The sequence below is a fragment of the Cervus elaphus genome, chromosome 5 (genome assembly GCF_910594005.1).
Source record: "Cervus elaphus chromosome 5, mCerEla1.1, whole genome shotgun sequence".
NCBI classification, from domain to species: Eukaryota; Metazoa; Chordata; class Mammalia; order Artiodactyla; family Cervidae; genus Cervus; species Cervus elaphus.
Genome location: NC_057819.1, coordinates 57,832,901 through 58,346,093, shown reverse-complemented (window position 1 = coordinate 58,346,093; position 513,193 = coordinate 57,832,901). Strand labels below are relative to the sequence as shown.

The window sequence follows — 513,193 nt, the reverse complement described above, 5'->3', positions numbered from 1 at the left end:
AATAGCAGCCTTTTGCTAGAGTGTCTTCTTAAACTAGGTTTAAGATCCCTTAAAAAGATGTTTGGAAAGTTTTGTGGGAATATTTCTAATCCCCACATTTTTGAGAACACGTCAGGACATTAGGTATATGAAACGCAAGCCTGTCAGGAAGGTCAGCAGAAACTAGAATTTACAGTCAAATGCTAAACAGTTACACTGCTCTCCCTTCTGAGAGATTTAATCAAAAGGTTTCTGCGGTGGTTTCTCCTTAAATTTCAATTTGAGTCATTTTTATTTGTGAAACTGAAAACAAAATCAAGCTTTTATGATGACAGATGCAAATCACAATCACATCAAATGCTAGTTCTTACCTATAAAAGGCTCTTCCATAAATAATGCAGCAAGGACCACTCACTGAGCAGGTATAAGTATTTACAATGGTCTCTAATTCCTTTTTTATCAAAATGACAGCACCTAAAATACAGCATTCCATGATGTACCGCAATTACTTGAGCTTTCAGGTTCTTCTTTTTAAAACTGGTACAATATCATCATGCCTTTTCAACTTTTCATACTTTCTCATAAGAATCCCTGAAAGTGGTAAAAATAAAAAAAGTATCCCAGGTTACAATAAACAGTATCTTTGGGCTCCCACATTTTAGGTTAACACTGATAATATCCTGGGGTAGATATGCATTGATCTAATTTTTAAAGGACCATTTATTCTCTTCCTTTATTTCTTCCCTTCCAGGGACGGACCTTCCTTTCCTCTCATAGGGCAATGATAGCATCTGCACAGGAATGATAGTATATATAGAAATGTAGAAGACATTTCTGGTTAACTTTCAAGAGTCTCCTTTAAAGGTGAAGTATAGGGAGTCTTTAGAAAAAGAAATGACCACAACTTCCATTAAGTTGAAAAGTTTTAAATGCCTTCTTTCCAAAGTTACTTTACCCAGATATTTTTCAAGGAATGTAGTGTATAAACATTACTACTAACTGATATTTATCTCTTCTCCCATTGCCCCCTCCATACATACCACAGAAATTATAAAGTGACCTGGAGAATAATGTGGTCATGTAATTATTTGGAGATCCTTATTTTGTAAAAAAAAAAAAAAAAAAAGAAAGAAATGACCCAAATTGACTGAAAATCAAATAAAGAAAAAGATTCAAATGCTCTAGATTTAGTTTATATATTACTAAAAATTGATTTTGTTTCCAAACATCTTGCTATTGTTTCTAACTTCTCAAGCTCTATCTGACATAACAGTTCATAAAATCATACCTATAAACAATGAGATTGCAGCTGATTATATTGTTAATGTCTCCAAATTTTTGAATATATATATAATAACTTTACAATTTATATAACTGTAATTATATGTATATATAAATATGAATTGTATCAATATTAAAAAAAGTTTTTCATCATTGTTTGCTTAAACAATAAAGAATTTACCAGGGTGAATAAATTTGGCATCAATTAGCTTGTCACCATTTGTAATCCCTAAACTTTAAAACATGTTCAGAATCCACTAGTGGTCAAAGAAATACAAATTGAAGCAGCAGTGTAATCTTAACATTTTATCTACCATATGATCAATATTTGAAAAGAATAAAAAATAACCAGTGTTACATGGTAGGTAAAACAAAGTAGAAGTGTAAGTTGTGAAAAATAAATTTTTTTTAATCTCAGAGCAAATGAACAGCATGTACCAAAAGCCTTTAAACATTTTTTGACCCTGAAGTTTCACCTCTAAGAATTTCTCTCAGGAAATAATTAGACAAGTGAGACATATTGAAGATGCAAAGCTATTTATTGAAGTTCCTTTTGCAGGCTAGCATATGAATAAACAAAACCTATTAACAGATTCAACCTAAATACCCAATAATAAGAAATTAGTCAAATAATTTATAGTAGTATTAATACCTTCATGGGCTTCCCTGGTGGCTCAGTGGTAAAGCATTTGCCTGCCAATGCCGGTGATGACAGTTCAATCCTTGGGTCTCCCCTGGAGAAGGAAATGACAACCCATCCCAGCATTCTTGTGAAAATCCCATGGACAGAGAAACCTGGCAGGCTGCAGTCCATGGGGCCACAAAGAGTCAGGCCCAAAGCAGCAATCAACAACAGTGATGCCTTCATACTAGGCATGTTAGTTTCTATTGCTGCTACAACAAATTACCACAAATTTGGTATTTATATTTACATTTATATTACTGAGTATGCATAGAGGCAATTCCTGAACGATATAGCACTGAATGTTAACAGTTACTTATGAAAGCGAGAGTTACAAGTGATCGATTTTTTTTTTCATTTTCTGTATTTAAACCCATGAGCATGTATTGTTGGCATATTAATACATAAATAAGTATAAAGCAAAATAATTTCTCTACTTTTTCTTCTGTGACCTTGGGAGAAAAATTCCCTCAATTTTTACCCCCTCTCCTTTTTCTTAAAGATTCATTATTTATTCAAGTATTTATTTACTTTTGGTTGTGCTGGGTCTTCATTGCTGCACACAGGCTTTCTCTGGTTGTGGCTGGCAGGTCTACTCTCCGGTGGGGTGCACAGGGTTCTCATTGCACTGGCTCCCCATATTGCAGAACACAGGCTGTTGGGAGAGGGGGCCTCCGCAGTTTCAGCACGGGGACTCAGTGACTGTGGCTCGCAGGCCCTAGAGCTCCAGCTCAGGAGCTGTGGCACTCTGGGCTCCGTTGTTCCAGGGCATGTGGGAAGCTTCTGGACCAGGAACTGAACCCATGGCCCCTGCATTGGCAGGCAGGTTCTCACCCACTGGACCACCAGGGAGGCCCCCTCAGCCCTGTTTCTCATCAGAAAAATGAGCTACATGATACTTTTCTCTTCCTCTCCAACTCTAAGACTTTCCGATTCTAAATCAGCCACTCAACTCAGGTTCGATCTAAACTTAAAAAAAAAAGAAAGGGAAAAGGGGGAAATTTTAAAGATGGAAGGAAGCCATCAAGGATATAAGAAATCCTCTTCATTTTGCCAATTTCACACACTACAAAAACTATAATTGCTTTTTAAAGCAACATAATTCATTCAAGACTGAGGTTCCCAATGAAGTTGTTTATTCACCTTTGCTAATTGTCAAGATGCTCTTGATTTATTCTGGCTTCTAAACTACATGTCCTGAACTGTTATTATTAAAGCAACAGCTCTGAGGATGTTGTAAATTATCAGAGACAAGACAGAGAAGCTACTAATGCATCCATGGAGCCAACATTCATGATGGAGAACACAAAAGATGTCTTATCAAATGAGTAAATAAATAAGACACATTGTTATAAAAACTTGAAGGATATAAATGAGATATGATAGATAATAATGGAGAAGGGCCATAAGGGAAGGACTCTCTGAGGAAGTAACATTTGAACAGAGACCTGCAAGATTACTTCATCTCCATTTGGCTAACTATAACAAAAAAAGATGGACAATAACAAGTGATCAGGACAATGTAGAGAAATTGGAGCCCTCACACATTACTGATAGGAATATCAAATGATACAACTTCTTTTGAAAGCAGTTTTGCAGTGCCTCAAGAAATTAAATATAGAATTATAACTCAGAAATTCCAATTCCACCCCTAGATATCTTCCCAAAAGAATTGGAAATATATATTTAAACAAAAACATGTACATAAATGTTCATAGCAGCATTACTCATAATAGCTAAAAAGTAGAACAACCCAAATGTCCATAAACTGACAGATGGATAAATAAAATGTAGTCTGTCATAGAATGGGATGTATAAAGGTTGCACACCTTTGTGAATATACTAAAATCACTAAGCTGCAATTTTTTAAAGTGTGAGCTTTATGTTTATAAATAAGTGATAAGCAAGTTGTACCTCAATAAATCTGTTACTTTTGAAGTAACAATAAAAATAATATGGGATAATGACAGCATCTATTTCACCTTCCTCATGAGTTTTATCAAATTTAAAATGAGTTAATATGTATAAAGTACTTAAAAGAAAATACTTGACCCATTGTAAGTGCTATAGAACTGATAAATAAGAAAATTTCCTGTCAAGGTAAAAGTTAATGTTTTGATATACATTCCTACCCCTTCCAAACACATAGTATTAATGGAATAAACATAAAAGTAATTTGAAATATATACAACCAATAAACTACTAGTATTTAGAATGTGATAAATCTACAAGATCAATAAGAAACACTATAACAGAAAAATGAGCAACATGTAAGAATAATTCGTAGGCAAAGGACTCCAGATAGTCAATAAAATATGAAACTATCAACTTCACAGTTAATCAGGAAAATGCATAGTAAAGTAAGAAAATACATTTTATACTCACCCACCTACTCCAGTGTTCTTGCCTGGAGAATCCCAGGGACGGGGGAGCCTGGTGGGCTGCCGTCTATGGGGTCACAAAGAGTCGGACACGACTGAAGTGATTTAGCAGCAGCAGCAGCAGCACTTTGACAAAAAAAATAAAAAATTCTAATGACCTCAAGTGTTGATGAGGATATGGAGAAATAAAAATTTTAGAGAACAATTGGACACTATCTAGTAGATCTGACACTGTATTGGATAATAAAGTTAAAAATACCTAGAATATATGAACCAGAAATTCCATTTCTAAGCACATTCCCTAAAGAAATGAGACAAACAGAATTTTTACTGTATCCTTGTTTATGGTAGTGAAAATTGAAAATTATCTATTAAAATGAGTATGGATTCACCATGGTATTGGTACGATAGAAACCATATAGGGTAGTTGATAAGTGAATAAATGAACTAGCATGCCTAGCAAGGACAAATCTCCAAGAACTAATTTTGTACAAAAAGAAATGTTTCAGAATAATTTGTATATTATATGTATACATATAGAACAATGTGTATATTTTTAAAATTTTTAACATGTGAAACAGTGCTATACATTTTATACACTCATATACATGCATATAGCTACAAAACAAAAATAGCTTGAAAATAATTAACAACAAATTCAGAATAGTGATTGTCTCTATGGAAGGAAGGAAGAAGTGAGATCATAGAGGGATACACATAAGACAGCAACTATATCTGTAATGTTGTATTTCTTTAAAACTTCCTACCTGAACTAAGTACAGAGTAAGATAAAGATTTGATAAAGGTGACTGGTAGAAGCAGGGATATACGTATATTTTCCAAATGTGTCGATATAACAATAAAAAAAGAAATAACAGGCCCAAGGTGGAGTCATCCCACATGACAGCAAACCAGGACTCAACTGTAGTTTCAGGATCTTAGCATTTTAAAGAGACACTCTGAAATGTCCTGGTATGCGCTAGTAAAGTAGCCAGTGTAACAAAACCCTGCCCTTCTTTTTCGCCCAGAAGACGACCTGGCCTGAAACAATTCTGTCTTGTCTTTTGCTAATAATTTCCTTGCCCCACCCTCCTTCTGCTTATAAAAACCTCCCAGTGTAGTAGAATTCCGTGAAGCACCCTCTTGTGTACTAGATGGGATGCTGCTTGATTCATGGATTGCTGAATAGAGCCAATTAGACTTTCAAATTCACTCAGTTGAATTTTGCTTTTTAACAGACTGGGTGGCAGTGGTGTGATCATCTGGCAACAGTGAGAAACACAGGTGTGGCATCCAAAGAGCGCTGTTGAGCTCTCTGTCTCCCCGTCATTTCCCAGGGGCCCTTCGCTGAGCTTCTCTTGTTGTGGGCTCTGCTCTTCTTGCATTCAAGTTTCTGGCCTAACTGGTTTTCCTTTACTGGACAGGTCAACTTGAACTGGTATATGATTCAGCCTGGAGCCCAGTTGAACTGGCAGGCAATTCTGCCTGGACCCAAGCCACTAGCCTTTCAGAATGAAATTCCCAGGTTTTTGAGTGGATAACAGCTCAGATTCCACCTTGGGAACTGTCAATGGTTTTGTCCACAACACCCCATTTCTTTGGAATCCATCCCCAGATGTCACACTGGGAACTTGGTGGCAGCTGCAGTTTTCCATTTTGTTTTGAATCAGTCCACAATTCCCAGTCCTTGGGGTTTATTGGTTCAATCCTTTCCCATGTCCAAAGTTCCACCGGAAATCGTAGTGGTACACAAAGGACTTTCTTTTGACCAGCGTGCAGTAACATTTCTTGGTTCTTTCCGATATAACCATATGTGCATTTGTCTTGCTTCATGTAGATAAGGGCAAACTGATAATGGGATCCTTTGTATTCAAAGAGTTAGGTGCTCCAACTTTTGGCCCACCTGTCTGGAACAATGATGTCAAAAGCCATGGATATCTACAAAAATGGGCACGTTTTACTCCAATTAGACAAGATCACTCATTTAAAGGTGTTTCCCAGGTGGTTCAAGTGGTTAAAAAAAACTCCTCCTGTCAATGCAGGAGCCGTGGGTTTGATCCCTGGGTTGGGAAGATCCCTTGGAGTAAGAAATGGCAACCCACTCCAGTATTCTTGCCTGGAAAATTCCATGGACAGAGAAACCTCGTGGGCTACTTTCTATGGGGTTGCAAAGAGTGGGACACAGCTTAGGGACTGAGCACACACATTTAAAAAAATGCACTTGATTTTCTATTTCTTCCTAGATCAGTTTTGGAAGGTTATACTTTTCCAAGACTTCATCCATTTCTTCCACGTTGTCCATTTTATTGGCATATAGTTGCTGATAATAGTCTCTTATGATCCTTTGTATTTCTGTGTTGTCTGTTGTGATTTCTTCATTTTCGTTTCTAATTTTATTGATGTGATTCTTCTCCCTGTTCTTGATGAGTCTCTGTGGGAGAAGGCGAGGGTGGGATGATTTGAGAGACTAGCACTGAAACATGTGTATTACCATATGTGAAACAGATGACCAGCCCAAGTTCAGTGCATGAAACAGGGCATGAAAGCCAGCGCACTGAGACAACCCAGAGGGATGGGGTGGGGAGGGAGGTCAGAGAGGGGTTCGGGACGGGGTGGGGGGAGTGGGGGCGCGGGACGCATGTACACCCGTGGCTGATTCGTGTCGATGTACGGCGAAAACCACCGCAATATTGTAACATAATGTATCCTCTAATTAAAACAGATAATTTAAAAAAATAAAATAAAAAATGCACTCAAGAACAGGGGATCCCAAGCTGAACAAATAGAATGGGTTGCCTATTTTAATTGGTACATAGAAACTTATAAAAGGCTAATGAAAAAGAGGCAAAAAGACACCTAGGCAACTCCTAGTTCTCACCCATGACATCTCCAAGATTTCATCATCAGAACACTTGCCCAGAAACCAATGTTTCAATTGTAATTCAATTGTAATGTAATTGTAATTCAATTGTAATGTATTGGAGAAGAAATTGTTCTTAAAGGTCCTGTGCAAATTCTTCAGTGCACTCTTACCTACCCTCTGAGAAAAACCTCTTCCCGCCCCTCCCAAAGTTGCTGGGACTCGGATTTTTTTCTGGTAAAACTGTTCAGTTATTCTCTTAAACAGCCAAAGAAAACTAAACATTAATGAGGTTGTTTAATACTGCCAGAAATATTTACTGCTTGTCCTAGCCAAAACCTGACAAGATATTTAAAAGGGTTTAATAACTCTTGTGATCTGAAATTTGGCCAAATTGGAAGCTGATAATCAGAGCCTGATAGGAAAATTTTTTCAGGCAGGCCCTCTCTTCCAAACTAAAATAAACTATATGCCCAGAGGGAAATAAGCAAATTAGAGAAAACGTAGTTGGAAGGGTAAATCAACCTCTTTATCATCCAGGCTGCAATCCTGTTCTTTGGGGAATTGGAAACAACTGTCTTTCTCTTGCAAATTTCTGCTGCAGGGCCAAAGGTGTGGCTCTAAAAGTTCAAAGCTCACCTCCTTTTTTTAAAACCAGTTTCCCAAACCTCACCTATTCCCTTTCAAAATGCTAAAAAAAAAAAAAAAAAAAAAAATCAGAACATCTTTAATGGTTTTTCTAGATTTAATGAAGTCTTCTCTGAAGCTATCAATGATTTGGTAAGATATATTTTGGGGAACACAGATGAAACAGTTACTTTTTCTCCCTTTCCAATCCCTCCAGAATTCAGAAACTGGAGTATTCTTATTATTAACAAATCAGGCTTAAAAAGAACTTGTATGGTAAATTATCATTCCAGCTGCACTTATATAAATGATCAGGCCAAAGTTTAATACAAATTATTTAGTTTTACTATGATTATCTTTGGTAAAAATGAGGCTAACTATAGAGGGAAAAATTATAATTGCACTTCTGTGGATATTAGAGTCTGTTATTAGAGGTATTAGAGTCCTGTTAATTGTCTTTGAAATTTTATCATATCCCTGTAAACTGAGGTGCTCAGTCACTAAGTCATGTCCGATTCTTTGCCGTGCCAGGAAGTACTCAAGAAGTTTAGTTTTGCTACCCCAGAATTGTAATTCTATTTCAGTCTTTCTTCAACAACCAGACTCCCTCAAGGTCTTACTTATCTATTTTACACTATGTGTCAGATATACTATGTGTCAGTTAAAAATAGCCATATTTAATGATAAGCATTTTAAAAACAATTATTTTGTATCACTAAGATTAGGCTACATAATACAGCAATAAGAAATCACCCCAAATTTCAGTGGCTCACAACAAAGTAGATTTCTCACTTGTATTATGTGTTGACTTTGGATGTGGTTCTAATTTATAATCTCTTTACTGCAGGACCAAGGTTGAGGAATCCCCAATCTGAGACATCATTATTCTCATGACAGAGAGAAAAGAGAGCATGGTGACATATAGGATGACTCAAAAATTTCTGCTTATAAGTTCTTTATAGCACATCCACTCACATTTCACAGGCCCTTCTTCTGCACCTGGGCCATGGAGAGGTCAGAAATCCAGACCCTTCAGATCAAGGCCAGCTGTCCTCATTGATCAGAATGAAGCCCAATTCTGATTTTATTTTCTTCAAGTCTATATTTCTTCCTTCTACCATCTATCCCAAAGCTCACTACTTTCTTTAGGCACATCACCTCCTACTCCAGTGTGTTTGGAATATGCCTTAATGTGTGTGCCCTTGACAAATATAAAGTGCTGTTAGGTGAATGTTTGTGTCTGCAGTAAACAGAGAAGACATTGTTCCAGCTGATGTTGTCCACTGCATGATAGCTTTCCATTCCCCTACGATTAAAGCTTCACATTGCTTCCAATTTCCCATCCTACAATCTTCGATGAGGACCCTTGCACAAATCCCTCCAGGACTACGTGGAAAGGTCTGAAAGGTATGCTCCAGACCAGGGGTATTGGCTGAAGGGCACCCTGGTAATATTACAGAGGGCTGTCTGAAGGTTCTCTCGGGCCAGTTACCCTCCCACAGTAGTATGTTGGAGCCAGTTTACATGGGTTTGCAAGTCCCAATTATTAAATTTTTAAGAATTTTACAAGCTTGTCATTAAACACAGCCATTATTAAAAATTAAACTTCATTTTATTGTATTCATTTTACTACTTTACCTTTTTTAATGTATTTTATCTCATTTCACTGTTACCCAGCCTCTAGATGTTATTTACATCTATTATAACTGAATGATGGAACTGCTATATAACATTGTACTATTGACATCTCATCCCAATTCCACCTTCATTGATGTCACATTGGCAGCCTGAACTCAGCAACAATGGAAACATTTACACAATGTGCGTGCATGCTAAGTCGCTTCAGTTGTGTCCAACTCTGCAACTCTATGGACTGTAGCCCGCCAGGCTCCTCTGATTCCATGTGATTCTCCAAGCAAGAATACTGGAGTGGGTTGCCATGCCCACCTCAAGGAGATCTTCCCAACACCATAGGTATTGTCAAATGCTACAAATCAGGACTTGATTGATTGCTTAAGGTCTTTGCTCAAATATCATCTACTTGACAGACCTTTCCTCACACCTCTATTGTTAAGAATATACACGCATCTTCATCACAATAACTACCTTCTTTATTCTTTATCTTCATAGAATATACAGTTTATCTATGAAGTTACTTGTTCTTTCTCTTATTATTGGGGAATACTTATTTTAAATAATTAAATTACCATTTGTTAACTGTCACTCAGTTGTGTCCAACTTTGCGACCCCAGGGACTGTAGCCTGCCAGGCTCCTCTGTCCATGGAATTCTCCAGGCAAGAATACTGGAGTGGATTGCCATTCCCTTCTCCAGAGGATCTTTCTGACCCAAAGATTGAACCCTGGTCTCCTACACTGCAGGCAGATTCTTTACTTTCTGAACCACCAGGGAAGCCTATTTGTTAATTAGCAAATGCTAAATTAACATTTGTTACGTAGAGCACTGGATGCCAGATGACAAGTAACAGAAGACCAGAAGCTAAATTGAAATAAAGAATTTCATTGCTCACAGGTCCTGGAGGAAGAACACAGGACATTTTGAGGGGCCTCACTGGGAGGCCAGGGTGCAAGCAGAGAAGGGGATGAAATCTGGGGCACAAGCCTTTATTAGCATCCACAGGGTTTGAGGTTGTGTTTTGAGGTTTCCAGGCTAAGATCAGATTGGTCAATTCAAATCAAAAGAAGCAGCATTTCAGTAAGCTCCACAGGGGTCTCACCTAAGAAGCACAAAAAAGAAGGTCCTGGGAGGTTGGGAAGACTGTCTATCACGGGGCTCTTGGGGAAGTCATATCAAAAACTTAAAGTTACTTCTGACTCTGTTATCTAGGGAACAGTGTCCCTTAAGGCTATTGTAGGCTGGTTGGCCAAACAAAACAGAGGCCAAGGAAGCAACACCGTGGAGTAACTAGGCAAAACTCTCAAAAACCACAGACTCCTAAGTTCTACGAAAGTACGAGCATTGTTCAACTTACTCACTGCTGTGATCACAGCATCAGAGTAAGAACTGGCATACAGTCGGTCCTCAACAAATATTTGGTGAATGAACAGATCAATGGATGTATGTGAGTGAATGAATGAGTGAACTCAGTGTTTAATACTCATAACACTGGAATAAATCTAACTATGGAAGAAATACTGGAGCAAAGCCCAAAGGACCACAGCAAGATAGCCTTCATATTCATTAAGATAGTAACTTTTATTGAAAGCCAGCTGGGTGTCACATCCTGTGACTATGAAAAGCTATAAAATGAAGATCCATCCCTGGGGGGGTCACAAGGTAATTAAAGAAATAGAACATACGTAGTGAAATATCTTCAAGCGGTACAGACACTTCACAAAAGAACATCTACAGGACTTTGCTGGTGGTACAGTGGATAGCAATCGGCCTGCCAATGCAGGGGACATGGGTTCGATCCCTGGTCTGGGAAGATTCTGCATGCTGAGGAGCAACTAAGCCCATGGGCCACAAGTACTGAGCCTGTGCTCAAGTGCCAGCCGCAACTACTGAAACCCACGCACCTAGAATCTGTGCTCCACAACTAGAGAAGCCACAGCAATGAGAAGCCCAAAAACCCAACGAAGAGTAGCCCCCACATGCTGCAACTAGTGAAAACGCCCACACAGCAAAGACCCAGGACAACCAAAATTAAAATAATAATAAAGAGTAAAACTTCCCTCTGCTTCCTAAAAAAAACAAGCATCTACAAATGAACAATACACAAGGCACACAACATTACTACTCACCAGGGTGATGTGCAAAAAAACACAGTGAAAGATTACTTCACACCCTCTAAAATGGCCAAAATTGAAAAGACGGATACTCCTAAACATTGGGCAGAGATGTGAGCAACCGAAACTCTCATGCCTTGCTTGTGGGGATGGAAAACGACACAACTACTTTGGAAATTATTTGGAAGTTTCTTATAAATTTAAACATATTTCTATGCTATCACCCTCCAACTCCATTTTTAGGTAGTTGCCAAGAGAAATGAAAATATATGTCCATACAAAATGAATATTTAAAGCAGCTTTATGAATTATAGCCCCAAACTGAAAACAACCCAAATGACTATCAGCATGAGAATGGACTAACAAATTGTGAGATATCCACACAATGGAAAATTACTCAACAATTTTAGAAAACAAGTACTTGTGTACAGATATACACAAAACACAAATAAATCTCAAAAACATGTTGAGCAAAAAAGACAGAAAAGAGTACATACCAAATGAATTTATTTATTTAAGATTCAACAACACAATACTAACTAATGATAACAGAAAACCAGAACAGTGGTTGCTTCTGGCAAGAAGAGATGAACTGAAACGGATCACAAGGGAACTTTCTGAGGTGAGAGAATCATTCTACATCCTGATTGGCTACTGGCTATATAGGGTTATGTGGCTTCCCAGGTGGCTCAGTGGTAAAGAACCCATCTGCCAATATAAGAGATGCCAGGGATGCAAAGTTCAACCCCTGGGTTGGGAAGATCCCTTGGAGGAGGCAGTGGCAACCCACTCCAGTATTCTTGCCTGGAAAATTCCATGGACAGAGGAACCTGGAGGGCTACAGTCCATGAGGTTGCAAAAAAGTTAGATACAACTTAGCAACTAAACAATACTCTTGTACACTTTTGGTTATACACTTTTCAAAACTCATTAAATCATACATTAACATTCTGTGTTTTATAGTATGTAAAGTTTACTTCAAGAAACAAAAATTTCAAATAAATTGACAATCGAACTTTTAAATTTATAAGGAGAAGCGAAGCTTACAAATAGTTGAGATACTGTTGAAGGAGAAAGAGAACAAGTTAGGAACACACTTTATGCACCAAAATCAAGACATTATAAATCTATGGTAGTTTTAAAATTTAGTATTTATACATGAATAAATAAATTGATCAATGTAAGAGAGGCCAAAAGCAGGCCCACACACTGATCAGAGCTTGATTTATGCCCGAGATGGCACTGGAGATCACTGAAACAGACTATTCAATGACTAGCACTGAAAGAATTGGCTATTCAGATGGAAATAAAACTTGATCCTTGTCATAATACAGACACACAAAAAATAAAATTTTGAACTGATTGAAGATTTAAATATGAAGGGCAAAACTTCAAAACTTTTGGGAAAAAAATATAGGTGAATACCTTTCTAACCTCATGTTAAAGAAGAACTTTTCAAATAAAATATACCAATAAAATTGATAAATTAAAATTTAAATTTCTGTTCAGCAAAAAAAGAGTGGAGAAACAAAAGCTACAAAATGAATGATAAAGCACAGATAAACAAAATTGAAGAACTCTTACAAAACTGTAAGAACACAAAAGATAACCATCACCTCCTAAGAAATGAACAAAAATGAAACAAAAAGAAAATGAACAAAAACAAACATTTCAGAGAAGAAAAAAAAATCACAGTGAATCAATAACAAAGAAAAACACAGAGGAAAGATATCCTATCTCATTAGTAGCACTATGAGCTCATTCTTTTTTTATGATTATTATAAAGTGGGGAAGGTGTAGTGCTCTAAAAAAAAGTAGATATGCACCAAATTATGTGGTAACATAAAATAAACAAATGTTAAAATCAATATTCAGCCAAATCTAAGACCAAACCCTTAGGTCACCACCATAGACTGAATTTCTTAGATGTCAGAATCTTGGGATTTTGCCCCCAAAGTATTTTTTACTAAAATTTTTCATTAAAACCACTGGTAAATTATTTAAAATTTAACATAAGAAGAACAATTCCTCGAAACTCAGCTGATGGATTGCTCCTGTGTTCACCATACACATCATGTGTGAAAGTAAATAGACTCATTCTTTCAACTGAGGTTGGTAGAGGGGCATATTTAGGAGTTCTTCATTTTTGTTTAACACTGTCTCCCTTTCTGTATATTTCTTTGTTATGTCTAGATCAAAGATGGTGTAGTACAGCTAGTGTATATGATTTGGGTTGTTTTCCCACCTTGTCAAACTGAATAGGTCAAACTTAACATTTTACTTTTTATCCATCCTTCAAGATATGAAGAATTTCTAAAGAGAATTTTTTCCTGAAGGACTCATGGCCTAAACAGAATTAAATAACTAAAGAATACTGTACAATAAGAATAGTTTTAAAGATTATTTTCATTAATATTTGAATAATAATACAACTTCAAAGATTAATTCTAATCTCTGTGCTATGATTTCTATTATTCTTTCTTGTACTATTTAAATTTTATAAATATTCACTGGCTCTAAGAGGATGTAATATTCTTTCTAAAGTTATCTAGCTAACAGGTTCCATCTTAATATTAATCTTTGCTTTAGATCTGTTTCCTTATACATTTATTATTTGAAATATTCTGATTAGTCTAATAATTTTAATTTCTACAATCGTTAGGTATTGGTGCATTTCACTCTGGCAATAACATTTACATTTATACTGCAACAGATGGATAGACTCTCAACATTTAGAATCTACAGAGATTTTTTTCATCACGAACTACAAATAGAATGTAATCTGTTTGCAAGTGAATATCCAGGTTGCTGTTCAGTCGCTCAGTTATGTCCGACTGTTCATGACCTCACAGACTGCAGCATGCCAAGCTTCCCTGTCCTTCACGATCTCCCAGAGGTTGCTCAAACTTATGTCCTTTGAGTCGGTGATGCCATCCAACCATCTCATCCTCTGTCATCCCCTTCTCCTCCTGCCTTCTATCTTTCCCAGCATCAGGGTCTTTTCTAATGAGTCAGTTCTTTGCATCAAGTGGCCAAAGTATTGGAGCTTCAACTTCAGCATCATTCCCACCAGTGAATATTCAGGGTTGATTTCCTTTAGGATTGACCCAGGTAGTGGCAGTAAATCTGAATTATATGCCTTGTTCACGTTGTTGGCATTGTTTTGCTGATTCAGCATTGTGATTCAACTTCAGTATGCCGATTCAACTTACCTGACCACACTGCTGAATGTTTAGGGATGCCAACTGAGGTAGACATTCATCTAGTCATCCTTCCAAAAGCCTTAGCCTGAACCAAAGACAAAAATATTGGCTGAATATTTTAATTAACAACAAACTACAGTGCATCCCCCAAAGGAAGTATGTAACAAAATATCCATCTCCTAGACAGAACCTTATCCCATATCCACACAAATAATACAGAAATTCTGTGTCTCCAAACTTTAAATTTTCCCAGATACAAAAACAGAGATGGAATGTAAAGATGCTCAATAGATCATCTGATGGTTGTTCTTCTTCTTGTTTGATAATGATGACTTTTTATTCATAACCCTCTGCCACCTGCTGGGCTTCCCAGGTGGCGCTCGTGGTAAAGAACCCGCCTGCTGATGCAGGAGACCTAAGAGACGCAGCTTCAATCCCTGGGTTGGGAAGATCTGCTGGAGAAGGGCAAGGTAACCCACTCCAGTATTCTTGCCTGGAAAATCCTATAGCCTTGTGGGCTATGGTCCACAGGGCTGCAAAGAGTTGGACACGACTGAATCAACTCAGCAAGCATGCACTGCCCCTTAGGAAACTTCAGAGCAGCCTCTCAAGAAACACCACACACAGCCACAGCCCATGTTCCATGTACTCCCCCCATGGCGATAGCACCGCTTCAATAGACTTGGACAAAGTAGACTTCTTGGTGAATTCTGAATAAAAGAATAAAAATAAAATTATTTGAGGCATAAAAAGTATTAATATAAGTAGGAAACCCATATAAATACAGTCAACAGATCTCTGACAATGGGGCAAAGGCAATACAATGGAGCAAAAGTCTTATTTTCAACAAAGGTGCTAGACCAATTGGACATCCACATGCAAAAAAATTAATCTAGACCCAAGTTCATACCCTTCACAAAAATTAACCCAAAATGATTATAGACCTAAATATAAAATGCAAAAAACTAATTTCTAGAACATAACATATGAGAGAACCTATATGACCTGGAGTATGATGATGCCTTTTTAGATACAGTAGCAAAGGCATGATCCATGAACGAAAGAACTGATAAGCAGAACTTACTAAAATTGAAAACTTCTGCTCTGCAAAAGACAATACCAAAAGAATGAGAAGTCACAGACTGGGACAAAATATTTGCAAAATACACATCTGACAAAGCACTGTTACCCAAAATATAGAGAGAGCTTTTAAAACTCAATAGTAAGAAAAAAAAAACAGTATAATTTTTAAATGGGCCAAAGAACCAAAGAGATACCTCACCAAAGAAGATAAACAGAAGGAAAATAAACATGAAAAAGATGTTACACATCATTTGTCATCAGAAAAATGCAAATGAGATACTAATGTAACTATTTAGTCATTCTTGGCCAAAATCCAGAAAAATGGTAACACTAAATGTCTATGTAGATGTGGAGCAACAGGAATTCTCATATATTGTTGATGGGAATAGAAAATGGCACAGACACTTTGGAAGAGAGTTGGCTGCTGCCTATAAAACTAAACATACTCTTTGTCATACCATCCAGCAATTACACCTCTTGGTAATTTACACAAAGGAGTTTCAAACTTATGTCCACACAAAAACCTGCACATAAGTGTTTATAGCAGCTTTATTCATAACTACCAAAACGTGGAAGCAAGCATAATGTCCTTCAGTAGGTAAATGGATAAATAAACCATGGCACATCCAGACAGTGGAATATTATTCGGTACTAAAAAGAAACGAACTATCAAGCCATGAAAAGACATGGAGTAATATTAAATGCATATTTCTAAGGGAAAGAAGTCAATGTGAAAAGGCTATATACTGCAGGAGTCCAAATATATGACAGGACTAGAAAAGGAAAAACCTTTCTGGAAAAGGAAAAACCATAGAAACAGTAAAAAGAGCAGTGGTTGCCAGGGGTTAAGGGTGGGGAGAGGGATGAAAACGCAAGGCACAGAAGATTCTTAAGGCAGTGAAAATACCCTCTGTGATATAATAATGGTGGATTGGCCTCATTATAAATTTGTACAAGCCCACAGAATATACAACACCAAGAGTAAACCCTGTATAAACGACAGACTTTGGGTGGTAATGATGTGTCAATGCAGGTTCACCCATCATAACAAATGTACTCTGGTGGGGGATGTTGATAATGGGGGAGGCTATGCATGTGTGTGGACACAGAGGTACCAAAATCTCTGTACCTTTCTCTCAATTTCCCTGTCAGTCTAAAACGGCTCTAAAAAATAATATCTTTTAAGTTTCTTTTATTTTAAAAAACAGTGGAAGAATACACACAAGTCTAATAAAAGCAGATCTGAGTTATCAAGAAAACAGAGACATAAATGAAAGCTAGACTTGGAGATGTATGCTTTCGTAGATTTTAATTTTTGTTTCACAAAAGTTATGTTCTCACTCATAACAAAATAATAAATGCATAATAAAATCTTTTTATAAATACACAGATATAGTAGAGGAAAATATTAATGATATTCCTCTCTTTATGATTTTTTGTTAATTTACTTATTTAATTTTTATTCTGTTTACTTATTTGTATTTTGTGAGTTTTCTGCAATAAGTATGTATTTTCTACAATAAATATGTATGTGATTTTAAGTAATTTCAAACATCCCACTTCCCTAAATTAATGAAAAAATAATTTCAATAGTATCTCAGTATATGCACTTTGAGCAACCTCAGGAATGTGTGTAAACTCCCCAACCCCCAAAGTAAACTTGCTCTACCTGAGATCTACTGAAGACCCCATCACTGAAGAACATTCTTTACTAACTTTAAGAGCAAAGTGCTTATTATTTTCAAGCCACCAAATGCATTTTTAATTTTCTTAATTATTTTTATGTTTTACTTGAAGTACAGTTGTTTTACAGTACTGTGTTAGTTTCGGGTATATGGCACAGCTATTCAGATACATATATTCTTCAGATTCTCTTCCCTTATAGGTTATTATAAAAAGTTGAGCACAGTTCCCTGTGCTATACAGTAGGTCCCTGTTGATTATTGTTTTATATTTAGTTGTGTATCTGTTAATCCCATCCTCCTAATTTATCCCTCACCCCATCTCTCCCTCCCCTATGATAACTGTATATTTGTCTTCTATGTTTGTGTTTTGGAACTAAGTTCACATATCTTTTTCTAATGTTCCACATACAAGCGATCATTTTTCTAATTTGACACCAACCAATCTACTTTATTTCACAGAAACCAATTCTACTTAATGTCTAGTTAGTGATACAAGTTACATTATGTGTCCATTCACATTTATTTCTGAGTTTCAAGATAAACAGAAATACTTCATTTTCATAGATGCCACTAGAATGTGTTTTATCGGTAGCCTCATCTTCCCGCTTAAGCGTAGTTGGATTCTCTTCTAATACTTGTCCATTCATAAAGATGAAAAGTGTAAAGCTACTTTATTAGAAATATTGATTTTAAATTTAAAACTGTTGAGAATAAATTGCTTGTTTAAGAAAAGCCAGAGGGGAGACAGAGAGCTGGGGTGTTCTGTGTAAATAAGCATTGTTAGAGCAGGGCATTCTCCTTATAATTTCTACAGGAGATATTGTGCAGTCAAGCATAGTTTCTGTCTCTGAAGCTCAGCTGCAAAGAACAAAAAGGTCTGGGCCACAGTTTTGTCATAGTCAATGTCTATCAACAACTTACATTCATGGCACATACGTAATACCAGCACATTCATTGTTCTCCATGCTCGTCCACTGAATTCACTGGCAAATAAACACTTTGCCAGAGGAAGATCACAAAATGATTTCAGGAAATGTCTAAAGAAAATGAAGGAAGACATTAATCAAATCCAATAAGCAATGACCCAGCCAGTCAATATTCTTCAGCAAACACTGCTCCAGCTCCCTCAAAACTGGTCTGTTAGTGAGCTGGAATGATTCTCCCATCAAGCACAAAAGTAACCTTTACCAGGGTGATCTGAGTTCTTCCTAGGATGCCCTTCAGTGAAGAGATAAACACTTGTCTCCAAAGGACTTCTAGAACTCCATGAAGTGTGGGTAGGAGAAGGCTGAAAATGTACCGCCTCCTTTCAAAGAGAAACAGTCATGCTGCGCAGGATTTTAAGTGTAAGAATGATAATTCTTATGCTGGGGAATGCCATTAATCCATTAAGTTGTCAGCAACTACTAAATACATTAATGTCCTTGTTAGATATTCCAGGCTTTCCTGGTGGCTCAGATGGTGAAGAATCTGCCTGCAATGCAGGAGACCTGGGTTCGATCCCTGGGTTCAATCCCTGGGTCGGGAAGATCCCCTGGAGAAGAGAATGGCTACCCCCTCCAGTATTCTTGCCTGGAGAATTCCATGGACAGAGGAGCCTGGTGGGCTACAGTCCATGGGGTCTCAAAGGGTTGGACACGACTGAACAACTAACACTTTCACTTGTTAGATATTCCACATAGGTGAATGTTACTAATAACAGAAGCCCTTATTTCAAAGCAGTGTTTTTCCATTCTAAATATGTACAGAGTCCATTGCACCACAATATCATTTTTTAAATAAAGAGTATTATAAAAGTAATTTCACTCTTTAAATCTATTGGAGATTCACATAAAGTCCTATGAGACAAGGACTGAGACGTGTAAGGCTGTCCATTCCATACACTGCATGCCACTGATGGCAAGGCTGTGCTTTTATAGTTTCTCTGTCAACTTTTTGCTTTCCTTTTTTTCTTGTTAACTGCTGTTAATTCAGCTTACTAACAGTACATGCTGCCCCCTTTTCAAACACGAGGTGAGGTTGGTAGTGCTCAACTTCTCTTGCAGAACCCAATGTGCTCTGAGCAGGCATTTGATGTTCAGAAGCTTTTATTAAGTACTTCTAGGCTTAAGAAGAAATATGTTATAGTTTAAATCTGACTTCTGGAAAGCAGGTGAATTCTTTTAATATAATTCCAGAGTTATAGGAACTGTTTCAACATTCTAACCTGCATCTTGTCACAAAAGATAACACTATATTTAAGTCAAAATTCTATGGCATGAGAAAAAAAAAAGAAAAACAAATCCACAACACAGCAAAACAAAATTCTATGCACAATCTTCTCAAGGTTGTCACAAAATGATGAACTCAATCAGGTTCCTAAAGCACATCCCTCAGAACACAGGTGATCCAGAGCTGATACAGTGGGAAGCAGTACTTAGAACCCAGCTCTGGGGCCTCCACCCTAGGCACTCCCCACCACCCTCGCTGCTCCTTCTTCCTCAGGACCAGGAGGGTAGATTTAGGATGAAAAACACGTGCCAACAAAACTTCTCCTGGGGTGGGAAGAGAAGTGGGAAAGAGACTCAGAGGCAGAGAGCCAGGCAGGGCACCAAATGCCAAGAAATCCAAAACTTCTAAATGAAAGTCTGCATTCCAGGTCATTTTGCAGGTATGTCCATCAAGGTAAGAGCATTGAACACATTTTAATAATTTGTAAGCTCAGCGGATAGCTTTTGAGTATACAGGCGTAAAATATTTAGCTGCTCATTTGTACTCTTGTTCCAGCAAGGCAAATAACTGATCCACTGTAAGTTCTACAAATTCAGTGAAAGCAGAGAAACGTATTACCTTGCTCACGACTATACTTCCAGGAGCAGACACAAAGCTGATGATGAAAAATGTGCCCCATGGTTAGAAAAGTGTTTGAGAAATGCTACCTTTCGCAGTTTTCTTTGGAGGATTGTGCATTTTAAAGGTTTTGAGAAACAGTGTGCATTTCAAAGACTTTGCTACAGTTCTAAGCAAGCCCCTCCTACCTTTTCCTCCATAGACCTTCTCACATCTACCTTATGGTCGAAGTCTTTTAGGAATGTTTCAAATCAATGAGGTGTATCAACCAGCCCACATTGGGAGCAACTCAAGACACCTGGAATGGACATAATTTACCCTCAAACATGGTCCCAGATACAATTCAAACATTACAAAAGCTAAGAAATATACTGGGTACTCTAAAGGAAATAAATATAAGATTTTTCATGAACAAACCAAGAATTTAATGAAGGCAAAAAAATTAATATTTTACTGTAATTTTTCTACCTGAGAATAGACAGTTTAGAGAGGAATGCAGAGAGAAAAGTAACAGAGCTATCACAGTAAATTCAAGGTGAAGAATAAACGTCCTATAAACTTTTAATGCTCATTTTAACACTTTGTTTATTCATTCAAAGTGTATTTACTTCTGCTGTCACTAATCTGGATTCAAATGTTGACCAATTCAGCACTTTTAGTTTAGTCATGGACATCAATTGTAATTAATACTAACACTGATAATGATTAACAGCATCAGAGGAAGGCAGAGGAGGAAATTTACACTATAGACTTTTAGTTTAAACTAAAACTATAGGGGGAAAAAGTGGGGATGTATACTAGGACTCTTTCAGAGACAAGTAAAGATATCCTATTCCAACTAACTTAACCACATAAAAGGAGTTACTGGCTGATGTAACTAGGAAAGATATGGATGCCATTAATCTCAGAAATCACTGAATTAAGGAACTCAACTCACTCCCTTCCCCTCTGTTCTATTTCCCTTCCCCATCCCTTTCTCCCCTCTCCTCACATCTCTTACCTTTCACACATCTCCAAGTGACATCATCACAGTTTAGAAACCCCAAAGGACAGAATATCTCAACTTTCAATATACAAAAACTCAAGGAATGAGGTCTCTTTGGACTAGCTTGGGTCACATGTCCCATTAGATCAATTGCTACAATCTGGGAAGGTAAGCTGGGGCTTCCCTGGTGGCTCAGATGGTAGAGAATCTGCCTGCCGTGCAGGAGAGGTGGGTTCAATCTCAGGGTCAGGAAAATATGCTGGAGAAGGACATGGCTACCCACTCTAGTATTCTTGCCTGGAGAATTCCATGGACAGACAGCCTGATGGGATATAGCCCTTGGAGTCCCAAAGAGTTGGACACAACTGACATCAATCATATCATGAGGTGAGATCACTCAACGCCATGGAGGTACTCTTCCCAGAAGAGGGTTCAGGGATGCCTAACATCCAGAACTTCAGATGTCCCACGCAGCATGTAATTCACAACACTCTGCAAGTGTCTACAAAGGAGAATGAAGAATGTCTTTAAGAACATCTTCTAAGTAGAACTGATGACCCTGTTTGCAGGGCAGCAGAGGAGAAGCAGACAGAAAGAGCAGACTTAGGGTCACAATAGGGGAGGGAGAGGGTGGGATCAAGCAGTACTGAAGCAAATACATCACCATATGCACAACAGAGAGCCAGTGGGAATTTGCCGTATGCTGCAGGGAACCCAAAGCAGGTGCTCTGTGACAACCTAGAGGGTGGAATGGGGAGGGAGGTGGGAGGGAGGTTTAAGAGGGGGAACACATGTATACCTACGGCTGATTCATGCTGATGTGTGGCAGAAGCCAGCACAATACTGCGAAGCAATTATCTTCCAATCAAAAATTAAATTAAATTAAAAAAGAATTATCTTCTAGGACTTCCCTGGTGGTCAGTGATTAAGAATCTGCCTGCTAATGTAGGGCACACGGGTTCTATTCCTGGTCTGGGAAGATTCCACATGCCTTGGGGCGATTAAGCCTGGTGCGCCTCAGCTACTGAGCCCACATGCCCTCGAGCCTGTGCCCCACAACTAGAGAAGCCACCGTTACGAGAAGCCCACGCATGGCAACCGGAGAGTCGCTCCCGCTTTCTGCAACTAGAGAAAGTCCACACGCAGCAACGAAGATCCAGCAGAGCCATAAATAAATAAATACAAAAGCAGACACACTCACAACAACAAAAAAAAATTTTTTTAAGTGTCTTGTAGTCAAGAGGTCAACAAGGCAAGATGGGAAGAGACAATTTCAGAAACAGAGGCGCACACAACAGCTGTCCTATCCTGCTTATGTTACTGAGACAGTGTAGACTAGCCTCTTGTCTTGGTCTCCCCAAGGTCAGCCTCACAGTCAGCAAAATGAAAAACTGCTTTAAAATCGTTGTAATGCAGGTGCAAATACAGTGACTGATATTGGTAATCATTTATTTTGCTTTTATGTTACCCTAATTTCCTATGAGGTCATTATCTGACTAAATGGCATGTAATAAAGGCTCCTTCTACAGGAATTTAACCATTGATAACTTGCCATGTGACCTCGGACAAGTCACTTCATCTCTTTGTTCCTATGATGTGAGAAGTTTGGACTAAATCATCTCTCAAACTTCTTTTGATTATAACATTTTATTATTCTATGGAGGGCTTCCCTGGTGACTCAGATGGTAAAGAATCTACCTGCAATGCAGGAGACCTGGGTTCGATCCCTGTGTCAGGAAGATCCCCTGGAGAAAGGAATATCTACCCACTCCAGCATTCTTGCCTGGGAAATCCCTTGGATAGAGAAGACTGCTGAGCTACAACCCATGGGGTCACACAGTGTCAGACATGACTGAGTGGCTAACACACACACATTCTATGGAAGTCTTTTTACAAAGCTTTAGTTACTGTGCTTCAAAACATAGGGCACAAGAAATCCAACCTCTTTTGTTAATGCCTGCTAGTTCTGTTTCCCTTGGGTTTTTCTCACAGCATGAATCTGAAACTTCAGTTGACCAGTGTACTTCTTATATATACTAAGACTTTAAGCTCAAGTCTGAACTCAAAATGCTAGTATTAAAAACAAAAAATCACTTTCCTTTAACATTTTCACAGAAAAAGTTCAGCTATTAAAATTTAGCTCGATGATTAAAATTTAAATAACCACTCTAATATAAAATAGATTTCAGATAAAATCTCTTCTAAGAAAAAGATGGAAGAGAGCTTTGAGGGACAGATTGAATATGGGGAATCAGATGTTTAAGGAGGGAGAGGAACCGAGGAAGACGTGAAGGAAGAAGAGAAAAAAGTTCTTTACCTTTAGGTAAAATGGGAAGAGTGTTTGAAAACCAAAAGCTTAGTTAAAACTCTCATTTGAATTTGAAAAATACAACCAGGGAAGTCAACTTTTATCATCCCTTATATCATATGTGAAAGTGAAAGTGAAGTCGCTCAGTCGTGTCCGACTCTTTGCGACCCCATGGACTGTAGCCCACCAGGCTCCTCTGTCCATGGGATTCTCCAGCCAAGAATACTGGAGTGGGTTGCCATTTCCTTCTCTAGGGGATCTTCCTGACCCAGGGATCGAACCAGGTCTCCCGCATTGCGGGCAGACGCTTTAACCTCTGAGCCACCAGGGAAGCCCTATATCATATGTAATATCTACTAAATCTCCGAGACAATAGAGATCAAATTATCTTTATAACACACACTTCTGCTTCTCAGCTTCTTCCCCAAGCTCCCCACAGAACACAAAAGTCTCAGGCAGCTGATTTAGCCTCTGAGTCTTAATGCCACCTTTCTTACCCACAGCTAGGGCTGGGCTGCATGCATTAATGAGCCTGAGGGGCAAGTGACCAATTCTGCTCTGTAGATGGTGCTTGACAATGCACTAAGCAGTAGGCATAACATTTTGCTTTCACATTAGATGAACCAACTTTATACATAAATGAAGTTGGAGGATAGTTGCTTTACAATGTTGCGTTTGTTTCTGCTGTACCACAACATGAATCAGCTATTATGTAAACACATATCCCCTCCTTCCTGGTCCTCCCTCCCACATCCCCATCCCACCCCAGGTCATCACAGAGCACTGAGCTGAGCTCCCTGTGCTAAGCGGCAACTTCCCACCAGCTATCTATTTTACACATAGTACCGTATCTATGGCAACGATACTTTGGAGGAACCAGCTTTAGAGGGCCCTTTCTCAGGACTTCGCCTATTATGTGAGAACAATTAACAGTTCTTATTATTAAAAATATAAAAGTTGGCTTCAGAGACAGGGGCCACCTGAGTATATGACCACTCAAAATTTGTAATCTGTAAGAATTGGAGGATTTAAAAGGGGTTCGTACAGATAATATGTCCAGACTGAGGAACCTGCCAGGGCAATAGTCCACAGGTATAAATAGACAATGTCTGGATAAACCCAGGTTAGCTGCATACAAATATGTAAGTGGAATGTGTTCAAATGTCGTATTACTTTGATATTGCCACCTCTGCTTCCTACACCCAGAAGGGTGGCTAGGCTAACTGGAACAGAGCTCCCAACTCCTTGAGGTGCCTCAGATCTCTCATCTCTATACAAATTCTTGCAGGTTCCTAGGTCTCTATTCTCATCTCTATACAAATTCTTGCAAGTTCCTCTTTAAAGCCTTGCTATTGTAGTGCTAGAGAGACCCTTGAGAGTCCTTTGGACGGCAAAGAGATCAAACCAGTCAATCTTAAAGGAAATCAACCCTGAATATTTATTGGAAAGACTGATGCTGAAGCTGAAGTTCCAATACTTTGGCCACCTGATGTGAAGAGCTGACTCACTGGAAAAGACTCTGATGCTGGGAAAGATTAAGGGCAGGAGGAGAAGCAGCAACAGAGGATGAGATGGTTGGATGGCATCACCGACTCAATGGGCATGAGTTTGAGCAAGCTCAGGGAGATGGTGATGGACAGGGAAGCCTGATGTGCTGCAGTCCACGGGGTCACAAATAATCAGACACAACTCAGCGACTAAACAAAAACAACATACGTCTGTCAAGCTCAGTAAACTGTTACCGCTTACTTCAGTAAGTGGGCTTGTTGAGCATTTGAAGGATAACTGAAGATTTGAGTCTCTGTACATCTCTGCAACAGGAAAGAGTGAGTTAACTAAAAGCTTAACTAATTCTCCTCACCAGACTTCTACACGGCTTTTCCTTGTGGCCTGGCTTCCAGCCAAGTCCTGAAGGGGAGTCGAGGGTGCCAAAGCCAGCTCCCAGCTGCTGGGAAATGCAGGGCTCAGATTATTACAGAGTGGCCAGATTATCATATGTTAAAAATGAAGAAAAATAGATTTATAATAGAGAACTGATGCTGACTAACAAGCTAGCGTATTGGCAGTATGTGCTTCTCCTCTCAAAAAACCACCACTCTTCAAGTCCATAGCCGTTAAAGCATGGAATGACTGCTTCGCTCCCCAAAATATTTCCCCCAAATATTGAACTGACATGTTTTGCAAATAATAAAAGTAAAATGGCTTTGAAGCAGTAGCATAGAAAATATAATCATACTGTCCCACAAAGAGAGGAAAAGAAACTCTGGCCAGTAGGTGACCTACTAAATTTCTCAAAACTGCATTGATTTAAAAATAAAATCATACCATTTTTGTAAAATAAAGACAGGAAAATCTTTTCTAGCTCTACTATTCTGTTATTTAGAAACCAAAATGAAATTATCTATTTTCACTCAAGGGGTAGTTGATGGAGTATTATTTTCCCTGAGCCAAGATGGTTAATGTTGATAAATCTAAAATCCTTGAGCAAATGTATGTATCAAAATGTATGTTAGTTGAAATGACAGAGGCAGGCAAAGTTCAATGGCGAAATGAAAGCTTTTTTTGAACCTCCATGATAGTTATCTCATTTCTCTGCGTGACCTTAACAAATAATATCATTTCATGTGAGCCAAAATAGGCTCCAAAGAAAAGAAATTCTTCATTCTGCCTGTTAGTTCAAGGTGTGAGATGCAGGGGTGAAGGGGAGGGCTGGTATAAACCACTATCTGTTCTTTCTTTCTTTTTGTTTTGAGCACGCCATGGAGCATGTGGGATTTTTTTTTCTTTTGTCTATCTTTCACTGTTAATAGCTTTATTGAGATGTGATTTATATATAATTCACCCACTTTCAGTATACAGATCCTCGGTTTCTAGTAAATTTATACATTTGTACAAAAGTAACCTGTTTTATATTTTTATAAAAGTCTAGTTGATGTACAATATTGTATAAGTATAGATGTACAATATAGTGATGCGCAGTTTTTATTTTTATTTTTTAACTGGAGTATAATTGCTTTACAATGCTGCATTAGTTTCTGTTGTACAACAACATGAATCAGCTATGGCACGTGCAATCTTCTCTAAGTTCCCTGATCAGACACTAAACCTGCACCCCCTGCAGTGCACACCCAGAGTCTTAACCACTGGACCACCAGGGAAGCCCCTTAAGTCCCTTCAACCACTGTCTGATGAGATGTAGTTGCTGTCCCAGCTTCCCTCCTCCCAAAACACATGGGACTTAAGGCAACCACTCTCACCATTTGCTCATCGTTTTCTTCAGGTGTCTCTCTCTCCCTCAATGCATGAACTTTTCAAAGGTAAAATGTCTTTTATCCTCAGCCTCTCTCAAAATATCTGAAACAAAGTTTGTTAAACTAAAGATTTCAATGTTCAATTTATTCATTAATATAGTAATCCCAGGAATCTTGGTTTTTTAAAAAGAAAAATCATATACTGGAGAAAAGAAGATCTCATATGGAACTCAAACCATAAATATAATCACAGAATTCCCTAAAGGGTAATTACTTCCAGAATGTACCTTCAACCACAGGTTCATGTATAAAGCCCCAAAAGTATAAAACAAGCTAGAGAAAAATACTCTATCCATTTCCATTCCCTGCATATGTTGATGGTATCATATTTTGAGTTCTCTTTATTCTCTGCATGTTGAACTCCTGCCTAGCTGGAACATCCAAACTAGTTTCCTATTCCCTGGTTATTGACCTCCTAGATTCCAGGCATTCAGCTTGTTTCTGATACCTGGTTTTGCTAGAAGCCCGTTGCCTCACCAGTTCTGCTGGGCTGCTATTTAAATCCTAGCATTAGGGACTTCTCTAGTGGCCCAGTGGTTAAGACTCCATGCTTCCACTGCACGGTACTCAGATTCCATCCCTGGTCAGGGAACTAGGATCCCACATGTGTGTAGCACAGCCAAATAAACAAATAAAAATCCTAGTGTTATAGTACTTAAGCCAATACTTACATCCACCTCTAGAGTGGCAGAATATAATTTACCTTTAATTTTCTCAAAAAACATAAAATGGAGAGAACAAGATGGCAGAGGAGTAGGTGGATGTGGAGTACCTCTCTCTCCACGGATACATCAGGAATACACCTTCAGACACAGAAGTGCATGCAGAACACCATCTGGGAGCAGACAGGAGGATCTGACCAGTGGAAGAGAACGTATAGAACCACGCAAAACTCGGTAGGACAGAGGAACTAGAGGGAAAAACAGGAGTGTTAGTAGGACTGGACCTGCCCTCAGCAGGTGGGGGAACTGAAGCAGGGGTCTGATCCCCACAGCGGGGCAACTGTCTGAATCAGAGGAGAAACATTTAAGTCTGAGAGGGAAACAGCTGACCTGTGGCCGCCTAAATGGAATGAGAATCAGACAGTCCTTGCTGCAGCCATGCATCCCCTGGACAGGGACGAGGGTCCCCTGGAAGGGGCAGCGGCTGGGAGCTGGAATTTAGGGATTGTGGAGCAACCCCAGGGCGAAGGCTGCTGTTGACTGTGGAGAGACGGATTGAGGGCATGTGAGGGAGGAGATTGGTGGGAAATTCCTGTGGAGGAAAGCCAGCCACCTATGGAAGCAAGGTGATAGAGCTGAGTCAAATGTAAGGGGTGGAGCCATCACCATAGCCTCTCTCTTCACACGCCAGCATCCGCAGCTGAATAATAGAGAGGCTGGCCCATCAAACGCCTGATGCACTGGACTACAGAGTAGGACCCCAGCCAGGGTGCCCTGTAAGTGCCTGACGCGCCCATCTACAGAGCAGGACCCCAGCCAGGGTGCCCTGTAAGTGCCTGACGCGCCCATCTACACAGCAGGACCCCAGCCAGGGGGGCCCTCTATGTGCCTGACGCACCAAACAACAGAGAAGGACCCCAGGCAAGGGAGCCCTCTAGGTGCCTGAACGGGTGGGGCTACAGAGAAAGACCGGCCAAAGGGGCCTTCTGATCACCAGCTACAAGAGGCTCGAAAAAGACTCTGATAGGGCCAGAACTCCTGCAGCAGAGGCAGCAGTGTCCCTGCAACTTGGCGCCGCCAGGGCACCCCCAAGCCCTGGCGCTCAACCCTCACTGGGGCCGAGCGGCCACAGGCAAAATAAGTCTTGTGACTATGCAGGCAGGGTTGCTTCAGTCGTGTCCAAATCTTTGCGACCCTGCAGACGGTGGCCTGCCAGGCTTCTCTGTCAGGGGGTTCTCCAGGCAAGAATACTGGAGCGTATTGGCCAAAACCGGTTGCCATCCCCTCCTAGAGTGCTACATTTCCTGCTGCCCTAGCTGTCAACCCCCCGAGAACCTGGTGCTGCCAGAATCCCTGTGACCCAAGCCGCTGCACCACCTCCACACCTGGCCCTCACTGGGACAGACCCAAGTCCTCCAGGGCAGCCTCAGGAGCAAACCCCAGTGCACGATCCACATGCAGATGTGGAAATAAAACCACAGTTGAAACCCAGGGGCAGTGTGGCTAAGGAAGAAGACCTAAAACCTTCCCACCAGCTGTACAGTTAAACTGCAGATTAAATCCACATGATCAACTAGGCAGACTCTATGTCTGTGGAATATATAAAAGGTCACTGAGAGCTCCCACAAAAGAAAACGCACTAGTTCTGACAGCTGTGGGCATTGGAGGTAAGAACACACAGGAGAAGGACCAGGTTAGAATCTGAGCTGCCCTCACAGCAGGTCCAGAGACCAGCACGGTGTCAAGAGCATCCTAGGGAGGTGAGGTGGACTGTGACTCCCAGCGAGCGGAAGGACTCTGACAGCAGTGACTCAAGAAAAACATTTATTATTCTTATGTTTTGACTTGTTCTGTAGATTCTTTGGGATTGTTTTTCTTTCTTTTTTTCCCCATCCCCCCCCCCCAACTGTTGCAGTTGTCAGTTTTATTGGCACTATGAAATCTAATTAAGCCTTTGAGCTTTTTTCTTCTTCAGTCACATTTTTTATTGTTGTTATAAACCTGTGCCTCTATGTTGGGCTTTTGCAGTTCTGTGGAGTTTTCCTCTTTTTTGTTTTTTTCTTTTTCCTTCCTTTTTCTTTTCTCTCTTTTTAATTTTAATTTTTTAAAACCTATCATATTTTTCTATATTTATTCCTTTGTTTGCTTTTCCTACTGTTCTTTTCCCCTTGCAGTTAATCTTTAATGTATATAAATCTTCTTTATCTGCCTCTATTTAAATTTGCATATCTATTCTTTCATTTCTTTCTTTCCTTTCTGCTCAACATATTTGTTATTTTTGTTTTCATTGCTTTATTCCCCACCTGGCAACTTGCTTTAATTTTGTTTCCCAGTTTGTGCTTTAGATAGTTTTGGTCTTAACTGGTAGATATAATTTTTGATTTCCTTTGTTCATTGGGTCAATTTACTGCACTTTATTTTTGCTGGACTATTTTGATTTTGCTTGAGATGCCACAAGAGACTGACCCAGACTTGCCTGTGAGTGTCCGGGAGTCTCCAGCACAGGCATTGGTGGTGTCTTCCTGCAAGGTTGGGGGCACTGAGTCTAGCAGTACTTGCATGGGATTTTTTTTTTCATTTATTTTTATTAGTTGGAGGCTAATTACTTTACAAAATTGAAGTGGGTTTTGTCATACATTGACATGAATCAGCCATGGAGTTACATGTATTCCCGATCCCGATCCCCTCTCCCACCTCCCTCTCCACCCGATTCCTCTGGTTCTTCCCAGTGCACCAGGCCCAAGCACTTGTCTCAGGCATCCCATCTGGGCTGGTGATCTGTTTCACTATAGATAATATACATGTTTTGATGCTGTTCTTTCGAAACATCCCACCCTCTCCTTCTCCCACAGAGTCCAAAAGTCTGTTCTGTACATCTGTGTCTCTTTTTCTGTTTTGCATATAGGGTTATCATTACCATCTTTCTAAATTCCACATATATGTGTTAGTATTGCATGGGATTTTTTGAAGGAGGTCACCATTATCTTCATTACCTTCACCATAGTTTGGCCCCAAGTAAACAACAGGTGAAGTGGCTCAGATGGTAAAGCGTCTGTCTGCAATGCTGGAGACCCAGGTTTGATCCCTGGGTTGGGAGGATCCCCTGGAGAAGGAAATGGCAACCCACTGCAATACTCTTGCTTGGAAAATCCCATGGACAGAGGAGCCTGGTAGGCTACAGTCCATGGAGTCACAAAGAGTTGGACAAGACTGAGCGACTTTACTTTAAATAGCTGGGAGGGAACACAGCTCCACCCATCAACAGAAAACTGGATTAAAGATTTACTGAGACCCCGTTTCCCCCTCAGTCAGTTTACCCCATCAGGAAGCTTTCATAAGCCTCTTATTCTTCTCCATCAGAGGGCAGACACTGAAAACCACAATCACAGAAAACTAACCAGTCTAATCACATGGACCACAGCCTTGTCTAACTCAATGAAACTATGAGTCATGTCATGTAAGGCCATCCAAGATGGTCATTGTGGAGAGGTCTGACAAAACATGGTCCACTGGTGAAGGGAATGGCAAATCACTTCAGCATTCTTGCCTTGAGAACCCCATGAACAGTATGAAAAGGCAAAAAGATAGGACACTGAAAGATGATCTTCCCAGGTCGGCAGGTGCACAACATGCTGGAGATCAGTAGAGAAATAACTCCAGAAAGAATGAAGAGATGGAGTCAAAGCAAAAACAACACCCAGCTGTGGATATGACTGGTGATGGAAACAAGGTCTGATGCTGTAAAGAGCAATATTGCATAGGAACCTGGAATGTTAAGTCCATGAATCAAGGCAAATTGGAAGTGATCAAATAGGAGATGGCAAGAGTGAATGTCAACATTTTAGGAATCAGCAAATTAAAATGGACTGGAATGGGTGAACTTAATGCAGATGACCATTATATCTACTACAGTGGGCAGGAATCCCTTAGAAAAAATGGAGTAGCCATCATAGTCAACAAAAGAGTCCAAAATGCAGTACTTGGATTCGGTCTCAAAAACGACAGAATAATCTGTTCGATTCCAAGACAAACCATTCAGTATCATGGTGATCCAAGTCTACGCCCTGACCAGTAATGCTGAAAAAGCTCAAGTGAACGGTTCTATGAAGACCTACAAGATCTTTTAGAACTAACACCCAAAAAAGATGTCCTTTTCATTATAGGGGACAGGAATGCAAAAGTAGGAAGTCAAGAAACACCTGGAGTAACAGGCAAATTTGGCCTTGGAGTACAGAATGAAGCAGGGTAAAGGCTAATAGAGTTTTGCCAAGAGAACACAATAGTCATAGCAAACACCCTCTCCCAACAATACAGAGTCTTCTCTTAAGACTCTGCACATGGACATCACCAGATGGTCAACACCAAACCAGATTGATTATATTCTTTACAGTCAAGATGGAGAAGCACTACACAGTCAGTGAAAACAAGACTGGGAGCTGATTGTGGCTCAGATCATAAACTCCTTATTGCCAAATTCAGACTTAAACTGAAGAAAGTAGGGAAAACAACTAGACCACTCAGGTATGACCTGAATCAAATCCCATATGATTATACAGTGGAAGCGAGAAATAGATTTAAGGGACTAGATCTGATAGACAGAGTGCCTGATGAACTATGGACGGAGGTTTGTGACATTGTACAGGAGACAGGGATCAAGACCATCCCCAAGAAAAAGAAATGCAAAAAACAAAATGGCTGTCTGAGGAAGCCTTACAAATAACTGTGAAAAGAAGAGAAGTGAAAAGCAAAGGAGAAAAGGAAAGAGATACCCATTTGAATGCAGAGTTCCAAAGAATACCAAGGAGAGAAAAGAAAGCCTTCCTCAGTGATCAGTGCCAAGAAATAGAGGAAAACAATAGAGTGGGAAAGACTAGAGATCTCTTCAAGAAAATGAGAGATACCAAGGGAAATTTTCATGCAAAGATGGGCACAATAAAGGACAGAAATGGTATGGACCTAACAGAAGCAGAAGATATTAAGAAGAGGTGGCAAGAATACACAGAAGAACTGTACAAAAAAGATCTTCATGACCCAGATAATCACAATGGTGTGATCACTCATGTAGAGCCAGACATCTTGGAATGGGAAGTCAAGTGGGCCTTAGGAAGCATCACTATGAACAAAGCTAGTGGGGGTGATGAAATTCCAGTTGAGCTATTTCAAATCCTAAAAGATGATGCTGTGCAAGTGCTGAACTCAATATGTCAGCAAATTTGGAAAACTCAGCAGTGGCCACAGGACTGGAAAAGGTCAGTTTTCATTCCAATCCCTAAGAAAGGCAATGCTAAAGAATGCTCAAACTACCACACAATTGCACTCATCTCAGATGCTAGTAAAGTAATGCTCAAAATTCTCCAAGCCAGGCTTCAACAGCACGTGAACCATGAACTTCCAGATGTTCAAACTGGTATCAGAAAAGGCAGAGGAACCATAGATCAAATTGCCAACATTCACTGGATCATTGAAAAAGCAAGAGAGTTCCAGAAAATCATCTATTTCTGCTTTATTGACTATGCCAAAGCCTTTGACTGTATGGATCACAACAAACTGTGAAAAATTCTTCAAGAGATGGGAATACCAGGCCACCTAACCTGCCTCCTGAGAAACCTGTATGCAGGTCAGGAAGCAATAGTTAGAACTGGACATGGAACAACAGATGGTTCCAAATAGGAAAAGAAGTAGGTCAAGGCTGTATATTGTCAGCCTGCTTATTTAACTTATATGCAGTGTACATCATGAGAAATGCTGGGCTGGAGGAAGCCCAGGCTGGAATCAAGATTACTGGGAGAAATATCAATAACTGCAGATGTACAGATGACACCACTCTTATGGCAGAAAGTGAAGAAGAACTAAAGAGCCTCCTGATGAAAGTGAAAGAGGAGAGTGAAAAAGTTGGCTTAAAGCTCAGCTTTCAGAAAACTAAGATCATGGTATCTGGTCCCATCACTTCAGGGCAAATAGATGGGGAAACAGTGGCAGACTTTATTTTTTTCAGCTCCAAAATCACTGCAGATGGTGATTGCAGCCATGAAATTAAAAGATGCTTACTCCTTGGAAGGAAAGTTATGACCAACATAGACAGCATATTAAAAAGAAGAGCCATTACTTTGCTGAAAATGGTCCATCTAGTCAAGGCTATGTTTTTTCCAGTGGTCATGTATGGATGTGAGAGTTGCACTATAAAGAAAGCTGAGCACCGAAGAATTGATGCTTTTGAACTTAGTGTTAGATTCTTGAGAGTCCCCTGGACTGCAAGTAGATCCAACCAGTCCAAATGTCTCCAAAGGAAACCTCAAACACACTAAGTTAAAAAAAAAGTTGGGGGAGGGAGGGCACAGACAAACGAAGGAACAAACTAGAAACACAGAAGTCCAAATAAATGAAGAGGAAACAGGCAAACCACCTGAAAAAAATTCAGAATAATGATAATAAAGATGATCCAAAATCTAGAAAGCAGAACGGAGAAAATGCAAGAGTCAATTAACAAAGCCCTAGAAGAATAAAAGAATAAGCATACAGAGACAAACAACACAATTACTGAAATTAAAAATACTCTAGAAGGAATCAACAGCAGAATATCTAAAGCAGAAGAATAAATCAGTGATCTGGAAGATAAAATGTTGGAAATAACTTCTGAAGAGCAGAATAAAGGAAAAAGAATGAAAAGAACTGAAGACAGTCTCAGATACCTCTGGAACAATATCAAACATACCAACATTCAAATTATAGGGGTCCCAGAAGAAGAAGAGAAAAAGAAAGGTTATGAGAAAATATTTGAAGAAATTATAGTTGAAAATTTCCCCAATATGGAAAAGGAAATAGTCAATCAAGTCCAAGAGGCACAAAGAGTCCCATACAGGATAAACCCAAGGAGAAACATGCCAAGATACATACTAACAAACTAACAAAGATGGAACACAAAGAAAGAATATTAAAAGCAGCAAGGGAAAAGCAACAAGTAACATACAAGGGAAACCCCATACATTTAACAGCTAATCTTTCAGCAGAAACTCTGCAAGTCAGAAGGGAATGGCAAGATATATTCAAACTACTGAAAGGGAAAAACCTACAACCAAGATTACTGTACCTGGCAAGGATCTCATTCAAAATTGATGGAGAAATAAAAAGCTTTTCAGACAAGCAAAAGTTAAAAGAATTCAGTACCACCAAACCAGCTTTACAACAAATGTTAAAGAGACTTACACAGTCAAAAAACACAAGAGAAGAAAAAGATCTACAAAATCAAACCCCAAACAATTAAGAAAATGGAAATAGGAACATATATATCAATAATTACTTTAAATGTAAACAGATTAAATGCTCCAATCAAAAGACACAGACTGGCTGAATGGATACAAAAACAAGACCCATATATATGTTGTCTACAAGAAACCCACTTCAGACCTAAAGACACATATAGACTGAAATTGATAGGATGGAAAAATATATTCCATGCAAATAGGGAGCAAAAGAAAGCTGAAGTAGCAATCTTCATATCAGACAAAATAGACCTTAAAATAAAGAATATTACAAGAGATAAGGAAGGACACTACATAATGATCAAGGGATCAATCCAAGGGAAGACATAACAATTGTAAATATCTATGCACCCAACATAGGAGCACCTCAATACATAAGACAGACACTTTCAGACATAAAAGGAGAAATTGACAGTAATACAATAATGGTAGGAGACTTTAACACCCCACTCGCACCAATGGGAAGAGAAGGGAATTTTCATCAAAACAGAAAATTAATAAGGAAACACAAGTCTTAAACGATACATTAGATGAGATGGATCTCATTGATATCTTCAGGACATTCCATCCAAATGCAGAAAAATACACCATCTTCTCAAGTGCACATGGAACATTCTCCAGGATAGACCACATCTTGTGTCACAAATCAAACCTCATTAAATTTAAGAAAGTTGAAATCATATCAAGCATCTTCTCTGACCATGCTGAGACTAGATATCAATTACAAGAAATAAACTGTAAAAAACACAAACGTATGGAGATTAAACAGTATGTTTCTAAATAACCAAGAGGTTACTGAAAAAATCAAAAGGGAAATTAAACAATTTCTAGAAAGAAATGACAATAAAAATACGACAAGTCAAAACCTATGGAGTGTAGTAAAAGCAGTTCTAAGAGGGAAGTTTATAGCAATACAATCCTACCTCAAGAAACAAGAAAAACACTGAATAGACAACCTAACTTTACACCTAAAACAACTAGAAAAAGAAGAACCAAAAAAACCCAAATTAGTAGAAGGAAAGAAATCATAGAGATCAGAGCAGAAATAAATGAAAAAGAAATTAAAGAGACAATAATGAAGACTAATAAAACTAAAAGCTGGTTCTTTGAGAAGATAAACAAAATTGACAAACCTTTAGCCAAACTCATCAAGAAAAAAAGAGAAGAATCAAATCAACAAAATTAGAAATGTGAAAGGAGAGGTTACAACAAACAATGCAGAAATACAAAGGATTACAAGAGACTATTACGAACAACTATATGGCAATAAAATGGATAACCTGCAAGAAATGGACAGATTCTTTGAAAAGTTCAATCTTCCAAGACTGAACCAGGAAGAAATAGAAATTATGAACAACCAAATTACAAGCACTGAAATTGAAGCTGTAATCAAAAATCTCCCCAAAATCAAAAGCCCAGGACCAGATGGCTTCACGGAAGAATTCTATCAACCATTTAAAGAGCTAATGCCTATCCTTCTAAAACTCTTTCAAAAAATCGCAGAGGAAGGTACACTTCCAAACTCATTCTATGAGGCCACCAACACCCTGATACCAAAGATAACACAAAAAAAGAAAGCTACAGGCCAATGTCACTGATGAACATAGATGCAAAAATCCTCAACAAAATTTTAGCAAACAGAATTCAGCAACACAGCAAAAAGCTCATATAGCATGATCAAGTTGGATTTATTCCAGGGATGCAAGGATTCTTCAATTTTTGTAAATCAATCAATGTGATACAGCATATTAACAAACTGAAAGATAAAAACTATATGATAATCTCAATACATGCAGAAAAAGCCTTTGACAAAATTCAGCAGCCATTTATGATTAAAACTCTTCACAAGATGGGCATATAAGGAACCTACTTCAACATAGTAAAGGCCATATATGATAAGCCTACAGCAAACATTATTCTCAATGTTGAAAAACTGAAAGCATTCCCCCTAAGATCAGGAACAAGACAAAGGTGTCCACTTTCCCCACTATTATTCAACATAATTCTGGAAGTCCTAGCTACAGCAATCAGAGAAGAAAAAGAAATAAAAGGAATCCAAATTGGAAAAGAAGTAAAGCTCTCATTGTTTGCAGATGACATGATACTATACATAGAAAATCCTAAAGATAGTATCAAAAAATTACTAGAGCTAATCAGTGAATTTAGCAAAGTTGCAGGATACAAAATCAATACACAAAAATCACTTTCATGTCTACATACTAACAATGAAAAATCAGGGAAAAAAATTTAGGAATCAAACCCATGCAGCACTGCAACAAAAAGAATTAAATATCTAGGAAAAAACTTACCTAACAGTACACAGAAAATTATGACACTGATGAAATAAATCAAAGATGACATAAACAGATGGAGAGATTCCATGTTCCTGGGTAGGAAGACTCAATACTGTGAAAATGACTATAATACCAAACACAACCCACAGATTCAATGTGATCCCTATCAAATAACCAATGGCATTTTTCACAGAACTAGAACAAAAAATTTCACAATTCATATGGAAACACAAAAGACCACAAATAACCAAAGCAGTCTTGAGAAAGAAGAATGGAGCTGGAGGAATCAACCTTCCTGGCTTCAGATTATATACAAAGCTACAGTCATCAAGACAGTATGGTGCTGACACAAAAACAGAAATATAGACCAGTGAAACAAGATAGAAAGCCCAGAAATAAACCATGCACCTACAGGTACCTTATTTTTGACAAAGGAGGCAAGAATATACAATGGGGCAAAGACAGCCTCTTCAATAAATGGTACTGGGAAAACTGGACAGCTACAAGTAAAAGAATGAAATTAGAACACTTCCTAACACCATACACAAAGATAAAGTCAAAATGGAGTAAAGACCTAAATATAAGCAAAAACTAAAAAACTTAGAGGAAAACATAGGCAGAACACTTGATGACATAAATCAAAGCAAGATCCTCTATGATCCACCTCCTAGAGTAACGGAAATAAAAAGAAAAGTAAACAAGTGGGACCTGATTAAACTTAAAAGCTTTCGCACGGCATAGGAAACTATAAGCAAGGTGAAAAGACAACCTTCAGAATGGGAGAAAATAACAGCAAATGAAGCAACTGACAAAGGATTAATTTCCAAAACATACAAGCAGCTCATACAACTCAACGCCAGAAAAACAAACGACCCAATCAAAAAGTGGGAAAAAAACCTGAACAGACATTTCTTCAAAGACGATGTACTGATAGCTAACAAACACATGGGAAGATGCTCAACATCGCTCATTATTAGAGAAATGCAGATCAAAACTACAATGAGATATCACCTCACACTGGTCAGAATGGCCATCATAAAAAAAGTCTACAAACAATAAATGTTGCAGAGGGTGTGGAGAAAAGGGAATGCTCTTGCACTGTTGGTTGGAAAGTAAATTGATACAGCCACTATGAAAGATGGTATGGAGATTCCTTAAAAAACTAGGAATAAAATCACCATATGACCCAGCAATCCCAATCCTAGGCATATACCCTGAGGAAACCAAAATTGAAAAAGACACAGGTATCCCATTGTTCACTATTACAGCACTATTTACAATAACTAGAACATGGAAGCAACCTAGATGTCCATCAACAGATAAATGGATAAGGAAGCTGTGGTACATATACACGATGGAATATTACTCAGCCATAAAAAAGGAAAGCATTTGAGTCAGTTCTAATGAGGTGGGTGAACCTAGAGCCTATTATACAGAGTGAAGTGAGTCAGAAAGAGAAAGGTAAATATTGTATTCTAATGCATATATATGAAATCTAGAAAAAGGTACTGAAGAATTTATTTACAGGGCAGCAACGGAGAAACATAGAGAATAGACTTATTGGACATGGGGAGAGGGGAGGAGAGGGTGAGATGTATGGAAAGAGTAACATGAGAACTTACATCACCATGTGTAAAATAGATGGCCAATGGGAATTTGCTGTATGTCTCAGGAAACTCAAACAGGGGCTTTGTATCAGCCTAGAGAGTGGGATGGGGAGGGAGGTGGGAGGGAGGTTCAAAAGGGCGGGGACATATGTACACCTATGGCTGATTCATGTGGAGGTTTGACAGAAAACAACAAACTTCTGTAAAGCAATTATCCTTCCATTAGAAAATATATTAATTAAAAACTAAGATGAACTTTCATCTAAAACACTAGTTTTTAAAAAACTGCATTTTATGGGATTAACACAAAAACTTGACTATTGAAACCAGAAATGACATTTTAGCACATCAAGTTACCTCTTTCTGTTCTTTTCAAGATTATCCTTGAGAAAACATACGAGCATCTTCAAATAATGTACACATCAATATTATTAACAAATAATTCTCTGAGGTGATATATAAAGATTATTAGTTTCTGCATTTTGTAGATAAAGTAATTGAGAGAAACAAGATTATTTTCCCAAGTTCTCAAAAAAAAAAAAAAAAAGAAAATATAACATTAACATGCTAAACTCTCTGGTTATCACAGATCTGACTTACCTCCCTCCAAAAAGGATTTGAATTTATACACCATAAATGGAAAGAGAGAGAACTAATGTTTTCTGAGTACCTAAAATGTGCTGAGCTCTGTGCTAATAATTCAGACAATAATTAAAACAATTTTTTAAAAAAGTAGTGTCAGCCTCATTTTACAGATGAGAAGAGTAAGACATAGAGAGGTTTCTTTTCCAGGATCACATCACTAGGAAGTTTTACAAGTCAAATTTGGTCAGAATTTGAATCCAGGTTTACCCAACAGCAAAGCTGATACTACTTCCTCTACAGTATGCTAACACAGGGATAATTAAACAAGAAAGCACATAAACACACGTGAATGAATGCATACATGCATACATACATACATACATAAGAAAACAAGCCACAAAAAAAGCAAGCTGTTGAAGGATGGAGAAAGAGAGGATAAATAGATATTCCCAAAATACACATACTGAAAAAAGCTATATTTTAACCCAAATCTTAGGTCTATGTTATGAGGCAAGACAAAGAGGGAAATCATAGGGGTAGCAGTTCTCATTTACCTAATAAGAAGACTATCAGTCTATCAAGGAGGAGCAGCTTACAAGTTCTAAAAGAGATTTCTTATACATGTCAAAAACTGAACATCATACAATAGAATCCATGTCTTCCACAGCGGTTGTTCAAAGATTGCAGAGACATCATTCACACAGCCGTTTCTTTCACCAACCCACTTCTATAGCAGGTACAGCAGACACACCAAGGTGCGGATAGCATAATTGAAGAAAATATACAACGTCACCATACTAAGTTTTAATTTCCTCAGATCATTAGATCTGAGACTTCCCTTCTCATCCCACATTCATTCACAAAACACCTTCTTAATAACAAGTAAGAATGGGCCTGCTGTCTCTGCCAGAACTACTGGCCACTCTTTAATTCATTGAGCCCATCAATCAATCAGTCAACAAATACAGAGTGACTGTCACTTGCCAAGTACTGTGCTCAGTATAAGTGAGTTCAACAGATCTGGTCCAGTTTGATGAAGCTGACACTCTGGTGGAAGAAACAATTTACCAAGTCACACAAACAGTTACATGCCAACTCCAGTAAGTGTTATGAAGGCATGACAAAGTGCTATGAGAGGCGTAACAGGGACAAGATTTAGCTTAGAGCAACGGTAGGCAAAAGTTTTTTTTTTTTCATTTATTTTTATTAGTTGGAGGCTAATTACTTCACAACATTGCAGTGGGTTTTGTCATACATTGACATGAATCAGCCATGGAGTTACATGTGTTCCCCATCCCGATCCCCCCTCCCACCTCCCTCTCCACCCGATTCCTCTGGGTCTTCCCAGTGCACCAGGCCCGAGCACTTGTCTCATGCATCCAACCTGGGCTGGTGATCTGTTTCACCCTAGATGATATACATGTGTCTGCATTATACAGAGTGAAGTAAGCCAGAAAGATAAAGACCAATACAGTATACTAACACATATATATGGAATTTAGAAAGATGGTAATGATAACCCTATATGCAAAACAGAAAAAGAGACACAGATGTACAGAACAGACTTTTGGACTCTGTGGGAGAAGGGGAGGGTGGGATGTTTCGAGAGAACGGCAAAAGCTTAAAGAAACGCATCCCTCAGGGACTTCTCTGATGGTCCTGTGGTGAAGACTCTGCACTTCCAACGCAGGGGGCCTGGATTTGATCCCTGGTCAAGGAACTAGACCCCATATGACACAACAAAAGAGTTCACATGCCACAACTAGAGTTTGCATGCCTAAATGAAGATCCTACGTATTGCAGCTAAGACCTGGTGTGGCCAAATAAATAAATTTAAGTATTTAAAAAAAATTTTTTTAAAGACAACGCAACACTGAGAAAGTGTCATATGAGCTGAGGTCTGACCTGCTCTCATTAAGTACATAATTAGCCACTGACGTTTGCTAATTAGGCTCACGTGTACAGTCGTTGTTCAGCCACTAAGTCATGTCTGATGCTTTGCAACCCCGTGAATGGCAGCACACCAGGCTTTCCTGTCCCTCACTATCTCCCAGAGCTTACTCAAACTCATATCCATTGAGTCAACGATGCCCTCCAACCTTCTCATCCTCTGTCGATCCCTTCTCCTCATGCCCTCAATCTTCCCAGCATCAGGTGGCCAGAGTACTGGAGCTTCAGCTTCAGCATCAGACCGTTCAATGAATATGTGTACAGTGCTACCTTAGAGGCTAAGAAGTATACAAAGAAGCCTAACATTTGAAGAAGTTTAAATTCATTTACAGAAGAGACATGAGAACTCAATAATACAAGAAAGTATGACAAAGCCATCAAATACTTGGCACAAATAAATTATAAGGGGCAAAGGGGTTGATGACTCATTAGGGGCTGGAATAACCCAGAAAGAGTTCTCAGAGAAGGTAGGACATGATGTAGATCTTACAACAATGGTTTTTAAAATGTTTTTGATTAAAATACACAATAATAAATAAATTTTACTGAGTCACTTTACTGTACATCAGAAATGAACACAGCATTGTAAATCAACTACACTTCAATAAAAGTTTTTTTTAATTTTTTTAATTTAAGAGAGAAATGCATTTGACACTGTAGGCCAATATAAACATACAGATATAAATACAAGTAAAGCTCAAGCTTTGAAAAACAAACCTTGTCCTCACAAAAATGAGTTCCAATTGATTGTTTCTATTCTATTTCATTTTCTTAAATTTTTCTTTCTGCTGGTCACAATCTACTACATTAAGTTCATTATGCACTAATGAATCATACCCTAAGGTTTGAAATTTCTCTAACAGAAAATATTTCTACACAGAGTACAGATTCTTTGAAATAAAGGAAAACCTGAAAGTAATTCTCACCTCCTACAAAAGTGATTCAAGCCAGTGTGACCTCTAACTTTTTCCTACCATTCCTCCTGCTTCTCCTCATTTCCAGTTGCATAGCTACCTTACCAATAAAAGGGCTTCCCGGGTGGTGCAGTGGTAAAGAATCCCCCTGCCAATGCAGAGGACACAGGTTTGATCCCTGGTCCAGGAAGATCCCACTAAGCCCATGCACCACAACTATTGAGCCTGTGCCCCAGAGAGCAGGGATCGAAACTGTTGAGCCCACTTGCTGCAACTACTGAAGCCCGTGAGCCCTGGGGCCCGGCTCCATAACAAGAGGGGCCACCACCACGAGAAGCCTGAGCGCTGCAGCGAAGAGTACCCCCCATTGGCTGCAACTAGAGAAAAGCCCACCCCGCACTGAAGAGCCAGCACAGCCAAAAATACACACATAAATAAAATTATATCAAAAATAAGAAGTCCACACCTATAATGTGGCTACACGACATACTCACATGATTTCTCCCAGGCATTATCTCCTCTGCCACCTTCTACCACCAGCATCGCACCAGCCTGATTCTTGGTTGGAAGGTGTGAAACTTGAATACAAGCAAAACTGAAGATTGCTATCCAAGGTAGGACTAGATCGAAATTTCAGATCAGACCCACAGGTCAGGTCCTGAGACTACACATGGACAGAGGGAATTCATCCATTAGACCCAGATGTTTCTTCATGAGCATTAAAGGTCAGGTCTTTAAAAATTGATCAGACTTCCAGTTACTAGAGACAGAAAAAAATATATGTCATGCAGAATAAGCTACCAATCTTCCATGAGCTTTATGGTGATCCCTCATCAATACCCACCAATGTCAATAAACTTCTCATCTGGGAAGGAGCTTTCATTCTTTAGTCATGCTGATCTGTAATACTCACTTTGTCTTATTTATATATATAGATATAACTTTTTATTTTGTATTGGGGTGTAGCTGATTAACAAAGTGGTGAAAGTCTCAGGTGAACAGTGAAGGGACTCAGCCATACATATACATGTATCCATTCTCCCCCGAACTCCCCTCCCATCCAGGGTACCACATAACGCTGAGCAGAGTTCTGTGTACTATACAATGGGTCCTTGTTGGCTATCCATTTAAAATACAGTAGTGTGTACATGTCCATCCCAAACTCCCTAACCCTTCCCCCCATTCTCCCCCCATCCCACAACCATAAGTTCATTCTCTAAGTCTGTGAGTCTGTGTTTCGTGAAATACTCACTTTCATCAGTATAGACTTAACAAAGCCTCCCAAAATTTGCCCTACAGATTTGACCTAAGAGCCTCAGAGGAATAGTACTCATCATTACCAGCTTCATAAATACTCCACAGACATTCCCCAGCAGTTTTGTGGTTTTTTTTTTTTAAGGAAGAGATAGTTGTTTCAAAATAAAGTGTTAACTCAAAACAAAATAATAATCAGTCTGAATCAGGCAGGAAACAGGTTCAGAAATTTATCCATTGCACTTATTGATACAAATAATGAAAATGTATTTACTGGTTAGGTATTAAAAGTTAAAGGGCTTCCCAGATGGCTTAGTGGCAAAGAATCTACCTGCCAAGCAGGAGATGTAGCTTCAGTCCCTGGGTGGGGAAGATCCCCTGGAGAAGGAAATGGTAACCCACTCCAGTATTCTTGCCTGGGAAATCCCATGGACAGAGAAGCCTGGTGAGCTGCAGTCCCTGGGGTCACAAGAGAGTCAGATGTGACTTAGTGACTAAAGAGGAACAACAGTTAAAAGTTAAAACACAAATTAATAAAAACAAATTTTTTTAGAGACACAGATGTATGTAGAAAAACCAAGGGGAGGAAGGTGGGGAGGTGGGATGAATTGGGAGACTGGGATTGACAGTATTGATACTATATATAAAATAGATAACTAGTGAGCACCTACTCTATAGCTCAGGGAACTCTGCTCAGTGCTCTGTGGTGGCCTAAATGGGAAGGAAATAAAAAAAAAACAACACAGGATATGTGTATACATAGAGATGATTCACTTTACTGTACAGTAGAAATGAACACAACATTGAAAAGCAACTGTACTCCAATAAAAATTAATTTAAAGTATATATACATATATATATGTATATATATATATATTTCTTATTCTTCCCTACTATTTACAAGCCTCCTTAAAAAATCTGGAAGCGTGGTCATCTTGGTCTGCGGATAGGCATAACTAATGTTAGCAATCTGGCAAGTAACAGAGGAATTCCTCAGCTGACAAAGATGTCACTGTGCTTCACACACACCTGCTAACTTACCCGGGTACCAACGTGACCAGGGGAGATTGGAGCTGCCTCCTGGCCTAGTTTGGCACTCTCAGGGGGTTTTTGTTTGTTTCACGTGTGTATGTAATCTGAAGAGTACTGATGCTAAAAGAAGGCATTTGATGTTCGAAAGTTAAACCATGGAAAAGAGAATGCATGCTCACTTCTGGCTACTCCTAAAGACGTCGCTCCGGAGGACGGCAGCACCCCCAGGATTACCATTCTCCTTAAAATGAATCTTCAAACCCACGTAGGCCCCAATTTCAGGACTAAGGTTCCTCAAAGCATGAAATAGGTCTGTCTGGCAACCAGATCCAGGAAGTTATCTATGGGGCTTTAGTGACTAAACGACCTGTTAATGAGATTTTAATCAGATCTGACCATTCTTCCTTCTCTAACGCCAAAGATAGTGGTTAAGTAGTATTTACATTTTTAAACTTCCGTGTAACAAACTTGAGACCAGGCTGCTGTCCATGTAAATTATGCTTTCACTGACTAATTACCGTATTTGCTCTCCTAGGCGCCTCGCTGTTGATAGGTCAGGCCTGGGAAAGGCAAATTGTTGCTGTTACATCTTTCAATCAAAAGGCAAGGTGGGTTGTTTTAGTCGGGTTCTCCGTGGGGTAACTTGCACATTTACCTCAGGAAGGGCTGGCTTCCGCCAGGTGTGGCCTCAGATGGGAGTCCAAGAAAACCGTATAATGCACTTCCAGGGCCGGAGTCTCCGGCGGAAAAGGGCCTTGGAGACCCCGGCGTAGCTGGGCCGCTCCCCGGGCATGGGGCCTCAGCCGGGTGGCCACCTAGGCGCCAGGGCTGGCCTGGGATTCCTCAGGCAAAGTGCGCAGTGAAGGCACCTCCGCGGCCTCTTCGCTCAGGTTTGGGAGAAAAAAGGCGACAGAGGCCCCGAAGGCAGCCGGGTGAATGGGAGGACCGAGGGGCTGCAGCGCGCAAGCACCGCGCGGGACGTACCCGGCGGGGCGCAGGCGGGGGCGCTGCCGGCAGGCGCGGGCTGCGGGACCCGGGGCTGCGGCGACCCAGCAAGCCCTCCCGGCTGCCTGGGAGAGACCCCGGGAAGGCCCTGGCGCCCGAGTGGCGCCCTCCTCGCGGCAGATCGGTGGACGAGCCTGTGGATCCCGAGGCTCGAAGCTCGAGACGCCCCCCGCGCGGCTGCCCAAGCCCGCAGCCGCGCTGCGCCGCCCGAATGCAATTTGACCGGAGTGTCCCCGGTCGGCCGCCTAAGGCCACGGCGGCGAGGACCGAGAGGCCGAAAGAGAAAAGGGGAATGGGGTGGGGGAGGGGACCGGGAGCGAGGAAGCGGTGTCATTTCCACCAACTGGGCTCTTTCCTGACCCAGCCGCTCATCTGTCAACGCTGTCTCATTCCTGTTATTTACATCTGTCTTTAGCATTCTAATTACTCGCTTTATTACTTTAGCCTGAAGGAATCCTGTAAAAAACAACGGAGATGAGGATCCTACCACACAATAAAACTGCCCAAAATCCCCACTGCACATTATACAGAGCACTTGAGAATATTTGTGCTGTTATATGACCTCAATATGTCCTTAGATTGATCTTATTATATCTTTCTCCCTTCTCTTTCTCCCAGTGTGTATGTGATGACTCTTTTAAGGTGTGGAGCACAAGAATAAACTGTTTAACAAATGGTGGAAACAGGATTATTCTTGAAGCAGGAGATAAAAGGGGAGATGGGGTTTCTCTAAAAAGACTTTTCCAACCAACCCCATCTAGGTCCAGTTCCAGTTCCTAAACTCTTGGTTTTATTTTTTTGTTCAAGCTTATAAAGTAGAGCTATCTTCACAACCAGGCTTCTAAGGCTGAAAGAATCTTGGAAATTTAGAGGAGAGAATAAAATGCCTAATGTCTTTCATTATCTGGCATTAATCTCTGAGCTCCCAGAAGATCTCAGGAGGGGAAGAGAATTTAGAGATCAGAAATGGGGTTCAAAAATCATGGTGGTTTGAATGCTTTTTTTTAACCTGAGACTTAGAAGAGGGTGCAATATCTTGCTAAACCCCTGATAGCAAGATTCACAGATACACTCAATACTTGAATCCAAAGGAGGCTGATCAAACCTATCAGCAAATCCAGGACAAAATGCAGCCTTCTAACTGCTATTTATTCCTGCAAGTGGAATTATCCTTGCACTCAGTTGCAATTTTCTGCCTGTGCTAATGGTTTTCTTTATTGTGTTACACTAACACAATCTCCTCCAGAAAGAAAATGACAAAATATATGGATTTTCAGATAAATAACTGAGGTAATTTATTGGGCTTTATGCTCTTCTGATGGTGTGGTTGATAGATAATGTAATAATATGTACATAATTAAGCAGGTTTACTGTACCTCCATCAAAATAGGTCCAAGGGCAGTATCTCTGTCTTTAGGCCCACAGTTTTTCTCAATAGATATTTACTTCCTCCACCTTGTGAAGTACAGGGCAGAACCTCAGGAGGTAAACAGCTAGGCAGTAAGTGAGGACTGGAGGTGTGAAGAAATAAGAAAGGAAAACTGGCAAATTCTCTCATAAAGGATCTTAGACTGGAGCCCATTCTTTCACACTGCCCAAACCTCATAAGATTCAGTGAATTGATAAGAAATAAAATGAAACATTGAAGACAAACATAGCCTTCCCAGAGAAACTTACACCCAGTCAGGGAGTGAGGCTTCAAAAACACCTTTGCAGGACCCAGAGACCTTCTGTCAAGAAAGCACAAAGGCTTCTGGGAAATTATTAATAGTGAACTTGGTCACCACATGCCCCTTTGCCCTGGCTTCTGGAGGTTGCCCATTCAAGGCATGGTGTACTTGCTCTTCCAAACTCATCTAAATTACATCAATAACAGAGCGCACTCTTTAATGAGCTCTCAACTTTAAAGACTTGAAGGATATTAACAAGCCGCTTGACAAATGGTGCTTAGAAGCACATTAAAGACGCTGCTAATGGAGCGCATAATGACGGCTAATTTTCGATCAGATATAAATTAGAGCCCCAACAGTTATTTGCCTTAAGGACTTTATGTAAATGATTCTGTTCTGTATAAACTGAAAAGCGAAGAGAGCCCTGCCATTTTGGCAATCCTCATGGATATGATTAATAGATCTGCAACAGAACTGGGCAGAGACAACTGACGGCATTTCCATCTAAAAGTCAGTGTGTTTAGGCAGTGAATATGAGAGCTTCTAGACTTCATGTGCACTTCTTCTTCAACCAAAAGAGTAAAAACGTCCTTGGCATCTCCTCCACATGGTTAAAGAGATTCACAAAAGAAGAGCATCGAGACTCACCTCCCTTAGACCTGCACCTCACACCCACCAAGATGCCCAGGACATGTGCCCAGTCATAACTTTGTCCTACACTGAGACCCAATTCTCCATTTTATATGCTCCCTAAACACACATCCTGCACCATCTTCAAAGACACAGTCCACTCTACTGAGATCTAAGCTCTAGTGATCACTGTTTTTAATCCTCTCACTGTGAAATTGCTTGAGCACTCATTCCCAGCTTTGCATGCAACTCAGGTTCTCCAAGAGCATGCTGGGAACAGGAAGGGATTGGGAGAAGGAAAGTGAGCGGGAGGAGTAGAGGATGAAGGGGGAAATGATGAGGAGGTGCGAAGAAGGGGAGTGGAAAAGAATGTGAGAACAGGAGGGGCTCAGGCAGGAAAGATTAGAGGAACTGTAATATCTAACCAATTTAAAATGGAGGAAACGTTTGAGGCTTTGCTTTTTGTTTGTTGATTTCCCTTCTGAGCCTCCACATTGTAAGTGTTAAAGACTCAAGCCATCAGAATGAATAAAAGGGTTTGGGAACTGATTCTACAAATTGATTTCCTTCCAGCCTACTCCTGCTCTGGTAGTTCATATAAAGCCTGGAAGAAGAGTTACCCTAAGATGGTGTCCCCTGTGTCCAGTTTCTTCTTTATCACATCTGCTTGGTGTCAGCTGGGGTGGATGTCATGTTTAAGGCTGGGATTGCTTACAGTTACAAATGGCAGCAGTTTCATGAATAGCATCCTTTCCTGGACAAGAGGAGAAAAAGTTTGTGTAAGAGGAAGATCACAAAACCTGAACAACCAAAGAACTCTAACTTGTCAATGATTTATTCCAACAAGTCAAAAAAAACCCAAAAATTACCCAAAAAGCAAAACCTCAGCCTTTCTGCTGCAGGGAAGTCAAGTATTACTACATCTCAGGGCAGTTTTCTCCGTCTTACACACATCAGATAAATGTGGATTTGGGGGAGGGGTCATTTTTTATAAGCAACTCTTAGGCAGTGTTCAAGTGAAAAGAGAAATCCTGCCTCAACAAGGGAACTATTTCTACCAGTGACACCAGCTTCTAGGATTTCCTCATCCAAGCCATTTGAGAGATGAGAGCAATGACAAGCGGGCAGGGGAGGGGAAAATGGAAGGGTGATGGGTTGAGCATTAAAAGAGATTCCTCCTAGACTGATTAAATCATTTCATCTGGCAGTAACTGATACCTTTTAGCCAGGAGTAAATGGTGGAGAGTAAGGATGCTTCTTACCCTCATTACTGAGTTATGAAGTAGTTTTAAATGGGGGCACAAGAAATACAATTGTTCTCATCTTCCATTAAGTCTATCTACTCTTCCCTCTAACCCTGCTCCCCAGTCACACACACCTCAAGGGCTAAAGGGACCTGCAGGAAGCCTCTGGACATTTCTTCTACCCACCAGCATAGGATTCTGCAGCAATGGGAGCAAAGCAGAAAGAGCGGCCTCAGCTCTCATTTTGTCTGCCAGCAACATCCGGCTCCCCTCTGTTTTCCACTGGCTATCAGATGCTCTGTGTGATGGCAGAATTGGATGGTAAAAACTAACTTTGAAAAATACAACTTGGAGTTATGGGACCAGCAAAATGAATCACAAAACTGCAGAATTCTTCTCTCACTGTGTTGTGAGAGGGAAAATTGCTGGGTTTTTCAGAATGGCAAGCGATGTTTGGCACATTTCAGCTCAGAGAAATGTTTCTTCTTCCACTTTGTTCTCCTGCTCAGAATGGGTAATTCATGTCACCTTTAGGGAATTTTGTGATTTTTATTTACAATGAACGAGCTCATATTATCAAGACTAATTCCCAGCTACATGCAGTACTTCCACTTCTCCTGGAGACACATGGCGGATCCCTGACTACATGGAGCCAGTATGGTTCCCTGTGATGTGCCCTCCCTATGTCATTATAGCTCCCTTTTCTTTCTGGGGCATCGACTCTCTCTAACATAGGGAGAAGGCAGACCAGGTGTGGTCAGTCTGCATGTCTTCCTCTCCCCAGGGAGAGGTAGGTATCATCTCCTGTTAACCACCCATCTCCCCCGAAATTCCCTCTTTTTCCCTGTTCACCTCCCAAACTCTGAGTGAATTCGAGTGCCAGAAGGGGGGTTGCTGGGGGCATGGGGGGCATGAGGGGAGAGGGGAAATCAATGAAATTATTTGGGAAATGGAAGAATGGGCCCCTCTGACAATACTGACTGTAATTAAAAGCTCTCAGGGCTGCAAAGTGAAAAGTTGACAGAAGAGCAAGTTGCCAAGCGATTCTTAACTAACCCATTTAGGACCATTTCGTGAAAGCTAGAGACTTAATTTAGGGATGTGAACCCCACATCCTCAAAAATGACTTTCCTCTTAGAAGGTGTCAGAAGTCCTAGTTGGGCAGCCAGGGCTTGAGTTCTCTTCTCCACTCACCCCCGCCTCTACCCCCAAAGACCAGCAATTCCGGAGGAAGTGGAGAAAGTGGTTGCCTTCATTCTGGTTCCAGGTAAAGAAGTAGCATTGCTAGTTACCACCTCAAAGTTGGTATCAAAAAGACACAACCGATGAGCCAGGCCACCGAAATCGGGAGAGCCCAGAGCCTGAAGCACTGAACCCTGATTTCGCAGGGAACCCTGATCTAAGTCTGGCTCCCCATCCCGGCTGAGCCCTACCGGCGGGCCTGGTCCTCGCGGTCTTCCTGGGCGTCACAGACGGTATCCGCCCACCGCACCCGCAGAGCGGAAACGCTACCCCCAAGACATCACATTTGAGCTCCACGCTAAGGCAGGCTAGGCAGGAAGGACACACACCTGTGGTAGACAGAAGGTCAGAGCCTGTCGGGACTCTAAAAGAGGCCCGCAGGGAGTCTGGAGCATCTTCCTAGGGCAATCGCATGACTTGGATAGACTAAGAAGGAGAGATTTGGGGTGAGTTTGAGAAGTTTCACTAAGGCATGCGGGCCCCAGGGAGCGGTCTGAGTGTACCTCTGTGCTGGTTTGTGAATGTCCAGCTACGTGTGAGTTGCTGGATGGCAAGAAACCAGGAAAAGAGGGTCTCTCCTTCTCTTCCGGCCTGTGACTTCAGGCCAAGCCGGCGGAGGCTTGGGGAACTCTGGACGGAGGTGTGGCTTTCCACGCTGCAAAGTGATTTTGTTCATCTAGGATCGGAGCAGAATAGGTGATTGACGATTCTGGGCGAGAGTCAGGGGCCTTCCTGCGAAGTCCACCCTTACGTCCTTACAACATACATATCTGGACCCTTGTCCTGCTGTTGAACTTAAGGTGACTCCCCCCTCCCCAACACCACGCCCAAAGGGATTACTGTCTTCCCTCACTTCCACTACCAACACCTTACACCACTAGGCCAATAATTCCCCAAACCAAGGACCCCCTCTAGAAATCAGGGAGCTTCCACCCCGTTTAACCAAAATGCACAGATGCAGACTGCCATTTAGCAAAGCCCAGAGGCCCACTGAGAAAGGGGACTTTCTTTCCCAGTGTGCATTATTAACCCTCCACCTCCCAGCGAGTCCACCAACCTCCTAGTCACACGGGCCTTCGCAAAATACACTGCCCCAGCCACTCATGCCGAAGATGTGGACTTACGCCTGTCAATCACTTACAAACCCATCAATTACTCGTTTGTTTTATTCTTTTTAACCAAAGCTCATTGATTAACAGGACGACTCTGGCATCTTACAAGTATTCTAAAAGCCAGTTGGCTTCTTTCAAAAATATTGGACACAGACTTCTGATTTTCTTGTGGCCTTCCATTACTCAGGGAAACCTGGAAACTACAAGAGAACCCGCCCTTCAGAAACAAAAAACAAAAAACGAAACTCACCAGCAGACACAGATAAGACTGTGAATATGCTCCCAGGGCCTAGATAATGGGAGGGTTTGGGGGAAAGAGGCTTATGAAAAATGATACCTAAATTTTAAAGATCCGAGACTCAGACCCTGCGTGGGGGGAGGGGGTGTGTGTGTGGGGGGGGGGGGGGCTGATGGCTACGCGGGGTCTGGGGACGGAGGAGGGCTCTCGCTTTCCGCCGAGTGACAGCTGGACTAATGGCCGCGGAGCCCGTGCGGAGGTGGGGGCGGCTGAGGCTGGGTGGGGGCAGTAATTACTGGCCCGGCTTACCCGCCTCCCTACTTTAGAGCGAACACGGTCTTTTTGAGCGTCCCCGGCGCGCTCGGCTCGCGCTCGGCCTCCGGGCATCCTGGAGCCTGAATTGGGGGGTGGGGAGCGAGGGGGAAGTGCTAGAGGACTTTAAATCGTGGTTCCTAAAAGGCTTCTGAACTAGAATGTCCCCAAGGCCTCACCCTTGCAGGCCTGTGGAGCAAAAGAAGACCAAGCTGAGACTGCTCCGCGCCCAGCAGTCCCCGACTGGGCCCGCATTAGTGACCCGGCAGAAAGTGAGGAGTGGGGTGGGGGGGTAGACGCTGAAGCGGGTGGCCGCCCGGAAAACAGTGATCCATTTGATCTGGCTGCACAGGACCGAAACCTTTCCACGCGGGTGGAACGAAAGGCGAGGCCAGGTCTCAGCCTACACCCACCACCTCCCCTCCCGGTCCGCAGAGCGCAAACCCTCAGAAGGCGCGTCCGCTCCCTTGGGTCCCAGAACCCCGCAGTTAAGTGTCCACCGAGGGAGCCGCGCTGGGGAGGGCGGAGAGGAGGGGTGAGGAGTCGGGGCTAGGTTCTCCACCTCCTCCCGCCGCCTCCCTCCCGCAGGCTGGAAGCCTCACGTAGTCTGGGATTTTTTCAGAATAATTGATGGGTCCAGTTCTCCAGAGCTTTCCCGGTGAGAGCGCGGCGGACCGCGCTAGAATTTAAATAGACGTGATTAGTAAAATGCAAGGGGGCGAAGAGCCCGGGCAGCTTTTCCTCGCAGGTTCCTGGCCGTGCGCCTGGTAAGGCGGCTGTTACCCGCCCCCCGCCGCCCCCAGGCTCTAGGGGCCACGCGGGGCCAGGGCAAGCGCGTCCAGGGCAGCTCTACTCCCCACTCCCTAACACTGTGGCTCTAACGCTCGCCCCCTCCCAACCAGTTTCTCAGAAGCTTGCACCCCGAACTGGAGAAGAGGGGGGTTGGGGCTGGCTGGGAACCCGAGGCCGGCAGGGTACAAAGTGGTGGGAAGCCAGCGGGTGCGTGCGAAGGTCTCGGTTCCTCCGCATCTCCGGAGCCGGCCAGGCGAGCACGAAACCCTAGCCCTGAGCAGAGAAGAAGGACTCTCTGTGATCACGGTCCCCACGTCCTGCTTCTCATTCTCACTGCTCCCCACCTCTACCTCCGCCATCACCGGTAGACCTTGCTCCTGGCTGCTGAGACCGCAAACCCCGGTCTCGGAACTCAAGGCGCCCCTTCACTTACCCAAAGCTCTAAGAAGGTCCCCTCCACAAAGAAGTGACCTAGGCTGGGGAAAGCCTTCGCCTTCGCTCCCTCTCACACCCCTATCTCATCGATTTGTTCCTGAAAAGGGGGCTGTGCATTCTTATAACATCTACAGCCAATTAATATTGCATTAACTCTATTAAAGAAAAAAAAAAAAAAACAAAAGCACCAGAATACTGCACCCTATCAAAGCCATCTATTATTCACGGAAATGTAATTGGAGACCTAAGATATGTGTGTTACGGGCCAGTGGAGGAAAACAGAGTCGTGACAATATTTCAGAAAGGAAGGGAATCCGAGGGTATCTAATATTTAATTTCAAGTCTGTGGTTTTCTAATTCGAGATTAAAAGCAGTCACGTCTTTGAAGCCAGACAGTTGGTATAAATGTACAGTTAAAATATTCTATTCCACGGTCCCTAGACAGAGCTCTCTGCTCGTCCCAGGCTTCATTAAATTTTTATTATCATCCCAGACTAGAGCAGGGAATGAGCGGAAAGACTGTCCATCTAATTGCAATTGATAAAAAAAAAAAAAGCTCTTAGATTTCCCCCCTCATTTTAATATATTAACAACAGTTTTCTTCCTATGTCCAGTCTTTCCTAGCCCTGTGATGCACACACTTTATCACATAGACACCTTTTCCACTTTCCAACAGGCTTGAAGCTTGGCGGTCTTCTCTGCCCTTTGAGAAGGCCTGGGGATGGGGGCCGGGTGGGGGTGGGGGAGTGGAGGGAGAAAGGGTAGTGGGGACTGGCTTCAGAAAGTGATGCTATATGCCGGGCGGGGGGGGGGGGGGGGAGGGGCGGGGGAGGTGACATCAGTTCTTGAAGCATCTGGTGAAAGATCAACTAGAGACAACATTTGCACAAAGCTGGTTCTTCCCGTGGCACGATGAAAGCATATTGTTACCCAAACAAAACAAACAGATTATTAGACCAGGCTGCACTTTTTGACAGCCTTTCCACTGTGTGGGATGAAAGCAAGGCGTAATATTTTCATTTTATTTCTTTCTTTCTCACTGCTGCCCCCAAACACACACACACACACACACACCCTCAAACCGTTTGTTCTTCTTGAGCCTTCTTCCTGTGCTACTTATCTGTCACACCAGAGGACTAGGGGTGTGTGTGTGTGTGTGTGTGTGTGTGTGTGTGTGTGTTCAGGAAGCCTGTCTCAACAAGGGTACTTCAAAAAAAAAAAATTGAAACTGGTATAAATAAAGCTTTTCATCTCCAGGCAGAATAAAACCCACAGTTTGCTTTCTGAGCAGCTTCCTATTATCACATCGCCACTTAATTTTATTTCTATTCTCTCCAAGTTAAATAGAAAGACTGGCTCACAAGGGAGCTGCCGTGTGCCTACAGACTGGGGATGTCAAGCAGAGAGACTCACTGTGCAAAGTTAATTTCAATTCCCGAGGAGGATTTCACATTCCGGCTGGCTGTGACCCACAGTAATTAGCTGAGATAACTAATGATTACTTACTTATTCCTTGTAATTATCTGGATTTAATAATTCGCTGTGTAATTTATTAATTCGCTCATAATAGCCTTTCAGGACTGGGAATGGCTCCTTTAAAGGAGCAAAGCAGGGGGAAATTTAGTGATTTTTTTCTCATTGTCATAAATCTGTCTCCTGACAAATGTAGATTTCAGAAACATTTCTATCATCATAACTATCCAGGAACCTTTGTCTTCCTTTTTGTCCTACCAGGATACCAATCCAACTTCTTTTTTTTTCCTTCTGTTGCAGGCCCTCTCCTTAAGATCAAATGAAAAGTAAAGTGCAGTTTTAAGTTCTAATGTAGACCATTTACCTAGAAATATAAATTGTTGTTGCCAAACAATTGAAAGGATGAATTTCTAAACTTGCTGTCGTAGCTTGCTTAGAAAAATTTGACCTTCATTCTCGAATAATATGCCTTTTAAGATCAAGCAAATTTTTTAATGCCTTTTCCACCAACTCTTAAAGAGCTGCCCCAACAGATGAAATTATGAATTGATTCATTTCAAGTTTAAAATAAAGTGTTTTACACCCCCCCCAAAATTCCAGCTCTCTTGGCAAAAATGAAGATCTAGAATCTCTCCTTGATAGTAAAAGACTCAGTTATATATTGTTATTTATTTTTTAAATACATTTTCTAGAAGTTAGGATAGGGTTCCTTTGAACGTAAAACCCAATTACTTCATTTACTTTTCATATTTCCATTATATTTCCCCAAGCTGTGTGTCAATGAAACTCAATCTATAAAGGATTGACCAACTGATTTAATGTCAAATATCAAAAGAAAGTTGCCTTCTTTCTGGATAATAGTATTATCCAATTGGTATAGATTGTACTTAGCTATTAACCAGGCCTTAACAATCTTTGCTATTCTCCTTTCCACTTTAAGGAGTCACTTCTTTCCATTTTACTTAAATGATTACACCATCAAAATGGGATCATTTGCCACTAAAGAAGTTAAAAGAAAATAAACTACATAGTTCTGAAACATCAGATTGAGGAAGGCTAGATATGTGACTAAGTCAATTCATAAAATATCTTTTTCCAATAAAATAGTCATTGTGTACCTTAGGAGAAAAAATTAAGAAATGAGTCATGAATGCCAATAGATTTGATCAATATGACAAGGATCATCAGGCACAATCTTCTATTTATCCATCTGAGTATTTTGAAAGCCAATATCAAATGGCTATTTCTCAACAATTTGTACACAGTTCCTTCTTGTCTTACCTTTAATTTTATCTTTAAGACCAAGCCTCTTCTTTTCAAATCCCTTTGTTTTGGTATTTCTCTGTAACTATTATTAATAGAAAACTTTCAGAATGCATTTCTTTTAAAAATTCCACTTTTTCATAAAATAAGCATATTTAAGCAGGCTTAAATAATAGATAAAATTTCCATTTTGTAGGCAAGAAAGTTTTTTTTTTAAATCCTTGTAATAACATAAAGAAGATGAACTTAAAATGTTATAGTTATAGAAGTCCAGGAACACAGGAGACAAAGAACACTTGATGAATGAAGGAGTAAATATAGGCTTTCACTCAACTGTTGAAGTAAATGGATAGTTGCTTTTCTGTCACTTCACTTACAGAAACTTAGGACAAACATGCAACATGGAAGCTACATTTCAAAATGCACTAAAAAGAACACCTGTGTTATTTCTATCCATTGTATTTCTCAGTTTCTACTATTTTACAAGATTTCTCTCTTCATTTAAACATGTTATATTTGTAGAAAGAATAACTCACTCACCTTTCTCCTAACACACGCTAGATAACAGCTATTTATAGGAAGAAGGAGGTGTTATTTATTGAAGATAATTTTTATCCTAGATCAGAAGCCTGGTTTGCTATATATTCAAGCCACTTAATTCATTTTCTCCACTCAAGAAAAAGTAAGCAAGCAGAAAGTTTTACTGGCTGGAACTGTACAGTCAAACGTGTTGGAGCAAGAATGAGTCATGTGGTTGCTATCCGTGGTGCTGAAATCAGTACCCATTACAGTGAGACTGAAGGTAGGCTGAAAAGACTTTCAGTAAAACTGAATCTAATAATAGGTGGTAAAGTGGAGAAATGGGGTATTCAGCCTTCAAAACACAGAAATAAAATCAAACCATCAATATCACTATATATGGGATTACAGTTTTTTCTTTTAAATCCCACGAATTTCTCTACTTCCTTAGATATCTTTGCAGTGTATCTCGTTGTTTCTATATGGACATATGAATTTTGTTCTTTCGGTTATCTTTTTTTATTTCAGTTATAAAGAAAGAAGTCCTTTCACCCATTATCCTTCCAACTTTCACAACTCTTTCTGTTACTTCTGAGAGTCATAATCAATTTTCCAACCATACTTAGTTCCAACTTGAGCCACTAAAAAAATTTTCATTGGCACATGGGATGTTTTGTAACCTCATCCTCAAAATAAGAAATATTCCAAGACAGTTCCACCTTAGAGGGGTAACTTCTCAGGTTAGCAGAATTACCCATATAGGATGGCCTGTTCCCTCCTTCTTGTTGGACCTATAATTAATATGATATTTTAATCATACTAATTTCACAGAAATAATATAAATATCTAAACCAGAGCTTTCCTGGGGAAAAAGACTTTAAAAACTTAATATGTTGCCCAACTGTTGTAAGAAGCCTGAAAATTATTAAAATTGGTGAGGAGGTTTCTTGAAACTAGGATCAGAAAAAGAAAAGTTGATGTATCAGATGGGCAGAATTTTTTTGTGCCAAACCACTAGTAGACAGCTTTCACCAACTTTGGTGTCTGGATGAGTCATAGAAAGGGGGCAAAATTTTGCTTCCCTAGCCACCTAAAATTTCTTCCTCAGCCCCACTCTGCCTCTTGCAGAATGTGAGTTTCCTTAAAGGCCATGGAGAAAGAGAGAGAGATGCTTTACTTCATAACCCAGTAACCTAGGTGCTTTCTGCTCTGACTGTGGTGCATTACTCCTTAGGAGTGGTGACTGAACTGAGTATAGTGGGCTCTCCTCTAGGCCTCAACCAGGGTGTCCCACTCCCCCAAACAGGCCTTAACATTTGCCACACCCAGTCTCCCAGTGCTGCTAAAAGCTGAACTGAGATCCCTTCTTCCTTTTCCCTATGCAATATCTCTGCTCACAAAGATTCTCTTCCCAGAATTTTGCCGATCTGGAAAAAGAACTCCAAGTGAGGTATTTGGAGCCAATGTTGTGACCTCGTCTGCTGAGAAAAGCAAAGCACCTGTGAGATGAGCTGGGCTACTATAAAGCCTGTTGTTTTCTATTTTCCTAGAGAAACACCCTCCACTAAACCCAAGTCAAACTTTGGCAACAATCACTGCGTAATAAACCATCAAAATGTGTTTCTGCTTTTAAAAATCCCTCATCAAAATAATTCCCATGTAAATGATTTAAAACAACATCACATTTTAAAATCCATTTAATTTTAATAGCATATTTTAATGAAAAAAAGCAGCATACTTTGCCAATAAAACATTAAAATCATCTCTTCAATGAAAGACAATCAAACAACACCAAAAATAACTTAGTACATTACCATAGTAAATAAACCATCTAGTAACAAAAACAAGAAACCAGGTCATATACAGAATTCAAGACTTCAGAGAGCCTTAAATGGAACAGCAATACAGCAAAATTTGTAAGAATATATCTATATGTGCATCATTTTGAATGAAATATTTACAATAGATAAGGTACCAGTCATCATGTACCTAATTCTTTTTGTTGTTTCAAAAGAATTCTACCAAACAATGTGAATTTACAAGCAGTGCACTGTCTTTCTTATAGTTCAGATTAGTTTTTCTACAAACAAACCTCCAAAAGGAAAAATGGAAGGAGGAAGGATTCTTGTAAATGTTAAAATGTAGTCCACAAAGCAATTGAAAACTAGAAGACTGAAATACCTTGGTGAAATCTTAAAATCTGGAAGGGCAAACACCAAGTGACAAACGCACCTAAAGCTAGAAAATGATGCATCATATTCATGCTTCCAACTGCTTGACTTCTCTTCCATTAGAGGTGTGTGTGTGTGTGTAAGAGTGAGTGAGAGAGTGCATGTGTGGGAATCCCCATTAAATATGTAGCAAAGTAAACAATACTTTGGACAGTGAATCAGGTCTATACGGTTAAGACATCCATTACTGAGTATTGACTCACAAATCAGAACACTACCAGTGAAAACAAAGAAAAAAACAACCTTCATTCAAAGTGAGAATATACAAATGGGCCAAAAGGAACACAGTATAAGAGGAAAACTGTATAAATTCAGTAAACTCATTAAACATAAAAAAATTTTAACTTCACTAGCTATACTCCCCCCACCACCGGTTTGTTAAGACTAAAGAAGTTTAATTAATTAGAATGTGCACAAATTAAGTTGCTAGAGAGATAAATTAATAATTTACAGAGGGTTGTTCAGCAATAATCTAATAATAGCTTTCAAGATCAGTGAACACAGCAGGCGCAACTCCTTTCTTAAGCATTAACACTTCAGAGAAGGAAGAAGGGGGTAAGAACCACAATAAAAATATATATATAATATACAGTGTAAATGCAGAAAATCTGCCATCTTTTTTTTTTAATTCAAAATACTTTAGAGATGTCTCTATCACATTAAGCATTAACTCTAGTTTAAAGTTTCAGTCCTGAATCAATTTCTATTTCTGAAAAATAGCTGCAAAGTGTACTTTTAAACTTGAACAAGGGTGACGTCTTTAGGAATAAAAACAAATCTTACTTGATCATTCTGGGGGCCTTTTAAAAGGCTGTCTCGTCTGCCTTCCTGCAAACAGCCAGCTCCAGACTTCCTCTGAAGAGGCCGAGGTGCCTTTTCCGAGTGGGTGGGGTCGAAAGGGACAACTTTGCTACAACTTGACAAATCCCTTCTTTTGCTTTTCTTTCCTTTGAGAAATCGTTTCACATTCTCACCGGGCTTGGGCTCAGTAGCTCACGCGTTCGCTCGCTCTTCAATCCTCGCTTTTTCTGGATTCACATTTACTGGAATTGTTTTCAGGTCGCGAAAAAATGGAAAGAAAAAAGGCAAGAGGGGTGGGGGGGGTGGGGGAGAGATGAGGAGGGGGCCTGTCCCTGGAGAGGCCTAAAGTGGGTCTCCTAAATGCCCGCGGAATATTTCATTCTTTTCTGTTTCTGCCTCTGGTTGCAGAACCAGACGCGCACCACGTTTTTCTTAAGGTCCAGCTTCTCGGCGATCGCGGCGATCTTTTCGGAGGAGGGCCGCGGCTGGATGGCGAAGTAGGCTTCCAGCGACCGCTTCTCTGGCGCCGCGATGGACGTGCGCTTGCGCTTCTTCTCCGCGCCGTTGAAGAGCTCGGGCTTGGTGAGCTTCTCGCGGTGAGACTTCTCCGCCTCCTCTAGCCACGCTTGCAGGATGGGTTTGAGCGCGATCATATTGTTGTGAGACAAAGTGAGGGACTCGAACCTGCAGATGGTGCTCTGGCTGAGCGAGCCCACGCCGGGGATCTTGAGGTTGGCCAGCGCGGAGCCCACATCGGCCTGGGTCACCCCCAGCTTGATGCGTCGCTGCTTGAAGCGCTCGGCGAATGCCTCCAGGTCCCGGGGGTCGGCGTCCACGTCGCTCATGCAGCCCATGTGCGAGGGCAGCCCGTGCGCGTGGGCCATGCTGAGAGCAGCTTGGTGCATGGGGTTCATGGTGGCCATGTGCGGCGCGTGAGCTGGAGTGGACACCACGGCGCCGTCGGGGCCCGCCATGGCCCCCAGCGCCAGCCCGGGGCTCAGGTGCTCCAGCAGCTCGCCCTCCAGCGCCTGGTGCGGCTGATGGTGGTGATGGTGGTGATGATGGTGGTGGTGGTGCGTGCCCGCCAGCGCGGACGGGTGCGAGATGGGCACGGACGAGGAGGAGGCAGCCGATGTGCAGGGGATGGTGTTCATGGTGTGGTAGGTGGCGTCCGGCTTGAAGGGGCTGTGGTGGGGCGGGTGATGGTGGTGGCTCTTGCTCTGGGAGACGATGTCCACCGCCGCCAGAGCCTCGGCGCGGGCCAGCAGACTCTCATCCAGCCCGCCGAATATATTGCTCTGCAATTGCAAGTAAAAGGCACACATTACTCTCAGCAGGGAATTGTGCGCACTCTCTCCGGAAGCTCCGGCCCAGCGCTCCGCACCGCCGCCGCGCCTACAACATTCCCAGGACGTTAAAATAATAATAGTGATAATGATGATAACAATCCGGAAACTAGCGGGTGAGGAGGAGAGGAGGGAAGCCACGGAGACAAACCAAGAGTGCACGAGAAGGAGGAGGAAAGTGAGCCTGCAAACACAACACAACACAACACGCGCACAGGCAACATTCCAGGTCATAAAAATTAATATGAAAGGAAAGACCCGCTGAATACATAAGCGAGAGAGAGGGGGGAAAATTGGTTGGAGGTGTGGGGTGATTTGCTGTGCAGACATGAAAAAAACATCAAGCAGATAAAGGGGGCTGTCAAAATGTGCCTTTAAGCGGTGATTATGCAGAAATACGCACCGGTGGGGTTGGAAGACACGCTCTCCGCATCGCCTCGGAGCCCCCGCCGCTGCCGCTGCTGCTGCCGCTGCTGCTGGAGCTGCTGCTCCGGCCTCCGCCGCCCCCGCCGCTCCCGCCGCCGCCGGCGGCGGTGCTGGAGCTGCTCGGAGAGCTGGCGGAGGGCGCCACGGGAGCCGAGGACCCCGGCGAGGCACTGTGCAAGGCCGAGTACTTGGGCTCCACGTGCAGGCCGCCGCCGTGCGGCATGCTGAACGCCTGCTTGCTGTTCAAGGACATCATCATCATCTTCCCCGCCCGCTCGGGCGCCGGTTCCGGGCGCACGCACTGGCCCCGGCTGCTGGGACCCTCCCGAGAAGTGCTGGGCGAGAGCCGAAGCGGGGAAGGGCGATGCAAAGTTGTGCTCACTCGCCGCCGCTCCGAGCTCTGCGCGCCTGGCCCCGGCTACGCGCTCCACCTCTGGCTACTGAGGTCAGTCTGAGCGGATGCTGGGCTCCGCTTGGCGCTGGCTGCAGAACCTGGGCGCCCGAAACTGCCCCCGCTCTTCGCGGCCGCAGAGTTATACTCCCCTCTCCCCGCGCCTGCCCCCGCACACTCCGCCCTCCCTCCCTCCCGCGCGCCTCCGCCCTCCCCTGCCTGGAAGCGCCGGTTTCTCCTGCTCGGATTCTAGCGTCGCCCCTGCTCCCTCCTGGCTTCCTCCAGGCTTTGGTCCTTTCTGCTCTCCTGACACCCCCCTCCCGCTCCCCCCGCCGCTCCCCTCCCCGCGCCCTCCGCCTCCCCTTCCTGCCCCCGCCCGCGCGCCGATGCCGCCGCGCCTTCCCCGCGCCCCACAGCACTCACAGCCGTCCCCAGCTCAACTCTGCCGGGTGGCCGGGTCTGCGCTCCAGTCGCTGGGCGGTTCCTACCTAAGAGCCGACCTCCAGCCCCTCCGGCTTCCTGAGCCCAGTATGCGCCTCGCTGGGAAAAGAAACTACTAAATAAAGTTGCGGGCCAAAGCGACCTCGGCTGAGTTTTTGCCTAGACTATAACTAAAGCCTCTTACCTGGCTGCCTCCCCCGCCTCCTGCTTACTGCTAAGTTGCAGGCCTCCGCCCCCAACTCGTCCGTCCCTCCCTGACGCTCGGGTGACCCCGATCCTTGGCTCGCGACCACAGTGTCGAGAACGCGGACCCTGCCGCGGACCTCGGTGCTCCGTGCTGCTCTGCGCTTCCGGCTGGTATGCGCAGTGGTTGGCGCTTGGCTCTGCGCCCCCTCGGCCCGGCGGGTGCCTGGTGCCGAAGGGACTTGGGGTCGACAGGGCTGCAGGGCTTTCTCTGACACTCGGTTTTTCACTGCTCTCAGCGGATTGGACGCGGGAAGAGCGGCTCCCGTCGCCTGTGCGCATGCGACTCCCCCCCACCCGGTGCCCGCCAGGCCCCCGGGTACTCCCCCCAACACCACCACCGACAGACACTCCTCTCCACCCTCTTTTCTCTTCCTCCGGATCTTCCTTCTCCTCCTCTCTGTCTTCAGTTCAGTGTGAGTTAGGTCTTGGGCGGATCCACTGGCAAACCCTGCTGCTGGATTTATTATCCTTCATTAGCCACAATCAAAGAAGGAAGGGGCGACTGACGAGGGGCAGGGCCAGAGATCACAGAGCGCATGTGCTGCAAAAAGTCCTCCCCACCCGAACACACACACACACACACGCGCGCGCGCGCGCGCGCCCTCAGGGGCTGGCACCAGCCCCACTTATCTTCATTTCCACAGCCGCTCCGTGCAGAGAGAGCCTATTTTTAGCCAACACTTTGCTCGCACTTTTGTCCCAGAGCGGACCACTTTTATTAGAAGTGGACACACACTCTTAGTTCCAGTTGTGAAAGAAGCAGGCACTCTCCTACCACAAGACACGCGCGCGCACACACTCTACCTTCCTTCTACTTCTCTCGGTGTTGGGGACTGCTGTCACCGCTGCCCCCCGCAGCGTGCAGAGGGAGCGGGGTGCCGGCGAGGGTGAAGGCCCTGAGTCCAGCACGCTAGAGCCCGCGGGTGGCCGGAACCGGACGGGGCGGCTGGGAGCAGGTGCAGGCACGCGGTGCCTGGGGAAGGCGAGCAGGTGCGAGAGCAGGCGGTAGGCCTGAGAGGCTCTGGCGCGCGCTGGGACAAAACAGAGTGGCAAGGAGCGTGGCGAAGGGGGGCCCTCGAGTGGTTGGCGCCTGGAAGCCCTGCGGCGGTGGCAAGTAGGGGGTCTCTCGTTCACCCATGACCTCTGCGGGTGAGGATAGCAGGTTCAAGTCTGGAGCTCAGTCCTCGGGAGTCGCCAGAGTACTAGCAAAGCTGAAGCAAACGGCGCGCGACGGGCTCTGTCCATGGTGCTTAACCCCCTTGCAACTCCAAGGCTTGCCTTCCTCGTCCCGTACGTGGAGGAAAAGAATAAATAGTAGCCGAAGGGAATTCCTACTAGCAGTGTTCCCGAGAAGCCCAGAGAAGCGTGGACACGGGGCTGCAGAACGGTGTTGACATGAATGAATGTGGCTTGCGCCGGTCGCTTCAAGTAAATGCTTAGGTGTTTAATTTCTACCTCAATAACAGCCAGGGTAATTTCAAGGAAATTTTTAAAAAGTGACATTGTACAGCTCTCACTGTCTCAAGCTTCGAGAAATGAAATAAATCAAAGTTAAAGGCTTGAGTATCATTTAATTATAGTGCGAATAGCGCTTTGAAAGAAGTAGAACAACATCTCTAAACAAATTATGACTGGGCCAGGAAGGAATTATTAGATTGAAATTTCATTTAGGCTCGAGAGACACTGCGCTTCACTGTGTAATCTGCTATGCCTCATCTGATTTGTATGCTTAATTCAGCTTGACGAATTTATTAGTTTTCATAATAGTGAAAAAATTGAGCAGTACTATGAGCTAATGCCTTGTGTGTACTATAAATTGTATGTCATCGTGGAAAGACTGAAGTCTATAGAAATCTTTTATTAATGTCGGTATAGGAGGGAGGATTTTTGTGCAAACGGTGGAGAGGTTCAAGCCAAACTCCAGAGTTGCTGGGTCTCACTGGTCCATTAACATATCATCATATTAATTAGACTACTTCATCAATGATATAATTTCAAACTTCAAATTATGTTCTAATTAACAAGGGTCAGCCAATTTGCTTAATCTTCAAGAGGCTTTGGATGATCTAATTAGTATAAACTGTTCAGCATCTCTAAAACCTAAAAGAAATCCATTAAAATATTTTTGGTGTGTACGCTATCAGTACTGTGTAAGAACCAAAGGTCTAAAAGTAAGAGTGGAGGAGGAAAATAACTGGAAGGCAAAGGTGTGCATCTACCTAGTTCTTCCAGATTATAACACTAAGGGAATCACAGGAGAAACTTTTGGGTATTGCACCTCATAAACAATGTGTTTATGTATTTAAATAAAGGTATAAGAATATCAAGGAGAAAAAAAATCACAAGGGGAAAAATTCTTCTCTTTCATTAGGTGCCTAATTAGATGTAAAGCGAAAAGCAACCCTGAGGAGTTTCCCAAGCATTATTGTGGCATCAGTCAGCTGAACTTGGATTGCAAAATCAAATATTTGGGGGTGTTTTGAACCTCTCCCTGTCCCCTCCCCCTTCATTGAGCTTAATTACTTGCCATAGTTGTTTTAATGTATGTTGTCACCTGGGAGTATTGAGAAATGCATATCGTTAATATGAATTAATCTTGATTTTAATAGCAACTGACAACTGATCTCCAAAATGCTAAACACTTGTCACCACTTCATATGGTAAATAAGATAGTATAATAAATTCATGAAATAAAGAGGGCACTGTTGAAATGACTGGACAAACTTTGTTTGATATGAAGTTTAGTGATTAAAACTATTTTAAGCAGGACAACTCCCAAGAGAATATTCTCCTGGTGTCTAAAATCTATATATCACTGAATTAATTTGATACAACTTTTTAAAAATCTTTCTGATATTTCTCAATGGTATCTCTTAATTCCAGATCAAAAAAAGGGGGGAGCCCTTTATTCTAGTTATCAAGGTGAGACAAATTAATATGTAGTTGTAAAGCAATTCAAGAGTTTATTTACCTGCATTCATGTCCTCTTAGAAAACACACACTTTTTTTTTTTCAAAAACAGGTGAGAGTTAGATTTCTCCTTTTCTCACCCAATAAGAAAATGAACAGCAGTGATCATGTTGTATTAGAGGGGAAATGCAATTCTTCCTTCGTCACCACGACTTGCAATCTTGAAATCTCTCCTACCAGAAGTGTCCAGAGTACCAAGCTCTTTGCGGTGTTATCAATAAAACCCATTTTGGTTTTGCCCACAGGCAGTGTTGCAAAGTGCACCAGCAAGTGTGGAAGTTGCTTTCTGAGGAAGTAAGACTCCAGTCCCCCAGGTAGCGGAAACCATCTAAACAACAGGAAAGTTGAGAATAAACCCAAGGGACAGCAGCAAATGGCCCAACCTTGGAGTCTGCTTCATATGACCTCCACATACACTTTTATGTCCAAGCATTTATCTGCCCTGGTGCCTATGCACACCTTCAGACCTACCTAATAAACTGAAAGCAGAGAAGTGGTTTTCTTTTCTTTTTCTTGTAAGAAGAGAAATAGAAAATGAATCAACTACATGGGTGTCACATGTGTGTGACTACCAGAGGGGCGCCTTTCTTTTCGCCAAGCCTCTTTGTTTGACAATAGCTTCTGTCCCATCGCTGCCAGATGCGATAGATGTGACCAACTTCCCTCCCGCGGGCAAAGAATCGCTTGAGGTTCCACTCAAGCTCCCTGGCAGTGGGGTCCCTGCGGTAGGCACCCCCTCCCACCCCGAAATCAGCCCGCAGCCATCCCGAGAGGAGAAATCACTGTCTCCGCTCCTGTATCTGGGACCTAATTTACTATTAAAATTTTAAGCAGTGCATTCATATTTTACTGGACCTAATGTGTTTTATTAAATTTTAATCCATTAAGGGCAGTGTGATTTCTCTGTATTTCAAACAGAATTGAGTTGGATTACAAGGAAGATTTTTTAAAAAGTGAGATCTGACCCCTTTCATGCTCCATCCCGACCTCGGGTTGTTAGGGCTTCCGGGAGGAAAGGAGAAAGGATGGATTCTCCCGCGTCCCATCTTCTCAAGGTCAATCTGCTCTGGATCTGAATAGACTCCCGACCCCCTGAGCTCTCTCTGCACTCTGTAGCTTAGGGCACAAACTCCTCCATGGCCTCCGCTGTTCCAAGGAAGAAAAGAGAAGGAGGAAATTAGCCCTGAAATTGAGACCTCTGGGAGCGCCCAGAGAGCCCAGCTACAGTGCGGGAGGGGTGAGGAGGAGGGCTCGCCTGGACTTCTCACGCCCTGGGGCTATTTCGAGGAGTAGGGGTGCGTTTTGCTCAAACACCTTTCCTCTTCAGAGCAAGTCCACCTGCTCTTGTGTTTGTCGCTAACTTTCTCTCTCCACTGGCTGCCCCCGAGTCCCAAGTCCCCTCCGCTTAGAGGTGGAAAGAGTACCCCTTTCTCCCAAAGCTCCCAGGCGCCGCCCGTGCGCGAGGGCGCACTCTGGCCCAGTGCTTGCCTGCCTAACTCTCACTCTCCACGCCTCCAGCTGCAAGCACTCAGCAAGAGTCTCCGGAAACCTCTGCATCCGGTAGTTCCCAGGCTCTCCTGGATCGAAATTCGGGCTCGCAAACTCCTGCTCTCCCAACAACGTCTGGCAGGGCGAATGGAAAGGGGCCATTGGCGCTCGGGAGCGCGCACTTTGAGGGTCGGGAGAGGCTGGCTCCCCGGCCAGGGCCCTGTAGTGGCCGGGCACGCCAAGTGGGACTCTCTAGATAATTATGGACTGAGGACAGTGGCCGGGCAGGAGACCAGAGGATGAGAAAAGGCAAGGTAGAAAAGGAAAGCAACGCTTCCCTTTTCCCCGGTGGAGGGAAAGGCGCGGAGCTGAATTTCAAATAAAGCAGGCTGACTGGGAAGAGGGAACGCGGGACTCGCCAGCCCCAGGCCCGCTGGATGCTAGCAAAGCTCCTAGACGCCTTCACGATTCCGGCGGGTAGGTTGACTGAGGTCGAAGTGGGGCGAGCACTGGCGTCGACCAAGCTGCGGAGCAAACACCACAGGCGCCAAGAAATTAACAGCCGCCCGAGGGAAAGAGTGAGTCCTCCGTTTCCAACTCCTTACTCCCCAGAGCTCCAGGGCGCGAATCACACTCTTAGGCACGGACACACACACAGACACGCTGACACCCACGCATGCAAACACACAAGTGCTAACACTCACGCACACTCACTCAGATTCACACCTGTTTCTCTCCTCCCCACTCGCCGTGCAAAGGGGAGAGGGGCAGATCTCCTCCTTCTGTGCCCAACAAGCGCCCCTATGTTTACTTTCCCGATGAAACTGTTATTTTTCTTCGTAGTGAATTTCCCTGGTCGGTGTGTTTACCTCTCCCCAAAGTTAAGTCCAGTCACGAAATCAAACTTAAGGCATTGGAACAATCAATGAAGACTTTTTGCAGTCCATGGCGCCTTGCGCTTCCTGGAAGTAAAATAAATGCAAGAAATCGAAACTTAATTACTTGAAAGAAATCCAGAAATCCCTCTGCATAATTTATCCAGTCATTTTTCGTAGTGTTTGTGTTCAGTGCAGTGTATGTTAAGTTTATACTTGGGGCTAAGATCTGGTTTCCTTCGCGGATTCCTTCGGGGTGACTCCACCCGACCTCAGCCAGGAATTTTGCCTTGCACTAGATCCCCCTTCTTCTTTATCCCCAGAGCTGATCTAGTAACTTTTTTTTTTTTTTTAATTCTGAGGTCACCAACTGTAATGGTACAAGAATCCCTGGGGCTGAGTGTTCTGTGTAGTTAAAAGATGAAAAAATAAATCTCACCCATTTTCTCTTCTTTTTGCTCACTGGGGCTATCGTCTAATTTGTGTGAGTTGCCTAACACTAGATCTGAAATCAGGACCCTTAGTAAATACAAGGCAGGAACATTTCTGTGAAGGAACAGTGCCCCATCAGAAAGTGCCAATCTGCTGGTGATGGAAAAATTGATTAAAAGGTAGACTTTTCCCTTCTCTCCAGGGAAATTCTCCCTCTTCCTCCCTCCCTCTTTCTCTGTCTCTCTCATTATCTTCCTAAGGCACACTACTTGAATATTTGTTCCTACCACACTACTCTTCAAGGTGTATAGCTAGACCACAAACCCAGTACATTAGTTTCTGCCTCTGATATCTGTTCCTTTCAGACTCATTCATTTTCTCCTTTGGTCGCCAGTTAATTGAGAATCTTCGTATTCATAAAGTGCCAAAAGATCTTCATGGGAGGGGGTTATGAATGGAGACGATGCTCCTGTGTTCAGCTTAAACATACTGGCTAATATCAAATGACTTTTCTACATATTGTGATTCTGACGTTGAGTCCTATTGGGAATTTAGAAATTTCATGATTACTAAAGCTATGGCTAGTGGATTTGCAGAACAGAACGGTCCCTGAATCTATTAGCATGGGGAGGGTGTTTCCAGAAAGACAAGCTTTCTCACAGACATCTTATAGAAATCTGAAGTATTGTTATGAAAGAATGAAAAATACATTGGGGAACAGCTTGGAAACTGAAGTACATTTTGATTTAACTTACATTAACAGAAATGTAATGTAAAAGTGAAAGGATCTAACAAAACCATTAATAATTAAAAAATAATTACAGATAGTCTATCCTTACTATTCATAACCACTCAACACTTTAGACAAAGAAAACGGAATACTCTTAATGGGAATGAGATGTGAGCAGACTGCTAATGAGAAGTTAACCAAGGACTGTGAATTTGTCAAAGGAGACGAGTTTCCTTGTTCCCCTCACACACACACACACACACACACACACACACACACGCACTTAAATGCTCTCAGAGTTGGCTTGGACCTTCCTTTTCCATCAGCGTATACACTGAGTGTCGGTTTATGCAACAGAAATCTCTTGAGCAATAACAATACAGACCTTATTGAATTGTGAAGATCAGGGGCACCAGATGGTTTGTCTATTAACCATCCTCACTGACAAATATTTATAGGTGCCTAAGAGATCCATGCTTCTGTAATAGATTTTGGTTGGACAATTCCATCCCACAAGGATTTCACAAACCTATGAACCTCTAAAGACAGCATTTATTTCTAGCCCTTGCTTGTGACCGCTTTTTAAAAAAGATGTCATTCTTTAAGGATTCGTTGTCGTCTTTTTTCTTTGTACTTTATACATTCATTGTACTCCTCACCAGAGGAGTTGCATTCCAGTATTTTTTTAAATGTGCATATTAATTTTTCTGTTACCTAAATTAGAATTATTTTCTTCCCAGTATGAATTTTCCGATGTTCCAAGGCTTTAGAGCAGATTCCCACATATAATCATGCAGCAAACTTTTAATCATGCAATAGACCTTTAAGATGTTGGGAAGGAAGATACAGTGACTCCATTCTGATTTTCACTGCATATTCTTCTTTATTTTGTTTGAGAGTCACATGGGACTGCCCTAGAGTGCTTCGTTGATGTTTGGAGACACTGGGAGGAAATCAAAGGAGCCTTGCGGAAAGCAAACTTCACTGCCTCTTTGCAGAGATAAAGGGAATTCTTACAAAAGGAGAGATTTGCAGACATACAACTGGAATTCAATGAAGTCATGGCTGAGGCATCTGCTGAGAAGCTACCAGGAAGTGGAGACCTACAGCCCATGTCAAATCTTTCCAGTCTAAAGAATTTGAAGCTTCCTTCCTTCCCCATCCCCAGATGAATCAGAAACAAAACAGCATGCCTTTTGTAGGAAACAAAAAAACCTAAGGAGAAATGCTAATGGAGTGCCCGAAAGGATTATAAACACTTCTTAGCTGTGTAAATATGACCTGAGTGCATAAAACATGATAGAGTCCATGTAGGCATTCATTCTGTTTCTGTTTAATGCAGTAGAAGGACATTGTGACAGTAATGATAGCAAACACATTCAAACACTTTATCCTTTCTTGAAATTTGGCATATTGTCCATGATTTGCCTGTAAATCTTGTATGTACAGAAATGAGCGAATCATCAGAGAATTTTAATATTTGTACCTAAGTATGTGTCATTGTCTCTGTCTACCGTTCTCTCCTTTATATGCCTATGTAGATCATCAAGATAAGAGTTCAACTAACATGCGCTCTGGAAGATGTAATAATTTTGCGCTTTGACTAGATTTTCCTGATATGCACTTAAGACATGAAATTGCTCTAGTATTATGACCATCAAGCTTATTTGAAGGCCTTAAGATTTCTCCTCTTCAAAATACAGATTCTATATGTTCTGTTGCTGTTGTTCAGTTGCTAAGTCGTGCGACCCCGTGGACTGGAGCACTCTAGGCTTCCCTGTCCTTCACTGTCTCTTGGAGTTTGCTCAGATTTATGTCCATTAAGTCAGTGATGCTGTCCAACCGTCTCATCCTCTGCCTCCGCCTTCTCCTTTTGCCTTCAATCTTCCCCAGCATCAGGGTCTTTTCTGACGAGTCAGCTCTTTGCACCAGGTGGCCGAATTATTATGATACTTCGTGATACCATGTGCTTATCTCACCCCTTCTTTGCTTGTCAAGGGTAAGGCCAAGAAGGTGTTGTCAGCCTTGTGCTTATCTGACGTATTCCTGTATTCATAGTCCATTGGTTTCTCCTGGACTGCACTGTCCAGTCTGGACCACAGGATCATTAATTTCTCTAGTAACCATGCTGGCCACGGTGATCTCTTTGCTCCCTTGCCTTCCCTTATCAAATTTAACCCGTCCTGTTTTCTGCACTTTTGCCAATAGGCTGCTGATTGACTGGCAGTAAGAGAATAGGCTACTTTCTCTTTAAATTGTAATTTAGGGACCTCCCAGTGACTCTAGTGATAAAGAATTTAACTGCCAGTGCAGGAGATGAAGGAGATCTTCCATCCGGGGTTGGGAAGATCCCCTGGTGGAGGGCACGGCCACCCCCTCCAGTGTTCTTGCCTGGAGAATCCCACGGACAGAGGAAACTGGCGAAATACAGTCCATGTCGTCACAGAGAGTCAATATGATTATAATTTATTATATATATTATATATCAAATAAATATATATAGATATGTATATCTGCAATATCTTGAAACTTGGTTTCCTTCTGATGCTCCTTCCTCTACTACACAACCTGCGATGCTGAAAAGTACATTTCTCAGGTTCTCCTACAGTTCAGGTCCTGGCTGTGAGGCGGAGGTTTGGCTCAGTTATTCTCTGTTGGTGTGAACCCAAGAGGAGTGGAACTTTCTTCCAGCCAACAGCTGTTGCTAAGAATGGTATATTCCTGAGGTCTGTAGTTTCACCAGTGTCTTCCTTATTCTCCTCCTGGGATACAGCTCACGACTTTTCTGGCAAACTAGTTCGGCACTAATTCTGGGAGTTGTTCCCAGAAGTTCAGTGTGTAGTCTAATGCTTCATTCTTTTAAAAAGCTGTGTTTTGTTTTTTTTTCCCATTTATTTTTATTAGTTGGAGGCTAATTACTTCACAACATTTCAGTGGGTTTTATCATACATTGACATGAATCAGCCATGGAGTTACATGTATTCCCCATCCCGATCCCCCCTCCCACCTCCCTCTCCACCCGATTCCTCTGGGTCTTCCCAGTGCACCAGGCCCGAGCACTTGTCTCATGCATCCAACCTGGGCTGGTGATCTGTTTCACCCTAGATAGTATACATGATGTTCTCTCGAAACATCCCACCCTCGCCTTCTCCCACAGAGTCCAAAAGTCTGTTCCGTACATCTGTGTCTCTTTTTCTGTTTTGCATATAAGGTTATCATTACCATCTTTCTAAATTCCATATATATGTGTTAGTATGCTGTAATATTCTTTATCTTTCTGGCTTACTTCACTCTGTATAATGGGCTCCAGTTTCATCCATCTCATTAGAACTGATTCAAATGAATTCTTTTTAATGGCTGAGTAATATTCCATGGTGTATATGTACCACAGCTTCTTTATCCATTCGTCTGCTGATGGGCATCTAGGTTGCTTCCATGTCCTGGCTATTATAAACAGTGCTACAATGAACATTGGGGCGCACGTGTCTCTTTCAGATCTGGTTTCCTCAGTGTGTATGCCCAGAAGTGGGATTGCTGGGTCATATGGCAGTTCTATTTCCAGTTTTTTAAGGAATCTCCACACTGTTCTCCATAGCGGCTGTACTAGTTTGCATTCCCACCAACAGTGTAATGGGTCATTATGTCATATTTCCTTTGAAAATAAAATCTATTTACATGGAAAAAAAAAAAAAAAAGCTGTGTAAGCACACACCTGTCTGAAATCTGTGTTTGTTTAAAACAGATGAAGTCGTTTCTTTGAATTGCAGCTATACCCCCTGATCTCAGGGCTTCCCAGGTGGTGCTAGTGGTAAAGAACCCGCCTGCCAATGCAGGAGATGTAAGAGATGTGGATTTGATCTTTGGATCAGGAAGATCCCCTGGAGGAGGGCATGGCAACCCACTCCAGTATTCCTGCCTGGAGAATCCCGTGGACAGAGGAGCCTGGCGGGCTACAGTCTATGGGGTGGCAAAGAGTCGGACACAACTGAGGTGACTGAGCACCTACTCCATCTACTCCATCCTTCACACTGTTTTCTCTACTGCCCAGTATCTTTTTACTCACCTTTAATCGACTCCCCATCTCACTCCCTAGAGAATCTACTGCAAACATTTTCCACTTCTGCCATCACGACTTTGAACATGTAATCTCAACTCACAGTCTACTAAGAAAATAGTTTACTACCACATATTCCCTTAAGTTTTCTATTGCCACTGAGGTATGTTTCCTGTGTTTTTACCCAGCCTCTCCTTGGATTCTCTCATAAGTTCACCTCCTCCCTCAAGTTAACCCTTAACTTAACTCATGATTTCCCATCCCCTCACTACCTTCTAAACCTTGGTCTGTCAATTTACTCTTTTTCCTGAATCTTTAATTTTTCATCTCCCTTCTATCTCTCCTTACCCTATTAATATACTCAAGATGCTTTGGCTGTAACATTTATTTTATTTATTAGTTGTGGCATGTGGTATTTAGCTCCCTGACCAGGGATCAAACCCAGGCCCCCTGCATTGGGAGCTTGGAATCTCAGCCACTGGGCCACCAGGGAAATCCCTGGCCATGTAATTTAAATAAAACAAAAACTCTTTACATTTCTTTCCTCAAATATCTCTCTTCTTTTCACCATTGAATTTTGCAAATGTTAGTTGCGCTTACTGCTTTCATCTCCTCACCATCCAGTCTCTTCTAAACTTCCTAACTTGCTACTGATGATGCTGCCACATAGAATACCAATGGCCTTTTAGTTTACACACTCTGGTATTTTTCCCAAAAGTACAGGTTTCAGTGAGGAATTTTGTGCTGGTTCTACCAGTTATTGATTCCAATTCCCATTTTACCCCTCTGAAAATTGTGGATAATAATAGCATGTTCTTCCCCCAGAGTACTTAGTGGATGGTATATAAAGGGCTTAGCATATTTCCTTGGGTGTGATAAGTACTTGATAAACACTAGCTAATGATACAATACCAATAATAGTCTTGGAATGTGAGTGTTGACAGTTCTCTCTTTCCTAAGTAGATTGGCTTGGATCTCATCATATGATCTGTAAAGGCAGGATTAGCAGCCTCAGTGGGCTCAAACTTTAAACCAGATTTTGGCTTTTCTTGGTATTCTTTTCCACTGTCATCTGTCCATCAAACAAGGCCAGACCCCAGTGACCCATCTCCCCAAGGCTGTTATCAAAAATGTGGGCTTGTGTATCATTTATTTGTTAACTCAAAGGCACATTCAGAGAAACCAGGGATTATTATTGATTAAATGCTCATAAAGACCCAAAATTTTGTCACCAGACTTCCCCTACCATTTTACCATAATTTCTAGCTTATTTCCTCAAAAGGTTAATAAATTTTTGAAAGAACACCCACTATCTACAGCTGAGCATATGGGTCTTTTTCTCAAGTCAAAAGTATTCTGCACATATACCTTCTGAAACATGTTTCCTTTCTTCTTTTCCTTGGCTGTTCTATTTGCTGAAAGATCTTGATTACCTAAGGATCTATCAACTCTATTTCTGCCTCTCCCTTGCTAATTCCATCATTTTCATAGTTCCGGTGTGCGTGCATGCTATGTCACTTCAGTCATGCCCGGCTCTTTGCAATCCTATGGATCGCCAGGCTCCTCTGTCCATAGGATTCTCCAGGCCAGAATACTGGAGTGAGTTGCCGTACGCTCCTCCAAGGGATCTTTCCAACCCAGGGGTCAAACCCACATCTCTTGTGTCTCCTGCATTGGCAGGCGGGTTCTTTACCACTAGCGCCACCTGAGAAGCCCTTCATAGTTCCTACTCTCACCCAAATGCCTCCGCACACTTTATTACCCTGATCTCTTCTGAAAGGCAGTTTCACCAGCAGTTTACTCGATTTCTCCACCTGGATATCTGCTTTACCTTCAAACCCAATCCCTACAGACCCATATCACTTTATTGATATTTCACTAATGAAATTTAATACTTTTCATCTGTATAATTTTTTATTCTTGTTTGATCTCCCAGATGAGACTGTGAGACCCCTGAAGACAGAGTTTGTGTTCAGTTCCTCCTATGCCCTTAACAAGCTTATTGTCGCATCCTGTATAGAGTAAGTACTTGATATCTATTCACTGATGGGCTGAATGAATGATAGTTATGATAGCAAATGATGTGAATTTTGTACATAAAAATCTCACTAATACTTGTTCTCTTCTGAATCTTTTTAGAACTTGACCCCAAATTAACAGGTAAATGACTGAGAAAAAACATTTTCATTGACTAAAAAAGGCAAAGAAAAACTAGATTACACAACGTACCTTTGAAGACTAACATGAAAAGAAATATATCAATAATATAGAAAGATGCAAATAAGAAATTTATAGACTGGCAAAGCTAAATGTTAACTAAGATTTGAGAAATGCCAAATCTCACTTAAGTAACCACACAAATATTAAACAGTGAGATACCCATTTATAGGTATCGTCATCATAAAATTGAAAAGTTGGATAATATCTAAAGTAATTAACAGTGTGGGTTAGAAACCATAACACAATACTGATAGAAGTATAATTATTGGATGGCCATTGTGGAATGCAAGCTGATAATTTCTAGTAAATATGACTGTGCAAATACATTCTGACCTACCAATTCCATTGCTGGGTTTTAATCCAAAGATATTTTTCTACAGATCCAAAAGGTAATATTTGAAAATATTCCTATCAGTGTTGTTTATAATATCAGAGAGGTAGAGGCAGCAGTAAAAGTAATGACTCTCTGGCAGTATAGAAAAGCCTTAAAAAGTTGAGTGAAAACTGAACAATGTATGTAATATAATGCTATTTTTATACTTGAACATAAAAAATCTGTATATATTTCAAAGAAAAAAATTTATATACACAAAGATAGACTCAGTTCATTAGCATAAGTGCCATTGGCTAGAAGGAATGTAACTGGGAAAAAAATTCATGAGGACACATCAAAAGCCTTAAAGGATCGTTTTCTCCTATGAATCCTACTTCTAGGAATTTCTCCTAAAAAAAAAAAAAAGGAAAGGAAAATAACATTATGCCCATGAAGATGAAAGGCAGTTTTCCTTTAAGGCAAAAATTGGAATGTCCAGTAACAGAAAAATAGTTTAAAAACTGTAGTACAGCCGTATTGTTAAATACATACTATAATCATGTTTTCAGAGAATACTTAATGACATGGGGAAAATATATTCTTTAAGAAAAAGCAAGCATGATATAAAACAGAGATCCTTCCTGTTTAAAAGACGTATGTAGATGCCCAGAAAATAGGGGAAAAATATTTCAATTAAAAGGTTACATTGTGAGAGATTTTAATTTCCCAAATTGTTTGTGATGAACTATGTTCTTCTTCTTACCAGAATTACATGTGTATACATACTTAGATCATGGCATCTGATCCCATCACTTTATGGGAAATAGATGGGGAAACAATGGAAACACTGACTGACTTTATTTTGGGGGCTCCAATATCACTGCAGATGGTGACTGCAACCATGAAATTAAAAGATGCTTGCTTCTTGAAAGAAAAGTATGACCAACCTAGACAGCATATTAAAAAGCAGAGACATTACTTTGCCAACAAAGGTCCATCTAGTCAAAGCTTTGGTTTTTCCAGTAGTCATGTATGGATATGAGAGTTGGACTATAAAGAAAGCTGAGTGCCAAAGAATTGATGCTTTTGAACTGTGGTGTTGGAGAAGACTCTTGAGAGTCCCTTGGACTGCAAGGAGATCCAACCAGTCCATCCTAAAGGAAATCAATCCTGAATATTCATTGGAAGGACTGGTGCTGAAGCTGAAACTCCAATACTTTGGCCACCTGATTCGAAGAACTGACTCATTTGAAAACACCCAGATGCTGGGAAAGATTGAAGGTGGGAGGAGAAGGGGATGACAGAGAATGAGATGGTTGGATGGTTGGATGGTTGGATGGCATCACTGACTCAATGGACATGAGTTTGAGTAAACTCCAGGAGTTAGTGATGGACAGGGAAGCCTGGCATTCTGCAGTCCATGGGGTTGCAGTCAGACACTACTGAACAGAACTGAACTGAACTGAACAGACTTAGATATGGTTATAGATATAACTTTCCCAGGTTGAATACTTTTTCATGTAAGATTCACTGTACCTCTTATTTAAAGTGCTATAACTAAGCAATCTATCAGCTGAACCATCAGCTGAAGTCATTCAGCCAGTATTAGCTCTACTGAATATTTATACATTGGAAAATGGTATTTAATTAATTTGAAAGGGGTGTATTTTGCTATGTGAGTTTTATCTTTCCCATATCTCTGAATGTGGAAAAAATCACAGGGTTTACGTATAGAAGCTAGTCTTGACTATCACATGCTTAGCTGGGGACTCCGCAAAATAACCCTCTAAATAAGGCCTATATCATTCCAACTGCAATCCAGTTCACCTCTCTTTGCTTAGAGTGGGACCAAGATGCTCCCTAGGTATCTAAAATACAGGAACAAAAGGGGTATATTATCGGATTCCTTATTTTCATCCTTTCCAGTATTTTATCAGGGAAAAAAATTCATACTTGGTTAGTTTCAGGGGAAAAAAAAAACTTTACTAAGAAAGAGTTAAAATAGCATCTCAGTTCTCAGAGTCAGGATCCTTATATTCTCTACCTTGGTTCCCTAGCTGATGTACACTTGGAGAGCTTTTGTAAACTAGTTGCTATTGTGTTTAATTGAAAAATTAACACTCGATGATTGAATTCATGCTCAAGATGGTGCAGTAACTTCAGTCTTTGACTACCCCATTAGTTGCAAACCCATGGCAGTGTTAGATAAGAAAAGAAAATCTCATAGGACTTTGTCTATGTAAATAATTTGATTAAAGATATATTATGATATTCATAAGCCCATATAAGATAGAGGGATTTATTGATGAAGCTTTAGAATGATGGATAGAGAAGAGGTACTCACATACATGTTTACTGCCAATCAGTAAATGTGAATACTCTTTCTTTATACTATGCAGGCACCATCCCTTCCTATATATGACCAGAAACCACCTCTTCCTGTTCTTTATTCTTAAATATGCTCTTTCTTTCTGATTTCATATCTCCCATGATAGGAAAAACATAGCTTTTTGGAATCTGTTTGTTTTCATGAAACAATAGATTTTCTTGCTCTACAGTGTCCTAACGTGTGTGCATGTTAGTCACTCAGTCATGTCTGACTCTTTGCGACCCCATGGACTGCAGCACGCCAGACCTCCCTGTCCATCATCAACTCCTGGCATTTAGGCAAACTCATGTCCATTGAGTCAGTGAAGCCATCCAACCATCTCATCCTCTGTCATCCTCTTCTTCTCCCGCCTTCAGTCTTTCCCAGCATCTTTTCAAATGAGCAGTTCTTCACATCAGGTGGCCTAAGTATTAGAGTTTCAGTTTCAGCATCAGTCCTTTCAATGAACACCCAGAACTGATTTCCTTTAGGATGAACTGGTTGGATCTCCTCACTGTCCAAGGGACTCTCAAGAGTCTTCTCCAACACTGCAGTTCAAAAGCATCAATTCTTCAGTACTCAGCTTTTTTTATAGTCCAACTCTCACATCCGTACATGACTATAGGAAAAACCAAAGCTTTGACTAGATGGACCTTTGTTGGCAAAGTAATGTCTCTGCTTTTTAATATGCTCTTTAGGTTGGTCATAACTTTTCTTCCAAGGAGAAGGCATCTTTTAATTTCATGGCTGCAGTCACAGCCATGTGATTTTGGAGCAGTGATTTTGGAGCCCCCCAAATTAAAGTCGGTCACTGTTTCCACTCTTTCCCCATCTCTTTGCCATGAACTTATGGGACCAGATACAGTGATCTTAGTTTTCTGAATGTTGAATTTTAAGCCAAATTTTTCATGCTCCTCTTTCACTTTCAACAAGAGGCTCTTTAGTTCTTCTTCGCTTTATGCCATAAGGGTGGTATCATCTGCATATCTGAGGTTATTGATATTTCTTCTGGCAATCTTGATTCCAGCCTGTGCTTTATCCAGCCAGTCACTTCTTATGACGTACTCTGCATATAAGTTAAATAATCAGGCTGACAATATACAACCTTGACTTGGAGAATTTTGAGCATTACTTAGCTAGCGTGTGAGATACGTACAATTGTGTGGTAGTTTCAGCATTCTTTGGCATTGCCTTTCTTAGGGATTGGAATGAAAACTGACCTTTTCCAGTCCTGTGGCCACTGCTGAGTTTTCCAAATTTGCTGACATATTGAGTGCAGCACTTTCAGAGCATCATCTTTTAGGATTTGAAATAGCTCAACTGGAATTTGATTTAGGTCATAACTGAATGGTCTAGTGGTTTCCATACTTTCTGCAATTAAGTCTGAATTTGGCAATAAGGAGTTCATGATCTGAGCCACAGTCAGCTCCCGATCTTGTTTTTGCTAACTGTATAGAGCTTCTCCATCTTTGGCTGCAAAGAATATAATCAATCTGATTTTGGTGTTGACCATCTGGTGATGTCCATGTGTAGAGTCTTCTCTTGTGTTGTTGGAAGAGGGTATTTGCTATGACCAGTGCGTTCTCTTGGCAAAACTCCATTAGTCTTTGCCCTGCTTTGTTTTGTACTCTAAGGTCAAATTTGCCTGTTACTCCAGGTGTTTCCTGACTTCCTGCTTTTGCATTCCAGTCCCCTATAATGATAAGGACATCTTTTTGGGTGTTAGTTCTAGAATGTCTTATAGGTCTTCATAGAACCGTTCAACTACAGCTTCTTCAGCATTACTGGTCAGGGCATAGACTTGGATTACTCTGATATTGAATGGTTTGCCTTGGAAATGAACTAACCTTCTTATCAAGTTGATTAGTGGCTAATATGTGGTTCACAGGAAAACTGTAGCATAGGATTAGAAGGAGATTGTATCCTAAGGTTAGAGAATAGGAATTGCTGAGAACTTGAAATATTCTAAACAAGCTCCATATTTCTACAAGAATCATCAGTTCTTGCAGTAATCAAGGCTGCTGGTTTATGCTACTTTTATGCTACTTCTAATAGTAGCTCAGAATCTATTTTCCTTTGTCAAATTAAAATTTTTTCAGTCTTCATGAGAGGACATTTCTATGATAGCTGTTGTCCCAACATGATGCTGATCTGTGTTGGATTTTAAGACACTCTAGTCAACTGCCCGTTTCATTTCTTCAATCTTACAGATAGGCATGGATCAATGCTATCAAGTCAGCCTATAAATTTCTTGTAGCTGTTGGTCTAGGTTAACCTGAAAATGGCTTGGAAGTTTGTAAAGTTGCAGTCTGTGTTTCAACTAAAACATTTTCTCTGTGTTTTTTAAAAAATAGCAACTATAAAGTTGTTTCTTGCTCAAGTTACAGGTTAATATCTTTATTAGTGTATAATGTTTAAATAGGAAAAGGAGTATGTCAAGGCTGATATATTGTCACCCTGCTTATTTAACTTATATGCAGAGTACATCATGAGAAATGCTGGGCTGGAAGAAGCACAAGCTGGAATCAAGATTGCTGGGAGAAATATCAATAACCTCAGATATGCAGATGACACCACCCTTATGGCAGAGAGTGAAGAGGAACTGAAAAGCCTCTTGATGAAAGTGAAAGAGGAGAGTGAAAAAGTTGGCTTACAGCTTAACATTCAGAAAACTAAGATCATGGCATCCAGTCCCATCACCTCATGGGAAATAGATGGGGAGACAGTGGAAACAGTGTCAGACTTTATTTTTTTGGGCTCCAAAATCACTGTGGATGGTGACTGTAGCCATGAAATTAAAAGACGCTTACTCCTTGGAAGGAAAGTTATGACCAACCTAGATAGCATATTAAAAAGCAGAGACATTACTTTGCCAACAAAGGTCCATCTGGTCAAGGCTATGGTTTTTCCAGTGGTCATGTATGGATGTGAGTGTTGGACTGTGAAGAAAGCTGAGCGCCGAAAAATTGGTGCTTTTGAACTGTGGTGTTAGAGAAGACTCTTGAAAGTCCCTTGGACTTTCAAGGAGATCCAACCAGTCCATCCTAAAGGAGATCAGTCCTGGGTGTTCATTGGAAGGACTGATGCTGAAGCTGAAACTCCAATACTTTGGCCACCTCATGCGAAGAGTTGACTCATTGGAAAAGACCCTGATGCTGGGAGGGATTGGGGGCAGGAGGAGAAGGGGACGACAGAGGATGCGATGGCTGGATGGCATCACCGACTCAATGGGCATGAGTCTGAGTAAACTCCGGGAGTTGGTGATGGACAGGGAGGCCTGGCGTGCTGCGATTCATGGGGTCGCAAAGAGTCGGACACGACTGAGCGACTGAACTGAACTGAATGTTTAAATGTTTATCCAAGATCAGTATGCAAAAAACCATTTTCAAATCTTTTAATTTTCTTTTTATTTCTCAAAAATCATATCGAAGAAAAGTGGATACACACACACACACACACACACACATATATATTACTCAGCCTGCACACCTCTTTAAAAGAATTGCTTGGATCCTCTGTCTGTTCTCTTTCTTTATGCAGAGTGCTTCATTCTCTTTGTCTTTCGGAGGGTCCTTTGCTCCCACCATCCTCAAGAAGGCTCAGAAAAGGCTCTGACACATTTGTTCACATTAAAGTGTAACTGACTTGTTGCTCTACCCAGCAAGTATCATGAATCACTTTTTTGTAGTGGTTTAGTCATTATGTCGTGTCTGACTCTTTGCGACCCCATGGACTGTAGCCACCAGGCTCCTCTGTCCATGGGTTTCTCCAAACAAGAATATTGGAATGGGTTGCCATTTTTCCCTCCATGGGATCTTCCCAGCCCAGGGATCGAACCTGAGTCTCCTGCATTGCAGGCAGATTCTGTACCAAAGTAACCCTGACTTCGTAATGTGCAAATTACTGTTCAGTCTACCTACTTGTCGGGATGGACATAACAAAAAGAGGCTAGACTACTTGAAATCTCTTTTTTAAAAGGGCAGAAAGTTGATCTATTGGAGCTTAAACCTATGAATAGGCAGCATGTGTTAATAAAACTGAAGACAATATTGAGATGTTATCTTCAATAATTCAACATGCATGTAAGTATCCACATGCATATAAGACTGATGAGAGACACACTTATCAAAGTAAGTATACATTTAAATTTTACCCTGTTGGCCTTGTTACTTTATTCAATTACTCTGCCGTTTTTACAGATTGAACAACAGAATTGAAGGAAGACATAACCTTAAGGTGGTAAAGGAGATTCCCTGGTGATCCAATGGTTAGGAGCCTGCAGTTTCACTGTCCCATGCAGAACAGCCAAAAAATAACATGAAATAGCTAAAATGGTGAAAAAATATCAGAAGTATAAGCTGGAACTCCTTAAGGAAAGCGATTTTGTGACTTGGACAATTTGAAATGGCAGCAATTAGTTTCTTGGTGGGACTAATCACTTGCACATAGAGAAAACATATCACTTTAGATACAGAATCAGCATTTGATTTGATCAGCAAATTCCTAATTTGAAGAAAGAAAAATAGCTTCAGGGCCTGGGTGGGCCAGAGTAGTGAACCATGAATGTAAAATACTGAGCCTTTGATTGAGAATATAAATAATTATTAACTTATACCACATAGTGTTTCTCCTTTTTTTCCTCTTTCATGCTCTGTGTCTGCAGGGTATTTTATAAAATTTAACTGTGGGGTGGAGGACAAGCAAGGGTGGGGCCCTGATCCTTGATTATCTCTGTTAACAGAGAATTCTGAATACCTTTTGAAATGCAGATTCCTCTTGTAAGAGGGGTAAGAAAAACCACAGATGTCAACTGTGGACAGAATATAGTAACATTTGGGAGATTCTAAGACACCTTGCTTCTTTTTTTTTTTTTGCTTGTTTTTGTCCACTTTTACTAATTGTTTTATTAAGCAAATTTTATATATATATATATTTAAAGGTACATAATGTGGATTATTTTTTTAAAACAACCATAATCCCATTACACTGAGACGCTGATTGTTAGTTGAAGATGTAATGTCTAATCTTCATAGTGTGTTAAAGCTTTTCTTTAGGAAATCAAGTTTGTCCTTTAGCTTGCTTATAATAGGAAAAAATAAAAAGAAATATCCTTAATGTCCAGCTATAAGGAATCCAGTAATGAGAAATGTTGTTATGTGTAAGTACCTACGTGTTTATATGCCTGAGGCTTATTTAAATGGTATCAGGCTATATGTATTGTAAGATCTCTTGTTTCTGGTTCCTTTTTTTCTAAAATGACAAGTACCTGTATGTTCAAAAACTAAATATGGACATATTCAGTTTTAGGTAACAGGGTTTTCATGCCAAAATTACCATTGACATTATGCAGTCTTTCTTTTTTTTAGACTTTTTATTATGGAATCAATTTTAATGAAGTAATTCTATTCCTTTCCAGTTGTGTAAAGCACTGTTATCTCAGTTTCTTTTACGTATTTATTTACTTTGGGTTGTTCTGGGTCTTCGTTGCTGCACGCGGGCTTTCTCTAGTTTCAGAGAGCAAGGGGCTACTCTCTAGTTGCAGAGCCTGGGCTTCTCTTGTTGTGGAGCATTGGCTCCAGGGTGTGCGAACTTCAGCAGTTGCGTCTTGCGGGCCCTGGAGCACAGGCTCAGTAGTTGTGGCTCATGATCCCAGTTGCTCCCTGGCATGTGGAATCTTCCTGGACCAGGGGTGGAACCCGGTCCCCTGCATGGGTAGGTGAATTCTTAATCACCGGACCTCCAAGGAAGTCCTCAGTTGCTTAGTAAAAGAAAAAGGTATATTTTGGCTAAACATTTTTTCTGAGAGTGGAAACATTGAAATTTGAGGGCATGACTTTCTGGACTTTAGAAAAATGTATTCCATTGAAACTTGAAGCTACTCTGCCTGAATATAGACATACAGATTAATATGGACCTTTTCAGCTTGTTTGGAGGTTCTAGCAGGGGAGGGCAGCTACCCGTATACCCTTGACCGAAGCCTGGTCCTCCTCTATCGGGGATGGTCGGCCTCTTCACCGAGCGCGCAGCTTCGGGGTGAGGAAGAGGACACCCGCCTAGCCAGCCAGATCAGCCGGATCAACCCTGGCGATCAATGGGGTGACAATTCTTCAGAAAAAAATCAATATATACTCTCAGCCTGTTTCCTTTCATGGAAGAATTAGTCTAAATACTAGTTAGTCCCCAATATATTGTGTGTGTCAATTGAAAGGATAAATTTCCTAACAGCAATGAGGGTTAAAGAGCCATAATGCGCTTAACGTTTCTGCACCTGGGGACGCAATTGTCAGAACAACTCTCCCAGCTCACGTCCTTGACATCGAGAGGAATCATGTTTGCTGAGTCCTTCACTGAGACACCAAGTGGGTAAATTAACTGCAACCCTCTTATGAGCAGTTTGTTCTCAGGTACTCTACACCGGGGACCAGCAACGACACCCAGTGTTGATCTGTAGTTTACCTCCAAGCCCCCATCTTGAGGGTGCAATTGTTTATGAACTAGTGCCCAGTGGGATTTTCATGGGCCATCGTCTTAGCTGTATGCCTCTGACCCAACCTTTATTCCTCTTTCTACTTTGACCTGCATTTATCTGGCCATTTTCAAATACTAACGTTTATTTAGTAGTTGTGGAGAACTTGAGTCACTTTGTGGGTAACTATTTTACGTTCTTTCCTTAGATAATAGGCTTTGTGTTTCTTGGCAGGGTTCTTTTTTTTTTTTTTTTGTCTTCTCTGTTTTAATCTTGTCCCTGATTTACATTATTCAGAAGTGTATAACTCAAGACATGCAGGAAGAAGACTCCTGGGTCACGCTCTGTCTCTATGATTTTCCCTCCTCTTGTCTGCTTCCTAAAATTTGGAAAGGGACTTTACAGTCTACCATGGATATAGGTAGGGAGAGAAAGAAATCTTTAAACCCAGAGCTGGGTGGAAATCTTTTCAAATTTTTTCATGTATTCTCATTCCTGTTAAAGGTCCCTGCTGCCAAGAAAGTGTTTTCCATGGTGGAGAGAATTTCATGAGTATATGTATAGGTGTGATCATGAATAACATGATCCATGATCCATGTCTCTTATCGAAAGAATAATTTTGTCTGGAAACTTTTGTATCAGAAATAGAACACATCATCAGAAAGGTCAACTTTAGATGTATGATATAGATATTTTGAGCTGTGGGTATATTTTAAAATATAAAGAACAGATTTTTTAAAATTTTATTTGTTTATTTTTGACCACACTGGGTCTTTGCTGCTTTGCACTGGCTGTCTCTGGTTATGGTGTGTGGCCTTCTCACTGCAGTGGGTTCTCCTTTTGTGGAGCATGGGTGTGCAAGTTTCAGTAGTTGTGGGTCCCATAGACCCAGTTGCCCCATGGCATGTGGGATCTTCCCAGATCAGGGATCGAACCCATGACTCCTGCATTGGCAGGCAGACTCTCAACCACTGGACCACCAGGGAAGACCTAAAGAACAGATACATGTTTTAAAAATTCTCGTCTTGACCTGGATTGGAGGGGAAAATGAAAATGGAGGTTGAAAGTGTTACATGTTCTTCACTACCAGTCATTCAGCCATACATGCTTTGTAAGATTAAAAAAAAAAAAACAAAAACCTTTCATTCACTTGAAAAAATTTTATCAAATGCCCACTAAGTGTTATATATCACTTTAGGTGCTATGGAATCATGAAGAAGATAAGCTCCAGAGCTTACTTTCTGGGAGATGGCCAGATAATTAACAAATAGCTTAATAAATATAAAACCAGATGCTTAAAAACAAGAAAGAAAAATAAAAGACAGTAAGGAGATAGAGAAGATCAGGGTGTGCTAGATAAAATGGGTTTGGGAAGGCCTATCTATGGAAGGAGAGCATGCAGGAAGATGGAAGAGATGCATGAAGGCTGGAGGCAAAAAAGGGCATGATTCTTGAAGGACAGCAATGAATATTCAGGACTGATCTCCTTTAGGATTGACTGGCTTGATCTCCTTGCAGTCCAAGGGACTCTCAAGAGTCTTCTCCAGCACCACAGTTCAAAAGCATCAGTTCTTCGGTGCTCAGCTTTCTTTATAGTCCCGCTCTCACATCCAGACACAACTACTTGGAAAACCATAGCTTTGACTACATGGACCTTTGTCGACAAAGCGATGTCTCTCCTTTTAATATTTTGTGTAGATTCATCATAGCTTTTCTTCTGTGGAGCAAGCGTCTTTTAATTTCATGGCTGCAGTCACTGTCTGTACTGATTTTGGAGTCCAAGAAAATAAAGCCTGTCACTGTTTCCATTGTTTCCCCATCTATCTTCCATGAAGTGGTGGGACCAGATGCCTTGATCTTAGTTTTCTGAATGTTGAGTTTTAAGCCAACTTTGTCACTCTCTTCTTTCACTTTCATCAAGAGGCTCTTTAGTTCCTCTTCGCTTTCTGCCATAATGGTGGTGTCATCTGCACATCTGAGGTTATTGATATTTCTCCCAGCAATCTTGATTCCAGTTTGAGCTTTATCCAGCCTGGCATTTTGCATGATATACTCTGCATATAAGTTAAATAAGTAGGGTGACAATATACAGCCTTGACGTTCTTCTTTCCCAATTTAGAACCAGTCTGTTGTTCCATGTCCAGTTCTAACTGTTGCTTCTTGACCTGTATACAGGTTTCTCAGGAGGCAGGTCAGGTGGTCTGGTATTACCACCCCTTGAAGAATTTTCCACAGTTTGTTGTGATACACATAGTCAAATGCTTTACATAGTCAATGAAGTAGAAGTAGATGTTTTTCTGGAATTCCCTTGCTTTTTTCTATGATCCAATGGATGTTGACAATTTGACCTCTGGTTCCTCTGGCTTTTCTAAATCCAGCTTGAGCATCTAAAAGTTCTTTGTTCACATACTGTTGAAGCCTAGCTTGAAGGATTTTGAGCATTACCTGGCTAGCATGTGAAATGAGAACAATTGCCAACATTCTTGGCAAAACTCTGTTAGCCTTTGCCCTGCTTCATTTTGTACTCCAAGGCCAATTTGCCTGTTTCTCCAGGTATCTCTTGACTTCCTACTTTTTTCCTACTTTTCCCCTGTGATGAAAAGGACATCTTTTTGGGTGTTAGTTCTTCATGACCTGTATGACCAATTCTTCAAAAAGATCTTCATGACCCAGATAACCATGATGGTGTGATCACTGGACTAGAGTCAGACATCCTGGAATGCGAAATCAAGTGGGCCTTAGGAAGCATCACTATGAACAAAGCTAGTGGAGGTGATAGAACTCCAACTGATTTATTTCAAATCCTAAAAGATGATGCTGTGAAAGTGCTAAACTCAATATGCCAGCAAATTTGGAAAACTCAGCAGTGGCCACAGGACTGGAAAAGGTCACTTTTCATTCCAATCCCAAATAAAGGAAATGCCAAAGAATGCTGCAATTACCACACAATTGTACTCATCTCACACGCTAGCAAAGTAATGCTCAAAATTCTCCAAGCCAGGCATCAACAGTATGTGCACCATGAAATTCCAGATGTTCAAGCTGGTTTTAGAAAAGGCAGAGGAACCAGAGATCAAATGGTCAACATCCTTTGGATCATTGAGAAAGCTAACAAAATTCCAGAAAAACATCTACTTCTGCTTTATTGACTATGCCGAAGACTTTGACTGTGTGGATCACAACAAACTGTGAAAAATTCTTCAAGAGATGGGAATACCAGACCACCTCACCTGCCTCCTGAGAAATCTGTATGCATGCCAAGAAGCAACAGTTAGAACTTGACATGGAACAACAGACTGGTTCCAAATGGGAAAGGAGTATGTTTTAGAATCTTCCCTGATGGCTTAATACGTAGCCAGAGTTGAAAATGACTACTTGGTGATGGTTGCAAATTTAATAAGCAATTACAGTCTCTGAGATAACTTTGGAACAATTTTTCTTCAGACCAGAGGTTAAGATTAGATGAATTTGCACAATTCTTTTGAGTCTGTGATGAAGTGAAGCAAAATTAGAATATTAGAATAGATTAATCTAATTAGCAAATTTAAATTAATTAGAATGTTCAGTTGTGAGATGTGGTAGTTAACTGGTGTTTCTGGTCAAAACTTGTTTGGATTCTTACAGTTAAGGATGCTTTGAGAAGGAATACAGTGTTTCTGATTATACTAACAAAGGCGGAATAACCCTTTGGGCCTCTTTACCACTGTTGAAAACTGTGTCTATATGATATGAGAATATTGTTTTCAGTATTATGGTTGTGCTGGTTGGTGGGGAGGGCTAAAAGCGTTTAAATCTCTTCTGGGCTAAATATACAACAATACCTCTTTGAACCAATAAGTTAGAACTGTTAACTAGATCATACAACCCCTTCTTAATCTTTATTTCTACAATCGATACAATAGTCTGAGCGTACATTCAGAATTTTAAAGGAGAACCATTAATATCTATTACTTTTGTTAGAATTTGTCTTGGTCATCTAATAATACCATAAAGAGTATTCCAAAAAAAGTAATTAGGACTTACAATTGGCTGTGTCTTAAATAAGAAACATTTGCTTCCAAACACAACAAACCCTTCAGTCATTATGGTTGGCTATCTCATCTTCTCTTCCCCTGCTCTGTTCTCCTCCCTTTTTCAATGCCTCATATTTGATAATGGTCTTTATAGTATGGGTATATAGTTCACATGTATGAAGTAAAAAGTCCATAATACCTAATGCCATGCAATCATATATTCCTTCCATATAAATGGCTCTCGCAATTGGGAACAGGGTGGGAGCAGGAGACTATATATTCTTATAAATGTAGTTAAAATCTAAGATTACTATATTTTGTTCCAAAGGGGAAAGTAGTCAACTTTTCAAAATAATTGCATGTTTTCTTTAAAATTACAAAACCCATGTATTTAGTATTTCACACAGTAGAATTACTAATAACTTAAAATATGTCTTTTCACCAAAAGTCTCATGATACATATTAGTAGTGCAGTAAAAAGTGTTGACTATACAAAAATTGTTTTTAAGGCCATCCATCACCATTTCTGGCAATGCCTAGAAAAAAGAGGAAGCCTATCAATCAAAAGGTACTGCATCACACACAATGTCAGCAGCACCTTCAAAAAGTGTTGGGAGAGCCCATCAATCATCTAAGATAATTCTCAGGTGATCAGGGTGGAAAGGTCTCCTGGTGTATCTAGTCCATCTGGGAGCTCAGACTGCGGACCTGGAGCATACGCTAAGTCTCTGGTGTTTACCTGCTCTGTACCCATCTGATGTTGGCCAGGCAGCTGTCTTCTTGGGTCATTTTTAACTTTGTGAGCAGCCAATGATGCATTAGGTCTTGCATGACAGAAGCTTAGACTGATTTGGGGGTCCAGACTTCTGTATGTGTTTATTACATAAATCTTGTTAATTGACTTCTTCAAACCTTGTTTGTTTACTAATTCTTTATTGTTTTATCTATCAATCTTTAGGAAAGTGCATTTATTAGTTTCTCCTCCAGTTTTATATGTTTTTCTTTATGCATTTTGAAGTCAGTTTATTATCAGAGGCATATTACTTAAGAATTGTTGTATCTTTTGTTATCAAGAAGTGAAAGTTTTATCATTATATAATGACATATCTTATTCTTAAAATTAATTTTTAAGATAAAATCTATTTTGTATGATATTATATAGAAACTCCAGCATTATTTTGCTATATTTCTGACTTTTTTATTTTAACTTTCCCTCTTTGTTTTTTCATTTTGTTATTTACTGTTTGTTCTTTTAGTAATCTTTGAAATTTTAATCTTTTAGTAATCTTTGAAATTTTACCATGGTTACTTAACTTGAGAAAGCTTCAAGGTAATCAATATATTAACTCCTCTTCTCCCAAAATAGAAGTACCTTAGAACAATTTTATTTCAGTTGTCCTCTCCCCAGATTGTATTGATTTGTTTTTAACAGGATAACTTTGGCTTCTGTGTGGAGAATGGAGGCGGGAAGAGCAAATGTGAATATGATGAAACCAGTCAGGAGGCATTGGCACTGGTCCAGGCAAATGATGATGGCAGCTTAGATTGATGGATTGGGTGCAGGAAGACAATTAGCTGCAATTGCTTCCCAGCATAAGACAGAACCAGAGTACTGTTTCATGCTATGTAGCTGACTTCAGTGTTAGCATAAATAATAGCTATTAATATTATTAATTGAAGGTCTCTATGGGCCATGGAATAGGACTTAAGATGCAATTCTCCTTTAATTCTCACAAGAATCCTGTAAGATAGATTTTTTTGCTTTACCCAGAGACCCAAGATTGCAGACTAAGTGCTCGGCTACATTAGGAAGACAAGAAGTCAGACCACGGTGTGGACAGCTGAGCCAAGGGTCTGTGATTCAGAATAGGAACAAAATCATCTCCTTGAGAACCAGGGATCTAATACCACCATGCTTTTGTTTGTTTGTTTATGTTTTGGTAGTGGGTTGTTGTTGTTGTCATTGTTTGGTTTTGGTTTTTTTGACTGCACCAGGATCTTAGTTCTCTGACCAAGGACTGAACCCTGGCCCTCAGCAGTGAGAGCATGGAGCCCTAACCACTGGACCACCAGGCAAGTCCCTGCTTGCTTGTGTTATATTTCAAAGTAAGGTTAAATATCCTTGTCTTTCCATTCTTGAAACTACAAAGCATGTTGTGGAATTGGAATAATGGTAAAAATAGAGACTTTTCTTTTTGGCATGTTAGGGTAGAAAGATAAATATTCGATTTTTCTGTGAATATACTCCATTCTTTTATAAACATATGCAGTATCTATTTTGCATTTCATGATTACAACTCTAAGTTAATAGCTATTGAAGACTCTCCTTTGTATTAAAAGGGTGGAAGATTTGAAAAGATGTCCCACATTAAATAGTTTTTTTGTCAGTAAACATTAAGAATGATGAAAAATGTTAGTGAGTTATTGATTATGGATAGTCCCAATTTATAAATAGGCAGTGTTCCCAAAATTGGTTTGAAATCTCATTTGCATATCCATATAAAATAATAATTATAGTCAGCATATATAAAGTGTCTGCTATGTATTGGGTGGTTTACTAGAAAATGTGTTTTTCTAGTCTCCCAGAAAATATTATAAAGTATGTTAATTACTCCCATTTTACAGATAAGGAAACTGAAGCTGAAAGAGGTCAAATAACTTGCTGATGGTCATGCAGCTTACAAATAGCAGAGTTGGGATTTTAACCCAGGTCAACTCCAAGTCTTGCCCTCTTCACACCAAAAAACTTAAAAAGGCTATTGAAGTCATAAATGCAGGCAGGCTTAATGTATGAGATTTGTCTGTATATTTTCCTTTTGTACTCCCTCCAAAGATACCCTATTGGGAATTAAATGTATTTCGGAAAAGAGGAAGGTAAATGAATTTTGGTAAAATAACTCAGAACTAGATCTCCCTGCCCTGTGTGACCATAGGATTATTTCTACACAAGACCAGGTCTAATTTATTTTTATACTTTCTATACTGACTTAGACATAATCGGGGTTCAATAAACATATAATGAAGGGAACTGAAATCCTGATGGCCAACATGATAAGATCAGAAATACATTTTCCTAATAGGCTGCACTGAAAATGTTTGAGGAAGACAGGATTACAAAGGTAGACAGCATTGTCATACACGTGCAAGGCTGAATCTGCTGGTTTTACACCAAGTAGAGTATTTCCAGCTACTTCTTAAAACTACCAACAATCTTAGATCTTTCTGCTGAAATGTAGGATGCCATTGCCTAAAGTCCAGGGAATCCCCTGGCTGACCAGTGGTTACGACTACACATTCTCACTGCCAAGGGCCCAGGTTCAATCCCTGGTGACAGAACCAGGGTCCCATAAGCTAAGTGACGTGGCCCAAAATAAATAAATAAATAAATGAAGTCCAAACTGTTAATCATACCTTGGCTCACCAAGGTTCTGGGCAGAAGGAAGAGCATGTCCAAAGACTCCCAGGGTGAGAAGGATCTGTTCTGTGAACAGAGGAGGTCAGTGTGGCCTCTCAAATTTACTAATAATCAAAGAAAAGTGAGTCAAAATTTTAAAAGATTGATAAACCCTTTTGGATGAAATGTTTGGAAAGTGGGAAAACATACAATGTTGGCAGGAGTGTAATAATTTTTCTGAAGGCAAGTTGGCAGCATGTATCAATTTTTGAAATGTGTGTAGTTTTGTTTTTTTTTTTGAAATGTGTGTAGTTTTGACTATGAAGTGCCCTGGTTCAGATTTTAATCAAAGACAAGAACCTCTCAAATGCACAAAGACCCAGGTACTCAAAACCACTCACTCTAATGTTATTTTTATTAGCAAATCTTTGGAAACTATTTAAACATTCATCAGTAGGGAATCAGTGGATTAAATTACGAAACTAAGTGGGCTTTAGAAATGAATCTGTAGAACTATATTTATCATTGAACAAAAAGAAAAAATTTTAACACCACATTTTTAAAATTTAATTTTATTTTGGAGTATAGCTGATTGGGGAGTCCCTGGTGGCTCAAATGGTACAAAATCTGCCTGCAGTGCAGGAGACCTGGGTTTGATCCCTGGGTCGGGAAGATTCCCTGGAGAAGGGCATGCCTCCCCACTCCAGTATCTGGCCTGGAGAGTTCCATAGTCAGGGAAGAGCAGGCTGCAGTCCATTGGGTTGCAAAGGGTTGGACACGGCTGAGCAACTAACACCTGCGCCTTCACCACTGCTGATTAACAGCGCCGTGATAGGTCCAGGTACGCAGCCATACGCTTCCATGGATCCACCCATTCTCCCCCACGCTCCCTCCCATCCAGGGGCCACATGACATTGAGCAGGGGACCCCGTGCTGTCCTGTAGGTCCTTGCTGGTCACTCATCTTACATAGAGCAGTCAACACTACATTTATAAGGTAATCCCATTTTGTAAAGAATGTGGTGTGAATTTCCAGTCAAGAGAACACTGAAACTTCAGGATGATCTGAAACAATGAGGAAGTTGACAATTCAGGGAGGAAGAAATTGGATCCAGAGAGATACACAGGAAACATGTAAACTGAAAATTTTAATGATAAATTTGTATTCATAAGTCAAAATGAAATTCCAAATAACAGTAACAGGAAAGATGAGAGAAGGTTTTCAGTGTGTGGTTAGAGCTGGCCAAGATCTTTATCCAGAGGAGTAAGGAGGCAGCAGGAAGCTTGAGATGACTGGAGAAGCTTACTGCTGTTTTTTAAAAATTTTTTGATGAAATAATGGTGTAATAGTTTTAATTAGATACAACAAAGCCTGGTATGTACTGAAAAAATTGATCAGTTCCACAGTACGGTATTTTGTATTATCGTTGTTTAGTTGCCAAGTCACATCCAACTCTTTTGTAACCCCGTGTACTATAGCCTGCCAGGCTCCCCGTCCATGGAATTTCCCAGGCAAGAATGCTGGAGTGGGTTGCCGTTTCCTTCTTCAGAAACTTATTGCTGAGTAAGCATATTAAAACTTTAAATGTAAGTACCACCATATATAGCTACTTATAAGTCTAGGAAACATAATTTTGAGTTAACAAAGGACAGGATAATATAGAGAAAATAGTACCATTTATCTAAAGCTTAAAAATTTATAAGACCATACCCTATTCCTTAGAAGTTCAAAAATTTCTAGTAAAAAAATATGAAAACATGAATAAAAATAATACATACTAACCTCAGATAATGTAACTTCTGAAAATAAAGGGAAGAGAAAGGAGCCTGGGATCATGGAAGGGTACAAAGTTCACTATAGCACATTTAATTTTTTACAGTAAAACTATGTATGTAAAGCAAATAGAGTGAAATGCTAACATTGATTAAATCCTGAGGTGGGTGTGTGAATTTTGCCCTTGTGATTCGTGGCCTCCAGTTTGAGCAAAGGGGTGGCCCTGAGTTGAATGAATGTCATCACAACCATGGATATCCTCAAACTTCTGGATGTGTAGTGAAATGAGACAGAAATGTGATTTAGGGTCTCACCAGGTGCTTATCTTGGTGGGGCTAGTGTACTTCAAGTACTAATCTTGACTCTGTACATCAAGAAACATGATTTTCCTCAGTTTACTCTGAGATCAGAGCTTCTCAAGTGGTGCTAGTGGTAAAGAAACCACCTGCCAATGCAGGGGATGCTAGAGACCTGGGTTCGATCCCTGGGTCGGAAATATCTCCTGGAGGAGGGCACGGCAACCCACTCCAGTATTCTTACCTGAAAAATTGCATGAACAGAGGAGCCTGGCAGGCTATACAGTCCATGGGGTTGCAAAGAGCCCGACATGACTGAAGCAACTTAGCATGCACTCACCCTAAGGTGAGGATCAGGGTTAAAACTCCTGAGTCACACCAACCCAGAAGAGAAGAAGAAAGCATTCATTAAAGAAACATACAACCTTTCCACTCAGACAGCCAGCTCTGCTTTCATAGGTTACACCCCTGGGAAACCAGATTATAATCGAAGGGTTATTTAGTCACTGTGAAACTTTTGTTCTTTGCCCAGGCAGCAGGACTTGTAGGATTTTAGTTCCGTCGACCAGGAGTGGAAGCCATGGCCCCCTGAAGGAGAAGCACAGGCTTCTAACCACTGGACCACCAGGGAATTCTTGAGCCAGGGATATTCTTAATAGTCAGTGTTATTGCATTGTGTTAGGTTAATGTATCCATTTCAAATAGAATTAATTAAATTCAGTGATTGCTGAGCACCCTCCAAAACCCCACAAGGAAGACCCAGCGATCATGATGGACTGTTTGTGCAGCCTCTTCCCTGAGAGCCCTGGAGATTTGATGACAGATACTTCATCTCTGCCTCTCCACTCTCCAACCTTCCTGGTGCCACACCTCTGGTGGTCCTTTCCTTGGACCAGCCAGAGTGCAGGATGTTAGTTCAAAACTTTCTTGATGCTATTGCTTTCCATGTAACATGTGTTCACATCACCCAAACAGAACTATGCCCCCAGTTCTTTTTCCACACTTCACAGGCACTTAGATTACTAGCACAGTGGTAATTTTATTCATTAGTTGATGCTTACTAGATTTATTCCTTTAAATAAAACAATTATTCTTTTTAAACATCAACTTTTTAATATACATAATACATGCACATTGTATGAAATGCAACAAAACAAAAGGATGCACAGTGAAACCTCCACTTCCTTTCCTCCTTTGTCACCTATTTATTAATTTATTTTTCATCTTCTTCCAGTAGTCTTCCTGCTGCCAAAAGCTGAGGAATTGCTTAGAAAACACATTCCAGGTTAGGTTCTTCTCATACGTGTTCTCCCAGCAATTCATTCTTGCTCACTTGTCTCTGTTTAAAGATTATCAGCTTCTTAATGGATGGGATATTCTTTACCTTGTTTAATTCCCAGCACCTAGCACAATAAATATACCTTAGTACATGGTACAATAAATATTTGTTGAATGAGTATATATTGTCAGTAACTGACATTTACTAAATGGCTAGGATAAATTGGAATAAGATATTGTACTAAGATCATTATTCATGGCAGAAGACAGATACACCTTACCCATATTCCCCATGCCTTTGCTATTTGGATACATACAGGGCCAACTTTCAAATGTGTGTTTTTGCCTGAGGGCTTTTTCTGATCATTCAAGCCCAAGATGTAAGGGATTAATGATCCCCTCCCACTACCACCAGTGCATGGGTGCTAAGTTGCTTTAGTCATCTCCAACTCTTTGTGACCCCATGGACTGTAGCCCAGCAGGCCCTTCCGTCCATGGGATTCTCCAGACAGGAATCCTGGAGTGGGTTGCCATTTCCTTCTCCAGGGGATCTTCCTGACCCAGGGAGTGTGCCCTGTCTCTTTATGTGTCCTGTGTTGGCAGGCAGGTTCTTTACCGCTAGTGCCACCTGAGAACCCCGACTCCCACTAGTAGCACTCAACCAATGACTGACGGGAGGTGGAGTGAAATACCCAATTCCTTTGCCCTTGGGTGGGATAACTCTGAGGTATGTGTCCTACATTTACTTCCAGGATTTCAAAGCAAGGTTAAGCCCCAGTGACCTATAATGATAACCTGTATGAAAATGTACCAAGCTGATACCGGTGATGTTGAAATTAGCATTGTTGTCTCTAATTGGTCCAACTTGTATCATGTGCCTGATATTAGTTTCTGAACTAATCACCATCCCTGGTCTGGTTGATCAGACTTGGGTCACATGTCCACCCTTAGAATAAATTTCACCAGAATCACAAAAGATTGAGGATGAGAAAGAGAAAGAAATCAGAGGCCGTTTCCAGAAAGTATTGTGATTAGATGTGGAACAGTCAAAGAGCAACTGTGTTCCATTACAGACAGAGGACTGAGATTCACTGAAAAAGAAAAAAAGATTTTTTTTCATTAAGATTTATAGCTAGTCTGAATTATTTATCAGGCCTTCTAAGGAAAATAATATTTCTCTATTTTAAACTTTCCCATAGAGCATAAAATGAAAGATTTCTTTTTTAAATAAGATAGATACTTTTCTTTGGTGTGAGTGTGATAATATTCACCCTCAGTGAGGCCATAGGCCAAGCAGTTGGCTTTTACAAACATATTGAAGTATTATTCACCTCTGCAAATATACCTGAGTGGACAGAATTTTTCGAGACAATATTTAAAGGAGTTTTCATAAAGAGAGAAATATTTTGAGCATCTGAATGCAGAAAGTTTGAGGTGTCAGCAATCCAACATACTTGAAGTTTCTCACATTAGAAGGCCTTAAGATGAGATTTCCTCCCTAAAGTGTCTTGTTTTTGCTGTTAGTAAATTCTTCAATTCTAAAGGATTAAGTTTCTCACTGAACATTCTGATTCTTTTATTCTACCTCCCACTGTCGTAGAAATACTAAGTTTCTCATCAATTCAGTATGTTCAAGCACAGGAATAATTATGCTACCCATCTTCAGTGTACAACCTAAATAGTTAAGGAATCACTGTCCTGTGGAATGGATGTGGAACTCAATCTTATCTAGAGGTTGTGCATGCTCAGTCATGTCTGACTCTTTGAGACCCCATGGATTGTAGACTGCCAGGCTCCTCTGTCCATGGAGTTCTCTAGGCAAGAATGCTGGCGTGTGTTGCCATTTTCCTACTCCAGGGGATTGAACCTGACTCTCCTGCGTCTCCTGTACTGGCAGGCAGATTCTTTACCACTAGCGCCACCTGGGAAACAATACATGTATGCAATTGTACATTTTCCATGTACAGAAATCCTGCCCTTTCTTTCCAGTGCTGGCTTGGATATTTGCGGCCCCAGGGTGACTGACTGAAGCACAGTTCAGGTCTGCTTGACTTTTAGTTATAGCAATATAAAGGCAAGTTTCTTTTCAATAGAAAGAAAAGACTTCACGGGGACAGTAATTGCTGGAATGAATTTTCAGCTTGACATCTGTTCCAGACTCACCTGCAGCTGTTGCTTACCTACTTAGAGGCAGCTGGTGATGGGACAAAGCCCAAGATGTGTGAGAGAAGGAGCTGGGAAAACTCAACCTTTCTATGTCGCCGCCCCCTGAGCCCCAGGCTGAGTTACACGGGGATCACACAATCATTCTTTCTACAGAGTGTCCTCAATTTGGGCTGCACATTGGAATCACCTGGAAGCTTTAAAAATTCTGACGTCCAATCTACACCCTAGACCTCTAAGAGTGCGATCCAAGCATTAATAGTTTGTAAAGCGCCCAGGGTGGTTACAATGTATAGTTAAGCACTGAGAACCATTGCCTAGCACCCTAGGATTGTTGCTCCATTCCCGGTGGAAGTTAGAAAGAATGGAGAATGAAGGTAAAAAGAATAGAGGAATCTGGGGAAAGACAAGGGGCCAGGGGGTAAAGAAAGGCTGCATTTGTAAAGATCTGACCATCAAGGAACTTCCCTGGTGGTCCAGTGGCTAAGACTCCACACTCCCAGTGCAGGCGGCCCTGGGTTTGATCCCTGGATGGGGAACTAGATCTCACATGTTGCAACTGAAAATCCCACATGCTACAACTAAGAGCTGGTGCAACCAGATACATAAATGAATTTTTAAAAAAAATACTTTAACAAAAAGACTTGATTGTCATGGAGAAGATACATACTTTTGGAAAAACATTGGAGTTAAGATTTGGGAAAAATAGAGGGAAAAAGTCTCACAATTAGAAAAAACCAAGATATGTTTCAAGCTTGGAAAGAAGCAGCCCATGGGAAGCATGACTCCAGGCTCTATTCTAATACTGACAGTGAGGGGTACTCAGTCAGCATCTTCCTTTGGAAAGGTCTTTATATTACTAACTCAGCACCTGCCTTCTTTCTAAATTATATCCATGTTCCCAGTTCTGCTCTTTAAATGACTCAGGATAAATCCAATTCTCTTCTATCCAGCAGCTCTTTGTACACAAGGTAACTCTCTCCTATCCCTACACACATACCCCCTGCACGCTAATTAGTGCTAATATTAAAACATCAACTCAGATATTTAAAAAGCCCTTCATATTCATTGTTATTTGGTCCTCACCATGCCCTACAAAGTAAGCATTACTTTATTTTTCCAATTTACACATCATAAACGCAAAGTTCAGAGAGCATAGTGCTTGGCCAAAATCACATAAACAAATGCCAGAGTCACAACTTGAACCCAGACCTTCTGACCCTAGATGTGTGTCTTTTCCACCATATTTGTTATAGATTCTAGTCTTTGGTTAACGCATCTAGGATGCCATCAGGGGTTCTTTTTTTCCCCTCAGTTTTTTTTATATAAGTTTTATTGAGATATAATTTGTATACTGTGAACCTCACCTTTTTAAAATATACAATTCCGTGGTTTTAGTATATTCACAGAGTTGTGCAACTATAGCAAAAATCTAATTTTAGAACATTTTCATCACTCCCCCAAAGAAACTACATGTCCCTTAAAAGTTACTCTCTATTACCTCTTCCCTCCAGCTCCTAGAAAGAATGTGGTTTATCCATATAATGGAAGATTATTCAGCTATAAAAATGGATGAAGTATTGACACATACTATAACATGAATGAACTTTGAAACATCATAGGGGGTAAAACAAGCCAGATACAAAAGATCACAAAACTGTATGATCCCATTGATATGGAATGCCCAGAATAGGCAAATCCATAGAACCATTAGCATGTTTTTAATTGTGAGAAAAAACACGTAACATAAAATTTACCATTATAACCAGTTTTAAGTGTATAGTTCAGTGTTATTAATTTCATTCACATTACTGTTCAATCATCACCATTATCCATCTCCAGAACTTTTTCATCATCCCCAAGTAAAACACTTTACTCCTTAAATCATGACTTCCCAGTCTCCCTCCCCCAGTCCCTGGCAACCACCCTTCCGCTTTGAGTCTATGAATTCGGCTCCTCTAAGCCTCTCAGGTAAGTGGAGTTGTACAGTGTTTGTTCTTAGGTGTCTGGCTTACTTCGTTTGGCATAACGTTAAGATACTACCATGTTGTAGCATGTGTCAGAATTTCCTCCCTTTTTTAAAAGCTATGTAATATTCCGTTGTATGTATATATCACACTTTATTTACCCGTTAATCTATCAGTGGACATTTGCATTGCTTCCACCTTAGGCTCTGGTGAATAATGCTGTCATGAACATAAGTATGCTGCTGCTGCTGCTAGGTCGCTTCAGTCGTGTCTGACTCTGTGCGACCCCATAGGCGGCAGCCCACCAGGCTCCCCCGTCCCTGAGATTCTCCAGGCAAGAACACTGGAGTGGGTTGCCATTTCCTTCTCCAATGCATGAAAGTGAAAAATGAAAGTGAAGTCGCTCAGTCGTGTCCGACTCTGTGCGACCCCATGGACTGCAGCCCACCAGGCTCCTCCGTCCATGGGATTTTCCAGGCAAGAGTACTGGAGTGGGGTGCCATTGCCTTCCCCGGAACTTGAGTATACAGAGCGTGAAACTATCTCTGAGATCCTGCTTTCAGTTCTTTCAGGTGTATATCCAGAAAGGAATTGCTGGCACATATGGCAATCTGTGATTACCTGCAGATGCAATCACTGTGGATGGTGATGGCAGCCATAAAATTAAAAGACACTTGCTCCTTGGGAGAGAAGTTATGACCAACCTAGACAGCATATTAAAAAGCAGAGACATTACTTTGCCAACAAAGGTCCATCTAGTCAAGGCTATGGTTTTTCCAGTGGTCATATATGGATGTGAGAGTTGGACTATAAAGAAAGCTGAGCGCTGGAGAATTGATGCTTTTGACCTGTGGTGTTGGAGAAGACTCTTGAGAGTCCGTTGGACTGCAAGGAGATCCAACCAGTCTATCATAAATGCAGTCAGTCCTGAATATCCATTGGAATGACTGATGCTGAAGTTGAAACTCCAATACTTTGGCCACCTGATGCAGAGAGCTGACTGATTTGAAAAGACCCTAATGCTGGGAAAGATTGAAGGCAGGAGGAGAAGAGGACGACAGAGGATGAGAAGGTTGGATGGCATCACCAACTCGATGGATATGGGTTTGGGTGAACTCCGAGAGTTGGTGATGGACAGGGAGGCCTGGCATGCTGCAGTTCATGGGGTTGCAAAGAGTCGGACACGACTGAGAGACTGAATTGATCTGATGGTAATCTGTTTTTAGTTTTTTTAAGGAACAGCAGCACTATTCCCAATAGTATTTGTAAGGAGTCACAGGAGCTTACAGTAAATGAATGCTTCCATTCTATCCATCATTTGTGTGGAGGCAGGACAAACCTGTCTGACAACAGTGTAATTCCATGTCCCCAAACAGTGAGTAAGAAGCAAGCAATCTATTCCTCATCACTTGCACTGTTTTTCACAAACTATCAAGCTAATCAGATGTCTCATTTTTCAAACTTCAGTGAATAAAGCTGATATCATCCTCAATGTATTATCAGCTAACTTAAGGAGAAAATTAAAGTATTTCTTCATTTTTAATCATCCCGAGAGTCAAAGTTTTCCCCTTGCTTGAGCAGAGCCTGCCTGTGAATGTTCAGAGGAAAAGCCTGTTTGTGAGTGGGTGGTGTCTACGTGTGGCCCAAAGAGTCTGTTCTACACTGAATTTTAGTCAGAGAGGATTCAATTTGCATCCCCTAATGGTTTAGTTACACTCATGCCTCAAGGCATAGGAATAGACTGGATGTTGTATCACTTTATTTCTCTAAGCTGTTTCTGATTTGGAAAGAAGGAAAAGATGTCCTATCCCTTTCCCCTCACCCTCTAGTGTTTTCTTTTTTTTTTTTTTTCCCATCCCAAATGTCTTTCTCCCCAAAAAAGAAAATATTCAGTCTTAAATTCCTCAATTTATTACTAACATTTTCTTTGCAGAAGTAATGGAAAGAAAACCACCAGATGGTCTGACTGGTATCAGTGCCCTGTGGGGAGAACAGTCAGCAACACAGATAATCTTCCTGTGTTGGGAAACCCTTCTAGCCCCCCTAAAATTGGCTCCAACTTAATAAGCCAGTGCACGTCTTCCATGAAAAAGTCATCTCCTACTCAATGAAACTCATATTAAGCCATTTCAGAATGATTCAGCTCTCAAATTCTATGCCAACAAAACCAAGACTCTTAAGTGGGTTTTTTTGGTTTTGTTTGTTTTGAGCCCCACAGTGTGGCATGTGGGATCTTAGTTCCCCAACCAGGGATGGAAGCCGTGCCCACTGCAGTGGAAGCTCAGAGCCTTAAATCCCTGGACCACCAGGTAAGTCCCCAGTAACTTTTTTAATTAACTAGTTTGCCTTGATTATGTGGTTTGTGCAACACTCATCTTCTTGTTGAAGAGAAATCCATCGATCCCTCCCTCCTGGTTGTGTAGAGTGACATGTGGGCTCCCAGGAGTGAACTCCAGGGGAAACAGGTTACATTTGTTAATCTTTTAGATGGAGAAGACAACTTTGCCCATGCTGATGGAAGGCCATCAAGAACTTCCCTCCATCTGCTACGAAGGTCCCACTGCATCAGCCGACTGTGTCAAAGTCCCCAGGATCCCTGGTGCCACTGCATTTGTGTCAGCCTCAAAGTCACCATCAGAATGACTGAACTCTGAGTCTTCAGAGCTCTACCTGCTGTGGGCAGGAGCCCTGACTTCACTTTCAATGAACTCACAGCCTCTGCACCTTTATCTGCCCCAGAATCTCCTAGGAAAAATCTCATATTCTCCATCACTATTCACTTCAGCAACTTTGAGAAAGTCAAGACTCCCAGAACACGCTACTTTACTCTAGCACTGACTCCCTCTGTGAATCCTATAATAACCTGACCCAATCTTTCTTTCCTCTGCAATCATAGTCTCTTTTGCTGTAACCTCCAGAACTGGATCAGTGGTAAAGAATCTGCCTGCCAATGCAGGAGACGCAAGAGATGCAGGTTTGATTCCTGAGTTGGAAAGATCCCATAGAGTAGGAAATGGCACCCCACCCCAGAACTCTTGCCTGGAAAATTCCATGGGCAGAGGAGCCTGGCAGGCTACAGTCCATGGATTGCAAAGAGCGATTGAGCACACCAGAATTCAAGTCTGTATCAACAAGTCTCCTAGAGACGTCCCTTGCAGTCCAGTGGTTATGACTCTGAGCTCTCACTGCCAAGGGCCCGGTTCAATCCCTGGGCAGGGATCTAAGATCCCATGAGCTGTGCAGTGCCACCAAAAAAAAAATAAAACAGAACAAAGTCTTCTATATCCTCAATCTTGTCTTGCTGCAACTCTAACCCAGCACTCCCCTGAAAACACTACATCTGCTAAAGTCGCCTCAGGCAGTGACTGCTTTTGTTTCCTATCCCTAAGCCCAGAAGTGGTACTGTCCTTTGTGTCCTTCATGGCCACTTCCATACCGTGCCTTCTCCTCTTTCTTAAACCGCCTAACTCCTTGGAAGCTCATGCCTGCATGTGTGCTAAGTCACTTCAATCGTGTCCGACTCTTTGTGACTCCTATGGACTGTAGCCTCCAGGCTCCTCTGTCCATGGGATTCTCCAGGCAAGAGTACTAGAGTGGGTTGCCATGTCCTCCTCCAGGGGATCTTTCCAAACCAGGGATCGAACCCACATCTCCCACGGCTCCTTCATTGCAGGCAGATTCTTACCAGCTGAGTCACGGGGGAAGCCCTGGAAGCTCATACTTTTGCCACTTCCTCCATGATGCCCCCAACTTGTCATCACCTACAGCTCTCCAGGTCACTCCCCATGAGTTCTTAAAGATTTTAGCTCTTGCCTCACTGCCCACCTCTTCAGTCATTTCACTATCACTGAGATGATCCTTCCATTATTGTGAGTTCTTGGGTCCTTGACTGCCTCCCTCCAAGGAGCTTGTCCTTCACACTGTTCAGCCACCTACCTCCAAAGTTATCTAGACTACATCACTGCCTTTCCCATAACTCATTTTCAAGCGCTTTTCACTCCAACGCCACTTCATTTTCTCTAATATCCACATACAGGTGGTTTTTCAACCCCTCCAGAACCTCCACACCCTCACTCTCCTCATACCCTTTTTTTTTTTTTTTTTGGCCACACCAAATGGCTCATGGGATATTAGTTCTTTGACCAAGGATTGAACACGAGCCCTCAGCAGTGAAAGCATGGAGGTAGTATCCAGGTAGACCACCAGGGTACTTCCCTTCTGACATAGTTTTAGCTCTGTTATTCTTCATTAAACTTATTCCTTGGGCATATGTTCAAATCTCTTGCTTTTCTTTCTTCAAGCAGTGGTTATGTGGGAAAGTGCCCACTTGGCTAAATCCAACCCCTCCCTCCCTTGCTGGTCTCACTGCAAACTCATCACTGCCCTTTCAGTGTCCAGTAGGTACTGCTCCTGCCTCCCCTCCCCAGTCCAGTCACCCTAAGCCCCCCCAGATTATCACTTCTCACTCACTCAATCCTCTTTCCTTCTCCTGCTGTTTCCCAGCTTGCAACTGATGACCTTGATTCTTACTTCATTGAGGAAATAGAAACAATCAGAAAACAATTATTATTGGCTGCTACAACCAAATTTACAAAACCAGCTGTATTGGTGCCCACCTCTTTTGTTGGGCAATCCCCAACTCCTTCTGACATACGACGCTCTCACTCGTCTAGAGGTCTCTTCTGCATCATTGACTTCCTCCTTACTTCACTCTTCCCTTGGGCCTATAAACAAGCAATAATATTGCCCAACTTAAATTTAAGAAAGAAATCTCTTGATCCCACGTCTCCATTTAGCTATAGACTCCTTCTTGTCTCCTTTCTGCAGCACAATTCTTAGGCTAATTAGTTTATTCTCACAGCTCCATTTCCTCCAAGAATGGGTTCTTTTTCTGAGCCCACTCTTATCAGACTGCAGGCCATTCTCAGCACAGTGGCCAGAGTTAGCTTGAAAACACTGGAGGCGAGTGATGCTATTTACCTGCTCCAAACTTCCCATTATTTAAAGCCCAAGACAACTTGCTCACTATCACCTGCAAGGTGGCCCCTTTCTCTCTTCATCACCTACCCTCTCCCCTGCCCTCTCTGCAGCAGCTGCACAGGCCTCCTTGTGGGTCCTAGAAGATGCCATTTATGCTCTCAAGTTTTTTTTTTTTTTTTTTTAATATGCTTTATCATTCTGCTAGCTCTCTCACATCTTTCAAAAAATGAACTTCTCTTTAACGCATTCCCTGGCCACCCTATTTAAAATTTCAATTTCCTCAATCCTTGATATTTTGTACCTCTTTTCCTTTTTAATTTATTTTTTCTCTTTCACACTTACTGTTATCATCTATGCTAAATATTTTACTTATTTGTCCTGTTTAGTCAGTACCCTCTTCTTGAGGGTAATTTTTTAGTTGTGTTTACTATTATCCCTAGCACCTAGGACAATGTCTGGCACATAGTAGGTGTTTGCTAAATTTTGACTAAATAATGCTTTGAGATGTTGATATGGATCATTCTTGTAATAGAATATCAAATGATGATAATAAAATTGGTGAGAATATGATATAAAGTGATGGTGAGAGAAAGACTGCTTTTACAGAATTCAGTGTTAGGATGAATTATAACCTTTGTTTTTGTGGGAGGAGACAGTAATAAATAAACAAATAAATAAAGGAGAGCACATAGGCATCAAATGATAAATGCTGTGAAAAAGAAAATAGTGGGTGGAATTCTCTGGTGGTCCAGTGGTTAGGACTCTGCACTCTCAGTGCTGAGGACCCAAGTTTAATCCCCGGTCAAGGAACTAAGATCCCACAAGCTGGGTGACTTGGCCAAAAACAAATAAAAAAAAAGAAAATGGTACATAAAGGGAAAGAGAGTATGGTGTGGATGTATTTTATTTATTTATTATTTTATTGAGGTATAATTGCCATGTAACATCCTATTACTTTCAGGTGTACAACGTAATGATTCGCTGTTTGTATGCATGACAAAGTGATCCACACAGTAAGTCTAGTGACCATCAGTCACCATACAAAGTTAACCATGTTTTTTTTCCCGGTGCTGAGAATCTCTATGATTTACTCTCTTGGCAGCTCTAGTCACCACGCTGGACATTATGGATGTGTTATTTTAGACTGGTGACCGTGGAAAGCCTCTTAGAGGAGGTGATGTTTGCACAGAGACCTAATGGAAGTGAGGAAGGAAGCCAAGCGGATGTTTCAGTGAATGTTCCGCACAGAAGAGATCACAAGTACACACGCCCTGAAGCAAACGTACACCCAGCAGGGAGGTCTGGGGTGACCACAGTGAGTCTAAGGAGGATGGGGCAGAGTGAGCCTGATACAGAGGCAGGGGTCTTGATGGAAAAGCAAGGGACACTCTGGGCCCAGCTCATTTGAGTTCTTGTAGGCTGGGGTATTAGAAAGCAAAGACATCACTTTGCCAACAAAGGTCTGTCTAGTCAAAGCTATGGTTTTTCAGTAGTCATGTACGGATGTGAGAGTTGGACCATTAAGAAGGCTGAGCACCAAAAAATTGATGCTTTGGAGCTGTGGCACTGGAGAAGACTCTTGAGAGTCCCTTGGACAGCAAGGAGATCAAATCAGTAAATCCTAAAGGAAATCAGTCCTGAATATTCATTGTAAGGACTTGTACTGAAGCTAAAGCTGCAATACTTTGGCCACCTGATGCAAAGAGCCTCCTCATTGGAAAAGACCCTGATGCTGGGGAAGATTGAGGGCAAGAGGAGAAGAGGGAAACAGAGGACAAGATGGTTGGATGGCATCACTGACTCAATGGACATGAACTTGAGCCAAGCTCTGGGAGATGGTGGAAGCCTGGCATGCTGCAATCCAAGGGTCATGATTTAGTGACTGAACAGCAATAGCAAAGGCTGGGGTAAAGCTTTTGCACTATTACTTGGAGTGAGCTGGGAAGTCATTGGAGAGTTTTGAGTAGAAGAGAGTCATGATCTGACTTGCATGTTATAGAAGACTCACCCAGGCTCCTGGGTGGAGAGTAGGATGTAGGGAGTTAAGGGCAACAACAATGAGGAAGCCAATGACCATCATCAAGAAGGAGTTGATGGTATTAATAGAAATACTAAAGACTGGCAAAGTTTGGAAATGAATTGAATGTAGAGAAAACAGCATTTGAGATTAGATGTGGGATATGATAGAAAAGATTTAAGACAACTCCAATATTTTGGGCTGAATAGCTAGGAGACTGGAGTTGCCACATCATAAGAAGGGGCAGATTTTGAGGGGTGGGGTGATAGCTTAAATCAAAAAATTTTTTTCATACTAAGTTTGAGATTCTCAAATTCTCAAGACAAGAGTTTCAGTATGGAGTTTGTTATATGGATTTGAAGTTCAGGGAATAGATAGAGGCTGAAGACACAATTTTGAGAAGCCTCAATAGATAGTATTTCAAGTCCTGGGGTTGGATGGCTTTACATTCCAGACAGTGAGTAGAACAGAGACACTATCTGAAGAGAGCTCAAAGATGGGAAGGAATCAGCAAAAGAGCCTGGAAATTAGAAAGAGAATCTGGAAAGGATGGAGTCCTTAGGCTAAGTACAGAAAGTGTTTCAAGAAGGAGCAATTATCTCTGTCTGACAGGTAAGAGGACTGAGAAACATGGAGACCTTTAGTGATCTTGACAAGAGCAGCTTCACAAAATGGGAAGCCCATTGCAAAATTCTGAACAGATAAATGACATCATTGCCTTCAGTTTTTCAAGCTAACTCTAACCACTGTGCTGAGAATAGCCTGCAGAGGTTAAGAGAAGAGAGAATAAGGCTTTTCATAATCCAGATGAGAGATGAGTGTTTTGGGGGAGAGATATGGTAAAGCTGGTACTGGAAAGTGGTCTTATGCTAGATGTTCTTTAAAGGTAGAGCTGTCAATTTTTGCAGATGGACTGGAGCGGACTGTTAGGAAAATAAAGGAGTCAAGGATGACACCCAAGCAATTGGCTTGAGCAACTGTGGAACAGAATTGCCTTAAACTAAGGTGATGAAGGCTTCATGAGGTGACAGGAACTCAGTTTTCAATGTGTTTATCCTGAAATGCCTATCAAGCATGTACCAATTAAAATGTCAAGTTTCTTGTTCAGTTGCTGAGTCATATCCAACTCTTTGCAATCCCATGGGCTGCAGCATGCAAGGCTTCCCAGTCCACTACCATCTCCTGGAGCTTGCTCAAACTTTTGTCCACTGAGTCGGTGATGCCATCCAACCATCTTGTCCTCTGTCACTCCTGCCTTCAATCTTGCCCAGCATTAGGGTCTTTTCCAATGAGTTGCCTCTTACATCAGGTGGCCAAAGTATTGGAATTCCAGCTTCAGCATCAGTCTTTCCAATGAATATTTAGGACTGATTTGCTTTAGGATGGACTGGTTTGATCTCCTTGCAGTCCAAGGCACTCTCAAGAGTCTTCTCCAACACCACAGTTCAAAAGCATCAAATTCTTTGGCACTCAGCCTTCTTATGGACCAACTCTCACACCCATACATGACTACTGGGAAAAACATAACTTTGATTAGATTGACCTTGGTTGACAAAGTAATGTCTCTGCCTTTTAATACACTGTCTAGGTTGGTCATACCTTTTCTTCCAAGGAACAAGTGTCTTTTAATTTCATGGCTGCAGTCACCATCCACAGTGATTTTGGAGCCCAAGAAAATAAAATTTCTCACTGTTTCCACTGTTTCCCCATCTATTTTCCATGAAGTGATGGGACCGTATGCCATATCTTAGTTGTTTGAACGTTGAGTTTTAAGCCAGTTTTTTCACTCTCCTCTTTCACCCTCATCAAGAGGCTCTTTAGTTCTTCTTCATGTTCTGCCACTAGGGTGGTGTCATCTGCGTATCTGAGGTTATTGATATTTCTCTTGGCAATCTTACTTCCAACTTGAACTTCATCCAGCCTGGCATTTCACATGATATACTCTGCATTGAAGTTAAATAAGCAAGGTGAAAATATGCAGCCTTGACGTACTCCTTTCCCAATTTGGAACCATTCTCTTGTTCCATGTCTGGTTCTAACTGTTGCTTCTTGACCTGCATACAGGTTTCTCAGGAAGCAGGTAAGGTGGTCTGGTATTCTCATCTCTCCAAAAATTTTCCACAGTTTTTTATGATGTGATTCTGGATAAGGGAGTTTTGAATATTAAGTCTAGATTAGTAGGTTTTTTTAAATGATTGTAAGTAAAAGGAGAATGTTGGAAGTAACCTGTATTAGTCATGATAATCTAGGGATTTTGAGCAGGATTGAATTATCCCAGGGAGTTAGAAGCTTATATCATTATTGAAAGCAAGAAGAGTGAGGATCTAGTGACGATCAGCTCCAGTTTAGTGATGAAGTAGGACACGAGGTTCGGGGCTTTGAGCAGTTAGTAAAAGTTGAACAGGGCAGCAGAAAGACTCCTCCAGGCTGGCTCATGATACGTCAGATGAAGAGTTAAACTTGAGACATAATGAGCTTTTCTGTTGTTTGTTTTCTCTGCAGCCATTTAAAGTAGTTCCATTTCGGGAATTCCTCAGGGGTCCAGCAGTTAAGAATCTGGCCTGCAATGCAGGGGATGCGGGTTCGATCCTTGGCTGGAGAGCTAAGACCCCACATGCTGGAGAGCAGCTAAGCCCAAGCATCACAAGTAAGACCCCACACAGCCAAATAAAATTAAAAAAAAAAATAGCAGTTCTATCGAAAAGCTCTTTCAGGAGCACAGCTGCTCACTAGTTGTCAATAGGAGATATAAGCAAAGATTCAACTCTGATTTTTTTAAAATGCAGATTTTTCAGCCCATCCCAGTGATCCTGATCCATTCTGTGGTAAGGTTCAGGAATTTTTAACAAAAACCAGGAATAATTTTGAACACTGTGATAAACCCTGCTCTGAGTTGCTTGCAGACTGGAACTGTTGATAGAAACAGCTGCTGATGGTGTGGGGTGCCCTTGATTGGTTCTAGAAGCCAGTGCTGCCTAGAAGCCAGTAGAAGGTTCAAGGAGAAAAGGTGTTATTATGACACAGGCTGAAGGTCTCCATTATTCTAGAATGTCCTCCATTATTCTAGAATGATCACACTTAAGAAAGAACAGATCAGGCCCCACTGTCTACCTCACTGTGGGGGAAAAGTGGAGAGTCTGGCCTTCTGTTCTAAGTTTTAATAAAGAGAAAAAATAGCAAGTCTCTCCAAATTTCCTGGAGCTTAGCTCATAAATGCTAGACATTGAATCTTTTACAAATTTTAAAATAATATTAATAACTTGGCTGTCAAATGCTTACCCAGGATGATGTATCCAAGAGAAACGAGAAAATAGTTATTTTTCCCAGGGCTAGTGTTAACTTTTGACCATATTTGGCCAAGTAGGAGGTATGGGCAGAGGTAATCGTATATTTTTAATGTGAAGATAAATCCCAAGCAAAGCAGATGTTTTTCTTAATAAGGCTGATTTCATTATAAAGGAGTTTGTTGGCTTTTTTTTTTTTTTGCCTTAGTTGTTTAATCAAGGTGTAAGTGCATTAATTTAAAGAAGAGTTTCAACCATTTAAATAAAACCAGCATATCAGTATGTACCTGAGATATTTTCCTAAAATTTTCTCCTTATTACTAGCAACCACTTCACACCCTTTAACTACTCAGCTCAATCAATTAAATTAGTCCCATGAAATAAAATGTGCAATAGAGATATTATCTGAAATCATTTTTATTCATGGCTAGAGACTATGAAGAGGCTTTTGACAAGCCCTTAAAAATCTTTTGGGTGATGTTGAAAACTTCAACATACAAGTGATGATTCAGTTTGAGGGGTGAGAACCTCCTGGTGTGATAAGAGGCAATTCTACATAGAGAACACGAGAATGGCAAACCCCCAAGCTATACGAAGACGGCGAGAGTATCCACACACTCGTTACTGGAGTTTTCTGCTGCTGAGAAACTGAGAAGTATGAATATGCAAAGCTCATAGACTCTGAACAGCATCTGCCTCTTTCAGCTGGCCCTCCTTCTGAGAAGGAAGTCATTGTGCCCCCTGGCTGTCTAAGTGCTGTGTTCTGACTCTCCAAAGCAAGCAGAAGAGAGAAGAAAAGGAGAGGGGGATGTGTTTACTTGTTTTTATGGTGAAAATTGAATTTGCCTTTTACAGAGCATTGTTTTCAGACAAATAACAGGATCTAGCCAGTGATTTCTCAAAGAGCTGTCTACCAGGATTCATTGTTCCTGGTTGTCCCAGAGGTGAAATAAGAGAAATCCCAATGCCTTGGCACCCTGAATTGCCCTCAGTGGTCTGCAAGTTCTGTAACTCCATCTCTTTCTCTATTTTTTTTTTAATTTAAAAGATCAAAAGCAAATGCACCGTCATGTTCATTTCATGTATTTCCATAATTGTCTTTGTATTCAAGATTTTTTTAAAAGTCCCAGTACTTTGTGAGAATTAGTGCTTGTTTGTCTATCATAAAAAAATCAATTTTATATAAGAATGGTTAATCCAGAAAAGCAGAACTCTTAAGTCTACCAGCATCCTCTCATTTTACCTTGTGGCAAATATATTGCCTTCTTCCTATCATATCCAGTCTCTGACTTCCTTTCCCTCCCTTGCCTATCAGTTTGGTTCAGTTTAGTCACTCAGTCGTGTCCGACTCTTTACGACCCCATAGACTGCAGCACACCGGGCTTCCCTGTCCATCACCATCTCCTGGAGCTTGTTCAAACTCATGTCCATCAAGTCGGTAATGCCATCCAACCATCTCATCCTCTGTCATTCCCCTTCTCCTCCCACCTTCAATCTTGCCCAGCATCAGGGTCTTTTCCAGTGAGTCAGTTCTTCACATCAGGTGGCCAAAATATTGGAGTTTCAGCTTCAGCATCAGTCCTTCCAATGAATATTCAGGACTGATCTCCTTTAGGATGGACTGGTTGGATCTCCTTGCAGTCCAAGGGACTCTCAAGAGTCTTCTCCAACACCACAGTTCAAAAGCATCAATTCTTTGGCACTCAGCTTTCTTTATAGTCCAACTCTCACATTCATACATGACTACTGAAAAACACTATAGCTTTGACTAGACGGACCTTTGTTGGCAAAATAATGTCTCTGCTTTTTAATATGCTGTCTAGGTTGATCATAGCTTTTATTCCAAGGAGCAAGCATCTCTTAATTTCATGGCTGCAGTCACCATCTGCAGTGATTTTGGAGCCCCCCAAAATAAAGTCTCTCTCTCATTGTTTCCCACCTATTTGCCATGAAGTGATGGGACTAGATGCCATGAACTTAGGTTTTTGAATGTTGAGTTTTAAGTCAACTTTTTCACTCTCCTCTTTCACTTTCATCAAGAGGCTCTTTAGTTCCTCTTCGCTTTCTACCATAAGGGTGGTGTCTTCTGTGTATTTGAGGTTATTGAAATTTCTCCCAGCTATTTGGAACAGCAACCAAGCTATCTTGGGCCAACAGCACCACCTATTGGTGATGATAGTAAATTGTTTAAAGAAATGACTAACCGGACATCCCTGGGAGTCAAATGGGTAAGATTCCACATTCAGAATGCAGGGGACCAGGGTTAGATCCCTGGTCAGGGAACTAGATCCCACACGCTGCAACTAAGAGTTCACATGCCACAGTGAAGACTGAAGATCCCTCATGCCACAACCACTGGTGCTGCAAGCTGCAACTAAGATCTAGCACAGCGTCACCCCCCCCCAAAAAAAACCTGAAAAAACAAACAAAAAAACCCAATGTACGTACCTTAATTTTTTTTAAAAAAGAAAAGAAATGGCTTTAGCATATGCACAAGCCATATTCTCCCATGTTCTCTATATTCAAAACTGAGTAAATCATTCTGGGAATTTTTCTTAATTGCACATCACATACACACATACTATTTCAGCCATCAGGAAAAGCTCCAACAACACTTGTCATTTTAAATCACATCCCCACACAGCACTGACCCTCTCTTTATATGACGCAATCTCATATTCTACCCAAGGACACAGACTGTTCACTATGACCTCTGGAACTCATTGTCTGTCATCAGCAAAATTTTCTATATCCTCAAGGTCTTCTCCACATTATTTCCACCTCTTTATTCTAAGTGAAACCTGTATTTCCTACAGTGGCAAGTGCATTGGTGACAAGTCGCTTCAGCCATGTTCAACTCTTTGCAACTGCATGGACTGTAGTCTGCCAGGCTCCTCTGTCCATGGGATTCTCCAGGCAAGAATACTGGAGACATGTCCTCCTTTAGAAGATCTTCCTGACCCAAGGACTGAACGTGCATCTCTTACATACCCTGCATTGGCAAGCAGATTCTTTACCACTAGAACCACCTGGGAAGGCTGACAGTTGGAAGTACTCACTGCCAATTCTAGAGGAGTCCCCTTTTCTTCTCCCAAAACATTCTTGCTTCCTTTGAAGCTCAGCCATTGGTCATCCACTTCTCCATGTGTCAATCATCTACAGACTTTATAGTCACTTCTCATCATTCCTTGAATAGTCTCATGCACGACCCACTGTCACTCACTGCAACAGCACTCTTCTCATAATTCTTGGTAATTTCAAAATCGGGCTTTTGATGTCCTCTTCTCTCCTGGTCTTATTCTCCACATCATCCTAGCTCCCTGCTCCATGGTCATGCCCTATCATTACTAGTAACTGCTCCGCCCGCACAATGTTAATTTCAGACATCATGCACTCTGATAATGCTTTTTAGCCCAGGAGAAAAACTTGTATTGACCTTAGCATTTGTCCCTCCCCTTACCTGGGTGACTGAGCATGCAGCCATGCAAGCTTCGACCTGAAGTCATGTGTTTGCCATCCTTGCCCTGGTAGTGCTAGACAACTATTGTATTAAGGACAGTTTCATAACTTCTGAAATTAAATTTGGCAAAATATAAAAGTACATCACAGTCACTTTGAGAATTTCCTCATATTTCTCCCCAACATTTCACCCACATTAAATTAAACTTACTCTTCCTCAAGTTCTAGGACGTGAGGTGTTTAAGTTTTCATTACTTTCTGTGGATTTTGACTCTATTATAAAAGTATTTTTCTACTATTTTCCATCTGAATGTTAGTATTTAGTACAGAGCATTTTTTAGACCCTTTATAAGGGCTCAGACCCCTCTGACATAATCCTATGGTGACTCTTTTCAGGGGAAGCAAGTGCGATAAATGAATTGTGATTACTGTAAGGAAGATAGATCAAAACCTGTGTGCTTCTTTCCAGAAGATAGATCACAAGGAAAGAAAATGTGCCGTGTCTGAAAAGTCTCTGCTTAAAACTCCTGTTTTTAAAACTTTGTTCATTTTTTTTTCTGTGTTTCTGTGAAAGGAATAGGGAGCCATTCCCAAGCAGTGTCCACCGACAGCGTAAGAGGGTTGTGTCGGAAGTTCACACACAACCATCATTTACTACTAGGATGAGTCAGAACTCAACCCCTAATCCTACCTTCTCACCTCCTCTCTCCAAATCATCACCCAGTTATGCAAACCAGTCATGAGTCCCCCTCGGCTGTCCTGTGAAAGACTAGAGTCCTTATCAGGCCAAGATGGGCTCAGAGCTACGTACTCACCCCTCAGCATTTGAGAGGGAGTAAAGGTCAGGGCTTTTGTCCAGTATTTTCTGTTTCACTGAAATCTTTAAAAATCACGCTCATTCCACCCTGTCTGCCTCACTCTTGCCCTATCCCAGAAGCCTGTGTTTGCATTTTGGCCTCTGATTTTTTAACATTGTTGTCATTGGACGATACATGCCTAGCAGCTAGCTAGCAAGTCAATCTTTGACATACAATTCAAGTAGAAATTGAAAATGTCGCTTCTTCTTGAATAGGACAAAATTCGACAAAACAATTGGCCCGGGGTGGCTACAAATGAAGGCGAGGGAAGTTGAGCACTTTGGATGTTAGCACTGTAGACAGCATCTATCTCCCATTCCCCAGTAACCAAGACTTTTGAAACACAAGGGTTTTTTTTTTTTCCTTCAGATTCATGGCTCATTCTGGAGACAAAGACATTTTGCAGAACTAACCAGATAATACTCAAAAGTGGATTATCAGGAGAACTATACAAACATGTCATGCCAAAACAGACCCTAAAAAGAATAGGATACATACTTCAGGTTCTTTCCTGCTTTTTGGCCATGCTACAAACCATGCAGGATGTCCATACATAGCTTTTGGGATCTTAGTTCCCTAACCAAGTACTGAACCTAAGCCCCCCTAAAGTGGAAGCACAGAGTCTTAACCTCTGGACCACTAGGGAAATCAGCAAAATAGGATTCAGTTGCTGAGTCGTAAGTAAGGAAACCGGCTGAGTCGTGAAATATGATGACAACAAAACTTCACTTGATATTGGCGCTGACTCCAGAGCTCAGCTGTAAGAATTTCTACTTCTGAGCAGAGTTCTAATACGCAAACAGAAAAGCCAAACCATAAGGCTAACAGGAAATTGTATCTTCTCAGAGGTCAAATTTGCTGAAACTTTTGAATAAGGTACAAAAGGCCAAGAGGACCAAAGACCCTGGTGAAATCAGGACCCTGTCCCCTGAAGCCAGTGACTGAGTGGGAAAATAATTTCATATCCTCATGCCTGGATTTTAAGTGCAGAAAGCAATATAGTCTGGCAAAAATAGGGGACATAAATTTAATAAAATGAGTTTTATGAGATGGGGCACAGCAGAGCTTCCCTAATTAAACTTTATCCTCACGTTAGGGCAATTTTCTTCTTTTTGAGACCAGCCTATCCTTTATTTCTTAACTTCCTGTCATCCTTTTTATTGGTAAAGCAATTATTTTTACTAAAACCTGTGGACAGAGCTCATAAAGTGACCCTGTTTTGCCCGTAGTCTGCATTGTTGAAAGAATAAGTATACATTTTTGGAGGGGAAATAGATCACCAAGTAAGGCGTACTCAACATAGTAGATTATGCCCATATTGTAATTTTTTAAATTTATTTTATTGAAATATAGCTGATTTACAATGTTGTGTTAGTTTCTGATGTTCAGAAAGTGATTCAGTTATACATATATATATATGTACATATATTATAGCTGGTATTTGCTAATCCCAAACTCTTAATATATCCCTCCTCCCATACCCGCCATGACTGTAATTTTCAACCAGATTTTCCAAATAAAGATTGTAAAAGTATCCTTTTTAATGTAGGAAAACAATGTTTGCTTTTGGAGACATTGTATAAAACAGATTTTAGATTAGAATTCTAATTCATAGCCACCTAAGGAAGATGTCTAGAGGTCTTAAATATATTCTCATTGATCAGAAAACTGAACATAAAGCAGTAACTACTGCTAAAACCATTTCATGACAGTTACTCAAAGTGATTTGGTACAGTTGCATAGCTAAAATAACCGCCTGTAAGGATGCTATGCTGTGCTGAGTTGTTCAGCTGTGTCTGACTTTTTGCGATCACATGGACTGTAAGCCCGCCAGGCTCCTCTGTCCATGGGATTCTCCAGGCAAGAAGACTGTACTGGTTGCCATGTCCTCCTCCAGGGCATCTTCCCAACCCAGGGATTGAACCCACACATTGCAGGCGATTCTCTACCATCTGAGCCACCAGGGAAGCCCAAGAATACGAGAGTGGGAAGCCTGTCTCTTCTCCAGGGGATCCTTGTGACCCAGGAATCGAACCGGGGTCTCCTGCACATCAGACAGACTCTTTACCAGCTGAACTACCAGGGAAGCCTGCTTGTAACTATATCTGCAGGCAAAACAAACTTCTGACACAAGTCACTGTAAGCTTCTATTTTTTAAAAAATGTAGGGACCTCCATGGTAGTCTAGTGGTCAGGACTTCACCTTCCAATGCAGGGGATGTGGGTTTGATCCCTGGTCAGGGAACTGGGATCCCACATGCCTCATGGCCAGGGGACCAGAACATAAAACAGAAGCAGTGCTGTAACAATTTCAATAAGGACTTCAAAAATGGCCCACATCCAAAAAAAAAAAAAAAACTTAAAAAAATAAAAAATGAATAATTTCTTTAAAACGTACATCAAGTTTCATCATTAAATATCCTTTTGGTTATTGAAAAGTCAACCAGGTATATACTGAGTGCCATTCATTGGAAAGTTCCAGTAGCAATAGAATTTCATCATGTGAGGTAAAATCTCTATGAAAAGATCAGTTGCTCTATTGTATTGGGTTAACTTTTAGATAGATGGACGGATGGATAGATAGGCAGATATTTAGATTTTAGGAGCTTTAGCTCCTTCAAAAAGAGTTGTATTGTCATTTTTAGAAGATCACACCGTTAGGTACATTTTTGATGTTTCTTTCAGTTAAAAGACCCTAAGCTATGAGTATAGTGGTGTAATATATCCACAAAAGAAATTATAACCACATTCTTTGAAGTCAATATTCTCCAGATATCAGTGTGTTCTACCTGCTGGGAGTCTACAAAGAAATGCCCAATGATGTTGGTGATAGCCTCAGACTATTTTCCTTTGAAAAACTAAAAATAATTCTGATCTATGAACCACCAGATGCCAAGTAGATACAACTGTTAGAAGGAGAGCGCAAGAACTTCAAAGCTGCTGACCCAAGATGAATTCATGAGGTAGTCTCTGTAAGATTCATTTGCTTTCATTATTTGTTTTTTAAAAAAAAAAAGCTTTCAGGGATTTTGCCATTTTGAAGGCAGTGGAGACCCCTGCAAGGATAGAATGGAGGTAAAGCTAAGAGGTAGAATGAGGAAGCAAACCGGGAGAAAGGGACTCCATTCTTTCCCATTATAGTTTTTCTCCTAGAAATTTTAAAAAAATTTAATATAAATGTAGGTAGATTATTTGCTTTGGGCTATGTTAAATAGAACCTAAATAAAAAGAATAAAAAGATGCCAAGTGTGGATTTAATCAGTGTCTTTCAGCATCACAATATAGGCTTTCTTAATTTTCAAAACAAGAATAGGAAAATTTAAAAAGCAATCCAGTGTTCAGGAATATTTAACTTACTATTTTAATAAACCTTTGTTTATGCCTAGAGGTGCCATTAAATTACCAACCAGACATTAATACACAGCTCACTGGGGACTGGCATATACGCAGTGATTATTGCTGGGCGTTTGCTCCGCTGTTTATAAATAGCTACTGGACAGAAGTTTTTGTTCTTTTTTTTCAAGTCTGAGCTTCATTTATATCCCAAAATTGTTTTTCTATCTACCTGGAGATGAATGGCTATTTATGATATGGATCAAATAATCACAATAGCAGACTTTAAAAAATAAGGCTTTTTTTTAACCAATAAGGACCTACTATATAGCACAGGGAACTCTACCCAATATTCTGTGATAACCTATATGAGAAGAGAATCTTAAAAAGAATGATTATATGTATATGTGTAACTGAATCACTTTGCTGTACACGTGAAATTTACACAACATTGTAAATCGACTATACTGCAATAAAATTAAAATATTTTTAAAAATAAGGTGACTTTAAACAGCTTTTCTGTGGTTACAGTAGAAGGTAACAATTTTTTCTTACTTGAAGATGTGATGGAAAATAGAGCAGTCTTATGCCCTTTTTGGTTTACAGTGCAGGGCTTCTCTTAAGTCAGGTTGAGACTGTTACCTCTGGGAGGACCATCAAGGCGACACTGGTTTTCACCTGTGCAAATACATGCCGATGACTGTGTGTTTCAGAAAATCAATCAGAACATTTCTGTGAAACCCGACCAAGCCTGAATGTGCTTGGTACATTAACTCTGATTATAATAATGAGACTATAAATAATTCATCTTGTATCAGTACAATGAGTTAAATGGCATCACATTTCTTTGATGAGTGATCTTGATTTTTTCCTTGAACTTAAAGAATAAGAATGCTACCAAGATGCTGTGATTTCATAGCTCTAAATTGTCTTTGTTTTTCAAGTTTATAATGCAAATCAGAGCATAGAAATTCTAGTCAATGATTTCAAACAGTTTTGATACTGCTTTCAGGTGGCTGGAAGCAAACAGCATAGCAGTCGAGTGAAGATCAGAAAGCACTGCTGGCAAATGGAGCTCTTCTCCTCTGTGAAATAGCATTCTGAACTTCCATAACTGGTGGAATGAGTGTATACCACCCCACTGTGGCTCTCAGAACTGTCAACTAGAGCTCTATTTGGTTACCTGGCAGAGCTTGGGAAACATGGTTATTGAAGGTCTGTTTCACTTTTTTTTTTGGACTGTGCAGCATGCAGGATCCTAGTTCCCCAACCAGGGATTGAACCAGTACCCCCTGCAGTGGAAGTGTGGAGTCTTACCCACTGTATCACCAGGGAAGTCCCTCACTTTTAAAATACAAGTGATAAGATCAATGAGCCAGGTAAGACTTGAATTTTTCCAGCATCACTAAAGAAGTAATAAGTCTATAGTAGTTACTCCCAATTATGTGTACACTTATTAAGAAATATAAACATTAGATAAAATGCAAAGGAAAATGTAAACTGTTAATATCTTTTGAGAATGCAATTCTGGATATCTCTGTTAAGATTACATACACACACACTCCCTCTCCTAGCAATACCATAAAAACTAATCTACCAGCCCATAAGGATGCATAGGAAATGATGCTCAAAGGAGTAAAAAAAATAGGGCTACAAAGGGAGTGCTCATCGCCACGGAAAGAGATAAGCAAACTGGAGTTCATTCATACCATGAAATATTATGCATTCACAAAAGAAAACATGTTAGACAATCTTTTTAATAAAATATACTCTAAGAAAATACATAACATTTTTTAAAATTTAGAAAAAAGTTTTTTAAAAAGTGTTAGGTATGTATTAGTTGGGGCTTCCCTGGTGGCTAAGCTGGTAAAGAATCCGCCTGCAATGCAGGAGACCCTGGTTCAATTCCTGGGTCACAAAGATCCCCTGGAGAAGGGATAGGCTACCCACTCCAGTATTTTTGGGCTTCCCTGGTGGCTCAGACGGTAAAGAATCCACCTACAATACTGGAGATCTGGGTTTGATCCCTGGATTGGGAAGATCTCCTGGAGGAGGGCATGGCAACCCACTCCAGTATTCTTGCCTGGAGATTCTCCATGGACAGAGGAGCCTGTCGGGCTACAGCCTTCCATGGGGTCTCAAAGAGTCAGACATGACTGAACGACTAAGCAAGGCACATGTAATTCGTTGATTTGGAGGGATGTTTACACTGTGCATTCAAGTGAGAAAAATAGTTTTCTACCATTTTTTTACAGCAGTGATGAGGAGAGATGGATAAGAGAGGAGGAGGTAAGATATAAAGAATTTAACAAAATGCTTTTAAAGAGCACTCTGAACAAAATTCATATAGAATATGATACTATTTATTCAAAATTTTATATATGTGTGCATATATTAGCCTGAAGAGATATATGAAAGGATGTTACTAAAGTTTTAATAGTGATTATCTCAGAGATTTTTAGTTTCTTCCTTAAATTTGTTTTTATTCTGGTTGAGTACACTACAGCTTATTTTAATGGTATAATGAGTTTTTTTAAAAGGTTATCAGAAATGTCAATGTTTAAGAACAACTTTTCAAATCTGTAGGATAAAGACTATATAAATAGGCTTTTGAAAAGCCAAAATGTAATTTTGTTTTCATATATAAGGTTTAATATAAGCTCCAGCCAACCAGTAAAAAATTATTTGATTTGGCAGGTTTTGAAAAGTTGCATCAAGAATTTATACTAGGCTGATATGTTATGGTTCAAGTATAAGAAGCAGACCATTTACAAGGTCTAATCCTGATCAAGAGTTCTTAAAACCTCTAGGATAATGGGATCTGCAGGCTTTGAGAGGCTGGGTTTTGATACAAAAATTCAGAATGTATAGCAGAATCTACTCCTCCTAGGTAGGAGGAGTTAAGCCCTAGTTCCTTCTAAGGACTTGGAGCACACAAGCCCAAGGTTTGCAGAAACTGCAAAAGCCATGTAGGGACACGTACACATCATGTCACTGTGGACTTGTCTAAGTTTTGAATATTGTGAAATGAGCATCTTGGTTGCCACCTATAGAACTAGCATAATATCTACTGTAGGAGAATGAAAATGTCTTTTTTCTTTATCTACTGTAAGGGAGAAAAAATGTTCTTGACTGGGGTCCCTGTCATAAAAGATTAAAGAGAAAAGCAAACAAATTTATTTAATGTAAATTTTACTGAAAAACTGGAGACTTCATAAGGAAATATAACCTGAAGAAGTAGCTCATCCTGAGTGTTTTTATGCCAGGTTTAATGAAGAGAGGACAGTGGTGGGCAAATGTGATAAGACAAAAAAGGGGTGGTGGTGGCATCTCGTGGTCTCCCTCTGTCTTTGGAAATTAAGAAGTCCCTTTCTAAGGGAGGCACCGGTCGTATGAGGGTTTTGTGACCTACCTCAGGTGAGAGTCAGAAAGGCCTTCCTTCCCCTGCCATTTCTCAGATTCCTTCAGCTTTAAGTATGCAATATGTCAAGGTACCACACTTTAGGGTACTCATCACTACCATTCGCTGATGACTGAGATAAATGCTTTCTATGCATCATCTAATTTACTGCTATAACAACAGCTAGGTCACACTATCTTTGCATGGCGTGGTCTCTTATTTCATTCAGATCTCAAAGGGCAGCTCCCTGAGATGCCTTCCCTGGTTACCCAGGCTAAATTAGAATACCTCTGATACCCAGCAGGACCCTCTGGGGCTCCTGGGCACAAAAGCCTTTCTGTGTCCCCCAATTCTTGATTATAGGAAATAGGCTTCATTCAGCCTCCATGACCTTCTCTGAATTCCAAGGGCAGGTTCAAAGAGTTGCTAATCAGTGAAAGGAGGAGATGCCCAGACAAGGGGGAAACAGCCTAAAGAAACAATAGTGAAGCCTTGGGGCAAGGCCCTGGTACCAACTCAAGGGATGCACACAACACTGTCTGTGAGCTGTTGTGTAGATACTGAAACTCCCACCAGGTGGGAGAAGTTAGCGGCATGCTGCCCACAAGGAAGTAGACCCCAGACAGGTCGGAACCCGAAGGTTGATGATGCTGACTCCTATTTACCTCACCACCAACCAATCAGAAGGATGTCCACGAGCTGCTCATGCCCTCCTGGAACCATTACAATAAAACTCCTCACCACCCCTTCCAGGTCAGGACACACAGTATTGAGGGCCGTACCCCACTGTGGCCACCTGCCTATTCTTTCCTTTTTCACCCAGAGCTCTGTCTTCCAGAGTTAATTCTGTGTTGGGGTGCAGAGGCTGGATTCAGCTTCACCTCCCCCTGGGCAGCAGGAGGGGCATGCTAGTTCTAGTCCAGAGCCTCTGGATCTGTCTAGAACTTCTTAGCCATTCAGTCAATATTTGATGAATAAATGAATTCATTTCTCCAGTAACATAACGGCATGAGCCTCAACTCTGTCTGTTTCCTTTGTTGGCTCATTTATTCACTCAACAAATATTTGTTAACACTTACTATATTCCAGGCCAATTTAAAGCGTTTGGAATGGGCCAATGAACAAAGATTCCCTGGTGACTCAGACGGTAAAGAATCCGCCTGCAATGCAGGAGACCTGGGCTCAATCCCTGGGTTGGGAAGATCCCTTGGAGGAGGGCATGGCAACCCACTCCAGTATTCTTGCCTGGAGAATCCCCATGGATTCTGGGGATTCTCAGAGGAACCTGGCAGGCTGCAGTCCATGGGGTCACAAAGAGTTGGACACAACTGAGCACAGAATGAACAGAGGCAAAGTTCCTGCTTCTGTGGAGCTTACTTTTTAGTCACTAAAATCTTAGGTTCTTTTTTTCCCCACCAGTTTCACTGATTGCCCTAAAAATAATCATAAATGTAAACACTGTCTTAATTTCCTTCTGTGGTACTTAAAAATGTAGATAGGCTCCTTTCAGAGAAATCAGACAAAACCCATACATTTCTTTTTTTTTGTAAATATTTAACTCTATACTTGTCTTAGATGACTGAAGAGATAAATTAACTTCTTATAAGCTAATGATAGACATGTCTAGTTAATAAACTTTTGTGATGCTTGTGTAACTGATTCTTTGCGACCCTATGGACTATAGCCCGCCAGGCTCTTCTGTCCATAGGGTTTTTCAGGCATGGATACTGGAGTGGGTTGCCATTTCCTCCTCCAGGGGATTTTCCCTACCCAGGGATCAAACCCGTGTCTCCTGCGTCTCCTGCCTTGGCAGGCAGATTCTTTACCACTGAGCCACCTGGGAAGCCCTAAACTTTGTACTTCTACATATAAAATAGATTACTAATAAGGACCTACTGTATAGCATAGGGAACGCCACTCAATACTCTGTAATGGCCTATATGGAAAAAATCCTTAAAAAGGGTGCATATAACTGTATAATCAGTATATCACTGACTCACTTTGCTATACACCTGAAAGTAACACAACACTATAAATCAACTCTCCTCCAACAAAAACTAGAAAAAATAAAACTATTGTCCTTATATATAAGGTTATGAAAAGAAGTTAAGGGAGAGAGAATTTTCAGCCCATATTTTCTATTCCTTGTTAGTATCAATAGATTTAACACTTTAAAAAACGGTTTTATCAAGTGTAAAATGCTATATTCTAAACAGTCCCTTCTTGGAAAAAAAGAATGCTTGCAATTGCCTATGAAACAGGCTTAATCAGATAATTTGTTTGTTTTTGAACCAATGCTAAGCCTGGGCAGAGTCCTCAAACTATCCTGAGTTTCCTCAGCAGTAAAATAGGGATAAGGGACTACTCTGCTGGTCCTGTGGCTAGGACTCTGCACTCCCAATGCAGGGGGTCCGGTTTTGGTCTTAAAAGTTGAAGATCTTGTGTGCCACAGCTGAGACCCAGTGCAGCCGAATAAGTAATTAAAAAAAAGGGGGGGGGGATAATAATGCCTGCTCTATGCCAGTATCAGGAGCAAATGAATTTGTGTGGTTTCCATAACTGTAGATTATTACATACAATTATATCTAAAATATAATTTTTACTTGGTACAATTATAAGAATATAAAAATGGACCCTTTTAACACCTATATGTATGTAAATAATTTTAGAATGAGAAAATTTAAATTTAGTGATAATTTCCAAATGGGCTCCACCTCCATGAAATAAATTCCAGAGACTAAGAATAACCAATGTCAAGTCTACACTGGTCTTAGAGACAGTGTTAGAATAAGAAAAACTCGAGAATTCACTTTGCTGCCAAGTTGAATTTATAGTTCTTGTAGAAGGTCAAAAGGCAAGGTCAAGCTTCTGAGAAACCATAAATCTTTTGGTATTTCCCCTTGATAATTTAGCTGGGCAAATTAATATAAATACAAAAAATAAGATGATATTCAAGGTCAATAAAGAGAAGATTTTGATAAAAAAAAAAAAAAAGAATAGGACTTCCCTGGGCTCAGTGGCTAAGACTCCACACTCCCAATGCAGTGGGCACTGGTTCGACCCTTGGTTGGGGAACTAGATCCCACATGCTGCAACTAAGACCCAGTGCAGCCAAATAAATAAATAAGAAATAAATATTAAAAGAAAAAAACGTTGTCATCCTCCACCTGAGTAGGGGGGCCTTAGTTTCTGTGGAAGAACTCAGAGTTACATATCAGATTGTTCTGTATATTCACTGAGGCGAAACCAGGGCCCTGCCCCATCACTGCACTGTTATTTCTTGACTGCCTTTCCTTTGTTTCTGCATCTCTTCTCTCCTCTAATTAGTAACTGGTGACGCTGCCCTTCGGGACTCACAGAAAGTCTGAGACTGAAAGCCTCTTTCCTACCAACAAGAATGAGGGACCTGGAAAGGCTTTTGTACTCAAAAGGGCCCACAGGGTCTGCTCAGTTTCAGTGTTTCCAAAGCATTCTAGCTAATCTTCATAGAAACATAAACCTCTGTCTGTCGTATTCATATTTTATTAGTCTAGGTGATATTAAATTAAAATAATTCAAATAAGAAGTACAAAATACAAACTGGTGTCAACTAAAATGATGCACAACGTCAGAGTTGCAGGTTAAGTTTTATTTGGGGCAAAATGAGGACTGCAGCCTGGGAGACAGCACCTTAAATAGCTCTGAGAGACTGCTCCAAAGAGGCAATGAGCGAAAGCCTCTCAGTTGTGTCTGAATCTTTGCAATCCCACAGATTGTAACCTGCGAGGCTCCTCTGTCTATGGAATTCTCCAGGCCAGAATACTGGAGTGGACAGCTGTTCCCTTCTCCAGGGGATCATCCCAACCCGGGGATTGAACCCAGGTCTCTCTCATTGCAGGTGGATTCTTTACCATCTGAGCTACCAGGAAGCCCAAGAACATGAGGGAAGGTCAATATATAGGATTTTGGTGAAGGGGGAGTTCAATGCAATCAAGCGCTTATTTTACAAAAGGCCTTCTTCTAGGCGCTGATGTCAGCATGAAGGGATTTAGCATTTTTCTAGATATGAGGAGATGCAAGGATCGGGATCATGAAATCAATTTCTGAAAATATCTCACTATCTAAAGACTTGTTCCTCTGGTTTCCCTGGAGCACAGAATGCCTCACTCTTCACCCTGAATTCCCCTCTGGGGGTTAAAGGTCAGCAGCTGCAGCAGCACAGACAGATGGCAAATGCTCTTATTGTTGTTGTTGTTTAGTTGCTGGCAAATGCTTTTGGCAAGTACTAACTTATAGTTGACACTGGTTTGGGAACAAATATAATTGATTCTTGGTAAGAGGATTTCTGCTATATTCTTGAGTAACTTCACATTAGCACACAGGACAGTCCCCAAGCAGCTCCTAACTAGAGTTTAAGACTGAGAAAGGCCTGGGTTGAATCCAGACTCTGTAGTTTACTTTCACTAGCTGTGTGATCTTGAGTAGGTGATCTGTTTTTTCTGAGCCATGATTTCTTGGCAGGTAGCATGGTAATTATAATTCTGAAAACTCAGCCCAGAGTTGAGCTCATCTAAAATTGCTCCTGGTACAATGTAGATACTCAATAAACACTCGTTTCCTTGCTTCTTTATAAAAGAAAGAGATAAACGTCTACTACCATCACCCCTCCCAGCTTTTTTTGTCAATACTCTGTATAGTTAGCAAGAGTTTTACTAAATAAATAGTCAAATCAAACTGATTTAATCCTTGGAAATAAAAGGTTCCTGAAAGAAGTGAAAGTTGTTCAGTCAAGTCCAACTCTTTACGACCCCATGGACTATGCACTCCTTGGAATTCTCCAGGCCCAGAATACTGGATTGGGTAGCCTTTCCCTTCTCCAGGGGATCTTCCCAACCCAGGGATCAAACCCAGGTCTCCCGCACTGCAGATGGATTCTTTACCAGTTGAGCCTCAAAGGGAACCCTAAAACAGTCTTAGGATATGCTTAATGGACCATCCTAATCACTTGTAAGTGCCATAGAATAAAAATGTTAGTTACTAAATAAATAGTCAAATCAAACTGATTTAATCCTTGGAAATAAAAGGTTCCTGAAAGAAGTGAAAGTTGTTCAGTCAAGTCCGACTCGTTGTGACCCCATGGACTATGCAGTCCTTGGAATTCTCCAGGCCCAGAATACTGGAGTGGGTAGCCTGCCCCTTCTCCAGGGGATCTTCCCAACCCAGGAATCAAACCAGGGTCTCCTGCACTGCAGGAGGATTCTTTACCAACTGAGCTATGAGGGAAGCCTGATCAATCACTTGTAAGTGCCATAGAATAAAAATGTTAGTCCATGATCTAGAGATACATGAATATTTCAAATAACAAGACTGGAAGGCAGGGCAGGGCATGACCAAAAGAAGGACACAGCTTTGAGGACACAACATATAGTGGTTAGAACCAGCTAAGTCTAAGATGCCGGATGAGTCAAATTCCTCTAGACCTTAAGCCTCAGCATACTCTTACTGAAACACATCAGCATGTGCTAAATGACACACCCACAGGCTCTATGACAGTTCCAAGGCTGACCGTCGAAGGTCAAAAAGTGGGTGGTGGCCCAATTCCTGTAAGTCCCTGCCCTTTCCCTCCAATTTTGGGAATAATCCTCCCACTCATTAGCCTATGAAACTATCCACCCCTATAAAAACTGACAAACCCATTCGGTGGGGCCTCTCACCTTCTGAGATGGCCCACACTCTGTCTATGAAGTGTGTATCTCCCTGAACAAACCTTTTCCCACTTTACTATGGCTTGCTCTTAAATTCTTTTCCTGCTTCCGTGAAGCCAGGAACCCACACTCTGCAGCCATCCCAGGGACTCGCCTGAGACCTGAAACGTGACCATCCTCTTTCACCCACTCTCTTTCCTGCAACAATTTCACAGACTCATGGTCTAGCTGGCTCCATGCCTCCCTGCCACTCTTTTTTTCTATAATGGTAATAATAGCTGGTAACCGGAGAACCAGAGAAAGAAGAAATTTTAAAAGGAAGGGTCTTCAATACAATGGGAGCATTTTGTAATCTTCTCTTTCTATATCCCTTTCTTCTGCCCTTAAGAAAGTGTTATTTTCCTGGATTGATCGAATTATGCCCCCAACACTTTGCCAGAGCCTAAATATTTATATACAATCCTAACAGGCTGCTCTTGGGTCCAACGTGAGTTTTATTCTCTTCTCTGGAAAGCCTTTGTATGCTTTCACTTGAACACTGAGTCTGGTGATGATGGGGAGGACGATAAGGGTTATTTTCCTTCACAGAGGTGTCATAAGGATAAATGAAATGATATTCATACAGCACTTTCGGATGTTCTTACAAAATGCACCTTTGTAAACATGACATATTCTAAAAGACCAGTGACTGCAATTTCTATTTTAAATAGAAATTGCTGACAACAATTTCAACCCTGGAAAGTAAACACATCAGCTTGAAATTGAAGTGCACTTTGCCAAGTAGCAGCAAGCTGATCACCTATCTGGGTCCTTACTGCAAATAAAGTTAAATGTTCGAATAGATCGTTGTGTACAATTCATCCTGCTCTGCTCTTTGGAAGTATCAGAAGCGAGTGGCTGGGTCCTGTGTTCTTTGTGATCCAGGAACATCTGGAGGTGTGTCTTGGTCTTAGAACCTCCAAGGGCATTGCTGTCTATCTCAAGAAAACTATGATTAGAGACATATTGAGAATACTGAACTGTAGCAGGGTCCAAGCTATGCAGGCACATTAGGAGAAAACCAGTCAATCTTAAAGGAAATCAACCCTGAATATTCATTAGAAGGACTCATGCTGAAGCTGAAGCTCCAATACTTTGGCCACCTGATGTGAAGAGCTGACTCACTGGGAAAGACCCTGATGCTGGGAAAGATTGAAGGCAGGAGGAGAAGGGGATGACAGAGGATGAGATGGTTGGATGGCATCACTGAGTCAATGGACATGAGTTTGAGCCAGCTCCGGGAGATAGTGAAGGACCGAGAAGCCTGGCATGCTGCAGTCCATGGGGCTGCAAAGAGTCGGACACGACTGAGCAACTGAAAAACAACAACAACAACAACAAAACCATCCTACTGAGGTTACTCTGAACCCAGATAAAACTCTAGAAAATCTTCAATCTGGAGACAGGAGCAAGACTCTCATCCTTCAGGTGGCCCTGGTCTGAGAACGAGGCCATGTCCTGGAACACATTCGGAGATCTTCATATGTAAACACTAAATGTCACCCAGGTGGAGCGTACCAGAGGATGTTCTAACCCTGTCCCAGGGCACTGATGTGTTTTATCCTCTATCAAGCCAAGGGTGGCCGAGGACTAGCAGAGCTCACTCAGTAAGCTAGCCTCCCAGGTGCAGAGGGCGATCACCCAGCAGCAGTGAAGCTTTGCTGTCGGGTCAGAGGGCCAAGCTAGCAAGTGCAACAGGGAGCACTGGGAAGAGAATCAGTCTTGAAGATCACATCCCTGGGAGAGACCTCAGGCCACTATGCAAGTGGGACCTGGCTCTCAAGTAGCATAGGGTAATTTTCACAGACTCAGCAATGGAAACACAGGAATTTAAGTAAGAGGCAGAGGAAGTGAAAATCAAAGTGTTAGTAGCTCAGTCTTATCTGATTCTTCTCGACCCCATGGACTGCATGGAGCCCACCAGGCTCCTCTGTCCATGGGATTCTCCAGGCAAGAATACTGGAGTGGGTTGCCATTTCCTTCTCCAGGGGATCTTCCTGACCCAGGGATTCAACCCGGGTCTTCTGCACAGCAGGCGGACTCCTTAACATCTGAGCCACCAATGGCTTCTTCACAACAGCAGCTTTGCAAGCTTCAGGTGCACTTGCTTGCTTACAGACGCTCTACTCTCTACTGTGGATCTCCTCAGGCCCCGTTGCCTTCGTGATCTAAACCTGTAATGAGATATCTATTTAGAAATGCACAGAAAAGGGAATTCGTGGTGGCCCAGTGGTTGGAACTTGGTGATCTCACTGCCAGGGCCTGCATTCCACTCCTGGTGAGGGAACTAGGATCCCACAGGCTGCATGGCGGGGCAAAAAAACAAAAATGCACAGAAGAAAAATACAATCTAAAAATAATTGATGATTTCACTACTGCTTGCTGACACACATATTAATATACTAAGCAATACCTCAAAAATAATGTGTTTGTTTTTAGAATTTTGAGCTTCAAATTTGGAGATTTTGACATTTTTTTGTATCTGATCTTAAGTAACATCAGAGAAGGTGTTAACATTTTGATGCTTCTATGTCTATGTTTGCAGAATGAAGGATATTATGTGATATTTTCCCTGTGCAAAAGGCAGCAGAAAGGCATTGCTTGTTTTGCTTCATTTTATGTTTATCATTAAAAAGTCTGAGATTTTCCTCTTATTTGGTTTGTAAATCCACTCCACAAATATTCATGTTTAGAATCACTGCAGACTTTTCTCCTTTTTAAGAACAGGAAGACAGACAAAACACGAGGGGGAAAGAATGAACATTTATTGACCATTAACTCTCCTGCTAGGTGCTTTATCTATATTTGACTGTCATGACAACCTTGTGAAGTATTATTAACCATAACATGTTTCACTAGGGAGTAAAAAGGTCCCTTGCTTCTCAATTGAGATAGCATGAGATTTTTATACAATTCTTAAAAGTCACAACAAAATCATACCTTCCCTATGATTTTTGAGAACTCACATATGCCAGATAGTAGCCTAGCTCCTTGACTACTGTGTTCTGTCAATGAAGAAACAGACCTATAACTGTGGTTAGGTAATTTACTCAAATGGTGGATGTGGAGTTTGAAGGCTCCAGGTTTTCACTCTCTTGCATTCTTGTGTTTTAAAGTAAGGCATTTCAAATGGGTGATTCATCTGTAATCACCACTTAGCCTTCAAAATAAATCTTCAGGTAGACGACTAAAATGATCATGAGAAAGTCATAAAGCATGAAAATGGAATCATTTAAAGCTTGTTTACTCTTTTCTTCTTTATTGTTTTTAGAGTGTTTGGTTTTAGGACATTTCAACAAGTGGGAATAATACCATGTCAGGTGAATAGACTCCAGCTGTTTGCAATGTGGTATCAAGAGAGAAGGCATAGATTTCAAGAAGAATGGGGTGAGGGGAAAACAGACTGTTTACAAAGTTCTTTTTTATTAGCTTTCCTCATGTTCTTCTAGAAAGCAATGCAAAAACAGATTTACAATATGTCGTTTGTGGTTCATGCACATCTGACTCTTCGTGACCCCTTGGACTGTAGCCTGACAGGTTCCTCTGTCCATGGGATTTTCCAAACAAGAATACTGGAATGGGTTGCCATTTCCTTCTCCATTTGTAGTTCATTATTTTTTAAAGCACCAAGATTTATACTTTGCTTTCTTGGACTAGATAGTCAGTGGGTTTTGGCAAGCTTCCTATAACATATATCTCAAGTATAGGGACCCAAGCTGGGACGAGATCAAAGTATTTGTCAGATATTCCTAGCTCTTTAAAGAAATTTTTTTAAAATTTATTTTTCAAAAACAAGAGCAACAAAAAACTTCATTGCTAAAAGATATTAACCATCATCTGAACTTCAGTGAGTTCTATTTTTTTTTGCTGGTGGAGGGTATGCCTTGATGTTGATGACAGCTGACTGCTCAGATGGTGGTTATTATAGGCTGAGGTGACTGACAATTTCTTAAAAACGAGACAATAATGAAGCTTGCTGCATCAATTGACTTTCTTTCATGAACAATTTCTCTGCAGTATGCAATGCTGTTTGATAAAATTTTATCCACAGTGGAACTTCTTTTAAAATTGGAGTCAATCCTCTCTAACCTTGATGCCATTTTATCAATAAAATTTATGCAATATTCTAAGATATTTCCAGCTTTTCATGAAGCTAACCCAGTAAAGGCATGACACATAACCAGGGGAAATGAAGATTTTCTCTTTGAGAAAATCCAGTTCTTCTTACAAGTCCATCAAAGCAGAGAACCAGGAAGAGATTTTTAAAAAGATACTTCAGTTTAAAACGCAGCAGATGACAAATTTAGTCCTAGAGCCCTTTGGGGATTTGGCTGCCAAATGCTGATATATTGCAGAAACATTTATTTTGTAAGTGATGTTAATGATATTCTCAGAGCTCTGTGTTTGTTGTTTAACATTGCTATCATTTATTGATGACTAATGGCCAATAACAGAGCCCCTTGCTTGACTTTGGCTTCCAGTCAGTATTTATGGATTAGGTCCATTAGTCTCCTTTCAAAAGCCACTGGGACAATGCAGCTGACACCCAGCTGAAGAAGAGACACAAAAAATATCTGCCACTCAAGGTAAGACAAAGAAGAGAACTTGTAAGGAAGATGTGCTATTGCCGCCACAAAGAAACACTTAAATTAAGTATTATTATGACCTAATCAATATTCCTAAATATCGAGTAGCTTGGCTTATCTTTTTATTCTCATTTCTGTCTCTAAAAGCCTCCATATTCTCCATCATAGCTCCATAAAGGACTATGGGAGTACAGTGATTGAGATCACTTTAAGGAAAATAAAAGCTCGGGCACTTAAGAATGTTGAAATGAAAGAATGATAAGAAAATTTAATTATTGGAAGTACATGATAAAAGGAAGACGGCACATGTGTGCTGTGCTCAGTCGCTCAGTTGTGTCGGACTCTTTGTGACCCCGTGGGCTGTAGCCCTCCAGGCTCCTCTGTCCATGGGATTCTCCAGGCAAGAATGCTGGAGTGGGTTGCCATGCCCTCCTCCAGGGGATCTTCCCAACCAGGGGTCGATCCCAGGTCTCCTGCATCGCAGGTAGATCCTTTACCTCCTGAGCTACCAGGGAAGCCCAAGATGGCATGTAGTTCAGAGAAAAATACATCAAAAAGTTACAGTAATTAAAACACTTAAAATCATTTTATTAATTTGCTTACAACATAAGGAAAGAGGAAAAATGTTAGTGGAGTTTTCCCCTTCTCTAATCTTAATCTGAAGATAAATTTGGGTTATCAAAGTACTGTTATATTACATTCTTTGTGTAGCCAGCACAGGTACACTTAAGAATTTCTTAAATCCTAAAGACTTATCTTCCAATTGTTTCAGTTCAGTTCAGTTTAGTTCAGTCGCTCAGTCGTGTCCAACTCTTTGTGACCCCATGAATCGCAGCACGCCAGGCCTCCCTGTCCATCACCAACTCCTGGAGTTTACTCAAACTCATGTCCATAGGGTCGGTGATGCCATTCAGCCATCTCATCTTCTGTTGTCCCCTTCTCCTCCTGCCCCCAATCCCTCCCAGCAATCAGGGTCTTTTCCAATGAGTCAACTCTTCGCATGAGGTGGCCAAAGTATTGGAGTTTCATCTTCAGCATTAGTCCTTCCAATGAACACCCAGGACTGATCTCCTTTAGGATGGACTGGTTGGATCTCTGCACAATCCAAGGGACTCTCAAGAGTCTTCTCCAACACCATGGTTCAAAAGCATCAATTTTTCAGCGCTCATCTTTCTTCACAGTCCAACTCTCACATCCATACATGACCACTGGAAAAACCATAGCCTTGACTAGACAGACCTTTGTTGACAAAGTAATGTCTCTGCTTTTTAATATGCTATCTAGGTTGGTCATAACTTTCCTTCCAAGGAGTAAGCGTCTTTTAATTTCATGGCTGCAATCACCATCTGCAGTGATTTTGGAGGCCAAGAAAATAAAGTCTGACACTGTTTCCACTGTGTCCCCATCTATTTCCCATGAGGTGATGGGACCAGATGCCATGATCTTAGTTTTCTGAATGTTGAGCTTTAAGTCAACTTTTTCACTCTCCTGTTTCACTTTCATCAAGAGGCTTTTTAGTTCCTCTTCACTTTCTGCAATAAGGGTGGTGTCATCTGCATATCTGAGGTTATTGATATTTCTTGATTCCGGCAATCTAGATTCCAGCTAGGGCTTCTTCCAGCCCAGCGTTTCTCATGATGTACTCTGCATAGAAGTTAAATAAGCAGGGTGACAATATACAGCCTTGACGTACTCCTTTTCCTATTTGGAACCAGTCTGTTGTTCCATGTCCAGTTCTAACTGTTGCTTCCTGACCTGCATATAGGTTTCTCAAGAGGCAGGTCAGGTGGTATGGTATTGCCATCTCTTTCAGAATTTTCCACAGTATATTGTGATCCACACATTCAAAGGCTTTGGCATGGTCAATAAAGCAGAAATAGATGTCTTCCTGGAACTCTCTTGCTTTTTCGATGATCCAGCAGATACTGGCAATTTGATCTCTGGTTCCTCTGCCTTCTCTAAAACCGGCTTGAACATCTGGAAGTTCACGATTCACGTATTGCTGAAGCCCGGCTTGGAGAATTTTGAGCATTACTTTACTAGCATGTGAGATGAGTGCAATTGTGCGGTAGTTTGAGCATTCTTTGGGATTGCCTTTCTTAGGGATTGGAATGACAAGTGACCTTTTCCAGTCCTGTGGCCACTGCTGAGTTTTCCAAATTTGCTGGCATATTGAGTGCAGCATTTCACAGCCATCATCTTTCAGGACTTGAAATAGCTCAACTGGAATTCCATCACCTCTACTAGCTTTGTCCGTAGTGGTGCTTTCTAAGGCCCACTTGACCTCACATTCCAGGATGTCTGGCTCTAGGTGAGCGATCACACCATCGTGATTATCTGGGTCATGAAGATCTTTTTTGTACAGTTCTGTATATTCTTGCCACCTCTTCTCAATATCTTCTGCTTCTGTTAGGTCCATACCTGTGCAAGAGGGCATCAGAGGGCAGACACACTAAAACCATAATCACAGAAAACTAGCCAATCTGATCACATGGACCACAGCCTTGTCTAACTCAATGAAACTAAGCCATGCCATGTGGGGCCACCCAAGACGGATGGGTCATGGTGGAGAGGTCTGACAGAATGTGGTCCACTGGAGAAGGGAATGGCAAACCACTTCAGTATTCTTGCCTTGAGAACCCCATGAACAGTATGAAAAGGCAAAATGATAGGATACTGAAAGAGGAACTCCCCAGGTTGGTAGGTGCCCAATATACTACTGGAGATTAGTGGAGAAATAACTCCAGAAAGAATGAAGGGATGGAGCCAAAGCAAAAACAATACCCAGTTGTGGATGTGACTGGTGATAGAAGCAAGGTCTGATGCTGTAAAGAGCAATATTGCATAGGAACCTGGAATGTTAGGTCCATGAATCAAGGCAAATTGGAAGTGGTCAAACAGGAGATGATAAGAGTGAATGTTGACATTCTAGGAATCAGTGAACTAAAATGGACTGAAATGGGTGAATTTAACTCAGATGACCGTTATATCTACTACTGTGGGCAGGAATCCCTTAGAAGAAATGGAGTATCCATCATGGTCAACAAAAGAGTCTGAAATGCAGTACTTGGATGCAATCTCAAAAATGACAGAATGATCTCTGTTCGTTTCCAAGGCAAACCATTCAATATCACGGTAAACCAAGTCTATGCCCCAACCAGTAATGCTGAGGAAGCTTAAGTTGAATGGTTCTATGAAGACCTACAAGACCTTTTAGAACTAACAGCCAATAAAGATGTCATTTTCATTATAGGGGACTGGAATGCAAAAGTAGGAAGTCAAGAAACACCTGGAGTAACAGGTAAATTTGGCCTTGCAGTACGGAATGCAGCAGGGCAAAGGCTAATAGAGTTTTGCCAAGAGAACTCACTGGTCATAGCAAACACCCTCTTCCAACAACACAAGAGAAGACTCTACACATGGACATCACCAGATGGGCAACACCGAAATCAGACTGATTATATTCTTTGCAGCCAAAGATGGAGAAGCTCTATACAGCCACCAAAACTGACTATTCAGTCAGCCACAGCTGACTGTGGCTCAGATCATGAATTCCTTATTGCCAAATTCAGACTTAAATTGAAGAAAGTAGGGAAACGACTAGACCATTCAGGTATGATCTAAATCAAATCTTTTATACAGTGGAAGTGAGAAATAGATTTAAGGGACTAGATCTGATAGACAGAGAGCCTGATGAACTATGGACGGAGGTTCATGACATTGTACAGGAGACAGAGATCAAGACCATCCCCATGGAAAAGAAATGCAAAAAGGCAAAATGGTTGTCTGAGGAGGCCTTACAAATAGCTGTGAAAAGAAGAGAAGCGAAAAGGAAAGATATTCCCATTTGAATGCAGAGTTCCAAAGAATAGCAAGGAGAGATAAGAAAGCATTCCTCAGCAATCAATGCAAGGAAATAGAGGAAAACAACAGAATGGGAAAGACTAGAGATCTCTTCAAGAAAATTAGAGATACCAAGGGAACACTTCTTGCAAAGATGGGTTCGATAAAGGACAGAAATGGTCCAATTGTTTAGGCAACTCTAAATCTCTGAAGGCTTTATACTTTCTTTCCCCAAATTGAATTCTGTGTCATAAAAATCTTCACCATTGGGTTTCCCTGGTGGCTCACCAGTAAAGAATTGTCTTGTCAATGCAAGAGATGCATATTCAATCTCTAGGTCAGGAAGATCCCCTGGAGAAGGAAATGGCAACCCTCTCCACTATTCTGGCCTGGGAAATCCCATGGACAGAGGAGCCTGGCAGGCTACAGTCCACAGGATCCCAAAGAATTTGACACAACTTAGCAAGTAAACAACAAACATCTTCACCATTAAAACAGCTTTCTGGGATTGTATGTCCTAGCACAGTGTACCTGGGAGAAAGTACAGCTTGATTAAGAGCTGCGACTATTTGTCCCCGCTCTGTCTCCATGCTGTGAATTTCAAGAGGGGTCCAGTTGGTTCTTGTTGGTATAATTAGAGTATTGTACTAGAATGATTTTTAGTTTTAAAATTTCATTTTAGTTTTGAAGATGAATCTGGCCTCTGTACCCCAACACCAAATTAAATCTTGGAGAGAAAGTTTGGGGATGAAATAGAAAAAAACAGCCTTATTGCTTTGCCAGGCAAAGGGGGCGCAGCAAGTTAACACACTCAAAACTGTGTGTCCCCATCTGGAAAGGGTAGTGAGAAGTTTTATAGTAATGATTCAAAGAGGGCATGATCAGCTCCTGGACATCCTTCCTCTTTTTTTGATGAAATTAAAGCATTTAATCTTATCTTTCCACTATAACTGGGCTTCCCTGATGGCTCAGCTGGTAAAAATCCACCTGCAATGTGGGAGACCTGGGTTTGATCCCTGGGTTGCGAAGATCCCCTGGAGGAGGGAAAGGCTACCCACTCCAGTATTTTGGCCTAGAGAATTCCGTGGACTGAGTCCCTGAGGTCACAAAGAGTCAGACACGACTGACTTTCACTTTCACTTTCTACTATAATTAAGTTAATTACTTATACATAATCAGTATGTATATATATTGCTTTTCTTTTTTTAAAAAAAATTAGTAGAGTACAGTTGATTTACAAAGTGTTCGATTCAGGTGTACAAAAGTGAATCAGTTATACCTGTACATATGCATACTTGGTCCTCTCCCAGTTTTTGTGACCCCATGGACTGTAGCTCGCCAGGCTCCACTGTTTATGGGATTTTTCAGGCAAGAATACTGGAGTGGGTTGCCATTTCCTCCCCCAAGGGCTCTTCCCAACCGAGGGATCAAACTTGCACCTGCTGCATGGCTGGTGGGTTCTTTACCACTGAGCCATCAGGGAAGCCATATACATATATCCATTCTTTTTTTAAGATTCTTTTCCCATATAGGCCATTATAGAGTATTGAGTAGAGTTCCCTGTGCTATATGGACTCCCCAGGTGGCACTAGTGGTAAAGAACCTACCTGCCAATACAAGAGATGTAAAAGATGCCGGTTCAGTCCCTGGGTTGGCAAGGTGCCCTGAAGGAGGGCATGGCCATTCACTCCAGTATTCTTGCCTGGAGAATCCCATGGACAGAGGAGCCTGGCTATACTTGTAAGCGTTCTTCTGATTGGTTTGTGACGAGGTAAGAGGGAGTCAGCATCATCACCTTTCTGATTTCAACTGGTCTGGGGTCTGGATGCTTATGGGAAGCATACAATTAACTTGTCCCAGCAGGTGAGGGGTTTAGTATCCACTGCTGCTGCTGCTGCTAAGTCGCATCAGTCGTGTCCGACTCTGTGCGACCCCATAGACGGCAGCCCGCTAGGCTCCGCCATCCCTGGGATTCTCCAGGCAAGAACACTGGAGTGGGTTACCTTTAGTATCCACAGAACAACTCAAAGGTATTGTTATGTGTATCTCTAGAGGGAGAACAAGGACCTTGCCCCAATGTGGCACTACTGTTTCTTTCTTTCTTTTTTTTTTAATTTATTTTTATGAAGGATAATTGCTTTACGATATCGGGTTGGTTTCTGCCATATATCAACACAAATCAGTCACAGGTACACAGACGTCCCTACCCTCTTAAACCTCCCTCTCACTTTGTTCCTCACTTGTCTCCTCCCTTCCCTGATTAGCAACTGCTTGAACCTGCCCTGGGAACTCAGGGAAGTGTAATCAATAAATGGAGGACAGGGCTTCCGTGGTGCCCCAGTGGTTGGAAATCCGCCTGCCAGTGCAGGCGACACGGTTCAGTCCCAAGTCTGGGAAGATCCCACGAGCTGTGAGGCAGCCAAGCCCGTGTGCCACAACTAGTGAAGCCCGGACAAACGAGAGCCTGTGCTCTACAGCCAAAGACGCCGTTGCAGTGAGAAGCCCGTGCATCACAACTAGAGAGTGGCCTCCACTTGTTGCAACCAAAAAAAGGGAAAAGAAATGGGGTATACAGAAAGGCTTATGTGCCCAGGAGCCCCGTAGGGTTCTGCTCAGTGTCCATTTCACCTTCAGTTTTAAATATCTAAAATCCCAGGAAGATGGTGACCCACCCAAATAGGGTCAATTTCAAACAAACTTTTTTAGGTAAGCACTCATGGAAGAAACATGGGAATATTTCAACCAGAAAAGAATGGTTGGGCCAGGCAAGTCTACCTATTCACCTTATGGGAATTATGTCTGCCTACCTCAATATACCTCCTCACACTGCTTTTCCTCTATGCTATTTTAAATTGTCCTATCTCTACTTCTTTCCCTCAGCCACTAATGGTCTGCTGAATCCCTTTTCTTTTGTTTCCTTGATCTTTTGTTGATTTCCTTTCCTTTGTATTTTTCCTACATTCCAGAAAGGAACAAAAGTTATGTCATGATATCTTCTGACTTCCCAAGGACATAAGATTCTAGATGCAAGTACTAGGTTGAATTGATACCGTCTTTGGCTTCTGGTCTTTATATTGTCGGGAAAGTGTTGCAGGCAAATTTGCCAGTGAGTCCTGATAATAATTTTCCATTCATGCCCTAGCAAAGAATCTACCTGCAATTTGGGAGACCTGGGTTTGGTCCTTGAGTTAGGAAGTTCCCCTGATGCGAATGGCAACCGAATCCAGCCAGTATCCTTGCCTGGGGAATCCCATGGACAGAGGAGCCTGGCAGGCTACAGTTCATGGGGTCACAAAGAATCAAACACGACTGAGCGACTAACAAGCCCTAGTAAAGCTTGTATGCTGCATCCAAAAGTAGATCTGGGGAGTTATCTTAAGGTGTGTGAGTGCATGCTTCGTTGCTAAGTCATGTCCCACTCTTTACCACCCCATGGAGTATAGCCCTCCAGGCTCCTCTGTCCATATAACTTTCCAGGCAAGAATGTTGGAGTGGGTTGCCATTTCCTACTCCAGGGGATATTGCCATTTCCTACTCCAGGGGATATTCCTGATATTCCTGGGATATCCCCTGACTCCAGGGGATATTCCAGGGATCTAATGCATGTCTCTTGCATCTCCTGCATAGGCAGGCAGATTCCTTACCACTGAGCCACCTGGGAAGCCCTATCTTAGGGTAGGAGGGACTTAAAAGTCAAACAGGAAGATTAAAAACTGTAACTTTTTCTTATCTGAGGTCATACAATATGGGGAGGGAGAGGGAAGCAAATATTTTTTTTTACAGGGACAAACCTCTGGAATAGGTCAGATAATAAATATTTTTGGCTTTGCTGGGTTAAGATCATACTACTGAATTTTGCAGTAAAAGCAGCCAGGTAATACCAAACAAAGAGGCAGAGCTGTGGCTAGATTTCAATAGGCTTTATATATAAGCACAGTATTTGTTTTATTTAAAAAAAAAAAAATAGGGCTTTGGGTTGCCCACTCCTGGTATAAGAGAAATACTAGGTTAGTAATTTGGAGATGTGAATTTAAGAGCTCTGCTTTGATAAACTGAACAGATTAGGAAATGTCATCAGACTTCCCTGGTGGCTCAGACGGTAAAGAATTTTCCTGCCATGCAGGAGACCTGGGTTTGATCCCTGAGTCAGGAAGATCTGCTGGAGATGGGAACGGCAACTCACTCCAGTATTCTTGCCTGGAGAATTCCAGGGACAAAGGATCCTGGCTGGCTATAGTCCATGGTCTTGCAAAGAATCGGATATATTTGAGTGAGCAACACTTTCACTTGGTCTATTCAAGCCTTTGTTTCTAGGAAAGCACAATTGCCGCAGCCCTCCCAGTAGAAGAATAAAGTGACACTTTCCGTGGAGAATGGTAGTGGCGCTTGCTTTCTTCCTCAGTGTTTAAGAGTTTCAATACCAGTACCTAGGGTTACCTAAGAGTTCACGAGTCAGCCTCACGAATGATACTAGGAGATGCCGTGTATTAAAAAATAATATTTATAGATGTTTGACCTGTATGGCTTTAAGGTCTTTATATACAGCTTCTTGCCACCACAGTTCCCCTTTTGCTTCCTCCAAATCCAACACACTGGATTTACCAAGACAGGTAGGCCAATCACAGCAGCAAACTCCAATCTTAGTTTCCTACTCAATAATCTATTGGTTTTCTGCAAATCTGCCAAGGAAGAAAGGTATATGAGGCACTGTCAGCCACCCTGGCCAGGTAGCAGGACAGCCTTCAAGGTACAACAAAGCATATGGAAATACATGAAGGTCTCTGGGATAAATGTTTTCCAAGGACTTGTTGTAGAGGACAGCTGTGAAAAAACCACCAGGACCACAGTTACATGTAAGGAGCATACAGGTAGCTGCAGATGAATGTTAAGAAATCCTTCATTATCTCAAATGTGGCGTGCAGTGTTTTAGAAGGACTAATGTCAAACCAGATCAGAACAGATGAACAGAAGCAAGTGATGAAAAGCAATATTTTATTTGGCACTGATAACCTCACAAAAATCATGTAGAAAAATAAAACCAAAACAAGAAAATCTGTAACCAGTGATTCAGTTTCTACCAGATGGAAGCTCAAGAGAGACTGTATGAATGGAAAACAATTAATTAAGCATTAGCGAAGGCTAGCATTTTTTTTTTCCCCCTTTGTCCATGCTGGCTGTGGGACTTTAGTTTCCCCACCAGGGATTGAACTGGTGCCCTCTGCAGTGACAGCACGGAGTCCTAACCACTGGACTGCCATGGAATTACCAGGAATTCATTTTTTGATCACTCATTAGATCAAGAGATGATGGCTTTCTTTTCAAGTTTTCAAAAATGCATGGCATATTAATTAAGATTAGGCCTGCTTACGTTGAGCGAAAAAATACACACACCCTAAAAGTTGAAAGCTATGTTTTATCCGGCAGAAATTTTTAGGGCTTAAGCTCAGGAGGCAGCACCTAAAGTAAGCCTGACAGTAGTGGGAGTGGTGCTCTGAGGAGGTGGGTTGTGGGGAGGAGCCAGGTTATAAAGAAGTTTTGCAACAAAGGACAGGTGGTCTGAACCTCAAAAGTATTTTTTTGTGAGTTAAAGAAAACCAGATATCCCAAGTTAAAGAATTTAGCACCTTCTGTGTAGGGAAGTTGCAAAAGTCCAGACTCACTGAAATAATTCCTTTGATATACATCTCAGCTATCTGGGGCCAGTATCCTGTTTTCACCTCCTGAGTTCCTCAGGGCTTATCAGAGGTAGCGGCTACAGTCTGATGGCTGCTAAACAGCAGATATACTCCTCCCTGAGTTCCCTCCGGGCTCACTGGCTCATATAGGAGGGCTGCAATTGCTGACGACTGTTATATCTTTGTTTACTAGTATGGCAGGAAATATTCCATTTCTCAGTTGTAAGCAATAGAAAGTGCACTCTAACAGTAATGACCAAGATAGAAGTTTGTTTTTCCTGTACAGAGATGCAATCTGGAAGTAGGCGGTCTAAAGAAACTATGGCAGCTGCAGGAAGCCCCAGTCTTGCTGCTCAGCCAGTCTTTAAGCCTTTACATCTGCCTTCCCACCATCAAGAAGAGTATAAAGAAGTGAATATTCTCTTCCTATAAGAATCATCCTAGAAATCAGGTGCTTCCAACTACCTTCTATTCCTCGAACTTAGTCACATACCCATTTACTAACTGCAAAGGAGGCTATAATCTTTATTTGGTGGCCCTGTGCCTATGAGAATCAGGAGTTTTGCCACTAAGAATGGGTCCAACCACTCACTCCATAATAATTCCACAGACTTTATATTAAGCAATGAAGCCTATGACAACTGCAGCTTCGGAGAGCTCTATGAACCCAGTGAAGAGCACATAGGTCTCCACATCACAGAGGCTTAGATCTCTGAATTTCTTTTTTTTTTTTTAACTTTATTATTTATTTGTTTTTGGCTGTGCTGGGTCTTCGTTGCTGCACATGGGCTTTCTCTCTGTGGGGAGTGGGGGCTTCTCATCTCGCTGGCTTCTCTTGTCATGGAGCGCGGGCTCCAGGGCACAAGGGCTTGGTAGTTGTGGCAGCTGGGCTTAGTTGCCCTGAGGCATGTGGGATCTTCTCGGACCAGCTATCAAACCCTTGTCCTCTGCACTGGCAGGCGGGCTCCACCACTGGACCACCAGAGAAGTCCTCGAATTTCTTTTAGATCTTTGCTCTTTTTCAACTGGACTTATAATTCCAGTTGCTATCCCATCTTAGAAGATGTTCAGAGATAAAGCTATGTGTAATTTTCTAGGAGCAGAAAAAAAATGCCCTCTGGAGAATTTTAATATGTTTGGCATTTCTCTCAGGAATATGAAGTGGACAACCACTCTATAAATGATCTATTACCTGCCCTACAGGAATGCAGGCAGTTATCTTTTCCCTGGAAACTAATATTTTTAAAAAGTTACATGGTAATTATATATTTTTTCTGATAATATGGTAAAGTTATGTATTTGTTTTAAGCAACAAAATCCATACTATTATTCATACTACGTTCCACACACACACATGCTTATGAATTTTCCCTTTTTATCTCAGTCCTTCCTTGGTAAAGGTGCCAAGTTTTGTCTTTGTTTTCAGCATAGCTAGTTTTTCCAAGTGCTTCTATGATATCGCTATTCAGAGTGTTGGTTTATTTCTTTTACTCTATCTATCCTTCATCATTTATTAATGACACAGATTGTGTGATGAAGAGTTGTCAACATGAGCATTTTTCTATACTTACAGGTATAAGAACTGCATTGATGTGGATTTGTCATCTAACAGCATGAAATGATCCCTCTCTTTCGGCTGCATTTCCTTTCATTATTTACTGTTCCTCCCAACTGCTTATCATCCACTGCTGTTGACTCCTCTCTGTCCTTAATTTCCTGAGATGGATTTCCACTTAAGAGACTGAGAAACTATTAGATGGAGAGTTTTCCCAAACCACCAGAGCAGAAGGTCTTCTGAAAAGAGACAAATCTGCCCACTATGGATTCAAGAAAGACAGAGGCATTTTGTCTTCACCCAGTGAAGATGAACCCAGTGCCTATCACGTGAAAAGGGCAGAAATGCATTTGAACTGAGGGAAACTACGAGCACAATCTCATTAACACAAAGACAATAGGAGCTAAGAGCCTAAATTCCTGTGCCCTGAAAACGGAAGTGGTTATACTTCTAGTCTAATGTAAAACATGACCTCCTGTGTTTGAGTTGGAATTTTCATAACTGTTTAGTCTGTGAGTTGTTCTAAGGAAAGCCAAAAGCAAAGAAGAAAATAATACTCTTATCTCCATAAAGCATTTTAGCAACGGTCAGACAAGTGGACTACCAGATATTTATTTGGAAATTAGCTAGTTAGCTATATTTTCAAATTATGCATGTATTGGTAGTTTTCTGCTGTAACTGGCAAGGCCACTATATATCTTTATCTTTGCTATATTTAGAATACTGTACAGGAAAATAAGACAGCATTTCCTCTCATGGTAACATTTTGGAGCTAACAATGTTCACTAGTGTAAAAGTATTTTCTGATCAAAACAAGCTCTCATATATACATTTGTTGGAAAATTACATGATATGTTGAAGATGATGTTATTATGGATTTGTTTTCATTTAATTTGTAATTACTTCCAATGTTTAAAAGAATACAAATGACTTAACTTCTCAAAAGAAAAATATAATATTACCACACCCTATATATTTTTCACCAATTATTCATCAATGATAAATTACACGGATTGATTACTGAACTAAGCACTACCAACTATGCATTGCCAGGTGCCTTTTTATTAAATTTTTATTGTATAGGATACATAAAGCCAGAGTTGAGTGGGGTCATATTTCTGGAAAGAGGGTGAGATTTCTGGATGGTGGCTCAAATGCTAAAGAATCTGCCTGCAATGCTGGAGACCCAGGTTCAATCCCCGGGTCAGAAAGATCCCTTGGAGAAGGGCATGGCAACCCACTCCAGTATTCTTGCCTGGAGAATCCCATGGACAGAAGAGCCTGGAGGGCTACAGTCCATGGGGTCACAAAGAGTTGGACACGACTGAGCGACAAACACACACAAACACACACTTGCCTCACAGTCCCTTATTTAAAGGCTTTTTTCCTGTTCACGCTGTCTCTCTGGGAAATCTTATCCAATCATATGGCTTTAAAGACTCTTGTGACTCCTACATTTTTGACTCTCTCTAGCCTTGATCTCCCTCTGTGAACTGCTTAGTCACCTGCCTGATCTCCACCTAAATTTCTTTCCTATTTCTTTTTTTTTTTTTTGGGGGGGGGGAGGGGGGAGGTGTGCTATACAGCTTGTGAAATTTTAGTTCCCCTACCAGGGATTCAATCCCAGGCCCTGGCAGAGAAAGTGCCAAGTCCTAACCACTAGACCGCCAGGAGAACCCCTCCACCTGAATCTCTAACAAGCCCTCTTCAAAGCTATCAAAATAAATTTTTACTTTCCTCACTAAATCTGCTCTTCCCTATCTTTTTCATCTTTGTAAACTGATACTAACATTCACCCAAACAGCGCGCGCGCGTGTGTGTGTGTGTGTGTGTGTGTGTGTGTGTGTGTGTGTGTGTGTGTGTGTGTGTGTGTGTGTGTGTGTGTGTGTGTGTGACGTGAGATGCAACAAACTGGGTTTGATGCCTGGGTGGGGAAGATCCCCTGGAGGAAGGCATGGCAAACCACTCCAGTATTCTTGCCAGAAGAATCCCTTGGACAGAGGAGCCTGGCGGGCTACTGGGCTACTCTGGTGTTGCAAACAGTCAGACATGACTTAGCGACTAAACAACAAAAATAAAACATTTCCTATAGCTTCCCTCCACATTTAAATAAAATCTAAACTTTATTACCTGGTCTACAAATACCTCCATGATCTGGATGCTGGGGCCCCTGCCTCCTCTGGCTCCCCAGCAGAGTGAATTACAGTCCTTTGGCCTTCCTTCCTTTAACACGCTGTAGTAGGCAGAATAATGGTCCCGATTGATGGCCACATTCTAATTCCCAGAAACTGTGACTATGTTACTGTGATTAAGTTAAGAATTAAATCAAGAAAGGAACATTACCCTGGATTAGCTGGGTGGGCCCATTGGAATCAGAAGGGTCTCCGTAAGTAAAAGAAGGAGGCAGTGCCAGAATGATTCATCCTGAGGAAGACTGGATGGACCACTGTGGATTCTGAAGATGAAGGGAACCTGAAACCAAGGAATGCAGGCAACCCTTAGAAGCAGCAAGAGGAAATACATTCTCCTCTAGAAACCCAGAAAGGAATGCAGACCTGTGGACGTATTGATTTTAGCCCAGTGAGAACCACTTTGGACTTCTGAACCCCTAAACTATGAGATACTAAATTTATGTTGCTTTAAGCCACTGAGTTAATTTGTTACAGCAGCAATAGGAGACTCATACACATGTCAAGATCATTCCCACCTTAGGGCCTTTACAAAGGTTGCTCATCTCCCAAATATAGGCATTCTGAACATCCCCCTATCATTTGGGTCTGTTTAAACTGCACCCTTCACAAAGGCCTTCTCCAATCACTCAAAGTAGCTTCCTTGGTACTCTCTCTCACTGGCTGGACCTGTTACATTAGCATCATGGCACTTATGTTACTTTTCTACGTCACTGGAACACACAAGGAAAGCTGAAACCTTGTCTCTCACTTTCCTTGTAACAACCCGTATCTAGAATAATGCCTAGCACAAAGTAGAAGCTCAATAAACATTTTTTGGAATAAATGAATGAGCATTTTTTTCCATGCAAAGCAACGGACATACACTATAGCACTGAATCTTTTTAACAACCTGATGGGATAGGTTCCTATTACCATTTTATTAGACATAAAGTCCATGAGAACAATGTAAGGAGGACTCCTATTGGTATGTTAGTTGCTCTGTGGTGTCCAACTCTTTGCAACCCCATAGACTGTAGCCTGCCAGGCTCTTCTGTCCATGGAATTCTCTGCAAGAATACTTGAGTGGGTTGCCTTTTCCTTCTCCAGGGGATGACAAAAGTCTTTATAGGAGACAAAAAGAAGAGCAGCCACCAATGTGAATAGATGTAGAGACTGGAGTGCTGTGGCCACAAGCCAAGGAAGCCAAGTGATGCCAACTACCAATAGTGGCTATAACAGACACGGAAGCATTTTCTCCTCACAGGCTCCAAAGGAAGTGTGCCCTTGGCAACACCCTGATTTTGGACTTCTGGCTTCCATTTTGAGGTATACTTTACAGTATCCACAGGAACCTGATGCAGAATTCACAGTGCTTTATGTTCTTTTCCTTTAAGTAACCACTACAACTAAAAATCATTTCCAGTGAGTTTGATTCTGCCGTAAGCAGATCAGAGAGTTCTTAGTAAATGAGAACACAGCATTTTCCTGACTTATTTATTGGGGTGCATAAGAGAAGGAGGTGATGTTTCTGCAGGGTCTATGGGTAGGAAGTCCATTCATCACTATCACTGTCAGAGAACACTTAAAGGGGGAATTAGGGACGGAGAGAATGTAGCACGTGGGGCAACGGAAGGCAGGACCCCCCCCCCCCCCCGGGTCCCTCGCCACTTTTTCCTTGCTGACCTGACCCTCTTCCCACAGTTGCCCTGATGATGGTCGGGCAAGGTCTGGGGTCAAGCAAAAGCGTGCACTCTCCAGACAAGCCAGCTCAGCCACTCTGACCCTCGGCAGCTTGGCTGAGAGGTAGGGAGAGAGCTCGAGATCGGGTCTCGGGTAGGGAGGCTGAACCTCCAAAGTCCCCATTCCCGGGCCGGCGGTGGCGAAGGGGGTTGGGGCTGAGTGCCCTTCCGGGGGCGACCGACCTGGGGCTCTGGCAAGCCCTCCCGGGACGCATCGGTCCTCTGTCTGTGGGCATCTGCTCTGTGCCCAATCCTCAACCCATTTCTCGGGGCTAAACCTTCCCCCCTGCGGGGGCGCAGCTTTCCCGAGGCGGCTGACGAGCTCGCCTAACTCCTGAAGCGCCGAGAGCTCGGAGACCGAGCGCGGCCTCCCCTTCCCCCAGCGTACACGTCAACGCCGGCGTCGAGGAAGCGTCGTAATGTCTCGAAGAGGCTCGCCACCCACAACCCTGCAGCCCGCCGCTCCAGCTGCCGACGGAGAAATCGCTGACCCAAGAGCACCCTGACCCTTCCCGCAGGCTCAAGGCGAATCAAAAGAGAATCTTTCCGCAGATGTACTCCGGGAGGGCGGGTTACTGTGCCTACAGGGCGGGTTTATTGGAACCCTTGATAGAACAAGTAGGCTGTGGCGCCTCACGTCGCTCCCCGTCCCTGTCATTTTTAAGGTTCCTCAGGTCTCTATTGCGGCGAGTTTGTCAGCCCTACCAGGCAGCCAGCTTTCCTTCCCTAATCGCCAGCGCCGGCCGGTTTCGCCCAAACGTTCGCTTTTGAGCGTTTGCGCTTGGGAGGCGCGGCTAGAGCCGCGGGTTTTTTTTTTTTTTCTTCTGCGCTTCTATTAGGGATCGTACGGTAGTGATGGCGGCGCTCAGTGAGACTTTCCTGTCACTGGATACTACTACTCCCAGCCCTCCTCAAAGCCGCCGGAGCAACCCCCAGGTCTTTAATTTACAAGTAGCAATTTGACTTGCTCTGCTGCATGTCAGGTGGGAGCTTGGAAAGTGTGGAGAAGCCCCGGGGATTAAGCGATCGCAGCTTAAAAAGAAAAAAAGCCAAGCAAATAAACAAAACCCACCCACCCTAACAAACATGAGGCTGCTGGAGAGAATGAGGAAAGAGTGGTTCATGATTGGAATAGTACTGGCGATCGCGGGAGCAAAGCTGGAGCCGTCCATAGGGGTGAATGGGGGTAAGTGCTCCACCTCTGCATGCTCCGCCGCGGTTCCCACTTCCGAACTAATTTTCGAGTCTTGGACAGGCGGGGGAGACAGGAATTGGGGAGTGTCTGCCTCTCTTAGGGGCACTGACCAGCCCGTGGTGTCTTTTGGCCTTTTAGATGATTTTTCAATTTGCCAGTCCCAGAGAGGATTTATAATTAGGAAGGAGGCAAGCGAATTTGAACGCAGGTTGCCTTTGCCGCGAACAATCAATGAGAATCCTTAGTGTCAAGCAGTGAGGTTACCGAGAATGAAACTTATCCCTCCTGCCTTCAAAGTAGCATCCTATCCCAAGGGACGCTAGGTTGCCAGGAGTTCCTTATCTGTCTCGGAGTGAACACCATTACCTTGTCCGTTTCCGACACTCCCCTCCCCCACGTTAAAAAAGGAAAGGTGGGCCGGTGGCGAGGGGAGAAAAAGGGATACCCTTTCCTCTTCCAACTCAGATTTGATGGCCCACATGTCGGAGAGTGGTGTTTTTCTGCAGTTGCTGCCGCTCCACAAACTCCCAAGCCGACTGACACGTTGCACTCACTGCTTCCGTGTACGGCCGGCACAGTTGCTACACTTAGCAGTTTCACAGATACGGGCTGTGTTAGACCCTGTGTGCTGTGTATTTTGGCAAGGAAATGTAGGCGGGCTTAAAAATCACACCCAGATCTCTGAATAGTGGAATCCTTGTCCTATGTGGACGGGCATTGGTGGAAATGACTGGAAATAGCGTTAGCCTTTCCTGTCCCACCACCCCTCCTCCCACCCTTAGACAAGCATGTCCCACTTTTCATAAATGTTAATTGAATTTGTTTAGTTCATTGTCTGCTTGACCTTGTTTGGCAGTTTTCATGCTTATTGACAGGTTTTACACACCAGCCACACAGGGACAGATAAGGACGGACGTGAGCACACAGTCTTCATGCCAGGCTGAACACTCAGGAGGCTGTTTGAAGTTATTTGTACCTTTTTGTTCAAACATGATGAAAGTGAATGAAATGATCTCTCAGGAGAACAGCGGTTCCTGCTACCCTCTGCCCTCAATACCTCCATTTAGAGATAGCTTCAGAAAACATTTAAAAAGAATTTTTTGAACAAAGACAGTGGAGATTAAAAATTTTTTCGTTTATGTTCTTTCCTTCTCTGTTCAACTTAGTCCACAATGTGGAGGGTGTATAGCTGTGAGAATAAAGCTGTTGGGCTGGTTATCCTGCTGAAGATACCAGTTTCTCCTTTGACGTAGTTTCTCTGTGAGCTTTCGGGGAAACTTGTGAAGGCTGGTGTTCAGGTTCTATACAATCATTTGCCTTGTCCCTGCAGCTTGCTGGGTAGTAAGAATGTTAGACAGTATCTTTGTGGTGATCTCGGATGTACATTTCACTAGCTTCACTTGCAGACTTTGTAGCTTACAGTGCTAGGTCTCCGATTTGCTGAGTGTTAGGGTGAAGTTACAGGTGATGTGTGATCCTCTAAGTTGAGATCTGCAGAGACTAGGTTTGGTCTCTTACATTCCTGGGCTGCTCAGTGGGAAGGAGGGTTATTGACTGCTGAATCATTTCCCCAGGGCTTCCCCCCAGTGACAGGTGTGAGATACATTCCTGCTTGTTCCCTCAGATTCTACTTAGTGAAGTTTTGGGGGTTTTTCTATGTTAGAAATATTGTTTCCCATTTTCACTAGTCCCTATGCCATTAATCTAGAGTTTATTTGTTTAATTATAAAAGAGGAGACAATTAAGAGCTGAGAGGGAACTTTAAATCCTTTTAAGCCAACATGCTTCTTTTACAGCTGAAGGTATTGAGACCTGAGGTCAGGTGACTCACCCTAGGTCAAGTTAGCTAGCTTAGGGAAGAGGAAGGACTGGGAACCCGGACTTCCCGTTATATCATACCAGTTGCAACATCCATACATTCTTGGCAATAAATCCGTTCTTGGCAATAAATCATTAAAAATGAATAACCATTATAAAGAAAGGCTCTCTGTGATAAAGACATTTTCCATACCCTGATTTTTATAGCCCAAAAAAGCTAAGCAGATTCAGCTAATATTAGACAACTGTGTACTCATGTGATTTTTTTTTTTTTTTTGAGAGAGAGATGTCCAAGTGTAAAAGTTACTCTTTCTAAAAAAAGAAGGTAAATGTTTGGGATTTGTTATATAGGCCGTCTGGATAAGTTCTGGATACTTCAATTGACCTTCCCACCTGTAAAACTTCTTCAATAAAAACTTTCAAATAGTACCAAATAACACCTTGACTCCATTAGTTAAAACAACAAAAATCTAGGACCCGGGAGAGGAATGGTGACTGAAAGTGTTCTGTCTTCTTGTGCTCTACAGAATGATCTAAAGCACCTCTTTTTGCTTCTCACTTGTAGTCAGAAGTTCCATTTTTGGGTCTGTACACTGGAATTCATATACACTTTTAATGCACTCACATTGACTGAGAAATTTTCAGTTGAACAGTATTCTGTTCTCTTCAGCAGGAAGTTTTGATTGTTTTCAACTTGTTAAGAGGTTCCCCTCGTCTTTACCTGGATCAATACCTTAATGACCTCACTCTATTTTGAAGTGTAAGACTTCTACACTTAAAGTATCACATCTTTGCTCTGACCTCCCTTTAAAAGCAGTCTATATAACCAATGGGTGAGTTATGTATGGCTGGAAATTTACAGAGGTGGGAACCCTAAAGTGAGAGAAGTTGAATGACTTTCCATATGGGAAAAAGTGAAACAGATACTAGCATAGATCATTTAATTCTTACTTCTCTGTTCTTTTTACTCAGTTACATTTCATTTTTAAATATATTAAAAAGTTGAAAATGAAGAGCCACAAGAGATGTAAATGTGCAGATTTTCAGGTGTAGATACTCTGTTGCATTTCGACCCAGGGGCACCCTTAGCTCTACCCATCTTGGAGTTTACCAGAGTTCAACACTGTGCTATTCATCCTAGGAGAGAAAGGCTTACTTCTTTGGAAGTACAGAGTAAGTTTCTATTTCTACTTGCATCTTTAACTGAAATTATTGCTATTAATAAGACATAGCTTCTAAAAAAGAAATTGCTTCATTTTTTCTTTAAGAAAACATAACCAGAAACATGTTCCTGCATAAACTTAAGAACATTAGCATGAACACCTTAAATGAAGTTTAGGAATGAAATTTACTTGATGATAGTAGTTTTATGAAATAATAGTTCCTTGCATTCTTAAGCATTCCAAATCATTTTCTTTCTCCCCACCCCCATTCCCATATTTTAAAAAATATGAATTTGAAGTCCCAAAGTTTTTTATGGTTAGTTTTTCTTTTGATGTTGCCACTCCATCCCATTTTCACTGAGAAATCTCTCTCTCTTTTTTTTTTTTTTTGCTTTGGTTTAAGGAAAAGTTCGAATTTACGTTTCTCCTTTGCTCTTTATAGCCATCTCAAGATCTGAACCTGGTTATTTTCATGACTTGGAAGATATAATCATGACCTTGGAGACAGGCCAAATATCATTCCACAGCATACTTTCAACTCTCATCTCTGTGCAAATATTTACCAGCTTTTAATTTCAGCCCTGCCAGCCTCTAGTTCCTCATTCACACAGTGGACGATCCATTAGCAGCTGTCTCAAAGGGGCTTTAGGTTTCTCCAAATTAGAATTGATTCCTCCTTCCCCTTTAAATGGTACATTGTCAGTGGACCTGGAATAGCCTCACCAGGTTCTTTCATGGATTAGAGTTATTTAGATCTGCATCTAATAAAAAAAACAGTACACATTGTTTTTAGGATTTAAAACATGCAAAGTGAAGGATCAGTCCACTGAATTGTGCCCATTAGTTAATAGTTATGATGTTTATTTATACATATGTGTGTGTCTGGAGTGTGGGAAGAGTTAGCTTCTTAAAAAATTCAGGTGTTGGCTAACTAAAGTAAGCTTTAGCTGCCCCAAAGAAACGTGCAGTCCAAGTCATTGCCATGTGCTTGCTATGGAGATGCATCTTTGGACACGTCGCCTAGCTATTGCTTGCAAATATACTGCTAATTCAGTGTGTGTGTATGTTAGTTACTCAGTCATGTGACTTTGCGGCTCTATGGACTGTAGCTGGCCAGGCTCCTCTGTCTATGGAATTCTCCAGGAAAGAATACTGGAGTGGGTTGTCATTCCCTTCTCTAGGGATCTTCCTGACCCAGGGATCAAACCTGGATCTCCCACATTGCAGGCAGTTTCTTTACCGTCTGAGCTACCAGAGACACCCATACTGCTAACTCTAACCCATCATATACAGAAAATCCGGGTCACCACCGTGGACAGAAGCACAGTTGACAAGAATAGATTTCAAAAAAAAACTTGGGACTGGAGGAAAAGAAAAATGATATGAGTTTTTTTAAAAAAGCAAACAAACAGGATATTAAAAATTCCTGGAAGGCATTTACTTCCAAAATGAACCCGATTCCTTGACTTTCAAATCTGCTCCTGAATCACCTTTCCTCAGCTTTGATGAAATATTATTCCAAAGTGTGAGTGGCTGAGACAGATTCACTCACAAGTATGGTGGAAAAAAAAAAATGTACTTCTTTTTTGAACTGCTTTCACTGCCCTGAAGTGTAATACCTGCCTTTTCCCTTTGCTCCTTTTTTCTCAGATCACAGCAAAATGATTGTGTGAATGCCAGTATCTAAAATAATGTATCACAGTGTTGAAGGAGGTCTTTGTTTCTTTAATTCACTGATGTACCACAAATGCCTGAAATGTAGCATTGTAGTAGCTCAATAAAGATTTGTGGACTGAACTTCCTTGGTGGTCCGGTGGCTAAGACTCGGAGCTCCCAGTGCAGGGAGCCTGGATTCCATTTCTGATGAGGGAACTAAGATCCCACGTGCTGCAACTAAGACCTGGGGCAGCCAAACAAATAAATAACTATTTTTTAAAAATGTTGTTGACTGACTGAGTGGTGATTTTTCCTGAGCTTGGTCTTTTTCATTGAGCAGTACCTATAGGAATGGTGGAGGGTGGCAGGCAGTGGAGGAACCACGATTTTGGTCCTGTTGTTCGCCTTTGCGGCAGTTACTCATTTCCTAGCGCTGCCACGACCAATTTCCTCAGACTGGGTGGCTTAAAACAACAGAAATATTTTTGTTGTTGTCTTGTTTTTTTCAGAATTCAGACATCCAAATGTGATCATGGCTGTCCTCCCACCGAATGCTCTAGGGAGGAGCTCTTCCTTGCTTCTCCTGGCTTACGGTGGTTCCCAGATGTCTTTGGCTCCTTGCCCCAGTCTTCACAAGGCCATCTTCCCTCTGTTTGTGACCATATCCAGAGTTGCCTCTACTTACCAGAATACCAGTCACTGGATTACAGCTCCCACCCAATCCAATTAGACCACTTATTAATAACTTGATTACATCTGCAAAGACCCAATTTCCAAATTAGCTTCATAGGTTCTAGTAGACATGAATTTTGGAGGGACACTGTTCAGCCTACTGCAAGAGGGCTGTATAAAATGTCAAATATGAGGTGATCTCAGATTTTAAAATGTTGGTCCGTGCTAGGGTTTCTCAACCCTGGCATTATTGATGTTTAAAAAAATGTTTGCTAATATTTATTTGGATTTATTTCATTAGTTTTCAATATAAGAGATAATGAAGTACAGATACATTGAACTCCCCTTGCTTTTTTTATTGGAATATACTCACTTTACAATGTTGTGTTAGTCTCTACTGTTATTGACATTTTTGGATACACTAATTCCGATATGTTTGATTTTGGATATGATAATTCATATCGTTGGATATGTAATTCTGAAAAACATTCTCCAGGATGTTTAGGAGAACTCCTGGTCTCTACTAGATGTCAGTAATGCACCCTACCCCCTGAGTTATAACAGCTCCCAAAAATGTTCTGGAACATTGCCAAACGTCCATGGGTGACAAAATTTCCACAGCTGGAGAACCACTGTTATACGGGTATAAAGTGGCACTTTCTCAGAACTGCAGTCTTGCCCTTTGGTTAGCGCATTAGGTCTTCAAGTCACTTGTGTATGTTGTTGTTTGTTGTTATGTAGTCGCTATGTCATGTCCAACTCTTTTGCAACCCCATGGACTGTAGCCTACCAGGCTTCTCTATCCATGGGATTTCCAGGCAGGAATACTGGAGTGGGTTGCCATTTCCTTCTCCAGGGGATCTTCTCGACCTAAGGATCGAACTTGTGTCTCCTGCTTTGGCAGCTGGATTCTTTACCACTGAACCATCAGGGAAGCCCCCAATTGTGTACAAGCTACATAAATAAATAAATAAATATTAGGGTCGTCCCTGTTATGCCCATAGTATTAACACCTCTAGGGTAGTGCCAGCCTGTCTCTAGATAAGATTTTCCAGAGGTGAAAGATCAGTCCTATCTGGTTCACCACAGTATTCCTGGGGCCTGCCAAAATTTAATGTTAGCAATCTTAAGAATATATTGTTAAGTACTCTGCTACTCGGGCTTCCCAGGTGGCTCATGTAAATGTAAATGTAAAGAATCCGCCTGCAATGCAGGAGACCTGTGTTCGATCCCTGGGTGGGGAAGATCCCCTGAAGGAGGGCATGGCAACCCACTCCAGTATTCTTACCTGGAGAATCCCATGGACAGAGGAGCCTGGCATGGCTGGAGTCCGTGGGATCGCAAAGACTCGGACGTAACTGAGTGACTAAGCATACACACTCTGCTACTCTATGTGCATTGTCTCATTCATGTAGTAAGTGCTCAATAAATACTTGTACTCTGAGTGCACTCGGGCAGAACTGAATATGCATGAATATAAGCTTTGATCTCTGATATCCTAGGAGAAATAAGATTATATTTGCTAAAAAGAAGAGGACTTCTTCCACTGATTTTCTTCTTTTGGTGGTGCTGGTGGGGGAGAATTTTGATTGTTATATCAGCACAGATACTGTGGCAGATAAAATCAGAATTAATGTAGAAGGATGCAGCCTGTCTGCTCTCCTGTGTGAGAGCAGTGTTTATTTTCATTCTTCTGGTCTGAGGGTTCTGTGCTGAGCTGGACAGCTGTGGTCCTTGCCCTCTGGAAAATCCTGTCCAAGTCAGGCTGCCTCACAGTGAACACTTAACTCTGCAAGCTTATTAGCACAGTAGAGGCAACACCAAGATTTAGAGTCCCGCTTGTTCTCCTCCAATGGATTCTTCTTTCGTGTCAAGTAAATGCCTGTCAGAAATGTTTATCTAACAGTGACTCATTTCTCTCTCTTTAGGACCCCTGAAGCCAGAAATAACTGTCTCCTACATTGCTGTCGCAACAATTTTCTTTAACAGCGGACTATCATTAAATACAGAGGTACTGTTACCTAATGGGGGCACATGAAAAGCAGGGAGAAGAATTTAATTTGCGCTTACCGCTTTGAAATTTCAGATTCCTTTTGTAAAGCCAGGTGTAGTTACAGTCTGAAGGCTTCACTATCAGGGAAAGTGACTTGGACCTCTGCAAAGGACTTGCCTTTTGTACCTAGTAACTATGTATCATAGACACTATACTATAGTTGGACAGCGCCATGGAGACTGAAGGAAGGTGTGGTTAGAGTGGTTGTGTTTTTAATACAGTGAACTGAAACATCTGCTTCCTGTCTTTCTCAGATCCCTGCTGGGGCACTCTGGAGTCACTGATGTTTAGTTAGGTTTCCATAACTTGTGGATCTTCTTTAGCTTCTAGGACTTGTGCTGCTCAAGTGGTGCTTCTTATAGTTTTTAACTAATTTGTGTGTCTTTTTTAAAAAGGATATTCTCTGTTGGCATATCTATTACCTATTAATATGGCATATCTATTACATATTAATATATAAACATATTAATGAATGTTTTAACTGAAATGCAGGAATTTTTCACGTTGAACCACCATCTATCATGAACACTCACAAGTAATTTTATTTACTGATCTAGCTATCCCTGAATATGAGATTCTTTTAGAATTAAACAAATCAAGACATTTTAACATCCAAGAGAGGAATAAGTAGAATTTCTGATTCTCCTTTGAATTGTAATAAAAGAAAAGAAAATACCCATTTACCTTTGAAGAAATTACATTGACCTTGTAAATTTGTCATTTTAAGATATCCTTGTTCATATGTAGGTGGGGACTCTTACTATGTCAGGTTTTGGGGCATTTTTGGAAATGGGTTTAAAATTCTGTTTCCACATTAGGTCTTGCCTGTGTTTATTTTAATTTTCTCTTAAGTGTGCTTTGAATAAAAACCGTATTTAGTTACCTTCATTTTTGACCATCCTAGTAGCAACTTGGAAAAAGCATGGTCTGACTAAATTTATGTATTCTGTAGTTGTCAAGTTGGTATAAATCTTATCAATGGGGCATTTTTGATATAGAAGGGATCCCTGTGTAGTGTCTGAGAAATTTTGTCTCAAGAATTTGAAATATTGTCACTAATTACTTGCTCTTTTGAAACCGACTTAGAATGAAATTTCCTAAATAGGTTAAATTCTAGTTTTTGTAAATTATGTTGACACGAGAGGACTATAGTTGGTGCTTGGGGCGGGGGGGTGGGATGCAGGCTTTCTCTGTCAACACCTGAGTTCTACACTTGGTTCTCAAATGTGGGTTCCAGTGATACAGAAAGTTTCTTGCCACTCTTGTGGTACTGGATGGATTTTCCCTGGAGGTCTTCCTGCTGGCCTTGGCTGATTGTCTCTGTGGAACAGGTGCCTCACCCAAGCCCTGTGCTTGAGACATTGCTCTAACTACATCCCCTGCTGGCTGCTTAATATCTGCAGCTGTTCTCTGTTGTGAAGTTGCCAAGTCGATTCCAACTCTGTAACCCCTTGGGCTGCGTCCCTCCAGGCTCCTCTGTCTATGGGCTTTCCCAGGCAAGAATACTGGAGTGGGTTGCCATTTCCTTCTCCAACAGTTTTTCTTTATGCCTTGGGAAATCTGGCAAGATTTGATTCTCTCACTCCTTTAGTTTCTTTAATGCTATCCTGTTAAGCAGCCAACTCTGTGGGATGCAGGAGTTGAAGAAGGAAGAATGTCATATTTACCAGCATTTTCTAAGGAAATTCTTCAAATTCTTCTGTAAGCACCTAGGAAACCTTCATCCAGCTAATTTGGCTCTGATGATCAAATGCCTGGATCCTGTGTTTTATCATGGTATCTAAGCAGCCATCAAAGCCACTTCCTCCATTAAGGGCCCTTTTCATACTAATACAATATTAAATCATTTTCAAGATCCGTTTAATTTAAGATACCCTAGATTGCATCATTATGTAGTGTTAAACCATCTCTAGGCCTTGCTAATTTCCCGGGCAAGTGAACAGTTGTAAGTTAGGAGGGAATGATCTGATCTTCATGTTACTTGTTTTTTAGTCAATAATCAAATTAATATCAGCTGGGACTACTATTTTTTTTTTTATCCTGCTAGGTCCTGGAATAGTACATTTTTACACATAGGAGACAGCAAGTTATTATTAACTTGAGTCTATTGCAAGCATTTACATTGGTCCCACGCAAGTTTGATTTATCTGGAACATTTCATGTAGTGTTACTTATACATTGAGGTACTGATGTGTATTCTAAAATTTGTTTGGTTCACTTATTAAAACTATAAAGGACTGTGTATTAATACTTCATGCGAAAAAAAATTTAATGCTAAATCTTGTTTTATGACTCTTGGTTTCTAGTTTGTGAAATACCTGTTGAAATGATTTCTGAACTTTTTTGTTGTAGTGTTATGAAATAAGGTCACATTTGAAATATATTTTATATTTAGTTAGCCTCAGACCTGCAGTTTCAGAAAAAAAATATATTTTATATTTAGTTAGCCTCAGACCTGCAGTTTCAGAGGATTAGTCACTGAAGAGATTGTGACAGGACCAATCTCACTTAAACAGGTACCTAGGAAGTGCTTATGACCACAGGTGCTGCAGCCTCGTAAACATGTGCTTGGCCTGGGACAGGAGCAAAGATGAACAGGAAGCTCAGAATCTGAGAAGGGTCCCAGTAGGCTAAAATATTTAGTTTTCCTTATTTTCCTAAACAGATCATTTTTTAAAAATCCTATTAGCTTAGAAGTAACTATAGCAAATTCTGAACTTGAGGCTACCACTGCTTATTTCCATCCCAGAGCTATGAGGCTGCTTCTCAAAGCAAATCCAGTAAGGTCGAATACAGGTTAGCAGGGAAATTGGTATGTAATGAAAATATTTCTAAATCCCAGTCTGAACCTCTGATTTTAAGCAATTCTTGATGCTGTCAGTGAGGTCTGGGTATGTGGAGTATCTCCTTAAGTTTATTTTTAATGGAATTCGACCTGTATTACATGTGAGTAAACAAAATGTCATGTGAAATCAACTTTTCAATTATTCATGATGGTGCTTATTTAAGTATGTGGCCCTAAATTCTACATGGATATGGTTTGGAGTAATACTCTTTTGAATTTTATAGTGTTCACTTGCTTTTTCTTTTCCACTGCTACCTTATTTTATCTTTAAGATTGCTGAAGAAGATATAAAAAATATAGAACTTTGGGTTTTTTGATAGTCTTGAAATCTTTCCTGGAAACAATTCATGTCTCTTAACTCCATGTTGTTAAGAAGCACTTGATGACCCAACATAGTAGCCCCTTGTGATTCATTTTGCTGTTTCTTTATTGTTCATTAGTCTGATACAATGTCAGTTGTTTCTAATTGTCATTTATCAGGTCAGCTTGTATTTTTTTAACTACATTTTTTTATAACTTTTTTCATGATTCCAAAAATAGTATTTCCCCATGTAGAAAGGTTAGAAAGAATAAAAACAACTGCTCTTAACATTGTGTGAATTTTATTCCTTTTTTCTTAGACATATTTTTTATATCAGTTCAGTTCAGCTGCTCAGTCGTGTCCGACTCTTTGCGACCCCATGGACGCGACCCCTAGCACACCAGGCTTCCCAGTCCATCACCAACTCCTAGAGCTTGCTCAAACTCATGTGCGTAGAGTCGGTGATGCCATCCAACCATCTCATCCTCTGTTGTCCCCTTCTTCTCCTGCCTTCAGTCTTTCCCAGCTTCAGGGTCTTTTCCAATGAGTCAGTTTGTCACATCAGGTGGTCAAAATATTAGAGTTTCAGCTTCAGCATCAGTCCTTCCAATGAATATTCAGGATTGATTTCCTTTAGGATTGGCTGGTTGGATCTCCTTGCAGTCCAAGGGACTCTCAAGAGTCTTCTCCAACACCACAGTTCAAAAACATTAATTCTTTGGCACTCAGCTTTCTTTATAGTCCAACTCTCACATATGACTACTGGAAAAACCATAGCTTTGACTAGATGAACCTTTGTTGGCAAAGTAATGTCTCTGCTTTTTAATATGCTGTCTAGGTTGATCATAGCTTTTCTTCCAAGGAGCAAGCATCTTTTAATTTCAAGGCTGCAGTCACCACCTGCAGTGATGTTGGAGCCCCCCAAAATAAAGTCAGTCACTGTTTCCACTGGCTCCCCATCTATTTGCCAATGAAATGATGGGACTGGATGCCATGATCTTAGTTTTCTGAATGCTGAATTTTAAGCACTTAAAATTTTTCACTCTTCTCTTTCATCAAGAGGCTCTTTAGTTCTTCGCTTTCTGCTGTAAGGGTGGTGTCATCTGCATATCTGAGGTTATTGATATTTCTTCTGGCAGTCTTGATTCTAGCTTGTGCTTCATTCAGCCCAGCATTTCTCATGATGTACTCTGCATATAAGTTAAATAAGCAGGGTGACAGTATATAGCCTTGACATACTCCTTTCTTGATTTGGAACCAGTGTGTTGTTCCATGCCTGGTTCTAACTGTTGCTTCTTGACCTGCATACAGATTTCTCAGGAGGTAGGTAAGGTGCTCTGGTATTCCCATCTCTTTAAGAATTTTCCACAGTTTGTTGTGATCCACACAATCAAAGGCTTTGGCATAGGCAATGAAGCAGAAGTAGATGTTTTTCTGGAACTCTCTTGCTTTTTCTGTGATCTGACGGATGTTGGCAATTTGATCTCTGGTTCCTCTGCCTTTTTAAATCCAGCTTGAACATCTGGAATTTCATGGTTCATGCACTGTTGAAGCCTGGTTTGGAGAATTTTGAGCATTACTTTGCTAGTGTGTGAGATGAGTACAATTTTGTGGTAATTTGTGCATTCTTTGGCATTGCCTTTCTTTGGGATTGGAATGAAAACTGACCTTTTCCAGTTCTGTGGCTACTGCTGAGTTTTCCAAATTTGCTGGCATATTGACTGTAGCACTTTCACAGCATCATCTTTTAGGATTTGAAATAGCTCAACTGGAATTCGATCACCTCCACTAGCTTTGTTCATGTTGATACTTCCTAAGGCCCACTTGACTTTGCATTCCAGGATGTCTGGCTCTAGTTCAGTGGTCACACCATTGTGGTTATCTGGGTCATGAAGATCTTTTTGTATAGTTCTGTGTATTTTTGCCACCTCTTCTTAATATTTTCAGCTTCTGTTAGGTCCCTACCATTTCTGTCCTTCATTGAGCCCATCTTTGCATGAAATGTTTCCTTGGCTTCTCTAATTTTCTTGAAGAGATCGCTAGTCTTTCCCATCCTATTGTTTTCCTTTCTTTGCATTGATCACTGAGAAAGGCTTTCTTATTTCTCTGTGCTATTCCTTGGAACTCTGTTTTGTATGTAGAGACTTTTAAAAATAAAGGATCTTTAAAAATTTATATATATTATATATATATACATATTTTTGCATAAATATACACATGCATACACAATATACAATTTTATTTTCTATGTTATATTGTGTAATGGTAATTTTTCATGTGATTTAATATTTCATTTAATTTTTCTTTATATTTGAAAATAAGGTATTTTATTCAGTTTTATGAACGTGAATCAAAAGATATAAGTGTATTTATGATGAGAAGTATTCTTTTTGCCCCTCTACTAAATACTCAGTTCTCTTCTCTGGAGAAAACCAATATGAACAGTTTCTGTATCTTTCCAGGGATATTCTATGAAATTGAACATATGTGTATCCCCTGCCCCCATCAAACTGTGGTATTTTATACTGTTTGCCACCTTACTTTATTTTACTCAAAACACATATCTTGGGGATTATTTCATATCAGCACATAAAAAGCTCCTTGTTTCTTTTTGAATGTTGAAAGATACTGTAGTTTATGAACGTGTCTTGATAGATTTCCTTGTCTTCTATTGATAGACATTTGTATAACTTACAAAGTTTTGCTATCATAAACATTCCACAAAGGATAACTTAAAAATATGTTATTTTCTACATTTGATAATACGTGTGAAGGATTAATTCCTTGAAGTAGAATTTCTGGGTCAGACGACTTGTGAAAGCCTGAATTATGAGAGATAGTCCACGCACCTAGAAAGGAGGCAGGCGCTGGCTGAGGCAATGAGCTGCCAGGTTTGGTCTCCACAGGTTGGGCCAGTGGCATGCCTGTGGTTAAGCAGGAAGAGATCCCCGAACTCCTACATCCTTGTCTGCACAGTTTTAACCTATTTTCTAACAGCTCTTAACACTCTGTTGCCACCTGAAGTCATTAGTTTTTCTCCCACTTTTGGACATATATGTTGTTTCCTGATTTTACTGTAATAGATAATGCTCTATCAGCCCTTTCTAGATATAAATGCTTGTAACCACTTTTTATATCCTTAGGTGAAATGCCTAGCCAAAACATTTTGAAATGCAGGAATATGAGTCATATTATAGTCCTTGAGATACTCTCCCAAGTTACTTTTCAGAAAGGTTAAAGCGTTTTATATTCCTATGAGAAGTATATACAAATACCTTTGTTTACTGCATTCTGGCTAGTCATTTTAATTTTTTAAAAATAAAAAACCCACTAATAGTTATTTGGTATTTGTAGAGTCCCTCTGAGTGTGTTTGAGTGAGATTTGGTTTCAAGACTACTGAGAATTCTTCCAGCTGCTGGTGCCTAAGTTTTTTCTTGGGTGAAACTTCCGGTTCATTGTAAGATGCCTCCTTTTACGTGAGCTCTGATCTGGGCACACAGTGTGGCTTCCGGCCAGCCCAGTGTTGTTCTCTGTTAGATCCAGTTTGCCAGGAGTTCCATGGATGCCTGTGCCTTTAGAGATGTCTTGAGATTGAGTCTACATGTCTCCCAGTATGTCTTCACATAGAGAGATGTAGGGTAGGAGCTGATGAGACAGATGGCAGAAAGTGGTGATCAATGAATGAGCCTGCATTAACCTACTGTTTACTACACCGTAAACTTTGACTAATGTCTCTGAGGCCACGTCATGACTTAACTTGAACTAGGGAAAGTGGGGGACATTGCAGTGCTAAGTTTATAACCAGTGACTCTGGCATCTTTGAATGTGTTTTAATGACTGCATGTTTTACATGTTTTCTATTACTTTCTGAATTTGTTTCATGTCCTCTGAATAACCACATAACTCAAAGAAATTCAAATGTAAATGCTTGTTAGTTTGTATGTATTGAAATCCCAGAGTTTACTGTTATATCCTTTTGCAGCTGTGAGACTCACAACTTATTCCTGGTATGTCATGTTTTCATGTACATCTTTTCCCTCTTGGGGCAGTGGTGTGACTTGGTGGTAGAAACAGGAATTCATGCGTTTGATAGCATGTCAGAAAATCTCAATTTTCTCATCGGATAATATCTTCCTAATAGAGTTGTTGTCAGGATTAGATGAGGTAACATACATTAAAATGGCAAGCTCAGAGCATGGCACAGAACTCTGCTATTCAGTAAATGTTAATAGAGAAATCTAGTGAGTAAAGAAATACTGGTTTATAGTTTTCTTATTTTGTATTATATGTATTCACATAATAAAAAGGTACTACTAGTCCCATTTAAAAAAAAATCTAGTGAGTAGATTTTGGGGAAAGAGCCCTTTGGAGTTATAGAATATTATTGGGAAAAACATTGTTAAAAATTATGATTTGTGTGTAGATTTAGTAACATCTTGCCAAGTTGAGGCCTTGCCAGGTCTGGTGTAATGAATAGAGGGTATCAAATTTAGTTAAAATGCTAGGTCCTGCCAAAATTTTTAAACAAGATTTTGTCCTTTTGAGTTAGCCAAAAAGTTTGTGTGGGTTTTTCTGTAGCATCCTATGTGTTTGTTTATAGTATCAGCAATTCTGAAATCTATGCTAGTGTTAAGGTAGTTAGCTTAGTCCTATTCCAGAATTTTATGAATCTAAATTGTTATGTTGTATTATATTTGAAAAAAATGAGAATGTTTGATAAGTTTTCTATAAAAATATAATTACCATGAAGAGTTTTTTTTCCTTAAAGTCTATCTCTTATGTGTATGCTTATAGGTAAAAAATTTAGCTGTGAAATAACTCCAAATTGATAGATATTAACTAGACTTAACTGTGGTGATCATTTTGCAGTACACACAATGAATCATCATGTTGTATGCCTAAAACTAGTACAACATTGTATGTTAACTATATCTCAATTAAAAAAGCCTAATTCATGTGATGTTGTTTTGGCAGCAATCTCTCTTCAGAAATAGTTTTCTTACCATTGTTATTTTGTGTCCTTCATTTTCACAGGAGCTGACAAGTGCTTTGGTGCATATAAAACTACATCTTTTTATTCAGATCTTTACACTTGCATTCTTCCCAGCAGCAGTATGGCTTTTTCTTCAGCTTTTATCAATCACACCCATCAATGAATGGCTTTTAAAAGGGTATGTTTAAATATTTTGAAGGGTCCACTTTTAATGGGGCATCTTTAGTGACGTTATCATTTCTGTGGCAACTGTATATGAAAGGCCTTATGTGTGATATAAGGAAACACAAACACTTTAAACATTATTATTATTCCTAAAAGTGATAGTGTTTCATGAAGGAAGTTCATTAGAGAATTTTATAACCGAATCTTAAAAGATACACTTTTACTTAATCTTATAGTTCCAGGAGCGACAGTTTTCTGTTGGGAGAAAAATGGAAGGTGCTAGAGGATGTAAGATCTGTTTGTGTGTGTAATGTAGGCTGTAAGTTGGGTGCTTTAACTTTTGCATTCTATATCTTACTAAATACTATGTGTTTTTAAAAATATATAGGAAATAAAAAATACATAGAGGGGACAAACATTTACTTTTTCACTTGCTCTGTTTTATGTTTGATAGGATAATTGAATTACCAGTAGATTTTTGTTATGATCTAGTTTCCCATTAAAAATGTTGCCATGTTTGTTAAAAGTATTAAATGACTTAAAAATTATTTGAAGTGGTTTAAAACTAGCCACATTTTAGCATCATAATATAACAGCTTAAATACTGAACTCCAGGCCTAAAGATTGCATTTTAATCTTATTCCTATCTTGCTATGTGACTTTAAGGAAAGTCATTTAATAGTCTGAAACCTCAGTTTCCCTGTTTTGTAATTATGGTGGTGGTTTAGTTGCTAAGTCGTGTCCGATTCTTGCGATCCCATGGACTGTAGCCCATCAAGCTCCTCTGTCCATGGGATTTTCCAGGCAAGAATATTAGAGTGGTTTGCCATTTCCTTCTCCGGGGAATCTTCCCAACCCAGGGATTGAACCCAGGTCTCCTGAACTGTAGGCAGATTCTTTACCAACTGAGCTACCAGGGAAGCTGTTTTATAATTATAAAATGAGGATAATCATATTTTTATTGCCTGCTTAATAATGATTTTGGGGATATCAATTGAGATCAGTTATTCATTCATTTATGCGCTATTTATTTAGCTCCTATTATGTGCTAGGAATTATTATAGGTATTGGACAAACAACAGTGAACAAAATTGGCAAGTGCCAGTTAGTTTTGCTTGTCAAGGACACTCTGGGTGTGATTGTCAGTAAACAAGTAAATACGTGATCAAGATAAAGATAAATGATATGAAGTAAAACTGTATGATATGGTTGAAAATGGTTGAGAGGATAGACTGGTGATTAATTTACAGTGCAGAGTTCTAGGGGTAGAATGTTCTAGGCAAAGAAATTAGAGTGTGTAAGGGCTGGAACAAGCCTTGTGTGTTCTAGAGTCAGGAAAGTGACATTGATGACCAAAGCCTAATGACATAGAGGATGAGTAATATGACTTAGGGTTGGAAAGGTGGACAGGACCCTTCCCATAGAGCTTTGTAGGCTATGGAAAATCATTCAGTTTTTATTTTGGGAAGCCACTGAAGGGATTTAAATAAGAGAGTGATGTGGTTCTGATTTGTACTGCAAATGATTCTTCTAGGAGAACAGATAGTAGAAGGGCCTGAGAGAAAGCTAGGGGACCAGCTTGGATGTTAGTGTGGTGAGGTAGCAGTACCATAGAAAGAGATGGATATATGGAGATTATGTTTTAAAATTAGAGCTCTCAGAACCCATGGGTGGATAGGATGTAGAGAGAGAAGGACAGGGAGGAGTCAAGGATGACATCTAGATTTGGGGTGTGAGCTACTGGGTTATTGGTGGCATCATTTACTTAGTTGGGGGAGAAAGGTTACGACAAGAGGGGGAACCAAGGGTGCTGTTTTAATTGAGTTTTGGAGAATGATATAAAATTTCACCAGAAATTATAAAATGCTACATAAATATGACATCATTTTAGAGCAACAATATATGATGCTTATTAAGATTCAGTATTTGGGACTTCCTTGGTGGTCCAGTGGTTAAGCTTCTGCACTTTCAATGCAGGGGGCATGAGTTTGATCCCCAGATGGGAAACTGAGATATCCCATGTGCTGCACAGTATGGTCAAAAAAAAAAAGAAAGAAAACCTAGTATTTATGGAGTATCTGCCCTTCATAGAACACTCAAGAAATTGGAAAAGACTAACATTTTCCTTGTATTCAGGGAGCTTTCAGTTTAGTTGGATATGTAGGACATATGGGGCTTCCCAGGTGATGCCAGTGATAAAGAACCCACCTGCCAGTGCGGGAGACTTAAAAAATGCGGGTTTGGTCCCTGGGTTGGGAAGATCCCCTGGAGGAGGGCATGGCAACCCACTCCAGTATTCTTGCCTGGAGATTGCCCATGGACAGAGGAGCCTGGTAGACTTACTGTCAATGGAATCACAAAGATTTGGACATAACTGACGAGACTTAACATGCATGCACATAGGAGGTATATATATATATATATATACATACATAAAATAGTAGCCAATCAAAATGGTCTAGCTTGTGATTTGTTAGATAAGTATAACCAGTTATAAGGGAAGAAGGCCAGACATCCTGGAATGGGAAGTCAAGTGGACCTTAGGAAGCATCACTATGAACAAAGCGAGTGGAGGTGATGGGATTGCAGCTGAGCTATTTCAAATCCTAAAAGATGATGCTGGGAAAGTGCTGCACTCAATATGCCAGCAAATTTGGAAAACTCAGCAGTGGCCACAGGACTGGAAAAGATCAGTTTTCATTCGAATCCTAAAGAAAGGCAATGCCAAAGAATGCTCAAACTACTGCACAATTGCACTTAGTTCAGTTCAGTTACTCAGTTGTGTCCGACTCTGCGACCCCATGGACTGGAGCACACCAGGCCTCCCTGTCCATCACCAACTCCTGGAGTTTACTCAAACTCATGTCCATTGAGTTGGTGTTGCCATCCAACCATTTCATCTTCTGTTGTCCCCTTCTCCTCTCTCCTTCAGTCTTTCCCAGCATCAGGGTCTTTTCCAATGGGTCAGCTCTTCACATCAGGTGGACACAGTATTGGAGTTTCAGCTTCAGCATCAGTCCTTCCAATTAATATTCAGGACTGATTTCCTCTAGGATGGACTGGTTGGATCTCCTTGCAGTTCAAAGGACTCTCAAGAGTCTTCTCCAACACCACAGTTCAAAAGCATCAATTCTTCGGTGCTCGGCTTTCTTTATAGTCCAACTCTTATATCCATACTCATCTCACATGCTACCAAAGTAATGCTCAAAATTCTCTAAGTTAGGCTTCAGCAGTATGTGAACCAGTTTCCAGGTGTTTAAGCTGGATTTAGAAAAGGCAGAGGAGCCAGAGATCAAATTGCCAACATTGTTGGATCATAGAAAAAGCAAGAGAGTTCCAGAAAAACATCTACTTCTACTTTATTGACTACACCAAATCCTTTGACTGTGTGGATTGCAACAAACTGTGGAAAATTCTTAAAGAGTTGAGAATACCAGACCACCTGACCTGCCTCCTGAGAAATCTGTATGCAGGTCAAGAAGCAACAGTTAGAACCAGGCTTGGAAAAAGGGACTGGTTTCAAATTGGGAAAGAAGTACATCAAGGTTGTATATTGTCACCCTGCTTGTTTGACTTATATACAGAGTACATCAAGAGAAATGCTGGGCTGGCTGAAGCACAAGCTGGAATCAAGATTGCTGGGAGAAATATCAATAGCCTCAGATATGCAGATGACACAATCCTTATGGCAGAAAGCGAAGAGGAACTAAAGAGCCTCTTGATGAAAGTGAAAGAGGAGAGTGAAAAAGCTGGCTTAAAACTCAGTGTTCAGAAAACTAAGATCATGGCATCCAGTCCCATCACTTCATGGCAAACAGATGGGGAAACAGTGGCTGACTTTATTTTGGGGGGCTCCAAAATCACTACAGGTGGTGACTGCAGCCATGAAATTAAAAGATGCTTGCTCTTGGAAGAAAAGCTGTGACTAACGTAGACAGCATATTAAAAAGCAGAGACATTACTTTGCCAATAAAGGTTCATCTAGTCAAAGCTATGGTTTTTCCAGTGGTCATGTATGGATGTGAGAGTTTGACTGTAAAGAAAGCTGAGCACTGAAGAACTGATGCTTTTGAACTGTGGTGTTGGAGAAGACTCTTGAGAGTCCCTTGGGCTGCAAGGAGATCCAACCAGTTCATCCTAGAGGAAATCAGTTCTCAATATTCATTGGAAGGACTGATGCTGAAGCTAAAACTCCAAATTTTTGACCACCTGATGTGAAGAACTGACTCATTAGAAAAGACCCTGAAGCTGGGAAAGACTGAAGGCAGGAGGAAGAGGGGACGACAGAGGATGAGATGGTTGGATTGTATCACCGACTTGATGGATGTGAGTTTGAGCAAGCTCCGAGAGTTGATGAAGGACTGGGAAGCCTGGAGTGCTGCAGTCCATGTGCTCACAAAGAGTCAGACATGACTGAGTGACTGTACTGAACTGAGGGGAAGAATTTCAGCATGGATTGTGCACCTCTAAAGTAGAGAATTCAAACATGAAGCATTCGTGGAAGACAAAGATAAAAAGTTTCCTTAAGGTCAAGCTGCAAAAGCTGGAACCTACTGATCTGGAGAAGGCAGTGGCACCCCACTCCGGTGCTCTTGCCTGGACACTCCCATGGATGGAGGAGCCTGGTGGGCTGCAGTCCATGGGGTCGCGAAGAGTCGGATACGACTGAGCGACTTCACTTCACTCATATGAAGAGTTTGAGTTTAAATCTGTGGATGATGGAGAGTTCTTAAAAGTGGTAAACAAGAGACCACACGCTGAAGAGTGATCATTAAGGAAGATTATCTGATAGTCTCAGATTGTCCTGGGTATGTAGGCAGAGTAGAGTTTGTAATCTCCATATGCTAAATAAATAAAAGCATACAATTCGCAGCTCAGGATATTGAACTGAAAGGAGTACAGACTTAGTCTGCCTCACTTAGAGAAAGTTTTCCTCACTCATTTTTTTCTCCTGGCCCCTCCCATTTTGAGAGTACACACTTAGTATGTTAACTAGAGGGCGTTGCCGACTCTTGTATCAGGATCCTGTTTAAATCACTGAAATAAGTGTATTCTGAATACATACTCCCTTATCTTTTTGTGTTAAAAGGAAAGAGTGGAGGTATAGAGAGCACTGAGTAGGCATTTAGAAATGTCTAGACTTGGGCAAAAAAGCATCTGAAGGGGGATGATGACAACAGTCATGGAAAACAGTGGAAAATTGGTTGTGATAATTGATTGATTTATTAAGAGTAAGTAGAGCTCCACTTAACTCCAAAGTTTCAAGCTAGTTCATTAGGAGAAAACTGATCCATTGACAGAGATAAGTTAATTGAGAGGCAAAATCAATTTCTTAGAGAATACGTAAACTCTGTATTAGACATGTTTAGTTTAAGGTGGTAGTCATAGGCAGCAATGTACAGATTGGGAATGGACGCTGGGTGTAGCAATAGAAATTTTTAAGTATTCTTACCCATTCAGGTTTGAAAATAAGATTGAGAAGACAGGAGTAGCCAGCAGAACACTTGAATGGGCTTGTTTAAAACACAAGGTAAATTAGAAAGATGCTGTACTATGATAACCAAGAGAATAGGGTGCTTTGAGAGGCAAGGAGGTAAGAAGAATGAATATAAGGAAAAGGATGTTGAATTTTGTGATTGGGAGATTGCTGGTGATTTATAAGGTTACTGCTTTTACTAGAGGGGCTTCCCAGTGGCTCAAGTGGTAAAGAATCCGCCCACCAATTCAGGATCCATGGGAGACTTGGATTTGACCCCTGGGACGGGAAGATCCCCTGGAGGAGGAAATGGCAACCTACTCCAGTATTCTTGCCTGGAGAATCCCATGAACTGAGGAGCCTGGTGGACTGCAGTCCATGGGGTTGCAAAGAGTCAGACAAGACTGAGCATGCACATGCACATACACTTTTGCTAGGAGGGTCATAAGTCAGATTCCAGGGGAGTAGAGAGAGAATGAGCTTTGCGGTCAAGTAAGTGGAGCACAGCAGTGAGCCACAGTGATATAGGTAGGACTACATCTTGCGGAAACAATACTAATTTTGAGGTTCGTTATCTACATTTGTGTGTTGACGGTCTTACCTCCTAGAAGGCAGAAATCATGCCTTATACTTTTTTTTTTTAAATACCCTTTTGTAGTATCCTACCTATAGAAAGCATATATATTCAATGTATAGGTTAGTGTTTTGTTTTTTTCTTTTGAGATGAGAACTCTCCTCCTTTGTACATAGAAGGGAAGGAGCCAGAAGAGAGGGAAAGATAGAAAAAGTTAGAAAGATTGAAAATACCTGAGAGGGCTTATCACTAGTATTGGTGGCAAGGAATATAGAAGGCAGAGGCTGGAGGAACAGGCTTTGCTAAAGTCATTGTCCCTGGACTCAGGAATAACTTAATCCTGGATAGGCGGTTTTGTGAGTTTGGTTGTATTACTTAACTCCTTTCTTCAGTTTTCAGAAAAAGAATGGTAGTATTTATCTTAAATACTCTTGAGGGATAAATGTGTAAAGTGTCTATTGTCTAGAACAGTATGTATTACAAATGGTAAAAGCCTAGTAAGTGTTAGTGATGTTCTTGGTGATGATCACGAGAAAGGGTGAGAGATTGGAAATTCATAATCAGACACTATTTGAACATCACTTGGGAAAACAGACCTTAAAGGAAGACCATATTTGAAGATTCCCTGGTGGTCTAGTGGATAGGATTCTATGCTTTTGCTGCTAAGGGCCCAGGTTCAATCCCTGGTATGGGAACTATGATCCCATAAGCCACGTGGCATGGCCAAAAAAAAAGAAAGAAAAAAAAGTGCTGTATTCATGTGAATTGAACTGAAATTCTATATAAGGATTTTTCTTAAGTCTTCAGTAAAAATTAATGAAAACTTTTATTTTTTCTTATTTGAGAGCTAATATAAGTTCATTTGTAAATATTAGATAGTACATTATTACAAAAGAGAATAAAAAATCACCTGTGATCCTACATTCAAATATTATTCAGGTACTCTGTGTCCTTGATTCCTTGTATAAATTTTCCACTTTAGTTGGGCCAGTTTCTCCTTGTCCCCAGAATGTATATTCTGTATGAATGCTGGATAATGTTTTTTTTTATCTTTAATATTTGGGTTTACTACTCATAATTTCATTTGCTTGTGATGCAATATATTTTTCTATTCTAAACTAAGAGAATAGACTTCTAATTACAATCTGGGGTATATGTACATAATGAATAAGGACCAAATTTAGAATAGACGCTAGGGTTTACTACAGGGTCTGAATCTAAGAAGTATATGATTCAGTTCAGTTCAGTCATTCAGTCATGTCCGACACTTTGTGAACCCATGAACTGCAGCACACCAGGCTTCCCTGCCCATCACTAACTCTCGGAGCTTACTCAAACTCGTGTCCATCCAATGATCTCATCCTCTGTCGTCCCCTTCTCCTCCTGCCTTCAGTCTTTCCTAGCATCAGGTTCTCTTCCAGTGAGTCAGTTCTTTGCATCAAGTGGCCGAAGTATTGGAGTTTCAGCTTCAGCATCAGTCCTTCCAATGAATATTCAGGACTGATTTCCTTTGGGATGGACTGGTTGGATTTCCTTGCAGTAAATGATTGTGTCATGCCTATTTTTACAATGATATTATAGCAAAATGAAAATGTCTTTTAGGAGATGACAGTTTCAGGATTTCTGTTTTGTGGAAAAGAATTAGCAAATGTAAGCTTGTGTTTTTGTTAAATACATTTGAACTTTGCAAGAGGTTTTTTTAAAAAATATATATATATAACTTTATTTATTTATTTTTGGTTAAACTGGGTCTTTGTTGCTGCTGAGGTTTTTCTCTAGTTTTGGTGATGGATGCTACTGTCTAGTTGAGGTACCTGGATGTCTCATTGCAGTATTGGCTCTTGTTCCAAGCTCTAGGGTATTCAGGCTTCAGTAGTTGCGGCATGTGGGCACAGTAGTTTTGGCTCCCAGGCTCGCGAGCAAGGGCTCAATAGTTGTGGCACATGAGCTTAGATGCTCCACAGCATGTGGAATCTTCCCAGATCAGGGATCGAACCTATGTCTCTTCCATTGACATTTGGATTCTTTACCACTGAGCCACCATGGAAGCCCTGCGAGAGGTTTTAAAGTTTTACTTTTGCCAAAAGCCTTCCTATAAAACATATAAGGAAAAGATACCTGAAAATAACTAAGCTTATATACACTTACCAAATGATAAACCATTTTGGTTATTTTCAATGACTACACTCACCATAATCTGACTGTTTTTTGAGTTGTAAAGAGCTTAAAATAATTTTAAAAATGAGATCACTCAAATCTGTGGAGTGGAGTGAGAGTTTCTACTAAGCCATGTTGGCTCATATAGAATTGTCTGAATTTGACAGGACGTGTGCACCAATAAGCATTCTCCCAGCTCTGCTGTTTTAGAATGAATGTAGTGAAAATTTTATAATTGGAAAAAAAAAAGAAACCTACTTATAATTGCTTTTTGTTTTCTATTTCAGGTTGCAGACAGTAGGTTGCATGCCTCCCCCTGTGTCTTCTGCGGTGATATTAACCAAGGCAGTTGGTGGGAACGAGGTGAGTCATGGGGCTAGCTTTTTTAAACATGAGTGGGTGCTATCCTTTTATTTTATATTTTATTTTATGAAAAAAGAATCACATCACAGAAAATGCATAACTATAGCAGCTTATGAAAGAAGCGGGTAGATTCATGTGTTAGAAAAAGGCTAAAATTGACAATAATGAGTGGAATTTAGGATTTCAAGGAGAAAAGCAAGGGAGGTGAATGAAACAGAGATAGACTGTGATTTTTCTACTTCAGTGAGAAATGAGGAGACAGAGGACAAGGAATCCAAGCCAAGGGACTTTTACATCCAAGACTCGTGAACTGAGGACACCTGCTATGGCCATTCCTCAGTTCTTAAAAAAATTTAGGGCAAGCTATGTTCATGGGAAAAGGGTCAGTATAAGTTTAATGGCAGGTGAAGATGATATTTAAAAAGGAGAAATGAGGCCAGGTTTCTAAGATGAGTTCAAAGAAATTATCCAACTCCTAGGGAACCATAGCCAGAGAGGAGTGCTTAAGTATCGGGATGGCAGTAGTCCATTTTGGGAGCTACTTATAGGTGGTTCTTCTTGGCTGAGAGGCCCTACGACTTTGTACTGAGGAACTCTGCTTTGTAGTCGCTTATTTCTCCTGATATTTTATCATTCAGAAAAGAATACAAATTTTAAAATTTTTAAATTAATTAATTTATTTTTGGCCGCGCTGGGTCTCTGTTGCTGCGTGGACTTTCTCTAGTTGCGGCGAGCAGGGGCAGTTCCCTAGTTGTGGTGCTTGGGCTTCTCGTTGCGGTGGCTTCTCTTGTTGCAGAGCATGGGCTCTAGGTGCCTGGGCTTCAGTAGTTTCAGCTCAGGGCTGAGTAGTTACGGCTTTCGGGCTTTGGAACTCGCGGTCAGGAGTCGAGGCACACAGACTTAGTTGCCCTGCAGCATGCGGGATCTTCCCAGACCAGGGATTGAACCTGTGTCCCCTGCGTTGGCAGGTGGATTCTTAACCATTCGACCACCAAGGTAGTCCAGGGGAAGAATGCTCTTGAATGAGGCAGGATATATGTATTTTTAATTGGGGGATAATTGCTTTACAATTGTGTTGGTTTCTGCCATATATAGACATGAATCAGCCATGGGTGTACATATATCCCTTCCCTTTTGAGTCTCTCTTACATCCCATGCTCATTGTGATTTTTATTTAATTTGCATTACCCAGTGACTAATAATGGTGAGCATTTTTATCTTTCCATGTGCTTATTTGTTATCTATGTCTTCTTTTGGGAGATGTCTACTAAAATTTTGCTTTTTACAAAATTGAGTGTTTTGCTTTCTTATTGGTGAGCCTTGAGAATTTTCTATATTCTGGATACAAGACCTTCATTTTATATATATATGTGTGTGTGTGTGTGTGTGTGTGTGTGTGTATATGTATATATATATATATATATATATATATATATATGCTTTGTAAATATTTTTCCCAGTCTGGTTTGTCTTTCATTTTCTAACCAGTGTCTTTTGAAGAGCAGAATGGTGGTGGAGAAACTAATAGGTGGTTAGATTCTGTATTTATTGAGTTGGCCAAAAAGTTCATTTGGGTTTTTCCATAATGTATTTTGAAGGCACAGGATATGCTGATGCATTGGATGTGGGGTGTCAGAGAAAGAAAGGGTCAAGAGTGACTTAAAGGCTTTTGACTGAGCAGCTGAAAGGATGGAGTTTGCTGAGGTGGAGAAGAGTGCTATGTGACAGCAGATATGTGGGGTTGTTTAGTCTGGTAGCCACAGTATACTGTGACAACTAAGAACTGCAAAATCTCAGTTAAGCATAAAGGGTTATTTGTTGCTAATGGTACCTGTCCCATGTGGGTGAGTGGGAAGATCTTTGCCATTACTAAGGAAACCTGGTTAGTGGAGGCTTATGTTTTGAAGATACATCATCTGGATGGAGCACAATGCTTTTGAGCTTTGCCATAACAGAGACGGAGAGATTAGAGAATCACAAATGGACTTTTCATGTTGGGTTGGAAGTGACACGTGGTGCTTCTGCTCACATTACATTGGCCAGAACAAGTCGTGTGGCCTTACCATATTCCTGCGCCCTCAAGGAGAGGGGAGCTGGACTGATGAACACTTACAGTGTCAGCCACATTGTGAACATGGAGAACTTATTTTTTTTTATATGTTGAGATGCCTATTACATATCCAATTGAAGATGTCAGTGAACAATTATAGATACAAGGGTTGAGAGTTGAGGGAGTGGCCTAAACCTGGAGACGGAAATTAGGGCATCATCAGTGAATAAATGATATTTAAAGCCAAGATTGTGTATGAGATTCCATAGACAGAAAAGAGCAAAGTTTCAAGGATTGAGCCTGGGGACCCTCCAACATTAAGAGGTTAAGGCAATGAGGAATAACAAGCAAAGGCAAAACAGAGAGAGTTAATTAATGAGACTCAAAGAAAAACAAGAGAGCATAGTATCCAGGAAGCCAGGTGAAGAAGGGGTTTGAAGGTGGAGGATATGATGAGTGGTGTCAGATTCTGACACCAGTGGTTCCCAGATGGCTCTGGTGGTAAAGAACCTGTCTGCCAATGCAGGAGACTTAAGAGACTTGGGTTCGATCCCTGGGTAGGGAAGATCCCCTGGAGGAGGGCATGGCAATCCACTGTAGTATGCTTGCCTGGAGAACCCATAGGCAGAGGAACCTGGTGTAGGGTCCCAAAGAGTCGGACGTGACTGAAGCGCCTTAGCATGCATGCATGACAGATTCTGCTGATGTGAGTTGTGTAAATGAATTCTGAGAATTTACAACTAAATTAAGCTATGCAGAGGTTACTGTTAACCTTTAACAGAGTGGTTTTGGTAGAGGGCAGGTGCAAAAGCTTGTTTGGAGTAGGCGTAAGGAAAACAGGAAGAGAAGAATTAGAGACAAGAAGTATAGACCATGGTTATGATGTCCTTTGTGATAAAAAGGAATAGAGAAATGGGGCTATTTTTAGAGAGGGATGTGTGGTCAAGATTTACTCTTTCAGAAAGGACAGCATTTTCTATCATGATGGATACTGTACAGTGGAGAGGGAGCTGTGGATTTAAGAGAGAGTGCTGGAGCAATTTATCTGATCAAGGGGGAGAGAGTGATGTTGGGTTATATGAGCTTCAGTAGGAACTTAGACCATTTAGTCACAATAACAGGAGGGAAGACAGAGTGCCTGGCTATAGATCCGTGTAAATGGGTTAAGGGGGACACTTGGGAGTTGTTTTCTGATAGCTTTTATTTTTTCATAGCACATGAGAATGAGGGTGGGGGTAAATGTTATTCTTGTTTCAGATGAGAGGAGAAAATGTGGAATTGCCATGTAGATGAGAGGGAGTCCCCTGGAGAGGATGGTAGTGTGGCCAGGCAGCACCAAGGACCCGGCAGAGATCGAGCCCTGCCTGGAAAGTGAAGCCAGGCGTCATGGATTGTGTTTTCTCTAAGTGTAGAAATGGAATTGGCAGATAATTGGATTTAACCAACATCTCATTATGCCAAGAGATTCTTACAGTTGCCACATAATTAGTGAGGTAGGGAAGTTACGAAGTCTTGGATTAGAGCCTGCTATGATTATCTATCTATTGCCTTGAAAGATTTTGAGGAAAGTGTTAATTTGTTTAACAGTGTCATTTATCTCTTTCTAATGTGATTCCCTTAAAAACCTTTTCTTTCTCAAATGGCTTTTGGCAGAAGTTCAAAGATCACTCATTTTCTTGACATTAACATATAGCATTTGAATGTGTATCTACATGTTCATTCCCCAGTAGATATTTAAGTTATTTACATTAATGTTGCATATTAGTAATATTGAATTTATGAACATCTCCCCTGTCTTCTAACATCATTGGTCTAGTTCTTTAATGCTTATTATGCAGTTTCATGATTGTCAAGAATTTTTGAAGTCCTGGAGAGTAAGACGTAATTGTTCACAAATATTGAACACTGAGCTTCAGAAAAGAAGCTTGCAAAGTCCAGTTTGGTCATATCTTCTGATATGAAGTGAATAGACTCTGATTTTTATATGAGATTATGGGAGAAGATGATCTGCATAAAGATATTAGATAATTTTACGTTTTAAGCCTTTCTAAAATTAATTGAAGAAAGTAAGAAAATCCACTAGACCATTCAGGTATGATCTAAATCAAATCCCTTACGATTATACAATGGAAGTGACAAATAGATTCAAGGGATTAGATCTGATAGACAGAGTGCCTGAAGAACTATGGATGGAGGTTCATGACATTGTACAGGAGACAGGGATCAAGACCATCCCCAAGAAAAAGAAAGGCAAAAAGGCAAAATGGCTGTCTGAGGAGGCCTTACAAATAGCTGAGAAAAGAAGAGACGCAAAAAGCAAAGGAGAAAAGGAAAGATATACCCATTTGAATGGAGAATTCCAAAGAATAGCAAGGAGAGATAAGAAAGCCTTCCTCAGTGATCAGTGCAAAGAAAAAGAAGAAAACAATAGAATGGGAAACACTAGAGATCTCTTCAAGAAGAGTAGAGTTACCAAGAGAACATTTGATGCAAAGATGGGCTCAATAAAGAACAGAAATGCAGTGGACCTAACAGAAGCAGAAGATATTAAGAAGAGGTGGCAAGAATACACAGAAGAACTATACAAAAAAGGTCTTCATGACCCGGATAACCACAATGGTGTGATTACTCACCTAGAACCAGACATCCTGGAATGCAAAGTCAAGTGGGCCTTAGGAAGCATCACTATGAACAAAGCTAGTGGGGCTGATGGAATTCTGGCTGAGCTATTTCAAATCCTAAAAGATGATGCTGTGCAAGTGCTTCACTCAATATGTCAGCAAATTTGGAAAACTCAGCAGTGGCCATAGGACTGGAAAAGGTCAGTTTTCATTCTAATCCCAAAGAAAGCCAATGCCAAAGGATGCTCAAACTACCACACAGTCACACTCATCTCACATGTTAGTAAAGTAATGCTCAAAATTCTCCAAGCCAGGCTTCAACAGTACATGAACTGTGAACTTCCAGATGTTCAACCTGGATTTAGAAAAGGCAGAGGAACCAGAGATCAAATTGCCAACATCTGTTGGATCATAGATAAAGCAAGAGAGTCCCAGAAAAACATCTGTTTCTGCTTTATTGCCTATGCCAAAACCTTTGACTATGTGGGTTACAGCAAACTGTGGAGAGATAGAAATACCAGACCACCTGATCTGCCTCTTGAGAAATCTGTATGCAGGTGTAGAAACAACAGTTAGTACTGGACATGGAACAACAGACTGGTTCCAAATAGGGAAAGGAGTACATCAAGGCTGTATATTGTCACCCTGCTTATTTAACTTATATGCAGAGTACATCATGAGAAATGCTGGGCAGGATGAAGCACAAGCTGGAATCAAGATTTCCGGGAGAAATATCAATAACCTCAGATATGCAGATGACACCACCCTTGTAGCAGAAAGCAAAGAGGAACTAAAGAGCTCTTGATGAAAGTGAAAGAGGACAGTGAAAAAGTTGGCTTAAAACTCTACATTCAGAAAACTAAGATCCTGGCACCTGGTCCCATCACTTCATGGCAAATAGATGGGGAAACAATGGAAACAGTGGCAGACTTTCTTTTCTAGGGCTCCAAAATCACTGCAGATGGTGACTGCAGCCATGAAATTAAAAGACGCTTGCAACTTAGAAGAAAAGCTATGACCAACCTAGACAGCATGTTAAAAAGCAGAGACATTACTTTGCCAATAACGGTCCATCTAGTCAAAGCTCTGGGTTTTCCAGTAGTCACGTATGAATGTGAGAGCTGGACTATAAAGAAAGCTGAGTGCCGAAGAATTGATGCTTTTGAGCTGTGGTGTTGGAGAAGACTCTTGAGAGTCCCTGGACTGCAAGGAGATCCAACCAGTCCATCCTAGAGGAAATCAGTCCTGAATATTCATTGGAAGGACTGATGCTGAAGCTGAAACTCCAATACTGTGGCTACCTGATGTGACGAACAGACTCAATGGAAAAGACCCAGATGCTGGGAAAGATTGAAGGCAGGAGGAGAAGGGGACAACAGAGGATGAGATGGTTGAATGGTTTCACCATCATTACCCCCCATTCATCACTTGATGGACATGAGTTTGAGTAAGCTCCGGGAGTTGGTGATAGACAGGGAAGCCTGGCATGCTACATTCCTGCGGTCACAAAGAGTCTGACAGGACTGAGCGACTGAACTGAACTGAACTGAAAATACTGTTATAAGGTAACTGAAGGTAGACTTTTGTTGAAATAAATGTAAGGGAAGCTTGATCTTTTGTACTTTATATTAGTAAAACCTTATCTAAGAATAAAAGGAGAAATTTCTGGTGCCTGTGAATGAGAAGATCCAAAAGCTGAGTCCAGTGTCAGGTGCCGCTGGGTGAAGGTTTCGATTCTGTTCACTGTGATTGTCCGCTCTGCCTTGTACGCAGCGGCTCTGTACCCACACGAGTACATGGACTGGGGTACATTTCCACATTGCCCTGTTCTTTCCAATCGACCATCCTTCGCAGTGTTTGTACATGGAAGAAAATATTTTTCCTTCTAGATTCTGTTATTTCTTGACATTTACTTTATACTCTCACATACTTATATATACATCTTTAATACTTATACTTGGGTTTAGCATATGCTTTCATGGGTTAAAATGTGTAACTGTGTAGCCTGTTTGTATTTAATGATTTGGGGGATGTATACAGATACAATAGTGTCATTTGAAATGATTCTGTTCATTTTATTTCATAAAGTTGTTATATAATTTAGGAGGAATTTTTTTCTGTTACTTATATGTTACCTCTCATTGTAAATGCCTTTTCCATAAGACTGTTGGTTACAGAAAAGGTTTTGTCATGAATTGAAAGTTATTGAATCTCTGAAACTCACCTCATGTACTTTGGTGAGACTAGGCTTATTACTTTTTGTTAAAATTAAAGAACAATTTCTGTTTTGATAACTTAGATTGTTGTTGTTTCAGTGAGCCAACTATAATCATTTTAGTGGCAGTGGGAACTCAATGTATGTGCAGAGCAATGCATGTATGCTAGAATGCCAGCATACCCTTTAAGTATTAGAGTGAGACTGTTTAAGGGTGTAGCTGACTGACAGTCTTATTCTGTGGCTTTTACATTTTAAACTGCTTTCATTTAAATATTAGAAACTTGGTTAGCTTCTTTTTTGTGATTGTTATTTATTCATTCCAGTGTTTTAAATGTGATTTTTCAAACTCCAGGGTTGTAGTATGTGCTATTCACATGGTCTGATTGGTGGTGATGGTGGTTATGTGTGTGTATGTATGTGTGTGCATGAAGTTTTAGTTCCTTTTTTGAATGATAGAGAAAGTGATGACTTGGTGAACCCTATTTTCATCATCAGGTATAAAAAAGAAGATAGATAAAAATGTTCTCTCTTCTATTCTAACTTGTGAGACATAGAATAAACACATTTTCTTTCTTTTTTTTTTTTGGTTTAAAACTATATACTTTTCTGTTCCAAATGTAAATTTTGGTGGTGAAAGACATGGTTTTTTTTTCTCCAAAAGTCTTACATAGGTTTTAAGCCTTATAGGATTTGCTAAGAGAATCATTGCACTCAAGTTTGAGTAACTTCTACCTTTTAGTAACTACCACAGGGATTTCTTAAAGAAGTTTCTTTAAAAAAAAAACAAAACTGGAAAATGATTTCCTGAGTTTGGAGAGAAAGTATTATGTGGTTTTCATGTTGTTGTTACAGAGGTATTTTTATTTCATTTGACACTTACACTGTTGTTTAATGAAAAAGCAAGAGGGATAAGTTTGGGGAAAGATCCACTGTTGTACCTCGGTATTTCATTTTTTTGCAAGCTGAAGTAGGGAAGGATTCAGCTAAAAGCCATTCCTCAAAATGTGAAGTAAATATGAGGTCTTAATTCCTGAGTAAATTTCCAGAGCTGCATAACTTTGTAAAATTGTGTGAGTCTGGGCAATGAACCAAGTAGGAGAGAAATATAATCAGGGATTTCTTCCCTCAGATATTTGAAGGAAAAAAAGAAATGAAAAGCATTATAAATTAGAGACAAATAGAGCAAGTTAGGAAGAAATTTCTAGGCATATCTGAGAGTAATATTTTACGTTAAATACTTTGTTCTCTGTGTTAAGGCTAAACCTGATAATTTGAACCATGAAAATAAGACAGCTTCACCACTAATAGCAGTATATTAATTATAGGCATGTTATTTATGTTGGTTTGTTTATTTTTTTGTCTCTCAAAGTGAATTCTGTAGATCGCCCACATCTGCATTACCTGGGGTGATTAGAAAAAAAAAAGAAAATCCCTTATCTCCACTTTAGACCTATTGAATTAAAATGTATAGTTGATAGGCCTCAGGATTTTCCTCCTTCTTCTTTCTTTCCTTTATTAAAATTATGAAATAGCATACCGACAGAAAGTACATAAAACATATGTACAGTTTAAGGCATAATAATAAACACCACTGTGCCCACCATTCAGCTTCAGAAATAGAATATGATAGTCAACAGTAGTTTAGCACCCTCTTCATGTAGACGGTGCCTTTTACCATAGGGAGTCAGAAAGGAGATTAAGATCCGGGGCCTGCCTTCCAGAAAGCTTTCATGGAGTGTGATGTTACACTATTCAAAACCTCTATTTCATGCTATAAACCTCACAAAAATAGGCAAAACAGACTGGAATGGCTTTACATTGTCCCATATCATTAAAATCACTGTTTTCCTTTTTTAGTTTAAAAAAATTCCAAGAGGTACCCCAAATGAATTCAGCCTCCTTCAGCTGTGTGGCAGCCTGCAGTTCCATTTGGGATCTGGACTGTGATTGTTCCTGTAGGCATTTAGGGAGTCTGTTTGTTTAGTCAAGATGGTGTGCTTCTTTTACTATAAATAGATTTATTGTATTTTAGTTAGCAGGCTGAAGGATTTTAGAACCCTTTGATAGTCATGCAGAATTCTAAGTACATTTAAAGAAAAGTTTTGATTTCAGGTATGGAACAAAGGTGACAAGTTGAAAGTGTGTGTGTGTGTGTGTGTGTGTGTGTGCACGTGCGCGTGCATGCACACTTAATTTCAGCAATAGGGTTATTGCCCAAATCTCTTCAAAGAAAACTTAAGAGTGTCTCCTAAGCAAAGGAAATTATTGCATGTGGTGAACTCTTTAAGTCATTGACGAAGGTCATGGCAGTCTGAGTGTATTTAAAAAAGGTTTTCTATCTGCTTGGAAAGCAAATGAAGCATTCATTATGAACTTAAAAATTATAGCTATGAGAAGATTTTTGCTAGAGGTGAAAGATCAAGATCATCACCGCCCAAACGGAGCCGGAAAGTTCAATTTCTGGCTGATCAGCAAGGCATGAAACATTTCAGGGTTATTTTGCATTATCAGTAGGGAGTTGATCTTGCTAATCCAATGCATGAAGTTAAGATTCACTGAAACATTTATAAAGGCCTTTAGAGTGGATCTGATCAGCAGAGAGAAGACTTGAAGTGAGAAGGAAATCTGATCTGTCAGTCACTGTCTCAGCTTCAGCTGTCACTGGACTTCTGTGTGCCTTGCCGTTCTCTTCTGTGAAATGGGCTTGATCACTGCCTTTGCTGGGCTTCCCACATAGCACTAGTGGTAAAGAACTTGCCTGCTACTGCAGGCGACACAGGAGACACAGGTTCAATCCCTGGGTCTAGAGAATCCCCTGGAGGAGGACATGGCAACACACTCCAGTATTCTTGCCTACAGAATCCCATGGAGAGAGGAGCCTGGAAGATGAGAGATTGCAAAGAGTGGGACTCAACTGAAGTGGCTTAGTACACACACACTTCCTTTGCTTGGAGTGAGAGTTTAATGGTTTTCTGGAGCAATCTTGTACAGCCTGAAAATGGCTGTCAATGTTAAGCACTCTAGCAAGCTGGCCTGTTTGTACTTTCTACGCTCCAGCCATTTTTGGGGCTCCAAAATCACTGCAGATGGTGACTGCAGCCATGAAACTAAAAGACCCTTACTCCTTGGAAGAAGAGTTATGACCAACGTAGACAGCATATTAAAAAGCAGAGACATTACTTTGCCAACAAACGTCCATCTAGTTAAGGCTATGTTTTTTCCAGTAGTCAAGTATGGATGTGAGAGTTGAACTGTAAAGAAAGCTGAGTGCTGAAGAAGTGATGCTTTTAAACTGTGGTATTGGAGAAGACTCTTGAGAGTCCCTTGGACTGCAAGGAGATCCAACCAGTCCATCCTAAAGGAAATAAGTCCTGAATATTCATTGGAAGGACTGATGCTGAAGCTGAAACTCCAATACTTTGGCCACCTGATGTGAAGAACTGACTCAATGGAAAAGACCCAGATGCTGGGAAAGATTGAAGGCAGGAGGAGAAGGGGATGGCAGAGGATGAGATGGTTGGATGGCATCACTGACTCAATGGATATGAATTTGAGTTAACTCTGGGAGTTGGTGATGGACAGGGAGGCCTGGTGTGCTGCAGTCCATGGGGTCACAAAGAGTCAGATACCATTGAGTGACTGAATTGAACTAAACTGAACTCTCCAGCCTCCTATGCTCTTTGGGAAATGGTAACAGTGTTTCCTCTTAGACAGATGAAAGAACAGAAGTCATAGCCGCAAGGAATTCCATGTCCATATACATCTTCCATTTCTACCTTTTAACTTTAGTCTCATTTTCTGGATTGGGTTAGCATTCTAAGGAGCCCTTGAAAGAGTTAACTGTGTTTGTTTGAACCTGCTATACAACTGGCTTGAAACATATCTCGATTTCCCAAGATTCTTTGTGTAACTTAGAATTCCTTCATGCCTCGAATTAGAATTCCTCATACCTTAATGCCTCTCGAATTGTCTTCCTTTTCTACCACTCTAACCAAATGAGTCCTCTCAATGGTTGGCCATAGAATCTGTTCACCAAATGCAGGGGCCAGTTCTCAGTTCTCATCTTCCGTGACCTGACTACAACCTGTGACACTATGTCTACTTGCCTCCAACTTCCTTTTCCCTCCCTAACCTTCTTCTTTCCTCATTCTGTTCCTACATCTCTCATCTCTCCTTTTCTTATCTAGCTCCTCCCCCACATGAATGGGAGAGTCTTTCAGGGACCTGATCTCGAAACACCCTGTTCCACATCGCCAGATTCCTGTTTCTGACTCTTTCCATAGATGAAGTCTTTTGACCTCCATCTTTGGGTCCAACTCTTCCTCAGATCCAAGGACCAGTCCTGATCGTGGGTAAGAAGTACTTAAACAACACCAGTAATGTGCTGAGGCTCAGCATCACCACCTGTGCTGACCTTTTAGCCAAGGGTACACTTGCTAGGAAATCAGAGCAGGTGTTTGATTCCTCCTTTTGCCATTGCTCACCCAGTAGTGGTCACCAGGTAAGCCCTGGATCTCTCTGAGCCTTGGTTTTCTCATTTGAGGCGCAATAGTATTTGCATCCTTATTTCATAGGATTGCTTACAAGGATCTCATGAAATCATATGCAGAAGTACTTACAAATTGTGAGGGAATGTATCAAGCAGACATCAGCATTATCCTCGTTGTAGAGGTTTGTCACTGGTGAAATCACCTAGTTTAAGTGAGTCATTATCATTGCTTCCTCAAAGTTTGCTCTAAGTTCATTCATTTGCTCTATTTTTTTTTTCTTTTGAACGTATTATTTTGTATTGGGGTATAGCTGCTTAACAATGTTGTGATACTTTCAGCTGAACAATGAAGGGACTCAGCCATACATATACTTGTATCCATTCTGTCCCAAACCCGCTCCCATCCAGGCTGCCACGTAACATTGAGCAGAGTTTCACATGCTATACAGTAGGTCTTTGTTGGCTATCCACTTTAAATATAGCTGTGTGTATATGACCATCCCAAACTCCCTAACTATTCCTTCCCTCCCAGAAACCTTAAGCTTGTTTTCTAAGTCTGTGCATATTTTATTTGTTTTGTAAGTGAGTTCATTTGTGTCATTTCTTTTTAGATTCCACATATGAGGGATGTCATATGATGTTTCTCCTCTATCTGATTTTTCACTCAGTATGACACTGTCTAGGTCCACCTATGTTGCTGCCAATGGCATTACTTCCTTCTTTTTAATGGCTGAGTAATATTCCACCGTACATATGTACCACATCTTCTTTACCCATTCCTCTATCAATGGACATTAGGTTGCTTCCATGTCTTGGCTATTGTAAACAGCTGTAGTGAACATTGGAGTGCATGTATCCTTTCAGATCATGTTTTTTTCTTTCTGGATACATGCCCAAGAGTGGGATTGCAGGGTCATCTGGTAGCTCTATTTTTATTTTCTTAAGGAACCTCCATACTGTTCTCCATAGTGGTTATAACAGCTTACATTCCTGCCAACAGTGTAGGAGGGTTCTCTTCTCTCCACATCCTTTCCAGCATTTATTGTTTGTAGATATTTTGATGATATCTATTCTGACTGGTGTGAGATCATTATAGTTTTGATTTACATTTCTCTAATCATTAGTGATGTTGGACATCTTTTCATGTGTCTGTTGGCCATCTATATGCATTCATTTACTCTATTCATTAATCACTCAAAATATATGTTGAATGCTTATTATAGCTTCCTATATTATAGTATCTTCATATAATTTTCAGTTGAGTAAGTGATATAAAACATAAACCATAAATTGCAACATAAGGAGGATGGGATTTAAATAAATTTACAAGATGGCAGGTTTTTAAATAAATGTAACAAACTGGGTAATTCCAGTTTGTTAGTTGGTATCATAGGTCCTCAACACTTTTATATAAATATTTGTTACCATAATATGGAATATTCATTTTAGATATCCAAGATTACTCCCTCTGGGCATTAAAGGGCACAGGAAGTCGAATTAGTTATGGAAAGATTGCTTTGGGAATTTAGAACCAGATAAAGGGGATTGAACAGGCTTGTTGTAGGATGTTTCCTCTAAAGTGTAAAGCCTGGAAAACCACCCCAGTTCCATTCCAACTAACAAACAGACCACAGAAACAATCAGGTTCCATGTGTCCTTTGAACAGTTCTTCATAAACACTGGACATTTGTTATCTAGTTATTTTTCAATATCAGATTGTTTGCATATGTTATGAATAACAAAATTTTTTAATAATTTGATTTATTTCTATTGTTGTTACATTTTAATAATCAGACTTTCTTTTTTATGGAGGTACCCTGGGTCCATTAGTGATTTTGAGGAAACACTAGTCTAAACAACTACAAATTCATAACTTTTTTCTTAGTTAATCTTATTTTATTAATGTTCATATTTGTTATATCATAGTATAGAAAATTTGATTATTTATACCTTCATTTCCTAATTCTGGGCAGGTAACTTTTTTAGGTTCTTTGGCTTATATGTGCATTGACTACCTGTCAGTTACATATATATTTGTATATATTTATAAAGTTGTTACTATTGAAAATAGATTTAGTCCCAATAATTTTTCCAACCATGGAGTTATGGGAATATTCATAAATTACATCTAAGAAGACTTTGTTTCTTCTCTCAGCCTCACTGCTCATTAGCTCTTAGCTTCTGATTCTTTTTCAGTTTTTTAATCAGTTGTATGTAGGCAGGGTTGTTTTACATGAACATACTTTGGGAAAAAACATTTATGAGGCCCTATATAAGAGGAAGTAATCTGTCATTTTAAGCTGTTGCTTCTTACTGAAATATGATCTACTTTATTGCATCAACTGTTGATCTTTATGCTTTCTCAATTTACTTCCCCTATGAGATTATCCACCTAATAACAGAGAATTACATTACCCATTTATCTTTCCTGTGAAAGTGTTTAGCATCTATCCGTCTATAAGAATCAAGTATAATTTCTATTGCAATGCTACGAACTCTGGAAATGACTCTTTTAAACTTTACTTGCCTTATGAAGATATCAAACTGTGTCTTCTAAGCATCTAATGAGAACATCTTGCTTAGTGCAGTTAAGATTTTTCAAGCAATTATTCATGATCAAGAACACTTGGACCCAAACTAATGGTCTGAATATATTGAGTGAACATTGCATTCTAATCAAGTGCCAAGTATTAGACCTGCAGGGCCCTTTAAATGAGTGATTTTCATTAAAGTGCACACACACACAATCCACTAGAAATGGAAAAGTTTCTTGTGTAATGCACTTTCTCTGCTCCCTCTCATGCCTTCTCCCCCTTGCCTTCCTTCTCTTCCTCCACCTCCACCTCTCTTTCCCTTCCTTTTCCTTTGCTTTCTTTAATTCTGGAAAAGAAATGCCATTTCACTAAATTGATCCTGTGAACTACAGTTTGAAAAACACTACCCTACACTGGAGTGGAAATGTGCCATTCCCATTTCCTCCTGAGTCAGCAACTTTGATCCTCTGGACAGACTTTCCAGCCTTTGGTCTATTCTCCAGGAGATTCCTGGCCTCCTGTTACTTGCAGACAGTTCCTTTGGTGTTGGCCCTCGGACCCGTTTGAGAACTTTGTGTTCCTGAGGAAATCTCCTGCTGCTCGTGGTCAGCTCCCTTGACCAGTCTGTTCCTATAACAGGGACCTCCTCCTCATCTTCCAGTATCTGCCAGGGCGAGCCCTGCTCATCAGCCAAGGCCCAGCTCAAATGACCATTTCCCTCTCAAGAAGGAGGGCTTCCCAGGTGGCTCAGTGGTAAAAAAAAAATCCACCTGCCAATGCAGGAGACGTACAAGATGCAGTTTCATCCCTGGGCTGGGAAGATCCCTGGAGAAGGAAATGGCAACCCACTCCAGTATTCTTGTCTGGGACATTCCATGGACAGAGGAGCCTGGCGGGCTACAGCCCATACGGTTGCAAAGAATCGGGTACAACTTAGCGACTAAACAATCAGAACAAACAGCTCTCAAGAAGGCTGGCAGATGTCCTGGCAGAATTATTCATCTTTTCTTCTTTCCACAGTAGAGACGGTTTTTGTACCCTTAATCAGATACTTTTTAGTGTATTTGACTCTTTAATCAATTTTTGAATTTTCTTGGCAGGAACTGCTTTTTATTGTATCCCTTTAATACAATAGAAGAGTACCGATAAGAAAAATGGCAAAGGATGGGGGAAGCTAGAGAAGGATTCCAAATTCCTCTTAGTCATACAGTGGTCCCAGCAGAGTTGTTTGGAACAGTGATGAGGTCACTTACATTGCAGTAATTACCACAGGTATATGTTCTCTATCTCTCCTGCAAGGATCTTTTCGTATATTTACTGTGCCAGAATAAAGTGGGCTAGCACTGAACAATGTTCTATCTACATTAGACACATGTTCTTGTGAATGCAAGTACATTTTAGATCCCATTCCGAGTGCTTATTGTGGGAAGTTTTTGAAGTTTATGCACCATAGTGTTTCTTCTTAAATGGTCCTTTAGATCTGGACTCTGAGATGGTATTATTTTCAAGTTCCTGTCTAATTACGATTACACTTAAGTTTGTATTGTTTGAGAAGGATATACTTTCTCAAATAGGCAAATCATGATAGTTTAACAGTCTGAGAAACTAGCTGTATAAGGAAAGTATATTTATATATACTAATCTTTTTTCAAGTGCATGATGAGTTAGCTATGAAAAATGCTTTTCAACTTTTGTGGCCCTCCTTATCAAGGACATGAATTTGAGGAAACTCCGGGAGATAGTGAAGGACAGGGGAGCCTGATGTGCTGCAGCCATGGGGTAGCAGAGTCAGACACAGCTTAGCAACTGACAACAACATTATCAAGAAAAGCTGGGACCAATGTGCCTTAATTCTTGTTTGAGTTCACACTAAGTCCTTGTCAAAATAAGCTGTTGTAAACGCTCATTCATTACATTTGTGCAATGGAGTTGCTGGCATGCATTTATTCTTTTTGTTCCTCCAACATTTGATGTTTCCAGTTCCCCAATAATTTTAATTACCAACTGCTCTCCTATGTGTTTGCATACTTGCTCTTAAAGGTGGGATACATAGTCACATTTTCAGACGAAAAATGAGAGCTGGCATTAAAATTAAAACAGTTCTACCATGCTCAAGTAGTTTATAGAGAGACATAAGTTCTGTTGGTTTGATATCATTATCTTTTTGTAGATAACCAAAAATGGAATTTTGTTTGTTTTTTACATTTTTTACTTTCGGCTGCACTGGGTCTTCATTAATGCTTTCTCTAGCTGTGGCATGGGGGCCTTCTCTGGTTGCAGAGCATGGACTCTAGAGTGTGTGGGCTTCTGTAGTTGTAGCATGTGAGCTTTGTTGCCTCATGGCATGTGGGATCTTAGTTCCCCAACCAGGGACTGAACTCGCATGCCCTGCATTGGAAGAGGGATTCTTAACCACTGGTCCACCAGAAAAGTCCCCCCAAATGGAATTTTTGTTGGAGGAATTATATAGTTCTCTTTGAAATTTTTTAATTTTCAAGTTGTGTTTGAAATACTTCTGAGAGTAATAAAAAAGTCTACTTCAGGAAACAGTTTGCCTCTGGTTGATGGAGTTTTACAACTTCAGGCCCAATTCATTATAAATTGATTGTCAATATAGAAAGAGGAAAGGAGTTAATTGAGTTAGAAGATTGTTTGCTTAATTAAAGGAACCTTTTACTGGTTGGAAGAAGCCTGACCTCAGGTTTTACAAAGCCTCTTAGGGATGCGAAGAACTGCTAGCATTTTTCCCATACTTTCCCAATTTCTGACCTGGAAGAGAAGAAACGGCACAGCAGGACGATGGAATGATGCGGGACCTCAACAAAGCACAATTCTGGGGAACACTCTTAACTTTTGTGGACAATTCCTCTGCCCTGAGTGCATTTATTTAGCTGCTGATCCGCACAGCAAGAGATGACTGCAATCACAGTAAGGTCTTGCCATCCAAATAATAACATCCCAGTGTGTTTATAGCTCATGATACGTGACAATCCTTGTTTTCAGTGCTTTATGTATTTACTTACTCTTTAAAGCCTTTTAACAACATTTGAGCTAGGTACTATTATTATCTCCATTTTATAGATGAGTAAGCTGATTCAAAAAGAGATGCAGAAACTTGCCCAGGGTGATGTAGCACAAAAGAGGAAGAGCAAGGATGTAAAACCCAGGCACTCTGCTTTCAGGGCCTGCGCTCCTAATTCTAAACTCTCAGTTAACACTGGAGGTAGGAGGCATGGCCCCCAAAGCTCTCCATCCACACATGGCTTAGTGCCCAAACTACTCAGGTAAGAAGATTAAGGGTTGATTTAGGAGTAGACCAAGTAGAGGGTAGCTAAAAATAATTGAGTTACGTAAAACACTAGGAAGTTGTGTAGATACTGAAGTTCCTACTTGACTGTGAGTCTCTCTTCAGGAAGCATTCCTATCTCTCTACGAGATTCTGTGGTACTTACCCCGTCAGGACACATGTAGCACAGTGTATTGTGAATGCTTGTGTTTCTCACAGTCATCATTGGATGACAGGAAATGTGTATTTCTTATTCACAGTTGTATCCTGTGTCTGGTGCAGCATTTGGCATGTATTGGGGTCACAGTAAATATATTTGCATAGATTAATATTTTGAAGGACATTGTTTAAATATAGCCCTATGAGTATCTTGATTTAAATGCCTTATTAAAGCAATAATTCATATCTAGTTTTACTTTGTCCAATGTTAAGTAAACTTTTATAGAAAAATCATAGATTTTTGTAGAAAAACCAAGATACTTAATTGGCTGTCTCTTGTAATATTTTGACTTTTCTCAATTATTCACACCTGTTCTGTTTTGTCTAAACAGCAGCAGCCACAACCACTTCCATGGTGGCAGCCTCCAAGATGTCTGGCATAATGCCTAGAAGGAAATAAAAGATTTCTAGTGCTTGGAAAGGAATAAAAGACTTCTGTATGGTTGATTTGGCCTGGAAAGGGAATAAAAGACTTCTGTGAGGTTGATCTTGCATTTTCAAACCTCTTAGGTGATGAAAAACATACACAAACATTTTAGTAACTGAATGGGACCTTTTAGTCTATTTTTTTCCCTTTTAAATTTTGGATGCTGTTTGGTAAATATCATGTGGGAAAATGATTTTGACATTAGAGATAAGGGTAGATATTTAAAATATATTTTTTTGCAAGAGTGATGAGGTAAATCTTTTTTCCTTTTTAAAAATAAATAGTGATTTCTGTATAGAAGTTTCAGTATACAGTTCACCATTAACAGCATAGGGGTTAGAGTTGCCAACCTTCGTTGAAGTTGAGGTCCATGTATTAATTGTATTCAAACCTGTATCCTTGGTTCCTCTGTATCCATGGACCCGACTCTGTGTACACATCCACGTGTTCAACCAATCACTGACCATCTAGTATGGTAGTGGTGGTTACTAAGTTGTGTCTTGACTCTTCGAGACCCCATGGACTATAGCCCACCAGGCTCCTCTGTCCATTGAGTTTTCTAGGCAAGAATACTGGAGTGGGTTGCCATTTCCTTCTCCAGGGGATCTTCCCTACCCAGGGATCAAACCTGCACCTCCTGCATTGCAAGCGGATTCTTTACCACTGAGCCACTACGGAAGCCCGATCACCTAGTATGGTAGTACAGTATTTACTGTTGGAAAAAGCCTGCCGATAAGTGGACATGGGGAGTTCAAACCATGGTTCAAGGGTCAACTGTATATAGAATTAAAGCATATGAGACTGCTTCTTTAAATCATCTCTTATTGTGATATATACATTTATTTTGCTTATCTTATGAAATGCTTTTACCTGTATTTTCTTTTTCTAACCTCCCAAAAATTCTATGAAGTAGATGGGACTAGTAGTATGTTATCTTGATTTTTGTAGTTGGTCAAATTAGGATTTAGAGGTGAGTTGACTTGTCACACAGCTGGGACGCACAGACTCCTTTTCTAGGACCCTTTCATCCTTTTTTACAATATCTTAAGCAAAACCAATAAAACTCCAGAAATCAGTCACATAAGAAGGAACTCTTGAATCTTGTGTTGACTCCTCATTAAAGGTGGTTGGCTTGAAATTTTTCTGAGAGATAAATGTCACTGTACCATTGAATTAAAATAAATTATTGAGCACTTGTAATTTACAGAACACTGAGCTAGTATTTTGTGGAATGGGGAGGCAGAGTACAGAGAGGATGCAGTGTTGTCTGCTTTCAGAGAGGATGGTAATGAAATGGAGAAAACTGGGTGTATTAAATCATAGGTGTGGCAAGTGAGCAAGGGGGGTGAGTCAAGAGGGAGCAGAGGAGGGCCCTAGAGCTTGAGCCAGTCCCTTGGGCCCTGTTGGTAAGTTGGTTCTTGGAAGTGATAGACTTTCAGATTCTCTCCTAGGAGTTAGGGAATCTTTTAAAAGGCCTCCCTTCTTAGTGGAGTTAAGATAACACACGGGTTGGGGGGTCCAAGAGAATGGATGAGTCTGATGGAAGTGGTAATTGCATGTGTGTGGTGCTTACTCACTCAGTCATGTCTGACTCTTTGCCATCCTTTGGACTGTAGCCCACCAGGCTTCTCTGTCAATGGGATTTTTCAGGCAAGGATACTGGAGTGGGTTTCCATTTTCCTCCTCCAGGGTATCTGCCTGACCCAGGGATCGAACCAGCATCTCCTATCTCTTGCATTGCAGGCTGATTCTTTATCTGCTGAGCAGTGGCCTGATCAATGCAACATACTTACCTGCACGTTGGAGCCAGACTGTAGACTGACAAGGAAGCAATTGAATTGTAGCTGACAATTCAACTGCAAATATTGCTTCCTTTATATGTAGTGAGTTGGTGGCAGAATTACTGCTTTGCTGTGCCACATAGATACCAAATCTGAATGGAATAACCAAATGCTTGGGTGGTGTGGGTGGGTCAGTGGCACAGGGAGGCCAAGTCCATGTGCCCTGCATCATGGCAGCGTAGAGTTAAAAGAAAAGCTCACCACTGCCCTCGTCCTAGAGCTCCTTCACGTCCATCTCAGTGGCTTCCATTCCCTGCAGGATGAAAATGTAAAAAGCAAAGCTGAACTTTCCCTCTACAGCTCAAACATGAGAGACCTTTTGTCTTGACGTTGCTTTGGTATCACAGACCACCAGGAAGCCAATCCCACCTGGAAACACAGCAACAAATCCAGCCCTTTCTAGGAAATGTTATTCCAGTATCTGAAACTGTAACAGACCATGTATATACTTTTTCTTTAAATGCTGTTTATTTAAATAGAAAAAATTAATTTCAATGTTAGAAATCCTGTAAGTACATATCCACTTTCCCCCTTAAGTCCACACCATAGATTAAGTTACATAAAATATCTCCTGGCAATAGATACATGTTTAGTGTTAGCTACATAAGTGATTAAAGTAATGTAATGTGCACATGCTTTGCAGGTTACAAGACATTATATAATTATGTTGCTGCTATAGATGACTGGCTTTTAAAAATTTTGTTGATTGGGAAGTCTATTGGATCTAGTTAATTGTTGATAAATTAATCATTGCTCTCTCGACAGTTTATTTGAAAGGCCCATAGTTTCTAGTTGAGTATTGAATTGTCTTATTGAATGCTGTGTTATTACTTTAGGGGTTAGAAGTTAGATGTGTTATTTTTCTACCTTGGTTGAGAAAACTAGTTTTATCATGATACCTGAAGAAACATTTAGTATTTGTTTATTATCTCTCTTGTTGCCTCAAGTGCTTCACATTTTTTTTTTTTTTTTTTGCCTCATGTGGACTATGAAGAGGGAATTCCCTGGTGATCCAGTGGTTAAGAATCTGCCTTCCAGTCCAGGTGACCTGGGTTCAATCCTAAGGTCCCACATGCTACCGAGCAGCTAAGCCATCGTGCCACAGCTCCTGAGCCTGGGCTCTGCGGTAATAGAAAGCAACCCAGTACAACCAAACTAATAATAATAATAAAAGGCTGGGGAGAGAGGATAGTGTGATGGTCTACTTGATTTTTTACAGATTATTCATTTTTTATATTTATATTTTAAAAATATATGCATTATCATCTGAGCTTCTCCCTTTCTCTTTCCTGTCCTTTTCCTCTTTTCCTTTTATCACCGTTTCTCCTTCTCGGATGCTGGTAGATTTTAGCTCTTCCACTAACCAGGTCCTCACCAAGCTAGACTCTTCAGTAGGTTCCTGCTTGGTCCCCTGGTGTTTTTGTTGTCACGGCCCTCATGGTCATCTGGCTATGTGTGGACTCCTGGAAGCTCTGGGCATAACTGTTTTTCAGCCCAGAGTGGGACATCCACTCAGGTTTCCAAATCCTGAACCAGGCTTTGTAATGAGGAAAGTACTACTTTCTTGGCATGCTTCCCTGATGGCTCAGTGGTAAAGAATCCGCCTGCCAATACAGGAGACGCAGGTTTCATCCCTGGGTTGGGAAGATCCCTTTGAGGAGGAAATGGCAACCCACTCCAGTATTCTTGCCTTGGAAATCCCATGGACAGAGGAGCTCCAGTCCATGGCCTCACATAGAGGCCTGAAAAAATATAAAGACTGTCACTGTTTCTACTGTTTCCCCATCTATTTGCCATGAAATGATGGGACCAGATGCCATGATCTTAGTTTTCTGAATGTTGAGTTTAGAGCCAACTTTTTCACTCTCCTCTTTCACTTTCATCAAGAGGCTCTTTAGTTCTTCCTCGATTTCTGCCATAAGTGTGATGTCATTTGCATATCTGAGGTTATTGATATTTTTTCCCAGCTATCTTAGTTCCAGCTTGTGCTTCATCCACCCCAGCATTTCTCATGATGTACTCTCCATGTAAGTTAAATAAGCAGGGTAACAATATATAGCCTTGACGTACTCCTTTTCAGACCTAAAATTATGCCTTAGTCTCTACACTGACTCAATCTTAGCCCATACACAACATTAACTCATTGGGAGAATCTGCTTGATTAATTTAGTAAAGACTCAATTCATACTTCAGGAAATAAATGAAATTCACTGTGTTGCAAAGAAATGAATTGATTCCCTGTATCTTCAATTGGATATTATTTTTCCCAAATTGAAACCTAATTTCAGATTTCTTTTTTCATCATGGTGATTTGTTGATAATTTTTATTCTTTTCTATGAATTATACTAATCAGATACTGGTAATAGTTAATAAATTTTCCCTTCTTTGTTTTAGACTTATTTACCTACAATGATAGGTGTATTTAAGTGAATATCCTATTCACTGCCACCTAAATACTGTATTTACTAGACTTTCTGGTGTTCTAGTGGCCATGTAATTAAATTCTGGCCAGTGAAATGTAAATGGAAGCACTGTATATCACATTCAAGACATCACATTATTTGTTATGTTATTAAAAATTTATTTATTTATTTGTCTGTGTTGGGTCTTAGATGTGGCACACGGGCTTAGTTGCCCCATGGCATGTGGGATATTAATTTGCTGACTGGGGATTTGAACCCACATTCCTTGCGTTGGAAGGTGGATTCTTAACCATTGGGCTACCAGGGAAGTCCTCAAGACATCTCTTTAAAAGTTCATTTTTCCTTCTTCTCTGCTTACTGGAATGTTAATTTGATGACTAGAGCCTGAGGAGAAATCTTATGCCATGCTAATGATTAGACCTCTTGATAGCTGAGTAGCAAGAATAGGACTCGGGTCCTTTTGACTATGGAGCTGTCATGCCAGCCCTGGATTGCCTACCTCAGGACTTCCTTCACATGAAAAAAGGAATACCTCTCTTGGATAAGCTACTGTTATTTGGAGTTTCTTTTTCTGTATGTGTATGTAGTTAAACTTAATCACAATTAGTATGAAATATATGTGTATAATTTTCAAATAATGGAATAGAATAAAGTAAGCTTAATGCTGGAATTATACTGAATAGAATGAAAAATAATATGATATTTAGAAGACACTTGGAAAGCTGGATTACTTCCTGGGTCCATTATATCTTAATAGTGTGCAGTATTATAAAAAACATCTCACTGATTGTCTTGAATTTTCTACCTCTTTTCTTCTGGATATGTGGATTTAATATTGAGAAATAGTTTTGTTACTTAGCAACAGTATTCCTAGTGCAAGTACAAAACTAGACATCTAGGGGGAATTTTGGAAATTTTTTTTTAGAATCCATTTTTCTAATGTGTTCTGGAACTGACTTGATTTTTTTTTTTTTTTTTCATTTCTTGAGTGGTAGTGATATACACTCAAATGTGATTGCAGATGGTTCTCATGAACCTTATGCATCTTAGGTTAAGGAAAGACATTCAAAATAAAAGATCTCCAAATTTTCATTATCTTTGAGTTTTCATATTATTATACATCTAACAGAATTATTTTAAAAATCATGGTAAGAAATACATATATATATATAAAACATAAAATTTACCATTTTAATTATTTTAAAGTCTAAAGTTCATTGATGTTAATCACATTGTTGTGTAATCATTACCACTGTCTCTCTCTAAAACTTTTTTATCTTCCCGAAATCAAACTCTATATCTGTTAGGCAATAATTCCCCATTTCTCCTTCTCCTAAGCCCCTGGCAACTGACTTTATTATTTTGTCTCTTTACATTAGACCCAACCCCATGAACTGTAGTCTGCCAGGCTCCTCTGTCCATGGAATTTTACAGGCAAGAATGTTGGTGTGGGTTGCCATTTCTTTCGTTAGGAGATTTTTCCAACGTGGGGATTGAACTTGTGTCTCTTGCGCATCTCCTGCATTGGTAGGCAGATTCTTTAGCAGCTGAGCCACCAGGGAAGTCCCAAGAAACCTAATGAGGTAGAATCACTCAATATTTGTCTTTTTGGGAGTGACCTATTCCACACTAACATGATTATTTTGCTTTACTTAATAATCCGTGAATTGTTATTGCTTAAATTATATTTCTCACATTCATCTTCTGAGAATTTTTGTCTCTAGTAGTACTTATAATGGATGTTAACAGAGTGGATAATGTTAGATTAAAATAGAGTATTAGAATTGTTAACATTAGATAGCATCACTGACTCAGGGGACATGAACTTGAGCAAACTCCCGGATATAGTGAAGGTTAGGGAAGTCTGGCATGCTGCAGTCCATGGTGTCCCAAAGATTTGGGCATAACTTAGCAACTGAAAAGAACAAAAACAAATCAGAATTGTTAACTTATCAAGTACAGTACAAGATAGAAGTCACTATACAGTTATATGTTTTGAATATTATAAAAATAATTGAAACATAAAACGACTTTTTTTTTTTTAACAGATATGAGATAAATCCATTGGTATTTTAGCCAATATGGTGAGTTTTTTGTGACTCTATATGTGTGTGCTTAGTCACTCAGTTGTGTCTGATTCTTTGTGACCTCATGTTGCCCGCCAGGCTCCTCTGTCCATGGGGTTCTCCAGGCAAGAATATTAGAGTGGGTTCCCATGCCCTCCCCCAGGGGATCTTCCCAACCCAGGGATTGAACCTGGGTCTCTCACATAGCAGGCGGATTCTTTACCGTCTGAAACACCAGGAAAGCCCATGACTCTATATAAGAACATAAAAACATAAATATCATGTTACAGTGTAATACTTGATTTCATAGAGTATTTGGATATATGACAAATAAGTAAAATGTGATTTTAGGATAAATATTCAAATTCACAGATTAAGCAGTTATCCCAATTGGCTTATATTCTGTTTGTGTAACAAATGGTAAATTATTGTTTCTTTCTCAGAATGTATAGATTAAGGGGATTGAACAATAATCTATAAAAGGAATTAAGTTAAAGATGATTTGTTGCCTTGGGGGGAAAATATTGATAATCTTTGTTATTTCAAAAATAACATTTTGTCCTTGACTGAATTGTTTGGCTTCTATTTTTTTTTTTTTTAAAGCTTTATCACTTCTTGCGCCCTCTTGTTTTCTTCCAGAGGCACATTACAGAAGTGCACTTTAATCAAACCTTTCTGGTAGACTGGTATTATAGCTAAGAATCTTTAAAAAAGATAAAATCCTTGTTGAAAGAAGAAACATGATAGGGAGTTGGCGTAATGGGAGGCATGCAACTATATTTGCAAATCTTAGACATTATCCCACAGTTTTGGTGTAACCCTTCAGCTAACAATTAAAATCTTTGTTTTATCAGTCACCACCCAACCCTAACAGATGGGTGAAGAATTAATCTGATTTGTATTTTTCCTCACAACTTTCTCCTGCACATTGTAATATTCTGTGATTAACATTCAGTGGGTTCTTAAAGATGACTGATGGCCCTAAAAGATAGAATGTGTACATCCTATTTAAATGATGCTAGAGGAAAACCACAGCACAGAAGTGCTCCCAAGACCCCTGTAGAAATTTGAAGACGATTTTGATACTCTCGTCCACTCGAAAAGAAATCCGCTGTAAATACTGTAATGTTTTTTCCCTTGCCAGGACCCGCCTTGCCTGGTGTCATTTCTTGAGCTCTCCTGGGAGGAGATTAGTCTAAAACAACAAAGTAGCCAGATGTCTGGTTCTGAGAGAGTCCCAGAGGCCAGGCTACGGTAGGCACCAGAAACCGCGTGGGGCTGAAGATCAAAGATACCTGAGAATTACTTATGGGCACATAGTATGTGTTGTTCCCATTATTAACAGTCTGAGAAAATTTGTTTCTCTAATTAACCCTTTTGTTGGAGTAACCTTAAATTTTAGTGAGTATATTTCTTTTTTGATAGGTTTTCTGTTGTGGATTTTTTGAAAAGTGCATGTGTCAAAAAAGAGAAATGAAAAGGAAGTCACATGCCTGATTGAAATCTCCAAAATAGATAACACTATCCAGTGTGTAGTCATTTATCATGAAATAAGTGGACATTATAGTTCCAAGTTAAAATTACAAATTAAGAGTCTGGAAATGCATGATATCCTATGTACAAATAGTTGTTCCTTATTAAAGTCACTATTATTTCAACTTTTTAACCCTTTTGGAGTGGAAATTTTTAGATCACAGCTTCCTGGTCTTAAAATGAATTCAGAGTAAATCCCAGTGGTGGGAAACCTGTCCCTTATTAATAGTTGACCTCTTTCTTTTCACACTGGTATTATAATGAAATGTTAATTAAAAATTCTTGCCACCCTTTACCTGTTTGCTTTATAGGTACAATTTTGTATTGTCTAGACACACAGATTTGGGCAATGTGAGTACATTTGCTCTTTTGAGTTAATCTTAATCCCCATGCCTCTCAAAGTGTATAGCTGAATTTATTCCAAGGCATGAGGAAAAACCTAATGATAACTTCTGATGTCTTTAGCCCCAAGATGAGAGTATCAAAAGAGAGAACAAAAGATGTAGGTTGGCCCCACACCCTGTGTTTTTGTTTCTGTTCAATATCATTGTGTAACAACAAAATCATGTAAATACCTAATTCCTGCTTTCCTTGAGAGATCATCATAAACCATTGTTATCCAGACCATGATTAGCCCAGCTTTAAGTGCTACCACACAGTCTTAACATCTGGTAATATAAACTTGGCATAGAAGCTATAAAAATGTCCTGAAACCTAATTGGAAATATGTATTTGCAACGTAGTGCAGAGATTTCATATCCTGTGTGCTGTGGTCAAGCCTTCTTGTAACTCTTTGAGGAAAAGGAAGCCCCTAGGAGCAGTTTTAAGGATTAATTGATTGATCTCTTTGTTTCTAGATTTAAGTACGGAAGCAAGAATAAAATTGGCTTCTTGCACAAAGAACTAGAGAGGCAACTGTATTTTGCGCGCCCCCCCCCCCCCCCGCCCCCAGAGGAGAATTTGTTATTGCTTCTGTGACAAAGGGCCATCTGCATTTTTACTCCTTCCACCTGTGTTTTTCTTAGTAGCTACCACTGTGAGCACCATTTCTATCACCAGAGTCTTGGTGATAGAAGTCTTGGGCTTCCCTGGTAGCTCAGACGGTAAAAAATCTGCCTGCCATGCAGGAGACCTGGGTTCAATCCCTGGGTTGGGAAGATCCCCTGAAGGAGGGCATGGCAACCCCCTCCAGTATTCTTGCCTGGAAAATCCCCATGGACAGAGGAGCCCGGCAGGTACCTGGGGTCGCAGAAGTCAGACACAACTGCGCAGTTAAGCACAGAACAGGGTCTGGTTATCTGTATTTCTTTTTTTTTTTTCTTTTATTTATCTGCATTTATGTCATGCTGAATTTACTCCCAGCCCGTAAGTCGGTGTTTCTTCTGGGATATCTTTCTCCTGCTCTGCAGCCTCCTCTTCTGGTTTAGCAGCAGTCTGCTGTGTCTCAGTGAGGATCAACTCAGTGTGGCTGACAGCGCTCAAGCCTGGGTTGTCTGCAAGTCCTGCAATGCATCCTGGCGGCTGTGTTCATCTGGTTGTGCTCAGGGATCAGAAAATGTACTTCGAGTCCCTTCAGTTCAGCATCACACTCTGCTTTTTGAAGCAGGGGCAGAAAAAGGTTCAGCACTCATTTGTGGGCCATCAACCCTGCGTCCAGCCCCACTGTTTGGCCAGGCACACCTCCCAGCTCCACCATTGTATCCACAGCATGGTTTACACTGCTTCTGAAAGCGACATCCTTCCCGTACTTGGTGGCTTTTTGGATACACCAGGAGAGGCAGGAAACACTCGCTGGGTTCGATCCCTGGGTTGGGAAGATCCCCTGCAGAAGGAAATGGCAACCCACTCCAGTATTCTTGCCTGGAAACTTCCATGAACAGTGGAGCCTGGTGGGCTACAGTCCATGAGGTCTCAGAGTCGGACACCACTGAGCTCACGCATAATCAGCAGTGTCTCAGTTACAAACACTGTTTCATAAATATTTTTCAGCCCCGGTTAATGGCTAACGTTAAGCAAATAGTATTCAGAGTAACAAGGCACTTCCTAGTACCACAGTGGTAGTCAGTTTGCAAGATTTGATCTGAAAGGCATATTTCCAGGACTGAAGTCCAGTGGTAGAAGTAGCGTTATACCCTTTGTAGTTCAGGGGGCTATTCTTGTTTCCCCCTTTCCCCTCACTCCCAAGACACACACACTCAGGTACACACACACACACACACACGTAAAATAGGGATTTGCTAAGAAGACTAGAAAGTAACGCCTCTTTTTAGCTTTCAGAAGTTACCAGTGCTACTGGCTATGAACCTGTGAATGTCTTCACCTTGGGTTATTCCACTGACTACTGGGACTCATCTCTGCCCCTGCCCGGCCCTGTTCCTTCCCCCCAACATCCCCCATACCTTATGCATCATTACTATGTATGTCAGCTCTTTATGGAGCATATCTCCTACAATACTGTATACAGAGATGTGTTTAATTATGTTTTTAAAAAGTTAGATATTATCAAATTTAAGGAGGTGAAGTGTGTGGGCTTTCTAGTTCTTGCTTTTTATCTATTCACTCTATCTTCCTTATTCATAGATTTCTTTTTACATTACCTCCTCCTCTACCCTCCTCTACCTTTATTGCCTTGGGCTCCAATATCACTGCAGATGGTGACTGCAGCCATGAAATTAAAAGACGCTTGCTCCTTGAAAGAAAAGCTATGACAAACCTAGACAGCATATTAAAAAGCAGAGACATTACTTTGCCAACAAAGGTCCATCTAGTCAAAGCTTTGGTCTTTCTAGTAGTCTTGTATGGATGTAAGGGTTGGACTATAAAGAAAGCTGAGTGCTGAAGAATTGATGCTTTTGAACTGTGGTGTTGGAGAAGACTCTTGAGAGTCCCTTGAACGGCACGGAGACCTAACCAGTCAATCCTAAAGGAAATCAGTCCTGAATATTCATTGGAAGGACTGATGCTGAAGTTCCAATACTTTGGCCACCTGATGCGAAGAGCTGACTCATTAGAAAAGACCCTGATGCTGGACAAAATTGAAGGCAGGAGGAGAAGAGAACAACAGAGGATGAGATGGTTGGATGGTATCACCAACTTGATGGACATGAGTTTGAGCAAGCTCTGGGAGATGGTGAAGGACAGGGAAGCCTGGTAAGCTGCAGTCCATGGGGTCGCAAAGAGTCGGACTGAGCAACTGAACAGCAACCTCTACCCTATCATATTTTATTTCTCTTTTTCATCATCTTGAGTTCTTAACTCTGTTTCAACATTCTGTCTGTAGCTTTCTAGGACAGGCTCTGATTTGAAATAAGAACTAAGTTGTAAGAGCAGGTAATAAAGACCTCTTTTAAAAATTCTTTTAATAACAATGCATAATGATTTAGTACTTGAGTGGCCATGGAAGGAGTAATCCATAAACTCTTTGTGATGGGATTATATGCTAAATAAAATTGCTTGTGGTATAATCAAGTTGACTTTTTTAGAATGTGATGACCCAATTGCATTTTAATTTCTCTTAATTTTAAAAGCTTTGAGATTAAGGGTAGAATCTTAAGCTTTTCTTTTTAATCTAGGATGGTCTGAAAGATCTGCTACTTACTTACTTACCTTTTACTTGCTTGCTAAATTTCTTTAGTTTTAAAGTTATATTTATCCTCACATGAGGTTTGGAGTAATAGCCTTAGAACATCTGTTTATGGTTTATTTTTTACTTGTTTATTTTACAATTTTTATTGGAGTGTGGTTGGTTTACAGTGTTGTTAGTTTCTACTGTAGACCAAAGTGAAGCAGCTCTACCTGTACATGTATCCCCCCTTTTTTGGATTTCTTTGCCGTTCAGGTCACCATAGAGCACTGAGTATAGCGTTCCCTGTGGTATACAGTGCATGTGTGTATGCTCAAAAAGTTGTGTCCAACTCTTTGTCACTTCGTGGACTGTAGCCTGCCGGGCTCCTCTGTCCTTGGAAATTTCCAGGGAAGAACACTGAAGTGGGTTGCCATTTCCTACTCCAGGGGATCTTCCCAACCCAGGGATTGAACCCAAGTCTCTTGCATTTCCTGCATTGGCAGGTAGATTCTTTACCACAGTGCCTCCTAGGAAGTAGGTTCTATTTACTGTTTAAAATGGTGGTCTTTGACTTTAAATTGCCTGCAGCTCAGAGGTTGCAAAGTGATAGGATTAGATCTTAGCAGATGATAAGGTCCTTTCCCCAGTGGCAAGTGTAGGGCACCATGCTGCTGGAGATGGCAATCTTGGAAGGAAAGTCATGTTTTGAATATAAAATGATCAGTTTTTAGATCCTTGTGATGTCTAACCCTATTACTAAAATGAAAAACATTTTTTTAGAAATTGTAGAAAATTAAGTATTGTCATTGATTGTGACTATTATGAGCAGTTGACTGAAAAGGAATGTTTCATGTGGAGTATTTTTCCCCTTTCAAGTGAGATTTACATGATTCACTACGAAATGAAACTACAGCCCATGGATAATCAGATACCTCAGAATAATGTTTGGGAAGCTGGGTTTCCTGAAGATATGAGGCTTAGTTATTTTAGCCTGGGGATTTTGCCTGGGGAAAAATGTATGTGCCTCAACAGCTGAAGGGCTATTCAGGAAGAAACAAAGTAAAATGGCATCTATTTTAACGTGTAATTTCGGTATTTCATACTTAATCTTATCCTTGGCAGAAATGTCAGAATATACTAGCTACAAACCATCTCTGAAGCCACATCTACACTACCAAAGTGAACTGGGTAAAGTCCTTAAAATCAAGTAGTTTTACACGGGGAGAAGAGGTCCTTTCTCCATAATTCCCTGGTGGGAAGGGACTACTCTAATAGAATAAAAATGAAGATGTGGTGTATTTCAAATACAGGAATACACAGTCTAAAGGATTGGCTGCAGGGAGGGATGGGAGCAGATTTTAAGCTTTGGTGTATCATACTTCAAAATAATGATGGTTTTTTGTGCATTGTTTTCTATTTGCTCCTACTTAATTTGAAGTAGCACTTTTCTTTATTTATGTTTAGATTTCTTTTCATTTTAACCTCATCCAAAATTGAATTCCTGTTGTTAGAAATGATACCACAATTCTGTTCCTTCTCTACCATTCTTTAGAGGCTGAATTATTCTAGCTGTGTAATTTGCTGTTTAAGTTAAAATCAAATTCTTACTGATGGAATAGCTAAATTTCTATTTTCTATCAGTGCTTTTCTTTTGTTTATGCTGGAATAGAAACATACCCCTTGAAGGAATTAAATTGGTAAAGTCTAGGCCGCCATTTATTTCGTCACCACATGGCTGTTGTTTATTGTTTTTTAATCAAATATCAAGTTTCTGTACTTAACGACTTGGAAGATACATTACATTTTGTCAAAATATAAGAATTTATGAAGAATAAAGAGCCTCTGGAATCCCCACAAGATCAAGGAGGGGATGTGTATAATTTTGCTGTTTAACACATGTATAAGCATTAATATTTATTATTGAGTTTAGTATTTTGTATTTACACTCCTGTCAACATATAATATATCATAGTGTATTGTTTAGAGGCCATTAAACAGCTCACGATTTGTTCACAGAAGAAGGAGAAAAAGTTAGGGTTTTTTTTCCCTCTTTTATTTGAATTTTCCCTTGGTTGCTTGGTGAAGAACAAATAGATTTGTTTCTGATGAGGGAATTTACATTATATAAAATCCTGCCTGGTATGTGTGGAGGTAATCAAAGAACTGACAGGTTGCTGTGTGGTCACCATAATCTGTTAGCATAATGTCCAAATTGTTAATGCCAAGGTAACAGAGGTAACCTTGACAATGAAAATCCATGGCATATGCAGATAGAGCCCTTAATACTTAATTCTTACCTAATTATTAGAATGTGATATAAAGCACGCCAGGTTGGTTGACTTAAACAATACTATTAGTTCCCTATCATTTAAAATTCATAGAAATGTTAGATAAATGCACTTTTGTTTGACTGGAGGATTCATTTTTTATTAAAATAGCCATTGAAAAAACCCAAAATATAATATTTCTAGAAACTCATTCTTTTTTTAAAAGAAATACTTGACTGGTAGAAAATGTTTCTCTAGCCAAATTAGTAGCCTTGTGCTCTTTTAAATAGCATTACTTGAAATGCTTCTAAAAGTACTTTTTCCCATATTAAATGTCAAATTATACACCTTCCTTGCAACTTTTTTTATGGAGAAATTTCATCAAAGAATGAGACTGTGTTTCATTCGCTGAAGTGAATTATAATTTCAAGCATATGTTTACAACAGTTTGAAGGTGATCTTGAGTAACATATAAGTAGTATCTTTTTAGTAGAATATACCCCTTGGATTTTCCTTATTTGACTGATATTGTGGCATGTAAGGCTTCCCTGGTGGCTCGGTCAGTGAAGAGTCTGCCTGCAGTGTGGGAGACCTGGGTTCAATCCCTGAGTCAGAAAGATCCCCTGGAGAAGGAAATGACAACCCACTTCAGTATCCTTGCCTGGAAAATCCCGTGGACAGAGGAGCCTGGCAGGCTACAAAAGAGTTGGACATGTCTGAGCGACTAAGCGTAGGCATACAGTGGCTTGGAAAGAAAACTATACATAGAGTAAATGAAAGACTCCAGGAACTGAACAGCATTAAAATAACATATGGATTTCATACACATAAAAAGTAAAGAGCATACAGATGGGCTTTGTTTGTTTGTTTGTTTGTTTGTTTTAAAGAATCTTTAATAATAATTTGAGGTTAAAAATTTTTTCATCATATCTTTTATGATTCTCTACTTCAGCCGGTTGTAGTGATCCACAGACTTCCCACATGAGGGGATCGGCATGCACAAAGGCTTACACTTTGTGGGAACCTTATAATTGACTTGGGTTAGAATTAAGAAAAATTGCATTTCAAGAAGACAGGGAGGTAGGATTTCGCTCCCACCTCTGTCCCCTTGAGGAAATAGTGATGGCAGCCTTTCAGGTCTTCCCCACACCTCTGGTCCTCTCTATCAGTGAATGATGAAAGAATCTTTAGACAACTGGTGACCAAGCAATTGGTCACCAAGCTTTACCAACTGGGCTCTTGTATTTGCAGCTTTGGTTTTCAGTCCCGTTCCTGCCAACTGCAGTGATACGGCCTTTGAACAAACAGACTTTCAAAAGTTAAAAGGCAGTAAGTCAATCCTCTGGAAATGTTGCAGAAACGCAGATTCAAATCATAAATAAGGAAATGCATTGAGTACATTAAATAGACGTAGAAAAATGGATTTCTGTCTTTTGTAGTAAGGTAATTGGGCACCACTGCTTGGCAGGAGCTGGTGCTATTGAGCCTGCCGTAGCTGCCACAGGTTGATAGGCAGGTGATCAGGCAGCTTCCACCGGGGTCTGCACAGGAGGCCTACCTAATATGCTGTCTGCCCTAAGGGCCTATGGGAACACAGTTGGATTATTATGTTAATGCATGAGCCTGCTGCCCTCTTCCTATCCCAGCTGGGTTCCCTGTTGTTAGGAACTGCTTTGCACTGACAGTAGGGTAATATGCTTCATGATTGAAAGGGCAAAGGGGCTTGGAAGGGAAAAAAAAAATAAGAATAGGCCTGCACAGATATGTAAATGAGGGAAGGAAATCTGTAGGAAGACTTCACTATTAAGTAGAGAGAGAAAGTTTATTACAAAGTTCTTTTTCTCATAACACAATGAGTGGTTTTACTCATTTCTTAATTACTTTCTGGGCTTGCTTTCCATCCTAACACTGGTGTATATAGCACAGGGCAGTGTTTTCCAAAACAGGCACTTATGTTGATTTGTTTTCAACTTAAGATGCTCTTACACATTGGTACCCAGGTAGAGGGCTGACAATAGTGCATTTTTTTTTCACACTTTCATTATTCTTTAATTCTTATGCCATAGTTATTCCACTATATTCTTTAGAAAGAAATTCTTTTAGGTTGCTGAAGAATTTATTGTTTGTATTGACGCCACTTTTATTTCTCTTTATTTTTGATGCAGCTTTAGAAAACTGCCTAAACCTATCTTTTGGGTGTAGGTAGGGGTGGATGTGAGGAAATGGTTGAATGAGGCGGAAGGATATTTGAGACGGGGTTATGAGTTGGATATTAGTAAGGGTTCAAATTGCAGTAGCACTTTATTTTCAGTTGAAGTTTTTAATGTTGACATTGTAATACAGTTGAAAAGAGTGTGAGCTTTGGTGTCTACAGACCTGTACAAATCCTGGCTTTATTAATGACTAGCTCTCTAGTTTTAGATAAATTACTTTACCTCTCATCTACTTTACCTGTAAAATGGGCATAATATGAATTTTAAATGAAAGGATAATGAATGTAAATCATTTAGTCTGACCTAGAGTGAGTACTCATAAATGCATGCCATAATGATACTTAATTGCCATTATGGCAGTATTAATTTTCATTTATTAGATGATTATTTTAATATGTGTGGCTCTATTCATCAAATAGATTTCAATCAACTGAAGATTTTTTATCTTTTTCCTCGATGATCTACCTTTTTATCATCAAGCCTCACCAAGTGGAAGTAACTGTAAGTTAAACCAAAATTCAAGACAGAAAATTGTTCAAATAGACATTATTTAACTGAAAGGGTTAATCCGAATACATGTGTGTGCTGTGTCGCTCAGTCATGTCTGACTCTTTGTGATGGATGAACTGCAGCCCTCCATGCTTGAATCCTAGAATATATTCTTAAACAATTAGTTTTATAATATGACATACTTCAAATGATAAAAGAATATTGAATGGAAAAGAAAATCTAGTTGGGCCAGCGTTCTAGACAGTTCTGGAGGTACTTTCAGCGTTTGCCTAAATTCAGTGTGTGTGTGTGCTGAGTCTCTTCAGTCGTGTCCGACTCTTTGCAGCCCTATGGACAGTTGCCCACCAGGCTCCTCTGTCCATGGGATTCTCCAGGCAAGAATACTGGAGTGGGTTGCCATGCCCTTCTCCAGGGGATCTTCTCAGCCTAGGGATCAAACCCACGTCTCCTGTGGCTTCTGTGTTGCAAGTGGATTCTTTACCACTTGGCCAATGGGGAAGCTCTAAATTTGGGAAAGTTTCCAAATATTCCTGTATGTGTGACAACTGTTTCTAATTCATTTCTTTAAGCTAACTTTAAATGGCAGTATATTTTAAATATATCTCTTGTGTTTATTACTTAGCACCATACCTGATGTGTGAGATGATTGTGTAAAGATGATGTGTACACAGTGCCTGACACACAAGGAAGAATTGGGAGATGATGGTCACTGATAATGTTGCCAACTCATCCCAGCAGACAAGCCTGTGTTGGTAACTTTGCAGATTAAAAAGGAGGAACTTCAGGGAGATTCTGAAGCTCAGCAAATGCAGAAAGTCTGGGTCTAGTATAGGCTCCCTAAGGCTAGTAGGATGGTTACCATATATCTGGCAAGAAAGGATCTACATGATTTTTTATAATTCTTTCAAATCATTTTACTATTCCACTGAAAGCTTGGTTAAAGTTTAAGATAGGTACCTTGTGTTATATTAGCAAAAAGACTGTGTTCTAAAAAGGTAAATGTGCATTTACATATACAGAATAAAAGGGGAGGGACCAGTTTTAAGCAATCCTTCTTTATGGTTATAGCAAGATTTTGTACATGTCTCCACATGGCTCAGTTATATGTTTGGGGTGTGTGTGGAAACAGTAAGACCATGAAATTAGTGGAGAAATAGTCAAAGGATCATGCCTTTCTTTACGTCCTTGTTTTCTACCAACCAACTGTGCATGCTGTGTACCCTACCTGTTGTCAGAACTCAGTTATATATCTGCCCCACACATAGCTATTATGCACAGAAAGAAGCCCATCCCAGGGTAAATAATAAACTGTTTTAAAGGAAGTCTACTTTGAAGAAAATCTAAGCAGTCTATTTGATTTAAATAAACATTTGTCCAATGTCTGGTTTTCTTTAAAGTAGCTTTGGATTTGACATATCCTAGGTGGCGCTAGTGGTAAAGAACCTGTCTGCTAATGCAGGAGGCATAAGAGATGCAGATTCGATCCCTGGATTGGGAAGATCCCCTGGAGGAGGGCATGGCAACCCACTCCAGTATTCTTGCCTGGAGAATCCCGTGGACAGCGGAGTGTGGCGGACTACAGTCCATGGGATCTCAAAGAGTCGGTCACGACTGAAGCGACTTAGCACACACACACTGTAGATTGAATACTCCATTATATATTGAAATACATACTCCATTGTAGATTGAAAATTCTTGAGGACAAGGGTCACATCTTCTATTAAACAAAACAAAACAGAAGCCCAGTTCCTTATACACAGAAGGAATGCATCAAATGCTTACTGACTGAATAACTGGGTTGGTTTCAGTGATGATACTCAGATTTTAGGTTCATGGATCCTAGCGTTCCTTCTTTTCTCTTTCCTTTCCTCAGTACTGCTCTTGAGAAAGCTCGGTCACATACCCTTTGGGAATTTTTTGAAGCTGCTGATTGGGTTCAATTTTCAACCTCTCTGCCGCCAATGGTAACTTCTAAGGACCATCTTCCTACCTCTACCCACCATTCGACCTTGTTACACCTTCGCCATGTTGTTATTTTATCAGGGGTGTGAGAAAAACTGGACTTGGAGAAATGATAACTGGATTGAGATGCACTTCACAGAAAGATACAACGATTTTGCCAGAGGGATTGGTTTCTGTTCTCCTGGGAGCCATTAGCTTCTCTAATGACCCTGCTGTCCCTCTGGTTGTGTTCCCCAGTCAGCCTTTGCCTTTCAGAAGATGCTCTGAGCACCCTAAATGATTGTTTTATTCCCAACCCCAATCCTAGTTAGAATTGTTAGGACCCACTCTGCTATGGAGGTTCATTTCTGCCTTTTCTCCCAATCCAGTTCCAGGACTTGTTTCAGGTTTTAACCCAGAAAGCGGTTAAAAAAAAATTGTTGAATATTTCCTGAGGTCTGACAAATCACTAGATACTAAAAAAGAATACTATGTAATAAGTTATGATTCAATACACAGTGAGTTATGTTGTAAAAAACAACACTGCATTTTTTAAAAGACTTGCTTGCCTCACACCAAAATATACATCCTTTCTTTTTTTTCCGCTACCTTAAGATGTTTGTCTCTTACTTTTTCAGATTTACCAGAAATTTTGCCTCTATTTCTGGATTTCTAATTTGGCAAGTCATGGGTTAATAGTTCTTACCACTTAATAATATAATATTGATGGTATAGTTAATACTGATATTTATTGAGCATTTAGTGTGCTAATACTTCATATGAATTGTCTCATTTAATTCACACTACTTACAAATAGATACTAATATTACGCCTATTTTTGAGTTGAGGAAGCAGGCTCAAGGGTTAAGTTGATCTTGAAGATCCCATTAGTGCTGGTGCTGGATTCAGACCTAGTTCAGCTAAGTCTAGCGCCCTCTAGGGTGTGCCTGTATATCATGGCTGTTTTTGCACTGAAACCCTAGCCCTCTTTTCCTACCTGTCTCTCTCCAGTCTTTGGGTTCCCTCTGTATCTATTTTTGCATAGGAGGTTGTGTCCCATCAGACATAATCATATCACTTAGGTCTAGGGAGATGGATCATGGATAAATAAAAGGAAAACCATGCTAGTAAGTTGTTGTTGTTTTAACTCTACTTTTCAGGGTTGACTAGGTAGGCAACCTAGTATTGTGGTGTGTGTTCTGGCTAAATCACTTCAGTCGTGTCTGACTCTTTGTGACCCAATGGACCCTAGACTACCAGGCTTCTCTGTCCATTGGGTTCTCCAGATAGGACCCAGGGAGGATCGAACCCACGTTTCTTATATCTCCTGAATTGGCAGGTAGTTTTTTGTTTTTTTTTTTTTCCCACCACTAATACCACTTGGGAAGCCCTTAGGTAACTTGGTATTATCTCATAATAATAATCTCAAAGGAAAAAATAAGAGCTAGCCTAACTAGTCCCTCTTTTGCTAGTAAAGCTTGGCAGCAAAGGTTGTATGGGTGGTGAATAGTTAACAGGAAGCTGACTGTTGAAGGGAGTGGAATCTGTATTAGTTTTCTTGAAGATAAACCTCACCTTGGAGGTAACAATCTAATAAGTGCACTGACAGACCTTGAAGAGAAAAGTTACTAAGAAGAAACTGGGCATAAGTTAATAAGTCAGATTTTACCTTCATGATAAAGCCTGCCCTGGCTGCTGGAAACTGATTGAGAAGGCAGTGAAGTTTGGCTTTCAGCAAGATTTTAGGTTTTGTAGGAGGACTCCTGAGAGTCCTAAGAACGAAACTTCTGAAATCATTTATTCAGGCTCTCAACCAGACAGGAAGTTGTCTGTTGAAGTTCCAGTGGTTTGAGAGAATTCTAGTTATAATGAACAATTGAATATAAGTATTCTGTCCTAAGGCTTTCTTCCTGAGCCTAAGACTGCATCTCACATTGATACAGTGGTTTTAGGAGTTCCAGTGTCACCACTAATTCACTGCACTTATTTCCCTCAAACACTTCACTTCTCTGAGCCTTATTTTTCAGTCTGTAAAATGGAATAATACCTCATAGGGTTATTTGGGGAATTATGAGAAATATCACTTGTTTGGCATATAGAAGATGCTGAAAAAATGTCAGCTTCCCCTGCACCCTGCCAACTTATGAAATGCTATTTTGAAGGAAAAGTAAAGTAATAGAAGTTGTCATTTCATTATAAATTGCTGGGTCAGGAAGCAGGTTTTATCTCCTCATCTTGTAGAATATTATGCATCAACTCTCCATTAAGCCCCTGTGAGCTTCCAGTATAGGGGAAAAAATAAAGTTTGATTAATAAAAACTCTTAGAAGGTAGTTTTTAAACTGTGATGAAGCTCGGTTGAAGGTAGCCAAGTGGGGCCATTTCCAGGAGTCTTCGAGGTGAGGCAATTTGTTTTTGTACTTGTATCAGTGCTTTTACTCTTTCTAATCTCATTTCTAGTCCCTTAGGATACATAATAAAGTCTTCAGTACTATACATTTTTATTAAACATCTTTTTTGGACTCAAATTTGCATTTCAGATAATATAACAAAATGTATGTGTTTCAAGTATTCACTGCATAATTGTGATTAGAACATGTAATCCCTCAAAAGATGTTAATTGCAATTTAAATTCACACTGAATTTAATTAAGTGAGTTGGGGATTAGAAAGTAGATGTAAGGAGTAGTTAAGGGAATACATTTTGAAAAAGCATCCATATTTTTTTCTGAAAAATATAAACCTCTTTCAAGCTGAAGATTAGAAAGCTGTGGGAAATATGGAAGAGAGGGGAGGAAACAGGTTAAGGGACATGCTAGAAAAATCTTAAAACTGTGTTCACAATTTAGATCTTGTATTTAAGCTAATTGTGGTTAAAGAAGGAGAGCTGGTTTGAGTAATCTTCTCATTTATATTCCTAAAGAGTCTTTAAGTGCTTGTTAACTCACTTAGTGTCTGATAAAGACTTCAGTTAAACTGAGATCTTTAAGAACTCCAGAGAAAGGGAAGGAAGTATTGAATAGATAGAGGCCTTTTAATCCAATCATTAATTGCTGCTTCAATATTCCTTACAGTATTCTGGTCAACAGGGTGTTTCATGAATAACTAGGTGTAATAGACACTTTGTGCACAGACAGTTCATATTTAAGCAGTGCTTTTCTACAATAACTTCATTGTATTAATGGATATAACAAGTAGCACTGAAAGAAAAACAAACACATTATTTTTCCCCCTAATTTCTATAGGATATTAAAATTTGAGATTTAAAGTCTTAAAAATAAGTATTGAGCAGTCATCTCTCTAAGTGATTGGGAGAATGAAGTATTGAAATTAATTATTTGATATTGAATCTAAAAACAGTTTTCAAAAGAAGTAACATTGTGGCTCATTTTATTTTATTCTTGAATAATTTATTTATTTCAGTTGGAGGCTAATTACTTTACAATATTGTGGTGGTTTCTCCCATACATCGACATGAATCAGCCATGTATGTACATCTGTTCCCCCATCTTGAAACCCCCCTCCCACCTTCCTCCCCATTCCATCACTCAGAGTCATCCCAGAGCACTGGCTTTGAGTGCCCTGCTTCATGAATTGAACTTGCACTGGTCATCTATTTTACATATGGTAATATACATGTTTCAATACTATTCTCTCAGACCATCCCACCCTTGCCTTCTCCCACAGAGTCCAAAAATCTGTTCTATACATCTGTGTCTCTTTTGCTGTCTTGCATATAGGGTTGTCATTACCATTTTTCTAAATTTCATATATATGCATTAATAAACTGTATTGGTATTTTTCTTTCTGACTGACTTCACTCTGTATAATAGGCTCCAGTTTCATCCACCTCATTAGAACTGACTCAAATGAGTTCTTTTTTATAGCTGAGTAGTATTCCATTGTGTATATGTACCACAGCTTTCTTATCCATTCATCTGCTGATGGATATCTAGGTTGCTTCCATGTCCTGGCTATTTTAAGCAGTGCTGCGATGAACGTTGTGGTATACGTGTCTCTTTCAGATCTGGTTTCCTCAGTGTGTATGCCCAGCAGTGGGATTGCTGGGTCATATGGCAGTTCTATTTCCAGTTTTTTTAAGGAATCTCCACACTGTTCTCCATAGTGGCTGTACTAGTTTGCATTCCCACCAACAGTGTAAGAAGGTTCCCTTTTCTCCACACCCTCTCCAGCATTTATTGCTTGTAGACTTTTTGCTAGCAGCCGTTCAGACCTGTGTGAGATGGTACCTCATTGTGGTTTTGATTTGCATATCTCTGATAATGAGTGATGTTGAGCATCTTTTCATGTGTTTGTTATCCATCTGTATGTCTTCTTTGGAGAAATGTCTGTTTAGTTCTTTGGCCCACTTTTTGATTAGGTTGTTTATTTTTCTGATATTGAGCTGCATGAGCTGCTTGTATATTTTTGAGATTAATTCTTTGTCAGTTGCTTCATTTGCTATTATTTTCTTCCATCCTGAAGGTTACCTTTTCATCTTGCTCATAGTTTCCTTCATTGTGCAAAAGCTTTTAAGTTTAATTAGGTCCCATCTGTTTATTTTTGTTTTTATTTCCATTACTCTGTGAGGTAGGTCATAGAGGATCTTGCTGTGATTTATGTCAGAGTGTTTTCCTCTAAGAGGTTTATAGTTTCTGGCCTTACATTTAGATCTTTAATCCATTTTGAGTTTATTTTTCTGTTTGGTGTTAGAAAGTGTTCTAGTTTCATTCTTTTACAGGTGGTTGACCAGTTTTCACAGTGCCACCTGTTAAAAGAAATTGTCTTTTCTCCATTGTGTATTTTTGCCCCCTTTGTCAAAGATAAAGTGTCCATAGGTGTTTGGGTTTATCTCTGGGCTTTCTATTCTGTTCCATTGATCTATATTTCTGTCTTTGTGCCAGTGGCATACTGTCTTGATGACTGTAGCTTTGTAGTATAGTCTGAAGTCAGGCAGGTTGATTCCTCCACTTCCATTCTTTTTTCTCAAGATTGCTTGGGCTATTCGAGGTTTTTTGTGTTTTCATACAAATTGCAAAATTATTTGTTCTAATGCTGTGAAAAATAATGTTGGTAGCTTGATAGGAATTGCATTGAATCTGTAAATTGCTTTGGGGAGTATAGTGATTTTCACTATATTGACTCTTCCAATCCATGAAAATGGTATATTTCTCCATTTATTTGTGTCATCTTTGATTTCTTTCATCAGTGTTTTATAGTTTTCTATATATAGGTCTTTTGTTTCTTTCGGTAAATTTATTCCTATTTTATTCTTTTTGTTGCAATGGTGAGTGGAATCGTTTCCTTAATTTCTCTTTCTGTTTCCTCATTGTTAGTGTATAAGAATGCAGGGGATTTGTGTGTATTAATTTTATATCCTGCAACTTTGCTATATTCACTGATTAGCTCTAGTAATTTTCTCGTGGTGTCTTTGGGGTTTTCTATATAGAGGATAATGTCATCTGCAAACAGTGAGAGTTTTACTTCTTCTTTTCCAATTCAGATTCCTTTTATTTCTTTTTCTTCTCTGATTGCTGTGGCTAGGACTTCCAAAACTATGTTGAATAGTAGTGGTGAGAGTAGGCACCCTTGTCTTGTTCCTGACTTTAGAGGAAATGCTTTCAATTTTTTGCCATTGAGGGTAATTTTTGCTGTGGGTTTGTCATATATGGCTTTTATTATGTTGAGGTAGTTCTTTCTATGCCTGCTTTCTGGAGAGTTTTTTATCATAAATGGATGTTGAATTTTGTCAAAGGCTTTCTCTGCATCTATTGAGATAATCATATGGTTTTTATCTTTCAATTTGTTAATATGGTATATCACATTGATTGATTTAGCAAATATTGAAGAAACCTTGCATCCCTGGGATAAAGCCTACTTGGTCATGATGTATGATCTTTTTAATATGTTGTTGGGTTCTGTTTGCTAGAATTTTGTTGAGGATTTTTGCATCTATGGTCATCAGTGATATTGGCCTGTAGTTTTCTTTTTTTGTGCTATCTTTGTCTGGTTTTGGTATTAGGATGATGTAGGCTTCATAGAATGAGTTTTGAAGTTTATCTTCCTCTGCAATTTTCTGGAAGAGTTTGAGTAGGATAGGTGTCAGCTCTTCTTTAAAATGTTTGGTAGAATTCACCTGTGAAGCCATCTGGTTCTGGGCTTTTGTTTGTTGGAAGATTTTTTTTTTTTTTCTTTTATGTTATTTATTTATTTATTTATTTTTAAGACATATAGATTAATTTTATTTTTTTTTTTAATTTTTTTATTAGTTGGAGGCTAATTACTTCACAACATTTCAGTGGGTTTTGTCATACATTGATATGAATCAGCCATAGATTTACACTTATTCCCCATCCCGATCCCCCCTCCCACCTCCCTCTCCACCCGATTCCTCTGGGTCTTCCCAGTGTACCAGGCCCGAGCACTTGTCTCATGCATCCCACCTGGGCTGGTGATCTGTTTCACCATAGATAGTATACATGCTGTTCTTTTGAAACATCCCACCCTCACCTTCTCCCACAGAGTTCAAAAGTCTGTTCTGTATTTCTGTGTCTCTTTTTCTGTTTTGCATATAGGGTTATCGTTACCATCTTTCTAAATTCCATATATATGTGTTAGTATGCTGTAATGTTCTTTATCTTTCTGGCTTACTTCACTCTGTATAAGGGGCTCCAGTTTCATCCATCTCATTAGGACTGGTTCAAATGAATTCTTTTTGACGGCTGAGTAATATTCCATGGTGTATATGTACCACAGCTTCCTTATCCATTCATCTGCTGATGGGCATCTAGGTTGCTTCCATGTCCTGGCTATTATAAACAGTGCTGCGATGAACATTGGGGTGCACGTGTCTCTTTCAGATCTGGTTTCCTCAGTGTGTATGCCCAGAAGTGGTATTGCTGGGTCATATGGCAGTTCTATTTCCAGTTTTTTAAGGAATCTCCACACTGTTTTCCATAGTGGCTGTACTAGTTTGCATTCCCACCAACAGTGTAAGAGGGTTCCCTTTTCTCCACACCCTCTCCAGCATTTATTGCTTGTAGACTTTTGGATAGCAGCCATCCTGACTGGTGTGTAATGGTACCTCATTGTGGTTTTGATTTGCATTTCTCTAATAATGAGTGATGTTGAGCACCTTTTCATGTGTTTGTTAGCCATCTGTATGTCTTCTTTGGAGAAATGTCTGTTTAGTTCTCTGGCCCATTTTTTGATTGGGTCATTTATTTTTCTGGAATTGAGCTGCAGGAGTTGCTTGTATATTTTTGAGATTAATCCTTTGTCTGTTTCTTCATTTGCTATTATTTTCTCCCAATCTGACGACTGTCTTTTCACCTTACTTATAGTTTCCTTTGTAGTGCAAAAGCTTTTAAGTTTCATTAGATCCCATTTGTTTAGTTTTGCTTTTATTTCCAATATTCTGGGAGGTGGGTCATAGAGGATCTTGCTGTGATTTATGTCGGAGAGTGTTTTGCCTATGTTCTCCTCTAGGAGTTTTATAGTTTCTGGTCTTACATTTAGATCTTTAATCCATTTTGAGTTTATTTTTGTGTATGGTGTTAGAAAGTGTTCTAGTTTCATTCTTTTGCAAGTGGTTGACCAGTTTTCCCAGCACCACTTGTTAAAGAGGTTGTCTTTTTTCCATTGTATATCCTTGCCTCCTTTGTCAAAGATAAGGTGTCCATAGGTTCGTGGATTTATCTCTGGGCTTTCTATTCTGTTCCATTGGTCTATATTTCTGTCTTTGTGCCAGTACCACACTGTCTTGATGACTGTGGCTTTGTAGTAGAGTCTGAAGTCAGGCAGGTTGATTCCTCCAGTTCCATTCTTCTTTTTCAAGATTACTTTGGCTATTCGAGGTTTTTTGTATTTCCATACAAATTGTGAAATTCTTTGGTCTAGTTCTGTGAAAAATACCGTTGGTAGCTTGATAGGGATTGCATTGAATCTATAGATTGCTTTGGGTAGAATAGCCATTTTGACAATATTGATTCTTCCAATCCATGAACACGATATATTTCTCCATCTGTTTGTGTCCTCTTTGATTTCTTTCATCAGTGTTTTATAGTTTTCTATGTATAGGTCTTTTGTTTCTTTAGGTAGATATACTCCTAAGTATTTTATTCTTTTTGTTGCAATGGTGAATGGTATTGTTTCCTTAATTTCTCTTTCTGTTTTTTCATTGTTAGTATATAGGAATGCAAGGGATTTCTGTGTGTTAATTTTATATCCTGCAACTTTACTATATTCATTGATTAGTTCTAGTAATTTTCTGGTAGAGTCTTTAGGGTTTTCTATGTAGAGGATCATGTCATCTGCAAACAGTGAGAGTTTCACTTCTTCTTTTCCTATCTGGATTCCTTTTACTTCTTTTTCTGCTCTGATTGCTGTGGCCAAAACTCCCAACACTATGTTGAACAGTAGTGGTGAGAGTGGGCACCCTTGTCTTGTTCCTGATTTCAGGGGAAATGCTTTCAATTTTTCACCATTGAGGGTGATTGTTGGAAGATTTTTGATTACAGTTTCAATTTCCACACTTGTGATGGATCTGTTAAGATTTTCTATTTCTTCCTGGTTCAGTTTTGGAAGGTTATATTTTTCTAAGACTTTGTCCATTTCTTCCAAGTTTTCCATTTTATTGGCGTATAGTTGCTCGTAGTAGTCTCTTATGATCTTTTGTATTTCTGTGTTGTTTGTTGTGATTTCTCCATTTTCATTTCTAATTTTGTTGATTTTATTCTTCTCCCTTTTTTTTCTTGATGAGTCTGGCTAACGGTTTGTCTATTTTATTTATCTTCTCAAAGAACCAGCTTTTAGTTTTGTTGATTTTTTGCCATAGTCTCCTTTGTTTCTTTTTCAATTATTTCTACTCTGATTTTTATGATTTTTTTTCCTTCTACTAACTTTGGGGTTCTTCTTTTCTTCTTTTTCTCATTGCTTTAGGTGTAAAGTTAGGTTATTCATTTGATGTTTCTCTTGTTTCTTGAGGTAGGCTTATATTGCTATGAACCTTCCTTTTAGCACTGCTTTTACTGAATCCCATAGGTTTTGCATTGTCGTGTTTTCATTTTCATTTGTTTCTATACATATTTTCATTTCCTTTTTGATTTCTTCTGTGATCTGTTGGTTATTCAAAAGGGTGTTGTTTAGCCTCCATATGTTTGTATTTTTAATAGTTTTTTTTCCTCTGTTGTTGACATATAATCTTACTGCATTGTGATCAGAAAAGATGCTTTAAATAATTTCAATTTTTAAAAATTTACCAAGGCTAGATTTATGGCCCAGGATGTGATCTATACTGGAGAATGTTCTGTGTGCACTTGAGAAAGAGGTGAAATCCTTTGTTTTGGGGTGAAATGCCCTATAGATATCAATTAGGTCCAACTGGTCCATTGTATCTCTTAAAGTTTCTGTTTCCTTGCTGATTTTTTGTTTGGTTGATCTATCCATAGGTGTGAGTGGGGTATTAAAGTCCCCCGCTATTATTGTGTTACTGTTAATTTCCCCTTTCATGCTTGTTAGCATTTGCCTTACATATTGAGGTGCTCCTATGTCATGTGCATATATATTTATAATTGTTATAGCTTCTTCTTGGATTGATCTTTTGATCATTATGTAGTGCCCTTCTTTGTCTCTTTTTAGAGTCTTTATTTCAAAGTCTGTTTCATCTGATAAGAGTATTGCTACTCCCTCCTGCTTTCTTTTGGTCTCCATTTGCGTGAAATATCTTTTTGCAGCCCTTTACTTTCAGTCTGTGTGTGTCCCTAGGTTTGAGATGGGTCTCTTGTAGACAGTATGCATAGGGGTCTTGTTTTTGTATCCATTCGACCAGTCTTGTCTTTTGGTTGGCGCATTTAACCCATTTACATTTAAGGTAATTATTGATAAGTGTGATCCTGTTATCATTTACTTTGTTGTTTTAGGTTCATTTTTATAAACCTTTTCTGTGTTTCCTGTCTAGAGAAGATCCTTTAGCATTTGTTGAAGAGCTGGTTTGGTGGTGTGGAATTCTCTCAGCTTTTGCTTATCTGTAAAGCTTTTTATTTCTCTTTCATATTTGAATGAGATCCTTACTGGGTAGAATAATCTTGGTTGTAGGTTTTTCTCTTTCATCACTTTAAGTATGTCCTGCCATTCCCTACTGGCCTGAGAGTTTCTTTTGAAAGATCAACTGTTATCCTTATGGGAATCCCCTTGTGTGTTATTTGTTGTTTTTCCCTTGCTGCTTTGTGTTTGATCTTTGGTAGTTTGATTAATATGTGTCTTGGGGTGTTTCACCCTGGGTTTATCCTCTTTGGGACTCTTGGTTTTTTTTTGACTCTTGGCTATTTACTTCCCCATTGTAGGGAAATTTTCGACTGTTATCTCCTCAATATTTTCTCATGCCCTTTCTTTGCATCTTCTTCTGGGACACCTATGATTTGAATGTTGGGGCATTTAACATTGTCCCAGAGGTCTTGGAGGTTGTCCTCATTTCTTTTAATTCTTTTTTCTTTTTTTCCTCTCTGCTTCATTTATTTCAACTATTCTATCTTCCACCTCACTTGTCCTCTCTTATACCTCAGTTATTATACTGATGGTTCCCTCCAGAAAGCTTTTAATCTCAGTTATTGAAAGGTTGTTGCTGAACCACAAAAAGACTCCGGGATACTTCTTATCAACCTATCTAGGAAATGACTCTCTCATTATTGCATTGTTCATTATTGATTGACTCTTCTTTATTTCTTCTAGGTCCTTGTTGAACATTTCTTGCATCTTGTCAATCCTTGTCTCTAGTCTATTTATCTGTAACCCCATTTTGTTTTTAAGATTTTTGACCATTTTTACTATGATTATTCTGAATTCTTTTCCAGATAGACTCCCTATCTCCCTCTCTTTTGTTTGGTTTGGTGGGTTTTTGTCATGTTCTTTCACCTGCTGAATATTTCTCTGCATTTCCATTTTGTTTAGATTGCTGTATTTGGAGTGCCCTTTCTGCAGGCTGGAAGTTTGTGGTTCCTCTTAAGTGTGGAGTCTGCTCCCTATGGGTGGGGTTAGACTAGTGGCTCATCAAGGTTTCCTGGTTGGGGGAACTTGTGTCTGTGTTCTGATGGGTGGAGTGGGATCTCTTCTCTCTGGAGTGCAATGAAGTGTCCAGTAATGAGTTTTGGGATGTCTGTGGGTTTGGCATGGATTTGGGCAGCCCGTCTTTTAATGTTCAGGGTTGTGTTCCTGTTTTGCTGGAGAAGTAGGATGGTGTGTCTTGCACTGGAACTTGTTGGCTCTTGGGTGGAGCTTGGTTTTATTGGAGGTATGGAGACTTTGGGGTGAGCTCTTGTCTATTAATGTTCTCTGGAGTCAGGAGTTCTCTGATGTTCTCAAGTTTTGGAGTTAAGCCTCCTGCCTCTGGCTTTCAGTCTTACTCTTACAGTAGCCTTAAAACTTCTCCATCCATACAGCACAGAAGATAAAACCCCTAGGTTAGTGGTGAAACAATTCTCCACAGCCTGGAACACCCAGTGAGATTCATAGAGTTATATAGGGAAGAGAAGAGGGAGGTGGGAGATAGAGGTGACCAGGAGGAGAAGACGGGGAGTCAAAAGGGGAGAGAGCAATCTAGCTGGTAATCAAATACCTAAGTGCTCTCCACAGCTTGGAACACCCAGAGAGATTCACAGAGTTATGTAGAGAAAAGAAAAGGGAGGAAGGAGATAGAGGTGACCTGGAGGAAAAAAGAGAGTCAAAAGGGGAGAGAGCAATCAAGCCAATAATCAAATCCCTGAGTGAAAGAGGATACTGAAGATTAGATTCTTTTTTTTTTTTTTTTTTTTTTTGGGAGCAAATAATTTTTATTTTTTACAAATACACCAAAGAATCATGCAATGCTGCCAGCATTGGATGCAATCCTGGGCCACAAGTCTGCACATTCCTTTGCAACTGGTCCTGTGATGGCAGAACCTTTCATCTCGCCTTTATTGTTTACTATGACCCCTGCATTATCTTCAAAATAAAGAAACACACCATCTTTTCTCCGGTATGACTTTCGTTGTCGAATTACCACCGCTGGATGTACCTTCTTTCTGAGCTCTGGTTTGCCTTTCTTGACTGTGGCCATCACCATGTCACCCACACCAGCAGCAGGAAGTCTATTCAATCGTCCCTTGATCCCCTTTACAGAGATGATATACAGATTTTTGGCTCCTGTGTTGTCAGCACAGTTGATCACGGCTCCAACCGGAAGACCTAAGGAAATCCGGAATTTCGCACCAGAGGACCCACCACGTCCTCGCTTCGACATCTTGAAGGCCGGAAAGGGACAAAAAGGAAGATTAGATTCTTAAAGGTGCAAAATTGATAACAAATATCAAAGAGCAAATTTTAAAAACCTAGAATAGAGGTTAGACTCTGAAAAATACAGTATAAAAATTACAAAACAAAATCAGTCACAAAAATTAAAAAATATATGTATAGAATTTGTTTTTAAAAGAAATAGAGGTTTTGTTGTTTTTTTTTTTTTTTTTTTGGAAAGGTAATAGTAGGCTCTAAAAATGAAAGTTAAAGGAGTAGTAAAGAACTAAATTTTTTTTTTAAATTAAAAAGTGATAATAGTTAAAATATATCTAGGAATTTCTCTGGAGCTACTGTGGGCAGTGTGGCATCAGTTCAGTGTCAGATAGTCCCTTGTTCTGGCTTCTACCAGGTTTATAGGTGCCCTTCCAATGCATAGTCTCAGTATTAACTTCAGGGCTTTAATCTGTTGCATCTGTGGCTTCCAGAGTGGTTCACCCTTCTTTGTTTATTTTGGCTTCCTCTATTTGCAAGTCAAATTTCCACCCTGGAACACGGTGGTGAAGGTGGCCCCTTGTTTAGGCTCACTAGTTCAGTTGTGTTGTGGGAGGGAGGGACACTGCCAACAAATACCGCTGGCTGTGTGGGGAGTGCTCGCAGCGGATGGACCACACTGCGTGCACCACGTGTCCTGGCAGCATGTGCTTCCCGGGCCCACGCTGCTCCAGCTGCAGCGTGCTCTGCAAGGGCCCTGTCCCACGTGGGCCCTGCATTTTGTGCACTCCCCAGGTCTACACTGCTCGGGTTCTTGGGTGCTCCGCAGGGGCACAGACCTGGATAGGCTGTGCATTTGGTGCCAGTCTCGGGTCCAGGCAGCTCGGGTGGCCGGTGCTTGGTGAGTGCTCTGTCCCAGGTGGACTGTGCATCTTGTTCACCTCCGCGGTCCCCGCCGCTCGGTTTCCCAGGGGCACCATGAGAGCACAGGCCCAGTGCGCTGTGACACTCCTGCCAGATGTCAGCCATCCAGGAGCCCAGGAAGATGTGGTTAGTAACTGGTTGCCTGCTCGCAGTTTGGTGGAAGATATGGTCTCTGGGGCCGAGATTGCAGCGGCCCCTTGCCTCCCGGCTTTGGGTGTCGCATGCCTGCCTCTCTGCCTCTGGGGAGGGAGGGCCCTACAGGGCAGCTGGCTTGCCCTCCTTTGCTATTCTCTCAGTCGTTTGAGAACGCAAGGGGTCACCGTGCGGTGTTAGAGGCTTTAGCGGGAAAGGTCTTTATTTTTTCTGTCTGGCGATCCCATTGTTTGGGTTGCTGTCTCACATTAGCTCCCTCAGATTATCCTCAGGGCATTCAGGCCCGGTGCTTACCCTTAGGACCGATGTGCAGCCCAGGCCTCCCTGCCCAGCCCCCACTCGCTGGTAGCTGACCCGAGCATCCATGCCGCTTCTCTGTCTCTGCTTGTGGTTGTGGTTAGCTGCATGTCTGTGGGTTTTGTTTTCTTTTTCTCCCAGTTATGTTGCCCTCTAAGATTCCAAAACTCCCCACAGACATGCCTGTGGGAGGCTTTCCTACTGTGTGGAAACTTCTCCTTCATGCCTCCCTCCCCAGGATGGGTCTCCATCCCTAAATCTTTTGTCTCTGTTGTTGTCTTTTATATTTTGTCCTACCTCCTTTGGAAGAGATTGGGCTGCCTTTCTGGGTGCCTGCCTCCTCTGCCAGCATTCAGAAGTTGTTTTGTATGAGTTGCTCAACATTCAAGTGATCTTTTGATGAATTTGTGGGGGAGAAAGTGGTCTCCCTGTTCTATTCCTGTGCCATCTTGGGACCACCACCTCATTTTATTCTTAAATTTTCCCAGGGAAATGTTTTAAATCAAGAATTCATTTTAAGATGATCTAAACACAGGTTGGGCTTCCCAGGTAGTGCTAGTGATAAAGAATGCAGGAGACCTAAGAGACCACAGGTTCAATCAAGATCCCCTGAAGGAGGACATGGCAACCCACTCCAGTGTTCTTACCTGGAGGATCCCGTGGACAGAGGAGCCTGGTGGGCTACAGTCCATAAGGGTCTCAAAGAATTGGACACAGCTGAAGGGATTTAGAATTCTTGCAAACACAGTTTTAAATGTAAAGATATTATTTCTATATTTAAGACATTTTACTATTTTCTCATGTGTTTAGAAGAGGAAACATCTCAAAGATTTTTAAATTGTCTCTTAGTAGAAAAATTTCATGTGAAAATTCAAGTGGGAAGCTCTGTCTCTGTTTTGTTAGAAGTTTATGTGTGTGTGTGTGTGTAATCAGTCACCTTGTTGTGTCTGACTCTTTGCAACCCCACGGACTGCAGCCCACCAGGCTCCTCTGTCCATGGAATTTTCCAGGCAAGAATATTGGAGCAGGTTGCCATTTCCTACTCCAGGGAATCTGCCCAACCCAGGATCAAACCCACATCTCTGGCATCTGCTGCATTGTCAGGTGGACTCTTTATCACTAAAAAAGAATTGTGAATCTGACTTTATATCTTTGACTTTAAACAGAATTTTAAAGAATTCTTTGACTTTATCTGTGCTAATGCAAAGGCATGTTTAAGGGAATAAACTTTTCAAAATGAGTAAATAATATACCCTCTCTTAAAGTAAATAAAAACTCTGTTTTACCTGAGGTACTATTTGCGACTTGAAGTATTTGGACTCTTACCCGTTTTGCTTGCAACCTAAAATTATTCCAGATAAATGTCTTCGTTTATTTGCAATTTAATTTCTCCAGAATGGCTACCATGATAATGATTGTTGTGAGTTCTTTTTCTAATAACATGAAATAGTGTTATTCTCCATGAAATGACTTTTTTCTTTTGGGTTAGATTCTCATTATTGGGGCTTCCCTGGTGGCTCAGATGGTAAGGAATCTGCCAGCGATGCAGGAGACCGGTTTGATCCCTGGGTCAGGAAGATCCCCTGGAGAAGGGAATGGCTACCACTCCAAACAAGTGTTCTTGCTTGGAGAATTCCATGGACAGAGGTCTTATTATCACATAAACATAATTTTTGACCAATGGCATTTCAAAGGAAAATCTTACCATTCATTCACTGTCTTAATGTACATTGTACTGTGTCATCTTGAAGTCACATACAATATTCCAAAACAACTGTATGTATAAAATTTTATGTTCTTATTCTGTTTTAAAAATTTTTTAGTAACTTCCTTTTTTCTCATCACAAAGGCAACCTGTATTCCTAGTGGATAATCTAGAAAATATAGGTAAACAAAACAAGGAAATGTCATAATCCCACTGGTTTGATAATCATAGGGGAATTTTATGTATATCTTCTAGGCCTTTTAATCTGTATATATGTTTAATAAGAGCTTCCCCTGTGGCTCAATGGTAAAGAATCCGCCTGCTATGTAGGAGACGCAGGTTCAATCTCTGGGCCAGGAAGATCCCTTGGAGAAGAAAATGGCACCCACTCCAGTATTTTTGCCTGGGAAATCCCATGGACAGAGGAGCCTGGCAGGCTACAGTCCATGGGACTGCAAAAGAGTTGGACATGAACTCACAACTAAAAACAACAAGGTTTAATAACATAGGATCATATAATATACACTGTTTTGTAATCCTATTGGTCCACTTAACAATACATTGTGAACATGTCTCCATAGGGTTCTACCGCAGTCTTTGTAAGGACAACTGACCACTCTCATGTATGGATGTTGAGTGATTTATTTCAGCCCTAGGTAACTTTTGCTATTAAAAAAGATATTAAAATGAAAATCGTTATAGTAATTTTTTTCTTGTTCTGTATTATTTTCTTAGATCAATCTTTAAAAGTGGAATTCTCTGATTAAGGGGTATGTGTGGATGTTTTTAAAATTTTGCTACTTATTGCAACATTTCCAGCAAGGTTATAAAGGATGCAAAGGCATCTTTTCCCTGAACTGTGATCAGTCTTCAGCATTATTAATTTTTTGATTCATGGCTCACTTGATATTTTCTCCCCACCCAACTTTTGTTTACTCTTCTTAGTGCAAGTTGGTCCATGTTGTAAAGATGAGGAGTCCATGTAACATTTTATAGAACTGTGTATTTAATATTTTTATTTTATCCTCCCTAGACCCCTCCTAATTTCTACTGCTCATGTTTTAGAGTAAAATCTTGAGGGCAACATTTGAAAAGTCGCCCTATTTCTTTTATTTCAACACAGCATAGCTGCGGAATGTGTTGTTTAACGAGGTCTCTAAACGTATTATGAATGGTGTCTGTAGAAGGATCTGGGGACAAGACCTTTAAGTTTTTTTTTTTTTTAATCACATCTTTAGATCTCGGAGAATCTGAACTTATATAAGAATGTTTGGGCTGCTGTTATTACAGGGAATCCTTCTGAGAGTATCTTCTCAGTTAATTTTTTTAGAGAAAGTCACTTACAGATATAAAACGTTTGACCAGAAGAAAGCCTCAGGTTGTCAGAGTTACTTATACACCGTTGTTCAGCTGGGCGTCTTTATTAAATCATCTCTTGGCAGTCCATTAGTTGTGGTGCTACAGCTATTGCATGGCCCACTAAGCTAATATACCTTCAATCACTACCAGAAGGATAACCTTAATAAAAATTTGAAGTTGTTTAATGCTTCACTGCTTGCTGACTAGTGTTTTACGTTTTAGTGTGTCTATTTAATTTCCAGTCTGTGTATTTTTGAAATTCACATATATTTTATCTACATAATATATTACAGTCTAATAAAGATTAATGGCCTAAATAAGGAAGAGCATTCAACAGCTCTTTTAATCCTGACTTGGCCACTGCCAGAAACTGTGTGATCTTGAACAAGTCACTTCCCACATTGTGCTTTTGTCCAAACCTTATATGTAAAATTTAGGGAAACTGGGAAGATATTGGCTCTATCATTTTGGATTCTAGTGATATATGAGAGTTCTGTTTAGTCCACATCCTGACCAGCCTTGAGCTATCAGTTTTTGTTTTAAGTTTTAGCCTTTTTAGTAGGTGTGTTGTGATACTCATGATTTTACTTTACATTACCTCCAATAACTAATGATGTTGAGCATCTTTTCATGTGCTCATTTGTCATCCATATCTATTCTTTAGTGAAGTTTCTGTTCAAATCATTAGCTTACTTTTGTTGGGTTGTCATTTTATTATTTGTAAGAATTTTTAAAATATATTCTCCCTATAAGCCCTTTATCAGATATGTGTTTTCTAAATACATTCTCTCAATATGTAGCTTGGTTTTGCATTTTTATTAATAGTATCTTTGAAGGAAAAATTATTTTAATTATGATAAAGTCTAATTTATCATTTTTTAATTTTAAAGTTGAGTCTTATGTCATATCTGAGAAGTGTTGTCCTCCCCCAAAGTCACAGAGATTTTTTTCTGTTACCTTCTAGAAGTTTTTTTGCATAGAGATGTCACTTACTACTTACTGAAAATTCTTTCCCCACTGAATTACTATAGCACCTTTGCCAAAAAATAATTTACCATATCTATATCAATCTATTTCTGGAATTTCTATTTTGTTCCATTGATCTACATCCTTGTTGTTAAGCCAGTACCACACTATCTTAATTACTATCACTTTATATTGTGTCAAAACCAAGTAGTGTGAGTTTTCCAACTTTTTTTTTTTTCCAAGAAGATTTCCAAATAAATTTTAATCATCTTGTCATTTTCTTCTAAAAATCCTGCAAGGGTTTTGCTTGGAATTACAGTAAATCTGTAGATCAATCTGAGGAAAATTGACATCTTAATAACTGAGGATTTAACGCATACCTCTCTATTTAGGATTTTAAATATTTCTCAGATATTTCATGATTTTGATGTGTTGTTGTAAATGGTATTTTTTATGAATTTCAATTTTAAGTTAGTCCTTGCCAGTATATAGAAATTCATTGATTTTTATACCTTGTGTTCTTCAACATTGCTAAATTCACTTATTATTTCTTAGAGTTTTGGTGATTTTTTGACTGAGGTTTTCTAGGATCATATAATTTGTGAATAAATGGGTTTACTTCTTCCTTTCCAACCTCTTCACTTTTTATATCTTTTTCTGGCATTATTGCATGGTGAGGATTTTTTGGACCCGTGTTGGATAGAGGTGGTGGTAAAGAGCAGACATCCTGGTTGTGCTCCTGATTTTATGGGGAAAGCATTCAGTCCTCTCTCATTAAGAATGATGTTGTGTATTTGGTTTTTCATAAAGATGCCCTTTATCAATTGTAGGAAATGCTTATCAATTCTAATTTTTTCAGTTTTTATCATGAATGTGTATGGACTTTTGTTAAGTACTTTTTCCCCATCTGTTGATTTGATAATTTTTTAAAAATTTGTTGATGAAGCGAATTGCCATGATTGATTTCAGATCTTAAACTGACTTTGCATTCTTGGAATATTTCCACTTGGTTGTGATGTATTGTCCTTTTTGTATATTATTGGATCAGTTAGCTAACATTTTGTAAGTTTTGTGTCTGTGTGCATGAAAATATTGTTCTGCAGTTCTTTTATAATTTTTTAAAAATAAATTTATTTATTTTTAATGGAAGGATAATCAGCCTGACGGGCTATAGTCTATGGGGTCACAAAGACTGAGCAACTGACACTTTTACTTTTATGATGTTTTGATTTGGTTTCATTATCAGGCTAATGTTCATTTTGTAAAATCATTTTCCCTCCTCTTGTATTTTCTGAGTGCGTTTTTACAGAATTAATATTATTTCTTCTTTAAGTGTCTGGTATAATTCACCTGTGAAGCCAGTTGGTCTTGGAGATTTCTTTGTAGGAAAATTTTAAACCACAGATTCAATGTTTTTAATATATGAGGGGTTATTTAGGTTATGTATTTCTTCTTTAGAGAGCTTTGGTAATTTGTGTCTTTTAAGGAACATTTCATCTAGTTTTCAAATTTGGGGGCATAATGTTCACAGTATTCTTATTCTTTAAATATCTGAAGGATTTCAAGATGTCACTTCTTTCATCCCTGTTATTGATCACTTCTATCTTCTCTTTTTCTCCTGGAGCAAAAAGGGGCAATTATGACTTGCAGGCTAAATCAGGCTTGCAGCATGTTTTGTATAGTAAATGAGTTAATAATGGTTTGTACATTTTTTCAATGGTTAGAAAAAAAAGAAAATAAAATTTCATGACACATGAAATTAAATGAGCATCAGTTTTACTATGCATAGATGAAGTTTTACTTGAACGCAACCACACTCATTATCTTATACATTATCTATGGCTGCTTTTGTGCTATAATAACAGAGTTAAGAATCTGTGACCATTTAGAATGGATGGCCAATAAGGACCTACTGTATAGCATGTGGAACTCTGCTCAATGTTATGTGGCAGCCTGGACGGGAGGGGAGTATGGGGGAGAATGTGCGTGTGTGCTAAGTCGCTTCAGTCATGTCCTATTCTGTATGACACTGTGGACTATAGCCTGCCAGGCTCCTCTGTCCATGGGATTCTCCAGGCAAGAATACTGGAGTGGGTTACCATGCCCTTCTCCAGGGGATCTTCCTGATCCAGGGATTGAACCCACATCTCTCATGTCTCCTGCATTGGCAGGTGGATTCTTTACCACTAGCACTATCTGGGAAGAATGGATACATATTTATATATAGATACGTCCCTTTGCTGTTCAACTGAAACTATCAGGACATTGTTTGTTTGTTTTTGTTTTTCTTTTTTTTTTTATCATTTATTTTTATTAGTTGGAGGCTAATTACTTTACAATATTGTAGTGGGTTTTGTCATACATTGACATGAATCAGCCATGGAGTTACATGTGTTCCCCATCCCGATCCCCCCTCACACCTCCCTCTCCACCCGATCCCTCTGGGTCTTCCCAGTGCACCAGGCCCGAGCACTTGTCTCATGCATCCAACCTGGGCTGGTGATCTGTTTCACCATAGATAATATACATGTTTCGATGCTGTTCTCTCGAAACATCCCACCCTTGCCTTCTCCCACAGAGTCCAAAAGTCTGTTCTGTACATCTGTGTCTCTTTTTCTGCTTTGCATATAGGGTTATCATTACCATCTTTCTAAATTCCATATATATGTGTTAGTATGCTGTAATGTTCTTTATCTTTCTGGCTTACTTCACTCTGTATAATGGGGTCCAGTTTCATCCATCTCATTAGAACTGATTCAAATGAATTCTTTTTAATGGCTGAGTAATATTCCATGGTGTATATGTACCACAGCTTCCTTATCCCAGGACATTGTTTGTTAATTGACTATTGTTTAGTCATTAAGTCTTGTCAAACTCTTTGCAGCCCCATGGACTGCAACATGCCAGGCTTCTCTGTCCTTCATAATCAGCTATACCCCAATATAAAATAAAAAGTAAAAAAAAAAAAAAGAAAATTTGTGACCATATCGGCTACAAAGCCTAAAATACTTATTGTGTTGCTGTGGTATAATAAAAAATATGTTTAATCTCTGTCCCAGGTAATCAGTGTGCATGTATGCTAAGTTGATTCAGTTGTGTCTAACTCTTCAGGCACATACACCAATTACTTGGGACAGAGATTAGATATATTTTTTATTATACCACAGCAACACAATAAATATCTTAGCTAATTTCTGTGCCAGGTAATTAGTAGAGCTTCAAAAACACTTGGAATTTTTTGAGTGATTAGAGTGTCTTTGTTATGCCAGTTAGGTCAGTCTGATGGGCCTCTAGATAAATTCAGGATGGAGGCTGGTCAGGAGAAAGATCAAATACATGATTAGAGTGTTGAACTTTTAGCCACTTGACTTCCTGGAAAGGAGGAGAGGGGGCTGGAGATTGAGTCCAATCGTATGATCCATGATTTAATCATTTATGCCTACATAAGTGAAGTCACTCAGTCGTGCCCAACTCTTTGCAACCACATGGACTGCAGCCCACCAGGCTCCTCTGTCCATGGGATTTTCCAGGCAAGAATACTGTAGTGGGTTGCCATTTCCTTCTCCAGAGGATCTTCCCACCTCAGGGATCAAACCCAGGTCTCCTGCATTGTAGGCAGATGCTTTACCATCTAAGCCACCAGGGAAGTCTACATAATGCCTACATAATGAAACCCAAATTAAAAACTCTGGACACTGAAGCTCAGTGATGCTTCCTGGTTAGTGAAAACATTGATGTGCTGAGAGAGTGATGTGCTCTGACTCCATGGGGGCCCAGACTGGAAGCTCCCAGACCTCATTCCATATGTATCCTTAATATAAACTATATTCATAAACATAGCACCTTCATTGAGATCCATGAGTTATTCTATTGAATTATCGAACCAGAGAGGACCAGGGGAACCATTGGCTTGGGGGCTATGAAAGTTCAGGTGCCATCTTAAGTGAGGGCAGTCTTGTGGAAGACTGAGCCTTAGGCTTGTGGGGTCTGCAGTAACTTCACGTGGTTATGTCAGAATTGTATTGCAGTATATTCAGCTGTGTTAGACCAGTTGGGATGAAATGGAAGAGTGATGCTTTACAGAAGAAGTATGGCAATCTTTCCATATTCTAAAGTTTCTCTTGATTCCCCACCCCCACCCCCCTCCAGAAAACCAGCTTTTGATTTCATTGATTTCTATAGTCTTTAGGGTTTTGATTTCATTAGTTTCTGTTCACATCTTTATTTCATTTTCTTCCTATGCTGATTTTGTACAGCAAAGATTTAGCCATATATATATATATATATGTATATTTATTTATATATATAAAAGATTCTTTTCCATTATAGGTTAGTACAAGATATTGAACTTAGTGGTCCTTGTTTTTCTATTTTGTATATAGTAGTGTGTATCTGTTAATTTCAAACTTCTAATTTATCCCTCTCCCCCTTTCATCTTTGGTAACCATAAATTTATTTTCTGTTTGTGAGTCTATTTCTGTTTTGTAAATAAGTTCATTTGTATCATTTTCTTAGATTCCACATGTAAGTGATGTCTTATTATGTTTGTCTTTCTCTGACTTACTTCACTTAGTATGATAATCTCTAGGTCTATCAATGTTGCTCCAAATGGCATTATTTCATTCTTTTTTTATGGCTGAGTAAATAATATTACTCCACCGTGTGTGTGTGTGTGTGTGTGTGTGTGTGTATACACACATCTTCAGCTCAGTCAGTAAAGAATCTGCCTGCAGTACAGGAAACCCGGGTTCAATCCCTGGGTCAGGAGGATCCCCTGGAGAAGGAAATGGCAACCCACTCCAGTATCCTTGCCTGGAAAATCCCATGGACGGAGGAGCCTAGTGGGCTGCAGTCCATGTGGTTGCAAAGAGTCGGGCACGACTGAGTGACTAACACTAATACATCTTCTTTATCTGTTCATCGTGTGTGTGTGTGTGCATATATATATGTATCACATATATATATATATATATATATATATATATCACATCTTCATTGGAAGGACTGATGCTGAAGCTGAAACTCCAATACTTTGGCCACCTGACTCATTTGAAAAGACCCTGATGCTGGGAAAGATTGAAAGTGGAAAGGAGAAGGGGACAACAGAGGATGAGATGGTTGGATGGCATCACCGACTCTACGGACATGAGCTTGAGTAAACTCCGGGAGTTGGTGATAGACAGGAAAACCTGGCCTGCTGCAGTCCATGGGGTCACAGAGTCGGACACGACTGAGCGACTGAACTGAATTGAACTGATCACGTCTTCTTTATCTATTCATTTATAGATGGACACTTAGGTTGCTTCAAGTCTTGGCTATTGTAAATAGTGCTGCAGTGAACATAAGTGTGCATGCATCTTTTTGAATTATGGTTTACTCTGGCTATATGTCCAGGAGTGGGATTACAGGATCATATGGCAGATCTATTTTTAGTTTTTTAAGAAACCTCCATACTCTTCTTCATAGTGGCTGCACAAATTTACATTCCCACCAACAGTGTAGAGGCATTGCTCTTTCTCCACTCCGTCTCCAGCATTTCTTATTTGTAGACTTTTTGATAATGTCCATTCTGACTGGTATGAGGTGATATCTCATTGTAGCTGTGATTTGCATTTCTCCAATTAAAACTGAAAGTGTTAGTCATTCAGTTGTGTCTGACTTTTTGAGACTCCCTGAGCTGTAGTCCACCAGGCTCTTCAGTTAATGAAATTCTCCAGGCAAGAATACTGGAGTGGGTTGCTGCTCCTTCTCCAGGGGATCTTTCCAACCCAGAGATTGAACCTGGGTCTCCTTCAATGCCGGTGAATTCTTGACTGTCTGAGCCACCAGGAAAGCTACATTTCTCTAATAATTACTGATGTTGAGCATCGTTTCATGTGTCTGTTTACCGTCAACACAGCAGTTTTTCAGTCCTCTCAGGGGACCTAACATAGAAAGATGATCTCAGAAGTTAATTCAGAAGAGGAAAAAACTTGTTAGTGAAAAAAATGTGATTTAAAATATAGATTTTAAAGCTAAAATTCTAAATGAGATTATGAAGTCTCCGATTCTGAAGTCATGAAGAGTAGGATAGTAAGTTCTATTTGTTAGTGATTTCAGTGTAGCTCTTTTTGAGGAAAAGTGCTGTGATTAGATGATCTGAAGAAGTCCATTGCAGTTCTGTAAAATCTAAGGTAAGTTATTTCCCTGAAGATGGTAGGAAAGCTATTTTATTGCTAATGAAAAGCTGATGAGAGAATTATTGCTGCAGGATTGATCCATTGCACTTTTCAGAAGCTCTGAGAGTCTCAGACCTAATGGATGGAAAAGAGCAGAAATAACAGAGTTAGGTAGCTAGAGTTTAAAATTTGAAAGAAACATTAGATGGCTTGACATAGGTTGTCACTTATGTTTTGTGGATGCCCTTCTAAGCAAAGCGTTCGGGGAATTCTTAGCCAATTTCTCTGTTGGTGTGCTGAGAGCTTAGTTCATGTGTTTGGCATTAAATAGAGCTTCCATTAATTGATCAGAAAAGTGCTTGTATATCTCTAGGAAGTATTGAAAAAGCCCACTTTAAAGGAAATTTTAGTAGTTAATTTCTATGCTGCCATAACTTTGATCCCATTGATCTTCTTATAGTCATTATGATGTCTGTCTTCTAGCCTGAAACTCTGAGCAGATACTCTATGGTATTTATTTTTGTATTCTCAGGGCTTAGCGTGATACACTGCCTGATAAATTTGTGTTGAATGAATGAATAATTAAAGGAACCTTTATTCCTTTTTGGCAGGACATAGGGAACCCAAAAGATTAAGCTCAATTAAACTTCAGGAATACTGAGAAAATTCGCATTTAAAAAAAGATGTAATGTCAAATTGTGTGTTACATTTCAAGTATGTTTTGTTCAGCTTCTCCTTAGATATTTACAAGCGTTTAATAAGCTATGAATAAATAAGTAATGCATGTTTTCAATTTAACAGTTGATATTCTGAGTTACAATCATACTTTGTTCCTCTATGTATTCAGCATTAATGTAACAAGTAAGACTATTTAGGTAGTTTCTTCTCGACATTATACTCAATTTCATTAAATTTTTGGTCAGATATTCAATTTTTAGTCCCCAGCACACCATTTTTCAAGGTTTGCCTCAAGATTAAAGGAGAGCCTCTAAAATGTTAATTGTACCTAACACATAACATTTATTGTATGCTTTTCTTCTAATAAATACATAATCAGGACAAAAACCTTGAAAATCTGGGAAAAGCACAAATGAAAAAATATCCGTAATCCTATTACCCCAGCATAACCACTATGAGTATTTTGGTATATGCCCTTTTTATATTATAAAGCTACAAATACCTGTTTAAAATAATAGGTAAGGGGGGCAGCATGAGTGTTATAGAAGGGGTACAGTGAACAGCTGGTGATGAGTTCTCTTCTGGCTTTGCCATTAGCCAGTATGACCTTGGGGAAGATCTTTTATCACTCTGGAGTTCTGTTCCTTCATTTGTAAAGGGATTGTCATAGTATCTAGGGGCCTTTTCTCACTTAAAAATAATTCTGATTTCATTGAAATTGACCACCTTTGAAGACTGAGATTTCAGAAGAGTGAAACTGAAAATGTATAAGTCTGTTCATCTTAATTATATGGCAGATTTAAAAATCTTGAACTGGTATAAATATTTTTTGCTAATGTTATTAGGTTCTATTACTCTGAAGAAGTTATACTTAAAGTAGCAAATTTCTCTTGAAACAAGAACCACAATCTGAATTACAGATGAAGGTATTTGAGCTGATAAATACGTTTTTAGGAAAACGTTATAACAATTCTCATAAGCATTTGTTGTTGTTGTTCAGTCGCTAAGGCCTGCCCAGCTCTTTGCTACCCCATAGACTGTAGCACACCAGGCTCCTCTGTCCTCCACTATCTCCTGGAGTTTGCTCAAATTCACGTCCATAAGCCTTTAGGTGACCAGAAAAAAATATGGTGTTGCCAGTATTTTAGGTACATGGTATTTTATCAGAACAGCCTACCAAGACAAAACATCAAAGCAGCTATTTTACTTGATTCTTTTTGCACCTCCAGAAAATTGGTTTTGTCTTCTCTCCCCCTCTTCCATGCATATTGTTTGTGCAAGAACTATTCTGTATGATGCACCAAAGCTCTAAAAGTGTTCCAAGGTGTGTCTGGTTTGTCTTAGAAGGATGAGGTTTCACATTGAACAATTTCTGTGAAACAGTTAAGATGTCCTTTTACTTTTACCATCCCTTAGTTCAGTATGCTTTTTAACAGTTATTTAAGAGTCCCCATATGCTTAGCAAGGAATCTGAATATATGTGCCTTTTTCTTTCTTTAAAGCCTCAGCACAATGCTGGTTATTCTATCAATACCATCAAATGACTGGGAGCTGGAGTTGGAACAATATGTAAAAATACAGCTTGTGAAAGATTTCCTTTATTAACTGTCATCATCTGCAGAATATATGTTCAAATAAACATTGTGTAATAACTAAATTTGAGATTAATAGGCCCCTTAAGAAACAGTGAAGTCATTCAGAATAGTCAGTGAAAAATAGGCTGTAAGACTGTAACGTGCACACATTGTCCTGCTTCCATGCTCTCTCTGGTGTCATTCCCATTTATCACTGTCGTCGGCCTCGGTTCTCATTAAAACACTCTTGCACAAAAGCAACTTAATTTTCTTAAGAGGAGAGGACACCTGATTCAATTTAGCACCCAGAAACAGAAACTTGAATATATTTTTCCCTTGCTTGAATTGAGATGAATAGTTACAAATAAGAATAGCAACTCCCCCCATTCACCTCCAGATTAAGGATACTAAGTAATTTTTTCCAGATACCAAGAAATGGACCCATAGAAATAGGCAAGAAATGTTGTTTAGTCTCAGAAAAGCAGTTAGATGGCATTTTCTCGACACTTGCGTATAGATGGACTTCTCTTCATTCCTGTACTGTTTTTAAAACATGGAATGAAAGTGGTCCTTAAGGTAGTGAATTTTGATGGTATATTAAATAATCTTTTGTTTAATTGGCAAATGCCTTGTAGCAGTTCTATAAACTTTATTTAGATATATTTGTTGAGAAGAAATATTCAGCAGTGATTTTAAAGCAATATTCTACTTTTTAGTCATTGCTGTTTTAAAAACACAATGTAAATAATGGAATCAAATGAAGAATGCCTCTTTCATGTTGAGCATGGTATATCAACTTGCATTTTAATTGCTGTCCTGTATATTTACTTTTGTGTGGTATGGTTCAATAATACTTAACTGTTAATGTGGAAATGTATAACTCAAATTTTACTTGTTACAAAATTTATACGGGGGAAATAGTGGTAACAACGTAGTCAGTACTAAAATGTCCTAGCAACTAAGGTGCTTATTAGCCAATGTTTTAAAACAGACACTATAAGCTTCTCTTTTCTTTTCTTTTTTTGGCCTTTCTATAGCATTTTGCAAAATACCTTACAAATAAAAAGAAAATATTTTGTATTTCTTTGTTTAATTGGAGACTGAGAAGAAGGAATTCAATCTTTGATGTCTTTGTACTTTTTCCAACTGAACCTATGCTTAGAAAGGAAAGAAATATTAAGGCTAGTTCTCTTTCTTGTGAATCAGAGGCAAGAATGATACAAATTCACATAGTTGAGGAACTTTTCCCATGTAGGATAATGCAATTTTGATATCCAACAACTGTCACCAGTATTCAATTTTTTTTTCTCTTGGTTTTTCATGATGTGGTATACCATAGGCAATAGTAACAAGAAATTATGCTAAGTAAAACTTAATAGTCTCGTCAAGTTTATGTCTTTATCTAATCTGCCTGATTAGTCTTTTATTAGTTACTCCTTTGTTTATGAGCGTGGTTGCTTTCAGTTAGGCTTCAAGTAATAGAAAAGCTGGCTCAAAGTAGCTTAAGCAGAGACTTATTTTTCTCATATACCAAGATACCTTGTGGTGGGAGTGGCTGGCATTTGTTCTGTGGCTCAATGATATTAGAGTGGTTATCTCTGCATTGCTCTTGGCCTTTCTCTTCTGGATGCAAGGCAGCTTTCACTGGTCTAGGCAGGAAGAATGGAAGAAGGGCAGTGCCAGCCACTATCCTCCCTAACCCCCTACCATCAAGTGGAAACCAATTTTTATCTCATTAGCCAGAACTTTGTTGCATTGCAACCCCTAGCTTTTCCTTTTTCATGTGTACTTTCTGTGTCTTATTTTAAAAAATTGTTTCCTGTTCTGAAGATGTAGAGTTAGTCTCATATTTTCTTCTGTTTTGTTGTGACTTCCAATTTTAGGTCTCTAATTTATGTAATATTTCTTTTTTTAGCATATTGTGAAAAACTCAATTTCCCCTCCTTTTCCTAAGTGTGTTAGGATGGAGCTTCTGCCATGCACAGTTTTCTCACATTGTCTGTATTTTTTTTTTTTTTTTGGTAAACTCTTGTTCAGTGGGGTATGTTTAATTAGAATCTACTTTGTTCTGGTTTATTGAAGTAACTCCAGAGAGAAGTTTTGCATCTGCTTATTTCTGGTCCTCAAGAGTTCCTCTGGTCTTTGATCCGTTTTTGTCTTGCCTTTTCTTTGAATGAAGATGCTTCATCTCCTTATGATGTTTGAATCAATGGTAAATCAAGTAAATTTCACCCTGTGGCCACCCCACCCCACCCCCGCCATGATGCAGGCTCTCTGTTACCTTCTTGACTGTTGGAGAAGAGTTCTGTACTTGCTCAAGCCTGGTGGCAGCCCCTCCACCCTCCTGTTCTGCTGGCCACAGGTGCCTCAGCTTTCTGCTCCTCACCCTTTGCACCCAAAGCCAGTGCATCCCAGTGCTTCATGCGTGTGCATCAGTATCCCTGGGGTGAGCTCAACCTCAAAGCCTGTGCCTGACCCCTCTGGCCTTGACTAACTTCTTGTTTTGTTTTAGCGCAACTGTACATTTAAAATGTTGTGTTGTTATCATCTATTGAGTGGTGTGAGTTCAAAGGTTACATACGTGAAATGCTGTCTCACGTACACCTTTCCCTCACCCCTACTCTCTCCCTTGATGACATCTCTGACACATCTCAAGGTTTCTTCCATCACTTTTTGTTACAAAAGCAGTTGTGTATTTAGTAATTAAGTTCAACTTTCTAGTATTAAATGATTCAAGGCAGTCTAGCTTAACCAAATTCCCTTCTTTGCCACCCTAGGCCTACTCTTTGGTTATGTTTGTTTGTTTTTCTGTGGGGGGAGGGGTTGGGGAGAAAGAAGGATTTATTACTTGCAGCAAGTAAGGAGAACATCAGAGACCTTTTCCCAAAGCAGTGTCTCCCTGAATTGCAAAATTGGGAAATTTTAAGCTAGGGATACATGCATGCTCACGAAAAGGCTTGAGCAGAAGAGAATTCAGCAGAAAACCGGGGTCAACAGAATTCAAGCTTTTGTTGATTGAAGTCAGAAAGATCAACATCATCATTCCATCTTCCACCTGGTGTGTGTGTGTGTGCGCGCGTTAGTCTCTCAGTTGTGTCTGACTCTGCAACCGAATGGACTGTAGCCCACAAGGCTCCTCTGTCCATGGGATTCTCCAGGCAAGAATGCTGAAGTGGGTTGCCATTTCCTTCTCCAGGGGATCTCCCTGACCCAGGGATCAAACCCAGGTCTCCAGCATTGCAGGCAGATTCTTTACCATTTGAGTCACCTGGGAAGCCTCCACCTTCCACCTGGATGGGGGTCTTTGTTCCCAGTGATAGGACTTTACTCAAGCTCAGGTTCATAATGTCTCACTGCAGAAGGAATTCAGGAAGAGACAAAGTGATAGGAAAGAAGTGGATTTATTTAGAGAGATACACATATCGTGAGCTTCCCTGGTGGCTCAGTGGTAGAGTTTGCCTGCCAATGCAGGAGATGCAGGAGACGTGGGTTCAATATCTGGGTCGGGAAGATCCCTTGGAGAAGGAAATAGCAACCCACTCCAGTATTCTTGCCTGGAAAATCCCATGGACAGTGGAGCCTGGCGGGCTACAGTCCATGGGATCTCAGAGTTGGACATGACTTAGGTACTAAACACCAGCACCAACACATATCACAGACAGAATGCAGTCCATGTCAAAAGGGAAGAGCAGCGCTGGGACAAACTCCACAGGGTGTGGGCCATCTCAGAAGGCGAGAGGCCCTAATCTGTGTTTTTAAAGTACAGAAAATTGTACTTGTTTCTTAGTATTTACATATATGATACAAATATAAACTTTTTTTTGGTAATAAACAGATAGGGAGGAGGGTGTTTCACTCTTTTTTCACTTTCTCACCCTCTCTACTCTTCAGAGTCCAGGGTAAGCGTAGGACTTTTTCATTAAAGGGAGATGGACAGAGTCTGATGGTATTTCAGCTCAGTTCAGTCGCTCAGCAGTGTCCGACTCTTTGCGACCCCATGAATCGCAGCACGCCAGGCTTCCCTGTCCATCACCAACTCCCAGAGTTCACCCAAACCCATGTTCATCGAGTCGGTGATGCCATCCAACCATCTCATCCTCTGTCGTCCCCTTCTCCTCCTACCTTCAATCTTTCCCAGCATCAGGGTCTTTTCAAATGAGTCAACTCTTCGCATGAGGTGGCCAAAGTATTGGAGTTTCAGCTTCAATATTAGTCCTTCCAATGAGCACTCAGGACTGATCTCCTTTAGGATGGACTGGTTGGATCTCCTTGCAGTCCAAGGGACTCTTAAGAGTCTTCTCCAACACCACAGTTCAAAAGCATCGATTCTTTGGTGCTCAGCTTTCTTTATAGTCCAACTCTCACATCCATACATGACTCCTGGAAAAACCATAGACTTGACTAGATGGACCTTTGTTGACAACTGATGGTATTGGCACTGTTCTAATCTGGCCCTCAGGACCTGTGTCATAGAGGCATCCACCTTCTGTTTCTTTTTCCAGGACAGGTTAGGGGATGGAGTTCTTCAGAGCATACCTTCAGCCCCCACCCCTCCACACAGCCCTTCATCTCTCATTGCTGGAGTCTCTTTGCCTTGGAAGACAGCTCTTTAGGGTCTCTCACAATGAATCAAGTTTGATGGCACTCCTCTTAGGCACCTATTTGACCCTTCCAATTGAATCTTGCCACATCACTGAATTGAAGTGTACTCTGCCCAGTTGCCTACTTTCGTCCTTGCCCTACCCTTGTGGTCTGTCCCTGGCAGCCTCCCCACCTTTGCTGTTTCTGGCTGGGAAACAAGCTCCTGTCTCTGGTTCATTATACATCTTCCCTGTGCCCCCACTGCAGTTCTAAGGACTAGACCGTGATGACTCCACAAGCTCGCAAACTGCGCTCTGCTCCTAAGTGCTTTGACCCTCAGTAAATAGCCATCGCCAGCCTGGGAGGTGTGATGGGCATGTCAGCCTTCTACCCTAGAGAAAGAGGAAAAAGTTAAAAGACCCACTATGCATAGAAATTTCTTTTTATCTCCTCCAGAACCTCTAGTCTTTTCTTATATAGCCTGCCTATGAAATGGTCCCTAACCCCAACTTAGTTTTCATGTCTTTCTACAAGCTCTGCCTGTATATGTCTGGAATATTACTTTATACTGGTGGGATACTTACCACAGCATGCTCTTTAACTTAGAACATTATTAGAAATTCAGAGAAAACCATAAATGTCCCATTTTAGCATTTTCATAAGCATTGCTGTATATATTGACTGAGGAAGCAGGTTATGCAACAGCAAACACCAAATTAATTTAGGAAGTTTCATAAATTAATTTGCAACAGATCATTCATACTCACTGTAAACACTGGATCTCATTTTTTTTTTTAATTTAGTAGACTGATGAGGGAAAGAAAAGTAGAGGTATTGTTCCAGAATTATGAAAATTGTAAAAAAAAAAAAAAAAAAAAAGAAAATTGTAGATACAGTTTTATGAGGAGCAGAGTTGGGTAGGACTCAGCAGTGTCATATATTTGGAATGGCCAAATATAAAGGGACCACATGGTTATGTAACCCCAGAGCATGGCGCACAGCAGTTACAGAAGGTGAAGTTTCGGGCTTACTGTCAGGTAGGACTGCGTAATATTTAAAGGCATTCAGCAATGGAAATGCTTGTTTTCCTGAATTAGAAAACTCTGTTCCCATGCTGTTCATTTCTTTTTCCTGTTGTTATTTTTTTTAAAGCTACTATTTTCTGTTCTTTTGTTTTTTTGGCCATGCCGTGCGACATGCAGGATCTTAGCGCCCTGACGAGGGATTGAACCCATGCCCCCAGCATTGGAAGCACAGAGTCTTAACCACTGGTCCACTAGGAAAGTCCTTGTTTCCTTCTCTTTTAAAGAATTTTTATTTATTTTTGGTTACCCTGGGTCTTAGTTTTGGCGCCCAGGCTTTCTCCAGTTGCAGCGAGTGGAGGCTACTCTTCATTGCAGTGTGTGGGCTTCTTATTGCTTTGGCTTTTCTTGTTGCAAAGCACAGGCTCCAGATGCGTGGGCTTTAGTAGTTGCCACACTCAGATTTAGTATTTTCTGTGTGCGGCTCTAGGGTGTTTGGGCTTCAATAGTTGCAGCTTCTGGGCCCTAGAGCCCTTGGGCTTCAGTAGTTGTGGAGCATGGGCTTAGTTGCTCTAAAGCATGTGGAATCTTCCTGGGCCAGGGATCGAACCCATGTCCCATGCATTGGCAGGCTCAATCCTATCCACTTCCACCAGGGAAGTTCCCCCCCTTTTTAATTTACCTTTTTATTTTAAATAATTCCAAGTACGTTATGAAGAAATTAATTTGTTATTAAACTTGCTCAATTTTCCAAAATAATTTAATAAAGACATGAAATAATATATATTAAACATTAGTAAAATACCATATAGCAAGTAAATATGATACTAAAAGCAGTATATTATCTAAAAATGTGTAATATAAAGGAAGTCAATCTACTCAGTATTAAAAAACCACCTAAAAAAAACCCACCTCAATTCAACCTTTTTAATTTAGCATTGGTCAAATTATCCATCAAACATGATTACATCAAGGCATATACTTGGCACATGGGGTTGCTGAGTTAATATTGAAAATGTTACTGTTCAGGGCATTTAGTTGACATAAGAATTATTCATTCATTCTTTGATTCAGTAGTATTTATTGGATTTACTACAAGTCAGATGCTGTTCTAGGCAGTGATGAGACAATCTTGTATGTATTAGGCAAAATTCTTCTTGTGATGAAACATTCTAGAGGAGGAATGAGTAATTAAGTTGATTTTAGCAAATGAGATAATAAATGAAATCCTCTGTTTAAAAATAAGCAGACCCTCTCCAGTATGGCTTCTAGAAAACTCATATCCTAATATCCTGGAGGATCCTCCTTTCAGAACAAATTGTCTTTGGTGGCTCATGTTTGATCTTAGGACATGAAATTCGTACGTAGCCATGTTTGTTTTAATATAAAAATAAAAGCGCATTTTTGGTTTATTTTCAAAACCAAGCATTTACATGCTGCAGATACATGTAGAAGATGGCTTCTGTCCATCCTGTGGCTTCTCATACACCCAGCACAGTGACTTGTGTTCTAGAGAGTTCTCAGCCTCCAGCGTGTCAGGCAGCAGAGATATCATTCTTGTGCAAACTAGAGATTGAAATCTTATTTAAAAATAAAACATGTATTACATTTTTTTTAACACAAAGAGATTTTAAATGCAAACAGTAAATGGCTCAGCATCTTCTTGCTCAGAAATAGAAATTTAAAATGATGAAAAAAAAAGGGGAGGGGGACAGAACAAAATGAAAAAAATGACCCCCACCCAATTGCCCTCCAATTTAACAATAGTTAAGAAGGGTTTTTGTAATCCCTGTAGAAAAAAGTGTTTTTTACTCTTATCTGTGTATGTGTGTGTGTGTGTGTGTGTGTGTGTGTACCTATACATTTACACAATAGGAATGTGGTATGATTACAATTAGGGATTCCCTTGTGGCTCAGATGGTAAAGAGTCTGCCTGCAATGGGGGAGACCAGAGTTCAATCCCTGGGTTGGGAAGATTCCTTGAAGAGGGAAATGGCAACCCACTCCAGTATTCTTGCCCAGAAAATTCCATGGATGGAGGAGCCTGGTGGGCTACAGTCCATGGGGGTCGCAAAGAGTCCAGACACGACTGAGCGACTTCACCTCATGATTATAATAAGAAATACATAATACATGTTCCTGGCACAGAGCTCCTAAAATGCTTGGATTTCTTAAGTGAAGAGAGTTGGAAAGGTTTCTTTTGTTATGCTAACTAGGAGACTTCTGGAAAACCCCTCGTTAACCTGAGACTGGTTGCCAGAGGATCAGAGATGAGAAGGTTGGACCTCTTGGGGTGGGGAGTGGGGCTGGAGTTCAGTCATTGAACTCGCCAGTCGATTCAGTCACTGATGAATCGGTTCATTGAACTATTTGGTTCAGTCACCAAGGCCAGTGTTTAAATCAATCATGCTTTGTAATGGAGCCTCCATAGAAAACTAAAGGATGGGTTCTGAGAGCTTCTGAGTTGGTGAGCACGGGACCTGAAGAGAGAGGAGTGTGATCAGAGGGCATGGCAGCTCCCTGTCCCCATACCTTGCACTCTGGCTGTTCCTGAGTTATGGTCTTTTATGATCTAAAATAATTCTATAATATAATATAAAGCAGTAATGTAGTGAGTAAGTTGGTTTCCTGAGTTTTGTGAGCTGCAAAACTAGACTGGACTGGTCATGGAAAGCTCTGATTTAAAACCAGTTGGTCAGAAGCACAGGTGACAGCCTTGACTTTTGATTGATTTCTGAAATGAGGACAGTCTTACGGTCCTAAATCCTTAGTCTGGGGAATCTGATGCTATTTCCAGGAAGATTGTGTCAGAACTGAGTTGAATTGTAGGATGCTGTGGCAGCAAGCATGGGGACACTCAGGCCACCTAGAAGTGTGGATGTATGTGTGTTGGAAGCTTCTTGGAGTGACAGTGCCTAAGCTGAGTCACTAAGATAAATGGGAGTTCCCTGGGTCGAGGAAGGCAGAAAGGCATTCCAGGCCAAAGAGCAAAGAGGTAAGAAACAGCATGAGTGCAGGGAATCAGAGGTGGTTTGGTGCTGTCACAATATAAATTTTGAAGCATTAATGAGATGGATGGAGACATGGTCATGGAGGGCTTTGCACTTCATGCTGAGGAACTGGGAATTCCCCTTTAAGTTAAGGGATATGCATGTCTTTATATATCAATTAAAAGCTCTCTATTTACCTGAAACCTTAGTCAGCTGTATCACCAATGGTTATCAGAGCCCGCTGCATGGTGAATGATTTCAAATCCATCATCACTGTCAGGAAAACAGCTAAGAAGAAGATGGCCTGCAGCATCTTTGGATACCTAAGATATCTCATCACTGTCATCACCATCGTTTTATAAAACGTAGGAATATAGTCAGTCCACGTAAAATATATTGCTTGGGTTTGGGTTAAAAGAACAGGATGAAGTGGTAGTATGACTCATCAGTATGATCTGATGAGTCATAGTTGATACTTATTTTACTTTGACTTCTGAGTCTTTTTCCTTCTGATGTTCCATGTGTTTTTTGTAAAGCTGGAGAAAAACCATTAGTGATCCTAGTATAATATTGGCAAAAGACACCAAAAAGAAAAAATTTGAAAGAAGAGGAATCCAAATGAGAATACCTCATTCATTTGCTAAAAATAGAAATTGGTTCTAAGCATAAGATAGAGTCTAGAAATAAACATTGTGGGAAAGATGCATTTTTTAAGAAAGGAAGGCAGAGTTCCCTATTGATCTCCCCACAACTCATTTGTTTATTCACTTTCACTTATTTTTCTCCACACATAAAACTTTTTCCTGGATCATCCATAGTGGGATTCCAGGAAGCTGCATTAAATATGTTACTATAGTTTACGTTTGTCATCTGTGATGTTTTATTTAGCCGAATCTTTTTTTTCCTCTGCTCCCTGTATAACACAGAAGACCATATGCCAGTGTCCCTGCCAGGGAGCAGAGGTTTCCCTGGTCTGTAGCTGTGCCTGTGTTGATGCCACAGAGGAGCAGTGGTCCAGTGCCATCTTTTATTGATAAGGCCAGCAAAGGAGAAATCTAATGAAATTATCAAAGCTTTGAATTAATTATGAGCTTGAATAGGAGCGTTAAGCTCTCTGGAGCCAAGGATCTCATTACCCATGCACTCTCATTGCATTCTCTTATGGAGCAGAAGGCATTTTCAGCTACATCTCTTAGCTTGGCTTTGGACCTTATTCAAACTTGGCTAAACTGACATCCTCTTCTTACTACAATGTGGCTGCTAATGTCCGTGATGATTAATTTAATTTAATTCTGCTCTGGATCTACAGGAGATGTCAATGGGCTTTCTCTACCCCCTCCTTCTGCCTTTTCTTATTTTTTCTTTCTCTCCTTTCTTCCCCCATCAAATTGGATATTATATGAGTTTTTTTCTTTTTGGAGTCACGTGAGAAGCTTTCAGAATTCAGGTATAGCTTCATGGAATATAGTGATTTATTTAAAGCTAAGAACTTTAGTGTATCTACTATGTATTCCCGGGATATGTAGGTAAGCAGAAAGTCAAATATTTCTTCTTCAAATTTTGAACACCAAATGGAACTTTTTCTTTCTTGTTTCTACTTTAGAATTAATGGTGTAGCAATAACTTCCATGGGCTTAACAACTGTTCACATTTCTAATGTGTGTTGTATGAGAACTGCAGATCTCACTTTGTGAGTGTAGCTCATAGAACTTATGCTTTCTGATGAAGAGTAGTTCATGTTTGTTTGCTTTACAATTCTGGTATTCCTTTTCCCAATAATTTGAATTTTCTTTCTTTCTTTTCTTTCTTCCTTCCTTTCTTTGCTTTTGCTTCTTCTTTTTTTCTTTCTTTCTTTTTTTGGGTGAATAAATCAACCTGTGACTGTTTTAAGTCTAAAGTAGCAAAATCAATAACAATAAGGCTTTGATTTGCTATTGGTGATGGTTTTGTGTGTGTGTGTGTGTATGTGTGATGGTTCTTTAGTACTGTCATATAGGTTCAAAGCATCTCATGGCAAGCCTTTTTTGCTTGCTTTTGAGACCCATTATTTATGAATTCCTAAGCTGTAGTTCATCCATCTCAGTAAACGACAAGCCATTGGCAATTATTGTAAGCAGTGACTAACTTTGCTTTACGGAGTCAGTGTTTTAAGGTTTTGAATATTGAGGGGGTGGGAGAATGATAGTTTTTGCTTTTCCTTTTCCTATTTACTTTCAGTGAGTTTTTCCCCCATTTATTTTCTCTATAGGCAGCTGCAATATTTAATTCAGCCTTTGGAAGTTTTTTGGTAAGTAAACATGATTTAATTTGTCTTTTATAACTTTTATTGTGATGTTTGTATGAAAGGTTTAGTGAAAATTGGACATTTTTTTTTATTATTTGGTTAAATATAAAAGTTTTTGAATCCTGTCATGTATCATTCTCCACTGTAAAGAAAATTAGTTAATAAATAAAAGAAATGTTCTCTTACAATATAATTTGGAGTCTTGGGTTTAATATTCCATTTAATGGATTCAAGGAATCAATTAAAACACTATGTGTCTCCTTATAGAGGTTTTGTCAATATATTGATCATTTAATGAGGTCTTTTAGATTATTATTATTTTGTATCAGTGGAACTGAGGATTTTGAAAAGGAAACATGATCCAGCTGGTCAGAAAGGGAATGCTAATTTACTTGTGGACATGTCATTTATTTTGTACATTTCACTGTCAAAGAAGCTACTGTCTTAGATACTTCTGAGAAATCTATGTTATTTGAAATGAGGAAATAACTAATGAATAATTTGCAAGAAAATACAGTATTTTTGACATGTGAACTATAAATTGTATATAAAAAGATTAAAATAGTTCATTTTTCATAAGTAGAAATATTGTAATTATAAGGACAACTCTATTGTAGCATTTTTTAATCATTATCTCTGAAGCAGATGATATAACAAAGATTTTGTTTGTGTAATGGAAGACTGAGAAAGAACCTGAGTTTTCTGTCAGTTGAGGGTTTTATTTATACCCTCCCTAAAACTTTGCTCAAAATTCATGAAAACAAATTAGAATATTGTCTTTTTAGATATACAGCTCATTAATAGGTATGTGGTACAGTGATTTACAAAGAATTGAGCGTGAAATCAGTGAGGTATATAAACTAGTTCATGAGTCTAAGCAAAATATCAATTACCTCTGTTTAAAATGTTCTTTATGTCACTTGTTATTTTATGTTTTTAAATGTAGTGTTGAAGTTTAAAACATATTGTTACATCGTGTTAATTCTGCACAGTGCTGTGTAACTTGTAATGTCCCAATGTTACAGAGCTTTTAGTGATGGACCTGCAAAATATATGCTTAGATTCTATCTTATTTTTAAAGAAGTAGTAATGTTATTCTCCATGGTGTATTCTTATTATTGGGTTTTAGAAGAGAGATAATAGAGTCTACTTAATGAAAATGATCTTTGGAGCCTCTTATTTTAGACTCAGTAATATTTTGTGGTCATTATTTCATGTATCCAAGTATTATTTTCTGAATGTTGTCACAATTGATAACATACTGTCTGTAAGATATGTCCTTGTTGGAAGCCAGTTTTTTTTTTAATATGGTTGGATTCATATATATCCACTATCAAAACATGGTTTCTTAAGCTGGATCTCTTACTCTTTCAAATGCCTAGTGTAAGTGAGAAAATAACTTTGAGGCAATTGTCCGAGTAACTAAAGCAAAATACAGTCTCGCAGTTGGAGGACAAGCTCACTAAGGACAGTCTGAGCTGTGCATTGACTGTATGAACAATAAATATATCATGATATTTGTTCTACCAGGTCTAATTCTTTCATAAAATCCAGTGAAGTCAAGATTGTTCTAGGGATTCTTTGGGATTTCTGTTATGCTCTTTCATTTTTAAAAAGTCATGCATTCTCACCCCTTAGTCTTTTGCTCTTTTTCGTCTCTTCACCTTTTTACATTAATGGGTCAATCAAAAGTATTCATTGAGCTCTTACACACACAGGTGGTTTTCTGATAACTGTAGAGTTGCAAAAAAATATGACATCATCCCACTCTTCTATGGTGGTAACACAGAAGAAGTAATACAAAAAGCTAAGAAATCAAACAAAAGATGTTACTAGATGATATATGATCATCAGATATGAACTCTGGGTTGAAAGGTTGGACAGAAACAGTTTTGCTGTTGGACCTTGAAATGTGATAGGACTTAGCTAGTAAAGAAGAAAGGAGAGGAAAAGGTGTGAGCAGTGGCAGAGAGGCAGAAGTGATTCCATTTTTTTCCTCTCAGTCCTTTTTCTTTTCCAAAGCTGAAACTTACCAGAAGGGTTGAGAATAAAAGTTAGGATTGGAGATGTTTTGTTCCAGTATTATAAGAGAAATAATTCTATTTTCACTTTTTTGTTCTTCTCTGGTGGCTCAGACGGTAAAGCGTCTGCCTACAATGTGGGAGACCGGGGTTCGATCCCGTGGAGAAGGAAATGGCAATCCACTCCAGAATTCTTGCCTGGAAAATCCCATGGATGGGGGAGCGTGGTAGGCTACAGTCCACGGGGTCACAAAGAGTCGGACACGACTGACTGACTTCACTTTGACTTTTCATAGTTACAACAAACCTTATGAACTATATGCAAGTCTGAACTAAATCAGTTAGAACTTCAATCAGTTAGTTAGACTCAGCTTGTTTACCTGAAAAAAAGATGATAGTGACTTGGACAAGATAAAAGTTTGTTTCTCTATTATGTAAAATTTGGAAAGAAGCTGTCCAAGTGTAGTATGGGAGCTTCATGGTCAGAAAGAGCTTTCTCTTCCAGGATACATAGCCTCATGGTCCAAGATAGCTGCTGGAGCTCCAGCCTGAATAGCAAGGGCCTTACCTTGGGAAAGCACGAAAGAGCTCTCCCCAAGCCTATGTCTGCTTTCTTTAAACAGCATTCCTAGAATTCCAACACCATACTTGAAGTAATATCTTATTGTAGAACTTAGCCTTATGGTCCTACCTAGCTATTGGAGAGGTTGGGACATGTGGCAATTTGATAAGGGCTATAAATTGGATTTCTTTAACTCAGAAGAAAGAATGTACAAGAGACAGCTAGTCCTTTCTGTGAAAGAGCAGTGTACAACACTTGTCAAGTGTTTCAATTAAGAGATTAAGCTCCATTGAATAATATGAGATGGCTTCAGGGAGAAGCTGGTGCTTGAGTTGGGCTTGGAAAAAGGATTTATTTCAGAGGAAGAAAATTCCGAACTATGGCCTTCATGTTTTATTTTGTTACTCCTAAAGGGTGGAATTTGTTAGAGTGTTTTTTAGAATATTTTCTTACATATGAAAAACATCCATCTATCCTTAAAATTTAGGATTATGGATAGATAGTATCATGGATTCTTGAGTCAGATGGTCTGGATTTTAAATCCTTTCTTGACTGAATACTATTCTAACCACAAAACCTTCCCTATGTATAAAATGAGGTAATGGTAAACTGTACAGTTGAGGTAAGGATTAAATGGGATAATCTATATAAAATGCTTGAATGATGTAGTAGAAATAACTGGTCTAGGTTTTGTCCAAGTTCTAGCGTGGATTGTTGGTGCATGACCATGGACATTCATAAAATGAAGAAACAGGTTATCTGTGACCTATAATTCTGAAATACTGATTCAGTGATTATTCTCTAGTTTTGAGTGACTATTTCTTTTGTATTTGCAACATAGAGTTTGAGAAGGCTGTTTCCTTCAGATTACATTAAAACTTTGAATGAATGGCTTTTATAAGATGAATTCTTGAAGAAGGAACTCTTTGGGCATCCTTGTTGATTATCAGATATTGTGTGTACATGCTTAGAAGCTCGTCATGTCTGACTCTTTGCTACCCTTTAGACTGTAGCCCACGAGGCTTCTCTGTCCATGGGATTTCCCAGGGAAGAATACTGGAGAGGGCAGCCATTCCCTTCTCTAGGGCGTTTTCCCAACCCAGGGATTGAACTGGCATCTCCTGTGTCTCCTGCATTGCAGGCAGATTCTTTACCTACTGAGCCATCAGGGAAGCCCTTCAGACATCTAGATATACCAAATAAACTACTATACATGTTTATTATAGCTAGTCTAATAATGTCCCAGGTCTAATTAAAACACTGTTTTTAAAGAACTAATTGTTACAGAAAACTTTGTTTTTAAAATGTAGCTAGGCTGGTAATAACTAATGATAGATGAATTCAATTTACATAAATTTCAGACCAAGAGAATATTTTAAAATTGTGCCACAGAGGATTGCTTTAAGTTGAGAAGTTAATGTTATTATCTACTCCCCTCATTTAAATTGTTTGGTTTACAATAATTGTGGAGCATAATAAGTGTACTGAGATTTCCCTCTTGATGAGACTTTAATAAAATTTGATAGTTAACCACCCTGAATAATGAAAATGTTATGAAATTTTATATGTATATATGTAAATATATTTCTTTGTCAAGCCATGTATTTCAAGTCCAACCATTTCATATATTACTTCCTCACCAAAAGAAAGATGAAAAAAAATAGATTTAGATATTGGCAACTTTTTGAAAAATTCCAGTTAAAGAATCATTTCTTTGAAAGAGTCAGCTGTGTTGAAAAAAAAAGATCACATGATTTGTTAAACCGTTAGCATTTTTGATTTGGAGGCTACTTCCAGTGTTTCCATGTCTTAAAGAATTAGAAGTTAAAGTTTAAAAGGAAAAAGTAGACGTCTTTCTTTTTAGATCCCTCAGTCTATTTTATTATTTTTGGGAGCTCCTAATCTTAAAGGGAAACCCTGCTGCTGCTGCTGCTGCTAAGCCACTTCAGTCGTGTCCGACTCTGTGCGACCCTATAGACGGCAGCCCACCAGGCTCTTCTGTCCCTGGGATTCTCCAGGCAAGAACACTGGAGTGGGTTGCCATTTCTTTCTCCAATGCATGCATCATGCTAAGTCGCTTCAGTCGTGTCCGACTCTGTGTGACCCCATAGACAGCAGCCCACCAGGCTCCTCTGTCCACGGGATTCTCTAGGCAAGAATACTGGAGTGGGTTGCCATTTCCTTCTCCAAAGGTAAACCGTAGTGAGTAACAAAGTGAATATGCCAAACTGAGTTTCTAATAAGTATGTTATACAACATTATAGCAATTCATGGCAACATGAATGTAAGGAGTTCTGAAATGGCAGCAAAGAGTCCTAAGCAAAATTAAGTGAATTGATAACACCTAGTCTAATAAAGATCTTTAAGAATCACTATGTACTTTCTAAATCTCATATAAAATATCAGGAAATAGGTTTCTTTTACATAATTCTCCTTTGAAATAGCCGTTGCTGTAACCAGCAGAAGCTATTCTAAGACGAATAATTGTATTTCTTTTTATGCTAGACCACGGGTTAAAAGAAACTGCGTACCTTGAGCTGAAGAACTAACCAGCACATATTCTTCCCTTAGCCAACTGTTCTGTCTTCCCTCTTTGCTTTGGTTAATTGGCTATGACTGCCCATCCTTGTAGAAAACTTTAAGAATTAACTGATACTATTATTATAGTTGCCTAAAGAAGAAAAGTCTCAAACATAAACACTGTGTTTTAATAACATGAGATACATGTTTATCCCCTTTATTTTTCCTTTCTTGTACAAAAATGTGCTCAGCCACACACCAAATGATTAGAGAGGAAGCACATTAACTTTGTTACTCATTGATTATTGTGCAACACTGCTTTTTAAAAATCAGATCAAGAACCTCAAATATTAATGAAGAAGGTTAAGAGTGGTACCATACAAGACTTAATTGTTAACTTGGTTTTTCTTTCACCTAAATCTAGAATGTCGATTTTTAACTTAGTTTATGTTTATGGAATACTCATTTTGTGCAATACTGAAAACTATGGCTGATTTTTTTCCTTAATTTTTTTTTTTATAAAATCTTAAGCAACCCGAGTCATTCAGTTTAGATCTTAGTTTCTCCGCAAAAATTCATGACTTGTTTATAATGCATGATACTGAATAATGCAAGCAACTGAGTTTTTGAGCAATATTCAGTACTACCTTCAGTTCAGTTCAGTCACTCAGTCATGTCCAACTCTTTGCGACCCCGTGGACTGCAGCATGCCAGGCATCCCAGTCCATCACCAACTCCCAGAGCTTGCTCAAACTCAGGTCCATTGAGTTGGTGATGCCATCCAACCATCTCATCCTCTGTTGGCCCCTTCTCTTCCTGCTTTCAATCTTTCCCAGCATCAGGGTCTTTTCCAATGAATCAGTTCTTCCCATCAGTTGGCCAAAGTATTGGAGTTTCAGTCTCAGCATCAGACCTTCCAATGAGTGTTCGGGACTGATTTCCTTTAGGATTGACTGGTTTGGTCTCCTTGCAGTCCAAGGGACTCTCAAGAGTCTTCTCCAACGCCACAGTTCAAAAGCATCAGTACTTAAGTGCTCAGCTTTCTTTATGGTCCAACTCTCACATCCATACATGACTACTGGATGTAAGTACTACCTTACAGGATGCTATTTCAAGTTTATCATTTTATTCCTAAGGACTTGATAAAACCCATCCTGGGCTTTAAATAACTTTAAATAACCCATCCTGGGCTTTAAATAACTTATGAACTGTATTTAGACAATAGGAAGCTGGTTTCTACCTTTATAAAACAAAATCCATCATCATTTTATATGTTTCATTTGTTTACCTCCTTGAGTAAATGGACACCATGAAGCTGGATTGCTGAGACCAGACTACTTTCTCTTTAAAAAGTACCATTGGTTCAATTAGCAGTATGGCACAAAATAGGAAAATAACGTATAAAATTAACCCATATATACTCAGAGCCAATTAGATTCAAGGAGCTTTTCTAGATACTGGAGCAAATAAATAAAACATAAACATGTGAATAGTAAGTAACAATAAATTAAGACAAAAGGAAGACATGAATTGCTTTCAAGACAATGTTTTCCAAGTTTCAGGCACCCTTATGACTTGACATGTCAACATATTATTTGTATTATCAATTAAATAAAACTGACTTTTAAAATTTAAATTTATTTTAAAGCCCGAATCTACATCGCTCAGCAAATAAAAGCTAATCTTGTTGTGAACAGAAGGTAGCTGAAATTAAATGGAATGGAAAACAGCTATTAGAAATTTGTATTCTACTGTCTACACAAGACTGTGAATCCAATGGCCTGTTCTGCTTCTGATAAGAAGTAAAATTAGCATCAGTACCAAACCAAGAACTGTCTCTTCCTGCAATCTGAAGGATTGAAAAAGATTTTTTATAAAGGAAGTTTTATCACTAATTCTCTGTGCGTTGCTTAAGTCATCTTGCTTTGACTTCCACTTTGAGCAACACTTTTCTAAGACCATGGAAGCACTGCTCTCTAGGGTCATTTCTCAATCATTTCAGCAAAGAGGCGACTTAAAACCATTTGGGGAGGTCAGATGAGGAAATGAGCAGAATCAGGGACTCTGGCAACATGACCATGTTCACGTTTCTCTCATTATAGTATTTTCTACCTGACACTTGTCTAGAAAAGCAGTATGCCTGTGTGCCAAGCTTATCTATAGAGGTAAAAGTATGCTATATTGCTTGAGTAAGGAAAACCCTGTGATAGCTGTATTTGCATTCATTTCTCAAACAAACTTTTATCTGAAGTACAGTCATTGTAAATAAAAAATGGTCTTTGTTACTTCATAAAAATGTATAGAATCCTTACCTACTCCATTATAGCAGTATAATGCTCTATGCAATCTGACAGGACTTGTGTAGCAAGTAAATGCATTAGTCGCAGTGACCATTTTTCTTGCAAATTTGTGACATAGATTTAATTATAGGAATGACCAGCAACTTACAAATCTAATTTTGGTGGAGGCTGAGGCAACTTTTTTTTTTTTTTTAATAATGATGGATTTTTTTTAAAGCAATGATTTCATTACTATTTAAAGAAATCTACTGGTGTAGAACTAGCCAATTGACTGAAGTTATTTTATTACCCTTTAACAAATGCCATGTACTTTCATTTTTATTTTTATTAATTATTAAAATGTCACCATTTCCAAACTGGAAAAGTATTTGCTGTTATATAGATTTAGGTAAAATAAATAAATATAAATTGGGTGGGGGAGGGACAGAAGATTTGTAAAGGGCCCTTAAGAAACAGGATCTTAATCGCTGGTTAAAAGCAGGACTATCCTTGATTTGAATTCAGCCCGACTACTGAACTGTTTAGTCTATAGCCATTAGTAAGAGATACCCACCACCTATTAATACTAAATGATGATAATGTGGTGGATAGTTCTCATTTCTTTGCTTTTGTTTCTCCAAGCTAAAAATTTACCATGATTAACTTAGTTATTGGTTATTAAGCTAATATCTGGGGAATCTGTGGATGATAGTGCGGTGAGTTAAACATTTAAGTTTCCTGTCGTCATCAGCATTACAGATTCTTAAGGTGAGAATATCAAGTCCCAAGACAGGGCGAGGGGATGAGGTAATAATTTTCCATTCTTCATATACCTCTTTGACTCAGATCTCACTGCCTTGCCACAACAAATCTGCACATGAGCAAAGAAGCAGAGGACATCTGAGGATGCATAAACTGTTTAAACTTGTGGATTCTACCAACCAAAAAGAACCTTCTCTTTAACTACTGGTCTTTAGGATGACAGCAAAGTTACATATCTAAGCTCCATTATGGACTAGGTTCCCAAGTAAGCATTTAGCACTTTTAGAAATTAATGTGTTGTTAGAAATGGTAGAATGTCATTTGGAATTAAGAAATCAACCTTTTTTTAAAGCTCAATTCACTGCATGTCATTGTGTGACCTTATTTATTAGTGCAAATTAATAAGTGGTGGACTTCCTACTGTGTGCTAGGCTCTGGACTAGGTTTTAGAACTAACTAAATTGATCTAAGTCCACTGTCTTGGCATCAAGAAGTGTAAAATTCCTGGATTTAAATGGCATCGTAGTGTGTTTCTCAAGGCAACCTGCTTTTTAATCACCCCTAAATGATAATTTGACCCCATGGAGTTTAAAGATCACTTATTTTAACTATAAAACTTCAAATAGAAGATTAGCACTTCCAAATACTAAAAAAAAGCTCTTTTTTTTTATTGCAATTCTAAAGAATACTGGATTTTGTTTGGTTATCTACCAATGTAGGTGTTTTTTAAAAGTAGCATATCAGATTCTAGATTCAGTTTGTAAATGTATCAGAAGCTGACTTAGGAAAGTACCTTACAATATACAACTTATTCTGTGGGAACATTGTGTTAAAAACTAACTTCTTAAAAACTATTATAATTGTAGTTTAGTTAGCCCTCAATATCCTCACCTTCCACATCCAAAAATTCAACCAAATGAGATAAAAAATATTCAGGGGAAAAAAAAAAAAAAGATTCCAGAAAGTTCCAAAAAGGAAAACAAATTTGCTGTATCAGCAACTATTTACATAACATTTACATTGTAACAAGGATTTTATGTAATCTAGAGATGCATTGGGCTTCCCTCATAGCTCAGTTGGTAAATAATCTGCCTGCAATGCAGGAGACCTGGGTTGGATTCTTGGGTCGGGAAAATCCCCTGGAGAAGGAAATGGCAACCCACTCCAGTATTCTTGCCTGGAGAAGCCCATGGACAGAGGAGCCTGGCGGGCTACAGTCCATGGGGTCGCAAGAGTCAGACACACCTTAGCAACTAGAGAGAGAGAGACAGAGATGAATTAAAGTATATGGGAGGATATACATAGGTTACGTGCAAGTACTACATCATTTTATACAAGGGACTCAAGTGTCTGTGGATTATAGCATCCATGGGGTTTCTGGAACCAACTCCCTGCAGATACTGAGGGATGACTGCATGTGTTTAATATATGAAGTCACCAAATCATTTTCCAAGTGGTTATACCATTTTACATTTCTACTAGGAATGCTTGGGGAATTTAGTTGCTTTATTTGCTGGCCAGTCCTTGGTACTGGCAGCACTTTTTATATCAGCCATTCTCGTAGACCCTTGGGCCTCTCTGGTGGCGCCAATGGTAAAGAATCTGCCTGCAGTGCAGGAGACCTGGGTTCGATCCCTGGGTCGGAAAGATCCCCTGGAGAAGGGAATGGCTACCCTCTCCAGTATTCTTGCTTGGAAAATTCCATGGACAGAGCCTGGTGGGTACAGTCCACGCGGTCACAAAGAATTGGACATGACTGAGTGACTAACATTTTAACTTTTTATAGGTGTTTAGCTGAGCGACTTTACTTTCACGTTTCACTTTCATGCATTGGAGAAGGAAATGGCAACGCACTCCAGTGTTCTTGCCTGGAGAACCCCAGGGACGGGGGAGCCTGGTGGGCTGCCGTCTGTGGGGTCGCACAGAGTCGGACACGACTGAAGCGACTCAGCAGCAGGAGCAGCAGCAGTGATAAATCATTTTAGCTTTAAATTGTATTTCCCTAATGGCAAATGTGGAGAATGAAATGGCAACGCACTCCAGTGTTCTTGCCTGGAGAATCCCAGGGACAGGGGAGCCTGGTGGGCTGCCATCTGTGGGGTCGCACAGAGTCAGACACAACTGAAGCGACAGCAGCAGCAGCAGCAGCAATGGCAAATGATGTTGGATTATTTTTTATGTGCTTGTTTGCCATCTGTGGGGCTTCCCAGGCAGCGCTAGTGATAAAGAACCCACATGCCAGTGCAGGAGACATAAGAGAGGCGGGTTCAATCCCTGGGTCGGGAAGATCCCCTGGAGGAGGGCATGGCAACCCACTCTGGTATTCTTGCCTGGAGAATCCCATGGACAGAGGAGCCTGGTGGGCTACAGTCCATGGGGTCAAACAGAGTTGGACATGACTGAAGCGACTTAGCACGCACACATTACCATCTGTGTATCTTCTTGAGAGTGTCTGTTCGAATCTCCTGTCCATTTTTCATGGGGTTGTTTTCTTATAATTGGGTTGTGAATTTTTAAATATGTTTTTAACTTTAGTCATTTATCAGATAGATATTTTGCCAGTGTTTTCAGCCTATGTCTTGTTTCATTTTCTTAACTGTCTTTCAAAGAGCAGAAGTTTTAAATTTTAATTAAATCCATTTATTTTTCTTTTATGGCTCATGGTTTTTGTGTTCTCTAAGAAATTCTTGTTTAGCTCAGAATCACAAAATTCTTTGTCTATGTTTTCTTCTGGATGTTTTATAACTTTTGCTTTTTACATTTGAGGTCTACGATTCATTTTGAGCTAATGTTCGTATATGATGCTGTACATGATTTGGGATCCATTATTTTGTATATGATTGTAGAAGTTTAAAGTTCTGTCTAAGTTTATATCTGTCAAATGTGTCCACCTTTCTCTTTATGGATTTTTCCATAGTCTTTATACTTATAAAGCCCTTTCCTAATCACAATGTCAGATAAAATTTCACATTTTTCATATTTATTTTTGGCTTTATAGTCAAAATGCATATATATGTTTAAAAGTAAAGCTTGTTGTTTCAGGGTTCAGTAAATACAGATAACAGTTTGAAAGTATTTTACCTGATTAAGATATCATCAGTTAAAGAGGTCAGTTTCTGATGTTACTGTCCCTACCATTGTTTTCTCCCCTTGTAAGTCCATCTTTGTACTGATACTGTCATATCTACATAGTGACATACATGCTTGTCCCTGAAAATAATTAAATCAGTATTCATGACTGTTAAAAATTATTTCTCTGTATTAGGATATTACCCATGACATTAATACAATTACCTAAGATAAAATTATTTTTTGAGGTATAATTTGGAGATGTATATAGCAGAGTGATTGAAAATTATAGAAACATCCTTTTGATCTCTATCAATTTAATTTGCAAATATTCAGACACATTAACAGCAAAAGTGTTTCTACTTGGAGGATTGTTGAGTAAGGTGACTAGCTCTCTTAGAGTTTTAAATAATAGAAGACTTTAAAGAAATAAAATGTATGATTTTAAAAACCTTGATCAATTTGATTTTAACTTTTCAATTGAACAGGCTGTAGTCATCAGGGAAAAAGATCCCCCCCACCAACATGTAGACTTACATGTTACTTTTTCTGCTCTTCATTAATGTCTAAATACTTCTTTAAACTAAAGAGGAAAAAATGAGTAGAAATAATGAAAAGCATTAGAGAAATGTATGTAAAGGCTTCCTGCTTTTTTTCCCTTTAATTCATAGGTGTTTTCCTTCAAAGATGGTTGGATCCTGATTCTGTATCACTATATGTCTCTATAGAATTTTGGATCCATATTTCATGTAGTTTCAAGTCAAACAGTTGTTGAAGTCAAAAGGTTAAATTTCCAACTCTTAAAAAAATGGAATAAAAACTCCCACCGGGGCAGACAAGTGGTTTTAAGAAAAGACTTAAGTGTGTAACAGTAGAAAGTTTATATTAGAAGAATACTTCCTCTTGTAACAGAATGCTGGTTTGTGTGTGTGTGTGAAGTTTCAAGGTATATTTATTTGAAAAGTACTATCAAGATCTCTCTCAGGAGCAATGTCAACAATCATCAGTCTTAAAATGAATCTTCCATCATGTTTGCTTCCCCCCCCCCAAAATTCTATCAACTTGATTCCACAATCACTAAGGGTTTATTAGTGACAAAAATTGTATAAACTAATGAAAATCTCAAGTAGCACTGTGCACATCTGGCTAGGTTTTCCTAGATATTGTTAATTTTTCATTTCTACATTGGAACTATATCTAGTGAGTCACCTAACACATACTTTGATATGTGTTATAAAAATACAAACAAGCTATTAATAGAAGGGCAAGTTTTTCTGCTTAAAGAAGTTGGGTGCCATATAGTTTTTGTGTGTGTGTTTTTTTTGCCATATATTTTAAATTTTAAAGTTTTTCTATCTCTGCTATGCATCTGATGCTTCAAAGATCTGAGATCTCTTTTCTTGGGTTAAGCTTTTTCTTGGGATAATGTCACCCCTAAGCAGAGTCATACCCAGTAGTATTACTATTTTTTTTCACTGTCTATTTGAATTATCCATTTTTAAGATACTGAGTTCCTCATTGCCAGAGATATAGGTGACATATACTTTGTAAAATCAGTATGTAAATTCAGTTTTTCAGAAACTGATTTTGTGACTCCAGCTTGCAGGAATGAACTCACATTAATCACACTCAGAGATCAAGCAGATTGCCAATTTATTAATTGAGAGTGAGAAAAATAATTATGAGAAGTGCTTAGACACTTGGGTTGATGCCTTCTTGCCTCATGGTTAAATTCACACAAGAAGACGTGTTAATAAGTTTACTTGGTGGGAATGGAATTAGAGGAAGGAGAGGTAGGTCAGTTTGATTCTATCAGGCGGTTGTAAGTGAATGTGTCTAGCTCCACAATCAGGGTTATGTTGCCCTTGGAAACAGACAGGTCCATCATTTGGATCCAGGAATCCTCTTTCCTAGATGGTGCTTAGGTAGGTGCTCTTTAAGGTACTTTCTCACTGCTTCCATTGCTGACTGGTTTCCCCTTTTACAGATGTACCATACCTTAAAGCGAAATCTTGCTGACGTTGAAGCCAGCCTAATATTTTAAAGTGATTTTGCCTGTCTATTCTGTAAAGGCATTTCCTTTATTTCCAAGTTCAGAGAGGGAAGAAATACAAATATAGAATCCCATTTTGTATCATCTATATAGTTAAACTGACTGAGGTGGTAGTCATAAGCTACATGCAGCTGTTTAAAATTTAATTAGTTAAAATTTAAAAAGCATTCAGTTCCTCAGTCATACATTTCAGAGATTCAGTAACCACATGTGACTGCTAGTTGCTGCTATGAACAGTGCAGGCAGGATGTTGAACATTTTTATCATTGCAGAAAGTTCTACTGGACAGTGCTAAAGAGACGTTTCATTGACAAAATAGTTTGCAATTATCTATTTTAATATAATTTGCTGTCTGACATCTTTATGCATCTTCATTTTTGTTTATTTATTTCAGTATAGCCTAACTTACTATTCCAATATTCTCTAGTGAATTTGAAGTTGATCATATACACATGTTCAGCTGGACAGGGATTTTGTTGTTGTTAGTAGTTGGTTAAGTATCCAGCACTTAAGTACTCTGTTTATTAAAGAGTGCTTATGAATTTCCTTGGCTATTCTCCTTCAGCTAATGAGAGGACTATTTACTTTGAAATCTTAGAAAAAACTCATGTAGAGTCAAAACATTTTTAAATGTTGTATTATAATTTTGACTGTTTGAAATGGTAGATTTCTTTCTTTTTCAACAGTGTGCTATTTTGATAAATTAAGAAAGCTCATTCAGAAATGCTGACAATGCCAAGAAAATAAAGAGCTGTCCTTTGGAAAATAATGTAATGTTGTAGCGAGGTGCCTGAAACTCAACGCATTTTCAAGGCCTGGGTATGATTTTATTTTTAACTTGTGTGCCTTCTTCTGTGTTTAAAGTACCTGTTCTCATGAAAATCTTAGAATTTTAAAAAATTTACTTTCACCCCTTTGCACATTTGAAAGATTATGTTCAATAAGACTGTTGTTTTGTACATAGTAGTTTAACAACAGTCAGTGATTTTAAATTTTGGATTTCTTGATGAGTAAAATATATATATATATATTTGTTGCTGTTTAATCACTGAGTTGTGTCTGACTCTTTGTGACCCCATATATAGTTTCTACCTGTGGAATTTTTATGTGCTTGGTAGACTTGTGAAATAACTTCTTGGAGAGTATATATCTACACTCAAATAAATATTTACTCATTCATATTCTTACATACAATTGTTCCTATCTTTAGAAAAGGTCATTTTTTATTGAGTACTTTCAAGGTAGTGGTTTCAGTGTAACTGCTGGGAGAAGTACCAAGAGGTCTCCAGGCACAGACCTGGCTCTCAGAGGGCTTACGCTGTAGTAATCAAATATATACAAAAGTCCATGTAAAAGAATAGCTATAGTATGGACAATTGGGACTGTTTCCCAGAAGGGATGGTATGAGAGGAAGTCTTTCAGAATAAACAGAATTTGAGAACATAGTGATGTTCATTCCAGACTAAGGCTAAGGAGATCTTACTATTACTACTTCTGTATGCAAAAGTCTTTCTAGTAGGCTTAGTTAACAATGAGTTATGATGTTAGCATCTTGTAGACGAAACCTGGTATAAGGCCTGGTCTAATATTTGTCATAGTTGAAGATGAATTTCTGAAAGAAATGTGTATTTGATGTGAGAAATCTACTAATTCATTTATCGGATTTTTTAGTTACACTTTTACACATGATTAAGCTATAGTAATATTTTTTAAAGTAAATGTAAAAGATATGTATACATACACAATAGTATCTATATATAGAAAATGAAAATGGTCTCTACGTATAGAATATTAATCTTCACTTCCATTGAAAATAGTTCTTTTAAAAAAGTTAAATAAGTAAAGACCTCATTTACTTTTATCAATATTATTGATGTCTTAGCAGAGCCCTATTAAATTTGCCCTATGGTATGGTCTCCAAATTATGTTCTACAAAACACATGAATTAAACAAAAAAAACCTGATGTTTCATAGAACTTATAAAGTATCACACATGATTGGGAAACAGTTATGCCATATAGGAGAAATTTTTGTTCCTCTTTTTTCATTTACAGAACTATAGTTTTTATATACCTGTTCCTTCCCTAGAGATTTTCTTGCATCTCTATTTGCAAGGATAAATTAGATCTTGGTCTATGGTTAGCTTGACTTAGTATTCTAAGCTCTTTCCAAAAAAAAAAAAAAAAAAGAGTTTAGTATTCTAAACTCTTTCCAAAAGCTATTTATTAAGGACATATCCATATCTATGAATTCAGCTGAATTACATTCAGTCGGGTGATGAAGAAAAGTATAAGACACAATTTCTTGAGTTTAAGAGACTTAATGTAATGGAGGAAATGAGACTAGCAGAAGTAAAACACTAGGAGAAAAACAAGAAAAAATATAGTGAGGTGCTTAAATGTGTGGTGCCATTAATTCAGAAAGGGAGAGCAAGACAGGAGGGGAAGTGATCAGGAAAGGATTCCTGGAGGATGTCCAACGTAAGATCTTGAAAATCGAGAACAACCCAGAGAAGGTCGACCTGAGAGTGGATGTGGCCTGCGAGGGCAGGGACCGGGCCTGGTATGCTGTCTGTTCTCTTTCTTTATGGAGATGTAAAGGTAGATTCAGGCTTCCCTGTAGCTCCACTGGTAAAGAGTCTGCCTGCAATGCAGGAGATCTCGGTTCGATTCCTGGGCCAGGAAGATCCCCTGGAGAAGGGATAGGTTACCCACTCCAGTATTTCTGGGCTTCCCTGTTGGCTCAGACAGTAAAGAATTCACCTGCAATGTGGGAGACCTGAGTTCATTCTCTGGGTTGGGAAGATCCCCTGGAGAAGGGAATGGCAACCCACTCCAGTATTCTTGCCTGGAGAATCCCCATGGACAGAGGAGCCTGTGCAGTCCATGGGGTCACCAAGAGTCAGACATGACTGAGCGACTAAGCACAGCAATGGCAAATACAGTGCCTTGTACATAGTAGCTGATCAATATGTAATGAATAGGGACGTCCCTGGTGGTCCAGTGGTTAAGACTTCTTGCAATGCAGGGAGTGGGAGTTCAATCCCTGGTGGGGAAGCTAAGATTCCACATGCCGCAATATCAAAAATCAAAACAGAAGAAATACTGTAACAAATTCAACAAAGACTTTAAAAATGGTCCACACCAAAAAAAAAAAAAAATCTTAAAAAATATGTAATGAGTAAATAAATGAATGGGCAGTTGTAAGCAAGATAAAGTAAAAAGAGACATTTACTGGACTAAGCCAGTTCTTGTTGGTGACTGGCGGAAATTATGTGAGACAGGTTCATGAAGAGCCTTGAATGGGAAGCAAAACTTGAACTTGATACCTGGTGATACATGACTGAGGCAACTTCTAGGATTGTACCCCACTGGAAATGGTGTCTTAGGAGCAGAGGCTGGCAGCAGTGTGCTTGAAAGACTGAGGTACACCACTCTGAGCGTAGACCAAGAGTGATGAATGCCCTGCCTAGAGCCTTTGAATTTTCTTACAGAGAAAGAACCACAAACACAAAAGAAAAAGGAAAAATTTTCTTAGCCATTTATTAAATTACTTAGACAACTAATATTAATGTAGTACCTACTATATGAAGGCCCTAACACAGGAGCCTCATCACCAAGCTTTGAACCTAGGATCCTTACTTCCAAGCACTGTTAAAAGGATTCAGTAAGACCAAGTCTCTGAGATGCTTAGCAGGGTGTCTACCACATTAGCAAGAATTATAAGTGGTAGCTGCTATGATTATTATCTAGCTAATTTTAGACACCCTGACCCTCCTTGTCCCTATGGCCAAAATGCTCTGCTATAATCCTGTATTGAGACTTTTTACCTACTTTCAAATATTTGCCTGAACCTATGGTCCTTTAAAAACATTAACAACATTTTTAAATTAGAGACTCTGAAACTTGTGCAAGGCAGATCAGATAATATTAATGAATGGTGAGGACCCATCTCTCAGCTTCAGCAATTGTTAACTCAGCTCACTGTTTTCCTGGTCCAGTTTTTCATGAAAGAGTTTGGGATATCTTTATGGCAGAAAGACCAGGAAATGCAAGGAACATAGGCAAGAGACTCAAAGATTTTAGGATTAAAGCTGTGGCATTGTGAAGAAAAACAGGGAATTTAAGCAAGGGAATAATTTTGAGTGAGATGATTAAGTTTGGATTGGTAGCTGTTAGTTACATGGTAGTTTTGGGACATCCAAAGGCTGCTGTCCAGGGCTGGATATGGGTGGAATCTGCTCTCCCTTTATGAATGCATGATGCATGGACCTTAAACCCATAAAGATTCTTTGGGGTTGACAGTTAATTCCCCTCCCTCTTTTTTTTTTTTAAAAGACTGCTGAGCTCATCCTTTCTGTATCCCAAGTCTCCACCTCTCTTCTGCCACTCCCTTCTACTCCCATATGCTTTTGGTACATTTTTAAAATCTTACTTTTCTATTAATTGTGTTTGTTTGAGTTCATTGGGTTGTAGTTTTTTTTTTTCTTAAAAATGATCTGGCCCATCTGACAGTACTTTGAGTCAGTGATGATTAGGTAATGAATAAATATTCAAATGGGATGGATAATAGCTTCAATTTTGATTTTATAGTGATTTCAGCTCACTTCTTTCAAAGTGTAAAGCAGTATCACAGCCAAAGTTCCATTCATCAAAGGGAGACATAAAGAGATGCCACTGATTCCTGAAATTAAATAATACAAAATTAATAAATTTAATATATAAATTAGTGTCTTTAATTCTTTTTTTAAGAAGTACTCAGCTTTCAAAATATCTCTTCCTATTTCACTTTGAAAATAGTGTAAACAATTTAGCTCATAGACCAAAACAGAGATCCTATTATTCTTTTTGATGCATAGGTGTCATGACATTAATGCTAATTTGGGTTATGTGTATTCATTGAGGGTAAAAATCAGGCTCATTTTAGCACCTGATTTAAGCCTGCAGCAGACTTTCATATTCAAATTAGGAATTGAGAGATGTGTATAGAAAGTGGAGATATATATGTATAGGACCTACTTCAGCTGTATAACAGGCTCATAATTATTAGCAATGGGATCCAGGCTGTTAACACTGGACACTGTTAGAATGTTCCGTGATAATTTATAGGGTTGATTACTCTAGCCTCAAGTGGAACCTTAGGAGGAAGAGCAGCAAATGGTAAATCTTTGCGGTGATCCCTGGAGTAGCATTTCAGTTTGAGACTCTGAGTTATGTGGGTCTCAACCTCTTTTCCTCCGCTGGCCTTTCCTGTGGCTCGTCGTCGGCATCGTCATCTGTTCAGATCATGCCTGGTCAGAAATCACTGGTCCCCGGGGAGGAGAGAGTGGGGTGAGCCCTGTTATAAGCACGCTCGCTGCAAACCTTTCACCTTGCTGTCAAGGTGACAAATGTTTGTCCTTAAGGGAACACCGGAGGTTAAATCACCAGTGTTTCTCTCACTTATCTGCTTTCCCGTACGACCCAAGCTCTTAGCCAAATTTATAGCTGAGAGAATCTCAGAAAATTAGGCTCCTCATAACCTTTATGCACCTTGTTCAGAGATATGTTTTGTGCAGCCTCAAAGTACTGACTACATTATGTGCTGGGGGCTGAGTAATTAGAATTTCTTAAAAGTTGTTATATAAGTACATTTTCATTTCAGGGCTTATTCAGAAGGAAATAGAGACACAGACATAGAGAACAAACATATGGACTCCAAGGAGGGAAAGGGGAGATAGAATGAATTGGGAGATGGGATTGATACATGTACCCGATTGATACCATGTATAAAACAGATAACTAATGAGAGCCTACTGTCTAGCACAGGACACTCTGCTTAATGTTCTGTGGTGACCTAAATGGGAAGGAAATCCAACAAGGAGGCAATATGTGTATACATATAGCTGATGCAAACCAGTCTGTCCTAAAGGAAATCAGTCCTGAATATTCATTGGAAGGACTGATGCTGAATTTGAAACTCCAATACTGTGGCCACCCGATGCGCAGAACTGACTCACTGGAGAAGACCCTGATGCTGGGAAAGATTGAACACAGAAGGAGAAGGGGACGACAGAGGACGAGATGGTTGGATGGCATCACTGACTCCACAGACATGAGTTTGAGCAAGCTCTGGGAGGTGGTGATGGGCAGGGAAGCCTGGCGTGCTGCAGTCCATGGGGTCGCAGAGCTGGACACAAGTGAGCGACTGAACTGATAACTGATTCTCTTTGCTGTGCAGTAGAAACTAACACAACATTGTAAAGCAGCTATACTCCAGTAAAAATCTTTAAGAAACATTAAAAGCTTGAGAAATAGTGTCGGAGCTTTGCAAATATAGTTGTGATAAGGTGCACAATGCATTAGTTTTACAATCAGCATGCATTAAGGGTGTATACATCCTCACACAAAGAAACACGAAACCATGCATTAACCCTAGAAATGGAAGTTGCTTTGGATTTTCCAATTCTTTTTTGGCCCATTCCATTCCATTCTCTCTCAGTCGTGTCTGACTCTTTGCAACCCCATGGACTGTAGCCATGGAATGTCCATGTAGCCTCTGTCCATGGAATTCTCCAGGCAAGAATACTGGAGTGGATAGCCATTCCCTTCTCCAGGGGATCTTCAGAACCCAGAAACTGAATCTGTAGTCTCTTGCACTGCAGGTGAATTATTTTACTGTTAGAGCCACTAGGGAAAAGACCCTGATGCTGGGAAAGATTGAGGACAGGAGGAGAAAGAGGCAACAGAGAATGAAGTGGTTGGATGGTATCACTGAATCCATGGACATGAGTTTGAGCAAACTCGGGGAAGGATAGGGAATCCTGGCATGCTGCAGTCCTTGGGGTTGCAGAGTCAGACACAACTTAGCGACTGAACAACACAAATTCCTTTCTCTAATGGCAACTCACTTCAGTATTCTTACTTGGAGAATCCCCATAGACAGAGGAACCTGGCGGGCTACAGTGCTTGGGATTGTAGAGTCTCACACAACTGAGGCAACTTAGCCCAGCACAGCACATACAGCAGTGAGAATGATCTTAAACGATCTAAATTGATGTCATTTTCCTACTTAAAACCCTTCAATATCTCTTGGGATAGACACCAAAATTCCTTATATGACTTACAAGGCCCTGCATGATCTGTACCTTGCTTCCTGCTTCATCCCATGCCACCTTCTTCACCCCCAAGGCAGCTTCCATAGAAACATACTTGAGTGTCTCTAGTTCATTCATTCAGTGAATACTTTATTGAGACATACTCTATACTGAGGCTATGCAAATGTATAAAACAGACAAACACTCATGGAGCTTACCTTTCTAGTGAGGGAATATGACACTAAAATGTATAGATTTGTGACTAAACATATATATTTCATATAATTATTATATATTTATATTATATATTTTAGATGTAAATTTATGTATTTTACTTATATGTCATATGGAGGAAATGGAGAAAAGTAAAGCAGAAAGGGAGAAAGACAAGGAAGAAACTAGAGAGACTGCAGTTTTTTAAAAGGTGATAAGTGGCAGTCTCATTTAGAATGTTTAAACAGAAACTTGAAGCAGGTGAGGGAGGAAGCTATGAGAATATTTTGGGAAATAGTGTCTATATAAAGGGAATGTCCCCCGGAGGAGGGCCTGGCAACCCACTCCAGTATTCTTGCCTGGAGAATCCCATGGACAGAGGAGCCTGGTGGGCTATGGTTCATAGGGTTGCAAAGTGTCAGACATGACAGAAGTGACTTAGCATGCACTCATGCATAAAGAGAATGCACAGAAAGTGCAAAGGGCCAGACAGGAAAAGAGCCAGAATAGGAAGAGCAATGAGATAAGTTCAGGTCTGTAAAGGGGCCAGATTATATGGTTAGGGCCTTTGTGGGCCATGGAAAGCCTTCTGAGTTTAAATCTAAATGAGATGGTGTGTTAGTTAATTTGAGCTGCCATAACAAAGTGCCATGGATGCAAGTGTATCCACCTTGGGTAGTGCTGTGCAGGTTACATGAAATATTCTTCGTTAAAAAGTTTAATAGAGTGTCTGGCACATTAGTAAAGTAACAAAAACCAGCTGTTATTACTCTCATCAGAAAAGTTCATTGGTTTGTCCAAACTTACCTAGCTGATAATGAAGAGAAACTCAGCTAGAATCTGTCCCTATTATTTCGCATGCAATCTACTTTCCATTATATCCTGAAGCTGAAGGATTTTCATTTTAAACCAGAGGATAGTTCAAGTTATAGATGGCAATAAAAGTTTCTTTCTTTTAAAATACTATATAATTTGGATTTTGTAGTATTGCATCCTGACGCAAATTCCTTCCTTTTCATGGGATTTCCCCATGTATCTGTTTTTTCATAAAGTTTAGTTTTGTTTCCTTGAAGTAGTCCTAAAGTTTGAATATCCTTTGAATTATTAAATGATTCTTTCTCTGGAAGTTGTTTAATTTCTTTCTATTGTTTTCCCAACTATTCACTATTTACTGTTTTCACTGGGAATGAAAATACTGATTCTAGGACTATTAAATGAAGACTTTAAGGAGATACCTTCTCCCCGTCTACAGAAGTTCAAATGGTCCTTCAGGATCCCTTCAATTCAGTCTGGTAAAAAATTTTTAAGTTCTTTAAGAAATTTTTACTTAGTATTAACTGTATGCCTAGGACTAAGATAGACATTAGGAATATAGTGGTAAATTAGTCAGGCATAGTCCTTGTAGATGACGTTTACATTCAAGTCAGGAAAAGAACAATACATGAAATAATCACATTCTAATTTTAGTTATGAAGGAAAATAGCAGAATGATGATAAAGCAGAAAATGTTCCCTTTTAGTCCAGTTCTTTGCTCAACTACTGCCCAGTGTTCCTCCTCTCCTAAAATAATTTCTTCATGAGAGAAGCTCCTTCTTTTAAGTTTTTTACTTAAATCATCCAGATGAAGTTGTTTAATAAAGGATGAATAATGTGAGTAGCTGACAAAGATAGTCAAATTTAACTGATGTTGGTATATATAAAACTAACCTAGGTCACCTTATGCATGCTAAACTAAAGAGTATCATTTTCTGGGGGGAAATTGAAGCATAGTTGTTTTGTGATGTGTTAGTTTCAGCTATACAAGAAACTGAATCTGCTATTATGTAGCAGATTCCCACTTGCCCATCCCACCCCCCAGGTCATCACAGAGCACCTAGCTGTGCTAGACAGCAGCTTCTCACTATCTAGCTATTTTATACAAGAGTATCATTTTAACAACAGCACAATAATAAGTTTAGAGGAAGTATGTTACAAATGACTTTATCAGTCATTGCATTTAATTTTTTTTTTTACTTTCCGTTGCTCCTAAAACAGATACTCATTGCAGAGAAATAGCAATGCTGTTATTTTTGCTGTATAAAAATGTTTAAAGATGTGTACAATAAGGAATAATGATTAGTAGCTTGTTTTTAAATTATTTTTGGAAAAGATAAAGGAAAATACCTTTCAGAAGATCATGTGAGTTCCTCCCATCTCTTTTAGGCCAAGTAATTATATTCTATCATGCTTTTTTTTTTTTTTTTGGTAGAGGGACAGAGTGAAGATAAAAGACAGCCATGGAGATAACAGCCTACTTCACAGCTGACTGAAGCAGGTGTTAGAAATGCAGATGAAGCATGTTGACTAAAGACTATACAAATTTGAAGTGAAAATGCCGCTGGTCTGCATGCAGCGTTCTGCACATATGAAGTTTCAGGCAGTTAAATTATTCATTGTATTGTGTGAACTAGTTCAGGAGTTAGGGAAAAGGTGCCTTTTACATTTAAACTGTTTCTTCCCCTTCTCCCTTTTATCTGCACTTGACAAGCAAAATGAACTTCATTTTGTAAGTTTTATTCCAGCAAGTGAATGACTTACATTTCTGTATGGAAAAAAAAAAATCTTAGAACAGATAACTCATGGTGTAAGGGACACTCTGAAGCAACAGAAACTGGCAATTGTTTTTCTTTTTCATTTTTGTTATAATCAAAGCCACTAAAGACAAGTAAGTGTGAAAGTGGCTTTCGAATCGTCACTACCATCAACCTCACCATGAAATATTTCCTAAGTGCCTGCCTGTGTGTCCCTTATTCCTGACTGGATAAGCAAGTTTAAGAAAAATAAACCATTTATTCTCTAATCTTATAGTGAAGGGTCTTGATTTTTTAAAGGTAGAGTTGAGATATTTTTGAACATTTAGTACGTAATTTTAAGCAGACTTACATTTTAGGGGGAATACCACAATTCATGGAATTATTTCTACCCTCATTTTGGTTCATTTTGCTTTTTGGTCTCAGGGGTTGGTTGACCTTGCTAGACCTTGCTGCACTGGTACTAGACTGATGCTGGTGTCAAAACACCCGCTTTTTGTGAACTCAGAGCACTTCAGGACACCCAAAGAGGTTTTATTATGTTTGTGTTATCATGTTTATGTTTTCCTCCTCGACATAAGTAGGAAAACATAAACGCCTCATTTTAAAGGTGAAGAAGCTAGGAACAAGAGATGTCCTTCTCTCTTTCTTCTTTCCCTCTTCCCTTCCTTCCTTTCTCTGTTGAGACTCAAAGTTTCAGAACTGCTGAAATTTTGACTCTGTCTGTGCAAAGGTATAGGTTTAAAATATCTTTCTTTTGGCTCTGAACACAAAAGGCTTCAGCATACATGCTCCGTGACCCCTTGGTAGCAAGATGGCTGCTGCAGCTTCAGGCACCATGCCTTCGTTCAAGGTATGATGGATCGGGAAAGACACTGCTGGGACGCTTTCTTCTCATTTCTGCCTTTTGTAAGAACAAACATTCCCGAGAGGTTCTCATCAGACTTGCTCTAATATTTCATTGGCCTGATCTCAATCATAGGGTTACTGCTAGCTGTAAGGAAAGGGGACAGATAATCAAAGGGAACAGAGTTTGGCTTAGACCTATGCCTCTTGACCCCTTCCCTTCATGACACACATAAGAAATGTAACATCCTAGCGGCAAAAAGGGTGTTCCTGCTGCTCTAGGTCCTGCCCTTCTGCCCTGAGAGTTGGGTCTGGGGGTGACTATCTTCTCTATCTTTGGGACATTTAAGACTCATACTGGTGGGACTTCGCTGGTAGTCCGGTGGCTAAGATTCCGTGCTGTCAGTGCAGGGAGTCTGGGTTCAATCCCTGGCCAGGGAACTAGATCCCACATGCTGCAACTAAGAGTTCTCATGCTACAGCTAAAGATCCTGCATGCTGCAGTGAATACCCAAGATCCCACGTGCTGCAAAGACCCAGCACAGCCAAATAAATAAGTAAATAAGTGTATATATATATATATATATATTTATATATATATATATGTTTAAAAGACTCATATTGGTTGGAAATGACTAGTTTGAACTACTCATGAGACACATTCAGGATTAGACATGTTCTAAAGAAAACAGAGCTCTGTTAGCATATAAGAGGACAGAGTGGCCTTTAGGTAGCCAATTTATAGAGTCTGGCACAATAGCTGTTTGCTTAAATAAATTATATTTATTTGATCTTGGAATATATTGTGTTTGGATTTGAATAAATGTGTATCTGTTACTCTTGGAAGTCACCCCCCTCCCCCACCCCTTTTATAGTGAAACTTGTATATATGCTGTGAAAGAGACTTGGAGCTAGAAAGTTGACTTCTTCTTTTCAGGCATGCTTTCAGCCTCACTTGTGATAATATGACTTCTGCATACGTTGAGTTATCCTGGCAGTTTGTAAAGAATCACCAAAGTGAACCAAGTTGATACGTGAGGGACCAGAACTGCATTTTAGGAGGGATCCTAGGACCCAGGCAGTAAGCAGATCAGTGGTCATTGGCTGCTACGCGTTAAATTGCAAAGGCTGGTCTGTCAAATTATAGATCTCCGGTGTAATCACTCGGATCTCCATGAAAGTTATCTGTAGTTGAAAGTGGAGATCAAGTAGAAGCTGTGTCAGTAGTGAGTTTTAGAGGCTGACAAGGCTTTATTCCGCAAAGCACTGATGAAGAGTTTATGGGTGAGGTAAAACTTACAGTATAGCTCTAATTCTTCTATGCTGCAAAAGAAATAGATGGAGTGCCTAAGGTAGAAACTGATTAGTTTGTATATTAGGTATTTAGTGATAGTCCTAAAACCCAAATTTCCCCTAGAGAAAGAATTTTTTAGCCTGGAGACTTGGAGTTCTAGTACGTTCTGAAAATTTGTACTCAAAATGTATTCTGTAATTGTATATGAATTTTTCTAGAGAGAAAGGCCATAGCTTCCCTCTAGTTTTCAAAGATTAAAAACAGAGACTCTGTTGGATACTTAAATAGCCCAGACTTGAAGCAGTTTTCCAGGTCTCACTAGAGTTATTTTAAGAGAACTGCAACTTCTAATTGTTCTACGACCTGATAATCTGTTTAAACAGTAATTTCTCTTTTATATATATGGTGCTTTACAGTACGTGCAGTAGATGGCATAAATGGTTTTATGGTAAAGACATGGTTTTCGGTAAAATATCCATCATTCAGAGTTCACAAAATTCAGTTTTTTCTCTTGAGGAAGATAAAATGTGTTGTATGAGATGATCAAAATTAGGCAGTGTTTTTAGACGTGATGTTGCAAAGGAGCCATCAAACTCTTTTACCTTCAAGATTATGTAGTGTTAAGGGTAAACTAGTTATAATAGTCAAATGCTTAATTATTTATTAGTCCTTCCAGAATTTGAATACCCAGGGTATTTTGATATTTACCTACTTAGACTTTTGAGGTGAGGTGAAAGTGCTCAGTCATGTCTGACTCTTTGCGACCCCATGATCTATACAGTCCATGAAATTCTCCAGGTCAGAATACTGGAGTGGGTAGCCTTTCCTTTCTCCAGGGGATCTTCCCAACCCAGGTCTCCCACATTTCAGGTGGATTCTTTACCAACTGAGCCACAAGGGAAGCCCACCTTTAATCATGGCAAAATAGCGATAGATGATAGATAGAGAAAAAAAAAACCCTCTTTTTCTCTATTATAAAAGAATTCTCAGTTCTTCACTGCCTTCAAAGTTACTCCTATCCTTTTAGATGTGTGTGTTTAAGTAATTTCCCCTCTGTGGATGAAGCTGACAGCAATTTCCAAATTGATTTTCAATCTGTAATATTCCAACTATACCTCAAACCTCATTAAAGCTCTTTTCATCATTTCTCTGACTCCATTAGTTATGGCAGCATCTCAAAATTTAGTTTTCTCTGTAAATTTCATTATTGTGGTTACCAATTCATTATAAAATGATCAGAGGAGTAGGAGGAAGGGAAGAGGAATTGACATATGAGGACAAAGTGAAAGATTAGGACTCTTTGGCCTGCAAAGTAGAAATCTATCAAATCCTGAATGGCATGGGTAAGGACAAATTGGACCAAGATGCTAGATCTGGAAATGGGAAGATGTAAGGAAATTCTTGAAACTCTCTTGAAATATAAGAAGTGGAGTTACCTAACAGGGACAGAAAAGTAATTTTTAAAAGCTTGGGGTGAATTTATTTTCAAGCAAAAGAAAAATTAAGATGTAGCAGATCTTCCTGGACACTCTGAATGTATCCTAAGTAATTGTAAATTTTATTATTCTAAACAAGGCCTCCTTTTTTTTTTAAATTATTGTGTTCTCTGGGATATCCTATAGAAACAGAATTTTGTGCTGATTAGGCAAGATGGAGTCAAGTCTGACTTAGAAAGAAAGATGAGGTCATATGCTATCTTCATATGAGTCTGGCAAGCAAGATTGGTAATAACCGATACCACTGCAAGTACATCACTGAAGACTTCTTCAGTTTATTCTGATAGTGATATGTCAGTGAATTCATCCTCTGTTTAAAAAAAAAAAGTGCTTTCAGTATCAGTTTGTTCATTGTAACCACCAGGCAAAATATACTCAAAGATGTTTTTATTTTGTGTATAAAGAATTCCTGCAGATAAAGAAGAAACAAATACATATACCAGGAGGAAAATAAGTGAAGGTCTTTAATGGTCATTCACAGAGGAAGCACCATGGATGAGCAATAAACCCTGGAGATGTACAACCACACTGCCAATCAGTGCAAATCAAAGTGTTTTCCATCTATATGATTAGGAAAGTTGAACAAGATTGACAAGACCTTTTATTGGTGAGACTGGATAGACTTAGAAATACACACTCTTGGTAGGTGTGTATGTCGATACAGTCTTTCTAGATGGTAATTTTACAGTGTGAAGCAAAATTGAAAACACTTAGAAGTAATAACAGCAGGGCCTTCCCTGGTGGTCCAGTGGAAGGGATCCACCTTGCAATGCAAGCAATCCAGGTTCAATATCTGTTCCGGGAACTAAGATCCCACATGCTGCAGAGCAACTAAGCTCACGTGTCTCAACTACTGAGCTCACACCACAACTGGAGAGTCCATGCACAGCCACAGAGATCCCACACGATGCAATAAAGATTCCATGAGCCGCGGCTAAGACTTGACACAGCCACATAGATAAATAAATCTTTATTTATTTATTATTGTTGCATACAGTAATACCAGCTATCAAAGCTGCCCTGGACTTGGAGCTATGCTAAACAGTTAGTAGGTATTATGTTTATTATATTTGTCCTAACAGTAGCTATTATTACTCCTGTATTATAAATGAGGAAACCAGAACTTAAAGGGTTAGTGTTCTCTCCCCTACATTGATATAGTTATTAAGTGATGAAGTCAAGATTTGAGCTTACATCTTTCTAACTTCAGATTCTGCAATGATAAACCATTTTGTTGTTCAGCCTACTCTTGGTAGAACTGGTCAGTTCCAATTCTCAGAATTTCTGTCAAAAGGACAATCGTCAATGCCAAAGCTGTACATATAAGAATGTTACCGGCCTTCATATTTAGGTACTAAGTATTTCCTGGTGGCTCAGTGGTAAAGATTCTGCCTGCCAATGCAGGAGATGCGGGTTCAATCCCTGACCCGGGAAGATCCCCTGGAGAAGGAATTAGCAACCCACTCCAGTATTCTTGCCTGGGAAATCCCATGGACAGAAGAGCTTGGCAGGCCACAGCCCATGGAGTAGCAAAAGAGTCGAACACAACTTAGCGACCAAATAACAACAAATCCATGCACCTACATGAAATGTAGTTTGGGCATATTCAAGGCAGTTAGCTAGAACCAAGACCATCATATAAATTTGGGAACCTAAAAAGTCCCCCCTCAGTGAAAGAAGTACTAGAAAAAACCCTACTTATTGGCCAAGATAAGTGATAGTGTTGTCCTAGGACGGGAGTTTGAATGGAAGAAAAAGAATGTCTTGCAAACAATGGAAATTCCAAGCCTGTTCTATAGATGGTTCTGAGATATGAATTTATACTATTTTTATGGGCCCAGAAATTAATGTAAAAGCTTGTTTCAGATTGGAGTTCTAGAAAGAGAGAATTCTTTTGTACTAGTGAGATATAATCCCTAGATAGAAGTTCACCGAGTCCCAAGTAGGATAAACATAAATAAATCAAAATTAAACTTCAGTATGATACAGACCACTGCAATTGCAACCATTACTAGTAGTACTGGCAAACACTTATATGGTGTCATTTTGTGCCAGATTGTCTCCTAAGAACTTTATACATATTAACTCACTTATTTATGGATAGTAGCTCACAATTATTTTATTGAAGAGAAAAATAAGGTACAAAGAAGTTACTAATTTTTCTTAAGGTCACTCAGCTACTATGTGGCCAAACCAAGAGCCGAACCCAGATAATCTAGCTCCCAAGTTTGTGCTCTTAACCTCTGCACATCTTCAAAACAATCAGAGAAAAAAGACAGCTTTCTAAAGCAACAACCACAGCTAGTCTCCCAGCAGACATCTCTAAAGCAGTGAGAGAAGACAAAATATAATGGAGTATCTTCAAATGCTGTGGGAAAGTGATACGCCCTGTGTGCCCACTGCCCCCGCCCGAGGTTATTCACAAATAATCATTCAAGAGTGAAGCTGGGTTCTTCCTGTCCTCCTATTCCTCTTCCTTTCCTTGTCTTTTTCTTTCTTCCTCGTATTTTCTTTGAAAAATAATTTGGGTTCCCTTCCCTCCTGTTGAGGCAGCTGGGGCTGGGGTAACCTGTGGATCCAGGACTAAGGAGGTAGTCAGAACCAAGAGGGTCAGTCAGTGGTCGAGCTAAGGAGATTCTGGGTGGGAGGTAAGACTGAGGAGACCATCAAGGCTGACAGGGTCAGGATATTGATTGTATGCAGCAGGTATGAGGACATGAATAAACTGAGGATAACTAGTGCTCAGAAATGTATGATAACACTTATATGTGGAATTGAAAAAAAAACAACTAATGAATATAACAACGAAAAATAATAGACTCAGATATAGAGAACCAACTAGTGGTGACCAGTGGCGAAAGAGAAGGAGGAAGGGGCAGGGTAGGAGTAAGGGGTTAAGAGATAAAAACTGTTACATATAAAATAAGCTACAAAGATATATTGTACAGCACATGGAGTAGAGTCAGTATTTTGTATTAATGGAATATTTAACCTTTAAAAATTGTGAATCACTGTTCCGTACACCTATAACATGTAAACTATACATCAACTACACTTCAGTTTAAACAAGTGAAAAAAAAATCCTGAGACCATGTCAGAAGTTACACAGGAGCCAACCTGAAAGGACATGCACTGCTCAAATCTGGAATTATTTGAGCATCGAAATAAATAATGATAGTAAAAGAGTATACCACACCAAATAAAATAGGAACCCAAGGGTCCATACTGATATAAATAAGTGAATAAGCAAATCGATGAGAAGAATTCCAGGCTATGAGCTTTTATAAATTAAAAAAATAATTGCATTATAAAATTGCCACTTGGCCACTATTATAGACGTAATACTAATAGTTGATTTAGGCATGTATCATCCATGGAGGTTAAAAGTAGCTCATGAAAGTTAATAAAGGAAGAGCATGACAGTATTCTCAAAGTGTTTTAATTAACAAGGAAATAGTAACTTCACTGATGAGGAAAGTAGGAGACACCACCTTTAAACCAAAGGAGCAAAGTGAACATCCCCAATAATGGGGCAGATAGACATCATTGCTGCTGGATGTGGTACACTGAGGAGTACAGCGTCACTTGAGACACATTCCTGTGAAATGCCTCACCTGCATTTAATCACGAGAATGACGTAGAGAAACCCAAATAGAGGCAGACTGAAATAACGGGGCTGTACGCTTCAAAAATACCAAGGTTATGAAAAAGCAGGGAAGATCAAGGAATAGTTCCAGATAAGCAGACATGACAACCAAGTACAAAATATATAGTTCTAGACAGGATAGTTGATGAGATTTGATGGGACTGGATTTGATGGTAGATGGTAATATTATTATCAAGATAGTTTCCTGATTAAGTATGTTTTACTGTAGTTATATCCCTGGAGGAGGAAATGGCAGCCCACTCCAGTATTCTTGCCTGGAGAGTCCCGTGGACAGAAGAGCCTGCAGGCCATGGTCCATAGGGTCTCAGAGAGTCGGACACGAATGAACAGACTAAGCTTGCACACACACACACTGTAGTTATTTAGGGGAGAGTCCCTGTTTTTTAGGAGGTACAAACTGCAGTGGGCTTCCTTATGGCTCAGTTGGTAAAGAGTCTGCCTGCAGTGCGGGAGACCCTGGTTCAATTCCTGGGTTGGGAAGATCCCCTGGAGAAGGGATAGGCTACCCCCTCCAGTATTCTGGCCTAGAGAATTCCATGGACTGTATAGCCCATGGGGTCACAGAGAGTCAGACAGGACTGAGTGACTTTCACTCAACTCACACGCTGAACTATTAATGGTGTATCACATCTTCAGCTTACTCTCAGTATAATGATTGTGGGTTGTGCTTGCACACCCATGTGTGGTGTGTTCATTATTCTTTTGTATAGTTTCGTAGATGTAAATTTTATTTTGTTCTAAACAGGCCTACAGGCTTCCCTAGTGGCTCAGCTGGTAAAGAAACTGTGTGTAATGCAGGAAATCCAGGTTTGATCCCAGGGTCAGGAAGATATCCTGGACAAGGACATGGCAACCCACTGCAGTATTCTTGCCTCAGAAATCCCATGTACAGAGGAGCCGGACGGTCTACAGTCCATGGGGGTCACAAACGAGCCGGACATGACTGAGTGACTAACACACATACACAAACAGGCCAACGTGCTATGTAATTATTACCCTTTAACCCGGTTTCTAAAAATGGTTCAGGTTCACAAAGTTTCTGTTGACCTAGCTTTTTGTTGGCTGTTGTTGTGATTTTTGGACTGCACTGGGTCTTTGTCGCAGTGCACGCTTCTCTAGTTGTGGAGCACGGGCTCCATAGCACACAAGCTCTGTGGTTGTGGCAGGAAGACGTCTCACGTTGCAGTGTGCCCGCCCTCTAATTGTGGCTTGCGGGCTTCGTTGCCCTGGAGCATGTGAGATCTTAGTTCCCTGACCAGGGATTGAACTTGTGTCCCTTGCACTGGAGGGCAGATTTTTTTTTTTTTCATTTATTTTCATTAGTTGGAGGCTAATTACTTTACAATACTGTAGTGCTTTTTGCCATACATTGACGTGAATCAGCTCCTGGACCACCAGAAAAGTCCATTGATCTAGTTTTAGCTACTTGACTTTTGCAATCTCAACCAAAAAATGGTGATTCACAGCACCCCAAATCACAAATTCATTATACATTTTTTACTGATTATTTTCATGTAATTTCTTTTGATTTATTCACTTTGTATTTTTATTTGTTTCTAACTTTTGATTGAAATATAGTTGATGTATAAGTCCCTAGTTTCTAATTAATATATTTAAAGCAAATGTAATCCACTCCATGGTGTTTTATAATGAGAAAATAATGATATTTAGAGTCAGAAAAATTTGGCTTCATGTAGCAATGCTGCTTCTATCTAGCTGCTTGAATGTGGGCAAAATTCTCATCTTTTGGGGGGTCACAGTTTCCTCATCGGTAGGCAACTCAGGATTGTTGTCAGGAACAAACATGGAAACATGAAAAGTCTAAGCAGAGCTGCTGGCGTGTAAGAGGAGTGCAAACTAAGCACTGTCTTCCCTCAATTCATTCTTTCTCTCACCAAAAGCACCCACACAAGCCTCTCGGGCATAGAGAAATACAAAGCTTATTAAGAGACCGTAGGAAAGGGCTCCGTCCTTGTCCTTTTGTTCATATTTGGCTTCTCTCCTTGTAGCTGATTCTTGCCTTTATTTCCGTAATTAAGTCATCTATCATCATCCAGAAGATGAATCAAGCCAGGCGGTGATCACAAGTTGGGGGAGGATGGGAGCAGCACACAGAGGGTGAGGGGGTTGCCTGAGCACCTCGGGTTACTGGGCACCAGTGGCCGGTGTATGTGAGGGCGATCAGACGGAATGTGGTCTTTTCCAGTGTGGGGACTGTTAGCTCTGCTGTTAACAGCAGCTTACCATCCCTGGGAAAAATACTGATTGGCTGTGACCCAATGACTGTCTGATTCTCCTCTCTGACTCCTTACTCAGCAAGCCAGTTCTAGCTGTTCCTAGTCTTGGGGACCTTCACTGTTTACCATTTCTTTCCTTTCATTGGGACTTTCATTTTTCCTTTGTTTTCTTTGGGGTATTTTTCTTATTTCTCACCCTCTTTACATGCTTATATGTAAATATATATTCCCTAAATGTCAACATACATTTTACACAGTCTTTATTACATGTTAGTTCATTTCTGTTTCCTTGATATTCTTTCACTTCTGTTTTTAATATTTGTGCTGGTGGGAAATGAACTTGGTAAATAAAGATGGTCAAAAAGTACAAACATCCACTTGAAAAATCTTAAGAAAAAAAATTATATCTGCAAGGTCAGACTGATAACTGTTATAATGTGTGTGGAGAATAAGAACTCTTCTTGACAGCCTGTCTGTTCATCTGTCCATCATCAGACATAAAAGACAGGAAGTCTAGTGGGACCTTAAGCTTAGCCTGGTTTTTTTGGGGAACCAATTTCCACAAGTCAAGGGTTGGGGTTCTGCTCCCTATCAAAGAGCTCAAGTGCTGAAATTCCAAAATTATTTATTGAGGTATAGTTTCTTTACAATATTGTGTTAGTTTCAGTTATACAGCAGAGTGATTCAGATATGTGTATATATATTTGTAATTTCTTAGATTCTTTTCTATTATAAAATATTGAATATAGTTCCCTGTGCTGTACAGTAAATCCTTGTTGTTGATCTATTTTATTTTATAGTAGATTGTATCTGTTAATCCCAAACTCCTAATATATCTTTCCTACTTGCCTTTCCCCTTTGTTTGTTTGAAAGCAAACCATAAGTTTATTGTCTATGTCTGTGAGTGTTCCTGTTTTGTAAATAAGTTCATTTGTATCATTTTCTTATATTCCACATATAAGTGATATCATATGGCATTTGTCTTTGATATGCTTTATTTAGTATGATAATCTCTAGGTCCATTCATTTTTCTGCAAATGGCGTTATTTCATTCATTTTTTTAAATGTCTAATATCCATTATATATATGTGCCACATCTTTATCCATTCATTTGTTGATGGATATTTAGGTTGCTTCCATGTCTTGGTTATTGTAAATAGTGCTGCTATGAACATGAGGGTGCATGTATCTTTTTAAATTGGAATTTTCTATGTATATATGCCCAGGACTGGGAGTGTTGGATCATGTGGTAGCTCTATTTTTAGTTTCTTAAGGAACCTCCATACTGTTCTCCATAGTGGCTGTACCGATTTATATTCCCACCAATGGTGGAGGAAGGTTCCCTTTTCTCCACACCCTTTCCAGCATTTATCATTTGTAGACTTTTTGTTGATGCCATCCTGACAGTTGTGAGGTGTTACCTCATTGTATTAATAATCTTGATTTCAAGCCCATGTCCTCAGTTCTGTTCTGATTCCTGCCACAGTAGGCTTCCTGCATCTAGTACATGTTTAATAAATGTTTCAACAAGTGTTTTTTGTATCAGTGACTCAAAAAATGACTCAAGATCCTGCTTTCCATCCCAGATATTTTATGCTCCTTTTATGTGGGTTCTCTGCTCTGCTTAACTTCTGAATGTTAGAGTGTCTCAGGGCTTGGCGGCAGGTTTTGCTTTGCTTTGTCTCCCTTGGAAAGTTATCCAATCCGGTGACTTTGTGGAACATCAAAATGCATCTGCTATCAAATTGATATCTTCAGCACCAACTTCTTCCTCAAATGCCAGACTCATATATTAAAATGTCTATTTGATGTCATATCTTGGATGTCTAATAAGCGTCTCAAGTTGACCATATGCAAAATAGAATTCTTGACCTCCCCCCATCCTTAAAATGCTTCTCCCTTAATCTTTCTCATTTCAGTAAATGGCTGTAACCATTGTATGCCGCTTACCTGGTGGCTCAGATGGTAAAGAATCTGCCTGCAGTGCGGGAGACCTGGGTTCAATTCCTAGATTGGGAAGATGCCCTGGAGGAGGGCTTGGCAACCCACTCCAGTACTCTTGCCTAGAGAATCCCCTGGAGAGAGGAGCCTGGTGGGCTGCAGTCCTTGGGGTCACACGGAGTCGGACACGACTGAAGTGACTTAGCAGCAACAGCATTCCAAGTTCAGTCACTCAGTCATGTCCGACTACAGCCCCACAGACTGTAGGGAACCTGCGTCTCCTGCACGGGAAGGTGGATTCTTTACCACTGAGCCACCTGTGAAGCTGCTCTAACCATTATTTGAATTTAAAAGTTTTTCTAGACTTCTCCCTTTTTACCGCTTCCTTCTCTCTATATCTAAGTCATCAGCATATCCTATTGGATCTACCTTCTGAATATATCTTGAATGCATTATCTTCTCCTTGTCTTCATTGTCACTACCCAAATTTAAGATGCCATCCACTCTTGCCTGTTAATGCACAGATGATCCCCCTGATTCTACTCTAGCGTCCCTAAGGTTTTATTTCACATATCAGCTAAAGTAATCTTTTCAGAATATAAAACTCACATTGTGTCACCATGCCCTTTCCCAGCTCTTCCCTGCTTTTAAGACATCTCTGGTGTCTTCTGTTGCCCTTGGGATAAAAGCTAGACACCTTATTTCAGCCATAACGTCCTAATGCCTAGCCCTGCCTTCTTCTTCAGCCCCGTCTTATACCACACCCCATACTCACCGCACTTCAGCAACACAAAGTTTCTCTCCCCAAGCATATCAAACCTGTTTTTCCTTAGGACCTTTGTATTATTAATATTAGCCACACCCTCTGTCTGGAACATCCTTTCCTCCAGTCTTCACGGGATTGTATCCTTCTTGTCACTCGGGTGTTAGTTCACATGGCAGCTCCTCCGTGACCTCCCCTGAGTGCCTCCCCAGTACTTTCTATCACACCAACCTGTGTTGTTTTCTTCAAAGCTGTTGTCATTATCAGAGTTATTTTGTTAATTTAGCTGTTGTGTGACAATCCCCATTAAAGTATAAGCTCTGAGAGAGGAGTGTCCTTTTCTGCCTTTTTCATTCTAATATTGCTGCTGTCTATATAGTACCTGGCACCTAGACTGTGTTAAATAGCTGTAGAATAAATTAACCATTTTCCCGGACTCAGGGTAGAACAAAAAGTCTGGGGATTTGCAAGTTTTACTAGTATCTGTCTGTGACACATGTTCACAGGCAAGTTTTCCCTTTTCCCACTTTGGCTATTTTTTCTCTCCCGTCTTTTCTCCTTCAGGATGGACTTGTCCTTGTTTCTGTCTGTAAAAATCCTTTCTAAGGTCACAATTCATCCTTCTTGTCTTTTGACACCACTCGGAGATTTGTTTCTGAAGGAGAGTAAGTCCAGTATGCAGTGGTCCATAAAGCTGTTTCTTATTACATCAAATTAAAGGGCTTCCTGATCTCTGGTCTAAGACTTGTCTACTTTTCTTAAAAGGGATGTTCCACTGTTGTTACAGTGTAATCTCATGTAGATTCTCCTTTGGAATTTCTGATTTTCTTGATCATTTGTCTTCTTTGACTTCTTTTGTGATGAAGAATCTTTTTGATACTCCTCCTCTTAGTGTACTTGAACTAGAAAGACAACCAAATAGGTAAGGTGTAGTAGATGTTGTTCATTCATTGTGTGTGCTCATTGTGTATGCAGATAAGTGTAATTAAACTATGCCCAGTTTTCATGGAGCTCGTTCTTATGTCCTGATATTTCATCGCTGAAATAAACATGAAATTGTAAGGACACTGACTTATGTTAAAGAGATTTAACTTTTCTCTTTTTTCAGTACAGAATCTTTTTCTTGTTTTGATTGAGGGGGTCCAGCAGAAGAATCCAAGAGAGTTGTTGGCAGATGTTTGCTTATGCCCACACATTTCCACATATCTTCAGAAATCTCGAAGTGTTCCGATGACACGATGTTGTAGAAAATGCCAATGTTGTGTCAGTAACGCTTTGAACACCTGTGGACTGTCTGAAGAGCTCACTGCACTTTACAACTCTACCTCTTAAACTCTGGTCCCCAGAGCCCCTACCCCAAATGAATAGCTTCTTTTGTTATTGCTTTATCCAGTTTTTTCTTTCAGGTTTAGTTTCCACTCTGGTTTGTATCCTTAAATCATACTCCAGAGAATCTGTAAAGGTGTTTCTTCACTCTTCTGTTTACCCCAGATTATTCAACTGTACAGTGATAACATCCTTGAGTATCCTGCTGCAATGTCTTATTTGCTCTTTAAAAAAAAAAAAAATTATTTATCTATTTGGCTGTAACAGCTCTTCTTTGCCGCAGATGGGATCTTTGTTGCAGCATGCAGGTTCTTTAGTTGTGGCATGTGGGATATAGTTTCTGGACCAGGAATCACACCCGAGATCCCTAATTTGGGAGCCCAGAGTCTTAGCCACTGGACTGCCAGGGAAGTCCTCATTTGCTCTTGAGCAACCCACAGATTTACGTCTCATTACCGCATCAGCATGAGAGGCCAGGCCAAATTGCAGAACTTCTATTGGACAATCTCACTTTGAGACTTGCGGAGTGATATTAGTGAAAAACCCTGAAAAGCAGGGTGTGAAGGAAAGCTCAAGCTGCCCAGTTGCTAAAAATCTCAGACTGCTGTGCAAATTCTTCCTGCAGACTGGAACATAGTCATGGGATTTTTCAAGCTAAAGGTATGGTCCCACAGCGAAAGCAGGAAAGTTACCTGTGGTCGATTTGTATATATTTGGGGAATTGTGTTCTGAAAGCAGCTCTGTCTTATCCTGAAATTCTTGGATTTCTTTGTTGTTGCTGGTAGTGTTAAGTTGGAAGAAATTCCCAGATGTCTGAAAACTTTCATGACATTATTTCAGTTGACAGTGTACAGGTTGCCTGGTTTTTAAATGAATGTTATTTGATCCACATTAAGCCATCTTTTAGTTCTTACATCTGTCTTAACTTTATTAAAGTCAAAAATAATGTTTAGAGAAGGTAAAATCATAAATATGATTCATAAATACTTAAAAAATCAACACTAGAGCTCCTAGTTGAATAGAAATCTCAGAATTGTAGTTTATCTTTGAAAGAAAAACTTCTGGGATTGAGGGTAAACCAGTTTTAGAAAAGAAATCAAATATTATGGAATTTGAAAATCTAATTTGGCATATATTAGATTAATGCCCTGTAAAACCCTGAAGTCTGAATTCATTTTACAGAATGTTTGACTTAATTCTCTTGTTTTTCTCACTTTTACCATTGTTATTTATGTGTGAATCTCAGGGACTTTTCCTTTTATGGGTTTAAACATTTAGTACTGAATTCTAAAAGAGCAGATCCCTCCCTTCTTTCTTACTCTTGGTGAACTTTTGAGGAGGCGGTGGACTGAAATGTGTGTGTGTGAAATTACTTTTTATATGAATATATGCATAATCCCACAATTTCAGCAATGTACATATTTTTTGCTTGCAAATAAGGGATTTAAAAATTCGGTACATAAAAAGCAAAGTTGACAAAGACCTTTTCATGTATTTGTCTCCTAATATGTTTTTATTTTTAAAAAATATGCTGCAGCTGATTGAACATAATTTGATTTTGACTGGTGCCACACAACTATAATTCCTTCAAAAACATGTCAATATGCAGTATATTTAAGGTGATGTCAGCACCAATTCCTTCTTTATTTAGAGTAATGTAATCTAAAACTATCAACCTTTTCTACTTTCATGAGCTTTTGACTTTCATACCATAATGCATGAAATATTGCATTTTATTTAAAGCTTTGGGTAAAATATCCATCACTGGAGAGAAATTTTATACTTCATTCACCCCCTCCACTGAAACAGGCTTTTCTACCATTGTCTGTATGTCTTTCAATATTCTCAGCCCTTTGAATTACTTTGGATTAATTAGTTATCTCTTTATTTAAAACAATACAATGATTCCCCTTTGCCTCCAAAGAATTGGATTAAACAGGGTGAATAAACTGGGGAATAAAATATCAAATGATACCAGAGTCTACTTACCTTATCAGTTCTCTTCAGATAGACATGATTAACCTGTTGGCTAGTAGATCTGGACTAGAGAGAAGAAAGAATAATTAATATTGGAAGGATGTAGAGAGGGGGAAAAAAGCCTGTAAATTGACCTATGATAAGAAGAATCCATGATGTGAGGCAAAGAGTATGATCAGTATCTGGAATTCAGGGCCAGCTTGGCTTACTTTTATGAGGATATCTTATATATTTTTGTGAATATTAAGTTCTATAAAGTCCAAATTGATCAAAGAAAAACAAATGGCGTATATGGTTATCTACACATACAGTGTAGGGGCAACCTTTGGGGACAGAAAATACCTTGAAATATTGAATAACCAAAGTAGAAATGCTCCTTTAGCAAGGTAGTCCTCTAACTAGCTCCCTAGCTATCCATATACACATTGTTTTGGTTTTTCACTTTTAGTCACGACATTTTAGTGGGTTGTAACATCATATCTGATGTTAGTGTATGTTGGAGCAAATACATGTTAGCTCCTGAGTCCACTGCACACAAAGCAGCCGCGTTCATTTACTTGTGAAGTGAATTGTTCTATCATTTTTGCACATTCATTATGACTAGTGTTTGGGGAAAGCTGGGCCGACTTTAATCATGTGAAAAACCTACCCCAAGTGAGCTTCTGCTATAAAGGAGAATACATGTGCACATGAATATATGAAGATCGAGATAGTAGAACCTGTACACCTTAACAGGGAAGCATGTGACTGAGGGACGTGTGACGTGGTAACAAGAAGTGAGAGCTCAGAGATTTTGTGGGTGGGATAGAAACAGTCAGGGAAGTCTTCATAAGAGAAGGGCATTTGCTTTAAACAATTCTGATAGCTGAACAAAGTTCATGTATGTCTAAAAAGACATGTGTTTTTTAAAAATATAGATTGTTCATTTTATACTCATAGGAGTGAGAATATGAAGGAATGTGATCCCACAGAAACACGGGTGCAAAAAAGGATGTAGAAGGGAGATGTCTTTGCATCTTTCCCAGGTCGTCCATATTTTCGTTTGCTCATGTGGTTTACATTTACTCTGTGAGCCGATGCAGGCTCTCTAAGTAGGCATATTGTTAAAAGTGTAGTGACAGTTTTTTGTCTTGGTGTCCTCATATAAATGCTGGCCTAGTGTAATTAGCCTTTATGATGTATGATTTAAGTTTAATGTTTGTACTCCTTGAATTTTTTTTATGGCAAACTGTCTCACAGCTTTGGCCATATCAATAATCATTAACAGTTTGTTACAGAAAGGTAGGAAGGAAGACTATGAAAGAAGACCTATTTATTTTGCTTTTCAGCTGCAGTGGCTGGTAGATGAAAGACTTAATGAGGAAAGATATTGAAATTAATATTTAAGTCAGATTTTCGTTCATGTCATAACCATGGATTATGAGAATTTGGAATCTGGGATTGACCTTGACACAGACTCATAGTCATTGATACTGGCCTTTCATATTAAGTTCAAGAAAATCTGCAGTTATTCTGAATAGATTTTCAGGCATAGTATGAGTAATACTGACTCTTTAGTCTCCCGTGTTGGCAGGCAGATTCTTTGCCACTGAGCCACCTGGGAAGCCCATGTTTAGATGCTAGGATTAGTTATGTTCATTGAGGTAGATCTTCTGTGGATCTCTGAGACAATTTTTCTGTAATCATACATAATTTTTTAATGTGATTTATTTACCTGTTTTTATTGACATGTAGTTGCTGTACAATATTATGTAAGTTATAGGTATACAATATAGTGATTTATAATTTGTAAAGGTTATACTCCATTTATAGTTTTTGTAAAATATTAGCTGTATTTCCCCCAAGTTGTGCAGTAGTTCCAAAGAGCCAAAAGAAAGTGTTTGTGCCTGGAACTCAGAAAGTGAAGAATGGCTTGTGATGAGGCTGAGGTAGGCTGGGGTCGCTGGATCACACAGGGTCTCATGGGCCTTGTTAAAGAGGATTTAGGGCTTTATTCTAAGGGCAATAGGAAGAATTTCCACAGGGGGATGACATAATTAGATTTGAGTTTTAGAAAGATTGTTCTGGCTCAAGTATTTAGAATGCTTTGAAATCTTTCATCAAGGATTGAGAATTTGGCTCATCTCTAAAGGGACCTTTTGGGGGAAATACTGAATATTTACGCTAGTGTTCCTTTCTTGGGTATTGGTCCCTGGGATAAGAGTCAGTGATAAAATTGGCATTGTCAATTTCTAGGTTTTCAGTAAATCTGGGGTTCATAGTTATATGAGTGTGTACATGTATGAATATATACATAGGAGTATATACATATGAACATATTATGTATGTGTGTATATGTATGTTGTTGTTCAGTCACTAAGTTGTGTCCGACTCTTTGTGACCCCATGGACTGTAGCACATTAGAGTCCTCTGTCCTCCACTATCTCCTGGAGCTTTCTCAAATTCATGTCCATTGAGTCAATGATGTTGTCTAACCATCTCAATTCTCTGCCACCCCCTTCTCCTTTTACCTTCAATTTTTCCCAGCATCACGGTCTTTTGCAATGAGGCAGCTTTTTGCATCAGGTGGCCAAAGTATTGGAGCTTAGGCTTCAGCCTCAGTCCTGCCAATGAATATTCAAGGTTGATCTCCTTTAGGATGGACTGATTGGCTCTCCTTGCAGTCCAAGGGACTCTCAAGAGTCTTCTTCAGTGCCACTATGTGTGTATGTGTGTGTGTGTGTATACACATATATATACATACACGTATACAGACACACACACACATCTGTGTATGCACACATACATTCTGTCTCCCAAAATAAAGAGATTCCAGTGTATTTTTTCTCTATCTTCTGCCTCTAACCATTCAATTTTAGTATTTTTTTCAGTTATGTTATACATGTTTAAGGGAAGAGGAAGAGAAAATATAATTACCAACCCCTTTAATCTATAAGGTATATTGACGTATTATGATTATTCTCCATAAGAGTTTGCGAATGTGTTCTGTTGTGCATAACAATTTTATAATGTAGATTCCAAGTTTTCAGAAATTGTAGACATACAGAAGAATGCTGTGTTTTCCGCATCATGATGAACACTGCAGTTGTGCACATACACAGGACTCGATCATACTGAGCATTCCCTGAGCTCCATTTGCAGACAAGTCGTTTCTCCACCATGACAAAATTCCCACAAGAGTTTGAATAATTAATTTCCTGGAATTTGCAGGATTCAGCAGTTATGCTCAACATTATTGATGGCAGCAAACTTTATCTCTTTTATTTCTGAGACACATAATGAAATAGGGAGTCCCTCAAAAAACCACTGTGGTTAGTTGAGACTAATTTTGTAAGGGCCGGTGGGCTTTTGCCTTAATGTGTGTAAGTACGATTTTTTTCTCTCTCACAGCAGAATGTGCAGCAGACACAGGCAGAGTGAATTGGCACTAATTTATGAACCTTCCCAACCTTCTCTGTGCAGTACACCTTGTGAGGGCAAGACGCTCTAATTACACTCACTTCGCATAATGAGAGCTTTTAATGACAATTACTGATAGAGTCAGGGACGTTTGGGGACCTTAAGAGAAGATGTATTGACTTTCAGAAGGAAAGATTTCATCTGCCTTTTGTGTAGCTCAGCCCCAACCACTGACCAGTTACTCAATGAAATTCAACTCCATGGCCCCAAAGATGTAAGTGGACTCTAAACTGAGGGACACTTTTCTTTCTCAACTGAAATTAGGTCAAAGAGTTCAAGATTCCGTTTGCTTTTAGCAGTGTTTTTACTTTGCGCTTTTTTTTTTCTTGGTGATGGTCACACTGGCTGTTTGCTTTTTGGTGACAAGAATAACCTATAGTCCAGACTGCTCTTTTTAGAGACATTGATTTGCACAGTCACAAATGGATACCTGACATTGTTTTCCTCTTTACACATTTGCAGTGTTCAAATTGGAGGGACTAGTATTTAAAAGCTCTGGTATCCTTTATATTAATATGGATATGAAAATTACAATAAAGATAAAAATCAAGATAATTACTAACTGTACTAAGGACATAAGTTTATATGGTCTACTTGCCCTTTTTTGAGCAAGGCAGAAATTTTCTTTACAAGTCAGGATGACATATTTTGTATATGTCATCTTTTGCAAACAATTAGAAATTTAAATTACATAACACATCAACATTTAACTAATCAAATGATACTGCCTTTCTTGTCTCTCTCCTTAGTGAAGATACATCAGGTTTTGTCTATTTCTTTTCCCCTTTCAAGTTGTTCTGAGCATTAGTTTCTCCCACAGCCCTTCTTGCTTTTATTTTCTATATTGTAGAATATATTCTATATTGTACAATATTCTATATCATAGTTTTTTGCATTTTGAATTTTCTGTCTTTATGTCTGCTAAATCTGAAGCTAGAGTTAAAAGCAAAAAGTATTTGCAATGCACACAAGTTTAAACCCAGTAAATTTAAATAACTTACAAGTAATATAAAGTTAAAAGGGAAAACGGCTCATGTTTTCTTGGCACTTTCTATTCAGAACATTCCCAGCTCTAGGATTCTGATTTAAATGGCTATCTTTTACATATGCTAAATCCTTACCCTACAACTCCCCAAAACTAACATGCTTTAAGCCCTTAATAAGTGTTAGCTTTAGCAATATTGTCAGTTTTCAAAACCATGAAACATTCCAATTGCCTTTCATCAGTTTTAATACAGTTTCTTGTGCATGGGTTTGTTTATAACCAAAGATCATATTTTTCCATCATAAATTCATTTATTCCAGGTGGTGCTACTGGTAAAGAACCCATATATTAATGCAGGAAACATAAGAGATGTGGATTCAGTCCCTGGGTTGGGAAGATCGTCTGGAGGAGGGCATGGAAACCCACTCCATTATTCTTGTCTGGAGAATCCCATGCACAGAGGAGCATGGTGGGCTACGGTCCATAGGATCGCAGAGTCAGATGCAACTGAAGTTATTTAGCACACACACATGCATTCATTTATTCATCCAGTGGACACACACTTTCATTGATTGGTTGCTCTGGACAAGGTACAAAATACAAGTCATCCTTCAAACAGAGAATCTAAGATATCTATGACAAATTGTATAAAAGATTAAAACTAACATTTATCCAGTGTTTATTAAGCTAGGCAATGGTGCTACGTGCTTCTACACCCACAGTCAGAAATCCTATCAGCTGCCCCAGAAAGGAATGGTCATCTGAATTTTTTGCTGAGGACTCCAAGTGTTAGAGAGGCCAAGTAAGTGACGTGCCCAGGCTCTCAGAGCCAGGAGGCTGTCACAGCAGGCTTCCTAATTCCAAATCTGGAGTTTGTATCTATAGATCAGCCATTGGCTTCCCCCTTTCCTGCCCCCCACTATGTTAGAAGCTGATCCTCTGACCTTGGCCATAAAGACTGTGAGGCAGGAAAAGGACACCGAAGTTCTCTCCGACAGTGTTGGTCTGCTACTTGTCTTGGCTACTTACTGCTCTTAGAAGAGTTAATAGAGCTTATTAAGCCATTAAGTATATTCAAAACTAAAACATAGGCGTAGTTTCAAAGACTGTCTGTATGGTTCAGGGAAATAAAATTTGACACAAATTGTTCTGCGCACTAACTTCTTTTCTTTATTCATTTGAAGAGCAAAGCCTATCAGTTTTTTGTTTTTTTTTTTTTCCAGTGGGTTTTGTCATACATTGCTATGAATCAGCCCTATCAGTTTTTTGGCATCGGAATTTAAGAGAACTGTAGCCCAGTTATTTGAGGTACCATATCCTTAATCAACCATAAAGGCTGTACCTGGCCACTGACTCTCAGACCTGTGAAAAATAGCACCACATCCCTGTTTGATGACAGAGGGGCCTGACACTGGACTCTTGGCCTGAGCATTGTCCAAGGTCAGGGAATCAGCTTCTAAGATAGTTTAATAGAGAAATCACAGATGCCCAGGTGAGGCATTTTGGTGGAACTGCCAAGTATAAAAGCAGAGCTAAAATTGCCTAGCTCATCACCAGACCCCAAAGAAAAAGCCCCTTAATGTTGCATATGTTTTAAGCATGGACCTCTTTATGTGTTCCTGCTGTTCATGATAAATCAGAACGTTAAAGCCAAACCAATTATAGAGTCCCAAAGATTAGAGTGTCGCTTCCTGTGTATAACAGAAAGTTTCAACTTTTCTTTAATTATCTGTTTGGGTTTTTTTGTTTGTTTGTTTGTTTTTTGGTTAAATAGCATTAATCATTGAATTTCTAAAAGTCCAAGCAGGCACAAAGAAACACCTTATTTATTTATTTATTTATTTATTTAAGTTTTTCCCCCCCCGCCTAGTTTTATTGAAAAACAATTGACAAATATCACTGTATACATTTAAGGCATGCAGGCTGATGGTTTGATTTGCATAAGTTATGACATGACATAGATCCAGCTAACATTCATCCTCTCATGTAGATGCAGTAAAGAGAAAAGAAAGAAAAAAGTTTTCCCCTTGAAGAAATACTCCAATTTTAAGCAAGTTATTTTTCAAACTTTTTTGAATGTATGTAATAGGTAAGATGACAGGGTCATACAGAGATCAATAAGACAAAAAAATCATTGAGCCCACATGTCATCTATACATCCTTGGACATATTACTCTGTACACTTCAGTTTCCTCTTGTAATATGGGAATAATGTCTACTTCATAAAGCTGTTGTAAGTACTAAATGATGCAGTGTATGTAAAGTGCCTCCTCTTGAAAAAGAAAGTTATTATTTTATCATCAATAATCTCCCTACTAAAGTTAAGTGATGTGTAGAAAGTCAGCGAGAGTTGCTGACAGGATCAGGACCCCCTCTGATTCTCTCATACACAAACATCTATTCAGTGGGTTTGCTGGTTGATTTTGCAGGTATTTGTTGAGTGCCTCCTATCAGCAAGGAGCTGTGCGAAGCTCTGTGAAAATACCAGTTGCTCTTGGACACACTTTTTGGCCTCAAGTGCTCATGAACTATTCCAGGATGTGAGGCATATATGACACATACATAAACAATTGTGGTGCCAAGAAGAAAGCAGAAAGTGATATAAAAGAGGCACAGACAAGGAAATTTGAGAAGGGAAAGCTGCAAGGACTATAGGACATTTGGATTGGATGGATAGGTTTGGACAAGGAAAGAAAACAGTAAATGCATGATACAGGAAGAGGTGAAAATTCCCGGTGCTTGAGTAAAGTTCTTTGAGGGAGCAGGATAGTGGAAGGTATTAATAGGCACAGACTAGACGCTATAGTGTTTCCATGAGAAGTGTCACAATGTCTCAAAGTCCCCAAGTAACTGAGAAAGATCTTAGGGGATGGAGGTTTGAGAGAGAGAGAGGTGACAAAGTGTTCATAATTGGTCGTTGGTGAATAGAAGTGAAGGGTATGTGGGTGTTCCTTATACTATTCTCGGCAACCTTTCTGGAGATTTGAATTTTTTTTTAAGCTGAGGGGAATAAAAATATATAAGAAACTCCTATAATCAGTAAACAAAGAACAAACTGCCTAGTTAAACAAACAGGGATAATATGACAGGAGATGCCACAGGAGATTATAGGAATGGCCAATAAATAAGTAAAAATATGTTCAATCTCTTAGAGAAATATAATTCAAAGTAAAAAGAGGTTATTTTCACCCACATGCTCACCCCATTTTTAGAGTGTAGTCACACTGTATTAATCTGAAAAAAAGCGATGTGAATACCGACCTTTTGTGATCACTATAGGAGTTTAAGAGGAGAGTATATGAGGTACCCAGCACTAAAAGAACTCAGGAACAACATCTCTGTCTCTCTCTCTTGCTCTTTTTTTTTTTTTGGAGTGTTTTGTCTCCTTTATCTGTCTTGTTCATACAATACATATAATATACTTGAGTCAATTGACTGGTCAAACAAATATATTTCATGTACACTAATGAGAAAATTTATTAAATGCTTTATAGATTATAATATTTAAAGTTCAGCAAAGCTCTAAACATTTATAGTTTTTAAGACTTTTAACCTTTTTGTTTTGAAACTATAAAAAAAGTCATTTGAAGAATCAGTAAGAAAAAAAAAAGAATCCATAAGTAAACACTCTGAAAAAGGAAGAAAACAGTATCAAGATTCAATTACAGTTATTCACAGATTTTGTTCTTTTGCCTTCAAGAGCCAGCAGATAATAATTTCTCATAAATAAGATTATGCCTTTAAATGTCTTTGGTCCTATTCATTTCTTCACACCATACATATATACATACACACACACATCACTTAAACCTTCTTCTAATATGTCTTAACTAGAAGATAAGCGAATGCACAGACTGCTTGAAATAAAGACACATGAGACGTACCGCAACTAAGTTAACACAATAAGAAGGAATCCAGGAAACTAAATGAACAGCATCTCTTCCTACCACTACCATTATCCAGTGAAAGATCATGAACACTTGAACTAGAGGAGCAGCAGGTGTGTGGGAGAGAATCCACAGGCCATGGCGATTGATTGCGTTTGAGGGAACAAGGAGAAGGATAGAGTGCAAGAAAAGATCCAGGTGTTGTTTGTTTGTAGAAGAAAAATTGCTGCAGAAAGGAGAAAATGCTAGCTTAATTTTGCCACACAGATTGTTAAACACATCAGGGGAGTCTTTTCAGGAAGGGTGGTTGATCCCTAGAAATTCTTAAAGGTACACCCATAGTTTAAAGACTTCTTAAATAAATGCTCTGTTTGTAAGAATTATATTCTTAAATATATATTACTGGCACGCACAAAATAAAACCATTAATGAAAGTATCCTTCCCCGGCCTCTCCTTATGGAAAGACGTTGCTGTTTTTTTTTTTGTTTGTTTTTTTTTTGAAGCCAAAAAAAAAGGGTAGATATTTGTTTAATCTCACAATTATTTCCCATTGTGGAATTAAATGGAATTAATGGAAGAAATCACAAATAATGATTGAAACATCAAACAAGACATAGGTAGTATACTTTCAGTTGAAATTGACAGCATATACAATTACTTAATTGACTTAGACAGTAAGAAATTGTATTGTTTCATGAAACCGGAGTCTGGAATTGCCAAGCATTGACATAATCCCATGAGCCCAGCTCCTTTTCTTTGTGATTAGTATATGCTCACCCACCTATGTTGGCTTCATCCTTCGACAAATTCCTCTGGTGTTGGGAAGATGAATCTAGTAGGTCAAGGTTTCATATCTGCAAACCCTCTTACCTTGAACCCCCAGAAAGCAAAGGCTATGTGCTAGCATTATATTAGAAAACATAACTGAGGAGAGGCAGGAGTGAGGGAAAATGAGAGTGAAGCAACAGCGGAGGACGCGTCAGTTGCCTAGTTGACTTTTGCTTGGTATCCAGCGTCACTGATTGCTTGACTTTTTCGTACACTTGACCCACCAAGAGGTTACAGACACATTTACATCTGAGGATTGGCCTTCCAGACAGAAGGAAAGAGCATTTATCTGCTGCTTCTGTCAAGGGTCAAAAGATTACCCACCATAGGGAAAATTCCTCTAGACTCCCAGGTTGTACATGTAACGTGTTATTGAGCAAGTCCCATGTCATCTCATGCTTCCACATCAACAGGGAAGACCGAGTTTTGTGTGGATCTGTATATTCCTTTTGGGTGGTCGGGGACTCCTGCCCACTCTCAGCTGGTGCTCTGTGAGATCCTCTGCATCTGAAGATGTATTCCTGATGCATCCACGGAGAGAAAAGTACTCCCCGTCCTCCTACCCCTCGCCTCCTGTCTTCCTCCTGGATAGCCATCGTTAAGTTTCTTGTGTTGTCTACCAGAAAAATATTTATGACAATACCAGTATAATATCTGTGTGTGCTCACATGTGTGTACATGTGGACTTTCAAAAATTCACACAAATGGTAATATATAAAATTAGGAGCCTTGCTTTTTTCCCCTTAACATAATCCAATCTTCCTATGTTCTGTTAAACATCTGCTTAAGAGTCCAATTGACAAGGTATATCATAATGGCTTTAAATAATTTTCCATGAATGAATATGTAAAGTTTTTTTTAGTTATTTACTGTTATGAATAACTGATCATGAACATTAGTATGCATTTATCTTGGTTGGTTGGTTGGTTGGTCGGTTTTGGAGCATGTTATTATAAATAATTCCTAGAAGTAGAATTGCTGGACCATAAAGTGTTTATATTTTTAACTTTTGAAAATTTTCTTTTTAAAAGGTTCTGTCATTTACCTTCCTTTCAACAGTGTGAGAGTTCACCACATGCTCAACAATAGTGGGTGTTACCAACTTGTAAATTTGTTAAGAGAAAGTATCTTGTTTAGATGTGTATTTATCAATTCTTTATTATGGCATTGCTTATTTATTGTTAATTATAAGTGATGTTGAGCCATTTTTAAAGTGTTCATTAACTTTTATGTAACCTTTTCTTTTTTAATGCAATATTCTGATTTTATATTCCTATAAAATTCTATATGTAATATTAACCTTAAATCACTATATACATCCATATATGTATATCTATCTGTATATTATGTGCTTTTAAAAACCTAAGAGTTTATTATTAGTTTATTTTTTAGTTCAATCATCAGCTTCTTTACCATCAGTTTCTCTCAAGGAATTGTGCTAGGCATCCGAAGATACAAAAATGTTCATATCTTTTTTTTTTTTTACCAATTTAACCATTAATCATTTGTATTGATTTCATAAGCTATTTATATAATAATAATATGTAGCAAATTTTTTTATTCATTTATCTTTTGACTGTATTTTTTCATACAAATTTGTTGTTTAATATGCAATTAGATTTAGCAGTCTCTTCCTTTATAGCTTCTGGGAATTTTATTTTATTACTCAGTGTTCTCAGGCTGCTTTTAACAAAATGCTGTAGACTGGGTGGCTTAAACAACATAAATTTATTCCTCACAGTGGATAGGAAGTTCAAAATCAAGGTGTTGACTGATTCAGTTCCTCGAGAAGAATCTACTTCTTGCCTGTGTATGGCCACCTTCTCACTGTGTCCACACAAGGTGGAGAGAGAGGTATAGAGATCTCTACTGCCTCTTCCTCTGTTGCAAGGCACCAGCACTATTAAGACCGTATATGCCCTGATTTAACCTTAATTACATCCTGAAGTCCCTATCACAATGCTGTCGCAGTGGGAACTAGGGACTCAACATATGCACTTGGGGTGGGGAGGACACAGTTCAGTCATAGCAGTTGCCAAATGGAGTGCTGCTTTCTGTGTTAATCCACCAGTGGGCTGTTTTGAGAACCATGTGAGATCTTTGGGGTCTTAAGTGATTGATGTTGTTTGACTTAGTATACAGCTTTTTTGAGAGCAAGAATATAATTTCATTCTAGTATCCCCAACACTCATCTCAAAGGCCTCTTCTGTCCTGTTGTGAGTGGGCCAACTATAAATTTGATGTTAGTCCTCAGAGATCATCTGTACAATACCTTAAATGTGTATCTGTGGAAAATGAGACCCAGAGAGACTGAGGTGATTTCCCCCAAGTTTCAGAGTTAATCAGCACCAGAACTTAGACTGGGATTCTGGTCTCTCTGACTTTCAGTCTGATGTTGACTCTTCAATAGTGAATAAATATGTATGAGTACTTAGAACATGCCCAGCATCTAATAAGTACTGCCTAAGTGTTTACTATTATTGTTACTTTGCTGTTTTCAGTGTGATCATCCTTATTTATAGAGAACAGACTCTGAAAGCAAATTGAGATTGAATCAGTGAAATTAGCTGTCAGTCCTTCTGAGCCTCCTATGTTTCAGCTTTAATAGAGAACAACAGTAGAAGCTATCTTATGGGGAGTTGAAAGTTTTGTTTTTTTTTTTAATATGCAGAGCACTTGAAGCAGTACCTGAATCAAAATGATAAATATGTAAATATTATGTAAAATAATATTATTATAGAGTCATATAGTCTCCTAGAATCAGCTTGAGCCAACTTGCCAATCTTGTCTAATTGCTTCCCTCTACCTTCTAAAGTCGTGATTGTAAGCATATGCTACAATGGTCGCTAATACAGTAAAAATACTTGAGTTGTGTGATGAGAGAGTGAAGCACAGACTAGATAAGGAGACAAATTGAACGTTGAATTGTTTTTGAGGCCTGTTTGCAAAAAGAAATTGGAGCCCTGCAAAGAGGAGATGATACCAAGAAGAGATGAGAAGATATCAAGGAAAGTGTCATTGATATTGACTAGATTTAATCCTCCTCTTTCTATCCTCTCAATATGTATATAATTCTGTCCTGAGGTATCTTGGCTCATAATAGGGGAGAGTTTCATAAGCCCTAGTTTTCTATTTTTCTCATGTGTGAAAACTGCAAATGGTTATGAAAAGGAAAGTCAGGACTTAAGGTATCATTCTTATAAGAAATTTGAAATAAATGATATAATTTTTAAAAAACATCTGGACTATGTTTACTCTCTAGGTTTTGAAAAGTTTTTCTAGAAAGAAAAATTTAGTATGTATTAAAAAAGAATCATTCCATATTTAGCATTGCTCAGTTCCGTAGAGAACATCTTTTGTGGTTGCTCTTTATATAGTAGCCTCATTATTTGATTTTCAAAATGCCACATTGATTCCTAAAATATTGAACTCCCTGCCATTCATGTTTAATTGAAGAGCGAAATTCCAATTCAAATTTTAAAACTTTGAAATCTCACCATCTACTGTTATCCATGATTTCAGTAAATCTGCTCATTGAGTGCTTACTATGTGTCAGCACTCTACTCATCACTAAGGAGGCAAAAATGAAGACAGTCTCAGTGCTCCCCCTGCACCCCAGCTTTGGGAGTTTATAGTCTGTGGGTACAACAGTCATGAGAAAAAGTATTAGATTGGTCCAAAACTTCTTTTGGGTTTTTCGTAGGATCTTATAGGAAAACCCGAGCAAACTTTTTGACCATCCCAATAATTACAGCATTACACGAGTACTGTAATAGTGTAAATCCAGTGATAGCATAAAAGAAGAAATGATCAATCAGAAATAGACCGTTTCACACACAGTCCTTGAGCTCATTTAGTCTCCTTCTCCAGGAAAATAAATGATGACCAAAATGTAAAATGTCTACATAACTAGAAATCTTTTATCCATTTATAAGTGTCATTAGCAATCAGATAAAATAACCTTTATGAATGGATAAACGATTTCTAGTTATGTAGACATTTTGGTAATCATTTATTTTTAGAGAGATCCAATGCTTTGTCTTGGTGAAGGAAATAGCAACCTACTCCAGTACTCTTGCCTTGAAAATCCCATGGATGGAGGAGCCTGGTAGGAGGAGCCCATGGGGTTGGAAAGAGTCAGACATAACTGAGCAACGTCACCAATGCTTTGTCTGATGACAGGAGTCACTCCTCTTTCTGGGCTTAGAAATCATTATTTTCCATGTGATCATCTGTAAAATACTGCTACCATCAGTCAGTTCAGTCACTCAGTCGTGCCTGACTCTGCGACCCCATGGACTGCAGCATGCCAGGCTTCCCTGTCCATCACCAGCTCCCAGAGCTTGCTCAAACTCATGTCCATTGACTCAATGATGCCATCTAACCATCTCATCCTCTGTCATCACGTTTTCCTCCTGCCTTCAATCTTTCCCAGCATCAGGGTCTTTCCCAATGAGTCAGTTCTTCACATCAGGGGGCCAAAGTATTGGAGCTTCAGCTTCAGCATCAGTCCTTGCAATGAATATTCAGGACTGATTTCCTTAACAATTTCCTGGTTTGACCTCCTTGCAGTCCAAGGGACTCTCCAGACTCTTCTCCAACACCACAGTTCAAAAGCATCAATTCTTCAGCACTCAGATTTCTATGACCCAACTCTCACATCTATATATGACTACAGGAAAAGCCATAGCTGTGACTAAACAGACCTTGGTTGGCAAAGTTGTTTCTCTGCTTTTTGGCTGCAGTCACCATCTAAAGTGATTTTGGAGCCCAAAAGAATAAAGTCTGTCACTGTTTCCATTGTTTCCCCATGTATTTGCCAAGAAGCAATGGGACCAAATACCATGATCTTAGTTTTTTGAATGTTTAATTTTAAGCCAACTTCTTCACTCTCCTCTTTCACTTTCATCAATAGGCTCTTTAGTTCCTCTTCACTTTCTACCATAAGGGTGGTGTCACCTGTATATCTGAGATCATTGATGTTTCTCCCGGCAATCTTTATTCCAACTTGTGCTTCATCCAGCCCGGCATTTTGCATGATGTACTCTGCATGTAAGTTAAATAAGCAGGGTGACAATATACAGTCTTGATGTACTCCTTTTCCAATTTGGAACCAGTCCATTGTTCCATGTCCGGTTTTAACTGTTGCTTCTTGACCTGTATACAGATTTCTCAGGAGGCAGGTAAGGTGGTGTGGTATTCCCATCTCTTTTAGAATTTTCCTCAGTTTGTAGGGATATACACGGTCAAAGGCTTTGGCAAAGTTGATAAACCAGAAGTAGATATTTCTCTAAAACTGCCTTGCTTTTTCTACGATCCAGCAGATGTTGGTCATTTGATTTCTGCTTCTTCTGCCTTTTCTAAATCCAGCTTGAACATCTGGAAGTTCTCGGTTCACATACTGTTGAAGCCTGGCTTGGAGAATTTTGAGCATTACTTTGCTATCGTGTGAGATGAGTGCAACTGTGCAGTAGTTTGAACATTCTTTGGCATTGGCTTTCTTTGGGATTAGAATGAAAACTGACCTTTTCCAGTCCTGTGGCCACTGCTGAGTTTTCCAGGTTTGCTGGCATATTGAGTGCAGCACTTTCACAGCATCATCTTTTAGGATTTGAAATAGCTCAACTGGAATTCTATCACCTGCACTAGCTTTGTTCGTAGTGATGCTTTGTAAGGCCCACTTGTTTTTGAATTCCAGGTTGTCTGGCTCTAGGTGAGTGATCACACCATCATGGTTATCTGGGTCATTAAAATACTTATTTTTTAAGTAGTTCTTCTGTGTATTCTTGCTACCTCTTCTTAATAACTTCTGCTTCTGTTAGGTCCATACTGTTTCTGTCCTTTATTGTGCTCATCTTTGCATGAAATGTTCCCTTGGTATCTCTAATTTTCTTGAAGAGATCTCTAGTCTTTCCCATCCTATTGTTTTCCTCTATTTATTTGCATTGATCACTGAGGAAGGCTTTCTTATCTCTCCTTGCTGTTCTTTGGAACTCTGCATTCAGTGGGTATATCTTTCCTTTTCTCCTTTGCCTTTTGTGTCTGTTCTTTTCTCAGCTATTTGTAAGCCCTCCTCAGACAACCATTTTGCCTTTTTGCATTTCTTTTCCTTGGGGATGGTCTTGATCACTGCCTCCTATAGAATGTCATGAACCTCCATCCATAGTTCTTCAGGCACTCTGTTTATCAGATCTAATCCCTTGAATCTATTTGTCACTTCCACTGTTTAATCATAAGGTTTGATTTAGGTCATACCTGAATGGTGTAGTTGTTTTCCCTACTTTCTTCAGTTTAAGTCTGAATTTGGCAACAAGGAGTTCATGATCTGAGCCACAGTCAGCTCCCGATCTTGTTTTTGCTGACTGTATGGAACTTCTCCATCTTTGGCTACAAAGAATATAATCAATCTGATTTCGGTATTGACCATCTGGTGATGTCCATGTGTAGCATCACCTCTTGTATTGTTGGAAGAGGGTGTTTGCTATGAGCAGTGCGTTCTCTTGGCAAAACTCTGTTAGCCTTTTCCCAACTTCATTTGTACTCCACGGCCAAACTTGCCTGTTACTTCAGGTATCTTTTGAGTTCCTACTTTTGCATTCTAGTTCCCTATGATGAAAAGGACATCTTTTTTTTTTTTTTTTTTTGGTGTTAGTTCTAGAAGGTTTTGTAGTTTCTCACAAAACCATTCAACTTCAGCTTCTTTGGCATTAGTGGTTGAGGCATAGACCTGGATAACTATCATATGAATGGTTTGCCTTGGAAATGAAGAGAGATCATTCTATCACTGATACCATACCTACATCTTAAAGAGATATTGAATACCTCTTTTCACAGATTTTAGACTCTAGGGCTAAATAGTCTTCTTACAACAGATGGAAAGCAGACATATAAAAAGGGGTAAATGCTGTCTGCTGCTGCTGCTGCTAAGTCACTTCAGTTATGTCCGACTCTATGCGACCCCACAGACGGCAGCCCACCAGGCTCCCCCGTCTCTGGGATTCTCTAGGCAAGAACAGTGGAGTCGGTTGCCATTTCCTTCTCCAAATGCTGTCTAGGTGACTGATAATATGGTTGTCTGTCTCAGGGGCTACCTTCTGGAAAGGGCCATCCAAGAGCAGTTTTAGAAACAATTGCCTATGGCTGCCTTGGGCTGAACGTGTGAGAGAAGCAGAATTCACTCCTCTGGGGGAAGGGAAAGGAAGGTTCAGCATCCCAGAAGACTTACGGCTTCTCTTTGTCTGATGAGAAAGTGGCATTGACAGAGTACAGAGTGGATGATAGCAAATCTCGCTTGTCTCCAGAAAAGATTTTTCTTTAGCGGGGTGGAGGGATTCACATTGTGAAGTCTATTTGGGATGAGTTATCTGTGATCTCTCCCAATCCCTGGAGAGAAGGAGAATGACTAATTGAAGCATCCCATAACAGTAATTGAGACAGATTGAAAGGGGAAATGAGTGATTAACATTGAGCCTTCTCCTGATGCTGTGCATTGTAACGTTAGAGGTTTCTGGGAGAGGCCAGTATCTCAGGAGCTCATTTTCACAAAAGTCCACATAGCTCCTATAATTCAATTTCAGAGAAATATGTTTCCGCCCCAATTTAAGTTTCAGATACTTGTTGCTCTGTTTTACATCATGTCATTAGCAAAAGCTCATTATTGATGACTGAAAACCAGAGACAGATTTGCTCAGAAGCTAATGAAGCTTAAACTTTTTAGCCCCTCTCCCTGGAACTAATTTTGCATTCCTTTCTTAAAGAAGAGCCCCCAGATTGTATCGGCTTTGGATCCCACAAAAACTGGATCTGTTCTTGCTGATAAAATTCCAGTTGAATGAGTGATCTGGCATGAATTGAAAAGTTTGCCAAAATGAAGGCCAGCATTTCTTCACTCCTTAGGGACTCTGGAGCTGTTTAAGTTTCATAAAAAGACCTAAATATCTTTCCTCTAAATTATCAAGTTTTTGAAATTATGGGAATGTCCATGAATGACATCCTAACTAATTAAATGTTTCTGTGAGTATACTGATTACTTTATTCCCTAAATAGAGTGTTAGTAATGTTAAAAAAGGAAAAGTAGGGAAAAAAAATCATATGATGTATTTATATAGAGATACCATTTTTTATATATTTCTGTGCACTGATACAGTAATTCTAAATACAGATCAAATGGGTTAATTTTTAATAGACTCTCAGATTTCCTGTATTCTGAATTGTGACGCAGTTTATCCTTCTACTTTTAGCAGTGTCTAATCTAGTGCCCTGTATACAGTAGGTGATCAAAAAGCATTTGTTGACTTGAAACTAGGTATACATTGTGAAAAAGAACTGTTGGCAGAAACTGGCTGATTTGAAAACATAAAACACTTAACCTAAGTGTAGTGGTTTGCACATTGATGGCAAGTAACTTTTATACAGCAAAACTCTATTTCACAGAGCACTGGCTTTGGGTTCCTTGCATCATACATCAAGCTTTGACTGGCTGTTTTACATATGGTAACATGTATGTTTCAATGCTATTCTCTCAAATACCTGGAAAGATGAGGTGAGGAGGGAGGTGGGAGGGAGATTCAGGAGGGAAGGGACACATGTATGCCTATGGCCAATTCATGTTGACATATGGCAAAACCCATCATCATTATTACAACCCAATACTATAAAGTAATTATCCTCCAATTAAAATAAAGAAATTAAAAAAAAAAACTCTCTACTTACCAAAAACTACATAATCATCCTTTGGCAAGTACAATTCACATAATATCACAGACTTGCTACCACATTTTTATTTGATAAGTAAGTCCGTGGTTAACACTCAGGTGTCCTATGTGACTCCTCTGAAAATTCACATATGCCCCAAGATTTGTGATCTGGGGATCTTTTTTTTTTTCTTATTTTTTATTATTGATGTTGATTTTTTTCTTCCTTCTGATAGGATTGTAAGTTGATCTGGAGAAATTATCACTAATGGAGTACACTTAGGTTTAGACAGAATTTTATTTGACTTGTTATATATTTTTATTGTTGTTATTTGGTCGCTAAGTTGTGTCCAACTCTTTGCCACCCCATGGACTGTAGCCTGCCGGGCTCCTCTGTCCATAGGATTTCCCAGGCAAGAATCCTGGAGTGGGTTGCCATTTCCTTCCCTAGGGGGTCTTCCTGACCCAAGGATCAAACTTCCATCTTCTGGCTTGGCAGGCAGATTCTTTACTCCTGAACCACCAGATATCTGAAACATGTACTTTGGATAGTTTTCTTCTGTGGATATCAAATTTTGCTCCAACCCCTTTCTAAAACAGAGGAGCTCGGTCTCTTTGATTACTCACTCATATTCTTGTACACACACACACACACAAGCAATACACACACATCGATAATTTTTTGACAAGCTGATATTTGTGTAGTTTGAATCACTGAATGATCTCTGAACTGTGTAATTTGACAAGATCTGGGGCCATTCTTCAATTTATCAGAAATTTTCTGTCTTTCAGCTTGGAGTGATATGAAGTGAAGTGATGAGAATCACTCAGTCATGTCCAACTCTGCGACTCCATCGGCTGTAGCCCACCAGACTTCTGTGTCCATAGAATTCTCCAGGCGAGAATATTGGGATGGGTTGCCATTCCCTTCTTCAGGAGATCTTCCTGACTCAGGGACTGAACCTAGCTCTCCTGAATTGCAGGCAGATTCTTTACCATCTGAGCCAGATGCCTGGAGTGATAGATCTAGTTCAATATTCAAACAGTGGGATGGTCTGGAAATACACAGTGAAAGATTATAGTCTCTGATGGCCATGTTCTTTGAAAAGAATTAACAGTATAGAAAGAGTATAATGATTTAGAACAAAATACTTGCTAGAGTTAACAGTCCATTTAAAATTTTTCTTCTGCCTGAGAGGTTGTCAACATTGGGGTTTCATCTTGAAGATGCTTATTTCTCAATTTTCTGATCCTCTTAGTTATCGGGCAACTTCAGGGCAATTAAATGAGATTAAATATTTGTTTCATTTTAGATCAGCTGTCATGGGTTTGAATATACATTTTTTTTCTACCAGCAACAGCAATTGCAATATTAAGATAACCAGTAACTTTGTTTTTGGAGGTCTTGTTCCTCTAAGACCTGTTTGTACTGATGATCTTGCTGAAGTTTCTGATAAATCTGCATCAATAAATGATGTCATATTCATCGATCAAGTGTTCAAGCATAGAGCTGAAGCTGCAAACAACATATTACACGTGTTAAAGCAAAGATTGTCACTTTTGATAGGAATAAAGGGTAAGTAATGTTGAGAACACTGTAACAAAGACTAATATGAACTGTTTTGAGCTGGTGGGCCAGCATATATCTGAACAAATACGTTCCTAATGGTTCTGTGAACTGGAAGATAGAATGAAAGTAATTTCGGTAGCATTCCTAAGTCTGCAATTCTGTTAGGCCAGTTCAGACTCTCTCCAAAGGAAGCAGACATTGAGGTCAGAAGTTGGGTCAAAGCCTTTTAATTGTGAACCTCCACGATGCCTCTGGGCTCAGGTCAATAACCTGAGAGGCTCTGTTTGTGGGCCTGGAAAGGGTATATTGTAGGGGCTCAGGTGGCCCACTTGGCTGTTCTAATACTCAATTGTGAGAAACAGATTATCTGCTTTGCAGATTATCTGATCTTCTATCATCAGGCTCCCCATTGGGCTTTCAGTTGCCAAGGATGGGGCTCAAATGTGAAGAACAGGAAGTTGGGCCGAGTGGAGTCTGTGTGCAATCCCATTACAAAACCAAATATAAATCAATCAACAGGCGCTGCTTTGTTAAATGACTTCAGGCTTATTTGGTTTGGCATTTTCTCTGTCTTAATCTATATTCTCTAGAGTTGCCTAAGCCCCATTTATTTTACTCTTACCTCCTGGAAATCTTTAGAAAACAGACATATCATGAAATCCACGCCAAATGGAATGACTCGAACACCTTTCTTTTTTTTGTGTTCTCTATAATGAAAGTAGAGCATTACAAAGTAATTTAATTTCTTCCGTGGCAATTCATAAAGCCGTTCCCACCTAGGCAGTCCTTGGTGCCCTGGTAATCTTGCTTGATTGTGCCCTTCAAGGCAGCTATGGTTCACTTGAAAGAAAGAGTGGTCATTTCTGTGAGTCACAGTTTTCTGTGGATTAGGAAATCAGGGCTGGATTGTGAATTATGTTTTTATCAAAGACCAGAATATTATCATCATTCTCTCCTGCTTTTAGAAACAAAGAAAGAGACAGAGGGAGGGAGAGAGTCTGATATAAGTTATAATATTTTCTCTGGTTATGGCACTAATGGTAGAGAATCTGCTTGCTAATGCAGGAGATGTAAGAGATGCAGGTTTGATCCCTGGGTCTGGAAGATCCCCTGGAAGAGGAAATGGCAACGCACTCTAGTAGTCTTGCTTGGAAAATCCCATGGCAAAGAAGCCTGGTGGGATACAGTCTGTGGGATCACAGAGTCAGACATGACTGCGTCTGAGCACAGTCTAAGCACAGCATGGCTAGACAGGTGGGATCCTTGATAAGTTTTTGTTAAGAAAGTATATTTTATTTCCTCCTTTGGCACAAGAAAGCATCCCCACATACTTACAAGCGAAATGGCAAACTCTTGGGACTTCCCTAGTAGTATAGTGGTTAATGCTTCATACTTCCACTTCAGGGGGCATGGGTTTGACCCCTGGTCTGGAAACTAAGATCCTGCATGCTGTGGTGCAGCCAAAAAAAAAAAAAAGAAAAGAAAAAACTCTTCAATCCTAATCTCTGTTTTCACCCCTTGATCATGTGTAGTGCTTCCAAAGCTAGTTTTCCCCCTAAAACGCATCATCTTTCCTGTTTTCCACTAGTCCTGGCACAAATACTTGAAGAACAGAGCTCTGATTGGTACTAGTTAACAAAAATTTCTAGTTTCAGCAATGCTTTCACCTATCCTTTTCTTTTTATACCCAGTTTTGATGACTTGGCATGCTCACTTATGATACTGGCATGTACATCAATGGCTTGTGAATTTTGTGGGCAATTTGTAACTCTTATTATTCAACAGATGTTCATTCTATTCTTTGTGCCAGGCACTATTCTAGGTCTTTGGTATAATAATATTAATAATAATTTAACAAAACAAGTTATTTCTGCCCTCGTGGAGTTTACAGCCTATAGAGAATAGACTGACAATAAAAAATAAATAAATTATGCAGTTTGTTAAAAAGAGATAATAGCCACAGAAAAACAAAAAGAAGAGTTTAATAGGTTAAAGAAGCCAGAAACATTGAGGCAGAGATGGGGAGGTTGTGATTGAAGCGGGGTGATCAGTTGACCTCATTTAAGAACAGCAAAAACTTGAGGGCTATCGTGGGAGTTAGTTATGAACATTTGTAGTCAAGAAAATTCCAGGCAAAGAGAACAGCCAGTGCAAAGGCCAGGAGGTGAGAGCATTCCTCCAGGTGTTCAGACACCCTGTTTTTATAAATTGAAACTAGAATGCTTTTCCTAAAATCAGCCTTTCATTATCAAGTACTTTTGTCTATCCTTTTGTTGTTGTTGTTGTTCAGTTACTTAGTCATGTCCAACTCATTGCAACCCCATCGACTGCAGCACACCAGGCTTCCCTGTCCTTCACTATCTCCTGGAGTTTGCTCAAACTCACGTCCGTTGATTTGGTGATGCCATCCAACTATCTCATCCTCTGTCGCCCCCTTCTCCTCCTGCCTTCAACCTTTCCCAGCATCAGGGTCTTTTCCAATGCGTTGACTCTTTGCATCAGGTGGCCAAAATATTGGAGGTTCAGCTTCAGCATCAGTTCTTCCAATGAATCTTCAGGGCTAATTTCCTTTAGGATTGACTACTTTGATCTCCTTGCTGTCCAAGGGACTCTCAAGGGGCTTCTCCAAAAGTTCAAAAGCATGAGTTTTTTGGTGCTCAGCCTTCTTTATGGTCTAACTCTCACATCCATACATGACCATTGGACAAACCAGAGCTTTGACTATATGGACCTTTGTTGACAAAGTGATGTCTCTGCTTTTTAATACACTGTCTAGGTTTGCCATAGCTTTTCTTCCAAGGAGCAAGCATCTTTTAATTTCATGGCTGCAGTCACAGTCTGAATTGATTTTGGAGCCTAAGAAAATAAAGTCAGCCACTGTTTCTATTGTTTCCCCGTCTATTTGCCATGAAGTGATGGGACTAGATGTCATGAATGTTGAGATTTAAGCCAGCTTTTTCAGTCTCCTCTTTCACCTTCATCAAGAGGCTCTTTAGTTCCTCTTTGGTTTCTGCCATAAGGGTGGTATCATCTGCATATCTGAGATTATTGATATTCCTCCCAAGGAATTGACTCCAGCTTGTGCTTCATACAGCCTGGCATTTTACATGATGTACTCTGCATATAAGTTAAATAAGCAGGGTGACAATATACAGACTTGATGTACTCCTTTTCCAATTTGGAACCAGTCCACTCTTCCATGTCTATTCTTACTGTTTGTTTTGAAATAATTTAACAAAATTAGAAGCAGGTGGTTTCCCTCAATGTATCTTTGTTTCTGGAAATGATAGTAAACTCTCTCCCAACATCCAAGACATCCCTTTAAGTGTCTTGCGTCTTCTGAGCAGTAGAAGTCGTGTGTGTGCGTATGTGCTCAGTCGCTTCAGTCATGTCCGACTCCTTGCGACCATAGCCCACCAGGCTCCTCCGTCCATGGGATTCTCCAGGCATACTGGAGTGGGTAGCCATTTCCTTCTCCAGGGAATCTTCCTGACCCAGGGGATCGAACCTGCATCTCCTGCATTGGCAGGCAGGTTCTTTACCATCAGTACCACCTGGGAAGCCCAAAATAATTTCACATTTTGAAAGAAATTTAGTTCCTTTGGGAATTTAAATGAGTGCACTTGGAGTAGCTGTGTTATAATATGGAAGAGAAAACCGTTTATTAAGTGCCTCTTATGTGATAGACACTGTCCTAGGTCCTAAAAGGACATGCGTTATCTTGCATAATCTTTACTATCATGAAGTAAGTGCTATTGACTCCATTTTGTATAGGATTAAAAGAACTTTTGAATAACTTGGCCAAAGGCTCAAAATAGAAACTGGACAAGCCAGATGGAAACCCGGGTCCAATAGCATTGAAGGCCAATGAATAGCGCCACTGTTTGTTCATTTTCCCAGGGAAGCGTTAGTCACTCAGCCGTGTTCGACTCTTTGGGACGCTATGGTCCATAGCCCGCCAGGCTTCTCTGTCCATAGGGTTCTTGAGGCAAGCATACTGCAGTGGGAAGCCATTCCCTTCTCCAGGGAATCTTCTGGTGGATTGAAGACCCAGGGATTGAACCCAGGTCTCCTGCATTGCAGGCGATTCTTTGCCATCTGAACCTCCAGGGAAGCCCTTTCCTGGGGGAACCTGGAGGTAATTTTTTGATTCACATTTTCCCCTCACTTTTCAATACATCCTGTTCATTCTATCACCTGAGTTATCTGTCAAGTTTATTCACGTTTCTCCATCTCCATCACCAAGGCCCTTTTTCGGACATGTACTCTCCAAGGCCCTGCTGGTCTCCAGGCTTCCAGTCTGAGCAGTAGTTCTCAACCCTGGCCATACAGTAAAATAACTTGGGTATTGTTGTTGTTTTTTAATTTCTGCTGTGTCGGCCCCACTCCAGACCAATTAAATTAGAAACTGATGTAGGGGGTGTAGACATTGATATTTTTTAAAAGCTCCTGGGTGATTCTAATATGTTTTCATGTTGATGACTACTATATTAGACTCTTTTACAATGTATATTTTACCACTAAAATCCCTGAGTTGCTCCTCCTTCCTCTCAGGATAAAATCTGGGCTTAATATGGCCATTCTTGACCCGGTCCCTGGGCTTACCCTGCCAGCCTTTGTATCTTGCCTTGCCCTTGAGGTTTATTTGTAAATCCCATAAAATTACATTAAAATTATAACACCAGGAATGTTTTTTTGTACTTCGAATCAACATTTTGTTTAAAATGTTCTTCTAGGACTTCCTGTCCAGTGACAATCAGCAAACCCTTAGGTGGACTAAGAAGCTATAAGTGTTCTTAATAAAATAAATAGTTATTTTGTGAAGCTAATAGAGCTCTCTGATATAGCTGATTGATATTCTTTCAGACAAATCCATTGAAAGAACACACAGACTCTGGCCAATCAGAATCTGAATCTTCCCTGTAGTAGTGTTGAAACCAACATGAATTCCTTAGACGTCTCATTTCATAATTTACACTCTTGAATGTATCTGAGAGTATAGTAAATATTGGTGAAACAACTTAATTTGGCAGCATTGTGATATTTAATCTGAGAAGTTTATTTTCTTCTTTAATGTTTGATGAAAAGTTAACTTGCCTGTCATTTCAAGCTCTTTCATGCCATCATCCTTGCAGAATGCTTCAGTAACTAATTAACAAAGAAGCTATACTCTTATTAGTGCCTTCTTTCAATTAATCAGAGTGTTTTCTGTAAGATTAAATTGGAGACCAGCACTTTTATGAATCTCTTATTGTTATATAAGCTAAATGTTATTTTATTCAATGGGCAATAAGAGTAAAACATATTGACCTGGCTTATGAGTACACTGCAGTGAAGGTCTCCACATTTAGCTATTTATCAGAATCACCAGGGAAACTTTTTAAAAATACAATTTCCTCAGTTCCACCTTAAATTTATTGAATAAGAATCTCTAGGTTTAGACCTAAGAGTGTTTGTTTTTTGCTTGTTCGTTTGGCTTTTTGTTTTCTTAAAAATCAGATTCCCAAGAGAGTCTGATGCACAGTCAGGTTTACTAAACCATTGGACCAAAACATATTTAGTAATGGGAGGAGACGTAGAGTCGCCTGATAAAAGTAACCTGTTCACCCATTTGTGATAAAATATCACTTTTAGAGTACTAAGTAATTAGATGCCTGGGAGTCAAAAAGCAGAATGAAAAATATCACTCTGATCACCCATACTTCTTCTGTTTCCCTTACACTTGAGTCATCCCCAGCCTATTGAGACTTTTCTCATAATATGGGCTTCCCTGGTGGCTCAGCTAGTAAAGAATCTACCTGCAATGCAGGAGACCTGGGTTTGACCTCTGGGTTGGGAAGATCCTCTGGAGAAGGGAAAGGCTACGCATTCCAGTATTCTGGCCTGGAGAATTCCATGGACTGTATAGTCCATGGGGTCACAATGAGTCGGACACAACTGAATGACTTTCACTTTGACATAATAATAGGTCTCTAGTATATATATATGCTTTTGAACTGTGATGTAGGAGAAGACTCTTGAGAGTTCCTTGGACTGCAAGGAGATCCAACCAGTCAATCCTAAAGGAGATCAGTCCTGAATATTCATCAGAAGGACTAATGCTGAAACTGAAACTCCAATACTTTGGCCACCTGATGCAAAGAACTGACTCATTTGAAAAGATCTGATGCTGGGAAAGATTGAAGGTGGGAGGAGATAGGGGACAAAAGAGGATGAGATGGTTGGATGGCATCATAGACTCAATGGATGTGAGTTTGAGTAAACTCTGGGAGTTGGTGATGGACAGGGAGTCCATAGGGTCACAAAGAGTCAGACATGACTGAGTGACTGAGGTGAACTGATTTATATATATATATCTCTACATACATATATATAAAAGCTTCTCTGGTGACGCTAGTGACAAAGAACCTGCCTGCCAATGCAGGAGACCTGAGAGACGCTGGTTTGATCCCTGGGTTGGGAAGGTCCCCTAGAGCAGGGCATGGCAACCCACTCCAGTATTCTTGCCTGGACAATCACATAGACAGAGGAGCCTGGAAGGCTACAGTCCTTGGGACTGCAGAGAGTCGGACGTGACTGAGTAACTGAACACGACAACAGTACACATGTATATGGAGGATATATACATATATTCTCCATTTAATCTTCAATATACCCTATGACATAGATATTGTTATATGTGGGTAATAAATGAGGAAAATGAATAAGCAAGTTACCCCAGGGGATCCCAGTAGGCAACATGATTCCAGCTCAGGCAGATTAATCCCTACATCCCCACTCATAACCACTCTGCTCTGCTCCCCCCAAACACACCATGTGCTTTTTTTTTAAAAATATTCTTTGTACAGTTCCATTTTCCTCCCTCATGATACTTTCTTTGCCAAGAATCCCTTACTTCTCATTCTTCTCTATTGAAATCCAGCTTTTTCTATAAAGCCAACCTTAACTCTGCTCTTTCTTTGACCCCTTGTCCCATTATCTTCTCTGCCCTTAGAGCAAATCAATTGTCCTTGACTTTGTATCCAAGGAGGAACGCCAACTAATGTTTATTAACCATCTACCAAGAGTACTATGTATGATAAATAATACTACATCTGTGTTACATTTGGACAAAATGAAGTTCAAGAAGGTAGATGCCTTTTCCAGGAGCCCCGCTCTGTGGGTGGAGAAAGACAGATTTGAACCCCTGTCTGTCTCACTCTAGCTCTTTGTGCCGTGATATGTGTGTCGTTCTGTCCTTTGACTTTTTGTTCACATCCTATCACAGCACATTTCATGCTGTAAAATAATGAATTGTGAATTCCCTGAGGGCAAGCATGTGATATCCACCTTTGAAACCTGCGTTCCAGAAAAAGTGCTGTGCATATAATATGTGCTCTGGATAGTATTTGATGAATGAACTTAGAGGTTCTTCCAATAATTCAGATCTCGGAAATTTTTATGGTGCTAAGCATACAGTTGGCAAACGTGGTTAACTTTACTTTCTCCTCATTCAAGGTGTACAGATTATCTCATGAATTGTCAGGAAAATGCCAGATTAACGTGTTAGGAGAGCTACTTCTTTCTCTCTAGTCATGGTGTGATTTAATGACTTTATTTGCCTTCTGATTTCTGTCCGTAAGGAGTACCATTTGGAGAGGTAAACCAAAGGAAAAAAAAAAAAAGGAAAAGATAGAAGAAAGCCTGGAAAGTAGAAAGAAGGAAGTGAAGTAATTTTTGTTTTTACAAAGCCAAACTTTTTTCCATGAAAAGTACCTCTGAGCTCCATGGGGGGAAGATAAAACCATGAAGGTTGAATGTTGGTATTTACTTGGCATGCTTGAGAAGTCTACATTCTTCTTGTCACTGTGCCCTGCAGTTTTAATGTAGAAAGAGACAATTCTGACTTGACCTTAAGTGCCTCACCAATCTACTCAGGGGACTCCCTTTAGGAATATGAGCTGAAACCATCTTGCCTGAGCTTCTTTCAATCAATAACATGGCAGAGTACACATGATACAAATAGGCAGACCGATAAGAAATAAAAGCATATCTGTTGATACAAATGGAGCGATAAATGGACTAGTTTTTGTCCAAGGACTTTGAAGGGGAAATCACGGAAGGATGAGATGATGGCCAGATGTGAATGTATAGCAAATTCATTGTTTTCTGAAGGATGACTTTTCTTTCATTACTTACATTCAGGAGAAAATGGTCAAGTTGTTCTATGCCTGAAAGGAATTTGTTTCTCTGATTCTTGGAATAAAATAAGCCTCCTGGGTGTGTGCATTTTGTGACTGTAAATCTACAGTGACAAAATTGTGTTAATTTGACTGACTAGAAATATTAACCACATTATATCAAATAACTGCCAGAAATAATTCTCTACCATACCTTGTGACTTTATTTTAATTGATTTTTTCTTTTTTTTTTTTTTTACTTTTGGCTTCTGTGATTTTTGTTTCTTCTGACACATGTTTATTAAATGCAGGAAGAAAATTGTTTTGCAAATTATTTTTAGTGTGTTTACCTTGTTTAACTCAGTGGGTTAACTCTCTTTCTTCAGAATTCCAACCTCTTTCATTTTCAGGCTCAATACTGCTGATTTCGCTTTTTGGGCTCACTAATGGCATTACCGTCCACATCAGCAGTCTCCACAATTAAGCTGTATGCTTAGCAGTATCATTTGATGTTTTGCAAAGATTTGAAAGTCAAAATTGAATATGATTGATTGCTGCAAGATATGTTAATATTGGGATTCCTGAGCTCTGGTGTAGAATAAATCATTCCCTGTAATAACAAAGATAATGCCTCTAACATTGCTCATTTTATGTTCTAGCAGTAATCAGGCCTTAGGAATAAGCCTCATTTGTCTGCTATAGAGCCCTCATACAAATCACAAGGTGACTGTTCATAGAAACATCATTGAGGATGGTAGAATTTACCTGTCAATATTACTGGCAAAGATGTATTCCAAAGGATAACTTCATTTCCTTTATCAGCCTTTCTTTCTATTTACCCAATATTGGATGTTTAAAAATGAAGCTGTCTTATGCTTCACATCAGGGTTTCCATAATACATCCCCCAATCCAGCAAAAAGAAAAGCTGTCTTGTTATTTTTTAATGATACTTGTTCAAAAAAACCCTACTAATAATAGTGTAAACCAATATCTTTTGAATATTTACTAAATGCTAAGAATGGTACCATGCATTTAGCATGGATAAATTTATTTAATCTTTATGATAACACAAACAGTCTTTATAATTACATAATAAAAAATCCTTTCAATAGCACAAAGACATGTAGACACTGTGTTTATTCCCAGTTAGCTAAAGAAACCTAGGCCCAGAGAGGTTAGATAACTTGGCTAGGGTCACACAGATAGTCAATGGCAGCGTGGGATTTGAACCTAGGATGCCTGGCCCCAGGGCGCATGCTCCTAATGACTAGAGCAGACCTGCCGGAGGAATGTGTGAGAGATAGTCCCTGTGGTCAGTGGCTTGCTTTCTCATTTTGGTGATGATAATCATGATAGTATATCATAATACAAGATCAACTACTACTTAGTGCTCTTTATAGGTGCTACAAGAATTAAAGGAGAGACAAGGACTAGTATAGGCTGGGTAGCATTCCAAACAGCTTGTCATTATTTACTTAAAACCGAAATGGCCAGTAAACCTTTAAAATTCTCAAACGCTGAGTGTTGATACTGGAAGTGTTTGCTAGACAGCAGTATCTTTATTTTCTACTTGTGATTCTAGATACTGGTAGGAGCATCTCTTTGTGATTTTAATTTACTGCCAGATTATTTTGAATATTCTTCCTTTGGGGGGAGCTTTGTGCTTGCAGATCTCTTACCTGTGAAATAAATTGAATCTACACTTGATAAATATGTTACACAACGCCAGCTGCTTATCTAGCGGGTTTGTTCAAGAAAGAAGTGGTTCTCGCTTTGTTCTCTCATGGTCTCTGGTCTCACTCCTTTAAAGTTTCCGGCTGGACAAAATGACCCTTCATTTTCTTCAGTTAATCAAGTCAGTGCAGGGTGACTACTTAGGTAAAAATAACTCGCTAATTTAATGTCAAAGTCTAGAGTGAATTCATTTTCCTTCTTTGGTTGTCAACAAGTTGGGAGTTTTTGGCAGTTCTGGTGAAGCAAAGCCCTGGGTAACAGTACCAGTGACAGAACATTTGTGCCACTAAGCCTTCAAACTCTTACTCAGCTGTCAACACATGGGCACTTTCTGGAACCAGATTCTCTCATGCTGTGTGCTGCCTGCAGCTCGCCCGAAGCTGTACTTTGACTAAAAGGGCTGATTTCTCTTCCCTAACCCTTGTTCTCGTTTAGTGTTAAAACCCACTTAAAGTCTGCCCTCCGTTCTGAAAAGTACACAGGCACATGTCATCTCCTTAACCATGGTGATGTGGAAGGAAAGGGCTCCAAAGGAATGCTGGACATCTGAGTGAATAATTGATTAGCGAGTAGACTGGCAGTGTTAATTGTGAGCTGTGGTATAATGACTGCTGAAACCAAAGCTTTCTGGAGGTGTTCAAAACTTGGGTGAAGTTTTAAATACTCAGCAGTAGAGTCAGTGTACTGAGGTGGAATTTAAAGTCTTTTTTATTTTTTGACAGTAATAGGCTTTTTTTTTTTAAGAGTATGGTTTATTTACAATGTTGTCCTAGTTTCAGGTGTAGAGTAAAGTGATTCAGTTATCCTTAAATATATATACACACACACACACACACACATTCTTTTTTAGATTCTTTTCCCATATAGGTTATTACAGAATATTGAGTAGAAACTTGGCTTTGCCATTTGCCACTTTTGTTCTCTGACTGCAGGCTCATTTGTTATTGACTATGTTTGTTGTTGTTTTGTTTTTAATGTTTGTCTGCCTGGAGCCACTTTGGAGATATTTATTTATTAGACATACTTGGGAGTACAGGATGGATAGAACAGCCTATAGAACCAGAGAATAATAGAGACAAGCACAAATGTTGGATAAAGCAATGAATTCTTTAGCCATCTCCCACCAATATAGCAGAATGAAACAGAAACTTTATTCATGCAGGTTCTGACAGTTTGATTTTCAGTGATTCTTTTCAAGTGAAATTGTAGGAAAGAGCTCCCAAATTTAATCCCATAGAAAACATTACAGATCACTTAAAAATAGAAGTGGCATCCAGTGTCTCCATTGAAAAAGAATTCGTAAACAATCGGCGTTTTGTTGACCTGAACTGCCTAATACATGAGTAACTAAATGCATGTGGCTAATTAAATTTAAATTTAAATTAATTAGAAAATTAAATAAAATTAAAAATTCAGGCCCTTGGTTGCAAAAGCCACATTTCAAGTGTTTAAATAACTACATGTGGCTACTGGCTATTGTGTTAAACAGTGCAGACTGGAACTTCTCCATCGTTGTAGAAAGTTCTCATGGACAGCAGTGCACTGGACAATACTAGGGAAGCCAAATAAGTTTTTGCCTTTTTCTTTTGTCTTGTATTGTTTTTGGTTTTTAGTTATGGTTTTTAAATATTTTTATGGGGGCAAAGACTATAACTGTTTAGTGTGAGAATGTTGGTGTTCATCTTGGTATCTCACTGTTATGGTATTAAACAGCTCACCGATCTATAAATACATTCCAGTAACTCAGGAACTACAGAAATACCTTGTAGATTGGCCAACCCATGTTTTTTAGTATTCATAGCAGTACAAAAAAAAAAAAAATGCTTTGCTTATAAATTGCTCAGAAGAGAAAAAAAAATATCTGATTATAGAGTCAAAGAATAAAGTTTCTTTGCCTCTAATGAATTTTTAACCCAAGAACGTTTCAACACAGGGAACTCAGAAGAATTTTTGTCTATGTGATAAAAGGCAAGATTAAGAAAATCTAGAAGGAAATAGTTAAGAAAGTAAATCCTTTTAAATGAAGGGAAAAAAGTATTTTCTTAAGCTGTATAAAACTATTTCATAATAGTAAAGGTCCATTATAAAGAATTTATACAGTAGAGAAAAGGATACCTAACAAGGCAAAATTCACTTGGAATTCTATCAAACAGCAATCAACTCTTGTAACGATTTAATATATTTTCTGGTCTGGCAAAATCATAATAATATTGATAACAAGAGGGGTCATTGACAACTGAGTATGGTTAAGTGTGGGTTGTGCTCTCCTTGTGTTATTATTTAATACTCACTGCAGCCCCACAAAGGGAGAACACAGGTCTTTCACTCCATGACCACATCTAGTAACAGGAAAGCTCTGAAAACCAAGAACAAAACAGAAAGAGTCTGGGTCAGGGCAGTCTGACCTAAAATGATATGAGGCTGTTTTTCCACTTTATTTATCTCATTAAATATGAATATTAATATATTTTGCTAGAGAAATAGGTAGTGTACTTAATTATAGAATTCTTCCCTAGAGCTTACTGGAATGTTTACTTAAAATATATATACACCATATGCGTGCTGAATTGCTTCAGTCATGTTCTATTCTTTGCAACCCTATGGACTATAACCCACCAGGCTCCTCTGTCCATGGGATTCTCCAGGCAAGAATACTGGAGTGGGTTGCCATGCCCTTCTCCAGGGGATAACGTTTCATAAATGTGAAAAACACTGAAAGCCATCTGGCCCCAAGATTTTGGTATAAAGCCTATAAAGCTGAATTCTGTGAGTTTTACTGCAGAGGGCTATCAAGACATTAAATACCATGCTCAGTGAGATGTTCTGTCCCTAGACTGTGGTGGTCGCCACAGAAATCTACTGCACATGTTAACAGACTTACATACAATTATACACACATGAACAATTCCATGTATATCTGGGACAACTTAGGAGGTTGGGAATAACATATACACACTACTATATATATAAGGACCTACTGTATAGCACAGGGAACTATACTCAGTATTCTGTAATTACCTATAAGGGAAGAGAATCTGAAGAAGATTTTATATATATATACACATACATATGTATATGTGTGTGTTAGTCCCTCAATCGTGTCTGACTCCTTGGACTATAGCCTGCCAGGGTTCTCTGTCCATGGGATTCTCCAGGCAAGAATACTGGAGTTGTTACAGGAAGGGGGGCCCTTTCCAGGGCCTGAAACTGGGCTCTTGTCTAACACTCAGAAATGAATTGTCCAAGGAGACACATGTGCTGACAAAGCAAGAGATTTTATTGGCAAAGGGCACCTGGGCAGAGAGCAGCGGGGTGAGGGAAACCAGGAGAACTGGTCTGCCACCTGGCTCACAGCCTCGGGTTTTATGGTGATGGGATTAGTTTCCGGGTTGTCTTTAGCCAGTCATTCTGACTCAGAGTCCTTCCTGGTGGTGCACGCCTTGTTCAGCCAAGATGGATGCCAGCAAGAAGGATTCTGGGAGGCGGTCGGACACGTGGTGTCTCCTTTTGATCTTTCCTAAACTCTTCTGGTTGGTGGTGGCTTATTAGTTCCACGTTCCTTACCAGGATCTCCTGTCCTAAAACAGCTCATGCAAATGGTCACTATGGTGCCTGGCCAGGGCGGGCGGTTTCAATCAGTGTGCTTCCCCCAACAGAGTGAGTTGCCATGCCCTCCTCTAGGGGATCTTCTTGACCCAGGGCTTGAACCCGTGTCTCTTATGCTTCCTGCCTTGGCAGGCAGGTACTCCAATTAAAAAAAAAAAAAAAAGAATTGAAAATAAATAAATAAAAGGGAAAAGTAGAAAATATAAACAAACAGACCAAAAAAAAAAAAAAAACTCCGGTAAACTCTGCATAAGATGGGTGATTGTATCACTGCCAGTTTCCTGGTTGTGGTATTGTACTAAATCTGTGCAAGATGTTAGCACTGGGGAAAATGGAATGAAGTTTCCACAGATTCTCTGCATTATTTCTTCTAACAGTATGTGACCCTACAATGATCCTTAAAATTGTAACTTTAAAAAAAGAAACAAAAAAAAACCTCCTACAGTCCTCCTGGTTAATGGGAAACAGAGTTCTGACTCTCTGACTCCAGAATTTGAGTGCCTAAAGCATTGACACCACCCTTATGGCAGAAAGTGAAGAAGAACTAAAGAGCCTCTTCATGAAAGTGAAAGAGGAGAGTGAAAAAGTTGACTTAAAGCTCAACATTCAGAAAACTTAAGATCGTGGCATCTGGTCCCATCACTTCATGGCAAATAGATGGGGAAACAGTGGCTGACCTTATTTTTCTGGGTTCCAAAATCACTGCAGATGGTGATTGCAGCCATGAAATTAATAGATGCTTACTCCTTGGAAGGAAAGTTATGACCAACCTAGATAGCATACTAAAAAGCAGAGACATTACTTTGCCAACAAAGGGCCGTCTAGTTAAGGCTATGGTTTTACCAGTGGTCATGTATGGATGTGAGATTTGGACTATAAAGAAAGCTGAGCACCAAAGAATTGATGCTTTTGAACTGTGGTATTGGAGAAGACTCTTGAGAGTCCCTTGGACTGCAAGGAGATCCAATCAGTCCATCCTAAAGGAGATCAGTCCTGGGTGTTCATTGGAAGGACTGATGTTGAAGCTGAAACTCCAATACTTTGGCCACCTGATGCGAAGAGCTGACTCATTTGAAAAGACCCTGACGCTGGGAAAGATTGAGAGTAGGAGGAGATAGGGGACAAAAGAGGATGAGATGGTTGGATGGCATCACCAACTTGATGGACATGGGTTTGGGTGAACTCCGGGAGTTGGTGACGGACAGGGAGGCCTGTCGTGCTGTGGTTCATGGAGTCACAAAGAGTCGGACATGACTGAACGACTGAACTGAACTGAAAGCATTGTTCCATTTGAACAAAATTACTGTCTTTTGAGAAACAGTAAATAAACACCTACCCACCTTTTGGAGACTCAGCAGAACTTTGAGATATTGATAACTTGGTAACCATCCATATAATTTTGAAGCATTATTCGTCAACAAGAAGAAAATTTTGGTTTATTAAACTTCTGAGGTTGAATTTAATGTTTTGTTTTAATTTAATGATTTAATTTAAAATGTCTGTTAAAATACATATGTAGATACTTGAGAAAAGGAAGCAAATTTCTGACTTACTATTGATTAAATTGTGTTTATCTAAATATAATATTTTTCTTGTGATTTCTAGGAGTATGAAAGATATTATTAATGAACCATAATTTGCGGGCAAAATTTTTAATTTGCTGTATTTACTGGATTTTAAAATAATTTTATTTATTTATTTATTTTTGGCTGCGCTGTGTCTTTGTTGCTGCATGCACTTTTCTCTAGTTACAATACACAGACTTCTCACTGCAGTAGTTTCTCTTGTTGTGGAGCATGGGCTCTGGGGCACAGGTTTCAGTAGTTGCGGTTCCTGGTCTCTAGAGCACAGGCTCAATAGTTGTGGTACGAGGACTTAGTTGCTTCTTGGCATGTGGGATCTTCCCGGATCAGGGGTCGAACCCATGTCTCCTGCATTGGTAGGTAGATTCTTCACCACAGAGCCACAAGGAAAGCTCTGTTTGCTGATCTTAAGCTATAATAATGTGATCTTAATATAATGAACAAAGTTAGAATTACAGAGTACCCTGATATTTTGCTCAATCTGTGGGTCTCATGATATCAGCTTTGGCCAAGGATTGGCAGTCTGCTTTTTGGGTGACAAGTGATTTACCTCGTTGAACACTCCAATGAAAGCAGTATTAAAAGGAAATAGAAGAGGCTTCCACTGTGTGTATTGGTTTATTTTTTGTTTTCTTAAACCGTGTATTTGTTAGAATCTTGGACAAGCAAGCAAGAATCAGTGACCTAAATCCTCTTTGTGACTTTGCTGTGGCAGCCTCATATTAATTGGCTCCATCAAAATAACTCTTCTAAATCTTTCCAAGTCCATTCTTCCCATTCACGTACAAAGCACAGTTTTAACTTGGCTTCAAATAAATAGTGAACATTTGATCCACCTAAAAAAAACCCTTGATCTGACTGTGGCATTGGCTGTTTTTAGAAATGCAATAATCTCTCCATCCACCCAACTAACACTTATTATGGACCAACAATGTGTAAGGCTTTATACCTGGTATTATGTATTGTTGTGTTTAATCGCTAAGTCATGTCCAACTCTTGGGACACCATGGACTGTAGGCCACCAGGCTCCTCTGTCCTTGGGAGTCGCAGGCACGAATACTGGAATGAGTAGACATTTCTTTCTCCAGTAATCAAATCCTTATCTTTTATGTTTCCTGCATTGGCAGGTGGATTATTTACTGCTAGCACCGCCTGGGAAGTCTACTACTACAACTGCCACGAAAACAAATTCTTCTCTCCTGTGAACTTCTTGAAAGCAAGTGTGTTAGTTATCTTTTTACCTCCATCCATAATGCCAGGTCACTTCCCTGGTGGCTCAGTGGTAAAGAATCTGCCTGTCAATGCTGGAGAGAGATGTGAGTTCGATCCCCGCATTAGGAAGATCCCTTGGAGAAGGAAATGGCATCACACGCCAGTATTCTTGTTGGAAGAATCCCATGGACAGAGAAGCCTGGCGACCTGCAGAGAGTCAGACACGACTAAAGCAGCTTAGCAGATAGATGGCAGTAGTAATAGTAACAATAGTAGGAGCAGTATCATGGCATTCTTTCTGTGTTTGACACCACTCTAATATTTTATACTAACTTATATAATCCTTGTATCAACCCTAGGAAGTAGGTATTTTGGAGGATGGAGGGAACAAAAAGTGCCCACTGAACTGAGAAGCCATCTTTAGACCAAAAAATGAGACAGGCAACTCCATATGATCAGTTGTTCAGCTTATTACAGAGTAACTTACAGGCTGGAATCTGGTGGACAATGATCCGGAAGCATTCACAGCTGTACTCCACACTGCCGAAGGGCCATGGAGCAATCATATTAATAGTTAACCTAGGGTGTGGAGTAGGTGTTTGGAAATAGGAGGTGCATTCCTAAGTGAAGACTCACGAATGGGTAACTAATCTTGTGGGTGCTGGGCATTTGTCAGTGTTTTAATCATTGCTTTAATCATTGTTTGAGACCTATCAAAGCACAGAACCCACCTTATCCTGGTGATTATTAAACAACATACTACAAAGGGCTTCCCTGGTGGCTCAGCCTAAAGAATCTGCCTGTAGTTCAGGAGACTCAGGTCCAATCCCTGGGTCAGGAAGCTTGCCTGGAGAAGAAATGGCTACCCACTCCAGTATTCTTGCTTGGGAAATCACATGGACAGAGGAGCTTAGCGGGCTACAGTCCATGGGGTCGCAAGAGTCAGACCCGAGTTAGCAACTAAACCATCACCACTACCGGTTTGGCTCCAGAATTCATACTAGTCTGTATTTTCAAATGAGGGGATTCTTGAGTGTGTCTTCAGTGACAGATAGGGAAGATCATTCAGAGAGGCACTGCAAACAATTCTGCTCAGTAGTCGCTTAATAAATGCCCATTGTGTGGAAAGCACTCTAGACGTGAATAAGATGTAGACACTGCACTCAAGGACTTTATAGCAAGTTTGCATCCTTTCTAATGATCTATTTGGGGGCTGTTTGATAAAAGAGTATAATTTCTATCTGATGGTTTATTTTGCCTTTTTGTGGTCCATTGTATTTCTCACTGAACAATCCACCAATCACAAAATATTTTGCTGACACTTTTTTTTCTTTTAACTTTCATCAAGTGCCAAGTAAAACTTTGTCAGTGTATGGGGCCTCAGAAACAGTAATAAGTGAGATAGATCATCTCTTCCCTCACAGAATATGCAGTTAGTGAAGATGATTAAACAAGTATCAAAATAAAATGTGAAAAATGCTCTGAGAGGTGACAATATGAGAGGGTTAAATAGAGACTTTAACTCTCAAGGGCCTCAGGCGTGCTGATGCCTGAAAGATGAGGTGTCATCTCATCTGAGGAAAAAGGGGTTTCAGGAGTAGACAGTAGGAAACACATATTCCAGGCACAGGGAACAGCATGCTCAGGGGCCCAGCACAGAGGAAGAACCTGGTTCATCTGAGGAACTTAAGGGCAAGTAGGTCTTGCCTGGAGAATCCCAGGGACAGAGGAGCCTGGTGGGCTGCCATCTATGGGGTCGCACAGAGTCGGACACGACTGAATCGACTTAGCAGCAGCAGCAGCAGGGTGAGCAACCTGATCTTGCAGATGCTTTCCTTCTCTGAATCATCTTGGGGAAGTTGCTTTTACTCTTTAAGCTTCAGTGACTCCATTTGAAGAAAGAGAAATACAGTACCTCCCTCCTCGGGTTGTTAGAAACATCGAATGAGGTCATGCTTACAAAGGACCAAGCCCAGAGTAGGTGCTATAGGAGACTTTGTCATTTTTAACTTAGAGGGGCCACCTTGACTGCATGTGGAAACTGGGTTAGAGCAGGGCTAGACTAGAGATGTAGAGACCAATTAGGAGGCTGGTACAGTAATTCAAGAGTAAGAGAACCTTGGCCTAGAGGAGAACAGCAGTGGGAATGATGAAAGGCAATGTTATTTTAGAGGTGGGATAGAGTCCCTGGTGGGTGTAGATATAGCAGGTGAGAGGGAAAGCAATTAAGGTTGACTCCTAGATTTCTAGTTTTGGGTTACCAGCTAGGGACAGACAAGTTAGAAACCCAAATCCAACCTTGTAATGTACAGTTTTGGAAAATTAACTCTATGGATGTGGGTGAGCTGTTCTTACATAGTCAGTGACAGAATAGACAGGAAACACTTCTAAATTCCTTCCCAGCATCTTTTCAGCATGACACACAGTAACTCAGTTAGCAAATACCATTTCTGTGAAAACCAAATTATAAGAGAAGAAGCATATCTTTGCTTGGAGTGCCCTGGGGCAGTTAATATATATTCAACAATGAAAAGTCTTGATTCTGTTTAGTTAGGTCATATCTATAATACACTTAGCTAAAAAATGAGTGTCTCTTATGCTCACTGGGACAGTGTTCATTTGCCAAAAAGAAAAAAAAAAAAAAGATGCTATGTTCCTGCTCAAATGAATCTTCATAATCAAGTCAGGTATAACTGACTTATTGATGACCTAGACTCTACTGGGTACAAGCACAGAGCAAAATTACTGTCACTCGGCGCTTCTTTAAACATTATTTTTCCCCCCTTTTGGTTAAAATTTCAGAATAAACCCATAGTTTCTCCAGTCATTTTCAGGTATTAAACGTCCAGTCTACTAGGAGAAAACATATAAGACTATCTTCTTAAGTCACAAAATCATAACTATATATGAAAAGATTGATCAAACAGACTTTGTTAAAATTAACATTTGTTCAGCAAAAGCCACCATTAAGGGAATAAAAGGCCAGCCACAAGTCAGAGAAGATATTTAGAATATACACATCATTTGTCAGGTATCCAGCAAAAGATTTATATCTAGACTATGTAAATAGCTCATACAAATCAATAAAAAGTATACTGACATAATAAGAAATGGGCAAATATTTGAATAGACATTTCATTAAAGACGATATCCAAATCTTCAAGAAGCATATAAAAAAGGATTCAACATTGTCATCAGGAAAATGCAGAATGACTAAAATTTAAAAAGATGGTCGATAATAGATATTAATGCAGATGCCTAGTGACTGAAATTCTCATGTAATACTGATAGGAGTAGAAAATGGTTCAAATATTAATACTTTGGGAAATTGTTTGGCAATACCTTTGACTGGTATATGTATGGTACCCTCTGACTTTAGCAGTTCTGCTCTCACCCAACAGAAGAGTGCACATGTCCACTGGAAGACATGTTCTATAGCAACATTTTTTTTTAATAAACAAAAATGGAAAAACTTCAAATGTTGATCATCGGGGAATAGATAAGTAAGTTGTGATATATTCGTACAATAGAACACAAAATATGAATGGAAAAGATGAGCTACTACTCCACCTAAATACATAGTTAACTCTTACAGACATAAGATTGAGCTGATAAATCCATACGCAAGAGAGTTAATATGTATGATTTCATGTATATGAAGTTTACGGTGAGAAAAATTAACCTATGGTGGTAAAAGTAGGAATAGTGGTGACATTAGCTGGGTGGGTCTTGACTAGGAGGAAGCATGAGGAATCTTTCTAGATTACTGGAAATGTTTCATGTTTGGGTCTATGTGGTGATTACCCAGGTATGTATATATGTGTATGAGATATATATAGAAAAATTTAGACTATCTTTGCTCTACTTCAATAAATAGAGAAAATAACCTAGTCCAGTGTACTGTCAAAACTTCAATCTCCTATCCAATTGAAAGCTTTTCCCCTTTCTTCCCCTCCCCATCAACTCATGGTCAATAATCTGTAGTGACAAGGGAGAGTTCTAATAGGTTTCTTCTCTCATCCTTGGTCCACCTCCTTTCCCATTCCTGAGCCATTGTTTTTATCCCCTCTAGGATCAGGTAAATGGAGGAAGGATGGATCAGAGATGAATGGATACAGTGATGTGTCTTGGCTTGTAATCAGGTTCAGATGCTGAGTTTGGTGCATCTTCAAAGGCCAACTCTTCTTGTCAGGATGCTTCTGTGGGTTTTTCAGTGATCCTGCTTCTTCTCTAGGAACCTCCCAATACAACATTAACTGATATGAGCAATGATTGTTTTCCTACTCCAGCTGCAGCCTTGGCCTTTATGGATCTACTCCTCTAGGTGGAGTCCTAGTCAAAAGGACTCAAGTCCATCTCTTCTTAGATCACTTGACCCAGAGGAAAACCAACATGTCTTTGCCTGGCCAGTGGAGAAGTTGCATTCACTCCCAATGTAGCCTTTCTTCCCGTCAGCCTCTCGGCTTTAAGCTTCCCAAGGAGCAAACCAGGGCCCACTCTCTTGCTGTATATTTTTGCCATGAGGACAAAATAGAAATAATTATACATATACAGAAATAGATACGTATAAATATACACATGCACATACATACATGTTATACACATATTATTCAGCACAAAAGTAAGTGTGCCAAGTGTTAGCTTCTTTCTTCCTGGACTAAGTGACCTTTCACTGCCTTTCCTTCTGGAAAGCATCTTTCTTTAGTTACAGGCTTTGGGGAGAGCAGAGAGGACAGGGTTTAGGATTCATTATTAAGATGTATTGTGTCCTTGGAGTTTACTATTCAGAAACTTTTAATAAAGGCACTCTATATTTGAAATTAAACCAGGTGAGGTAAAATAATCATAGCCCTAGAGTTTAGAAAGGCCTGGATTTGAATCCCAGCTTCACAGTTCTAGGCATGCATTCAGTCAGCCTATTTATTGAGGGCTTCCTTTGTGCCAGACACCTTTGTAGGCACTGCAAATATAGGCAGAATAGACAAGATCCCCACCTTGGGGACCTTCACTGGGGAGTGGGGGATGAGTGAATAGTAGGAGTAACAAATAATAGGCAGATAACTAAATATAAATCAACTGGTGATAACACAATGTATTTAGTGGGTGGTCAGAGAACGTCTTCTAAAAGACATGAATTAAGTAAAGGAGGAAGAAGAAGAAGGTAGAAGAGAAGCAATATTCCACAAACCAAAGACCAAAGTCTTTCAAGAAGGAGGAAGTCAAAAAAAAAAAAAAAAGAGGAGGTCAGATGCTGTTGAGTGATGTATAACATGAGGGGCTGTCAGTAGCCACGTGACCCCTAGACAAGTTATGTACGTTATTGAAGCAATAATAGTCTGTAATAACTTTCTGAGGATCGAGATAATTATGTAAATCACCTGTCACATAATAGACCAGTAACTGAAGATTTTTTTCACATTTCATGTATGTAATAAAACATGAACTTAAAAATTCACAGTGAAAGATATTTTTAAAATGGTTTCCATTCCATTTCTCACTGAATTTGCAGTATCTTCAATTAATTGCACATAAGCCAAAATATGGAAGTCAATAAGTTAAAGCATAATCATGGTGGAACTGTAGCTTTGTCTTTTTTAAGAGACTATGTTAGTAACAAGTTAGTAACTTGATGTGTCAAGTCATGTGTTTTAGATCACGTCATGTGAAATGTCATGTGTTTAAATATGTCGGAATTTTTCACTTTCAAACTGGCAGAGATCACTTGTTAAGAGAATGAGAGCTAAGAAAATCAGATATTTCAGCATTTATAGGAATCTGTCTTGCTAAATTACAGCTTCTATGAATGATCAGCAAATTATTTCCATTTTAAATCTAAGAAATAAGGAAATTGATTTGGTTCTTATCTGTTTCAGGCATTCCCTAATGACTTAGCATTGATTTTTAAACATGCTTTCAATTTTATAGAATGGCTGAATAATATGACATTTGATCTAACCTCTACAGGAATGACAAAATGAGACTGTTACAGACTCTTTAAAGTAATATAAAATTATGATATCTTTGTCTGGCTTCTTCACAATATTGTCACTTAAATTATTTTAGAAAATCAGGCATTAAAAATTCTACCTAAAAAGTGTTGAAGAACAAAGATATACATTCAAGTGTGTGCTTTTAAATCTACTTAAATGTAAATGATACGTTTTTATGCACTAGAGTTTCCTGCAGAAGAAATTTGTATGCTTTTTGAAAGCACAACTCTCACTCTTAGATGTTTAAAAGCTTGTCAGATGCCTTACAGGGAAGGAAATAAAGTCATTTTACTCCAAGTAAATAATTTCTCCAAATTTTCTTGAGCACATTTATGTAGGTACTGAGAGAGATCAAGAGAATTCTTTTTCATGTTTTAAATTCAAAACATACCAGCTGCTACCTCAGCTATCCGCTAGAGAAAGGGAGAATAACTAAATTTCTGCAGCCATGTGTAGAACTGCATTTATTGAAATCCCAGGGAAAGCTTTTGTATTTTGGATAATAGGGAAAATTCCATATGATATCCTGGATTGCATTTTCAATCATAGTCCTTGTACTGTCCCGTCAGTGTCTAAATATGCTTCATTCATTTAGAATGAAAGCTCACACCTCAGAAGTCAGCCAGGTTTGGGGATTACAAGACATTTTATTTCAAATAACGTGACTACTCCTTGTTGTAAACATTGGATCCTTTGAATTTGGTTCAGAGAGGCCAGAGCTGGGTGACCCCCATTTAGTTATTTTTCCTCAAATAAATAATGAATGCTGCGTATTCTAAAGTATGTGGCTTTGATGAACTAATCTCACCCTATCATATATCTATTTCTGAGTTTTTTTTTTCCCTCTAGTCGTATTTCTGGTTTCAAGTACTTTTTAAAAATTCATTTTCCCGTTATTACAAGAAGTCAATTTATATATTGAGGATTACTCATATTTACTCTCAAAGATCTTCCTCTTTTCACCTAGCGTGTGTTTTCTTAAAGAAGACACGGTGAGATGGTTTTGTTCCTCTTAAGAAAACCCTGACGGGCCCACGACCCTGGCTACTGCTGTAGCTGTACACTTCTATACATAATTGATGACGTGGGGCCTGCAGACAGCGCCAGTACACAAGCCATATAGATTACCACACTGTGAGGGGTCTTAGGTCTTTGAATTTTCCATTTTTGAATAGAAATAACTCCTTGCCAAGTAACAAAAATTCCAGAAGGAGTAAGTTTACCATAATAATAAATATTCTTCAGAGAACAAAGCATTTGCCAGCAACAGAAGATTCTGACAGTCTTAATATCCTAACTTTATTACCCTTCTCTCCACTCCAACCATCTCTCAACCTAGCAGCCCTGGAAATGTTTGGTTTGGCTGCCATTTTGGTAATGTGTATATATTTTTAAGTTTAGTTCGAAGGAAAGTTAAAATTCCAGATGGCACTTTTTGAGGTCATCCCTTAATCTAGTTGCCCTTTCTGATTCTTTACTAGAAGGTGAAAAGGCTAGTAGATACTGGTCGCCTTTGTGAAAAAAATTATTTATTTTTGGTTGCGCCGGGTCTTAGTTGCATGGGTCTTAGTTGCGGCATGCAGGATCTTGGTTGCAGCCTGGGGGCTTCTCTAGTTGTGGCGTGGGGGCTTCTCTAGTTGTGGCTTTCAGGATCTTAGTTCCCCGACCAGAGATTGGATCTGCATTCCCTGCATTGGAAAGCAGATTCTTAACCACTGGACCGCCAGGGAAGTCCCCTATACTGGTCATCTTTTCATGAGCAATCTGTGAGGTTCTTGCCTCCAGAGAGGTATTGATTACATCCTATTCATCCTGTCTGTCCTTTGTTCCCTCTAAACACCATGAGCACACTTCCTTGGGTTTACTCCTTTGTGCATATGCTGTCCCCTCACTGCCCAGATCATTTCCAGAACCTTCCACCTCCACCTTCTCTTGACTCTTCCTACTCATCGTTCTGGCCTCAGTTTAGGTGTCACCTCTTTCAGAGTTCCTCATTCAGTTAGATTAGGTGAGCAGTCCTTTCTCTCCCATTACTTGGCCTCTACCTTTTTACTTTGCCACAACTGGGCATCATATCTTATTTGGTAGAGACCAGGCCACCTCTCACATTGTTTCCCCAGCTTCTAGGATATGCCTGCCATAGAATTGTGTCTGATAGTTGAATTTGTTGAACAGAACTGCAGAGATACTGACAATATAAAATTGAACTTAAACATAAAAGTGATGATACAGAATATTAGGTTTTAGAAAATAAATTGTCAGAATCTGTAGTATTCCTAGATTTACACTTAGTTTTACTTATGTAATATTTATTCTTAAGAATGCTGTGATAACAGAAAAAAAAATGGATTCGAACTACAACTATGTTTTGTCTTTAAAGACTCATAAGACTAGCTTGTAATTTCAAATGACCAAGTTAATATAAATAAAACCTGTGTTTGTTATGAAATAAACACATTGAAAATTTTTTATAAAGCCACACTGGAGAGGAGACCATGTACCTATTTAATTTCAAGAGTTTAGGCTCATTGCTTTATCTGGGTTCATTTCCTTTTTAAAAAATATACTTTCTTAAAGAGCAAAGTTTTTTATTTTTTTCTAAATCTTAACTTGTATACTATCTAGTTCTAGATGTCTAAAACAGAATATCATTTTTGTCATCATATCTTGGACTGCCCTTATGCTTTTGAAACACAGAATGTACAGATGTCTATTTCTCTTTTAATCAGTGAAAAATAGAAAGCTACTAAAGCTCCAATACAAAAATGACTTTCTATTGTTTTTATAAACACCTTTTATTCCAGAACATATTCCACAGTTCTCCATCAGGGTCACTCATCAATTGCTCTCTGGCTTCCTAAACTTTGTAGATCTTTTGTTGATTTCTCTGAGAAATAGTTTTGAGTGCCAAGCTTATAAGTGAAGATTAAGCTCACAAATTACTGTTTTTGTATTATAGGCTCTAGAATTAAACTGTTTGAGTTCATATCTTGACCTCAAAAATTACTGTTTTACCTTCTGTGTCCCTTGATTTCTTCTTCAATAAGTGGGGATAATCATTTGGTTTGTTTTCAGAATTATATGACTCTGGCAAAGTACATAGAACAGTATCTGTGCTCAACAAATACTATTGTTATTACTATAATTCATCAGTCCTAGAAGCAAGAAATTATTTATTCCTCCATTCAAAAATATTAATTGCACTCCTACTATGTCATGACAGAATGTGGTCCACTGGAGAAGGGAATGGCAAACCAATTCAGTATACTTCCCTTGAGAACCCCATGAACAGTATGAAAAGACAAAAAGATAGGACACTGAAAGATGAACTCCCCAGGTTGGTAGGTGCCCAATATGCTACTGGAGAACAGTGGAGAAGTAACTCCAGAAAGAATGAAGAGATGGAGCCAAAGCAAAAACAGCCCCCAGCTGTGGATGTGACTGGTGGTAGTAGTAAAGTTCGACGCTGTAAAGAACAATACTGCATGATGAGAAACTAGAATGTTAGGTCCATGAATCAAGGTAAATGGAAGTGGTCAAAAAGGAGATGGCAAGAGTGAACACAGATATTTTAGCAATGAGTGAACTAAAATGGCTGAAATGGGTGAATTTAACTCAGATGACCGTGATATCTACTACTGTGGGCAAGAATCTATAGAAGAAATGAAGTAGCCCTCATAGTCAACAAAAAAGTCCAAAATGCAGTACTTGGATGCAATCTCAAAAACAACAGAATGATCTCTGTTCATTTCCAAGGCAAACCATTCAATATCACAGTAATCCAAGTCTATGCCCCGACCAGTAATGCTGAAGAAGCTGAAGCTGAACGGTTCTGTGAAGACCTACAAGACCTTTTAGAACTAACACCCAAAAAAAGATGTCCTTTTCATTATAGGGGACTGGAATGCAAAAGTAGGAAGTCAAGAAACACCTGGAGTAACAGGCAAATTTGGCCTTGGAGTACAGAATGAAGCAGGGCAAAGGCTAACATAGTTTTGACAAGAGAACGCACTGGTCATAGCAAACACCCTCTTCCAACAGCACAGGAGAATACACATGGACATCACCAGATGGTCAACACCAAAATCAGACTGATTATACTCCTTGCAGCCAAAGATGGAGAAGCTCTATACAGTCAGCAAAAACAAGACCAGGAGCTGACTGTGGCTCAGATCATGAACTCCTTATTGTCAAATTCATACTTAAGTTGAAGAAAGTAGGGAAAACAGCTACACCATTCAAGTATGACCTAAATCAAATCCCTTATGATTTTTTTTTCCATTTATTTTTATTAGTTGGAGGCTAGTTACTTTACAATATTGTAGTGGTTTTTGTCATACATTGACATGAATCAGCCACGGATTTACATGTATTCCCCATCCCAATCCCTCCTCCCCCCTTATGATTATGCAGTGGAAGCAACAAACAGATTCAAGGGATTAGATCTGATAGACAGAGTACCTGAAAAACTATGGACGGAGGTTGGTAACATTGTACAGGAGGCAGTGATCAAAACCATCCCCAAGGAAATGAAATGCAAAAAGGCAAAATGGTTGTCTGAGGAGGCCTTACAAATAGCTGAGAAAAGAACAGTAGCAAAAGGCAAAGGAGAAAAGGAAATTATACCCATTTGAATGCAGAGTTCCAAGGAATAGCAAGAAAACCTTCTTCAGTGATCAATGCAAATAAATAGAGGAGAACAATAGAATGGGAAAGACTAGGGATCTCTTCAAGAAAATTAGAGATATCAAGGGAACATTTCATGCAAAGATGGGCACAATAAAGGACAGAAATGGTATGGACCTAACAGAAGCAGAAGATATTAAGAAGAGGTGGCAAGAATACACAGAAGAACTACACAAAAAAGATCTTCACGACCCAGATAATCACGATGGTGTGATCACTTACCTAGAGCCAGACATCCTGGAATGCAAAGTCAAGTGGGCCTTAGGAAACATCACTACAAACAAAGCTAGTGGAGGTGATGGAATTCCAGTTGAGCTATTTCAAATCCTCAAAGATGATGCTGTGAAAGTGCTGCACTCAATATGCCAGCAAATTTGGAAGACTCAGCAATGGCCACGGGACTGGAAAAGATCAGTTTTCATTCCAATCCCAAAGAAAGGCAATGCCAAAGAATGTTCAAACTACTGCACAATTGCACTCATGTCACACACTAGCAAAGTAATTCTCAAAATTCTCCAAGTGAGGCTTCAACAATACGTGAACTGTGAACTTCCAGATGTTCGAGCTGGACTTTGAAAAGGCAGAGGAACCAGAGATCAAATTGCCAACATCTGTTGGATCATCAAAAAAGCAAGAGAGTTCAAGAAAAACATCTACTTTTGCTTCATTGACTATGCTAAAGCCTTTGACTGTGTGGATCACGACAAACTGTGAAAAACTCTGAAAGAGATGGGAATACTAGACCACCTGACCTGCCTCCTGAAAAATCTGTATGCAGGTCAAGAAGCAACAGTTTGAACTGGACATGGAACAACAGACTGGTTCCAAATCAGGAAAGGAGTACGTCAAGGCTGTATATTGTCACCCTGCTTATTTAACTTATATGCAGAGTACATCATGGGAAATGCCAGGCTGGATGAAGCACAAGCTAGAATCAAGATTGCCAGGAGAAATATCAATAACCTCAGATATGCAGATGACACCACCCTTATGGCAGAAAGTGAAGAGGAACTAAAAAGCCTCTTGATGAAAGTGAAAGAGGAGAGTGAAAAAGTTGGCTTAAAGCTCAACATTCAGAAAACTAAGATCATGGTATCTGCTCCCATCACTTCATGGCAAATAGATGGGGAAACAATGGAAACAGTGGCAGACTTTCTTTTCTAGGGCTCCAAAATCACTGCAGATGGTGACTGCAGCCATGAAATTAAAAGATGCTTGCTCCTTGGAAGAAAATCTATGATCAACCTAGACAGCATATTAAAAAGCAGAGACATTACTTTGCCAACAAAGATCCATCTAGTCAAAACTATGGTTTTTCCAGTAGTCATGTATGGATGTGAGAGTTGGACTATAAAGAAGGCTGATCGCCAAAGAATTGATGCTTTTGAACTGTGGTGTTGGAGGAGACTCTTGAGAGTCCCTTGGACATCAAGGAGATCCAACCAGTTCATCCAAAAGGAAGTCAGTCCTGAATTTTCATCTGAAGCATTGATGCTGAAGCTGAAACTCCAATACTTTGGCCACCTGATGCAAAGAACTGACTCCTTGGTAAAGACCCTGATGCTGGGAAATATTGAAGGCAGGAGGAGAAGGGGATAACAGAGGATGAGATGGTTGGATGGCATCACTGACTTGATGGACATGAGTTTGAGCAAGCTCTAGGAGCTGTGATAGACAGGGAGGCCTGGCGTGCTGCAGTCTGTAGGGTCACAGAGTTGGACCTGACTAAGTGACTGAACTGAACGATGCCCTGGGGATGTTACAAGGTATAGGAAATACAAGATGTAGTAAAATTAAGACTGATCCTGTTCCTCACAAAGCTTATAGCCTAGAGGAAGACACACAGAAAATAGTTTAAAAATCATACAAATACGAGTAAAGTTTTGACTGTGGTAAATGCTACAATGGAGATCCATGATACCCTGAGAGTGCATGTCCAGGGGAAATTGATGTTGGCAGGAAGACGTCCTTGATGACTCAAGGAATTCAAACTCTGCGGGTAGAAGGGAACATAGTTCAGTCAAGGAAATGACTTGACCAAGGACTGGACCCAGGACTTGAGCATGGAGAGCCTGGTGGAGAATGAGGGGAGATGGAGATGTAGGCTGAAATAGATGATACAGGATGTTGTAGGCCACACCTGGTCTTTAAAGACAAGTTGGAAACCCATGAAGGATTGCATTTCATTGTGGAGGCTGGATTGGAATCTCCGAAAGTCTAAGAGTTAAGCAAAGGTCGAGAACAACCACCACATTCAAGATGTAGCATTGGTCACAGGCCACATTTTGAAATCCAAATACTTGCCCTTGTGCCCTCCTGACTCCCTCTCTGCTCCCTCTCCTATCTGAGTCATTTCACCTGCCCCCTAGCTCTCCTACCTCTATTGACCCCCTGTATTGAGCTTGACAGACCTACCTTGCTCAGGGGAGAGATACTTACCCCCAAATGCTCTACCCTCCCTGATTTACAACAAAGTTCATTCTGGTGAAGTGTAGTTGCTCAGTCGTATCCAACTCTTTGCGACCCCATGGACTGTCACCCACCAGGCTCCTCCATCCATGGGATTTTCCAGGCAAGGGTACTGGAGTGGGTTGTCATTTCCTTCTCCAGGAGATCTTCCCAACCCAGGGATTAAACCCAGCTCTCCCACATTGTAGGCAGACGCTTTACCATCTGAGCCACCAGGGAAGTCATTCTGATAGATGTTTTATATTCATAGTAGGATTCCTAGGAAAGCCCCCGAATAGAATTGATTTAGACTAAGATATGAGTAGGGGCTTCCCTGTTGGCTTAGATGGTAAAGAATCTGCATGCAGTGCAGATAACCTAGGTTCGATCCCTGGGTAGGGAATATCCCCTGGAGAGGGAAATGGCTACCTACTCTGGGTATTCTTGCCTGGAGAATTCCATGGATAGAGGAGCCTGGCGGCTACAGTCAATGGGGTCGCAGAGAGTCAGACACTGACTGAGTGACTAACCCTTTCAAGATGGGAATAGCTTACCTCAATTATAGCATTCTCAAACTTTTAGGACCCTTTTACATTCTTAAAATTTGTTGAAAACCACAAGGAGCTTTCATTTCATTGTATCTATCTGTATTTATCATGTTTGAAATTAAAACTGGGAAATTAATTCATTTAAAAATAACAATAAATGCCTGTGATATGTAAACATACATATTTTTATGAAAAGTGACTTTATTTTCCAAAACAAAAAGAAAAGTTAATGAGAAGAATACCATTGTTTAACATTTTGCAAATCTCTTTAATGTCTGGCTTAGCACAGTACAGCCATAGTCTCATATCTGTTTCTGTGTAAAATCTTCCAATATCACATGTTGGAAAACTCTGGAAAACTTCAGTATGCAACTGTGAAAGAAGGAAGGTGAAAAAGGCAAATAGTGTCTTATTTAGTAGAAAGTATTTTTTTGTCTCACTGTCCCCCCAAAATGGTCTTAGGGACCCCAGAATCCCTAGACCACACTGTAGGAACTGCGGCTCTAGAAGAAGATATGCAATTTAAAAAACCCAAAATACTTATTAAATCAAGAATGCTCAAAAAAAAAAAATGCTCATCTGAGATGGCATTTCAGGCAATCTAAAAAGTGAATTAAAAGAATTCAGCAGTGCGGCTCTAATCTGCTTCTGCCTCTCATCACCTCTTCCATATATCTGTGTTTGACTGTATTAAATTCTCTAAAAATTCCAGATGGTTTTTAGTGTTATTAGAGACGCTTGTGGATGTTTAGACAGTACTTGAAATACCTGAAACGTGCTGGTTTTGCCTCTGTTTCAGGTGTGAGGCTTATTCCCCATACAAAGCAAATTGTGATTCCCTCTCGACTTCCTCTGAGCATCAGGTCACTTAACTTTCTACAGTACAGCCTCACCTGGAGACCAGAGCTTCACCAGTTTTATCTTTCAAGAAGAACTGATTTGTGATGAGTAGCTAAAGTAACAAGAGGATTTTTCATCTCTGTGGTCTCTTCTAGTTCAGAAACCACGTGATTTTATATTATTTTCTTTGGAGGCACATAAATTCTTTCTGAAGACAGCTAAAAACATTTGGAATGATATATCATTTCAAATGAGTTTGGTGCTTCTCCATGACAAACTCAGAAGACTGCATTCCTTTAGATGAATTTTGTTGCATTTGTCAAAAATTTATTATTTCCTTTAATCACACCTTGTACCATAAGTTCCACCATTACCAAATGCCCTTTCAAAATGTAGATTTATCATATATTTCTATCCATTCAATATTAAATGTTTCATATCACCCCACCGCCCAGCCCCCAGGCATACAAGTGGCTGCAGGAAGAGAAGACCCTACTAATGGAGGAAGACCACTAAATCTTATGTTTTTCTTGAACCAGTAACTCATTATGGAGAATTTAAGTCTCTTGACCACTAGAGTTTATCTGCTGAATCGTTAGTAACTTCTGTCCTTTAACGAGGGACATACATAAATGATGTAAACAGTCTAGGAGGACAGCTTAAAACCCATTTGCACACCTTCATTTGAACTGAAGTTCTCGCTTTTCTTGTAAATTGTGTCATTCATAGATTGATGGTGAGGGATGTGTTGGGCTTCGTTGGCGATCATGAATAAGTGGCCCACAGGCTTCATACAGAACCCAGATGTGCTTTCTTTGGCCTGCATGGCAGGATATCTGGCTGTGTATATGTGTTGGTTTTGCTTTTATCTGGATTTGAATGCATATATTGTTTTTCTCTAGGTTGCCCTCACTCATTATTACCTTGAAAGTGGCCTGATTCAGACGTTTACCTTGTGGGTCCACGCCACTGTCAGTATTTGAATTAACAGCTCTACAAGCAATCACATCTAGGGGATAGGAAAATATTGTAGAACCCAAGAACACAATATGTACTGTGAAATAAGAAATCACCTAATAGAAAATTATTTAAGAATATGTAATTGCTGATTTTTAAATTCTTGGATTCATATGAAAACATAACATTAGACATAAGTGAAAAATAATAGCTGATTAAGAAGCATGCCTCAAAATGACATTTATAATACAGAGATTTTTTAAATAGCTTAACATAGAAGCTAGAGCATGTTACTATGAAAACATGTTCTGTGAAAGGGAGTCAAGTCTTTCTGAAGGAGGTCATCTATCAAATCTTTACTTTTATGTTATTTTTATTATTTGTATGTCACTAATTTATCTAGAAAAATATGTAATATATGTTTAAACATATAGGATCAGCCACACAACTAACTTATGAAGTGCAGAACTTTGTAATGTTGGTTTATCTGGAAGGTCCCACAGCACCACCTAGCGCCCTGTATTTTATTTTGCATAATATTTTTATAAAGTAAATAATTCTTATGATCACAATCAAATCTGACACTGAAATAAATACGTGATTTAAAGCAGTATTATAAGTAAGATGAGATGAAGTAATTCTTACATGTTTACTTGAAGAATTTTAAGTGGGACATGAAAAATGATTGTATAACACAAAACCATTATAAAAATTGACTAGAAAAAAAATCATTTCTAATTCACAACCAAAGACACGCTTATATTATATGTGGTCTGATGAAGTTATTGATAGGTTTTTTATCCGAAGCAGATGGTGATTCCTTTTTTTAAATGTACTGCTCTATAGGAAAGGTGATTTTTCCAGGTTTCTTTTTGAAGTCTGTGAATTCCTGGTCTTCCTAAATTAAAATGCACCAATTAATGACATATTCCACAGCTCTTATCAATTCCAGAAAAAATTATGTAACCACTTTTAAAACTAGAATTATGAGGATTTTGGAGGTAGAATGTTATAAAATACTTCTATATTAAAAAATAAAATGAGTCAACTAAAAGGAGATACCTTATATATTATTTTATGGAAAGCACCTCAAGAAACATAGTGAAACAGGAAAAAATAAAACTATGTGCAGAATACTGTGTAAAATATAACTGTCTCAAAAGTGTAAATTTGAATAATTTAAGGATGTATGTAGGATGAAGAATTGTATGTATGTAGAATTGTATGAAGGATGAAGGAAGAAGGATGGATAAATACTGGTGTATTATTTTCTTCTCTGGAAAGAGTCACAAGAAACTCTTAACATCTCTGGGAAGAGTAGAGTGCTAGAAAATTCCACTTTTCCATACAATTAACATTTTTCCAATCAAAATTGTTTATTGCTTTATTTAAGGTCAACAAGGGTTTTTTGAATATTAAGATCATGAAGCATTTAATTTTTCCTTCTAATATTTTTCTAAATTAAAAACAAAGTATACTTCACTCTGTATAAGGGGCTCCAGTTTCATCCATCTCATTAGGACTGGTTCAAATGAATTCTTTTTGACGGCTGAGTAAAATTCCATGGTGTATATGTACCACAGCTTCCTTATCCATTCAGAGTGAAGTAAGCCAGAAAGATAAAGAACATTACAGCATACTAACACATATATATGGAATTTAGAAAGTTGGTAACGATAACCCTATATGCAAAACAGAAAAAGAGACACAGAAATACAGAACAGACTTTTGAACTCTGTGGGAGAAGGTGAGGGTGGGATGTTTCAAAAGAACAGCATGTATACTATCTATGGTGAAACAGATCACCAGCCCAGGTGGGATGCACGAGACAAGTGCTCCAGCCTGGTGCACTGGGAAGACCCAGAGGAATCGGGTGGAGAGGGAGATGGGAGGGGGGATCGGGATGGGGAATAAGTGTAAATCTATGGCTGATTCATATCAATGTATGACAAAACCCACTGAAATGTTGTGAAGCAATTAGCCTCCAACTAATAAAAAAATTAAAAAAAAAAAAAAAAAAAACAAAGTATAATTTTTTAATTAGAAAAATAAACTAGTGTTATGAGACATTGTAAGTATCTATCTTATAAGCTTATCTTTTCAGAAGGCTTCATGATATATTTTTTTATTAGCAGGGATATAAGCTCCAAGAAGGCAAGAAATTCTGTCAGATTAATCACACTGTATCTTTGACTTCTAGAACGGTCTATGGGACATAGTAAGTGCTCAGTAAATAAATGCTGAATAAGTGAATGAATGAGAATATAACACATTGTGTCCATATGTCTAATAGTAATAAGCTATGTTATAATAGAACTTTACTGTTTGCAAATATATACATACACATGTTTAGTTGCATACTTATATCTGACACATTTAAAACATGAACATTTATAATTATTGCTTCAAAGTTTATAATAACAAAGGTAGTTAATCATATTTTGAGATGCCTATGGCTTTTTTTGCCTATTCTTAAATAGATTTTATGCATTCATGTTAGCTATATTTGGAACTCAGTCATAATGAAATTCAATCAAAATGTTTACTAAAGAACAGAACTCTCATCACTTACAGTTTATATTTCATACTATCTATCATAGTGACCTAAGTGGTTGCTACTTTAAAGTTACCCAAATGGTTACTACTTCCTGCAATAACACTTATATTAATCATAAAATGCTAATTACTCATTATTAAGTATATTCAATTTCTAATTACATACTTAAAATTTCATGACATTTTATAGCTACCTGTTAGTGAAAATCCATTCATAGACATAAATCGTATTATTTAAATGTAGAGTGGTTCTTACTGATGCAGTGTGCATAGATTTTTTTTTTTTTTTTGACTGTTAAAATGTGTAAAAGTTGCCCTCTACTGGGGAACTAGAAAAATAATATTGACATAGATTTCCAGTTTTCTTAAAGACTCTTGGTTAAATTTATTGACGTGATTTACTCAATGATCACTTCTTGCTCTCTGGCACTTTTAAGTTTCAAAGATATTGAAGTGATTATCAGAGTACATATCAAAATAAATATCTGATGTGGCGAATAATCCATCTGCCAATGCAGGAGACACAGGTTTGATCCCTGGGACAGGAAGATCCCGTGGAGAAGGAAATGGCAACCCACTCCAGTATTTTTACCTGGAGAATTCCAAGGACAGAGGAACCTGGTGGACTACAGTCATGGGGTCACAAAGAGTCAGACATGACTCAGCAACTAAACAGCAACAAAAAGGATACCTACTGACATCTTTTAATGAAAACATTGGCTATTCCTTCTTAGTGACAGCACCCAATATCATAGCTCCAGAAATCACTGTTTAGGGGTGAGTCTTTACTGAAACATTAAGGGGAATTATCTGTAGTTAGTTACATAATCAAAACTGAGTTAGGACTGTCTTAGCAACTCACCATAGGAATTTTTTTTTTCATTTATTTTTATTAGTTGGAGGCTAATTACTTTACAATATTGTAGTGGGTTTTGTCATACATTGACATGAATCAGCCATGGATTTACATGTATTCCCCATCCCGATCCCCCCCTCCCACCTCCCTGTCTACCCGCTCCCTCTGGGTCTTCCCAGTGCACCAGGCCCGAGCACTTGTCTCTTGCATCCAACCTGGGCTGGTGATCTGTTTCACCATAGATAATATACATGTTTTGATGCTGTTCTCTTGAAACATCCCACCCTCGCCTTCTCCCACAGAGTCCAAAAGTCTGTTCTGTACATCTGTGTCTCTTTTTCTGTTTTGCGTATAGGGTTATCGTTACCATCTTTCTAAATTCCATATATATGTGTTAGTATACTGTAATGGTCTTTATCTTTCTGGCTTACTTCACTCTGTATAATGGGGTCCAGTTTCATCCATCTCATTAGAACTGATTCAAATGAATTCTTTTTAATGGCTGAGTAATATTCCATGGTGTATATGTACCACAGCTTCCTTATCCATTAGTCTGCTGATGGGCATCTAGGTTGCTTCCATGTCCTGGCTATTATAAACAGTGCTGCGATGAACATTGGGGTGCACGTGTCTCTTGCAGATCCGGTTTCCTCAGTGTGTATGCCCAGAAGTGGGATTGCTGGGTCATATGGCAGTTCTATTTCCAGTTTTTTAAGAAACCTCCACACTGTTTTCCATAGTGGCTGTACTAGTTTGCATTCCCACCAACAGTGTAAGAGGGTTCCCTTTTCTCCACACTCTCTCCAGCATTTATTGCTTGTAGACTTTTGGATAGCAGCCATCCTGACTGGCGTGTAATTCACCATAGGAATTTTAAGGATAAAAGTCTAAGCACTCTAAAAAAATTTAGCTAGCTCATTTGTATTTTCCTAGGTCATAAGGTAAAATTTAATTATGCAGTAGTGATTTACTTGTTGTATTAATTGTCGACCTTTTTATACCAAAAAGTAAAATCACATGACCATAAAATGGCATAGTCTGTTTCAGTTCAGTCGCTCAGTCCTGTCTGACTCTTTGCAACCCCATGGACTGCAGCACACCAGGCTTCCCTGTCCATCACCAACTCCCGGAGTTTACTCAAACTCATTTCCATTGAGTCAGTGATGCCATCCAACCATCTCATCCTCTGTTGTCCCCTTCTCTTGACTTCAATATTTCCCAGCATCAGGGTCTTTTCCAATGAGTCAGTTCTTCACATCAGGTGGCCAAAGTATTGGAGTTTCAGCTTCAGCATCAGTCCTTCCAATAAAAATTCAGGACTGATTTCTTTTAGGATGGACTGGTTTGATCTCCTTGCAGTCCAAGGGACTCTCAAGCGTCTTTTCCAATACCACAGTTCAAAAGCATCAGTTCTTCGGCACTCAGCATTTTTTATAGTCCAACACTCACATCTATACATGACTACTGGAAAAACCATAGCTTTGACCAGATGGACCTTTGTTGGCAAAAAAATATCTCTGCTTTTTAATATGCTATCTAGGTTGGTCATAGCTTTTCTTCCAAGGAGCAAGCATCTTTTAATTTCATGGCTGCAGTCACCATCTGCAGTGATTTTGGAGCCCAAAAAATTAAAGTTTGTCACTGTTTCCACTGTTTCCCCATCTATTTGCCATGAAGTGATGGGACCAGATGCCATGATCTTAGTTTTATGAGTGCTGAGTTTTAAGCCAACTTTTTCACTCTCCTGTTTCATTTTCATCAAGAGGCTCTTTAGTTCCTCTTCGCTTTGTGCCATAGGGTGGTGTCATCTGCATATCTGAGGTTATTGATATTTCTCCCAGCAATCTTGATTCCAGCTTGTGCTTCATCCAGTCCAGCATTTCTCATGATGTACTCTGTATATCAGTTAAATAAGCAGGGTGACAATATACAGCCTTGATGTACTCCTTTCCCTATTTGGAACCAGTCTGTTGTTCCATGTCCAGTTCTAACTGTTGCTTCCTGACCTGCCTACAGATTTCTCAAAAGACAGGTCAGATGGTCTGGTATTTCCATCTCTTTAAGAATTTTCCACAGTTTGTTGTGATCCACACAGTCAAAGGCTTTGGCATAATCTGTTTACCAGTTCTTAAAAGCTGATAAAGACAGCGTTCCTCCTTACCTCATCTATACTTTTCTCGCTTCTAGGAATCCTGTCAGATTTTGGGTACCACTGCCCTAGAGAGGTTCAGTAGCTAGATTCCATCTACTTCAGACCCAAGAATCACATTGTATGTTTTTCTTCTCCTACCTGCTTGTATTTAATAAATCCAAATGTGTTGTTGAGGAGAAACCTGTTTAAAATAGACATCAATGGTGGGGCTTGGGTTAGAGAAGAAAAAACTGCCCAAATTCAGCCTGACCATACAATCCTACAGCCTCTGCCTTGGTGATGGCGGGAGGGTTTGTGGACTAAGTACAGTCACATGAGGAATAGCCTTTATTAGGGTTCATCTGCCTCCTTCCCCTGGCTGAAGCCTCTCTGAGTCATAAAGTTCAGGACCACTTGGCCCTGGCTTAGGGGTATTATAAAAACTAGAGTAAATCAGACCGTTGATATATGAGACAAGGCAAGTGGAGTGCAGCTGTCTCCATTCATTTTGTCCATCTTCACACTTGGTATTGATCGTCACAGCTAAATCTAGTGGCAGTGTGTGCTGTCATTTAGACACAGCCAAAAGAAACGCATGAGCTGTGCCAAACCCATTCATTTCACGTGTGTACATGTGGTCTGAGTTTTTGTTTGTTGTTTGTTTGCTTTTATTGGAGTATCATGGATTTACCATGTTGTGTTAGTTTCTGCTATACAAGTGAATCAGCTATACATATACATATGTCCACTCTTTTATAGATTCTTTTCCTGTGTAGTTCATTACAGAATATTGAGTAAAGTTCCCTGTGCTGTAACAGTAGGTCCTTATTAGTTATCTCTTTTATATGTGCTGTTGTTGTGTAGTTGCTAAGTCACATCCAACTCTGCGACCCCATGGATAATAGCCTCCTAGGCTCCTCTGTCCGTGGGATTTCCGAGGTAAGAATACTCAAGTGAGTTGCCATTTCCTTCTTGAGGAGTTCCTCCCCACCCAGGGATTAAACCCACATCTCCCTGCATTGGCAGGCAGGTTCTTTACCACTGGCCAAGGGGAAGCTAATTCATTCACTCTGGGATGTGGATGTTGATCCACAGGGCTTACCGACTCCTACCTCACTCCAGGATCAGAGCTAAGATGCTCCCATTATGTCCACTATGGATTAGTGCTTATGTGATGAGAAGTTTGAAAATGCAAAGCGTGGAAACTCCACAGCTGAGCAGTGGCTCAGAGCCATGTTCACCACGACAGTTCAATGCAAGCCTACTTCATTTAAACCTGATATACCGCGGGAAGAAAGAAATGCAGATTTCCATCATTTAAAGTGTAATAAAAGCACTAAATTCCTACCATATTGAAGGTAAAAATAAGGCCCTGACTCCTGAACTCTGGTCTTCATGCCCAAATCATTGGTACTTTATTCAAGATGAAAGTCTAAAATGGTAAGAGCTGCTGGCTTAATTCTAATGTTTGACCATATACATCAAAGAACATACACACCTCTACAACCTCCCTTTTTATCTTTGTGCAAAGTAATTGAATCAAAATATCTTAATCAGCAGTCTGTATATAATATGTTCTTTTTTCTTTCTAGACACTTGTAGAATATTTCTGACTTCAGTGTTCTAAAATGGTATGAGACTGGGACTTCCTGGTGGTCCAATGATTACAACTTCTCCTTCCAATGCAAGGGATGCAGGTTCAGTCCCTGGTTGGGGAGCTAAGATCCTACATGCCTTATAGCCCAAAAACCAAAACATAAAACAGAAGCAATATTATAACAGATTCAATAAAGACTTTAAAAATGGTTCACCTTAAAAAAAATCTTTAAAAAATAAATTGTTGTTTTGTTGCTAAGTCGTGTCCAGCTCTTTGTGAACCCAGGGACTGCAGCACGCCAAGCTTCCTTGTCCTTCACTATCTCCTGAAGTGAAGTGAAGTGAAAATTTCTCAGTCGTGTCTGACTCTTTGCCACCCTGTGGACTATACGGTCCATGGAATTCTCTAGGCCAGAATACTGGAGTGAGTAGCCTTCCCCTTCTCCAGGGATTTTTTTCCAGCCCAGGGATCAGACCCAGGTCTCCTGAATTGCAGGGGGATTCTTTACCAGCTGAGCCACAAGGGAAGCCCAAGAATATTGGAATGGGTAGCTTATTCCTTCTGCAACGGATCTTCCCGACCCAGAAATTGAACCAGAGTTTCCTGCATTGCAAGTGGATTCTTTGCCAACTGAGCTATGAAGGAAGCCCTCACTATCTCCCGAAGCTTGCTCAAATTCATGTCCATTGAGTCGATTATGCCACCCAACCATCTCATCCTTTACTGCCCCCTTCTCCTTTTGCCTTCAGTTTTTCCCAGCATCACGGTCTTTTCCAATGAGTTGGCTCTTTACGTCAGGTGGCCAATGTATTGGAGCTTTAGCTTCAGCATCAATCCTTTCAATGAATATTCAGGGTTGATATCCTTTAGGATTGACTGGTTTGATCTCCTTGCTGTCCAAGGGACTCTCAAGAGTCTTTTGCAACACCACAGTTCAAAAGCATCAGTTCTTTAGCATTTAGTCTTCTTTATGGTCCAACTCTCACATTGGTACATGACTACTGGAAAAACCATAACTTTGACTATATGGACTTTGTCTGCAAAGTGATGTCTCTACTTTTTAATACACTGGCTAGGCTCGTCATAGCTTTCCTTCCAAGGAACAAGTGTCTTTTAATTTCGTGGCTGCAGTCACCATCTGCAGTGATTTTGGAGACCAAGAAAATAAAATCTGTCATTGTTTCTACTTTTTTCCCCTTCTGTTTGCCATGAAGTGATAGGACCAGATGCCGTGATCTTAGGGATTTTTTTGTTTTAATATTGAGTTTTAAATAAAATTGTATGATGCTATGTCATGGTAGGGGGGTGTTTTTTTATACCAAGTACTCATCTTAAACAGTTGAAAATACTTACCTTGAGAAAGAGGGCATTTTGCAGGATGTAAGAAACTGCAATTTTTTATTTTAAGCATTTTAGAACCATTTGTCTCTAAAACATTTTGCATGTATTAACTGATCAACTCCAGCTTAAAAAATAGAATACAAAAATGAAAAAAATTAATCTAGGCCCAAAATGTTATGTTTCAGTACATAAGCAGAAACCCAGCCAAAGTGGTAAATGATTTTATGTACCGTTCCAGATGGACTGCAACATCAAAGCACAGTGAAAAGTGTGGTTGGTACATATAGTAGTGGGTATGTGTCTATTCCAATCTCCCAATTTATCCCTGTGCCCTTTTCCCCCTGGTAACTATAGGTTTGTTTTCTATATCTGTGACTCTGTTTCTGTTTTGTGAATAAGTTCTTTATACCTTTTTTTTTTAGATTCCACATATAAGCAACATCATGTCTTTGTCTTTCTGTCTGACTTACTTAGTATGATAATCTCTAGGCTCATCCATGTTGCTGCAAATGGCATTATTTCATTCTTTTTATGACTGAGTAGCATTCCGTTGTATATATGTACCACATCTTCTTTATCTATTCATCTGTTGATGGACATTCAGTTGCTTCCACGTCCTGGCTATTGTAAACAGTACTGCTATGAACATTACTGTCCATGGATTCTTTTTGAATTAAGAATTTTTTTCTGGAGTGGGATTGCTGGGTCATATGGTAGTTCTGTTTGCTTTTATAAGGAACCTGCGTACTGTTTCCCGTTAGTGGCTGCACCAATTTCCATTCTTAGTAACAGTGTAGCTGGATTCCATTTTCTCTACACCCTCACCAGTATTTATTGTTTGTAGACTTGTTTGTTTGTTATGAAGGTCTATTATAAGTGAACACTGATTTTGACTACATAGTTATTTTGAATATTTTATCTAAAAGAAAGTCAATTTACCATTGATCTAGAAGCTTATTTCAACATCCAGAGGCCTGCATTAAAAACCCTTTTCCCAAATCTCCTTTAAATCCTCTTTCATTACCTCCCTTCTCCATCCTCATACGCTCCCTCCCATCCATCTTCCATGATGCTACCTTGCTTCTGCAACATTTTGCAAAAATGTTTTCCCATATCCTTGCTGACAAAGGAGGAGCCCTCCTTTTGGGAAGGCAGGGAGAGCATCTGATTTCCTTCAAAAAACCCTTCTATAGTTGGTTCTCATTTTATTGTCTGTGTCTTTTTTTGCTAACACATATGATAAATAAAATAATAAGTAATTAGTCATATTTCATAACTTAAGTAATAGCTTTCTTAGGGCTTCCTAGGTGGCACTAGTAGTAAAGAAACCACCTGCCAATGCAGGAGACACAAAGATGCAAGTCTGATTCCTGGTTCCCCTGGAGGAGGGCATGGCAACCCACACCAGTGTTCTTGCCTGGAGAATCGCATGGACAGGAGCCTGGCGGGCTACAGTCCATGGTGTTGCAATGAGTCAGACCTGACTGAAGCAACTGAGCATGCATGCAATAGCTCTCAAGTCTTCCATTTTTGAGTTTTACTCTATTCAGCTAGTTTGTAGGAAATGGTCTGGTGTCAGAAGTAAAGAACTGGACACAGAATTTGAAACACCTCCTGTTCCAGTCCTAGTGTTTCCACTAACCCTGAAGCTATGGGTAAGAGACCCTGACTCCCTGGGCCTCAAATTTGCAGTTTGTTAAGTGAGATAGCAAATTATCTCTACTATTCCTTTCAGCTAAAATTCTCTGATCTCTAAATTTTCAGTGAACTCTTAACTGCTGTGTAAGCATTTAATGGTAGAGACTGTGGATTCTGGGGCCTGAGGATGGCTTACGTCCTCATTCTTCCACTTATTGTTTGGGAACTTCATATTCTTCTGTCTGTACATTTCAACTTTCTCCGCTGTAATATGGAAATCATTGGTTTGCTGTGAGGCCTGAATGAGTTAGTACACACGATGAGCCATGGAACAGTTCCTGACACATACAAAGTAGGCATTCAATAAATGTCAACTCAAAAAAAAAAAAAAAAAAAAAGTCAACTCATCTCATTATTTACAAACGTGGTATTTAAGCATTTCATAAAATCTTTCTCATCAAATGTTTAGTTTTTAATAAATATTTTATTGATTTATTCGTTTATTTTTGGACTGCCCTGGTTTTTGTTGCTGCGTGCAGGCTCTCTCTAGTTTTGGGAGCAGGGGCTCCTCTCTAGTTGTGGTACACGGACTTCTCGTTGTGGTGGCTTCTCTTGTTGCAGAGCACAAGCTCTAGGGTTTGTGGGCTCAGTTGTTGCACATAGGCTCAGTTACCCAGCAGCAGCTGAAATCTTCCTGGAACAGGGCGTGAACCCTTGTCCCCTGAATTAGCAGGCAGATTCCCAACATATGAACCACCAGGGAAGTCCTCTTCAAATGTTTATGCTGCTCCCTGAGAGAAGCACTTGTAGACATGCATGCACTCATTCATAATGTTAGCAAAAAATTATGTATTGAGCGCCTAGTATATGTCAAGTGCTAGTCTCTTATAGACATCAGCGAACATAACGGTAGACATACATTAAATCTTTTAAGCCAATGAGTAGTAAGTATTCAGTGTCTCCCTAGTGACCTGAGGGAGTTACTTGGTGCGTTCTTTTCATGTATTCATATGCCACTGGTAGAACACGTGTGTGATCATCAATCCTATTTTAAATCTATATTACATATTTTGTACTGGTTTCTGCCCATCCATTTCCTGTATATGTTTTTCTTTAAGTTTCCTCCTTCCTCCTTTCCTCTTTCATTTTTCTATTTTAACAACTGTTCTTCCATTTGGCCAATCTCTTAACTCTCAACTTTTGTTTTTATTCCTTTGGCTAAGTCTCTGCCTCTTGGTATTCCCTAGTCTCTATATGCCTCTGGTTTTTTTGTTTGTTTTTTTTATCTATTAAACCAGGATAATCAATTTACTTACTAGATAATGCTTGTAAAGCACTTAGCACAGTTCCTATTATATAATGCACCTTAATGAATGTTGGCCCTTTTTATGATGTCATTAAAGCAGTGATTCCAAAGTAAGAGATATTACAAGCTCCTGTGTATAAGATTCAGACCATCGGAGCTCTGGCGGACATTAGGAAAATGGGGCCATCCTTCTAACATTTTGTGAGAGTTGTGCTTGTTGCAAAAAATGTTTGTTTTGCTACTAATGATCCTTAATAGGCTGCCATGTGCATTCCCAGAGAAAATAAAACTGCAGCCATATTGGCTTACAGCTGTGTGCCCACAGTGGAGGCCTGCAAGCCAAAGTGAACTGGGGCAAGTCCTTTTTTAGCTACAAAAGCTGGTGTCATCAGAACAGAAAATTTGACTTACTTTTGTCTTGCTCTTGTCTAGCATGTTTTGGTCTAATAGGTACTCTTCAGATATGCATTTCAAGAAACTCTTTTGGAAAATTACTTATTGCGTGTTGTTAAGTCTATACACTTATAAGTCATTCATATGAAAATTCTCGGACAGTACAGAAAGTTCCCACATCCATCTTGCTGTGAGGTTTAGCTGAATTTCAGATTGTTCTTATCACTCTTAATCTGGATAGAAAAATCCAGCTTAATATTTAACATTTTTAATACAGGCCCATGAGTTTACATAGTTTGAAAAGAAGACCGGCTTTTTCAGTTAAAAAGTAAGAGGAAAAATCATGAATTTGAGCACTGTTTTTCAGCTTTAACATATATCACTATGCAGTTCTATTAGGCAATGTATATGTCATTCCTCTGTTGTGTTCTTGTGTGTATTGTTTTTTTCTTCTACAGCTCTGGATCTTAGACCCTAAATGCCACCTATTCTGCCTGCCATTCAGCATCCTTAATTTCTCCCTCCCTGCTGGCTTTTCCCTTTGCTTCCATCATCTCTTGCAAAGAACCATCTCCAGAGTAGAAATGGTAAAGTAAATACTGGTAAAAGGGCTCAAGATAAGCAGACTCTATCTGCTGGCTCAGACAAATTACTTTGTAAGGTTCTGAGAAAACTAACATTTGAGACTATTGAATCTGTATTTTTGACAGATCAAAAAGAAAAGGAGTAGAAGCAGCAGCTGGGCTTGAGCAAATGTCACTGCAAATATCAAAAAGAGGGAAAAGGTGGATTTTACACACTATTAACTGATAATCTTGTTTTCAGTCTGAAGAAAAGTTGGAAGACTAGATAATTAAATACCATGTTACAAGCTGTTAAAAAAGAACTGCTGTGATGTTTAGAAGCCAGCTTGGGTTCATTAAAAACAAAGTCATTAAAAATAAAAGTTTGTTACACTAATTTATTTCTTTTTTAAATGTGATTGCCAACCCAAAACAATACTTACAGCATTGGTCCAAGTTATAGCCCTTGGGCCAAATTTGACCATGCCCATTTGTTTGCTCATCCTTTGCACTGCTTCCCAGCTATGATTGTGGAGTTGAGTAATTTTTTAAAACAGTATTTATTTATTTATTTGGCTGTACACAGGTATTAGTTGCAACATGTGGGATCTTTGGTTGCAACATGTGAGATCTAGTTTCCCAACCAGGGTTTAAACCCAGGCCCCCTGTATTGGGAGCTTGAAGTCTTTGCCACTGGACTACCAGGGAAGTTCCAGAGTTGAATAATTTTTAAGAGAGTCTATATGGTCAGCAACGCTTGAAATAATTATCTGACCTTATACAGAAAAGGTCTATCTACCTCTGCTCTGGAAGCTAAATTGGTTCTTTCTGGATTTTATGTGTCTACAGATTACCTGGAAATCTTGTTAAAAATGCAGAAAATGATACAGTAGATCCAGGGTGGGATCTGAGTTTCAGCAATTCCTGGCAAGCTTCCTGGTGAGGCTAGTGCTGAGACTCTATAGATTGCAGTTCAGTCTAGCTGGGATCTAGATTTCAGAAAGATTTAAAATTCCTCCATTTAGAAAAATCAAGAGAATGAATGAATTGTGAGTTGGAAGTCAATTCAGTTGGTTCAGCTCTTACTTATTTGAATGATAGTGCCCAAGAAGTGTTAAAGGATCAGTGTTTATCTTGGAGAGAAGTTTTTCTGGTTACTTTAAGTTATATTTTAATGATGATTTCCCTGTATAAGGACATTGGCTCAGTGATGACATTTGAAGGGAGCAATAATGAGCTTGATAGCTCAAATGTTTAGGTGACCAGTATCAACTGGATTGGTCTGCTGGACATTTCCTCTGCTGGAAGACAGCTCTCCACGTGTTGTCTGTGTTTCTGACCATCTTGTGCCCCTGACTGCTCTTTGTTACCCTTTCTCCTTCCAATGATATTTGTGTGAACTACCTTGAAAGACACAAATAGCATCTCCCTTTGGAGCAAATATCAAGTTTGCTAACTGCCAATTAAAAAAGATTTGGGTTCCCTAAACTCAGTATTTGAAAAGACCCTGATGCTGGGAGGGATTGGGGGCAGGAGGAGCAGGGGACAACAGAGGATGAGATGGTTGGATGGCATCACCGACTCAATGGACATGAGTTTGGGTGGACTCTGGGAGTTGGTGATGGACAGGGAGGCCTGGCGTGCTGCAGTTCCTGGGGTCGCAGAGTCGGACATGACTGAGCAACTGAACTGAACTAAACTGAAACTCAGTATTCATTTCTTAAAATGTAGCCCACCACGGGTGCAGACATCCACCCGAGCCCATCTGCACTTGCAGCTTGACTCGAGGGCCAGGGGAGCTGATGCTGACGTCATGCTAGGTTGCTTGCTCTGCCATGTGTAAGTGACTCAGTCTTTGGCTCTGACTCAGCAGTCTTGTGTCTGCTTCCAGCATCCATGAAGCTATGGCAGGATAACTTGTTATCTTCAAGTATGGTAAAACTCTCAGCCCCTTCAGTTTTAGGCACCCTCTCCCACAAGTCACAGCCCAGTTTTTCAATCAGTAACTTACCTGTCTTCACCTCATTTTAGTAAAACTTTCCACCTTCTACTTAATATAGGAAATGTGCTGTGCTCAGTGGCTGGCCATGTCCAACTCTTTACAACCCCATGGACTGTAGCTCACCAGGGTCCTCTGTCCATGGGATTTTTCAGGCAAGAATACTGGCCAGTCAGTCAGTCAGTTCAGTTGCTCAGTTGTGTCTAACTCTTTGCTACCCCATGGACTGCAGCTTGCCAGGCTTCCCTGTCATCACCAACTCCCAGAGCTTGCTCAAACTCATGTCCATCACGTCACTGGTGCCATCCAACCATCTTATCTTCTGTCCTCTTCTCCTCCTGCCTTCAGTCTTTCCCAGCATCAGGGTCTTTTCCAAGAAGCCAGTTCTTTGCATCAGATGGCCATAGTATTAGAGCTTCAGCATCAGTCCTTCCAATGAATATTCAGGATTGATTTCCTTTAGAATTGACTGGTTGAATCTCCTTGCAGTTGAAGGGACTCTCAAGCGTATTCTCCAACTCAGACTTCTTTATGGTCCAACTCTCACATCCATACATGACTACTGAAAAAAACATAGCTTTGACTACATGGACCTTTGTCAGCAAAGTAATGTCTCTGCTCTGTAATACACTGTCTAGGTTTATCATAGCTTTTCTTCCAATGAGCAAGCATCTTTTAATTTCATGACTGCAGTTGCTGTCTGCAGTGATTTTAGAGCCCATGAAAAGAAAGTCTGTCACTATTTCCATTGTTTCCCCGTCTATTTGCCATGAAGTGATGGGACCAGATGCCATGATCTTAGTTTTTTGAATGTTGAGTTTTAAGCCAGTTTTTTCACTCTCCTCTTTCAGCCTTATCAAGAGGTTCTTTAGTTCTTCTTCGCTTTCTGCCATAAGAGTGGTGTCATCTGCATATCTGAGATTATTGACGTTTCTCCTGGCAGTCTTGATTCCAGCTTGAGCTTTATCCATCCGTGCATTTGCATGATGTACTCTGCATGGAAGTCAAATAAGCAGGGTGACAATATACAGCCCTGACGTACTCCTTTCCTAATTTGAAACCAGTTTTCCCTCCGTACAGGTTTCTCAGGAGGCAGGTAAGGTAGTCTGGTATTCCCATCTCTTTAAGAATTTTTCACAATTTGTTGTGATTCACACAGTGAAATGCTTTAGCATAGTCAATGAAGCAGACGTCGAAAATTTTTCTGTTTTTCTGGAAATCCCTTGCTTTTTCTATGATCCAGCAGATTTTGGCAGTTTGATCTCTGGTTCCTCTGCCTTTGCTAAATCTATCTTGTACATCTGGAAGTTCTTGGTTCACGTACTGCTAAAACTTAACTTGAAGGATTTTGAACATTATCTTGCTAGCATGTGAAATGAGTGCAATTTTTCAGTAATTTGAACATTCTTTGGCATTGTGCTTCTTTGGGATAGGAATGAAAACTGACCTTTCCCATATAGTTATAGTATATATCCCTATATACTATATTCCTTAACTGTTTATCTTCTCTGTAAGAGTAAACCACCAACCAGATGCTGAGGACTCACTTATCTGTAGCCACTGTCCACAATACCCAGAGCCTGAGTCCCATGTATCCAACTCCATCCAAAATCTCTAATAGTAGAGGCCTTCTTGTAAACACCTCAAACTCATCTTCCCTAAGAAAAAGTTAATCTATACCTCCCAATTTTTTCCTAGCCCTGTAATTGGATTTGCAGTCTACCTATATGGTCAAAAATCCCTTTATTCAGGAGACTAAAAAACTATCCTTCCTTTCTTTTTATCACCATTCCTCTAATATTTAATCTACCAGTCTGCATTTCAAATGCATCTTGAATGTATTGAATCCCTTCATTTTGATCACTAAGGTTCTCTCTCCTTAGCACAAATCAACCCCTGCCTGCATTACTGAGCAATCTCCTAGTTAGTCTCCCTCCCTTTAACTTTTCATCAGTTTAATCTCTTCTCTAAACTATACCCAGAGTGAGATATAAACATAGGTAGATATATAAATATATGTAGATATATTTTTTGAGAATAAGATGATAGAGGCATTTCTTTTTTTTTTCTTTTATTTTAAATTAGAGGATAATCGCATTATAATATTGTGTTGGCCTCTGCCATACATCAACATAGATCAGCCACAGGTGTATATATATATGTCCCCTCTCTCCTGAACCACCTCCCATCTCCCACCCCCATCCCACCCCTCCAGGTTGAGCTCCCAATGTCACCCAGCAAACTCCCACTTGCCATTTATCCTTCACATGGTAATGTATATGTTTCCATGCCATTCTCTCAGTCATCCCACCCTCCCCTTCCCTGACTGTGTCCACAAGTCTGTTCATGCCTGCATCTTCATTGCTTCCCTGCAAATAGGTACATCAGTACCATCTGTCTAGGTTACATATGCATGTGTATGTACCAGAGAAGGAAATGGCAACCCACTCCAGTATTCTTGCTGGGAGAATCCCATGGACAGAGGAGCCTGTTGGGCTACAGTCCATGGCATCACAAAGAGTTGGACACAACTGAAGTGATTTAGCATGTGTATGTACAATATTAATATACAATATTTGTCTTTCTCTTTCTGACTTATTCTGTATAGTAGGCCTAGGTCCATCCACCTCATTAGGACTGACTCAAATGTGTCCTTTTTCATGGCTGAGTAATATTCCCTTGTATATATGTACCACAATTTCTGTATCCATTCTCTGTCGATGGACATCTAGGCTGTTTCCATGTCCTGGCTGTTGTAAAAAGTGCTGCTGTGAACATTAGGGTACGTGTGTCTCTTTCAATTATGGTTTTCTCAGGGAATATGCCCAGTAGTGGGATTATTGGGTCATATGGTAGTTCTACTTCTAGTTTTCTAAGGAGTCTCCATACTGTCTTCCATAGTGGCTGTATAAATTTACATTCCCACCAACAGTACAAGAGTGTTCCCTTTTCTCCACATCCTCTCCAGCATTTATAGATATTTTAGTTTGTAGATATTTTAACGATGGCCATTCTGACTGGTGTAAGGTGATACCTCACTGTAATTTAGATTTGCATTTCCCTAATAATGAGCAATATTAAGCATTTTTTCATGTGTTTTTTGGCCATACAAACAGCTCATGTATCTCAATACCAGAAAAACAAACAACCCAATCAAAAAATGGGCAGAAGACCTAAAAAGACATTTCTCCAAAGAAGATAGAGGCATTTCTCAACAGAAGCATTGCAGTTACAGAAAGACAAGGTAGAAGTGCTTTCTATAATGGAAACTCCTTATGGGCATGTAGCATAACAGAAATGAAAAATCAAATAAATACATATCATATCAGAGACTTGGCTTGAAAAACTAAAAATCACTCTAAGTGCATTAGTGAGAATCAACAGTGGTTGTAGGAGAAGAAAAATAGGAAAGAAAGAACAAAGATCTGTCAAGACAGTCCTGAAAGATTATTCCAGGGACTTGACAGAAACCACTTTTTAGAGTTTTATGTACAAGTTCACTTCAAAATGGCTAAAGTTGTATGTATTTAGGAGACTTGGAATCTTTTCCCCCTGTACGTAGTTGGCACTCAATAAATGTCTGTTTAATTAAATGAATGCTATTGAGACAAGCCTTCTCAATGGTGTCTTCTCTGGTGGCTCAGCAGTAAAGAATCTGCCCATAATGCAGGAGATGCAGGTTCAACCCCTGGGTCTGGAAGATCCCCTGGAGGAGGAAATGGCAACCCACTCCAGTATTCTTGCCTGGAGAATCCCAGGACAGAGCAACCTGATGGGCTATAGCTATAGGGTTCTAACAGCTTGCCACGACTGAGCACACAGCACATTGAGACAAGTCAGCAGCTATTCCTGGGAGGCCTCACAGGGTGGCACTGCTTTATGGGATCCCCACAATCAAGGAATAGACCCTTAGCTTTGTGGGCCCAGAAACTCAGCTGTAATCAACACATCCCTGTGTGGTTGTGTTCTAGAGGACTGATGTCAACTGATGAGTGTCTTCTCTTCCTATCAGAAATATTAATACTACGTGGAAAATAAAATTACTATTCAGCATTTTCTTGGAAAGCGTGGACTCCGACTAGAGAGAATTAACTGGATGTTTTCGGTGGCTGGTGTTTTCAAGCTCAGATAGTCTGATGCAGCTGTCTTTGCTGTAGTGCACTCTGCCTGGTGAACAAGACAGAAGGCTCGTATCAGCTCCTAAGACGCCCCTGCCCCCTGACAGAGCTGTGAAGAAACTCAGAAATGCTTAGTTGGGCATTTTAAGGCACTGACCCTGTGAAGGCCCAGTTTCAAAGAGAAAAGTACAGACAGAGGAGAGGAGATAGGCCTCACCTACCAACCAACCACCACTTTCTTTCCAGTTGCCCTTCCCTAGGCTCCTAATGCCTCTTTCTTTCCTCTGTAAAGTTTATCCAACTATGTATTTTGACATCATGTGTATAATGGTCATATTCTCTGGAGACCATATACCCAAACCATTTCATTTAAATTTCATTGTCTCTGGGGACTTCCCTGGTGGTACAATGGTTAAGACTCTGAGATTCCACTGCAGGGGTACAGGGTCGACCCCTGATCTGGGAACTAAGATCCCACATGGCGTGGCCAAAAATATAAATAAAGCCATTGCCAAAATTAAAGAAAATTTCTGGCATCTCCAAAATTCCCCATCCTACTGCTTTATAATTTACTGCTTAGAATATGTTGGCCAATGTCAGTCATTACATGTCGATTTGATATCATCTCATTCTTGAAGATTAAACTTTCCTCCTATTTTTTAAGCTATCACTACATACTGCCCACAGAACAAGATACAAAGACAATCTGCAAGTTTTAGTTGGCATTAATCTTTTTTTAAAAAAAAGTGCATTAATATAAATATAAAGGTTCAGAGTAAAGGCATTGTTAGAGGACAATTTTCAAAAGTTGAAACCACAGCTTTCTTAGAGATGTGTAATGGATACATGCCAAACATTTATTTAACTGAATAATGAGGGAGCAAGCAGGCTGGTAAAGTTGGCTTTGAGGAAGTGATAGAAATAGGGGCTATGTAGTCCATGAGAAAAGCAGGCTGAAATAAGTTTGCTCTGAGTTACAGACAAAATGAGCTAATTCCTATGCTGTGTGCTGTGCTATGCTAAGTCACTTTAGTCGTGTCCAGCTCTTTGTGACTCTATGGACTGTAACCCACCAGGCTCCTCTGTCAATGGGATTCTCCAGGCATGAACACTGGAGTGGGTTGCCATGACCTCCTCCAGGGAATCTTCCTGACCCAGGGATCGAACCCAAGTCTCTTACGTTTCCTGCATTGGCAGGAAGATTCTTTACCAGTAGTGCCACCTAGGAAACCCAGCCAATTCCTATTACAGAGGTAATAGTAATTACCTGTTGTAGTTGTTTTTCTACAAGATAGAAATTATTTTGATCTCTAGTAGACACACCTTTGTAAGTTAACGTGTAATCTTACAGTCTGGGCCCTAATCAATAGTAAGTAGAAGTAAATCAAAAGTGGCTTCCCTGGTGCTTCAGACAGTAAAGAATCCACCTGCAATACGGGAGACCTGGGTTCGATCCCTGGGTTGAGAAGATCCTTTGGGGAAGGGAACGGCTACCCACTCCAGTATTCTGGGCTAGAGAATGCCATGGACAGAGGAGCCTGGCAGGCTACAGCCCGTGGGGTTGCAGAGTCGCACATGACTGAGTGACTTTCACTCACTTACAAAAGTCAGTCAAAGGCATATCCCTCTAGGTAATAAGTAATCCTTGGATTGACCTATTAGACAGTGCTCCAGGGTCACAGTGAAAGGACACGCGGTCCTCTTTTAACCTTGTTTCCAAGTTTTGGTCAATTTTTAGGAAGCGAGTGCTATGGGCTCTTAAGTTCACCTGCATGAGATGATGTCTAAAAGAAGTCTCAGAACCACGCCTCCCCACCAGGAGGAATGGCTGGGAGGACCTGGGGACTTTTAGCCTGGACAAGACCTAGTATGAAGACCCAAATGTTCAGTGCAGCGTTCTTAACATACAGCCCCGAGGAAATAAGTTTAAGAGTGCATAGATTTTATGTACAGCATTCCAAAGCAGCAGCTAAAAGGCCGTCACTAGAAAGAAGGGTGTTGACGTGCCCTATGTTCCTCCAAGGGGATGACAGGGCAGCAGCGAAAGTGGGCTCAGACTAAGAAAGACTTCCTTATTGTGAAAGAGTGTCCGCTGGGGCCTGTGTGCCTTGAGAGCAGGAACTACTGTCTGTCTGCACATTCTCGGGCAAGAGCTTGACTATCACGGCGTTGTATCAGGGGCAAGTAACGGACAGAGGAGGGTCACGTTTCAGATGAGGACTGGATCAGTCTCATCTAAGATCCCTTACAAAACCTTGATTCTGTGTTTTTGTGAAAATTGAGTTATTGCCCTTTTATTAAAAAGTAAAAAGCACCTCTTCCATGGCTTAACATTTCATATCCTGGAGACAGAAGCCTTATGTTAGTTTTAGTAGCTGTGTGATCACGATAGTTGTTGCAACAAAGCCTTTTGATAATTTTTTCTACTTTTAAAAAATGACAATTTACTTCAGTTTTGCCTTTTGTGCAAGTCCTACTCCTGAGAGAAGTGCAGTCACAGTTTTGTTGTTTTTGTTGTTACTTGCAGAGGTAGGGGGGTTGGCTTGTATTTTAATGTGGCTGAATCTCAATGTCTCAGGTTTGACAGTTTTTTGTTTGTTTTTTTCTCCTTTCTACTGAAGTCATTGAAATATATTTACCCGGTCATTCACATCAGAGGTGTAAATGGATTTTCTAAAGGTTTTTCAGAGACAAAGTCGCTTTGTGACTTGACTTCTTCAGGTGTTGCAAAAAGAAAGCTTAGCACACCATCTCAATTGCAAGGATGCTAAAACAATGTTTGACCTTGAATCTGCAAAGAGATGGGCAGCATCTTTTGCTGGAAGTGCCCATTCACCACTTCTTTGCTTTATCCATCTGTGTAGGATTTACTTGGGAAAGAGAAAAGAGAAGGAATCAGATCTATTTGAGAGAAAATAGCACATTTATTTGATTTTCCAGCTTCCAAGGACAGTTGCATTCACAGTTTAAATTTTTTAGTTTACCCTTTTCACCATTGATATTTGCAAAATCCAGACTTAAAATATATACATATATATATCAGCCATGTCACACAAAGGCTTATATCTCAATTTGTTTCATGTCATTAAAAAGACGTACTGAGTTTGAAGCTCCTTTCAAATTTATTCTTCAAATATAAACCCAGGGAAATAGTGTAAGACTGCAAAGGTTTCATTTATACCACTCAGGATCACAGGCTTTGGAGTCAGGCAAATTTGGAGTCAGAGATGCAGTGCCTGACATCGCCTTTTCCCGTTTCGCCCAGTGTCTCTGAGACTCAGTTTCCTTCCCTGCTTGTTATTCAGTCACTCAGTCGTGTCCGACTCTCTGCCACCCCATGGACTATAGCCTCCCAGGCTCCTCTGTCCGTGGGATTTCCCAGGCAAGAACACTGGAGTGGGTTGCCATTTCCTTCTCCAGGAGATCTTCCGGACCCAGAGATCAAACCTGCGTCTCCTGCATTAGCAAGCGGATTCTTTACCACTGAACCACCAGAGAAGCTTAGTACCTGCTTCATGGGGTTGTTGTGAGAGTTCCATAAGATAACACACATAAACTTCTTAGTGCTTCTTCTGGTACAACTACTCCATAAATATCAGCTATTTTATTTTATAGTAATTGGAACAGTGGGACTTCCCTGGTGGTCCAGTGGTTAAAGTCTCTGTGCTTCCACTTCAGAGGGTGTGGTTTTGATCCCTGGTTGGGAGTGTAAGATCCCACATGCTAGCACAGTGTGGCTAAAAAAAAAAGAAAAGAAAATAATTAGAACAACTTCACTAAAATGTAATTATGGTCTCTTGTCAGAATAATGGCACTGTGGCTGACTCATTGCCTAATACAACTGAAAAACAAATTTCAGCATTGTGTAACAGCTAATGAACATGAATAGCCATTTTGAGAAAATAATGAGGAATTCTGAATGTAGAATTAGAAGATTCATTCTATTCACTAGAAAAATTTTCACATCTTAGGAACATGTATCTTAAGTCCTTGTAAGAACTGTTGTGTATTAGTGACCATATACTTGAAATATTCAAGCAGGAAAATCTGCAGATAATAGTGCTCTGCCTTCCAGAACAAGGCCATTTCCAAGAACTGGTAATCAACGGAGGCCAAGATCACACCTCAACTAATTACTACATGTATGTTGCAAGCAGAACCATGTAGGAAACCGTACTGTTTGTTAATCTGCTACTCAGAGAACAGTGCTATAGTAGGGTCAGGTCAGGGTTTGGAGCTGGGCAACACAGGCTCTAGTCCAATCTTTGCCATTTAACTTGCTGTGTGGCTTGGGGCCAGTTTGCTTGACTATTCTGAACCTCAGTTTCCTCATCCATTGTCATTGTTGTTGTTGTTCAGTTGCTCAGTCACGTCCGACTCTTTGCGACCCCATGGACCGCAGCATGCCAGGCTTCTCTGTCCATCACCAGCTCCTGGAGCTTGCTCAAACTCATGTCCATCAGTTTGGTGATGCCATCCAACCATTTCATCCTCTGTCCTCACCTTCTCCTCCTGCCCTCAATCTTTCCCAGCATCAGGGTCTTTTCCAGTGACTGAATTCTTCTCATCAGGTGGCCAAAGTATTGGAGCTTCAGCTTCAGCATCAGTCCTTCCGATGAATATTCAGAGTTGATTTCCTGTAGGATTGACTGGTTTGATCTCCTTGCAGTCCAAGGGACTCTCAAGAGTCTTCTCATCCATAAAGTGGGGCTGTTATGAACCCAACCCCGTCAATAGAGGAAGGTCAAATTTTACAATATGCATAAAAGTACTGAAGCAAAATACCATTAATAGTACTGATATCATTACAAATACTATTACTAGTCCATTATTGCAAAGAAAATGAAAGGGCACCAAGAAGAACATCAGTCCCCCCATGTTATACAGCACCAGTGTAACTTCTACTCCTCTGATACAAGACAGATGTCTCCAGAATGGTGATGATGCTCAGCCTTCTTCTTGAGTCGAGGCCGGGGGAGAGTTCTTATCCTATCATAGATATCATACTGTTTCTCAAAAACATCATTAGTGCTATTGAAATTCCACAGTAAACACAAATATAAGTTTCTATTTTCTTTAACCTAAATTTAGGTGAACTGATAGATAACAAGGGTAAAACTGGCTCAGTTAATAAGCAAAGTCAAATCCATTCTCCATATACCAAATTATTTACTAACTCATTACACCACCTCGCTCCCTTAAGTTCTCTAACAGTTTGCCAATGTTAGAAGGATCAACTGGAAGCTCCCTCTCCTGGCCCCCAAGACCTTTGATGATCTGGCCTCTGAATCCTCCACCTGATACTTTTCTTTCCTCCCTGCTCAACTTTATAGAGTTTTGCAAAGGTCCTTCACTCTTCCTGGGATACCCTAACCCCCTTTCTGCCAGATCAGTTTTCATTAATTCTTCTAATTAATTAGAACCATGCCTGGCGTGTATAAGTGGACGTTCAATAAACATTTAAACAAATTGACTTGAAATCAGATGGCTCCCACATAGACTAAAATAACCAGATATTTCTGTTTCTGCATGGCCTTGCAAAGTTCAGAATTATTCCTACAGCCTGAATAGATTCCATGTCATTGAAGGACAGTAGCTCTTAAAAATTGTTTTGGCATTTTGTACATGGCACTCTTCTAAACGATGCTGATGAGAACTTGCTTCCTAGACACCGATGGAGCTAAGAAGCCACAATACATGTTTTAATAAATAGACTTTAAAATATAGCACTTAAAATGCAGTATTCCCTATTGCCAATTGCAAAAGTTTGCACAATAAAGAAGCATTTATTCTATTATTTAACAATAAAGCAAGTCGGTGTGTGGATATTCACATGTGTATATGCCTAAGAAAGTTATGGTAGCAATGTTCATATAAGGTAAGCCATTCCTTTGGGCCACAGTCAAAAGAATTTAGTTACTGTAATGACAAAGGGGCTTCCATATATTAATACCAAAAGACCTTTTCCCCAAAAGTAATGGAGAGGTCCCAAAACTGGATCCTGGTCACAGTATTGTCTCTGTCTGTCTCTGTCTCACACACACACACGCACAGACTCACAGACTCTTTGGAATTTTAAAGGTCCAAGTAGATTCGCTAATAAAAGGATGAAATGCTTTTTCTTCTATAAATCATAATAAAGTGTTGCAAGATAAAGGAACAACTAAGGTTGCAAATCATCAGCTGCTGCTCTAAAACGGAGACCCGTCATATTAACTCCCAACTCAAACACCTAGTTTTAAAGATTTACCTTTAAGAAACCTAAAAGCTGTATCCTGCCTCATCAACAACAGCCTCAAACTGTTCCCTGTCATCGAAGAAAACAAATCTTTTGCTCCTTCCTGCCTCAGGGAGACAGAGGGACCGAGGTGGTCCTCAGTGGCTGAATTAGATGAAAGACTTGCCTTCCACCATGGAGACATGGAGTCTAATCAAGTGAAATGAGTTTTGAGATCCCAGCTCGTTTCCTCAGGGAGATCAGTTCACATTACAAAATCACGACATCTCATTCATCACAGCTGACGTGGTCTTTGCTCAGGAGAGGACCCCAATTGGGACTAAACCACCTGTCTCCTCTTGAAAGGGGGCACTTTATCCAAGTTAGAGTTGAAAGCCTTGGAGTGAGAAAGCTTGCCAGCTTTCACCCAAGTGATGCATATGCAACATGGAAGGGAACTTAGGCTTGAAAAAGGGAAGACAAGTTGAAGGAAGATTGGTAGTTATACTTTAAATGATCTGAGATATGAATAACTATACTGGAGATGCTAAGGCCTTGTGGTCAGGAGAGCCAAGAGTGGGCCTCCCTCTTCTTTATCTCCTAGATTTTATTAAACAGAAATAGGAAGGATAAGCATTTCTGTGCATCAGGGTTTAAAATGGCAAAGAAAATCTCCTGCTCTCCAGGCTGATATATGATCATCATTTTCTTTTATTTCTTTCAGGGCATCGTTGTCACGCCCCTGCTACTGCTGCTTTTTGTGAGTATTTTCATGTTGTTTTTAATATCTTTTATTAAAAGCCATCTACAACCCTTTAAGAAAGATATTTAGGAAAAAAAAAACTGAAATTGAAATCTTTTTACACCACTTGGCATCATATTTTGAACTGTTCTTCCGGGTGAGCTGTACAAAGTCAGAATCTCTGTAGTCTCATAATCGCAGACAGCAGCAGGACCCATTTATCAGGCCTCTGACTCCTGGCTAAATCATTAATTATTACAAATTAGCACCCTGTGACATAGGTCAAAAATGTGCTACACTTTATTTTCACATTAGTAAGACTAAAGTGATTACTAATGATCTAGGTTGATAGAAAGAGCCTTGTTCCAGGGGACCAGACAAACCTTAGTTCCCAGTGCTGGTACTGATAGGAAATGGCTTTCTCACTCTGGGGAATACTGCCCCGATTTTTTCATCTGTAGAGTGGGAAACAGTAACACCTACCCCAGTCTGCTCCCAAGGATGTGCTTCAGGAAAAGAAAAACTAATATAAGCTACTGGTACACCAGTAGCAAAAGTTGTTCTGAAAATAAAAAATGCTAATTACCTATCTTATTTCTTTTTTGGCACTAGGCATATGAGAAATTAGATGAGAGATTATAATGAAATTAATGTTATCTCATGCTGAGAAAAGCATATGTAATCATGAATGATACCTAAAATATTTTATGAACTGTGCATTTTTCATACACAACATCTCCCAAATATAAATCACTCCACTCATCACTGAAATAGAGTGGGGATGTGTTTCTAGAAGTGAAATGTAGCTGTTTGACTAGCACTATTTGTCAGTGAATTAAAACTGTGGGGAAAATTTATTTAATTATAGTGTAATTACCCAAGTTGGAATTCAATTAAAGTAATAGAGTGAGGGACTTCATTTCTTACAAGCTGTGTGGGAAGTGGAGAGAAAAAGATGCCTTACTAAACAGTTGGATTTTGCATCTTTCATGAAAGACATTACCTGCCAGTAATAATCCTCAGCTTTACCATGCCGTTTGAAATGCCACCTCTGTCCTTAGAAGGTAAGGAGTGTCAATAACCACATCACTTCCCACAGCATAACAGACCTCATTTATTTAGAATCACCAGTTCAGAATTTGCCATGAGTTACACTGAAAATGAAGTGAATGTTATTTGCATTCATTGGGAAGAAAAGACTTGGTCTATATCTACCTGCTCACTAAATGTGAGAGCTAGGATCATCCCTCAGTGTTTTTCTCCAGGACCTGGGACAGTAACTTCCTAGGAACAGCCCTCAGTGGCCACAGGGTGCAGGCCAGCCTGGGGTCCGCAGTGGCAGTGAGCCAGAGAAGCCGTGTAGAGCTGGGCATATACAGAATGTCCAACAGTATGTGGCCTAGGCTTTCTCCATTGCAGAAGAGTAGCATCTCTTACTCCACAACCCTTTGAAAAAGATCACAGTCACAGCTAGGGGGCTGAGACCAAGGTAGGACTTTTGAGTATCTCAGAGCCTGGAGTCTTTTGAGACACTGTTTGAACTTGTGACCAAAGAAGCAAGTGAGAACCTTTCTCCCTTTCCTACCTGTTGCCATGCTATAGGCAAGATGTGCCCCGCTGGTTAATATTAATGGTGTCATGCTATTGCAAGTTTGCCCACTCTTAGACCCTTAGACTTGTGAGCTTTAGTTGGCTCAACATTTTTAAATCATCAAGGCACAAGAATAGTGAAAGAGACCCCAAGACCCTCAACTCAAATGCTTAATGCCTCCCTTTTGAGCTAACTGGGCTGTTCCACTAGGTTAAATGGCACCATCACACGACTTCAGTGGCTATTTCTATATTATATGACTTAAAATCACTTACACAGTATATAACGATTTTTGTCTGTTTAGGTTGGTGTGCATTTTTACAAACAATGGGAATTGCTTAAACACTTGGGTGACTAGGCTTCACTTACTGCGTAGAACAAAAATCTGATTGACTTACATTTCATTAAAAATGCAGTGTTTTTCATCAACAGTTCTGCTGTGGTTAACCCAAATGATATGTTGTATTTCCCTAAAAGATAGGTTGAAGTTCTAATCCCTGTGTGTGTGTGTGTGTGTGTGTGTGTGAAGTCGCTAAGTTGTGTCTGACTCTCTGGGTCCCTATGGACTGTAGCCCACCAGGCTCCTCTGTCCATGGGATTTCCCAGGCAAGAATACTGGAGTGGGTTGCCATGCCCTCCTCCAGGGGATCTCCCTGACTCAGGGATCAAACCCACACCCTTATGTCTCCTGCATTGGCAGGTGGTTCCGTTACCACTAGCACCACCTGGGAAGCCCCTCTACTCTCTAGTGCGTCCGAATGTGGCCTTATTTGAAATAGGGGTATTGCAGTTGTAATTAGTTAAGATGATGTCAAACTGGGATAGGGTGGGTCCTTAATCCAACATGACCAGTGAACCAGTGAGGTTGCTCAGTCATGTCTGACTCTTTGTGATCCCATGGACTGTAGCCTACCTCCATGTAGGTAGTCTCCTCCATCTGTGGAATTTTCCAGGCAAGAGTACGGGAATGGGTTGCCATGCCCTCCTCCAGAGGATCTTCCTGACCCAGGGATTGAACCCAGGTCTGTCGCACTGCAGGCAGATGCTTTACCGTCTGAGCCGCCAGGGAAGCCAAGGTGACTGGTGTCCTTAAAGAAGACGAGTCAGAGACCCACAGGGAGAATGCCATGTCATGATGGAGGCAGAGATTAGAGTGATGCATCTGCACGCCAAGGAGCACCAGGGGTTGCCAGCAAACTTCAAAAGCTAGAAGAGACAAGGAAGAATTCTCTACGGATTTAAGAGGGACCACGGTCTTGCTTGATTTCAGACCTACAGTTTCCACAACTGTGAAGCAATACATTTCTGTTTTTTTAAGCCACCCGGTTTGTGGTGTTTTGTTACGAAAGTAAAAAAAAAACTAATACAGCCCATGAAAATTGAATTGTCTTTTTATCATCATTAGAAATGGGAATTTCTAGATAGTCAGGCACAGTAGCTAGTAAAAGCCATTTTTGCTGATGGAATCTCAGTTGTCTGTATTCTCAATATCTTCTCAGAATGTTCCTGTTACTACCTTACTCCAATTGAATGCTGTCTTCTGATTCATGTTTCTGCTGCTGGCACCTTTCATATTACTGAGCCTTAAAGGGGAATAAGGTGTCTTTCTTGCACCTCATTACCAATTCCAGATCACTTCTCATGCCTTCTCCATAAAATCCCCTACTACCTTTAAAGGTAATGCTGTACACCTATAGTACCTTCTGCTGCTTCTTGTAAACTGTCAGTGGAATGCTAGGTCATGCTCTAAGAGTCTAGAAAAATGTTTGCACCTTTCCATTGTCCCTTTTTTAACAGTACACTTGGATTGACTCTAGGTGTTTTCAATATTCACATGGTTGACCTATCCAATACGTTGGCCTCTAAATTCTTGACCCCTTCTCCAATTAGATTGCCTTCCATTTAATCCCAGCCAGTCATCTCTGCAGTCAGACCCTTGACTTATTAGCTGCCAATAACAGCGTCCTTCCATAATCCTATTTTCAAATATCTTCTCCTACTGACACCTCCTATCTTTGTAACTTACTCCACAAATTAAGAATTCTTCAAACTTGCCAGAAGGGCCAGTTTATTTACCTTATCACCTTCACAATGCTTCTAGCAAATCCGCCCTACCTCACCCTCTTATCCTCACATTCCATCTGACCAAGCGTGGATCTCATGGTTCATCACTGTAATTACTTTGTTACATCCACCATCAACAACCTTGCTCATCTCGTATTGCTTCCTGTTTGCCTGGCAAGTGCCAAGTCTGCTTAAATCCAACTTTAGACCTTTTTGTATTTATACCTGAACACACTGGAGCACCCACTCTCATGCTGACTGGTCTCATTCGAAATTCATGACAACTAATTGTAAATGAGCCCGGCAGTCCTACTCCCTTCCCCTAATTAACAGACATTCCCACTCTCTAGAGAATCATTTCACACCTTCTCAAATCTCCATTGCCTCTTTTCTTTTTTCATCTCAACTGATGCAAAAAGGAAATTAACTGATGAAGAAGTCAAAAGCAATCAGACAAATTTATAAGATCCCATCCATTTGTGTCTATATTCTTCACCTTCTCTCCTCTTTCTGTGGATGAATGATCTTTGCTTCCATCTAAGGCTAGTCCCTCCAGTTGTGCCATCCCTTTTCCTACTTGACAACAGGAGCTACACAGATTTCCCTCCTTCTCCTATGTCGTTAAATTTTCTATCTCTTCTGGATCATTTCTATGTGCATGTAAGCATTCTGTCATATTACACATCTCAAAAATTAAATTTCACCCTATCCTATGTGCACTGCACTTCTGTGACCTCTTTTATAACCCAGTTCCTCCAAAAAGCTATTTAAACTTACTCATCACTCATTCAGTAGTATGTGTTGAGTTCTTCCAATATACCAGACACTTTCCTGGGTGCCAAGTATATAGCAATGAGCAAAACAGGTATATCTTTGCTTTAATAGAGGATATATACTGGGTTTCCCAGGTGGTGCTAGTGGTAAAGAACCCTCCTTCCAATACAGGAAACCTAAGAGACACAGGTTTGATCCTTGGGTCATCCAGATTCTCTGGAGCAAGAAATAGCAACCCACTCCAGTATTCTTGCCTGAAGAATCCCATGGACAGAGAAGCCTAGCGGGCTACAGTCCTTGGGGCCTCAAAGAGTCAAACATGACTGAACCCTACTACTACGGTATATACTAGTGGAAAGAAAGAACCAACAAATAAGTAAAAATATATTGTATAAGGTGGGTGCTAAAGAAAAAAATAAAGTAAGGAAGGAGAGTGGGTTGGTGTTTGCTATTTTAAACAGGCTGGTCATGGTTAGACTCACTGAGCACAGACCTAGAGGAGATAAGAGAGTGAGTGTTCTGGTGGCAGAATGTTCCGGGTGGAAGGAACAGCAAGTGCCGAGGTCCTGAGAGCGTGCCTGGTGTCTAAGGCACAGTAGGGAGGCCAGCAAGGGGGCGAGTACATGGAGATGAGGTCAGAGATGCAGTGGAGGCCAAATGAGAGGGGACCTTAACGTCCTCCATAAGGCCTTTGAATTGTTATTCAAGAGAGGCTGGAGACCATGGGAAGAGTTTTGATCAAGGCAGTGGCATGTTTTGACATTCTCTTTAAAATAGTGATTCTGGATGCTGGGTTGAGTAGATTGTTAAGGGGATCGTGGTGGAGACGGGAAGACCAGTTGGAAAGCTAGTACAAGAGAGGCCGTTAACTTGGGCCAGCCTAGTTGAATAAATCTGGTAGGAAGTAGTTTTTTTAATTTCTGGAAAGAACTGAGAGGTTGAATAAAAATTGTGAGGGAAAGATACGAATCAAGGGTAACTACATCCCTGTGCAACTGGAACTATGGAATTGCCATTTATTAAGATAGGGAAGACTATAGGGCTGAACAAATTCAGCCTTGGACATGTCTGGATTAAGATGCCTTTCAGACATCTAAGGAGGGAAGTCAAGTAAGCAGTTGACTATATGTCTGGAATTCAGGAGGAAGGTCTAGACTAGAGATACACATTTGGGAAAGGTCAGCATAGAAATGGATTTTGAGTTAGATTGGATGAGATCACTAAAAAAAAACTAGAGAAAGAGAAAGTATCAGTAGCCTGCATTTGGGGCATTCTAATGTTAGGAGGTCTGCAAAGAAGACCAAAGATATCCAGTTTGCTTAGGAAGAACACCAAAAGATGCTCGGGTCCGAAAAGTCTAGCAGTGAATGTGTTTCAGAAGGGAGAAAGGGGCCAACCACTTCAAATGCTAGTAATAGCTCAGATAAAATAAAGTACAACAATTGGTGATTGATTCTTAATAAGTTGGAGGCCACTGGCAACCTTAATAAGAGCTATTTCAGCAGAGTTGTGGAGGTGAAAGCCTGATTGACATAGGTTTGAGAATGGATGAAGAAAGAAGAGTTAAAGACAGAATTCACTGTGCTCTAAAGTGTGCAGAAAATAGGACAGCAACAAAGTTAGTGAAGGCTCCAGAGAGGATTCTTTCTTAGGTTGGGAAAATTATTAGCATCTCTGTGTTGAGAGGTTCATTTGTATTGATACATTAATCCACTTAAAGAAGGAAAAATTGATATAGAAAAAAAGAGGGGATAATTAATGGATCCCTGTCCATGTAGGAGAAGGGGAATGAGTTCTAGTGTGTACAGGAGTATGGCCTCCTAAGCACAGGTAGTTCATCAGAGTAATGAGAGGGAAACCAGGAGATATGAGCAGAGATGTAGGTAAATTGGTTGATGTAAGTATAAGAGCCTGTTGAGTTCTCCTCTGGTCCTATTTTCTCAGTGGAGTGGCAAATAAGGTTAGGAGTAGAAGACAAGAAAAGGCAAGGAGGGGTTGGAGATTTGATGACAAAGGAGAGGACATGAAATAGTCATGTGGGCGAGTGAATGGGATGCTCAGATGCAATGGGATGGTCCAGCAGCCCCAGGGACCATCCTCAAAATCTCTACACTTGGCACTGGCTCAGCCTAAATCTCCTCACTTCCCCACTTCCAGATATCCACCCCCGAGGCTCCTTCCCTCACTTTCATCAGATCTCTAGTCAAATGTCATTTTAGGAGAGAGGTCTTTCCTCACTACTTCATGTGAGAGAATATATCATATTATTATTCCCCTCACTCCCTCCCCACCTACCATGCTTCATTGTTGCTCTTAGCACTTACTATCCTGTAACATCTTAATCACCAGTTAATGTGTTTATTATCTCTCTTCCCTAATGAGAGCAAAACATCACAAGATAGTAGAGACTTTATGTTTTGGTCACTGCTGTGACCCAGTGCTCAAAATAATGCCTGGCTGTGGAAGTCACTCACAAGCTTTTTTTTTTTTTTTTTTAAATGTATTTTCTTGGCCAAGCTGTGCAGCATGTCAGTTCTTAACTCCTTGACCAAGGATCTAAACCTCACCTCTTGCACTGGAAGTGCAGTCTTAACCACTGGACCACCAGGGAAGTTCCCACAAGCATTTTTGAATGGATGCTTGGTAAAGGAAAATTGTTTCTGTGCTCAGAGTACTTCTAATGCCAAAGGTACGAGTTTTCCAGAACAACCAATCTTCCAGTTCTCTTGGAACACCAACTGGGTATTCTACAGTGTGATTCATTTTGACACTGACTACAAGATTTAATACATATTCCCTCACAAGTGAAGGGTCCAGCCCCACAAGACTGCCTCTCACTTCAGGAGCCAATCTGAAGTAGTGGTTCCCAGGTTACCCACACTTTGGTCCAACTTAGCTACAAATCAGGGGGTCCTACAACCCCATCCTCGGGTTCAGTAATTTGCTCCCACTATTCACAGAACCCAGAGAAACACTTTATTTACTATTACTGGTTATTTATAAAGGAAACAAATAAACAGCCTGATGAACAGGTACATAGAGCAGGGTCCAGAAGGGTCCCAAGTGCAGAGTCTTTTGTGCCATGGAGTTTGGGCTGAGTCTACTCCCTGCATATGGATGCATTCTCCAACCTGGGAGTTCTCTGAATCTTTCTGTGCCAGGTACTGAGGACAAAATCCAAACAACATAACAACACATGCTCTTATCACCCCATCACTCAGGAAATTATGAGGGTTTCGGAGCTTCTGTGCTAGGGGGCAAAAAACAAATTTATTTTTCTTACCATATCACCACATCACAGTTGTGTGGGTTGATAGATAGGTGCCTCTAATCAAAGAATCAGGCTAGGGTGGCTTTTCGGGCTAGTATTTCCTGGTTACCTGCTCTACCTTCAGGGCCTCGTTTCTTACTGTAAAGCCATTTTGAAGGGACTAATTTCACTTCCCTCACTGTCTGTTGTGGGGAGGCAGTGTGGTATGGGGAGAGGGCATCTTGTTTTGGTTCAATCTGCAGTCAGCATCTATTGTGAACAGTGAATTTTCTATAACTCTTCTCAGCCTCAGTTTTCACCTCCATAAAGTAAGAATTTTGATAAGATGAAATGAGTCTGTTTATGGGAAAGCATGTTGTAAACTGTAAAGAATCATCAGGTACTAGTTTTTTGTGTTTTTTTTTTTTAATTTTATTTATTTAGTTTTTTTGGCTGTGCTGGGTCTTTTGCTGCTCATGTGGGCTTTCTCTGGTTGCAGCAAGTGGGTGCTACTCTCTGGCTGTGGTGCTCAGGATTCTCACTGCAGAGGCTTCTCTTGTTGCTGGGCACAGGCTGGAGGGTGCTCGGGCTTCAGGATTGTGGCACATGGGCTTAGCTGCTCCTCAGCATGTGGGATCTTCCCAGACCAGGGATCAAACCTGTGTTCCCTGCATCGGCAGGCAGATTCTTAACCACTGAACCACCAGGAAAGTCCAATGCTAGTTACTTAAATTTGACACCTTATAAAAGAAAATAGAAAATAATGCCCAAAAGAATGTTAAGTTTCTGCAAAAGCATGTATCTGATGAAATACCCCAGTGGTCTGCTTAGTCCAGACCTTAGTGATGGGCTGTGTCTTAAAACTTAAAACTTTAAGATTCTTCAACTATCTGTAGCCTATAATCCTATAAACTTGTGTGTAAATGAATCCAGTATTTACCGTGGCTGGCAGTGAGCACAGTGAAACTTCCCTAAATAACACTGTTCACCCCTAAGATTCAAAGTTGTTTTGTTTTTTTCTTTACATATATCACCTCAGTTTTCTTGATAACACACCTCTGATATTGGCAGAGGCAGAAATTGTTGTCTTTATTTTGTCAGTGGATGTGTATCAAACTGTGGATTTCAAATCTGTAAGGATAAATAAAGGCTTTGTCAGTTTCCCAGGTGGCTCAGTGATGAAGAATTCACCTGCCAATGCAGGAGATACAGGTTCAGTCCCTGAGTGGGGAAGATGCCCTAGAGAAGGAATTAGCAACCCGCTTCCATATTCTTGCCTGGAAAATTCCATGGACAGAGGAGCCTGTCAGGCTACGGTCCATGGAGTCACAAAGAGTCAGACACCACCAAGAAACTGAGCATACAAACTAGCTAAAAACTACACTTATAGAAGTTCACTTATTTGAAATTCTATATGAGTTGTCCTTCTGAAACAGTATTTCACGTGGTAAGCATCCACTAGATTTTGTTCTCCTGGGCCAGGAACCATGAATATTTTATTCATTAACTTATCTCTGATGCCAAATATTCAACATTTGTTGAAAGGAGGGGAATAGAAAGATAGTTGCGTAGTGGTTCGGTTCAGTTCAGTGGCTCAGTCCTGTCCGACTCTTTGCGACCCCATGGACTGCAGCACACCAGGGAAAAGTGATTAGAGTGATTCAAATGATAAATAAGAGATTCAAAGGTTAGGATCTCAGCCTGATTCATGAAGCCTTACTTTGTATTTGCTGTGAAAAATAATGTACAGTTTTTTAAATAATGTTCAACAAAACAGCCATTCTTTTATTCAGTGTTTGAATGACTACTGTGCACTGTGAATATTGCAAACACCAACCTGACATTGATTCTTCCCTCAAAGAATTTATGATTTAATAAAGAAAATAGAATATATTCACAGGTAATTAAAATCCAAAGCAAAAATTATACCACAAGTATAATATTTCAAGGGAGATTACTAAAAAAAAAGTCATTCAACAAAAGTGTTTTTTTACAATGAATTTTTACTGAAAAACTTAAATTTTTTATTTTATTGAAGTATAGTTGATTTACAATGTTGTGTTACTATATACTCAAAGTGACTCAGTTATATATATATTACTTTTCATTCTTTTTCCATGATGATTTATCACAGGACATTGCATGTAGTTCGCTGTGCTGTACACGAGGGCCTTGTTGTTCACCCATCCTGTATGCAATAGTTTGCATCTGCTAATCCCAAACTCCCAGTCCGTCTCTTCCCCACCTCTCCACCTCCTTGGCAACCTCAAGTCTGTTCTGTGTGTCTGTGAATCTGTTTCTGTCTTGTAGATAAGTTCATTTGTGTCATATTTTAAATTCCACATAGAAATGATATCATATGGCATTTGTATTTCTCTTTTTGACTTACTTCACTTAGTATGATAATCTGTAGTTCTATCCATTTTGCTGCAGTTGGCATTGTTTCATTCTTTTTATGGCCGAGTAATATTCCATTTGTATATGTATATACACACCACATCTTTATCCATTCATTTGTCGATGAGCACTTAGATTGTTTCTATGTGTTGACTATTGTAAATAGTGCTGCTATGAACGTATGGGTGCGTGTATCTTTTTGAATTAATATTTTGTCTGGATATATACCCAGGAAAGGAATTGCTGGGTCATATGGTAGCTCTATTTTTAGTTTTTTTTGAGGAAACTCCATACTGTTTTCCATAGTGGCTGCGTCAATTGACATTCCTACCAACAGTGTAGGAGGGTTCCCTTTTTGAAAGAAAACTTCTAATTTGAGGAGAGAGAGAAGTAGATGGAAACTTCTAATATTTCTCAAGGGATGTCCTACTTCAGGGTCTTTTCATGTGCATGGTTCATGATTCTCAGTTATGCCTAACATCACTTGAAACTTGCAAATTTTTCCTTTTTTTTGATGTGGTTTTTCACTAATACTATGTTTACCAGCCATCATTATAGTTTTTTTTCAACAGCAAATAACAGAGAAGAATGGTGGAGAGAGCTTTGAAAGCTTGAAACACAGTGTTGTGGGTGATGAAGATGGCGAGGCCCTGGTGCTGAGTCAAGGGCTTAGGCTGTGGGGTCAGGACCAGCCAGCAGGCAGCAAGAAGCTGCCACCTCTGTGGACTCTTGTTCCGCTGAGTCTCCTTAGCAGCCTCCTCACACCTTCTTCCCAGCCTCATCTCGGTGACTGAGGAATGAAAGGAAGCAATGTCCAAACTTCTGTCTTACTGCCTCTAAAGTTAAAACAAAGATGGTCAGAAATAACTGTGTTCATACTGTAGAACAGGTCAGTCTAATTCAATGCAATTGTGATATAAGGAGACCAGATATTGGATGGTGTTACCATATCTCAAGCCCCATGATTTTGCAGACCATCAGTTTATTTAAATAAGTTCATGCTTGTCAGGGAAAGGTCAGTAGCACTTTGAATTTGTGCCATTAGAATTGCAGATCAAGGCCTCATTTCCCCCCTAGCCGCAGAGGTCAACTGACCATCAAGAGCTCTGGAAACGTGTAGAGTGGAAACTCTGCTGAAAGTCACATCCTCAGAGTTATAGATCAGACAGTATTCCCTGTGGGGGGTGGTCACATCAATACCGTGTGTGTGTGTGAGTGTGTGCGTGTGTGTGTGTGTGAGTTGCTCAGTTGTGTGTGACACTTTGTGATGCTATGGACTGTAGCCGTCCAGGCACCTTTGTCCGTGGAATTCTCCAAGGCAAGAATACTGGATTGGGTTGCCATTCCCTCCTCCAGAGGATTTTCCTGATCCAGGGATCGAACCTGGGTCTTCTGCTTTGCAGGCATATTTTTTACCATCTGAGCCACCAGGTCAATACCTGAGAATATTTAATAAACATTTACCACATGCTTACCCATTCATTAGCATGTAAGCTCCCCTTAAGTAAGTGGGAGCACCACCAGCTCTGTTATTATATCAACTGATTTTCTATGACTTGATTTATGACTTGATTTCTTAGAAATCTGGCCCCTCATCAAGCAGATATTTCAATGCCATTGTGATAACTGGACATGTATACACACATGTGCACACACACAAACATGTATGCATAACCCCATGGTGCACACCACACCCTGTTTCTCGGCTGACTGTATGTTCCATTAGTCTGTCTCTTCTGTCACTTTCTGTTTCAGCAGTTTTTAATTCCAATAGGCTTGAATTCTCACGACACTGTATAGGAAACCTTATTTTTCCAGAGATGAGGGGCAGGTGGTGGAGGGAGAGGTAGAAAAATCTTTATTGAGTAGCTGTTGTGTTGTGTGTTAGTTGCTATATGGTACTTTGTGGGGCTTCCTGGGTAGCTCAGCTGGTAAAGAATCCACCTGCAATGCTGGAGACCCCGGTTCGATTCCTGGGTTGGGAAGATCCCCTGGAGGAGAGCATGGCAACCAACTCCAGTATTCTTTCCTGGAGAATCACGTTGGACAGAGGAGCCTGGTGGGCTACAGTCCGTGGGGCCACAGAGAGTCAGACTGAGCAACTAAGCAACAGAACAGCACACAGTACTTTCTACATAATTACATGTGAGGAGCATGAGTACCTTCAGAAGCAGGTATATCCTCACTCATATGAGAAAAGTTAAGTTCAAAGAGGTTTTGTGGTTCTTGAGACCGCATGGCTGGTTAAGAACACAGGGCACTTTCGGGCAGCATTCCTTCCTGTTGTGCTTACAAAACATGCCTCCTCGGAGACAGGTGGTTTTATTTATTTATTTTTTTTAAGATTTTTTTCATGTGGGCCATTTGTAAGTCTTTATTAAATTTGTTATACTGTTCCTTCTGTTTTCTGTCTTGGTTTTTTGGCCTCAAGGCATGTGGGATCTTATCTCCCTGAAGAGGGATTAAACCCACACCCCCTGCCTTGGAAGCCAAAATCTTAACCACTGGACCACCAAGAAAGTCTCAGACAGGTGGTTTTAAGGCATGTTATCAACACTTAGTTACTACTTCCTGGACATGTATATTCTAAGTAACATAGGAAGGATAAACAGAATGAGGTATAATTATTGCCTTGAAAAAGCTTAAACCTTCTGTGAGTAAATAAGAATAAAGATTATGGAGAAATTTACAGGAAAAATAAACTACCATTCTGTGATTCAGACTGAATTTCATAGGAATTCACAGAGGAGCAACGTTAGCATGGGCAAGAGACATCAGTGGCAGCTTTTGAGGCCACGGTCATCATTAGTTTCTCTAGTAATTGGCACCTGTGATAGAAAATCCTCCAACTTTTGATCCCATCAATGTAAACAAAAACAACGAATCCAGTCATTAGTGTCATGCACAGTACTGTTATTTTTTGTAGTATATGCCCAACGATGGGGGCGTCTCTGAGGGGTCACTTGTGTGTGATGTAGAAAATGTGTGTGTGTGTGTTTGAGTGTTAGTCGCTCAGTTGTGTCTGACCCTGCAACCCTATGGACTGTAGCCTGCCAGGCTCCTCTATCCATGGGATTCTCCAGGCAAGAGTACTAGAGTGGGTTGCCATTCCCTTCTCCAGGGGATCTTCCTGACATAGGAATCGAACCTGGGTCTCCTGCCTTGCAGGCAGATTCTTTACCACCACTCTGAACCACCAGGGAAGCCTGGAGAAAATGATAATAAAGCATAAAGCCCTTGAAGAGAAATTACCCCGCGATTGACCCAGTAGCTCCACACTTATCATAATTTGTTCCTGAAGCAAGTAAGATGGATCCCCTCCCATTGAGCTTTGAATAACCAGAACGTACCGTTGTATGTAGTTTCTATCAATTATTGGAAGATAACCTTTTGATCTCATGTTTTCAATTAGCATATAACCCAAAGAAATGTTTTACCTATATTTTTAATCTTTAAAAAAAATCATTTAAAGCCTATTTTTTTCTTTGTTGCTCAGGAAAGGAAAAAGACCATGCATCTAGATATAAAAAGGATCATTTCCTCCACAGACCATACATCTTCCATGCCCATAACCCATCTTTAGTTTGATAAATGCAGCTGAATCAGTACAGCTTTTTAACAACCATATTCTTAATTTTGATATAAATGGTAGTCACTTTCCATTGAGCCTGTCGGCTGTTACACATTTCAGTCATTGATTTTGAGTAAGTTATCAGTGCAGTTTGCATGTATCCCTGTGAGATCAGGGGCAGCAGAATGAGAGAAGGCTGGACCGCAGTTTTAGGGCGAGATGGGAATCTAAGCTCGGGGGATGGAAGCCGGTGACCCTCTCTGTCTCCTGTGTGCACGCCTTGTCTTTGTGACGGGAAGGGGACAGTGTTTATGCGCATGTCTGTGTGTGGGCATGAGAAAGTTAGATGCAGGGACTTCCCTGCTGGTCCAGCGGTTAAGAATCAGTGCTTCCAGTGAAGTGGGTGCAGGTTCGATCCTTGGTCAGGGAGCTGAAATCCTACATGCCTGGTGGTCAAAAAACCAAAACATAAATCAAAAGCAGTATTTTAACAAATTCAGTGAAAACTTTAGAAAGTGGTCGCATCAAAAAAAAGTAAGAAAAGATGGAGACCCACTGGTAAGCAGGTCTCCTCCTCTTTCCCTTCCTTGGGGCTGGGCTCTGGGTGGCAGGGGCCGGGGAGGGGCCAGACTGGGCGGGAAGGGGACGCATCTTGCTCGCTCCGTCAGCCTGCAGTGCCTTCCTGCTGATTTCCTCCTCTACAGTCTGAACTGTAAATACCTATTCTTCTTTTTCTCTGAATGTGGCACTCATGAGAGCAAAGACCAGTCATCGGGGGTGAATTATTTAATACAATAATGTTTTAATAGCTGAGAGGAGACACAAATAGTCGTGGTGCCTGTGGCTAATGGATTTCCCTGGTAGGAGATAAAAGGCTGATTACACAGCAGGGCAAGTGAGGACCTGGTGCGTTAATGACAATTCACAGGTCAGCTCACTTACAGGAGTGATTTAAACGCACCATCTGTTTTCTAACAGTAGGTTGATAACTATGATTTTACAGACAGCCGGCGTCTCTTCATCAAGAACTTATCTGTCTTTCTGAGTCTGGTTAGTTGGGCCCCATAAAATCTCACTGACTGGTCCATCCAGATACTTTCCAAATCAAATAGTTTCTAAGTTGAATGGATCGATAGCAGCCAGTCTTGCTTCATTCAACTCAGCCTTCCTCTGCCAGGTTAGAAAATTAAATCCTAATGCCCTGAAGCAGCCCTTGTATATACTGGATTAGCTTATCCCTTCTCTCTCTTTTTTTAAAAACAAAAAAATTATTTATATATTTGGCTGCACTGGGTCTTCGTTGCAGCACACAGGATATTTGATCTTCATTGTGGCACATGGGCTCTTGGCTGTGGCGTGTGGGATCTAGTTCCCTGAGCAGGGATTGAACCTGAGGCCCCTGCACTAGGAGCTCAGAGTCTTAGCCACTGGACGACCAGGGAAGTCCCTGGATTAACCTCTTTCTGATACACATACCTCAGTTCTAATTATGTACCATCCTTGAGAGAGTTAATAAAAAGTCCCTCAAATAATTTCCTGAGTCCTCTGGTTCAAATCCAGAAACCCAGTTGAGAAAGGCTGCACCGGCATCCACGGCTTATCAAGATTCCTGCCATCCCCCCCCTTTATCTTTTTTCCCTCCCTCTTCTTGCTTCTGCCTATGTCCTTCTCCATGCATCCCCCCAACACACACACACACACACACACACACACACTCACATTCTTCTTTCTCTCACACAGGACAAGGGGAGCCCAACTTTGGCCTCCAGTCTTGTCCCCTCCCACCTCACTGCTCTGTTCTTCAGTCATTCAGTTCAGTCGCTCCGTCGTGTCCAGTTCTTTGTGACCCCGTGAACTGCAGCACGCCAGGCCTCCCTGTCCATCACCAACTCCCGGAGTTTACTCAAACCCATGTCCATTGAGTTGGTGATGCCATCCAGCCATCTCATCCTCTGTCGTCCCCTTCTCCTTATGCCCCCAATCCCTCCCAGCATCAGGGTCTTTTCCAATGAGACAGTTCTTCGCATCAGGTGGCCACAGTATTGTGCTGTAGAACCTAAGGATTAAGTATGAAGGCTGTGGAGCCAACCTTCTCGTTTGAGATCGCTGCCCTGTCACTTTTGAGATCTGGTGACCAAGCTGTTTAACTGTTCTGCCCCACTGTTTCCTCTTATGAAAATGGGGGTACTAATAAGACCCACCTCAAGGGGTCACTGTATTAAGTCATTCAACACTTTAAGCTTCAGAGCCATGCACAGTAAACGTGGCTTCCCAGGTGGCTCAGTGGTTAAAAAAAAAAAAAAATCTGCCTGCCAATGCAGGAGATGTGCATTCCATCCCTGGGTTGGGAGGCCCCAGGGAGGAGGGCATGGCAACCCACTCCAGTGTTCTTGCTGGGAGAATCCTGCAGACAGAGGAGCCCTGGCAGGCTACAGTCTATCGTGTTGCAAAGACACACAACTGAAGCGACTTATCACACATGCACACACTGTGTGCTGTACCCACTCCAGTGTTCTTGCCTGGAGAATCCCATGGACAGGGTAGGCTGGCAGGCTACAACCTATGGGGTCTCAAAGGGTCTGACACAGCTGAGCACATAACGCGCACTGTGGCTGTGCTAACCTGCAGCGGTTCTCACATGTGAGCCCCTGCTCAGCAGCAGCGCCGGGGCGGCGCTCGTTAGAAAAGTTCTCACCCTCCTCCTTCCCTCCTTCCCCCAGGTGTTCTGAACTGGAACTTCTGAACTGATAGGTGAGGCTAAAGAGTAGGTGTTTTCATAATCCCTGCAGATGCTTCTGGTGTGTTAACATTTGAAAACCACCACCCTGGATGTAAGAAGTAGTCACACTGCTGGGCACCTGGAGTATAAACATGAAAAAGACCATGTCTCTGACCTTCAGGAACACATGGTCTGCTGGGAGAGGCAGATGTGTAAACAAGACCAACCAAGGAATTCTGAGCAATACATTGGCAACACAGAGCCCCCAAAGAACGAGAAGCCACGTCTGCATTTGGGGAGGAGGGTTTGCAAATAATTTACAAAGAAGTGATGCTTGAAATAATTTTTAGAACAAAGACTAGAACTTTTCCAGTTGTGAGTGAGGGGAAGACATCCTATAGAAAGGAGTGTGCATGGATCCACATACAGACCTCAGCTTTGAAAAAACAGCTCCTGAAGAGAAGAGGGCTTTGGTCTTTTTTTCACTGTTGGAGCCCCTGGACCTAGAACATGCCTCTGGTTCTATAGGAGGCACCAGTAACTATTTGAAGGATTGAACACAAAGGTCTTAAATTCCCACACATTTCATTTTCTCTGAAACATTTCTTTGCAGCATGATGTTAAAACAAATAAACCTAATTGTGAGTTCCCTGTTTTTAAAAAAAAAAAAAAACTATACTCCTGAAAGAAATTAGCCAGTGCCTGGGTTGTTTATTTCACACACGGTATCTTAAAGCACGCGTTGGCAATGTGAGACTTGGGGACTTTAAGCCTGCCAGGTGGCTCAGCAAAGCCCAGAACACTTGCTTGACACAAGCTTATCCCAAGCCCTTATCCAAACGTGCAAGTTATTGATGCTTCTTATAAACACATTGGTCTCCAAAATAGAAACCACATGAGGTTTCCTCATTAAAATATGAAGAACCAGCTAGCCCAGGCAACGTATTTCCTTCTGCTTTAGTTAAAATCGACTCTGCATGTAAAATGATTGGGTCTTGTAGTTTCCTGGTCTTGCTCTCAAATGCAGACGCCCACTCTTTCTTCTGGCTGCCAGGGCATGCTTCATAACCCCAGAGCTTCCCCAAGGGGACCACTGCAACTTCACCCTGACCACAGCAACAGGTCTGGTGGCCAATTCAAAAGAAAGGACTTATGCCAAGTTAGACCCCAGGACTGAGGTCTCCTTCCTTTCAGAGCCACTTCTAACAGGAGCCATCCTGTGGGATTTCTTCCCCAGCATCCCCACCGTACTTCATCTGGTTTCGTATACCCAGTTAATTACATCCCTGGCTAGCTTGCTCTGGCCTCTGATCTGACAAGGCCCCAGAGGAGGGCTGCTGTAGCCTATGTTCCTAACCAAGTGGATCAGAGATCAAGGGTGTTTTTTAGGACAAAGGGACCTTGGGCATCATGGACAACCTCCCACCCTCCCCCTCACCCTGAAGCCTTCCCCACTGTCTTCCAGAACCAAGAGGCCTCCAAACTCTGAACATGCAGGTGGTCTATTGTGTGATGGATCTAGAGAATAACACACACAATATTCTTCAACACCAAAGGTGAAATCGGTTTTCCTGTACTTCCCTTTTAGATTGAATTGGGATTAAAAAGAAACCCCCCAGATGGACTCAGTACATGAAATCAGCTTTTAACTTTTCTCTTCATTTGATCTTGTACTGCTCTGCAGTAATGCTTTATGGTTAAACTAACAAGCCCTCCCAGCGTGGATCTGGCTGCTATCACAGAGCAGATTTGGCTGGAGATTATTGCATGTGTTTGAGAAGCACTGCCAATTTCATATCATAATGCAGGTATTAGAACTGTTAATTACAAATGACTTCTCTCTGGACCTCAGTTTTCAATCTTTAAAAAGAGTGAATGGGACTACACGTCGCTTGCAGGGATCCTATCAATTTTAGGTCTTCTCTCCACAGCAGCATTAAGGAGCTCAGGACAGGGTGGAGGAGAATCAAGGGAGGGGACGCAGACCATGATCGTCGCTGTGTCTGTGCGCGCCTGCGTGAGCTGATCCTCTCTTCACTTGGTTCTTATGAATAGATGCCCTTAGTTACTAGATGCACATTAGAATTCGTTGTCTTACTAATGATAAGAAGTGAAAAAAACAATACCAACTGATTTTGTAATGCTGCAGGATAATGAGTTTTTAGATGTACTTTAGTTTTATGTGTGTGCATGTGTGTGTTTTAACTTTAGGAAAAACAGGGATGTGATTTTGAATAAGGGTTTGTCCCTTTTTAGCTCCCCATGTTTACAGACTACTTCATCTGTTCATTCTGCATGGGTTTTTGTTTCTGCAAACATATTCACTGTGCCAGTTCCTGGGATAAGCACTGGGCTGACAGAGGGAATATAACTTCATTTGATTATTCATGAAAACATTTTAAAAATACATTACATAACTTAATAAAGTTGAGATAGAAAGAGGAACAGAGAGATCACCCATGAGATTCCATGCAAGAATGGAGGCTTTTTACTTGCAGGTTATCACCCTCAACCCTACTGCCTGTCTTCAAAGATTGTGAACCCTCTGGATAAAGCATTGATTGAGTTGAATGTCTTTGAACTTGAAAACTTTGTTCTTTAAAATTTATTTTTCTATTTATCCAGTGCCTCGATTTCTTTGTAAAATATATTTTTCCTTATTTTAATCCTTGCCCCCAGAGCATCCTTAGGGTTAATATTTGTGGAGAGAATATATATTTGTTACATACCTTGCACTTCAAGGACATAGTTGCTTTAAAATAGGGTGGAGTCATTAGCTTTTAATACTTTGGCATTGCCCAAAAAGAAACATCTAACAGCCATGTAACATTTGGGGCTTCCCAGGTGGCCACTGTGGTAAGGAATCCCCCTGTAATGCAGGAGCTGCAGGAGTGAGTTCAGTAACATTTAATACACCACAAATCCTGTGTGTTCTTCACCAGTTTCACTTTCTCTGGCTGCATTTTTTCAGTTTATATTGGTTCTGGAGGAAAAGGCTGGAGGCTACACTTTTTGTAAGTTAAGCTGAGAGCCAATGGTGAGTGTTGGAGGCAGTATTAAGTGAATGCAGGCCACTGGGGGATAAGACACATATTCTCGGTCTTTAGAGTGCGTATAGATTGGGGCCAAGGATAGGGGGACAGAGTCATAAAATGCACCAACCAGGATGCAGAAAAGATCTTGGTGGGCTGGTTCATGCAGAAATCAGTAAAAACACTGGTCCCAGGTAACTTCATTCTGAGCTATTGACTTCACTTAGCTAAATATTTGTTATGTTATTTAACATTCTCTTTCCTTTGTCATCACTGCCTCCACATGTTTCACAAAAATTATTTTCCAAAAGATATTTCCAAGTTTAACTAAACTTAGGTAAAGATGAAAACTGAAGTTTGGTCTGCAGAGGAAGGTGAAAGAAAGTCCCAAGGGCCGGGGAGATGTTACAGAAGGGACTCATTAAAGAGATGAATGTCTATGAGACGGCTACTGTTGGTCCAGAAAGGAGGTTTTGAAAAAATATGAGCAAGTTAGCAGGCGGACTTCCCTGTCAGCCCAGTGGCAGAGACCCTGCACTTCGAATGCAGAGTGCAGGTTCAATCCCTGATCGGGGAGCTGAGCTCCCACAGGCCTTGTGACCAAAAAACCAAGACGTAAAACAGAAGCAGTATTGGAACAGGTTCAAAAAGACATTTTTTAAAAAAGAAAATTAATAGGAAGACAGCAGTTCTTGGCAGTAGAGGTTAATGCGAGCGTGTGACTGTGTTCACAGAGAAACGCTGCCTTATGGTCCGACAGTAACATATTTATGAAGCTGAGACTGCAATCATTAGCAAAGCAAGAACCAGAAAATAAGGCTGGAGTCAAAACAAGAATTATGAACAATGTTCAGGCATTCCAGTTTATGAGCAGTACATTGAAATTTTAAGTTGAAAAATACGTTGTTTCAGGATTTCCCATTTCCAAGGTTTTGTGTAAGAATAAATTTTTAAGGATATGAGATTCATTGCCTTTGTTTTGGAGGATTAGGGGAGTTGCAAACTATTTCATTTACATAAATAAAAATGTTATCTTGATAATAAAATAATGAGACATACTTATTTGGCTTAGGTATCTACAGATGGGTAAAACAGAAATCACATAAGCTATGATTACAGATGAAATATCATGCCATGTGACTATAGACAGTATAGACAGCAAATGACTTTACGATCAGAAATGTTTTTAATAACAGGGCTTCCCCGGTGGCGCTGGTGGCAAAGAACCCACCTGCCAAAGCTGGAGACAAAGGAGTTCAATCCTTGGGTGGGAAAGATGCCCTGGAGGGGGCATGGCAACCCACTCCAGTATTCTTGCCTGGAGAATCCCATGGACAGAGGAGCCTGGCGGGCTACAGTCCATAGGATCACAAAGAGTCGGACACGTAATAAACCACATAAGTTAATTGCGAAACTAGTTATTTTTCTTCAATCTTAGTCTCACAATACAAAATTGCATATTAAGCTACTCAGTTTATCTTGTGTTAAATTTCAAAAATAAAAGTAACTTCACTTGCTCTTTGTCTATAGCTCCCAAGTTTTTGGTGCATGGGAGAGAACACTAATTAACAGCATTATTGATAACTAATTGAAAGTAATTCTAACTCCTTTTATATTCTTGTTTTACAGCTTGGCTCATCCTCTTCTGTGCCTTTTACATCTATTTTTTCTCAGCTTTTTATGACTGTTGTGGTTCCTCTCATTATTGGACAGGTAAGGTCTCCAATTCTCTCAGCTCTTTTTCTTTATAGATCAAATTGTGAATTCTTATGTAATGTCAGGACAGTTGAGAGAATAGCTACTCAGGGAAAGAGATGGTTAAATAAAAATCTAAGACTGTGAAACCCAAGTTTCCTCAATCACAATAGTCTTATCTTTTTATTTTTTTAATGAGCATCAGTCTGCTTTGCAGATATCTATATATAGGGACACCTACATACAGTCTTGATTTTTTAATTTATCATCCCTTATTGTAGCTATGTTGCTTGCTTGAAAACATCTAGCAAATCATTACCTTGATTTCCAATAAGGTGTCAGCATTTAGGACCATTTGAGGAACAGGCACCTGCATTTGATCATCTTCTTAGACTTCTCTGATAGCAGTGATCATGTCTGTGATGCTGTAATTGATTAAAACAAACATTTGATTCTATCAGCTCTTTAAATTTGATCTTAGAAAATTTAGTTTCCTTCATTATTCTTACTGAATTAGACTCAGGGAAGAAATCCTAACTTCTTATAACAGGTTGATAATGAGTATATAATTCAATTATGAGCATACAAGTTTAAAAACAAGTTGTTGTTTTAATCCTAGGTAGCTGCAGTGACAGCATACAGAATTGAATGTACTGCTGAAGCTAGTGAGTCTTAGCAAAATAGTACGTTAGCATGGTGAAGAGCCCAGACCTTGGGTTAAGAGCAACTAGACTCTGGTTCTTAGTCCTGCCTTTTATTTGCTGCGTGACCTTGGGCAAGTCATTTAATCTCCTTAGCTCCAGGTTCATAATTTATCAAATTGTATAGGAACGGTACCTATCTTAAAGGGTTATTGTGAAGGTCACATGAAATATGATGCATCTAAAGTTTTCTTTCCCTCATACAGTCTGATAGAGGTAAGTGTTCTATAGCTTCATCATCATTTTCAAATTCCCTGTAGATACGAAAGAGGAAGCAATTCTTTGAGGCATTAACTGTTTAAAAATGGTGTGTGTACAGACATGTAGTCTTGACCTGCTGTCTTAGGTTCTCCAGGAAGTCAAGTCTGAGACTGAGGTATCCATGCAGGAAGTTGAATGAGGGAGGACCCTTGGGATCAACAGCAGGGAGGCTGAGACAAGTGGGATGAGGGAGGGGTTGTCTGTGGTGCTGCCCCAGGGGGCTCTCGGGCCGGGCCCACCCCTCGGAGACATGAGTGCCCGGTTCTTCTCCTCTCGCCAAGAGCAGTCACCACACGCTGCCTCCCACCCCCACCGCCCCCTCGCCCGGGAGAGGTCTACCTTTGCCTGAGTCTGCTGTCTCAGCAGCGGTTCCCAAAGAGGGCCTCAGCTGAGCTTGTTCCATCAGTCAGACCGTTGTCTGTGCTGGGAATCTCTTCCAGTCTCCAGCCAGCATCTTCACTGCCTCCAGGGTAGTCCTAAAAGCAAAACAAACCGGATTCTGTTATTCCTCTCCTCAGAAACTCCCCCTGGGGCTCTCTGTCACCAGCTCCTCACGTGGCCCACGAAGCCCGCCCAGCTGAGCCCAGCCTGCTTGTCAGTGTCCTTCACGTCCCCTCCACCGGCTCCTTCACAGCCTTCTCTTCTGCCCTGCGGCCTGCCCCTTCACTGCTCCATGCCTGTGCCTTCTGGATTCCTTCCTTTCTGGCAGAAAACTCCTGTTCACCCCCAGAGACTCAGGACAGAGGTGCCCTCAGAAGCGCGCTGACACCCCAGCCCTAGATTAAATTCCAGTTCTCCCATCGTACTTGACTCATCATATGTATTAGGAGTGACAGTAAGGTAGCACCCATGAGCTTCCCAGAAGCAGGCTCTAGCAGAAGTGTAGCATACTCAGATGGTGAAGAATCCGCCTGCAATGTGGGAGACCTGGGTTCGATCCCTGGGTTGGGAAGATCCCCTGGAGAAGGGAAAGGCTCCCCACTCCAGTATTCTGGCCTGGAGAATTCCATGGACTGTATAGTCTGTGGGCTTGCAAAGAGTTGGACACAACTGAGCGACTTTCACTTTCACTTCCTTTCAAGAGTTGGATGTACACTGTATAAAAACCTTGGCTGAAGAAAACTTTGAATTTATCCTCCCAGTAGCCCCGCCAGCCATTTTCCCCAAGATCTCCAGCTTCACTCAGTCCTGTCCAACTCTTTGGGACCCTTTTGCATTCCATGGGCTGTAGCCCACTAGGCTCCTCTGTCCATGGGATTTCCCAGAGATCACCGACACAACGGACATGAGTCTGAGCAAACTCCAGGAGATGGTAAAGGACAGGGAAGGCCGGCCTGCTGCAGTCCGTGGGGTCGCAGAGTCGGACATGACTGAGCAACTGAACAACAACCAGCTTTGCTAGAGAGAAATATATCATTGGTTCCCATCTTGTTTTAAATTCATGGCCCCACATTTAAAATGTCCTTCAGCACTTACAGACGTCCTACTCTGCTTCCTTATGGGATCATTTTACCCTGTCCTCTGTTTTCAAATCCCCTGTTACTTCCTCTGACACTCTCCCACTTGCCGTTACCCTTGGGTCTCACTGACTTTGCTTCCGTTTCTGAAACCTGTCATCCTCTGTCCTGTCCTTCTGTTTGGGACACATTCCTACCTGTCACCGCCTCAGAAAGGCCCTTCCTCCACAGGCTAGCCATTCAGTCACTAGCATATTATCCAGTTTGAGCCTCTGCTTGGTATGGATCATTATCTGCTTCTTGTTTACTTGTCGTTTTTGCTTTTTATTGATTTCCTCAAACGTGAGCTCCATGAGACCAGGGACCCTGCCTGCCGTTTAATCTCTGTTCATTTGCTCACTGACCAACCTAACCTTTGCGATATAGTCTTTGAGGGCCTCGTCAGATGTGCTCAGCGTCCTGCTTCAGAGGAACTAGGTTCCTGGCAATGCAGCCTCATTTGTCAATTATAACTAGAGTTGCCAAATATTAAAGTAAACATTTCCATAGATTTTTATATGCATTTTAAATGAGATTTTATTATTACCTGTTAAATAAATGTTGGGAACTAGAGAGAGAAGAAAAAGACCAGGAAGGGTGAGTGGAAAATATTTTCCTTAATCTTTTAGTGATGATAAAATTTTTATCATTCAGTTTTTTATTTACATTTCTTACAGTGGACTTTATTTGCTTTCTAGTGTATGTGTTTTCTCCAGACAATACTTCTTTTGGACTGAAATCATTACTGAATGACTGGCCCATCAGTCACATGTGGTCTCTCACACTGACACGTGGGGTCCAGTTTGGTCTTTGCCACTGCCTGGCTATACACATGCTTTCTGGGTCTCACTTACCGCGTTTGTAGAGCTAAGAGTTTAATGTTTTCCAGCTCGGAGATGCTGTGAGTGTGTGAGATAAGATTAGTCTTTCCGTAGGTGGTTGGGAGATTGCTTGCTTCCGTCAATTCTAGAAAGAAATTAAGTGTGTGTTATTGTAATTTTTCTTCTTTTCTGATAAAGCCTTCACTATATCTAAGTGCCTGTGACAAATGCTGATTTTATGCATCAGATTTGAGAGATTTATGAATCAGTGTTAATGAAATAGAATTTCCGCTACCTCTGAAAAGTATTTTTTAAAACAGCACCCTAAACCCCACCTCAATAAGTTAATAGTAAAAGGCATATTATTTCTCATTTATGCATTTTCCAGTCTCTTGTTCTTGCTTTGTTTCTCAGTTTGAGATTGACTCTTCATATTAAATAATCTCCAGCTGAAGTTGCAGTTAATGTTATTAATGCTAGTAAAATTTTACACTTATAAAATTATATTAGGTTTTCATTGCTTCACTTGAATTGCTCTGGGAGAAGAGTGGCTTTTATTAATATATCATGCAATGGGATATATAGGTGAAGAGTGTTGTGGTAGAAACTTCAGCAAACTGGGACTTGGGAATAAGAATAGTTGTTATTTACCATGTACAGTCCCTGGTTCTAAAACATTTTATATTTATTTAATCACTTAGACCTCACTACAATTACTAGTCTATTCATTTTAGAGATGAGGCACAGGGAAGTTAAGGAATTTGCCCAAGATCACAGAGTAAGAAGCTCCTAAGCCTATACCTTGAGCCGCTGCCTATTGTTCACTCAAGAGACAGAGGTGAGAGTCCTAATAATCCGTGTGACTAGCTTTTTAGCATTTGATGCAGGCTGTTTGGGCTCTCAAGTGCCTTGTCTTCAGCTGTAACCCGAGCAGGATAGAATCTGCTTGACCTTGCTCCTGAGGATGGAAGTAAATGTTAGTAATAGAGGGAAAGAATTTCAGAGAGTGAAGTCAATGATGGGTGCTTCTTGTATCCATTTACTATTATTGTTTCCACTTTGTTTAAAGAAAGTGAAATATTAGTTTGAATCTACTCAATATTTAATAAATGTTACATAATTGGATATAATATCACATCCCCAACTGTACATTTCAAAAGAGCATTAATGAAGAAACAAATCACTTTCTGAAAATATTCAGTGGAATAGAGGATTAAAAATTGAAGACTAAAAAAGGCAGACTCACAATATAAAGAACAAATGAGTGGCTACAGTGGGGGGGGGGGTGTGGAGAAGTACAGAGACTGAGGCGTGGGAGGCACAGACTGTCGGGTGTAAGACGTGCTCAAGGGTGTACGACATGGGACATACAGTCAGCATTTTGTAGTAACTGTAAGTGGAAAGCAACCTAAACCACTACAGTATTGTAAAGTAATTAGCCGCCAATTAAAATAAATAGTTTTTTTTAATTGTATGAAATCTTTAAAAAATGTTAAAGTAAAGACACAAAAAAAATTCTAAAAAATTGAAGAAACAATCTAAAACAACCTGGAAAAAAAATAAGCTTTAAAATCAAACTTAACCTGAAAAATCAACCATCATACATCCCCACTCAAAAATCAATTTATAAGTGTAAAGACAGAATAGAAAGAAAAACACAAGAAAATGCCCTGGAAAAAAAATGAAGAAAACAAAATGATGGCTATTATACTTCTCACTTACCTCTGCATATCAACCTTCTTCACCCAAGACTTATTTTTCCAGGGGCTCAGCTTGGAGATCATGCAGTAATTGACATGCAGTTCAGCTTATTGGAAGTACAGGGATTCAAAATTTTAAGTTTCCTTTTAACCTTTCCTGGTGCTTAATTTAAAATAAAGAAAATCAAAATGCAGAGGGTGAGACAATAAAAGCAAAAAGCTTCCTGTGGAAGATTTTTTCCCCTTCTATCTCCATAGTGAAAAGCAAGCAAGTTAGTGAGGATTTGTCATTTAATTTTGAGCGAATGCATCTCTGTGAGCTATGAGGGAAAATGAATTAGTATAGATTCTGAAGAAATTTACAAGCCACCTCACCAGAATGCGTTTTTCCATTTCATTTTGACTTTTTTCTCCCCAAAAGAGAATTCTGAGTGGTTTATATCAGGTTGCGTTCATCAATCTCTAGCAAAGTCTTGTTTCCTGTAAGGTTATTAAACCCTGGTATAAGGCAAAGAGGTTTGGAGAATTTTTAAATGACATGAATTCTTTTTTTTTTTTCCATTTATTTTTATTAGTTGGAGGCTAATTACTTTACAGTCTGGTAGTGGTTTTTGCCATACATTGACATGAATCAGCCATGGATTTACATGTGTTCCCCATCCCGATCCCCCCTCCCACCTCCCTCCCCATCCCATCCCTCTGGGTCTTCCCAGTGCACCAGGCAGGCCCAAGCACTTGTCTCATGCATCCAACCTGGGCTGGCGATCTGTTTCACACTTGATAATATACATGTTTCAATACTATTCTCTCAGATCAATGACGTGAATTCTTGACGAGAGGAGAATGTTTGTGTCAAAAGTGTAAGAGAAGTTGGGTTTCCTGGAGTTTATATCCTAAGTCCGTATTTGAGGCGTATCAACATGACTTCACCCAGTAGTTTGTGAAATATTTTAACACTTTTCTAGCTACGCAGTGCAAAAGAAGGTGTTTTGTGATTTTAATTTTAGGAGATGAAAACGCCCTATCAAGGCTGGCAAGGTATAGAAACACAGACAAATATCACTATAAGACTAAAAACAGTAAAGAACAATCTATTTTCCACTAGGATTATCATTTCACTTATGAGTCTGTACAGTTTCCAAGCTTCTAGTTTTTTGAGATTCAGTATCCAACATGAAGAGTTGAGTGGAAAGGCATGTTAGCTAAGAGGATGCAGAATTTGGCGTCCCTGTTTCTTGCCATATTGAAAGAATCCTAATATACTATGAGACTCTGAGTACTTTGTAATGAAGAAAGAGGTACTAATTAGGTTGACTAAGTCAGATTAAAACTTATAAAGTTGATTGACAATTACAGGTTTGTATTTGTTTTTAAATTGGTGAGTTACACCTCATTCATATTTATTTGTTTATTTTGTCAAAGGTGGTGGGGGAAGACACTTTTTGGAATTGGGATCCTACATTCTATAATCTATTGCAGAGAGAGAACTTCTGTGTTTTTAACCATTATATATTAAAACACAATTGGAGACTCTCAATTTCAATAACTCCATGTAATTTCCATGTTTTATTTCCTAAGGATGTTGAGTTGCATTGATTAGAGCAATTATCAGCATTAATGCTACTAGGAACAATAAGTTATGGAATGACCTTTTAAGTGAAATGTCTGTGACCTTCTATTAAGCAGCTACCCCCATGGTGCCTGGAGAAGGAAATGGCAATCCACTCCAGTATTCTTGCCCGGGAAATCCCATGGACAGAGGAGGCTAGCGGATTATCGCCCATGGAGTCTCAAAGAGTCAGACACGACTGAGCACACATGCCCCATGGTGATATATCTGAACATGGGGTCATCTGAGTCCCTCAGTTCAGTTCAGTTGCTCAGTCGTGTCCAACTCTTTGTGACCCTGTGGACTGCACCACGCCAGGCTTCCCTGTCCATCACCAACTCCCAGAGCTTGCTCAAGCTAATGTCCATTGAGTCGGTGATGCCATCCAACCATCTCATCCTCTGTCATCCCCTTCTCCTTCTGCCTTCAATCTTTCCCAGAATCAGGGTCTTTTCCACTGAGTCAGTTCTTTGCATCAGGTGGCCAAAGTATTGGAATTTCAGCTTCAGCATCAGTCCTTCAAGTGAGTATTCAGGACTGATTTCATTTAGGATGAGCTGGTTTGATCTCCTTGCAGTCCAAGGGACTCTCAAGAGTCTTCTCCAACACCACAGTTCAAAAGCATCCATTCGTCAGTGCTCAGCTTTCTTTATAGTCCAACTCTCACATCCATACATAACTACTGGAAAAACCATAGCTTTGACTAGATGCACCTTTGTTGGCAAAGTAATGTCTCTGCTTTTTAATATGCTGTTGAGATTGGTCATAGCTTTTCTGAGTCCCTCAGGCACCAAAATGTGTGTTCTGATACATCAGTCTGTAATGCTGTGTAATAGAACTACTATTTCTCTATACCTGACTGCATTTTCGTTGTAAAGAAAGAAATGAACACTAGATAAATTACTATGGTTTGCAATTGCTTTTACAGAAACAAAACACAATTTTTTAATAAATGCAGCTATAACTTTAATTCCAAGTTGTACTTTTAAAAAATATTTAATGCTATTGTGGCTCAGGTAGTAAAGAATCCACCTGCAGTGAGGGAGACCTGGGTTCGATCCCTGGGTTGGGAAGATCCCCTGGAGAAGGGAAAGGCTACCCACTCCAGTATTCCGGCCTGGAGAATCCATGGACTGTATAGTCCATGGGGTCACAAAGAGTCGGGCACGACTGAGTGACTTTCACAGACACAGACATTTCTATGTAAAGCCCTCTTTCTCCTCCCATCCAACCCACCCTTCAAGGTGCTGCCCCTGCCCCTCTTACCAACCGGTCAGCCTTCTGCCAGAACACCTTCTTCAACACTTCTTTCACCTACTGAGTCCTTGAGGTGGAAGGAAGTTGATCCAATAGCCGTCTGTCCGCAGGTTCTCCGGAGAGTCGTTTATTTGTTCTTGAGGATCTGTGAAGGCATGCCTCATTGCGAATTAAGCCTTTTTAGTGACAGAGTGGAAGATGACAGAACCCCATCAGCCTTGTCAGGAGAAGTTCCCTGACCTCATTATTGCTAATGGATCATGGTAATTCAGCCTGTTGTGAAATCTCATGTTCAATTATGCAGGATAATGAGTGACTCAGAACTTAATGTGTCTCAACTCTAGTCCTCATTATCGGGTTTGTTCAGCTTCTTTCAAAAGCCAAAGGTTTTAAATAGAGTGGTTCACTTTTACATCCAAACTTAAAGTTATCGCCACTGTTCAGGCTGTCCTGAGTTGAAATATCTGATTTGATTTTAAAATATGAGGGGATTGCCATATAACTTCATGTTCCACTCACCCTTTTGTAGGAAAGTTAGGACAGGTTTATTCATTTTTAAGTGTTAATTCTAGAATTCTAAAAGCATGCAAATGGCATTTGTCTTTGGATTCACAAAAACTCTAGATATTCAGCATCTGAATTATTTAAACTCCCACAACACATGCACTTTTGCTTTTCAAGCATGAGTTATAATTTAATTAAAAACTTCTGGTGCATTGCTAGCATTTTAAATATTAATATGTTCCATGGATCACTTTCGATTATCTACCGTCTTGAAATTCTTGAAGATGTCAGATTTTTAAGATTCCCAAAGTTACACTTGGAGTTGTCTGTTGAGGCAAAGGGGACTGTGATAATTACACACATCCATTAGGATCAGCAGAGGAGATAAACTTTGGGGAGGCTTAATGGGCATGTCTCACTGACAGCCAGCAAAGAGCATTTGGCATGATTAAGGATGGATTTGAATGCAGTTGAAAATATACTCTCATTATGGACACCAGTGGAAGCTGCACTACAAATGTTAAATTCCCCAGAAGAAGAATGGGGTGGCAGGGAAGCTTTGAAATCCACTGTGGCCCTCATCCAAATTATTCTCTTTCCTTTCTGTCTTTCGCTGTCAGAATCACTTTGCAGTGCCCAACCCGACTCCCTCTGAAAAGAGGCAACCTGTTGGTCTGTGTGTTTCAGATTGTCCGAAGATACATCAAGGACTGGCTCGAAAGAAAGCAGCCTCCTTTTGGTGCTGTCAGCAGCAGTGTGCTCCTCATGATCATCTACACAACCTTCTGTGACACGTTCTCGAACCCAAGTATCGACCTGGATAAATTCAGTCTCCTTCTCGTACTGTTCATAAGTAAGTCGGAGGGCGGGCTGTCCTGGCTCTCTCCTCAGCCTCCCCAGTAGCAAAGCATAACTATTTGTGGTTCCCTAAATTTATTGCCGACGTTCATTTGATTAAAAAAGAATACTTCGTTTCATATTATATGTAGTGCTCAGATCATGTGTATCTGTTCTTTAAAAAGACATCAGCATCTACTTATGACTTAATCTCCTTTGTTTATTTATGTCTGATTTATAACAGTTGATGAAAGAAGCTGTAACAGCTATCAAATTCAAACGTTAAATTGACCACTTTCTTGCCCATTTAAAAAATTTTAACTTGAAGTTTATTTTACCCTTTATTGTGAATTAAAAGTGGGATTTATAAAATATGGTACTGTTGTTTTCTGAGTATAGTAATTGCCTGCATTGGTTAAAATGTGACTATTTAGGTAAGTTTTTTCTATTATTAATAAAATAAACCCAAAGTAATATCATTTCAAGAAACAGCAGATTATACAATGCAAATAACTTCTAGGCTCAAAAATTAAGCTCTTGTTCTGTATACCCCATAATACCAAAGACAACCTTTGGTAATTGTAATATCAAAGAATCTTTTGTTATTAAAATCAACATGAGTTATTCCAAAATATATGTTACATGCTACCGCCTTTGTGCTATTTGCTAATATTCATCGGATAAACCAGCTTTTCCTAAACTGAACAAATTAAATAACCAAATTTTAAATCAAAGAAGGTTTTAGACCTGTCCTGAGTAGCAAATATCATAGCTTATATCTGGGGGTATCTTTCATAAGAACAGATCAAGTCCTACTAGTTTAAATGATTCTGTCAGTTTAGCAATGTGTGTTTATTTGGCTTATTCATTGATTTTGTCCTTGAGTTCCCATAACTTTCAGATAAAACTAAACATACCAGTAAGTAGGCTGCTATTACAGGGCTAATTTAGGTTTAATCTTGTTTTTTTTTTCTCCAGTATGTTCTATTCAACTGAGTTTTATGCTTTTAACCTTCATCTTTTCCACAAGGTAAGTGATTAGATTTGTGTGTGTGTTTGTGAGTATGTGTGTGTGCACACATGTACTCAATCATGTATGACTCTTTGCGACCCTATGGACTATAGCCTGCTAGAGTCCTCTGTCCATGGAATTTCCCAGGAAAGAATACTGGAGTGGGTTGCCATTTCCTCCTCTAGTGGATCTTCCCCACCCAGGGGTCAAACGCGAGTCTCTTGCATCTCCTGCCTTGACAGGTGGATTCTTTACCACTAGCGCCACTTCCTAAGAATCACGCTCTGTACTTGACTTGTAGGCCCCTACACCCTTCCCGAGTCTTCTGTCTCCTGGCTGTTCCATCTTGCTCTCGCCACCATCGAGTTGTCGGCGTCACCAAACGACCTGTTCTTGGCCCTCGTTTCATCGCTGACACTGTGTGCTTAGGCAGCCTTGTCTGTTTTACTGGCTTTAGCTCTCAGCTTCCTGCTGATGAACACCGGACCTTCCACTGTGGCGTTTTCCCGGAGTTCCTGCTCTGCTTCCCACCTCGCTTTTGGATATCTTCACCTGACTGTCTTAACAAGACCTCAGACTCAAAACCTTCAAAATGGAATTAATCTTTTGCCCTAATACTTTGTCTATCTCTCTTTTTTTAATGAGCATGGTACTAGTATATATTGAGTTCTTTATATGTACGAGTTTTTCCAAGCTCTTTGAATGTATTAACATATTTCAGTCTTACAACAGCCATATAACTAAGTGAAATCATTCTTTCCACTTTACAGATGAGGGTAAACCTGCTTGTCTAAAAATCACACATGGTTGAGCTGGGATTTGAACCCAAGGAGTTGACTTACTGGAGCATGTATTCTTTTCTCTTTTTCTGGAGTATAACTGCTTTACAATACAACTAAGTGAACCAGCTCTAAGTATATATATATATATATATATCCCCTCCCTCTTGGACTTCCCCCTCACCCCATCCCACCCCTCTAGGTCATCACAGAGCATGGAGCTGAGCTCCCTGTGCTATGTAGCAGCTTCCCACTAGCTAGCTATTTTACACCTGAAAGTGAAAGTCGTGTCTAACTCTGCGACCCCATGGACTGTAGCCTGCGATACTCCTCTGTCCATGGAATTCTCCAGGCAAGAATAACTGGAGTAGGTAGCCATTCCCTTCTCCAGGGCATCTTCCCAACCCAGGAATCAAACCCAGGTCTCCCGCATTACAGGGGATTCTTTACCATCTGAACCACCAGGGTAAATTTTACATGTGGTGGAGTATATGTGTCAGCGCTGCTCTCCCGGTTTCTCCCACCCTCCCCTTCCCACCCTGTGCTCACGAGTCCATTCTCTGTCTGCATCTCTGTTCCCAAAACTAGGTTCTTCTCTACCATTTTTCTAGATTCCATGTATATGTATTAATATATGATATTTGTTTTTCTCTTTCTGACTTACTTCACTCTGTATGAAGGAAGCTGTCATCCACAGAGTTGCTCAGACTGGAATCCTTCACATAATTATTTTTTAAATGTCTTGATCCTGCCTTGGTCATATTTCTTGTGCTTCCAAAGCTGCTTCCCTAATTCAGGCTCTTGTTGCCTTTCTCCCTAGGCTATTTCCATGAATGTCTTCCTGGTATCTTCATTTGCAGACTGAATTTTTCTTGTGCATTTCATACTGTTTCCGGTGGCTCAGAGTTCTGATAATAGCTCTCTTGTTCAGAGATCTTCAATGGTTATTCAGTGCTTGCAGAATGAGGTTCGTTTGAGAGGCTGAGTGAACCACTGCTAGAGTTCACGCTGTCTAAGCTATAGGTTGAGATAAAATCTTTGCTGTTCCCTAAAGGAATCTCAAACATTCTCATTTCTGTCCTTTGCTTAGGCTGGCCCCATGTCAAAATTGGTCTCTGTGTCCCATTTCATCTTTCTTATTCTTAAAAGCTCGCCTCTAATGCAACTTCTTCCACCAGTATTATATGTTCAACAGTTATGAGAAAGTTACCATAGTGAATACTACATGTAATGATTTTGACCCTGTAAGACTTTATAGACTAGATATATGTACTGATAGCTGAGTGTTATGTTAGTGCTGCGGTAACACAGTTCAGTTCAGTTCAGTCGCTTAGTCGTGTCCGACTCTTTGCGACCCCATGAACCGCAGCTCGCCAGGCCTCCCTGTCCATCACCAACTCCCGGAGTTTACCCAAACCCATGTCCATTGAGTTGGTGATGCCATCCAACTATCTCATCCTCTGTTGTCCCCTTCTCCTCCTGCCCTCAATCCCTCCCAGCATTAGGGTCTTTTCCAATGAGTCAACTCTTCGCATCAGGTGGCCAAAGTATTGGAGTTTCAGCTTCAGCCTCAGTCCTTCCAGTGAACACCCAGGACTGATCTCCTTTAGGATGGACTGGTTGGATCTCCTTGCAATCCAAAGGACTCTTAAGAGTCTTCTTCAACACCACAGTTCAAAAGCATCAATTCTTCAGTACTCAGCTTTCTTTAGAGTCCAACTCTCACATCCATACATGACCACTGGAAAAACCATGGCCTTGACTAGACAGACCTTTGTTGATAAATTAATGTCTCTGCTTTTTAATATGCTGTCTAGGTTGGTCATAACTTTCCTTCCAAGGAGTAAGCATCTTTTAATTTCATGGCTACAATCACCATCTGCAGTGATTTTGGAGCCCCCAAAAATAAAGTCAGCCACTGTTTCCACTGTTTCCCCATCTATTTGCCATGAAGTGATGGGACCAGATGCCATGATCTTAGTTTTCTGAATGTTGAGTTTTAAGCCAACTTTTTTCGCTCTCCTCTTTCACTTTCACCAAGAGGCTTTTTAGTTCTTCTTCACTCTCTGCCATAAGGGTGGTGTCATATGCATATCTGAGGTGATTGACATTTCTCCTGGCAATCTTGATTCCAGCTTGTGCTTCCTCCAGCCCAGAGTTTCTCATGATGTACTCTGCATATAAGTTAAATAAGCAGGGTGACAATATACAGCCTTGATGTACTCCTTTTCCTATTTGGAACCAGTCTGTTGTTCCATGTCCAGTTCTAACTGTTGCTTCCTGACCTGCATACAGGTTTCTCAAGAGGCATGTCAGGTGGTTTGATATTCCCATCTCTTTCAGAACACAACCCATAGACAATTCAAAGAAGTCACTTTCAAAGAGAGTGGTAGAATAAGACTCCATGGAAGAGATGGGATTTGACATGAGTCATAGAGAATAGCTAATTATTTAGCAAATGCAGACTCAAAGAGGGAATTTGGGGAAGAAGAAATAGTAATACACATGTAGACACACACACACAAAGACCTGGTGGAACAATAGGAGTAAAAGCAAATGGAAAATAATTCTAGTAACTGGGAGGTTACGCTTGGGCCAGATTGCCAGGCCCTTGAATGCCAGTTCCTGGCAGTGAGTTGCCACAAGGGAAGGATCCCGGCTTGTTTACGAAGCCTGGAATGGTGTCAGAGCGTGGATGGTTCAGGCCTCGCATTAGGCACTTGGCTCTTAGAGCACTTGGTACGGTAGGGGGCCAGTTGTAAACAGTCAATAAAAATGTATTGATTGGTGTAATTGGAAACATTTTTCCAAGCCTGTGCTTGTGATTTATGAAGTAAGAATAAAGCCCGGAGCCATTAAGTTACAGAGAAAATGTGACTTAATTGGGTAAGTCTGAGAGAAGCTACTTTAAAGTTCTTTTTGTAAATGGCTCATTACGTCATCTTCCAAAAGATGTTCGGCTTTTGCTGGTTGCTTGCTTGTGGGTCCTTGTGGCAAAAGTAATCATCAGACTCACTCATCCATCCTGTGAGGGTAAGTGGAATACAGATACCCCGTCAGTGACTGAAAAATGCCTTGAAGGGCCACAGAACAGCCACTATTGGGATTATTGCTGAGGGAGGGGGTGGAGGTGGGGCATATCCCAACCAGTCAAATTAGAAGTGAGGATTTTCCTCATGAAGGAGGCCAGACTTCATAAAGCCTTGTGGTTTTGAGGCCCTTCTGTTCTGCCTTCACTGAAGTTCTGTTGTGTTTTGAACTTGCTTGGCCCCCTGCCAGACATGCATGTTCTTTGGTAAATAAAAGAATGTGGATTAGCTGTAACTCTGCTCCTTGGTACAGGTTGTATAGCCCCAACACATGCCATTAAAATTTGGACATGTTTTGATTAGACAAAAGTTATGATCTTCACATTCTATTTTCACTTTGGAAGACCCCATAGCTCCTGAGGATTTTATTGGAGAAATGAAAAATACCAACATTTATTGAACCCTACTCTATGTCAGGTACCATGCTGCAGTTTCTGCATATGTTATTTTGTGTAAGTCTGACAGCAAAAGACCAGGATACTGTGCATTTGGTTGCTAGTTTGCAGATGATGACCCACGCTTAGAGTAGTTTAGGAACTTGCCTGAAATCAGATTTTAGTAGTTTAGTGACTTACCCCAAATCAGATGGCAGATACTACACTTAGAGTTGCGTGTCATCTCCATTTGACATTTCCAAAAGCATTTACCCTTGTTGTTTCCACCACACTAAGCTACTTCAGTTACTTTTAAAATTCTTAATACTTGTTTTGACTGGGGAATTTTGTAGTGATTATGTGACTGGATTCTTCAAGTTCACACACACACACACACATTAGTCAACAATACCAAGAGTTAGAACAAGAACCCATTGGTTTATACTTCATTGAGTTCTTTTCCTACTTCTTGTTCCTTCCTTCTTAAAATTAATAAAATTGGCCTGTAGCAGGTTTTTCCTTTAACTTACTAGTCCAATAAAATTAAAAGCAATCCAAATAACCAGAGAAAGAAATCTCAGCAGAGAAATCAGTCTGTCTTTTTTTGTACAGTATGCCACTGACCTCTGATGGTGGAAGTTTAGCATAAACCAGGAGAGACCCAGCCAGGAAAATTCAACTTCCCTTCAACACTCTGCTTACCTGGTTAATATTTCTTAGGTTTAGAAACCTGACCTATTACCTCTGTAGTGTCTGGCATGGGAGCCTCTTCTATTAGTACTCTGAGTATTTAAAGTACATTTGAGAGTACATTCTGTATCCTGTATCTGTATTATCGGTTCAGATAATAGCATCAGAGTTGAAAATTCCAACTCTGGAGTCAGAGGGACTTGAGTTTTCATTCTGTTTAATAACTTTATAACTTTCATCAATGTCCTCATTTATAAAATGAAAACAGTAGTAATACCTATCTCATAGGGTCATTTGGAGAATTAAATGATATGTACATAAAGCCCTCACCATAATACCTAGCATACAGTAAGTGCTCTGGAAATGTTAGCTACTGTAAAATATTTGGTTTATCACAGTAGTTTATATTATTTCAAAAACTAATTATGGAAGAGAGAATTAGCGTCTCTAGTTTTGTAATACATTCTTTTTGACACTTCTCTGTCACAGTTGCTAGGAATGGGGAGTTCATTCATCAAACCAAGAGTCCTTTGACCACATTGACCTAAGCTTTCTGTAACTTTCGGAAGCTTCAAAGTTAGAAGAAAAATGTTGAAAAAGCTTAGAAAAAGAAAGCAGTAATGGGGAGCCTTTTCAAAATAAGACAGTTTGGTAGGTTGACAACTAGGGTAGTAGAAACAGAGAATGTTTCTAGAGTGACAGAAGAAACCAGAAAGGAAGGAAAAGGGAGAAGACAAATATTTAAATATTTGTACTGGGTGCTTTGGTCCTTATCAGTAGGTTTTCTGTGAGATGTCTCATGCAGCCTCAGGCCATAGCCCAGGGAGGGAAGGGGGGTAACCTGAAGAGTAGGAGAGGGGAGAGGCAGGCAGTGGGGAAGGGAAGACGAGCCTTATTAGTAACGGGAAGTCTCCTTACTGCTCAGAGCTGGGGCAACTCGGCCAGGGCCCTGCTTAACTTGTTTAGTGCCACAGAGCTGGGGGCAGACGAGGTCTCCTAAAAGCGGTGAAGGCAGAACACGGGTACCGAGGTTAACAAAGCAAAGTTTTCACAGGGAACTTTCCCCTGTAAAAACAGTGGGCTTAGACGGGACTATCTCAGAGGACCTTTTCTGCTCCACATTCTGTAATTCTGCTGGTAAAACCTTCTGACATGTTTTCCTCTGTGGGTACTGCAAAAGCAGGCAAAATAAATATTATGTGGAAAACACCGATTGAAAGCTTTGTGAGAGAATAAAAAGACCAGTTGGGACGCAAAGGAAATAAACACCTCGAGGGAAGCCAAAGTAATCAAAAGAATTATAAGAACGAGATAAAAAGAAAATCAATATTAAAAAGAGATAAGGTAGAATTGGAAAATAAATAGTAATGCAATTCCTTTCAAGAATGTGAGCAGGCACAATAGAGATGATAATCATTGAAAATAATTACAGTCATTACTACTTAGTATAATCTACGGGACACTTCGTTTTTTTTTATGTTGTCTTGACTTTCTGCCACTTAACCCCAGAGCATGGGGTGAAGGAGGGTTACTTAGCTGCTGTCATCCACTAAATTTGTGTGGTGGTTTTGGTTTTTTATAATATTCTTCTCAGAAGGCAAACTTGTCTTCACAGTTTAGGACAGCCTCCTGAGCTGTGTGACTTGATGCAACTAACTCTGCTTTAAGATCCCTTTTTGGGAAAAGCAAAGACAAAAATACTGTTATTGTATAAGGCTGTTCTGTGAAGAAAGAAATACTGGATGCAAAATGCTTAGAAAAGTGCTCAATAAATATTTACTGCAAATCAACTGTAGTTCAATTAAATACATGTATGATAAAATTTCTTTTTAAGTTTGCTGCTGTGGTTACTCATCATCCTCCCCCTCCCCACCCCCCATCTCGGATGGACCATTAAGTGAGTACGTGCTCTACTGGCTTCTCCAAGATCCATGATATAGAACAATCTGTTACTGTCGAGAGAGGATATGTTGTTGTTGTTCCGTCACTAAGTCATGTCCAACTCTTTGCTACCCCACAGACTGCAGCACACCAGGTCTCCCCGTCCTCCACTATCTCCTGGAGTTTGCTCAAGTTCATGTCCATTGAGTCGGTGATGCCATCTAACCATCTCATCCTCTGCCTCCCTCTTCTCTTTTTGCCTTCCATCTTTCCCAGCATCAGGGTCTTTTCCAATGAGTCAGCTCTTCACATTGGGGGCTAAAGTACAAGAGCTTCAACTTTAGCATCCCAATCCTTCCAATGAATATTCAGGGTTGATTATAATCAGAGATAGAGTATGTCAGCTCTATTTAGGTAGAATATTGTTTTTAACCTCAAACATTCCATTTTTATATCCTGACTCTCCCTCCCTACTGAAGGGCTTTGTGTCTGTAGAAGCCTAGGGTGGTGTTCAACCCACATCAGGGCCAGATACCTCCTCGTGTTGGCTTATCGTGGGTCTCCTTACCTAAAGGCAGAGGACAAGTAAGCATATCTACAGACATGCTCCTTAGCCACACTGGAAACCCTGCTCCAGCCTGGCAGACAGCACAGCCAATGTCAGAAATAAGTCAGAGCTTTCTTGGCCAGAGAGATTTAGACACATCAGAAATATACTATAATCTGGAAAAGAACAAATATCAAGCAGAATAGCATTCACCAAAGAACCATCTTGCCAGACTATCTCGGAAGGAAACCAAATCACATAAATCCAAATTCAGTGAGAATGGGTAACAAACGAGGTCAGCCAAATGCCTCGAAGGTCTTCATAGTGTTACCATCACTGGAGTGTGGCTGGGGGACAGCCCCAGGCCAGGCCAGCTGGTCCTGCAGGCGCATTCCACCATCACAGCTGGGCATTCGTTCCTGGAGACATTTTTCATTCATTGTGAATTGACTGTAGGTCATGTTCCTCGATCTGCTTATCTCGAGTTTTCCTTATTTCTCAGGTCAGGTCATAGGGTTACCTCTCTGAGGATGAATGAAGCACCGTACACTTTACAAAGAGAGTAAAATCCCTGACATGAATTACCTCCACTTTCTTCTTCTCTACCGGAAAAATTTCTGGGTTTTTCACCGACCTTGTCTCCTTCCGGCTCCCAGACTCTCAGACCATAGGACGCTCTCCTCTCAGGCTAATCTCAGACGCCTCCTCTCAGGCTCCTTTGGGGACGTGGTTTCATGCATAATTTCTATATAATCATGCTCGTCTCCATGGCCCTTTTCTTCTCTTCATCAGATTTATTAAAAGCACAGCCCCTCTCATGACTATGAATTCTGTAAACTTAAACCCAAACCCTCTGCCTCTCACTCTCCCTCTCTCTTTCTCTTTCTCCTTCCCTTCTTTTCTCTCACCTGAGAGACACCAAAAATTCAGTTCGGAAAGATGTTATTAACAAAACAAAAATGTTGCAAGTAAGACTGGTTAGGAAGCATGAGCTTACACTCCTTTTCAAAGGAGAGGAGACTAAACGGTAATTTAGATATTCTATTTTTTTCCATTGGTGTATAATTGCTTTAGGGTGCTGTGTTCGTTTTTGCTGTTCTTCAGCGTGAATCAAGAGAAGGCAATGGCACCCCACTCCAGTACTCTTGCCTGGAAAATCCCGTGGACAGAGGAGCCTGGTGGGCTGCAGTCCATGGGGTCTTGAAGAGTTGGACACGACTGAGCGACTTCACTCTAACTTTTCACTTTTATACATTAGAGAAGGAAATGGCAACCCACTCCAGTGTTCTTGCATGGAGAATGCCAGGGACAGAGGAGCCTGGTGGGCTGCCGTCTGTGGGGTCGCACAGAGTCAGACATGACCAAAGTGACTTAGCAGCAGCGTGAATGAGCCAGAAGTACACATGTGTCTCCTCTGTCTTGAGCCTCCCTCCATGCCCTCCCGTCCAACCCCTCCAGGTTGTCCCAGAGCACCGAGCTGAGCCCCTGTGCCACGCGGCAGCCTCCCACGAGCTGTCTGCTTTATACGTGGTGGTGTTTATATGTCAGTCCTGTTCCCCCGGTTCGGCCCGCCCTCCTCAGCCCTGTGCCCACACATCCGTGCTTGCTGTCTGCATCTCTGTTCCGGCCCCGGAAGTAGCTTCATCTGTACTGTTCTTCTAGATTCCACACATATGCATTCATGTACAATGTTTGTTTCTCTGACTTACTTCCCTCTGTATGACCATCTCCAGGTCCATCTACATCTCTTCAAATGACCCAGTTTCATTCCTTTTTATGACTGAGTAATATTCCACTGTATGTAGGTACCATTATGCAGAGAGGAGGAGGTGGTAGAAGAGAGGGTCCCTATCCCCTCCAGTGGGTATATAACAAAGAAACAGGATGAGGGATCTATTGAGGGAAGTTTTTTCTCCCAGTGACAGTTATATATAAGGTTAAGTCTGGGGCTTCCCTGGTGTCTCAGTGGTAAAGAATCTGCCTGCCAATGCAGGAGACATGTAGGAAGATCCCACATACCTCAGAGCAGTTCAGCTCATGTGCCACAGCTAATGAGCCTGGTGCGCTAGAGCCAGAGAGCCACAACTACTGAACCCACGTGCTGCAACTACTGAAGCCCAAACCCCTAGAACCCATGCTCCGCAGCAGGAGAAGCCAGCACAATGAGACGTCTGTGCACCTCAACCAGAGGGTAGCCCCAGCTTTCTGCCGTAACTAGAGAAAGCCTGCACGGCAACGAAGACCCAGCACAGCCAAAAGTAAATAAATAAACAGAATTTTTGCAAAGGGTAAGGCTACCCGGGGGAATGGTGGAGTCACTTTCTTTAGAGGCCCTTGACGATTGGGTAGATTGCTGTATCTGCAACTCTACGTGTGCAGTCAAGCTTTGTCTTTTTTTTTTAATAATTCTGTTTACTTTTATTTTTGGCTGTGCCGGGTCTTTGTTGTTGCAAGGGCTTTTCTCTAGTTGCCATGTGTGAGCTTCTCATTGTTGTGGAGCATGGGTTTCAGGGCACGTGGGTGCAGTAGTTGTGACTCCCAGCCTCTAGAGCACAGGCAGAATAGTTGTGATGCATGGGCTTCGTTGCTCCTTGGCATGTGGGATCTTCCCAGATCAGGGATCGAACCTGTGCCTCCTGCATTGGCAGGAGGATTCTTTACTACTAGCACCACCTGGGAAGCCCTGCAGTCAGGCTTTAAAACATTGTTCCCTTTGCTCACTCTCTTGTCTGAGTTCGGGGTGGGGAATGAATAGGCTCACACAGACTCACTATGTCTTCAAACACTGATTCTGGAGGAAGGACTAGTTTCTAACATGTCAAAAATGCAATAGTGATAATTGCATTTCTAACCTTTTTGGTCCTTGGTCCTCTAAATCTTTGTGATCTAAAATAGGAGATTTCGATATGATATTCACTAGTACTGATCCCCATAACATTTAATGGATTTTTAAAGTTCAATATTATTTCTTTATTGAATTCTAGTGTTTGAATATCCCACTCCCAACACAGGCACAAATGATTGTGAAGTTTTGATGATCTGTTAGAGGGAGAATGGATACATGCCTATGTGTGGCTGAGTCCCTTCATTGTTCACCTGAAACTACCACAACATTGTTAATTGGTTACACTCCAAGACAAAATAAAAAGTTCAAAAGAAAAAAAAAGATTACATGGCAAAAATTTTAGCTCTAACATTTAATGGGATTTTGACTAAGCAAGATCTTTTTATCTTTAGCATAGTGAAGTGAAGTGAAAGTCAAGGGCTTCCCAGGTGGCTCAGTGGTAAAGAATTCACCTGCCAATGGAGGAGATGCAGGTTTGATCCCAAGGTCAGGAAGATCCCCTGGAGAAGGAAATGGCAACCCACTCCAGTATTCTTGCCTGAAAGTCAGTCAGTCATGTCCGACTCTTTGTGACCCCATGGACTATAGCTCGCCAGGCTCCTCTGTCCATGAAATTCTTCAGGCAAGAATACTGGAGCAGGTTTACCATTCCCTTCTCCAGGGGATCTTCCCGGCTGAGAGATCAAACCCAGGTCTCCTATATTGCAGGCAGATTCTTTACCAACTGAGCCACCAGGGAAGCCTTTTAACTATTATTTAGCAGTTAAGCATAGACACAGCAGCTGGACTTCGTTTAAATCCTGACTCGGTCACTCACTCCCTAGCTCTGAGGTCCTGGGTCGGTTACATAATTTCTGTGTGCCTCAGTTTTCTCATCTGTCAATAGGGATATCATATTGCCTACCTGGTAGGATTTTTGTCTTTACATGCAAAGGCCTTAAAGGAATACTTGGTACATGGTAATTGCTAAAAATTGGTCATTTGTTATTTTTACCAAAACATATGAAGTTAAATCCTTGTTCACACCTTGTGGTTCTCAAAGGTGTGCACTTGCTGCCTAAAGGATGTGTTGCTCCTTGAGGGAAGCCTTTTTGGCGACACATTAACTCTTTCAAGCTACTGCATTAAAATCAAGTGACAGCCTGGAGGGTGTACTAATGGAGTTTCCTGCTGCAGGATTTTTATAAAGTCCTGTGCCACAGATCCATGATGCATATGATCTTAGGAGACCTCCCCTGCCCGAACCATATTTTTAGGACTGTCTCTTTTTCATGCATAAACTAGTAATTACTCTCTAAAAAGAAATTTGGACATTTCTGTGCATTTCGGTATAGAATTACTTCTGTCTCCAGGATTGATCAAAAGGACGTTTGCATGAAGATAGGTACTACATTTTATTGAGGATGTGTTAAATGGGCTTTTTTACAGCAATATTTGTAAAGCTTTTTTTTTTCCACCCCCCTCAGGAATAATTCGGGTTTCACACCAGCAGACACTGTAGCTGTCATGTTCTGTTCTACACACAAATCCCTCACATTGGGTAAGTAATCCACAGACCGAAACACTAGCTTAATATTACCTTCAGATAATTGCATCTTATGATTTTGAAATTCAAACAACTTTTCAAACTAAATGGAATGCAGATATTGTCTACTTTGTTACCTAAAGAACGGTAGCAAAGTGGGGATCAATCATGACTTTGAAATACCATCATGAATTAAACTCTTTTTAATAGTTTTAATAGTGTAGGGTTTAGCTCTACTTGTAATCATGTTTTCCATTCTCATAGAAGGTTTTCAGGGTCGAATGTTCATGTTAAAAGTTGGGGAGTGGGGTAGTTGTGGGTGTGCAATGAGCACAAACTTGGCTTTGGAAGGCCCTAGAGTGACCCCTGGAAGATGTTAACATAGTTTCTGGAAGCTCGGAGCAGGGTGAAAATAATTGACATTAGGCTGAAGTTTATTTCAGAATGTTATTTCTATAAAGAAACAACAATATATTTAGTTATTATGAACTCAGTCTCATTAATACCTAAAGTGAAATAAGTATGTATTTAATGGACAAAAATAGATCAAGAAAAGTGCTATTCTCTCCTTAACCTTTATCCAGTTTAAAGGCATTATCCCAACAACCTATCTAGTTATCTGGAATCCATGCTTTTAGTCATTAAAGATCATTAAGTAATGAGAAACTGTATGGAAACATCATTCACAAACTCCGTGGGGTAGAAGGCACATTGTGGCTAAACTCGTATTAAAAATTCCTTTACATTTTGGCGTATAACTGACTTAACATTTCTCTAAGTCTGTTTATGTTAAAGTTCAGTCTGTAAACTAGAAAACAAAGATATTTCATAATGGTTTTACTAGCCCCAGACATTTCTGTCTGATAGAATTATTTTCAGTCTTGCAAAGATGGGGAAATGATTTAGAAACTGGACATACTCTTATGTAATTGCTATCTAGGACTTCAGATTATTTGAATAAATTATATGTGTACTGTCCCTTCACTGCAACATGTCTATTAGGTTTTCCTTAGAATCATCACCGAAAGGAAGCTGAGAGAGCTTTGGAAGCTACTCTCTGGTTCCAGATTTTGTGAACCTGGACAAATCACTTAAGCTACCTGAACCTTAGCTTTCTCACTTTGTAAGGCTTTTTCTTACATTGTAAGGGTGTTGTAAAGACTGAAGATAAAACATGTTAAGTATCTGACCCAGGACTTGTCTGTAATACAAGTCAGTCCGTGAGAAAACGTGTTTGGTGATGGTGCTGCGTGTAGGTTGCTGTGGATGGAGCCAGACTGCCCGCGGAGAGAGCTTGGTGTGCTGCCTGGAAGCAGCGGCTGTGATTAGCTATTGCTCACTGTGTTGGTTCTGAACGCGTTACTGTTTCCAGGGTTCCAGTCCTCTGCCCTGGGTCTTGTTGATGTTCATATAATAGATGTGGTTTAATTGTTGACCTCAAAAGGAATCAACCTGCACTTTTCCCCGCATGTCATTGTTATGACGTGACGCCGGTGCTCCAGGTCTCCTGGAGAACAGGCAGGGGCTTCTGTAGAGGCAGGCGGGCCAGAGATTGGGCGCCTCCAGACCCCTCAGCAGTCACGAGTCAGGGGTCAAAGGAGCCTGTGTCGTTAGCACAGATGCTGAGCCCTGGCTGCGTCCAATATGCTTCCGCATCTCTGCCCTGGCCTCTGAAACCCGCCCGGCCCTTAGGATTTGCTTTTGTCAGGAAAACCCAAATGGATTGTGGTCTTTGAAAATGTATTTGTATTTGTGTTTGGCTGTGCTGGGTCTTCGTCGCTGCGTGTGGGTTTTCTGTAGTCACAGCTAGTGGGGGCTCCTCTCTAGGTGCTGCGTGCGGGCTCCTCACTGAGCTGGCTTCTCTTGCTGTGGAGCGTGGGTTCTAGGGCCTGTGGGCTTCGGTAGTTGCGGCTCGCAGGCTCTAGAATGTTTGCTCGAGAGTTTCCGTGCACAGGCTTAGTTGCCCCACAGCATGTGGGATCTTAGTTCCCAGACTGTGGATCGAACCCACTTCCCCTACATTGGCAGGCAGATTCCTAACCACTGGACCACGAGGAAAGTCCATGTTTATTTTTTTCTCCATAATTTTCTCCTGTGCTGGAGCTGGCCATGATGAGTAAAGCTCTACCTGAGAAGCATACTGCAACCTGATCTGTATTCTTTTCTGTAAGCAAAATACTCATGCTGTTTTTTTTTTTTCTTCATTTTTTTAAATCTCAGAGCCATATCGTTCTGTTCTTGATGCTTTCTGATTTTCAGTCATCTGAAAAATTAGATGAACACCAATCAAAAGTAGCTATTTTACTGAAAACATTGGGGTTAACTTGGACTTCGGCTTTTGCACTTTGCTTTTGCAATATTCTCCCATGAAATAGATACTTGGATCCTGCAATAATATTCTAGTATGATAACTAAATAACCATGGTGGTGTAAATCCTTAGTTATTTCCATAACATGGTAGACCTACTCTCTCTTGGAATTGCAAGTCCTAAATACTCATCCTGACTCTTCCATTGAAACATCCCCAGGCCTTAGTTTCCATAGCTCCTGGATTAGGGAATTTTACTTGCAGAGTCGGACACGGCTGAAGCGCCTTAGCATGCATGCATGCATTGGAGAAGGAAATGGCAGCCCACTCTAGTATTCTTGCCTGGAGAATCCCACGGACAGAGGAGCCTGGTGGGCTGCCGTCTGTGGGGTCGCACAGAGTTGGGAAGTGACTTAGCAGCAGCAGGATATTCTATTATGCCTTGATCACACCTGGCTTTCTGCCTGCAGTCTCCCAGGTAGCATTTATAAAAATGACCTCTTTGCTGCTTTCTTATCTCACTGAGAAGGCGCAGATAACCCTTGGAGCGCCCTTATTTCTGCACACAGCAAGGGATGTTTGGGTCCTCTTGCTTGAATGGCCTTGTTGAGCCCTATAAATTTAGTGTATCATTTTCACAAGGTTCAAGCCATGTTTCCCTCTACTGGTGACCTGACGTCTCTGGTACAGAGGAGATGCACAGCAGTCCCCCAAGCTACAGCTGATAATTATCCTAATGGGACTCCTCATCTGCATGGCAATGATAGAGCATCACAGTAAGTGTGAAGAATTCATGTTTCAGAAAGCAGGGGGCAAATTTCAGGTAGGATCTATCACTCAGAGTGATACTTTCTCTTATCTCTCACCAAGATGAAAGACAACAGATTCAAATATATCTATTTGGCGTGTAGGAAATACATTTGTCCCTTTTGTGATAACTGTCAAAATATTTCTTTTAGTGATTTTACACACACACACGTGCATACACACACATACACATAACGTCTCAAATAGAATACATTAAGAAAGCCCAATGAAATAACAGTGTTTATTAGCATATCCAGTATTTGTATTTAAGAATAAATTATTGCAGGCCAAGTGGTACCCAGGTAACTAATGAACCAAAGATGAAAACTGGTTTTGAGCAGCCTTCTGAGTATTCTCTTGTACGTATGCTTGCAGTTTATTTTATTGTTCTTGCTTTTGCCCTGTCTCCATCTCTTCAATGTACTTGCATCTACACACATGCTGAATTTGATTCATTGCTTTTATTAGTGCATTTGCCATTGATTGATTAGTTCTTCGTATTAGTACTTTTTCTATTGATTGATTGCAGATGAAGTGACTATTTGACCTTTAATTATGAGGCTTCCTATTGAAAATGACATTGAGCTATGGCTCCACATAATCCATCTGGAAAGCCTGACATGATGCCATTCCCTGGAGTTCGTTCAGGAAGAAAGAGGAGGCCTGGAGGAAGTGCAGAGCTTTCAATGTGCTTCATCTAAAACAATACTATGGGGCTTGTTTACTGCTCTCCTATAGTTGCAACTCAGGGTTGGAGGTAATTATATTTTGTCAAGACAGTGTCACTTGCTGTGGGTTGTTCCAAAAGCCATGAACTCTCCCAAATTATTTTCTAGCCTGATGATGGTATTTGTATAATAATGAGAAGGTATTTTACATAGCAGAGTTGGGGGAACAGCTCACACCCTAGTTACCAATGGTTCAGTGCCCCATCAGTCAATAGAGCTCATCAGTAAACAAATTCAATCTGAGGGATCCTGTGAAATTAGTATTTTACTTTTACTTCATTGATCTTTTTCTCTTGAGCATTCAAATCACTTTGCTTATCTAGAGTTCTAATGTATGTAGAAAGTTCTCACTGTTCCTAGAAAGAGAATGTTTAAGGATGTTTGAGATCCTCAAGTGTATGTTTATGTTAGTTTTTCATGTTTTCAAATAGCAAAATGAAAGCATATACTCCTAGAGTGTGTCAACTGACACATGGCAGTCAATTGTGAGACTCCAAGTCGTTTGCTATTTCCAAAAGCTTTTCTGAATTGAAGGAATGCTGTTTAAAATTTAAATAGAGTGTCGTGATCAATGTGTATTAAAAGTCCACTGTGGGTCTTACCATTTCTAGACATTTGTGTACAAAGACCAATCAAGGCAGCTGTCCCTCATATTGAACTTCATTATGAGTCACAGTCACACAGCTGGGCTGTGAGAAGAAACTATGCATTAAAGCAGAAAGAATACAGCTTTTTGGGAGACATAGGATTCTGGAGAGAGTGGAAGGAATACAAACCTGATTCTGGTCTGGATTCCAGTTCTCTCATCAAGTGTGAATGAGTGAAAGTCTCTCGATCATGTCTGACTCTTTGCGACCCCATGGGCCATACAGTCTTTGGAATTCTCCAGGCCAGAATACTGGAGTTGGCAGTCTTTCCCTTCTCCAGGGGATCTTCCCAACCCAGGGATCAAACCCAGGTCTCCCGCATTGCAGGTGGATTCTTTACCAGCTGAGCCACAATGCTGGAACAAATCATTCAACTGCTGTCAGCCTCAATTTCCAAATCTGTAAAATGAGAAGATGGGTAAGATGATCCTTGAGATTCCTTCTAGTTTTAAGTTCCTATGAGTCAGGTGCTCAGATAATACCACCATTCTGTAACAGTTTCCCTGCTATATGTAAAAAGGAAGAGAGTTTTTTAAAGGAATGTCTATGTAGATAATGTTATAATATTACAAGAAAGGAAATATGGCTGTTACATCTTCCTAAAGAGGCTAAAAAAAATCTTTATACTCTCCAAAGAGTTTCACAGTGGTGGTGGTGGTGGTGCTCAGTCATTTCCAACTCTGCACCCCACGGACTGTAGCCTTCTATGGTCCTCTTGTTACCATATGGGATTCTACAGGGAAGAATTCTACAGTGGATAGCCATTCCCTTTTCCAGTGGATCTTCCTGACCCAGAAATCGAATCTGCATCTCTTGCACCTCCTGCATTGGCAGTCGGATTCTTCACCACTGAGCCACTTCAGGGTTTCATAGGAGAAACAAAATCTGAGAAGGATCTTGTTTTCAATTTTCTTTGAAAGCTTTTCAGGAGCGCTAAAGGATTACCCTGCAACTTGGGCTAAAAAAATCATTTAATAAGATCTGGGTTGTTTTCTCCAGAGGAAATGGAACTGAAATCCAAAAATTTGCATTTGCTTTTCTTTTCCCATAAAGCCTCTCTGCGATTCTATTTGGCACATAAAGACTATCATCTTGATGAAGCTACCCTACAGTTGGGAAGCACTTTTTTAAAGGCTTTAACCATTAAGTCATGTTACCTAAACAACCTTAAGTGTTAACAAATCAATAATTATTATTTTTCATAAGAAGTGAAAACATAGGAAAAAAACTAAAAATGTATCCCAGGTCATATAATTAACAGACACTAGATTCCAGGTCTCCTAACTTCCAGAACTGCATTGGACAATAGGATACAAAAATTTTTCAAAGACCCAAAAGTGCCAAATTGGTTCTGAGTACTGTAAGTATACACTGTCAGTGTGAGTTTGAATCATTTAATTAATTGTTTAAAAATGACTTCTGATTACATTGCTAAGTTGTAAGACAGTTTAAAAATATTCAGTATATATAAATTGCAGCCATATGCATATATTCCCTGTGGCCCCATCACACACTGGCACACAATCCTTATATTTTCTTTATTAACAAAAAGTTATATTCTGTTTCAAGTGTTTCTTGATGAACCACCCCTTACCTTTCATGGGGTATCACTGCCCTCTGTTCTTGCACACTAAGAGCTACAGTGCTGTTGACAATAAGCTATTACAGTAGAAATCAAAGTCCAGAAAATAGAAGCTTGTCTTTGAGGCATAACTGTAAATGTATCTTTTGTCCTGTGGTTTGCTCTTAGAGCTGCAGTTCTGTAAGGAAAGGCAGTCTGAAGACCCCTACCATCTGACATTTTTTTTTTATGAAGTATAGTTGATTTACAATGTTGTGTTAGTTTCCAATGTACAACGAAGTACTTCATTTATAAATATGTGTGTGTATATATATATTATTTTTCAGACTCTTTTCCATTATACATCTTCATAAGATGTTGAGTATAATCCCCCTTGCTATATAGCAAGTCCTTGTCATTTATCTGTTTTAGGATGTGTGCGTGTGTTAAGTTGCTACAGTCATGTCCAACTCTTTGCAAACCTAGGGACTGGAGCCCACCAGACTCCTCTGTCCATGGGATTTCCCTGGCAAGAATACTGGAGTGGGTTGCCTTGCCCATCTCCAGGGGATCTTCCTGACCCAGGGATCAAACCCACGTCCCTTAAGTCTCCTGCATTGGCAGGCAGGTTCTTTACCACTAGTGCCACCTGGAAAGCCTCTACAGCAGTGTTTATCTGTTCATCCCGTTATTGTTGTGTTAGTCACTCAGTCCTGTCAAGACTCTGCGACCCCATGCACTGCAGCCCACCAGACTCCTCTATCCATGGAATTCATACTTCTAATTTATCCCTCCCCCTATTTCTCCTTTGGTAACCATGAGATTGTTTTCTGCATCTGTAAATTTGTTTCTGTTTTCTAAATGAGTTCATTTGTATCATATTTTAGATATCACATATGGTGATGTCATATGGTATTTGTCTTTATCTGACTTCTTCACTTAGTATGGTAATCTACAATTCTATCCATGTTGCTGCAGATGGCATTATTTCATTCTTTTTTATGGCTGAGTAATATTCTGTTGTGCATGTGTGTGTATATGTACATGTATATAGATATACATATCACATCTTCAGAGAAGGCAATGGCACCCACTCCAGTACTCTTGCCTGGAGAATCCCATGGACGGAGGAGCCTGGTGGGCTACAGTCATGGGGTCGCTAAGAGTCGGCCAAGACTGAGTGGCTTCACTTTCACTTTTCACTTTCATGCATTGGAGAAGGACATGGCAACCCACTCCAGTGTTCTTGCCTGGAGAATCCCAGGGACGGTGGAGCCTGATGGGCTGCCATCTGTGGGGTCGCACAGAGTCAGAACGACTGAAGCGACTTAGCAGCAGCAGCAGCATCACATCTTCTTTATGCATTCCTTTAGCATTTGCCAGATTCTTATAGATGCCACTGCAATTAAAGGCCCAGTAGGTTTTACCACCATGCTGAAGACAATTTAGGGAAATATCTGTCCTTCTGTACTGTTTTCTGATCCACATAAACAAAGAGAAAAAATGCAGATTCTCAAACAAAGTGATACATTTATGTTCAGAGGTTTGAAGATTACTTTACTTTAAATTTTTGATTCTGAATTTGGTGTCTGAACTTAATCACTGGTATATCCGGACTGTAATAAAAATTTAGAAAGTCCCCAGGTTCAGCATAAAACCTCTCTGAGGTTCCCTAACGTGATGCTCAAGTACCATTCTTCTTAATGATACAGCAGATGTTCATCATGACCAAAGCCCTGATGCCCCCCTACATTTCTGCTCCTTCTCCATGTTTCCTGTGCCAGGGACTGCCAGACATTTGAAACCACAACCTGCAGTTAGAAATACATTTTACATGTGATCCAGGAAACATTTGCATGTATGTAAAAAGTTTTACCAAACAACATTCACTCTCACTTTCTGTGATGTATTCCATATTCCAGCCAAGTGCTGGATTAAAACCCATTACACTGATTCTGTAACTCATTAACAGATCATAATGCAAGGTCTGAAAACTACCACTTTATGTCCTGCTTGATGAAATTTTATACCCTTTCTCAAATACTTACCATGTCAGCTTTGGCTATTGCTATGCCTTTTTCACTGAACCTTAACCCAAATTTCTGATACCACATGGGAACCAGAGCTGAATGAAGACTTGGAATGTTTCTTGATTTGCAGTAAGATCACCTCCATTTAGGTTTTGTCAATCCAGTTTACATAACAGAGTTTCTATGCCTTTTGTTAATATGTTTTTTAAATCGTTTCTCTATTCAACATGTTTTTGATTAGTAATAATAATAACAAAGAAGATTAATTGGGTACTTAATAGGTTAAATGCTTGTTACAAGAAATAATTTACTTGAAAATATTTTATGCCAATGGTTCCTGTAGACTTCAGTGCCCAGGAGAGCCCACTGTTCTCATGCAAAATTCTTACTGGAATATTCAGCTACTATTTTATCAGAAAGAAAGTATGCCAGGGGCTTCCCTGGTGGCTCAGTGGCTAAGAATCTGACTTCCAGTGCAGGAGATGGGGTATCAGTCCCTGATCAGGGAACTAAGATCCCACACGCTGTGGGGTAACTAAGCCTGTGAGCCGCAACGAAGAGCCAGTGCAGCCAAAATTAAAAAGAAAAGAAAAGAAAAATGTATTCCAGAGGAAGCTACAGCAAATGCGTTTATAATCCTGTATTTATCAGAGACTTTACTAATTAGCATAATGAATTCAGAAGTAGGTTTCTACTGAGGAAATTACCGCCTTTTTGCTTTGTACGATAAGTGTAAGAAATGGACCTTCACTCATATGTAGACTGTCTTAAAACTTTAGAGTTGCACACTTCCCACTTGCTCAAAGAATCTAGGAAATCCCGTGTCCTGAATGTGAAACCCCCGGGGCTGCTCTGGGGGCCTGATCCCTACGGGGTTTTGTGTTCAGCCTCTGTCTGGGGGCCCTGAGGGCTTCCTAGGTGGCTCAGTGGTAAAGAATCTGCCACCTAATGCAGGAGCCACAGTAGATGCAGGTTTGATCCCTAGGTCAGGAAGATCCCCTGGAATAGGAAATGGCAACCCACTGCAATATTCTTGCCTGGGAAATCTCATGGACAGGGCAGTCTGGTGGGGTACAGTCCGAGGGGTCACAGGAGTCAGACGTGACTGAGCACACGCAGAGGCCTTGTGGTCCCCTGAGGCTGACCACTGGGGTTACTGAACCCTGCATTGAGAGCCCTCTCATGCCAGAGGCTAGTGAGAACCCTGGAGAGGTCAGAGCTGGGACCTCAGGGAACACATTTACTGCTAATGTATGCTAAGTTAAAAATATCTATATTTGAGGAGCTTACTTTCATTCAGAGCTGCTGTCAAGGCTAAGGGGGTGGAGAAATTTTTCACCTACCTTCCAAATTTCTTTAGCCACCATCTACTACCTGCTGGATCTTACTGGTAGAATCTGGAACTTACGCCTGACCAGCCTGGTGCAGGATGTCCCCAAATCCCTTTCCACGCCCCAGCTCACATCACTCCTATACAGTCACCGCCGCAAGGGAAGTGAGCTCCCAGGGGGACAAAAAGTTTGCACAGGTCATGTGACCCCAAGTGGGAGAGCCAGCTGTCAAGCCAGGTCGGACTCAGCCCCTGTGCCTAGCTGCAGTGAGAGCTCCAGGGAGGTCCTGTGCTGTGAAGCTCAGCTCGAGGCTTATCCCTTGGTCACTGGTGTGAAAAGTCTAGGCTGGGTGATCTCTGGGACCCTTCTGGTCCTAACAGCCGATAATTCTCTCTGATTTTGAAAGACTTAAGTGTAGCTTTAGAATCTTGAGTTATTCAGAGGAACACCATAAGATCAGCATTTCCTGAAAGGTGGCCCTTAAAAATATAGCAAATTGCTCCCTTAAAAAAAGAAAAAGAAAATATAGATTACTGGGCCTTATTTGAGGGATTCAGAATTTTTAAGAAGACGACCTCGGAGCCTGATTTTTCAACCATATTCTAAAAAGTAGAGTGTTTACACAAAAGTGTGGGAGCCACCATATCCTGTACATCCATAATCACGTCCCAGCTTCTAGAGAAGCTCACTCACCCGCTCAGGTTCGCAGGCCTCAGTGATGGAGCAGGAACAAGAGAGGTCAGTGCTTACTTGAAGCAGCTTCGCTGCAGCCAAGCCTGACTCACACTTGCTACCTCAGCTCAACAGCAAGGAGACAGAAAACCCCACGTATTGCATAGCAGCCCCTCCACCTGGGTACCGAATCTCTATCCCTCTGGACCTCTTCATGTCCGTTGTTCCTGGAAGAAGCTTTTAATTCCACAATTTCACATTTCTTTCAAAAGGAAAACCACCGAGTCACAGTTAGAAGGAGCCCTAAAGAGTTTTGTTTTACACATTAATAATCAGCTTGCCTGCCTGAAGCCATGTGCATCCTGTGCTTCTGAGAGGGAGCCCTCGACAAGAATTCAGGGGCCCGGCCCTTCTGAGGGGGCCTTTGCCACATCCAGGAGGACCGACCACAACACCCCTTCCAGGGCTCCCTGTTCATCTCTGCGCCCGCCGTCAGCTGCGGAGTGGATTGTTTATTATTATTATTAATATTTAGAAAGGTTGCCTCTAGCAGAACTAAAATGTGCATCACAGAACAACAGTTGTTTGCTGCGTTTGAAGTGGAGCATCATACCCAGGAGAGCGCCTTCACTTGAAGTTTCTCTCTCCCCATCTTCACTTGCAAACAGAGATTGATGAATAACAATGATTGTTTCAGAATTGCCTCTCTTCCCAGAAACCCCCTTAATTGAACCAGACACTATAAACCAGTTTGCGTGGATTTGATGACAGCCGGCTCCGTGCTTCTTTACAGTAAATAATAAAGGACTCCAAGGCTACAGATGAGGTGACACCCACCACCTCCTTGTCCCCATCTGCAGTCCAGGCAAAAAACGCCAGCCAGATAGTAAAGTCAGCTGCCCATTGGTTAAAGCCATGGGGGGATGCTGTAGGGTTTTGACAGATTGCCCTGGAGTCAGGAGGAGATGTAAAATTGTACATAAAACATTCCTGGGCCCCAGGAAGCCAGTTCATTTGGAAAGTCACCTGTCCTGAAGCTGAGCACGTTCATGGTTTTGGAGCAGTGACGCTTCCCAGGTTTGATCTCTGTACCAGCACTAGTACCCTGCTCTTCACGCTAGCACTGCGTACTCTAGTACTGCTAGAACAAGCGTTTTCAATAATAATAAAAACCAACTCCTCTGCAACTGACAGCAAGAGCAGGGATGTGCAGGAATAAATAATGCCATTAAAAAGATGCTTTTAAAGTATCTTTTGCCCAGTGCATGCATTCATTCACCAAGTGTTCATTTCATGCCTAGGTTGCACGAGGCACCATTCTGGGCCCTATTCTGTCCACAGTAATGGTCAAAATACGAAAACGTATTCCCCCTTATCCATCTTCCTTTCTAGCGGAGCTGAACAAGCGAACACTCAGACATATGGTGCATCAGATGATGGGAAGTGCGTGGAGAAAAAGAAAAGGAGAATAAGAGTGCGAGATGGAGGCGGGGACATGTTAGGCTTAAAGGGGGCTTTGGGTCAAAGACTTGTAGGAAAACGGGAGCAAGCCCCACAATGTATAGAGGGAAGAGGCTCCAAGCAGAGGGAACAGCGAGGGCAAGGACCTGAACCAGAAGGGGCTCAGCAAGTGGGAGGAAGAGGATGAAGAGGCCGGAGTTCGGGGAGTGGAAAGTGTGGGGAGGAAGGGGAGGATGCTGAAAGCTCACCAGGGAGGATGGTTGATATTTGTGAGACCTCATCGACCTGTCGTGAAGACTGCCTTCTACACAGAAGGCAAAGGGGGTCCTTGAGAGGTCTGAGGGACACGATGCCGCTCCCACTTTGACTGCTGTGTTACGTAAGGGCTGGGCTGGGCTGGGGGGCAGGGTGCGGCAGGGAGAAAGCCAGTTAAGAGCCTTTAATCCAGACCAAGGCTCCGGGTGGTGTGATTAAAGGTAACGGTGGAGGAGTGGCGAGAAGCATCTGGTGGTATTTTGAATGCCAAACCACTGGGATCTGCTGACGAATTGGATGTGTATGTAAGAGAAGGAAATTAAAGATGATTCCGAGGGAGTTGGCCTCGAGGGGACTAGAAGGGTGGAATTGCCATTTACTATACTGGATGAGACAAGAGATTTTACCCATGGAAGAGGGATGTGGAGCAGATCAAGAGTTCCATCTTGAATGTGCTAAGTTTGAGATGTCTTTTCAACATCCAAAGGAGAGCCGGCTTTGTGAGCCGAGAATTCTGGTCCAGGGTGGAGTGTTCAGCTTAAACTAAGCCATCAGGCTGAATGAGATCACTACAGAAAGGGTAGCCAGAGGAGAAATGGGCTGTGAGCACTAGGCCCTGAGGCATTCCAGAGGTTAGGGAGGCTATGAAATTACTTGGAGAGTAAAATGATATGTAATTCAAAATCAACCAGACATATAGACGTCCAAACCAGCTAGCCTCTATCTTTCTCGCATTTCGTAAGGTTGAGGTGACCATTGAATCAGAAAGTAGACATGAAGTCGTCTGACACCTACTGCATACCAGGCACTGTATCAGGCACACGAATTGCCTTATTATCTCATTGGATCTTCACAAAAGCCCTGCACAATAGTTCTTATTGATCCCATTGCCCAAGGTAGAAAACCAAGCCTCAGAGAGGTCAAGCAACCCAGTTCAGTTTACACAGTGAAGAAAATGGCAAAGCCAGCACACAGCGACCATCAGTCTATCTCCAAAAACCCCTGGAATCCTCTTCCCTGTTACCAGGCCCGGCTTCTCAGCCTGACTCACACTGGAGTCACCTGTTGGTTGCTCAGTCGTGTCCACCTGCAGCTCCATGGACCCACAACTCCAGTAGCCCGCTCGGCTACTCTGTCTGTGGGATTCTCCAGGCAAGAGCACTAGAGTGGGTTACCATTCCCTTCTCCATGAGATCTTCCTGACCCAGGAATCAAACCTGGGTCTCCTACTTTGTAGGCAGATTCTTAACCATCTGAGCCACCAGGAAATCACCTGGGATGATTGCAAAGCTGCCCAGACCCTCCCCAGACCTGTTTCCTCCGAATCTCTCAGGATAGACCCAGGTATCACAGGTTTTAAAAGCTACCCAGGTGATTCTAACGAGCAGCTGGCACTGAAAACCACCGCCTTTGACCACTTCCTGTATTTGTGCACATGTGTGCTCCCCTGTGTTCCAGAAAGGATTACACATGTTCATTTGTTAATAAAACTGACCATTTATGCTGATCTGTGAAAACCACAATTCTTTGTGCTTTGATCAGATATCTAAGTTACGCATTCAGAGTTTAAAAACAGCTGAGGGGATTAGAAAAACATTATTTCCAGAAATGGTTTCCAGGGTTTTCTTCCTCTGCCTACAAGTCTTGTGAATGAGGTCTTGGATCCCCTATCATTGAAATAGATGAAGGGCAGAAGTAGGTTTAGGTTAGCGAAAAATTATCTAGCCAAGTTTAACTACAGAAATGTGAGTCAGCAGGTAAATAACTCTGATTTCTCATCCCCAATCAGAGCTGCCTTGTTCTTTTGTGTCAGAAGACATCTCTTCTGAGGCTTATGTTTATCATAAACAAGGTACCATCAAAAAGGAACTTACCACCAGAGGGTGATTAATAGCCATGTTGACAAAACAAAAAGTGTGGGTGCATTTGGGTCACTGTTTGCTCACATTTACCACTTAACTATGATTTGGATGCCTTCTGGAAGTTCCTCTATCCATTAAAAAGATTATCAATGCAAGATCTTAGGGAAAACTAAATTTAGGGTGTTGGAAGCTGTGGCAGAATGTGAAAGTGCCTGTCATATGCACCAACCTTTCATTGCTGCTGCTGCTGCTGCTAAGTCACTTCAGTTGTGTCTGACTCTGTGTGACCCCATAGACAGCAGCCCACCAGACTCCCCCGTTCCTGGGATTCTCCAGGCAAGAACACTGGAGTGGGTTGCCATTTCCTTCTCCAATGCATGAAAGTGAAAAGTGAAAGTGAAGTTGCTCAGTTGTGTCCAACTCTTAGCGACCCCATGAACTGCAGCCCACCAGGCTTCTCCATCCATGGGATTTTCCAGGCAAGAGTACTGGAGTGGGGTGCCATTTCCTTCTCCCAACCTCTCATTGGCTCACACTTAAAATGTTCCAAGTGTCTTTCTTCATTTATATAAAAACATATCTTAAAAAAATCTGTAAAATTAGGCAAAGTTTCCCAGAACCAATCAGATGGGGCCAGTTCTATGTTGGTGACCATGTTACATCTCTTCCAATGACCTTGTATTATTTTTGTCATGTGAAATTCTCGTTCTATTTTTGAGGTTTCACATCCTGTGATTGTGAACATTAGGCACATTTTTCTCTTTAGAAGACAAATGGCTCTTCCTTCACATCCCAGAAAGGGAAAAAAGTAAGCTCCCGCTACTTCCTTCCCACCTGTCTCCATAAATATGGTGACCCCTCCTGGAAGCCATCGCCGGCATCTGAATGAAGCCTCCATGGCTTCAGCTCTTTAATGCATTCTTTAATTCCCTGTCTGCTAATTACTCCTACAATGCTGTCAGACAGGTGAGGGTGTACCTAATCTTCCGAGGCTGAAACCTTCTATTGGTAGAGTTAAATGTTTCATTGTCAGCATCTGGTGAGCCGGCTCAGGCCATTCATTAAACATCTTTTCCAATCAGAACGTACCTGTTTCAAAACAGAAATAACACCAGCTGCTCATTTGGGTCTTTTCTTGCATCTTTATTTACATAAAACTTTCAGCAGAGGGGTAGGATTACAGCCCAGGTGATTGAAGGCTAAAATACAGTCTTTCATTTTTCCGATTGGGCTGGAAAATGGTCAGAAAATGGTCATCGACCAACTTTTATTCAAAGTGAGTAAAGGCTGGTTCTCTGAGGTCCTCTGTCAAAAGGAATCTTTCTCTTCTTTGCAGAACTTTCTTGTGTAAATATTCTTTTCCTTGGGTTTTTCACCCTCCGTTATTCTGTGTTAATATCATCAAACATCTCTCTCTCTCTCTCCGGGTCCTGGGTGCTCTTCCAGATCACCATTTTAGGCATGTAGGGTGGTGGAAGACACAGAACTGGGGGCCAGTCTGTCTGTGTTCACATCCCAGCTATCCCCTGTCGCTCGCTGTGCATAGCCTTGGGAAGATTTTTATTCATCTGCGGCCTCTGTTTTCTCATCTGAAAAGTGGAGATAATAACAGGAGCCTTACTCACATTATAGATTGAGGAGTGAGTGAGTTGATGTTGGCACATGCAGAATAGCACTTGCCTGACCCAGAGTAAGCCCTGTGTATTGGGGTGACCAAAATAGTTGTTTGGGTTTTTCCGTACAATGTAATGGAAAAATCTGAACAAACTTTCTTGGCCAACCCAATAATGATTTTTCTGCAGTCTGTACTCCACCTGCCAACATACAAATAAAGGCCAAAAAGTCCGTGAACTCCAGATACAGCTTCTGAAGTCCTGCCAGAGACGGGATGGCTAAAATTACTGGAAAGATTGTTCCTCTCTCTTAGTAATGGCCTCGGACTTAAGTTTGTACCCTTGTATTTGTTCATTGTCCTGCTCTTCCAGGCCTAACTCTCCCTTTTGGATAAAGGGAGGTATATTTTTATATATTATTATAGTATTTATTTTATAGGGCTTCCCTGGTGACTCAGACAGTAAAGAATCCACCTTCAAGGCAGGAGATCGGGTTCGATCCCTGGGTCAGGAAGATCACCTGGGGAGGGGAATGGCAACCCACACAGTATTCTTCTTGCCTGGAGAATTCCATGGACAGAGGAGCCTGGTGAGCTACAGTCCATTGGGTCACAAAGAGTCAGACACGCCTGAGCAACTAACACTTACATAGTATATGTTTTATAATATATAAAATGTTATATGTTTGAATTCTGGTTTTGAAATGTGAAGGATAGATCTCTTGTATGTCATCTACAGGGAAGTAGGAAAATAAGTGAAATAGGTGAAATAAAAGACACAAAGAGCATTTTTCAATATAGTTCCTCTCCTACTCCACAACTCAATACTCATTTCAAAGTTTGGGTTCCGTGGTTAGTCCAGTTTCTCTCCTTCCTACCATATCGAATATATATTTCTCCTATGAAATACAACCTTCTCCTGGAGGAATGTGTAAATGATTCTCTTTATAGTTCAGTAAAGCAACTAGGAAAGTTTAACAAAATCATCGACTTATACTTCAGTTCAGTTCAGTCGCTCAGTTGTGTCCGACTCTTTTGCAGACCCATGGACTGCAGCATGCCAGGCCTCCCTGTCCATCACCACCTCCCGGAGTTTACTCAGACTCATGTCCATTGAGTTGGTGATGCCATCCAGCCATCTCATCCTCTGTCATCCCCTTCTCCTCCAGCCTTCAATCTTTCCCAACATCAGGGTCTTTTCAAATGAGTCAGTTTTTCGAATCAGGTGGCCAAAGTATTGGAGTTTCAGCTTCAACATCAGTCCTTCCAATGAACATATCAAATATATATTTCTCCTATGAAATACAACCTTCTCCTGGAGGAATGTGTAAATGATTCTCTTTATAGTTCAGTAAAGCAACTAGGAAAGTTTAACAAAAACATCGACTTACTCTTAGCATAGCTAAATAACAGCTGACTACACTGAAAAGAAATGCAACTGTGAGCCTTCCTAACTGTCAAGGGGAGGGTGATAGGAGAGCCCTGAAAAGATTGCAGATGAGATGTTTGGGTCCAATTGGTTGAAGCACATGGCCAAAACCCCCCGTGTGGATTTCCACATGTCCCTTTCCATCTAGTACGCCATCAACAGAGATAACCATAGGATGCTTTTCAGGTGTCAGAGGTTGGAAATTAAAATTCCACTTGTACTTACCTGTGAAACTGGTATAAGATTGTCCTGTTTTTCTGTCAAAGGTCTAGCCAAGGGGGTTGTCAGCCATCCCCTAGCTGCTGCTGATGTTGCCTTTGTGTTCAGTGATTTGGAAATGCCCTCATCTACATGGATTCCCTGAACCCATCCCTGGGACTCAGAAAACTAGAGGGCTCTTATTTGCACATATTATTTAGTTGTACGTCATTTTAGATATCTCCTTCTACATGAAGGACAAAAATCTTTTCTTCTATTGTTCAGAAAGCAACAATAGAAGTCCTGATGGTGATGGGACTTCCCTGGTGATCCAGTGATTAAGACTTCGCCTTCCAATGCAGGGGCTGTGGGTTCCGTCTCTGACCAGGGAGTTAAGATCCCACATGCCTCAGAGCCAAAACACCATGACATAAACAACATAAGCAACATTGTAACAAATTCAATAAAGACTTTAGCTAAGGTCCACATTAAAAAAACAAAAGTCTTAAAGAAGTCCTGATGGTGAAGTCACACCAAATACAGCAGTTTTCAGTTACAGACAGAATGATAGGAAAAGAACAGGGAAGCACAGAAAATGTTAATCATCAGCAAGGGAAGGGCAGCCCAGTGTTGAAATACCTTAAAGGGACTTGCCTGGTGGTCCAGTGGCTAAGATTCCATGCTCCCAATGTGGGGAGCCTGAGTTTGATCCCTGGTCGGGAACTAGACCCCGCATGCTGCAATGAAGATTGAAGATCCCAAGTGCCACAACCAAAACCCACTGTAGCCAAATAAATAAAAATGAATAAATATTAAAATAAAATACTTTGAAGAATTTGAGCAAAAGACTAGTCATTTAGATGGGCGTGAAGGAGAGCAAGTCACATGATCCATGACATCCTGTCTGCCTTCCTAAGGGGATCTGCAGGAGGTGGACTTGCTAGCCTTTGGAATGTTCCAGAATGGGTTTCAGGGGACATCCTAGAAAAGCCAGAAGTTGGGAGCATAATGTAATGCTGAGGGCTGTGCAGACTAAGCCCCACCTGCTCCTACAGACCACGCCTCAGGACGACTCTTGACTAATCTGGTGAGCCCCTCTCTGATGGATTCAGGCCAAGCCATACCCACCAACCTGGAAGTGGGTTGCCGTGCTTTTTACTCACTCTGAGAGAGAGACAAAAATTAGAATAACCCAGATGCTTACTGCATCCCTGTTGCCCATCGGCGTTTTTCCTGGATGCAGTTCTGTGCCTCCTCACTGCCCTGTGCCTGACCCTGCGGTGGGGTGGTGTTCGCTCTGGCCCGGCGCTCTCTGCCGTCTCTCCTGGGTCAGTGAGTGAGGACATGAGCTCCATGAAGGCAGGGGCTCCAGGTGGGGCTGGTGCAAGGCTTCTCTGCCCATGGGATTTTCTAGGCAAGAATTATTTACCGCACCTGGAATAGTGTCTGAAGGCTTACTACTTACCAGACATTGTGTACTGTTTCACTTTCTGTTTATTAAGGGAAAAAGAAAGCCTACAAAGTAGGCACATTTTACAGATGTGAAAACTGAAGTTCAGTCACTTGCCTGATGAGAGTGACAAGTGGCAGGCATGGGATTCCACCCAGGGCTCTCTTGGGGCCTGTATCAGCCTTCCTAACGGCTACGCTGTACTGCCTCCTGTAGGCTACTGGACATATTATAAACCTCTGTATGAAGCAACGGCTATGTTAACTGAAAATTAGCTTGCTTTAGGATAATCCTGAAAGTCTTTTCTAATCAAATTCTAAAACTGTTGTGTTTTGGAATCTTCATTTCGTGTTCTATAAATGGCACGTAATTGCCCCTTTGTTTAGTGGTTGGAATAAATCGGTGTCACCGAGTTTGACTTTCTGTGAGCATTTGTGTCTGAAGAGAAAATGTGTGTGTATATGTTGGAGAAGGGGACCCAGATTGGCATTTAGTGATGTTGGAAAAAGAGTGGCCTTCTTGGATTACATTATGATGGGGAGACCATCTATCCCACTGACTGTTAAGGGCAAACATGGGCTTTTAAGCTGAGAGATTCACTAAGAAGGAAGCGATAGAATTCAAATAAAATGTGTAGGACATTTGGAGAGTAAAATTATGGATGTTTCTAACTAAGAACAAAGTGAACAAAAGTGGGAAATCTCCATGACAACTAGAGAGCGAAGCAACTGGATTCCAGATTCGCCTGCAGCTCTCTTCAAAACTCCTTGGAAAGTCTGAGAAAGCATTTAAATGGAAAACAAGTCAAGTGAATTCAGGCGAATGAATCTCTGAAAGACAGGAAATGATCCAGGTGATTGGAGTATACTCTCTCTTAGGGAACTGGGAAAGTAAGTGAAACAAGTTCAAAGGACACAAAGGACATTTTTCAGTGTATTTCCTCTCCTACTCCATAACTCAATGCTCATTTCAAAGTTTGGGTTCTGTGGTCAGTTCAGTTTCTCTCCTTCTTACCATATCGAATATATATTTCTCCTGTGAAATACAATTCCTCCTTCTCCTGGAGGAATGTGTAAATGATTCTCTTTATAGTTCAGTAAAGCAACTAGTATTTGTTCTTGTTCAGGCTTTTTCGATGGGAAACATTGCTTCATCCTCTGTTCTTAAATAATCAATCATTCATGTATTGAGTGGGGGCTCAGCAGTAAAGAATCTGCCTGCAATACAGGAGAGGCAGGAGATGCTGGTTCAATCCCTGGGTCAGGAAAATCCCCTGGATAAGGAAATGGCACCACACTCCAGTATTCTTGCCTAGAAAATCCCATGGACAGAGGAGCCTTGCAGTATACTGTCCATAGGGTTGCAAAGAGTTGGACACGACTGAACACACACACACGCACCTGTGCTTAAACACTGCAGGAGCTTAAAGGACTTTGCCTGTGTTCAGAGGGAAACAAAACCTGTACAAAAGAAAATCATGGCATCATAAGCAAATGCTAAATTTATGGGATGCAGTTGTTGCAAGAAAGGGGACCCTTTCCAGGGCCCAAGAGTGGGCTCTTGTCTAATACTCAGAAATGAGTTGTCCAATGAGACGCACATGCTGACAAAGCAAAGACTTTATTGGGTAGGGGCGCCCAGGCAGAGAGCAGGAGGGTAAGGGAACCCAGGAGAACTGCTCTGCCACATGGCTCAGAGTCTCGGGTTTTATGGTGATGGGATTAGTTTCTGGGTTGTCTGTAGCCAATCATTCTGACTCAGGGTCCTTCCTGGTGGTGCACGTATCGCTTAGCCAAGATGGATTGCAGTGAGGAGGATTCTGGAAGATTATTAGAACATATGGACTGGAGTCTCCTCTCTCCTTTTGACCTGTCCTGAATTCTTCCGGTCAGTGGTAGCTTGTTAGTTCCGAGTTCCTCACCAGGAACTCCTGTTGTCAAATAACTCATGTACGTGGTCACCATCCTGCCTGGCCAGGACGGCGGTGTCAGTCAGCGGGGTCCCCTAATACAACTAGGAAGAGAGGCTTCATTCTTCAAAAGAAGAAAAAATCAGTAGGAAGCCCACCTTCACGGTGGAGAAAAATGTAAAGATGAGCCTGGAAGAACCCATAGAATTTAGTCACCCAGAGAGAAAGGACAAGATCCAGACAGGGGCTCAGCATTCACAAAGACACATGCTAGGCCTGAGCTGGTGACAGCAATTGGCAACTGGGAGTTAAGGTAGAGAGCAAACATGCAGACACAGCGGGGAAGGAGGGTGGGACGAGATGGAGAGCAGTGTTGACGTATATGCACTACCGTGTGTGAAGTCGGTAACTAGTGAGAGCTTCGGAAAAGCAAAGGGAGCCAGCCCGTGCCCAGTGATGGCCTAGAGGGGCGGGATGGGCGAGGAGGAGGTCCACGAGGGAGGGGACATGTGTAAACACGGAGCTGATTGACTTTGCTGTACAGCAGAAACCAACACACATTGTAAAGCAATGACACTCCAATAAAAAATAAGGTTAAAAATAAAAAGTAAACCGTCGTCTAATTCTGCCTCTACCGCCTAACCAATGCATGATGTTAAGCAGGTCATTCTAACCGTCAGTTGCCTTGTGTTTCATCAGAGAAATCACCACTTGCTTCTTAGGGCTGTTGTAAGGATTAAATGAGATACTGCAAGCAGAGCCCTTACAAAATGGCAGTGGTCATAATCCTTCTCTACTGACGTTGAAGGGATAGAGGATTTGATGAATGGGCACTGGAAAGTCATTGTAATTCTTGAGCAGGGTCTTGGCTTTAATTAATGTGGGTCTTAGGAAGATTAATCTGGCTGTGGTTTGTAGGATTGATGAAGGGAAGAGTCTGAAGACGGGGGGTTATGTCAGGAGGCTGAGAGTCATTTGGCTTGATTTTATGAGGAACTGAATTAGGAAGGCGGCCGTGAAAACTGAGGAGGAAGGACAGCGCTAGATGGAGAAAAGACCGTCCAGAACTTGGTGACTTGATCTACAAGTCAAAAGACAGATGGAGTTAGTCAGAGATGGGCCGCAAACTCTGAGCTGTAGAAACCAGGCAAGCATGTGCCAGCCCTGCACTCAGAAGGGAAGCCAAGGTGATCTGGGCAAAAGCTACAGAAAGCAGGTCCCAAGAAGGCAGGGATCTGGTCTATGTCATTTCTCCTTATGTCCTCAGCACTGGAAACAGTAACTCACATATAGCAGAAGCCCAGAAATTATTTTTTGAATGAATGATGGATGGATGGAATGAAAGAATGAGTAGATGGTGAGAGCATCATCATTTACAAGTAAACTCTGAACAATTCTGTAAAGTAGATGGTTTTTGTTTATTTTTTATTTATTTGGCCATGGCAGTTTTTAGTTGTGGCATGCAAACTCTTAGTTGTAACATATGGAATCTAGCTCCCCCACCAGGGATAGAACCCAGGTCCCCTGCATTGGAGCAAGGGATCTTAGCCACTGGGCCACCAGGTAAGTCCCAGTAAATTATTTTTATATTTTGAGTAATAGAGCAGCCTTCTATATAAAGGTCCATATTTAATCTAGGGGTGGGAGGAAAGTATTTCTCAGGAAAAATTTAAAAACCATCCATCCAATAGAAAGAGGTAACTGTTAAAACTTAGAACACTGATACAAAGGGAATTTTCTAATTCAGAGAACATTAAAAAAACATGTTCAAAATAGGGGAAAGAAAACCCCACTTGTTCTGGTATGTATTGTTTTATCCTTCCCATCCTGGGTATAGGATAAAAGAAAGCCCTTACTTGCTTGTTAGAAGAAGAAAGCTCACACTTGAAGTTCTTACTTGGCAGATGTCAGTTGAAAGCTCTGCTTATGGAATATGCTGCAGTGTCAAAGTCTGTTGGATAATTTTAGACGAATGTGTCATGTGTGACATGGAAATATGGCATGCTGTACATTAGTGATTTCCCAAGTGTTTGGAGCAGGTAGTAATGTGCTGAGAAAGTGCTCTTTATCTCTCCACACAGTGTACTTGTAGAGCAGTGGGGAAATGCTTTTGGTGGAAATTACTTTAGTCAGAAAAAGAATCCATTTACAATATGCGCCTTCTAACATCTTTCAGACAATGCATTGTATTAAAGAGGCATTTTTTGATTAATGTTTTATAAACATTTTTCAGCATGACAGCTTAAAGTCCCTGTAAAATTGTAAATGTGCGCGTGGTGTTCACTTCCATAAAGTCAAACGCCATCTCATATAGTCTAGTCGGATCCTGTCAACCACAGTGACACAGAATCAGTACCTGGGAGCATTAAAATTAATTTGCTTCATTTATATTACTGCAGTGATCGCAAGATGAAAAGAGTCCTATATTTAAATTTTACTTGAAAAAGAAAACTCTTTCGAGTAAGTTTGTTTGGTTTTTTTGAAATCATTGCCCCTTTTTTCTCCCTAGTTAATGAATGGAGTGAAAATGGAGTGATAGTCTACACAGTAATTTTATGATGGGGTCTGGATTAGCACAATTCCAATCCTTCAGCACTCTTCTTCTGAGCACTAAGACGCTCAGAGATGAAGGCCAAACAGTCGCTGACCCTAAGAAGCTCACAGCTTAGTCAGGGTCACACACACACACACAGTCACACACACAGTCACACACACACACAGAGCAAGCAGTAATAATAAATGCAGCAAATGCTAGGCTGGAATGCGCCTCAGTTGGTAAGCCTAGAGCAGAAAGGAGGCTTGAGACAATAAGGATGACTTCCCGGGGGAGGCAAGTTTGGGAACTGAGGGCTTACAGACTGGGCAGGTCAAGAAGTGGGTGACAAGAATTCTGGCAAAAAAGAGCTCGTTGGCAAAGACCGAGAGGCAAGACCTCTCGAGCCCAGGGGGCGCAAGGCGGGAACGAGAGGGTCCTGCGCCCTCAGTGGCTGGCGCACAGGGGGCGTGGAGGGGGGCAGTGAGCCCTCGAGGGGCTTGTGCTCAGTCTGGTTCCTGACTAGCAAATACCCTTCACAAGACAAGCCTGCAGGCGGAGAGAACGGTTTGGGGAGAGAGTTGGGGGCACAGGTGAGGCCCACCGTGCCCTGAAGGAAGGTCACGGGGAGGAGGCGTGAGTGGTCACCCAGGGGCTGGTGAGCCTCCTTACTGAGGCTGTGTCACATGCTGTAGTTAATCTGTTCAGTGAGTGCTCGTTGAATGAATGAATGAGTGATGGGGTGAACTATTGAAAGGGTGGGTGAAGAGGATGAAAGGGCAGTGCATTACATGGGCTTCTGGAAAACGAGATCTAGCCCACGTTCTCTGATTTGACTTGAAGATCAAGTTTTGCCAAATCCATGGCCAGGTGACAGAAATCGCAGCGTGGGAAGTGCAGTGGCAGGTGCGGGGAATCTCTCTACTGCACTTCCCGTGTTCCTTCTGACAGCGCTGGACACCCGGCCAGGAGGCCCTAGAACAGAGATCATAAACTCACTGCTTCCAAGCGATCGAGGCCACTGCCTGGACCACTCGGGCGTGGAGAAGTTAATTCTCCTCCCCTCACTCACTTCTCCCAGCTTCTCTTTCTACTCTGACTCTTGAGAAAACGAAAAGGCAGTGAGCAGAAGCTACTGATTTGGGGCCAGAAGGGCAGACAGGGAGAAACTGAAGGAAGCATGGGAAAGAAAGACTGAGTCACAGAGGAGACTGCGAAGACGCTAATGATTGAATAGGAAAGTGAATCATCGGATGGTTGAGAAGTAAGGGAGCATTTCAGGCCGAGGGCACAGAAAGGCTCCCAAAACAAAAAGCTTTGCTCCGGACTCTGGGTCCCCCTGTGCAGGGACCAGCCTGTCGCGAATCCACCCTGAGAGGGTGACAAGACATAGCAAAGGGACCTGACCCTCATCTTCGGAAGCCAGGTTTTCCTCTCTGATTTTATTTTCAATCATATTTTTAACAGTCACCAGGAAGAGTGACGATAGGAAATCTGATTAACAATTAACAACAATGAGAGACTTCACTGGTGGCCCAGTGGCTAAGACTCCACGCTTCCAATGCAGGGGGCCTAAGTTTGATCCCTGGTTAGGGAACCAGATCCCACATGCCTCATCTAAAGATCCTGCAAGCTGCACTGAAGATTGTAGATCCCATGTGTCGCAAGTGAGACCTGGCACAGCCAGATAAATAAACAGTTAACCAGAAGGTTTGCAGGCTCACGAGGTGGTGAAGGGAAATCCCCGCTTCATTCAACAAATGGCTACGGCAGCTGCCAGTCATGGTGGAACCCTCTCTTGAGGTGGATGGCTGGGGTATGAGGCTGAGTGAGAGAAGGTCTGTGTCTCCAGGGTGAGTTGGGCAAACACACCAGCCCATCGACCCAGGGACGATTAAACAGCTAGAAAACTGGAAAGTGGAAAGGGGACAATGAATAGCCAGAGCTGGGGGAATAAAGGAAGAAGTTGGAGATCTCAGAACCTATCAGTACAAGTCTGGAGAGGAAATGAAGATCAGACTTCCTAGGAGGGGCATAAGGGGCTATCCACTGGGGCTAACCCCCAGGCACCTGCCTCTTCTCCAGACTTCGTGTAGTGCCTTCTCTGGGCAGAACTATCCAGGGAGCCATGAACTGATGAGGAGGAGTGATGTTTGCAGAGTCCCAACCCTGTCAGCAAATATGTACAGAGGAGTATACTGGAAGATGAAATGAACGAGCTGAAGAACCAGCCCCAGGCCAGAAGAGAACTTCACATGCATTGGTACTAGGGACCACAGGAGGTAGAAAGTCAGTTGTACGCTGGAAGCTCCTAGAAGCCAGCTTCCATCTGGGGTTCCCTTGCAGCTATGAGGGTAGGCCTCACAGCTGCTGAACTGCTGGCTGATGTGGAATCACAGGAGCACCCCTGTGAGAAGCAGGGGAGTCCAAGGTCTGCCGCCCCGGGAGCACTGCTGGGAGGAACCCAGGCGAGAGGGTCCCAAAAAGACTCTGGGTCGGAGAGCTCTTTGCATCCCAGGTCCTCTTCTGCTTCATGGAGCCACCATCCCCTGGATGTCTTGAAGACCTCAGAGGCCTTGACCCTGGCCTGACACAGAGAACCAGAAACCCAGGGGACCTGGATTGCAGCAAAGCCCCCACCTCTTGGGAAAGTTATCCAACCTCTAGGCATTTCATTCATACAGGAGAGCCCTTGACAGCACCTGGCATCTAGTTAAGCACTCACCGCACACAGAAACATTATTGTCATCATTACTGTTATCTTTTCATCGCACTACAGTGAGCTGCCGAGGTCGTTTCCATTAAGACACCTTGTGTATCTTGCTTATTGGAGAGGTAGCTCTGCGACTGTAGCTGTGAACTTGCTTTGGCTTACTGAAGAACAACACAGAGCCCACCTGAGCATAGCCAGGAAAGTGGAACTCGGGTGATTTAGCCCAGCAGCCACAGGCCTTGAATTTTGAGCCAGAAATCCCTGCTCTGATCACTTTTAGAAACAAATACTTCCATATTTATATCATTTGCTCCCTTTATGCCCCTGTTACTTTCATTCACATCATCCTTTTGGGCCAAATAACCTTTCCTGAGAATTTCCCTGGTGGTCCATTGGTTAAGAATCCACCTTCTAATGCCAAGGACACAAGTTCAACCCCTGGCCAGGGAACTAAGATCCTACATGCCTCAGCACCACAACAAAGATCCAGAGCAACCAAAAAAAAAAAAAAAGTAATAGCCTTTTCCGAAAATAGGAGGAATATATATTTGGATCTTCTTCATTTCTCATTGTAATAACTTTCTGGAACCATAATATTAGATGCTGCTAATTCAAATCCAATAAATGGATTAAGCATATTACATTCAAAAGCAAAGCTCCTTTGTTCTTTGTATTAGTGAGAAGACAGAAACTGTGCAAGACTAAACATTTGGAGCTTCGAGAGAGACATTGTTTGGGAAGAGTTAAGTGTTTGCAGTTTATGGCAATGATATGTGAGGCTATGAAAAAGAAAGCAGCCATGAAATACATTTTTGCATAAAGGTTTGAAATTTATTAGAAGGTAAAAATAATTGAAGAAGCAGAGCTTTCCTCACCAGGTTATAATAAAATGTTATTTATGGGCCATCATTGCATGTGTTTAGGAGCTTGGTTCCTTTTCAGTGGCTGTTCCGAAAGAAACAAAAAGAAAGCTAAGCTCTTAAAGCTGTTCAGATGACAAAACTGATGTGCGTACATAGTCGTCTGATGACTAGGCCACATTACAGCAATTGGTGATAACAGTCAAATCACCAGAGTCTGAATTCTGTTATAGAAGCTTAATAGGTACACGTGCTAGGTGGGTACTTAAAAATCTTCATGCTTTGCCATGGGTACAACAGAGCAGCAGACTCAGTAGCAGGATTCATTTACCTAAGTTCTGGTAAGACCTTCACTGTGGGCTTTAATCACTCAGCACAGATTTTAGAATTTTCATCTGCCATACACAATACTGCTTAAAGCGCTTTGAGCTTCTTGGCCAAAAGAGTGGGCAAAGCCTTTATGACTGTCTTTTTGGCTAAAGTACCCTCCTATTTATCTTATCAAATCCTTTCAGCCCCAAAGTGAACTTAGGCGCTTTGAAATGGTATCTAGCAGGCCTCCCTAAAGACCAGTGGAGTGTTTTACTACTAAGCAAATGATCCATTTTTAACCTCTACTGGTATACCTCCGTCTTCTTGAAGCAACTCTCTTCCACTGTCTTCTCTCCTCTCGTTAGACAGACAGTGAGAGCACCAGTGCCCTTGGACTGACCCCCTTTTCAGTTTTAATCTGTTCTAGAGCTTAGAGCTTTACGTAGTGAAAGGAAGATGGAAAGATTTGGTGATTCATTCCAGACAGTCCCTGTTTGGTTCTGTGAATATCCACAGGGGAAAGATGGTGCATGCCAAGGTCAAGTTTTAATGGCCCGTGTCTTTAGTTTAATGACTAAATTTGATGAATTTAGTTTGATGAATTTGCCTTTAGGTTTTGTATCTTCTTTGTTCGTCAGGAATCCCAATGCTGAAGATCGTGTTTGCAGGCCACGAGTACCTCTCTCTAATATCCGTCCCCTTGCTCATCTACCATCCGGTGCAGATCCTCCTGGGAAGTGTGTTGGTGCCAACAATAAAGTCTTGGATGGTGTCAAGGCAGAAGGTGAGACTCTAGAAGGATCTTACTTGGATCCAAGTCACATTGAAATGCTATTTCTGAATCTTAGCCACTCATACATGTTAGCTTTTGCACATATAACCTTGTTCTCAAGTACACATTTTCTTAACTAAATTCAATAATAATGATGCATTAATCCATTTCAACTTGAACAAGAGAGTTGAGGACCAGTTGTTCTACATTGTTATAAAAGCACTATGATACTTAAAATGCAGTCTTTAAAAGCCATTTTTAATTTGCTCACATTGAAGGGCATATTACAGTGGAGTAAAGTTTCAGTAAATATACTCAAAATATACGTGCCCCACCACTCGGGTGCACACCAACTTTGCCTTGCCTCTTCATTCATATGTGTCCTGATTTCATGTTTGTCTAAGCATAATAGCACTTGGATTTATCTAGAATGTCTGCTTTCTCTTTAATTTTCCAGACGCTTCACAACTTCTTTGTATTGCCAAACTATGTGTTTGGGAATTTAATAAGAGTTCAGCAGCAAACAAGGCCACACAGTGATGTCAATTTCACCACACTTGGCTCAAAAGCCTTACTTATTTGATATTTGTGGATCTCTCAAATTATGTGCGCTAAGTCGCTTCAGTCATGCCCAATTCTTTATGACCCTGTAGACTGTAGCCCTGCAGGCTCCTCTGTCCATGGGATTCTCCAGGCAAGAATACTGGAGTGGGTTGTCATTTCCTCCTCCAGGGGATCTTCCCAACCCAGGGACTGAACCCACATCTCTTACATCTCCTGCGTTGGCAGGCAAGGGTTCTTTACCTTTGGCACCACCTGGCAAGCCACAAATTATATATCAAATTAAAAACCAAATAAAACAGAGTGAGTGACTCATACAAAATGTAGATGCAGCACCTACTGCGGAAGCACCCATAGAGCACCTCCTTCCCAGCAGCTCAGACTTTGCAAGGCTACTTTCAGCCCACTCATAAGGTGGCAGCTGTCACAGGAGATGAGTAGGAGAAGGAGACAGCCAGTGACAGAGCCCCCTGTGTCGTGTCCTTCAGCTCAGTTCAGTCACTCAGTCGTGTCCGACTCTTTGCGACCCCATGGACTGCAGCCACGACAGGCCTCCCTGTCCTTCACCAACTCCCGGAGCTTGCTCAAACTCATGTCCGTCAAGTCAGTGATGCCATCCAGCCATCTCATCCTCTGTCGTCCCCTTCTCCTCCTGCCTTCCATCTTTCCCAGCATCAGCGTTTTTTCAAATGAGTCAGTTCTTCTCATCAGGTGTTGGACCAAAGTATTGGAGTTTCAGCTTCAACATCAGTCCTTCCAATGAATATTCAGGGCTGATTTCCTTTAGGATGGACTGGTTGGATCTCCTTGCAGTCCAAGGGACTCTCAAGAGTCTTCTCCAACACCACAGTTCAAAAGAATCAATTCTTTGGCGCTCAACTTTCTTTATAGTCCAACTCTCACATCCATACATGACTACTGGAAAAACCATAGCTTTGTCTAGACGACCTTTGTCAGCAAAGTAATGTCTCTGCTTTTTAATATGCTGTCTAGTTTAATCATAGCTTTTCTTCTTCGAGGAGCAAGCGTGTCTTAATTTCATGGCTGCAGTCACCACCTGCAGTGATTTTGAAGCCCAAGAAAATACAGTCTCTCAGTTTCACGTCCTAAGTGTCCTAAAAACGGAATAGCCCCGCCACCACCTGTTAAGTTCCATGTATGCTCAGCACGCCCAGCCTTCACCAGGTTCAGAGTGTGGACCCTTGAGCCCAGCTGCCCGTTCTACCGCCTTGCCCATGCGACCCTGGCCGTGTTCCTTCAATTCTCTCTACCTGTCTCTGCCACTCTAAGACTTATGATAACATCTGCTCTTTAGAGTTATGGAGGATTACATGGCAGGTGTTTGACAAAAGCCAGCTGATACATTCACTGTCATCATCACTGAAGTTTTGTATTCTCTATGACTGTTTGTAGCAAGCTCTGCTACCCCCATGGAACACACGGGGACTAGGCCCAGAGAGCTGAGCAACTTGCCCAGAGTTATACGGGTAGTGTAGTCAGGGCGAGAGTTAGGACTGGAACCGTGGTCTATTTGTCCCCCCAGATCTTCCCCCCACACCACAATGATGCTCCAAACAGAAATACAAGGTTGCTTTTATCTAATTTATTGTAGTTCATTTACAATGTTGTGTTAGTTTCAAGTGTATAGCAACATGATTCGATTGCATATAAGAGTAATAATGTGTAGTCTTTTTCAGATTCTTTTCCATTATAGGTTATTGCAAGACACTGAGTAGTTTCCCTGTGCTACACAGTAGGTTCTTGTTGTTTATCCATGTTATATATAGCAGTGTGCGTCTGTAAATCTCGAGCTGTCCTAATTGCTCTCCCCCACTACAAGACTGCTTTTAGAAGGGGAGCCCTAGGTCCCCAGAATTCTGAGAGAGTAGCGCTCCAGCACCTTCCCTCGTCTTGTTACCGAACAAAATGTGGGCGAACGGCACTCTGTGCTGGGGGCCACGCCAGGCTGGTCGCTTCCCACTCAGAGCTGCTAGAGGAGCGGTTCAATAACCTTTTTTTCTTTTACTCTTTTTCCCCTTCGAAAACTTCCACTTGTATTCATGCTCATGGCTAATGATGTGTATGTACACGATAGACTAGAATTTATACATATCAATTTTGACAAGGAATGAAGAAAATTATTTGAAAATCCCAATATTCCATCAACGATTAGCAATCCTAGTAAACTGCAAATTAATCAGAATAAAGTTTTCTTCTAAATGTTTAAAAGCTCTGGGATTTATCCTACAGAGTAACAGAAGCATGTCCCAAAAGGGAGACTAAACTAGACAATGCCACTCACTTTTCCTATTTTTATAGAAATCACTCCCAACCAGGGGGCCACTGACTAATGTGGAATCACCCAGAAGGCTTGAAATTATTTAGCCATCCCATCTGGCCACGAAAATAAATAGGAAGTGTCCATCATAAGGGTATCCACGAGTGTCTCCTCCACTTTGCTGATAATACTAAGACCCACAGGGACCATCTAGCACAGCAGAGATGAGTGGCCATGCCAGAGTCTGTGGCCAGTGAGGTGGGCAGGTTTGGATCCGGGAGTTTTGACCACGGGTTGTATAATGCTGTCTAGGCAGGCCTCTTCTTCTTCCTTGCAGCATAAATTATCTGGTGTTAACTGATGCTCTCACATTGTTCGTGGATACAGTCCAACTCTGAACGTCATGTTTTCCTTTCTTGCAGGGAGTGAAATTGATGAGGCCAACAGTATAACAAGGAGGCGGTCGTTCCACAGCCATGTATATATGTACAGGATTGTACTTACGGTTCTGAAGACTTGTATTTGTGAACGTTGCTTCGATGCATATTTTATTTTTTTACACAAAAAAATATGATATAACTGTTTAAAGTGCCTTAAAATGTATTTGACGAGAGCATTATTTCCAAAACCTACTTTGTTGGTTACTGCCCGGGATGGTACAGTATTTTGGAGTTGTTTAATTTTCTTTTTTCCTAACACAGAAAACAGTCATGAAAGTGACAAAAAAACAAACACGTTTTTCTCGTACCACCTTCCCTGCACTAAGCTCTCTCCTAGTTACTGTACTGTTTGAAATGAGGTCACATCATCAGGAAAATGCCCTTCCCATGACAGTGAATATTTCCAAAATCTTATTTGATTTACCATATGATTCTTTCTTTTTCTGCAACTGTGACATGCCTCTTCCTTATCAACTCAGCAGGGGTCACAGACTGAATAGAGGCTGAAAAGCATAAGTCATCTGCATTTCTTGATATCATTTTTTAAGACATTCCTTCAAATAGTTTCCACACAGAAATTCCTCAGTTCCATTACAAGAGACTGTGGTGCTCTGTGTCTTAAATTTATTATAAGCTGCTTCAAAGAAAGGGCCTGATGTTTGAGTTATGAGTCAAAGTACATGAGGTTTCGAGATAAACTACAGGATTTGGGTTTCAGGATTTTTTCAAATGTTTTCCCTTTTTCTTCCATCATTTCTTTCTTACCTGTTTTCCAGCACACTTGGAAACTCCCAAGAGCCAAATGTGAGACACCAAAATGTTACAATTAGTTGGAGTGGCAACAATTAATCCACATTCCACAACTGAGACCAAAATTGTTTTCCTGTTACACTGATGTGCTGAGCACAAATTTCCCCTTTTAGCCAGAAGCAGCCTGTTACATCTTTGGATCAAGTACACTTAAGGCATTTGAAACGTTACTAATGAGAATTTTCCTTGGCAGATTTGACAAATGTTTGCAACATTTTTTTAAAAAATTAAATCACATTGCTGTTATGAATAGATGAAGATATAAAGGTCATCGAGGCAAACAAATGTTATATATACACATTCTGTCTAGCTATATGGAAAGAAAAATGGACACAGAAGATGCAAAACCATTCATTAACCAAAACAGCAAGGACAATTAGTTCCCAAACTGGCATCAGTTTGCCACGGAGTACCCAATATTTGCTTCTACTGTGGCTGGAAAAGCTCTCACGACCCAGTTACAGAATCAAGTCATTGCTTTATAGAAATGAGGGAACGCTTTTTCTCTTTTTCCTGCACACCATTCTGTCACACCTCTCTACTTTTCCTGACTTAACAGATGACACTGGCATCCTGAGTTGCACTGAGGCCACATCATAGCTTTAGCAGCTGTTTTGCTGTTATTTTATCAATAGCAAAAAGTCATTCCTTAGAAGCTCACCATGTTTACCAATATCATAAATTTACAGTACTGTTATTGCCAGCTCTTATCTTGTGTTACTTCTGAGTCATTTCAATGTCATTGAAACTCATACATTTCACAAGAGTTAGCCTCAGTGTAAGTTTTAAGGCTAGTGCCAGACCCTGCAAAAATCTATGCTAAACAGGCTATTTGTCAAGAATTCCTATTGTCAACAAATTCACCTGTGTCTAAAACTACAATAATTTTGCTTGGTATTTTTGATGCTTATGTATGGAGAACAGTAAGGTTTTTTATGTTTTTTTCCTACAAACTTCTTTGAATTTCAGAGTAAATGGAATTGTCTGTCTGAGTTATCATAAAAATCTTCAGCATAGTATTAGAATACTGATTTTTTTTCCCCTCAACTTATCTACCTCTATTGTCTTTCACCTATAGTAGGTGTGACTATGGGATAAAATTCAACTAAAAATGCTATAACATTTTATCTTTTGCTTTAAAAAAGTGTTTTCTGTTTTCAAATAATCTTTACGTAGTGAATTTTGGTGGCTTTATTGATATGTTTATGCCTATTTCTTTTTTTACACAAATGCTGTGCATATTTTTCCATAAAGGACAAAAAATAAAATCAAATTTTATTTTTAATTCCTGCTTACTGGGATTTAATTATTCATATCTTGAAATATGTCCATGCACTGTTTTACACATTTGTTTTGTCTAAATGTATTTATGAAAGAACTACATTATATTTATGTTTGCTCATTTTTCCACCTGGATTTTTTTAATGGCTGTTATGAAATTTTATTTTTTAAATAAGTGAGAATATTCATCTTTTCATGTGCTCTTTTCTAAGTTTTAAATTTTTGTGGGTTCTTTTTATTCTTCCCTCTTCTGGTTAAAACTAACACACCTCTGGCTAGTGTTCAGTGTTTATGCTAAATACCAAATTTTTTAAAAAGGATTGGTGAAGTGATGAAGTGGATTATTTATGATGAATGGAAGATGAAAATAATTCTATGATTAAACAAAGATGTTTCAGAAATCACAAGAGAACCTGTGGCTTATTTTTGACCTGGTTTCAAATGCACTCATAATGCCTTTCAAGTATCTGTAGATTTCTTTTTTTTTTTATTCATTCCAATCCTCTTATATTATCTGTGGTAAAATGGATATAAGTTCCATAGTCTTCCCATATATCCATCTCAGTAACCCCCCACCATGCCATACCGTTAAAGTCCAGAAGTTAGCCCTTGCTGGTTAGAGATTTTCTCAGCATCAGGGCTGAGAACCAAGAGAAACATACTCAGCAGAAGGGACAGAATATAGGTGATCTGAGTTTTTTCCACCCTTGGCAATTTTTTCAAGGATCATAAAGGTGGACCCCTAGAATGCAGAATGCCCTTTGCAAACCTGGAGTATCTTTACGGGTGAGAACCTTGTGTAGCGGGCTTCCCAGGTGGCATGAGTGGTAAAGAACCCATCTGCCAGTGCAGCAGAGAGGAGAGATCCGGGTTCAATCTCTGGGTCAGGAAGATCCCCTGGAGGTGGGCATGGCTACCCACTCCAGTATTCTTGCCTCAAGAATCCCATGAACAGAAGAGCAACAGGGGCTACAGTCCACAGCGTCGCACAGAGTCAGACACGACTGAAGCGACTTAGCATGCACGCACCTCGTGTGGAATTCCATACCTTTGTGTTCTTGTTTTGCTGTCTTGGCTTCCCTGTAAGGCTGATGGAAATGTCACCTCCTCCAGGAAGCTTTCCTGCTTGCCCAACCAGTGCTAGACTCACTCCCTGTTGGCATGCCCTTAGAAGGAGTCCCTCAAGTCTTCTAAAATCTTTCCTTGTCTAATCATCACTTTACATTTCTGTCTCCTCCAATGTGGTCCTTGTTTTTTTTTCCTTCTGTGCTTAACATAGTGCCTGACTCAGATTTATAACCCTCCAAAATATCATTTTCCAAACTCTGACCTTATGAGGTAGGACAAGAACCCTCATAATCATGAGCGCTCTTACCTACACAAAGGTCATTACTAAGTTACAAGGAAAACTTTTTTGCTACTATTCCTATTCTGCGCTCAGTCGCTCAGTCGTGTCCGACTCTGCGACACCGTGGACTATATAGTCCACCAGGCTCCTCTGCCCATGGAATTTTTCATGCAATACTGCAGTGGATTGCCATTTCCTACTCCAGGGGATCTTCCCGACCCAGAGGTCAAACCTGTGTCTTTTGCATCTCTTGCCTTGGCAGGTGGACTCTTTACCACAGCGCCACCTGGGAAGCCCCCATACTACACTTGAGCTTCGCCAAGAGGCCAAGAAGCACTTCCTATCCTGAATGCTGCTAAGAGAAAGGCATGGCTTCAGAGCTGTGTAAAAACCAGCTGTCCAAGTTGAGACTGCAGCGTGATACACAAACAGCTTTCATCTTTTATATTTTGACAGAACAATAAACCCTCAACAATTCAGGCTAAATCAGCTCGGGTTGATCTGAATTAGTGAATACTTAATATGCACAAAAATAAAGGGTTTTCCTTATCAGAATTCTGACATACTTACTATAAAGGCTAGATACAAATTATGACTGTCATAGTATTGGTTTATGTAGATATATACAAAAGGTCTTAGAAGAGTTTATTCTCTTCAGCAAAGCAACTAATCTTATTTATACTATAGAACAGTTTCTCAAATGTGAGTAAAATATTAACATCACTTAAGGGGATGTTTCTCATAGACCTAAGTTTCTCATAGACCCTGAAGAACTTACCTGTAGAGCCAGCAATGAGAAACTGTATTAAGCACTAAATGTCACTCTAACCATGGGTCGGTACCAATATGCCTATAAACAAAGATGCAGACAAGAGCCCTGAGGTCTTAGGGCTGAGCCGAGTCACGGGGGGGGGGTCGCCCAGAATATCCCAGACCCCCCACCCCACCCCACTGAGGCCTCCAGCATCTCAGACTCCTCACCCACACATGGAATTGTTCCAGCTCCTCGATCTCTACCCATCCCTGGACACGTTTGGGGGGGTACACAAACTTGAAATGTTAGGGAAAAAAAAAAGGAATATTAGACACCCTGTTCCCACCCATCTCCCAGCCACCCTCCCACCTGGAATTTCTCACTCAGCACCCTTCCTGGTAACCCCACCCACCTGCCCCTTACATCGCTCCCTCTTCTTCCTTCTCCCCTAACTCCCAGGTTCACGGGTGTTCAGATGTTGTTCATTCTCTGACTCCCTGAACTTGCCTTGGCTCCAACGGCTGTATAACTTTCCTCTTGTTGAGCTGGCTCACATTCCTACACAGGACATTGGAACCAGGCAATATGAGGATTCAGGTGTGTCCTGAACGAGCTGTAGCCGGAACATCGGGGAGTTGTGACTCTTCTTTCTATGCTAACAAAACAGGCAACATTTGTGAGTGGGCAATTTATACAAATTGCATAATAGACATTTTTAAATATTCAGTCTTACCAGAGACTAGAAGTATTCATTTAAATGAGGTACTAGTTTTCACCTATGAGATTGACAAAAAGTTTAAATCTTGGTAATATTCAAATATTCGGAAGGGTTTGGTGAGAGGGACCTCATGCCCTTCTAGGGGGAGCATAAATGGAGATGAAATTTTCTGGAGGGCTAGTCAGTCATACCATCAAAAGCTTAAATATATGTGTTCTTCAGTTCAGCTCTTTCCCTTCTATGAATCCAGAAACAGGTAAGAGCCCAAGGATCTGTTGACAAAGATGTTTTCAGAGCATTGATAATGCTAATAGCTCACCCCAATTCCCCAACTCAAGGAAATGTTTAAATACTTAGTGGTATGTTCTTACTATAGAACATGATTTAGGCATTAAAGAAATAAGGGTAGATTACTGTGTGATGACAATATATTGTTGAGTAGGAGGAAGAATAAATTTCAGGAAAAAATAGTTTGTCATCCTAGTTTCATAGGTTCTATTTTTTTTCATTAGTTAAAATATATATTACAGATGTTTAGGGACACTACACATATACAAAGTGTTTAGAAGGATAATTATAAGTAACATCATTGAGCTTTTTCTTTAGGCCAGGCACTATTCCAGGTAGTGTTAGGTAGGTAGTATTACCCCCATTGTATAGAAGAGAAACTGAGTCCCGGACTAAGTGGCTTGCTGAGGTCACAAGATGAAGTGGGCACATTTTATCCACTTGTAGTCTACTTAACAGTGGTGACTCCTGGGACCAGGAATGCAGCGCTGTTCATGCTTTTAACTGTACATTTTTTTTAAGATTTTTTTTCCCCTGGTTGTGGTGGGTCTTTGTTGCTGCGCTGGGGCTTTCTCTAGCTGCAGCGAGTGGGCGCTCCTTGTGTCCGAGCCCCGGCTTCTCATTGCCGTGGTTTTGCTGCGGAGCGCAGGCTGTAGGCACACAGGCTTCAGTACTTGTGGCACCTGGGCACTAAGGAAGTTCACTGTGGGGCACAGGCTTAGTCGCTCCCAGAAATGTGGGATCCTCCCGGACTAGGAATCAAACTGATGTCCCTTGCATTGCAAGGCGGATTCTTAACCACTGAACCATCAGGGAAGCCCTGTCCATTTGATTTTAATCACCCTTTGAAGGAGTTCTAACAAGCATGAGGCACAAACCTTGGCTACCGCTTCCACATCTTGAGCAGACAGCATAACTCATTTCTGAACCTTGGTGCACTTTTCAAGCAAAACAGCTTCTGGCTGAGAAGAGTCTCTGAACACATCCTAGGGAGGAGATCAGGGAACCTGACTGCCCCCTCATTGACATGAGAGGAATTTTGAGCCACAGTTGACAGTATGAGGAAGGGGACTGAAAGGTCCAAGAATTGGGAGAAGAGGAACAAACGAGAGGAAGAGGGCCCAGCACCTGGCTACAGGCCAAAGAGAAAAGAGCCGAGTGGGATATGTCTGGTGTCCTAAGCGACAGTGATGTGCTGTGCTGTGCTTGGTTGTTCAGTCATGTCCTAGTCTTTGCAATCCCATGGACTGCAGCCCACCAGGCTCCTCTTTCCCTGGGGATTCTCCAGGCAAGAATACTAGAGTGGGATGCCCTCCTCCACGGGATCTTCCTGTCTCCCGCATTGCAGGCGGATTCTTACCATCTGAGCCACCAGGGACAGTGATAGTGGTGGTTATTATTCTTGAAATCATCATTGCCACCCTTTTTAATTTTAAGTTTTTTCCAGCTTTATTGAGGTATAATTGACAAAATTGTAAGCTATCTCAAGTGTTTGTGAAAGAATTCCCACCATTAACTTCATTAACATAGCCTTCACTTCAGATAGTTACTTTTTGTTCTGCCCATAGTCCGAGTCCCCGGTCGGGAAAGAAGACTCCTCGAAACAATGCAACTTGCAATAGGGGAATTGATTACTGACTGGAGCCAGGGCCTCCCGCCCTCACCAAGGGTGTGAGGACGAAAAGGCCCCGAGCCCCAGTTCTCTCGGGTATTTATTAGGTCAAAAAAAGCAGCAGGTAGTTGGCGCAAGCGGATTGGTTACACAGTTGCAAGGCAATTTTTGTTGGCCCAACATGGGGCTTTCAGCTTTCCCCTGATAGGTTCCCTTTTTCTTGCTAGGCGTATGTTGATTGGCTAGCTCCAGGAGGCCTGATAATTATGTTAACCCGGGAAACCAGGCCTACTCCTAATCTAGGCTGCTTGTCATGGCGTTAGCCGTGACAGCCTCACACTTTTGTGCGTGAGGATGCTTAATATCTAGTCTACTAGCAAATTTCAATTACACAACATACTGTTATCAACTATAACAAGCTGTCCATTAGATCCTCAGACCTTATTCATCCTATAATAGAAAGTCTGTACCCTTTTACCGAAGTATTGGAGCTTCAGCTTCAGCATCAGTCCTTTTAATGAATATTCAGGGTTGATTTCCTTTAAGATGGACTGGTTGGATCTCCTTTGGCCACCTGACATGAAAAGATCATTGGAAAAGACCCTGATGCTGGGAAAGATTGAAGGCAAAAGGAGAATGGGTTGTCAGAGGACAGAATGGTTAGATAGCATCACTAACCATTGATGCAAGCCACTGTCCATGATTCAGTGGACGTGAATTTGAGCAAACTCCAGGAGATACAGAAAGACAGGGGAGCCTGGTGTGCTGCAGTCCATGGGGTCACAAAGAGTCAAATACAACTCAGCGACTGAAAACAGCACCAACCATTTTACCAACCTCCTCTTATCCCTACTCGCTCAGCCCCTGACAACCACTTTTCTACTGTCTGCTTCTATGAGTTCTAATTTTTTTTTTTCATTTTGAGATCACCCATGGACAGAGGAACCTGGCAGGCTACAGTGCATTGGGTCACAAAGAGTCGGCCATGACTGAAGCAGCTCAGCATAGCTAATACCACGCAGGGTTTGTCTTTCTCCTCTCGTTTATTTCACTTAGCAAAATGCCACGTGTATCACTTCTCTGCTCAAGAAGCCAAAGTGAGACCCGTGTAACATCCTGGGAGTGTTACTAAGACTGCATGACAGAAGCAAAGGGCTCGTCACGGTGCCCGGCACTCGGTAAGACTCAATCAGTGACAGCTTTATTATGGTTCCGCACGGATGGGACCTGGGTAAACTATAGGGAATGTGTGGGGTCAGGTGTCAGGGTCTATTCCGCGTGACTTCTAATCTATGCAAATGATCTATTAGGCAGTCCATTAGAGTCCCCAATCCAGTCAGGATATGACCTGGACACGACTCCCTCGGTCAGTTAATGAAGACACCTGATTCTTAATTGTAAGATCCCTGGCCTCCAGCAGGAACCGAGAGGCCTTTCCAGCCCACCACTGCTGCCTGGATCTTGCCTTTTTCTACTTACTCCAAAAAACCCCACACAGAAACGTCGGCCAGCTCCTTCAGCAGTGTTGAGTCTGGCTGACCCGACAATGCAGCTCACAGAGCTGCCCCGTGTGGACTCCAGTTCGCTAACGCCCAGCCGACGCGGGCTCCGACCGCACGGCTGCTCTCGGGCTGTCCTGCGGCCACCGCCCTCTCAGGGGCTGCTCGGTGTCACTCCACTGGATGCCCCCGTGGCCCTGGAGCATCTGGCTGTCCTGCTCACAGCCCCCCACCGCCCCGTTCATGTGGACACTGGCAGGCATCCCCGTCTCCGATCTTTCTTCCCACCCCCATGCACTCCGACTGGGAACCACTCCTGCAGTACCAGCCAGCACTCTGAGTCTGAGTCAGCCAGTGCTCCCAGCCCGGGAGCCCTGAGCTCATCTTTGGACATCCCCCACCCACGGGCATCCTCAAGGCACTCCGACCCACAGCCCAGTCAGGAACCTCCTTCCGCTACACACCGTCCTCCCCAACCAGCTTCCTGGGTTGTCATAACAACCAGGTCCCAGGGTCCTCCTCTCAGCCTTCCCACTTCACTTTTCCTATTCAGCTGATCATCAGATTCCTTTGCTTCTATCTGCAAAAACCTCTCCTTAATCTCGACCTTCTCCATCCCACTGCCGCTGTCATTCACTGTTCTTTTCTCCTCCCATAACCCCTTCTCCCTTTCAGAAGCCCCTTGCTGACATTTATCAGTCATCTACCTCATGCTGGGCACTCTGCTCAGCACTGTACATGAATGGTCCCCTGCAACCCTATGAAGATTTTTTTATATTGGTATCATTATTCTCAGGCTCCCCAAGTGGCACAGTGGTAAAGAATTCACCTGCCAATAGAGGGGATTCAGGAGACACGGGTTGGATCCCTGGGTCAGGAAGATCCCCTGGAGAAGGGAATGGCTACCCACTCCAGTATTTTTGCCTGGAGAATTCTATAGACTCAGAGGAGCCTGGCAGGCTATAGTTCATGCAGTTGCAAAAGAATCAGACATGACTGAGCACACACACACACACACACACACACAATTACTCCCATTTCATAGACAGGAAAGTGGAGGCTCCCATATCATAGCTTGTAAGTGGCAAAGCCTGCATTTCCACCTGGAGCACTGACCTGGCCAGCACCTGTGCTTCCCTCCCACTCTACACTGCGGACACCTGATCCACAGGCTCCTGCCATCACCCACCCCTCTCCCCGCACCGTGAGACACAGCGCTTAGTTTTCATTTGTCTATTGAATTTCTTCAATTGTTTATTTATATATTGTGTGTGCTATGCTAAGTGGTGTCATTCATGTCCGACTCTTTGCGACTCTATGGACTGTAGCCCACCAGGTTCCTCTGTCCATGGGATTCTCCAGGCAAGAATCTTGGAGTGGGTTGCCATTTCCTTCTCCAGGGGATGTTCTTGACCCAGTGATAGAACCCAGGCCGCTTGTGTCTCCAGCACTGATGCATTAGGTGCAGACAAATGCTGTTTAATTCCACTTATGGATCAGTTGGTAAAGAATCTGCCTGCAGTGCAGGAGACCCAAATTCTATCCCATGGTTGGAAAGATCCCCTGGAGAAGGAAATGGCAACCCACTCCAGTATTCTTGCCTGGGAAAACCCATGGACAGAGGAGCCTGGTGAGCTACAGTCCATGGGGTCGCAAGAGTTGGACACGACTTAGCAACTAAACCACCACCACCATACAAGGTACCTGGAATAGTCAAATTCATAGAAAGTACATCGGTAGATGCCAGGGGCTGGGGAAAGGGGTTGGAAGTAGAGGATTGGGGGGGAAGAGTTACTGTTTAATGGGGACAGAGTTTCAGTTTAGAAAGGTGAAAAATTCAGATGGATGATGGTGAGGGTTGCACAACCTGGTGAAGGCACTCAGTGCCACTGAACTGTACATAAATATGGTTAAAATAGTATGTTTTATATTATTTGAACTTTATCACAATAAAAAAGTTTTAAAAATAAATAAAACACTACTTTTGGAAAGTGGTATATGACTCAGTTGTTGTTCAATGAATGGGAATCATCACATACAATTTACAAATGCTCTTGAGCGTTTTTTTTTTTTTTTCATGAAAACTACCAGCAAAAAAAAACCTGTTGACAATGTCCATCTCAGAGTAGTTGAGACCCAGAGCACCTAGGCCCCAGTACCCCTCCAAAGGTACACTTCTTGCTGTCACCTTTACTGTGGGGCCATCTCTATATGCATGCAAAGTCCTGAGGTCAGGGTCAGGCACAGAGCCTGGGAGAAGCAGGTGGTTTTTGGTCCCAGGCCAATCAAGCAGGCCTCTGCCCTTCAACTGCTTTCCATCTCCCCTCCGCTCATGACAGAAATGTTTCCTAGCTTGCCCTCCTGGGACATTAACCACTCGGCCCCAAATGTTAAGCTAAAGCATTGGTCGCTAAGTGGGGGAGGACTCTTTGTGACCCTGTGAACTGTAACATGCCAGGCTCCTCTGTCCATGGGATTCTCCAGGCAAGAATCCTGGAGTGGGCTGCCATTTCCTTCTCCAGGGGATCTTCCTGACCCAGGGATCAAACCTGGGTCTCCTGCATTGCAGGCAGATTCTGTACCAACTAAGCCACCAGGGAAGCCCAAATGCTAAGCTAGGGGCCAACCAAAACTCAACTGGATGCGAAGAACACGGGGGAGGAGGAACCGGAGCACGGGGACCAGGCAGAAGGAGGCAGATGTAGGCCGGTTACTGTAGAGAGCCCCGCACGTCAGGGCCTTTTACCTCTGGGTCATTGGTTCAAATCCAGCCAGGCCTGGCCTGACAGAAAATCATTAGCAGCTCCGTGTCAGGCTGCCTGACGGTCGGAAAACGAGTTTCTGTCTCCAGGCAGCAGAAAGTGTCCACCTCACACTTGGCGCTCGGCGGCCCCGGACTCTGTGGAGACGGAGCAGAAGTCACGCGACGGCCGCCGGGGTCTCTGAGGCCAGGCCAGCCCGCATCTCAGCGCTCTCCGCTTGGGAGGCCTGACAGCTCCCTCATCGCAGCCCTTTCATGAGCACTTTATTAATCGAGGTTTGTTTTTCCTTCTGAGGACATTGTTTAGCAAGTTAGTCTGAAGTCATGGAGCAACTGAGAAAATCTGAGTCCGCAGCATCAAAAGAAGAGCGGCCAAAAATCATAACAGAAAAATAGCTATTAGACCATTTTATGCTCCGCTGCAGCGCAGGACAAGGCTGGGGGTGGGTGGGGGACTTGGGGTGGGGGCCGAACGCGTCCTGGGAAGGTGGAGCTAGTAGACCACTAGCTCTCCGGCTAAGGGGCATGGGGGACAATCCCCTCTAAGGGTATTTTCATTTCGCCTCCCTTCTTCCCTTTTAGAACCATCTAAGGCATCAGCCGAAAGGCATCTGAAGCTAAGAAAGACCCTTCCTCCTTCTGAGCATAGACCCTCCTTAGAGTGTTTACTGAACTCCCCCCCCCCCCCCCCCCCCCCCCGCCCCAGACTGGGCTCTGGAGAAGGAAATGCATCCCACTCCAGTCTTCTTGCCTGGAGAATCCCGTGGACAGGGGAGCCTGGTGGGCTGCCGTCCATGGGGTCGCACAGAGTCGGACACGACTGAAGCGGCTTAGCATGCATGCATGCATTGGAGAAGGAAATGGCAACCCACTCCAGTGTTCTTGCCTGGAGAATCCCGGGGACAGAGGAGCCTGGTGGGCTGCCGTCCATGGGGTCGCACAGAGCCGGACACAACTGACGCGACTTAGCAGCAACAGGAGCAGCAGACTGGGCTGGCCTCGCCACACCAAGGGGGAGGAATTCCCACCCACCCTGGATTATTCTGGCAAACGCACAGGGTGGTCGGCCTCGGCTGCGAACTTCAAAACCCCTCCCGTTGCCGGTGGTGAAAGCTACAGCGCCTAGTGTGCCGAGTCTGGGCAGCGGGGAGTGCCCCCGTCCGAGGTGTACTTCCTCCAACGCCTCCTGGGTCATCCCAGGAGCGCCAGGTCCTCCCTCCCGAGACTCCGGGCGGAAGGCGCCCCCTGGGCCGTGGGAAAGCATCCTCGCCGGCTTGCGGCCGCATCCGCTCGGCCAGCAGGGGGCGGGCCGCACCCACCGCCCCTTCTGAGGACCCGCGTCCTCGGCAGCGCCGGAGACGGGGCTTGCGAGCGTGAATCACCGGTCCCGCGCCTCCGGGGCTCACCTGGCTTTGGGGGGAAGCCGGCCAAGATGTGTGGAGGGCCCTTTTGAGCCCCCTGTCAGAGCCCTGAACCAAGAAACCCACTGCCGCATTTCTGGATCCTGGGAAACCCATTTCCTCCTCCTCTCTGGGTGCCCCCAGCCCTGCCTGTTAGGACCGGGGCCTGTGGTTTCCAGACCGGAGCTTGACCCCACCCCTCGTTGGGAGGAATCCTGGAGAAGAGACCGCAGCTGGGGACCACGGGCTGCAGGCCTGAGCCGCTGCTCCTGCCTGTCTCACTCCGCGCCCCCCATTCTCCTGCCTTCTCCTCACAGCGTTCTGAAGCAGAAAGTAGCCCCCCAGGTACCCCAATTTGCGTCTGCACTGTGTTGCCAGGCTTTTAGACACCTTGGTACTATCAAATGGAGACATCATATTGTATTCGTTTCTGTTCACCCGTATCAACAGTTTTGATAGAGATTCTCTGCTGCATCCAAGTGTGTGTTGGGAGTGGGGAGAATCTATATCCGCATGAGCAGTCACCCTTTCAGCCTATGTTGCTCGCTCTGGCAAGCTGGGCTTTTGTGTGTGTGTGTGTGTGTGGTGAAAGTCACATAATACAAAACTCACTATTTTAACCATATTTAACTATACAGTTCAGTGGCAGTAAGTACATTCTTATTGCTGTGGAACTCTCACATTATCCATCTTCCAGATTATTCATCTTCCTAAACGGAAACTCTGTCCCGGTTAAACGCTAAGTCTCCAATCCCCCTCCCACCACCACCACCCCTGGCATCCATCGATGTACTTTCTGACTCCATGAGTTTGACTGTTCTAGGTACCTCCTAGGGCTTTCCCAGGTGCTCAGGGGTAAAGAATCCGCCTGTAATGCAGGAGCCACAGGAGACATGGGTTCGATCCTTGGGTCAGGAAGATCCCCTAGAGAAGGGCATGGCAACCCATTCCAGTATTCTTCCCAGGAGAATCCCCATGGACAGAGGGGCCTGGTGGACTAGAGCCCATAGGGTCTCAAAGAGTCATACATGAGTGAAGAGACTAGGCACGCACAGACACAGGTACGTCGTGTGTGTGGAGTCAAACAGTGTCTGCACCATATACACTGCCTGTGTGCTCAGTCACTTCAGACTCTTTGAGATCTCCAGGAGATCTTCCTGACCCAGTGATCGAACTGCTGTCTCCTGCATTACAGGCTGATTATTTATCACTGAGCCACGGGAAGTCCCACGGCATATACACTACTATGTATGAAATAGATAAGTTATGAGAACTTGGACTTCCCTGGTAGTACAGTGGTAAAGAACCTGCCCACCAATGCAAGAGACGCAGGTTCGCTCCCTGGGTTGAGAAGATACCCTGGAGAAGGAAATGGTCACCCAGCCTGGTGTTCTTGCCTGGAAAATCCCTTGGACAAAGGAGCCTGGCAGGCTACAGGCCGTGAGGTTGCAAGAGTTGGGCACGACTTAGCAACTAAACAATAACATCAAATGAGAACCTAAGGAGCTGGGTTTTAAAGATGCATTCATGTATGTGTGTGTATGTTCACACATGTGCACCTGTGTGTTTAGTTATAAACTCATACGAGCTCCCGGAAAGAAGTTCAGAATGGGCTCAAGGAAAAGCTGATCTGCCGAGCACCTCTTTGGGAACCACTGCCCAGAGCCTTCTTGGCTCTTTGCTCTCCCATTTTCTCTACAACCCTAGGCCATAGGCCACAGGGGCACTCTTAGGGAGTCACGATGGTCACCTTGCTTCTTGAGGGCCTCAGGGCTACTTTGAAATTCAGCCAGTCTCCAGACAGAGGAATTAGTGAACAAGAAGGCTGCACCGCAAAACCCCTAGACAGAGAAGGCTTCTACGGGTTGCCTTGCCGTTTGTACCTTTGGGAGTGCAGAGAGGGGGCCGAGGTCAGCAGGGGTATGGTCCCCAGGAGGAGTGGACAGATGCCTGCCTGCCTGCCTGGAGCCGCCTGGAGCAAGCTGTGGTCTCAGGCACCTGGCCTACCCCGAAGAAAGGGCACCCCCTTCTGGCCCCGCGCAGAATGACAGGCGCTCTGACAACCAAGAAGAGGCCCACGGGGACAAAGGAAGCAGCTGCCTTTGTATTGCCCCCTTCCTTCTCTAGCTGTGCTTCTGGAAGAATGAGGAACAGTTTCAAGTGAAGTCAAAGGTTTGTCTTGACATCTGGAGAACCTGTTTCTGAGGAAGAGCAGGAAGCAGCATCTGGTTCAAGCCTAGCGCTGAGCCTGGCACACGGCGCATACTCAGAAAAACGTTCCTGCTGAAACTGAACTGATACTGAACCGCCTCCACCCCCGGCTGTGGGCGGCTACTGTGTGTCCTTGCTCCTCCCGGAGTTTAGTTTCCTTCTGTAAAATGGGATGCTGATGGTAATACCCACCTCACAGAGCTGATTCCAGAATGAAATGAGGTTACTCACAGGGGTGAATGATGTCAACCTAAAAGGTGGCACAAATCTCAGGAATGGCAAAGTTGAGTACTGTATATAAAATATGCTCCAGAATTAAGGTTAAAGTGGCTAAAAATCAGCTCTAATTTATTCACTGACATTCTTCTATTCATCGAGTAAGAAATCTATGTTGTAAGAATCTCCTGCCTTCTCACCCCCTACCCCACCAATGGAGCTCAATGGAACTATTTTCTTTTGGGGTGGAAAAACACTTTTTAAATAAACTGGGCTGTGTGCTGAATAAAGACAGCCGACCACCATCCCAGACAGCCCTAGCTGCACAAAATGTGCACAGCGTCCTCCGGCACCGAGGCTTGCTCTTATTTACACTTATTTACATATCGAGCCAGATCTCCATGGCTGCCTGCCCGGAAGCCCTATTTTTAATTGTTTGACGCCCCAGCCACCCCTCTGACCCTTCCTGGCACTTTTCTGAGGATTTCTGGCCACTGCTGGCTTGTGAGGGAAGGCACCCAACCAAACCAGAGGCCCCCAGATTCAGCACCTCTAAGCCTCTTTCCAAGGGGATTCTCCAGGCAGGCTAGGGCTGGCCCCCTATAGCGTGGAGGGGGTTTGGGGTGGGTGAGGGGTGCGGGCAGCTACATCCCATGTGGACAAAACGACAGAGGAGGAGGGAAGCAGCTGCCTGTGGGTTCTCTAGCATCCTTCTCTAGCTGTGCTTCCGGAAGAATCAGGAATAGCTCCAGGTGAAGAAGGCAAAGGGCTTGCTCTGAAATTTAGACTGGGCTGCCGGTGTCCCCCGCCCGCTTCTTTTTTAAAAACAGCACTTCCTAGACAGATCAATGAAATACATAATTATAAATATTTTCCAAGAGTGCCCTCTAGTGGAAATCTGAAGGCACCGGCACGTTTGACAAATGGAAGTGACTTGGCTACCAAACTTCGGAATAAAAATAAAGCACCTTTCACCCAGACCTTCTTCACACGTGACTCGAAAACAGATCCAGTTTCTTCCACGATGTCCATAAAAATGTCACATGGCCCTGACTGGAAATGAAGGCTGCCTTAAGTCTTTAAAAGGAAATAGTGCTCCACTTTTAGAACTGGAAATCACACAGGTTGTTTTAAGAACTTTCAGGGTAGGGAAGTGTGTGGAAGGGGACAAGGGGAGCGAGCCATGGGCTGTATTCCTAGGCTGCGCCTGGGTTGCTGGCCGACGGCTTTTATTTTGGCTGCGGAGTGAGCCAAGGCTGCAATAACGTCCAGCCCCAAAGGCCACACACACTGCTGGGTTTTTACCTTGGAGGATGTGGGACAATGAGTCATTTGTGCCTCTTCCTGGTTCTTGCTGGCCAAGGTCAGCTTTCCCACTGGACCCGAGCGGCCTGGCGCACTGCCCGAGCCGTCTGGAGCCTTCCCCTGGTGCCGAGCCCAGGAGAGGGTGTGGCCCCCGCCGGCTCCCCCAGAGGCCCCGGCTCGGGCTCCAGGCAGCCGGCTGTCCACGTCAGAAAACCACTCACGCTGCTCAGCTTAGCAGGACGGGCCCCCTGGCGGAGGCCCTGGGAATCGCCGGCCCTAAAGAAAGGTTCTCACGCTGAATTCTGTGAGGAGGAAACTCAACCTGCTTCTGACCTCTCGCTCCCTTTCTGGTCGGAGCCAAATAACCTTTCTCAGTTTGGATGGATTCCAGTTCACCTTGCAACCAGTCCTATCACGCATAGTAATAAAATAGCCGCCGTTTCTTCCTTTCTCCACTGTGTGTGTGTGTTACTTGCTCGGTCGTGTCTGGCTCTGCGACCCCATGGACGGTAACCCACCAGGCTCCTCTGTCCATGAGATTCTCCAGGCGAGAATACTGGAGTGGGTTACCATTCCCTTCTCCAGGGGATCTTCCCAACCCAAGGATCGAACCCAGGGCTCCTTCATTTCAGGTCGATTCTTTACCATCTAAGCCACAAGGGAAGCCCCCTTTCCCCACTAGACAAAGGTATTTGAGCACCCACTTTGCGCCAGGCACTGTTCTAGATTCTAGCCACCCAGACAGACCAGGCCTTATCTCATGGAAACTGCAGTCTAATTCGGAGATAGATGGTACACAAGCAGATATATCATTTTGAGGCTCTGAAGGAAACCAGGAGAGTGTAAGGAATAACTTGGGGAGTCCTGAGAGGAGGCGTTTGGGCAGACTGCTCTGAGAAGGTTACATTTTAGCATCTATTATGTGCCAGTTGTTTACTGTGTTAGAGGTTAATGATACAAAGATAAAAAGACAATGCTCAGAGTAGGAAATGGCAACCCATTCCAGTATTCTTGCCTGGGAAATCCGTTGGACAGAGGAGCCTGGCGGGCTACAGTCCATGGGGTCACAAAGAGTTGGGCACGACTGAGTGGGCACAAACAAGCAGAGCCCACCCTAAATCCAGAGTGATCTCATCTCACAATCCACAATTACATGTGCAAAGATCATTTTTCCACATCGTCACCTTTGCAGGTTATGGAGGTTACAACTTGGACATACCTTTGGGGTCCACTATTAAACTTGCTCAGTCTGGTAAGGAAAAAAAAAATAATGCTGCCTGAACTTTCAAAGAGCTCAGAGCCCAAGGTTGGAATAATAATTGCATAGGATTCAAAACATAGAGGATTTCACAGTAGCCTTAAGTTCTGTTGCTCACAATGAATCTGTCCAGTATATTGCATTGTCCTCATTTTATAGATATGAAAACTGAGTTAAAAGACTTGCCAGAAGTTTTAGGGTTCATCAGTAGCAATGTCGGTTTGAAATGGAGGCCCATCTTGCTCCCCAACATTGTCTTTCCTTTCCTATGCCCTGTTTCTTGGTGGAAACGGGGAGATAAACAATGCAGTCCTAAACTCTCTCCCAGCCCAGACGTTTCACAGGATCATGCACCGTCTGAAGTGGGCTCACAGTAACACCACTCTCTCTCGCAGCATCTGCTGAAGGGCCGGCGGGAATTCGCGGAAGGACCACACACTGCTCCAGCGTGTCGCTTCTGCAGCTCTTGTCAGTGGTCCACAAGTCTGGCAGCTGATGTCAGAGTCCCTTGGCCTCCGTCCCGCAGACATGCTGATGAGACGCTCCTCCACCAAACTAACTCAGATCCAAGTCCACACACAGGGCTCCTCCTTCGCTTCCCTTTGTGAGGATCTTCTCATCCAGCAGCCAAAGGGACAGGTCTCCTGACTCCGGGAAAAGGTCACCCAACACTTCTGTCAAACTCTTTAGGACCAGACCCTGAGCCACCGGAAGTGATCCTTGATCTTCCTCAGTTGCTGGTGGGGAAAGATAATGGCCCATAGCGGGCTGCAAGCCGATGGTGGGGTGACGGTGTGAGCCCCTTCTCTGAAAGCCCTGTGGTCACACCAGCACTCCCAGGAGGACAGAGGAAGACAGCTGGACCACCTCCTTGGGTGGCAGGGTTGTTGATCGCGTGTCAACTAAACAACCCACATCTAGGGTGCAACATCTGTGTATCTGCTTGCACTGGGACAACAAGGGCCAAAAGTACCCCCGACAGCAGGGCTCCTGGAGGGCTGGGAGGTACCACCTCTGCACAGGTGCCCTGAATGACTTACTTATCTACAGTTGTTATTTAATTGCTCAGTCGTGTCTGACTCTTTTGTGACTCCATGGACTGTAGCCCACCAGACTCCTCTATCCCTGGAATCTCTCAGGCAAGAACACTGGAGTGGGCCCTTCTCCAGGGGATCTTGCCAACCCAGGGATCGAACTCACGCCTCCCTCATTGCAGGTGGATTCTTTAGACTATGGAGCTACCAGCGAAAGCCATACTTGTTTCTAGTACAGAAATGCCTCCTTTCACCCACTAGCCTTTTTTGTAGTAAATCTATATCCAACTTCTACTCTGCCAGGCACTGTGCTAGATGCCAGAGGATACAGCAGAAAATAAGCACGCAAGAGTTTGTGGAGTTTATGTCCATCAGAATCTAAAGCAGCAGCTCTCAGCCCTGGCGGCCCAATGGAGTCACCCAGGATGCTTTAAATAATATGGGCGTGGACCCCACTCCTAAGAAGTCTGATTTAATTGGACTGAGATCGTGATGTCAGCGTTTATACCTGAAGGATTTGGGGCCTGGTGGGAGAGTCTCTCGGGGTCTTCAGAGAAGCGTCTAGTGCCTCCATTGTGCAGTGAACCAGCCTCCCTCCTGGGTGTCTTGTTAAAGCTGGACCTTTCCCCTAGCGCCAGGCTGGGAACACACTTGGGCTGTATTTTCTGCTCCAGAATTTCACTACAGCTGTGTGTTGTACTTGTCTTTCCTAGTTTCCCGCATCAAGAGTCTTTTCTTCTGAAAGTAGGACCTTGCTGGTTCAGGTCCCGAAATCTGGATTCAGAGAGGCACAGCCTTCGCCTTCTCCCACCCTGGGCAGCAAATCAACTGCCTCTGACTTTTCCCCCTCTCGCTGACTTCCTTTTCTTTGTTGCTTGATTCCAAGCTCTTTTTGTCTCCACCTCTTAGATCCGGGAGCCTTCTCAGTTTGCTTTATGGCTCGGTTAGATAGCAGGGACTCATGCCCGGGGCTGAAGGATCTTTTCCCCTCCTTAGGCCCTTTCTTCTCTAATCTCATGCAGTAAATATCCCTCTCTCTTTTCCATCCTCCTCACCATTTTCCACCCCTACATCTGCCCCCTTCTCCTGCCCCAGCTTCTCTAAACACTTCTGTCACCGAGGCAGAAGTCCTGGAGGAGACAGGAGAAGAGGCGGCAGCTGGGGGTGGAAATCAGACCCTGTGAAACTCTCACCATCTTCCCCATGCCTGGAGGACATCAGCCCTGGGAAGCACCCCCTCTGCTAGCGTTAAAGAGAGAGAACAAAATACATTTGTTTATTTGTTTAATATCAAGAAGACTTTGGTTTTCGACCCCAGAGGGTCTGAGTAAGTAGAAACTCAGCTTAATCAGAGGGCTCAGGCTTACATCATGCCCTACAAATAATAAGAATCATAACATAATAGTACTAATGCTTGTGCTACATTTGGAACCTGAAATGATCAGTGACTTTTCCCCTGATGAGGTTAAACAGCCCGGCTCTCGGGGCTGCACATTTGCATAATAAAGATCAGAAGTCAGCCGCCATCTACAGCTCTGTCGGCTCAAGCCTGGCGTCCTTGATTCAGGGACGGCACAGCCCCATCTTAATGGACTCTCACATGCGGTCCTGTGCCTTGATGCTAATCTTTGGCTTGCAAGTGAAATGTCAGCTTTTTTTTTTTTTTAATCTGCGATAACAACAAATTATGTTTCTAAATGAGAAGATGCCGTCTGTAATGGATAAGACAATCTGAAAATGCAGAGGCAACATCTGTGACCCGTGATGCTAACCTGGCAAGCTGTAGTCTCTTTTTCCAGCCTGTCGGTTGATAAGAACACATCACTTTATATATAATAATTAATCATTAGTCCAAGTGGATATCCCCATTGGTTCCTTGCCTCTCAGACAACCCTGCCTAGCCTGACTATAAATCAGGAAAATACATTCTTTAATATCTAGTGGAATGCATTTCCAGGCAGCTGCTTTCCTCCATGAAGTAACTAACAGAACACTTGGCAGAAACTGTCTCTCTCTCTGGCTGATGGGGGAAGATTTTCCCCAGGTGCGCTATTTGAAGGGCGGAAAATGCAGAACCCAGAGGAAGGGAGGGAGTGAGTTCAAGATGGTGGTTGTAAATTAAGCTACGTCTTACACCGGTGGCTCCTGGGTGGGTAGTGGGCGGGGACAGCCAGCACGCCCCCCGGCCGGGTCTATTGGTGCTTTCTCCTCCAGCACGTCTCCTCCCCTCAGCCCACTGCCGGGCCCTGTCACAGGTCATGCCTTGGCCTGGCCCATCACGGAGGCCAGTCTCCAAAGTCCCGCCATCCTTTTGGTTCTAACGGCAACTGTAGATTAATATTTCTAGGCCATTTTTCTCTTTGATTCCAGGCTCTCTCTGGATCTATTGAAATATTTACAGCACCCAACATACTCCAAGAAGATAAATGATCTGCCAAGTGTGGTGGAAAGAAAAGTATGTTGGAAATTGGGATGGAAGGCAGGAGTCGAAGGACCACCTAAACCCTCCCTTATTTGTCTCTGATGGCTTAGAGGCCTGGCTGTCCTCATCTACATGGAGGGGGTGTTGTGAATACTTTCAGTCCACGCTTCTTGGAGCCCGGAGTTTCTGAGACAGTGCCCCAGGGTGAGGGAGAAGGAGCCGGGGCAGGGGGAAAGGGAAATATACACAGACTTCAGCTACGGCGTTCAGCTTTTATTGCTGTACCTAATAAAGTGAAAACTCTAAAACCAGTGAGTCGGATGATCTTTAAAGCCATTTCCAATTTTCACATCTTGTAGATCTCTGTCCCCACGCTGTCCATGCCGTCACTGAACGTGGGAATGGTTTAGGAGCAGCTGCTTCATCTTAGGGCTTGTCCTTGCATCTCTTAGTTGCTAGGCCAGTGGTTCTCAGCTGGGGGTGACTCTACCCCCCCACCCCGACCCCACCCCCCGCAGGGACGTCCGGCAACATCTGGGAATGTTTCTGATTGTCACACTAGGGGTGCCACTGTCATCTAGAGAGAACGAGACCAAAACGTGAAAGGGAAAGTCGCTCAGTCGTGACCAACTCCTTGCAACCCCACGGACTGTACAGTCCATGGAATTCTCCAGGCCAGAATACTGGAGTGGGTAGCTGTCCCCTTCTCCAAGGGATCTTCCCAACCCAGGAGCCGAACTGGGGTCTCCTGCATTGCAAGCAGATTCTTTACCAGCTGAGCCACCAGGGAAGCCCTGTAAGAGACCAAGGAGGCTGCTAAATACCCTACAGTGCATGGGACAGTTCCCCACAGCAAAGAGTGATCCGACCCCCAGTGTTGATGGCATGAAGGATGAGAAGCCCTGGGCCAGACCACAGAGACTAAATGACTCTGGAAGACTGTTCCACTTTCCTTCTGCTCAGCCCAGACGGAGAAGTCAAGTCCATTCTCAACTCCTCCCAACCAAGAACTGCACGAGCTGTGGATCTGAGACACAGAAGGTCCTCACTGGGGCCAGTTGCACCAGCACTCCTAGTTCACCTTTGGAGAGAAATTCATATCTCCTGACACTCAGGCACCTGCAGGAGCCCGAGGTGCAGCACGCTCAAGTTCAGTGTAGGCCAGGCAGTGGTGACAGTCTTACAGACATTGAGCTTTTCACGCCCTCATTATTTATTGACGACTTACTACAGACTGAGAACATTTCTAGGTGCTGGGGAAATAACAAGGAACAGAGCAGTTTTCTCTGCCTTTATAAAGCATCCTCGTTGAGGAGAGTCAGCAAACATTGAAATGAATGAAGGCACAGACTTGGGAGGTAAGAAGTGATGTCGATTTTAGAAAGCAGGGAGGGGCACAGAGAGTGGGAAGGGGGACAGTGGTCACGAGACCACACGGGAGCATGACTCTGAAGGCCGTGGGTGTCTGGAAGGAACGGGGCTCCTGACAACAAGGGACGCCAGACCAAGGGAGCTGAATGGAGCTGTGCTGCGTCCCTGGACCATCCTTGAAAACTCTGGGAATGTGCAAGAGGGTGGTCCAAGGACCAGGTCTCATAGTACCCGGTCAACCCAATTCGGATGTAGAGGTTTTATTCTGAGTAAGATGGACAGCCATTAGGGAAGGCAGAGAGAGTGCAGCAAAAAAAAAGGATTTATGTTTTAAAAGTGAGATGCAGAAACCAAAAAGCATTTGCCAGATTTCAGTTGTCTTGGCCACTCCACCCATCTGCTCGAAGGAGCAGAGTCTCAAAATGTTCACGTTTTCTTTTTGCATTTAAAGAAGGGAACAAAGGGTCTTCCCTGGTGGTCCACTAGTTAAAGACTCCGCACTTCCAATGCAGGGAGCGCAGGTTCCATCCCTGGTGGGGGGACTAAGATCTCGCATGCCCCGTGGTGTGGCCCCCAAAACAGAACAGAACAAACTCAAAAAACATCGGCCTACTTTTTTTCATCATCAAGGCCTTCCTGACATTCTATGTCAGAGATGATTATGGCTGGTTTTGCAAACCCCTAAAGGCCAGATGGAGCGGAGTTCTGAATAGCTCCCTGAAAGCAGGGAGAAATTCTCAAGCTTAATAAAGCAAATGGATGCAAGTTCACTTCACTTGACTAGGAAAAATTCCTTGCCACACACCATTTTTAAAAGAGGGGGATAGTTTGGAGTGGTATGAAGTCAAATCACAGAGCCTGCATTCCAGAAAGACTGGGATCTCTTTTTAATACCGGAAGTCCAAGACTGGGAGAGGGTATGCTATCTATAATTTATTCATAAATTGCCAGCTCTTTTCAGACAACTTTTCAAATAAAACGTGACACTTGTTTAAATATTTACTGGCTTGTTGACCCATTTTTTTTGTTGTTGTTAATTAGAATTTTTCTAAAAAAGAAAACAAACCTTGTAACAGCAAATTAATCCAGACAGCCTTGACAGTGAGCAAGCTCAGCCAGGCTACGGTTAAGCATTAAGTTGTGATTTTCCAAAATCATTGTATCCAAGGGGAGAAATTAATTAGAGATATCAGAAATAGTCTGTGGATGTAAAAAGGTTAAGATCCACCCCTACTCCTGATCTGTGATTATGAAATTAGCACAATAGATGTAAAACCATTTGTTTAAAATAGAGTTTTCAGCAATTGTATTTCTGTTATTATCCCTGAAATGTGTGTTTAGCCCCAAAACTCCTTCTCCTCCAAGAAGTGGTTGGTTGAGCAATTCTGTAGCTGTTCCCACAAAACAAAAAAGGCTGTTTTTAAGATGCTGCATTGGAGTCCTCTGCCTAACCTTTCAGGGCTTTGTGTTCTAGTTAGTGGCCTCAGGTTAAGTCCACACTTCCTACTCTCTCCTCTCTGGGGTTTCTCTGAAGTCAGGCTTAGAGGACCTTCAATATCACTATGACACAGGGGTTTTATGTGTCCTGACTTCAGGCCTGGAGACTCCAGCCACCTTTGCCAAAAAAAGAGGTTACTTGGAATGTCTCAGCAATAATGTCTGACCCCCAGCAGGAACTGTGGCCAGTGGCTGCCATGACAACCAAAGCAGTGATCCCACCATCAGCTGGGCTGGGGCGGTGGGCCCACAGCGGGTGACGTCGTCGTGGACCGGAATCATGGTTCGGGTGGCCACAGGATTTCTTTAAATGGACGGTTTAAAGACAGTGCTGCAGCTGCAGAATGACCTTAATAACAATAGCAAGTTGATTAGTCAGAGACTGCTAAGTACTTAACATGTGTTTAATCTTCACAACAGCCAGAAGAGGTAAATCATTCTGTGATCCATTGATCTCTGAGAAGGAAACAGAGGCTCAGAGGTCTGGCTGACTCTTGTGCACATTCACTAGTGTGCCTGACATGGGGTTCCCAGCCAGGGAAGAAGAGGTGCCTAAAGCCTAGAGCCTGGGGAATTCCTGGCAATCCAGTGGTTAGGATTCTGCACTTTCACTGCCATGGGCCTGGGTTTGGTCCCTGCTCAGGAAACTAAGATCCTGCAAACTTCAAGGCACAGCCAGAAAACAAATCCTAAAACCTGGAGACTTCCCTTGGCCCCTCTGAGGCTTTGAAGGGAGGGTGACCCACGGCATCTCCTGGAGATGAGCAGACTGTCCTCTTACGCCAGCCCCTGTGGCAGGTCAGCAGTCTAACTGGTGATGCAGTGAATTAAACACATCTTCAACTCCTTTTTCACTTCTCCCTTTGAAAAGTGAAAATCTATTGCCCTCCCCTTGGAAGAATGGAGTCTGTGAATCGCTGCGACCTGCTGTGACCATCAGAAGAAGGCAAGCGTACAATCTTCCAAGCTGCCCAGCTTCTGGTTTTGTCAGCCTGGGACACTCCCTCTGGGAACCCAGCCACCAGGCAGTCAGAAGCCACAAAACAGAGAAGCAAATTGCTTCCCACACTCATCAAGGGACCCAGTGAGTGCCCAGGTGGCAGCCAGCATGAACCGCCAGCCCCGTGAGTGAGTCGCCTGGGACGTTCCAGCCCATCGGACCACGTGCCAAGCAGAAGAACTGTCCTGCTGAGCCCAGGCCACCCCAGCACCGTGTGAGACCATCAGGGGTAGGCCTTGTTCCAAAGCACTGAGTAAAGGGGTAGTTCATTTCATAGTAAGGGATAAGCAAAACAGCCTGGTTCCACAGGATGATATCCTCTTGGACAGGGAAGATCTGGAAGGCAGTGTGTATGTGATGCACCTGGCTCTGCTGTGACGTGGCCAGATGGGAGCTCCCCGCTAGTGAGATGTCTCGTCTGAATCTTGGGGAGAGGGCATCTCTGGGGAGGGTGGGGTGTGTGGGATGGATTTCTGTGGTCCCCATGGGAGTGCAGGACAGGTGTTTCTCTCCACAGCACTTCTGGAATACCTCCATTTGTGAACACAATCATCTAGGCCTCTTCCCTGTAACTCCGACAGTAAAGAATCTGCCTGCAAGGCAGGAGACAAGGGTTCAGTTTCTGGGTTGGGAAGATCTTCTGGAGAAGGGAATGGCTACCCACCCTACTGTTCTGGCCTGGAGAATCCCACGGACAGAGAAGCCTGGCCGGCTACAGTCCACGGGGTCGCAAAGGGTCAGACATGACTGAGCGACTAAGCACACCCACATGCTCCTAGGTCTCTGGGTCCCCGTTGAGGTACTTGCCTGAAGCCAAGGGACAGATGTGTCTACACCAGAATCCGGGAGGAGAGAGTCTTGGAGCTGATGCCCAGTGAGCTAAGGGCTGGAAACACAGAAGCAGCCCTTTCCTACACACCTGATTTTTTTTAATGTTTTCGTTATTGAGTTGCAATGTCACTAATGTCTCTTTCTTTTTAGCAAATTACTGAACCTCTTCCTCATGAAGTTATCGAAGGAGGTAAATGTGAAAATATATGTACAGTTCTTGGCACAACCTACACAATTTAGCTACTCAATCAGGAAATACCATTTCCAAATTTATAGTGCTTTTGTTTCCACATTAAAATGGACCTTGACTCTGTAGTAGGTTTACCTCTGAAAAGGCAGCTAATTCTCATGTGGTATATTAGGTGACCATATTCATGAGTTATATTCGAACCTGTTGTTTTGATCCCATTTGGTATCTATGGAACTCTCCCTAAATCAAAGTGATCTTCATAAAGTCACAATGGTCTCTGTCCATCATGCTTTCTTAGACAGATAAAGGCTCTTAAAACTGTGCTGGTATTATCATTTATTTTTCAGCCTGACCTTTGGCAAAGGCAAAAAGTCTGCTAGTTTTTGGGATACCTAGTCTCCCATCAAGTGCAATGGATGGGAGACCTCAGATCCATTTACACCTGAAGAGGAGGTTTGCTTACCCCTCTCTTCGGTTTCAGGCCTCATGCTGCATGTGTATTGCCCCACAAACATGGCAATCAAACTTTCTTAAATCTTCCTTGCCTTTGACCAATTTCCATGGCAGATTTACCACATGTCTGAGTTTCCTAGGAGGCGAAATACCTTTGCACTCACCCAGTCGACGACACCAGAGCCAACTTTGAACTCTAGTTTGGAAAAACAAGACTTCTCTGGGGGTGGCTTGGCGAGGCAAAGGGAGGGCTGAAGGAGACACAACTCCACCGTTACTCGTTTTTTCAAAGAGTTAGAGGTGATGAGGCTGACAACGCTGAGGAGGGACAGAAGTTCTATTTCTGCAGGTTCCTTAAGGCAATGGAGGAAGCTCGGCGGCCACGGGAGTCTAGTTAATGAGCAGGTTATACAATATTCATTGTGTTGGGTTTAAGTCTTCAAACAGAACGTCTAATTGCGAGAAGAAAAAAAGTGCCGCTAAATTACAGATGTTAAGACAGCAAAGCTGGGGAAGAATTCCCTCTGTTGATAAAACCGTCCTTGCTCTGCTTCCTCCGCTAACTGCCCCCTGACAGGTGGAGGGGGGTGCGCAGTGAATCCATGTCCTCATCAACTACTCTCAGTAGCTCCGTTCTGGCTGAGACTCTCTACAGGGTGCAAGGGGAGCCCAGAGAGGCCTGGGACCACGGTTTTCTCAGAGGACTGTTTTCTTGCTACTCACAGAGGGAGCAATCCAGTTGCATTCACCTTCAACCAAAAACGAAACTGTTGTCTCCAATTCTCCGGACGCGCACGATCTCACCACCGTCACCCGTGGCAACCGCATCCGCGGCAGGCTCACGAAAGGACACTTCCATCCGCCTGCAGCAATACTGGGGGTGCAGGTAACGAAGGCCAACAACGACGGCCATGCCCAGCACGGCGGAGAGGCAGAGCAGGACGCCCAGCTGCGCAGCCCCGAGCTGGATCCCCCACGGGGCGCTGGCTCCCTCCTGCCCGAGCTCAGGTTTTGGGTTGGTCTTCCCGGGGTCTCCCACCCCAGCCACTCCATCGCCCTCCTCCACTCTGCGCTCCTTGTGCTTTGACCACGGCAGGAAGCTGGCAGAGGGCTCTAATGCCTGGGACTGGCCATCGGCAGTGGTGGGCCTGGAGGTGGCAGAGGTGTGGAGGGCAGGAGTGGGGGGGGCTGCCCCGGCCCCATGTCCAGTGAGCGCCCTGGAGGACCAGAGGCGAGGATGGGAGAGGTGGACAGTGTACAAAGGAGGCCTCGTCACTGTCCTATTAGAGGCCCTCATCTGGTCCTAGAAAAACAACCGGAAAAAGAAAAATCAAAGGAGCTAGTCTTCCCCACAAGCAGCTACTGAACTTTGCAACTATCCCAAGTTCCTTAAAAAACCCCAGGCAGCAGCTGAAAACCCAGCCTCATGCCTGCTCTTAAAAGAGCTCAGAGGAAAACACCCAAGCAGATAAATATGCACTTGTTATTGATGAGGACAAGGAGACTAATGGAAACCCCACCGACACAGCGTGGAGGCCAGTTACAAGAATAAACATAGGGTCCTATTAGAGGGTCCAGGACAATATGGGTGACTGTCATCTCCAACGGCTGAAAGCTCTGAGTGTGTCTTTTTATGCTAAGACCCCTGCAAAAGGGACCATTGAATCTTGCTGTAGGTTCCAATAAATTTGAGTAAGGATATTATACCATTTTATTTTGTGTTCCTTTTAAGACTTCAAAGGAATAGTAAATCATTGAGCATGTATATTTTATACTGCCCATTGATCTAACCTCTGGGACCATACAGGGTATTTTGAGGCCAATGTTATGAAGGTGGGCGAAGAGGAGAGAGGAATTATTAACCAAAGCTAACTGGGAAAACATATCATGAAAACCACCAGTTTCTGCAATTGCCAATAACTTCAGAGACACTGTGTATAATAGAAAGGCTAGCATTGATTGAGAAAAAAAAATGCTGTGTATATATCACACCCTGGCCTCCTTCTCACTGATTTTGGTTACTAGTCTAATAGCTATGATCACCCAGCGTGGAACTTCCCACTCTGGGATCAAAAATATCATACTCACTGCCTGTGTACAACGTGGCTGTTACCTGTTCATCCCTATCCGAGGGCAGACAAGTTTCCAGTGAATCAAAGCTTGGATCATTCTGAGTCCTAAAAGAAAGAGAAAAAAAGCTGAGAAGGAGTCACTAAGTATTCGGGTTTTTCCCTTACCTTTTATTATAAAAATCTTCTGAATAAAAATGTAGAATAATATAATGAACCCCCAGATATGTACCACGCAGGTTCAACAATTATTGATTCATGACTAGTCTTATTTTATCTCTCTTCCTGCCTACCTACTTTGCTTCCATGTTTGTTTGTTTTTTCCTTTAGAAATTTATTTACTTACTTGTTTATTTTAATTTTTACTTTGTATTGGAGTAGAGTCCATGAACAGGCTTCCCTGGTAGCTCAGCTGGTAAAGAATCTGCCTGCAATGCAGGAGACTCTGGTTCAATTCCTGGGTCGGGAAGATCCCCTGGAGAAGGGATAGGCTACCCACTCCAGTATTCCTGGTGGCTCAGACAGTAAAGAATCTGCCTGCAATGTGGGACACCTGGGTTCTATCTCTGGGTTGGGAAGATCCCCCAGAAGAAGGCATGGCAACCCACTCCAGTAGTCTTGCCTGGAGAATCCCCAGGAGCCTGGCAGGCTGCAGTCCGTGGGGTCCCAAAGAGTTGGACACGACTGAGCCGCTAGGCGCAGCACAGCGCAGTCTGTCAACAGTGCTGTGTTGGTCTCACACGTGCATCAGAGTATACAGCTCTCCATTCCTTTTCAAATTCTCTTCCCATTTAGGTTATTACAAATATTGAGTAGAGTTCCCTGTGCTATACAATAGGGCCTTGTTGGTTATCTCTTTCAAATACAGCAGTGTGTACATGTCAGTCCCCAAATCCCAACCTGTCCCTCTCCTCACCCCCCACCCCTGGTAACCATAAATTCATTTTCTAAGTCTGGGAATTTGTTTCTGTTTTGTAAATAAGTTTGTTTATATCACTTTTTTAGATTCCACATATAGGCAGTATCATATGATGTTTGTCTTCCTCTGTCTGACTTAATTCACTTAGTATGATAATCAAAAAGCCATGCTTCCTATCACTGTTGTGTGTACTGATAATAGTATACTTCTTGGAAACACTGGAGTTTGCAGTTGGGGGCTGGAGAGGGAATGGAGAGGGAGGTGAGTGAGGATGGCAGCAAAGACCCACTGAATCCTTTTATTGATTTATATACTTTATATTTATATATTATATACTTATAATTTTATGTATCTAAATATGTAACCTACATTTATATTTTATTTATAGCAGCATCTCAGAGACCTCAGCCAAAACAGCACCGTTTCCCAAGATAATCTCCCTACCCAGCCCTTCTACAATGAGTGCTTCTCATGCACTTAAGAGTAAATACGGTTGAGATCTTTTTCCATCTGATAGCAGGAAGGTTACATCTCCTTGGCACCCTTGTATTTGGCTTCACCCCACCACCTGTCCCGAATGGCCCACCCCTGATCAATCACCTGTGGCCGGTGCTGAAGCTGGAAGCAAAGCTCTCTGCGGAGAAGTCCCTGAGGGCCACAAGCCTCTCCAGATCCTGGACATCCAGGGATGGTTCCAGGGTTGGGCTGCTGTCCCTGCTGGGGTGATGGCCATCGCTGACTACAGTAGCTGTGTGTGAAGATGCTTGGAATGGAGTCTCTGCGGCCCCAAGGAACCCTGTCACCCAAACACTGGTAGGAACAGGATCCAAGCTGTCCTCTTCTGCAGCTCCAGTTACGGCCACAGCAGAGACATCTGTGTGCTGCTGAAGAAGAGTGATGGGGAGACTTGGAGCCAAGTGGAGGCCCAGAGACACTGCGAAGAAAGAGGGAGAAACCATCCTTGTGTCGATTAGCACACAGCTAGGACCATGGGCTGAATGCCAGAGTCTTCAAGGTGCCTGAGGACAGACCATCAAGTGTGAACCACTCAAGAGCATCAACTAAGGATCGTCTGGAGCTTCCCAGGTGGCATTAGTGGAAAAGAACCCGCCTGCCAGTGCAGGAGACGTAAGAGATGGGGATTCGATCCCTGGGTCAGGAAGGTCCCCTGGAGAAAGACATGGCAACCCACTCCAGTATTCTTGCCTGGAGAATCCCATGGACAGAGGAGCCTGGAGGGCTACAGTCCAGGGGAACAAAGAGTTGGACACAACTGAAGTGACTTAGCACTCACAGAAGGATCATCTGCTCAGTAATAGAAACCCCTGACCAAGTAGAAATAGAAACCCCTAACTAAGCACCCAGTTTTTCTTTTTTTTTTTTTTTTAAGAGTAAGCTCCTAGCCCTTCTGCGCTTGTGCATCCTTTAAAAAAATTTATTTATTTATTTATTTGACTGCTTCAGGTCTTAGTTGCAGCATTCAAAGCCTTAGTTGCAGCATGTGGGATCCAGTTCCCTGATCGGGGATCAAACCCAGACCCCCAGCACTGGGAGCCTGAAGTCTCAGCCCCTGGACCCCCAGGGCAGTCCCTGGGCTTGTGCATCCTTAACAGTCAGCAAGCAGAGGAAAGGGAAACCACTGTGACCACTCTGTTTTCTTACTTCTGCCCCAAACTGCTTCTTGCTAAGAAAAAAGGTGGGATCCTACAAAAACCAGATTTCTTTTTAAAGCTCTAGGTCTTTCTTGCCGTGGGATTAAGGCTAAAAGTTTCCCCCGTCATGACAGGGACTCAAGTCCCGGCTATGGACAGAGGCGGGATCACTGCCCTCCGCTGTCTCCTCTCCCACCTGTGATGAGCGGACACGGCCCAGAGCATCAGAAACGGGGCCGCAAACGACCAGGCACAGGTTTTGGAGTCATTGTCTGGATTCAGCTCTTTACTCTGCCAATTCCTGAATAGGGCTAAGTCCTCCAGAGTGTCAGTTTCTTCTTTTGAAAAATGAGACCAATAATGGTACATGGGGTAGAACTGCTGAGAGGGGGGAGTGAAATCATTGCTGTAGATGCGTGAAGCCCAGGGCCTGGTTCAGATGCAAAGTGCACTACGCGTTCACCTCAATGGTCAGCAGGGTGACCATGATGCTGTTCACAAAAAGAGTGCTGGGAGAAGTTTCTCTGGCCAGGGCTCTAACTGGGTTGAATTGAACAATGATAACAAAAAAAATTGTGACACTTTGTTCTCATGCCTTTATTACTCAAAAATAGGGAGACTGAAGTGAAAAATAAAGAAAACGTACACAGACACACAGAATTTAGCAAAAATCAAGACACTTTTACTCCTGCCTGAACTCTGAATGCACTCAGATGCTTCCTGCAGACCCACTGCGTGCTGGACCTTGTTGTGGGTGCTGGGGATGCAGAAGTGATACAGGTTGCTAACTGTTGCTTCTGAACTCAAAACCTAGGAGGACAGACTCCTGCCTGCCCAACCTTATGAATCACAGCTTGGTCAGAGCTTTAATACCAGAGCTAAAGAAAGCAATTACATTTGCCTACCAAGAAGCAAGGGGGAAAGGTTCACAAAGGGTCAAAGGAGACATCAGAACTGCTGCTTGGAAGGTAAACAGTTCATCACGAGAAGCAGTTCTGTTTAAGGAAATGTCAGGAGGCAAACATAGAGGCATAAAAGTAGGTCATGCCCAGTGGGGTCAGGTAGGACCCTAAAGAGTCCCAAAGCTCTGTTGGAAAATAAGTTTGAGAAATACAATATGCTATCTTCCCATGGGAAAACTCATCATTCCCATTTACCTACTAAAGTCTTATAGTTAAAGCAATTCACTCCACTTTGTTAGATGATACCTCTCCCAATGCATGTGCGTGTACACATACACACACACACACCCACACACACACATACACATGTTTTTCCTTTGGGAAACACTGGGGTTTGTGTAGAGGAATGGGTTGGATAACAGGCAGAAGCAGAGAGAAGGAGTGTGAGCAACTTGATGACATGTTGACCTGCAGCTGCTTAGACTGCCAGTCCCAGGGGACAAGGTGCCCAGCAGGGTCACCCATCAGAGAGACTTTGCAGAATCAACAGGACCCATCTTCCAGAAGCCTCACTTTCACTCCTATTCATCTTCAAACAAACATGTTAGTCACTCAGTCATGTCTGACTCTCTGCGACCCCATGAACTATAACCCGCCAAGCTCCTCTCTCCATGGCATTCTCCAGGCAAGAATACTGGAGTGGGTTGCCATTCCCTTCTCCAGGGGATCTTCCTGACCCAGGGATTGAACCCAGGTCTCCTGCATTGCAGGCAGGCTCTTAACCATCTGAGCCGCCAGGGATCCCCACCCATGCTTGGGATCCAAATGCAACATTTGCATGATTGATAACTTGATACAGGAGACTTCAAACCCATGTTGGGTTTGCAGGGTCTTCTTAAGGCCACGCTCTCAGACCCTGAGAGCTTTTCTCTGCTTTTGGGAGCATCTAGGTGGAGAGGTTGGAGGAGCAGTGCAGGGCAGTGGGGAGAAGACAGATGTTTTGGTCATAGGCAGTGGGTGGCCCTGGGTTGGCTCTGATCCTGGATCTGCTGGACTAGGAAAGTCAGGGATTCAAATCATGTGCTGGCCTTATTATGTTAGCCCAGAATAAAAGAAAGAATATAGGAAGATGGGATCAAATGGTTTAAAGGTTGGATCTTCTGTACAAGTGATTGGATGCCTTTATGAAGGCACCTGTTCAGAGCACTTAACTAGAAATAAATAACGAAAATAAGTTTCATTTCATCAGGAATTTTCAGCTGCTTTAGGTTTCTTTAGCTGCTTAGGTTTTTTTTTCATTTATTTTTATTAATTGGAGGCTAATTACATTTTTTTATTGTCTATTTGTATTTGTTTTTTCAGAAGTTCATGGGCCAATAGAATCTAAAGTCACATGATAAGCCTGGAAAAAAATTCATTGCCGTTACAACAGCCTGATTCTGTCCTCCAACCCAAACTGCAAAGAGTCATCTACCTACCTCAGAAAGTAATGATCAAAATTGGATGAGCTTTTATTTAAAAAAGAAAAAGAAAGGATTATTTCTGGTGCTCCCCATTTAGTCTCAGGGGCCCAGGAAAAATGGGTGAAATATTGTGGAAATTGATTAGGTCAGGGGGTTGGGGGCGGGTGGCTATTTTTTTATTTTGCAGCTCAGATGCAGCACTCCAGGGCCCAGCTTCACCTGTGAGGTTGAGTGGGACAAAGTGTGTTCATTGCAGAGAACCCTGAACTTGCAAGCAATCCCCGCAACCCCCACGCACAGCTGTGCGATCAATCATGTCCCCAGGAACTGTTGACACTCCCAAGACAGCTGTCTATAGCTTGAGCCCCAGGAACTGGAAACTGGCAGGAGTCACTTTTAAGTGAATGTAAGTCACAGTGAAAAGAACGCTGCCCATCAGGCTGGTGAGTGCGGCGGGAAGCGGTACCTGGGATGGTTCCTTCCACGTCCTCCAGCCTCTGCCGAGAGGCTGGCATCGGCAAGCCAGGCTCCAGGTGGCTGTCAGAATGGGTTCTGCTGTGTGTCTGTTGAGACACGACAGATGATTCGATCTTCACCCAGTAAACGAAATACGACTGGACTACAGATAAACTGTAGAAAAAGAAAGCAGAGTGATTGGAAGATTTGGTCTTCCTTAAGTCATACCTGGGGCCATCCTAATAGAAAGGAGAGAACAAACGAAAAGTTAAAGAAGTACACAAGTCTATAGGGATAGAAAAGCTTAGAGAGACATGATCGTGTTACTCCATTGGGCGACTTCATTCTTTTTAGAAACAAAAGCTCAACAGCAGCCAATAATTAAAATAGGAGACAACAGGTACAAATCAATTACTCTCTTGAATAAATATAATCTTTAAGAATCATTTTGACTAAAAACTACCTTCTAGAACTGCCCTTCTAGAACTTCTAGAATTTCAGTCTAGAACTGAAATTAAAAGACTCTTGCTCCCTGGAAGAAAAGCTATGACAAACCTAGACAGCATATTAAAAAGCAGAGACATTATTTTGCCAACAAAGGTCCATTTAGTCAAAGCTATGGTTTTTCCAGTAGTCATGTATGGATGTGAGAGTTGGACTATAAACAAAGCTGAGTGCTGAAGAATTGATGCTTTGAACTGTGGTGTTGGAGAAGACTCTTGAGAGTCCCTTGGCCTGCAAGGATATCCAACCAGTCCATCCTAAAGGAGATCAGTCCTGAATATTCATTGGAAGGGCTGATCCTGAATCTGCAACTCCAATACTTTGGCCACCTGATGCAAAGAACTGACTCTCTGGAAAAGACCCTGATGCTGGGAAAGATTGAAGGCAGAAAGAGAAGGGGACAACAGAGAATGAGATGGTTGGATGGCATCACCAACTCAGTGGCCATGAGTTTGAGTAAGCTCTGGGAGTTGATGATGGACAGGGAAGCCTGGCATGGTGCAGTCCATGGGGTTACAAAGAGCTGGACACGATTGAGTGACTAAACCGAGCTGACTGAGAGCTGTCCACTCCAGAGGTTTCATCTTCAACTGTGCTCATTCCCCATTATTGGTGTGTTGTGAATTGAATTACACTATTCATTGAAAATTTTATAATTCTGTTGTACAATGGTATGATCCTATTGGAGTTGTAAATGCTATTGAAAATGAGAGGTAAATCATTCATAGTCTAAATAATATTTTGAATACATAGTGCCTCCCTTCAGTAAAAATCATCTGTACCGACTTGATCTTATTCATCCTTTCCCCTAATTTCACCAAAGCAGGGATTACGGGCAAGTACCACTTTTCTCACTGTAAGTATTCAGAAGACAGTTATACAAATAAGATGAATTTAGCTGAAGTCACCCAGAGAGTGGGCAGGTAAAAGTGTCATCAACACGTTGATGTTAGGGTGGGGAAGGATCCTGGGGTGACATCATGTGGGGGACCCAGAGATGCATCTGATAAGTGATGCAGCTCCTTTTCCTGTCAATGGAGATCATGGCTTCTGATCTACTTCCACTGTTGCACAGAGAAGCTACTATGGTAAGTCTAAAAATAGAGGAAGATGGGGATTGACCCGTATACACTATTTATACTGTGTATAAAATAGATAACTAATGAGAACCTACTGCATAGCTCAGGGAACTCTACTCCATGCTCTGTGGTCACCTAAATGGGGAGAAAATCCAAAAAAGAGGGGATATATGTATGCATATAGCTGATTCCGTTTGCTATACAGCAGAAAATAACACAACATTGTAAAGCAACTACACTCCAATAAAAATTAATTAAAAAAAAATAAGTAGTACATGAAAAGCAAAAACATTTTAAAAACTAGAAATGGAAGGGCTTTGAGAAATAAAAGTAATTGTACAGACCCAAGGGTTTCATACACCACCTTGCACTGGAACCAAAGTCCTGGCAGGGGCGAGTTACACCAAAAGTCAGGTGGGTTCTGGCCTTTCCAGATCATCAGCCATCAGGGCACGGGTCCTGCTCGCTGTGTTAGGGCACCAGGAAGCGATGGAAAAGGGACCCTTATGGGTGGGGGCCACATACCTCATCGCTCACATTCCCTAGTACCGAGGGGACAGCCTGCAGGGGAAGCCCGGGGTCTGGATGCCCCCACCCTCCGGCACATCCTCCTCTTCTGTACACGAGGGTGCGGAGAAGGAAACTAAGGAGGACGACGACCACCACCACCTGTGTGGGCTCTGTCGTGTCCGACCCTTTGTGACCCCACGGACTGCAGCCCATCAGGCTCCTCTGTCCAAGGGATCTTCTTGGCAATAATACTGGAGTGGGTCACCACTTCCTCCTCCAAGGAATCTTCCCAACCCAAGGATCGAACCTGTGTCTCCTGTATTGGCAGCGATTCTTTACCACGGAGCCACAAACCCTCTCCTAAAAACCAAACCAAATAAAAACAATTCACTTTCTTGGTACATGTGAATGTTTGAAAAGAAGGACAACGCCAGTATCTCACTTTGAGGAATGATGCTGTTTGTATAAAGCTGATGGTTGCCAGGAACTGGTTCACGCACTTGGCACACACTGGCTCTTCGACCTTAGACAACCCCACGAGGCGGGCGTTATGATCACACCCACGTGATGGACAAGAAGCTGAGGCACAGAGCTGTCAGCAGTTCTCCCCGGGCCCAGCAAGTATCCCCTGTCTGCCTGCTTCTGTCTCTGGGCTCTCTCTGGACTCTGCCACCTGCAGCTCTTTTGTCCCCTACTGAGAATTTTCTGGAGAGACTGGCCAAGGTGCATCTGCGCCCAGGGACTAGGGACATCACACCCTCCTAGACCATGGATAATCACACAGAATGGAGTTGAGGGCAATTTAAAAAAAAACTCATCACCTATCTAGACTCTCCAGGAAGGGCAGTCCCAGTGACCCTGTCCTTATTATAAGGTGGGGGTGGGAACCAAGGAAGTGTGTGGAGAAGTCCCCTCCCTTCATAGTGGACCCAGAACTTAACTCTCTTACAAGAACCTGATGCTCCCCACGGGCTGGGCAGGGGCCCGCCACTCGAACGCCAGGTTTCTCTTCCGGGACTTGTCTGCGTGGGTGACTGTGTCAGCCTCTTCAAAGCAAGCTATCAGTTTGGAATGAGGAGGAATGAAGACGAAAGTGCCAGCTATCTGATGATCAGACACTCGTCGGGCCTGGAGTAGAAAGCCCATGAAATCACGACTGCTCCTCACGGCCACTGCAACAGAAAACGTCCATCAAGGTCAACATCCTGGAAGGAACAGCACTGGGTGACTTTATATGAGTATTTTTCAAAATAAAAAGCTTAGGACCAGTCCAGTCCCCAGAAAGTAAACAATTCATTAGGGGGGAGAAAAAGGTTGAAGTGCTATTTCACACCCCAAATAAATTCTGTTTGGAACAAAGGCGTGTAAAAATGAAATACAAAAGAACTAGAAACACTGGTTTGGCTTTTTGCTGTTTTGTTTTTGGTTTTGTTTTTAATATTGGAGTTAGGAGTGTCTCTCTAAGCAAACCTCAGTACCCATAATGGGAAAAAAATGATTTCTTAAAATTCTCAACATAGAAGAAATCAGAACACAAGGGATAAACTGAGAAAGATGTCTGCAAGATACAACAGGCAAATATACAAAGAGTTATAGTGAATTAACAAAAAGATGACCAAACCGAAAATTACCACCAGAGACAGAAAATAAAACAGGCTCAATCACAATGGTTAAAACAACTATAAATGAGACACGACTTTATATCTATCTTATTAACAAATTTCAAAATGTGTAAGTATAACCAGTATTGATAGCACAACAGAAAGACCAGGACACTCATTCAGAAGCGCTAGGACTGTAAACCATGCAACTCTTTGAGGGAGGGCCTTGATAATATTTTATGTGTTTTTTTTAATCCCCACACCAACAATAGAACAATGTGATTGGATAAAACCATAGAGAGAGAATCAATTTTATTTCCATTTATCACCTCTAATTCCCATCTAAAGAGGCAGCATCCATCAGAAGAGAGCGGAGCCAACAGCACGGAGCTTGAGTTCCCTGTAGCAAAATAGTGTCCTGTCTACACTGAGCTACCAGCTTCAACAGCAGTGACTTTCTTTGCTGCTTTCTTCCAGCTGGTTCCTTGGGAGCTTGGCCCAAGGTAGGCAGGGGTGACTCTGAAGTGTGTGTCTGTGCGTTGGGAGGGGCTGGGGTGGATGGTGGAAAGGGTACCCCTGGGGGACGACCCTCAATCACCGACTACGCCTCCTCCATTCTCCTGAGGGATGATTCAGAACTGTGTATCTTGTGGTTTCTCAAAGGGCCATCACTGGAGTTGGATCCCAGGGTGTTGCCCACAGCAGCAACCCACTCTATTTCACACCCCGTATTAGTGTTTCTTTCTTCCCTATCACCCCATTCCCTTTTTCATCAATGCTTCTTGGGTCATTTCCCAAATAAACCACCTGCACACAAGTTCTCACTCTGCTTTTCTAGGCATCTGAACTAAAATAGCAGGAAATGCCCTTTTCACCCCTCAAATAACTTTAGTTTTAAATAAGGAGGAAAAAAGTCTATTTCTCACACATATTTGATATGGGGCATTTGTTCAGGGTAACTATATTTATATCTTACAATAAAGACAAAAAAATTTTATAAGGCCATTTGTACCCTCTTCTACTATAAAGATTAATATCAATATAAGATTAGTTATATGATTTTAATGATGCAAATATATCATGATTTATGGCTGCAACTAGAGACCATCATACTGAATAAGTGAAAGTGAAAAGTGAAAGTGAAAGTTGCTCAGTCTTGTCCGATTCTTGGCGACCCCATGATCTATACAGTCCATGGAATTCTCTAGGCCAGAATACTGGAGTGGGTAGCCTTTCCCTTCTCCAGGGGATCTCCCCAACCCAGGGATCAAACCCAGGTCTCCCACATTGCAGGCAGATTCTTTATCAGCTGAGCCACAAGGGAAGCCCAAAAATATCAGAGTGTGTAGCCTATCCCTTCTCCTGCAGTAAGTCAGAAAGAGAAAGACAAATACCATATGATATCACTTATATGCAAAATCTAAAAGAGGGCACAGAGGAAACTCACAGACTCACAGACATAGAGATCAGACTTGTGGTTGCCAAGCGGGGGCGGGTAGGGGAGGGCTGGGCTGGGAGTGTGGGGTTAGCAGATGCAGACTATCACACACAGAATGGATAAACAACAAGGTCCTACTGTATAGCACAGGGGACTGTATTCACTAGCCTGAGATAAACCATAATGGAAAAGAATGTTAAAGTGAATGTGCATTCTCATAGAACTGAGTCACTTACTGTACAGCATAAATTAATATCACGTTGTAAATCAACCATACTTCAGTAAAAAAAATAAACAACAACAACAACAAAAAGACAATAAATATTTCATGCTTTCTTGGGTACATAATTTCTTCTTAGGATTAAACCAAACTATAGCCCGGGAAACTCTTCCCTGGGACAAACACAACCTGGAATTTGTCCCTGGGCCTGGGGGCTCCTGGTGGGAGTCAGGGGATGTCTCGAAGCCTCTCCCATACATACCTGAGACCGTGGCACCCGGTGAGTAGGAAGGGCTGCCGGTGAGGACGGTGATGTGGTGGGTCCCAGGGCTCTGAGTCCGGGCTGGGATGTGCTTGGGCCGCATGTCCGCACAGGCCACCGCGCCAGCCCCGTGGGAGAAGGCGGAGGAGCTGGGCACCAGGCAGAGGGCGGCACAGGCCCAGCCCGTGAGGGCGGCGGGCACCCCCATCCTGCCCTCTCCTGCGTCCCGCGGAACAGCAGCTTCAATCCGGGTGCTATTAGGAAAAGCAGGTGATGTCTTTCTGAAGGTGCCTGACCTGACTGAATCCCACACTGCCTTTATCCCCTGAAATACCTTTGGTGCCCCATTCCCAGATTGCAAGTGCTCAAGATCAAAAAAAGATGTGCCACATTACTATACAGAAAATAGATGACCAAGAAGGACCTACTGCAATAGCACAGGGAATTGTACTCAACATTTTGTAATAACCTAAAAGGGAAAATAATCTGAATGAGAATACATATATCATATATATATGTCGATAAATCTGAATCACTCCGCTGTATACCCAAAACTAACACAACACTGTAAATCAATTATACTTCATTTTTTAAAAAAAAGAATAGCTCTTTAAAATAGCGTTTAAAAAAATCAATGTGGAAATGACCAATAAATATAGTTAGAGCAACTTGTTAACTAAAAAAAAAATCAACTAAATTAAAGTTTAAATGTGAAAAAAGGAAACTGCAAGAAAAAAGAAAAAAAGATGTGCCAGACTATAGGAAGTGCTTCATTTCTAAACCCTCTTTTTTAAACTCTCTTCTTGTAATTTTTTTGTAAGAATGCCTCTTTTTAAAGAGAGGCTATGCTAATTACATCAAAGAAATAAGACCAGAAAATGTTTGAATCCTAACGTGAACTCCTTACAAACTGCCTGATATCCAAGGACAATGTGAGCTGTAATATATTATAGCTGAAGTGAGACACCCAATGTTCCAATATGGGCAGGCAGCCTGGCATATGGTGGCTTGGTTTAGCATCTTATCTTTCTAATTGCAAATTACAGAGTTAAATGCTACAAATCTTCTGCCAACTATCAATTATTTAGGGAGATTGTTGAATTTGCAATGCTTTGCTAGCTCCTGTCTTTTCTCCTATTGACAAGTTTTAGATATTTCACTACTCTTTCACAGAGAAGAGGAGCAAAAAAAGTTATACCCAAGCCCATCCATTTTATGCCTTGCTAAGTATAGTGAGAAAACACACACATACAAACACACACACACACACACACACACACTGGCTCAGGAGTAGAATAAAATATCTGGGTAAAAATAACACTTATAGAGTAAATATTTCTGTTTATACCATGAATGCCCATCAATAGAAAGAATTAAAAGCTGACTGTCAAAGAAGTTCACAGATGAAAATAAAGTGAGAAAAAAAAAAAAAAAAAGAAAAGAAAGTGAGAAATAGCAAGTAACACAGATGAAAAGCTCTCTGAATAAAGATTTGGGGCTAGCAGGCATTTTTTTAAAAATAGCTGCTTGTTTTTATAGTTCTATGCACATAAAAGTTCTTTTAATACTGTGATCTAAGGAACAATGTGAAGCAACAACAGCTCTTCTCTTTAATAGGCTGGCTTTAAAAGGTAAAAATAAAATATAAACATTTAGTGGAATTAGCTATGAAATCAGTAGACTAAGGAGGTAATCCAAACAACCAAATCATCAAGTGTCATCTACTACCATCCTTTCTTGAAACCATCAATGTCACCATCCTTTACACTGACCAGACACAGGGGGTGCAGGTTATCGTCTATATAGAAGGTGACTTTCTTAGAACTGTCCTGAGTCCTTAAGACAATGCCTTTCTCTGGTAGGTTTGTTCTCCATAAGAAAGTAAGGGTCAAAATCCCTGCACTACCAAGGGCTGCTCCTACAGATTTCCAGACATTTCCAGAAGATGATGAACAAGGAGCTATAAAAAGTATATTCTCAGCTGAGGGGACTAAGGGCCCTTCTGAAGGACAGCAAGCCTTTACACAGACCACACCCTCAGAGACTCTCTTGCTGGTAGAAGGCGGTCTCCTCCCGACAGAGGCAGACCAAACACAGATGTCTATGGAGGAGGCAGGGTGAGTACCAGGTCCCACAGATCAGGCCCAAAACCATATATTTCATCCTTCTCCTCCTTTGATCTTAAAATGTCTTCCCCATCAGCACCTTGTCTATCTGAACCAGAAAAATAGCCACTTACCTAGGAACACATTTTTCCTGAGGCTTGACGGAACAGTTTCCCCTCCTAGAGCTGCACAGACACATCCTTTAAACAAGTTCATTCTTCTCCTTTCAGTTTCTCCTTGAATGGGCAGGACAACAGCTGTTACTGCTAATCCTCAGCGTCCCCAGGAACTGTCCCTTGGAGTCCAAATCCAGCCTTAATCGCATTGGTTTTCCCCTAAGGTCACATACACGTCCTCAGGTACAGTTTCCACGTCAACATTGCTCAAGCCTGTGTGGAGATCTGGAAAGAACTGGGACTGGTTTTGCACACAACTTCCTTTGGAATCCTCAGCAGGAGCCCCTTGCCTAGGGGAGAATGATCCAATCAAACAAACCTCAGAGATCTCTGCTTCTGAGTCAACATAGGCTGAAGAAGGTGTCCTGGGTGAAATGGGGTTGAGGCCGTGGCCAGAGTGCAATGTTTGGGACCAAGAAGTCCCACATAGCATATTCCCTTCCCATCAATTGCACTGAAGCTGGGATTCATGTGCGCATGCAACAAGAATCACCCAAGACCCTTGATAATAGTGCAGAGCCATGGATCACTGGTTCTCAATGTGGAGTTCCCAGAGCACGACATCACCATCACCTGGGTGCCTGCTGCAAGTGTAGGTTCCTGGACCTCACTCCAGACCCACTGGAAAAGCAGCTCTGGGGTGGGACTGAGTCATCTATGGTTGAGGTAGTTCTGACATGAGCAGAGTTTGAGAAGCACTGATACAGATTCCCCAGGTTTCTTTCCAGACCTGTGAAATCAGACTGTACCAGAGGGAGTTCTGGAAACCCGTATTTTTATTACACACCCAGGAGACAGGAGACTCTTGTGACCAGGCGAGTTAGGGAAATTCTGGTTGAAAAATCACCACCAAGCCTCTGGGAGGACCCAGCCCACCTGGAAGTTTGTTAATAGAGTCAGGCTCCTGAAAGGACTATGGACTCACTACGAGTGTCATGAACATGGGTATGTGAACGCCTCCTTTGTGTTAAGCACTTTGCACTTGTGTGTATGCACACACTCACTCAGTCGTCCAACTCTTTGTGACCCCATGAACTGTAGCCCACCAGGCTCCTCTGTCCTTGGGGATTCTCCAGGCAAGAATGCTGAAGTGGGTTGCCATGTCCTCCTCCAAGGGTCCTTTCCAACACAGGGATCAAATTCACATCTCCACACATTTATAGGCACAAACAAAGAGTTCAGACACAAATCCAGAGCAATAGATACAGCAAAATGGAGGAGACTCACAAGGCTGCAGAGTGTATGATTCTATTTATATAACATTTTGAAAAAGGCAAGATTATAGAAGAGGAATAGGTCAGTTGTTGCCAGAGGCTGGGGTTGTGGGGAGAAGTGACTCCAAAGGGCTGCACCATATTGCAACTATACTGCAATATATAAATTATACTTCAATAAAAATTTTAATTAAAAAAATTAGTGCAGGATGTCCTAGGGAGACTCGGAGCCTGGACAGTGCAGGGCAACATGGGGCGGGGGCTCCGGAGAGAGTAGCAGGTGGACCATTAGGCCTCATCTCCACTCCAGACAGTCCGAATGAAACCAACGACTCAGTGGGCAAAGCATCAATTCAGAGACTGCAGGTCCAGCCCCATCATGTCGGTTTGGGGTCCAAGTTGCTCAGGTGGCCTCAGCAAGTCTAAGTGAGACCCTCCTCTCTGCGGACAGCAGGGGAGGCTGGCTTCCTCAGCCAGGACTACAGTGTTCCCCGTGCTGGGGAAACCACACTCGTCGAATCTGGCTCCTCCGAGCCTCTGTCCCACCAGGAAGGAGAAAATCTCAGTCTTCTGTTAAGTCAGAACAGAATCTGGGGGGCCCAGAAAACTAGGGTGAGGGTCTCCCGTCGCCTTCATTATCCTGGTTTTCCGAGCTCACAAGGTCACCTGAATGCTGTGGCTCGGATGCTGTGGTGCAGAGAAAGACTCATGTCTCCAGCCAGGCTGGGCCTGGACCTCGCCCAACACACTGTGTGGCTTTTGCCCTTTGAAGTTCTCCCGGCTTCACCAGGTCCCACACGAGTGGGGCACAGATGTCTGATGCTGGGAAAGAGAGCGGGTAGCCGCTCTCTTCCCCAGCCCTCTCTGCTCCCTTCCTAGTCTTGGGGACAACCGGCTCTCCCCTCTCCCCGCCACAGCCTCCCACCCCTGCACCTGCTCGGGTCACCTGGCATAATCTACCCACCACAGAGAGAGGGCTCATGTGCCAACACTTCTGCTTTGGCCCCATAATGAAAACACCCCTGATGTATGATTCTCAAGAGACCACTCCCCCGTTAGAGCTGCTGCTGCTGCTGCGGCCAAGTCGCTTCAGTCGTGTCCGACTCTGTGCGACCCCATAGACGGCAGCCCACCAGGCTCCCCCGTCCCTGGGATTCTCCAGGCAAGAGCACTGGAGTGGGCTGCCATTGCCTCCTCCACCCCGGTTACAGAAGGGGTGGCAAACAGCTGAAGAGCACAAGGTGGCTACAAGTAGTCCTCACCCAGGCTGATCCTGTTGTTGGAAACCAGGAGGCGCGATCTTCCTCGCCTGCCACACCCACAGCCCCTGCTGAGCTGACGGCGCTCCCCGGGCCTCTCTGGACGGTCAGCGAATGAGTACTGACGCCCCCAGCAGCACCACTGTTATCGCATTTTATCTTGGGAAACTGAGCTCGTGTGTCTAACTTGCTAAAGGTCCCAGAGCTTCCCAGCAGTGATAGAAGTGGTTTCTCCCCACAGCTCTGCACCCACTGCCTGTGTAGCCTCATTTAAATATGAGGACTTGAAATATCAGGGCTCATTTAAATATCAGGGCTCATTTAAATATCAGGGCTTTCCAGGTGGCCCAGCGGTGAAGAATCTGCCTGCAGTGCAGGAGCTGCAGGAGACGCGGGTTCAATCCCTGGGTTGGGAAGATTCCCTGGAGGAGGGAATGGCAACCCACTCCAGTATTCTTGCCTGGAGAGAGGAGCCTGGTGGGCTACAGTCCATAGGGTCACAACGAGTCAGACTCGATGGAAGCAACTTATCACGCACATCATTCTTGTACCCGTATCGCCACGTTCTTGTAAGGTTCCTTTCTCAGGGGTTGCACCGAGTCTTCACGGCGGAATGGAGGCTCTTCACCGCAGGCTTCTTTAGTTGCGGCCTGGCCTCCGGGCTCAGTAGGTGTGTCACGCGGACTAGTTGCAATGTGAGGGGTCTTCGTTCCCCAATCAGGGATCGAACCCAGGCTGCTGCATTGGGAGCTCAGTCTTATCCACTAGATTACCAGGCAAGTCCTCTTGCAAGATTTCAACAAGGTGATAGAGAGTAAGTGGGGTTGAACCCAAAGGAACGGCTCAAAGCCTGTTTGGGGAAGGAGAAAATGGGCTGAGCTGCAGAGAGGAGGGAGCTGGTTCACAGAGAGGGGAGATTTCGCACCAGGTGGCCCTGGGCCAGCGGGTGCTTGAGAGGGTGTGAAGCGAGGAAATAAGAACCAAAGTGGAGGTGAGAAAGAGGGCATCTAGCATCCCAGGCTCCGTGGGCATTCTAATCCCCATTTTGTTCTGGGTGCACAAGGAAACAGAGAAAACATTGCTTTTTGCTTAAATCTACTGGAGTCATTTCACACTAGCAATTTGGCTGGACTTGATACATTAAGTGACTAAACAGTTACACTGACATCCCCTGACTCTCCAACCAGAACAGTCACATTAATGCTACACACAGGAAAAGTCTCTTTCATGTGGGTTTTATGGTTTTAAATCAACAGCTCTATATCCTTTGGTGATCCACTTCATTTCTCTGGGTTGCGGCTGGTATAAAATAAAAGCCTTGAATTAAATGGTCCCTCAGATTTCTTCCAACTAGAAAATTATACATATGTTTAGTTTTATTTTAGCCATGAAGGCATAGAATGGGCTACTTAGGACGACAATCATCTTAGGACGACGTGGACCAAGTCCGCCACGAGATGGTGACCGCAGCCACATCACCTGCATCCTCCAGGTTCTAGAGCAGCCTTGGAAGAGTGTTTCTCAACCTCCACAGAATCCTCAGAGAGGAAGGACCAGCCGAGTTCACCAGCCCAGTCTGTCCCGGGACATTTTCTTCATTTTTAGAGGTCTCTGAAAGGGAGATATGGAGAATGTGCCTTTGGTAACTTACTAACAACTTTCGTCCCTTTTTTATGCCTTGGTCACAAATTTCAGTTGACATTGACTGGTGTTTGTAGGTAGACATTGGCTATACTAAAATTGTTATTGTAGTGAGCATTGTAATACCGCAGAGACAAAAAATTTATTTTAAAATCTACAGAGTTCTGGAGTTCTGGGACAATCAGCAAAAGGAAAGAGAACATTTTCAGAATTTTCTTTGAATTCAACTTTAATTTTTAATTTTGAATTAATTAAATATTTTTAAATTTTATTTAATTAATAACATTAAATAAAATTTAATTTTGAATTCAACTTTAAAAGGGGAAATTGATAAACATTTATGTACACGTAGCAGGCTTGTTGATCTGCTTCCTTCTCTGTGCCACCATGTACTTTCATCCATTAGAAAAATAGAACGCTTTGGTGCTTTTTTCCTACCCAATTATACTTTCCTGTATTCTCCCATTGAAGAACAGTGCAGAAAAACAGGACTTTAAAACAAATAGTTGAATCCTTACTACTTGCCAGAAAAAAAAAAGTAGCTTATAGAGGGTTGGCTGATGAAGAAAATATCAGCAGGCTCTCTCTCCTCTAGGTGTTAACATTTTATTTAATACTTGGGGTGAGGTGGCAGGAGGTAGAAGAAAGAAGTCAGACAGCAAATAAGTTGTACAGCCTTGGCAAGTTAATTAATGTTGATGAGCCTCAGTTTTCCCATCTATGAAATGGGGAGATGATTGGATTTCTCACGAAGATATTGTAAGGCCTGGTGTCTCTGTATAATCATGTATGTATATGTTACTCACACAGTCACGTCTGGCTCTCTGTGATCCCATGGACTATAGCCCATCAGGCCCCTCTGTCCATGGAATTCTCCAGGCAACAATACCAGAGGAGATAGCCATTTCCTTCTTCAAGGAATCTTCCCAACCCAAGGATCAAACCTGGCTGTCTTACATTGCAAGCGGATTCTTTACAATCTAAGCCACCAGGAAAGCCATGTATAATGTATAATGTATATATGTATAATGATGCATAGCAATAAACCACAGCTATTTTCAGAAGGGAGATTAAAGCCAGGCTACTAGAATTTAGGGCAGAGAGAGGTATTTCAACTAGAAGCAAGAAAAGCTGGTTGATGTTTGAGGTTAAGTGTACTTGGGGCAGATAGAGAGGGATAGTAGAACATCCAAAACTAGAGAGGCAGATTGAACACTGGTGTGAAAGTAGGAAGAACTATGTTTGTTGTAATAATCCAGAAATAAAATGAGGCATGCCTGAAGTAGGGTGATGGAGCCAGTCATGTTGATGGGAGGAAATAGAAGTAAAAGGAACAGTCAATAAGATTTGGAAGCTGTTTGTATGGAGGCAAAGGAGCAGTTTTTAAAGACTTTCTAAAGGTATTAAAAAGACTTAATAAAAACTATAACCTGTATCTAAAACAGGGAAGATCGCACTCAGTCTTAGACATGTTGGAAATGCCCTCTTAGCATCATCCACTCCTTAGCTAATCTTCTCTACACGCCAAGCACCACCATGCACAGGGCTGGGCTATCAAGACGAATAACATGTAGCGTCTGCCTTCATGGAATTGGAAACTAGAGCATGAGCAGGTAATTACAAAACTATGAGATAAATGATTAGCAGAGACAGAGTCGCACATGACTACAGAAATACAGAGAAGGAGGATCTGGGGGTTGGTTAAAAATTTCCTTTTTCCTTTTCAAAAAACACAAACATTCCTACCTTGTGACTGGAAGCCAAGAATTAGTCTCAAAGATCAGCCTTCAAATAATTCATTTAGGACTGTTTTGTAGCCTTTGTTTAGGATTCTACACCATATATACTCCTTATCCTTATGAGGCCACTTGGTCCCCCCACTGTCCAGCATTGCAATTGATCAACTTTGTGCATCCTGTCTTCTCTACCAACCTAGTTCTAAACCCCTGGAGGGCAGGATTCATCTTACATTTGCTAAGCTCTGATGCATAGCACAGTACCATGCCTTTTGTTAGGCCATCTGTTACATAATTTAGCAGACAGAAGCTAAGGAAGATCAAGAAAGGGTGCCTCACTACTGAACCCTGTCAAACATTTCCCTTCCATCCATGGTAGACTATTTTCCAAATTAAAGAACATTTTAAATTCTAAGGTTGTTATTTTCTTCTTCCCTTTTCTCTTCCCTTTTGAAAATGAAGAGTGTGGGACTTCCTGGTGGCCCAGTGGTTAAGACACCATGCTTCCCTTGCAGGGGGCCCAGGTTCAATTCCTGGTTGGGGAACCGAGATCCCACATGCCCCTCTGCACGGCCAAAAGATTTAAAAATGAAGACTATGTTTATTCACGTACCTAAATATCATCCTTCATTTTTTTTACCCTTCACACTGCCTTCTTCTGTTCCATCTCGGAGGCAGTCACAACTAGTAGGGTTCTGTACTTTTTCCCCTATAGAACCGATCCAAATCTCTTATCCTATCTGCGTCAAAAACAAGCAGATTGTTTTCTTAGCATCTCAAACCCACCCTCCCTTGACGATGGGGAATACCAGAATCCTTGTACGAGAAGCCCCTTCATCAAGATTAAGACATGTTTTCATATTGATGAGCCTATTTGCAGGGAAGACAGAGATGGAGATGTAGAGAACGAACTTGTGGACAGAGGGGAGAGGAGAGGGCGGGACAGACCGAGAGAATAGCATTGACACAAACACACCGCCACGTGTAAAACAGACAGCCAGTGGGCAGGTCCTAGGCAGCACAGGGCGCTCAGCTGTGCTGACCCAGAGGGATGGAATGGGGGTGGAGAAAAGCTCGAGAGGAAGGGAATACATGTGTACATAGGGCTGATTCATTTCGTTGTACAGCGGAAACTAACCAACATTGTAAAGCAATTATCCTCAAATTAAAAAGAAAATAATGTCGTCATTATGGCAATAAATGTTTCTAATAAATTTAAAACAAAGTAAGAGTTTTTTTAAAAAAAATATGTTTCATGGCACCTACAAAGACCAAAGTCCAAAGATGATTCTCTCGTTCACTGTTTATAGACCATTTTTGTAGAACAAATTCCTTCTTTTGCTTTCTGACCCTCAACTCCAGAACTGGGCCCATGTTCCTCCCAGATCCACAGAGTTCTGTCACAATCTGTTAAAACAGCCCTTTCTCCTAATAAACGGGCCCCTGAACCTGACAGGCCTTGCTCACTGCCCTCAGGTTACATCACAGGAGAAGTCAGCCTCTTGGGCAGTGCCCCTCAAAATGGAGTCTGGCCAGCGTTCTCACCAAAGTGTTCAAGCCCTTGGCACCCACCTCTAACACGTGAGGGGGCCCAGGTCTGTGTGAGTCTGAGGCATCTCAAGAGAAATATATTCATTTGCTTCTGACCAGGAAGCTAGAAGGAGAAGCCCCAAGGCCAGTACTTCTCCCTTCACATAAAAACATCACAGCGAAGGGGGCAAGATTCATGCACCTTTAAACATTTAATAAAAGGTCTATCAGGTGGGACTTCCCTGGTGGCCCATTGGTTAACGGTCTACGTTGCCATGAACACAGGGTATGTGGTTTCGATGCCTGGTTGGGGAACCAAGATCCCACATGCCACTGAACAACTAAGCCAGTGCACAACAACTAGGCCCGGGCACCAGAACTAGAATGCCCACGGGCCTCAAAGAAAGATCCCCCATGAGATCTTTCACATGTGAGATCCCGCACAAAGATGCCACGTGCTGCAGCCAAGACCCTATGCAGCCAAATAAACAAACAAATACTTTTGTAAAAGTCTACCATTGGCTGAACCAAAATACCACTTTAACTCCATCATTTCACGAAAACTTCTGTGGGCTTCTGTCTTTATCTTCCATGATAAGATGGAGCACCAGTACCAATTTCTCCACCAAAGCACCTCTGTCTTCCTCCCGAAGCCAAATGTACACTTCTGTTATTGAAGGATCTATAATTAAGCAGAACATATTAATAATTTGAACACAGTTTTAGTTGAAATAAAATTCAAATATGGCAGCTCCCTAGTATTTTGCTTTCCTGTGGCCATGTGTCTAGAAATAATCTAATGTGAAATATGCAAGATACAGAACAGTCCCAAGTAAAATTTATATAGCCAAAATTTCAAATTATATATATTATAGAAATACATAATTCTTAAAGTTTTTCATGGACGTCCCTGGTGGCCCAGTGGTTAAGAATGGGTTTGTTCCTGGTCTGGGAAGACTCCACATGTCACGGGGCAGCTGAGCCCAGGCACCACGACTGCTGAAGCCTGAGCTCTAGAGCCTGCAAGCTGCAACTCCTGAAGCCTGCAGGCCCTAAAGTCCATGTCCCACAACAAGAGAAGCCACCTTGCTGATAAGCCTGTGCATAGCAGCAAAGACTCAGCTTAGCCAAAAATAAATAAATATTTTTAAAGTGTGTTTTTTGTGTTTTGTTTTTTGCTTTTTTTTTTTAACTAGAACTCACTTCCCAGTGCAGGAAATTTAAGAGAGAGATGCCAGTTCGATCCCTGGCTTGGGAAGATCCCCTGGAGTAGGAAATGGCAACCCACTCCAGTATTCTTGCCTGGAGAATCCTATGAACAGAGGAGACTGGTGGGTTACAGTCCATCGAGTAGCAAATAGTCAGACACAACTGAAGCAACTTACTCCACAAACCCATTAAAAAGGAGTGATGGGCCCAGGCCCTGAGCTTCCTGGCAGCTAAGTAAGAAAGGTAAATACTAGTTTGGCCAAAAAGTTTGTTTGGGTTTTTCCATAAGATCTTACTTCTCATTATCTTTATGAAACATAGGGAGGAAAATGGGCAAATAGCACAAGTATAACTAGAAGGATGATAAACTGGCTGAAGGATCTCCCCCAAAATGATGCTGATCATTAGCTCCTTCATGTTGCCTGGCCAGGGACTGCCTTCCCTCCGGGGCTATGGAAGGAAGGTGTGCAGGGCATGTGACTCTGGCCTGTGGGTGACCAGCGCTGGGAGGAGCAGGCAGACGGCTATATGGCAGAATAATGATGAAAAACAATCTTGACAGGCCGGAGCAATGAGCTGAATCTAACAAGATGAAATTAAACAAGGACAAATGTTAAGTGCTAACATTTTTTTTCTGAGGTCAGAAAAAACTAATGGCAAAAACCCAAGATGGCACAGATATGGCTTACCAGCAGGCACAAAAACACGAAACAGACAGACCTGGGAGTTTTAAAGTACAAGCATATCACTAAAAACAAAATGATTCAGTGCCATTTTATCTTTTGAACAAGGGATGCAATTGTTCTATCACATTCTGAGATTACTAGTTTAAATTTGGGATTGGATTCTGGGCAGTCTGCTTTATTTCTATGGAAGATGGGTCTACACTAACATTAAACACAACTTTGAAACAGAAATTAATTGCCAATAAGCTCCTTCACCCGACACAGCTGTTTATATTGCTTGCATGTCATTTTTCATGCTGCATACTCACTTTAAAATGAGAATCCAGGAGAGTAAAATGAGAGTATCCAGGAGAAAATAAATAAAGCAGAATAATGAAAAAATCAAAGGGTTAGTCGCTCAGTCACGTCCAACTCTGCAACCCCGTGAACTGAAGCCTGCCAGGCACCTCTGTCTGTGGGATTTCCCAAGGACAAATACTGGAGTAGGTAGCCATTCCCTTCTCCACGGGATCTTCCCGACCCAGGGATCGAACCCAGGTCTCCTGCATTGGAGGCAGATTCTTTACCATCAGAGCCACCAGGAAAGCAGAATAAGCATATAACAACGGGAGCGCATTTAGCAGAGAGTGGCGGGAGAGGCTCGTGGACTCTGAACCATGAGTTTCTGAAGAGCAGTTGGACAGCCTGGGGAGAGGGTTCACGAGAGCTGTCTCGGAATAGTTGAGGTGTTGACAAGAAAAGATTAAGTTTGTCCAAAGTGAATTTAAGAACTATGAAGAAGAACAGCATTTGTAAAATCTTGAGGTTTTAAAAGTGCCTTCTCTAGAATAAAAAAATTAAAAAAGATTTGACTGTCACATTACATCTGGAAAGCATTGTTGCTTTATTAGTAGTGATATTTGTGTTTTTGCAGATTAGGATATTTTGGATTAAAGACATAAAGTGGTTTGCGTGAGATCATCTAGCCAGTATGTGGTAGTGCTGAGAGACAACTGATGTGCTCCAGTTTGAGGCAAAATTAAATTCAGTATTAATAGAAAAAAATCCTCATATGAGTCAGATCAGTACAAAGACAAAGTAGAAGTCTGCAGATTTTCATGCAGATAGTGTCTTATTAATGAAGCAATGAAAGAAAGTAATTTAAGAATGGGCCATGGCAGTGGCTTTCAAATTTTTCAACAATAATCTATAGAAAATCATATATATATAACATATATATATATATAAAACCATCCCCAAGAATAAGAAATGCAAAAAGGCAAAATGGTTGTCTGAGGAGGCCTTACAAATAGCTGAAAAACGAAGAGAAGCAAAAGGCAAAGGAGAAAAGGAAAGATATACCAATCTGAACGCAGAGTTCCAAAGAATAACAAGGAGAGACAGGAAAGCCTTTATAAATGAACAATGCAAAAAAACAGAGGAAAACAATAGAATGTGAAAGACTAGAGATCTCTTCAAGAGAATTAGAGACACCAAGGGAAATTTTCATACAAAGATGGACTCAATAAAGGACAGAAACGGTATGGACTTAACAGAAGCAGAAGATATTAAGAAGAGGTGGCAAGAATACACAGAAGAACTATACAAAAAAGATCTTCACGACCCAGATAACCATGATAGTGTGATCACTCACCTAGAGCCAGACATCCTGGAATGCGAGGTCAAGTGGGCCTGAGGAAGCATCACTACAAACAAAGCTAATGGAGGTGATGGAACTCCAGTTGAGCTATTTCAAATCCTAAAAGATGATGCTGTGAAAGTGCTGCACTCAATATGCCAGCAAACTTGGAAAACTCAGCAGTGGCCACAGGACTGGAAAAGGTCAGTTTTCATTCCAATTCCAAAGAAGGGCAATGGCAAAGAATGTTCAAACTATCACACAATTGCACGCATTTCACATGCTAGCAAAGTAATGCTCCAAATTCTCTAAGCCAGGCTTCAATAGTATATGAACCAAGAACTTTCAAATGTTCAAGCTGGATTTAGAAAAAGCAGAGGAACCAGAAATCAAATTGTTAACATCTGTTGGATCATAGAAAAAGCAAGAGAATTCCAGAAAAACATCTATTGCTTCATTGACTATACTAAAGCTTTGGACTGTGTGGATCACAACAAACTGGAAAATTCTTCAAGTAGTGGGAATACCAGACCACCTTACCTGTCTCCTGTATGCAGGTCAACAAACAGCAGTTAGAACCAGACGTGGAACAACAGACTGGTTCAAAATTGGGAAAGGAGTACAACAAGGCTGTATATTGTCAACCTGTTTATTTAACTTATATGCAGTGTACATCATGCAAAATGGCGGGCTGGACGAAGCACAAGCTGGAATCAAGATTGCCGGGAGAAATATCAATAACCTCAGATAATGCAGATGACACCACCCTAATGGCAGAAAGTGAAGAAGAATTAAAGAGCCTCTTGATAAAAGTGAAAGAGGATAGTGAAAAGTTGGCTTAAAACTCAACATTCAAAAAACTAAGATCATGGCATCTGGTCCCATCACTTCATGGCAAATAGATGGGGAAACAATGGAAACAGTGACAGACTTTATTTCTTGGGCTCCAAAATCCCTGCAGATGGTGACTGCAGCCATGAAATTCAAAGACACTTGCTCCTTGAAAGAAAAGCTATGATGAGCCTAGACAGCATATTAAAAAGCAGAGACATTACCTTGCCAACAAAGGTCCATATAGTCAAAGCTATGGTTTTTCCAGTAGTCATGTACAGATGTGAGAGTTGGACCATAAAGAAGGCTGAAAGCTGAAGAATTGATGCTTTCTAGTTGTGGTGTTGGAGAAGACTCCTGAGAGTCCCTTGGACAGCAAGGAGATCAAAGCAGTCAATCCTAAAGGAAATCAACCCTGAATATTCATTGGAAGGGCTGATGCTAAAGCTCCAATACTTTGGCCACCTGATGTGAAAAGCCAACTCATTGGAAAAGACCTTGATGATGGGAAAGATTGAGACTGGGAGGAGGAGGAGTTGACAGAGGATGAGATGGTTGGATGGCACCACCGACTCAATAGACATGAGTTTGAGTAAGCTCCGGTAGATACTGAAGGACAGGGAAGCCTGGCGAGCTGCAGTCCATGGGGTTGCAAAGAGTCAGATAACGACTTAGCAACTAAACAACATATTATACTATAAAAATATATATACTATATAAATGTATACTTGTTATAAACAAGCCTATTAATATAAATTACTATATTAAATACAAGTATAAATAATTATACTATATAAATATATATAGTACATTATACTAAATAATTATATAGTAGCATGTATGTGTGTCTCAGTCGTGTCTGATTCTTTGTGACCCTATGGACTGTAGCCTGCCAGGCTCTTCTGTCCATGGGATTTTTCAGGCAAGAATACTGGAGAAGGTAGCCATTTCCTCCTCTAGGCCATCTTCCTGACCCAGGGATTAACCCACATCTCCTGCCTCTCCTGCATTGCAGATGAATTCTTTACCGCTGAGGCATTGGAAAAGCCAATAGTATCGTATACAGTATGTATATTACACTGTATAATCATATATAGTATAATTATATAATATATACTACATATAGTGTGTATAGCCAATAGAAAATATATTTTATATCACCACCATATAGATGTAAACATGATTGAGAATAAAATGGGAACAAAAGTCTAACTACTACTGTTAATAATTGCTATAAATGTACTTGGGTTTTTTTTCTTAATTTTGCTTTTTTAAAATGATTAACTTTATCCACTAAATTGATTTCATTTCCAGTGCCATATCATGAGGATGGAAAAACATTGGCCTAGAGAACTACTGAGTGGGACTGCTTGGATAAGCTAGAGAGCCAGAAATTCCTTCTCACAATGAGATTCAGTAACTCAATAATACAAACTGTGTTGTGTAGCTTAAAAAAGACACCCAATCCCTAATTGAAGTGATTTTTGTTTCTAGTTTATTGCTTTCCTTCTCTTGCTCTAGATTATTGAGCTTTTTCACTTAAATCTATTTCTAATATTATCTGTCCCTACTATTATACTACATCTGAAAAATCTTTGATTCCTTTGAGTAACTGATGAAAATATGAAACTGTATATAGTAACAAGAACAGAAGGTTGCAACTCTTTTTAAGTGTAGTTGCTCACCCAGCTGTGTTTATTTAGGTACAGTCTCTTTTCCAAGAATCAGCTACAAATCCTCCAATCATACCAACAACTTCTCTGTTTTATTTTTGTCCACAAAGTTGAGAAATTTTGATCAGTGTGTTAAGATTGAGAGACCACGGAAAGACAAATACCATATGATATCACTTATACGAGGACTCTAAAATAGGGCACAAGTGAACGTATCTACGAAACAAACAGATTCACAGACGTAGAGAGCAGACTTGTGCTTGCCGAGGGGGACGTGGGTCGGGAAGGGAAGGATTGGGAGTTTGGGATTAGCAGATGCAAGTGTTATATATAGACTGCATAAGCAACAAGGTCCTACTATACAGCATGTGAACTATATTCAACACCCTATAATAACCTATAATAGAAAAGAACAGGAAAAATGTGAATATGTGTATATATATAACTGATTAGATTTGCTGTATAGTAGACATTAAAACACTACGAAGCCTGGAATGCTGCAGTCCGTGGGGTTGCAAAGAGTCAGATATAACTGAGTGACTGAACTACAACAAAACCACTACACGTCAGTAAAATCTATATTAAGGAAAGAGAGAGAGAGAGACAATAGTTATGCCATAGGACGGTTGGCTCTGAGGATGAAACGTGGCAATGTAAGCCGAGTGCTCTGGACAGCACCTGGCTGGATGACGTTGGCTGCAAGACCTTGATGGTGACGAGGGCGGTGGTGAGACAATGCTCTTCCTCTAGAACACGGTCTCAAAACCACACCAGCTAAAACACTACATGGTCTTGACACGCCTTCAAGTGAACCAAACCTGCCTTCTAAAAATCACCCCTTTTTCCCCAACTCTTTTAAAAATTCTTTTGAGTATTTCAAGGTTTTGATCTCAAGTCATGGATCTGTTGTTTTCGTAATCTTTTCTTCCTTTTTAAAAAAAAAATAACTAGGGCACTTGCTTGCCTCTCATTTTCTTGGATCTCAGTGGCTCTTAACAATGTTTCCTCAAGGTCTCCAGCAAGTTGTTTTGTACAGGGGGATGTAATTCAGTGAGTTAACTTGGACAAGCTACAGTATTTTGAAGGATTCTGTTTCTCTCCTGGGAATGTTTTCAGCTTGGAGATGTTTTTTGTCTTAAAGAATAAAGAAAATTAAATGAGACCTGAGCAACCTACTCTTCTTGCCCCCTGGTAGCAAACCATTAACAAGTGGCCCGTCCCGTGGTTGTTCGCTTTATTCAGAAAAGCCTCCTTTCATGTGGGCTTTGGGCTTCTTGACATTTTCAGGTGGTGGTTTAGGGTCTTTGAAAATGAACTCCTGGGTGGAAATCCAATCCCTGTCACTTACTAGCTGGGTGATGCCAAATGAGTCCCGCTTCGTGATTCAACTTCCATGTTTGCAAAAGGAAGAAAAATACCTATATCGTGGGATTGTCCTGAGGGGCTTAGACCAGTGATCAACGTGACATCAGCTGCTATTGGCACCCTTATCACACGGAACTCTGAAGGCCAACCCTTCACCTCCTCTTCAGAGTTTCTGCACAGGAAGGACTTTTACACGTGTTTCTAATCTTCTGAAGTCTCTTCCCACAAGATTATACTTTCTCTGAACTTTTAGGTATCTGACTTCCTAAAGGCTGGGACATGTGTCTGACCACATTCATGTTTATTTTAGTCAGTGGTACAAATGCCAGGGAGACAAAGTCACTTCCCCCAACTCCCATCCCTCCTCTGTCGGTGAGCATTTCCTCCCCTGAGACCAGTATCAACCCTCCTTGGCCTATCTTCTATTTCTAAGCTTTGAAAATGTCAGCCGGGCAAGCCAAAAATGTGTCAGGTGGCCTCCTTGTAGTGGGATAAACTGTCAGCAGATGTTAGAAAGTCAAGGTCCCGTGGCACTGTAAACTTCCTCCTTGCCATGTTTTCAAACTTTCTAATAATAATAATAATACATCTGATGCTGAGAATAAGAGCAGGTCTATCTGGAAGCAAAAATGACCCAGGTGAATTATTTAAGAGCATCAGGATGGTATTTCTGATGATGGTGTTACTCATCATCAAGAAGACAGCAAATGAATACCAAAGAGCCAGACACCTTTCACGCACTGAAAAGAAAAAGAAGAAAGTGTGAGTCGCTCAGTCATATCCAGCTCTTTGCAACTTCATGGACTGTAGCCCACAAGGCTCCTCTGTCCCTGGAATTCTCCAGGCAAGTTTACTGGAGTGGGTTGCCATGCCCTTCTCCGGGGATCTCCCCGACCCAGGGGTCAAAATCAGGTCTCCTGCATTGCAGGCAGATTCTTTACTGTCTGAGCCACCAGGAAAGCCCAAATGCCAGGCACTGGATATATAAAGTCAAACACAGCCCTACCTGCAAGGAGCCTCCAGTCAACAATAGTCTCGTCATGGCTTCCTTCCATCTCAACTGGAGTGGCGTGTCTCTCATGCCTGCAGACACTCCAGAGAGGAACTTCTTTCTCCATGTTTTGTTAAATTCCTAAAGCACCCATGTGACTTTGGCACATCTCCTCCATCCCCACAGGCAATGCTCAAGGAAGGGTTAGCTTGTTCCAATAATCAGAAATTGACATGACATTCAAAAGAAGGGCACCTTAAAAAAAAATTGCTTTTAACTTTTTCATTTTGTATTGGGGTACAGATGATTAACAGTGTTGTGATGGTTTCAGATGAACAGCAAAGAGACTCAGCCAAACATATACAGGTATCCATTCTCCCCCAAACTCCCCTCCCAGTCCAGCCTGTCACATAACAAGGAGCAGAGTTCCATGTGCTACGCAATAGGTCCCGGTTGGTTATCCATTTTAAACACGTGTATGCACCGTGGGGGTGTGTACTTGCCCATCCCAAACTCCCTAACTATCCCCTCCCCCCAGAGAAGAAGGGCAACTTTGAGAGAAATGAAGTCTGTGTAAGTTGGGAGGGGTTGTGTTGGGAACAGGAATTGTAGTGTCTAAAGGCTGGTCTCTCCCACAACACACAAGAGAAGAGATGGTGCAAGGAGAGAAGGCCTTAGTTTGGGGAAGGTTTTAGTCCATTAAGGGCTTCCCTCGTGGCTCAGGCAGTAAAGAATTTCCCTGCAAAACAGGAGACCTGGGTTCAATCCCTGGGTCAGGAAGATTCCCCTGGAGAAGGGAATGGTTACCCACTCCAGTCTTCTTGCCTGGAGACTTCCATGGACAGAGGAAGCCGGTGGACTAAAGGCAAATGAATGACAATAACAATGGGAATATTAAGACTCAGATATTAAAACATATTAATATTTTAATATCTTGACACCCTGTATTTTTTTCTCACAGTTCTCACAATGATCAGTTTTGATGAAAAGGTTTAAAAAAAAATTTTTTTTATGTTATATAATGAAAGGAGATGGTAAGAAGAGCCAAAGACAAGCCATAAGTAAAACTTGTGAAATACAATATATCTAACAGGAAATACAACCTGACCTGGCTGGATTTTGAGCTCCACGTGTGCTCAGGGTTGGGTGTAGGGGTTTCACGGGGATGGGTCCTGCTTCAAGGAGTGGGGGGTAGGGGAACCCCAAGCACACACTGTGGGGGTGGGGGGGATGCAGAGGAGGGGTGGAGTGGCAAGGTCAATCTTCCTCTAGAAGGGGCACCAGACGCTTCAGTCATTATTAGACATCTGCGCACCCGGGCCTGTGACCAAGGACAGTGGATGCAGCTAGAGTTGGGCCAGGGAAGCACAGGAGATCCTGACTCACACACAGCCCGTCTCCATCTCTCTGCTGTACTCACTGGGTTTGAAGCTGCTGCTTCTAACATGAAGAAACAGTGAAGGTCTGCTGGGAAACAGCCTGTCATGTAGTAATTAGGATTCGGGAGACTTGGGTGGGGAAAACAAATTCTAAGAGACAGTCATCTCAAAACACTCAAGCTGCAGTGGCTGCAGACGCAGGCAAAGGGCAGCTTGTACCTCAGCCGGGTGTAAGGGGCTGCCGGCCGCCTATTGATCTCTCCTGTCACACCCGAGCACAGCGCCAACAAATCACTGTCAGCAGCAGCATCTCTGAACGCAGAGGACGGCAGTCTGTGCGCGCACCTTGGGACCTTCTGCCTGCGACTACTGGGAGGATGAGTGGAAGAGAACATTGATTTATTGATTAAAGGCATAATCAACGGAGGAGTCCATGGAGCTCAGCACTTAAGAGCCTGATCAAATAGCAGTGGGAACGGTTATTCTGGTTACAGCCACTCCCCAAGTCACCTGGGCAAGTCCCAGAACTTCTTCGCTCAGGCTTCAGCATCTGGGAAAGGACACTGCCTTGTTCGGTGACCACAAAGGGAAATCAAGGCGGAAGTGTGATCCTATGAGAGGGGAAATGATCCCAGAGATCTTTGCATCTGTGCTCAGGCCAGAGGGACTCAGGAGAAGTGAGGCAGGCTTGGCCCAATTCAAAGATCAGGTCCTACTAACGGAACGTCTTTAACAAGTAGGCGGCACGTTCCCTTTCTCAGAATACAGATACTTCAAAGGGTCTCAAGTACACAGAAAGTGTGCGCGCGCTCAGTCACTTCAGCCGTGTCTGACTCTTTATGACCCTATGAACTGTAGCCCACCAGGCTCCTCTGTCCGTGGGATTCTCCAGGCAAGAATACTGGGGTGGATTGCCATGCCCCTCTCCAGGGGAGCCTCCTGACCAGGGATCAAAGCTGCGTCTCTTAGGTCTCCTAAATTGGCAGGCATGTGAGTGCCACCTGGGAAGCCCCACTCAAAGTGAGAGCCATACCAACCTAACGTCTGAAAAGTGATGAGGCTCGTTTTCGATGAAATATACCCTGTGCCTCTGAGACATAGTTGGCACAGAGCATGGCTGTGATGTATTCTAAAAGAGCCACACCTCTCCATGCCTCTCCTCAATATATGGACAGAATACATATTTGTCTGGTTTGGAATCATGCAAACCTGCTTTATGGAAAAGATTTTCTTATCTTCTGCTTTTTCTTTTAAATCTAGAAATATAGTAATTGGGAATTTGTAAGGTATCCAGCAAAGCAATCTATTCAGACCCAGCTTTAGAAACTACACAGCAATCACCGTTTTCCTTTGGAATCTCATGAAGAAGTGGTGAAGTCATCAGGAACACAGGTCCCTCAATGTGTCTTAAAGAAGAAATGCTTTTTTTCAATGCAATAAAAATCTGAGACTGCAGTTTTGAATGTGGTCTACTTCTTCCCTTTTGTAAGAAAACTTCATAATGCAAAAAATACAGCTTAACATACTGTGAAGGCTAACTCTATGGGACAACTGGGCTAGGCCACAGTACTGAGGTTTTTGGTCAAACATTCTAGATGCTTCTGCAAGGGTATTTGTAAGATGAGATTAACATTTAAATCAGCAGATTTCAAGTAAGGCAAAATTACTCTCCAATAATGTGGCTGGATTTCATGCAATCAGTTGAAAACTTCATTAGGAAAAAAACTGATCTACCCAGGAGGGAAAATTCTCCTGGAGACTGCCTTTGGATTCAAATAACAATTGCTCCCCCAGTTCTCCCATCAGCCAACCCTGTAAATTTTGGACTTGCCAGCTTCCACAATTCTGTGAGCCAGTTCTTTAAAATAAAAGCCCCCCACTCTCCCAGACAGACCGACCGACATGCACACACACATACCCTATTGGCTGTTTCTCTGGAGAACCCTCACATGCACACTGTGGTAACGTTAACATTGTTCACCAGTTATTTCTGCTTTCTTCAAGGTCCATGGTTATACTTTCCTGAAAACGTAAGGCAAACCATGGTCACATAACTTGCTTTGACTAATGAGATGGGAGTGGGCGTGACGTGTGACCCCTGAGCAGATGCATTTAGGCGCCAGGCGTGATGCTACCCACTCCTCCCCCAGGGCACCGAGCCCTGAGCCACGCTGAGGTGGCAGACACACAGGTGTGCGCCCTGCGCCTGGCCCCAGGTGACCTCATGAGCGGAGTCTCACCTGCGGGCCCCTGTGGCTGACAGCATGAGTGGAAATCATTTGTTTCAAACCACTGGAATTTGAGGGTTGTTTATGACTGACACACTGCCTGGGGGAAAAAAAAAAAAGTTGTCCAGTATCCTAGCACTATCCACTCAACCAGCTGATTACAATGTTTTTTTTTTTTCATTATTACAAGTTTAGTAGGCCTTCTGTAAACACTGAATAGTGATTTGGAATGTTGTATGCCCGTAATGGTAGGAAAGCCGTCTCTCTAAAATTATTTTATATAAACTTTTCACCAACTGGCCTCTTCTTTAATCCAAATTATTGGTAGAATATTTTGCCAAACCCACGGGCATTCATGCCATTATAAAACTTGGAATAAATGGAGTCCATATGGATTTGACAATTTTGTAAACAAGACCTCGAAAACTAGTCTATTCCAACTGCACCAATGTTTTATGATTTTATGAAGATCCCAGAATATGTCCACCTTCTATCTGCTATAACTCCCAAATTACTACTAGGAAGAGACAATCTTTCAGTGAGACAGATGACTCAAAACTGAAAATCTGGCTTTCGCTAGATGGAAAAAAAAGAGTATGAAGATGGGAGTTTGAACCATATGGGCCTGTGAGGAAACGGGATGAACAGATGGAGATAATCAGATTTCAAAATTATCTAGTCCTGAGGTTATCTGCAATTCAAGATATGAACATATAGTTGAGATGATCAAATCCATCTAAAGTGCTCAGATTTTAAAAGAATCCTCCAACATTTGGTTCAGTTAAAAGAAAGGATAGTGCCATTTTCTCCCATAAACACCTAAACCTACAAACTCAGGACGGAGAGGACGAACAGGGTCACACTTATGGATACTCCACTATCCCCACTGGGCCTAGCACAGTGCCAGCCCACACTTACCATGCAATACACGTGAAACCAACTTCTACCACTTCCTCCAAACTCACTGCCTGGCCCCTTCTCCTATCTCCTAAACGGGGGAATCAGGCTGAGAGAGGGGGTCACAGTCATAGACCATGAAGGTCACAGCCAGTGGCCCACCACTTGGCCTGTCCCCTCTTGCCCATCCACTTCTGTGGTCTCACCCCCACTGTGGCTAACTGGACTCCAACGGGGCAGTTGAAGGTGGTCAGTTTACAGAGACACGCCTGGGTGCATGTCCCCCCCACAAACTGGAATAAAACTAGCCACCGGATATTCAGACCCTGGAGGTTAAGCCTAACTCCAACTTTTGAAAAATCTTTACTTATTCATCTATAGCTTTGTCAGGACTCAGTTGCAGCACACAGGATCTTTCATTGCAGCTCACAGGCTTTGTTGCCCCGTGGCATGTGAGATCTTAGTCCTGTGATCAGGGATCAAACCCACGGACCCTACACTAGAAGGCAAATTTTTAACCACTGGACCACCAAGGAAGTCCCTCGAGGCTATTAGCTCTTAGATGGAGTCTGGCTCAACAATGATCGGGCCCTCGTAGTAAAGGCAGTCAGAGACAGGCTGTGGCGTGCAGGAGCTCCATAAACAAGGTCACAGGAGACCAAGACTAGTTTCTCTTCCTTTTCCCAACAGTTTATTTTAGTGGCGAGAAGATGGGTTAATGCAGTCTGGCTATGGAGAACGGTCCTGGCCACAGAACGAGCTGGGGTTTGCCTCTGAATAGAGCTGGCCAATACTTTGAAGACCATTTCCTGAGGACAAAGGTCAGTGTCGGCCCAGAGGAGGAGGACAGACTGGCCCTGTGGCCTGGAATGCTGTGCTGAGGTCACTCGTGAGTCAGTGTGATTATCAAGGACGGTGTTTCCCCTCAGAGGCCACTTCTATTCTTATGAAGTTACGGCCTCCACCGTGATAAACCACACACAGCAAGTCATCACTGCCGCCTTCTCGGACCTCACGCAAGTCCCCTCAACGTCGACTGTCACATAATGAAGCTCTCCCAGCAAGCACTCCACATCGCCCTGCATAAAAAGGCTGAGGGCGCACAGCGTCTCTCAATAGCATTCCCTCCCTGAATGCTGAGATGTGAACGTGGAGATCGCAGCACATGCCTACCATCTGTATTTGTACTTGTCAACAGCTCTGTTTGGGGATAAACAGTGTTAAAGTAGAATCAATGCAACTTGTTGGAAGATTAGCCGAGGAACGGCTCACAAGACCAAAACAGAACATGAAGTCAGAAAGTCTTTAAAAAAAAAAAAAAGTCAAGCACCATTTTCTGTTTCTCACTAAACACTTTTGTCACAACCCAAGATAAGGAGCAGGTTGCTGGCGTTTGGGGGCAGAGAGACAGGGAAAAATGTGTTTGCTCAAGTGAAAAATTCTTCAACCTGGAACAAATGTCTTTGCTACAATGTAACTGGAAATCATTCACTGACCTCTAGGAGACTACAGTCAAGAAAAAAGTAATTTTAGCATTTACATTTGTTTCACAGTTCCACGATATGAAGGTGTACACAGAGGACAACGTGCATTGGTACAAGTGAATCACACAGTCCTTTATTACCATAAAAACGGCAGCATTTCCCAAAGTTGATCTTGATTAAAAAAGTAGTTCCATGGTTGAAACCACTACTCCACCACAGAGCTATTAGAACAGAGAGAGATGGCAAGGGGGAAATAAAGACATAATACCAAAAGGGAGGTCAGGGAAGAAGTTAGTAAAAACAGGATGCTACAGACTGGTGGGCAATAACAACAGAATTGCTTTTAGAAGCAGCTGATGTGAGCGAATGAAGGGGTGAGGGAACCTGGCAGCCCCATCTTCTACAAAACAAATGAGAACACGTGTGCTCCACTTGGAGGGACATTCATTTTCCCCTTAGACGACGTCATTTATAAAAGAGCAAATTGGTGATTTGTACTTACAGACTGAACCCTTTTCAAGCCCCTGTCAGGGAGTGATAAATTATTGATGCCTGGTTTTATTTTTGGTGTGCACACAGTAAGACCTTGTGAAATGTTGCTGTTCGCTTTCCCGGGGTTATTAATTAAAAAATAATTGTTTCCAATTACTCTGTGATCTTGAAGCTAAAACCAGACAAAATATCACACATGCCTCTCCAGACTCTCCTCTCCTCTCCTTCCTCACCCTGCCCCCGCATCCTTCAGCCAGGAAACGGGTTCAACATCACAGGGGGCTCCTGGCCCAGCCTGCAGCTCAGAAGGCAGACGGCTGCAGGAGGAAGACAGGACGGCCACACCATTGTCTCGGGTTCCTCCAGCCGCAGCGCCCAGACACATGTGTTGTTCTGAGAGACAGCGTAAACAGTTCAGGGCATACAGCAGGGCTGAGGAAGCCACATGAAGAGAGAGGGAAGCCTTCTCCATGGGAGCCACGTGAAGAGGAGCCGCCCTGCGCCAAGAGACGTGGATGCTCATGCTCCACTCCCAGACGAGGTACTAGGCTGGAACTGGAGAGAAAGGCTTTCCAGGAGACCGTCCCTAAGCAAGGGCTCTGAGAAATTCTGCCCGTCACAGTGGAGTAATTGGAACCTGAAATGAGTTTACACACTGCAGGCCTCCCTTTCATGCAAATGATGGTCAGACTGTACAGGACTGGCTCCTCCTCGTCACATTCACAAAATGAGAGGACAGCGTGGGTATCCAGCTTCTGGAAAGGGAGCAAGAAAACCCACCAGGTGAACCACATCCCGAAGATGCAAAATGACTGTGCACAGGCTTGGCGTCAGAGTGTTCCCACCTACAACCCGCAGAACCTCCCCACTCCTTTTGTGGAAGTGCCACTATGAGACCCCCAATTCTATTTCCTATCGAGGAGATGGAGCCAGAGGCTGAGCATCTGGTCTAGGGGAAACTTTGCAGCCTCAGACTTGAAACCGGACGCCTGGTGGAACATTTTCCCTTGAGCACCTTGCATGGCAAACATAAGAGGACATGAGAAGGCCATCTCTACAGTGTTTTAATTATCCTCACAGCCATCATTTCAGCCAGTCCCACAAGCAAAGCAGTCAGATCAAATGTCTTGAAAACTTCCATGTAGGGAGAAAAAAATTTTCTTTCCACTTAAAAAAAAAAATCTTTTTGCTTTCTGCACAGACGTAGAGGTAAAAGAAAATGACTGCAACTTAAATATGAAAGAATGCTTTACAATTAAATCCACAATTTTACACATTTATCTCAAACATGTGTCAGTGAAAAATCACCAACTATTACAAAATAGGAAAAATTATATGACAGAAGAAACAAAAAACTTGATAAAAAATATATCTCGGTATGAAAAGTACTGTACTCTTGGTGTCTTCACATCCTCCTCTTCTGTGTACTTATATACAACACTGAAAAGAAAAAATGAACAAATTGAAAAAAGCTGCTCTTAAGTATCATAACAGCCAGTTTTAACAGCATACAGATTTCAGCCTGAACCACACAAAAAGTTCTAGAACTATTGTAAGGCTAATTTTTATGATTTGAGAGCTGGGTCTGATGTCTCAGAGGACTGTGTTCTGATCTCAGCCATACATCTGACTAGATTTGCAAATCATGAGCAAGGGAATAAAATAAAATGTATGAGAAAGTCTCTGGAATCTTAGAATGGTTTATAAATCACAGGTATAACAATTATGCTTATAGTCAAAGTATATTAGTAAATCTACCAGGCCAGACTTCAGACTAAAAACACTTAGTTTCATCCATCTCTTCAATATAATCACTAAACTTCCTGTTTACTTTTTTAAAATTACATCAGGGTAAACAACAGCTGAGGAGTTTTTAATTTTTGTTAAAGACACCAAAGTCCTTATTCTGAGTTCCCTATAAAGGGTCAACCTTTGGTGTTATCCGAAGTCTTACCCAGCTAGTCCTCTCATGACCACCCACACACACTCTTCAGGGTATGTGTGGTACATCAGAACCAGACCACGCTGGACAGCTGGCTCACTGGAGGCAAGTTTCCACCAGAGGCGTGGAAACTTCCACCCCTTCCACCCCTACGCCTACTCTGATTCTGATAGGTTTGTACAAAAGTGAACACTAACAGATATCTTGATCAAAGAATATGGTACAGATTCATCAATAAGCCAGGATCCTCTTTAAGAGCCTAGGATGCGAATTATGGAGTCTAAAGATAACTAACCACCACTAACTACCCCACAGACAAGGTTATATAAAGGAAAGCATCAGAAGGACAGTAGAAACACCCCAAGGAAACTGGCCAAGTTTGAGATGTAGAGTGTTATGTGACAGGATCCACCTTGTCACCTCTCACAGAACCCACAGCTGACTGATGTAATCAGCTGTCTTGAGATGAGGAAAGATCATTAACATTTCTCCGTGAGTGGAATGAGTCAAATAAAAACAATATTAAAGACAGGAGGCCTATTCTTCTTCACACTGGAAGAACTAAAAGGGGATATATATATACATAAAGATATGACGTGACCCAAATGTTCATAGCAACACTATTTACAATAGTCAAGACACAGAAGCAACGTTAAGTGTCCACTGACAGATGAATGGATTAAGAAGGGTACATGGAATATTATACAATGGAATATTACTCAGCCATAGAAAAGAAAAAAATAATGCCACTTGCAGTAACATGCATGGACCCAGAAATTATCATACTAAGTGAAGTAAGTCAGATAGAGAAAAGAAATATCACATGGTATCACTTACATGTGGAATCTAAAAAAATGATACAAATGAACTTATTTACAAAAAAGAAGCAGATTCACAGATACCGAAAACAAGTTCATGATTACCACAGAGGAAGTGGGAACAGATAAATTAGGAGTTTAGGAAGAGCAGATATAAACTACTATACATAGATAAAAACTATATACAGAGATATATAGTTTTATCTTTATGTATATATCTCTGTATATAGTTTTTATTTATATAAAGGTCCATATAGTCAAAGCTATGGTTTTTCCAGTAGTCATGTATGGATGTGAGAGTTGGACCATAAAGAAGGCTGAGCATCAAAGAACTGATGCTTTTGAATTGTGGTGTTGGAGGAAACTCTTGAGAGTCCCTTGGACTGCAAGATCTAACCAATCAATTCTAAAGGAAATCAACCCTGAATATTCATTGGAAGGACTGATGATGAAGCTGAAGTTCCAAAACTCTGGCCATTTGATACAAAGAGCTGAGTCACTGGAAAAGATCCTGATGCTGGGGAACAATTGAAGGCAAAAGGAGAAGGGGGAGGCAGAGGACGAGATGATCAGATAGCATCACCAACTCAATGGACATGAGTTTAAGCAAGCTCCAGGAGATGGTGAAGGACAGCGAAGCCTGGTGTGCTGCAGTCCATGAAGTCACAAAAAAGACACAACTGAGCCACTGAACAACAAAAACAAATATAGATAAACCACAAGGTTCTACTGTAGAGGAGAGGGGATCATATTCAATTTTATAAACGATAATGGAAAAAAATCTGAAATAATATATATACATTCAGTTATACATACGTATATATATATATATATATATAATGTGTGTATATGTATATATATATAAATATGTGTGTATATGTATAATAAATATGTGCATATGTATATAAATATGTGTGTATATGTATATAACTGAATCACTTTGCTGTACACCAGAAACACAATACTGTAAGTCAACTACTTTAATAATAAATTTTTAAATAAAATAAAATGAAGACATAATGTGAAGCAATATGGTACTATATGGACAGGAGAAAGAACATCTACCATAAAAGTCAGGATGTTTAGTTCACAGCAAAGAGATCCAATTGTAAGGAGGTGGAAGAACTTATCCAGAACTGGAGGATGCACAATAAGAAAAAAAACAGAAATCAAGAGTCCCAAAACTCCGTTTGGGAGATGAGACCAAAAAGCAGGGATGAGTCAAAGGATAATGCCCACAGTTTTGATGTCTTCCCTTGAGTACCTTCAGAGCCATATTTCCTCTTTTGTCATCTTTGCCAAATTAAGGGATACAAATCTCCCACAAGAAAAGCATTTCAAAGCTTCACAGAGAAACAGGGCAAGTTATCTGTCAAATGACGCAAACCAAAGGTAGCAGGGAAACAGCGGCCATTCTGGGAGCCAGAGTCCCAACCGCCAGGTGAGAGGCGGCGTTGGGGGGATATAACACACTGTATCCAAGGACAGACCTCAGCGCCAGTGTACCGAGGCCCTTGTCAGCAAAGGGAGGGAAGAAGAGAATTTCTAGTTCCAAAATGCCGTGAAGCATCTACAAGAAAAAACGGCCACACTGATGATTCGAGAGGAAATTAGAATTTAAAAACCTACAAAGCAAAACTAAAACTGAATTATCCAGAAAACCTGCTGGTGATCTGATTATAAACACAGAGGCCTATTGTGGATGCTATGTAACTGTAGAGTGAAGGGCTGTTACCATTGTTTCCTCGGATAAATGCATCCCCGTACTTGTTCTTCAGCTGTCCATTGACATACTCCTCTGTCTGCTCCAAGGCTATATTCATGTAGCCATCCAGGCAAGCCAGGACCCCTGCAGATGGATTCAGGCAAAAAGACACACACAGCAAGAGCTGAAAATTACAGGGCACACCTGAGAGCTGACAATCCCTTCATTCATTAGCCCTCACATGCCTAATATAAAAATTCACACTGTAAAGGCAGCTCAACAGAGGCAAGCACAAAGAGTCTCTGCTCTCTGTCGGTCTGAATGGACGCTAAGGCCCGGACAGCATGAAGGCCACCGCATACCCAGGACTGCGGGCAGGAAAAACGAGCTGCTGCCTTCCTCAATGCATGTGTGGCAACAATGCAAACTTTAAAACCTTCACAAAAGTAACCCAGAGAGAATATTCCAAGTAAAATCCCATTCTTTGAAAGCTAAAGACAGGAGCGGGCAGTTAGGCCCGAACAAATGACCACGAGCCATGCCTCCTCACGCCCCTTGGCGTGGCATTCCTGACTTTGGCCACTAAGGGAAATATGGGTCTGGCTGGTTTATCTCATTCTGTCACAACATCTCCTGCAGCAGATGAATGCGGTCCAGGGTTAAAAGGAAGTCTCCACAACGTGTTAAAATAATGCAGAAGAGGAGACAACAGGTGTCCTGAGAGAACAGCTTAAAGCCGTGACTCCCAGTGAAGCGCAACCTGAGCGCTCAAGCACCATACCGCTTCACAGCACACCCCTCTCCGTGTCGTTCCGGTTAGAGTCCTTCCCAATACAGACCAGTACAGAAAAACTGCCAAAAACATCCCAGGCTTTTTAGGAAATTGTTCAAGGGAATCTTTTCAACTGTGTTAAGAGGGCATCAATTTTGCAAGATTTGATCTGATGATCCTTTATTTAAAAAGACTAAGATATGTGGACCACTAACTCTGAGTTTCCAATTTCCAGTAGTATCTTCCAGAAAAACAATTTAAGTAAAAACAAATGCTACAAATTTGATTCAATTAACCAAGTCAACAGCTCCATTTCGTCTCAACTTCATTAATATGCTCCTCACTCTCTGCCTTTGCCCCCATTATCCTCTCAACAAAAAGTTTCTTTTCAAAATTGTGTGTGTTTGTGATAAGAGCACAAGACAGTAAGCTAACAAACCCTCCTACAGGCTGAAAACTTTCAAAGCACCAGCATGGATTGTGAACAATTAATAATTATTTCCTATCAAAAGAAAGCTGAAGCTACAACTTTACGGTTTCTTTCCTGCTGTATTATATCTAAACCCCAATCATAAGTGAGCAAGAAACTTCTGAGACAAGCTATGTAAATGTTTGAAAATTAATTAAAAGCATTTAAAATAAAATCTTTCCTTCTAATAAAAATATTCTCATAGCAAAGGCTTTTTTTTTTTTTTTTTAAAGAAAAAGGTTCCTAGAGGTTATAAATATGATCCTCTCCTAAAGGTTGAAGGGAAATTGATACAGAGAGCTGGATTTTTTCCCCCCAGTACTTTTATTTAACCACATTCTTTATAGTATGCCCTCAATAGTGTACATTTTCTTTTAATATATAGAAGCCATGGCCAGACATTCATAAAAGGAGAAAAATAACAGTTACTACCCATATGAAAGGTTGCTGTAACTTACTAATCAAAGAAATATAAATGAAAAGAGTTATTACTTGTGGCCAGCTAGCATGGAAAAGTTGAAATCAAGGCTAACCCAAGAATTGAGGAGAACACACACAAGGAAAAGCCATCTGCCCTGACAGGGGCCAGCTGGTACCCTCTCTGACTCTGAGACCCCAGCCCTCGTCCACAAAAATAAAACCATGGTCCATACACTCATGGGACTCCTCTGCAGCCATTCAGCAGTCTGTATCGTGAGAGAACAGAAGGCATTGTTTAAATGTTAAAAAAAAAACAAACCAGAATGCACATACAACTAATCCCACTTATGTAAAATTGTGCTTTTATGGAGACAGATCCAAGCGGGTAAGGCTGATTATCTCTGCATGGTAGAATTTGGGGAAATTTAGCTTTCTTCTACATATAGGCTTCCCTGGTGGCTCAGGGTAAAGAACTTGCCTACCAACACAGGGGACATAGGTCTGATCCCTGTGTCAGGAAGATCTGAAGAAGGAAACGGCAACCCACTCCAGTATTCTTGCCTGGAGAGTCCCATGGACAGAGGAGCCTGGCGGGCTACAGTCCATGGGGTCCCAAGAGTCAGATACAACTTAGTAACTAAACCACCACCATTCAGTATAAAGTCTCTAATTCCACTACAAAAATCAAATTACACTGGAAATATGTTATTAATGTCCAGAAACTAATACACAGACAGCAGAATATTTCTTAACAAGGCTTTTGAGTCAAGCTTGAGTCTGAGTCCTAGCTCCTCCCTTACTACGTGGGGATAATCAACAGAGATCTCAAAAGGATTTACGTGATGACAAGATAAAGATTAAAGTGATTCATGCACACTGGACCCATAGTAATCTCTCAATAAAATTAAGTTTGCATGTGTGTAAAGTGGAAAAATCTCAAGAGACTAGGATCATTATTCAGGAGAGTGATCAAGAAAAGGCTTTAAAACTCTGCTAATGAATTAGTTATCTACAATTGTGAAATATTCCCAGTAATTTAACATATCTTAATATTGGAGGATTAGGATTAGTTATTTCAGAAGGTGAAACTGGATACCTTTCTTCCACAAAGTTAGTTTCAGTACTGTCAGAGCCTCTTAAAAAGGGCACTTCATTCTGTACAAGAACAAAAAGAAGTCTTTGGACACCCCACGTATTGAGTGAGTGGGAAGTTCATGCTGTAAAATGATACTGCCTAAATAGCTGCTCGCCAATCTTGACTACTTTCACAAAAATAAATGTGGCTGGGCCAAGGAGTTCTTCAGAATCCAGTTACTCAAGCCTGGCTATCACCAAGGACGCAGGCACACCAATCCCAAAGTAGAGACAGGAGCCCCAGATCGGGCCATAGATCACAGACACACGCTCTGTGGTCAGTTCTCTTCTCTAAAATGAACTGTCTCCGGGGTAGGAAAAGAAGTGGGTGTAAAATCTGTTGACAACCAAGGCTTTTTCGGTCTACTGGGTACTTTGTTACTTCTTTAGCGAACACCAGTAAGGATGAGGCACCGGAAATCTTACCTCGATAATCCACTCCCGAATTTAATTTCACCACAACTGGTCGCCCGATGATTTGCTTCAGGAAGTCACTGGGTGTTTGCTTCCGCAGACTCATTTTAACAATCCCGATCAGAAAACTGAAAAGAAGCAATGAAGGTAATGCCGAAAGTTAATTAGTCAGCAAAAAAAAACCCAAGAAGCCCTTAGGGTATTTACAGGAAATCAAGCATCAAAGGACCACACGTGAAGAATCAACATTAGTCCACCACCACGCCCCTAACAAGACAGCTAACCAGATTCCAGTACCTTCCAGAAGCCAGATCCTAAGCTAAGCGTTTATACACATTACCTCACCCACGCTCACAAGAATCCTCGGACACAGCCTCACACAGAAGAGCCCTGGGTTTCCAGAGTCCCTGTTCCTAATCACTCGTCACCACTGTCCCCGCATAGGCAGTATATCCATTCCCGCCACCACCACTCACCCAACACTTATTTTATGCTGAGTGCTCTGCTAAGACCCTTCAGCACCTATCAAATGTCATCTTTACAAGAACCCCGGCAATAAGGTTTTAAAATCCCCATTATGCTGATGAAAATAAAGGCCCAGAAAGATGAAATAAAGTGCCCCAAATGTGGCAAAATCAACGTCCAAGTTTGAACCAGTCATGTTTTAAAGCCACTGCTTATATAGTATTTACAACAACTGATGTCAAAACAGTATCTCTAGAGAGAATTATAATCATAATTGAAAGCTAATATTTGAATGTACTACAGGCCAGCACTTATGTAAGCACTTCACATGTATTAATCCACTTAGCGCTCACAGAGGTAGGTGTTGTTTTAACCTCATTTTACAGATGACTAGAGACAGAAAGGGCTAAACAGCCTGTTCAAGGTCACATAGCCAGTAAGTAGAGGGCCAGCTCATGTCTTAATCACGTCTTTATGTTGCCTCCTGAAAGCTGCTAATGTAGCCAAAGATTTTTATTTATCCTATTATACCAAATAAACTCTCTATGACAAAAAAAAAATCTTAAAAATCAAGTATAATAGGGATCTGAAGTAGGGAAACAGCATTATACACCCAAATCAATCACAGACATACATAGCAACCCATCGCACCTTTCAAAATTCATCCTGTTTTATAAGTTCTTGCTTTCAAAATACTTCGGTAAACAAATATAACAAAGCTGCAGTTACTTAAGCAAAACTTGGGAAAGTGATTTTTCTGTTTTAGTCATATTCAACATCACTTGTATTCAGTAGCCACACAGCATCACTGAAAAAAGCATGGGTACAATAAGTGAAGGACTTGCCTCAGGAACTTGTGTTGGGTTTTGTTTTCATTCAAAACTTTTCATTAACCATTCTTCCATAAATAGCACTACTTATTTCACTCCAAGTCTATCCACTCAAATGATCTGAATTCAGGCTGAAGACCACTGGATGGAGATTTTCTCAGCATGAATCTATGCAGACTCAGCGGCAGTCTGGACAAGCTAGAATGCTAGATTTTATTGACTCTTCCTTGTTTAACAATTATGTGTATGGACACTCTGCAAGAGAATTCAATGAACGTACACACAGGCTCTCACCTTACAGATTTTAGAATCTAGAAGGACTTAGACTCTTGTTTAAGAGCATAAACACAAAGTGATTTTGCTTAGTTCTCAGTCTGACTCTTTGCAACCTCATGGATGGTAGCCCGCCAGGTTCCTCTGTCCATGGGGATTCTCCAGGCAAGAATACTGGAGTGGGTTGCCATGCCCTCCTCCAGGGGAATCTTCCCAACCCAGGGATCGAACCCAGTCTCCCACACTGCAGGCAGATTCTTTACCATGTGAGCCACCAGGGAAGTCCAAGAATACTGGAGTGGGTAGCCTATCCCTTCTCCAGGGGATCTTCCCCACCCAGGAATCAAACTAGGATCTCCTACATTGCAGGCGGATTCCTTACCAGCTAAGCTACTAGGGAAACCCTCTTGTTTGAGAGCGTGAGCAAAAAGTTCTTGTAATCTAAGTAAAATAATTTTCTTTAACCAAGAAAAAAAAAATCTCAAATTAAATAAAATACAAATTTCAAAAACTATTCTTGAATTTGGGGCTGGTACTTGGTCCATCCATCATCCATTCCACCTCCTCAAGGGAGAAGGATTTTTTTTTTAATGTGATCAACTAATTATTTTGCTCAGTAAATCTCACCTTTCCCACTGCATTGCCAGTTTATTTTTTTTAGCTACACAGGATCAATAGATAACTGAAATTTCAATTACTATTCAGGACAATCACTATTCATTCATGATTCAGGCCACATAACAAAGTTATTTATGCTGTTTTGAGCCCAGGGGGAAAAAAATTACAAAGTAAATACTGTAGCAGATTCAGGACTTTTAGTGAGTTGAGTAAAAAGAAACAAATCTTCCCATTTATCTATGAAGTGCCTTATTTCTGTATGGAACATGCATTGTTCTGTGGCTAAGGGGCTGAAGGCCCCATAGAGACTCACTCATTGAGTTTTAAGCTCTTTTCCTGTCAGATGCTAAGTCCCATTATGCCAGCTTTTTCAATTACAATATTGAGAGAAAACTAGCTGTTCATTTTTTGCTTAAAAACCTCACTAAGATGCATTCTGACGTGAGAATATTCTATTAACTACCTTGTCTGAAGTTAAAAGTCAATAGAGAGAAGTTCTCATTGCTTTCTAAGATGCTCTTCTTGGGTTATGATCCTCAAATTTGACTCAAATAAAATTTTTCATTTCTTTAAAAAAAAAAGTTAAAGATAAATTTTAACCTAGACTGATAGTTTGCCCAACTGATATTATTTTTTAAATGTTACTCTCTTTCCTTGCCTTTTAAAAAAGCACATTCTTCTTCTAAGTTCCACAAAGATCACACCTCTGCCATTAAGCCTCACCTTTACCCCAATTAACACTGATCACTTCCTGAAGGCACTCGACACTTCAGGTCTTCATGCAGCAGCAACTGGGGACATAACACCAATAAGACACGACCATGGGCCCTCAGAGCTGACACTCCAAAGGGGGCAGAAAGATGCAAAAGGAGGGTTTCTGGTTTTTTTTTAAATATTTCTTTCTTTTTACTTATGTATTTATTTGGCTGCTCTGGGTCTTAGCTGTGGCATGCGGGATCTTTAGTTGCAGTATATGGAATTTAGTCCCCTGACCTGGGATTGAATCCCAGCCCCCTGCACTGGGAGCCCAGAGTCTTAACCACTGGACCACCTGGAAAGTCCTGGAGAAGCTTTTAAAAGTCGTCTGCATTTGGATAAAATTATGCAGGGAACAGCACATAGAGAAGACTCATTTAGCCCAGGCCTGGCAAATCAAAGAAAGATGGGGTGAACCTGAGCTGAGTATGGAGTAAAAGGAGTCCACCAGCCTAAAAGGAGAGAAATCTGAGCAAAGGCATCGGACAGTATTTGAGCTGGAAGGGAAAATGCTCCCCTACGCATGCAGGACAAGCAGCAGCTGCAGAAGGGAGCAGGGCCACCGAGGCGGGAGCAGGGCAAGTCAGGCTGCAGGTCAGGGCCACACGTGGGTCACCCGCATCACGTGGATATCCTGATTCAGCAGTGCTGGGGCGGGACCCAGGAATCTTTGCCCAAGTCTAGGGGACTCTTCTAAACTGGGCAGCACGGGAAATAGTTGTGTCAGGGAAGGGGACCCTGGGAAGCTTTGAAGCAGAGATCTGACTGACTACAGATTGCAGACAGGCCCTCTCACTGAGTCCTGGCATCACAGCTTACCATCTGGTTGTTTGTTGTCTAGTTGCTATGTCGTGTCCAACTCTTTTGTGACCCCGTGGACTGCAGCCCACCAGGCTCCTCTGCTCATGGGATTTCCCAGGCAAGAATACTGGAGTGGGTTGCCATTTCCTCCCCCCACTTGGTTACCTGTCATTATTTATTCCCTTTCATATACTTTACTTTTCTTTTTTTTAAATGAGTCTTTTCTCCCTCAAAATACTGGAAGCCATGTGAAAAAAAGAGACTAGTTCTCATTTACTCACCAGAACATCAATATTGTGCTAAATCTCTTAAAAAAATTTTTTTTTTAAGTTCATGGTAAAGAGGATGGTTGCTTCAAGCACATTTTATCCATCACTTTAGGAAAGTGTATCTTTTACATTCGTCTTCATTAGGCTTCTGTGGTACTCTTGGTTACTTAACGACTCGGCCATAAATCCATTTTGTGTGAGTAAATTGGTCTCGACACCACAATTTTTCCCATGACTTGGCCCACGTAATTTTAAGTTTTCATCTTTTAAATTGGATAAGGCAGAAGGAACAGTTCTGTTTCTGAAGGAAAAAAAAAAAAAAGCCTCTTGAACCATAAACACGTAAGAGGAAAAAAGCTTCCTTGCTTCAGGGTCACCTTGATAAAATTTCTGTTTAAAATTAAAGCCGTAATCACCCTCGAGGCCCCCTCTCCCTCCTGACTCCTCAGGCTTGTTTTAAACGACCTACTCTCATATAAATGGCTATTAACTCAAAAGCAGTATATTTCCCGGCAGAAGCTCCTGAGAGGTCTGGTATGAGAACATCTGCCGACTGCCCTGGCAGAGTTTTTTTTTTAGGTAGAAGAATGGGGAGCTGGGTGAAGAACCAAACTGTCTCCATCCCTCTAGGTGCCCGGCAGTATGAGGTTCCTGAGCAATTCACAGAGTAACCCTGGGAGGCGATGAGCAGGGCTGAGGCTTGATCCCAAAGCCCAGGCACTTTCCCCCTTCTGAACAAGTCAAGATTCTCTTGTTAAACCTAGGGAACGGCCAGAGACACAGTGAGAGGTCTATTTGGAGAGCAGCAATGCAGGGGAGGGGAGGGGCCTTCCATGGTGGCTCAGACGATAAAGAATCTGGGTTCGGTCCCTGGGTTGGGATGATCCCCTGGAGAAGGGAATGGCAACCCACTTCAGTATTCTTGCCTGGAGAATTTCATGGACAGAGGAGCCTGGTGGGCTACAGTCCATGGGGTCACAAAGAGTTGGACTGAGCAACTCACACACATAGCACTGGGTGGGGGGGAGGGTGGATACCTAAAGTGACAAAGGATTATAAATTAGCCTGTGGAGCTATATAAAAATGGTCAAACGGAAAAATATATATATATTTAATACGACTGAATTATGTCATTGAGCAAAGACATCCAACTCCTTGTTTCTTGGCAATGTTCACTGTAAACTTTTACCCGTTTACAGTTTAGGGTGGAAAAAAGATTGAAAAGGAAAAAACTGCGATGAAACCTAGTACTACAACCCAAGTAAACACAGCTGTAGACTAACACGTGAGTATCAGGGAGGGCATGAGACACGGTGAAAAACAGCTCCCCATGGATTTCCCTTTCCAGACAGTGGATACATGACCCTCTCTGAAGGCTTCAAACCAACCCCTCCTCCCCACCCACAAGAAGCTACCTTCCTCCCTGCTCTCCTAGGAGCCAGGCTGAGTTGGCCCTCTGCACACCCAGAATGCCTCTCGCCAAAAAAAAGAAAAAAAAAAGTGATGTATTTGCAACATACTGATTATCTGGCTTTGCAAACACCTGGAATTTTATTGGCTAGGGAAAGAGCACCACTTTCATGCTCCATCCTGGGGTGTCTAGCTCACCCAGCCCCTGCCTCTGTTGTGGAGAGTTGTCCTTGTTGCTCTTTAGTCGCTAAGTCCTGTCCAACTCTTTTGCAACCCCATGGATTGTAGTCCATCAGGTTTCCCTGTCCATAGGATTTCCTGGGGAAGAATACTGGAATGGATTGCCATTCCCACCATTGTTCCCTCATCTTAAAGCAACAAAAAGTTTTAAAACTTCAAGGGTTAACAGATGAAAACCAACAGCGAAGTATTAACCATGTGTCAGAGTATAAATCATAACTTATTAGATATTTTATTCCAACATATGAAGAATCTGAAAACAATAGTCAAAAAAACCTTGAAGGGACTGCGACTCTAAATAATGCATTTCTAGTCCTGGCCATGAAAACAGTCACTTCTCCCATTTTTCAATGCTACAGATCGCTCAGGATTACAATCTCTGTTACGTGGCACAATTCTAAAACAGCAGACTATGGAAATATACAAATACAAGTAAGATATTACATATATATAATATATATACACCTATTACATACATACATGTATATAGCCGAATTACTTTGCTGTACAACTGAAACTAACACAATATTGTAAATCAACTACAATAAAAAGAAGTAAATAAAACAAGTAATCCAAGGGGCATAAGTATCTTTTTAAATTCTAATATCGAGTATGTCATTGCTCAGTGTGAGACCACATGTGTACAGACTACACACTTGGGATGGGGGACACCTGAGTTCTAATCCCAGCTCTGCTACTTAATTAGCAGTGTGCTTGGATAATTCACCATTTCACCTCTCCAGGCCCCCCGGTTCCTCATTTGAAAAATAAGGGAGTTATGCCAGAAGATCACTTAAGACAGACAATCCCTTAAGGGATCATCCGGCTTTAACATTCAGTCAAGGCCGATGCAGTAACTCCAACAATACACAAACACACATACTAACATCCTCTGACGTGCACAAAATCAAGCAAGTGGAATCATCACATATCACTATTACAAAAAAAAAAAAAAAAAAGAATCCAAAGAGGCTCAACCTTGCTGGTTGATATCCTACAAAAGAATTACTTTTGGTGAAAAAGGCACAGTCAAAATGATGGAAACCACTAAAACTTTTTTGGCAAACAATGTGGCCATGTGTATGAAGACCTAAAAAGACCCCATAAGACCACAGCATCTATTCTAATAATTTCACTTCTCAAAATTAGTACAAGAGAAGAAAATGGCAACCCACTCCAGTATTCTTGCCTGGAAAATCCCAGGGACAGAGGTGCAGGGGTTCGCAAAGGGTCTCACTCGACCTAGGGACTAAGCACGCATGCAATCATCTTAAATATGTTTTTAAAGAAAGGTTATCAAAGTATTGTTTGGAACATTAAAATGAAGCAAAAATCCACAAACACCCTAAATGCCTCCCTGCCGGGTAATAGTTAAATAATTTACAGGACCTACACAACGATGGTTTAGGCAGCCAATAAAAAGAAGATACAAAATTAGAAATTATATTTAGGAATGATTTCTAAGTGAAAATGGAAGACTAAATATACTAAATATACTGTTAAGTGATACAATGGGTACAGCCTTAGCTCAAGTACAACCTAGCCCACACAAGAATAGAATTCTCAGACTGTAGTGTCGTGAACATTTCTATAACAAGGGGTGGGGCAAGAACAGAACAAATCGCTCTCAATATTATCTGCAACATCCCAATTCCAGAGACGGTAATACGTGCTGACCACGAGCGCACACCGCTGCACACGAATGCCGCCGCGACAGGACTTAACACCATGCAGCCGAGGGCATCCCCAATCTGACAACTCCGGGGAGGCGGGCTAGCGCAGCCCTTAATTCCCGGGGGTCAGGCGCAGCCACGCCATTGCAGCGAAGGCCAGGCGATTCCGGGAGAAGCCTGGCCCCGCGTACTACCTTCCCCTCGAATCCCCGGGCGCAGGTCGGGACTGTCGGCGGAATCTCAACCACCAGGAGCGGTCTCGGAAGCCGACTTGGTGAAGCCCGGCCGGTGCCGTTCCTCCCCGCGCGATCGAGGCGGCCCTCGGGATCGGGAATCCCGGCGCCAGCGATCCCCGATCTCCCGGCAACGGCAGTCGCCGAGGACCGAGCCTGAGCGCCGCACCTCGCGCGGACCCACCACCCGCTGGCGCCGGAGTGCGCGCTCGCTCCCGGCCCCGCCAGGGGCTGCCGGCCCGGCCCGGGGATGCCGCTCCCGAACTCTACCCGGGGCGAGGGAACACTGAGGCCTCAGATGGCCCGCGCGGCCGTGCAGCTCACCTCGCGGCCGGGATCCGAACCCCTGCTCCGGGCACCCCACAAGCCCGGCCTCCGCCGACCCACCCGGCGAAACCGAAACTGAAATCGCCCAGGCGGCGGCACTTTTCGGACTCAGCCAATCGTTGCTTTCCGTGACTACGGCACCCCGCGAGGACCGAAAAACCGCACCGAGCCGGAGCGCGCAAATCCCAGAATCCTGATTTGCCCGAAGATGAAGTTGGCACTTGGAGTCAAAGCGGAAAGCACTGTTTCACTCTTCTAACAGAAAGAAAACACCACCGCCCCTCCCTCCCCTACTCCCTCGAAGAAAAAAAAGCAACACTGGAACTGAACTTTTAATCAGGATTTCGTTTAGGTAGAAATGTTAAAAAAAA

General features: G+C 41.0%; 5 protein-coding genes and 1 long non-coding RNA gene across 12 annotated transcripts; 1 reads left to right on the top strand and 5 right to left on the bottom strand.

Annotated features, from left to right (window-relative positions):
• Nucleotides 1-58,138: 58,138 nt before the first annotated feature.
• Nucleotides 58,139-61,766, bottom strand: POU4F2 (POU class 4 homeobox 2). The gene is made up of 2 exons (XM_043902566.1): nt 61,236-61,766; nt 58,139-60,784 (listed from the first exon to the last, which is right to left on the bottom strand). Exons 1-2 carry the CDS (start codon nt 61,518-61,520, stop codon nt 59,843-59,845), a joined length of 1,227 nt encoding a protein of 408 aa, XP_043758501.1. The 5' UTR covers nt 61,521-61,766; the 3' UTR covers nt 58,139-59,842.
• A 32,224-nt stretch (nt 61,767-93,990) lies between these two features.
• Nucleotides 93,991-146,151, bottom strand: LOC122694180. Its single transcript, XR_006341130.1, has 3 exons — nt 145,941-146,151; nt 144,191-144,319; nt 93,991-95,131 (listed from the first exon to the last, which is right to left on the bottom strand). It is a non-coding gene; the product is annotated as an uncharacterized LOC122694180 (long non-coding RNA).
• Nucleotides 146,152-146,600: 449 nt separating this feature from the next.
• On the top strand, nt 146,601-434,435 carry SLC10A7 (solute carrier family 10 member 7). Of its 5 annotated transcripts, XM_043902559.1 has the most exons (12): nt 146,608-146,943; nt 154,190-154,272; nt 162,496-162,632; nt 171,114-171,189; nt 244,305-244,343; nt 359,638-359,673; nt 380,683-380,766; nt 389,785-389,950; nt 390,913-390,964; nt 402,618-402,691; nt 429,993-430,138; nt 433,388-434,435. In XM_043902559.1, exons 1-12 carry the CDS (start codon nt 146,844-146,846, stop codon nt 433,415-433,417), a joined length of 1,023 nt encoding a protein of 340 aa, XP_043758494.1. In that variant the 5' UTR covers nt 146,608-146,843; the 3' UTR covers nt 433,418-434,435. The 5 variants fall into 5 exon arrangements, with proteins under 5 accessions (XP_043758499.1, XP_043758496.1, XP_043758498.1 ...); XM_043902560.1 differs by lacking the exon at nt 244,305-244,343 and having other exon boundaries at nt 146,607-146,943; XM_043902561.1 differs by lacking the exons at nt 380,683-380,766; nt 389,785-389,950; nt 390,913-390,964; ... (1 more) ...; nt 429,993-430,138; nt 433,388-434,435 and adding an exon at nt 362,285-364,274 and having other exon boundaries at nt 146,603-146,943.
• Nucleotides 219,176-219,697, bottom strand: LOC122694178 (60S ribosomal protein L23). The gene has a single exon (XM_043902565.1). It carries the CDS (start codon nt 219,663-219,665, stop codon nt 219,243-219,245), a length of 423 nt encoding a protein of 140 aa, XP_043758500.1. The 5' UTR covers nt 219,666-219,697; the 3' UTR covers nt 219,176-219,242.
• A 24,989-nt stretch (nt 434,436-459,424) lies between the features above and the next one.
• Nucleotides 459,425-477,122, bottom strand: REELD1 (reeler domain containing 1). Its single transcript, XM_043902558.1, has 7 exons — nt 474,979-477,122; nt 472,740-472,993; nt 470,168-470,390; nt 467,136-467,299; nt 463,253-463,586; nt 461,778-461,841; nt 459,425-460,967 (listed from the first exon to the last, which is right to left on the bottom strand). The coding sequence occupies exons 1-7, from the start codon at nt 475,041-475,043 to the stop codon at nt 460,416-460,418; spliced, it is 1,656 nt and encodes a 551-aa protein (XP_043758493.1). The 5' UTR covers nt 475,044-477,122; the 3' UTR covers nt 459,425-460,415.
• A 21,178-nt stretch (nt 477,123-498,300) lies between these two features.
• LSM6 (LSM6 homolog, U6 small nuclear RNA and mRNA degradation associated) lies at nt 498,301-512,970 on the bottom strand. 3 transcript variants are annotated; one of them, XM_043902555.1, is made up of 5 exons: nt 512,820-512,954; nt 508,952-509,240; nt 504,940-505,055; nt 501,749-501,862; nt 498,301-498,693 (listed from the first exon to the last, which is right to left on the bottom strand). In XM_043902555.1, exons 2-5 carry the CDS (start codon nt 508,957-508,959, stop codon nt 498,659-498,661), a joined length of 273 nt encoding a protein of 90 aa, XP_043758490.1. In that variant the 5' UTR covers nt 508,960-509,240; nt 512,820-512,954; the 3' UTR covers nt 498,301-498,658. The 3 variants fall into 3 exon arrangements, with proteins under 3 accessions (XP_043758490.1, XP_043758491.1, XP_043758492.1); XM_043902556.1 differs by lacking the exon at nt 508,952-509,240 and having other exon boundaries at nt 512,820-512,970; XM_043902557.1 differs by lacking the exons at nt 508,952-509,240; nt 512,820-512,954 and adding an exon at nt 512,457-512,634.
• Nucleotides 512,971-513,193: the final 223 nt, after the last annotated feature.

Bases quoted from the DNA above. Each gene is read 5' to 3' on its own strand.
- POU4F2 (XM_043902566.1), bottom strand. From the start codon at position 61,520: ATGATGATGATGTCCTTGAACAGCAAGCAGGCGTTCAGCATGCCGCAC. The intron at 60,785-61,235 runs GTGCGTATTTCT...TTGCAATTGCAG, and splicing joins CGTGTCTTCCAACCCCACCG to AGCAATATATTCGGCGGGCT.
- LSM6 (XM_043902555.1), bottom strand. The intron at 501,863-504,939 runs GTAAGATTTCCG...ATCCATCTGCAG, and splicing joins TTCGGGAGTGGATTATCGAG to GGGTCCTGGCTTGCCTGGAT. The intron at 498,694-501,748 runs GTAACAGCCCTT...TTTTCTTTTCAG, and splicing joins ATTTATCCGAGGAAACAATG to TGTTGTATATAAGTACACAG.
- REELD1 (XM_043902558.1), bottom strand. From the start codon at position 475,043: ATGTGTCTGTGCAGCTCTAGGAGGGGAAACTGTTCCGTCAAGCCTCAG. The intron at 472,994-474,978 runs GTAAGTGGCTAT...TTTTCCTAATAG, and splicing joins CAGGAAAAATGTGTTCCTAG to CACCCGGATTGAAGCTGCTG. The intron at 463,587-467,135 runs GTACCGCTTCCC...CTTTCTTCGCAG, and splicing joins CGTGGAAGGAACCATCCCAG to TGTCTCTGGGCCTCCACTTG.
- SLC10A7 (XM_043902559.1), top strand. From the start codon at position 146,844: ATGAGGCTGCTGGAGAGAATGAGGAAAGAGTGGTTCATGATTGGAATA. The intron at 146,944-154,189 runs GTAAGTGCTCCA...CTCTCTCTTTAG, and splicing joins GTCCATAGGGGTGAATGGGG to GACCCCTGAAGCCAGAAATA. The intron at 390,965-402,617 runs GTAAGTGATTAG...CACCCCCCTCAG, and splicing joins ACCTTCATCTTTTCCACAAG to GAATAATTCGGGTTTCACAC.
- LOC122694178 (XM_043902565.1), bottom strand. From the start codon at position 219,665: ATGTCGAAGCGAGGACGTGGTGGGTCCTCTGGTGCGAAATTCCGGATT.